This window comes from Haemorhous mexicanus, chromosome 7 (assembly GCF_027477595.1).
Source record: "Haemorhous mexicanus isolate bHaeMex1 chromosome 7, bHaeMex1.pri, whole genome shotgun sequence".
Lineage (NCBI taxonomy): Eukaryota > Metazoa > Chordata > Aves > Passeriformes > Fringillidae > Haemorhous > Haemorhous mexicanus.
Window position 1 is genome coordinate 40,084,114 of NC_082347.1, and position 518,392 is coordinate 40,602,505.

At 44.7% G+C, this 518,392-nt stretch overlaps 5 protein-coding genes and 1 long non-coding RNA gene across 13 annotated transcripts; 3 read left to right on the forward strand and 3 right to left on the reverse strand.

The window, feature by feature from the left end:
• Positions 1-1,214: 1,214 nt before the first annotated feature.
• C7H10orf90 (chromosome 7 C10orf90 homolog) lies at positions 1,215-104,345 on the reverse strand. Of its 6 annotated transcripts, XM_059852209.1 has the most exons (11): positions 103,893-104,345; positions 94,329-94,410; positions 73,384-73,596; positions 33,390-33,484; positions 29,602-30,643; positions 15,737-16,009; positions 13,646-13,860; positions 12,456-12,651; positions 3,926-3,989; positions 2,333-2,432; positions 1,215-2,177 (listed from the first exon to the last, which is right to left on the reverse strand). In XM_059852209.1, exons 3-11 carry the CDS (start codon positions 73,439-73,441, stop codon positions 2,139-2,141), a joined length of 2,082 nt encoding a protein of 693 aa, XP_059708192.1. In that variant the 5' UTR covers positions 73,442-73,596; positions 94,329-94,410; positions 103,893-104,345; the 3' UTR covers positions 1,215-2,138. The 6 variants fall into 6 exon arrangements, with proteins under 6 accessions (XP_059708192.1, XP_059708193.1, XP_059708195.1 ...); XM_059852210.1 differs by lacking the exon at positions 94,329-94,410; XM_059852212.1 differs by lacking the exon at positions 73,384-73,596.
• Positions 104,346-105,999: 1,654 nt separating this feature from the next.
• Positions 106,000-107,905, forward strand: LOC132329593 (uncharacterized). The gene is made up of 3 exons (XR_009487109.1): positions 106,000-106,092; positions 107,191-107,374; positions 107,469-107,905. It is a non-coding gene; the product is annotated as an uncharacterized LOC132329593 (long non-coding RNA).
• Positions 107,906-145,748: 37,843 nt separating this feature from the next.
• Positions 145,749-424,036, forward strand: DOCK1 (dedicator of cytokinesis 1). 3 transcript variants are annotated; one of them, XM_059852216.1, is made up of 52 exons: positions 145,749-146,065; positions 170,160-170,243; positions 175,523-175,563; positions 177,502-177,557; positions 179,528-179,624; positions 182,576-182,724; positions 185,793-185,928; positions 186,702-186,859; positions 187,553-187,634; positions 188,302-188,437; positions 188,747-188,819; positions 190,562-190,704; positions 192,844-192,969; positions 194,090-194,214; positions 194,500-194,598; positions 195,544-195,616; positions 197,366-197,469; positions 197,877-198,060; positions 203,332-203,429; positions 207,204-207,293; positions 207,630-207,730; positions 209,607-209,741; positions 213,441-213,549; positions 225,397-225,467; positions 227,097-227,203; positions 233,699-233,826; positions 235,311-235,406; positions 300,432-300,533; positions 305,626-305,720; positions 341,624-341,702; positions 342,153-342,253; positions 345,067-345,125; positions 351,877-352,025; positions 358,557-358,642; positions 358,830-358,986; positions 363,077-363,117; positions 364,460-364,550; positions 368,230-368,349; positions 377,703-377,792; positions 380,248-380,352; positions 382,660-382,801; positions 383,019-383,097; positions 383,425-383,509; positions 384,292-384,378; positions 387,691-387,867; positions 389,929-390,012; positions 394,500-394,637; positions 397,214-397,359; positions 402,208-402,406; positions 406,907-407,060; positions 411,322-411,467; positions 421,048-424,036. In XM_059852216.1, the coding sequence occupies exons 1-52, from the start codon at positions 146,020-146,022 to the stop codon at positions 421,141-421,143; spliced, it is 5,655 nt and encodes a 1,884-aa protein (XP_059708199.1). In that variant the 5' UTR covers positions 145,749-146,019; the 3' UTR covers positions 421,144-424,036. The 3 variants fall into 3 exon arrangements, with proteins under 3 accessions (XP_059708199.1, XP_059708200.1, XP_059708201.1); XM_059852217.1 differs by having other exon boundaries at positions 182,579-182,724; XM_059852218.1 differs by having other exon boundaries at positions 145,750-146,065; positions 190,625-190,704.
• INSYN2A (inhibitory synaptic factor 2A) lies at positions 240,620-269,537 on the reverse strand. Its single transcript, XM_059852214.1, has 3 exons — positions 268,380-269,537; positions 252,849-252,920; positions 240,620-242,620 (listed from the first exon to the last, which is right to left on the reverse strand). The coding sequence occupies exons 1-3, from the start codon at positions 269,534-269,536 to the stop codon at positions 242,437-242,439; spliced, it is 1,413 nt and encodes a 470-aa protein (XP_059708197.1). The 5' UTR covers position 269,537; the 3' UTR covers positions 240,620-242,436.
• A 26,102-nt stretch (positions 424,037-450,138) lies between the features above and the next one.
• Positions 450,139-455,646, forward strand: NPS (neuropeptide S). Its single transcript, XM_059850789.1, has 3 exons — positions 450,139-450,297; positions 452,834-452,915; positions 454,590-455,646. Exons 1-3 carry the CDS (start codon positions 450,191-450,193, stop codon positions 454,797-454,799), a joined length of 399 nt encoding a protein of 132 aa, XP_059706772.1. The 5' UTR covers positions 450,139-450,190; the 3' UTR covers positions 454,800-455,646.
• Positions 455,647-504,740: 49,094 nt separating this feature from the next.
• On the reverse strand, positions 504,741-514,825 carry CLRN3 (clarin 3). The gene is made up of 3 exons (XM_059850791.1): positions 514,476-514,825; positions 506,961-507,140; positions 504,741-506,087 (listed from the first exon to the last, which is right to left on the reverse strand). Exons 1-3 carry the CDS (start codon positions 514,702-514,704, stop codon positions 505,813-505,815), a joined length of 684 nt encoding a protein of 227 aa, XP_059706774.1. The 5' UTR covers positions 514,705-514,825; the 3' UTR covers positions 504,741-505,812.
• Positions 514,826-518,392: the final 3,567 nt, after the last annotated feature.

Here is a 518,392-nt window from a genome sequence, read left to right on the forward strand (position 1 = left end):
TGGAGTAGGGACATGCTATGGCTGGTAGATGAATGTTTCTCCCCCTTGAGTCCTCATTCTCTGATTTTTTGACTTCAGGAAAAGGCAGCTTTGGTTCATGGCTGGTAGATGAAACCATCTCCCTTGAATTCCTGGGTATCCTGCAGGATAAATGCCTGATTTCCATGGAACACACTCTCATTCCCAATGAGAATGAGATCCTGTCTCTTCTTCTCTGCCACAGAAGAAATGGGAGAAGTTTTGGGCTCCCTTCTGGTGTCACCCCTGACCTGGCAGTGATTATTTTGCTGTGCCCTCCATGGATACCAAACCCCAAATGTTTTCTCTCCATGGCTGTGGCTTTAGGGTGAGACTCTGGGCTGGCCTAAGGGTGTACACTAAAGCAGGGTGAAATGTAAATAACATTCTTCTACTTCCCAGATGTGCAGGAAATAATGCACCTGAGGGTGCAGACCCCATGAACCAAAGCTGCATTTTCCAGAAATCAAAAAATCAGAGAGTGAGCACTCAAGGGGGAGAAATGTTCAGTTTCTGCTGAAATAAAAGAGGATCTGGGCACTGATCCTCTAGGAAATGTCTCTGGCCATAGTGAGCTAGGACAGGATGAAAGCTTGAAAGAGGATCCTTCTTGGTGTCCCTTTTCTGAGTTCTACTTGGAGTCAGCTGTGGTCCAGCCTTGGATTTACTTTCCAGTACAGAATGACTTCCTTGGTTGTAAAGGTGTTTTTCAGGGAAAAATGGTGGCAGGTCCTTCCTCACTGCCTTACCTTCCTCATCCTCTCCCAATGGATTGAACTGCTGCTGAGTTTTTGAGGAGATCCATCTGGAATAATTTGTTCAACAGATCTCTGTCTCCTCTGCAAGGAAAAATTCCCCTCGCTATTCCTACGTTAACTGGGAGCTGAAACACAACAAGGCAAAATAATCCAACAGAAACAGAGCACAAAATACCCCAGGTCCTGTGTCCAGCACAGGTCACCCAGCTGGAGGTTATCCCAGTGGCTCACAAACATCCCTCTTCCAAAAAATCCTGACCTTACATCTCAGGCTGGATTAGGAAAACAAAGCAGAACCATCAAAGGCCAAATTCCAGCCTCATTCAAACCCCTGCTCAAACTTTGGGCAGCAAAATTTAACACTTGCCATGACTTTTAGGGGCAGTGGTTTTTTTCCCCATGGGATTTGTGGGTACAAAGGCACGACTTCTCAGGCAGTTTCAATAATTTTGTTTTATTTAACAGCACCAAATAAAAACACAGCGCTTGGATCAATATTATCCTCATGCTTTATTCCATAAATAAACTCCATTGGTTTGTGAGCTGCTTGTTTTTACTTCCAGCATGTACAAATAAAGATTTAAATGTTTTTTTGGAGGAAACATGACAGCTGGTTTGAGTTCTGCAAGTTTTGATGCAAACATCCTTCTTGGCACCACTCCTTCATCTGCCATTTCTAGAAACACTCTGTGCTCACAGAAGTGGAGTAGAACGTATGTTACAATGAAAAACGTGAAAAAGTGTTATAAACAAATGTTTAAATATTGGTTTTTAATGGCAGAGCTTGCTAGGTAGTTTCACTCCATGAACAGGAATGGAGCTCTTCAGAAAGCTGAAATATTGGTCCCTTTTGGAATGTTAAGTATTAATGTGAAACTGCTGTTGCTCTGATGATGTGGTAATGCTATTTCAACTGGTTCCTAAACATAACAAATAACAGTTTTCTTCAAGGCTTTAACTCACAGGAAATCAATTAATAAAATACTTCAGAGAAATAAGTTTTCCACGTCTTATAAACACTGGGCTATTGCTACAGAAAAGTGTGCTTTTTAAAAAAAGATTAAGATAAATAATACCCCTGTAATTCAGTATTTGCATTAAAAATTCTTAAAATTATTTCCTCTGGGTAAACTGACCAAAAGGTGATGCTCTGGAACAGCTGTGCTCCCTTTTAGGCTGTTTTTGATTACATGAAAGTTGCCTTAAAATTTCAATTGAAACATAAATGATCTTTCTTTAGACAAAGAGGCAAAGATAAGAAAAATACCTCCAGGTAATTGAGATAACAGTTAATTTTATGGCTTATCTAGAAGTCAAAGGCATTCAAGATCCAATTAGGATGATGAGCAAGAGACTCCTTTGTCACTCTGTGTTTCTGTGGAGGAGCTGGTCCAGTAATTGCTAGGAAAAAAAAAAAAACCAAAAATTATTTAAAATACTGTTAAAATCCATGAGGTGATAGAAATGTTTAGTGATACAGGAGGTGAGGTGGAGTGGGCATCCCAGACCTCAAATTTACTGGCTGCATTTGCTCCAGAAATACCAGGAATCCTCACCTTTTTAAACATCTCCACACGCAGCCTGTTACTCTGGATGATGATCCGCTTCTGCTTCTCTTCTTGTTTCTTTTTAACCTCAGGTAAATTGTCATAAATCCTGTCAGGAATTCACACAGCAGAGTTCATGTCATCCCCGGGGCTCACAAATAATTAATTTTTCCTGTAGGGAATATTTGCCTTCCGTGCAATGCTTGTAATGGGCATCTCTAAGTATTTAAATTTGATTTATGGCATGGGAGTGATAAATTATTAACAGTCATGGTTTGATAGGAAACCTGGCTGTTTTCAAATCTTGCTGAAAATTCTCATTTTGGAGTAAAAAACATTAAGAAGGAGATGGGATCAGGTGATTTCAATGCAGTAGCTTCTAACAAGCTCAGTGAAGTTGGTTCCAATTTCTAGCAACAAAATTCAAGCCAGAATCTGGGCAGAACATGTTTTTGGTATTTTTGTATTTATGTCACACAATTAGTATCAAGCAATAATTTTCAAGTAATTTTCTTAAATATAAGAAAACCATCATTATAAGTGTGCAAACAGTTTACATTTTTTCACTGTCATTAGGAACATGTCTCATCAAAGACAACACAATCTTTCTAAAAATAACAGGAGTTGCCATTAAAAAGGTGATTTCTGATCTTTTCCCATTCAAATCAGTGATAAAATTCCCAGGATTTGGAAGAGAAACCTGCACAGTCCAGGTTTTGCAATGATGCCCTGGGCAGGCTGCCCTAGAACAGAGGCTGGGCAGGGCTAAAGAATGAAGCAGGGATTGATTCCAAGGATCTCCTCCATGGATGCACCTTGGGCAGCACCAGAGCCCAGCCAGGGCTGCCCCCAAGATGACCCAAAATGGCCCCAAAATGCACGGCCGGGCACGGGGTCTCTCCCTGGGATCAGCTCTGCTCCATTTGCACCTTGCAGTTCATTGTCCCAGCCCAGCTTTATCCCAGGCACTCCCACCCTGCTTGTTTTTCTCTCTCCAGCCCACGGGGTTTGTGCTCCTGGGCTGAGATTGGGCTCATTTGTCCTTGGTGCCCAGCTGGAGCAGGAATTGTTTTGTCTCCCTGCTCTGTGCACAGAGCTCGCCATCCCATAATATGAGCCCAGACCCACACACTAAAGCAGCACAGAATGTGAAAAATAGAAAAGCTAAAATCTGAGGCATCAGCATGAGCACAAAGCCTGTTTAGTTCTGGGTTCTCCTCATAATATTTTGCAATTCCAAGTTCCTGAAGCAGCCTGTTTTGGCTGATTGGATTCTGGAGAGGAGGAATGGGACACATCTGAAAACAGAGATTAATTCCCCCTGGTGGCTTTTGCAGCTTCCCTTGCATGAAATGCAATGCAGTTAAAGATCAGATACCACAACCCTCATAATTTGCTGTCATTCCCATCCTCTGTGCCATGATCAGGGGGGAAAAACATCCAAAGGGACCTCACTGCCTCCAGTTCTGGGTGTTCCACATGAGGGACCTGCTGAGGGTTTGGTTTCCATGCTGTGGTGTTGAAAGGGCAGGGCTGCCCAAATCTAAGCAGACACAGCAGAAAAACTGCCATGGACAAACTCTAAAGCAGAGGGATTTGTACCTTTTAGATCTCATGTGCATCTCCTTCTCGGGAATGACTCTCTCCTTTGGTTTGAAGAGGTTATCTGGCAGAGAGAAAATAAAGTTACAACTGGAGGGGTCTGCTTTTACTGCAATCTCAAATGTCATATTCCACGGAGCCACAATTTCCCATTTCTGGTTAAAGTTTTGAAGGCTTAAGGCCAGATCCAAATCTCCAAATCTCTCCAAAACTTCCTCACAGGTTCCTGCAGGCAGTTGGACTCTGGCTGCTCCTCAGTGTGTCAGGAACCCGCCCTGGTACAGCCATTTCTGATTCAATTTACACCTGTTTGGCAGGGCTGTGGATAATTATGTCAGCTTTAGAAGGAGGAAAATCACATTACTCCTTCCTGATCAATATGAAGAGCTCTATAATAATTCCAATCAGCATTTCCCTGGATACAGGAAAATAATTTTATCATCTGAGCAGTTAGTGGCTCTCAGGAAAAGGTGATTTTAACACCTTCCTTGCAAAAATGAGTCCTGAATGGGAAGGGAGGGTGTTTGTGCAAGGGGGGAAGCCAAGAAATAAATGACCTTACTGCTGTATCTCTGTGTAAAATTCATGGAATCACAAAATTGTTTGGGTTGAGAGGGACCATAAATCCCATCCCATTCCCACCCCTGCCGTGGGAGGGACACCTCCCACTGTCCCAGGCTGCTCCAGCCCCAATGTCCAATGTCCTGGCCTTGGGCACTTCCAGGGATCCAGGGGCAGCCACAGCTGCTCTGGGAATTCCATCCCAGACAGGAATTCCCAATTCCCAATCTCCCATCCATCCCTGCACTCTGGCACTGGGAGCCATTCCCAGTGTCCTGTCCCTCCATGCCTTGTCCCCAGTCCCTCTCCAGCTCTCCTGGAGCCCCTTCAGGCCCTGCCAGGGCTCTGAGCTCTCCCTGGAGCCTTCTCCAGGCAGAACAATCCCAAGTCTCTCAGCCATTCCTCACAGCAGAGAAGTTCCATCCTTCCAATGAAAACCCAAAGGGAGCTTTGCCATGGTTTCAGTTCTGAACTGGTGCAGCTTCCAAAGCACAAACTCAGAAAGGAGAGAGCCTCTGAAGCCTCCTCTGCCTCAGGACAGACTTTCCCCCTCAGCAGTTGTCTACACTTAATCATCCTTGTTAAATCCTCAGCACACACCAGCCACATGCTCGATTTGCTAGGAAAACATGATTTGTCTTTTATTTATTAGTGCTCTAACGCTCATTTGCATGTCGATTCACTTAAAAGGAATAAACACTTGGATGCTACTGCTGTCCAATAACTCTGAAAGTGCAGGGAGCAGCTTGTCTGTGACCCAGGGACACCTTCCCCTGTCCCAGGTTGCTCCAAGCCCCTCCAGCCTGGCTTTGAACTCCTCCAGGGGTGGGGCATGATGACACATGAACATTCCAGACCTTTGTGTAGCCACCAGAACAGGAAAAACCCATCCAGGGATTTGCACTTCCTATTCCATATAGAGCATGATAAACTGATAAAATGCATTTTTCCTGCAAGCCCCTAAGTCAGGGGGGCCTCTATTTTCAATTTCTGGGAAGCACCACAGAGGTTGGGAGCTGTGCTGGTGCTGCTGCTCCAGAACAATCCTCTCCTGCTGGCACAGAAGGGCATCAGACCCATCCCTGAACAGGGTATGGGCTGTGCAGGGCTCTGAAGGGATGGACTCAAAAGAAACTCTGGGGAAAATCCTCCAAGAAAGGAATAAATCCGCTTCCTCATGGAGCCACGAGGTTAATTCTCATGGCCAAACATTCCTTGCTATTTACCAGAAGAAAAATCACATGCAGACATAGAGGCTAATCCTTGATGGATTGTAGGATTAGGATTCAAAAGTTAAATGAGAAATAAATTTTAAAAATTGCTAGAAACGAGAAAATAAAGTCATGAGTGGATTTAAATAGTTGTTAATCCTTGACACTGAGAATGAGCATTTAAAAGGGGAAGAGCAGCAAACACTCAGAGCTGAAATAACCTCAAGCTCATCCCGGAGACCTGACTTAAAGCTCTTTCCTCCCAAGCAAAGATCAAATGTAGAACAATTCCCCAAGCTGCTAGGCCTCCAAATTGTGTTTTAGCTGCTCCTTATCACAGCTCCTTATCAGATTTCATAGCCTTGGATGGCTTTTGGAGCAGGGATTTCAGAGCAGACCTTCAGCATTGCCAGGGATGCACCAGAGTTAAATAAAGCTTCAGTCAGAGAGGGCTGAGTCACCTCCTTGGTGTTTTACTCACACCTGTGCAACCCCTGAGTTTCTGCCATTTAGAACTGGTCTCACACCTGCACTAAAGCAAGCTGGAAATGAATGTAAACGGGTCATCCCTGCAATATATTTTAATTAATGCTAAACTGCACCTCCAAGAGGATGAGTGACTCTCCTGCTTGGGAAGTCAGTAAATATTTAGACAGAGAGCAGATAAAATGATTGTGTTGGAACCAGCCCCTGACTTCCTATTTACCACTAAATCACTGGAGCCCTTCAAAGAGAAAAACAGTGGCAGAATCTATCAAAGTGTAGACAATATAGATACGTTTTCTCTAACATGAATGGGAGTTCTCAAAGTTTGGTAGGAGTTAAAATGTGCCTTTGAGGATGTGTGAAAAGAAAAGTGCTGCTGGTGGATCTCTAATTTAACTGCTCTTTTGCTGAACTGAAAAAAGAATTCACCAAAAACCCATTTGCCCAGAGAAATCCTAGGATTACAGAACAGTTTTTGAAACACTGGGGTTTTTAAAATCAGCCGTCCCCTAAAAAATAAATCAGCCTTGAATCCAAGATAGATGTGGATGTGATGTTGATGTGCAAACTCTGCACATCCCCTGGCAGTGCCTTCCTGCACTGAACTGCTCCAGCTGCAGCCAGCACATCAGGTTCTGGTGTTATTTACACCAAAGGCAACAATCCCTGAGTTTAAGGGTTCAGGTGAGGCTGCCTGGGCTCCTGCTCACCCCACAGAGATCCCAAAGCTCACGAGTGCTCCTTGCCCCAAGAGCAGCCACAGGAAGGTGCTGTGGAATTTGCAGCCAACCTCAAGAAGGGAAGAGATGAGAATCTTGACTCCATGTTTCAGAAGGCTGATATAATAATTATAATAAATATAATAAAATAAAGTAAATATAATATAATTAATATAATATAATATAAATTTTATATATTATATACTATATATTATACATTTCAATCTATATAATGTATATTAAAAATATATATTATATTATATTATATTATATTATATTATATTATATTATATTATATTATATTAATATATTATATTATTTTGTATATTAAATAAAAATACATATTTATTTATTTATATTTATAATATTTATAATGAATAAATTTATTTGTTTATAATATTTATTATAAATAAATAGATATTTAAATATTTATTTCATAATTTTAGATATATGAAATTTTATGTGTTATATAAAATAATAAATATATATTTATGCATATTTATAATATTTATAATGAATAAATTTATTTTTATAATATTTATTATAAATAAATATTAACAATATTTATTTCATATTTTTAGATATATGAAATTTTATGTATTATATAATATATTATAATATATATTTTTATATATATAATAAATATTAAAATATTTAATATATCATATTATATTATTACATATAGAATATTTTAATATATAATATATAATACAATATATATTATATTATATTATATTATATTATATTATATTATATTATATTATATCATATTATATTATATTATATCATATTATATTATATCATATTATATTGATATATTAAAACTATACTAAAGAAAGAAAGGAGACATCAGAAGGCTGGAAAAGAAAGGAATGAAAAATAAAATCATGTGATTGCTCACAGCCTCGACACAGCTGGACCTGTGATTGGTCATTAATTAAAAACAATTCACATGCTGGGTAAACAATTCTCTAAATCACAAAACATGGAGAAGCTGAAGCTTCCCAGCTTCTCAGGAGAAGAGATCCTGGCAAAAGGATTTTTCAGAAAATATGTCTGTGACAAGGGGGCTCCCAGGTTTTCCAGCTGTTCAGGTCTCTCCTGGTACTACTGAGACTTCTGACCCTCCTCAAAACTTCAGCTTTTCTGGAAAGCATTATTAATATCTCTAAAAAGCTGTAAAGTTGAGAGGTTTATGCAGACATTTTCATATTAGAATAATTTTGGGGATGTTGCTGGAGATTTCAGTCCTCTCTGTCCCAATGAGACTTAAATAATCATGGATTTTATCCAGAAAAACAAAAATATTAGCATGTCACCTGGCCTTCCTAAATCTTTCCAATATCATTAAAGCATATAATCCTAAAAAGCATTTTTGTTCCCAAAAATAGCAGCTTTTAAAGAGGGTATGGCAGAGTTAATATTAGTTTAATAATATCTTCAAAACAGATCATTCCTCTTCCTAATGCCATTACCTGACTGCAGCTTAGACTTTATTCAGAGCTGCCAGCCAAAAAGCCCAAAAGAATGGGTGGCACTATTAAAAGTTTGAATGGGGAAAAGAGAAGTGGGAAATGACCCAAAATAAATGACCCAAATAAAGCTGAGCACCAATGTGAGGGCCACAGGAATACACCTGAGTGGCTGCAGGATTATTGCAGATTCTCTGACTGTCACCTTCTCCTCCCTCACTCCAAATAAAAACCTCCCTGGCACAGAGCTGCTGGGGAAAGCCACCCCTGGAAAACCCAAACAAGCAGCAATCCAAAAAAGCTTTTGGGGAAGGTTTAGAAGCAGGACTGAGGGGATATAAATTGTTTCCAAGATATTGTTAATAATTGAGGGTTTGGGTGTGAACCCAGAGGAGCTCAGCAGGCTCCACAGTGGGGTGAAGGGTAACCTCAACTCCTACGGCCAATCCCAAAGAACAAGCAGCCCCTCAAAGGACGGGAAAAGGGGAGGAGGGAAAAAACCCCAAAGGTGCCTGAGAAATTGTGTGAAACCTCCCCAAAGTGGCTGTGCACACCAAGATCACAGGGCTGCTCATTCTGCAGATTTAAAGGCCCATAAACAGCTGGCAGTCCTGTCACTGCAGTAATTACATTCCAGTTTTGGAGATTTAAACGCAGTTATTTGAACATTGTTTCTATTCAGCTCGTCACAGTGGGATCCCTAATTTGTTCGACACAGTCAACAGCAGAGTTGTCTATCTTGGACTAATTAGCACACTCAAAATTTAGCAGTGCCCATTACCCAGCACAAAGGCTGCCTGGGAGTTCTGGGCAGGTTCTGTGCCTTCAAAGAGCTCTGGTGAGGATAAAATCTCGTGCAGGATAAACATTTTCATTTTCCTCAGATTACTTTCAGCGTTTTGTAAAACCCTGCTCATGAAGGACAATTAAACACTGGTAAACAGCTCAGGCTTTTGAGGATGGGAAGGTAAATGGGAGCTGCACAGATGTTGGTATTTATATGGAAATTATGCTGAATGCCAATTATTTCTTTCTCCTACAAGAAAGTGAAGTTGTAACAACACTGTCAAAACACAGGGAAACCCTGCTAGTCAATAATTTCATGTTATCAATAAAGATGTTTTAGGCTGATAGAATAATCTCTGTGGGAGAGAGAAAAATCTCTGCAGGTCTTTGCTGTGGGTGGAAATTATTTTATTGGAATCAAAGTTGCAAGAGCAGAGAGAAGCACATGTACCAAACTTATTTCAGAGAGAGGTAAGTGCAGCAAACTGCTCAAAACCCCTTGGGCTGCACTTAAAGCTCTATTTCCACCTGAATAAAAGCAGGCAGCCACCTGTCCCCACCCTGGACCTCCCTCCTGTGTGGGTGCTGGAACCCTGACTACTGAGAATTTCAGACTTTCTGTGCTTAACCCCAGGAGAACTCTGCACCTGACCTGAGGCCGTGGAGGAAGCTTCCAAAATTGAATAACAGAACTGAGTTTATGGGTGTGTAGTTGGAATAGAAGTGTGTAATATCACACAGTGGAAAACACAGAGTTTAAGGTTTTAGAATATAGTAATTGTATATATATATATAAAACTAGATAGAAGTCCTTAGAAATGACACTTAAATTATTTTTACTTTTAACCCAGTAAATAACTGTGTGCTCTCTAATGTGGACTTTTTTATTCAATTAGACAATGCTACCTAAACTTATAAAGAAGGTAAAGAAGAAGGAGAAGAAGGAGGTAAAGGAGAAGGTAAAGAAGAAGGAGAAGGAGGAGAAGGAGAAGAAGAAGGAGAAGGTGAAGGAGGAGAAGAAGAAGAAGAAGAAGAAGAAGAAGGACCAGCCACCGTCCTAAAAGCTCCATCTTGCTTTATATATATTTTTGTATTCTAAACCCTTAAACTCTGAGTTTCCCACCCTGTGATATCACACACTTCTATCCAAACTCCTCACCCACAATCCCAGTTCTGTCATTCCATTCTGGAAGCTTCTCCAGGCCCTCAGGTCAATGCAGTGTTCTCTTGGGGTCAGTTCCTGGCAGCACAGAAATCTGAAATTCTCAGCAGCCAGGGCTCCAACAAGAGCCCTCTGTAGTGCAGCCTACAGGGCTGTGCTTCACCCAGGGATTTGGGTTTCCAGTTCTTCTTCAATTACAGACATGTGTGTCATTATAAAAATATTAAGGTCTCACAAACAGAAACCCACACGTGGCTACACGAAGGCAGATGAGTTACAGAAACCAAAGATTCTCTCTAGACAAATTTACCTTTAATGACCAACCACTAAAAGATGGAAATAGTCATTAACTTCAATAATTAATGAATATATTTCAATATTATGATTTTAGTACTCATTAAACAAGCATAAAGATTAAAACTTCATTATAATTTGAGGAGAAATAGGCTTAGCCTTTCATATTTTGTTTCATAAATTATTTGCAGAGTGGTTTGGGGGATTTTCAAAGATGTTCAGACAGAAGTGGGAGATTTTTGCCAGTTCCTCTAAGACAGATGACAAACTCCTGGTCAGCTGCTAGCAGAGCTCAGTCCTCCCACTGCACAGCCCTGAGAGATCTGATTCCAGGTAAATTAACTTGGGTCATGGAAATGGTGAATTAATTCTGTGGAGCCTTTAAGACAGAATTCATGCTTTGTGCCATGTTTCCTCATGTGTATTTAGCTCTCACTATAAAACCCAGTAGGGCTCTGATGTAGGACAGACCACTGGAAGTTGGAATTCTCCAGGAAACTCCAAGAGCCCTGAAATGGGGCTGTACCCACCTTTCCTGCAGCCACCCTCATGTCCCAGGGAGCCAAAAACCTATTTGTGTTTATCCCCAGGTTGAGGACATCAAATATTCCCATTCCTGCATCCTCAAGGTGTCTTTGTTAGTTTGTTTAATGTTTTCAATTAATTTGCTTTTCAGTAGCATAATGTATCTTCAAGCAGCCAGAGATTTAAAACCAAGATGTAAGGAGGAATGCCAATCAATCAAATAAATCTTTGTTCTTTACTCAACTGAGTTAATTAACATCCAGATGGCAATTAAAAAAAAAAAAAGGAAAAAGAAAAGAAAAGCAATTTGTTTAACATCTTGAGCTTGGATAACATTTACAGAGGTGTTGTGTAGGCTGTGAGGGAGAGAAGGGTTTCCCTCACTGAGTGTTGAGGCTGTTTGCCACAACCCAATCAGCTTTAATTAGCAAATCACAGCGTTTGCACCCCTTGATTTAGCAGGGCTGGGCAGGCCAGAGCTCCTCCCCAGCTCTGGCATTTCTGACAGAACTGGCAAATCCACACCTGCAGCTGGGGCTCCTACCCCAAATCCCTCCAGCCACCCTACTGTCACTTCTGTCCCCAAACTGATCATTCTGTCAGCTGGGAGAGGATGAAATGTCATTTATTGCCATCACCCCACAACCAGCAGCAGCTGCACCATGCTGAAGAACACAACTGCATGTGACAGGGACAAAAAGTCCCCAAGGAGCTGCCACAGAGCACAGGCAACTCCTCATCCCCACTAACCCTTCTCTGAGCTGCTGGGAATTCCTGCCAGGAGCATCTGCACAGATGCTGGAGTGTCACTGTCATATTTTCTGGAAAACCCCTTTGCCAGGATTTCTTCTCCTGGGAAGCTGAGAAGACCCAGAGATAAATGAAAACAGTAATTGTCTGATGGCTCCTCCTGTGTCTTGCTGCTTTGGGATGTGGTCTGGAGATTGTTTACCAACATGTGAATTGTTTTTAGTTAATGACCAATCCCTGTCCAGCTGTGTCAGACTCTGGAAAAGGTCACGAGTTTCTCATTAGTATCTTGTTAAGCCTTCTGTAAGTATCCTTTCTCTATTCTTTAGTATAGTTTAGTACAGCATTCTTTAATACAATATAAGTACATAAAATAATAAATTAGCCTGCTGAGAACATGGAGTCAGATTCATCATTTCCTTCCTGCCACAGGGGACCCTGAAAATAGCACACTGCAGAGTGAACCAGGAACAGCAGCTCTCCCATTTCTCCCCACATTCAATGTGGAAATTCCATCCAGGACTTCCAAAGGCAGGCACAGACCTGCTGCTGCTCCCAACTCACCACTGAGAGGGTCAGGGATGGTGAATTGCCTCTTCCTGCTGGGAGTGGAGGTGGAGAGCTGGCGAGGCAGAGCTCGGGGGGTGCCTGGGGCAGCCTCCCTGTGCTGGGCCCTCCTCAGCTGCACCATGAGCTCCAGCCTCTTCAGCCTCTGCTGGGAGCGCGAGATGAACTGGGGGTTGTGGAGCTCCAGGGCTTCCTGCAGGACACAGAGAAGCTGCTCTATGCTCTGCTGATTCAAAGGGAGGGAAAGGTGTGATGGCTGTAGGGCTGAGGTTGGTTAGAGGTTGTTAAAGTGGTGGAAATGAGTCTGGGTTTGGGCTGGGAGAGACTTTAAAGCTCATCCCACCCCCAGCCATGGCAGGGACACCTCCCCTGTCCCAGGTGCTCCAGCCCCAGTGTCCAGCCTGGCCTTGGGCACTGCCAGGGATCCAGGGGCAGCCCCAGCTGCTCTGGGCACCCTGTGCCAGGGCCTGCCCACCCTCCCAGCCAGGAATTCCTTCCCAATATCCCATCCATCCCTGCCCTCTGGCAGTGGGAAGCCATTCCCCCTTGTCCTGTCAAGCTTACACATTTCTATGTTTCCAATTACATCTTTTTACATCCAAATTCAAGTTCTTGATGTCTTGCCTGTTTCCTTTTCCACCCCATCACCGAAGCAACTCGTCACTGACAGTTCACAAACTTTCCTGTTTATTTAGATTGTCAGATCTCTCCATGGCTGATCCAGAAAGAAAACACTTCCCAGTCAAAGGCTGCTTCAACATTTAGGAATGTCTTAGGACAGAGGAAAGGAGCAGAGATGGGTCTGCAACATGTGCAGGAGGAAAAGGCAGGGAAGTCCATCAGGCAGGTACCAGCCTGGGCCATGTCCACACCTACAGCTGGTGCTGGATGTGCCAGACACTTGGGAAATTGGGAATTTGTAAATTCCCAAACTCCTAACAAGCTCCCCCACAGGAACAGCAGCTGCAGCTCAAAACAGGGAGCCTGGACAACCAAGCAAGTTTTGGCAGTGGGTACAAACTGCCAAAACTTCACTGGAAAGGGAAAAACCAAAGAATGTGAACTTCTGCCCTTAACAAGTTCCCAGGAAGCAAACATCATGCATAGGGGAAAAGGGGAGAAAAGGGAAAAACGGGGAAAAAAAAAAGAAAAATAAACAGGGAAAAAGGAAAAAAATGATGCTTTACCCGCAGTGTCCACGGAGCTGCTGGAATTTTCTCCAGCTGGGAGCAGGGTTCTGGCCAGGTGAGCAGGTTTTTCTCCCAGGCCACACCTGGAGAGTGGGCCCTGGGCAGGGGCACCCTGGGCAGGGGCACCCTGGGCAGGGGCACCCTCCAGCCTGGCTTGTCCTGTGCCTCCAGCTCCTCTGTTCTGTCCCTTGGAGCAGGGAATTCATAATTGCCTTGGAGAGATTTAAAAGTTCGTTAGGAGTGCATGGCTAATTTTTTATTGGGTTCTCCACCTCATTAGAGAGAGAGGGCAGTTCCTGAAATAAGAAAGCCAGGCTGTTATTAATAGGCCTCATTAGGCAGAAGGGATCAGATCTAATGGTGGCTGCCCTGTGACACCCAGAGTGCCTCTCACATTATCCAGACCTCACAGGGAAGGAAATCACAATCAAAACTCTGGGACACTCAGCTCTCTTTGCTGGTGCTTCCCAAAATTTGTGCCATGGAAAGCCAGGGATATCTTGCTGAGACCTGCAGTTGGAGTTCATTCCAATTTATTGCAGAAAATACCAGATTGTTATGGGCTTTAACCACTTCCCTTAAACCACACTGAGCCTTTCATCAGCACCACTGGTTTGTTTTTTTTTTTCCCTTTGTTTTTAATCCAGTTTGCTTTCTGTCATTCCTACAGATCCATTAGCCAGTGGAAAAGCTCCATTAAAAAAATAATCAACAAAAGGTTATTGTGCATTATAGGGCATTATTATGAAAGCTGTCAATTCACATTGAGAAAAAGAGATTATTTTCTACACTTATAATTAAGTTTTAATGCTCACTGACTGATACTGCCTGCACAAATTAGGACCAAAAGAGGCTGTGTGCTCAAAAATCAGACTCTCATTCAGAGGACAGAACGAATCCAAAATAACAAAGGAACTTCAGAAGGGCTCCATATGAACTGTTTGAAAAGTCACACTGGATGGAGTGCTCCTTCCTTGCCAAATAATTTGATTTCTAGAACTAAATATCTGGGAATAAAGCCCATTACTGCTTTATTTCAATTTTTGGTTACAATAAACTTAAAATATTTTCCTCTTTATGACATATTGTACATATTATATTGTACTTAAAAAACATATTAAAAAGATCTGTGTTGGGTACATTTGCCTTATAAAAGCCTGAACTGTATTTCCTCCCTAACACTGTTCTCACCAACATTTTGGAATAAACCTTGAAACCTGTGAACATGAAATTAAATTCCTCCCTAAGCCAGGTTTAGAGGTGTGGATTAAGTTGGGTTTTTCCAGATCTCAGTGGATGCTTCACTTTTGTAAAACAAAGTTGCTTTCAGTTAGGGGAATGCCATGATTTAACTTCAGGCACTGAAAACAGCATTTAGGCTTCCAAACGTGTGACATTCAGTAACTCTGTGCTCACTGATGACAAGTTTTCCCCACCTGCCTTCAAAAAAATTCTCTTCAGAAAAAACAGCTGTAAAAAAAAGAGATTCTATGACCGTTAAAACATTTTTAAGGAATAAGTTTCTCACAAACATATTGATACTAAACCCAAATTAATCTCAGTTGTCTTTTGCAAAAACACCTGGTGCATGAATACAGCTGCTGATGTCATTTTTGCTGTGACAATGAATGTTGGAAGTAAGACATCCCAGACACTGCTAAACACAAAGAAATTATGTTTTACACTCTGAACTCTTGCTAAGGATCATAGTTCAGGTTGTTTTTTCAAAAAAAAAAAACGGTTGAAGGAATGAAAGAAAGGTATCAGAACAAGGTTGCAAAAATAACCTCACTACTGGTATTACTTGGTTAGGCTGGCGCTGCTTGACTTTGCAATTTTAATGCTTTTTCAAGATTTTCTTGGGAGTCTAAACCTATCTTGGTCATTTTAATCCTGTTTTCTATGAACCATAGCAATGTATACAGTCAGATCAGCTGATTGATCTCTCACCAGATGACTCACACTCTGCACTTAAAGCTGGACAAAAATGGCCCGACTTTCCATTATTTCACTTTTTTTCTTTGAGACTGATCTCATCTTATTATTGAAACCATATTCCTGACAACCACAGTAGGATTTGTACCTTACTTTTTAGGAGCTGCTTTTGCCTGTGAACATTTTCTTCCCAGAGGATTCCTGATGACGCCTTCACGTTGCATATGCTGTTGGAGACAGACATTTTTGCTTTCAGGACACCCTGTGCTTGGATCTCTTTGGGTTTGGAGGTGTCTTTGGAGGGATCTGCCCTGTTGGATGAGCCATCAGGAGCAGCAGCAATGGTTTCTCTGGAGGCTGCAGCTGGAAGGGAGCCAGGGGTTGTTGTGCTACTCCTCTTCCTGCCTCCCAGCAGCATTGGTGCTCCTGTGAAAAACAGAAAAACAATCCTATAACATGGGGATTTTCTTTTCTCAGTCCTCCAACCCATGTGATTTTTATTGGTGTGGCAGGATCCTGGAGCTGTCGGGGCTGAGCAATGCCCTTCTCATCAAAAACTGCAATGGCAAAGCGTACAAGTGGGACCTTTTGGGTGCTGGTTCCTGCTGTGGCTTTGCACAGAGCCAGAGAGGGGCACTGGAAATGCTGGGGGTGGCAGATGCTTCTGAGGCAACCCCTCCACTGGAGAGGGGTTAAAACCCTGATCCCAAAACTTGTCAGGCCTTGGTTTTCATCACAGCTACCACCGAATCCATAACAATGATTTTGATGAGGTTTAGACAAATTCAAATCCTAGACTCCTGGAACACTTCCAATTGAAATGTATCTTTAAGAACATCCAGTTCCACCCCCTGCCATGGGCAGGGACACCTTCCGCTGCCCCAGGCTGCTCCAAGCCCTGTCCAGCCTGGCCTTGGACACTTCCAGGGATCCAGGGGCAGCCACAGCTGCTCTGGGCACCCTCCCCACCCTCCCAGGGAACAATTCCTTCCCAAAATCCCATCTATCCCTGCCCTCTGGCAGTGGAAAGCCATTCCTCTTGTCCTGTCACTCCAGGCCATTGTAAAGATTCCTTCACCTTTCTTCTTGTCTTTTTAAAAGCAGATTTAACACAATTCTTTCTCTGCTGACTCTTTGCCATGTCTTGGTTGAGGACAGAGTGAAGATTAGAAGTGTTTTTTCCCTTTGAGCCAATTCATGGCAAAGGGTGAGATGGCACTGCAGGGATTTGAAGAATCTGTAAAGAATCTGTGGATGTGGCCCTTGGGGACATGGGTTAGTGATGGGCAGTGCTGGGGTGATGGTTGGACTCGATGATCTTGAAGGATTTTTCCAACCTAAATGATTCTGTGTTTCTGTGATTCTGCATCTGACACTTCCTTATCCCAAAGTCACTCACTAAAATCAGATCCTGCCCTGTGGGAAGTTTGCAGCTCACTTTCCCAATCCTTAATCCACTCACAACAGATAAGAAATATTCTTTTCCACAAAATGATGATCTCCTATATATTTTAGTGACCTGACTGGCTCATGTCTCTTTTTGACTCTCCAGTATTTCTGAGGAAATCAGAGGCATTAAGATCCAGCATTTACAGTTGTTCCCTTTCCCCGTAGATCAGAGCTTGGAGCTCAGAACCACAGAATTGTTTGGGTTGGCAAAGCCCTCTGAGATCACTGACTCCAACCACAACATCTTGAGCTCCTTCCTGTCACTGCCCATACAGTGAGAAGGAGTCAGCTCCTCAGGGGATCCTCTAGTGAGGGATCCCTGAAGATCAGCACAAAGAGAAAAAAACAAACCTTGTTTTTAATTAAATTCATTGAGATGAACCCCATCCAAAGCAGTTTCATAGCCCTGCAGAAAATCTGGTCAAAGCAAGGAGGTGCACACAGAGCTCTCAAACATCCAAGCTCTCCTGCTCTCTGACAGAACTTATTTATCTCTGTGCTTTTCATACATTGCAAATATCTCCCTTATCTTTTGTCACAACCAAGCTCTTTTCTTGGTTGTGGAAGTAGTTTTGATGCAAATGCTCTCCAGAAACTGGGCAGACTCAATTCTGTGCATCCCCTCAGAGCTCTTGCATATCCATGGACTGTTCCCTGCCCAATCCCATTCCTGCAGTCACACAAAAATGTCTTATGGCACAGAGAGGGGGGGAAAAAGCACAGGGACAGATTAATGGGGTCATGGACTCAAAGGGTGGCTGTGGGAGGAGGTAGGAACAAGCAGTGGGGTAGGAGAAGATGAAGAAAGCAGCAGGTAGCACTGAGTAGCTGCAGAGCAGCAGGGGAGGAAGTCCTTTCACTCAGGCAGCCAAGAAATCAGATGGATAGAGGGGAAAAAAAGAGGGGAGCTAAGCCACAGGAAGAAACTGAATGGAAAACAGATTATCTCATTAAATCACCTTTTAAATTAAAATAGTTTACTGGCCAGCAGTAAACAGAGAAGAGAAGAAAGAGGAAAGGAGGAAAGGGTTTCTGCTCATCCATGGCAGCATCACAGTGGGAGATAATTTGCCTTCATATCAAGAAATGGTCTGTGCAGCAAATGTGTGTTGTGAGGCCAAACAGCTTCACTGTCAAATTGCTGAAGGCAATGCTGTGTCCCCAGGAGGGGCTGTTTGCTGCTGCTGGGCTCCCCAAAACCAGCAGGAGTCATCAGGGGGGTCAAAATGGGCTGTAAGGGAGAAGGGTGAAACAGTGGAGACCAGAGTGAGGGAAGGAGAAGGCTCCAAGTCACATCTCTCCTCTCTAGCTCAGAATATTGATCTGAGCACAGGAAAGAAGAGCTGCCTGGAGTATTCACACCCCATTTACTCCTAACTACCAGACTAGCTCTCCATGGATATTGGCTTCCAAGTGTAAGTACAGCAACCTTCAAGAATGGACAATTAAGCTCCAGGAAATTTCTTACACGTTGTGCAAATGGAGAAAACCTTCTCTCCTCTCTGCACCACTTCCCTGCTAAAAGAAACTCCACCAGTGGCATCCTCCCAACAAGGCCTGGGGGATCCCTGTGAAGATGTGGATTAGGAGAGAAGGAAAAGAAATGCATGAACAAAACTAAGAATGGGGCCAAAAGTTACAAAAAGGGGATGGATGCTTCTTAGCATTTTATGATAAAAGGTTGCCTTGAGGAAGAAATAAAAAACCCCCCACGATTCCTGATGAAATTCAGGAATAAAATCAACACGTCCTTCCTGCATGAAAAGCTTCTTCCTTGTGGATCTGGTTCTAATATTCTAACTGAATCTTAATCCTTATTAGATTCACAGTATGGTGGGGATCTTTTTTTTGGTGGTAGTTAATTAGACAATAAAAAATGTGCGTCTTCTTCTTGTCTAAGACTGAAAGCAATCAGAATAATAACAAAGCCAATTTGCTAAATTCTTTCTTCCAGCTCCCTCTTGAATTAACCTTTCCCTTCCAAAGGTGCACCCAGGTGGAGCAAAATCCCCAGGAAAACAGAGCAAAGCAAACCAGACAGGGGCTCCAGAAATCAACTCCCTCATCCTCAAAGCAGCTCTCAGTTACTTTAATGAACACAGATGCAAATGATATTTAGGAATAAAAAAAAAAAAAAGAACAAGGCAAAGGTATTTAAAGGTAAGATCACAGCATTTCACTCTGTACACCCTGGACCCGTTTTTAATATTCTGTGTGGGGAATTAGGACTGGTACTCTCATTAAGACTATCTGGAATTTTATATCTAAATCCCTCCACCAACCCAGCTTGAAATATATATGCCCCACTGAGAATAGCCAGAATTGCAACTGGATGACCAGAAATAGATGTTTTTTCTATTATCCCAGCTGAGGAAAGCCTTTAAAACCAATGAACAAAGACATGCAAGTGTAATGCTTTGGGAGATATGGGACAGCAAAACTCAAAGAAACAGAAAGCAGAATGACTCCATTAATAAAATTCAGCCAGTATAGGTTGTAGTTGGAAAAGTTCAGCTGCTTATAGAAGCAAATTTAAGGAACAAAGTCATAATTACATCTGGAGAAGAGTCGTTTTTGCCCTGTGCAGGAAAGATGACAAGAGCTCAATTTTTAAATAATGACTTAGTGAAAACCATACCATATAGGAGGAGTTTAAAATATTCTGTAAAACCAAGGGTAGGTTTTCAAAAGCTCCTTTAAAAAAAAAGAAAGAATCCTTGATCTTGGAGTAAAATAAGTATATTGTTTTACTGTAAAGTACTTTTTACATTTCCCCTTCTGTCCCTTCAGGGGGTTTTGCTAACGGGAAGTGACCCTGCACTACAGCAGGTTAAATTTGAGACACACACAGTCCAGGCAAACATCCCCTGTTCCATTGTTTCTGGGTTTTTTCCCCCCATTTCACTTTACAGCAGGATAATTCAGCTTTTCATCCTTGAATACAACACTCTTCCCAGAGTTCCAGGGTGGATTTTTGATGATTTGTGACAAAGTGCTCCTTTGAAACTGGCCAAAGTTCATTTCAGCAGAGGCAGGGCTGCAAATCCTCCCTGGCCACCAAGAGGTGGCTGGGGAGGGCACACTGAGCTGATTCCCTGTGTGTCCCTAATGAGATCAGACATCAGCACTGGAGGTAGCTGTACATTGCAGACCACCTGCTGGGGGGTTTGTTTTAATTTAATAAAAGCCCCACATCCTGAGCTGCTGAGCTCTCCCGGACCTCCGTGCTGGGAGCTGATGCTGCCAATACCCCAAGCAGAGAGGAGCAGGAGTGAACATTCCTCAAATATAAGAAACTTCTGCCTCCTTCAAGATTTAGACCCAGTAGTTGTAGAGACCCACACGTGCCTCGAGCAGCCATCCATAATCCCAAGCAAGACTCCAGCCTCTGTGTGACACAGACTGATGGCTCAGCCCTTATCATGAATCAAGGGTTGGCATGGCTGAGCCACGCAATCTTAGATGTGAGCAAACAGCACATCACCTCAACAGCCTGGTAACCCAGAGAAATGGGAACACTGAGAGCCGTGACAGCGTTATTAGTTATGCCAGGCTTTGTCAGGGGATGCAAGGAAGGATGGAGGATTTATTTTTCAGAAAAGGCATCACTTGTGATCAGTCAGCGAGCTGCAGTCAGCCAGTGGTGCCACAAAATTCATGTTTTGGCTAAAATTCCTGCTGACCAGCAGTGAGACTTTTGTCCCAAACTGTCTCCTGATGCTTCTCAAATGACTCATTTGCAAGAGGCAGCATCAGCTGCTGCTCAGCATTAACATCCATGGAAACTACCTGCATTCCTGGTAAGGTGGCTCTGCCCACACTCCCTGCTCAAAATGTGATGTTTAACAAGGTCTTGATTCACCTTTAAATAAAAGTCTGGGGTTGGATCCTGAGAAACAGGGCTGGGCCCTGTCCTCGGCTCTATTCCCAGAACTGTCAAGATCCAAAGTCAAGGTAACTTTGCTGGCTTGAGGAGAGAGGCTCAGCCAGCCCATTCCTCCCAGTGAGTGTGTCATTGCACCTGTATTAATGCTTAATCAAACAGCCCTGCCTGGTGGGGATAAAGCTTAATTATCTTACCTATATCAATAACACCTCAAGCTAAGAGTCTAGATTAAAAAATTATCTCTAACAAAAAAGCTTCTCTTTTTCCTAGCTACCTCTTTCTGGTTGTTTTTTTTTTTTTTTTAACCATGCTGACAGCTGTGCCCATATTTCTCAGAAGGAAGAGGCTTTCTTTTGGCAAAAGCTAATATTTGACTGTAGAAAGTTGTAATCATTTAAAACAGAAAGTGTACCTAAGAGCTGTTAGGCTTCAAACCTATAATCAGTCCTAAGTAGGAAAAGCTTCTTAATGTCAAGAAACAGCTTGTTTACAGAAGGCTTTGGGCAAAATTATTGTAGTGGCTTCAGAGCAAACAATCCCAAACCCAGCTAATCACCAGCCCCTAACAATCAGCCTCTCCCTGCTGAAGGCCAATTTATTTTCTCCAAGCACTTTGCAAATAATTAACTGACCTTCTCCCTGGGTGTTAAACAAGGGAACATCACTTATTCCAGGGAGGGAATGGGGACCAGTGTGCTGCACCCAGTCTGGCTGCCATGGAGAATTTTGGTGGAAGGAGGATTTGGAGGTTGCAAAATCCTGCAATTTAACAGCCTCCAGTTGCACCAGGGCAGGGTCAGGTTGGGCAGCAGGAAAAATTGCTTCACTGACAGAATGGTTAACCCCAAAACAGGCTTCCCAGGTGAAGCCAGCATCCCTGGAAGAGTTCCAAAAAGTAGCTGATGTGGCACTTGGTGATACGGTTTAGTTGACATGGTGGTGTTGGGCTTGGTGATCTTGGAGGACTTTTTCCAACCTTAATGATCCCGTGATCCTGTGAGAAGGAAACATTCCTGGCACCTGCAGGACATCACCTTACACCTGGAATCACGAGAGGGAATAATTGCAGCAGGATATTTTAGTGGAGAGCTGATAACCCACCCACAGGATTTGAGGTGACTGCTGGCACCAGGGAGCTCCCAGCATCCAGCTGCTCAACTACAGTGTCTGTTTATTTTACTAGCATTCTCCCCTTTTCCCTCCTATGAGCTGGGAGAGGATGAAAGGAAAAAATATTTACTGCTGTACTTTCGAGACATTCCCTGTAACAGCCACAGACCCAAAAGCTCTGAGTGAGAAATCCATGTTTGCATTTCCAGGACGTCATGCTAGAAGCTATCAGACGCTATTGTAGTGACTCAAGGAGTAATCTGATGCAGTGTGACTTGGGAAAAAAAAAAAAAAATGTTCAGGATGATTCAGAACATTTAAATGGTGATTTTCAGGGTAAGAAAGGCTTGAGCCACTTGGAATTCTCATCATGTCCGAGGCACCTAGTTCAGCTCCTTGTGATAATTTACCGCAGCCAGGCTGAGCCAAGTATTCATTTCACAGACTGTACAAGAGTCGTTCCTAGTTTAAACCAAGTGTGAATTAGGGGAAAATGAGGCTCTTTACTCCAGTGGCATAATGCAGTCACTGAATCCACAGAGCCCATCTCTTTTAATCATTATTTTAATGATTCTGGTATTCCAGCCCTGCTGCTGGCCTGGAGTGCTAACAAGTGACTTGTACCCTCCAGTCTTTCACTTCAAACTGTCTCACATTCTTACCAACTCTGACAGCTCAGATAGAAATGTCACAGAATCACAGAATCATAAAATGGTGTAGGTTGGAAAAGACCTTTAAATCATGGAATCCAAAATGGAAAAGAGAGGAAGAATCAAACCCTCAGTTTTCATATGCTGAACTTTAATTTGGATCTTCAGACAACACGGACATCTTTAGGAAAACCTAATTTATAAGTTTCACTCATAAAAATGTGTTCTGTATCATCATTAACAGGGCAGACATCCTTCTGTCTTCCAGAGAAACAATGGCCTTCCTACCCAACAGCTTCATTGCTACATCCCATAACAGAAAATCAAGCTTTTGATCCTCAAAGGGCATTTCCTGAAGGAAACTTCAACTCCAGTCAAATTATTTTATGATCACACTCTTAAACACACTAAACCAAACAAGAAAATCCACAAGAAAACCCCAAAGAAACCGACAAACCCCAAGAAGATCCAACATCTCTGGCTGCTCGTTGCCTTAAGCCACAGAGAAATTGATAAAGAACAATTGGTTCCACAGGAAAATGATCTCAGCCAGGGTCTCTGTGACATCACAGTGCTGTCACTGAAGGCCAGCTTTGGCTCTCACAGCCCTGAGCATCACCCTTCTCCCTTGCTGACATCACTGCCCACAGTCTCCAGGGGTAGCCTTGCCTCCATATGGCAGCAGAGGAGGTCACCACATCTGTCTTCTGATTTCATAAATAAGTAGTTTAAAGGAGTGGAACATCAAAGAACACCCCTCCTGCTGATCCCTTCCTTCTCCTACACCCTTTGTCCCACCAGATGATGGGGAAGGCAGCAGGCCTTTGAGACAGAGAGCAAAGCTGAAGAGCTGCTACTCTAAAAAATGCAAAAGGGCCCTCCAGAAAAGAAGAGGCATCCCCTTCTTTCTACAGATAAAATTAAAAGCTCCAAGATAAAGAGAGGCAACTGCTCTGGCCCATCACACAGGCTGGGGTCTGTCTCAAAGGCTGGCAGGATCTTCCAGAGTCACCTGTAACAGGAGTTCCAGTTCCTCACTCGAGTTTTCAACACCTGCAATGACTGAATCCTCATTTTCTGGGGATGCAGCACGTGAAGGTCACACCTCAGTGTAACACGGACCCAGTGACACACAATGTCTAGACTAAGGCAAATTGACAGCCTCCTCCATTTTAAATTTATCCCAGATGAAGTGAAACATCAAAGGAGCTCCTTTTAATGGGCTTTTTGGCATGTGGTTCTTTGTTCTTAACAAGTCAGCACCAGCTGCTGTGTCCATAATGCCAAGTCAGTAACATCCCCAGCCAGATTCCTGGCTGGTGTAAATCAGTGTCACTCCTCTGCAGGCAGAGATTTCACTTGGTTGACATGAGCTGAAGATTTGGCTCCTCGTGCTTAGCAGGTGCAAGATAAGTAAAATCTCCTGTGCCATATTTCATATTTCTCCTGTCTTCACCACCAGTTCTGCTGCACACATTTGCAGGGTGGAGAGTTAATTAGCATCAGCTGGAGCTGCTCAAGTTTCTATACAATAAATTCCATATTGTCAGGAACTGCTCTCCTCTAATTATGTCTTGTTCATGTATATATATATATATATATATATATTTACACACCTACAAATCTGCTTATTGCATGGTGACTTTGCCATAAATAGAAGATTAGGTGAGAACAACAGGCCAGATTCCTTCATCATAGCATCTCAAATGCTATTTAATTAATGAAAGTAAATATTACTTATAGCCTTCAGATTTCCTAATTAGCCCCTTCTGTTAACAGGTTGATATAATAGTTTAAAGGTGACCCACAAGATTTTCTTGATACATAAATGTCTCAAATACCTGGAGCTCTTCAGTGTGTATTTAAAACAAAAATATATTTTTGCTTTGCAGGTAGCAGCTTATCAAAGTCTCACAGCACCAGCTGTTCTGATTTTACCCCAGTATGAGTAGGAATATACATACATGTATCAAAAAATTAAAATAGACCTTGAAACAAATTAAAGTCCAGTTATTTACCCCTTAAAAACACACTGCTGACTTCAGCACTTGTTAATGAGTAAGTTCAAGAAGGAAACAGAAATCTGTAATCATCTGGGGCCATTCAACAAACCCAAAGCCCAGATCCCACCTCAGTTTTCCCCACTGGCTGCCTTGAGTTGTTTGAATTAAGCAAATGATGCTTTCAGGTCACCTGCCACGCTCTTTGGGCAAAGGTACGAGCAGGCGCATTGCCGAGTCTCCGGTGTGCCTCCTTCACTGCTGTGACCACGTCCCTCCCCTCCCGAGCATTTCATCCCTGAATCCTCAAAGAGGAACGTTGGGAGTGCTGCCCTGGACACCCCACAGGCAGGAGAGCTCCCAGGGCTTTGCTGAGCACGTTGATCACAGCTGCCCTATTGTGCCATCCCCTCCCGCTGCTGACTGCAGCGCGGAACCGCGGAACCTTCTGTGCCTTGGCTCCAACCATTCCAGCACTGCCACGGCCACCCTGCCCCCAAGTGCCACCTCCACATGGCTTTTGAATCCCTCCAGGATGGGGACTCCTGCACTGCCCTGGGCAGCTGTGCCAGGCCTGGAAAACCTTTCCATGGAGGAATTTTCCCCAATACCCAATGCAAACCTCCCCTGGCCCAGCCTGAGGCCGTTCCCTCTCCTCCTGTCCCTGTTCCCTGGAGCACAGCCAGACCCTCCGGCTGTCCCCTCCTGGCAGGAGCTGTGCAGAGCCACAAGGTCCCCTGAGCCTCCTTTTCTCCAGGCTGAGCCCCTTCCCAGCTCCCTCAGAGCCCTCCCCAGCTCCGTTCCCTTCCCTGGACACCCTCCAGCTCTTCCAGGTCTTTCTCGTCCAAGACTGACCCCAGGATCTGAGGTTCCTCAGCAGTGCCCAGCACAGGGATTGTCACTGCCCTGGTCCTATGGCCACACTGTGGCTGATGATTATCTTATAACCCTAATGTCCCTAATTCTGGGTGGCTTACATGGGAATTTTGATTTTGTGATTTATGATTTTCCCTTTTGTCATCTCCCCCACCCTCCTTGCACATCTGCACCTCAATTCAGGGCAGTGGGATCCAGCACAGCACCCACCATCCAGACTGGATTCACTCTCCACCTCAGTTGTTATTCCTTAATATCTCTCCACATCAGTTGTGGGTATGACAACAAAACATGAACAAAACTGTAGAGGTGAGCAGGAAATATTTTGGTTTAGAAAATAGCTGAGATGTGCGAAGGCACTCAGGCGTGAAGTTTACTGCTATCTAAGCTCAAATGGATAAATTTAGATGTTGGCATTTATATTCTTCCCTAGAAAAGTGATGATATTGTTTAATCAAGAGGTCAAAAAGAATTTAAAATTGTCCCATTTTCTTCTTTTTTCTCCTTTTTAATAATTCAGCCTAGTGCCCAGTAGGGTAATAGATAGTGAAAGATGGATGGAGAACTAGATATTCATGGGGATTATATTCTTCATGAAAGGTAGGTGAGAAATTAATATTAAAAATGTTCCTGTCTTCAGCAGAAACAAGACTAATCTTTTCATTTCTAACTTACCTTGTATTTATGAGACATCAGCTGCAGACAGGAAAGGAAATTGCAGCATTGCCTAAGAGCAGCGTTAGCAAGTTCTGACAGCTTGTTAAGAGCCGTGACCAAAGGCAGGGTGATGCACATCCATCACCCGTGGCAGGCACCTCGTGGAGCTGGGCCTGGGCTGGCCCTTGGCCATGGCTCTGAGGTGGGTGGCTCATGTGGCCCCCAGTGGGACCCTTCACACGTTCCTGCAGCTGCCCAAGGGATGGAAATGTTGGCCACTCACTAAAAATAAACACAATTCTGTCCCACGGCTCTGTCCTCCCACGGTTCAAGTCTGACTTCATGTATAACATGGATTTTCCAGCACTTACAATCCCCTTTCTTGCCAGATAATGGAAGTAAAGGCCCAAAGCAGCAGAGCCAAGAGAAGATAGAGTCCACAGTGGGGAAATATCATATTCCATCCTTGGGATGCTCTAGCATGAACCATGGCTTTGAACTCTGAGTCCCAGAGATTTGGATTTCCAAGTGTAATTCCCATCCACGAGCAGAGCCCAAGATTTACATTTCATTAATAATCCTAAAGCATCCTTTTCATATGTGGCACATGGTGGAAATATATAACTCTGGAGATTACCTGGCCCAGCCTCCTGCTGAAAGAAGGGCCTTAGACTAAGTTCTCCAGGTCCATGTAAAGCCAAGTCTTGAACAGTTGGATTTGGACATGAAATAATATGAGTAATACAGTAAGTAGAGTCATCATTACTGCAGTGAAGTCACACAAAGATTAGGAAAAAGACACTCAGCTGGGCCTAGAGGAAACAGCAAACCCAGCCCCAGCACCTGTAAAGCAGAGAAGTATTTGGGTTCTCCTTCCAACTCAGATCCTAATAAAGCAACCTATACATCCTGGAAACTGCATTTACAGATTTCATACAGAGAAGTGTAGCCCTGAAAGTAATTTTTCTTTCTTTTTTTTTCAGCATAGTGATGTTATTACCACTTGTATTTCTGCTGGCAGGAAGCTCTTGCCTACAGCTGCAAACCAATATAAACTCCAACTTTCTGGGTCATCAGAAATGTAATGGACAAAGTGCTCTCTGCAGTTACCTCATCTGTAAGATAACTGAGTTAAAGCACGAACACTGTGGCAGACCTTGTTCACTGTCCCTTCTCTGCTGGTTCTCCTTTCTTTTTAAACACTTCAATTCACAAACATTTCATTGCATAAACATGGAGCAGAGCAAAGCCTTAACAGGAACAGGTCTGAATTAGTAAACAGCAGAGGAAAAAATATCCAAAATAACCAGGGATCTAGAATGGGATAAGTTCTTCTCCAAAAGGGTTGTCCAGTCCTAGAGGGATTTATTTCCCTTTGGATGTGCCACTTGGAGACATGGGTCAGTGGTGGCCTTGGCAGTGCTGGGGGCTGGTTTGACTGGATGATCTTAAAGGTCTTTTCAAACATAAATGATTCTGTGATTGATAATCTCATATCAATACTTCTCACTTCACCCAGTCCAGAAGTAAAAAGGACTCAGTTTTTCACTTCTCCCAGGTTAAAACCACACCATCCCTCTCATTTTGGGGACCAGTGTGGATGTCCCATGGATTTTACCAGGTTTCTGTGGTTTGTCCCATTTAATGGTTGATGGCTGTGCAGGAGCTCATTATTATTACTTGGATTATCCTGCTGTTGTTTTGGAGCATTATTCTGGCTGTTTATACAAATTTCACACAGGAAAGTTGTAGTAAGCTGATAAACACCTCCTTACACATTACAAAGGGTCTAAGCAGGAGAAATGTATATCTTTGCATTCTACATTATGGCCCACACAAAAGGTGGAAGCTGTTAAAAGGTAACACTTCCCATGTTTATTTACACCTATAGTCTTGTGTACACAAATGGTGGAAGTCCTTTATCACAAACCAGTATTTCTCAGCTCCTTACTTCACTGATTTCCTCCTTTCAGTAAAACTATGGAACCATGAGCAGCTTCCCAACTCACTTTCTAATTATTTCTAGTAAAAGTGGTTCTTCCACACCACCATGGCATCACTAGGCCCAGGGAAGGCTCAGTTTTAAATCTGCTTTATCACAGAGAAACCTTAGATGGTGTTGAACAAAGCCTTGAATACATAACACTCCCCATGGAGTGATATTCCCTGATATTTAGAATTAGGATGTATACAATGAAGTGTTTCATTTGCTGGTGCCATCCCTTTGTATTTCCATCCCAAACCCCTCAGCACTGGTTGGCATCTTCCCTCTCCTGCTCCCCACTGTTCTTCTCCCCTCCAACACCACACAGCCTGGATTATGCTCAGGAAAACAGAGGAATATTTTATCTCAGGCTCTGCCCCTGCAGGAACAATCCCACTGATTTCAGGCATGGAAAAGGGAGAGCAGCAGAGGCTGTGAGGAGCTGCACCTTGCCCAGCCCTTGAGGCAGTGTGAGGCTTCTCATCTTTTTGTTTCCTTCCACTTGCACACTGGGAGGATGAAGTACAAAGGAGCTTTAGGAAGTGGCTCGTGTTCATGCACTGACCCTTAGCTCAAAAAGGCCATATAAGAACAGAGTAATTGCAATTAAAGGTAGCCCAAGGCTGCAGACTACAGAGGGGGTGAGTTTAATCTTTGTGGTTTTGGTAAAAAACAGATTCCCCTCATTGACAATCCTCCCATCCACCTTCCCTTCCTGGAAGGGCAATCAACTCAGCTGTGGTTATCCAGGTGTGCTGGAAAATCCCATTGCAGCAGGAGCTGCACCACTCTGGGCAGGAAGCAATCCCCAGGGCCCCTCTCCCTTCCCCAGGGAGCAATGCTGCAAAGAACATTTTATGTTTTTAAAATGCTTGGAAAGGTTGGAAACAAATGTGTTCAAGATTTGCAAAACTTTTACCTGGTTCCATTAAGCATAAAAGCCTGGGCTTATTACTGTAGCCTTCTTAATAAAAGCTGAAAACAAGATCATTTTTAATTGCAAGGAGCACAAAACCAAGCTCAGTGCAGTCATCTCCTTAAATTCACACCTTGAAATTCAGCCCTTATTCAAAGATAAACCTAATTATTTTCAGGGGATAATAAGCACTTGCAGGTTGCTGGGAGAATAATAAAAAAAAAATACTGTTATAAATGGTTAAAAAAAGAGGTTTAATGCAGAAAACACAGGGGGATTTTTCTCTCTCAGCTGATGAGCAGCACACATCACTGCCATGGTGAATATTCATGGCAGTGTTGGAGCTGGAAACCTCTGGGCTGTGCTCTAGCTCCCTGAGCCTCTGCAGAAGTAAGAATTGTTCTTATCTGCTCTCACAGGATCACTGTGGTGGGGCTGCTCCAGCCTGAACCTCTGCTCCACCAGCCTGAGGTTTGTGGAAATGACTTACCCGCCTCATTGCTTGAATTAGGAATTTGGAGGGCAAACACAGAGTGGTGGCTGCCAGGCTGCTCATCCTCTTCCTCAGCTGCTGCCTTGTGAGGTCCTCTGGGAATATCCACAAATGCTGGAAGTCCCCAGGCAAAGACACTTTGGAATTTACGACCCAAATGTCCTTCCTTTGTTTTCTCCTCCTTAATTACCTTATTTCCCGTGAAGTCTGTGCTCAGGTGGGATCTGAGCGGAGCCCCGTGTGCTCCTGGGAGCCTCCTTGGAGCTCTCTCCTCCATGGGCTCTCCATTAGCTATGCCATCTACTCCATCTGCTGTTAATCCGGACAAACTGCACTTCAGGCTCAAGGACAACGTGGATCTGTACATTTTTTGGCATTTAACTCGAGGTTGGTCAATGCACACGCTGAGTGACCTGTCCAGATAATAGATGGTGTTTGGACAGGGCTCAGACACCTGGAGCTGGACACAGGAGATGAATGAAGGTGGAATTTTCTCCCTCCCATCACTGCATTGGAGACCCACGCCATCCTCCTTGATTCCAGGGTCAAAAAGCTGCTTTTGGGGTTCCTCACCTAATCTTGAGCAAGACTTGGAGGCCTTTGAAGGAGGTTGGTTTGTGTGGGCTGGGGGAGGCCAGCGCTCGAGGAGCGCGGGGACTCTGCTGGGCGTGGGGGACACGGTGCTGGGCTCCTGGCCAGCCCCAGGGCCACGTGCCAGGTCTCCAGAGCCCACAGGAACACGCCTGGCTGTGACAGTGATGGAGGCAAAGCCTCTCTGCTGGCTTGGACACTGCTTTGGAGCGGGAGAGTCCGACGGTGACATGGTGTCTTCTAAGGATGCCTGAATCTCCAAGCGGCTGGGAAGCACCAGAAATGTTCTGCTAACGAAGGCTGACCCCTGGTTAGGCAAGGATGGTTCTGTGTGATGAGCTCTGGGCTGGGGGAGCAGGGCCTGCATAGGCACAGAGAGCTTCTCCTCATCAATCTGTGCAATGATTACTGGTGAAACCAATGTCGTGTTTTGGGAAGGGAGAGATTCCTGCAAATGAAAAGATTCCCAGTTATCACCATACTCCAATATCCTGTGTGCAACTGTTTCTCATCCACCATCTATCACAGCAGACAGTTTTGTTCAAGATCTCTTGTTACCTTTCTATTCATAATAACTTTTTTGTCATTTAAAAATGCACGCTCTTGAAATCAGCTCTGAATTGTCTGGGAGGCTTCAATGAAAACTTTATCACTCTGGTGAAGGAAAAAATATTAAAATTTAAAACCTGTATTCCATAGTATTATTTTGAGTGTTTAACTCATGACCGTGGATGGGATTGGAGGCTGTTAAAAATGGACATGGCAAAGACAGTTGTCAGTTTCAGACTATAAATTCCTCCTTCATGATGATCTGCTGGAATTTAGAATGCATTTAAGTATATTATGGATCACTGGCCTGTGACATCACATGCTGCAGAAGACATGTGGGCACCAGGGGCACGACAGCTTTACAACCTCACCAGTTATAGGCATGAAAAACTCCCAAAATGTAATACAGTTACTCACAAGGGCTCTGAGCACTATTTTAATTAATTGGTTCCCTCCTTCTTATGATTCCCTGGTGGCACCTGCCAATGATGTACAAACACACATGTACAAGATTGATTGACAGTGGCCCAGAGACTGAGAGTGGCCCAGATTAATTTTTCCATCCATGACAGGAAACATCCATCTTGATAGACCACACCTTGCTTTCCTCGAGGTGACAAAGGAGGTGCTTTCATGTTCCAGCTCTCTGACAGAGTTACCCTGAGTTTAAAGCCTCCTGTTACTATTATCTACCCCACTAGGCACATAAGTCCCATGGAATAAAGCATCTGGCCTAATCTCATTGCTGCTGTAAATTTGCTGATTAGATTCCTCCTGCCCTGTGTTCCCAGATCTCTTGATCCTAATAGGAAAAAAACAAAAACCCAAACACAACATTGAATTGGCATGCAGAATCTGAGGATTAGCTCCCTAAAGAAAGCCCATTCTGTGTTTAGGTGCCATCAACTTCTGCTTATGGGGAATTCACCCCAGTCCTAGCTGAGTGTCTCTATCACCTGATAATCAATGCCAGGACTCAACAAGGGCGTCACAAAACACAATATTGTTCTTCCTCCAGGAGGGCTGGGAGGGTGACAATGCTGTGACCTCCCTGGTGCCATGGTCACCCTTCTCAGGAAGGGGGGAAATGATGCCTCAGGGTTTGGCTTTTCTATTTTTCAGATTCTGTGCTGCTTTAGTGTGTGGGTCTGGGCTGCTTATTATGGGATGGTGAGCTCTGTGCACAGAGCAGGGAGGCAAAACAATTCCTGCTCCAGCTGGGCACCAAGGACAAATGAGCCAAATCTCAGCCCAGGAGCACAAACCCCGTGGGCTGGAGAGAGAAAAACAAGCAGGGTGGGAGTGCCTGGGCTAAAGCTGGGCTGGGACAATGAACTGCAAGGTGCAAATGGAGCAGAGCTGATCCCAGGGAGAGACCCCGTGCCCGGCCGTGCATTTTGGGGCCATTTTGGGTCATCTTGGGGGCAGCCCTGGCTGGGCTCTGGTGCTGCCCAAGGTGGATCTATTGAAGCCTCCTAATAAATCCCTCCTTTATTCTTTAACTCCATCTAACCTCTTTTCTAGGTCAGCCTTCACAAGGCATCAGGGTGACACCAGACCAGAGCCCATGGGGAGATGATCTTTAAGGACCCTTCCAACTCAAACCATTCCATGATTCTGAGCTCCTATGAAACCATCCCTATGTTCCTCTTCCATGCAGGAAAACATCACCTGAAACAGTTCCTTTGTATCCCTTGGGAAGGATCCTCTTGGGAACCCAAATGGGCAGAGGTAGATCAAGAGTTTATTAACGAGGTGAAGTGCCAGATAAATTTTATCAACTCTTTAAACCAGCTGCCTGTGGTTTGGACAATTCAATAATTTCACAGCCTCAGGGAAAGCATTTTCTTCCTCTCTGTTTCTTTCATGGTTTGTAAGAACATTTGCCTCATATTTTCTTCACTTCATTTACTTCTACCTACAGGTTTAAGACCTTTGCATGCCTTCCAAAACTCTCAAGTTCCCCCAGATTTCTACAGGGCACCAAAGAAGAATGTTCCTTGAGAGACTTTATTTTGGATGCATCTCTCATGCTCCAGTAGTTAATTTGACATTTATTTCTTTTGTTGAGGGCTGCACAGATGGAGACATCCTGCAAGAGTCCAAAGGCATGTCAGAAACACTCCTGATTAGCTACAAACTACTGCACCAATATTTTAAATAATGTACTTTTCCTTTTTTCTGTTGAAAATATGTATTATTTCCTCCTCCCAATCTTTAGCAAAGAATTGGATCTTTAAGGTTTGCCCAGCTGATCCTGTGCTCGTTGGGAGCTTTCAAGCTTCACTGCATCTTGTAAAAAAAATCCACACATACACAAAGTAATTGTGGTGAGCTGAAAACCTCAGGCTTTGTCCTGAGGACATATCAGGCAGAGTGTACTGATATTTGGGATATTGCTTGATTTAGCCTCGTGGGGGGTTTTTTACAACTTCTTTTCCCCAACTCAATGTGCCATTTTTCCCCCTCACCAAGAGCATGAAGAATCACAACACAGCCATCATTATATTTGGCTTTTCTGCTGCCTAAGCTAAGCTTAGCTAAACAAAACCAAGCCCAAACATACTGCTCAGCAATCGGTGATTGTTTTTTAAACCCTCCTGCATTCTGCTGACTGTTCCCCAAACAGAATTTATTTATTTTACCTTGGCAGGGCTGGATTTTGCCCACACACCACTCTCCTGCTGAAGGCCTGTGCATGTCCTCTGACCATCAGGGCCCCGGCACTTTTGTGTCACCCCTGGGGAAAAACACAGAGAAAGGAACATTATTGTCAGTGCTCTGGAGGAGATGAGTTAGAAAATGTGCTTCTAAATGGAGTGCAGCAGGAGGAAAGGAGTCCTGGCAATGATCTGATTGCCCTGGGATCTTTTCTCCCCCGGCACAGAAGAGGCTCTGGAAACAGCCTGGGATCCTATTGCTGGGGCTTGGACAGTCCCACAGTGTCCAGGGCTGATCCAAAGCTGAGCTGTCTCTGCTTTTGACTTCCATGGCTTCAGGCATGACTGTGGAGGGACTGGGGAAGCTGGGAAATGTGGATTTCTATTATTATCATTGCATTAATTAAGGGATGGGACCACAGCTGGGCTAGGAAGGATTCATTGCTCAGACAAACATCAGTCTCAGAGGCCCTGAGATTTCAGAGGAGCAGGCATTCAGCCATAGCTCAAGAGCAGTCACAAGTTCTTTGTTACAAGGCAGTCTAGAACTTTCTAACCCAATGGACAGCTGCCACAGGGTTTGTTTTGCTTTTCTGACCTATCACCTTTACTCACTCTGGATACTTTTGTCCAATGGGTTTCTGTCTCACAGGCACAGATCTGCTTCTGTTATAATTCTAAACTCTCAGTTTATTCCATACAGCCCCACCCCTACATTAGAAACCCTTCACCATCTATCAGTGCAGTTTCTCACTTCAGGCATATTCTTACTTACAACTATAGAAACACAAGTTTATTGTTTTTCTATTTAATATCTGTATACTTTATTTTTACATCAATCCAAGCTTCTCCCAAGGCTGCAGATCAAACCCTTCAGTGTCTGTGGGAGTTTCTATCTTTCCATTTCCCACAGATTTCAACAAACACCCTTTTTGTGCCCTCTGCAGAACGGGGAGCACAGACAGCCCAGCAACGAGCTGGATTTCACTGGCACTGAGTCACCTTCACATTTAAAGAGCTGCAGTGATTCCAAACCACGTCCACAAATTCTATTACATCACAACATTCCCAGTTCAGTGATAACTTCCACCAGCACCTCAACCTCTGCTTTTGTCACGGGCTGTTTTCTGCAAGCACTCTTCCCTCTCTGCAGCTTTTTGCATGCAGCTAATTTCCATTTAACACAGTCTGGGCTATTGCACTGATGCATTACGTCTGCTGTCAACTGTTTTGCCAGAAATTACGTTACTTTCTAGTTTGTATTAAGCATCCAAAATTAATTTTCAGAAATTCTCCATTTGGACTGAATTCTCTTGACGTTCCTGGCTGTTGTTTTACAGCAACATGTCACACCACTGGTAAGACCTTTTGTATTATTTTTCTTCCACCCAGGCAGGCTGCCACAGGAGAAAATTTTTGCTAAGCAGAATTACAGTTTATGTGTTACATTATATTAACAAAGGAATATAAATCACCTCCATTTTAGGAACTGTTTATTAAACCATGCCCACCACAACAGAATTCATCTCCTTGGGTGAAGGGCGAGAGGAGGAAGATATCAGATCTATCCCTCAAGAAATCTTTAGTCCCACCACAACATTTAGAGAGTGTTTGATGAACTTTTTGTTTTAATAAGGTACACTAAAATATACTTTAACACTTCCCTAGCATAACTCCAAGATGCCACCATGTATGTCCATAGCTGGCATGAAGGAAGAGGTTTGTTTTTGTCATTGAGCAACAGAGTCCAGAGCCACAGAGCAAACAGCTGGACTCATTAACCACAGTGTGGGACAAACCAGACTCCAGCAAACAGCCAGAGCACAGGGCCCACTCCATGGTTTTTGGCCAAGGAATAATGCTGGGCTGCCATCAGCCAGGAACCTGGTCTAGCACTGGAAACTGCTGGCACCAAGCACGGGCGAGATGCCCTTGGAGCCAGCTCCTCACCCTGCCGTGGTGCACAGGGAGGAGCACAGGATCCAAGGACAAAATCCTCCTCTGCTGCTGGGGAAGCCCCATGGAAAGGTTATTTTCAGTGTATCAGTGCTGTGATCAATCACACGTGGGCACCTTCATGGTGAAGAGCAGCCATGCATGCTCTATTTATTTTTTAAAGCAACTAAATAAGGAATAACCTGCAGAGAGGGGTAAAGAAGAAATTCTTGGATTGAGTGAGACATAAATAGAAATTTGATAGAAACCCCAATGTAACTAAAGCAACAACTTCCACTACATTATCAATATTTTCCTGAAATGCTTTGCAGTAAAAACCCCACAGTTGTCTCAGATCAAGGAGGAAACTACAACAGGAGATCATCAACTTCTCAATGTCAGCTGGTGCACAAGGAGATCCAGAGGCAGCCCAGGGATAAATCAGATCCCACAGGCTCATTCTTCCATGAATTTCATTCAAATGCATTCTAGCACCAGAGAAAGACTGAGGACCACAGGGTCAAAGAAGAACAAGTTGTCAAAGTCCACACAGCAGATTGCACAGAACAGGTAAATTATTCTTATCCAAGTCACCTCCCATGATCAACAATAATCTGTGGGTACAACCTTCCACTATCCCACAGACCCCTTGGAGCAGATTGGTAAATTTATTTTTAACTTTAAAAATAGCTGTTTCTGGAGCAGGAGAGGCAGGAAGAATTGAGATGAGAAGAAGAAGAAGAGGAAATATTTATTTCCTTTGCTAAATCATCCACAGTGGAATTTTGCATTGCCTTTTGTACCCTATCCCATGCAAGGACATTCTCATAATGCTATAGGAATCCTACAGCTGGAAAACACTCAAACTTTTGGCAAGTCATTGAATGTATTTGCTGAGACAGATTAAATGGCCTTGGTGGCAAAAAGCACTGGCATTTGTCATGGTATTATTAAATCTATCATTGGAAGCTTCACGTTGCTTAATTCATGTTAAGAGAACAAGCAAAAAAAAACCCACCCCAAGCCTTTAGAAAGAGCTTGAATCTGTGTTTGCAATGAAGGCACTACAGGGAGCACAAGGCTTTAGCTGAGACATGTCACACACAGAGTGTTCAAATGCTCACTGCTGACAAAACACACTGCCCTGGAACCCTTGTTACACAACAAAATGCAAAGTTCACTTTTTCCCTGGTGTGAAAACATGAAAGAAATGGCATTTCAAGTGCTTTCTGTCTCTGTAGGGAGCTGGAGAAACTTATTTCTCTCCAAGCTGAAATCCTGAGGATTGGTTTAACCTCCCCAGACCTTCCCTTCCCACCACAATCAATTAAAAATGGGAGATGCCATGAGGAACAGAGGAGCAACTGCTGGCACGTGACCTCTGTCCTGTGACATCTTCACTCCTCTTAATTTTCTCCCCTCACAAGTCCTGTTTGTTGAACCAAATGCTGCATTCCTTGGCCAGGGAGCTGGGGGTGCTCAGCCTGGAGAAAAGGAGACTCAGGGGTGCCCCCATCACTCTCACAGCTCCTGAAAGGTGCCTGTGCTCAGCTGGGGCTGGGCTCTGTCTCCAGCAGCACTGACACAACCAGAGCACACAGCCTGGAGCTGCACCAAGGGAAATACAGGTTGGATAGCAGGGAAAAGTTTTTCACAGAAAGGGGGATAAAGTTCTGGAATGGCTGCCTGGGGAGGTGGTGAAGTCCCCATCCCTGGGTGTGTTTAACAAAGCCTGGATGTGGCACTGGGTGCCAGGGTTCAGTTGAGGGGTTGGGGCTGGGCTGGACTTGGTGATCTTGGAGGTCTCTTCCAACCCAGTCACTGGGAATTCTGTGAATTCTGTGAATTCTGTGAGGCATCTGGACATCCGGCTGCAGCCCAGGGTTTTCCTAATTACAGAGTGCAGCTGGAACCGATTCCCCCCGTCTCGAGTGCCTGGATCCTGCCTCGGGCCAACTGGCAGCTGCCTCAGATAATGGTTCAGAAAAGATGTGCTTGTAAATCAGCTGCTGGAGCCCAGATCGATGGCAAAGGTGAGGGAGCTGCTGAGGAATCATGGCCTGGGAATGTTTGGCAGGCCCAGGACAGCCCCACACGGAGCCAGCTCGGGTTTTGTGCAAAACTTGGGACTCACATAAAAACCATGGAAAATCTTGGTTTCCCAGTGGTTCAGGTCTTTGCCAGGCTGGGGGACACTGTTTGATGATAAACCAGGAGTGAGAAGGACATTGAGGGGCTGGAGGGTGTCCAGGGAAGGGAACAGAGCTGGGAAGGAGCGGGAGAATTCCTGAGGAGCTAGGAAGGGGCTGGAGAATTCCTGAGGAGCTGGAAAAGGGCTCAGCCTGGAGAAAGGAGGCTCAGGGGGCCCTTGTGGCTCTGCACAGCTCCTGCCAGGAGGGGACAGCCGGGGGGTCGGGCTGTGCTCCAGGGAACAGGGACAGGAGCAGAGGGAACGGCCTCAGGCTGGGCCAGGGGGGCTCAGGGTGGATACTGGGAAAATTCCTTCACCAAAAAGGTTTTCAAGAATTGGAACAGGCTGCCTGAGAAAGTAGTAGTATCACCACCCCTGGAAGTGTTCAGAAATCTTCTGGATGTGGCACTTGGGGACGTGGCTTAGGGGTGACCTTGGCAGTGCAGGCGGAATGGTTGGACTCGATGATCTTAGAGAGCTTTTCCAACTTCAGGCATTCTATGACTGACACCCAGAGTGACACCAGGCAGAGCTGGAATGACTTTACACCACCAGCCCTGGCCCCATCCCCAGCTTTTGTTAGGAAAGTTGCATATTTTAGTCACTTACTGCTCACATGCTGACAAATCTCAAATGTGTGTCAGCACTTCTGGTCTCCCTTGTTCTGCTCCAAGCCCTGCTTGCTCTGCACTGACCACGTCCCCTGTCCCCTCTGAGCCACCAGCATCACCTCACAGTGAACTCTGGAGCCTCCAGGAACCTCCAGTGCTTCCCTGAGAACACCATCAACAGCACTGCAGAACACACACACTCCTAGGAAAAGAGGAAAACTTCTCCACTTTACAAAAAAATTACCTTTTTTGTTGATCTTAGCTCAACATCCCTGAGACTGGTGAGGGGAGCTGGGCTCCCACCCATGTCCATGGCAGCTGGATCCCTACAGCACTCAAAAATTCCCAAAAATTCCTCAAATTCCCCACTTAGCCCCTGGGAACTAAAGGACTTAGCTGCAGGGTGGGGTGTCAGAGTGATCACTCTGCTAACACAGTGTCTCACTTAAACTTTTTTTTTAAGGCCTTTTCTTCCTTCTGTGTATTATTCTTACTGGAGGAAGTAATTTATACTCAACTCTGTTTAAAACATTAGAACTGTTTAAATTTCCTCGTGGCTTTTTTAAATTCAAATACCTGCAGAAGCCTGGAGGAAAAAGAAGTGTCATGGTTAAAGATTCATCAGGCTCCCTGCCCAGCAAGGGCTGGGAGTGATCATGGTTTGCTCCTTCAGATCTGAGGTGAGTCATCCAAAAAATCCTCCCGGACGTGGTGGATACGTTGGAGATGAAAGCCAAGCTGGAATGAGCCCTGGAATCAAACCTGTGTCTTCTGCTCTTCTTCATGTATCATAAAGAGAGGATATCAGAAAACTGCAGAGCCTGGTGTCACCTGAGATAAAACTGAGCAGCAAAGCTGAAGTTCACATTCCTGCTATGAAAAGTAGAAACATGAATGGTGAAAATTCCCCCTTTTGTCAGAGTCCTTGCTGGTATCAAATTGATTTATAGGGAGTTTACCAGAAAAAGTGTTTAGTTGCTAGTGGAGAGAGTGCCACATCTCCAGCAAGCCTTGGCACAGGCACATGGAATGGTTTGGGTTGGAAGGGACCTTAAGATCAATGGCAGGGACACCTTCAACTATCCCAGGCTGCTCCAAGCCCCTCCAGCCTGGCCTTGGGCACTGCCAGGGATCCAGGGGCAGCCACAGCTGCTCTTGTTGTCCTTCCTGGACATTCTCCTGAGCCTTCAGAAGTGATGTTAAATTCAAGGAAGAGGGAAGGGGTTACACTGATAATCTATGCAGCATTTGACATTTAGCAGCCTTGGTGTAAGGAATTTTCACCAGGCTGCTTAAGGAGAACTGGGAGCCATCCTGAGAGCTCAAAGACACCTAAAAACCCAACAGGATGTGCTCCTCAAGAGGGGATGACAGAAGGACAGTCCTTCAGTCCTCTTAGAGCACCTCTGCTGAATTTACAAAAGTCACCTGCACGTCCTGACAACAGGGGTCAAACAGCAAAAGGGACTCCAAGCAGGGAAAGCAGCTCCAGCCCTTTCCTTGAAACCTCTCTTGTCATGAAAAAAGCCAAACCGACACAAACAAGCACTCTGCCACAAAAGAAAGCACTTGAACACAGTGGCACAAAATGATGGTGTTTTAAGGCAGCTTGGTGGGGAAGGCTTTCAAATCAGAGCGAGCCTAACAGCCTGAAATCATTTCAGCCTGAACAGGAGTCATTGTGTAAACAAAATAGAAAAGTTTTCTTTGTTGTTGTTTTGGTTTTTTTTTTTTTTACATGTCAGGACGGATTTTCTTCTGTTACAAGTGAGATTTGATAAGTGAATTATCTCTCCCTGCTTGCACACCTTGGAGCTGTGCTGGCTGCCTGCAGAGATGATTACAGGATCCACCATGGAAGGGACAAATGGGTTCTGGTCTGCTATCAAAAAGCCACAAGTCAGAAATGTCTCATTATCTGTGCTATTAGAAGCAAGGTGCTCATCAGGGGGCTAGAAAGAGCACAGGAATTAGATCTTCAAACCCATGCATAAGTGAAAAAAAAAAAGTGTTTTCATTATGCATTGCTGTTATTCTTTATCTCCAATTAATAATATAAAGAGAGGGATCACCCCCAGCACATCCATCACACAGACAAAATTAAGAAAATTCTTCACTTTCTCCCTTTTCCCTTTCTCCTCCAAGTTAGTTTTCATTTTCCCCCTTTTTTTTTTTGTTTTTTTTTTTAAATTTCAGTGATTTCTGTTGGGCAATCCAGTATTATCCATACATCTCACCATGATTCTGGGACAGAGATAAGTTTCTATAATTTGGACACATTTTCCTAAGAGGATTTGGCAAAGCAGTGAGAGGAGCATGAACGACATAAAAAGCCCCAAATTCTTCTTAGAGAAAAGAAATCCTCTTCAGGAGATCCTGGAAAATTCTGATTGCTGTATGAGGTGCCCTCTGCTCACACCAAGGGAGGTGACACCTCTGGTTCTTTGCCAAATTCCTGTTTGGTGACCATTTTATTCTTTTGGGAAACTGCTGGTATTTCTTGAGCCAAACCCTTCAGTGGGGTCAGGGATCCCAGGGAGGGGTGTTGCCCTGGAGGAGAGGTTTGGGACCATGCTGGAACAGGAAGATCAGTGGAAATCAGCTGGAGATGAGAGGCTGAGAGGCTCTGGAAGTGTCACTGGCCTGGCATGGGTAGCAAGAGAGGGGAAAAACCAAAAGCAAGGCACTCACTGGAGGCTGTTTGATGTAAGAAATTTGTAGCACTGACTTTTGGGTTGGACCAACCTGAATAAATATAGTCAATATTTCAGTATGAACACTGGATGTGCCAGAAGTTTTGTACAGAAAATAAAGTAACCAGGAGACAGAAACAAAGAAAGGATGTGAGTCCAGGCAACATCAGCACCTAATTTTTTCTAATTTTAGGGAATTCTGAAGACAATTCCTGGTTCAGAGCCTTGCAATGAGATTCATTAGTACCTGCTGTCACATTATTTGGTTTATTGACCCTGAGCACCCAATCTCCTCTCAGAACAAAGATGTCATTAACAGAAACATTCCATAAAGAGCTGATGGAAGGTTTCCTTCACCCCTCTCAGAATCCCCTTCCCAACCTGGCTTTAAAACAACCCCATTTTAGAGACCACATCCATTTCTGGAAGTCCAGGAATGCTTGAGACAGCCAGAAAATTCTTTAGTGACTGTAAACATGACAAATACAGTGCATAATCAAACAAAGGCAAAGCAGTTCTGCAGCCAAAAAATTATATTTATGAAGAGTGATTTGAGTGTTATTGTGAGTATTTATGTAAAGGTCACAACATGCATAGAGTTTGATGGCACAAATGGATTCTGTAAATAAAAATTCCACCCCTGTTGCTCAGAACTGGTAGCAATTACAAAATGCACACATTTGCCCAGAGCTGCTTGTGCATAATAAGAGCTCGAGGTTTTTGTGTAGCCTCCCAATTCAATATTTCTTATATTTACCTGCTTGTGAAAGAGAAATTCAGAGAGGACAAGTGCACTGCCTGTTAAGCATTTCATGACTCAATTTATGTCCTGCTGCAGGGGTTTTTTTGAGATGCTTTGGTGTAACAATGGTATTTATTGATTTTTTTTTCTCTTTTAATACTCTTAAGACAGCAGTGACTCCAGAAAATGATGTGTGCCGTGGGTACAGATGTTTTTGTGGAGGTATCAAAGGAGTGACTCCAGCCCACACCTCTATCACTCCCATTTTGTTTCCAAAACAAAGAAATGGGATGTTCAGGAGCCAGATTTGACACTGAACGATTTGTACAGCAAAACAAAACTTGCTGGAGGTCCAGCCATGCCAGATTGAATACAGACTTTTCATGTTACTTTTGCACAATAGATGCATTCATTTTTTTTGTGTAATACTTGGGATTAATCTTTCTTTCTGGGAAGTCTCACATTAACTGCTGTGATTACAGACATCACAAACTGCTTGATAATAGGGAATGCAGGAGGCTAAAACCAAGATAAAAAAAAAAAATCAGCTTTCACAGGATAAAAACACAATAGGCAAGATTTAAATAACTACAAGGCCTCAAAAGTTTCGTTTCTAAGTTGCTGATGTGACCACAAATAGTTTTGTTTTGCATAATTTAAGAATATTTTGCAGCTCCCTCTAATTTATTTTGGTTGCCATGGACTTGCCTATTTTCAAAATCTAATAGCTGAACTTTGCAGTTATTCCACCACATGAAACTTTCCAGTTGGTGAATTATTACCTGAATTTGCCTTTGGAAGGGGAAGCAGAAAACCAAATCTCTATTCATAACATCACACTCACACTTTGTTTCATCTTAAAATTTCCCTTTTTGGATTCCATTGCAACAGGTGGAGAAACCCAGATGGAGATTAAATAATAGAGATTAAACCAAAAATGTTGTCATTATGACCATGAAACAGGGCATGGGGGCTGTTGGTTTTATCACCAGATTCAGCAGAAAACAATTGGCCATTGCCTTTTTTTTTTTTTTCTTTTTTAATCACTCAGGCTTTCAGCTCTGAAATGGTGCAGAAAAGTCTGGAATCAATGATTAAATGTTAAAGCCCTCAAGCCCATAACTCCTGGCAGCTTTTTGGGGTGAAATGTGGAGTTCTCTCCATCTTTCTTTTGGCTGTCACCTGGATGAGAAGGAGCAGGGCTGGGCTGCCAGCACCCAGCCCAGGCAGCCCTGGCTGCTTTTCCAAGAAGGAAGCAACTGCTGCCTAGCAACCACCCAAACCTGGTGGCTGTTTGTGTATCCCAGTTCTTGTGCAAAACTAAGCTCACATCTCGAATTCCTGCATTTAACAATAATTGCATTCAACATCAGAGCTGCATCAGATGGGTCAGAAAGCACACTGTCCTGTAATTCCTCATTCTCCAAGGCTGTGTTTGTAAAATACACACACACCCCCCAAGAAATTCAATGCCAGGCCAATCAGAAAAATATTTCAGTATGTCAATAGTTATTTTTTGTAAGAGTTGTCCTTTAAGAGCTACTTCTGTGGATAAAGTAATTTCTGACTTTACATTTAATGATGTCACATTTTAATGGTGATGCCACTAACGGTGATATAGGAACACACTAAAACTTGTTGCATTCTCTGGGGCATGACACAAATTTCCATGCAAAAAAGTTCTCCCTCTGGTTTAGAAGTCCTGATTTTTTTTCCTAATTGTTATTTATTGCATGTGAAAAAAGTAAGGAAAAAAAACAAACAACCCCAGACAACCAAAAAACCCAACAACTTTTGCACCGTGCCCTCTACTTGGATCACATTTTTAGCCTGATTTCCAAAAGGAATTTGATTTATGCCATATCCCTCTTTATGCCCAACCTGAGCCTTCTGAAGTTGTGGCCTCTTCCAAGCAAGTTGACAGAAGGGTGGAGAGCTGATGTCCCAACAAGCTGACCAGGAAAATCAGTGGATGTGTGGGAACGAGAGGCTGCCACAGACAGAAGTTGACCAGGTCATCCCTGCTGGATCTATGGACACGTTTCCCACTCAGGCAGGACACATCTCTTGTCATGGGAGCAAGGAGGGGCCAGATGGAAGAGGGGAAGGGAAAGGAGACATGAGGAGGAGTAGGAACAATATTTGGGTCTGGGCTCATGGGGTCTGTCAGCTCTCATGGAATGGCCTCTTTTGGTCAGCCTGGGTTTTCCATTTCACATTCTTGTTTTCAATCTCTCAAAAAATATGGAAATCTCCTGGTAAGATTATGGAAGTTGAGGGGCTTGGAGAAAATCAAATAATGCCACAGCTGCTTGACCCTGGTAGTGGGGTACCTCAGACATAACCAGGTGCAACATCTGTCATGTTAGAAGTCACAGAGCCAAGCACTGCTGGAGCAGTCACCCTCCTAAATGGGACAGACTCAGCACCAGATTCCCAGATTTTACTGCAGAGAATGCTTGGAATAATGCCATGTGAAGTGATAACTGAGCAGCTCAGAACAACCAAATGCTGAAACAGTTCTCTCTCCAAGGCAGATGAGGTGGCTGGGGACGGCTGCCACCAGCACCACTTTGTTTGTCCTGCAGTTGTTCCTTCCCACAACAATCTCTGATCCAGAGCCAACGCACAAACCATTAAATAACTCAGCTGCACTCTTCCCCCAGCCAAACCCTCCACATCCAGCCTTTCCACTGGGTGCTTTGGGATGGGAATTGATCCCACACATCTCTCCTGCTTTTGGGACACAACTCCAAGCTTAGGTCAAGGCTACTACAGAAAGAAGCAGGGAAAGGAGCTTACATGGTGTGAAGTAATGCTGTAATAAAACCACTCCCAGGACACAGACTTTGCTGGATGTGCTTTCAGAAACCTCTGTGGTCATTGCTGATATTCCCTGTTCCATCAAACCCTGGGAATGACCTGCAGGACATGGCTGAGCCTTTTCAGGCTCAACAAGGAGCACCCTGAGCTCCCAGCCCTGTGCTGGGATGTGACCAGGTCAGGATCTGCCCAAAGCCAAGGGCAGCAAGGCTCAGGTGGAATGTTCAGTTCTTCTGGGAAAGCTGCAGCTGGAAATGTGGATATGAAGCTGCAGAGCCAAGCCCCATGGCTGCAGCCCTCAGCAAACTGAGTGCACCCCTCCTGCATCCATATCTTCTGTTTATCCCAGTTTTCTTGGACCAACAGGCTCAGGTAGATATCTCTATTGGATTAGTTCCAGTTACTTTGGTTAACTTGCAATTTTAGTTTGATGGGTTTTTTGGTTTATGTGGTTTTGGGTTTTGGTATTTTTAAGGATGAGATGTGGCTTTGTCTGTGCTGTTTGCTTTTTTTTTTGGTTTGTAATGGATGCTTTTTTACATCCACTCCAAAAAGGTACCTTGGTGGCTCTTATATCCAAAGGGAGAAAAGCCAGGTCTTTGCTAGGACAGGTAAAAATGTGTGCTGGGAGCACTCCAGCAGCTGCCCCACCCTCAGGAAGAAAACAGGCCAGTTTTATTTCCAGCCCTGCACATGGAGCTCAGTGATCCTGAATTTTCTCTCCCCAAACCCATCCATGCAATCTGGATGTTGGGAATGCTAAACAGATGTGCACACACAGGGATCCAATCTGGAGAGCACTGCATTATTCAAGGGAGGCAAAAAGGCCAATATTTACAGAGGAGTATTTACTGTAAATTAAATCCAACCAACAGCAGCCAACAGGACAGACAAACACTGCAGGGATACCTGCAAGGGCATTGGGTTAAAATTTTGTCCTCTTTAAACAGATTAAAACCCAGGCTTTTAAATTTTTTCCCCCTTCTAAAGAGAAAAAAAAAATTAAAATACACTCAGAAGTACGTGCACTTTTTAGTGCTTAGTGGGATAAAGGTCATCTATGATGTAAAAAAAGAAAAAAACCCCAATAATTCCAGCAAGTCTCTCATTATTTAAATAAAAAGGCAAAAATATTTCTCACAACCTAAACTGAAAGCATGACTTTGGAGGATATGTCTGGTCTATGTCATATTGATTTAAAACCATCTTATTACTCTAAATGTAGTTAGCCTTAGTTAGAAGAATGTTGGGATTAACACCTTGGCCAGAAATTTAATGCTGATAGATGTATAAATGTAGATTTATATACTTCACTCAACAGTTAAGGGAAGTTTATTAACTCAAAATTATGTGGATTTCTCTAATTTATAATGGTCTTTTTACATTTCAATAAAATACTGAAATGAGCACAAGATGTTTCTGTACCTTGGGTGTACACTGGTGTTTCTGGCTGTGTATTGTGATAATATTAGGATTTTCCCAGGATTTCCAAGGCTGAAAACATGGGGGTTTTATTGGGTTTTTGGGGATTTTTGGTGTTTTGGCACAATTCCCTGTTGCCTTTTAAAAAGCAGTAGCTAAATCAAGGTGTTATTGATTTCCTTGCAAACAAAAAACTGAAAGTTCTACCAGCTCCAAACCTTATTCTTCCCAACCCTCTCCTTTTCCAACAAAGCTTCCATGTCATGGTTGTCCACTGGCAGAGCTGGATAGATCTGGTAAATAGAGCTGGATAAATCTGGTAAATAGAGCTGGACAGATCTGGTAAATGCTCAACCCAAACTATTAAAACTCCTTCCTCTCAGATTCCTGCAAAAAACTCCTCCCTCTGGGACACAACTCCAAGGCTAGGTCAAGACTGCTACAGAAGGAAGCAGGGAAGGAGCTTACATGGTGTGAAGTAATGCTGTAGTAAAATCCAGTATTTCCCTGAAGGAGGAGTTTGCAATACCTGCACCTACAGCAGGTTATGATAACAGCCTCTGCTTTGTGGGGAGAAATAAACAGCTTTATGTGCCTGACCTCCAGCACACTCTGCCACGAAATCAGAGTGCAATTGGAGCCATTTGCTGCTTTTTAGACATTCATTTCTCTTCCCTGGTGCTGAACAGGCCTGGCTGAAGGCAGCTTATACTAGATTAGGCTTCCAACACCTTCATGCATTATGGACTCCAAAGACATTTTTTTTTCTCACTCTGAGAAGGTGAAAGTGTTGAGTCATTTCTTTTAAAGACCTGGTGGAAGTTATTGCTCATTAAATGAAAGAGCTGGTGCTCGAGGCAGGGCTCAGAGCTGCTCTGCCAGGCCAGGCTTAGGGATGCACGTCCCAGGCTGGGCTCAGGGATGCTCTCCCAGGCTGAGCTCAGGGATGCTCTCCTAGGCCAGGCTCAGGGATGCTCTCCCCAGACCAGGATCAGGGATATCCTTCCCAGGCTGGGCTCAGGGATGCTCTCCCAGTCCTGGCTTGGGGATGCTCTGCCAGGCTGAGCTCAGGGATGCTCTCCCTGTCCTGGCTTGGGGATGCTCTGCCAGGCTGCGCTCAGGGATGCTCTCCCCAGACCAGGCTCAGGGATGCTCTCCTAGGCCAGGCTCAGGGATGCTCTCCTAGGCCAGGCTCAGGGATGCTGCTCCAGGCCAGGCTCAGGGATCTTCTCCCAGGCTGAGCTCAGGGATGCTCTCCCCAGACCAGGCTCAGGGATATCCTTCCCAGGCTGGACTCAGGGATGCTCTCCCAGTCCTGGCTTGGGGATGCTCTGCCAGGCTGAGCTCAGGGATGCTGCTCCAGGCCAGGCTCAGGGATCCTCTCCCAGACCAGGCTCAGGGATGCTCTCCCAGACCAGGCTCAGGGATGCTCTCCCAGACCAGGCTCAGGGATGCTCTCCCAGACCAGGCTCAGGGATGCTCCATGTCCGGCTGCAGCTTCCACATCCCCTCAGGACTCAGCTCCTGCTCCCCTCTGCTGTTCTGATCACCCTTCCCTGGCTTAGCTGAGCCAGGCTCAGCAGCTTGCCTGAGATCCTGACAGGGATTACCAGGAGCTCATGGATGCAGCCAGTGCCAGCAATAATTAGGGTTTCAAACGCCCGGTGGGAAGGGATTGTCATTTGTGGAGCCAGTCCCTTTAATGGAGAAACAACCCCCGTGCTATGGAGAGGATAATTTGGCAGTTCCAGTCCCGGTGGCTCAGAGACATAAAATCCAGGCTCATCAATGTGTAAGATTAGAAGTAATTAGCCCCTCCATGGTAAAGTCATCGCTCAGGAACTCGGCGCCGTCTGGGGACTCGGTGTAACAATGCCTCTGGGACAAGTAAGATGGGACCTTTGACTTAAGTGATTTGGAAGGGGCTGAGACCTAATTAAATCTGCAAAGATGCTGTAACTGCATTAAAAGGGATTTTTAAATATGAGCCATATTCCCTTTCACTAAACAAACTAGGTGTATTCCACCCTGGAACAGGGAGAGAATTAATCAAGGGACAGCGAGCCAACAGCTGCTGTGCGGCTGCCAAAGAGAAGATGATACAGGATTATACAGAATTGAAGAGCATTTAATAAGAATTCAGGGATATTTACAAGAATTGGAGAATATTTAACAGGATTTTTTGAAGGATGAGGTTTTATTCAGCTGTGATGAAAACCCAGCACACAACCCTCATTGTAAATCCAAGAGAATGTAAGGATTTTTAAAATCTGTTTCTCCAAATGTTTAACTTATAATAAACACTGATTGCCTTACATAAATAAAAGCTAATTTTCTTGTAAAAAATTATATACAATTTATTTTTTTGCTCAGTAAAAAAAACAACTTGCAGCTTTTCAAAGAGGAGTACACAGAGTTATTATATTTCTGCTACTGAGCTCCACACAGCACTTCCCATCTTCCTTTTCCTTAAAAAGGCTTGGCATTTTGTACTGGAAACAGGAAAGACTGTAAATTCTCTTCTCAGCAATGACTGCCTCATTTATATAATCTATCTTCTCCCAATGATATTAAAAAAAAATCACTGTATGATATTAATATTTTTCTAGCATAACTCAGCCCTCTGCCTTTGTCAGTGCCGAGCTGGATCCTCAAAGCCTGGAAGGTGAGTGGAAAAGTAGTTTAAGAGCATGAACTCAGAGTGGGACAACAGAAACATCCTGATGGCAAAGAGAAAAGAGCACTGGGATGACACAGAGAAGTTTAGACACTTCATCATTCTGCCTAAAAAAGATTAACTAAAACAGCATCAAACTCATGGGCAGGCAAGTCAATGCTGAGAGAAATCACCGTTTAGCCAAAAATCTTCAATATTATTTTTCTAAAGTTTTAGAAGCATTTTGATCTTTGCATTTATGATGGTGGTAGGACTACAGTTACTGCTTTTACAAAAGAACCATGTTCAGCCATTCCTGAGTGAATTCAGGGTTATTTATACTGAAATTACCCATTGGTATTATACTGAAATTATCCATTGTTTGGACTGCCTGTGAAGTTACTGAAGTTAGTAAGGTTTATTTGAGCCAAAGTTGGTGAACAAAGCTATAAATACATTATCTCACAGAACACATCTACAGCCGATGGGGTGACTAAAAGCCTGTTATTAGCATGATACCAAAAATGATTCACTCAATGAACATCATCCCTTACAAACCAGGCCCCAAAATAAAAAGGTCACCCTGTCACCTCCATGGGGAGGGAATGTGGTTCTGATTTAATCAAACAGAGATTTTGATCATGGAATAGTTTGGGTTGGAAGGGACCTAAATCCCATTCCATTCCACCCCTGCCATGCTGTCTCAGGTTTAGCTGGGTGTGTGTTCTATCCCCATCTGTCAGAGGTGGGGCAGTTCTCTCCTGCTCATGGGGCAGTTTTTCCAATCCTCCCTCCAGGAGATCTCTGCTGTCCATGGCCACTGAGTGTCCCTGCAGGGCTGATCAAATTCCACCATCCCATGGGGAGATGCTCCACCCAGGGGAGGAGCCAAGCATTCCTACCTGGATCCAATCTGCCCTGGGAACAGCCCAGCAGCCTTTGCCCACTGCATTCCCAGAGGAGCAGCTTTCTCCTGCCCTGCATTCCCAGAGGAGAGCAGGCCCATCTCCAGCAGCCCTGGAGCTGCAGAGGAAAACTCCCCCCTTGTGCAGGATCCCTGCTCCAGCAGAACCACAGCTGGCACTGCAGGAGGGCTGAGCCCCCCTGGGATGGGGCTGTGCCACCACCCTGAGCCATCCTGGGATGGGACTGTGCCACCACCCTGAGCCCCCCGGGATGGGACTGTGCCACCACCCTGAGCCCCCCTGGGATGGGACTGTGCCACCACCCTGAGCCCCCCTGGGATGGGACTGTGCCACCACCCTGAGCCCCCCTGGGATGGGACTGTGCCACCACCCTGAGCCCCCCTGGGATGGGACTGTGCCACCACCCTGAGCCCCCCTGGGATGGGACTGTGCCACCACCCTGAGCCCCCCTGGGATGGGACTGTGCCACCACCCTGACACACAGGGGGTCAGGTTGGATTCTGACTCTGGCAGTGTTTGTTTGTACTCTTGCATTTGTATTTTTAATTTTCCTATCAAAGAGCTGTTATTCCTGCTCCCATATCTTTGCCCAAGAGCTCCTTAATTTCAAAATTATAAAAATTCAGAGGGAGGGGGTTTGCATTTTCCATTTCAGGAGAGGCTCCTGCTTTCCTCAGCAGACACCTGGCTTTTCAAACCAAGACACCTGGGCAGGGACACCTCCCACTGTCCCAGGCTGGCCTTGGACACTTGCAGGGATCCAGGGCAGCCACAGCTGCTCTGGGCTATGCTCTGAGTACCCCAACCTCTGCTGGACTGTGGAAATGAATCCCTCACCATAATCATGGCTGACTGGATCCATGCTCTCCTTCAATTGCAGCAGGTGCATGGAATGGTTTCTGCTCTGCCCCATTTGGGCAGATCCAGGTGTCACTCCTGGGATATCCATGCCTGAGGAATGCAGTTCCAGCAGCAGCAGAGTGGAAAAGCTCTGAGGGCTCTTTCCTTGCAAGAACAGAAAGTTAACCAGTGACTGAGTTTTCAGTAAGGCTTGATGAGCTCGATGGCTCCTCAATCACCACGAGAAAAATCAACAGCAATCAAAGTGCTCTGCTATTTCAAACCTTCAAGTGACCTTTCAAGAGGATTTCAGTTTGAAAATACAATATGAGGAAACTCTGTGGATTTGGGAATTCATCTTATAGCCAAAGCCTTTGCTAAATGTCTCCTGCTAGAAATGCAGAATAAACAGCAGTGGGGATCAAAGGTAGGGGAATAAAAATGAAAGAAAAGGTGGGTGGTGACCAGCTGGTGACCTGGGTCAAGCACATATTTAATTATTTTCTTCAATTCTGGGTGTTAGAAATGTCCCTCAGCTTTCAGGAGAGCAATCCCAGTCAGACAAAGTGGGAAACACGAGTGGGACACAGGAAACAAAAGAAAAACCCTCACATGAAAAATAGTCCCACTCAATGGCACAGGAAAAGGCACTGGAGAAGAGAAAAATAGGGAATTTTACTGGGAAAACCCTGGGGACTGAGGAGGAGGCTGCAAAGAAAGCCTGGCTCCATCCTCCCCAGAACAGAACAGCAGTTAATGCTTTTAAACTTCAGAGAGCTTTTATGGATTTTTTTTTTTTTTTAATTTTTTTTTTTTTCTTCCCAACTAAAAGCTGAAGAAAAGTTGTTTATAAAAGACTCTGTATTTTTGGACAGAATGGACAGAGAAAATCTCAGGTATTTAAAAAAAAAAAAATTGCAAAGAACAGTGAAGACAAGGAAAGCTTAATTTGTGCCTGGAGCTTAAAAATAGCAGCTGAAGCAATACAAAGTGTGTGGGTTTGAACATGAGCACACAGCACTGAAGTGCTGAGTAACCCAGAGTGCTGCTTAAATTTTAAAAAGGGATCTTGATAGCTCAGGCATCTCAAAATTAGGATGGGATTAAGATACATCAGAGGATAATATAAAAAAAAAAAATAAAGGCAGTGTAAATTACCTTGACAGGACCAGGGTGACAAAGGAACAGACCAAGAAATCAAAGAAAATATAAACAAATAAAACAGGGCAGTGCCTCCACATCTCCCTAGACTCGTCCTAAATGAGCAGAAATACTCTAGGAATTGATATTTTCCCAGAATGACCCAGAAAGGGGCACATTACTGAAAAATCCTGACACTAAATAAGTTGGGAGTCATCACTAAGTCAAAAAAAGGAGCAGTAGGGTAGAGATTCCCTAAAATCACAAAATTCAGAAGATGCATAAGAAGAGGTATGAGGAGATGTGAAGCTCCTGGGTACATTAAAATAGAGTTTTTCTGCACAAAGAGTGATTAAATCTTGAATCTCAACGACCATAATCAGGATGATGAAGTAACTGATGAAATACAACAAAATCCTCCCCTCCCCAAAGAGTAAATTGATCAAATCAGTCCATTACAGCATTATTTTAACATGTATAAACTGCAAAAAACCATTAGAAACCTCCTTTGAATTCCTTCAAGGAGCTCATAGCTGCAGCCCTCTTTGTTGTATTTTTACAGAGGAATTCTCTAAATGAACAAAACAGAAACAAGTTTATTTAAGCCAAACCAACATGGACTGGTCTGAGGAGGAAATGTCTGCTCTGAAATAAAAGTGAAGTTGTTTATTGAAACACAAAGCAGCAGTTCAAGGTTTTTGCTCATCCCATGTTATAGGAGGATATTTTAGAGGGAAAGGTCATAAGTTTCACACTCCTTATTGATGTTGGGAAACAATGACAGATTTATTGTAAAGATTTGTCAGCAGCAGCAGCAGTGAGGTCACTGTGCCCCAAGAAAGAGAAAATGTTCATTTACCTGTAACCCCACCCCATGAAACCTTCCTTACCCAACCCTTTGGCTGCACAAAACATGCATTTACCTTATAAAGCTCCAATTGTGCATCAGTGTTCAGCTAATTGGAGGTTTGCTGTCATTAATTTAGATAATATACATTCATCTCACATAAATAGCTTCTAGCAGCTTCTTTAATTTAACCTTTCTTTTGGCCTCCTTTTTTCACTGTCACACAACCTGCAATTGAGAGCTCACAAATGACCTCCTGTGCCACAGCCCTGCCACAACAATCCATGGGAGGAATTTCATAAAACAGATTAAATTCTGCAGCGTTGGCTTTGATGAATTAGTAGAATTAGTTACCTGCAGCTGCTCAGAGTGAATCTTTGATTTTTAGCTGAGTGTTGGAAAGAGTAAACCAGGGACATGTTGTAGTTTTGACACCTTCATGGCTGAAATGGAAACAGAGCCACAGCATCCACAGAGGCAAAACCTTTACAGATTTTTTGCCTTTTATCTCTCTTATCTTGCTGCTTAAAACAATATCTGAGGAGGGACCTCCCATGACAAAAGTGTTTCTGAATAAATTTTCAGATTATTACAATTATTCTATAATGATTATTCCTTCCTGCCTGGTGTCACATCACAAAGAAGCAGAGCTGAGCATCATTTCCTCACAAAGCTTCAAAGGTGGCAAATGATCCCAAGGTAAAAAATGAGCTCCAGCACAGCAAATCACCCAAAATGTTTTGTTCAACATTAAATTATTATTCACCATTTAAATTAAGGATTGCAAGGGAAATTTATTCTGAGCCTTTTCCATTTCCCTCATACTCACAATTTGGCTAATGAACCAAGAAAGCAATTAGTGAAACATCTCAATTTATAGCAGGTTGAGGTAATCTTTAGCCAGGGCACAGTTAAAACTCCTGCACTGTGAAAAGGAGACTTTTCATCTCCTCAAGCAGCTCTAGGGAGTTAATGAGAGCACCAGCAATGGCACAATTTGTCATTTCTGGCTGCCCCTGGATCCCTGGCAGTGCCCAAGGCCAGGCTGGACAGGGCTTGGAGCAGCCTGGGACAGTGGGAGGTGTCCCTGCCCATGGCAGGGGTGGCACTGGATGGGATTTAAGGTCCCTTCCAACTCCAACCATGGGAGCACAGCAGGGATTTCCAGGAGATATGGAATTTTTTCAGGCATTTATCCCATGCAGCTCAGTTGAACACTTCCACACAACATCTGGGAGCAACCAGCCAAGGTTCCACAGCACTGTGGTGGGCACTTCCCTGTTCCCAGCTTTACAGGGATTTCATTTCTGTGGGACACCACTCCCATGGATGATCCTGTGCTGATCCTCTGTTGCTGTAAGGTAGAAAAATTATTTTTAAAAGCCTTTTAAAATCAAGCCTGCTCTGGCTGGCCTGTCATTTCTTCTAAGGCAAGCTAGCATTTTACAAGTTCCCATGTGAAAGCAATCCTGGTGTTAGCAGTTCCTTGACATAACAATCTATTCCTGGGTAAAAGACAACTAACACCTGTGTAAATTGCTTTTACACCTTAGATAGAAAAATGAAAACTATCTTTCACAAACAGCTTTCCCTGCACATACACCCCAGGAGTTTGAGTGACCACTAAACACAGAATAACAACTTGTTACTGACCAATAAAGTAATTGGTAAGAAAACTACTGACCAACCGGAGTCCCACACGAGGTCTGTGAAACTGTATAAAAAGGAGTTCTGTGCATAAAGAATGGCCTTTTTTTCCACCATGAACAAAATAGTCCTGTGTGATTTATTCCCATAATCCTGCAGTGCCATCCCAGTGGGAAAAGGGGAGAAGCAAAAGAAGGGGAGCACTTCCATGGGAAGTGGAGCCTGCCTGAGTTAGTGAACTCCAGAGCAAAGAATTGTACATGGACACACTCAGATCACCACCAAAATGCAAGAAATTATATGATATTCTCAAACATGATTGAGCTGCAATCAACAGATCACTCACAAAAGCAACCAGGACCTGTGAACAGCTTAATGGAAGCAACTTTTCAGCACAAAAAAAAAATGGGGAATAAGGAAAACAAGGCTGCATAAGGAGCAGGATGCATTATAGAAAATACAGTGGCAATAACATAACTTAGTGGTGTGCTGCAGTATTTTGCCTAGTAATGATTTGTGTCTGTAAAATGTTAAGGGGACCTGAGTTGGTTATGTATATTTGTTATTTTAAGTCTTTATGATAGATACTGCTATAGCAAAGATTTGGGAATGGGCAATAAACATGGGAAGTGGTTGTTTTTTTTTGTTGGTGGTTTTTTTTGTTTGTTTGTTTGTTTTTTAAAATTCAGTGCATCAATAACCACAACTTGGCCAAAAAAATAAATACTTAACTGCAATCAACCAAAAGCTCCCCCTGAGGCTTGGGGTGAGTTGAATGCTGGGTGCCAAAGTCAGCCTCTCCCTTTTCCTTAGGATAGCAAAGAAAAAGGAGAATGAGCTTGACTTTATTTACAGCAATGGTACATAAAGTCCAGCTCAATCTTAGGAGAAGCATGAGCCTGGGTAATTGAGTCAGGAAGAGGAGTGGAAGCCTCCTGTGACAGCCTGTAATTGTCAGAGTTCCAGTTAAATGCAGCAGACACAGATTCAATTCATATTTTGAATGCCTGGGTAGTGCCTGGATCAAACCTGGCCTCCAGACCTCTGGAGAGCTGCTTCTCTCTGCAGCGTGCTCCCTCCTCTCTGACACAGAGAACATGAACCAGGGTAATTCTGCACTCTGTGCTGAAAATATTTCATTTAGGGCTGCATCAAAACTTCCATCCCCTTAGCAGCTGGGAGGTTCCTGCTGGAGGCAGTGATGGGGAAGATGGGGCTCTGGGAATGTCAGAGGCAAGCGAGGATTCTGTGGGTGTGAAATTGTTGGCAATTATGTCTGAGCACTGGCTGCACATGTTTCTGCTGAATGTGTTCAGATTTACTGGAGGAATTGGCCTGAAGTATTTACTGAATTCTGGGAGGCCTGATTAAAATAAACTGTGTTCAAGACACTTGTACTGTACTGAGACTCTGGAGTCCAGGGAGAGCTCTGGATGTGTCAGACATCAAAACAACAACAAATTAAAGAAAGGAATTGGCTCAGGAAATATTACTGCTGGTTCCTGAAAACAAGCTAAAATGCAGTTGCTACCTGAGGAGCACAAATGGAAGGAGAAAGAACACGAGAAGCAATAAAGTGGAATTTGGATGTGGCGGAGGAAATGAGCACGGGTGATTAAGACTAAATCATTCCATGGTGTCCTGACATTCTTATCCAGGCTGGAAGGGTTGGAAAAGCAGTCTGGGATGAGGGAAAACACCCCTTCCTTCCTCCCTCCCTCCTCCCTCTGCTGCCAGACTCAGGGCAAGGCTCCATTTGCCAGCCTGGGAACTGTCTTAGGTTGGAAATGGGGGTGCAAATTCTATCCCCATCTGTCAGAGCTGGGGCAGTTCTCTCTGTTCACTGGGCAGTTTTCTTTATCTCTCCCACAGCCCATCCTCCCTCCAGGAGATCTCTGCTGTCCATGGCCACTGAGTGTCCCTGCAGGGCTGATCAAATTCCACCATCCCACGGGGAGATGCTCCGCCCAGGGGAGGAGCCAAGCATTCCTACCTGGATCCAATCTGAGGTGCTGGGAACAGCACAGCAGCCTTTGCCCACTGCATTCCCAGAGGAGCAGCTTTCTCCTGCCCTGCATTCCCAGAGGGAGAGCAGGCCCATCTCCAGCAGCCCTGGAGCTGCAGAGGAAAACTCCCCCCTTGTGCAGGATCCCTGCTCCAGCAGAACCACAGCTGGCACTGCAGGAGGGCTGAGCCCCCCTGGGATGGGGCTGTGCCACCACCCTGAGCCCCCCTGGGATGGGACTGTGCCACCACCCTGAGCCCCCCTGGGATGGGACTGTGCCACCACCCTGAGCCCCCCTGGGATGGGACTGTGCCACCACCCTGAGCCACCCTGGGATGGGGCTGTGCCACCACCCTGAGCCCCCCTGGGATGGGACTGTGCCACCACCCTGACACACAGCGTGCCAGGGCCTGCTCTCACTCTGGCAGGGGTGTGGGGGCATTTTGTACTCTTGCATTTGTATTTTTAATTTTCCTAGTAAAGAACTGTTATTCCTACTCCTGTATCTTTGCCTGAGAACCCTTAATTTCAAGATTATAAAAATTATGGGGGGGTTGCATTTTCCATTTCAGGGGATGCTCCTGCCTTCCTCAGCTTTTCAAACCAAGGCAGCAACACTGGCAGCAGCAGAGGTTTCCTTGCAGCTCACTGTTCAGGTTTCTCCCCTCTGGATCTCTCTTGCCTGTCTGGTGGAAGGGGCCACCAAAGCAGCTCTTCCACCCTGCACATGCCACAAACCCCACATCCAGCCCTCTTCCCTTGGAGGCCTCCATGAGCCTTCCCAGAGCTCATTGATTATGGAGAGGTTTGCAGGGAATGACAATTCAGGAGTGGGATCATTCCTGACCAGGCACTGTGGGAATCACAGAATCCTCAGATGGTTTGGGTTGGAAAGGACCTTGAAGGCCACCTGATTCCAGCCCCTACCATGGGCAGGAACACCTTCCCTAATCCAGTGCTCCAGGAGCTGTGATTCCACAGGGAGAGAGCAGCAGCAGCAATACAAGTGGGGCTGTTCTCACAGCCTCCAGAGAGCCCTGAGCAGGAGGAGATCCCTGTTTTCCTCCTGCTTCCATGGAAGAGGGCTGAGAGATCCATTTCCAAGCCTTTTTATCTTCCCACCTGCATGAGAACAGGACCTGCAGTAGTGTTTGGCTCCTGCCTCCTCCACCACATACAGCAACCAAGCCAGCCCAGGTTTCCTGAGGCATTCAGGTTCTCTGAAAAAATCCCTTTGCCCAGGATTTTTCTCCTGGGAAGCTGAGAGGCCTCAGAGAAAAGGAAAACAATTCTTATCTGATTTGCTTCTCCAGTGTTGTGCTCATCTGGAATGTGTTTGGAGATTGTTTCATTGGATTCTGGAGTGAGTTGTGTTCACTCTTTGGCCAACTGGGGCCAAACTGTGCCAGGACTCTGGAGAGAGTCATGAGTTTCCATTATTATTTTTTTAGCCTTCTGTAAGTATCCTTTCTGTATTCTTTAGTATAGTATAGCATTCTTTAATATAATATAGTGTAATAAAGTAATAAATTAGCCTTGTGAGAACATGGAGTCAGATGCATCATTCCCTCCTCTGTTGGGGGCCCTGTTTTACCAGAGTTTCCCACAGGACAGAAGGAGGAGGAGGCTGTTTCTGAGCCCTCAGCTGCTCAGGGAAGGGCTCTGTGCTGCTCAGGGAAGTGCTCTGTGCTGCTCAGGGAGGCTTTGGCTTTGGGAAGCAGGGCAGTGCACAAATTGCCATCAAGCACGCAGAGGAATCCAGAGCCTGACGCAGAGCTGGTGCCAAAATCCTGCTCTCCTGCCTCCTCAGAGGATGCAAAAAGAAGATGAAACCTTTCTCAACGATCCCCTGGTGCCACTGTGACTGTGGGTACCAAGGAGACAACACAAGTGTGGCTGTGGTAGGGATGACTCCCCAGGCCACAGCTCAATTTCGTGTTCAAGGCAAAGCTGCAGCTCTCTGGATGAAGAACAGGTCATTTAGCCAAACATAAAAATACTTCTTTGAGCACAGAAGCATCTCTCTGTTACCTTACCCATAAACTCCAGATTAATCTGCTGTTCTAAAGTGTTTATAGGTAATATCACGGGAGTTTCCTTTTAAAGAGTTTTATTTTATGGCTAAATTGCCAGCTTGTATTCCAAAATCTCAGCTATGAGGTTCCACAGATTTTGGGGGATCTCCAGGATTGATGTGCTCAATTTCTGCCTCTCAGACTCTACTATCTGCTTTTTTCAGTCATCCTGCTACAAGGCATTTCTCCAGGAAGGTGATTTTCCTTCCTGTTCACTATATCTCTGGCAGAAAATGCATTTTAGTGAACTAATTAAATAGAGTTGGATTGTACATCAAGTATCAGTAATAATATCAGGCACTAACGTTCTGGCTGCTGTGAGAACAGGTTGCAATACACATTGTACCTGTAATACATCACTGGGATAATGATTTGATGCATCTGTGCTGTTAAATCCTCCCTTGGCAGAGTGACCAGCAAGCAAAGGACTGGAAAATATTTATGGGAAAGAGGATTCTGGAATGGTGGAGGGAAGGATCCTCCTCTGTGTGCTGTCCTTCCCTGGACTTCTCCTCCCAGCCACATTCCCAGGGCTTGTCTGAGGCTGCATCCCCAGTTTTCTCCTCATTTTCTGACTCTCCAGAGTATCAGGAGCTCTCCTTTTCTGTATTCTACTTATTAATTATAATTAATTAAACTCCTGTTTAATTAAAATCTAGTGTATCCCAGAAAAACCTGAGCTAAACCAGCTTATGTTTTTAAATACACTTCTTTTCCTTCTCCCAAAGGATTCCTGAGTCCTTCACAAGCTACCACCACAGAATGATTAAAATTAAAGCTCTTCTTGAGTTGAGTTTTAATTCTGTGAGTTAATTTAATTGAGGAGAAGACACATTGGTAACTTGTCCTCATTTCCCATTTCTGTGGAATAAAAAGAGGGAGATCTTAGCAAAGCAAAACAATGTCCCCAGGAGAGGAAATTCTTGAGATGCTCAAAATGCAGCACCTGTAGCCAGTGTTTCTTCTCAAGTGTAGGGAAGTAAAAAAGGATATTTTTTTTTGGGGAACAAAGTTCACAGAACCCTTCTGGATAATGCTAACCCTAAATCCTTGTTCATCAAGCTGTGATCTCCCCCAATCCAGAATTCTGAGTTTTCAGTGACCCACTCATCCTCCAATGTCCATAATTCCCCAAAAAGAGCCATGAAAAGAAGCAAAAAGTATCCAGTATAATAATAAAAACATAAATTGACCTATAAATTGTCAGTGCCCAGGTTCATTTGGGCACTGGGGGATGGAAGCACAAGGCTCACATCCATCTCCATTAATATTTTCAGCCAAAGGTTAAAGAACAGTAAAACCAACTAAGCTGTCAGAGAAAATACATATTAGCATTTAGATTAGCAGTTATTATCTGCATTTCCCATCAGCAGACAACAGTGAAATACGTGATGATGGCTTCAGATATTTTTTCAGAAAGGTTAAGGGGCCCCTGGATTCAAAGGGCTAGGAAAGACTGGCCTGGGAGATAAATGGCCTGGCCCTGGCATGTGCTGTGCATCCTCAACACATCTGGACTCTGGCTGGAATTAAAATTCATAATGCAGCAGCAATTAAAAGGCAGAAGTAGGTCAGGAGCTGTTGTGCAGGCAAGGAAGGAAAGGAAAAAACCCGAAGCGAGCGGCGTTTGCCTGCTAGGAAATTCAGCTGTGAGAAACTCAGGCTGAGTTGGATGAGGATAAAAGGGGGAAAGGAGAGTTTGGGTGGCTCAGCTCTGGGCCCAGCAGGCAAAGGCTGTCCCCACTGGGCAGCTCTGAGGCTGCACAGTGACATCAGCTCTCCTTTTCCATGGAGAGAGCATTTCATTGTACACGGCCAGGGCATCCTCCCTCAGTGCCCTCCCTGTGTGTCACATGCTGGGACAATGCCCTTTGTGGGAACTCCACCAGCTCCAGGCATGGAAAATGGGACTAAAACCACACTGCTTCAACTGCTGTTTGAACAGCAGGAGTTTGGTGCAGTCACCTGCAGGCTGGCACAGACCCTCCCTGCAGGCTGCTCCTCTGCTTTTGCAATGCTGGCAATTAATGCAGGGGAGGGATTTCATGGGCAGCTCAGTTTTAGTCCCTCAGCCACAGAAAACTGAGCCAAGTGAGACCAGCCACCTAATGCTGATTAAACCTTGCTTTCAGTATAATCTGTTCTTAAAGGTGTCCTGTTAACTAAAACTACATTAAAAAAATGTTCTCTTGTTCTGGGAACTTTCCCTGTTAAAGTCTGATTTTATCCAGAAAGGGAATTTAAAGATAATTTTGAATGCTCCAAAGAGCAGCAGTTGGTTTCAGAAGAGGCAGAAGCTCAGCATGTGTGGCCCTGGCTCTGCCTTGCCCTGCTTCTCATGGGAATTGCAGAGCCAAGCCCTGCCAGGGATCTCCCCAGGCTGCCCAGCCTCCCAAACCCATTTTCCATGCTGGCAGCTCCACGTGGCACTAAGAATGCAAAGCAATAGAAGCACAAAACTAAATGCAATCACTTAAACCCAGAGATCTGAAACCCAACCCCAGAGGTGTCCCAGAGCACCCATGGCCATGTGGCCAGAGCTGCCTTCTGCTGCCAAAATACTTATTTTTCTGCCATATATTTATCCTACAGACACAAGGGAAAATGTGTCCATATTCTCTTGACTCCAATCTTTTTCCAAAATTCAGCCAAGGCAATTGTCAATAGCTGATTTTGTCACTGGCTATTGTGAGTTTTCTGCACAGTTTTGTCCTCTGCCCCTCATAAATCCTGCACTGATGGGCTTTAATCACCAACAAAGGTTTCTGTACCTCATTCCACCTCCTGCCACGGGCACTAAAGACATTTTCAGCTGTTTGTGATGCAAGCCTGTGCAGGACCCCAATAATTATTAATGGCAACACACCATCAACAAGTGGGGACACAACACTTAGAGCTGTTGGTGCTTTGCAGGGAGGGCAGGAAGAAAATCCCTTTTCACAGATTGTGGTCAGGGCTTGTTCCCCACAGGAGTTTGCTCAGTGGGTTGCCAGGTGTGTGACTGAGGTGTTACAGCATCACCAATTAACTCAGTGATTACTGCACAGCACTGATGGCAATCTGGGACAGGTTTGGGCTGGGACCACACACAGAGGTGGGAGTGGGGCTGTCCCCTGCTCTCCCCAGGGATGCAGAAATGTCTCATGGAGCAGCAGCAGCACTGCAGGGGAGAAGAACACCCTTGAAAATGCCACGGGGGGAAATTGGGGCTGGGCTGGAGCACAAACAAGCAAGGGCTGTTGGGAACTCTGCTCCCAGGCTGGGATTTGCAGCAGAGGAACTCCTGGAGGACAAGGGAAAACGTTAATTTTAAAAATATGCATTGCAGTTTTATCTGACTGTAGTCATGCATTAAACACAACATGTACATTCACACCAGCTCAGCTTCTCCACTTCAAATCACAAGATCAGGGAATAACTGAGGTTGGAAAGGACCTCAAAGTCACAGGATCACAGCATCATTAAGGCTGGAAATCACCTCCAAGTCCAACCTTTGACCAAGGACCAACCACGAAAAGGAGAGATATAAGAATGACACATAAATAATCACAGAAAACACCTTTTCTATACACAATTTGCTGGGGAAAAAAACCAAAAAACCCCCATAAAAACCCCAAACCCTGCTGTTCTATGCACAATTTTTGATACAAAACAGGCTGAACCATTCCAGAGCACGTTTTGGCCAAGTTTAAAAAAACTTTTCAAGAAATTTGCTTCAACAGCCGCCTCTAAAATTCTCAAAAAGTAATAAAAACTAAAATGGGCCCTTGACCTATGCCCACTGCCAGAAGGAGAGCCTCAAATCATAATTGCTGCATGTGTAGTTTGGATTTTTATAGGTAGAACTCAATAAAAAAGAACAGATGTAAGAAATGTTCCTTCAAAATGGATAAAGTTTAAATTAGGGTGCAACCAATGCTTGTGGGGTTCTCCAAGGATTGGGAACTCTCCATGGGCAGGGTTCAGGGACAGAAAAGGACTTCCCTGGAGAGAGCTGCTGCTGCTGCTGGGGCTCTGCATGGAGTAAGAGAAGGGAAATGCTGCCCAGGGCCACTCCAGCCTCTTACAGCTGCCACTTTGTCCCCCCAGCCCTTGGCACTGGTGTCATTTTATGACTGCCAGCTCTCTGAGAGCTTTAAACTGCTTCTGTAGCAAAGAAATGGTGCTAATCTACCAAACCTCATTTTTAAATAGAAAGCCCCATGTAAGAAAGCTGATGGAAGAAAACCAGCTCGTTCCCGACAGGTCAGTGCAACAACAAAAAGCCAATGGAGACTTAGTGCCAACCTCACTTCAGAGCAAGTTTTTAACACCATCTGGAATCGTCACCCAGTGCATTTTCACTTGTAATTTTTTCTAGTTTTCCCCCTTTCTGGGGGCTCAGAAGAGCCTTGTCCCCCACAGAGCAGTGACTGCAAAGGCTCACTCCCCTCCAGCCCACCCCTGCTGGCAGCAGCACAAACTCAGAGCACCAGGAGCAGTTCATGACTATTTATACTTCACAGCCCCATCCTGCTGAAAGCTTTTAAGTAATTAGTTTTCCTCATTAACAGATGCTCTGCCTGGGGAAGGGCACTCAGGTGCTCCCAAGCCCCCTCCTGGATTACAGGGCAGCACCACATGGGCTGGGAGGGCAAAGCTCAGAAATGCTGAGCTGGGCTGGTGAGAAGGGCACCAAAACCACCACATTTATATAAAAATGTGTCATTCCTGCAAGATCACAGAGCATCACAGCAGTAAAAATCATTCCCAGGGCATTATCACAATCCCCTTGTATTTAAATCAGATGGGCAGTATTTACCAACATCACTTTTAAGGAGAACCAAATATACTTTGAGGGATTTCAGGAGTTTTTTGGTGCTAAAGTTGCATCCTATCCTAAAAAAAAAAAGCAAATTTGATCCATCCCATGGACCAAAACTGATTTGCAAATACAGGGAACAGGGGTAGCCAATAAAACTAAGCTCTGTACCTTCTCCCTGCCACATCTCATCCATTATCCCATTTTTCTCTTTCACACTTGCAGAGGCAAAACGGACATCATGTAAAGCCTAATTTAATATTATCACTAATGCATTCAAACACATCACCAAGAGCTGTGTTGCTAAAATTGCACTGCAGAAAAAAGCCAGGTAAAACACTGTTATCTGCTTGGAAAAGCTGGGCCTGGTGCTCCAGCACCCACTGATGTCTATTGAAAGCAGCAGGATTATTTTCCTGCATAAGGATGACTCCCATGATTAAGGAGTGCAGGATTACATCCATTCTTTGCATATCTCCTGGTGTTTACACATCCCTGTTTTCACCTCTCGGGTTTTTGTTGTTTTCTTTTTTTTTTTTTTTTTTTTTTTTTAACATGGGCATTTAATTACTGTTAGCACCAGATATCATTGTGCTGGACTTGTATCCCTTAGAAATTTGGCTGGGTTTGAGATGCCAAAGAAGAAATGCTTTTGTGATCAAAACAAAGGAAATAAAGCAGAAGCAGCAGAATGTGGACTATGCAATTAAAAACAAATAAAAAGAGAGGGAACTTGTTAGTCACAATCAAGGCTTATTCATGATTCAGCTCACATCTCTGCTCCTACCCCTGGCCTCTGCTCTCGGGAGCTGATTGCTTTTGTATCAATTTTTAACTGTGCCAAGGACTGAGTTACCTGAGAGCTCCCAGGCACTGCTGGCAGGATCACTGCTGGAAAATAACAGCCCTCAGACAGTCGAAACAAGTATTGTAGGTAGGTGCTGTTAATGATTAACAAACAAAAAAAAAAAAAAAAAAAAAAAAAAAGTTTGATGTTTTTCACCTTATAAAGAAAAGGTGCGAGTAGCTTTAGTTTGTCACTGCCATGTGCTTTATATATTAAATACATCTCCTTCCTATCCTTAGGAAAATTAAGTTACTTTTCCACTACTTTATGGTAAAATAGAGCACTTAATGCAGAGTTATTAATTAAGAACTTAATGCAGGTCTCAGGTCATTGAGAAATGACATTGAGAAATGTCTCTAACTGAATAAAAACAACACTGTAAGTTAAACTTCCACCAGGGAACCAACTTTTTTTTAATGGAAAACAAAACTTCTTTCAAGTTCTCACATTTGACAGCGAATTACATTAATCTCAGTTTGGGAAAATTATAAAAGGAAACATAAATATCTTTAGTTTTAGTAGCTTGCCACGGGGTAGGGGTTGAAAACTTAAATGCCACCAGATAATTTCAAACAGCTTCATCATAAGTGATGAAGCTCATCAGAGCCAGTTCTGTAGGTACTGTTTACATATTCCCTAGGGTTAAAAAGAAAGGCACTTCCTGCCTTTTTAGGCTTTTTTAAACTCACTCCAAGCTCCCAAAGAACAGAGTCTGTTTTCAGAAGGAGAGGCACCGGAGCGAAAGGAGCTGGCAGGACGCTCAGAACCCCCCGAAGTTGCCCAGACTCACCCCAAAGCCGCGGTTCCCTCCAGCCCAGGGTGCAGAAGCTGCGGCTGCCCGAGGGCTGCGCGTCCCGGGAGCGCTCGGGCATCCCCGGGATGCGCTCCCCGCCGGGTGACAGCGCCAGGGCCAGCCCGGAGCTGCCAGCACATCAATTATTCACCCTCCAGCGCCCACAGCAGCTGCTCTGCTCCGGCAGCCACGGCTCAGCCGCTCGCTGGGTGATTTGCGTCCCGCAAAAATCGGATTGAACGAACCTGGGCGCGCAGGTGGCGACAAGCCGTGTCGCGCTTGTGCCCTCTCACCCTTGGCTGCTGGGAGCAGTTCAGTTTCTTGATTTCAATATTGAAGTTGTGTCCCTCCTTCTGAGTGTTCTGGAGCAAAGTTAAGAGGAAATGTCCAGATCTGCTCTTGCACATATTTCTGTAATGACCTCCTGGACTTTTAAATAGCCAACACCTGTTGGCCAAAATGTTCCTGTTCTAAGCATGAAAGGGGGGTAAAAAGCACAGCAAATTCCTAATTCACTCCAGAATCTATTGCAGTGTTTTGAAATTATATTTTGAAGGTGATATATTCACCTGGATGTTTTAATTTTTTATTGCAAATTTTTAAAATAATCAGTGGTAGCGCCATTTTTCTGCTCGATGTTTGCCATTTAGAAATCATTAATAACTGAATATAATAACAATTTAATAATCATCCTTCTGATAATTGATCTCAAGATTAATGATGGAACACAATGAAGGATTTTTAATCATTTACCTGTGTAGTTATGTAATGTCTTAATGGTGTAAACAAAGATTGACATCATTTTCTCTAATACTGCTAAGAGCAGCGCTGGAATATTGCATTAATTTCAGTCTCCATATTCTAAATAGAACAATAGAAAAAACTGCTCAGAAATTATTTGAACTCACTAAGGAGAATTAAAAACGTGTGATTCAGCCTGGTTTGCTGTCCAAAAGGATACTGAGAGTTAATTTGATTACAGTGCACCAAGGGTTTTTCAAGGAGAAAATACCTGGAAGTACTTCTGAGGTAGATATTTCTTTGGAGACAGTGATTACATGCTACAGAAATGTTCTGAGTACACCAGTGACCCCTGCATTTCTTAGATACCTTTCCAGAAAATATGCTTTTGCCAAACAAACAGCAAAATTTACAGAACTTAAAATGCAGAGAATGTAAGAGCAGATTCCTTTAAATCCTTTTAGAGTTGCATCGTGCTCATGCTGTTCATTGGATCTCCACTACCTTCCTATCAGCTGCATGAGGTGATTTTAGCAATCTTTAAGTAAATAAAAAAAAAAAAATTGCAGCGATTTCAGGATTTCACCCAGAGAACCATGACATTGTAATGCAAATGAGGCTGATGAATGTTTCATGGCAGACTTCAAAACGTTGGCTGCTGAGCCTTTCTAGAGCAGCCCAGGTGGATGCACTTTTCCTCCCACCTTTTTCCCATTATTCTAGTTAGGATAAGAAAGGAAAACAACTTGGGGCACAGGGACCTTAAATAATTTGATTTTGCTTGAGAATTATAAATGAAGCTTATTTCTGCCTCTAATATTCTGACTCTAGACAGGTTTAGACTGAGAAAAACACAACTTTATTCAGTGTTTGATGTAGATTGGATTGAATGACTTTGAAGACTTTGATCACCAGCTTAAAACTGCAGCAGGGACAGAAGGGTTTGTGATTATCTGCTGGATTTTGGCACCAACCAGGATCTGCTGTTCCTTCCAGATTGCAGGTGCACTTTGGAGGTGGTGATTACAGAGATCACTGCTGAGGTCACCCCCTCCTATGGAGGACTTGTGACAACGGCCAACAAATAATGTGTTTTCACCTGAACTGAGTGCTGGAAATGTCCTTCAGGATGTGTGCAGCATGAAAGGAAAGGTTAGGCTGCAGGGAAGAAGACTGCCAGCCAGATATTGGCCAAGCCAGCCAGCCAGATATTGGCCAAGCCAGCCCTTGGAAGCGTTTCCCAGCAGGATGCTCTGAGCCCAAACCCAGCCCTGACTGTGAGCACTCAATGGTATCTCTGGCTGCAGCTGGGCAGGGCATTGTGCAGCTCCCTGTCAGCTCCAGCCCCAGAGCTGGCACGTCCTGCCACCCCTCCAGAGGTCTGCAGGTGGATGGTGAGCAGCAAAGAGTGCAAGGGGAAGGGAAGGGGAATTGCTGTCTGTTGGTGCTGCATGAGTTTTGCCTGGGAAAAAAAATGATTGACAGAGTTGTAGCTCAGAGTCCTGTTCAGACTGTGTCACATATGCAAGGCAGTGACAAATTATGCTTGACTGCACTTGAAAGCTGCAGAAATGTTGAGTAGCACGGGCAGGGAGATGGGGTTCCTATCCATTGCCATCAAAATATCATCTTTTAGTGCTGTTGACAGTTTAATAGCTACTTCTGGATGGTGGAGAGCATTGTGAAGTGCTGCCACTGTATTATTAACCCAGGCTGGAGCTTCTCTGCAAATCAGAGCAAAAATCCACACAAAGGGAACTTCTGAAACAGTTTTAGATTGAAGGTGTGCTGGTCAAAACAGGAGTTGTATCTCTCTGTCTGCATCCAGGGGGACCCAGTAACTCTTTAAGCCCTGATTACGTTATCATTTCTTTTCTGAGATCACAGAATCATTCATGCTGGAAAAGACTCCAAAACCATTGAGTCCAGCCATTAACCCAGCACTGCCACATCCACCACCACACCACATCCCAGGGCCAAACTCTATTCCATTGGAAAAATCCAGGTGATGGAATTCTGCTCAAATCGAACATTTTTGGTTCCATTTGTCTCCTCCAGGCAGCTGAGGTGGGATGTGGATGTGGATATGGATATATCCTGCTCTGACCTGCAGGATACAGTGTATGATACTGCTTGTGAGAAAATGCAGCTGTGCAAAGCTGCATCCATGCATGTCACTGCCTGAAATCATTCCTGGGATGTACAAAGCTGTGCCACACCTTGGAAATGGCTTGCAGAGCCCCAGTCTGTGACAGTTCAGAGCAGATTTGTTTAATGTCACCCAGCCTCAGCATATCCTGTGGCTGGGGAGGTGTGGTGTGGTGGTGTGCCCACAGGAAAGGTTTGGGATTCAGCAGATTGGAGTGTGACTCTCTATTGATACCTTTAAATTAGCTATCACTGCAGTATCTGCTTTCTGTCAGGGTGCTGCAGGAAATCAGTGAGATGCATCTGGGAGGGGAGTGAATCAATTCCCTGCTCTGCCTGGGGGCTGACCCTTCCCAGTTGGCTGTTTCCCAGCTTGTCACCTCACTGATTTCCCTTTTTTTCCACTGTTCCTTGGCACCATTGGCAGGAAATGTGTTCCCTGCTGGGACACCTGTCTAGAACTGCCACCTCCCCATGGTGGCACCTGCCCCAGGTGGCTGAGCTGACTTTGGGGTGAGACTCTCAGCATTTTCCCTCTGTACTCAGCACTGCTGAGGAGCACCTTGAATCCTGTCCCCACTTAGGAGTCCCTCACTCAAGAAAGGAAATTGAGGGGCTGGGTCTGGTCCAGAGAAGGGAACGGAGCTGGGAAGGGTCTGGAGCCCAGGAGGGGATGAGGGAGCTGGGAAGGGGCTCAGCCTGGAGCAAAGGAGGCTCAGGGGGCCCTTGTGGCTCTGCACAGCTCCTGCCAGGAGGGGACAGCCAGGGGGTCGGGCTCTGCTCCAGGGAACAGGGACAGGAGCAGAAGGAACGGCCTCAGGCTGGGCCAGGGCAGGCTCAGGTTGGGCACAGCAGGAATTTCTTCCTGGAGAGGACTGGAAGCACAGGAACAGGCTGCTCAGGGAGGTGGTGGGATCCCCATTCCTGGAGGTGTCCAAGGAATCCCTGGACATGGCACTCCGTGCTCTGGGCTGGGGACAAAATGGGGATTGGGCACGGCTTGGACTCGATGATTTTGGAGGTTTTTTCCACCCAAAATAATCCTGGGATTCTGAGACACCAAATGTGGCTCTTCTGGCACGTGGCACCAAGAGGGGCAACACTCCAGGACAGTCCCAGGGAGCTGTGGCAGAACTGCCAAAGCACATCCTGCTGGCACTTTATTCCCCATCTGGGTTGGCTTTTTTGATTTTTTTTTTATTTTTTTTAAGTCTCAGAAAAACAGAGCATTACAAAAACGTCAAGCTGTGAGAAGAAAAGTCAAAAGCCAGAAAATTCCAAGCTAATGCTGACTCCTTAATTCACATCATTAACTCGGAGGCACGGCTGAAGTCTGGGCAGCAGCCTGAGCTGAACTCTGCTGGGGTTTGGAACAGGCTGAGGATTTGCACATCCAAGGGAGCACAGATTCCTGTGTGGATGCAGGAGGGGAACTGGGACTGGCTGGGTGAAGGGGTTGGATGTCACCGGAATGGGGGAAAAAAAAAAAAAAAAAAAAAAAAAAAGGGGCAATAATCAAGAGACAGATTTCCTGAAAAATCAGGTGAGGGAAGGGAGGTGAGAGAAGAGATGAGCTCATCCCAGAGGAGGATAAGATTAAGGACCCTGATAAATGAGGGAGCCAAGACATGAATTCAGAGGTGAGCAGGGAAAGGCAGTTACTTAAACAGGAGAAATAGGGGTAATTGTGAAAAAGGCAAAACCAAGAGGGAGTGAGAGGAGAGCGACTTGGCTGGGGATCTGGGATGGAGCTGGCACAAAGCTGGGCCCTGCAGTGAAAGGGCAGGAGAACAATGATCTCTCACAGAGGGAGACGTGCAATTAGGGCTGGCAGAGACTGAGGAAGAAAAATCAGGAGGAAGAAAGGCTCAGGTTTGGTGGACAGAAGAGTCAGGGCATTTTAGACTCCCTCCTCTGAAGGCAGAGCAGGATTGAGCTCCCACCCCCCTCTCTGCCCAAGGCCTCCTGCACACTGATGGTGCTGGCTGAGCCCTGGCCTTCATTTCTGCTTATTATCACAAAAAATTCAAATTGCACACAAGAAACAGAGACTAAACCAATCATTAAGGCTGCAAATGAAATATCCCAAAGTAAGGAAATTCGAGGAAAACTGAGGAGGGAGGGGATTTGCAAACTCTGTGATACATAAATACACATATTGCTCTTCTGCTGAAGATCTCAGAGCACTTTGGCTCTTTGAAAATACACACAGCTGGATACTTACATTTAATTAAATAATTTTTAAGATAATGACTACAGCAGTTTTGGCATGATTCACAATGAAAGCAATCAAACCCAAAATTCAAAACTGCTTTTATTCCAATATCCAGCATCAGTAACAGCCTCTACCATTTTGGATGGAATGGGAGCCATAAAACTCCATTCCAGAGTTTACAGTTGCAATAAGATCAGATTTATGGGCAATAAGAAGTGTCTGTGTGCACCTTCTCGTGCCTCTCCTTTATTAGGCTAAAGCTGAGACATCCCCAAAAACCTCTTTAATTAGCTCAAGCACTTCATTTAACAAAACAAGCAGTTTAGAGCAAATGTAAACCCCAATTCTCCAGCCACCACGTGCAGGAAGCAACTATGATTTGTGCAAGATTAATAAAGTCACAGGTGATTTTTAGAACAACCTAAAATCACCTGTGCTAATTGAAGCATGATTTAAACCTAAGAGCAAATGGCTTTTTGCATCAGCACTGGATCAAGGAAAAGAAAATGTTATGTTAATAAATACCCTGGTTTTGTGTAATTCCTCTATGTTGAGAGTGGGTATGAAGACACCTTGGAATGGAAGTTGCTTTTCTTGTAAAGACATGCAAATTTATTTGTGTGATTTTCCCTCAAATAAACCAGAACTTCTTCTTTTGTCCCATCATGTAATCCCTGAATTAAGGAAGAACAGTGCAATGATGAGGGAATAATGGAAGTTGGAGAGTCAGGGGGAAACTCTGACTGGGGACAGTTTGCTGTCTCACATTCAGATGTTTTACATAAAGTGACTAAAAATCTGCATAGAGTTTATTTAACATTTTTCCTCCCTTTGGTAGAGCACAGCATTAAAAATACTGAGCACATTCAGCTACACCAAAATCAGAGAGAAATGCAGGGCCCCAGCATTGTTTTCAACACATATCAGAGCCCTTTGGGCTGCAATCCAGCACTGGATTTCTACAAAATTCCATTTCTCACAGCCAGGGGTTTTCCAGAGGTGAATTCCCACCAGTGGACCCAACTGAGCATCCTCAATTCCAAACCCTTCTGCAGCCACAGAGTCACAGGATGGCTTGGGAAATGACCTGAAAGACCATGGGCAGGGACACCTCCCACCACAGCAGGCTGATAACATTTCTTTAACTTTCAATAAACTTCTTTTCACTTCAATGAAACTTCTATAATTTCTTTAACTTTCAAAAAACAACACAAAAATTGGATTTGTGGCCAAAGAAGGCATTGCAATTTTTGCAAAATCACCAAGACAATGTGGGTGGTGAATGTCTCCCTGAAAAACATCCACACAGCAACAGTGACAGGAACTGTTCTGGAATTCTTTTTCCCATGGTGGTTCCTTCTCATCATTGTTCATCATTGAGCTGCTTCTCTAAACTTCATTTAGAAGTCCTGTGAGATGGCTCTGTGAAATCCCTTCTTTTAAGACTATAAATAGCCAGTGGTAACTTCAGACACTTTTTGCCTGAATTTTAAAACTCCAAGCCTTGATGAAGTGTTTTACTGCAGGTAAGGGTTTCTTTCCCAAATGTCTGCTACAACACCTGAATTCTTCACTGTGGGTTTTGTTATTGCAGCAGGGATTTTTGTGAAGATTTGTCTGTATTGGCCAGCCTGCACAGCAGCAATTGGCTCCTCTGTACCTCAGCTCCATCCTCCTCCTTAAGATTCACTTTGTGGCCAATTTGCACCAAGAAAAAGCTTTTGCTTTCTTCCCTCATTTTTGTTTCTCCCAATAAAGAGATTAATAAATTGCGTGCCAAGAGAAAGTGCCTGTAATGGCCTCTTTTTCCTCAAATATTTATTTTCCAAACATTTTTAATATTTAAACATCAGCTATTTGATGGCTAATAAACCATTTGGTATTAATTGGGTTCAAGGAGTAAAACAGAGAAGGATTCTGTGCCTGGCTGTGCTGTCCATGGGTCCTGATTAGTAGTACTGGGATTGTATCCTCAGGATTGTCTCACCAACAGCTTATTCCAAATATTTCAATGGGAATAAAGGGAGGGAGATGAAGTTGTGATCTCTCAGAGAGATGTAATCATTTAACAGTGCCTTTGCTTTGTGTGATCTGGATCTTTTACAGAATGGTTTGGGTTGGAAAGGACATTAAAGACCATCTCATTCCAGCCCCCAAAGGAGAGACAGGTCCTACCATCTTTTATGTTATTTAAGTTCTGCTGGAGTTACAGCAATTTCTGGGCTTTTCCCTGCACATTTCCAAGGCCTTTCTTAGGCAAGTTTTGCTTTTTAACTGCACACTGCCAAGTGCTCCTCTTGATCTTGATTCACCTCTGTCTTGGGCTGTTAGAGATCTCCCTCTGACCCTGACAAATCCCAAAAAACCCTCCTCACTGACAGCCATCCTTCTTCACAGGTCATTTTCCTGGCTCACTGCTCCAGCAGAATCCCTTCCCTGCTCTTCCCAGTTCCTTCCAACACAAACCATCCCAGAGAGGCTGATCCCAGCCCTGCTCCCCTCCTGCCCAGCCCTGGCTGCTGCCTGGTCAGCCCTCCCTGCCTGGGATGGCATTCCATGCCAGGCTTCATGGACTGAAACAATTCCCCTCTCTAGAAGGAGTCTAAGAGGAGAGCTGCTTTCCCTTCGAGGTCACCTCAGAGAATAAAACACCAAACACCCAATAATGCTGCAGGAGCTGAAGTCCTGGGACAGCTCTTGTGATCCTCACAGTGACCTTGCACTTCCCTCAGCTTTTGGGAGAGTCACCCACGTTTTCCCAGCTTTTACTTCAGCCATAAATTCTCTGGCACTGCTCCAGTGCAGTCTGTGCTCAGTGCCTGCCCTGATGAGCTGGGAAGGCTGGCCAGTGCTGCAGGACAGATGGGACTGTGCCTCTCACTTTGGCAGCCACAGCAAAAGAAATAGATCATTTCAGACAGGAGAAATTGGATTTTTTTCCCCTTTCACGTTTTCACGGGTTCATTCAGGGCTCACAGAGGTCAGAAAATAACCCCATGGATTGTTGAATGAATGGGACACATGAATTAATAGCAAGCCTTTATAAATCTATAAAACAGTTCACAGGATCCCGAGATTCCCCAGTGGGAAGGACTTGAGAGGATTCAGATTCAACCCATACACATTGGCTCAGGATTTTCCCCCAGAAAATCCCTTGAAATCCCAAGGATGGGGATGGCAGAAGCAGCCCATCCCACAGCTCCTCTGCCCTGCATCCTGGCAAATCCACAGATGCAGCTGCTTTGCTCAGAAATCCTCAGTTTCCCAGCAGGAGAGGCTGCACTGAACTCTAACACAAATCTGTCTGATTTTACAAAAAAAGAAGAGCTAAAGTGTGCTGTTTGCCCACTAGAACCCTGGAATTGCCTAGGTAATGGAATAGCACTGGATCACAACCTTAGAATTACCCGTGCTGGTCAGTTCCCCCATTACAACTTCAACCCAGAAACGATTCTTCTTTTTTCCAGAGAAGATTATGAAAACACAGATGGTGCCACGAAGCCTCAGAGCAAGCCCAGGACTGCACCCTCTCCTCTGATCACAATTTCCTGCTGCTAAACTCTTTCTCTGGGTCTGTTTTAGGCAGAACCTCTTCAAAGCCATGCTGGGTGCAGCCTTGGCCTGAGTGGAGCAGGTGTGAGGCACTGACCCCACATCATCTCTGCTTTTCCAGGGAAATTGCTGAGGCTCCCAAGGTTTTGATTACTTCATCCTCTGCAGCAACAAGATCTTGTATAAAAGAAATTTCCAGGCACAATAACCTGCCTGACCTGGAACAAGGAGCAACAAGAAGCAATTTCATCGTGTCGTGTATGGGGTTTCACATCTTCCCTCTGGCCTTTTCCCAATCCAAGGCAGTAAATTAATTCCCAAACACCAACCTGAAAGGGCTCTCTTCACTTCTCCATGTCCTGTTGCCTGATTTTCTAAGAAATTCATGACCTCAGTAAATAATTCAAGAGGGAAGAGGGAGCTGGGAGACGACAGGAGTTTATCTGGCTGCAGAGGGGAGGGTGTTGTTTCTGAAGAGGTCACAGTGAGGGCAGGTCTCCAGAAGATCAACACTTCAGCAGGTTGATGGCTGTGGTTTTGAGCTGGAATTTGGGAAAACACAGCAGTGATAAGGATGACACAATTCCCATCTCTAAGCTGCAGGTGACTGCATTTGAACTTCTGTCTCACAGTGAAACCCAAAAATACATGATGCAGGAATTAAAGGCAGAAGGAGCTGTGATTCCATCTTAAAATCCTGCTGCACTTAAAAAAGAAAAAAAAATAAATGGCAGGCAAGGAAGGCATCCAAATTTCACAGGAGCAGTGTCCACTTGGATCGATATGGGAAAACACTTTTGTCCTAGAAGCCTGTCAGATATGTACATTTGTAGTGAAGGATCCAATGTACATTTTCTTTGGGACAAAGTTCATGCCAGGCTGTCACAGGAAAGGCTGATGGACCTTTCAAGAGGGAAATCTACCTTGGAGGGCTAACTGTAAGATATATAATATATATAATTATATATAATTCCAATATATAGTTCTATCAATAAACAAAGTGGGAGAGAGAGATCTCAGGCACACAAGTTCTGAACATTTCAGGTGAATTAAACATCTCAATTTAATTCCACACCAACAAAATAACTTCCAGCCTTGGGAAAAGACAGCTGCAGACTTCTGGCTGTGGGATGCAAACCTGCTGTGGATGCACACGGGGCTGGGGAACTAAAGAGGGATCAGATCTGGGACACAGTGGAACATCTTCCCTCAGATCATGAAAGCACAAATGCAGAGAAAAAAACTCCTGATCACTCTTGAAAGGCTCAGTTTCTGGTAGGAGCAGCCCAGGCTGCAGCAGTGTTGTCACAGCTCTTTAATGAAGTGCTTCTCCTGGCTGCTCTGCTCCAGCTGCTGCTGCTGCTGAGCAGGGCCTTCCAAAAGAAGCAATCACTGCCTGCGAGCTGGGTTTACTCAGCTGTGGCACTTCTGAGCTGATTTAAGCACTCTGTCAAAATGGAGTGAAATTAATTAATTCACTGGAGAGCTTTGCCTTCCCCAAACTTAAGGAAAAAGGAATGCAAACGAGCAGTAATCAGATCCACATTTTTTTCAGGCAAAGTGTTTGAACACCCTCGAAAGATGTTCTGGTTCTGCACAAATCCAGGGAAGGACCAACTCAGTCCTCTCCCCCTGGAATAAATTTCCTTCTCAGTTGCAGCTCCTGAGTTTTGGGTGTTTGGCTGCACCCACAGACCCCATTTAATTCCCCAAACTGTTGCAGGGCTGTGAAGGCACTGGAAGGATGAAATAAAAGACAATTGGAGCTGGATGACTTCCACATCCAACTGTGGAGATGCTGAAGCAGACAATTGCCTTCTGCTTCTTACTGAGGCTTTTTGGGGTTTAAGTGCTCCTTGATAGCTTGGTACACAATTAGAGGTGGATTAGAGGAAGTGGTAATAGGGTATTTTTTGTCTAATCTGCTCTCAGTTGTTAATATTAATTACAGGAGTTCTTCCTCTTTGTTATACAATAAACACGAGCCACTCTTTAAAATGAGCATTTTAACTTCCTAGCTGTTTAGTGCTGCTTATTTTCAACTATTTCTTTTCTTTTTTCCTCTTTATTTTAATTTTTTTTCCCCAGCAGAAACCATGGCAGGAGCCTGGCACACATCACCACCAGGTGAGATCATCTGATCCTTGACTTCATCACATTCAGAACTGGCTGCAACACCTAAACCCTCGAGCTGTTTTTTCCTTAATACAACTGTCAAACTCTCACACAAAGAAAGAGCAGAAAAAATACAAAATAATCAGGCCACTTCAGGCAGAACTTGGAATGGAGGGAGATACAGAGCTATTGTTCCAGCTGAATACCTGGGACAGTGGAAGGTGTCCCTGCCCATGGCAAGGGGTGGGGCTGGATGGGCTTGAAGGTCTCTTCCAACCCAAACCAGTCTGGGGTTGTATGAAATCCAAGAAAGAAGCCCTAAAACCCTTCTGCTCTCATTAGGAGCTCACCTGTAACAAGGTGCAATGGTCAGGTACCACATCAGAGAGGCTATTCCTGTCAGCTGGATTAACTCTGGGTGTGTCATTAGTTGAAAAAAACCACATTCTGTTCTAGAGCATAAGAAGCTGTGTCAGTAACCCATGAGCAGCAGCCTCCCTGCACACACAGGGGCAAAGAGTTCTGAGGCTTCTTTGGGAGGGAAAGAGGGACAAAAAGGGAGGAACAGCAAGAAAAGGCAGCAAAGATGTCGGGGTCTCTAGCTTGTCAGAGTGACCCTGAGAAAAGTTGGAAATTCTCTTTTCCCAGCCTGCTGCTTGAAGAAGGAGTCAGGGCTGTCCATTTCTTGGTCTAAGGTTGTTTATTGTATCCTATCTATAAAATTCTTTCTCCTGTCCTGCCAAGGTCCCCTCAGCAGGACAGACAGAGGCACTCTGCCTGCCCTGGGGTGGTGTTGTGTCTTTACACTAAAAACTACGTGTACATTATTTACCATAACTTCCCAATTCCTATCACCTATGTCAGACAGTGAGCTTCTACTCTAAACCAATCCAAAAGTGCCACCATCACAGCAGAAGGTGGAGGCCAAGAAGAAGAAGGAGAAAGGCTGGACGTGCCCAGATTCCTCCATCTTGTCCCCTGAACCCCCATTCTGAAAACCCTAAAATCTATTTTTTTCCCCTCACGATAATTTCACTATTATTCTACCTAATTTGTTGTGGCTTGCAGATCTTCATCTAAGGCTGGTAACTTGCTCCACGGGTCATAATCAAAACCACAGGCATTTTTGGGCTCTGTGCCAAGGTCTCTGAGACCCCTGGCAGGGATCTTGGCTGCTCAGGATGGCCAGAGGGATGTCCTGGGTCCTGACACAAAGGAGGCATCACCCAGGGCCACAGAAAAGATGGAGGGAGGAAAACATTCCTGGTACTGAGCACTGCGTCGGGGTGAGGGGGCTCTGACAGCCCCAGCCCTGCTCTGCCCAGGGAGATGGGGGTGGGAACATTCCCTGGGAACCCAGGGGGGCTCATCAGAGGGTGGCACAGCTCTGGCAGCACTGTCTGCTCCTGATGGGAGCAGCCTGCAGGACACCACACCCCGGGAACAGGACAGCACAGTTACCAGCAGAGCCCTGCCTTCAGCTCACAGGGGGCTTTCTCTCTGATTGCTTCCCAACCACGACTGGGATTTCTGATGCATCAGGTTGGAGAGGAGAAATGAATGCTGTAACAGGGGAGAAAATAGCTGGGGTCATCATATCCATGAGGAAAGAAAGGGAAATGAGGAGTACATGCACCACAGGCAACATAACAAACAATAAATAGGCAATAAATCTATCAGAGGATTAAATGGTAGGGCAGAGGTTCCAGAGCACAATTCATAGTAGTATATAATTTATATTATAAATAATATAATAGATTTTATCATGATATATTGATGTTATTATATAATATAATAAATGATGTTATTTATAATTATTATAGTAATATTATATTACATTATTACTATAATAAATTATATTCTACAGTACAAATATATTTTATTTATCTTATAGATTATATTGTTATATAATATGTAATACAAATATATTGTATTTATATTATACATTATGTTATACTATATAATTTATATTTATATAATTTATATTTATAAAATTATATATCCATTATAAAATATATGTATATGTATATATAAATGTCAATATGAATGTATATACACAAATGTATATATAGGTGTATATATAATGTATATATGTGTATACATTATATATATGTGTATACATTATATATACATATGTAAATATACATATATGTGTATTTATATACATATATATAATGATATATGTGTATAATTATATATCTGTATATGTATATATTGATGTCAATATGAAGGTATTAAAATTGTACATATATGTATATATAATTGTATAGCTACATAAATCACCTATGTAAAGCAAGGATAAGAGTCTTGGAGAGCCCTTTCCAAAGAGTTTGGATTTTAATTTCTAAACAGGTAAAATAAGCACAGAACAAACCCAGGACACTTCTGTCCTCTAACCACTTCCAGGTCACTTGCTCAAATCCTGTTTGTCAGAGGGAAACTGCAAACCTGGCAAGTTTAGTCAGAGAACTCAAAGAAAATCTGCCCCAAACTCAGCCTTGGTATGGGTGCTGGGGCTGGGGCTGGCACCCAGAGCAGCAGATCCAGCCTGAGCCTGGGGATGGGTGCTGGGGCTGGGGCTGGCACCCAGAGCAGCAGATCCAGCCTGAGCCTGGGGATGGGTGCTGGGGCTGGCACCCAGAGAAGATCCAGCCCGAGCCTGGGGCTGGGGCTGGCACCCAGAGAAGATCCAGCCTGAGCCTGGGGATGGGTGCTGGGGCTGGCACCCAGAGAAGATCCAGCCCGAGCCTGGGGATGGGTGCTGGGGCTGGCACCCAGAGCAGCAGATCCAGCCTGAGCCTTGGGATGGGGGCTGGGGCTGGGGCTGGCACCCAGAGAAGATCCAGCCCGAGCCTTGGGATGGGTGCTGGGGCTGGCACCCAGAGAAGATCCAGCCTGAGCCTGGGGATGGGTGCTGGGGCTGGCACCCAGAGCAGCAGATCCAGCCCGAGCCTTGGGATGGGTGCTGGGGCTGGGGCTGGCACCCAGAGAAGATCCAGCCCGAGCCTGGGGATGGGTGCTGGGGCTGGCACCCATAGAAGATCCAGCCCGAGCCTGGGGATGGGTGCTGGGGCTGGCACCCAGTGCAGCAGATCCAGCCCGAGCCTGGGGATGGGTGCTGGGGCTGGCACCCAGTGCAGCAGATCCAGCCTGAGCCTGGGGATGGGTGCTGGGGCTGGCACCCAGAGCAGCAGATCCAGCCCGAGCCTGGGGATGGGTGCTGGGGCTGGCACCCAGAGAAGATCCAGCCCGAGCCTGGGGATGGGTGCTGGGGCTGGGGCTGGCACCCAGAGAAGATCCAGCCCGAGCCTTGGGATGGGTGCTGGGGCTGGGGCTGGCACCCAGAGCAGCAGATCCAGCCTGAGCCTTGGGATGGGTGCTGGGGCTGGCACCCAGAGAAGATCCAGCCTGAGCCTGGGGATGGGTGCTGGGGCTGGCACCCAGAGAAGATCCAGCCCGAGCCTGGGGATGGGTGCTGGGGCTGGCACCCAGTGCAGCCGCCCCAGCCCGAGTCTTGGAGGCTCTCACTCCGCTCCTGACGGAATTCCCTTTATCTCGGACTGCATTTCAAGCTCCTTCTCCTGATAACAGCATTTCAAGGACTCGGACTATTAAAGTTATCTGGAAGTGATAATCGCTGTCTCCGCGGGGAGCCCGTGATCCACTTCCCCTCCTTCTCCTGGCCGATGCTTCTGCATCCATCTCTGCAGTTTCATGGCAGCTCTGCCTCCAATCCCCTCTTCCTGTGCATGATAATTTTTAAAGGCACCTACCTCTGTCCATCAGCTCACCTCCATCTGCAGCATTCCCTCATTTCACTGTAGGCTTGCCATAAAATCATCCACTAATGCCTGTTTGCTATCCAAACACCTGCTGTGTGTTCCCAGCCCAGCCAAGCTGCTTTTTGCTTTTCCTCTCTTAGTCTGTCCCTCCCCTGCTTCGTGTGCTGACACTTTTTCCCTAATTATTTTATTTACTCAGATACTTTTTCCACTCGGGGCTCCCATCTTCATAAATCCCTGTCACAGATTCACCACTTCAAACTTCACTTCAAATGTGTTTAATAAGATCTCAAATCTTTGCCTGTTTCTGGGTGTAAATAGGGTGGCAGGATGTGCTACCCAATTTGTGTAGATAGAAGCCTTTTTAATCTAAAATCACTAACATGAGTCCAGTGCTGCAGTTGCAATGAAATGCAAAATTAAATGAGGACAATTTGTCAGTTTTGAAGGAAAATTTGGGGAATCAAATTATTCAGAATTTTGTGCATTTATGCTTTTCTGTGTGAGGTTCTCCAGGTCTGATATTGAGCACCTTTGAGCACAGTTTTTCTGGTTCACATCTCTCTGCTCCCCCAGCACAGCATGAAACTGTTCTGAAATGGTCAAAATGCAAAACCATCCCCAATTCTCAAAGAAAATAAACCTGGTGAATCACACATTAAAAAACAAACCCACCCTCCTTTCTGCTCCTGGTTTGTGGCTCCACATCTATGTCCTTTGCAGCCCAGGGAAAGCTGAGACCATCCATGGATCTTTGGCTGCTGGAGCAGCATTTTCCCTGGAACACAGCAGCTGCCTGGGCTCCCCCTTCACCAGCAGCCTCTTGTAGAGGCTTGAGAAGTGATTTCCTCCCGAATAAGTAGGGAATGGAGCTTACAGCAGGTCCCAAACCCTGTGCCTCCAGGTGTGCCACCTGTGGGAGCCAGGAGGAGCTGCCCTTGCCGTGAGTCAGTGCTGCTGGAGCCGTTCTGAGGCTCGGGATAAATCCGTGCCTGGAATGTAAACTCCAAGCTCCAAGGGATGCATTTTCAGCCTTGATTTATCTGCAGGCTGCTCCAAATTAATTAGGGCAGGGAGCTCTCCCTTCACCTTCCCACTGGCAGAGGTGCCTGGGGTGGCAGCCCCTCTCTGTCCCTCCTGGCATGGGGACAGCCAGGATGCCACCCCTCCTGCCAGCAGGGGCTGTCCTCCCCACTCAGCCATGACCCAAAAAACTCTGGGGCAAACTCTGCACCTCTCCTGTGCAACCCCTGAATTGGGGCTCTTTTGTTCACACAGCTCCTCTCTGGATCAAGGTCTCCACCTGGCTCTCCTCACCTCTTGCTTGCAACCCATCAGGAGTAAGAGCAGCTGTGGCTCTTTCTGCCTTTCTTCCACCTCAAGTGCCAGCTGGGCAGCCTAAAATCTCCTAACCTCTTTCCCAGATAAAATCCTCTCTTGGCTCTCCAGGGCCATTTCTGAGTTCCCCTGGAAGGCAGTGTCAGTGAGGGCAAGATGTTTTCTTCAGATGGAAGAAAGCCTGGAGCACGTGGATTTAGCAATTTCAACTTCCTTGGAAGAGTTCTTAGGACCAGAGGATGGAGAAAACCCAAGCTAGGTGGGAGAAGTCACTCCAGCAGTCTCAGGTGCATTTTCCTGATGTGCACCAGGGCAGCAGCCTTGGAGAAATCTCCTTACTCTCTCCATAGGATCCATGCTCTCTCCATGGGATGTGTGCCAGGAAATCCTAAGAACTGACAGACCAACCTTCCAGAGGGAATGTGAAAGCCTTAATACCCTGCATGGCTAAAAGCAGAGGTGACAAAGCTCTAAACCAAAGGGGAAAAACCCCCAGTCCCACCACAGAGCCATCCTGTGTTTTCACAAGCTGCTGTCCCAACTCTCTGATTACACCTCTCCATCAAGTGCAACAGCCAGCAGCTGTTCTGGGAATCATCTTTTCTTTTCCCTTAGAATTATTTCTCATTGGTTAAACACGGTGAGGGAAGAGAATTTATTACAAAAGAAGAAAAAGACACAGCTCAAGTTCACCTGAGCTCAGCCCTCACATGCCTGGTAACATGTCTGCGCTCTGCCTTGTTCCTGAATGTCAAAATAAAGACTCTGAGTCTGAACTTAATAATTTCCCTGGAGCACCATTGTCCTGCAGTTTGCCTTTCAGTCCTGCAGTGCTGCCAAGGGAGAGGTGAGGGAAGTGAACCACTTTATTTATTGAGTTGGTTGCTGTAACCACTTAAAGCGAGCTCAGCATCGCTGGCTGCTGCTTTGGGGTGGGTTCCTGGAACGAGGAGATTTTCCTTCAGATCTGCAGAGGGGAATCTCTCTGCTTTTATTGCACAGCTTTGTCCCAGCTTCAAATACATCTCCTGACCTGAGAGAGGATTAGAGCACCTTTGATACCCCAATTAAAATGGATCGGGAGGGGGAAGGAGCGATTGATCCTTCAGCCCCCGTGCTGGTCTGTGAAAGTGCTGACTCGTGCCCGTGAGCACAAACACTGAATCACAGGGATCAATAAACAGGGCTGGAGTGCTGCAGCTGCTGCAGGCAGCCTTGCACTGGCAATTACAGAATCTGGGCTGCCTTTACAACTGCCTCGACAAATGCCCTCTTACCCTGAGCCTTCCTATCCAAAACCAGCCATTAGCTGGCATCTGAATTACCAAAATGGCACATAAAAAGGGAAAAATACCTCAATTGCCTGGGAAGTGCTTACAGCTCTGTCTTATAAACATTCTCCTTTTAAACTTATGGGTATTAGGGAAGTTGTTCTTAAATCTACAAAGCTTGGATGTGCTGTGGAGAGAAGGTTTCTAAATGAATAAATGATTCATCCTTTTTGCTTTCTGATGCTGCAGGCAGGCAATTAAGTGGGATTGAAGTTGATAGTTTAGGGGGGTTTGGAAGTTCTTAATATAAAAGATCACAACTACAAAATACTTATGAATTATAGAAGAGGCCAAGGGACAGAATGCTATAGATTTTAATGGCACTTGAGAAAAGTGCCTAGAGGAGACAATAATGTGGTTTTCCTAGCTGTGACTTCATTGAAAAGGATCTAAAGAGTAAGGGGCAAAGGCAGGGGGAGGAGGATGTGTTACACCTTGGGTGTGTGGCCCTGTGGACAGTGAACACGTCCTCAAACTTCCTTAATGTGCATTTTCTCCCTTGCAGAATGCAAGGGCTGGGCAGTGATGTGGGGAGCTGTGGTGCTTGCTGAGCGTAAGACAAAACAAAATATCTTCCTCATCCCCAGCTCAGCTTTGCAGGTCAATATTTACATCCCTCTGCAGAGTCAACACCAAATATTTGGGATGAGTATTCCATAGGTAAATATCAATACCAAATATTTGGTTCAAACATCTCAACATCTTAGATATTTAGGGAAAGCCCGATTTGACTGCCTGCAGCCTGGAATGGAGTTATTAAATCTTTTAAAAAGAACCTTTAATTTTTCATGTGCAATTTTGGGATAAAAGGAAACAAGCAATAAGTTCTCGCTGTACTTCCTGCTTGAAACTCCAAATTTTCAACCCAGCCCAGCTTTTTCAGACCTGAATTAAATTTTTAATCAGATATTTACCCGATGAGCTACGTCAGCTCTTTCTGTCTGTGTAGGAATTTTATCTGTTGGCTTTAGAATACGAGGGAAACTGAGTATGAGGTCAGGATCCATCAAATCACCAAGGGGAATCTCTTCTTCTGTAACCCTGCTTTGTTCTTTCCATGGGGTTTTCCTCCCTTTTTTCATCTTTCACATAATTTTCATTTATGTCCCAAAAATATTGCCATGAAGACTTCACCCCCTCCAAAATGGAGAGTTTTAAGAGCTGGGTATTGAACTCTCTAAATTCCACTACTTGCAGCTCATCCTGTTGATTTTTCCCATGGCAGAAGGTTATGTGGTTTTAATGGAATATTACTAGGATGGCTACATTAAATGCCATTTAAAACCTCTTTCAAAGTGGCATTGACTGTGTTGAAATGAGACTATGGAAACATCCCAGTGATGGGAAATAGGTGTGAATATTGTATTTTCATCACAGAATTTTCAAACTGATGCAGAAAACCCTGATATATATAATATTTAAAAAAACCTATACCAATTATCATATTGTTGTGAGTGGATTTGCCTTTCTATACAAAAGAGCTAAAAACAGACTCATTGATGCATTAACAACAAGGAAAAATATTCCCAGTAATTATCAGCTCTCCCCACGTGTTGAAAGCCCATTTTGTGCCGTAGCTGTTTCAATCAATACACTATTTATTTTCAAATAACCATGCACTAAGGATCATTTGGACACAGAGCCCATAAATACACATTACCTCAGTATCGACCCTCTCTGCCCACTGCTGCATTATTAACATTTCACTCCAAGAAGCAATCAAGCTGCAAACAGGAGGAATTTCTAGAGTTATTCTTCCCCCAAATGTTTTTGTAGGGATGACCAAGCCTGGGATTTTGCCCCCAAGAATTACTTTTCTCTGTGATATTCTTTACAGAGCAGCAAATGTACCCAGTAGCCAGTGAAATGGGAAGAAATACAATATTTGCAAAGAGGCAATGTACACAGGACAGTTAAACTCCATTTTTTATCCAGGGATTATCACTTGAACACACACAAGAACTCTGAATTTCGGTTCCAAAACACCCTATTGTTTTAATCCTACAAATCCCATTTCTGCAGTTGCTCAGTGGGCTGGAAAAGGAACCAAGGAGCCAGCCAAGTGCTGGGATGTGGTGTTTGTGAGGTCCCCAGGACGAGGTGAGAGATGAGAATCTGACTCCTTGTTCTCAGAAGGCTGATTTATATTATATTATATTATATTATATTATATTATATTATATTATATTATATTATATTATTATATTATATTATATTATATTATATTATATTATATTATATTATGTTGTATTATGTTGTATTATGTTGTATTATGTTGTATTATGTTGTATTATATTATATTATATTATATTATATTATATTATATTATATTATATTATATTATATTATATTACATTATATTATATTTATTATATTATATTATGCTACACTAAAACTATTCTAAAGAAAGAGAAAAGATAGACCAGAAAGCTTAACAAGAATGAATAATAAAAAACCCCTGACTACTCAGAGAGTCTGACGCAGCTGGCTGTGATTGGTCATCAATTAAAAACAATTCCCATGGAACCAATCAAACATTCACCTGTTGGTAAACAATGTCACAGCCACATTCCAAAGCAGCAAAGGCAGGAGCAGCAATCAGATCATTCTTGTTTTCATTCCTCTCTGAGGCTTCTCAGCTTCCCAGGAGAAAATCCTGGGCAAAGAGGATTTTTCAGGAAATACCAGTGACCCTGGGAGCAGAATCCCTAGCCCTGGGTAGGACAGCAGTGTGCAGTGCCATCTTTGTGCAGCTCATGCAGGGAAATTCTCCTCCCTGGCTGCTGGGGGGGACTGATGCCTTTCTCATTAAAGATGAGCAACTGGGGGCCAACAGCAAAGGCTGCCCTGGCAATCTGCCAGGAGCTGGAGGGCTGCACCGGGGTTGGGTGTGAATTCACACTGCCTTTAGAGCCACTGGTAGTGCCTGGATGTTTCTGACAGGTTTGTCAGCACCATGTGATCTCCAGAAATAAAAACCTGGCTCTGAGAGGCCTGGCTGCCCTCTGTGCCTTTGGGGCCGTGTCCTGATCCCACTGATCTTGGCAGAGGGTGCTCAGCACCCCCAGGACCCCTGAGGTCCCACCCCTGCACCCTGACCCCAGGGCTGGGTGCCATGGTGTCACTGTGCCATCCCTTAGATGCCATGTCCAGCACAGATCCATGCCCACATCCCACCCTCAGGCTAAGCCAAACCCAAACCAGCCCCACTGGAACCACAGGAATAAAATTGTTGGGGTGCAGACACTGCATTGCTGCTGGGTTTGTAAAATACACCCCCCTGCTTCTGAGCAGTAAGAATTCAATGAGTTTGTGGTGGGTTTAGATGGGATATTGGGAAGGAATTGTTCCCTGGCAGGGTGGGCAGGCCCTGGCACAGGGTGTCCAGAGCAGCTGGGGCTGCCCCTGGATCCCTGGCAGTGCCCAAGGCCAGGCTGGACACTGGGCTTGGAGCACCCTGGGATGGTGGAAGGTGTCCCAGGGTGTGTAATGAGCTGTTTTAAGGTTCTCCCCAAGCCAAAGCAGCCTGTGGAATTCTGTGATGTGTCTGCATTCCTCCAGCCATGTGCTGGCACAGGGATGTGGCTCAGGAAGGATTAAACCCATTTTGCATAAAACCAATTGCAACAAGCGAGGGGAGAAGGTGTGTAGGGGTGCAAAGTGGAAAATCACTGAGGGAGGGAAAAGAAGATTGGGAGGACAGAGGCAGGTCCGTGTGCCAGCTGCTCTGCAGAGGAAGAAAATGGGAGGGATGAGCTGAAACCTTTGGATTTCAAATTTGGACTGAGGCTGGGGATAATGCAGAAGCTTCCTGGCAGATTGGGCATCTGACAGCAGGAGCTGCAGTCAAGGTGATCTTCTGGGTAGCTGCTGTATTCACTTGATTTCCAAAGCTGGCATTCATGCTCCTGCTGTCAATAAAAATCCCTGCCTGAATAGATAAGCCAGAGCCCCGTATCTCATTAAGCCTGAGAATTCAATCCTCTGCTTCAAGCTCTGTGCTCCTATGCTACTTTATATCATTAAGAAATATTGCCCAAGCTGATCCCCTAAATCCTTGTATTAGCCAGCACAATTAAACCTAATGGGGATGGAAAAATGGGAGCCAGTGGGATTTCTCCATGGTGAGAGCTCCAGGTGCATCCCCATGAATGTGACTGGAGAGTGCACGAGCAACAAGTCAGAAATGGGACACTCAGAAGCCCTAAGTCATTCTATTTTAAATAGCTTAAGAAAATGCTGAGACTTTCTCAGGCTGGATTGTGGAATACCTTGAAGTGAAATCATAAATCCCTATGCTGTCACTCTTTCTCTCCGAGGAGTTTTTAAGTGAAGCATCCAAAATAAAAAGTCAGGCTGTCGAGCTCCTGGGGTTTTGTTTCTCTGTCAGACAGGAAACTCGGTGACTTTTGAGTTTTAAAACAACGGCCTAAACATGCCAGCCATTAGCAGTGGCACTTAATGAGATTCTCAGATAAGCCTTTAACAGAATATGTAGTGATTAAGTCAATTTAAATGATTCATCTCCACTGCAGCCTGTGAGACTTGTACATAACAGCAATTTGCATAGCAATAAAAATCTCCATTTCTCCACACAGGACAGCTTTATAAGGATATTTCCAACCTTACTAATGTCTGCTCTCATCTGTCTGTTCAGAAGTTTTTCTCACTCCTGTTTTTTTCCAGATGCTTCTCCTGACAGGGGAAGATCTCAGGGCAAAGCATCTCCTCGTGCAGTGCCAGGTTTTGAGGAGGAGCATTCCCAGGCTGGCTGTCAAGAGGCTCCGGGGGGAATTCTGCTCCTGTGACATTCCTGGCGTTGGTGTGTGGCCAGAGCATCCCCTGCACTTCCCCCCACACACAGAGCAGCCCTAATGAGCCCAGCCCCAGCCCCTGCCAGCCCAAATTAACCCAGCAGTCAGCTCCAAGGGAATTGCTAAACTCCCTCAGGCTTCCAAAGGTGCAGGATCAGATCCTCCCAGATCTGAGACATCTCAGGGTGAGGCTCTGCCAAGCCAGTCCCTGGCAAGGCTGAGTTTTCTGGAAGATCCTGGAGTGGTTTGGCCAAGGGAGTTGTTAGAAACTAATCCTTTACCTCCTTCTTCCTTCTTCTTCACCTTCTTTTTCCTTCTTCATCATAAGTTTAGATAACACTTTATAATTAAACAAAAATGTCGGCTTTGTGGACTTCAAGTAATTAGTTATTAAATTAAAAGTAAAAAAAAATTTAAGTATCATTTCTCAATTAGATAGTTTAACCTTGAAAAAACCTTGTAGCAAAAAAATTGTTAACCATTTCTTGTACCTTATCAGTAAAGCACTACAAAGCTCACCACCTATAAAACCATAACATAAATAAAAATAATAAACACCTAAGTCCAAACACAAACTATTGTCTTGAATACCCTCAGTCCCAACCTCAACAAAAGTTAAAAAAAGACCCCAAAAACCAACAGGAGGGTTGTGTAACACCCCCTCCTGCTCCCCCAGCCCAGGCAATTCCTCACTAATTGAAATTGCTTCTCCCCAGCTGACCCAGAGCCACACGGATTAAACCAGATTTTGGAATGCTAATTACTCGACATCATTTTCCCAATTATTCTTAAAATTGGATTATGTAGCAGGAGATGGGGTGTTTGAAGCAGCCACTAATGAGCAGATCATGCATAAAAAACCTGGTTTGTTATGTTGGTGACTGAACAAAATAAGGTCACAGGCGTGAAGTCGTGTCCAAATAAACAAAGGAAAGCAAAGAGGTTCCAAGAGTAGCACCAAGCTGGAATTTAGGGAGCTTCAAAAGCCATGGCAGAGCCAGAGAATGGGTTTTTCTTCCTTTTTCTCCCATTGTCCATCGTTGGCTAAAACTATTTCTGGGTTAGTGGGTGTTTCAGGGTATTTTCCCAAGAAATCATTATGTTATCTAAGTGACCAAGCAGCTTATAATCCATTTTCAAAAGTTTCTGTGGAGCTTAGGAACACAAATCTGATTATCAGAGAGACTCCACTACTGCATTTTCCCATGTGGTGCTTGCCCCACCTTTCTGATGCAATCAAGAGTGAGACAGAAATTTAATTGCTCCAAGGAGTCTCTGTATGCAGCAGCCAGAACCCTGGAGATTCCCAGCACAAATATCAGAACTCCAGATTTAGTCCCTCTGTACTTCCCTGGCTGAACAGTTTTGCTCTGATTCCAGGGCAGTTCAGGAGAATATGCCAAATGGGTTTCCAATCCCTGAATAAATAATAATTAATAAATAATCTGGAGATCTATCAATCCACACCTGTCTGTCTATCCAGCATCACTCTGCCTGAAATAATTCATTGCTAATTTATCCCCAATATTCTCATAATTCAATTTCACAGCCAATTTCAGAGCTGGTTTTTTTCCTCATGGATTTGAGACAAATATTGCTTTAAAAATCCAACTAAAAACCCAACAGAAATCAAGTCATGTATGCAGTTTAAAAAAAAAAAATGAAGTTTCCAGGGTACTTGCTCCAAAGATTCCAATTTAGTCTACAAATACAAAATAATATTCCTCCCTTCTCAACAATCCAGAATGTTTAAGTCAAAATGGGCTTAGCTTTAAATCTAATTTTTTTGAGTATCATTCCTAACTGAGAAACTCCAAGCTCCTTGAAATAATGTTTTTTTTTCTCTTCAAGGGACATAAATTAAAAAGAAGTTTTTAAAAACTCAGGATATTTTTACTCCCTGGACTGATAAACCCAGTGAGTTGTGCACTGTTCTCTCCTCCTTCACAAGTCTCCTTACAAGTCTCCCTTGGCCACACTTTAAAAAAAAATCTCAAATAATTACCGAGATAATTATTTTCTGATGTAAAAATTCTGTTCTAAGTTTGAAATTTACATTACAAGTCTATTCTGACATTAAGAAGATATATAGGAAGCAAAGAATGAAATTACAATGCACTTTGTAGCAACAATGAATATCTTTTGAGTCAATCTCCCATTTACATTTTTAAACTCTTTTCTCTGGTAAAGCTCAAGACAAGACTTCCATAGCAACAGAGACAAGGTCTGGCTCCCACTGCAAGGAATCCTAACAAAAAATGTCATAGGAAAAAACCAGGGGGCGATTGTTTATTTTTTAGTTGTTTGAATGAGGCACATTAACCTCAATGAAAAAAAAATTCCAGTGTTTTTCTTCAGCCCAGCCATCAATCAAAATAAAATAACATATTCTGTTAATTGCTCTCTGTTATTCTCACCGTTTCAGGGGAGTGCAGGTTGTCAAGGGAAATTCTTGTTGGGTTTAGGGTTTTTTTTTAAACTGAGGTAAAAATCCTGACCCCTCTGAACCAGCCAAGGGAAATCAGAGAGTTTTCTGCCACCAACTTTTGTGGCCAAGGTTTGGCCCAGAAGATGCATTTGTGTCCTCACCTCGTCTGGTGGGCCCTGGCACCCAGAGTGGGGGCCAGGAATGGATCCAAAGGCAGCAGCACTCCACCAGATTTCCTCCTGCATGGATTCAGGGGAATTCCTTGGCACCCACAGCAGGGAGGACAAGAGTGGGCACAGCCAGAGCCCCTTGCAGGTCAGGGGCTCTGTCCTGGAGCAGGCACTGCTGCAGCTCCCAGGGCTGGGCTGAATTCCCAGCAGGATCTCCTCTGAGCTCAGTGCTTTTCTGGAGGTTCAGCAGCAGATCCAGGTGCTGGCAGTGAGTTTTTATCAAGCTGGGCTGCAGAAGTGTCCCTGGCCATGGCAGGGGTGGGACAAGATGAGCTTTAAGGTCCCTTCCAACCCAAATCATTCCATGGTTCTGTGCTGGCATTCCTTTGGCTCTTGTGCCTGGCAGTGCTGATGCTTTTGACAGTGAGTTCTGGAGAAGAGCAAAGCTGTCCCAACAATAAAACAACTCTACTACAATTTCTTAGTGGTCTTTTTTCTCATTGATAATTTCAGTTTCCACAGTTCCAGGTTAAATGAAACCTGTCTGGGGTTTTCAAGCTGCTGTAGGGATGGGAGGAAGGTGGTCACTCCCCCCACACCACCAGGGTGGGCTCTGTAAGATCCTCACCACGTGTTTTCCCACAGGATTTACTTCCTCCTGCACTGGTGACTCTCATGGAGCTCAGTCCTGAGGATTTCTCTGGGACAAATGAGATGAAGAAGGTGGCAGAGCGTTGGCTTCAGTGCCAACATTTTGCATCCACTGAAAGGAGTCTCACTTCTGCTCTTTGTTTTCTCCTTGTTTCTGTCTAACATTCCTCCTTTCTGCTTTCTGTTTGCTCTTTAAATTATATCCTCAATAACTGCATATGCAAACCCTATAAATGCTTTTTTCCCCCTTTACATTTTACCTTCCAGGTAACACAGCACTGCTTTTCTTGCCTTTCAGGTAAAACTTAAAAAAGCCCCACTGCTTGAGGCAATTCATGGTTCCTGAGACCCTTAAAAAGGAACAAAACCAACAAACCTATTGCTACCTGCAGTTCCTCCCCTGCACATCACCCCTCTGCCCCTGATCTGCTCCTTGCTGTGGCTTTGGGAGCAGAACTTGGCAAAGCCAGGCAGAGCTGGAGGTGTGGGAGCAGGAACCCCACAAAGGCAGAGGCTCCCTGGCCAGCAGCAGGGAGGGACTGAGCTGCAGCAGGGAGTTGCAGAACTCTCATTTATGGTGTGTATTTTTCCATGGTCCTTGGAGGCTCCGTGAGGGCACGGTGAGGGAGATGTCAGGCAGAGAGCAGGAGAGAGCAGTCTAGAGTGCAATAAGGGCTGTCTGCAAAAACAACTTCTCCATCCCGTCAGGGAAGGCACTGCCTGTCAGAGGAAGTGCAGAATTGTTTGGGTTGGAAAAGCCAAAAAAGAGAATTCACTTCCAACCCCCTGCCATGGCAGGGACACCTCCCACTGTCCCAGGCTGCTCCAAACCCCATCCAGCCTGGCCTTGGGCACTGCCAGGGATCCAGGGGCAGCCCCAGCTGCTCTGGGAATTCCATCCCATCCATCCCCACCCTGCCAGGGAACAATTCCCAATTCCCAGTCTCCCACCCAGCCCTGCCCACTGTCAGTTTAAAGCCATTCCCTGTGTCCTGTCCCTCCATCCCTTGTCCCCAGTCCCTCTCCAGCTCTCCTGGAGCCCCTTCAGGCCCTGGCAGGGGCTCTGAGCTCTCCCTGGAGCCTTCCTTTCTCCAGGTGAGCCCCCCCCAGGTGTCCCAGTCTGGCTCCAGAGGGGCTCAGAGCAGCTCCTTGGCCTCCTCTGTCATTTGGACAATTTCTCAAATCTTCAGCAGTTTGAGGTGAAGGCCCCATGCAAAAATCCACTCTGGCTGTGGATCTTACACACCCTGTGCCTCTTATTTAGCTCTTAATTGACCTCATGGCAAAGTGTGACCACACCTTGGGGAAGCTGTCCCACAGAGGTGACACTGGTGCCATCCCACCCCAAATCCCAACAGAGCTGGGTTTGCCAACACTTTCTGCTGGCACAGGATGGAAATGACCTGTCCTAGCTGTCACTTGTGCCACTGCATTTCCTGATACCACTGAGCTGCTACAGTTATTTTTTTTAAGTAGTTTGAAAGAAAAGACTGTCATCAATATTTAAAATTAATATTTCCCATGAAAATTTAATTATGTGCTGTGGTGGTTTTAATCTAATCTAGTCAGCAATCTTCACAGAGTCCCAAAAGGCAGCAACAGCATCCCAGCTGACCAATTTTTTCCTTGCATTTTCTTTGCTTTTGTACTACTTTATCATTTAACAATGTTTTGTTTAGAAACCCAGATTTACCTTCTGCCTCATCATTGCTGTTCCATTATGCTCTTTATGTGTAAACAGAGTGTACTTCAAAGAGCATATATCATTATTAATAGTTAATAAAAGAAATGGAAATAAAAGCTCCACAAGCTGGTCCTGGAGCTGGGAAGCAATTCCCTGCACTTTATGGGAAAGCCTTTCCTTCCTGTTAGATGTCCTTGATGACTCTTGCAGGGACATAAAAACAACCCCCTATTATTGCACTTACTGGATATATAATCTTCAAATAATGAGCAACAGGATGAAAACAACTCAAAGAAGCCTCCTGGAGCATTTCCCCCTGTCTTGCCAAGGCCAGCAGTTTGCCTTGATTAAGGGTTAGAGGATCAGAGTCCCAATAAGCAGTTAGCTGTGGAATTGAATCCATGACACATCCTTCTCCTCTCCCCTGAGCTAGCTCTGCCACCAAATGAACCTGGGATATTGATGACTTCAAAGGAACTGCAAAAATGAAGCAACAAGCCACAATCAGCCAATATTCCTAAATACTCTGTGACAGAATTACCTTCAGAGGGGGAAGATTTGGAGTCTGTAGTATTTTATTACAAAGTGTAATGAAGCCTACAGGGTCCTGTGCCCACCACACCCAAAGCAGCTGCATGGGAGAGGTGAAATCCAATTTATTCCCATTTTTGTGATCAGTTCTTAGCTCAGCAGGAGATGCTGTTTGTCATTTATAATCCAGCCCCCCACGAGTCACAGGACTCGTGTGGTTTCCATGAATCCCAGCAGCTCCTTGAGGCCCTGCTGGGAATGGGTGTCCTGGTGCAGGGCAGTCCCCAAACATTTGTATAAATGACATTTTTGAGGCTGAATTTCCCAGTGCACTGCATGCACACCCTCATTGCCATTCCATGGGTACAGCCAGCGAGGAGCTGTCTGTTATCCCCTTGGGAATTGAGGAGGAGTCCTTGATCAAAGGACAAATACCTTCATTTTCTGTGATTCCCAAATCATTCTCTTGAAAAGCTTTACCACCAGCAGATGTTTTTGGTGGTGGGATATTTATTTAGCTGCCCATCTTGCTCTCCTCTCATCAATGACAGGCTCGTTTCCCTCTACTTAATTAAGACTACCTTCAAAGAGACCCTTTTATAAACAAATTGGGGCTATCTGACTCAGAGTTTAAAATGGAGCAGTGTTTGATCAATACAATCGATTGAAGAGATCTAAACTCATCTCTGGGATACTCTGTTCCTGTCTTGGAAAGTTTTTAATGCCTTGCTGGAGCAGAGATTGAAGTCTGTGGCAGCCTCTGGCCTCTTACAGCATTAACTGGGCACTTTGAAATGAGGCAAATAGCACTGGAAAACCTTCCAGTGGAGCCATTCCCTTTAAACAACACTGTCTGGAAGGCTGGTGGGAAGCCTGGAATGCTTTTAGGAGAATCAGGGAATGATGGAGAAGATGGTGCTGGCAATAAGACAAACACTTGTGTATTTTTAGCTCCCATGGGATGCAGTTTAGCATTAAAAGAAAAATCACCGAATAAAAAGGAAATCACAGAACTGTTCAACCATCCATCCATTCATCCATCCATCTATCTATCCATCCATCCACCCAACCAACCATCTATCCACCCATTTGTCCATCCGTCCATCATCCATCCATCACCCATCCATCTGTCCATCCATCCATCCCTCCATCCATCCATCCATCATCCATCCATCCATCCCTCCATCCATCCATCCATCCATCCATCCATCCACCCACCCATCATCCATCCATCCATCCACCCACCCATCCATCATCCATCCATCCATCCATCCATCCATCCATCATCCATCCATCCATCCATCCACCCATCCATCCATCCATCCATCATCCATCCATCCATCCATCCATCCATCCATCCATCCATCATCCATCCATCATCCATCATCCATCCATCATCCATCATCCATCCATCCATCCATCCATCCATCCATCATCCATCCATCCATCCATCCATCCATCCATCCATCATCCATCCATCCATCCATCCATCCATCATCCATCCATCCATCCATCCATCCATCCATCATCCATCATCCATCCATCCATCCATCCATCCATCATCCATCCATCATCCATCCATCCATCATCCATCCATCCCTCATCCATCATCCATCCATCCCTCATCCATCCATCCATCATCCATCCATCATCCATCCATCATCCATCCATCCATCATCCATCCATCCATCCATCCATCCATCATCCATCCATCCATCCATCCATCCATCCATCATCCATCCATCATCCATCCATCCATCATCCATCCATCCATCCATCCATCATCCATCCATCCATCCATCATCCATCCATCATCCATCCATCCATCCATCCATCATCCATCATCCATCCATCCATCCATCCATCCATCATCCATCCATCATCCATCCATCCATCCATCCACCCATCCATCCATCCATCCATCCATCCCCCATCCATCCATCATCCATCCATCCATCATCCATCCATCCATCCATCCATCCATCCATCCATCCATCCATCCATCCCCCATCCATCCATCATCCATCCATCCATCCATCCATCCATCCATCCATCATCCATCCATCCATCTATCCATCCACCCATCCATCCATCCATCCATCCATCCATCATCCATCCATCCATCATCCATCCATCCATCCATCCATCCATCATCCATCCATCATCCATCCATCCATCATCCATCCATCCATCATCCATCATCCATCCATCCATCCATCCATCATCCATCCATCATCCATCCATCCATCCATCCATCCATCATCCATCCATCCATCCATCCATCCATCATCCATCCATCCATCGTCCATCCATCCATCCCTCATCCATCCATCCATCCATCCATCCATCCATCAATCCATCCATCCATCCATCCATCATCCATCCATCCATCCATCCATCCATCCCTCCATCCATCCCCTCCATCCCTACCTTAACACCAAGACTGAAGTGGAAACACCTTTAATTTGTTTTTGTTGTCGCTGCAGGAAGTTCAGATTGAGCAGGTGAAGATCTATGGAGATTTAGATGCAATGAATAAAATACACAATTAATTTATGTTTCTTGCATGGAATGCAGCCTTGGAGCTGTGACTCTCATTTGGGATGCTTTAATATAAAATGTTACAGGCTTATCTGCATTACAAAAAACAGAGATTGCAATATATCAGTGAATTTAAAGAAATTTTAAATATTTCCTCCAGAAGAACTTCTCCAATTGATGTATTCTGAATATTTTGTCTGTGTGTGTGAACTTCCTAACCAGGGAATCTGCATTTCTGCATCCATTCCAAGATGCAGACAGCACTGCACAGACTTTAATAAAAAGGACCTAATTACACTGCAAACCTAGGAGCAAAATCAGTCTGGAGAAGGAGCAGAAGAAAGCAGCAAAACCAAAGTACCTGAAGAGTTACCAGACACACAGAAATTATATCTCTGTCTCACTAATTCAATACTGCCACCTAATTCCTGACAGTAACTAACAATTTCATGATAGCTCTCCACCAGCTCACCAGGAAATTCTCTTGTTCTGGAGAAAAAAAATAGTCAGCTGCTCCTGAGTAGGCTTAGAAGAACACTCACTGTGTTTGTGCATCTCTAGTCTCTCGTTTCTCTTTTTATTCAGTATAAAATGCTCTTTTTGCTAAAGAAGAATTAGAGTTTATGGATAGAACTCCTGTACTTTATTCCCACATTTGGGAATAAAGGATTGTGTTTCAGCTACACTGGGATCCATTTGCACCCCGTGCCAGTAATCATTTCAATGTGATATTGATACCACACGTTTTTGGATGGTTAATTTAGTTCAGCTTTATCTGTGCCAAGATATCAAGCTGATAATCGATCTCCAGCTTTGTTCTGCAGCATTAATTAAGTTTTAGAAAAGCTTACAGATCAATTTATTTGAGTTAATGCAAATCTGCACCTAGGACAACACGACTCAGATATTTATCACTCTGCTGTTAGTCCCTTCTCATGCCTCAGCAGTTCAGGTTTACATCTGGTTCAAGTTTCTCTAATCTAAAATAAACCGGCATGAAAAAGCATTTGATTTCTCATTTAGATTCTCGATAGCCTTTTATTGCAAAGATAACATCCCTTGTCTGATTTGAAATGGTGAAATTGTTGGGTCAAAAATAATGAATAAAATGTTGGCACTACAGAGTTTTTACAACTCACCTAAATTTTATTGGTCTTAAAAAAATTAAAAGCAAATTGGGGTTCTTTTCCACATGAGAGATAACATAGAATTATTTAAGTGCTACAATTGTGATTAATTTCTATGCCCTGAAAATATTGACTTCAAAGACACTGAAAGGTTGATGTGAAAAGCTCCTCACGGTGAGGACCTGGCTTGACTTTGCTCTTGCACAGCCCCTCAGGTGAGGATGGAGATAAAACCAGCTCAGGCCAAATCAAGTCAGCTGCAGCAGCACCAGGTTTGTTTCATCTTTTCTTAAAATGCAAAGGATGGCTGTATTCATGTGGATTTTTCAGAGAATGGTTTGGGTTGGAAGGGAATTTAAAGTTCATCCAGTGCCACCCAGGGACACCTCCCACTGTCCCAGGTGCTCCAACCCCTGTCCAGCCTGGCCTTGGGCACTGCCAGGGATCCAGGGGCAGCCCCAGCTGCTCTGGGAATTCCATCCTGGCCAGGAATTTCTTCCCAATCTCCCATCCATCCCTGCCCTCTGGCAGTGGGAGCCATTCCCTGTGTCCTGTCCCTCCATCCTTGTCCCCAGTCCCTCTCCAGCTCTCCTGGAGCCCCTTCAGGCCCTGGCAGGGCTCTGAGCTCTCCCTGGAGCTGCTCCTCTCCAGGCTGAACAATCCCAACTCTCTGTGCCCTTGTAGCAGGATGTGGATCCTGCTCATGGATCTGTGCTTTACAAAGGCCTTTTGTTCCATTTTTGAATTTAAACAAAGCTTCCATTTTCTTCCATCACGCCCAGGTGCTGAAGAGTTACAACTCCAAAACATCCCTCGATTTTCCCACAACCTTTTTTTTGCAGAGTCACGGTTTTGTCAGTTTTGTTTCAGAGCATTTAAACACATTTAAAGCTGAGCTGGCCACAATGACCTTTCAGCACAGCATGCAGAAAACTCTGAATTGGGTAACTCTGTTTTTACTGACTGTTGCACATTTCCCAAGTACTCAGGTCAATACTCTGCAGAATTTCTCTAACAACAGATCTGAAATATGGGGATGAAAACGTTTGCCCACCTCAAAATGCCTGCTGGAGGAAACTTGGATTTTCCTTAGCCTGTATCTGGTATAATTTTCTATCATGGATGATAAAAGGGAGGATAAAAAAAGAGTTTGTAAAACATGAGCTCTCTGTATTTTTCATGAGAGGATTTTTATGTACATTGTGTTAGGTCAATGAGGTGTGATTTTTTTGCCTAATTAACAGAGCAGGATACTACTCATTAATCAGATGAAACACATGCCAGTAGGGCCCCCTTTATCAGAAGCAGAGAAAATGGCTTTAGGAAGTTTCCCAAAACCTTAAAATCTGAATTTTCATAATGTGAGGTGCCTCTGCCAAGGCCTTGCTGGGTAACTCCCCATAGCCAGGACTGCCTTCAGCAGCAAAAAGGGTGAGAGTTTTCCTGAGGAAATTGGTGAGGTTTTGCCATGTGGATCCCACCTTTCTATTTCCCTACTTGTCCTTTCCTGAACATTTCAGTGGGGTTTTTCCCTTGTACAGCTCCCTCATCCAAACCCCCTGCAGATCCCACTCTGTATTGATTGTGTCCACTGTACAAAATGCTGACTGAAGGAATAGGATAAAACTCCACTCCTCTTGGCTTTTCCCAGCTTCCACTGGTCCAGGAAGGTCAGAGGAAAATGCCCAACTCCCCCCTCCAAATGAGAGTTGTTTGGGAACTGGAGGAGGTTCAGGTTGTGATGAACATCATGGGCTGCTGCTCAAAGAGCTCCACAGCTTGACAGATTGGCACAACCAGCAAATTCAGGGGTTGGTCATTGATTTTTGGGTTTTCCTAATTGTGATAATTTTAACCTGGATGTGGGAGTGTGTCTCAAGTGCTTCCCTTTTTTTATCTATGAAAATCAATAATCATGGAAGCACAGAATGGTTTGGGTTGGAAGAGACCTTAAAGAACATCCAGTCCCTGACCAGGAACGCCTTCCACCATCCCAGGTGCTCCCAGCCCCAGTGTCCAACCTGGCCTTGGGCACTGCCAGGGATCCAGGGGCAGCCCCAGCTGTGCCAGGGCCTTACACTCCAACAGCCAAAAATTCCTTCCCAATATCTCATCTATCCCTGCCCTCTGGCAGTGGGAGCCTCCTTCTCCTTCTCCTTCTCCTTCTCCTTCTCCTTCTCCTTCTCCTTCTCCTTCTCCTTCTCCTTCTCCTTCTCCTTCTCCTTCTCCTTCTCCTTCTCCTTCTCCTTCTCCTTCTCCTTCTCCTTCTCCTTCTCCTTCTCCTTCTCCTTCTCCTTCTCCTTCTCCTTCTCCTTCTCCTTCTCCTTCTCCTTCTCCTTCTCCTCCTCCTCCTCCTCCTCCTCCTCCTCCTCCTCCTCCTCCTCCTCCTCCTCCTCCTCCTCCTCCTCCTCCTCCTCCTCCTCCTCCTCCTCCTCCTTCTCCTTCTCCTCCTCCTCCTCCTCCTCCTCCTCCTCCTCCTCCTCCTCCTTCTCCTTCTCCTATCACTCCAGCCATCCCTTGTAAAGAGTCTCTTTCCATCTTTTGCTCCTTTCAGGCACTGGAAAACCACAATTAGGTCACCCCAAAGCTTCTTTTGTCCAGATGAACAATCCCAGCTCTCCCAGCCTTTCCTCTCAGCAGAGCTGCTCCATCCCTCTGATTCACTTGGTGGTTTCCTCTTGCCTGGCTCCAACATCTCCATGTCCTTCCTGTGCTGGGAACCCAGAGCTGGAGGCAGAACTCCACAGAAAATCCTAATTCCAGGATTTACCAGTGCCTGCAAAGCACCACAGCTCCTTCTTTAGCTCTCAGCTGGTGGGGTGAGAAAACAGCTACACTAGACATCACTTCAGTCTCCATGAACTGAGCTGCAGCTTGTATATCCTATCTGGAATTCCAGTTGGATATTTATTTTCCCAAATTAGCTGAGCCACAGTAGTGGTGCAGACTCCCACTTCTATATTTGATGGGGGTTTTTAGTATGCAGCTTGAAAACTGGGAATAAGACAGCTAAAAGAAAGGAAAAAAAAATCCCTCCAGCTTCCTCTGGCTGTAATACCTAAGGCAAAAGACCCTCTTTGAAGCAATAAAATGTTTCAGCACGGTGTGGAAGGCAGGATGAGCTGAGGGAGGTGGTGCAAACATCCTCTGCTCCTCCTCAGCTACTCCCAAAATGAGGGACAGACAGAAGGAAGAGCCTGAGCTGCTCCCTCTGGAGCAAGTTTGGCATGAAAAAAACTTTTATACAAAACAAGAAATTATAATTTTCCTCCTTGGAAAGAAAAACTTGGTTCCCTGTCCATGGCACGGGGTTGGATGGTCTTTAAGGTCCCTTCCAACCCAAACCATTCTGGGACTGATCCTGTGATTCCTGGTTTCTAGTACAAAATACTCTGTGATGCTTTCTGCATGAACGACTACAAAATCTTCTATTCTTCAGCTTTTACTGACAATTTTCTCCCTCTGGAACAAAAGATTAATTTACATTTTCCTATTAATAGGCACATTTTTACAGTGCCTGCACCACTGTAGGAAAGGGGCAGCACAGCATTATTTTTTTGTCTGCTTACTCAATTATTGTGGGAGAAATAAGCTATTTTAGAGATGTCTTCCAAAGTAGGTCAGGACAGAATGAGAGAAGAAGTCTGTGAGTACCTTTCCAAAAATAAGTGATATCCCCTGATCTGAGGCAGGCTCTGGGTGCCTGAAAACCTCATTGGCTGCAGCACTGCATTCAGAGGACTGTTAATTAGGAGTGAAAAATTAATTACCTTCCTCTGCCTGCTCTGGGGCTGGAGGTGCTGCTGGCAGATGGGCAGTGCTGCAGCAGCCCTCGAGGTGGCAAAGGTGATTGAGTTCAGACTATTCTGTGCTTCTGATTTTCCTCTTTTTGGGTTGTTTTGGATCATTTAGTGAAGATTCATCTCCTTCCAGGGCAGTCTGTTGATGAAGCCACCAAGTGGGATGATGGAAGATTTTAATAAGATATTGACTGAGGGTGGTTTTTTGTGGGGTTGGTGTTTTTCCTTTCAAACTCTGGAGTGTCACTGGGCTTTTTAAGATCTCTACAGATCTGAGCCTTGGTTTCTCTCTGCTTCAGTTCCCTGCCTGTAAAGAAGATTAATCACATTTCCCCATCTCACAGGAGCATTGTGTAAATGAATCCATAAAAGGATTGCCAGCTGTCCCTATATCATTTAACAGGAAAATATGGGCACCAAAAACAAACATCCAGAAGCCTTCCTGGCCAGGGCACAGAAATACAAAGAATATTTTTCCATGCCAGCAGCCAGCAAGTAATTTTGAGTGTGAGCAATTCTTTCCTTCAGAGACAAGTACCAAACACCCGAGCTGTGGATTTCACTGGAAATGTGGAGTTATCAAGTGTTCCACCAAGCCTGGGGCTGGTCTTGCTCATTAATCCAGAATTTGGCATAGAGGGGGTCAGGAAATTGTTTAATTGTTTTTGACTCTGCTTCCTTCCCAGTCCATCCTCTTTCATTAGTGGGAGTCTCCAAAGCATTTGAAATCAGGCAGGCACCAGGAATTAATTCCCCTGATAATGTGGATTGCTGGCACTGCTGTGGTGTTGCCAAAGCACCACTGCAGTTCTGTTCCTGACATTGTGCTCCTAAAAGTGAGTGGCTGCACTCTGGACTTTGCCTTCCTGCTCTTGAGGTTTTATAATAAATTAAATTTTATTTTATTTTATTTTATTTTATTTTATTTTATTTTATTTTATTTTATTTTATTTTATTTTATTTTATTTTATTTTATTTTATTTTATTATTTTATTTTATTTTATTTTATTTTATTTCTTTGTTTTGTTGTATTCTATTTCATTTAATTTCATTTTATCTTATGTAATTTAATTTAGTTTTATTTTATTTTCCTTTATTTGATTTTACTATTTTTATTTTAATTTTTTTTTTGCTTTATGATGAAACACTGCTCCAAGCCCCAGCAGCTGCACCTAGGCTTGCAGGATTTTTGAGTAAATGCATCCCACACATTCAAACTCTAGAGAATAATTAATAAGGCTTCATTTATTAAATATCTGCATACATATAATTATCTTAACTCTGTGGTTGTGGAGTCAATAATTTTTTGGTTGACCTGATGGTGATTTTAATGGAATTTCTGCTCCTGACCTGCACTTCACTGTAAATAGAGGGAAAAGAAGGAACTTCCTCTTCTCTCTTGGACAGCCCTGCAGACCCAAATTTATCAGCTAAAATATTTATGTCTCTGCACACTTAAAATGAGAATTTTGTGTGTCCAACAATCCATAGAGGGATTTTTTGGGGAAAGTATTTTGTAAGTTTTTTCGTGTTGGAGCAACATAAAGGACTTCAAGGTCCTGGCAGTCTGAGTGAGCCTTGATTAAGCTGAAAAGCTCCTTGCTGGAATTGCTGTTGTCACATCCACATGAGGATTAAGCCAATGACACCCTGGCACTGTGGCTTGTAAGAGGTTCCTTTACTGTACAGCAGAATTATCTGACTTCTTTGGAGGTTTCACCAAGTTCTAGCTCCTTTTGAGCATTTCTGTTCAATTATCACCAAAAGCTGGACTTTTCAATATTCCAAAGACTTGTGGAAAAGCCATTTACTCTTGAGCTTCCTCCTGACTTAGGTTACAAAATGTGTGAATTCTATCCCCATCTGTCAGAGGTGGGGCAGTTCTCTGCTATTCACTGGGCAGTTTTTCCAATCCTCCCTCCAGGAGATCTCTGCTGTCCATGGCCAGGGAGTGTCCCTGCAGGGCTGATCAAATTCCACCATCCCATGGGGAGATGCTCTGCCCAGGGGAGGAGCCAAGCATTCCTACCTGGATCCAATCTGAGGTGCTGGGAACAGCCCAGCAGCCTTTGCCCACTGCATTCCCAGAGGAGCAGCTTTCTCCTGCCCTGCATTCCCAGAGGGAGAGCAGGCCCATCTCCAGCAGCCCTGGAGCTGCAGAGGAAAACTCCCCCCTTGTGCAGGATCCCTGCTCCAGCAGAAGCACAGCTGGCACTGCAGGAGGGCTGAGCCCCCCTGGGATGGGACTGTGCCACCAGCCTGAGCCACCCTGGGATGGGACTGTGCCACCACCCTGAGCCCCCCTGGGATGGGACTGTGCCACCACCCTGAGCACCCCTGGGATGGGACTGTGCCACCACCCTGAGCCCCCCTGGGATGGGACTGTGCCACCACCCTGAGCCACAGGGGGTCAGGGCATGTTCTGACTCTGGCAGGTTGTTTTGTATTACTGCATTTTTATTTTATTTCTATTTTCTTCCATAGTAAAGAACTGTTATTTCTATTCCCATATCTTTGCCTGAGAGGCCTTAATTTCAAAATGATAACAATTCAGAGGGAGGGGTTTTGCATTTTCCATTTCAGGGGAGGCTCCTGCCTTCCTTAGCAGACATATGTCATTTCCAACCAGGACACCTCCCCAGCTCCTCAACTCCCTCCCAATTCCTCCTGGCTGGGATGAAACCAGGAATCAGGAGAGGTCTCAGCTTGGAGATGTTTTGTAGCAAAGTTTTGTAGCACCTTCTCTTGTCAGGTGAAATGATCATTGCACTGTCAAGCACATGACACATCCAGTCTCAGCCCTGCAGCTGCTTTATTTAGCAGGGGACTTGTTTAATCCAGCAAACTCCTGCTCTCCTCACATCCACCAGCCTTCACATACTGGGAGAACAGCCCCAAAAGTTCTGCTTTTCCTTTTTTCTAAGCTTTGACTTTGAGTAAGAACAAGAAGGCTGCAAGAATAAATAGCCTTGACTTTGAGTAAGGAGAAGACTTTAAATAAACCTTCAGATTTCCTTTAGATTTGCTTCTTTCAAAAGAAAAATCTACAAATCCTCACCTTTAGAGCACAACATCCCTTTTCCTTTTTTTATTTTGCTGCCAAATAAGGGAAAAAGATCATTTTTGCACAAAGAAATGTCGTGCACATAATTTCAATCCCATTTATCAGTAAATGTTCTGTATCAAGACGTGGCTTTATTGCTCTGCAGCCCTATCAGACAAGGTTTTAACAAAAACTGCCATTGCACAGGTACTTGGGAAAAGCTTCCAACATCCTGGTAGTGGATTTGATATCCGTGGGGATCGTCAGTGCCTGAGTGGAGCCCCAAACTGAGGCGTTTAAGGAGCTCTTTCTTTTCTTCAAATAGGCTTGCTGGGTGTCTTAAACTGAGATAAGCACCCCAAATGATTTATCTTCAAAGAGTTTGGCCACTTAATATGATTTTTTGTCATTTAAATTTCCAGTAATTCCTGTAGTTGGTGGATTAGGAGTGATTTCCTCCTGAATAGTGCAATAAACTCTACCCCAACCACTTTATACCATCATCAAAACCACTTGAAACCTTCAATTCTCTGACAGTGAGAGGGAAATTTATGACGAGGCTGAATTCTAAAGAAAGGTCGTTGGTACATCCCTGAGCAATTCCCTCCCCAGTCGAGGCCCTGCCAGCTCTCAAAGAGACACAGAAAGGTCTTTGAGCTCCTGTCATCTCTGGGAATAACAGCATCAATATGCACCGAGGTTAATGCCTCACAAAGGAGCAGGAATCTGCATATTACATTTATCAAAAGATGTGTAAATGAGCCGTATAGGAGTCTCCTACAATGCCCTGCATAATTTATTCCGTGTACAATAAAGAGCTGATCAGATTTCACGCATGTTTACTTTGGGGAAGATAACTGCTGGAGTGTCTGAACCAGCCATGGAATACAAATATGGTTCAAAGTAATGTGTTTATCTACCTGACATTTTAATCTTGAAAACTTTCTTATTCCCATTGTTTTGACAAAGAGGTTCCCTTTTGTGAGAATAATCTCTGCCCAGCACTGGAGGACTTGCTTTGTTGGAGACACACAATATATCTGGGAGTTTATTAGATATGCAGGAGCGAAACAAAAGGCCCATGGTAGCACCATTTATATTTCTGATATGGTTTATTTTCTTTCTCAAACTTTGAAGGAGAGGAAAATTAATTGAACCTGAAGTTTTAGAAACAGAGAGATCCTGGTTTCATAACTCAGAGGCAGAGTGCAGAGCCTCATGCTGCAATCTTGCTCCTTGAGCAAGGTCCTTGACAAGCCAAGTTGGGCCCTTGCACATCCATTTGCCTCTCCTAATTCTGACCAGCTCACACTGATCCTCTCAGCATGAGTATTAGCTAAGAGAAACATGAATTTAAACTTTTTATAATTCAGTTTCACACTGCTTAGCCATCAGTTAGTGACCAGCTTCCCCCACAATTAAATATCCTGATTTCAACAGCTGGACATATTTACTGCAACTCTGAATTCACCCTCGTCATTACCTTAGATCTGCTGGCTGTTATGCCTTTGTTCTCCAGGGTCTGGCAGGTGCAGGTGAAGCTTCCCAGCTTTCCTCTCTCAGTTATTTCAGAGACTTGCTCCTCACCACGAGAACGCTGGCGGGTCCCGTGCGAGAGGATGGGAGCTGCTCTTAGCTGAGCTCACCCCCAGCATCCCCTGAAGACTCTTCCCTGCAGTGGCTGCAGCTGAGCTTCCCAAACCCTGCATGCTGGAGGGAGCCCTGCTACTGTCAGGGAGCTCAGCAGAGGAACAGCCCCTCCTTTGTTCTCCCTTCAGGTGCTGAAGCTCTTTGGAGCTGCTGTTAAACTCCTTCTTTCACCTCCCCGCCCAATTCCTTTCAATTCATGGGATCAGATTCTCAAGCCTGCTGGATCTAAAGCTCCGGAGAGAGATTCTGGCTTTTGGCAAAGCCTGGTCCCCAGCAGGACACTGCCCTGCGAGGCCTGGGGAGCCTGGCTTGGCCCCTGTTTGCCTGCTGCTCCATCATCCCACGGGGATCGGGTGTCAAAGGCACGACCTCATTTCACACCCAGTTACTCTGAACCCCGGGATTTCATTGCAAAACAAGTGTTTCTCAGCCCTCAAATTCTGGTTTTAAATAGTTCTTAAAAGTCTTCTAAAAAACAGAGCACTGGAGTTTTGCAGAACTCTGCCAAACATTTTTTTCCTTGACACGATTGATGAGTGAATGTGCATCTATTTAAAATAACAAAGCTGTTCTCATAATCACATTAGCATGATATTTTGTCATCTTCAGGAGGCTGTGTCTGTCTGCTCTGTTGTGCCAAAGCAAACAGTGACAGTTTCAACAGGTGCAGAGCAACAAACCCAGCAGGATTGTTGTGGTGGGAAAGATGTGGGGACAAACCAGGGACAACTTTTTAGCAGGGGCTGTTGTGATAGGAAAAGGTGCAGTGGTCTTAACTGGAAGGACAGCCAATTTGGATGGGATGTCAGGAAAAATCCTTCCCTGTGAGGGTGCTGGGCTGGCACAGGGTGCCCAGAGCAGCTGGGGCTGCCCCTGGATCCCTGGCAGTGCCCAAGGCCAGGCTGGACACTGGGGCTGGGAGCTCCTGGGACAGGGGAAGGTGTCCCTGCCATGGCAGGGGTGGCACTGGATCAGATTCAAGGTCTCTACCAGCCCAAACCATTCTCTGATTGATTGCACAGGCAGAGAAGGGTCACAGCAACAAAAGGCAGATGAAGCCTTGGTTAACACTGTGCTGCTGAAGGGAAGAATTCAGTGCAGATTCCTTTAGGCACATGAGACACAAACAAACAAACAAACAAACAACCCCAAACAAGCAGATGTCATTTGAAGTGCCTGTTAAAAAAAAAAAAAAACAACTTAAAAAACAACCAAACATCCACTCCTTGAACTGCAGCCTGGAGTGAGTCAGTGTTTGCCCATGCCAGCCTTCACCTGGTGGGAGCCAAGGACAGCCAGCACCTGCTTTGCACAGATCTTCTCCTGTTGCAAATTTTACACCTTTTCTTTTCCAGCAGCCATGGGAATTAGAGTATAAATAGCATTTCTTCATCAGTTCACAAATGCTCCCCATTCAATGTGCCCAGTGAATGCAGTCACGTGGCTTGGAAAATGCCAATCACTCCTGTCAAATAGATTTATGCTACAACATGAATATGTCAGTAACTCTTCATTTAAAAAAAATAAAAATGGCAGAGAGGGAGACTTCACGAGGGGGAATAGAGCAACCTGAACAAGCAACCATAGAAACCACCCAGAGATAATGCTGTCCCAGGAGACAAATTTCCTTCCCATATAAATTTAGATGGCCTGTACAGGTTTGCACCTCCCTCCTCCAGGCTGCTTCAGATGCTCCTCGCTGGTTATTCACCAGCTTGGAGCAGAGATGAGACTGAACGTGGATTATACACATTAAAAAAGCAACCCCTGTTGAGGCAGGAGCCCTGAAACACTTGCCTTTTATGTGGAAAAACTGCTACAGCAGTGTTTTATTCCCAGAGCCCAATTGCCTCTGTGTGAGTCATCCCAGGAGTTAAGTCAGCAAAAACATTTGTGATAATACAATGAACCAGCAGAACGGGTTTTGCCACAATGGATGTGTTCAGAAAAAGGGCCCTGTGCTCACACACAGCACCTCTGGCTTTACTCACAGCCTGCTGCAAGGTTTGGGGCAGCTGCAGGTCTTGGTTCAGGTAGATTTTGGGGATATTTCAGGTTATTTTTCATGCTGAAGTTGGAATCGGGCTGGGAAAACCAAACAAGAAAAAAAAATAAATTAAAATATAACTTAGCAGCAACAAATAATGTGAATGGAGAAATGCATCCATTCTGTTCCATAATATCAGCAAGTTGGTAGTGTTGGGAGTCTGGGATTTCAGAGCTGGAACCACTCATGGGGCAGTGGAGGAGAGAGGGTCACCTGGAGTGCAGGGGTTTGGGGCTGGAGCTTTTGTCCACCCGAGAAAATCTGTTCCTTCTGTCAAAAAATTTGATTTAGAAAGGTAATTCTGGTAATGGCCCCGTACTTGGGGCTGTCAGGAATGATGTGGAGTCCTGATTTATTTCTAAAGAGTGTCCAGGGAAAACACAAAGGCTTTTCCTGCCCCTTGGGAGCTGATCATGCTCTGACCCTGCTGCTTTTGACCCACTGGATTTTCCAGCAGCTCCATGTGGCCCTTTCCCCTCGGTGCTGATGGAGAGGCTTTCCCTGGCAGCTGTGAAATGCAGGATTTTATTCTTTTCTATTTCTGTTTTGGATCATGGGTGGTGTTTCCAGGTATTTTCTGGATGCACCAGCAGCCAGGTGATGTGGGGTGTCCATCAACACCTGCCCTGGACAAGAAAATATTTGGACTTCCAAACCCCTAACTCTCCCTGTGAAAGAGGAGCATACTCAGTTACCTTTCAGTGTAAAATCTGTGTATTTTAGCTCTTATTTTTAGTGTAAAATCTGTTTATTTGCTCAGGGATTAACCTGGTCTTGTTCTCTTGCAATGCAGTGGAACTTGCAGGATTTAATATGCATTTAAGCATTTCAATTATGAATTATTTTTAAAAAGTAAAATAATTACAGGTGCTCTATGCCAGATATTTATGCCACTGAAATCCTAATCTATTTTAAGGATGATTTTTTAATTTGTTTTATCAGAGTAACATCCACTGTCATGAAAGATCTTCCACTGCAGGAGATGCAGCATTTCTGTGCTTAAAGCTCAGGATGACTCTGAATTAATGAACTGATTATTTAGTTTCTTTTGAAATGCTGATAATGTGCATTTTTTTACTTCTAGATACATCATGGGCATAGTCAGATCCGTGGTTTTGTACAGTTTGAGAGTTATTTACAGTTATTTAATTGCTGCATCAGCCAAAAGTATCATCAAGCCTCCCCAAACCTGCTGGGAAACAACAATTCCTTGTTTTTTCCAAGAACCATGATGTGGATCAGCACTTTTTGACCCTGTGGGGTTCAAGGTGGGTGTTGAAGGCTGAGAGACAGAGAGAAGGGAGAGATCATTTCCATGGGAGAGCACGAACTAATTCCTCCTTGGGTTGTTGAATTCTCCAGGACTGAAATCCTGATGCACTCCCTGAGGAACAGCAATGGCTCCTTGTCATTAAACACCTTGTGAACAGTTCCAGTGGGTATGATTACCAGAAAATCACAGTCACTTCCTGCTTTTTGTACATAATTATCATAAAATCACAGTCACTTCCTAGTTTTCCTGCTTGTGCTTGCCTATTAAAGCACCAAAATCTTCTAATGCTTTTAGAATTTTGAACAGAAAATGGGGAGATTTTATCCTCTGGAGAGGATCAGCCCTAAATCTTAAAGCACCCAGTGCTCTGAAAGAAAGAGAAGAAGAGTTTTGCTCTCACTGCTCCCATGTTAAGCTTTGAGTGAACTCAGCAATTATTGGATTTAGGAGTTTTTCTTCCAAGCTTTTGTCTGAAAACACTTTCCCTCTGCATCTCTCACAAGGATTTTTCTTGACAGGCTCACTAAATCACCAAAATCCTTGGTGGGGGGGGGGGGGGGGGGGGGGGGGGGCTGGAAAAACCCTAAAATCCTGTTTAGAATCTCTGAAAAAGTTTTCTCTTCCCAGAACAATTCTGAGCATTCTCCAGATCCCAGTGTGCTGAAATGGCCCTGTGTTTTCCCCGGGGACAAAGGCAGCTCTGTCCCCAGGAGGGAGCCAGCTGTGCAGAGGGGGTGGCAGAGGGTGACAGCCAAAGTGGGGTTGGCATCACAGCTCCTCTGGGGAAACAAGGGCTGCAGAAATTCCCTTCCAGCTGCCCTCGGGGGGCTTTTGTTTGCTCTGAATTGAAATTAGGTCCTAATGGATCTGGGTTTGGATTTGGGAGGAGCCAAGTTGGATGTTGGAGCTGCCCAGCCACAAAATATCCTCCTTGTTGTCCCATCCAAGCATCTCATTGAATGCCAGAAAGGCCACAGCCCTCCACAGGAAAGCAGTGAAATTATCTATTTGCTGTTAATGAGTTATAAATAATCCACAAACCCACTATATTTTTGGTAATTTTAATCAAATTTTTTTGGTTCAGAAAGGAGAAGGAACTCTTTATTACCACTCATGGATTTAATTTTGCAAACTGCTGGTCTGAGTGTATTTACAGTGTACCAAAAATGTGGTGTACAAACTGCTCCTTGCCAAGAGCAGGGCTTGACCCAGTGAGACATTGCAGCATTTAAGGGGAGAGACAGAGCCCCACCATTCCCAGATCCCTCAGAAGAGGCTCCATCCTTCTTTGGGCCACACAAGGATGATTGTCAGCCCCCAAACATCCCCAGGACATTTGAAATGGACCTCTCTGGGCTTTCCTTTGGTGGAGGAAATCTCCTTGTAAAGAAGACCCAAGCAGAGAAGCCATCAGAAAGGTGTGTGTGCACAGCTGTGAAATCAGAGCACAAGGTGAGGTGAGAGCATTGTCCTGAGCTCCACTGCTCTTCAGACAGAAATAAAATCTAACATCAACCCTTGCATCACATTAAATTTTGTTTTCTTTTGGAAAAGGGATCATAAAAATAGAGATGTATCAATATACAGCAAGCTATAGCTCAGCAAAGCAGGTATGTTTTTAGGCATTAGGATCAATGGCCAATCAAAAGGAAGATCAGTGTTTAAAGAGCACTAAAATGACCATTTTAATTAAAAAAGCAGGGGGGAAAGCAGATAAAGGCTCAGGACTGGTGGAGCTCTGTTCCCTTTATAACTACTGTTTGCTTGAGGAGAATGAGGGTGCCTTGAAGCACAAATGTAAAATCACTTTTTTGGACTGGCAAATTCTAGGGTCAAAATCAGAATTTTTTTCTCCTCTGTTAGAAATTCCCAGTTTTATTGTCCAAAGGAGAATTTTTCCATTGCTTTGAGAGAATTTTACAGCCAAGGGTGCAGAGTTATGGTAATGAAATCACAGAATCATGGAATGCTTTGGGTGGGAAGGGACCTTAAAGCCCACCCAGGGACACTTCCCACTATCCCAGGGTGCTCCATCCTTGGACACTTCCAGGGATCCAGGGCCAGCCACAGCTATTATAAACCTCTGTAATTAACTTAAAATTCTTCTTCACACACCTTTGAACTCAATTCTTATACTCAAATACTCATTTGTATTTATACTTTATAGTATGTACACACTTCAATACATTTAATCTATATAAACTTATATGTACATTTCTCTAAATATTCAGGATTTTAGATCTGAATCTGAGGATAATTACAACTGATGTGGTAAAAGGATGAGGACCACACTTACCTATTGATCTGCTGGGGATGAGTAAAGTCAGAGTATTGTACCAAGGAGAGGAGATCATTTTTATACATCTCCATCCTGTTTGTACCAGCTTCCTTAAGCGCAATGCACTTGCTCAGAAATTGATTTTTTTGAAAGTGGCTATGATAAAAAACAACCCATCTTCCTCTCCAGGAGTATTTCATTCCCATAACCTCCTTTGAAAACATTCCTTGCACCAAAACAAGCCCTTAAAACACCTGACTCACGTGAGGCTCCCAGCAGTGACTCTGGAGCACGCTGATTTTTATTGGCAATGCACTCGCTGATTTCAGCAGGGCTTTGGTAGCTTGGAGTGGTGTTTGACTGTGAACCCCCCACAGGAAAAGGAGTAGGATGATGTAACTCTGACCTCAAGCCAGTTCTCATTTCACCTTGGGAGCTGGGCTCACTTTATTCCCTTCTTGGCAGGCTCCAGTTACTAAAGAAATTCTGAACTAAAGGTTCTGGCCCCTCAGCTCAGGAAGGACCTTGGCACACTGAGCACATCCAGAGGGGACAGCGAGGCTGGAGAGGGGCTGGGAACACAAACCCTGAGAGGAACCCCTGAGGGAGCTGGGGAAAAGGAGACTCAGGGGTGCCCCCATCACTCTCACAGCTCCTGAAAGGTGCCTGTGCTCAGCTGGGGCTGGGCTCTGTCTCCAGCAGCACTGACACAACCAGAGCACACAGCCTCCAGGGAAATACAGGTTGGATAGCAGGGAAAAGTTTTTCACAGAAAGGGGGATAAAGTTCTGGGATGGCTGCACGGGGAGGTGGTGAAGTCCCCATCCCTGGGTGTGTTTAACAAAGCCTGGATGTGGCACTGGGTGCCAGGGTTCAGTTGGGGTGCTGGGGCTGGGCTGGACTCGATGGGCTTGGAGGTCTCTTCCAACCTGGTCATTCTGTGAAGTCCTTTTCTGGACAGCCAATCCCAGGCTTTAACCTTTCTTAAGTGTCCCAAATGGGTTTGTTTACAGCCCAGTTATCCCATTTATTAGAGATTTCATTCCTCAGCCACTCTGGTGAGGGTCACTGTGCCAGAGCTGCTGTGCTGGAGCAGCGCTGGGGGCTGTGAGCATTGCGTGATTCTGTGCTCAAGGGCTGCTGCTCCTCTGCCAGAGGGGCAGTCAGTCCCCAGCCAGGCCTGCCATGGAATCACTTCTGTTTTGGAAACGTTTCCTTTATGCTCTGCACACCATTCTAAAAGCTCATTACAGAAATGAAAAATTAACGCGCATTTAATTCCATGGGGTTTGGCCCAGGGCTCTGCCCCACCAGGGGCAGCACATGGCACACACAGGGACAGCAGCAGCTTTTTGGGATCCTGGCACATGGAGGGAGCTGTGGGAGGAAGATCTTCCCTCCATCATCACTTTGCTCTAAGTGCCATGACAAAAATACAGGAAGCCACCAGAGGTCCAGAGCTGAGATCACGGACCTGAACTGATCCCTTGGAATTGGGCTTGGACAGTGGGAAAATGTCTGCATCATGTGCAGTGTGGGGGTTTTGAACCTTGGGAACACCTGGTTTGGCTGTAAGGCCCATCTGATCACACACCTGCTTTTCCTTGGTGTGTCAGCCATTGTTCCTATTGCCTACAGCATTTTCTTAATAACTTCTAATGATGGTTGAATTTGACTTTCATTTAGTGCTGAAACCAGACATATCTGCAATGCTCCTTTCCTCCTTTTAACATTTCTGGAGCCCTCATTCCTCTGTTGTGCCTCACCAAAGCACCCCTTACCCAAACATGTGTTCTCATCCAGCTGCAAGGATGTATTTTTGAGAAAACAGAAGAAATTGGAGTTATCTGTAGAAATTAAAGACAGAAGATCAGTCTATCAGATAAGCTCACTAAAGCCAGCCATGCATTCCAAATCTTCATGGGTCGTTTAATAATTAACTGGATTCTGAAATGCTGGTTGAGGTTTTTCAGCTCAAGAACTTGTGCTTATTATAGGCACAGTCCAGTGTGTTTGTGTCAGCAGAGGAGAACACAGCTTGGATTTTTTATTCTTCTCTGTGCAAAGAAAAATCAAGGAATCATGGAATTATTGAGGTTGGAAGAGACATCCAGTGATCCCTGCCCTGGGGAGCCTGTTCAGTACCTGACCACCCTCTGGGGGAAGAACTTTTTCCTCCTAAGATTTATTTACAGATTTAGATATGTATTCATATATATATATATACAAATAGTAACTGGACTAAAAAGATAATTGAAATTCCAGCATGTTTTTTCACATTTTTTCTTTGAATATGGATGTCCCTATTTGTTAAAGGAACCACAAACCATTAAATGTCCTCAAGGAGAAAGAACTCAGACAATATGTCAAGCTGGCTGATATTACACTTAAAATCCTTCTTTTAGATCATGAGCTTTATTTATGATCTCTGTGTGCCTAATCTGTGGTCTGTGCCCATATCCCTTGGAGAAAGGTTTCCTTTCACCATAATTAGCACGATTGTGGAAGATAAAAAGTGCTAATCAGGAGTCACTGAGGAAAAGATTTTCCTTTGTAAAAACCCATTTCAGGGAGATTTCAGGGAGACCTTCCCTGGCTGTTCTTGGGGAGAGAGGGGCTCATCCCTTCACCCAGCAGGGGCACAGAAAAGCAAAAACTAACAGTAAGGTTGGGACCAAGTCTTTTGTCCTTGGCTGTGTGTGCCAGCCAAACTGACATCCTCAGGGTCATGTTTTCTATGGGCTGCAAGGGTGCTGGGTTGGTGTTTTGTTCATCAGGGATTTGTAATTATAGTTCATATTTTTGTTTGGTTTTTGGGGGCCAGAAAAGATGGAGGAAGAAGGTGATTTGTTGTGGTGCTGCCTGGGGAGTTGGTTGTGTGACTTGGTTAGGTGGTGTGTAATTAAGGGGCTTGGTTGTGTAATTGTTTGTTGGATTGATGATGAAATGAAACCATGCATGGGACCGGGTCCAAAACTGAAATATTTACTCCCAAATCAGTCTTTCCTCATCTTCCTTTGCCTTGAAGGAATCACATCCCAGTTCCCCCATTTCCTATTGCAGAAGCATTTAATTCTCAGGGGGACAGTGTAATCTGCAAATTGCTCTTCCCATGGACAGTCCAGAACTCCAAATCCACATCCTGTAACTCCATTTTCCAATGGAAACACAGGGATACAGCCCAGGGAGACAGCTTTAAATGAGTTATGCCACTGCAGCTCAGATCCTCAGCTTGGCTTGGGAATTCAGTGGAATTTATAAGAGCAGACAACACTCTCTGCACCTCCCCACTTGTCTGTGCCTGCCAGAGGAGCATGGAATGCTTTGGATTGGAAAGGAGCTCAAAACTCATCCAGTGCCATGGGCAGGGACACCTTGCCCTGTCCCAGGTGCTCCCAGCCCCAGTGTCCAGCCTGGCCTTGGGCACTGCCAGGGATCCAGGGGCAGCCCCAGCTGCTCTGGGAATTCCATCCCATCCATCCCCACCCTGCCAGGGAACAATTCCCAATTCCCAATCTCCCATCCAGCCCTGCCCTCTGGCAGTGGGAGCCATTCCCTGTGTCCTGTCCCTCCATCCTTGTCCCCATTCCCTCTCCAGCTCTCCTGGAGCCCCTTTAGGCCCTGCCAGGGCTCTGAGCTCTCCCTGGAGCCTTCTTCTCTCCAGGTGAGCCCCCCCAGGTGTCCCAGCCTGGCTCCAGCCCTGGAGCATCTCCATGACCTCCTCTGGGATCACTCCAGCAGCTCCACATCCTTCTCATGCTGAGCACCCCAGGGCTGGATTCAGAGCTCCAGGTGGGGTCTCACAAGAGCAGAGGAGAGGTGGAGAACCATCTCTCTAATCCTGATTAAATAAAAATGGTATAAAGCTTTGTAGGTCAAATAATTTACAATTTTAAGCTTGTTCTTTGGATTTTGCAAAAGGGGAGAAAATTTACAATTCTAAACACCTAAGTCTACACTCCATGAAAACTTAATGGTTTAATTTTCCTCTTATATATCTTTTATAAACTCTCCTCTGAGAGGGGCTCCCTGCCAGATTGCAACAAGACCTTGGGCTGTTCCTCTGCTCCCAAACATGGCAGTGCCAGCAGCACCTGTGCTTCCCACAGGCTGCTCTGGGAACAGGGCTGGGAAATATCCTTGTGTCACAAGGAGCTGTGGAGTGTGTGCTGGGGCAGCATGAGTGACAGTGAGATGTGGTTTGGAAGTGTCAGGCTTGATGGGAAGTGATGGAATGAGTGTGTTTCCTCAGGACAACCTGTCACAGCCATGGGTGAGGAACTGATGAACTGTGCTTTGAAGAAGTCTCATCCTCTCGCTTTTAAATGAATGTGAAAAGGAAAAAAAAACAATCTACCAGAGATCATTCCCTCCCCAGAAGTTGTTTGCATAAGAAAAATGCATCAGGAATGAAATTCCAGGGGAACTTTTTATTCCTGTGAGGATTTTTCTTCTGGTTTGGAAAACAGGAAGAACTAGATATATATATATACACACATACATACATATATATATATGGATTTAGGAATATAGATAATGCAGAAATTGTACAAACAGTGGTTGAAATGAAGAGGGGATGCCTCCAGAAGCCCCTAATTGAATCTCACACTTAATTGCACCCTCACTGAACCTCAGGCTCAGGGACTGGCTTGGCCTGGGAATTCCACAGCATCCCACACCAAGAGCCTCTGCAAAGTGGCAAAAACCCCAAAACCTTGACCTTGCTCTGGTTTCCCATCTTTTCTCTGGAATGCTGCCCCTAGTTCTCCTGCTGAGCAGGAAACCCATCCCTGCTGTCCCAGTCAGATTTTGTGCTCCAGCACAGTTTGGTGTTTTCAGATTTTCTTAATATGCAAAATATGAGGGGAAAGGGAGGTGAGGGAAGGTTGGACATGGACTCTGGACAAGGGATGGAGGGGCAGGACAAGGGGAAATGGCTTCAAACTGACAGAGAGCAGACTTAGATGGGGTTTTGGGAAGGAATTGTTCCCTGGGAGAGTGGGGAGGGGCGGGGATGGAATTCCCAGAGCAGCTGGATCCCTGGCAGTGCCCAGGGTTGGACACTGGGGCTGGGAGCACCTGGGACAGTGGGAGGTGTCCCTGCCATGGCAGGGGTGGCACTGGGTGAATTTTAAGCTCCTTTCCAACCCAAACCAGTCTGTGCTTCCATGAAAAGCAGATCCCTGACAAATAATTTAATTTTTTGGGGGTTTTCTCCCTTGTAGTGGGTTTTGTCTGAAGCTCTGGAATACTCACTCCTAGATGGAAAAAAAAAGAAAAAAAAACCCTATTATTTATATTACAATTAATATAAATTAATATAATTATTTATGTTAATAATATAGCAAGTGAGGAATATTCAGGTCTATTAAAATTTGAGTTTGTTCTTATACACAGCTGTATATTTTCTACCTCATTCATGTGCTCCTGTGCTGGATTTCCCCAGTATTCTGCCACTTCCAGCAGTCACCTCTCAATTCAGCAAATAGGATTTGATATTTTTATTTTAGGATATTTTTTAGTTTGTACTTTTTATGCTTTAAATCTACTATGTGAATTGTGTGTAGCAGTATTTACAGGCAGTGTATATATATATATATATTTGTATATAGAGACACACACACTCTGTTCATCTCCTGGGACCTTCCCTGAGCATTCCAGGAGATCCCTTTACTCCACATGCCCAGGAAGAGAGCACAATATTGCCCACCAGGCAAAAATACCTTCAGAAGAAGTTTCTTTTAAAGCACAGCTCTCTAAAACTTCAGATTTGTAACTCCGTTCCACTTTTCCAAGTAATAAAACAAGAAATTAAAAAAGAGTATTTTAAGGTTCTATCACTCAACACCAGGGGAATAGAGAGGATACAGAGCAAAAGTTATGATCTTTTTTCTTTGGTGCCCCAGATAATGTACTTTCATATTGCTGACAAGTCTTACTAGACTTTCCTCCCTTGTTTCTTGGGAATGGGCAAAGGCACATCACAGACTGAGGAAGGGCTCCATCATCATCCTCCCCTCCTTCCAGCTCTTTCTTTGTTCCCTGTCTGCAAAATTAGTCTGGGGCTTGAGGCTGCCTCTCTCTATTTTAACCATTAGGAGAAGCTCACAGAGCCCAATTTTATGACAAACACTCAAAGCATTATAATTTTTTTTGCTACCTCCACAACCATTTTATTTTCCCAAGCATCAGTTGAAGGAGATAAGGCAGAGTGAAATTGCAAAGGGACATAAAAATGATTTGTTCTTTCCCTCTGTGCAGCCAGTACTGAGAGGTGTGGGCTTGGGGGGCCCTTCCCAAGGGTTTAGGGAATGTGATCCCCATCCCTCCTTGTGCTGCCTTTGGCTGGGATAGAGGGGATGATGCTGGGAGCACGCTGGTGTTTTGGAGCCCAGGACCTCTGTTTTTCCTTCCTGTTTCCAGGGAGGGGAGCAGGCAGCCCAGACTCTGCTGAGTGAAAGGTAACTGAGTGATGAAATTGCTGGAGAATCTCCAATGCACGTGCTCAAGCCATCAGGCTTCAGCTCCTACTCAGTGTGAGCAAGGACTGGGACCATCACTGCCTGGACTTTGTGTCCCAAGCTCTGCCAGCCAGGAGCTGCACAGGAACTGGGCAGCAGCATGGCCAGGACAGGTGACCTGAGGTGACCAAAGGGACATTGCACACCTTACCATGCCCAGTTTACAAACTGGGGACACTGGGAGCCACCCATCACTGCTGGGGGACAGCTGCTGAGCAACTGTTTGGGCATCACTGCTCTGGCTGGGGCTTTGCTCCCCCCTCTCTCTGTCTCTTCTTCATTATTATTAAACCATGACACTCTGCAAAATATTTCTGGTTACACTGAGTGAAAGATCTAAAAGTTATTTTAGCTTTTGTCCTTTAAGATGAATTTTTTAAAGCCTCCGACGTCAGTCAAGCACAGGAATAGTCCCAGTCCTTGCTCACACTTAATAAGAGCTGAAGCCTGATGGCTTGAGCACGTACATTAGAGATTCTCCAGCAATTTTATCACTCATTTATCTTTCATTCAGCAGAGTTTGGGCTGCCTGTTCCCCTCCCTGGAAACAGGAAGGAAAAACAGAGCCACCTTAATCACCAAGGTGAGGGGAAATCAATTTTTTATGAATTGCCCTCCATATTTTCCTAGAAGTAAATTATTTCTTACGTTTCAAGCTAAAATGAAAGTTGGCTGAGGGAGGAGAGTTGGCAGAACTTTGGCATTTCCTCTGGAGTTCCTGGATTTACATCTGCAGTCTTTGAGCCCTGGCCCAGCCCCATGGAATTCCCATGTTTTCAAGGGAATTCATGGATGCTTCCAGCCTTGCCAGCTGGCAGCAAAGCAGCAACCAAACATGAACAGCCCCCATCCAGCCAAGATTTCCAATACTGGTCCCCATCCCCATGCCTGGAGCAGTTTTAAACCACTCCTGGAGCAGACTGGGAAAAGGTTCCACTTCCAGCACGTTCCTCCATCAGGGATGCACAGCCAGGCTTTGTTTGGTTGAATACATCCAATGGTTCCAAATGACTGTGGACAGGTCTCATCTTCATGCTGGGAGGGTGCAGATGTTCTGGACAAAGCCACTGGGCAGGCACTGAAGGAAGAAATCAGGCAGAAATCCATGATGGAAACCCCATGGCAGATGTTCCATTGTTTAATATTAGGTGCAATGAATGAATACATTGCAATTTCTACAGCTTTTCCAGGAAAAAAATCCAACAACTTCATCTTCCCACCTGTATGCAAAAGAGAGAAGATTTTATTATTGTTAAAGGAAAACAAGAAATCCACAGAAAGGAGCTGAAGGGACAATTATAGAGAAGTTCAGTAGATTCAGTTCCACAAGAGATGAATTCTCTAGAGAGGAATCTGATGGGTGATGCTGCTCATTGTTCCACTGGGTCATTGCTGCTGCTGGATTTTGCCAGAAGAAATTCAATGTGGCTTTTGCAATTTATTTGTAATGCCTCTCCTTAGTTACAGACTTCAGGATTACACCTAATTTTGCAAATATTATCTATAGATTTGATTTCACCAGGTGTTTTGCTCTGAATTTGGGTTCAGATGGAGACAATATGTAATAAATGTAGAATCCAAAGTAGCAAAATCCTTTTTTGGTGTCACTGATCCTGGTATTTTATTGCACATGAGTTGGACCCTGAAGGAAAGGAGGGATCCAAACTTTCTGGAAACCCAGTTCATCCCTTTGAAAGGGCTTCAAGAGGAAAACTGACTGCAAACTGTTCAGAAATGCTGATTGCATTTGATTTAAAAAAGAAAAAAAAGCCAAAAATATAATAGAGATTTTTTTTTCCTCTCCTAATCCCTTCAAGGAGGAGCAATCTTCACAATAAAAAAAAAATCAAAAAAAGACACATTGCTCTCCACGTGATACCTGAAAACATCTGCCATCTCCTGGGGGCTTGAAGGGAAAGAGGAAGAGAAGAGAAGCTCCTGAAATATAAAATTACCCTGGAATCCATATGAATGACTGCAGATTGTCTGCAGTGGCTGCAGAGCCCCCTCAGCCCCTGCTCCCCTGCCCTCGGGGGCAGCTCAGCAGGAGCTGAAAGGCAGCACAGCTCTCTCCCCTTGCCAGCAGGAAATCAGCAGCCAGGGAGGGCTGAGAGGAGTTCTGGATTTGCAGCAGGCAAGGAAGGAATTCCTCCCTGGAAGGGAAGGGTGCTTTTACAGACTGTGCTCTGCTCTTGGGAGACCCCAGCTGGAGCTCTGAGTCCAACCCGGGGGTGTCAGCATGGGAAGGATGTGGAGAGAGTCCAGAGGAGGCCATGGAGATGCTCCAAGGGCTGGGACACCTGGGGGGGGCTCACCTGGAGAGGAGCAGCTCCAGGGAGAGCTCAGAGCCCTGGCAGGGCCTGAAGGGGCTCCAGGAGAGCTGGAGAGGGACTGGGAACAAGGATGGAGGGACAGGACACAGGGAATGGCTTTAAACTGACAGTGGGCAGAGATGGATGGGATATTGGGAAGGAATTGTTGGCTTTGAGGCCCTGGCACAGGTGCCCAGAGCAGCTGGGGCTGCCCCTGGATCCCTGGCAGTGCCCAAGGCCAGGCTGGACACTGGGGCTGGGAGCACCTGGGACAGGGGAAGGTGTCCCTGCCAGGGCTTTAAGATGAGCTTTAAGGTCCCTTCCAACTCCAGCCATCCTGTAGGTTTATGATTTTGGATAGAGACATTCAACAAACCAAGTTGGTTTGGTTTGGTTTGGTTTGGTTAGATTTGGATTGGATTGGAGTTGGATTATGTTTGGATTTAGATTTAGATTTGGATTGGATTGGAGATTGGATTTGGCTCCAGCACAGATCCAAAGCAGCAACATCCTTTGCAGTTTCCAATTCTTGTGCCAGCTCCATCCCTCACCAAACTCCAGTGTCCCACCAAGGAACCTTTAGGTGCAGATGTGCTGTCCCATTTTCCCACTTGGGAGCCTGAATTGTTTCCCAGTTGTCTGAAACCTCAGGGAGGTTTGTTGTCTCTGGAGGTCCTACCAAAGGAAAAGGAAAGAATTTCTCCTCATTTAATCTTATTTTGCTGAACTAGCCACAGATGTGGAGCTGGGTGTCCTAAATAGCACATCTATCATTCTGCTTTTGCTTGGATAAAGTTTGCCCTTAGGGACTCCCAGAAAATCTGTCTTAAAATTACCAATCCTCTGAAATGATGCAGTTTGTGAGCTCCAAATGAGAAAGAAACTTCTGTTAACTTCTTGTTTCACTTCAATTTAGTCAAGGATAAAAAAAAAAAAAGGTGTTTTGAAAATATTCAGAATAATTTTCTTTCCCATTTGGGCCAAATCCACTTCCACTCATCAAATCATGGAATTATTAAGTTTGGGAAAGATCTCTGAGATCATTGAGTCCACCCATGAGCTCAGCACTGCCAAGGCCACCACTGAACATGTCCCCAAGTGCCACCTCCACAGGGCTTTTCAATCCCTCCAGGAACCCATCATTTCCTGGGAAGCCCCTTCCAGCCTGACAACCCTTTCTGTGAAGAAATTCTTCCTCCTGTCAGATTTATGGGTGTCCAGTGCCTTTCCTTGTCTGAGTCTTGTTTTTTATCCTTGCCTCACAACCCCGTGTCCTCTGGGAGGAGAGAGCAGATCTGACCTGGGCTGTGGGAGGGCTCCTTCCAAATTTAGTTTTGGATAAGTATTCCCTCATATTTCACTGGAAAACTGACCTCTATCTTAAATGACCAAAGATTATATTTACATTTACATTTTATTTATTAAAGATTATATTTACATTTAAGGCAAATGCTTTGCCTTAAAAGACCAAGGATTATATTCATAACATTTCACAAAGGATATAATCTGAAATAGAAGAGATAACATATAAAACCAAACAAAAAGGGAAAAAATTTCTAAAATTTTTCTGCCTTTCACTCCACCTTTTATTGATACCACAATGAATAATTTATATTTTTAAGATGCAGGCCTAGGGATGATTCCTGGTCCACAGGAATCCTTCCACTTGACAGATCTTTGCCCAATAATGTCATAAAATAAGAAGAAAAGCACCAATTGTGCTGCTGAACAGCCCCAGACACAATCACCTGTGCTGGGAGGGAACCAGGAGGAAGAAAAGATGGAGAATTTCAAGTGCCAGGAACAGAAAGAGGATTTTCAGGGAATTTGACCCTGCTGAAATTTGATAGATTTATGACTTAATTCCAACTGACCAGGACAAGGATGCTCATACCAAAGGTCAGAGGGAGGCAGGGCCACAATACAGGAAAAATACAAACAACAGCCTCAGTTTGGCTTGAAGGGAAGAAAAGATAAAATAAATTCTACCAGAGAAATGATCTCCTTAACATGCCCAAAAGCCACAACTAAAATAAGAGCAGAGAGCATAATAGAATTAAAAATATGTTTATAATGACATTGTGACTGTACCCAGGCCTTGGGAAGCAAAATCCTGAAGGACCAAGCCCTAAATTTCTTTCCATTTTTGAGTACTTAGTGATTGATGCATTCAGTGTTCCAAATGTAGATTTAATTTATTCAAATGTCAGAGAAACCACAGAAAATCCAGCCACTGACCTAGATTTATCCATTCCCATGCTTGAAATTTGGCTTTCAGTGATAAAAGATAAAGAGCAATTTACTGTTTCTTGAACTTGGCCATACATAACAATAACAGATGATTAATTATTTTTAAAAGCATTAAGTTTAAGCACCTTCTCATTCCCCCTGCAGGTCAGGAAGGCTGTCTGTTATGTTGGTGATAGGATACAGAACAAGATACATAAAAACCTCCCTGGCAAAATCACCCTGGGGTTCCTTTCCTTCCAGCTGGAGCTGCTTTCTTTTCCTAAATTGAAAAACCAAAATTAACAGTTGTTCCCCATTCGTTGACACATGACATTTGGGGATTTTTTTAGATTTATTTTTTATTTTAATTTATTGAAACAAGTTCCTGTGGATCTCTGCTGAAATATCAGCAAGGGTAAGCACAGATCTGTAGGTTTTTCTAAAGGATAATAAGCCAATTTACATGGAAGAATTGCATTACAGAATTGGTCCTGTGGCTGAACTGGAGGCACAATATTGCCCCCAGGAGCAGAAAAAGCTCTCAAATTCTCTGGGAAGATCCAGGGTCAGCAGCTGGAGGCAGGACAGGCTTTGACATCCCTAGCTGGTACCCCCAAACCACGATGGGAAATAACCACCCACTCCCAGGACAATCCTTTCCAGTGCTGCTCCTGGGGAAGCTCCAGCAGCTTCAGGCCATCAGAAACTGGGAGGGATCAGGGAGCTTGGCCCCAGGAGGCAATCCCAAGGATCCCAACACTCCTTGTCTGAAAAGGGTCTTGAATTCCTGACTGATGAATTCTGTGTGTGCACTGCTCACCCACCAAGCTGGATTTCCATGGAAAATTTAACTGTAGCTGTCCCAGGAGCAGAAAAAGCTCTCAAATTCTCTGGGAAGATCCAGGGTCAGCAGCTGGAGGCAGGACAGGCTTTGACATCCCTGGCTGGTACCCCCAAACCACGATGGGAAACAACCACCCACTCCACAGTCCCAGGACAATCCTTTCCAGTGCTGCTCCTGGGGAAGCTCCAGCAGCTTCAGGCCATCAGAAACTGGGAGGGATCAGGGAGCTTGGCCCCAGGAGGCAATCCCAAGGATCCCAACACTCCTTGTCTGAAAAGGGTCTTGAATCCCTGACTGATGAATTCTGTGTGTGCACTGCTCACCCACCAAGCTGGATTTCCATGGAAAATTTAATTGTAGCTGTCCAAGGTGTTGGATGGGGCTTGGAGCAGCCTGGGACAGCAGAAGGTGTCCCTGCCCATGGCAGGGGTGGCACTGGATGGGCTTCAAGGTCCCTCCCCACCCAAACCCCTCAGTGCTTCTATAAATCTGCAGGTGAGGAATTGTTATTTTCCTGAGAGGCTGGGGAGAGGAGCTGCAGATGGATGGAATAGGTGGAATCCCTCTTTAAAATGGAAAGGGAAGCGAGTCAGGCAAGCATGCAAAATAGGTTCTTAGAACATCTGTGCATCAAATATATTTATCCAAACTGCTACAGTCAATCTTTTCCAGCTGAGTGTTCAGCAGTTCAGATCTCTACAAAACCACAGCAACTGTTCCAGGAAACAAGGGAAATATTCTGTAGTGCAAGGGAAGGAAACTCCAAATCTTACAGGGAAAAACTCCCTCTCCAGGCAGCACAAACTCACCAATGGACCAAGGACATGAACTGAATTTCTGTCAACACTTTAATGGGTTAACTGGAACTCCAACATTTCTTCCAGCTTGTGATGATTTGATGTGTCTGTGTTTTTATATCCACACTCACATCCCTGATAAATTTTGCTAATTATTGGCCTAAATGGGACTGACTGGCTCGGGGGATGGATGTGTTCAGTGTCACCAGAACAAGGAAAAGCTGATAAGAAAATCTGAGCTGCTCTGCCCAGCAACTTCAGCTAAATATAGAGGAGTGGGAAGGGGGTGGTGGAGCCTGCAAGGGCCCAGATCCGTGTCCAGCAGTTCCTGGAACTCCACAAACCCAGCCAGGTCTCCTGGACCTTCCCATGGCATTGCAGCCATGCCAATGAACGTTAATTGACGCATCTCTAATTGCACCTAATTACTTACACTGAATTATTTAGTGTAGCAAGAGGGAGCATAAGCAGAAGTAATGGGATTAAATTAAGACAGGGAAAAATTAGGTTGAATATAAGGGAAAATTCGCTGGCAATGAGATTCATTAGGATGGCTCCCAAGGGAAATGTTGGGCACTGCTTTGCTGCAGACACAGAAAATTAAGTTAAACCCATATTCAGGAAAATTACCTCGATAATTTGGTACGTCTTTCCCACTTTTAAATTATTGAACTCTTCAGCAACTCGAGTGCTGCCCAAGTTTTTGCAGGCAGCTCAGGTGCTGGCCCAGGCTAACAGCTGATGGCTCTGAGGAGATGATTGCCCTCCAAGCGCCTCCAGGAGAGCAGACCCTGTACTTATTCAAAGCAAGTTGTACTTAAACTTTACTGCAAAGCCAGCAATGCTTAACCCGTGGTTAAGTAGTGCTTAAATGCTCCCCAGGGTGGCAGTGAGGAGGCAGACAGTTATTTCCCCACTCTGAGATTATAATTATCTCCTGCTCTCCCCGGCAGAAACGAGCGACGGCGGGACATGGGGAGATAGGAGAAGCCTTTCAGAGGAGGCATCCCCAGCACCTGCTCTTTCATCTTGTTTTATCATTTGACCCAGGAGAAGTTAACTGGAACAAGCTCCAGAAGGAGCTGTGAGCACAGTGAGACATGTGCAGAGGCAGCTTTTGTCGTGACATGATTAATGATGTTTGGGCAGGCTGTGAGTGGCAGGGGAGCCAAGGAATCCAAAGCAGGGAGTGCAGACTCATCCCTGCTGCTTACACTGGGTAGTGCCACCTCAAGGCAGGCAGGGAGCTGTGAACCTTTACAGGCTTATTCTCCATAAATCCTAAATGTGATTCCTTTGGAGTTGCCTGGGAACTCCAGTGTGATGACAGGACTCAGAGGATGGAACAAACCCAACTGTGTGGCCACTGGTGCTTGCTGGGCCTATTTATCTTCATCTGTTTAACAGCTGATGGGGTTTATTTGAGCCTTTCTGGTGTTTGAATTGCACACCAGCAGCCTCAGCAGAAACTGTGGGGGATTTTGGGGGGAGCTCAGCCAGCCCTCACTGCCAGCAGGACCTTGGGCAGGAGATGAGACCATGCCCACTCCAGGAATCACCAACATCCCAAACCATCCACACCCCACAGCTCACAGGACACCAGGCTGCTTCCCGAGTTCATGGAATCGTGGAAACTGCACCCAGGAATTAAACTGGAATATCCTGCACAGCTGAAAATAAAGGGAAGTTGCCCCTATTTGGAATAAAACAGGAATGAGCACACACTCAAAGCCAAACAGAACAAACCTCCCTGGGTTTGTGCTCCGCAATGCTGGGAAAAGCTCAGATAAAAAAAAAAGGAGTGAATTTCCAGCTCTTAAGCACTCACACAGACACTGCTGCAGAACAAACACCCATTATTGCCTGCTAATCTAAAGGTAAGGTGTGTCAGCAAACAAAAGCAATCCTAAACCCTTTTGCATTATTTTGCATCTCGTAATCTTTACAAAAATGGAAGGAAAACATCTTAATTGCATGAGTTACCATTTCCTCCTCCTGAGTCACTGATTTCTGCCTCTCTGGAAGCTGACATCCATCAAGGTGAGTCAGTTTTCCACAGATATTCTGAATACCTCTTCATTTAGGTAGAGACAGACAGAGATTTTTCAAGGTCCAGACTGTGCTCACAGACTTCAGCTGCTCCAACCCTTTGCTATCTTTTCTCAGAACTGCTCCTGATCAATGAGAAAGCTAATTTAAAGAGCCTTTTTTAAACCTTTATTGATGAACTTGAGCATGTCTCTGTAATTTATAGCAGCACACTCTCCCAATTAATCCCCAGTAACTCATTTTTCAGCCCCCACCACCAGTGTTGCAAAGTTCAGTGATCTATGACTGTTTCCAGAAGTTATTTTTCATTTTCCCTCTCCCAGCAGCGAGGGCCACGTTAGCCCTTAACCAGTAGCACCATGTGCTGTGATTGAATTGCAGCTCCGTGGGGCTGGGTGCACTTCCAGAGATCTGCTCTCACCACTGAGTGACTCTGCCTTTCATCTCCTCTGAACATGGAGTTCTGAACTTCCATCCTCAAATTCCCCATGGGCTGCAGCAGGAAAGATGAGTGGAACATAAAAAGCTTCAAAGACAGCTGCTTCAAACTCTTGCAAACTTCCATCTCTCCCTTCCTCACCCGTCTTCTCTCACTCTTTTGGTGTAACTCTTGGTTAATGTTTTAATTTGCAGCTCAATTCTTTTTTTCCTCCCACTTGTAGAGGAAACCAAGAGATTTCTGACTCTGTGGTAGGTTCCCCTGTGGTCACATGTGCAAAATCCAAGGAAAAAATGGGTTATTAGCCATGTACAGCCCCTTATGGTGCCTGCCAGCTCTAGGTGGGCACTTACCAAATATCACTGGGTTCTTTAACCCACAGCCCCAGAACTGATCAGGACACATGGGAATGATGAAATTCAACCAAACTCAGCTTCCTGCAGCTTTTATTTCTGTTTTTGTTTCCCACTGTGCTCTGGGAGCTGACAAAAGGTGAGGAATGGTACTTTATGGCCTGGTTTCCATCGCTGAGCAGGTCCCCTTTGGTGACACAGAAATCATCAGGAAGATTCCTGTTGGATTCAAACTGCCAGAGGGCAGGGCTGGATGGGATATTGGGAATTGGGAATTGTTCCCTGTGAGGGTGAGGAGGGGCTGGATAGAATTCCCAGAGCAGCTGGGGCTGCCCCTGGATCCCTGGCAGTGCCCAAGGCCAGGCTGGACACTGGGTCTGGGAGCACCTGGGACAGGGCAAGGTGTCCCTGCCATGGCAGGGGTGGCACTGGGTGGGATTTAAGGTCCCTTCCAACCCAAACCATTCTGGGACTCAGTGTAATTTTGGTTGTGGTGATACTGAGAGCTTTTTCCAAGGGCTGCTCCATGGATCTGTGGGAAATCTCAGGGGGAGATTCCCACTGGCACCAGTGAAACCAGACCCCACTGCTGTTCCTCAGCTCCACTAAAGTCTGTTTAAACAGAGCCAATAAATTGCATCTCTCCTGGTAACCTCTAAAAGAAACTCTGAGTTCAGGTTTAAATTAACTCCATAATTAGAGTGACAACAGTTAAAGAGTGTAAATCCTTATTTATTTGCCCAGCTGTTACCAGCAGTGCTCAAACACTGAGAGTTACAGATATCTTTTAACTTTATCTGGGTTTGTTTGTGACATTCTGACTAAACAGTAACAAAGCTGGCAAAGTGTGACATCATCCTGTGTCATACCTGCAGTGTGTGGGAGGGAGACAAGGGAAATCTGAGAATCCAGAGCCCACAGACTCCCCTGATGATGAGGGGATTTGTTCCTTCCAGAACTCAGAATGTCACAAAAGAGCAATGTAATATTATGCAGTTATTCTCAACAAATATTTACAAGGAATTTTAAGGTCCTATTCCAAAATGTAGATAATTAAACCTTGAATGGAGGCAGCCAGGATTTGACAGAGTTAATTTCCCACAGCTGGTTACTCAAACTGACTTTTACTTTGTACACAACCACTCTCCCCTCCTTCCCATTTTCTCTTTCCCTCATTCCTGCTGGAAACCAGGGAATGTACTGGGATCCTGATGGAGCCTTCAGGAAAACTGATGCAATTTTTAAACCCTTCACTACCTAAAACCCTCCAAGGGGTGCACGAAGGGGTTGTGTGGTGTGTGACACCCCTGGTGACCTTTAGGGACAGCCACCACATTCCCAGTGGCCCTACAGCCTGGTGGCACCCTGATGTTCCCATTCCAGAGCTGCCACATGAGGGGTTTTTTTTCAGGATGAGAAGAAAATTCTGGAATTGTGCTGGCATGATGAGACTGCTGAGGTGGAACCCAAGGAATGGATCTCTCATTTGAGGTTCAGAATGGAGCCAGCTGTTATTAGCCCACGATAATTGCACCAGCATCAAAGATGGGTGAGAAAAGACAAAAGGAGCTCTGCACAAAGTTACAGTTTTCAAATAACAGAATGTGCTTAAGCACCATTTTCCTGCACACCAGTAAGTCTCTGCTTTGAAGGATCTGTTTAATTATCTCCTTTGTTTAAACCCTCGAGGGTGCCAATTCAAGAGCATTTTAGGGAAGAGCACTCCCAGAAAAATCAAAAACTTCTGGCAAAAAGTCAATTCCATTTGTATTTTTAAATATACAACTCTCAAAAGTGTAGTCACTTGGTTTTGGTTCCCATCAAAACATCCATGCAGAAGGGAAATGGAGTGGGGTGAAAACATCACCTCCAGGAGCATTATTGGGATTTCAGCTCCATAAAGAGCAGGGGCAGGGTAGGAACCCTGTCAGCAATTAAGGAACAATGAATCTCCCAGAATAATGGGTATTGATTAGGGACATTTCTTTCTGGCAAAATGAGGAGAGTCAGCAAAAGGCAGAGATGTTCAACCTCATTATAGTAGAAGCTGAAACAAAGTCAAAGCAGTCACTGAGACTAAGTGAGCCTGGGACAAAAAGGAGCAGCACCCACGACATCCAGGGACACTCAGAGGAACTCAGGGCAGAGAGAAGCTCTGCTGAGCCTGAATTTTGTCATGGCAAAGGTGGCTGGGCCAGGCTCACAGGCTCACCCTGCCTTCCCTCCTTCCCACCAGACTGAGCCCCCCACAAAGTGGGGACATTGTGCTCCTCTCCTTGAGCACTTGGGGTTGTTTTTTTTTTTTTAAAAGCAACCTAGAAATTCAGGCTGGGATGTGCAGAGCAGTTTTGCTGTGGAGGTTTTGGAAGAATGAGCTGAATCCCAGAGAGTTAAGGGGGTCACTGCAAAGGGAGACCCCTCTGGCCCTGGCCGAGAAGGAGAAGTGGCTGAGGGAAGTGGGAATTTCTGATCCTGGTCAGAGGGAGGGTGAGGGCACAGTGACCTGCCCTGCCCAGGGGAATGAAGGGATCTTCAACCTGGGGCAGGGGAAAAAAGGGGAAGGCTGTGGCTGTGCTCCCTGGGAGCCTTGTGTCACCTTGGGCTCTCTCCCTTGCCACAAATTCTATTCAACCATCTAAGACTCAATCCTAAAATTACTGTACCTGAGTATAGGGTGGAATATTCCTTGCACTGTTTTCTTTTACTGTTTTTATAACCAGATCTGCTGTGGGGTGGGCAGGCCCTGGCACAGGGTGCCCTGAGCAGCTGGGGCTGCCCCTGGATCCCTGGCAGTGCCCAAGGCCAGGCTGGACACTGGGAGCACCTGGGACAGTGGGAAGTGTCCCTGCCATGGCAGGGGTGGAATGGGATGAGCTTTAAGGTCCCTTCCAACCCAAATCTTTCCATAATTCTATGAAAATCCCAAATAAAATATTCTGGAGATTTTTACTCATATTTTTTCTGTTCTAATCAGACTTATCAAACACATAAAATACCACTTTTTATTACAAGAAAAATATTTTCCACACTATCAAATTGTCTTATTTTACATATACAAAGATATAAAGGCTGTAAGTTTGAAAGGATATTAACCTTGTAGAAAAGAAAAATCATTATTACAGTGCACTGTGCAACCTTAGAAGAATTTCTTAAATTATTATTATTATTATTAATAATAATAATAATAATAGTACATGTTTAATTGCATGCAGTGCTGCAATATTTTAGTATTTAAAAAATTAAAAAAAAATTTTCTGTGGCCCCAAGTAGAGCAATCAAAACACAGAGAATCTTTTGAAAGGGAAAGCCCTGGAAGGGTGAACCTGGACAGGGGGAATGTCTGTCCTGGCTGATTTCCATCAATAAACAGCCACCAGCTCACTTCATTTGTGCCTTGTAATTCCTCCAAATTATCCTGAATTGGAGCCTCCAGGGGACAGAGATCTCCTCTCTCCTCCATGGCACAAGGCTCTGTTATTTTATTTCCAGTGAAATCTCTCCAGAGAACCCATTGGAGCAATTTCAGCCCAGAATCCCCCTGGGAAGGTGCCCATGACACTCCAGCTTCCCAGGTGATGATAAAAAGTTCTTTATTTTCAAATTGCAGCAGCCCCACAAGGCTTTGTGCCAGGCTCTGAGATCAGAGGTGTTGGTGCTTGCCATCAACCAGACCTCGAAATTCCTTCCCTGCCATAGGAAAGGAATGTTCAGGAAACTCCAATTTTTTCCCAAAAGGTTCCCTTTGTACGTGGGCAGGAACAATCCTCCAGTTCAGAATTCATAGTTCTGATGTCTTTGAAGTTCCAGCTAATTCTCCACAGATTCTTTCCGAGGCGTTTTTTGGGATGTTCTTGCTCGTGGTGAGAGCCCCCATGGGACAAAGAGACATTATGGGAAATATTAAAGGCACCAAAAAAGAAAATAATACTTTTAAGATGAAATAAGTCTAACAAGGAAAAGAATGAGCCTGTTATCCTTGGGTAGGATCAAGATGCTTTTTCAAACATTTAATCCCCTGTTCTTCCTTGGAAAAGATATCAAGGCTAAAACAAAGAATTGTGATTTTGACCCAAAAAGTCAAAAAAAAAAACAAACCCTATTTTGCTAGTAGGCACCTTGTGGCTTTTTGAGGTTAACAAGGACCCTGAAACAATTTAACTGCATTACAGTTCTGCATATTCATAAAGATATGCTGAGCAGATAACAGAGCAAATGATTTAATTGAAAAATCAGCCAGTGTGAATATTTTTTCCTGTGAATCATGGAAATGCGACAAGATCTGTTAATTAACATAATCTCATTTATTTGACATTATTCTTGTCACTTAATATAATCTTCCTACAAAGAGGAAAAAATGGAAATTGCCAAAAAAAAAAGAAAAAAAGAAAAGGCAAAGAGAAAAATATAAATGGGGAAAAGTAGAAAAGAGAGAACGCCCCTGGAAAATGGAAAAAGATGTAGGTTACATTCACCACTTATAGAGAAAAAGAAATGGAATGAGTTAGGAAAAAAGCAAAGGGAAGGCAGAGATAAAGAAAAGAGAAAATGAGGAGGAAAAAACCCCAGAGCACTGAGAAAGTGCAAGAGAGGAACTGGAGCCCTGCCTTCCCCTGCTCTGGCAGGAAATTCCTATGGCTTCACTTTGGGGATTAGAAAGGATGGGTATGGAAATGTGGGGCATGGAAGAACCCCATCAATATAATTTATCATTTAGAATTCATATTTTATATTTTATAATTTAATTTATCATTTATCCTTTATTATTTACCTTCAGGAATTGGTTCCATTTGCCACCATTTTTTCCCTTCACTTCCAGGGAACAAGGGACAGGACAAGAGGAAATGGCCCCCAGTTGTACCAGGAGAGGTTCAGGTTGGATATTTGGGAAAAGTCCTTCACCCAAGGGCTGTCCACCTGAACTTGTGGTGCTGCATAAATAACAAAAAAGGAAATAATGCAATTTATCCAACGCTCAAGGCTGCAAACTCATTTAGTCCTCAATTACTTCTGTTACTATGACCACAGATATTTAAATGGGAGATAAATTCTTATAAAGCCAGTTGTTAATAGACACTATTAACTACAATTTCTGTTCATAATTGTAGATATTATTAAGTGTGGGAACTGATAAAAAAAGGGAAGCCTAATTGGAAAATGGAGATTAATTTCATTACAAAGGATGTGTTGATAGGACGTGTCTTGTTTGGCTTCTCCAAAGAGCTGGACTTGAGGGCCAAGTTGTTTGGGAGGAATGTTTTCCTCACAGGGCAGGAAAGGAAATCCCCTGGAATTCTGGAGCAATACAGATCTAGAAATCCCATTTTTAGTGCCATTGGAAGGAGAGGGGGATGGATGGATAAAGGGATGGATGGATGGATGGATGGAGGGATGGATGGATGGATGGATGATGGATGGATGGATGGATGGATGGATGGATGGATGGATGGAGGGATGGATGGATGGATGGATGATGGATGGATGAGGGATGGATGGATGATGGATGGATGGATGGATGGATGGATGGATGGATGGATGGATGATGGATGGATGGAGGGATGGATGGATGGATGGATGATGGATGGATGGATGGATGGATGGAGGGATGGATGGATGGATGGAGGGATGGATGGATGGATGGATGGATGGATGATGGATGGATGGGTGGATGATGGATGGATGAGGGATGGATGGATGGAGGGATGGATGGATGGATGGAGGGATGGATGGATGGATGGATGGATGGATGGATGATGGATGGATGGATGGATGGATGGATGGATGGATGGATGATGGATGAACGGGTGGATGATGGATGGATGAGGGATGGATGGATGATGTAGGGATGGATGGATGGATGATGGATGGATGGATGGATGGATGATGGATGGATGATGGATGGATGATGGATGGATGATGGATGGATGGATGGATGGATGGATGATGGATGGATGGATAGATGATGGATGGATGGATGGATGGATGGATGGATGGATGGATGATGGATGGATGGATGATGGATGGATGAAGGGATGGATGGATGGATGGATGGATGGATGGATGATGGATGGATGGATGGATGGATGATGGATGGATGGATGATGGATGGATGGATGGATGGATGGATGGATGGATGGATGGAGATGGTTTCAAATTGTATGAGAAAATAAGGCTAAAAAACCAAAACTGAATTAAAGAAAACAAACAAACAAAAAAATGAAATAAAATCTCTGCACGACAGCAGAGCAAACAGACTCCTCTGAAAGTACTCCACAAGCCTGAATTCTCTGATTTATTTCACAAATACTTGTTAGTACAACTGATCAGGATATGTAATTTTTCATGGCTGTTCATTACAATAAAATGTTCTTTTAAAATCCACACAAGCAACGTGCAACAAACAAACTGTGAGAGCTTTATGGCTGCTCCCTGCAAAGCCCCATTTATCACCAAGACTGAAGAGAAATAGCTTGAAAAGTGATATCAGAAAGAACAGGCAGGGGGAAAAAAATAAAGAATTATTTCTTTATTTTGGTTTTTTCCCAAGCAGAGAGGGAAAAAAAAATCAGGAAATGCTTACAGTATTTGTTCTGTCATTGACAAAATCCTCATCAAAGCAAGCAGTAACCCACAGGATAAACTGCAGAGCTTTTTTATTTTGCAGTATTTGCACTCCACTGAAAGAGATGCTTGTAAATGTATATTCTGTTTTTAGCAGATTAAAACCTAATTTCAGTAAGGACTGCTTGGAAACTGCTTTCATGGTCCCAGTGTTAAGGCCTTTTACTTTCTTTATTTTATGACTATGACTGCACCATTCACATTTTCTATTCTCCCTGTGAGACCACCAGACATGAAATAGGATTAAAGAGTGAATTTTGGGAAGTCTGTTGAAACAGAGCCTTCTCCACCTGGACACAGATGCAAGAGAACATCTCAGGGCTGATTTCATCACCCAAAGGGATGAGAGGGAGCTTTTAGAGAGATGTAAAATCTTATTTTTAGCAAATTAGCTAAATTTTCAGGCTCCACTTTTCAGGCTCATCACTCACAACTGTGACAATGCATTGCTCAGTGCTGGTGGCTGCTTGATCTAGAAATAAAAATGAAGAATACAGGAACATTAAAGCTCCTGATTATGGAATAGTGAGGCAGGGAAACCATTTAAATCCCAGGAATGGCAACATCCACCTGTGTGAGTCAGTTCAGATCTCCCTCTGCAGTTTCCCAGCCCAGGGAGCCTCAGCTGTGGGCAGGTGGAGCTGGTTTACACTCCTGGGACTCAGCTCCACAATCCTAAACTTTTCCATCAGCCTGGAGTGAAATACATTCATGGGATTATTGAAATATTCTGGTTAAATGCTCTCCTTTCATATACAGAAAGCATTCTCAGCTGGAAGGCTTCTTTCTACCAGTTCAATACTGGTGGAAGAAAATACCAGGTTACTCAAGGGTCACCTGGTCCAAGCTTCCTCAGCAAAAGCCTGGGAAAGATTTACCCATGAGGAAAAAAATGTGGGGTTTTATTTAATAAAAAAAGGTTTCTGCTGATTTCTGAACTTTGATCAGTGGAGTTAAGTCTGCTTGAAGACATCCAGTGTCCCTCCCTGCCCTACAGAAGGGGAGAGTGGCAGAATGGGTGTGCAGGCAGGACCAAAAAAAAAAAATTAGGGAAAAACCAACCTTGGATGTGCCAGTGGTTATAATAAACCAGGGCTGAGGTGGGTAACAAACCTGTCAGGGTTGAAGAACTGCCCACAGATTGGCACAGCTGCCCAGGTTTTATTTGGCAGGAAAAAAAGAGAGGTTTTCTCATTCTACCTATTTGTACATGTTTAAAAATGAGCTGAATTATCCTTCCTTCCCTGATTGCTGAGGGAGACTGGCTGAAAACACAGACTAAATATTCACCATGGGAGCTATTTTAGGTGGGTGAGGGCATCATGGCCAAACTGTGCTGACAGAAATGGGGAGGATGCTCCTGGCCCTTCCTCTCCTGTCAGAGGTGCTCCCACAAAGGCTGACAAATCCCCTGAAGGAACTCCCTGATAAAATTCCCCTGAAGGAACTGCCTAATAAAATTCCCCTGAGGGACCAAATTTAGCCCTTGGGTAGAATGTAGGGTTTAGAATCCACACCCCACCCCATACTGGCTGCAGCATTTGTTTTTGCCCATTATAAGTGATGGAGCTCTTGGCTAAACATTCCCAGCTTTCTGTGCTGTGCTGCCTGAGCAATGAGAAAGAGCTCCTGCTTCAATTCCATCTATTTATACATTCCAGAGAGCTGACTTGGGGTTTTTCCCATCCCACCTTGCTCATCTAAACACGCTGCATCCGCAGAGCCAAACCCAGCACCTCTGCACCTGTGGAAAGCAAAGCAGGATAAAGGGAGAGCAGGGACACAACCCCAAATTGCAGCAATTTGCCCTCCCTTTTCAGGGCCATAACCAAACACAGAAGGTGAATTTGGGAAATGGGCCAATTATTCCTCTCACCCCAGCCTGTTGCTTCCTTGATGTGTGATCCAAGCTCGGATTTGTGCCTCACAGGGAAGGAAACTGCTCAGCTCACACAGGGACTTCCATTTATTTGTTCTTTCAGCAAGGAAATTTCCTTCTCATGATTAGGGCCATGGGTCAGTGGTGGCCTTGGCAGGGCTGGGTTAATGGACTCCATGACCTCAGAGGTCTTTTCCAACCTAAATGATTCTGTCATTCCCAGCATCCACTCACCAGGGATAAGCCTGGCCAGAAAACCCTGTGACCTGTGGGTTCCTGCTGCCCTGCCACAAATGGGCAATGGAATGGTTTAATTTGTGTTTTCACAGGTGAGCTGTGGGGGAACAGCCCCAAAAGGCGACAGCCTTGCACAGGAGGTGATGCTGGGTGCTGAAATCTGTCTGCAGATGTTTCTCTGAGAGGCACAGAAATAGTTCTGACTCAGGAAAGCTGCAGCTGCAGTTGTGATCAGAGGCACGCTGTGCATTTCTGCTCCCCACCACACCTTCAGCTCGACAGGAACAAAGGAAAGAACATCTCTCCAAGTCCCTGAATCCTCAGCTCTGCCAGGTACACAACCCCACAAGCAAGTTAAATTATTATCACCACAAACCTCCTTCCTCGGGGTGTGATGAAATCCCAGCAATGTCCTGCCTGGGCCCAGCACTGCACTCCCCTGTGGATCATCACTGCTCAGTACATTCTTTAGCCAATTACCCGGGCTCATAATTGCATTTCTGCACAATCCACTTGGACTCATTTGTCAAACACCATTTTGAGAGGTGTCGTGTCGAATGCTTTGGTAAATTCTGGATGCTTTCACGCCCTGCCTTGCCTTCTACCACTAATTTAGGATTTAATTAAAAAAGGAGTCATCTTTGCTTGACACGATTTGTTCTTTACATACCCACGTAAGTGTCACTATTTCTAAAATTAAATATGACTCTGAACCTTCCAGAACCTCCACTGCTTGCTCTGAGGATTCACCATACCCCAGTCAACAGGATTTGCCTGGAGAGGAAGAAAACTTCAGATCCTGAAAGGCTCATGATGTTCTGTCTATTTCTGGGCTTTCCTGTTGAATTTCTATCACACAGCTCACATTTGAAGCCAAGGAGCAAAATGGTTTTTATTACAGAGTTTTTATATAGCTTAGAGTTTTACTCTCTAATCCCCCAATATACAAAGATCTACAAAGGGTGAGATCAGACTTATTTTTTTTTAATCATGAGGGAATATCTGGTTTATTAAGTACGACAAGCCTGTGGTCTGTCTGAAAGTATCTGAAAATGGGATAATTATCAAGGTGAATTGGATCCACATGGTTATGTCTGTATAATATTTAATATTCCACCAATCTTTAACACCTTCTTGCCATTTAAACATTAGCAAACAATTTGTCACCAAAAGAGATTCTTTATGCAGAGTTTTACCAGCTTCTGTCAAAATAACTTGCAGTAAATATTTAAAAACCTACAGAATGAAAAAAATACATGTTATTTGTTAGGAGAATGAATAGCATGTAGCAATGGAAGGCCTAGTAAATAATTTCCTGCACACCAGTTCATATTTACTCATAATTATAATTCACAGGAGTGCATTCCTGCAATCAAGAGACAGGGGTGCACAGCATGAAAAAACATTTAGCACCGAGCAGGCTGCATGAATAATTGCCTGTCAGAGTGGCTTATTAAAGGGAAACTACAATTTTACAAGACAATTCTTGTATCTGCTTGTCTAATCTAAAGACAGAGGGCTGTATAAATGCAGAGAGTTCAAGGAAGAAATATTTCTCGCTCCGCAGCCGAGCTAAAAGTTGAGTTTTTAAAGCACTGAAAGAACAATCAAAGTGTGACAGCTTTGAGATGCACAAGCTCAGACCTCTCTAAATTGGAAAGTGAATCCTTTGTGTTTAAGGTGGCAGCACAGGCAGGGAGATGGAGGGGATGGAAGTGTGGCCATGGAAACCACACTCCCTCCTGCAAGCAGAGGTGATGTCACCCACGGAGTGTCCTTGGAAATGTCCCAGCAGATGGACCCAGAGGGTGAGAGCAATCCAAGAGCCCTCCTGGAGCTCTGCCCTCCCCAGCAAGTGCCAGCAGGGAATACTGGGATGGCTGGAGCCTTGCAAAGTGACATTTTCCCTCTGGGTGTGTGGCAGGTTTGGGAGCCTGCAAGGAGCACCCGGTGTCCCCTGTCCCCGCTGTGTACAGGGCAGGGACAGCTGCCAACATCCCCCAAAGCTCTGGGAGGCAGGAAGCTCCAAATCCTGGAAGGAATCCTTCTGCTTTATTCACCCAATTAATGAGTTTCACTTCTCCTTCTGGGACTGATGCAGAAGTTCTCAGACAACAGACTGGATTTACACAGAATTAAATTTAAAACAGGATAATGCTGCAGGGGAAGATTCAAAAATTAACTTAAAATCCCCCAACAACCCAAACCAAGGAAAGGTGTCCTAAATGAACTCAAGGCCTTTGGTGAAAATCCAGCTTCATGCAGCTACTTCAGCTTTTTAGAACCATCCTGGCATTCTTTTTTTAATGGCTTTGAGGTGACTGAGGTGCACACCTGGCAAGTGGAAGAAGACAATACTTCATTAATAAAGAGCATTGAGAAACAAAGGCCAGCGTGGCATTATGAGCCTCAGGAGGAGCACCTGCAGCCCTGGGGAAAGCAGTACCATTTTGTCTGAATGCTTGTGACTGAGAGGTCTAAAACCTGAAACCTGCTCACTGAAGAGCTGGGCCAGAACTAAATCCCCCCAAAATCCACGTGAGCCTTTCCATTGATTTCAGGGAGCTTGGACCAAGGCCAGGGGCAACAGGACAAAGGCAGCAGCCTTAAAAATGCTGCACAAAAATATCTTGCCCTTTGTTCCAACAACCACTGCTGAGACTTTAAAGCCACATCCTGGTCCCTGCCTGGGTGCTGAGGCTGTCCTGGGTTTGATAATGGTCATAATTTGGATTTTCCACTGTGAAATACACCCAGGCAATTTATGTTAATAACTCATAGTAAAAATCATCACGTGGAAACATCCTGCAGTCACTGAAAGAAAGCTCTGCTCCTTTCCAAGTAATACACTTGATAATGTTTCACTTGCAAAAAAACCCCAAACCTAATAACTTTTTAAATATCAATCTGAGGGAACTTTCAGCTGAGGGCTCTCTGGGAGAACACTCAGACTCCAAAAATAGGGGGCTTGGGTTAGAAAAATTATTACCAGAGTTGAACATTATAAAACTGACATAGTTTCCAGAAAAGGTTGTAAACAAATTTATTAGGACCTTTTCTTCCGAGAAATACATTAAAAACAATCAAAGTAAAAAAAAAAAAAAAAATTAGTTGGCCACTGAGAAATGTGTCTAGACAAAGCTTCCATTATATGATTTAACAATCCCTGGCAAATGCTGCTTAAAGATAAAATTGGATTCCTGTCCAGAATATGAATACTTTTATTGCAGAAATATGTGTATTTGAGAGATAAAAGTACATATTCATAGACAGATAGATGATGAACATTGAAAATGGCCTGGAACACAGTTTGTTTTATCAGTGTTTCTCCCTCTGTCAAACAAGTAAATCAGTGTTTTTCAGGTGGAGGCTTCTGATGAGGAGGAAGATTTTTCTCATTTTCAGACAAGGGATTCTGTATTTCCATTTCAACCACTGTCAACACACATTGGTGAGTAGTTCCTGTGGCTGACACAAACAACTTTTGATTACAGAATCAGGAAGAGCACTCACAACTTTCCATTTCCAAACAACTCCACATAAATAGTTTGCAAGTTGAAGTTTGGGCAGAGCCAGAGCAAGCTCAGGAATACAGATATCAGCTTTATTGTGTTTGACTCATCTCAGTGCAGGAGCCTGCTGGAAATAAAAATGTGACATTCTTCCAACATGACAGGAGAGAATTTTGAGATGTTTTCCTAAGCCAGACAAGAGGAAGGCACTGAGCATTAGATCAGCTCCTGTCTTCCTTCCAAGGAGGAACGAGGCACAGCCAACTCCAAGCAGCTCCGTGCTCCACGAGCAGAGCTGAGCCTCGTGCAGAGCACAGCAAATACCTGTCTGCACTTTCCAGGAATCCTGGATCTCAAAGCTCATCCAGTTCCATCTGCTACCACGGGCAGGGACACCTTCTGTTGGAGCCCTGGCTGCTGAGAATGCCAGACTTTCTGTGCTGGCAGGCACTGACCCCCAGGAGAGCACTGCATTGACCTGAGGCTGGGGAGAAGCTTCCAGAATGGAATGATGGAGCTGGGATTGTGGGTGTGGAGTTTGGATAGAAGTGTGTGATGTCACAGGGTGGGAAGCTTAGAGTTTAAGGGTTTAGAATATAGTAATATATATAAAGAAAGATGGAGGTTTTAGGGTAGAGGCTGCTCCTTCTTTTTCACCTTCCTCACCTTCTTCTTGACCTTCTCCTCCACGGGTTTGGGTGGTTTTGTGTAATTGGATAAAAAGTCCCCATTGTGGGCATGGGTGGTAAAAAGTAAAAATAATTTAGGTGCCATTTGTTAATTTGACAAGTTATTCTTCAAAGGCCTTGGAGAGAGAGAGATGGGGCTCCATTTTCAGTGTGTTGGAGTGAAGTGCTGAAGAACTCAGGGTTGGTGAGACTGTGACATGGATAATAACTAATAATCACCCGAGTCCCAACAAGAAATACCCTCCAGCACATTTAATCCCAACCTTGGCAGGAAAAAAGAAGCAAAGAATTCACTGTCCCAGGCTGCTCCAAGCCCCAGTGTCCAGCCTGGCCTTGGGCACTGCCAGGGATCCAGGGGCAGCCCCAGCTGCTCTGGGCACCCTGTGCCAGGGCCTCCCCACCCTGCCAGAGAAGGATTTACAGAAGATCAAAGAAGTGGCTGAGTTCCTGCTTTGCTCTTTGTCTCTAGGGGAAGATCACACCTCATTTTGCAGAAGCCAGTTTGAGCTGCTTCAGACATTGGTGAACTCCACAGTTAAACAGAATTATTTGGGATTTTCCAAAAGGAGCTGGACCTACCCTGGCAGCCCAGGTGGAAGGTGTGGAGTTGTCACCCCATCATCTCCCCTGAGAGTGGCTGAAGTCTCCATGGAAGGGCAAAGGAGAGCAAAGGTTTTGTCCTAAGGCACAGGGATAGTCTTTCAAAAGTCTCTTTAGGAAACCAATCCTGCTGGTAGGAAAGCCTACCAGAGTTTGCAGTGAGAAATCCATTCAGAAACCCAGTTTTGGAGAGCAGCCAGGGAGACACAATGGTACCACTTGCCCCCAGACCCTGCCAGTGCTGCACAATTCCCTGAGCAGGGTTTGCCCTGGATCAATCCCTGGCCAAAAGCCATGTCAGCTTCCAGCACTACACACAGCCTCCTGGGCACCCTCCCATCCCTTCCTAACTTGGTCTTCCAAGGGCTCAGAGGGATAAAATTTGGGTAGAGAGTTGATGGGATGTTTTTTCATTCCATTCAGAAATGTGCATTTCATACATGGAGGCCATTTCTGTGACTCCTGCCCAGTTCTTTCTTCCCACAATCTCATTTTCCTCGTTGCTTCAAACACTCCATATTCCAGTAACCAGTTTTTCAACCCTTCTAACAGGTGCTAGTGCATCATCTTCCCTCTCTCTGTCATTTCTCATTGTCATCTCATATCGTTCATCAAAGCACGAGAGGGAACACTGTCTGCAGGCCCAGGAAATCATCCAGTCTGACCCTGCCCCAGCTAACGTGTCACTTTTGGCCTCAGGAAAATCCCATCATCAGCAGGTGACAGAAGTGGCCTGGCATTTCTCAATTTCTGAATGCCTGTCACACTTTAAAAAGCTGGCCTTAGCTCAGCTGCCTCCCCCTTGCAAATGGAGATGCTGAAACCTCCCTGGATCACAAGAGAGAGTTAATATTTGTTCAGTGCTTTCAAAATGTTAAGTGCAAGATGAGTGCTGGGCCTTATTACCAGGAATAATGGATGTTTGCAACTCCAGCCTGCACTCTTCTGTGCCATCATTATTTGGCTTCTAATAAGTAACAGCTTTACCAGAATCCAGTCCCAGAAAACATCTTTGGGAAATGCTCTTTATTTGAACACAGATTGAAGATCACAGATCTGTTGGAGTTGATATAGTTAAACTTTACAGCCTCTCTGGGAATGATTCATCCCTGACTTGTTACATCCAGCTTTTTGCTTTGTCAGTTATATTTGAATTTGTCTGAGAGGTTTGTAAATCGAGTTCATAATCTCATTTTGAGCGTAGATATCAAAGATATGAAAAATGCACCAGTAAACACCAACAGAAACCCCCCCCAACCACAGAAACCCCTGTACTGCTGGTTAGTCACAGGTGCTGCAAAGAAGAGCAGGTTGCCACAACAGTGAGCTCTGAGTTGACTTGGATTTTAGATTAATTTGTACAACCTTTTCCCTGAACTGCTTTGGGCTTGACTGTAAAATCTGCAAAGATAGTCCTGACTCTGTTGCTATTTACAAGAATTAAAGCCCAGTTTGTGCAAGGAACTGCTAAAAAATTAACTTTTGTTTGCTTTTGGAATTAACAACACTCATGGTAGTGAGGGTATCTTCCTCCTGTTACTAAGCACTTTAGCTTTAGGGAATAAAAAAGTTTCTTTAGATTTGGTGAAATTTCTGGCTGCAGAGAGTTGGAGAAACCTGCAGTTGCCAAGAGGATTTCAGCTGCCTCAGTGCTGCAGGAGTGATCACCCCTGGAAGGGTGAGGGGTAAAAAAACCCTGTAGGGAAAGAGCTCATGAGCCAATGCCCAAGACATCACATAAAATGTCCTGATGGTGATGCCTGAGATGGTTTTGACAAAGATTTGCTCTTTATGTAAATGGTGTTTATTCAGAGCACACAGTGATAGCACTGACCCACCATAAATCTCCCTGAAGAATGCAAAACCTCACACTCTGGCATGGGCAGAAATCAGATTTCCCCCTTTTGCAGACATGAAGCTGCTTCCATTTATTGTGGCTTTGTAAAGCACTTTTTATTACAGAGCACAGGATGAAATAGCAGGGTATAAACAAAGCTGAATCTAGAATAATCCCATCCTCCCAAAACCACTTTGGGAGCCCCTGTGCATTTGTAAAGAGCACCTGGGAGATGGTCACACATTTGCATCTAAACATCCAACCCCTCTGAAGATTCCTTGTTTTCTATCACTTCCAGCAGCACACAGTGAAGGAACATCATTTAGGAAATAATCCCTTTCATTATGTACAGCCAAGCTCCAGTTTTTAGGCTAAAACATAAACAGTTTAATAAAATAATATTACTTAATAAATTATTATCTTCAGCTCCTCTCTGGACTTCTCTCTGAAAGAAATAATTAATCACCCTCTAAATCCCTAATAGCCCCATAATCTCTGAATATAAAAATTCAAATGCTGGGAGGCAGGAACTGCTGATGGAGGCAGCAGGATGGAAGGAGAGCTGCTCTCTTTAACCCTTCCCAAAGACCCTAAAGCAGTGCAATGACTGCAGTGTACATCCCAGGAGCTAAAGAAATTCAAATGTTGCCTTTGAACCCTTCTGCTGGCAAATGCAGCCCTGCATGCAGCACGTTGGGCATCCCAAATGTCATCCTGCTGGAAGGAAAGCTGAAGACACACCCAGAGATAAGCAAAATGCTTCTATGAAAGTAAGAGGAACAGGAAAGATTACTGAGCAAAAACCACAGAACTTCCCTCCAGCTTTGTCAAACTTTGTCCAGGTTTGTGAATGCCACACCTTGGCTGACAGAAGGCAGCAGGGATGTCAAAGGAAATGCAGTTTTGGCTTCTTAATTCTCCCTGAAATTCACTTTCACCTGCAAGAGACCCCCAAGCTAATCAGACATTTAACAGCTCTCTGCAAAGCCAAGGCTGAAGTCATTTTTGTAACACAAACTCATAAATTTAATTTTATTTCTGTTCTGATTCATTGCAACACATTGTAAACCAGAGCATTTCCTGAAAGCCTCTTCCCACCAGGTGTAAAAACCTCTTATTTTGAGTACCCCCAAACATGGAACATGCAGCCAGTCACAGACACAGAGGTCACTGACCTCTGATGGAAATGACAGCAAAAATAGATCATCAGCAGCTGCAGTGGAAGCCATAACATTTCCAGCAGAATATCTTTAGTGCAAACAGAAAAGCCAAAAAGTGATGACATTATTTTTTTTATAAGTCCACCCATCTCCTCCTGGGAGGAATATTTCCAAGAAGAATTTGCACTCTGGGTGTACAACAACTACTTATGTGTGTTGTCTGAAAATGCTGAATTTCCCTACAAGGCCTGTCAATGAAAAGAAACGACTGCAAAAACCTGTGATATTTAACTGAGATGGAACAAACATTCCCCCGGTGTAGTCATCTGCAATAACCATGAAACAAATCTTGATCATCTCTGTACACTGATGGAATATCTCTGGTTTTATTGCAAATCTGTCTCAAGCAGGGCAGCAGCTCTGTTTCCATTCATCCTTTAGAAAAGATGCTGTGACAAGAATTTCAAACACCACTCGTGGCCAAATGCTGCATTTGGATTTCTTGGAACTAAAGAATGAAAAGGAATGTTCCTTTGCTCCAAGAGAAGTGTCTCCAATTCTGTGTGATGCATTAAAAAAAAATCAGATGAGAACCCCGAGAGCTGACATAAGGGTGTGATAAAACTTTCAGGTTTTATGGAAGGAAGCATTTTTCAGTTTCCTCTTAATAAATGAAAAATCCACATGCATAGTGCAAAGAAATATATTATGTCTAAGCATGTAAAATATGTCAGCTTGAACATTTTACAGTTTAATGAAATATGCTTTTTTCAGGACAGTTTATATTACATTTGCTGGAGAAAAAATAAAAATCTTTTATTTTCTCCACATCACAGTCCAAAAATTGCCATTTTTTCCTAGCTGTAAAACCCCAGCATTGGGATATTTATGCATTGTGAATTAGAAGCATTTTTTACTGGCTATCAAAAATTTAATAGCATTAGCTCTACTTGTAACACGTTTTCATTAAAATGAGAATGTGGAAAGCAGTAAAGTGAATACAGACCCTCAGCAGTAGCAATGAGGTTTTATGGTGGCCACAGGATCAGCTGGGTTATATTTGTTACAGACCATGATCAGACAACAGGACAAACCTCTTCTTTTTCACTGACATCAACAGAAATTGTGCTATTGAATGGACTTAATATGTAGAAGTTATAAGTAATTCTTTAACTTTCATTTTATTGAACCTGCTGCTTCCTGCCTTAGGCTTGTACTTGATCTTTGGTGTCCATATAATTCCCATTTAGTGCAGATATAGAGGTAAGTTGGGACTAAGGAGTGCCAAATTTGGGGGGAATTTAATTTAACTCTTGGTTAACACCTGAAGAAAGCTTGGCAGCAGCACATTTCTCATGAAGGGAAACACGAGGGCTCCCTTGGCCTCCCTCAGCACAGAAACAAACACATTTCAGCTTTGAACCCTGAGGCCCAGAAAGGACAGACTGCAGCAATAACTCATTCATTAACTAACTACAGGTTTAAATTAACATCTGCATCCTGCTTTGTGTCCCCTCTCACACCCCGGACCTGCAAAGCAACGTGGTTCCACAGGAGTCATTCCTGCTTATCAGTGATGTAAATGAAAAGTCAATCAGCTTTCAGATTTACAGATTGTTCCAGTAATAGCCTCAAAAAACCCTAAAGCACCTGAGGGCTGAGCAGCTCTGGCAGTTTTGCTGCATATATTTAGGAGCACCACAAACATAACTTACCAGTAGTATAAAAGGGTGTAATATTCATAGCTGGAAATAAATATTATTGCTTTTCACTTTCCCTGCTGTGGAAAACCAAAGGTGACTATAGGCACAGAGAGGACACATCCAGTATTTCAGTCAATTCACTTTGATTTCCTTTACAAAAATAAAGGTGTGAAATCAAAGAGCTCCCTGGTAAGTTGTCTTTGGGAAGGCTCTAAATGATTGATCCATTAGTGCAGGATAAGGAGGACAAGCCATGGCTCTGAAACCCTTTTGATGGCCTCACTCCTGGGCAGAAGGAGCAAAGGTGCAGCAGCTGGCTCATCACAGCCCCCGGGGTTCTGCAGGACAGCTACAATAAAATCTGGATGAGTTTGAACGTGTTGGTGATGTTCTGGGAAACCAATCCCAAGGAGGGGAAAAGGACAGGGCAAGAGGAGCAGACTCATTCAGGGCTCTGAGTACTCGATCTCAACACCTGACAGCAAAATGCTGTTGCAGAAACTGGTTCTTTGCCATCCACACAACACAAGAAAATAAGGAAGAAAAGATTCAACCCTGAATCTATCTTAATCCTTAAATTTGTGCTAAAGGGCTTCCCCTTTGGCAGAGGACTAATCCTACCAAATGACAGCCAGTCAGTCATTTCAGTTCTCTTTATTCCTTTTAAGTGTTAGCCCTCTGCTGTTTCTTGACTTTTACACACTTCATTTTCTGCTTCCTAAAGGCTTTAAATTTTTTTTTTTTTAAAGCACAGTCCTGGATGTCTCCAAGACTACAGGGATTGGGAACAGGAAGTTCACTTCCCTTGCTCATTCTTTTATAATAATTTATTCCATACCTAATTAGCCAGGAGAGGCTAGATTTGGACAAGATTTTGGACTTGGGTCTAGAAATCAGAAGGTTTATAATCTTTAAGTCCTGTTCAACCTGGCCTTGGACACTGCTAGGGATCTAGGGACAGCTTCTCTGGGTACCCTGTGCCAGGGCCTGACAGCCAAAAGTTCCTTCCCAATCTCCCATCCAGCCCTGCCCTCTGGCAGTGGGAGCCATCCCCTGTGTCCTGTCCCTCCATCCCTTGTCCCCAGTCCATCTCCAGCTCTCCTGGAGCCCCTCCAGGCCTGGAAGGGGATCTGAGCTCTCCCTGGAGCCTTCTCCTCTGCAGGTGATCCCCCCCAGCTCTCCCAGCCTGGCTCCAGAGGGGTTCCAGCCCTTGGGGTGTATCCATGCCTGCTCTGGACTCTTTCCAGCAGCTCCACGTCCTTTTGATGTTGGATCCCAGGGCTGGAGGCAGCTCGGCAGGTGGGGCCTCGCCTGAGCGGGACAGCAGGACAGAATTCCCCTTTTCCATACTGCCCATGGTGCGGGGTGAGTCCAGGACTCGAGGTTTTCCCTGCATGGCCAGAACATGTCCAGCTCTGACCAGCCCTTCTCCCAGAGCTGCTCCATCGCTTCACCCCCAGCCCGCATCCACACCGGGGCTTTTCCCGACCCAGCTGCACCACCCGCACTCGGCCTTGTTCAACCCACAATGTTCTCATGGCCCCGCGTCCTGTGCCCGTCCAGCTCCCACACGGCAACCTCCAAAAGCACACCCTGCTCCAGCTACCAAACATCGGCAAAAAAACCGTGTTTTAAAGCCGCGCCTCCGGGCAGCACCCAGCCTGAAACTTTCGGGCAGAGCACGACCGGGCACACCTGGGACACAGCGGGGGAGAGGTGGGGAGGTACCCGGGATATAACCGGGTGTACCTGGGACACAGCCGGGGAGAGGTGGGGAGGTACCCGGGATATAACCGGGTGTACCTGGGACACAGCGGGGGAGAGGTGGGGAGGTACCCGGGATATAACCGGGTGTACCTGGGACACACCTGGGGAGGTACCGAGAACACAACCGGGCACACCTGGGACACAACTGGGTCCACCGGGAACACAATCGGGCACACCTGGGACATAACCGGGAGTAGGCGGGGAGGCACCTGGGACATAACCGGGAATAGGTGGGGAAGTACCCGGGATATAAGCGAGTGCACCTCGGACTTAACCAGGTGCACCTGGGACACAACCGGGGAGAGGCGGGGACGTACCCGGGACATAACCGGGCGCACCTGGAACACAACCGGGTGCACCTGGAATATAACCGGGGAGAGGCGGGGAGTCACCTGGGACACAACCGGGAATAGGCGGGGAGTCACCTGGGACACAACCGGGAATAGGCGGGGAGTCACCTGGGACTTAAGCGGGCGCACCTGGGACACAGGGCAGGCACCGGGAACACAACTGGGCGCACCTGGACCTTAACCGGGCAGGCACCGGGAACACAACCGGGCGCACCTGGGACACAACCGGGAATAGGCGGAGAGGCAGCACGAGTAAAACCGGAGGCAGGAGAGCTCCCTTTGTGTAGAGCCGCTCTGGAGACGGCCGGCCCGGGCGCGGAGGGGACGCTGAGGGGCGGCGGGCCGGGCCGGCCTGGCTCCGCCCGCACCACATGACTCCGCCGTCGGGAGAAACTTTTCCCGTCCCGCGGTCGGAAAATGGCGGCGTAGGGAGCGGGGCTCTGGCATCCCGGCGGCTCCCGGCGCCATGACCCGCTGGGTGCCCACCAAAAGGGAGGAGAAGTACGGCGTAGGTGAGGACGCGCCCGCCCCGCTCCCGCCTGTTGCGCTCAGGGGCACCCCCCGGCCGCGGCCTCCCCGTTCCTGCCCGGCTCCCCGCTCCGCTCCGGCCGGGATGGAGCGCGGTGCTCCCCCCGAGTCCCCTCCGGTTCCTGCCTCCCCCGCCCGGCTCCTCCCGGCTCCCGAGAAGTTGAGGAGCTCTCTGGGAGCGCCGTGCCCCGCTGGGAGAAGTTGCCTTTCTCCCTCCGCTCCGCTGCGGTCCCGTCGCTCTCCGAGCGCTGCGCGGAGCGAAGAAGCTCCGAGTTGTTTTCGCCTCGGTTCTTTCTCCCCGTGCTGGTGGTGGGATGCGCTTCCAGGCTGGCTGCTTTGGGAGCCCAGCCCGTGCCCTGAGTGCTGTCCCTCTCGGTTCTGCCGGGGTGTGATGCTCATACAGATCAGGGCTTCCTGGGATCCATTTCCTACCGCGCTCCTTCCGTCCCTCTCGAACAGAGGGGGATTGTTCCCAGCTGGTGGCTCGCACATCCCCGCTGGCACTAAACCGACCAAACCCCGGGCAGGTTCGGGCCGGGAGGGCCCAGAATGAGTTCAAAGATGTTGCTTTTAGAGCAGAAGGTTTTATTTCAGGGGTGCGGCGCAGAAAACTTCATTGGGGTGGATGAGTGTTTGTCTGGGGGAAGGAAATAATAAATCTGACTATTCAAATTGGAAACGTGAAGTTCAATGCCCACCACAGTTGTTGGGCTAAATTGATTGTGAGGAACAACTTCTCATAGAAATGCACAACTAAACTTCATAAGCAGAGCCAACAGGAAGAAGGGAGTTTCTGGGACTGAATAAAACCTGAGTGAATTGTAGGAATTAATTTTAAATTCTGTGTGCATGTCCTTAGAAAACCACAGCTTGGGTTTAAAAATGATTAGAAAATTGCAGTTCTAGCGTGTGGGAATTACCTGTGGGTAATTCCAGCGCTGAGGATGCAGGGCAAGCACAGGGAAGCAGAAGTGCCACTGATGGCAGTCCCTGGTTGAGTTTCCAGATTATCTGCCTGGTGGTGTGGGATGGGTATTCTGGAATGACTGAATTGTCACGTAGTGTAAGCCGATGTTCCAACCCAGTGACACTCGAAAGCAAGTTCCTCTTCTGCAGGAACTCCGTGTCTGCTGCTGTGGTCGGGGTGACTGCCCTGCCCGCTTTCCAGGAATGTCTTGAAAGTGAATTGAAATTGATTTGAAAGTGACATGAGAGAAAAAAGTGTGAAATTGACTGGATTGTTTCATAACATACTTTTAAGTGTACTTGCATCTCTAGTGTGGGGGATTGCACGTGTAGTAAGAAAACTGGATTTAATTGTAATTTAAGAGTAAAAAATCCCTCCCAGTTTGAAAAAGCCCAGTGGGATGTGCTTAGTTGGTATTTTTTGTGTCTATTGCTCTGCAGAGAAGTTTGTGATGGTTTTATAATAATTTATGTTTCTCTGCTAGTTTGTTTTCTTTTTCCCACAAGGAGGCTGAGATCCTCACCAAACAGGGATTTCTCTGCTGCATGATAGGGATGTGAGGGTTGAAAGTGGATGAAGTGTCTCAAGGAGATAAATCACATTTGGAGCTAATTGAACTGTGGATTCACTGGCCTGTGCCATTCTGTTACAGGCTGCTTTGGGAGAGATAGCTTCTTTTTGGTGTCCTCTTAAAGGAAATGAATATTCAGTTTGGTTCTGAGTGTTTTATGGACCTTTAACGTTGTTAAGAAAGGGCACTTTGAGTCTTCTGGTGTTTTAATTTTTGCTGCTTGTGAAAGCTGGAGGTTGTGGAGAACTGATGCAGCAGTTGTGTAGTCCCAAGCAGAGCTGGGGACAGCACTGTTAACCTGAAAATCTGGACTTGAGAATATTTTTCTTCCTATTTGCCGTGACCAGCCCTGGGGCTGATGTTGACTCAGTATTGTCTGCCAGGGAGAAGATCCCTAGTAGGAATGCTAATGGGACTCAGTGACACATAATGTACAACACTTTGGGTGTCTCATCCATCCATGCAAATATCTCCAAAGGGATGGTGCCATCATTCCAGTGGCAGGGTGACGAGCAGTGGCCAGGAACTGAGCCAGGAGAAGTTCCACCTCACCACGAGGAAGGACTTCTTTCCATGAAGGGTGGCAGAGCTCTGGAACAGCTGCCCAGGGAGGGTGTGGAGACATCCCAACCCTTCCTGTGTCACCTGCTCCAGGTGACAGGTGGGAAGGAGTGGATCATCTCCAGAGGTACCTTCCAACCCCAAATATTCTGGGATTCTGTGTGCAGGCTTTCCCAAGCAGAAATCCCAGGGAGGTGTGCCGTTGTGGTTATGTTCATGTCACAGCAGTGGGAGCTCTGAAAAGTGCCTGTGTGTGTATACAGAGTTGTGTACATATAAAATACACACATGTGCCTATATAACACTTTTATATCCCTTCTCCCCCTCCTCTGCTGTATCCCTGTGCACAGCAGAGTTTTCTTAACATCTCAAGACCTGAAGCTCTGCTGGCTGTGGTGCAGCTGCAACAATGATGCCTAGAAGCCTGTAGTGACAGCTGGTAGGACCCAGGTGTGTTGAGGAGCACTCTCCCATGGCACGGTGGGATTTGGGGATGCTCCTGGGTGCCCTGCATGCCTGCAAAGTGAATTTGCTGCCCTGAGCCTCTGTGCAGAGGCATTATCTCAGCAGGCAGTTGAGAGTGGGTGACTCAGCTCGGCTTCCTGAGAGCGTTCAGGGCCCGGCTGCAGGAGGAATGGGTGTGGATCTAATGGGATCATACGGATCTTAGGGGAACATGTGGGGAGCCAGGCGGAACAGGGACATGATCAGCTTCCTTGGAGGAGCTTTTCCCTGCTCCCAGTGCTGCAGATCCTTGTCCTTCATCTCAATCCTGCCTTTCATCCCTTGCCCTGAGCTGGTGTGGAGGAGTGTGGCTGTGTGGAGGGGACCACGTGGCTGTGTGGCTTCCTCCACGGGGACAGCAGAGGCTCCCAGAGAATCCTGAGAGCTGTTTGTGTCCCCTCGGTGTCACACAGTGGCTGTGGAGTGTGGCTGCTCAGCCTCCCATTCCCTGCTTTTAGTGTGATGTGAGGTTGGTAATTTTGGAGGTTTTCCTTCTGCTGGGGAAAAGGGATGTAAGGAGCTGCTCTGGGAGCCTGACCTGCACCTCTGAGACAGTGCACAGTGCCTGTGGTGGCTTCCAAATCCTGAATTCTGCTGTTCTTTGCCCCTTTTCCTTTGGGCTGCAAACTGCAGTGAGAGGTAGAACTGGTGCTGCTGTGGTTAAAAAATATGGTATTTAAAATGCTTTTGTGTTCAAAGGTTTGTGTTCATATGGAGTAATCAGACCACTACTGTGGTAGCTTAATTATTTTTTTTTTAATTGAATAAATGGTGAGACAGAAGATTGGTGCCACGTGCCCTTGGATGGTCAGATGTTAAAGGAGAACTTCCCAGTTACAGAGCTTCAGTCCCCATCCCTTAGGGTTTCCAAGGAAGGGCTGGATGTGGCACTCAGAGCTCTGGGCTGGTGACAAGGTGGGGATTGGACTTTGACTTGTTGGTCTTGGAGATCTTTTCCAAATTCAGTGAGTTCCAGTATTTTTGTTTGTTCCTGGTGAGTTTTTGTTGTGTGTCACAGCTTGGCAAATAATAACAAGCCTAATTTTAGCTGGGGGCATTGGCCACACTTCATGCTCAGGGTGTTTCAGTGCCTCTCTGAGGTTGGGATGGCTTTTCCAAAGGGGTTTATGGAGGTACCTTCACATCAGGTACACAGAAATCTATACATTTTTAATTAGGGGAGGGCTTTAAGGAGTTGGTGGACTAAGAGGAGATACAATGATCATGATTTGAAAGTTTTGCAGCTGATTTTTGCTCTTGTAAAGTCTCTTTGAAGGAGGGAATAAGAATTTGTCAAGATGAAAGCTGGTGAAAGCACAGGAAATCCTACAGCAGAGCACTGCTGCTTCTCCTCTGCTGCTTCAGGGAGGACTGTGGTGCTTTAGGACACATTTAAGGCTTTTTTGGAGCCCTGGAGTCACAGCCCAGGCTGTGGGGAGCTGTGGTGGCATGTGGGGACTCTTGTTTAAGGTGATGATTGTGTGCACGTTTGTGTCTTAGAGCAGGGAAGGAAACATTTGAAGGAAATTGAAAATGATGGATCTTAGGAATGCATCTTGGTGATTTTAGTGCTGCTGTGCTGTGAGGTTTGGAGCTGCCTGGCAGGACAGGACAGGTAACTGCTGTCAGTGACACATCCCAAACCCGTGGAGCAGAAGTGGAAGTGGAAAACGTCTGTGGAAGATTTGCTGCTGCATTGATCAGAGGATTGGAGTGAGCATGTGCAGGTTCATTTTCCTAGTGCCAACATGGGACACCCAGATCAGGGTGATGTTTGTTCCATCCCCTGCACACCCAGATCAGGGTGATGTTTGTTCCATCCCTGCACACCCAGAGCAGGGTGTTGTGTGTTCCCATCCCTGCATACCCAGAGCAGGGTGTTGTGTGTTCCCATCCCCTGCACACCCAGAGCAGGGTGTTGTGTGTTCCATCCCCTGCACACCCAGAGCAGGGTGTTGTGTGTTCCATCCCTGCACACCCAGATCAGGGTGTTGTGTGTTCCATCCCCTGCACACCCAGATCAGGGTGTTGTGTGTTCCATCCCCTGCACACCCAGATCAGGGTGTTGTGTGTTCCATCCCCTGCACACCCAGATCAGGGTGTTGTGTGTTCCATCCCCTTCACACCCAGATCAGGGTGTTGGGTGTTCCATCCCCTGCACACCCAGATCAGGGTGTTGGGTGTTCCATCCCCTGCACACCCAGATCAGGGTGTTGGGTGTTCCATCCCCTGCACACCCAGATCAGGGTGTTGTGTGTTCCATCCCTGCACACCCAGATCAGGGTGTTGGGTGTTCCATCCCCTGTACACCCAGATCAGGGTGTTGTGTGTTCCATCCCCTGCACACCCAGATCAGGGTGTTGGGTGTTCCCATCCCTGCACACCCAGATCAGGGTGTTGTGTGTTCCCATCCCTGCATACCCAGATCAGGGTGTTGGGTGTTCCCATCCCTGCATACCCAGAGCAGGGTCTTGGGTGTTCCATCCCTGCACACCCAGATCAGGGTGTTTGTGTGTTCCATCCCTGCACACCCAGATCAGGGTGTTTGTGTGTTCCATCCCTGCACACCCAGATCAGGGTGTTTGTGTGTTCCATCCCTGCACACCCAGATCAGGGTGTTGTGTGTTCTATCCCTGCACACCCAGATCAGGGTGTTGTGTGTTCTGTCCCCTGCACACCCAGTGCAGGGTGTTGGGTGTTCTATCCCATGGACACCCAGATCAGGGTGTTGGGTGTTCTATCCCCTGCACACCCAGAGCAGGGTGTTGGGTGTTCCATCCCTGCACACCCAGAGCAGGGTGTTGGGTGTTCCATCCCTGCACACCCAGATCAGGGTGTTGTGTGTTCCATCCCCTGCACACCCAGATCAGAGTGTTGTGTGTTCCATCCCTGCACACCCAGATCAGGGTGTTGTGTGTTCCCATCCCTGCACACCCAGATCAGGGTGTTGTGTGTTCTGTCCCCTGCACACCCAGATCAGGGTGATGTGTGTTCCATCCCTGCACACCCAGATCAGGGTGTTGGGTGTTCCCATCCCTGCACACCCAGATCAGGGTGTTGGGTGTTCCATCCCTGCACACCCAGATCAGGGTGTTGTGTGTTCCCATCCCTGCACACCCAGATCAGGGTGATGTGTGTTCCATCCCTGCACACCCAGATCAGGGTGTTGGGTGTTCCATCCCTGCACACCCAGATCAGGGTGTTGGGTGTTCCATCCCTGCACACCCAGATCAGGGTGTTGGGTGTTCCATCCCTGCACACCCAGAGCAGGGTGTTGTGTGTTCCATCCCTGCACACCCAGATCAGGGTGTTGGGTGTTCCATCCCTGCACACCCAGATCAGGGTGTTGGGTGTTCCATCCCCTGCACACCCAGATCAGGGTGTTGGGTGTTCCCATCCCTGCACACCCAGAGCAGGGTGTTGGGTGTTCCCATCCCTGCACACCCAGAGCAGGGTGTTGTGTGTTCCATCCCCTGCACACCCAGAGCAGGGTGTTGTGTGTTCCATCCCCTGCACACCCAGAGCAGGGTGTTGTGTGTTCCATCCCTGCACACCCAGATCAGGGTGTTGTGTGTTCCATCCCCTTCACACCCAGAGCAGGGTGTTGTGTGTTCCATCCCCTGCACACACAGATCAGGGTGATGTTTGTTCCATCCCTGCACACCCAGATCAGGGTGTTGGGTGTTCCATCCCTGCACACCCAGATCAGGGTGTTGTGTGTTCCATCCCTCTGCTGGGAGGAAATGCTGAAGGAATTGGGGTGGTTCAGCCTGGATAAGAAAAGCTTTGGGGTGACCTCATAGGGGACTTAGAGTGCCTGAAGGAACTGAAAGATGGAGAGAGACTCTCTGCAAGGGATGGAGTGACAGGACAAGGGGAGATGGCTTTAAAAGGACTGCATATGTTTAGCTGGGAATATTGGGAAGGAATTGTTCCCTGGTGGGGTGGGGAGGGGCTGGGATGGAATTCCCAGAGAAGCTGTGGCTGCCCCTAGGTCCCTGCGGGTGTCCACTGGGGCTTGGAGCAGCCTGGGACAGTGAAAGGTGTCCCTGCCATGGCAGAGCTGGCCCTGGATGCTATTTATGATCCCTTCCCACCCAAACCATTCCTTGGTTCTATTTTCCAGTACCCTTTAATTCCCTGCTTGCTGAGGGTTGCATTTCTGTGCTGCCCCATCCTGGCACCTCCTGAAGCCAAGGGAAGGGGCTGGAAGATGCACCCCACCTCTTCCTGCAGGAATGACCTGAGCTGGACTGCAGCCTTGTGCTCAGCTCCTCCCGGTTTGCTCAGCAGCCACTATTGTTCTCTGTCAATAAACACTTGTTGCAAACAGCAGATTGGAGAGGGATAACCTTACCAGAGAAGTGGAAGGGAGTGTGGGCTCCTGTTTGTTTTCATCCAGGTCAGCAACAACATTACAAGCTGGGAGTGTTCTGAGGAATGATTCCTGGTGGGATTTTCCAGGAATATTTTTTTTTTCCTCTCATGAAGCACAAACTGACTTCAGTAGGTAGCCAGCTGCCTATGACCACAGTACAGAGCTTTATTTAACTTTGCAGAGGAAGTTTTCAGTCGGTTTAAGGAATTTTTAGCTGCTGATTTTACTCTTTAGCCTAGAAAATAAAAAAAGAGGTAGAAAAGTGAGCTTTTACACTTTACATGGTGTGCAGGTATGGCAGTGACAGTAGTCAGGGGCTGATTTATGGTGTTTGATTTGGTATTTCCATCCCTGGAAGTGTCCAAGGCCAGGCTGGATGGGGTTGGAGCACTCTGGGCCAGTGGAAGTTGTCCCTGCCCATGGCAGGGGGTGCAATGGGATGAGCTTTAAGCTTTCCCTCCAGCCCAAACCATTGTGGGATTCTCTGATTTCAAGTAGCACCTTGGTGGGTTTTGTAATTATCCCTTGATCTGTTCTGTTGGAAATGCCTGACTGAGGTGCACTCAAACAATGCTGATTTTGGGCTCTGTGCCACGCTTGGCACAGGTTTCTCTGTGTTACAAAGGCATTTTCCTTTATGCAAAGGCAAAACTTTCAGGGAAGGGGGGAAAAAAATGGAGGCAACTTAAACCTTCTCCAGGAAGCCCCTCTGTCAGCTTGCAGCCACAGGAGTAAGGGTTGGGATAATTTATCCTCTAAATATTGGTGTTCCTGGAGTTTGTCCCATGCTGGTTGTGGAGCACATGGATCCTTTGCTTTGTCTAATGCTTCAGTGTGGTCCTGCAGGACTGAAATCCAATAGCTCTGCTGAAGCACCTGGGGATGTGTCCAGCTGCAGATAAATAGCTGGGGCTGACTCCTGGTAATGAATGGAAGCTCCAAGAACTGCCTGTAATCCAGTTTTCAAGTATTTATTCCATCCAAGGTGTTAGTTTTGCCTCTCCCCTTTGACTTCCTGCAACTCCAAAACTTCCTCAAAATACTCAGTGGAGCTGTTCCTACTTATGGGTATTCTTTGGCAGAGTGGTGGACCACTGACAAGTCAGATTTTTTTTCTTTTTTATTAAACTTAAAAGCATTTTTTGTTCTGTTTTCTAGCCCATGGTGGCCCCCAGGGCTGTTCTGACAATAGTAATTTTCTGAGTAAGGCTTTAATGAATTCCTTGATGAGTTATTGGAATACTTCCCTTGGAGGGGGAGGAATTGAAATCACACCCTGTGTAAACCAAAAAAATGTTCAAAAAGAGAGAATTCTTGTAATTCTGAAACTTTCTCTCCCTTTTCAGAATGCAGTTGTGCAAACATTTATATATTTATGGAATTATCTGCCCATGTTTATGTAATTTGTGCATTAAATCTGATTTCTGATGTAAAGATTTGTAATACAAGAAGCTGCAGTTGCTGCATTTCAGTTTCATCAGCAGAAAGATGAAATATCTCTGGAAATATTTTTCTGCTCCATATAGCTTTGTAACTAAACTGAAATAGTTGCATTGAGAACTATTATGTGTAATCATGTACCCTCTGTGTAACAAAACAAACAGATGGGTGAAGAACTGAAGCAACCACTGGCTGCCATACATGAATTTGGGTTTTTTGTATGTTTGTTATTTTTTTTTTTAGCACTGCTGCTTTATTTCAAGTGCTTCTTATATTATTTCAGCACAACCCTTTTTAGAACATGTTTGCAGAGGGTTTTGGTGGCTGATTTTGCCTTGAGGGTGTTGGAGTAGCAAAATGTCTTTGTGTTCCCCCAGTAGAAACTACCAACGAGTGAGTGGAGCAGGATTTGCTGTGTGATTTCTGAATGGGAATGGCAGCACAATTGTACATAATCAATGTTTGTGCTTGTAGGCACTTGGGTTTTGGAGGCACTCTGTTTGTACATCCCTGCTCTTGCAGTGGCTGTGCCACTTTTCTGGATGTGCTGCAGAAATTAGTGAATGTTGAGGTGGAAAACCTGCTGGAGCAGCTGCCTGGCTGAGCAGGTCTGGGGCTTTTGGGAAAATCTCATTATCCCTGAGGAGTCAGGAGGGCAGCAGGAATTATCTCCCTTGAGGAGGAACCTCCTGCCTTGACCTGGGGGGTTCCTGGCTGGTTCTGGCAGAGCTTTCTGGAGCATTTGGAACATTTGGCAGTGCAGGGTGGGCACTTGGGACTGGAGAGAGCACAGAGCTAATGTTGATGTTTTTTTCTGTTTTTTGTTTGGGTTTGGGTTGGGATTGAAAGTCTTTGATATGGTATTTTGTGTTTGGATCTAGATGTTTATTATTTCTTATTTGTATTACAGTTTTATCAGTTGTGAGTTTTACAGTATTTTACTAACAAGATACAAAATTGTTTTATATCAATTTTTATAAGTTTTTTTAAGGAAAAACTATCTAATTAAGAAATGGCACTTAAATTGTTTTTATTTTTAACCTAATAACTAATTACTTGTGTTCTGTAGTGTGGACTTCTGTGTTGAATTACAAAATGCTTTTTAAACTCGTGAAGAAGTTACTGCTTTACACTTTATGGCAGTGACAGTAGTCAGGGGGCAGACTGAAGGTGTTTGATTTGCTATTTCCATCCCTGGAGGTGCCCAGGGCCAGGCTGGATGGGCCTGGAGCACCCTGGGATAGTGAAAGGTGTCCCTGCCCATGGCAGAGGCTGTAATGGGATGAGCTTTAAAGTTACTGCTTTAAAACTTTTATTTTAGTTTTATGTATATTACTATATTTTAAAACTTTAAATTCTAATTTTTTTTACTGTGTGATGCTACGCACTTCTATTTAAACTATACACTTATAATTTTATTGTTACTAATTAATTTTGGAACCTTTTTTCTGGTTTTAATTCAGATGTAATGTTTTCTCGGGGGTCTGTGCTTTTCAACACAGAAAGTCTGAAATTCTCAGCATCCAGGGTTGCAGCACAGGTATCTGAAATCCCTGAGAGCCTCTTGGGGCACACAGATGCCTTTTGCAAGTGCAGCCTGAGGTGTTTGTGTTTGCTCTGCCTTCCTCCCCCTGCTTATCCAAACAAAGCACGGAAGTGCCGGCGTCAGCAGCTGGGGGCTGGATGGAATAAAACATAAAATAACATCTGTGGAGGGACAGAGCCCTGTGTCCTGGGAGGGCAGGAACAGATGGGGCCACACTGTACCCAAAAACCTTCACTGGGCTGTCTTAGAGGGCTTTTCCCCATTTTCATGCAGGGAATAAAAAGGAAAAATCAAAATTTGGAACAGGGTGCCAGGGTCCCAGAAGGACAAGGAACAGCTGAGGCCACACTGTGCCCAAAAACCTTCACTGGGCTGTGTTAGGGGGGTTTTCCCAAGATTCATACGTGGAATAAAAAGGAAAAATCAGAATTCAGAACATGGCCTGAGTGTCCTGGGAGGACAGGAACAGCTGAGGCCACACTGTGCCCAAAAAACTTCAGCTGGACTGTGTTAGGGGGGTTTTCCCCATTTTCATGCAGGGAATAAAAAAGAGAAACCAGAACTCAGAACAGGGCCTGAGCCATGTTTCCATGTCCTGGGAGGACAAGGAATAGATGAGGCCACACTGTGCCCAAAAACCTTCAGCTGGGCTGTGTCAGGGTTTTCCTAAATTTCATACATGCAATAGAAAGGAAAAATCAGAATTCAGAACATGGCCTGAGTGTCCTGGGAGGACAAGGAACAGAGGAGGCCACAGTGTACCCAAAAACCTTCAACTGGGCTGTGTAAGGGGGGTTTTCCCCACTTTCATACATGGAATAAATGGAAAGCCAGGACTCAGAACAGGCTCTGAGTGTCCCAGAAGGATGAGGGACAGCTGAGGCCACACTGTACCCAAAAACCTTCAGCTGGGCTGTATTAGTGGGGTTTTCTTCATTTTCATGCAGGGAATAAAAAGGAAAAACTGGAATTAAGGGGGACCTTGGCCAACCCTGGTGCTGCTGGTGCCTCTGGGAGTGGGCAGAGGTACAGGATGATGGGGAGCTCCACTCTTCCCTTCCCTGCCTCCCAGCTGCTGCTTTGGCCTTGAGCATCCTCCTCCTGGTGCCAGCTGGTCTGCAGGAGGAAATGTTGGCAGCAGGGAATGGTTCAGGGCATGGAGTTGGGTGCTTTTATTGAGGAGTTGCTTCATGCAGAGTGTGTGGATCAGAAATGGAGTGGAAGCAACTGGTAATAGAAAAAAAGTGCTCCTGTACAGAGGCTGCCACAGGAAATCTCTCAGTGCTGAGCCAGATGGAAGCTGTTGATGAGAATTGAGTTTGTGAGTCTTGAGGCAGATGGTGAAGGATTGAAAAGGACTCTTGCTTTCAGGAAAATCTGCTGTGCTCAGGAGTGCAGTGAGCAAATCCTGCCCTGGCCGGGCTGGGATCATCGAGGGGGTGGCTCGGAATGCCCTGCCAGTGCTGTCCTCTGAAGGAGGGCTGGCACTGTGCACAGATATGCTGAAATGTGTCACTTGGGCCAGCAGAGTTGGAGATAAGGGCCTGTGGGAATGTTTCTGCTGATAAAGAGGAGGTTAATCTCTCCAAGTGGGAGGGTATGAGTGGAAACGAGCATCAACATGACAAGAAATCTTTAATTACTGTTTTGAGGATGTGTCCAGCAGCTGTTGTTTGATTGACTTTTTCCTGCTGCTTTGGGGTGCTGTGGGAGAATTGTTCTTTTTGCATTAATCTGTGGCTCATTTCTAGCTTTAATATAGAAAATAATGCTCACACTCAAGCCTTTTGTATGCTCTGTCTAACCTGAGGTAGTGGTGCTGTTACCTCGTGTCCAGCCTCTTTTTTTTCCCTTTATTTCTCTTCTTTTGTCCTTACAAGTTCCCACCAATTTTCTGCAGGCATCACCTGTTGCCTTGTCATCCCTGCAGGAATTCCTTCCTTCCTGCTCACCCTTTCCCCCATTATTTTACTGCCTCAGTCTTGCTTGTTACATTTTTCTTGCCATGGCTGGTAGGTGTTGGTGTTTCCATCAATCCATCACTTTCTTTGACCAGGATTCTTAGGTGGAGAAGACTTGAGAGCCTATTTTATTTCCTTCTGTCTGAGCCTGGTGTATCTTGTGGGTTTGCTTTAATTTTTTTTTTTCTCCTTCTGTGAATTGATCTCTGGAGTTTCCTGTGTGAAGGGTGGCTCAAACTGGTTGTAAAAAAAAATAAGTTGTGGCAATTTAATTAAAAAAAAAAAAAAAAATTGGAGGTATTTTGGCTTCTGTTTCACAGCAGAGTTGATCTGCAGAAGGTTTGTGTTTGTTATGGCAGGATCCAGCTCTGTCCTTCCCTGTCAGCAACACCTCTGTAGCTGCTGACAGTCTGTGTGCCACCTCTGTCACCTCCACTGGGCTGCTCTGCCCTTTTCTCATGCTGCTCACTGACATTTGGGCATAAAGGAACCAAGCTTTTTGTCCAGGCCCTGGCAGGAGTGTGCACAGGGGCAGCTCAGAATTCCTGGAGCACTGGGACTACCTCACAAACAGCTGGCATCGACTCCTTTGTAAGAATAATTTAGTGGCATGTGACAGAGCAGTGGATAAAGATCCTTTCCCCAGAGATTTCAGTCACTGAGCTGTTTTGGTGAGAAACCAGCTGTCCTTGCTGACACCGAAGTGGCTGGAGATGAGAACAGATATTTTTTTTTTGTGGTGCAGAGATATTTCTTGGCCAGCAATTTCCACAGTGTGTGAGTCCAACGGGACAAAGCACCAACCCCAAACTTTTTGATGCAGAGCCAGATATTCTTTTGGTATTTATTGCACTAGACTTTATTTGTATTTGCTGGTTGTGTTCTTGGGTGTTTGACTGGAACTAAGACTCTAAAAGGATTTAAAAAGCACATGAGATGTTTATCTGGTAACAGGGACATCTGCAGTTAGATGGGATTGCTCTGATGCTGAGCACTGCTGCCCTGCAGAGCTCCAGGAGGTGCTCCTGGGGGAGGGAAGTTTTATAAGGCCTTGATCTGTCTCTGAAGTGCTGATTGTAGGAATTGGACTTTGGATTCTCTCTGGTGCCTCTCCTGCTCAATCCCAGTTTTGGGATGTTGATGGAGGTGGTGCTTGTGCAAGATTATGGCAAAGGCTGGGTTAAACCAGTGCTGCAGCCAAACTGGGAATGGGGTCCCAGCAGCTGGTGCAGTCCCCATCCCTGGAAGTGTCCAAAACTTGTGGATGTGGCACTTGGGGACATGGGCTGGTGGTCACCATGGTGCTGGGCTGACTGTTGGACTGGATGATCTTGGAATCATTAAGGTTGGAAAGGACCTTTAAGATCAGCAAAGTGTTTTTGAGAAAAACATCCCAAACCTTCTTTAAGAATCATTTTAATCTTCAAATGCTGAAGGATCTTGCTTTGAGCTCAGTGGGGAGGGAATTCTTATTCCCAAAAAATAAAGACTGGGTGTAGCCAGATAAACACATTTTAGTCAAGACTTGAGAGAATGACTCAGTTGTGGTGCTGCTGACATTGTTGGAAGTTTTGTGTGGGTTCAGCTCTGGTTTGATTTTCTACTTGAATGTATTCTTGAAGTGATTTATTAACAGATTTTTATCAATCACTGGTGCTGCAGAGGAGCCTCTGTTTATTTACTGGGCTGTGATGAGTGATGGAACTGGTTCAGATTTTTGCCTTAAACACAGAAAATACAGTTTGGGCTTCCTGCAGCAGCTGCACTTTCCACAGTTAGAGCACACGAAGGTGAATGTGTTCTTGGCTGAAAACCAGGAGTTTTAATACTTTTAGGGCTTGAATATTTAAAATATTGGCATAACTGCAACCTTTTATAGCCTGGGTGTGATACCATCTATTACACAGTGTGCTGATCTTCAATCAGGATATAAACTTTTAAGCCCAGGAGTTCATGTATTATATTTGTAAAGGGCTGTCTGGATGCTTCCATAACATTTACATAAAAAGTGTGGAAAATAGAAAATAATTTTGTGGAGGGGAACTAGAATAATTGCATGCCAGCTTAGGTTTTCAAGAGATGGGTAGTGACAGCTTTGAGAAATGCCTGGGTAAACGGAGTGAAAAGTAAAATATTGGTGATCATTGATGAAATCTTGAGTTCTACAATTGTTTCCCTTTTTGCTGTAGCTGCACGTGACAGAATTTGTGTTGTTACCTTTGCTTGCAGCAGCCTCCTCTTGCTCTTGGGCCATTCATGGAGCAAGTAATGTTTTTAAAGATTAAATTGTTTTTCTGCAGAACACTGAGGGCTGCTTAGCAAGAGGGCTGAGTTAGATTCCTGCAGGAAAATGGCACAAATCATCTCCCCACCTTCTCCAGCACACGTCCCACTGCTGAGAGCTCCTGCTGTCTCAGAGGATGCCTTCACAAGCATAGCCAGGGCAAATGTGTGATTTATAGATCAAAACCAAGCTGGTTTGCTGGGCATGAATTGAGTGTGCTGGCTGTCATGAATTTGGTTTTTTAATAGTTTGTTTTGAGGTAGATGTGCTGCAAGTGGAGATGAGTTGAAGAGTTGAGGAATAACCACTGATTTTAGATGAATGCAGTATTTTTTCAGCAGGGGAAGCAGAAAGGTGAGAGTTAGACTGTCCAGTCTGCTGCCTGCTGGAGCTTTCCAAACAGAGACATTGAAGCAGATTTTGGGAATCATGGCAGGGAAATCAGTCCCCTTAAGCTGTTGTTTGCAGTGCTAGGAACAGCCTGGATCTGCTCCTTGGCCAGGAGCTGCCTCTGGCCCCTGCTCTGCCCTGGGCATGTGCTGGCTGCTAATGCCTCCCCCTTTTCAGGGAATTCTCAGAGTGATGCAGGGAGAATAACCTGCAAAAAGGGGGAAGGAATAATCAAAATGCTCCCTTTCTTACAGCAGAGGTGGGAGAGTTACTGCTGGGTTAGTGGCACTTTAATCACCCTCCTGGCATTAATATGTGACCAGGGGTTTTTTTAAATACAATTTCCTTGGATGATTATGCTTGGGAAGGAAGGAGTTATGGCTTTGCATTATTCTGAATTAACAAGGGCAATTTGGAGGCTCAGGGCAGTGAGGGAGGGAAGTCTAAGGGTTATTTTTGATGGATTTCAGTGGGCTTGAAGGATGCCTTAGCAGTGGGGAACCAAATTCTTACCTGGGAATTCCTGTGTACATCTGGGATTGATTACTGGGCTGCACCAACTTTAAAATGCCAATTTATTACACTATATATGTATTAAAAATCATTGATAAATTTAAATAATAATAATTTTAAAAAAAGGCTTGGACTTGATGTTCCTTGTAGGTCCCTTAGAACTCAGAATAATCTGTGATTGAGCTAGAAGAGGCTTTAGAATTATGAAATTAACCAATGATAAAAGTGAATGATTGTGAATGTACAGGTGGTTTCTTATTGTGCCAAAATTGTGGAGCTCAGTGTCTGGAAGCAGATTTGGGGTGTTGTTCTACTCTGTTTTTCCCCTTTCCCAGAAGTCTGAATTTATGGAGTAAAATGTGATGCTAGGTCTTTAATGACTAGTGGCATCATATCAGTTACTTTTCCTTATCTCTTCCAGACTGAACACAAAGATTGGTGTGGGCTCACAGGATTTTCTGAGGTGGGGAAGTTGGAATTACAGGGATATGAACTCTCTGAGAGAGCTGCCCCAGGGCTGGAGCTGAGAGGGAGCTGGACAGTGACCCTTTGTTAGGGCCAGTGGCCGAGCCAAGTCTGCTGGAAGCTGCCCCGAGCATGTGATTGCCCCTGCTTTGGAGAAAAACAATTTTTCCCTGTTTTTGCAAAATGCTGCTCTTATCTTTGAGTGCATTCAGTGCTGTTTGACTTGCTCCCATGGTGATTTTTCCCCCTAATTCCAGCGTGAGGTGCAAACTCAGGAAAAGCGTCGCTGATTTCCCATTTCTGCCCTAGCCTGGTGGTTTTGGGAGGGAGGGGGAAAGTGTTGCTGGCTCCAGCTGGGGCTCTCAGCAGGTCATTCCCCTCTCTGGGTGTTCTTTGGGGAAAGCAGGACAAGTTCCTTGGGGTTTCTTTGACTTGGGGTCTGTACTCTCGCTGTTGGAGGCAGCCTGGTAATGAGATGGCAAAGAAAAGAAATTGAGTAAGGTGTGATGTGTAAAAAGCCTCAAACTCCCTTCATCTTTTTTCTCCCATTCCAGAGGCTTTCCTGAGAAAGGAACAGAGGAATTTTGATTTTGTTTTCCCTTGCAGAAATAGTGAGGAGGAAGAACAGTAGGAAATGAAAGCATCTTCCCACCACCTCATTTCCTCCTTGCTGCAGGCTCTTTGCTCTGCATCATCAGCTCGGCATTGCAGTGAATTGTGTAATTTTTTTCCTGTTTCCACAGCAGTGCAAGAGGAGTTTCAGTGTGTTGAACTTGATTTTATAGTCCTTGAAATGCCTATTAAAACATAGCTGTGCCATTAAGCTCACTGCTGTAGTGGTGCTTAGTAAAAGACCCTCTTAGCACAATTCTGCTCAGTGCCATTGGAATTTCCTGTCATGGCAAGGAAGGGGCTTGAAGAATTAGGGGGCTGATGCCTCAGGGATGTTCACAGGGAGCTCTGTGGCCTCCTGGAGCACCAGGTTGGGCCTGGGGGAGCTTTGACATCATTTGTGTGGGTTTAGCCTGGAATGCTGTGTTGGGAAGGACTTGAGGGTTTCTAAGTCCGTTTTACATGCTGGATTTAAGAGTGAGTGAGCTTGTGACATTTGGGATGTGCACCTGTGTGTGTTGGACATAAACTAAACCAGGAGGTGTTTCACTCAACATGAGGAACCCCTCTCCACAAGGGTGGCAGAGCCCTGGAACAGCTGCCAGGGAGGACATGGAGCCTCCTTCTCCAAGGGAGACACTCCAAACCTGCCTGGATGTGCTCCTGTCACCTGCCTTGGCAGGGGGAGGGACTGGATCATCTCCAGAGCTCCCTTCCAGCCCCAGCTGGTTTGGGGCTCTGTGGCTGGGTTTGGGACTTCTGGGGCTGTCCTTCCAGTTGATTGAGTGAGTTTTTGGGATTCTGTGGCTGGGTTTGGGATGTCTCCTGGGGCTGTCCTTGCTGTAGATTTTTGGGATTCTGTGGCTGGCTTTGGGATGTCTCCTGGGGCTGTTATGGAGCTGCTGCTGTCCCTGAGCAGGCTGGTCCCTGGGCAGTGCAGGCTGAGAATGGGGTGGGTGCAGTGCTGCTGCCAGGGAGGGCAGGGATGGGGGCACATCAGGCAGGAGTGGGTGTGGAGCTGCAGCTCTGCCAGTTCTGGTCACTTCTCTCCTGGGGACCCTCAGCTGGAGGATGTGGCCTGACTCACCACCAGCCCAGGCATGTTGATGCTCTGGCAGCACTGACCAGAAGCTGGATGAGTTCCTCTCCTCTCCAGCCTTTAGCTCTTGTCCTTCTCCTGCCCTGCAGACCCCTGGGGGGCATTTTCTACATAGCAGTGTTGAAACCTTTGCAAATTTTCTAATAACCATGTGTAGAGGTGGTTTTGAAATTTGCTGAATTCCAAGCACTGAAATCCTTTCTTGAGGCAGAAATTGCTCTTTGGGTGAGCACAGCTAATGTTCAGATGCTGTCCTTGCCTGCCTGGAGGATGGTGCTGGAGCAGGAGCCAAGTTACAGTTCCTTAGTGGCCCCCAGTGAAATGAGGGAGGTCTGAGGGAACATCAAAACTCAATCCCTTTGTGATTCTGAGTTACCCCAAGACAGATGCCAAAACATCTGCCTCTGGATAATGTTTTGTGTTAGTCTAAATCAGCATCTTGCTTTTTCTGCAAGAGCCAGTGTTGAGAGCTCGGGGTGATGTGATTACTCTTTGCATCCAGGGTGTTTCACTTAATGGACTTCTTAATATTAAAAATCAATTTGGATGTTCTTGATTGTGCCTCTTGTTAGCTGTGCATTATGGCACATTAATAATGCTGTTAGAGTCAATAATGATGTGTATATATATATTTTTTAGCACTAGTTTCAGCTTTATACCCTCAGTACTTGGTGGTGAAGTACTCTGAATACAGATTAGCCAGGAGGAGGGGGGAGAGCTGCTAAAATGGTGACTGAGCATCTCACTTCATTAGCTCCCTAAAAATAAAGTGTCTGCCTTGAAAGGAGGGAGAGAGGAAAACAAGAAACTGAACTTGCTTCTTGGAAATCTTGGCTTCATCCAGAACTCTTCATTTGACAGAATCCCAGATTTATTCAGGTTGGAAAAGAGCACCAAGATCTTTTTAAGGCCATGCCCAGTCCCCACCTTGTCCCCAGCCCAGAGCCCTGAGTGCCACCTCCAGCCCTTCCTTGGCCACCTGCAGGGATGGGGACTCCAAACCTCCCTGGGCATCCCCTTCCAATGTCTAACCACCCTTTCCATGGGGAAATTCCTCCTGATGTACCCCCTGAGCCTCCCCTGGTGCAACATTTCTTGTCTTCTTTTTGCTTTTCCCTTATTATAAGGGAACAGATGTTATTCCCCCCCATCTGTCCCCTCCTGTCAGGGGATTGTGCAGAACCACAAGGCACCCCCTGAGCCTCCTTTTCCCCAGGTTTTATTTCTTTCTGTATTTTTTAATGAATGCAGAAAGGACAAGTGAGCATCTTGTGTCCTCCTCGAGCTCTGCCAGCAGGGCCCAGCAGGGTGGTTGCACTTTGGGAAGGCACCAGGCTCCAAGTTTGGGATTGTTGTGGATTTCTGAAGTTTCCTCAGCTTATTAATGAATTCACACTGGGTGGTGAGTGATGAGACCCCAGTGATGCAGGCACATTGCTGCCTTTGCCATCTGCTGTGAAACCTGGGGTGTCTGCTGGTGCTTAGAAAGCCTTGGTGGCCCTTCACTCTCTGTGCCCTGACTTTGGAAGAGGGAAGCAGGCTGGCATTGCAGGGATTTCAGCCTGAGGAGTTCCACAGGCTGGTTTAGGGCTCTCTCACCCTCAGCAGGTGCCCTGTGTAGTGATGGAGGAGTTTGCAGGTGAGCCACTGAGTGTTTCAGGAGTTTGCTGCTCCCAGAGAGCAGGAGTGGAAGGAGCTGTCTCACCTTTGTAAGGGAAAGTGGTGATAAATCCTTTCTATCTACTTGAACTTGTGGGATTTGGGCTAATCCTGTGATAAAAGTCCCATTTGTGGATTTAATCAATAAGATTAGAGCATCACTGGGCAGGAGGAACCTTGAGCTGGATTTTCTCCTTTAGCTTGGTGGTAACTGTTCAGATCTGAGGATTTCTCCAGGCTTCTCCTCTCTTCAGGAAATGAATTTTTTGGGAATGTTTGGATAACAGAATAATTAAAATATTGAGAAAGAACTCTGACTGAAGCTTGGTGAGACCAGGAATGACAAAACCCAAAGTGAGGGTGAGAGGATCCACCCTTGGTTAATGCACACATGAAATAATTGTCTTTAACAGTTCTCAGATGCAACTAACTCCTGACTCAAACACTTCTTTTTTCTTTTGCTTCTCCATTAGCCTCAGGTGTAGAAATTACAGACTCCTCTGGGTGTGTAGCAGAGGACTGAGGAATCTGCCTGAGTACTCAAATCATCCACTTTCATTTTAGGGAAAATAGGAAAACCTTCAGGTGTCTTTTAATACCAGAGAATTTACAAAAGACTTTGCTCTCACCTCTGCAATTTGTCTGCTTTTATTGAAGAAGCACAGTTAGGGTTTAGGGTTTTTTTTTTTTTTTAAAGCCAGGGTAAAATAAAGCTGGTAATGTGTTAAATGTAGTTTGGGTTCATTCAGGAGTTCAGAATGATTAATACAGCCTTTAAAGCAAAGTAATACCAGGGAATATTACTCTGTAACATTTTTATGCTCTCTTAAGATATCTCACCTTTTGTGCAGTTAGAAAAAAGCTTTTTCAGTATAAATTGATGTTACCTTTGTTTGCTTTCTCCTTTGTTTCCACCACTAATTCTTCTAGTGTTGGCCCCCTCATTTTTCTGATGTGTGCAGATGGAGTGCAGCTCACAGAGGTGTTTGTTTTGTGTTCTTGGATGGTAAATGGGGGTTTGGTGCAATTACTGTAATGCCCTGTTCAGTGTTCTTTCTTTATCAACTCCTAGAGCTGGAAGAATGCCTCTTTCTGTGCCCACACTTAATCCTTTGCTTTTGGCACTTTGGGACCCTTGGGTGGATATTGGGTTTTTTAAATTAAGCAAAACATACTTCAGTTAAAAGAAAAACCAAACTTAAAAAATAGAAAGCTGTACCTCAGGTTTTTAAATATTTTAAATGATAGCTCAGGATACAGTTGGTGAGACAAAATGCAAACTTAACAGTTTCATCCTTTACTCCTCCAAACTTTGTCTTTCCCTTTAATTAAAGCCTTGTCATTTGCTCCAATCAGACATTTTCTATCACAACATCTTTTGATGCCACTGTACATAAAAAGCCTTCCTGTGAGGAGGAGTTACCTGCTCCCTTGCAGGGGAGTTTGTGGTGCAGGTCAAGCCTTGCTTTGTAATCACAGGGGTGGAATGCACTTTGTGGTTATTTGAGTTGTTTGCTTCACAATCTGTCAGTGCTGTTGGAAGCCAGAAATGTGATTTATTTTCTCTTGCAGACATATTTTTCACACACATATATATATTTTTTTGCAGATAAATCACCCCTCCCTGGCTCCTCAGTCGGTTGAGGTCAGTGGGAGCTGGTGTGGGCAGCAATTACCATTTGATGGCTGTTTGTCATCTTCTGTCAGAAGAATTGGTCATTCCACTGCAGCTCCTGCTGCCTGACCTTCCCTGTTGTGACAGACACCACTTCTAGCACTCTTGGGCATAAATTTCAGTGCCTTTTATTCATAGCTGCTTTTGATCCTGGGCGTTATTCCACTTAAATGCTGGAGAAATGCTCAGCTGGAGTGTGAATTGAGTGCAGGACTGGTTTTTAATCTGTTAGAATGCAAATTTTTCCTGGCTGGGATGAGTGGTGTGAGTCAGTGAAGTTGCTTGTCAGGGTCCTGGAGGTGGGAGACTGTCCTTGGATTCATTTCTGGATGTGTGAACGTCCCAGGGGGCCCTGGATTGAGCTGTGAGCACTGAAGGGATCTCAGTAAACACCCTAAAGATTGGGGTTTTTTGTGTTGTGCTCCAGGCACACAAGTTTGGAGGAGTTAGGGCTGTGTAGCTTTGATTTCCCTGCTATGCACAAAAGCTGAAATGTGAATATTTCTGGGGAGTGTTTCCAAGCAGACTGTCCCACGTGCTCTGTGTTCACCACTGTGAACAGTTTGAAATGCTCATTTTTGTTAAGGTTTTTCTCAGAACCCCCTTCTCCTGCAGGGTAGCATTTATGGCTCTCAGATATCCTGTGCCAGATGCTTGGGAGGGAGAGTTTATCTGTCCCTAATAATGACAAAATTAGGGAAAACATTAAAGCACAAATAGCTTGGCTTGTTTTGTTGCCAATAAAAACTGTTACTTTCTAAAAACTTCATTTAAATCCTGGTGATATTGGTCTCTGCAGTGCACCTGACCTTTATTCTTCCTACCCTGTAGTGTGTTTTTATTCCATTAATAATCTTCCACCTTCTACACTGTTTTCCAAACTGCTTTTCCGTGTCTTCTTTTCCACTTGTGCACTCAGATTTCTTGATTTACCTCTTCACTCTAAAGTCTGTCAAGTCAGAGGAGTTCTGCAGAGAAAAGAACCCAGCCAGCCTGGGTGGATTGATTTATGGGTGATCCAATGGGTTATAAATTGATTTATTGCTGATCCAATGGATTATTTAATGGTGAGACAGTAGATTTTGGATTGATTTGTTGGTGAGGCAGTGGTTTATATATTGATTTATTGGTGAGGCAATGTATTATGGATTGAATTATTGGTGAGCCAATGGGTTATGGATTGATTTATTGGTGATCCAGTGAGTTATGGGTGATCCAATGGGTTATAATATGATTTATTGGTGGTCCAGTGGGTTATTTATGGGTGAACCAATGGATTATGGATTGATTTATTGGAGATCCAATGAGTTATGGATTGATTTATCGGTGAGCCAATGGATTATTTATTGATTTATTGGTGGACCAATGGTTTATGGATTATTTATGGGTGATCCAGTGGATTATGGATTGATTTATGGGTGGTCCAATGGGTTATGTATTGATTTGTTGGTGAGCCAATGAGTTATGGATTGATTTGTTGGTGAGCCAATGGATTATTTATTGATTTATTGGTGAGCCAATGTCTTGTGGATTATTTATTGGTGATCCAGTACATTGATTTATGGGTGCTCCAATGGGTTATGGATTATTTATTGCTGCTCCAATGGGTTATATATTGATTTGTTGGTGATCTAATGGATTATGGATTGATTTATTGGTGAGCCATTGGATTATGGATTGATTTATTGGTGAGCCATTGGATTATGGATTGATTTATTGGTGAGCCATTGGATTATGGATTGATTTATGGGTGATCCAATGGATTATTTATTGATTTATTGGTGGACCAGTGGCTTATGGATTGATTTATTGGTGATCCAGTGGCTTATGGATTGATTTATTGGTGGTCCAGTGGGTTATGTATTGATTTGTTGGTGATCCAATGAGTATTTATTGGTGAGCCAATGGATTATGGATTGATTTGTTGGTGAGCCAATGGATTATTTATTGATGATCTGGTTGTGAGCTGGAATTCCAGGGGTTCTGGGCAGAGCAGACAGGAATTCCTGGAGGCTGGAACTGGAGCAGTGGGCTCTGTGCCCCATCCTCGTGCTGGGATCAGACTCCCCTTGTGCCCACAGGGATGTTCCTGGTGTGTGAGCAGGATCAGGTTTGGGCTCAGAGCAGGGTTTTGTGCAGTTCCCAGTTGCTGCAGATGTGGTTTGAGGTGTTGATCTCTGTAGTGCAGGAGGAGGGCTGGGCTGGGAGGGAGCTGCCAGGGAAGGCAGGTTTGGATCCCACCTCTCATGGCTTCCTGTAGAACTCTGCCAGGTTTGGAATTTGAGGGGTTTTTTGGAAGTGCTGTGTTACCTGTAATGAGTGTGGAATGGGCTGAGGATGCTCTGTGAATTCCTGGTCTGAAATCAATTTCCTCTGACAGCCACGTGTCCCTTACCCAGCTCTTTCTGTTCCAATAAAACATCCCTGAGCCCTGCCCTGGAGACTGAGGCAGAAAGAAAAGCAGTGAGAATCTCAGGGGTGGTAGGAACTTCAGAGCTAATTATTATGTTCCAAAAATGCTTTCATTTCCTGAAGAGCTAGAACAAATAGTGAGAAATTCTGATTTTCGGGTATTATTGGTCCTCTTTGGACGGAGTAGCTGCAGTTGGAAATTGAAGAAGAAACTTCTGTGGGTCCACCTTGACTGAAGTTCTTTGATTTCAATTTCTTGTGAAATATTTCAGTCTCTGCCTTCAATCACAAGGGACTCTCCTTGGTATTGGAAGATTTTTTTTTTCTTCTACAGAGCATTTACTCCATATAAAACTTATAAATTGGCTTTTGGAGTTGTAACTGTTTTGGTTTTTGGATCATGAGTATTTTTTTCCCCAGCCAAACCTGGTCTGTAGCATTCTTTGTCAGATGCATTTGTGGACATTGGCCAGATTTTCTTTTGGGAGTGGCAGGGAGGAGAGGTCTTTGAGTTCCTGTTGGATTTGCTGTAGTTTATTGTACAGCCTCTGCCACTCAGAAATACTGAAATCACATTTTTCAACCTCCTGTGCATGCAGTAAATGAATGAAATGACTGAGAAATCATCCTTTGTTGTTAGTGTGGCAATTTGAGTTTTCTAAAGACACTTTGTAAGTTTTCTGTGTGTTGAGCTGACAGGGGAAGACAGAGCAGTTCTTTGTAGAACTGCCTAAAATTGACACAAAGTGCTGTGGAAGGCTGGCAAATACAACAAAAATTGAGTCTATTGCCATGAAGAAGCAAAGCATTGCAAACACAGTGAGGTACAGCTTTAGAAAGTCAACTTGTGGGGTTTTATGATGTTACAAAGGGAATTATGAATGGGTTTAAGAACTTGGCGGAATTTTTATAGAACTTAATTTATTTTTTTTTTAATAAAGAGGTTCAGAATGGCAATAATGAGTAATAAGAGCAGTGGTGTGATGAAACAGCTGGAATTGTTGCCTTGCCTGTGCTAACAGCAGTGTTCCCTCTGTCCAGCTCTCTACAACTATGATGCCAGGGGACCTGATGAGCTCTCCTTGCAGATTGGGGACACCGTGCACATCCTGGAAACCTATGAGGGTAAGATGGCAAAAACTGAATTGGAAACCAGCACTTTTGGGGGAATTGCATTCCTTTTCTGTTTGTGACCCTCTTGAACTGGAAGGTGAAGCAAATGGATTGAGCTGGTGAATAAGCACTGGATTTTCTGGGGAAGAAGAATTTTCTCACAACTGGATGTTTGTGTGGAGAGTTGTAGCCTCTCCCCCACGTTAGAGAAATGGGAGATGCTTTTTGGGAACCCTTGGGTGATGCAAAAGAACCTGCTGCTGCAAGAAGTTTAATCTGAATTTGGAAGTCACCTGGGTCTTGAATTATTTATGTCTCTTCTGAGCTGGGTGCCTGTGTTAGTGATTTCAGCCTTTTCCAGGTGCCTCTTGGGATGTGAAACTCTACAGACATCACCTGTACCAAAACCTTTCCTCCCTGATCCTTGTACAAGGGAATTCCAGTGCTGAGTTTGATAATCAGCATGATGGGGAAATTGTCACAACGTTTTCACCTCTTAATCCAGGCAAAATAAAACTTTCATTGTATCCTTGAGTTGGAATTTTGTGATGTGCTGCAGTTTGGAAAGGTCTGAGGAACACAGAACTAAACTGTGTGTTTAAAATAGTGTAATGTTGTTTGTCTTGTGGAAACATTTACTTTAATATATTGATTTAATTTGCTTCTCTAGACATTGATCTTTTGGTAGATCTGGGTGATAAATTTATTTTAGTTATTGGATTAATTGGATTTTTAAAAAATATTATACTTACTGAAACAAGCATTGCTGTTTCAACAAGAGTTGATCATCACTTGAAGTGGAATTTTTGAATTTTCTCATTATTCCTGGGCTGGCCTTTTCTTGGAGCTCAGTTTGCTGCTGCAGTGCCAAGTTTGACTCTGAGCAAAGCTATCTTTCCACTATCTGATGTTGCATGCTTTAATAAACCCCTAATAATGCCAAGATTTTAAATGCAAATGGAGCAATTCAAATATTGCACAGCTTTGTACTTCTATATAAAAATAGATTTATTTAATGAATGTGGGAGTAACTGAGCAGGGAATGTGAAACCCTATTATGCAATCCTATCAGATGCTGAAACCCTGATAAATGCTGACTGTTCCCAAATAAGTGGGACAGTGGGGATGAGCCACATTCCCCTGGGCTGGAAATAGAGGAAACCTTCTCCCTCTCAGGGCCTGGAGCACTGGGATGAGTTCATGGTAAAAGAAATGCAAATTCCTGTTCTCCCAAGCACTGGTTGCTCATTCCTGACCTGGGATGGGGAAACTTAAAAAAACTCTTACAAATCAAACCAAAACCAAAGGATAACAAGTTTACAAAAGCTCTTGATATCCTCAGTTCAATGCTTCAACAGAATATATCAAACACAACAGACCACAGTTATCTAAACCTGTTTTAATACTTAAAAATGATGAACTTTCTTTTTAATTTATTTGAAAAAACTGTAGCATTACTTCTCTAATTTATTATTTCTCTAAATTCTGTAACACCCAAATCTCAAAAACTCTCCTAAACTACAATAAACTAAGACCAAACCTCTTTTTGAGCCTCTCAAAAGAACTCTAAACATTTCTCTTCCTACAAAACCATCCCCACACCACAACAACCAGACCTGAGACAAATATCTGAGGGATGCTGTAGCTCTCCTCTCGTGTTCAGAGCTGCCAGGATCAGGGGATCATTTGAGTTGTTTGGTCTCCTGCAGTCCCTGGATAAAATTGCTGTGGATTGTGCCCCTGGGAGGTTTTGTACCCTCCAAATTCCCAGGGGTGTGCCAGGCTGAGGTGGGAAGGGGCCCATCCAAAGGAAAACCCTCTAATGAAATAATCCTGAGACAGAAGAGTTGTTGGGAGAGTCAGTAAAGCCTTTTTGCTGAGGATTTTGCCTTTCCTACCCCTTTTTCCTGTGGGAAAAGCAGTTGGCTTTTTTTGTGGATACCTGCTTTGTTCCTCCCATCCTGAGTACCCATCTCCTCCCAATCCAAACTAGATTAGATACTATTTTAAATTAGTTTTCTGCAATCATTCCTAAGTTGAGAGTAGTTTTGAAGACTGGTCTGTGTCTGTGGGCTTTGAAGTGGTAGTTGTTCATTTTTTGGGTTTTTTTCCCCTTCTGAATCTGCATTGCCAAGAAAAACTCCTGGGAAATCCTTGCTCAGATGAGGACCTGGAAGGGCTCAGTCTCCCATCCATGGTCTGCACAATCTGATTTTAGGACAGATGTAGGGTATCTGCCATGTACTGGAATTAATTTGAGTTGAACTTTTCCCCTGTGTTTAAAATTTAATTTTGTTGCCCATGAGTAGAACTTATTTTGGAATTAGTGTTTATTATTAAAGTTTTGACATTTTAAATTCTAATCCTGGAAATTTTTTTTCCCCTCTAAAATGCAAGAAAAAATTGTGTAGAAGGAGTTCAGTGTGTGGATTCTGTAAAGTTTCAGTCTTGGTGGAAACATCCCCTGTTTTTATGGGAGTGAGGGGATTGGAAATGAATGTACACATTTCATTATTAAATACTAAATTTGTGTTCTTCCAGGAACCAAAGTAAAGATGAAGCTACTTTCTAGACTAATTAATATTGAAAATTAATTTTTTTTTCTTTTAGGAAGTATTTTAGTTTATTTTTCAGTTAGAAAACTTTTTGTCCTTCTGATCTGAGCCTTAGAGGAAAAGCCAAACAGGAAAGCCATAGGAATTCCCAAATATCCTGCTCTGCAGGAGAGAAGGATTGCATTTTGTGGTAGATCCCCTAAACCCCAAGTATTTGCCACATTCTGGATTAATACTTTCCACATCTTTATTGTCTTAATTTTGTTTCTTGACGTTATTTGATGGACTGGGCAAATGGAACCATGTGATCAATAAATGTGGCTGATGAAGGGGCATTGCTGGGAAATGTAACAGAAAATCAACCTCTAGGCCAGGATTAATTGTTGAGCATCAATTAATTTCTGCTGTGAGAAGGGAGTTTGGCTTCCCAAATAGGGATTTTCACAGAGGTTAAACTTGATATTATGGGAAAGTTTAGGTTTTGTTGCAGGTTTTTTGTTTGTTTGTGAATGCAGTGGAGCTGTCAGAATGGATGCATTGTTTGAGGGTAACCACAGCAAATTCTTGAGTGTCTTTTGCAGCTTTGACAGACAGAAATATTTCATTGGTGTCTTAGTTGAGCATTTCCTTGGATGCACATCTCCAGCTGGTGGGTCCCAGATTTCTTCAGGGCAAGGTCTGATCTTGAACAGGTCCAGGGATGAGGAGTCCACAGCCTGTGCCAGGACATCACCTCCTTCCCAGGGAAAGAATTCCTGGAATCCCCCAATGCTTTGGGCTGCAAAGGACCTTAAATGCCACCCAGTGCCCCCCCTGCCGTGGCAGGGACACCTCCCACTGCCCCAGGCTGCTCCAACCCATGTCCAACCTGGCCTTGGGCACTGCCAGGGATCCAGGGGCAGCCCCAGCTGCTCTGGGAATTCTGTCCCATTCCTTCCTCACCCTCCCAGGGAACAATTCCTTCTCAAAATCCCATCTAAACCTACCCACTTTCAGCTTAAAGCCATTCCCTGTGTGCTGTCCCTCCATCCCTTGTCCCCAGTCCCTCTCCAGCTCTCCTGGAGCCCCTTCAGGCCCTGGAAGTGGTAGAAGTTGGGTTTTTGTTTGGGTTTTTCCCCCACTGAATCTGCATTGCCAAGAAAAATTCCTGGGAAATCCTTGCTCAGCTGGGGTCTCTGCAGAAGAGAGATGAGGACTTGGAAGGGCTCAGTCTCACATCCATGGTGAGCTCTGAGCTTTCCCTGGAGCCTTCTCCTCTCCAGGTGAGCCCCCCCCCCAGCTCTCCCATAATTTTGGGAAGTTGTTTAGAGATGGCTTCACCCTTTGAGTGGCCCTGTCCCCACCTGAGCCCCTTCTTGGGCAGCCCAGTGTCCCCAGGTGCACCAGGGGAGCTGCATGGGCACCCTGGGCTCCCTGCCCAGCTCCAGGTGGGCACCAGCCCCAGGCAGGAGCCTGGTGGGACCTGCCTGGCCACACCAGCAGCTCTGCAAGGAGCAGCAGTGCAGCCAGTTCTCCAAGGCAGGTTTTGGCTGCTCTCTTCTCCATGATCCTGGCAGCTCTGGCTGCAGAACTTCAGGAGGGAGAGGTTCATCCATGAGGAGCTGGGCTTTTATTGCACAGGATGTCCTGAGGCAGCACAGGAGGTGGGCTGGGAGAGGAAATAATGATTGTTTGTTCTCCAGGTTGTGCATCTGATCACAGTTCTGTTGTTCAGCAGTTTAAACTCCAGGACTTCAAAATGTTGCTTTATTCATCTGAAACTGTGGGAATTCAGTTTTTTTATTAGGATTGGAATCTGTGCCTGGGTTTCAGGCAGTGCAGTGAGCACAGGCCAAAAGGTTTTGCCTCCTTTGCACCTGGCCAAGGCTGGGAGTGCTGATTTCAGCAGCAGTTTGGTGTTCCTTGGGAAGCAGTGGGAATGTGGGATGTGAGCCTGTGGCAGCCTCTCTTGGGAGGTGAAGTGTGGTGGTTACAAATTTGAGATTTTTGAGGTGCACTAACCCAGCCCCAAGTGCTGCAGGGAGGAGGTGATGAATCCCTTGGGCTTGTGCTGCAGGAGGGCAGACTGAAAAATCCCCTTTAATTTGGATTTCTGGCTCCACATTGTGCATAATGAATTTATCAGCATGTGTTGGTTTCATGGAAGTTTCCCCTTGTTCCCAGGACTGGAACTGCAGTTTTTATTCCACATCTGCTTTGTGATCTCCCCATCCTCCCCTTGACAGGGATGCTGTGCTGTACAAACCCTTCTTTGCCAGGCTCAGTTTTCCAAAAGGGCTCCTTGCTTTTGTGTTTTGGTATGTGGCCCCTAAATTTCCAGGTATTCCTGTTTCCTGGTGAGATGGCTAACAGCTGAAGACTTGGATTTGTGGAATTTAAGTGGGTTTTGAAATGGAAGTAGCCTCTCAGTAAATTTTTGTCAAGTTAATGCTCTTAAGTTGGTTTTGTTTTGGTGAATTAGTAATTAAAATTAAATGCACAGCAATTAAACACATCATGTGAACCACCACCCCTGTCATTTACTTCTCTCCATTGTCACTCTGATTTTACGCTTTCCAGGATGACTTGTTTTATCCAGGATATTTAGTAAGCCTGTGGAAAATTGAAATTGAGGTGGGATGTGCAGGGCTGAAGCATGATGAGAAACCACCTCAGGGTGCTGCTGAGCTGGGGAGGAGCAGCTGGGAGGTGCCACAAATGAACTTTTTAATGCTTTTCCCCCTTTGTGTCTCCCAGGTTGGTACAGGGGTTATACACTACGGAAGAAATCCAAGAAGGTGAGTGTGGCCAGAGTGTGCTGCTCATTTTTCTCTTGCAGTGAGATGGGTTTGGCACTGGGGGTGTGGGTTTGGTGGAGCTGGGTCTCAGGTGTGCCCTGGTCCCTGCTGCTCTGTGTCCTCAGCCTCTGGTCAGTGGGAGTTTTCAAGTTAATAAAAACTGATTTTAGCAAGGCCTGAAAGATGAGTGGCATATCCAGCTCTGGGGTCCAAAGGGAGGATGTGGAGCTGCTGGAGAGAGCCCAGAGCAGGCCCAGGATGATCCCAGGGGTGGAACAGCTCTGCTGAGAGAGCTGGGGTTGTTCAGCCTGGAGAAGGGAAACTTTGAGGTGGCCTCAGTGTGGTCTTGCAGTGCCTGAAAGAGCTACAGGAAAGATGGAGGGAGACTTGGGACAAGGGGAGTGGCTTTAAGCTGAAGGAAGGGAGGCTTAGATGGGATCTTGGGAAGGAATTGTTCCCTGGGAGGGTGGGGAGGGGCTGGGATGGAATTCCTGGAATTGCCCCATGTTCTGATCTGGAAAGGACCTTGGGTCCCATCCAGTGCCACCCCTCCTATGGCAGGGACACCTTCCCCTGTCCCAGGTGCTCCCAGCCCCAGTGTCCAACCTTGGGCACTGCCAGGGATCCAGGGGCAGCCCCAGCTGCTGTGGAGAAGCCCCAGAGCAGCTGTGGTGCCCCTGGATCCCTGGCAGTGCCCAAGGCCAGGCTGGAGCACCCTGGGACAGGGGAAGGTGTCCCTGCCATGGCAGGGGTGGCACTGGATGGGATTTAAGGTCCCTTCCAAGCCAGGCTATTTTATATTCCTGTGATCCCAGTTTTTGCACTGTAAAGGTAAATCAGACAGTAACTCCTGATGTGCATCATCTTTTGTGTGTGCAGTAACTGCTGCACCAAACTTCTCCTCAGGGAAAAGCTCAGACCTTGATGTTCTCCTTGGTCTGTTCAGAGGCTGACAGTGCTCCTGTTAAATACTGAATTCCTGGAGAAATGCAGCTCCCTGGCCTTGGGAGTTTTCAGTTGTTCCTTTGGAGAGGGGAGGAGGCTCCTCCTGCACTGGAATTTCAGTGTGCACCAAGAGCTGCAGTCACAGCAGCTTTTCTGAGAGGAAACCACACAAATGCTGGTTGTGGCATCATGTTTTCTTTTTTGAGCCTTTTACTTCATAGTAGTAATTAAACAAAATTAAACTGCTTTTTTCACTGAAACACTGCAAATGCCATGTTTGCCTCCAAAGGTGTGTTTTTAGTTGCTTCCATGTCTGAAAGTACAGAGTTGAGTGGTTCATCCCACCCATTTTCTTACCAGGCCTGGGTTTTTAGTCTATTTTTGTACTTTGTCTTTTTTTTTTGATTTTTTTTTTTTTTTGTGTGAACACATTGAATTTCTTACAAACCATATTTCATGAACGTGCTTTTTGCAGTCTGAGAGGCAATTAGATGTTTTTCTTGCCTTAAATTAATTCCATGTGTTGCTGGATTTGGCTGCCACTAAATTTAGTGATTTTAAAATATTTTTAAACTGGGGTAAAAATTCACATGTCCATGCACTGTTTCCCCTGGTGGCTTTCCAAGAATTTCTATTAAGGCATTCCCAGATGATCAGAAAACTGAACTCCTGCATTGAAGGGCGAGATGGTGGAATTTCCTTTATCAGCTTGACTTGGATTATTTTTAAAATATTGTCCTTTTTCTGGCATCTTGATGAATTTAGAATATTTTTTCAGAGAAACTGTAAGGTTGCAATAACATCTTGAAAGGACAGGCAATGCAAAAATTCAATAGATATTAAATAAAGTCCCAAACACAACTCTTCTGATGTTTGAGGATGTGAATGGTTCTGCACACTGGCAGTGTTTTGGCATATTTTAGGTAATAAACACAGTCTGTTGTGTGCAGCTGGTTAAATAACACATTTTTTTCCTCTCCCTCCCTCTCCAAGGGCATATTCCCTGCCTCCTATATCCATCTTAAGGAAGCAATCGTTGAAGGCAAAGGGTAAGTTGGGTTTGAAAAGAACAAAACTCCTTTTTCCTGCTTTACCCACATCATTCCAATGCATTTCCAAGTAACTTACACTTGTTTCCAGGTAGTTTTCTGCCTCACTGAGAAGTTATTTTGTGTTTTTCCCGTTCCTTTCCCTGGTGTGTGCAGTGGTTTGAGCTGTATTTGTTGTTCAGCAGCTCTTCTGATCCTTTTGTACCAAATCAGCTTTGCTGGGCATGCAGGTAGAAGTCTCTAACATGGGTAGAAAAGTTGAGTTAAAAACCAGGAAAAAAAACCCAACCAAATCCAGAGGAAAAAGAAGGTGGAGTGAAATTAATAAATCATTACCCAGGTATGAAATGGACTGAAACAGGATTAAAATGTTTTATTCCTTTGTGCCTGATTTATTTTTATACTCTGTTAAATATGTAAATGATCAAACTACTAATCATGAGATTGCTGCATAATGACATCTTCCTTGCTGATTGCAAAACTGCCTTTAGTACTCTGCTTCTGCAATATTCAGAGATCTGGCTGGTGTTCCTCACCTTCATGGTACCTCACTTTGAAACAAATCATACAGAAACTTCGTGGGAAGGAATTGAATCCTTATTTTTTGTTGTGAGGCCAATATTTTGAAAAAAAAGAACAATTAAAGAGCAGTATGGTGGCCTTGCAGGTTGGGCTCAGCTGGTTTTATCTTGGTTGTTTCTTGCACAGTAAATCAGTCATGAATGTTATAGTGAGGTGTGCATTGATATCCTTGGGAGTGCACAAATGAGGAGAGGGTGGGAAAAATTCTCAAAGGTGTGGAGGGATGGGATGAGAGGGGATGGTCTTAAACTGAAGGATGGCAGGGATGGATGGGATATTGGGAATTAGGAATTGTTCCCTGGCAGGGTGGGCAGGCCCTGGCACAGGGTGCCCAGAGCAGCTGGGGCTGCCCCTGGATCCCTGGCAGTGCCCAAGGCCAGGCTGGACACTGGGGCTGGGAGCACCTGGGACAGGGGAAGGTGTCCCTGCCATGGCAGGGGAGAAAATGATGCCTCAGGTTTGGCTTTTCTATTTTTCACATTCTGTGCTGCTTTAGTGGGTGGGTCTGAGCTTCACATTATGGGATGGTGAGCTCTGTGCACAGAGCAGGGAGACAAAACAATTCCTGCTCCAGCTGGGCACCAAGGACAAATGAGCCAAATCCCAGCCCAGGAGCACAAACCCCGTGGGCTGGAGAGAGAAAAACAAGCAGGGTGGGAGTGCCTGGGCTAAAGCTGGGCTGGGACAATGAACTGCAAGGTGCAAATGGAGCAGAGCTGATCCCAGGGAGAGACCCCGTGCCCGGCCGTGCATTTTGGGGCCATTTTGGGTCATCTTGGGTGCAGCCCTGGCTGGGCTCTGGTGCTGCCCAAGGTGCATCCATGGAGGAGATCCTTGGAATCAATCCCTGCTTCATTCTGTAACTCTGTCCAGCCTCTTTTCTAGGGCAGCCCTCACAAGGCATCAGTTCAAGATCATCTTTGACCCCTCCCAACCTAAACCATTCCAGGATTCCATAATCTGAGCACATCCAAGTACCTTTTATGTGGTGTGGTTTTACTGGTGTGGCTGCAGTATCTGATAACATCTTAATTTTGCTTATAAATTTACAGCAAGTGATGCTAATTCCAACCACTTCTACTCAGTTCCCTTTGGAAATGAACAGTTCTTCCTCAGGAGTCATTCTAGATCAGGTGATTTAGATTGGATACCAGCATAAAAATTTCCACAGGAGAGGCTGCTCTGGGCAGTGGTGGTGTCACCATTCCTGCAACTGCTGAGAAACTGTGTGGGTGTGGCACTGGGGACATGGCTTAGTGCTGACCATGGTGGTGCTCAATGACCTTAAAGCTCCTTTCAACCTTAAAAGTTCTGTGCTGCTTCATTCCCACCGAAGCTGATGCTTAGTTCAGTTTTGGTTTTTTTTTTTTTTGACTCTTTCTCTTCAGCCAACATGAGACTGTGATCCCCAACGAGCTGCCCCTGATCCAGGAGGTCACCACCACGCTGAGGGAATGGTCCATCATCTGGAGACAGCTCTATGTGGTGAGGCCAGCTCAGGGAAACCTTCACCCTGGGAGGGTTTGATGGGAAAAGTGCTGGGAAAGGCACAGGAGAAGTGGGAAGGAACTGCCATTTCTGAAGGAATACTTAATGAATTTTTCCCTTCTGTTGTTGCTTCTAGAGGTTGCTTTCAGTGCTGAGAATCCATGTGGCACCATCTCTGCTGAAGCACAAATCTCAGGAGCTTTTTGTGCTTGTTAAAGCACATATCTCTTGCCTGTTTGCTCAAATCTCTTTATTTTCTTGTGCAGAATCAGGTTTATTTTAGAGTGCTACCTTGATCTAGCAATAGTTTGTTGAGCAGTTACAATCCCTTTTTTTGTGTAGGTTCTGTTATGTATACAAAACATACTATATATATATATATATATATATGAAAGCATAAAATATATATGAAAGCATAAAATATATATGAAAGCATAAAATATATATGAAAGCATAAAATATATATAAAAGCATATAATATATAACATATATTATGTAAACATATATATAAAACATATATTGTGTTTTTATATATAGTTTTATATATAACATATATAAAAGCATAATACATATATAAAACATACATGACATATATCTATATAACATATAATAGATATATGTTTTATTTTTAAGGTATATACAGATTTGGAGTTATTTAATGTGTAATTTTATTAAAGAAATGGTCTTCAGGCTGTTTCTTAAGGCTGTCAGTCTCTGTTATGAAATAATTGAGTATTGAGTGTTGAATTTGTGGGTGTAAACTGAAAGAAGGCTTTGTAAAATTATCAGTGTAGGCCTTTAACCTCTCAGTATGCCTTTACATAAAGTTGATTGTTCCCAAATTTTGACACCTTAATTTGCATACCTGTTTATTTTGATAAGCTAATGTTTCAACCACATAAGAATATGTTCTTAGGAGTTTGTAGTGATAATTACTGATAGTCTCTCAGATGGGGAGCTACAAAACCAGAGGTGGAAGTGCACATAAATAAGATCAAGGGTTCAAATTTCTATTTAAAAGTGCAGTTCAGATGTGAAGCAAGGCCTGCTGAGGGGTTTAAGGGACCTGGCCCACACTCGTGATGCTCTCATTGTGCAAGGTCACTGTAACAAGATAATGGGAACATGAAATTCCTTTATTTAAAGCAGGGTTTAATGCAGTCTCTGTTTCCCATAAATATGTTTGAAATCTTGTATCATAAAAGTGCAAGCTGTGTAATGAAGACACCGAGTGTAATGAAGACGTTTGTGCTGACTAATGTGGCTTTTAATCACAGCCATGAAAATAAAGATTAGGAGTAAGAGTGTAATGGAAGTGATGTAGTGTGGCAATATAGAAGATGAAGGATAATATCTTCTATGAAAAGAAGCAGATTATGTGTTAAACAGAGAGCTTTAAGGAGTTGGAATAGCAGGGAGTTTGTCAGGTGAGGAGCAGGGAAGGAGTAGAAATAAAGGAGGAGGAACAGAGGCTCAGGAGGGCACTGGGAACAGCTTTGCCCTTGGTTCCACTGCTGTGGAATCCCAGCATGGTTTGGGTTCTGAGGGACCTTACATGCCACCCAGTGCCACCCCCTGCCATGGGCAGGGACACCTTCCCCCATCCCAGGGTGCTCCAAGCCCCAGTGTCCAGCCTGGCCTTGGGCCCTTCCAGGCTGGGAAGTGGGGCTGGGGCTTGGAGCAGCTGGGACACTGGAATTGGTGGGTGGGACTGGCTTGGCTTTAAGGTCCCTCCAAAACCATTCCATTCCATGATTCTGTGTTAAACAAAACTTTAGCTCTTTGCTAATAACTTTGAGGCAGTCAGAGCAGGTTTGTTTTACTGGAAATAACTGGTTTTAGACTGGGCAGTCTGCAGGCCTGAGGGATGTTCCATGCTGTCCCTGTCTTGCATATCCAAACCCATTAAATGGCCACATTTATGCCTTGATTCAGTTTGTAATTTGTGTTCAAATCTTCAATGGATGTTGAGTATTTTGTTTGCAGAGAACAGGGGATGTGGAATGTTTCTCATCTCTCTGCTTTGTGATTCCCTGCAGCCTCAAAAATCAGGAACCTCTTCCCCATTTGGGTTGGTCTGTATTTAGCTCCCAGCCATATGTGCCTGTTGTGTCTTTCTCTGCTGCGTTAAAGAGCTTTTAATAATGAGTATTTTCTCTCTGTGGAGGTTCTCCCACTATAATCAAGCCAGCTTTGGATAATCTGAACAGACTGAAGTCTTTAAGTTTCACAGTTAGATATCCTTTTCCCAGAGTCTTGGAGTCATTTTGTTCTTTTCCTGCATCTTCTGCAGTTTTTCCTTTCTTTTTAAAATTTTTTTTCTTAAGTGGAGAATTTTATTGTAATTATTTAATTATTCCTAGCTCAGCTGAATGTTGCCAAGGAAAGTTTGTATATGCTGCTGGCAGTATTTAATATCCACAGTTCCAGGCTTTATAAACACTTGAGTTATTTCACTTCCTATCAAGTTTAGGTCTTTCCTGGTGTTTCACTGTCCTTTAAAAGTTACCTGTGGACTTGTATGGCACTGATGTGCCCAGAGAGGGATTTTCAAGTGTTGTTGTGGAGGTTTAAGCAGGGAGAGAAAGGATTCTCCCCCCTCTGTTGCAGCCTTTTGCTGTTAAAATGAACCATTTTCAGTCCTGCTCTGCTCAGTGCAGAGGGTCACTGAACAAAGCTACCCTGGGAATCAATAAAAGGACATTTCCCTTGGATGCCTGCATGACCCAAGTTTTAAGATACCACAAACCCAACCATTTACACCTCTTTAGCTCCTTAAAGCTGAGTGCAGCACTCGGAATATTCAGTGTTCTGTGCTGGAGGAAGTTAGGCTCCTGTTCCAGAGCTGCTGCAGACTTACCCTTTGAATTCCTGTTGGTAATTGCAATTTATCCTGTGTGTGCCCAACCTTCAAACCTGATTTCTCCCCCATGTTTCCCCCACCACAGCAGGACAACAGGGAGATGTTCCGCAGCGTCCGGCACATGATTTACGACCTGATCGAGTGGAGATCCCAAATCCTCTCTGGGACCCTGCCCCAAGACGAGCTCAAGGAGCTGAAAAAGAAAGTGACTGCCAAAATTGATTATGGCAACAGGTTTGTGCACAGCATTTCCCAAGTTTTTCTGCCTGAATCCAGATCACCCTGTGTAAGACACATCAGCTGTCAGGGAGTTCTTGGAGGATTCTTTTTTTTCCCCCTGGAGCTGTAGATGAAATATTTGTGTATTCACACTTCTGTTACAGCAAGATAAAGATTGAAGTTGAGGCAGCATCTTTAAAGTGTAATATGTAAAGTGGAATCCATCTCTCTCTCTTGATGGTATCATCAATTTGACAGTGCTATGAAGCTGTAATTTTTTCAGGCCAATTCAAAAGTGCAAGTATTGCCTGCCTTGAAAATAGAATTTTAAACTCCACTTGCTTCTGTGGCACAGTTGTCACCCTCTGAGCACCACCAGCTGCCTGTGCCCTCGAGTCACTCAGCTGTAATGTGATGTTGAAGGATTTGGCTCAGAAGCACCATTTAGCTCTTGGTTCCTCTCCTCCCACAGCAGCCAGCTGGTGGCACGAGATGAGCAGGGAGATTTCATAAAAGAAAGGAGCTCTTTAGCACAAGAGAGTGGAAGTTGGGAAGGAAATACTGCCCCAAAAAAGAGTGCAGGTTGCATGTGTTGGATATTTCAGTGATTCAGATGTATTCTCTCCCCAGATGGTTGGCTGGGTTTAAAGACATTTTAATTTCTGTAAATACAAGTTTTAGATTATAACTTGTCTGTACAATTATGATTTTGCATTTTGATCAAAAATAAGGGATCAAATCTTACTGCTCATCATTGGAAGCAGTGTTTTGAATACTGGGAGACAAAACATGTTGTAGTGCTCCCTTCAGTCCTGCCTGTTGTGTGGGATTCTCTTGTCCTGCACACCTGGGGAGTGAGAAAGTTTGCACCAACCCAGTCTTTCAATGCTTTGTGATGGAAATATCTCACCATATTTCATTTATTTTTGTTAATTCCTTAAGAACTGCCATTCTTACAGTATTTCTGCTCGTGTACTTTATCAGCAAAAGCTGTGATTAAAAAAAAAAGAAATTAAAAGAATAATCATTAACTGCATTCAGTCAGTAATTATCATTTGTAGTCTGAGGTATGGACAGTGGCACCTCTGCAGACAATTACCCAGATGTTGTGGGGATGATTTGTTTGGCTACTGGATTTCACCATCTGCCCAAGGAGTTGGTAGAAGTTGCTCTGAATAACCTCCAGATGCTCAGCCTTCAAATCCAGTGGAACATCTTGTGCTGTGCTTTGTATTTGTAATGTTCTGATGGACTAATTAAGTGATCAGAAGGTTCTCTGGGGAGTGCAGGAGGGAGGTGAATGTGAACTTCTGAGTAAATGCTCACCACTGAAAGATAGCATATGTTCCTAATAAAACCCTAAACCCTTCACTTGTGCCTAAAAGGAACATGAGTGGGGATTTTAGGATCCAGACAGAATGAATTCATTATCTGCTTTATAAATACTGGGTCACCTTTGAGGCCCCAGCCCAGATAATTCTAAATGTTTTCTGTCCTAATCATGTCCTAACCTTTCCTGACTTGTGAAACACTGATTTGTAAATAAGTTTTTTTTCCTTCTGTAAATACAGACAGAAGTTTTGCAGCATATTGTCAGAATAACTGTGGAAGCAAAGATGGCCTTAGGAATCTGTATTTTTAATATCTTTCTGAAATTGGGTCAGGTAATTTTGTTGTGAAAATGCCTTTTTTTTTTTGTTCTGTTGCAAATATCTGTAACTGGGACACTTATTAAAAAAAAAAATCAGATTTTTTTCCCAAGCATCATTTGCATGTTAAAGACTAAAACAAAGGAATCAAAGGAGGGTTTGCTTTGACTCCTTTGACAGCCTGTGCAAACACTGGTGTGTTGTAGTCTGGGTTATGAGACTTTGCCTGAGTTTCTGAGCTTTTCCCCTGGCCCAGGCAGCTTCTCCCATGGAAGGGCTCTGACAGTTGCAGTGCTCTGTGGGTGTTTCTCCTGCTGTGGCTGCTGTCCAGGGAACAGTAGTAGGGAGGAAGAAAACAACTTTGGCTGCTTTTCTGTTTGCTTTCAGTGATGAAACCATTTTCTCACCAGAAAATTCATCTGGGAGTGAGATGTTCTGGGGATGCTGGAGGGTTTTGTGGTGGCTGGGTCCAGCTCCAGAGCAGAGTTTAAAAATCTGCTGCCTCCACCCTGCAGCTTGAGTGATCTTTGTGTCCCCTGCAATTAATGCAGTGCAGTTAATTGGGAGGGTTTGGGGTTTGGGGGTTGACCCCACTCAAGGGTTTAACACTTCCAGGGGTGAGGAGGAATCCTCCAAATCCATGGAAATACCTCTGTGTGCCACAGCTCCTGTTTCCAAGTCCTTGCAGGTTGTGCCCAGATGGAATTTACTTTCAGATAAATCATGAACCCCTGGGTGATTTATCAGGCACAGCAAATTTGATTTAAGCTCGTGGATCAAACATATTTCAGCTCTAAAGTTAGAGCAGCTCCACTGGGAGAGCTGACCACGGAGTTAGAAGGAAATAAGGACACATTTGTTGGGGTGGAGGTGCCAAGGGCAGTCTTAGGGAAGGGACCTGATTTTGTAACCCTTGGTACTGCTGGAAAACGTGGAGAAAAGTGGAAGGTTTTTCCTGAGCCTGGATTTGATTGTGGCAGAAAGCTTCCTCTCTGCAGAAGGTAATTATGGATGTTAACACCCTGCTGGTAGAGATCTGGCTTCTGCTTTAAAAAAGGAAACAACTTCTGCCTCGTCTTGTGGGGTGTGGGTAAAACATGAATGGGGAGTGGGAGACATGAGCTGTGTGTGGTGGGACCTGGTGTTCAGGCTGTTGGGTAAATCAGAGGAGGAGACCAAGTCTCTGGCAAATTTATTTGTTTAGGAAGTTGCTTCCCCAGCTGTTGAGCTGTTTCATTTCCATCCCTTCTCCCTGTGCTCTGGGAATAAGTGGCTTGGATCCCCAGGTTGCTGACATGTTAAATTGCATTATCACATCTCAGATAATTTCTTTTCCATCCCGTGTCAGGTGTGCAAGTTGAACATTTGGCAGGTGCTTTTTAGGCATTCCTTTCAGCACTGTTAATCCACAGACACACTTTCTGTCTTGTTTAGGATTCTGGATTTAGATCTGGTGGTTCGAGATGAAGATGGCAACATTTTGGACCCAGAGCAGAGCAGCACCATCAGCCTTTTCAGAGCCCATGAAATAGCTTCCAAGCAAGTGGAGGAGAGGCTGCAGGAGGAAAAAGTGAGAGACTCTGTGGCTTTTCCCTGGGAAACATGAGGCTGTGAACTAATTGGATGACTGTTATTTTTAGCATTGGTAATGAGGGATTTGATGTGTTTATGGAGAATTATGAGGCTTAAAAATTTTGGAAGAAGTTTTGTCTTAGGCTGGGTGTTTTTTTTCATCCTTTAAAAGCTTTAGTAGAATTTATGGTTCAGACCTGCATAAATAAATCAGCTGCATTTGTAGGTTAATATCAGATGTGCATGTGGGAGGTTTGTAAGTGAGGTTGTCATCAGAGTTTCTATTTGAGAATCACAAAGACTAAAATCCTCATTCTGGTGTGGTTTCTTTATGCCAATCCTAAAAACTTGTTGTTGAAATAAAAGAGGCAGATTTAAAGCCCTTCTCAGTCTTGAATTGTCAGCACCTTTGCAGTTCAGAATCCTTATTTTTAAAAGGAAGAACTTTTCTGTTTCTTTTTATTGTGTGTTGCTGGATTTTTTTCAGGTATGTTTGAGGCTCTATTTCTTCTCCATTTGTTTCTCTCTACTTAATAAGTGAAGACATCTTTTCTTCCTTTTTCTCTTCTTTTTTATTTTAACTTTTTCCTTATGGTGCAGCACTTCAAGGCAGATCCAGAAAATCTGTCTGTCATAAAACTTAACAGAAAAAAGATCACAGGAGCAGACACTCAGTGGAAAGCTCCTCTTCTTTCTGGAAGGTTTTAGGAAAGTTTTACAGCAGTTGGATGTCTCTTAGGCTAAGTTAAACTTTTTGTTCTTCAATTGCAGTCTCAGAAGCAGAATATTGACATCAACAGACAAGCCAAGTTTGCTGCCACTCCTTCATTTGCTTTGTTTGTAAATTTAAAAAACGTCGTGTGTAAAATAGGAGAAGATGCTGAAGTCCTGATGTCTCTGTATGACCCCCTGGAATCCAAATTCATCAGGTCAGGGCCATTTTTATCTGTGCTCACTTAGGGGTGGTGCTGAGGGACTTCTGGGGCTTAGCAAAGTCACATTTCTGTGAAAGGCACAGGCAGATCCCTTCACTTGGGGCATGTTTCAGGGTTGTGCTGTGCTTGTGGTTCCCCAAGAGCAGATGGAAATTGAGAGTGGAACACACCTGCAAGGGCTGTGCCCTTGCTGAGCTGCAGAATTCCCACACTTGCTTGCTGAGGAGCTGCTTTCTTGATGAAAATTGTGTGCACTAAGGGAAATGCCAGCTCCCTGCTCAATATTTGTTTCCTTAGGGTAAGGAAATTGGGTTGAAAAGTCTCCTGTGAATTCTGAAGTTGATTTTATCAGCTTAAGTTAAAGGGCATTCAATGATAGGGTGTGGGGGAATGGCTTAGAGCTGAAAGAGGGTAGATTGAGATGGGATATTAGGAAGAAATCCTTTCCTGGGAGGGTGGTGAGGCACTGGCAGGGGTTTCCCAGAGAGGTTGTGGACTCTCAGTCCCTGGCAGTGTCCAAGGCCAGGTTGGACAGGGCTTGGAGGACCCTGGGGCAGTGGAAGGTGTCCCTGCCCATGGCAGGGGTGGAACAAGATGATCTTCATGATCCCTTCCAGCCCAAAGCATCCTGTGGTTCTGTTGCTCTGTGATTTAAACAAAAATTCTTCAAATTGTTGTTCTTTTCAGTGAGAACTACCTGGTGAGGTGGTCGAGCTGTGGCCTCCCCAAGGACATTGACAGGCTGCACAACCTGCGGGCCGTGTTCACCGTGAGTGTGCCACCCTGGGGTGGGGGCAGCTGGGTGGGAGCAGCCTGGGGCACCTCTGCAGGGGGAAACAGGGCTGGGGAGAGCCTGGAGGGCAAGGGATGGAGTGACAGGAAAAGGGGAAATGGCTCCCACTGCCAGAGGGATAGGTGGGATTTTGGGAAGGAATTGTTCCCTGGGAGGGTGGGCAGGCCCTGGCACAGGGTGCCCAGAGCAGCTGGGGCTGCCTCTGGGTTCCTGGAAGTGTCCAAGGCCAGGCTGGAGCAGCCTGGGATGGTGGAAGGTGTCCCTGCTCGTTGCTGGGGTGGGAACAAGATGATTTTGAAGGTCCCTTCCAACCCAAACCATTCCACGAATCTTTGCTGCCAGAAGCTTGCATGAGACATTTCTCCTAAGTGGCTGCTGAATGTTCTCAACACCTGGGAAAAACCAAAGTGCATTTTTGAACTTTTAACTTACTAGAAATGGTTTGACCTCCTAAGGAATTAATTTGCACAGAACTCCAGTAAGGTGTTGAAGTACTGTTACAAAAGCTGCTTTGCTTTGAGAGCACTTTTTGTTAGAGGTTTGCACAGCAGAGGCAAATTCTGAGCAGCAAAGCCTCTGCCTGCTGAAATGGAACTTGAAATTCAGCTTTGAGAAAGCAGCCTGATGTCACTGCTGTTTGTAGGACCTGGGCAGCAAGGACCTGAAGAGGGAGAAGATCAGTTTTGTGTGTCAGATCGTGCGCGTGGGCAGGATGGAGCTGCGGGACAACAACACCAGGAAGCTGACGTCGGGGCTGCGCAGACCCTTCGGGGTGGCAGGTACCTCTGGGGTGAATCCCCCATCTCCTCTTCAGCTCCTCCATGGAGGTCGGGTGGTGGAACTGCTGTGGGGTTGTATAAACTCAGAGTGGTTCAAATCCCATCAGACTGGCTGCTCTGTCCTGTACCCAGCAGGGTTTGTGTAGCTGAGATTCCCAAGCTCATTTGCACTGTGTTCCATAGACAAGTCTGGAATTCCACAGTTGATAATTCCACCCCTCTTCTGAGTCACTGTGGCTTCAGTTCCTCGGGGGTTTCCCTCTTCCCACGTTGCTGAGTTCACTCAGTGCCCTTGGTTTGTCTTTGCAGTGATGGATGTTACTGACATCATTCACGGGAAGGTTGATGATGAGGACAAGCAGCACTTCATCCCCTTCCAGCCGTAAGTAGGGAGCAGCTGCAGGAACAAGCAGGAGTCAGAAAAACAAGATTTAAACTTTGATTTTTTAAAAAAGTTAATATTTGAAGCTAATTTATTTCCATGGGATATTTTCTCTTCAGTAATATTGTTAATTTATCTTTTCTGCTAATTTGCCATTGGCTGCAACAGTGATATCACCAGAAACTTTAGGGGTTTTGGAGTTTAAAACATCCATTCCCAGTTTTGCAGTCTTGTTTTCTCTTTGTTTCAAGATGTCAGGGGGAGAATGTATAAGAGGTGAAGTGCTTACAGTAAGTTCACTGCTGGTTTAGCTGTGCCTGAGATCAATAGAAATCATGTCCCATCCATAAATCCCAAGTTTTTACTTCCGTGAAGTGAGGAAAGCTAGAAGGGATAAGACAAATAAATTTACATGAAGTAAATAAATAAATTAATAATAAATAATAAATTTACATGGATGCTTAGTTCTCCCATTGCTGGACTGCCATCTGTTCCAAAAGGCAAAACATAGTTATGGGAGCTAAATTCCTTGATTAATGCACTAATGGATATTCAGATGGGCTTTTAATAATATTTTTAAAAAAAATCTTGACATAATAAAAACATAAATTAATGTTATGTTTTGAGAAATAGACGTAATTCAGGAAGCCCTTGTGGTTTGAAGGTGTAGGGCTGGTGCAGGCCCTGCAGGGATAGGGGCTGTTAATGACAAAATCAAAGTACAATTCCATTTTTCAAGGAAAATGGGGTTTGGGGAAGAGAAAGATATGTTTATTGTGTGGCAAACAACAGCAAAGTTATTTTTTAGCCAGTGTGGAAGTATGCAATGAAAATGAACCTTTCAGAGGGGGTGCTAATGGAACATCCAGTTTTCTGCTCCATTAGCACTGATTCATTTTTCCTGTTACATATACACAGAGCTTTAAAAAGATGCACAATGTGATTTTTCTTTTTCCCCTGTAATAAATGAGAACATTCTCCTGAAAAAGTCTATCCCAAAGGACATGAATAAGGTGGAAACCAAGGCAGGGCGAACGCTGGTGCTGTTATTTCCAACATAGACTTGGGCTGTGTATATGAGGCACATTTTTCTCCTCATCCCATGCTTTGTTTCTGTTGTACCACATGCAATTCTGTTTTCATATCTTTGTTTGTATTCATTCACTGGCCACCAGCACAATGGCTGTCAAAAGCACTTGGCAAGATTTACTTCAGTGCCACCTAATGCTGCTGTTTATTTATCGTTCCCATCTTCTCATTTGTTCACTGAGTTGGGTTGTCTGCTCTTCTCCTCCTTTTCCCTGTGAGATTGGTGGGAGCTTTTCCTTCAGGCACTCCACCTGTGGAATGACAGAGGTGACCCTGGAGGTGAGCAGGGCCAGTCTGCTATGAATATATCTCTATTTCAATATTTATAGAAAAGAGAGCTGCCTGTGTGGGTTTTCACTGAGTAGCTGGGGACTCCCAGTGGGAGAGCTCCCCCTGCTCCCTGAGGACTGTCCCTGTCCCAGAGGGAGCAGAGCCCTCACAGGTGTGCTGGACTCTCTGTGGTAGATCAGCGTTCTTCTGATTAATGATCTCCCTCTGTCTTTCTTGTTACCTTTCCTGTCCTCTGTCCTGCGTTGACTAATAAATACTCTGTCACAACTATGATACGATCTTTTGTGTTCCCTTGTCACTGTGACTTCTGGTTTTCTGTGCCCCTTTGTCTCCTGGTGTTGGTCGTCATGTGCATCCTCCAGGCTAGCGTTGGATGACGCCATTCGACACAAGCAGCTGAACATATCATCCCGTTTTTCACCCAGGGTGGCAGGGGAGAATGATTTCCTGCAGACTGTTATAAACAAAGTGATTGCTGCTAAAGAAGTCAACCACAAGGGTCAGGGTAGGTACTGCTCTTTCTGTGCACCTCGATTTGCTTCGTCTCGTGGTGGATTTGATTTTGGGATCAAAAATTGTTTTGGATGGTTTTGTGCCTCCTTTCCCCATTCCTCCGGGCTCAGCCTGCTCTTCCCCCTTTCCCATAATTATTCCCCTGCCCAGTGTGGACTCTGCATGTTGTAGCATTGTTCAGCTCTTGGATGTGTTTATATTTCTCTGGAGTGGATCCAGGGGAGGCCACCAAGGTGATCGAGGGTCTGAACATCCCTGATGAGCAGGGCCTGGTTACTCTGGGGAGAGGAGACTGAGAGGGAATCTTATTATTCCATGTAAATACATCCAGAGGGTGTCAGGGGATGGGGCCAGACTCTTTTCAGTGGCTCCCCATTGACAGGATAAACTAAAACACACCAAGTTCCATGAGGAAGAACAACTTCCCATGGAGGGTGGCAGAGCTCTGGAACAGCTGCCCAGGGAGGGTGTGGAGTTTCCCTTTGTGCAGACATTCCTGACCCACCTGAACATGTTCCTGTGTCACCTGCTCCCCTTGGCAGGACTGGATGATCTCCAGAGGTCCCTTCCACCCCCACCTGTCCCATGACAGATCCTCTGCTGGAGGTGATGACTCAAGGACTCACCTCTTGTGCCCCTGAGCTCTGGATTTCTACCTCTCCATGCTGAAGGAAGGGATATTCCCTTCCTTCTCTTCCTTTCCCATATTTTTGCTCTCTGCAGCTGCACGTGGGACATTTTACTCCCTCCCCAGGAGACCTGAGCTGGCAGGAGGTGAGGAGGGAGCCAGAGCCAGGCAACCCCTCTGAAACCTTCCCTGGAACCTTCTCTAGGCCACTGCCCTGGGCTGTTTTATTTTTGTGTCTGATCCCAAGGTCATGATGTGTCTGTGCCCAGTTGTTCCTTTGCTGGCTTTAATGTTTTCTGGAATTCTGGATTAATGTGGGGTTGTGCTGTGATTCATACAGAGTTTCCACCAAACACTCTGAATATCTGTATCACTCCATATCTGACCAACCCCCAAGAAAAGTTCACACTTTCCTCTGATTTTTTCACTAATCAATAGCAAACAAAACTTTACCTAAACCACCTTTTTAGATTCTCCTTTAGCTGATGAGGAAAAGTTTTATCTGCTTCCTCTCCTTGTTTTCACCTTTGGCCAGTGTGTATCCCACAGGAGGAAACATTTCAGTGTCTTTGATTCATTTCCCTGAAAAAGAGTGCCCAAGCAGACAGAACAAGGATCAGGAGTTGTTCTGAGCCACTCAGGGCAGGTACAGTTGCAGCTCAGTGAAGTAGCAGCTGTCAGAGCCATCCCTGGCAGCAGATCAGCCCAGAAGCTCTTACAGAGATACCATGGAAAAGAGAAGCTGCCAAGTGTACACAGAATGAATGTACAGTTAATTCTCTAACAGGGTAACCCACAATTTATTTCGTGGATGAATATTTTTGGGGTGTTTTTCATAGCTTTTAATTTTAGGATTTTCTTCTGCAAATTGCTGCTGTGATTATTTTGTGCTTAAACTTGATTGCCAGCCACTTCACCAAGTGGAGGCTTCTTTGGGCTGTGTTTCTTTTTTATTTTTATGGGGTTTTTTTCACTTTGGCATCTTTCTTTCTCCTGTAACAAATGTGCCTGATGTTAGTTGGCAAGCAGCAGCTTTTTAGTGGCTTCTTCTGCTGCTGAGCAGAAAAATATCAGCTGTGTGAAGCTGCTGCTGTAGATCTGTGTGCTCAGAGCAGTAAAAACAGCTTATGGGGTGGTGATCAATCAGTTCGGGGCGTGGATCTGCTGGTATTGCTTGCTTGGAGTCCTTGGGTCTCTCCATGCAAATCATCCTTGCTCCTTCTCTTTTTTCCCATGGAAGATAAACATCTCATTACAAAGAACATGGAACATAACCAGAAATAATTCTGTGTGCTGTACTCATATTTTTGTGTGAAGTGATGAGATCTGTTGAGTGTTTGAAAATATTTTCTATTATTTTTTTAGTAAAGGAAGATCAGTTATCTTAATGCACCTAATTATTGTAATGTTTTTACAATTTTCAAGTTGTAAAAAGAAGTCTTCAGTACGTAGGAATAAATCCCAGCTGTTTCATAATTGTGGTTTTTTTTTTTTACACAACAGGTCTGTGGGTGACTTTGAAACTTCTTCCAGGAGATATCCATCAGATTAGGAAAGAGTTTCCACACTTAGTGGACAGGTCAACAGCAGTGGCTCGGAAAATGGGCTTTCCTGAGATTATCATGCCAGGTAAGGCACTCAATTAATGCTGCTTTGTTATATTTTAACCTGCTTTAAATATCTGTATGTGTGGGAGGTTTTGGAAAAAAAAATAATTAATGATGAATTTAAGGTATGGTATGCATTAAAAATATAATCAAAAGTTAAAAAAAAATTAAAAATAAATGTAAATACTTTGGTAATACCAGCATCAATAAATAAAGCTCCCACCACCATCAAGAAGACAGGAAATCCCAGTGAGAGTGGAAATTCTCCCTTTTTTTTTTCCCAGTTAAAAAGAATGTACACAAAGTGCACACTTAGTATTATCCCCATAGCAAGGGCATATGTAAAACTTCTCTGCTGTGCTGAATCCAAAGCAGATTTTTGAGGCACAGGCTTGATTTAGAGATAGCAGCTCTCTTAGGGTTTGTACCAGATCTGGAGAATGCATTTGAAAGAGAGCCACAGCATTTTTTAAAAATACATGTATTCTGTGCATGTTCAGTTCAGGTGTTTACAAAAACAAAAAACAAACCAAAAGCCATGAAAACCAACCCCAAAACATGGTGCTTCTCAAAATAAAAACTGCCATGAGCAAGAGCAGAGCCTGCAGTGTCCTTTGCAGGTTGATGGGCTCTGGGGGGTCCATGAGATGTTTCCAGAGCCCACCCCAGTTCCAGGTCCCTCTGTGGCTGCTGACAGATGTCTCTCAGATGTTTTACAGTCTCTTCTACAAGTGGGAGTGCCTCAGCACCTCGTTTGCATCCTGTGCTGGCTCGTAAAATTATTGGAAATCCCTTGTTTCCCCTGCTCATTGTCAAAATTTCAGTTGAATTGGGGTGGAGCTGAGGAGCATTTTTAGTCATAAATCTAAATACAACCTCCAGGCCAGCAAAAACATCAAACCTCTTCCTGCTGTAACAAATTAGAGACCTCTTGTAGGCTATTAAAATATTTTAAATTGCAAAATACCTTTGTATGGGGTAAATGTGTTGAAACTTCTCCTTTCAAGTGAATACTAAAAGGAGTTGTGTAAAAATAAAATAAATGGAATTGTGGTGTTTGAAATGTTCTGCCATTGTTCCTGTGTGTCCTTGGGTTTACTGTGAGAATTGTGAGTTATTTTGTGCTTTGCTTTCCCTTGCAGGAGATGTTAGAAATGACATCTATGTCACTTTGGTGCAGGGAGATTTTGACAAAGGCAGTAAAACCACAGCAAAGAATGTGGAAGTCACAGTGTCTGTTTATGATGAAGATGGCAAGAGATTAGAGGTATTAAAGTATTTAATGTCTGGGGGCTTTTTGATTTGGATACATATCATGTTAAGCCTTTTCAACAGCTGTATTTGTCAGCTTAAGGTCCCAGGTTTTATTTTCAGCCAAACTTTTGTCATCATTAAATATATCTTGCCTTATCAATGCATGCATTTTGGTACCAGTTTCATGAGGAGCATTCTCTCTTATTCTGGCCTACTTCACTGATTTGTTTTTGTTTATTTGACTGAAGGAGTGGAGTTTCAGTGACACAAACATGTCCCCTTCTGTTTGTTTTTGCAGAGTGTTATTTTTCCTGGTGCTGGTGATGAAGCCATCTCAGAGTACAAGTCAGTGATCTATTACCAAGTAAAGCAGCCTCGCTGGTTTGAGACTGTGAAGGTATTTAAACTGTTAGAATAACTTCTCTGGGTGTTAATGTGCCATTAATACAGCTTCCAGTGGGGAAATTCTGTGCCTGTGTTCAGCAGGGCAAGGAATAGCTCAGCCAAGAAAGGCTTTGACTTTTATTGTATGTTGAATTTTATTTCAGCCATTGCTCAGGATGACTGGTGTGGGGAAACTCCAGCACCTCTTCAGGAGTGGTTTGCTCTCTTTCCATGGAGCTGACCTAGAGGAGAGCAGGATATTAAGGCTAAACCACATTTGCCATAGTGTTGGACTCAGCACTGTTTGGGGAGCTGGTTGTGCTTTAAGCCTGCTCATTTTTCTGGAGTAATAACCTTTCCACTGCCACGTTTGGAGATTGCAAACCTGCAATCCTTAGAAAATATATTCCAAAGGCCTTGCAGCTGCTCCCCACACCAGAATTTTCACTCCAAAGTTGCCTCATTGTGTCTGTAGACAGAAGAAGGCTGTTGGAATGGCAGAAGATGGATGTGCTGCTGGGATTGTCACTCACTGATCATTTGGAAGATGTCTGGATGGGGTTGGGGGAGGCTGAAGGTGCTGCCCTGATAATTCCTTCTCCTCCCCTTATGTTGGACTCATCACTGTTTGGGTTGTGCTTTAAGCCTGCTCATTTTGCTGGGTAATAACCTTTCCACTGCCACGTTTGGAGGTTGCTGGTGGCTTTCTGGAATCCACTCAGTCTCTGCAGCAGTGGGAGCAGGGGCTCTGTGCTCACAAGGGCCTTGCAGCTACTTCCCACACGGGAATTTTCCCCCCCAAGGTGCCGTGTCCTGCCTGTAGACAGAAAGGGCTGCTGAGGATGGATGTGCTGCTGGGATTGTCTCTGATCATTTGGATGTGCTGCACCATGTCTGGGTGGGGTTGGGGGAGGCTGAAGGTGCTGCCCTGACCATTTCCTTCTCTCCCTGGTGCCAGGTTGCCATCCCCATTGAGGATGTGAACCGCAGCCACCTGAGGTTCACCTTCCGCCACAGATCCTCCCAGGACTGTGAGTAACTCAGCCTGTCCTTGATACCTCAGGTTCAGCTTTCCTATTTTCACATTCTGTGCTGCTTTAGTGGGTCTGGGTTCACATTATGGGATGGTGAGCTCTGTGCACAGAGCAGGGAGACAAAACAATTCCTGCTCCAGCTGGGCACCAAGGACAAATGAGCCAAATCTCAGCCCAGGAGCACAAACCCCGTGGGCTGGAGAGAGAAAAACAAGCAGGGTGGGAGTGCCTGGGCTAAAGCTGGGCTGGGACAATGAACTGCAAGGTGCAAATGGAGCAGAGCTGATCCCAGGGAGAGACCCCGTGCCCGGCCGTGCATTTTGGGGCCATTTTGGGTCATCTTGGGTGCAGCCCTGGCTGGGCTCTGGTGCTGCCCAAGGTGCATCCATGGAGGAGATCCTTGGAATCAATCCCTGCTTTATTCTTTAGCTCTGTCCAGCCTCTGTTCTAGATCAGCCTTCACAAGGCATCACCCTTGGGAATTCCTGGAGCAGGGATATCATTCCCACATTCCCAGTGCACAACTGATTATTGCCTTTGCTTTTAGTGCAGGATTAAATTTGTGACATTTTGTCATATCTCAGCTCCTTTTTCCCATTGCATCTTCCTCACTCTTACCTATCCTGATTTTTTCCTTCACTGCCCAGTTTTTTTCCCAAAGGAAATAAATGGAGTTTTTTTACTAGGTTCCTAGTGGAGTAAAGCTTTTCATTAATAACTCAGAGGGTTGTGGTATTCTGTATCTTAGATGTAGGAAGTAATAAAGATCTTCAACAAATGGGAATGTGAAAGTCTACAGTTGGCTTAGCATCAGTAATTGAAGACTTTGGGATTAAGAAAATTAATGAAATAATCTAGTCAATGAGAGTTCTTAAGGACAACAATGTTCCAAAATCCAGTGTCATTATTATCAGCATTATGACTCTGTGCAGAATTATGACAAATTATTGGAGTCAAAAATTTTATTAGAATGACTCCAGTATTTAGTTTGGCCACATATTATTAAGCATAAATATTTAAAAGAGGTCACTTCTAAATCTTAACAAGAGCCTTTCAGGCCTCTCTCAGGGCTTTCTCCCAGGCTCCTTGGGCTCTCTCAAGGTGATGACATTTTCCTTCTGGCTTTACTTCTCTGCTTCCTTTGTGATCTCTCCTTCCTCTGTTGCTTTGTTGTTTTAAACTTTTGCCAACAGATTTGACCAAGAAGAAGCTGAATGCATTTTTCAGTTCCTGTTGGCTGCAGAATGGGTCAGCTTTCAAAATACTGAGGCACTTCATCTGCATTTATGGATCCAGTTTTTGTTTTGCTTCTAATGTTCCCCCTGCAAATGTCTGTCCTCAGGGCTCTGTGCTCTGATGAGATCCTCAGTGCTGGTGTTTAATCTTTATTCCAGCTCCCAGACACTGCCATTCTCCTAAAATCCTGGGCTTTCTCAATGCATCACATTTCTGTTTTGTTTTTAAAAGTTGCCTTTATAAAGCTTTCCAAAAAGAACAGACAGAATATGGAAATAAGAAGCATCTGCTTATTGTTGATGTATTCATTTGGCTTTTTTTTTTTTTTTTGGTTCTGTCTTGCTTTTAGAAGACTTCCCCAAATTTTATACACTTAATTTACATGAGAATCTTTGCTGTGGTCACTCACTGACAGGTTGTCCATGTTTGTGAGATTTAGGTGTCCTGACTGTAGAAATAATTATGTGGTGATTTCTTTTTTTTTTTAATTTTTTTTTTTTTTTGTAACAGCCAAAGACAAATCTGAGAAAATATTTGCTCTGGCATTTGTGAAGCTCATGAGATATGATGGGACAACTCTGAGGGATGGAGAGCACGACCTTATAGTTTACAAGGTAGAATTTTGACTTCCCGGCAGGGAAGCTCCACTTCTGGGGAGTTTTGTTCCAGAATTACGTTGGAAAATGTATTTTGAACTCTGCTGTTAAATCAAACTAAGCAGCAAGTCCTGAGCAGTTGGTTTATATGGGAGATTGAGTGCTAAACCTTGAATATGTTGTAATTTCAGCAGGATCTGTTGTTGAGTTTTTTGTGGGTTGGGAAAAGTGAACTCTGTAGCCTTTTAATTAAACCATTGAGCCATTTTGGCTTTAATGTAGCCAGATTAGTGCCAAATTAGTGTTGTTAAAGATGCATTTGATAGCTCCAAACCTAAGAAAATCCAATATAAAGGTTAAAATTTTCTTGTTACCGAGATTTTGACAGGATATTTTCTCCTGCTATGTTTCAAACATCCCTGTAGGCAGAGGCCAAGAAGCTGGAGGATGCCTCAACCTATCTCAGTCTGCCATCCACAAAAATTGAGCTGGAGGAGAAGGGACACTCAGCCACAGGCAAGAGCATGCAGAACCTTGGGAGCTGCACCATCAGCAAAGACTCCTTCCAGATTTCCACCCTGGTCTGTTCAACAAAGCTTACCCAGAATGGTGAGTGCCCAGAGCTGCTGGAGCTCCTGCTCCTCACAGCAGGGTTGGGATCTGTGTGCTGACTCTGCTGCCTTCTCCACCCCCATTCCATGGGGCTGTTTGCTGGATGGCATTGTGTGGGTGAGGGTGTGAACCATCCAAGCTTTTCTCTGTTTTGCTCCAGAGCAGTTGGTGTCTCTGAAAGACCAGAAGGATCCAAGTGAAGTGGAACCAGGGATGTTGTTTCCCATACAGTTGAGCTCTTGCCCTGAATGCTCTGAAACAGGCTCTGTGGCATTTCACTTTTCTGTGAAAAACAGCCCTGAGGGAGGGGCTGAGTTTTCTCTCAGGAGTAGGTAATATCAGGGCTCTGCTCTTTTGTTATTCCAAGGTGCCATATCCGTATCTCAGGGCTGGGGACAGCTCTGATGTTCTCTCCTGGGTGCAGAAGGGATGCTAGGGGAGGATGGAGGTCACCCTCATGTTCCCACACTTTCCCAGGCGTGGCCTTGGCTCTGTGTGCTCCTTTCCAGCCTTGCATTCTGTGCATTTGTCCTGTTTGTCAGCTGGCTGAGTGCACCCCAAGGCTGGGGGCAGCTGGTGGCAGCCACCAAAGGGGACCTTGGCCACTGGCAGCCCCGTGTGTGACTCCATGCTGGTTGCCATGGATCCCTTGTTCTGCTGGCTGCACCAGCAGCGAGTGGGGAGTGTGGGAGGGTCATTCCATGGGGACTGAGTCATTGCAGGGAGCTGCTGTGACTCAGGAAGCTCTGTGGGAGCTGGCTGGGAACCACGAGGACACTGCCACGTGCAGAGTCCCCTCTGCCCAGGGGGATGTCCCTGCTCAGTGTGGCTCCAGCCCCAGCTTGGCTGTGCTGTTCTCCAGGGGCTCTCCCAGCCCATCCCGGGTGTTTCACATGCAGAGCACATCAGCTCCACTGCAGGCTGGCAGCCTTGGAGCCTGGCAGGCTGTTCAGCTAAAAAACTGGGATGTGCTTGTAGGGTTTCCCAGCAAAGATGGGCTCAGCTCAGCAGCAGCACAGTGGGGCTTGGAGAGCAGGACCCAACATCTGGAATTAAACTGCTTTTTGTTGGGAAGTCACTGCTGGTTTTCCCTTCAGCCTTCCCCAGTGCTCGTTAGTAGTTAAAAGTATTTCCCAGTGATCAATATATTGATGTGGCTTTCACAGAACTGCTATTAAAATGAAGCCTGAGCATTGTTTGGTGCTTGATTTACATATTGTTTGCTTTGAAGGCCTGATCTTTATTTAATGCTGCTGTTAATTATGTTGTCTGGAAAACTTTTCCTCGGAGTTGCCAAAGACTTTTCTCTCTCTTCAAAGTACTGTGACATTATTAAGCAAGATCACCATGTCTCATTGAGCAGAAAAGAAACAAAACAAAAAAAAATCATCTTTGAATTCCTCCCTCAAGGATCAGTTTTCATCTCAAAGTTGGCAGTGATTTTCAGATGGAGATTTCTGAAGCTGATTTTAAGCTTTGTAAAATGGTTGGTTAATATTCTTCCTTTCACTTTCTTAAAAACAAATAAATAAAAATCCAGTATTATCCTCACAAAAATATTGGGCCAGAGGAGGTTTTTTCTCCTTTTGGTTACCTGTAATAGTTCTGGAGGATAAAGAAAGAACTATCTTAGAGCTGGCTTTAAGACTTATTTTTAGTAATTCTGAAGGTATGTGAATAAGTCATCTGGCTTTTTCTGTGTTGTTTGATGGTGCAGAGACTTTTTTGTGTCTGAGCTCTTTGAACACTCCCTTGCCTTCAGTTCTCTTCTGTGAGGTTTTAATGTTGCTTTTCCATCAGTAATCGATGTCCTTAGCATGAAAAAGTCTTCAAAATAACCAACTTGGTCACTGCTGAGACTTGGAGAGAGAGTGATGGTGTGAGGTGTCTACTCAGTTTAGCACTTGACCAGTTTTTAGTGATTTGAGCAGAATTTATTAAAGCAGGACATTCCCTGGCCTTTTCCTGGATTCTGCAGTTAATTTTGAGGAAGAGTGATGACATAAGACAAAGAGGAGGAGCAGAAACCCTCAGTGCCTGTGGAAGTAAATGCTCCTGGTGCCTCTTCCCAGACTTCCAGGGTGTCCTTTTATTTTCAGAACTGAAATTGCATTAATGGCTGGCTGGAAAATGCTCAGTTATCAATAGGCAGAGCTGGCTGTGCTGTCCCTGTGGATTTGCTGTTGGAAGCATCCAGGGCACCTCAAAAGCTTATTCCAAGAGTTTCTCTGTTTTCTCTTCTGCCTGAAGGACTCAAATCTCTGGATAAGAGTGGCTGTTCCTTCACTGGAGTCAGGACTGGGAGGAACCAAGGAGACCAGGATTCTGGAGAACACTTGGGAGGAATTGAACTTAGCACAGTGGATAATTAAAAAAACCCCAACACCACACGTTGGATAAATTGAAGTGCTATAGTGGCATAAGAAGTGAAGATGTAAGCACAGAATTAAAATAAAAATCACACAGACTGGAAAATCAAGAAGGCAGAGAATTTCAAAGAACAGATGGGAATTTAGTTAGAGGGGAAATATTCTCTAACTGAACTCAGGATCTTTGGGAAAAGTTTGGGTGTTTCTGTGGGGAAGCTTTTGCATAGATCCAGGTTAAGGAAAGGAGGAACTTGGGTTGTTTCTTTCCATTTGTTAAATACCCTGTAAAAGAACCATCTTCACATGCAGTCCCTAGAATAATAAATCACATTAATTTTGTGTAATTTGAAAACCAAGTTGCTGCTGGGGACTTTGCAATCTGGGTGTTTGTTTAAACCTTTTGCAGTGGGAAATCACAGAGTCCTGGACTGGTTTGGCTTGGAAGTGACCTTAATGGTCATCCAGTGCTACCCCCTGCCATGGCAGGGACACCTCCCACTGGTGCACAGTGCTCCAGCCTGGCCTTGGGCACTCCAGGGATGCAGGGGCAGCCCCAGCTGCTCTGGGCACCCTCATTCTCTCTCCCTCCTGATGTTTTCTAACCTCAAATTTCACTTGACCTAGGCTTACTCCATCATTGCTGTTTCCTGTGGGCTAAAACACTGTTTTACATCCTTGTTCTGCAGTATTTGCCACACAGCCCTGTGAAAAGAGTGGGATTAGTGCCTGGCTGCTGCTTTGCTGGGGTTAATTAGTGGTTGCATTACCAGCCAGTGCCCATTTCTCCATAGCCTGTGAGTTATTTTTCCCTTTCAGCTGGCCTGCAGTGACATTTTGTGCTCACAAATGTATATTCATGTAGCATTTGCTCTGCCATCACGCTGCAGTCCACGTGGGTTTGTTTTCTTGGGGCAATCCATGATGCTGTTCAGAGCTCGTCCGTGGGCTGGCTTTTGTTCACATCATTTCTTCTGTCAGGCTGATGCCTTGTTAGAAGTCAGACTGCAGCCAAATTCAGGGGTGGAAAGCTGATATAAATATATCCATGAAACACTGGATAACTCATGGAGGCATCTTGGCTTTGCTTCCAGAAGCAATTTTTTTTTTTTTTGGTTAATGCTGAGTTTCTAAGACTTTGGGTTCAGGCTACAGACTTCTTGTAGGATGTATTAAAAGGAATGGAGGACTTGGATTCAAGTCTTTTAAAGCTTTAATGGAGTAAAACTCTCTTGATTTCTCCTCACAAAGAGATGATGGGAAGGCTTGGTTTGAGTGCTGCTCAGAGGGGACTCTTTCCAAGGAGAGCTGTAGTGCTTTCCACTAGAAGTAATTCCATTTATTACTTAAAATGAAAGGTTTTTGAGAAAAGCATAGCAGCTGCTTTCAGTCTCTGCAGATAATTTCCACAATAAACTCTGCAGATTCATGCCGTGCTAAATGTTGTGTTGGTTGTTTGAAAGCCTGAGTAGCAAAGAGGTGAGGGGGTATTTGTTGGGAGGAGGTGCCTGTTTTCAGTGATTTTGGGCAGAATTCACACAGTATGGATTATGTGGGGAGGTGGGCCAGGGGCTAGACTGAAGGTAGTGGGTCTTTAAAGTAGCCATAAAATCACTGAAGGTGGAGAAGACCTTTGAGATCTCTGTGCTCAGTTTGTTATTGAAGCTCCTGAGCAGGAGCTGCTGGGAGCTCTGTTTTGTGCTGAAACCTGACTTTTCATGGGGAAGAGCTTTCCCCTGGGGCTGCTTTGGCCAAGGAGGGAGGAGTGTGGGCTTTGGGGTCCGTGGGTTCCAGGGCTGGGGTTTGGGGTCCGTGGGCAGTGCTGGGGTTTGGGGTCCGTGGGCAGTGCTGGGCTTTGGGGTCTCTGTGTTCCAGGGCTGGGCTTTGGGGTCTCTGTGTTCCAGGGCTGGGCTTTGGGGTCTCTGTGGGTCCCAGGGCTGGGGTTTGGGATCCATAGGTCCCAGGGCTGGGGTTTGGGGTCCATAGGTCCCAGGGCTGGGCTTTGGGGTCTGTGGGCACTGCTGGGTTCCAGGGCTGGGCTTTGGGGTCTATGGGTTCCAGGGCTGGGGTTTGGGGGTCTGTGGATCCCAGAACTGGGCTTTGGGGTCTGTGGGTCCCAGGGCTGGGGTTTGGGGGTCCATAGGTCCCAGGGCTGGGGTTTGGGGTCTGTGGGTCCCAGGGCTGGGCTTTGGGGTCCGTGGGTCCCAGTTTGCCAGGGAGCTGTTGCTCTGCAGGGGAGCCCCACTGAGAGCTCATCCCCAGGAGTTTTCCCTAAAGGAAGCTTTGCATGGCAAATGGAGAGAGCTGGCCTCCTGTATTCCCTTGCTGATCAGGGAGTGACACCAGCTTCAGGCTGCAGGGTTTGGGGATGACACCACTGGCATGGTCTGGGCTGTGCCCTCAGAGAGCAGCCTGGGCTCTGGCAGGTAGTCACCACCCAGCTTTGCCCCACTCTCAGTGAGTTTGCAACTCTTTGTGCTTCATTGTGCTTTATTTTCAGTTTAAGCAGGGAGAGCAGAGAGGCTGGAGCCATTAATGCTGGGACAGTCACTGCCCTGTAGATGTGACTGTGTTGGTGGCTGACTAATTTCATTTTGGCATTTTTTTCTGAATACCCAACTGTTGTGTACAGCAAATGAAAAACCCAGGGACCAGGCTTCCTTGGCCTAGATTTTCCTGCTGATATTTCAAAAGCTGGCTGCTTTTCTGAAAGCCTTTCAGAGTTCTGTCAGGGCAGAGGGATTGTCCCAGCTTTCTGCAGCATCAGAGGGTACCAGAAATACCTTGTTGTCCAGGGAGAAAGGCTGAAGTGAGGAAATAAAACTCTGTCCTGCCCATGGTGATGGAGAGTGAGGAAGGAGAGAGCCTGCAGGAGATAATTGTTGGGTTTTTTCATTCCTAGTTGATCTCTTGGGACTGCTGAAGTGGAGATCCAACACGAGCCTGTTGCACCAGAACTTGAAGCAGCTGATGAAGGTTGATGGTGGTGAAGTGGTCAAGGTAATGAGTTACTGTCTGCAAAAATCCCAGATTTTGAGGTGTCTTTTTTTTGGCTCCCCACACTTTCCCCCTCAACCTCACTGCACTCATTTGCATGTTAAGTTGCAACCAGGAACCTCAAACTTCAGGGTGCTGATGCTCCTCTCCCTGCCCTCCAGGAACACTTCAGATGTTTGAGAGCTGATAAAACACACATCAAATGCACATTTCTGAAAATGAGGTTGTTTTTTTCCTAGCACTTTGGTGAACTTTTATATACAGATACAGGAAGAAAAGGTGTTTTTCTTTGCAAGATTAGACCATCTTGGAAGTCTTACGTGGTGATGTTAAATGTATTTTTGATCTGTGGATGTGGAATGCAATCCCAGTGTGTGCTGCTGTTGTTTTCTTTTAAAAAACACTTCTGGAAACATTTAGCTGAGCCAAGTTATTTACATTTGCCAAGGCCACTGAGTGATTGCAGAGAGCCACATCAAGACAGGTTTAGCTGTGCAAAAGAGGAGGCTGGGACTTTATTGAAGGTGTTGTAATAAATCAAATCTAAAAGAGTGTCAAAAGATGTTCTTGGGGACAGGTGACCCTGGAGAGTTGTTTCCTTACTTCAGGGGATTTTTAGTTGTTTAACAGAAGCATAATGAAGCCTCAGCTTGAAGTAACTTCAAGCAGCACCTGGGAATGCTGGTTTTGTCCTCCTGGGAGGGGGGCAAGGTGGGGTACCACAGATTTGTGTTTTAGGAAGGTTCTGCTTGCTGTGGTTTTGTTCTGGGTGATTTGAGAGCAGAATCTTGCCCGTGGCTCCTGCTGAGCACTGCCATGGCTCTGCCCCTTGGAGTTCTCCCTCCTCTCCAAACGGGACATCCCAGTGGCATGTTCCTGCTGGGTGGGGGTCAGGGGTTTCCTCAGGATGCACCACAAGTGGGGTTGGAGTAAAAGCAGTTTTGCAGTGAGTTCTGTACCTGGCACACACTCAGGAGCCAGTGAGATTCCTTCTCCTGCTCCCAGGGGTCTGAGCACAGCTGGAATCATGCAGAGGGCACAAGAGGGAGTGTTTAATATTGCTCCCACCACCATTTTTGTCCTTTTTTAGAGGCCAGTGCTTGCATTCTCCATCTGTTGCAGCAGTGTTCCATCTTTGTGGGGGCTGCTCCATTGCAGGATCTGGTTTGTAACTGTTCCTTTCTGTTCCCCCAGCTCCCTTTGCCCTTCACGTTTTTAACTACAATGCCCAGAGCAGCCTGGATATCTTTAGAAAAAGTATTGATGTGATAAAAACCATTCCTCTTTTCTGTTAAGCCTTTGCCTGTTTTTAAAACTCCCAGTAAAAGGTCTGGGCCTACTGGTGTTCATTTGTTTGAGTGGAGATGAGCCCAGCTCCCCATTCTGTGCCTGTTCCCAGAGTGTGTGGAAGCTGTAAATGTTATCTGCCTTCCCCAGGGGCTCTGGCTCCATTTGTGCAGAGTCTGTGCAGTATGAGAATGTAAACTAATAGTGCAGGAATTATTCATGCCACCTGAGAGATGTCCTGCCCCTTCACTCAGCAGCAGCATCTCTGCTGTGCTCTTCCTGCTGTCCTGGTGAACAGATTTCAGGCTTGAACTCTGCTCATGAAAGTCAGGCTGAGGTGCCTGAATGTGGAATCAAGGCTTGATCAGCCTCCCAACCATCCTTTGGCTTCCAGGGGGCTCAGTGTGTGGGACCCAAGAGTGCAACTTCTCTTCAGACCAGGAGAGAAACTTCTCCTGTCAAGGCTCAGAGCTGTGCTTTGCATTTCCCTCCCTGCCAGCTGGCAGCAGCCACAGAATCATTTAGAATTACAGAACCATTTAGGTTGGAAAAGACCTCTGAGATCACAGAGTTCAACCTTTAGAACATCAAGTCCAGCCTTTAATGTGCTTTATTTGCACATCTTCTTTAATGGGATGAGTAAGGCTGTGGGAAGGTGATGTGTTCCTTTTGCCCCCGTGGTGAAATTATGAGCTGGCTCTTCCCCAGGACTGGGCTAAGATCAGCTGCAAGAATTTGGGTTTTTCATCCTCAGCAGCAGAGCTGTGGCTCTGTGCTCAGTTGGTTTAAGGAGTTTGACATTCAGCTGTGAATGGGGTTAACTCCTGACATTTGGCTGTAGGTTTAGGAGATCAGGTGAGTCAGGCTTGATCCAGGACACTCACTGAACATCTTTAAAGGAAACATTTTTAAAGGAGGAAGGTGGGAGTCAGGCTGGTTTTCCATTCCTCTCACAGGCTCTGGAATGCCTCTTGTAGCTGGAACCTCAGGATCAATTCCCTTCTGCTTGTTGAGATGTTCTTCCCTCTGTCTCATCCACGTCACTGGTGTTTTCTGAAAAATCCCTTTGCCAGGATTCTTCTCCTGGGAAGATGAGAAGCCTCAGAGAAAAAGCAATATTATCTCATTTGCTTCTCCCTGTTTTTCTGCTTTGGAATGTGGCTGGAGATTGTTTACCAACGGGTGGATGCTTGATTGGTTTCCTGTGAATTATTTTTACTTAATGACCAATCATCATCAGCTGTGTTGACTCTGAGGCATCAGCCACAAATTTTTATTATTCATTCTTGTTAAACCTTCTGTCTGTATTCTTTCTCTGTTCTTTAGTACAGTTTTAGTATAGCATTCTTTAATATAATATAAATACATTTAAAATAAATTAGCCTTCTAAGAACATGGAGTCAGATTGACTCATCTCTCACCTCGTCCTGGGAGCCCCTGCAAGTCCCACACATCTACAAGGCAAAAACTTTTTATTTTAAATTTTATTTCCCTGTGAGGGTGGGCAGGCCCTGGCACAGGGTGCCCAGAGCAGCTGGGGCTGCCCCTGGATCCCTGGCAGTGCCCAAGGCCAGGCTGGAGCAGCCTGGGACAGTGGAAGGGGTCCCAGGGGGTGGCACTAGATGGGATTTAAGGTCCCTTCCAACCCAAACCACCATGGGATGATTTGAGACAGATGTGCTGGAACCATCCACATTTAACCCCTTCTTTCTCAACCCCAACTGAGCTGTGCTGCAGCCTGGCTGTGCCCTGGAGGAGCCCCTGTGTGTCTGTGCCAGCTGGAGGAAGGAGCTGCTCAGGCACAAGCCCATCCCAGCAGAACTGATGAGTATCTCTGGCACTGCATGGATCCCTGGCTCTGGGCAGGACTCCTGGAATTAGGGACCTTTTGTCCTTGAGCTTTACTGGAAGCCCTGGCACTAATCTGCTTTTCCTCTGGTGCTGCACAGATGGGGGTGCCCAGGCAGGGGGAGTGGAGACCTTGCTGGGCAGGTTTGGGGCTGGGGCAGCAGTGGGGGGCTCTGTTCCCATGGCTGCATGTGGGATCCCTCTGGGATTTGGGGCTGTGCTGCAGCCCTGAGCAGGGATGCTCAGCTCCCACCTCCCTGGCATGAGACTCAGTTGCTTGTGTGGTTTGTGCTCTGGAGCTCCCAAATTCTCAGCAATGCATGGGCCTGGTGACCGTGTGGTGAGTCTGCAGTTTGGAAGTTGTTGTTGGAGCATTGTCACAGATTCAAGTCCTTGTCCAGGTGTGCCAAGTGTGACTTCTGACTTCATTTTTTCTGTTGGACTGATAACCTGTGTAGAGATAATAAACTTCACTAAAAATCGTCTGCTGAAAAGAAAAGTGTTGGATTTTCCAATTTTTTTTTTTTTTGGCTAACTTTTAAAATGCCTTTATTTTAGCAAAAATACCTGTAGAAACCTGTGTGGAATCTCAATTTGATTTTCCTTTGAAATCATGGTGAGAGCTGTGTTGTTTCTTTGTAGTTCCTTCAAGACACACTGGATGCCCTTTTTAACATCATGATGGAGAACTCAGAGAGTGAGACCTTTGACACTTTGGTGTTTGATGCTTTGGTGAGTCTGCAGTGGGGAGGGTCTGAAATGTTCCTAAAAATGGGGAATTAATGATAGAATCAATTTATTAATGGAAAAGATCTGAGCTGAGAGTTATTGTTTAATTCTAAAGTTATATTTAAAGGTTCAGATCCAGGGGGAGTTGGATTCTGTCATGTCATCCTCCCAGGAAATGAGGAAGCACTCACATCCAGTCATTTTAATGGATTACCAGCAGAATTTAGGACAAGAACAGAGATGTTAATGTCAGTGGTGTCTCTTCTCTGAGAAGAAAGGGGAATGGACAAAAATTAAAGGTTTTTGGAGACTAACACACTAATTATGGGTTTTTTTCAGGTATTTATCATTGGACTGATTGCAGACAGAAAATTTCAACATTTCAACCCTGTCTTGGAGACTTACATCAAGAAGCATTTCAGTGCTACCCTGGCCTACACGTGAGTTGGAAAATTTATTTTTCCTAATGTGACTTGGAGAATTTTTCCAGGTAATGTCATTTAATTACTTGTTTATGTAGCTTAATTAGAAAAGTGCCCATGAGCTTGGGAGGGTCTGGAAGAAGGCTGGGGGTAGTCTTTGTTTCTTTCTTGAGATGAATTGGTACAACTTTCAGTCCTGTGCAAGGAGAAGCTTTGATAGTGCTGTAATGAAGAAGGGGAGGATTTGACAATTTCAGGAGTTGTTTTGTAAGGAAAACAAGAGCAATTCTCACTCATATTGGAAGGAAATCATGTCCTTTTAGGATGCTTCAAATACTGGGGTTTTTTTTGTGCATTAAATGACGCTGTACCCCATTTATCCACATTACTGTCAGTGTGGGGAAGAGGCAGTGGATGACACAAAAAAAGTCCATTATTTTTGTTGTCTTAAGTAGTTTTTGACAGTTGGAATCTTTGTTGCTGTGTTAGACTGAAGGAAAAATACCTGATGGTTATCTTTGCAGTGCTGGGGGGAAGGCAAACCCAGACCTGGAAGCCTGGGGTGCCCTTTGCTGGTGCAGAGCCTCTGTCAAGGGTCCTGAAAATGTTGATTTAAAATCGTGAAGAATCATAAAATCATAGAATATCCTGAGCTGGAAGGTCCCACAGGGATCATCAGTCCAGCTCCTGGCACAGACACCCCAAAATCCCACCCTGGGCATCCCTGGAAATGTTGTCCAAACCGTCCTTGGGGCAGTGCCTAGCCCTCTCTGAAAAAATACCTGATCCTTCTTTAATTCCCAAAGAAGATTTGAGCCTGCAGTCTCAAGGCTGATACTTTGATCCCTGATCACTCCTGTGGAGCATCCTGCATCACCTGCACTTCTCAGAGAGAGCTGAGGTGGTCCTCTCATGGCATGGAGAGCATCCTTCCCTTCCTCATGGGCAGGGAGGCAGAGACAGGGAGGAGCTGAATTCTGGCTTGAGGTGTCCCCATGGATGTGACAGACCCCTGCCCTCTCCCTGCCTTTTATTCATGGAACATCCAGCATGGAAAAGAGCTCCAAGATCACCCAGCCCAGCCTTCAGCCCTGAAGTAAAGAGAGGTGGCCTTGGCAGTATTTAAGTGCTTACTTGAAATTCTCAGGCAGTTTGCTCCTGCTCCAGCAAATCCCCAGGCAGCAGGATCTCTGTGTTGTTTTCTGGTAGTGGGGAATAATGTGGAGTTGTTTACTTGGAGTGGGGATGTTGGATCATGCACTGGAGCTGGGATGATTTAAAATGGAATTGCTCGTGGTTGCATTAAAGCCCTGATTTATATTCATTGGAAGGGAGGGAGCTGGAATGGGATTATTTTGAAAATTGTTTCACTTTCGAGTTTGATAGGCTTTAAAATGGGGAAGAAGAGAATTTCCAGCTGGTGGTGTGTACTTTGAGAAATAAATTTTACAAATTTCAGCCCAAAATCCATGGGAAAGCTTTCTAAAGGGGAAGCCTTGCTGAATGAAGAAACTCCTACTTTGTGCTAATTCTAACAGCATCCTTGTATTTCATTTAATTACTTTTATTGCTCTTATAATTTTTTTTATTATTATTTTTAGTGGGAGCATGTTTCTCAGAGCCTAAATCTGAACATCCAGCAGAAAATCAGCCTTACTGGGATTTGTTGTCTTGCTTGTGTGTTAAATGAGGTTATTATGGTCTGTGGTTTTTCTTTTTTTGCTCAAGAATAAATACCAGCTACTTATCAGCAAAACAAAACCACAGTGAGTGTATTAGTTGAAGAATTAACTTTGTAGCTTCGTGAGCACATCATTTTTCTTTAAACCTTTCAAAATGGAAATTCTGTGAGAATACTTGTAACTTGTTTGTGGGTTTTTTTGTATTTACACAGGAAACTGACCAAGGTTTTAAAAACCTATGTGGACAATGCTGAGAAGTGTGGGATCACTGACCAACTCTTCAAAGCCATGAAAGCCCTGGAATACATCTTCAAGTTCATTGTCCGCTCCAGGATATTGTTCAACCAGTGAGTTCAACCTCCCCCTGCCAATAATGCCCCAAAACTGCCAACATTTTACAGTCCAGCAGATAAAACTGCTTCGTATTGCACTAGTCTAGAGCTGCTTGAAGCTGTGAGAAGTTATTTCAGGAGAAGGGTTTTCCCTCTTTAGCAGAGATCTGTGTTTTCAGGAGCAGGGAATTGGTAAAATCATCATAGTTTAGGTCTCTGGACAATTAAAGCTTGGCACAGTTTGGGGAGACTTCTGTTACTGTATTGTGTTTTATACACAAGATTTTACAGAAGTTATAAACCAAGCTGATGGGTTCTTCACTTAGATTGAGTCCTTTTACTGCTTGTTAGCAATGGGAACAACCTTATTGCAAGGGATTTATGTAGAGCTCTTCAGTTACCATCTCCACCACCCTTTCCTCTAATTTAGGGCTTGGAATTTATTTCTGCAGGAGCCTTGCTGTGAGATTCATAAAATACTGGATGTCACTGAGGCTGTAGCAGGGCCTACAAATCACTTGAAAACAGAAAAAATAAAATTCCCTCTGGCTGCAGATTGGATTTACAGACAGTCTGACCCTCCAGGACTGGCTGTGGGATTTCCTTGTGGGAAGCACAAATTCACAGCCCTCCAGTGTGAGACCCAGCCCTCCATGCCAAGGGATTCATCAGCAGAATTAGTGAATGCAGGAAGAGCCTGTGGTTTGTTCTGCTGCAGGACTGAAGCCCTGCCTGGGGGGTGTGATTTGGAGTGATTAAATGCAGGATTGCTGCTGCTCCACTGAGCAATCACAAGCAGCAAGCTGAAGCTTTTATTCCAAAATGTGGCATATTTTTAACTTCAGGAAGAGGCTGGTGGGCTCCATGGATGGATGGAGCATTTTAGCAGTTGAGTTCTGGATAAATCCATGGAAGTTCATCCACTTAAAGCCTGGTGGAACAACTATTTGTTCACTATAGCAAAGGCTGATAAAGGCAAAATATTACAAGTGACCTTTAGAAATCTCTCTGATTTCCTCAGTAGTGATCCCAGTGCTTGTGGTGTGTTTACTACAGTCTTAAAATCCTCCAGGCAGTGCTAGAAGCATCAACCTGGTGTAAACCTTGATTTCTCACAGCTGCAGAGATTTTGTGCTTTATCAGGTATATTAAATAAATAGATGTTATTAACTGACAGTAGGAACACATTTGTGACTGACTTGTTTATTTTTATTATAACTTCCCTTTTGAAAGGCAGAGCTTTTTGTCTGAAGCACTTTGATTTATTGGGCTGTCAAGTTCAGTTAGTTTTTCTGTTGGTATAAGTTTCACCTCTCTAATCTGTTCAGGGGGACACTAAAATCCATTATACATCAACACAAAAACTTGTTAAGTTTTTTATCCTGCATAACCCCCAGTTTAAGCCTAAAAGGGGAATAGAAGTGTGCACAGCAAAGTAACACAATTTAGTGGTTTGGGGCTTTTTTTTTTCCAGCAGTATTTATTTCCTCTGTGTCCAGGTTAAAATCAGCTTTTTCATAGCTGGGACTTCCCAAGGTTTATGGGCACAGCATTAAAAATGATTCCCATGAACTTCAGTGTAAAGCAGCAGGAACCTCCTGAGCTCTGTGTTTATCCCAAGAAAAGCCCATTTCCAGCTGCAGTGTGTGATCCATCAGAATGTAGCTTTAGATGGGATATTGGGCAGGATTTCCTGGCTGGGAGGGTGGGCAGGCCCTGAACAGCTGGGGCTGCCCCTGGATCCCTGGCAGTGCCCCAGGCCAGGCTGGAGAAGCCTGGGGCAGTGGGAGGTGTCCCTCCCATGGCTGGGGTGGGACTTGATTTAAAATCCCTTCCCACCCAAACCATTCCATGATTTTGATCTTGGAACACGAAAAAATTGTACAAGAGTTGTACCTAGCAGATTCTTGGATGAAATTCCCTTTCTGAGCTGCAGACTACATTCAAGACCTTCCTAACTGGGTTTAATTCCAGGAGAAAATGGAGGAGAGGGAAGGGGAGTTGAACTCGTGCTGGGAGCTGCTGCAGTGGGTGTTGGTGCCAGGTGTTTGTGGGGAGCAGAGCCAGGGGCACCAGGGAGGGCTTTGGAAGCCCAGTTGTTGTTGGGTGAGGTTCTTGATCCACCAGAGCTGACTGGGTAAAGGTGGGGTTTGACTGGGGGAAGGAGTTGTGGGGTGGTTGGGGTGGGAAGGTGTGGTGTTTGGGAGGTCCCCAGCATGAGGTGAGAGATGAGAATCTGACTCCAGGTTCTCAGAAGGCTGATTTATTGTATTATAGAAAAGAATGCTATACTAAAGAAAGAGAAAGGAGACATTTGAAGGCATAACAAGAATGAATAATAAAAACTCCTGACTGATTCAGAGAGTCTGACACAGCTGGACTGGGATTGGTGATTAAATCAACACAATTCACATGGAACCAATCCAACATTCACCTGTTGGTAAACAATGTCACAGCCACATCCCAAAGCAGCAAAGGCAGGAGCAGCAATCAGATCATTCTTGTTTTCATTCCTCTCTGAGACTTCTCAGCTTCCCAGGAGAAAATCCTGGGCAAAGAGGATTTTTCAGAAAATATCACAGTGACAGGAAGGGACCTTGAACTCTTCCCACCCCTGCCATGGACAGGGACACCTCTGACTGTCCCAAGGTGCCCCAAGCCCTGCCCAGCCTGGCCTGGAAGTCCATGTGCTGTTTATCACTCCCCCTGTTCAGATTTAATCTGGATCCCTTTGTTGGGCCATGTTAAGTCTGACTAACCCCACGTGCTGCCTGAGGAGGGGAGGTTTTCAAGGATGATGTGGAGCCAGTGCTGGTGTCCCCCTTGGTTTTCCAGTGGGGACTGTGCCATCCTACACCTGGAGCAGGGCAGGTTCTGCATTTAAACCACTGCAGGGAATTCCAGGAGCACTCATTGTACCAGTGGCCCAAGCTCTCCACCTTGGCTGTGTTTTTTTGGCCTCTTGTGTTGCTCAGGTGCCTCTGTGCAGTTTTTACCCCCCTGAAAGCATCTGGGAGAGGGAGAGGGGGCTCTCAGTGGGCAGCTCAGCTGTGAGGAATCTGCCTGGGGGCACAGGGACCTTGCTCCTGCAGCTGAGCTGGGGCTGAGTCATTGCTCTGTGTCAGCTGTGCTGACTCCATGGCAAACTGAGCCTGAAATTAGTGCTGAAACACAATTTAACCTCAGTGCTTCCTTCCCACAGGAGAGAAATGTCTCTTCTTAGCAAAGAGAGGGTCGATGGGTTCTTTATTTCTTTCCTTTCTTTCTTGCCCAGGGTTTAAGGTCACTCACCTTGGGCCCCTGGTAGATTTTAATGATTGCTGGCAAGTTGGCTGGCTGCTTTCTGGCTTCATCAGCACAAGGGTCCTGGCAGGCATCTGCAGGGTGGAGAGGCTGTCCCTGGCACAGGGAGCTGGGGCACTGCTCAGGGATTCACCAGAGACTGGAGCAGCACTGCTGCATGTGGCATTTCACAATAAAAATCTCTTCCTCCTGCTGGCCCAGCCTGGCCAGTCTGTCTTGTCCTGGGTTTGGCTTTTTTTTTTTGTTTTCCTGTAAGAAAGCTCTTGATTCAGTGAAGAAAGTCATAAAAATTCTTGAGAAAATGTAAGACAAAGTGGCCATTTGTCATCTGATTGTTAAAAAAAACCAGCAGATATTTTAGAACAGCATTTCCATTGTGGTTTGTGCTGATGACACCTAATTGTTTTTCAGGCTGTATGAAAACAAAGGAGAAGCAGACTTCAGGGAGTCTCTGCTGCAGCTCTTTAAGTCCATCAATGAGATGATGAGCAGCAACTCTGACCAGACTGTCATAGTGAAGGTTTGTGCTTCCCACATCTCCAGTTTTGCATCCCCAGCCACAATAAGTGAAAAATTTGCTTATTTGTGCTTAAAAGCTAGCTTTGTTTTAATCAAGGGTAATTCTTGGTGCTTCTGCTAAAGGTTTTGTGACTGTGTGAAGAGCTTTCTTTGAGCAAGTAAATTTATAGAATTCTGGAATTACTTAAGTTGGAAAAGACATCTAAGGTCATTGAGTCCAACCTTTAATTGCTTCAAAGCCCTCACTTTAATTTTAGAAAGAGAACTTAGTTTGGGTTCAGTGGTATTTGGCTTTTTTAACTTGTATAACCTTAAAGTGAAGGTGTTTTTAAGACATTATTCTTAAGATGCTGCTGACAGTGTAGATCCTCATATTTTAATGTATTTATTTGTATCTGAGGCTGTTCAGGAACTTCAATGCAGGATCTTAAGCCCTAGTACATATTTTAAAAAGGAAAATTAATAATGAGAGAGGCTGGAAGCTCCACCTTTCATCCCTTACACCTTTTTTTGTGTCCCTTTAAATCTGCTTTTGGGAACATTGGCTGATGCAATTGGGAAAGGGTCTGTGCCCTCAAATGGTGCTGATATCAAAGAGCAAAAGCTCTGAATTGTAGGACTGGCAGAGTTTAGTCTCCAGAGGAGGCTGGATACAGAAGTTAGTGGATCTTTTTCATCATGGAAAACTGCAGAGGCTGCCCTAAATGTGTGTTTGATAAGCTTCAACTTCTCCTTGTGCTTCCAACCAGAGCTTATAAAAAAGGAAAGCCCTGACCCAGCCCTGCTGAATCAGTTGAGAGATGATCAAGGGGCTGAGATTTGGGGTGGGATTTGGGGACAGTTGGGCTCTTCCTGCTCAGGTGGTTGCAAAGACAGACAGTGGGAAGTTCCTGGAGCAGGAAAGTCCTGAGTCAAAGCCCCCAGTCCTTTGTAGCTGAGCTCTGGGGCTCCTGATGCCATGCTGAGCACACAGCAAAGGGACATGGTGGGGATAAAGCAGCTGAGGAGGAATATTTTAGCAGAGAGGCCAAGACTGGATCATCTGATAACAAAGTGGGGATATTCCACGTTTCAGGAAAGCTGTATTTTCATTTCATTGCCAAAGCATCTGTCCTGAATGGAAATGGGCAGGTGGAGGCTGTGGCTCAGTGTGCTCCCTGGGGTTTTGCAAACAGGGAGTTTGCAGACTGCAGGAGTGCAGTGGGAGATTTCTTTTCCTGAGACTCCTTGCAGGGCCTGCTGCAGGAAGGCAGATGAACATGAGCTTTTTTCTTGAACAATTTATACCTTGGTGGGGGGGGGGAAAAAAAGGAAAAAAGCTAAAAATGGATTTGGTTGTGTTCACCTGAGATGCAGGAAGGGAAACTGCCTGGCAAGGACTGGAGAGATCCCAGCAGCATTCTTCAGGTCCAGAGCTCTGCAGGCTTGGGGAGGGCACAGCTCCTGTGTGTGTGTGGGGGGTGGCAGGTGAAGCTCTGAGGGATGGGCAGGTGGGCTCAGTGTGCTTGAGGATGCCTTGCAGAAGCCTTGACAAGCTTTCATTCATTATTTATTGCTTTCATCTCCTCTGGACTCTAATTCCTGAGCTCTCAGAACACATCATTGCTGCTATTGGCTTTTTGCAGCTTGTGAAATTGCTTTTATGATGTTCAGGTATCCACTGGAGCTGTGCAGTGTGAGCACCAGGCAGAAAGGTGTGCTTCTGTCTGAGAGCAAAACTGTGGAAGGGGTGGGCAAATGTGAATGGAGATTTTTGGAGAGAGTGAGTGTGGGTTCTGTGCACCCTGCCAGAAACGTGTGCCTCTGTCTGAGAGCAAAACTGTGGAAGGGGTGGATAAATGTGGGGTTTTTTGGAGAGTGAGTGTGGGTTCTGTGCACCCTGCCAGAAATGTGTGCCTCTGTCTGAGAACAGACCTATGGAAGGGGTGGATAAATGTGGGGTTTTTTGGAGAGTGAGTGTGGGTTCTGTGCACCCTGCCAGAAATGTGTGCCTCTGTCACAGAGAACAAACCTGTGGAAGGGGTGGGTAAACGTGGGGTTTTTTGGAGAGTGAGTGTGGGTTCTGTGCACCCTGCCTGGCAGAGCTGCAGGAGGTGCCAGGGACACTGTGGGGTGACATTAGAGGCCTCCTTCAGCATCTCCATCTCTGCTGGGGGAGAGCAGCATCAGCTGGAGCTCCCTGAGCTGAGGGGTGGGGACACTGCTGTCAGGAGGAGTGAAGGAATCCCTGCATGTCCTGGCACTTTGGGCAGGACACCTTGGAGCCATCAGGGGCAGGGTCTGGGGGTGACAGGGCTGTCACCCTGCTGTCACCTGCTGTCCCAGAGCCTTGGAGCAGCCCCTGGGTGCTGTGCTGGTTCCAAAGCCCTGGAAGGGGTCAGAGGGGTGCAGAGGGTTGGGAATGCTGCACCTCCCCTGCAGTGAAACCCTGATCTCCTGTGCTCTGGGCTTTGCACCAGGGCAGGCATTGCTGCCAGCCTCAGGAGGGGACTTCAAAGGAATTAAAAGGATTTTTTTGTCCTTTCTGAAGTTTGTTGTTCCAGGGGGTTGTGGAAGCAGCCAGGGCCAGAGCTCAGGTGCAGGGATGTGCTGGGTGCAGCCTCTGAGGGAGGCTGGGAGAGCCAGGAGGGGAAGGGAGAGCAGCAACCACGGCTGGCATCTCCTGGGGACACTGCTGGGGACCAGGGCTGGGCACAGGGAGGGGCTCTGGGGGCAAGGAGATGCTCCAAAGGCTGCAGCATCCCTGCCATGGAGCCAGCCTGGGACACCTGGGGGGGCTCACCTGGAGAGGAGCAGCTCCAGGGAGAGCTCAGAGCCCCTGGCAGGGCCTGAAGGGGCTCCAGGAGAGCTGGAGAGGGACTGGGGACAAGGGATGGAGGGACAGGACACTGGGAATGGCTCCCACTGCCAGAGGGCAGGGCTGGATGGGAGATTGGGAACTGGGAATTGTTGGCTTTGAGGCCCTGGCACAGGGTGCCCAGAGCAGCTGGGGCTGCCCCAGGCTGATCCCTGGCAGTGCCCAAGGCCAGGCTGGACACTGGGGCTGGGAGCACCTGGGACAGGGGAAGGTGTCCCTGCCATGGCAGAGGTGGAAAATCATCTTTGAGTCCCTCCCAACCCAAAGCAGTCTGGAATTCTGGTGCTGTTGGATAATTTGCTGAAGTTTTATGGAAGATCAATGATTTTAAGCAGGTAAGTCCCCAGGTCCCTGTGTTGTGCAGGAAGATCAGCAGATCTTGCTGTGTAGCAGTTTTAGACTTTGTTTCCCAGTGATTTTTATAAATATTGGGGGAGCTCAATAAGTGTAGACACAAAAAGTGTGTTTGGACAGAGATAAGAAGTTGCAAACCCTACTCAGAAAATCAAGGTGCTGTACATTAAACAAGGCAGGTGCTTCTCTCACCCATCCCACTGCTCCATTTCTCCTTGCAAAAACTGGAATTTTCCTTTACAGTTTATCACCATGGAGCAGAACTGCCACTGGAAACTTTCTCAGAGATGTTTCCAACTTTTTTGGGCTGGATAGACTGGATTTTTTTTTTTCCTCTCTGCTGGGGGAGTAACCTTCAAGCTGACACAGAATGAAAGACTGCAGACTTGTGTTCTTAGCAAGAATTCCTCTTTATCTCTTGAAATATTTCTGTCCTTGTGGAAGCTGATGAGCTGCTGTTGACTGTAGTTGTTTAATATTTTGCTTTTAATTTTTTTTTAAAATTTGAGTTTTTCAAGGCTTTGTGTGCATGCATGGGGGAAAAAAAAAGTTTCTTTAAAAGAAAACTCTCAGAATTGTACAAGGATTTAAGGCTGTAGAGCATAAGAAGAGGCTTGGAATTTGTACCTCTTTTAAGATTATGGACATTCAAAAAATCTCAGGGGGGAATTTATAGGGGTTTTATAGATGTATATTTATATATAACATTAAAAGGTTATTTTTAAATTTACTGGTACTACTTCAGCTTTGGTTTTTAGCAATAAATAGGTGAAATTCCATGGGATCTTGGGATGTGGTTTGAGCAGGGCTTTGCTAGCACTCTGCTGGTGCTTTCACCTCATTTCTTTTGCCTTTTATATACTCAAACATGTTGGAATTAAAATGTTGGTGTGCAAGAATGACTAAAACCCACTCTCACCCCAGGTTATAATCAGTCCTGTAGGTTTGAATTTGGGCAGGTGAGCTGCTAAAAATGACAATGTTCAAAACAATGCAGAAGTTGGAGCTTTTTTAGGTAATTAAATAAAATTTTAGGGATTTTTTTTTTTTTTTTGGTATTTCAGTGGAGACAGACATTTCAGGGCTGCCTTTTGCACTTTTCCAAGGTGGTGTCCAAGCAGTGATTTGAGCTGACATGCTGTGGCTGTTCCCTCCATGCCAAAAATTCCCCTCTGGTGCTGGGTGGCTGCAGCAGTGCCTGGGCAGGGGAGGTTCCACTTTCATTTCCAGGCACCATTTGAGGGTGAAAGCTGCTGCAGGAGGGTGAGCAGCATTTGGTGCTGCATGCATCTTTAATGGTTACAAGTGTGCTGAGCCTTCCTGGGTTCATTCCTCCTCTTGCTAATTGGTGCATGATAATTATTTCCTTAACCTTCTCCTGCTGAAGCATGAACTCAGCTGGAGCCTGGGAGTGATGGTTCAAAATTGCAGATATTCCTTAGGCAGGGATTCCTGCATCCCTTGGGAGGCACAGAAGCTCCTCCTGCAGTGGAGGGAGCTGGGCTCTTCTCAGCAAACATAAATTGCACAAAAATTCTAACCTACACCTAAAATATTTCACCCACAAAAAAATTATATACTTTAAGGTTTTATTCCAACACAAAAAAAAATCATCATAATAATCAAAATAAATATAATGAAACCTTATTAACAAAAGCATAAATCATATTGCAATTCAAAATTTCATATAAAATATAAAACCATTAAAATTTTAATTACATTTAACCTATCCCAAAACAAAATTAAGAAAAAACAACAAAAAAAAACCTTAATAAAAAATCCAAAAAAAAATTATAAAACTAAATCAGATGTCATGCTCCTATTTTATTACTTCATTGGTTTAGCTTAAATAATAGTCCTACCCATAAATCAACCAAAAATGAATATTTAAATAATAAAACATAATAGCTTATCTGCTTAATGTAGCCAACAAAAATTTAACAAAACTCTCAAAACAATATTCATAATTCAAACAAGAGGGGGAGATGTTGGAACCCTGAATACTGAGAGTTTCAGACTTTCTGTGCTCACAGGCACTGACCCCCAGGAGAGCACTGCATTGACCTGAGGCTGTGGGGAAGTTCCAGAATTGATTGATAATTGGGATTATGGCTGTGGAGTTTGAATAGAAGTGTGTGATGTCACGTGGTGGAAAACTTGGGGTTTAAGGGTTTAGAATACAGTAATATATATATATATATATATATATATATATATATATAAAGCAAAATGGAGCTTTTAGGGCAGAGGCTGGTCCTTGCCCTCCACCTTCTCCATGGGTTTGGGGGCTATTTTGTAATTAAACAGAAAAGTCTGCATTGCAGGGCACAAGGGATTGGTTATTAGGTTAAAAGTGAAAATAGTTAAGGTGTTATTTCTTAATTAGACAGTTTAACCTTAAAAGACCTTCTAGAGAAAGATAGTTAGGCATTTTGTAGCTTGTTAATAGAATGCTGTAGAACTCATTACTTGTAAAAGTGTAATATAAATAAAAAATAATATACATCTAAGTCTAAACACAGAATATCATCTCAAACATTTTCAACCCCAACTTTAAAACAAAAAAACCCCAAAAATATCAGGGCCCCTCTGATATTTGCTGTTCAGGATGGCTGGGAGCTCTGAATAATCTGAATTTAGGAGGTATGGGCACTTTGTGTGTATAAAATCATCCTGTGTGAGGCCACAGAGAGCTGGGGTGGAAGATGAGATCATTTTTTAATGTGAATTCTCCCATGCCTGTGGGTTCTTAAGAATTCTGCTCACTTCTAACACATTTCTCAGTGTCCAGTCTGTACTTTAATATTCAACATTTATTGCCAAAGCCACAGAAAAGTATTTAAATGAAGGCAGGGAAATGGAAGGTGCCTGAGAAGAAAATTGTGTTAATCTGCAGGGCTTTTCCAGCAGGTGGGATTCTTCATAGGCATCCCTTCAGATGAGCTGAGTAACCAACTGCAGCTGTGGCCTGAGGTCTCTGTGTCTCTAGAACCCTCGTGGGAAGGATCTCCAAAATATAATTATTTGTGATCGTGCTTTGGGCTGGTTTTGGCCTGAATTAGGGCTGGTTTTAGCCTGAATTAGGGCTGGTTTTAGCCTGAATTAGGGCTGGTTTTTGGCCTGAATTAGGGCTGGTTTTAGCCTGAATTAGGGCTGGTTTTTGGCCTGAATTAGGGCTGGTTTTTAGCCTGAATCAGGGCTGGTTTTGGCCTGAATTAGGGCTGGTTTTGGCCTGAATTAGGGCTGGTTTTAGCCTGAATTAGGGCTGGTTTTAGCCTGAATTAGGGCTGGGTTTTGGCCTGAATTAGGGCTGGGTTTTGGCCTGAATTAGGGCTGGGTTTTGGCCTGAATTAGGGCTGGGTTTTGGCCTGAATTAGGGCTGGTTTTATTCTGAATTAGGGCTGGTTTTATTCTGAATTAGGGCTGGTTTTATTCTGAAATTGGCCTGGTTTTAGCCTGAATTAGGGCTGGTTTTTAGCCTGAATTAGGGCTGGTTTTTGGCCTGAGATTGGGCTGGTTTTATTCTGAAATTAGGGCTGGTTTTATTCTGAAATTAGGGCTGGTTTTATTCTGAATTAGGGCTGGTTTTTAGCCTGGAATTAGGGCTGGTTTTTAGCCTGGAATTAGGGCTGGTTTTTAGCCTGGAATTAGGGCTGGTTTTTAGCCTGGAATTAGGGCTGGTTTTACCCTGAATTGGGTTGGTTTTTAGCCTGAAATTGGGCTGTTTTACACTGAATTTAGTGCCCAAGGTGCTGCTTTGCAACTGGGCTAAAAGCTGCTTTAGTCTGGGAGCTGAATAACTGCTCTAGGCTGGGGCAAATCTCAAATATTGAATTTAGGTGTTCCTGGATATTGTTTGATGCAGCTGCTGACTGGGCTTTGGCTTGGATGAGTTTAATGGAATGGCACCCAAGATAATGCTGGGGTGGAAGGGAGGTGCTTTGTGAATGGCACAAAGGATGAAAATTAACATTAAAATAATGTTCTCAAATGGAGTCAGGTGAAACAAATTTATTGCTGTGTCAGACAAAAGAGTTCAGAAGGATATCATGTATTTGGCACAGGGGTTTTGTGCTTAATTTGGAGGTCAGGTGTGCTGATGGAAAAGAATGGCTTTGGAAAATGACAGTTTTAAATTAAGGATTTTTTTTTTGCTTTTATGGGCTACAAAGAGCTGAACTTAAACCCCAGAAAAAAGCTGTGGTGTTCTGCTCCAAATCCATTTTGTTTAATACTTTGCAAATGTCATTTGGTCAATCTGATGACAACCTTAAGTTAGTTTTTATTTAAACAGCTCCTGCAGAGAAGCTTTTGTGACAATTATTTTTGTCATTCCATTTATAAACCCAAGAATGGGATAATTTTCCATTGTTAGAAGATTCTTTTTCTGTCCTGCTTGCTTTTCCCTCACCAGTGACCCACTGTATTTATCACACAGGTGATTTCACTGTTCTGTTGAGAGATCTCACCATATTCTCAACTGTGTAACAAAGAAAACTAAATGAGTAAAACTCATTTTTCTGTTACCCACAATTATATTAGAAATACTTTAAGGTATTTAGCAAGCTTTCCCTGTTGTATTTTAATGTGTTTTTCTTTGCCTGATGACACAAAGAAAAGGCTTTTACTTGTCCTCTCATCCTTGTGTGAAGAAATTAAAAACTCCAGAAATTTCCTTGGAAAGCAGCTCCTCCTGGTAGTTTTAGAAGTTGGGCTACATTCTGTCCCAATAAATAAATGAAGCTTGCACTTATTTCAATATTCAAGTGTCAAAGTGAAGTTTTTTGAGGTTTTCCCCACCCAGCAAAAAACTGCCAGAAAAATTCCTTTTGGAGAATCAGGCTAAATAATTCAGATGATAAACTTTTAGTCATGGAAGCTCTTTGAACTTTTAGATCTGGGCAATGTGCTAATTTTTCTCAGGGTAGATCCCATTCTTTACCCATTTTTAGTTCACCAAACCTGTCTGGAAATGAACTATAAGTGAGAAAAGAGCAGTGTGGGCAGTGCAGGGGACTCATCATTGATTTGCAGAGGGGCCACTGCTGGAATAACAATTCCATTGCTCCTGATCTTATTTATTCTGGCCTTTTTGAAGGGTTTTTTTCCTCCTCAAATGATCTTTCCATACCAACACTGAGTTGGTTCCTTCCACACAAACGTGACCTCCCTGCCAGCTCTGGGCAGGTTCAGGAGAACACAATTAGCTGTTCAGTTAATTGATGTTCAGAGGGACCACTGCTGGAAAGAACAATTCCATTGCTCCTGATCTTACTTGTTCTGGCTTTTTTTACCACATCTGAAGGGTTTTTGCACTCAGATGATCTTTTAATACCAGCCCTGCATTTGTTCTTCCACACCAAGGTGATGTGGAGAAGTTGAGTAGGGCACAATTAGCTGTGAGGTCATTAGGAGCCCATCAATGAATTTATCTGGAATTTATCAAAGGGTCCTGCTCCAGAGAGAGAGCAGGTTGGGATGATTTAGGGAAGGGAGGAGAAATCCTGGGAATTGCCATCCCCTGCATGGGCTGTGCAGGGAGCAGTGCCCATCAATTATTGCTTTGTTTATTCCATTTAAGGCAAAGCTTTGACTTTTCTGGCCCTGAGTATTTTCAGTTAGTGAGTTGTGTTTCTTGGCCCAGTTAATTGCCTTTTTTCACAGTTTTTAAAGGTATCCTTGAGGCACTGAGCAGCTCCATGGCTTCTCTTGGCAGCTCCTGCTCAGAGGGAGTGTCAGCTCGTGGTTCTTCCTGTACTTTCTGTGGAATAATTCCTTTTACACATGGATATGGTGTTCATGGAGGGGAAATTAATGTGTGTTTGTGTGGCTGGGATGGAGAGGATGAGCCACAGCATCTCTGAGTTGGCTGCAGGCTGCCATGGCCTTGCTGATGTCATGCTGAGCCGTGTGAATCACAGCCTGGGCAAAAAAAATAAAATCCCAATAACACCCCACAGCCAAGAGAACAGTGAGTGTGTGAGGAAATTCAGCTCAGGGAGAATATATCCATTATTTATGCCACACACTGGCTCATTGCTGCTTTCACTCCTTTTCATCCTTCCCCTTTGCTGCTTTATTTGTGTGCTTTGTAGTACTGGAAATGACTGATTTTGTGCCTTGATAAGGGTGGGAATAATTTGTCACTGGTTTTGCACAAAGAGAGAAGCCCCTTGGGGCAGTCAGATTTTTATTGCAGCCCAGCTTGAAACTGTGTGTAATTATTGAGTGTGTGTGTGAGGCTGATCTGGCCAGCTTTGGGTGTGCTTCTCTGTGATCACAGGGAAATTACTGCAGAAAACTGCTGGAGTGAACACTGAGGTTCCTCACTACTGTGGTTTTTTAATGCTGGTTGGAATTTTCAAGTGCTGAAGGCATCCCTTTGTAACCATGGAATTAAGATTTTGGGCTTCCTTTGCTGTGTGCTTCTTGTGGAAATGAGGAATTGGAACCTTTGTCCAGTGCTGATCAAGAGTGAAAAGTAATTAATTTAATTTCTTTCAATTGGAGAAAACCTCCCCAAACCAGATGCTTATTTTTTTCCTGATGTTACATGGAAAGACAAGAGCAGGGTTATTTTTTATCTGCTGCATTTATTATTCCTCATTTATGCTTTGCAGTGTCCTGGGAATAACCAGCATTGCAATGGAGCTACTGCTCACAGAAAATCTACTTCAGCTGCAGCTTGAGCAGAGTAAGATCTACAGCAAGAGGTGCCCTTCCACATGATTTAATACCAATAAAAAATTATTTTAGTAGCCCTCTGGCTTGCACAAATACAGATTTAATCACAGGGCTGCACAGCCTCGCAGTCTGATCATCTTGTCACATAATCGAGCCAGCTGAGGTGGGAACTTGGGAAATATACTTCCACAATCTTCTTTAAATCTCCAGAATTAAACTTTAATTGGTTTGTCCATAAAGTAGACCCTCAGTTACTGCTAATTGTTGCAGCTCCAAGCTGTAAATGGCTGTTGTAAATAGTTTTACCCCACTAGTAGTTCATGAGAGCCATTCAAGTGTTAATTTTTACGCTCGGTGTGAAATTTTAATTCAAGATATAAAATGCAAGCTCCCTTTTAAGATGTGTTACTAAACATTTATGGCTCTGTGCATGTGAATGATCAGCAAATAAACCCCCACTGCTGCCTGTGGTTCCTGACTGGTCATTAGAGCCCTCATCCATCACTGCTCCCTTTGCAGAATTCCAGCAGTCCTTGCAGCAGGTGTGGGGTGGTTGGTGGTCCAGCCTGGCAGCCTCAGTGGTTGTGACTGAGAACTGGGTGCTCTGAGATGTTCATCCAGCTCAGCAGTCCTTGCAGCAGGTGTGGGGTGGTTGGTGGTCCAGCCTGGCAGCCTCAGTGGTTGTGACTGAGAACTGGGTGCTCTGAGATGTTCATCCAGCTCAGGGACAGGCTGGGGGCTCCCTTTGGAGAGGGGTCTTGGCCTTGGTGGCCTCTTGAGGTTCTCCTTGGGTGCCACCACAGCATTGGTTTGTTGCTTTTGAGGGCTCTGGGCTTGGGGTGGAATGGCAGGGGTTGTGGCAGGAAAGGGGAGCTCTTGGAAAAGAAAGGAGTTGGGTTTGTGTGGGCTCCTCAAGACTGTTCTCCTCCTGTGGCTCTTCTGCCTGCAGAAACCACCTGGGATGGGACGTGTGTGTCCAGGCTGGGGGGTGGAAATTGCAATCATTTCTCACATCACAGAGTGACAGAGGGGCTTGGGTTGGAAAGATCTGAAAATTCACCCAGCCCCACCCCTGCCCTGGCAAGGACACCTCCCCTGTCCCAGGCTGCTCCAGCCTGGCCCTGGGCACTGCCAGGGATCCAGGGGCAGCCCCAGCTGCTCTGGGAATTCCATCCCAGCCCCTCCCCACCTTCCCAGGGAACAATTCCTTCCCAATATCCCATCCATCCCTGCCTCTTCTCAGGCAGAAATACACCTGTTACCAAACAATTTGATTTAATTGCTAAAACACAAGGTGAGGCAGACAAGTCTGGCTGTTCTGGTTTACATTTCAATTACTCTTGAGTCTTTTTTTCTCCTAGTCTGTTGCTCAGTGCACGCCATACCTAGGAATTGTTCCTAAGAAGAAGATAAAATGAGTAAAAATCCCTACAAACAGTTAAAATATTAAACATCTGTTTGTGTCTTCTGAGCTCTTTCATGTGCTGTGCAGTGGCAGCTGTGAGTTCAAGGGGAATTGGGAAGAGCCAGGGTTTCATGAGTGGCTACCAAGAATTTACTGCAGGGAAAAATGCTAATTAGGTTTTTTGTTTAATTTTTAAGCAGTGGAGTGAAAATTAAACCCAAACAACTCCAGCATGGCTGAGGAGGAGGATGAGAAAGTGCTCAACAGAGGATGGGGATAAAGGGATTAGAGGAACCAAAAGGTTTCTATAAAATGTTGGAAGGAGCTTATAAATCTCTAATTTTGGTCCAGGTTTCCCCAGTTTATGTACATTTCATGCCTCTGTTTTACTTTAAATCAGTTTGAAAGTTTAATTTTTGCTGAATTTCAGCTCTGGTGTCACAGAAAATGGTAAAACCAAAGTCACCTCCTTGTGAGTGATTCTCTTCTTGCAGTCTTTGCATCACCTTTAAATTCGTTAATTTTGGTAATTTGGTTTTTTTTTTTAGGGTGCAGCACTTAAATACTTGCCAGCAATTGTCAATGATGTGAAATTAGTGTTTGATCCAAAGGAGCTCAGGTGAGTGGAGTTAATTAAGTGTAGAGTGCTAATTTTATTTTATAAAGATATATATCAATACACACAAATATATAAAATACATTTAATATATATATATATAAGCATAAAAACATATGCTGTATATTCCATTTTTACCTGTTGCTTCTATATATAAAGATACAAAAATATATAAAAATATAAAATATATACTGAGACAGTGAAATATGGATCACCTAAGAAATTTTACCACTTTGCTTTTATTGCATTTTTTTTTTTTGTCCCTTGCAGGTATTTTTAAGGGTTATACAAAGAGCTTATTTTTAAAAATAATGTCTAACAAATGCCTGACAAACTTTGCAGTGCAAACCATTAGCAAGAGTTATTAATCAGGCAGCTGCCATCAAAACTCTTAAGCTGGACCATGATGCTTCCCTCTTTCATGTATAAATTTCATGTAAATAATAAAATAATAAATAATTCCGTGATTCAGTTGCTGGATCGATGTCTCAGTAGCTCATAAACATGACAGTGTTGTTAGTAAATAAAAAGGACCATGACAGGATATTTAAGAAAAAAAAAAAAAGAAAAAAACCAAATAATAACTGATATCTCAGCAGAACTTTTAGCTTAAAGAGAAAAATACAATTTTATTTTTTATGGTGGTGTTACAAACTGAAAAAAACATTTTAAATCTGATTTTACTGCACAAACCCTTCTAAATTTTGTCTGGCTTTATTTTTATGGTCTTGATCTGTCAGATGGAGGAAGAGAGATAAAGCAGGGATAAAATAAATAAAATCTTAGTCCAACGTTCCAGTGGCCTGAGGAACCTGGCATTTACCTTCTGCTTGCCTGGGGCTGTGAAGTGTTTGACATCTACACTTCCCTGGGCTTAGGAAATCCAGATTTGTAGAATTTCCTGACTAAATAATAATTGTGGTATGTGATATCAAAATTCCTGGGAAAAGAGAAAGGAAAATGCAGGACTTGGCCTGTTTTAGCCCAAATATTACTTTTTTTTTCTATCGTATTACCAATCAAAATTACAATTAAACACTGGAAGTATTTAAATTGAGGTTGACTTAAATCTCAATAGGAAAATCAAAGAACTCAAGATTTTGGGAGGGGATGGAAAATTAATGAAAAGTCTTGTCAATATGAAGTGGGAGCTCAGCTGATGAGTGTGATGGTACCTTTTCCTAAAATGTCCATTTCTGTGTTTTTTAATTATTAATTATTTTTGTTGGTAGCTTACAATGTTAATTATCACCTTATTTTTGGCATCCATAATGACAAGTGTGCTGATGATGTGAAGCACAGGCAAGGAAAACTTGACATCTAAAACCTTAAATGAAACATGGACAAAGAATCTAAAACTGAAATAAAAGGGAGGGGACAAAAGAAATGACATTAAAAGCTAAAGGAATTTGTTGGAAACTATTCATGATTCTCTGATTTCTGTATTTATTTTTTTTTAATACCTCAAAAAAGTTGAGTTTGCTCATCCAAGAGCAGGAAGTTGTGTGTCGGGTTCTTCATGGATGACTGTGTCCAGTTGTTTTTCCCTGGATTTTTAATGGGTTTTTGGCTGGATTATTTAGTGGAGTTCTGCTTTTGTTTGATGGATTTTTGCCTTCCCTGTGTGTGCAGCAAGCTCTTCACCGAGTTCATCCTCAACGTGCCCGTGAGCCGCCTGACCATCCAGAAGCTCTACTGCCTGATCGAGATCGTGCACAGCGACCTCTTCACCCAGCACGGTGAGCAGGCACAGCCCAGCCTCTGCTCCCTGCCCCTGCCCCTGCCCCTGCCCCTGCTGCCATCCCTCTGCAGCCTGGGACACCTGAAGGGGGTTCTGCTGGAGGGACGAGGTGGAAAGTCAAAACCCAATGCTGGTTAGGTGGGAAGGGACCTTAAAGCCAGCGCTGCCCTTGGCTGGGTGGGCACCTGGCCTTGTCACCACTGATAATGGAGGGATTGATGGGTTTGGGTTTTCTTTTTCCACCTCTGTGGGGGTTGGGATTGAAGGCACTTGAGTGGATAGTTCAGGTTCAAACTCAGGTGTTTATTATTTTTTATCAATGTTGCAATCTCTCAGCAGTGAGTTCTGCAGTATTTCACTAACAATTACAAAATGCCCAACTATCTCTTGTTACAAGGCCTTTTAAGGCTAAACTATCCAATTAAGAAATGACACCTGAATTATTTTCACTTTTAACCCAATAACTGATTACTCAGAGTCTGCACTGTGGACTTTTGTGTCCAATTACAAAACACCACCCAAACCCATGGGGCAGAAGGTGAAGAAGGACCAGCCTCTGCTCTAAAACCTCCATCTTCCCCCATATATATTGCTATATTCTAAAACCACAAACTCTTAACTTTTCCACCCTGTGATGTCACACACTTCTATCCAAACTCCACACCCACAATCCCAGTGCTATCAATCAATTTTGGAAGCTTCTCCATGGCCTCAGGTCTGTGCAGTGTTCTCTTGGGGGTCGGTGCGTGTGAGCACAGAAAACTGAAAATTCTCAGCATCTAGAACTCCAATAAGGGATGGGACTGTTTTCAGGCTAGGAATGATTTTTTGCTCAGGCAAACATCAGTCTCAGAGGCCCTGAGATTTCAGAGGAGCAGGCATTCAGCCATAGCTCAGGAGGAATCACAAGTTCTTTGTTACAAGGCAGTCTAGAACTTTCTAACCCGATGGACAGCTGCCACAGGGTTTGTTTTGCTTTTCTGACCTATCACCTTTACTCACTCTGGATACTTTTGTCCAATGGGTTTCTGTCTCACAGGCACAGATTTGCTTCTGTTATAATTCTAAACTCTCAGTTTATTCCATACAGCCCCACCCTACATTAGAAACCCTTCACCATCCATCAGTGCAGTTTTTCACTTCAGGCATATTCTTACAACTACAGAAATATGAGTTTATGGTTTTTCTGCTTAAAATCTGTGTATTGTATTTCTGCATCAATCCAAGCTTCTCCCAAGGCTGCAGATCAAACCCTTCAGTGTCTGTGGGAGTTCCTGTTTTTCCAGCTCTCACAGGCACCTTCCCCTGTCCCAGGCTGCTCCAATCCCATCCAGCCTGGCCTTGGGCATGAGGAAAATCACTTCTTTACCCTTTCTTAACTGCAGTCTCAATTAGGAAAGTGCAAAATTACAGAAAACCCCTTGGGATTTGTTATTTCCAAAGGGCAGGAAGCAGCCAGGTGATTGGGCTCTGTTGTAACTTTGTGTGGGGGTTTATCAAAAATCATTAATTGACTTTTTGTGCTCAGTGAAGTTGTGTGTGGGAAATGGAGCTTTGGGATGTCCTCTGTGCCTTGGAGCTGTTCCCTGGCTGAAGGGAGGCAGAAACCTTTCAGAAGGTGCTGTTAATCCCTGCCTTGTTATTTTCTGCTTCCCCATTCATGGGCCAGTGAAAGATAAGCTCAGGCACTTGTCCTACAGATTTCCTCCTTTGAGGTGAAGCACTTGATTCTTTTTCAGGCTGGCTGCAGGTTAAACTGACCCAAACCAAGTGTTTGTGTGCTGTCAGGGAAGGTAATGAGGGAGCAAATAGGCACTGCTTCAGTGGGAAAGGAGATTTGGGAGGATTCTGCTCTCAGATCACAAAAGCTCAGACTGCTGAGCGCTGATAAAACAAATTTTGCTGGTTCTAGTTTAAAAAAATCTTGGTGGATTGGCATTGTGGTGGTTTTATACCACTCTTACAATCTCTGAAAAGCAGTTAACCACCTGTGTCACCATGTGTAGAGATTTGGTAGAAACACCAAGTCCAGACTTTATCTTCACTTCTGAAATGATTTGAAATTATTCAGCCCTGAAATGTTGGATTTTGAAGAAGTGAAAGGAGGAATGCAAGTGGAGTTGCTGGTGTTGGGACCTTGGTAAAATGGTGTCCCCAAGAATAATTTAATGTTTCCTGGCTAGAGCTGTGCTCTAGTCAGTGTTACTCATTTGCTTCCTTCATTCTCAGCTCACTGTGTAATGATTTTCCCTTCTCCTGGCTGACTTTGGGGCAGAAGTCAGTGATATCAGGGATCATCCTTTCCTCTCCTTGGGAGGAAGAAATGGAGATAACTCAGCTAAAACCAGAAGCTGAGTGTAAAACACACTCCTGAGAAAGGCTGTGGTGCATTTCCCATATTAATCTTTGCCCTCCTTACTGAAGCAGTTCCATTTCCAGAGGGAGAGGTGGGAATTGTGTGTGGCTGGTTTGTTTTGTAAACCTGACTCCCAAACTCAGCCCTTCAGGGTGCAGGGAATGGTGCTGTCCAGCATTATTGAGCTGCTGAGAAATGTAAATGGATCTGTGTTAATGGGAGGGTGATTAATCAGGGCCCAGGGCAGGTTTGCTGACAGATCTCTGCTGCTTAATGGCTCTGAGATCTTATCAGGAGGCTCCTCAGCTGGGTTTGCCTGTCACTGCCTGTTAGGAATGTCCTAAATCCAGCAGCCTGTGGTGGGGCTGGGATGGGATTCCAGGCACCTGCATGCCCCAAACCACTCAGGGGTTCCCGTGGGTGTCTGGGGGTTTTATTCAGTAAAGTAAAAAAAGTGTGGCCTTAAAAGCTTCTCTTGGCATTGGTGTCCCAGAATCCCAGACTGGATTGGGGTTGGATTGGGAGGGACCTTAAATCCCATCCAGTGCCATGGCAGGGACACCTTCCCCTGTCCCAGGCTGCTCCAGCCTGGCCTTGGGCACTGCCAGGGATCCAGGGGCAGCCCCAGCTGCTCTGGGAATTCCATCCTGGCCAGGAATTCCTTCCCAATCTCCCATCCAGCCCTGCCCTCTGGCAGTGGGAGCCATTCCCTGGGTCCTGTCCATCCATCCTTGTCCCCAGTCCCTCTCCAGCTCTCCTGGAGCCCCTTCAGGCCCTGGCAGGGGCTCTGAGCTCTCCCTGGAGCCCTCTCCTCTCCAGGTGAGCCCCCCCAGCTCTCCCAGCCTTTCCTCACAGGAATTCCCAGAATGTCCAGGTTGGAAGAGACCTCCAAGACCATGGAGTGCAGCCCCAACACCTCAGCTAAGCCTGGCTCCCAGTGCCACATCCAGGATTTTACTACAGAGGAGAGGGGCTCCATCCCTCTGATCTTCTCACCCTAATTCTTCACCCTGATCATTCTCTGAACTTTGTGTCTCAGTTGTGCAGGGAACCTTTCCTAAACATTCAAATTCACTTGAAAACAAACCAAACCTCTATCCAGAGCCTTTTTAAAATTTAGATTTCCCTGTCCCTCTCTCTGTGGGTTGGAGTTCATGACTAAAATGTTCTTGGCTGCCCCTCCTGCTTCTCACTGATTGAGGAATTCTAAACTGAGAGGGAACACTTCCACATAAGCTGTCAACTAATCCTGGATCCCGTTGCAAAAATGAGATTTTCTTTTCTAAAAGCAATATGCACCACAGGATTGTGGACTTAGGGAAGGCTGGCAGGTGCACAGAAAATTTCATCAGCCTGTTTCTGGTGGAGAAAAAAGGCTCTAATTCTGTGCTTGGAGAGGTCAAGGGAGATTTACTTGTGTCTCCAGAGGAATTAAAATTCAAAATACATGAATTTGTGAAGCTTGAAGGGTTTGGGGGTGAGAGGGGAGTGTGTGAAGCAGTTTGCTGAAGCATTTTGATTTAGTGATGTTGTTGAGTGTTGGATGATTCACTGGGAAATCTGGAGAGTTTGGGACCTTGGATCAGAGTTGGAGACTGGTGGTGAGGTTTCTGTATCCTTAAAAAAAAAGTAATAAAATAGTAATAGTTTAATAGTAATATAGTAGTTTAAAATATAGATTTAAAATTTATTTTATTCATATTTATAAACACAAAAATGAACATGTGGTAATTATATAAATAAGTAATGTTTCCATATAGTAGAGGTAAAAGAATGTATAAATACTTTAAATGTATGGAATTGTAAATGAATATATGTACTCTTCCAGAAGTAAATGAATATATAAATAACATTTATCCCTACCACCATATAATAACATAATATATATAACCTTATATATAATTTTTACTCCATTATTTAAAAATTAAACCAAAAGGCCTAAATATCATTTTTTCCTGGGTATGGAGCAGTTTAATACTAATTTAGTGGATATTTTCAGTGCTGATGGTTGGGAGTTAAATGAAGTGTCCTGTCCTTGCAAGCATCAAGGTTTTGGTTTCTGTAAGCAGTGATTTGTCTGGTTTGTTCTGTCCTGTGGAGCTGTTTGGATTTGCTGTTGCTTTGTTTCCCAAGTGACTTCCAGCTGATTGCCCAGTGAGCTGTGGAGCTGCTGGAGTTCCAAAGAGAAAATCCAGGGATTTTTCCATGAGGAATTGGAGCCTGTTGAATATTAGTAGACAACAGCCAGCATTTAGAGGAGTTCTTATTTCAGTTATGACTCAACTCACAGGCTCTGGGGTGGAAACAAAGTTTCTGAGCACGGGTTAAATTCTTTTGGCCACGTGAACTAAATGAACCATAAAATTAATGGATTTATCAGTGTCCCAGGAAATTAAATGTTTTTATTGATACAAATCTATGGTGTGTATTCACCTTCAGCAGAGCTCCTGTGTTCATTGAAGGCTTTCCTTGGGTGCTGCTAATTGGTAATTCCTGCTGAGCATCCTTTGGTGCAGATGAATCTTTGGTTCTCTCTTATTAAATCACCCTGGGCTGGCCTGTGCTCTGGAACAGATGTGGAATTAGCATTGTCTGTGATCACTGTGCAGCAGATCCTGAGCTGCCTTGGGAGCAGGGTCTGATCATCTGGACCATGAAGGTTCCCATTAATCAGGGCTGGGGGGTGTTGGTGGCAGGCAGGGTGATGAGGGTTCACCTTTCCTCTCTGAGCTTCCAGGTAATCAGTGCAGCAGCTCAGAGTTCTTCCAGGCAGTTCCTAGCAAAGATGCACTGAAAATCTCATCTTCCTGAAGGGGGTGTCACCACAGCCCTGGGTTGGTTGGAACATCACAGAGCCATGGGATGCTTTGGGTTGGAAGGATCCTAAAGCTCATCCCATCCCACCCCAGCCATGGCAGGGACACCTTAGGGACACCTTCCCCTGCCCCAGGCTGCTCCAGCCTGGCCTTGGGCACTGCCAGGGATCCAGGGGCAGCCCCAGCTGCTCTGGGCACCCTGTGCCAGGGCCTGCCCACCCTCCCAGCCAGGAATTCCTGCCCGTATCCCATCCATCCCTGCCCTCTGCCAGTGGGAGCCATTCCCTGGGTCCTTCACTCAATATTCCCTCCTGGCAGGAGCTGTGCAGAGCCAGAAGATCCCCCTGAGCCTCCTTTTCTCCTGGCTGAGCCCCCCCAGCTCCCTCAGCTGCTCCTGCTCACCCTTGGGATGGTTTTGTGGAGTTCCCAGCCTGTTTTGTTTCCCCCCTGTTTCTCAGCAGCCCCAGGTGGGAGCTGAGGAGCCCTGTCAGCTCCCCCCGAGGGAAAGGAGTGTTCTGTGCTGGTTGTGTCACTGCAGACCAAGCACTGGGACAAATAATCAGTTTTCCCTGTCTCAGAAATGCATTTTGACTGCCTCCCCCATTGATCAGAGCAGCTCCAGCCCTGCAGTGGCACTCAGAGGTGACTCAGATATTAAACTGATCTCTGCCCCCTCCCTGCCAGCGGGGCTCAGCAGGGCTGTGGAACGTTCTCAGCCCTCTAATTAGGGGCCTTTTAAGTTATTAAAGACTGATTCACCTCCCAGGCTCTGCAGAGACATGTTCTGTGCCTTTCCTGGAGTGCCCAGCAGCTGGGCTTTGGGTTCCTCCCCTCCCCTGCATTTGGGGACAGTTCACATTGCCCCTCTGCCCTGTGGGGTGTTGCTTCATCTGCTGTTTCCTTTCCTAGTCCAAAATTCAGGGAGCAGCATATCCTGAGGTTTCCCAAAGGCAGAGGCACAGGGCTGTGATCACAGAGCATCTCTGGGCCAGATCTGCAGAACCCAGCTGTTCACTGGGCTGGCATTTATATGGATAATTAGTAATTAATTTTGACTTGGTGTTTCCCTCTATGTAGGAGCAGTCTGAGTGCTTGAGCAAGGAGGGGGATTTTTTATTTTTGTAATAGCAGCAAATAGTCAAAGGTTGGGGCAATTCAGAGGCAGAAGTTTTTAAGGTGAGGTGAGGCTTTGGTTGAAAAGCTGGAAGTTAATTTATTTTTCCTGATTTTTTTTTTTTTTGGTGTGTCTTATGTAAGCACTGAAGCACATCAGCCTGGAGGCCCTGAAAGCTGTGTTTGTAACCTCGTGTTTTGTGTGCAGACTGCAGGGAAATCTTGCTGCCAACAATGACAGACCAGCTCAAGTATCACTTGGAGAGACAAGAAGATTTGGAGGCTTGCTGCCAGTTGCTGAGTAACATCCTGGAAGTGCTCTACAAGAAAGACGTGGTGAGTGTGGGCTGGCTCTGTGATGAGTAACACTTCACAGAAATTGTTTTAGTAAAGTGAGTTAAGCAGGTAACTCCTGAAGGTTTAGATTTTTATTTTTCTTTTTTATAACCTCCTAAGCAGCCTTTTCTAGCTCTCAGCTCCCCAGTGATGAGGATGTGTTTGTTGTGTGCCATCTCACACGTCACATCCAGCACAGCACTTGCTGTTGCTGAGGCACATCCAGTGCAGCTTTTCTGGTTAGATAGTGGAGAAATAAATGTCCTTAGGAGTTAAACCTTCCTCATTTCCTGTGCCTGGCCTCTTCCAGGTGGAAAATGTTGTGTTTTGGTGCTTTTTCTTTTCTCCCATGGGCATTTTGGGAAATGTGCATTTGAGTTGTATTGTTGCTGACACTGTTCCCAGACGTGCAGCATGTGTAATATCCTTTTTTTTTTTTTTTTTTTGCATAATAGTCTCTTTTTTGCTTTCTCTTGACCTCAACAGACATACAAATATTGGTGCTTTGCCAGAGAGCTGCAGTGGTTTGATGCTCTCCTGAAATTTGGGCTGCTGCTGCTGCCTGAGCCTTCAGTGCTGTGTAGAATCATGCACTAATTCAGCTGGAAAGGACCTCAGGGGTCAGCTACTCACATCCTCTCTGGCATCTTATTTAATTGGGGGTTTTTTTGGGTTTTGCTCTGATTTTGTTTGTTTTTGGAAGTAGCTCTGTGTGGCTGCTTCAGAGATGGGATTGTTTTACAGGAGGAATTTGGTTCTGCCAGCTTGGCTGCTCCTGTCTGTCTTTGTTGGCTGCTTTTCTCTCCCTGGTGGGGGCTCACCTGCAGCTCCACCCTCTCCCAGGCTGATCCTGGCAGCAGGACCAGCTCCTGGGTGAGTTTGTGCTGGTGGTGAATTGTCCTTCAAATATGCAAATCTAGTTTTCATCCATAAAGTAAAAGATGGGAGCAAAGCTCATCTGTTCCCTTCTCCTTGTGGTGTTTTTGGCTTTGTTTTTTGCCCATCATTCCATGTGAGGTTTCTGGATTTGTCCTTAAAAGCTCCTTGGAATAAATATTTCATTTTAACTCTTTCAAAAGTAGTGGTAGATTGCTTCTAATGTTGACTGAAATTGGCAATTGCTTAATGAAAGTTTTGCTTTGCTTTTCTCTTCCTTTTCATTGAGCTGTTGCAGAGCAACCCCCACTCCCTGGGCCTGGTAATGCCTGTGGAGGTTTGATGTTGGAAGAGTGACTTGGGGCAGGAAAATGAATGGGTAACTAAATGTCATACACTGACATTGTAACAGCACATTTTAATTTATCAGAAACATGTATTGCCAAAATACCACTTGGTTAAACTCCTTCTTTCCCCCCTTGTGATCAACAGCAAGTGATGTTTTATTTAAATTCCACCAGACAGGTGGGTTGAAAGGCAGCACAAATGGTCCAGTTGTGCTGCTGTCTGTTGTTTGTAGCTGTCACTGATTTATTCCTTGTCCTCAGGGCCCCACACAACGCCATGTCCAGATCATCATGGAGAACCTGCTGAGGACAGTGAACAGAACTGTGATTTCCATGGGACGGGACTCAGAGCTCATTGTGAGTAAACTCAAACTCTGTCACATCTCCCTGAACCTGCCTGTAATAGGATTGCAGTCCCAGGTGACCCAAAGCAATCAAAACCTCCTCTCTCTGTGTGCTCAGGAAGCTGGAAAGCACTGCCTGGTAATTTTGCTGTGGTTGACACAGGGGAAGAGCAAAAAAAAAAAAAAAAAAAAAGCTTGAAAAATCTCTGTGAGCAGGTGATTAGCCAGGATTGATATCTGTGTGCACCAAATGATGTAGTATTGGTAATTAGCCAGCTGGGAAGTGTGGAAATGAGACTTGGCTGTTGTTACTGCTTTACAAGCATTTACTTGTCTTTTTGACTGAAACTGAGATAACCAAGGTGAGTGTTCAAATGACTGAAGAACAGAGCCCAAAATTATGTTTAGAGGAAGGACTGATGCAAGCGTCCCTATTGACTTAACACTGTGATTTTAAAGCCTTACACTTGAATTTTTCCACTTTTAACTAATGAATATTGGACTAAATATTGAAAAAATAGTGAGGCTTGTTGATATCTGAGATGGGGACAGATCTGTGTGGTTTTGGGGGCCTCTCTGTGTGGTTTTGGGGGCCTCTCTGTGTGTTTGCCTTTCTCTTGTACTCTTTTAGCTGTCTGCAGCTGGCAGCTGATCTCTCCAGGGACCAAAGTGAGCCAGGTTTGTGCTGTGTCTGAGCACTTGTCCCTCAGTTCTGCATCAATCTGGGTCAGTCTGGCTCAGTGCACTGATTCCTTACCATGGGGTTAATTGTTAGTCAGATAGATGAGTCCAGCAGCAGCTTGGTGTTTTGATCTCCTCTTTCCTTCCCAGTTGAAATTCTCCCTGTAATGGCACACTGTGATATTTGACTTTTGCACTCAGTGTTTTTTGGCACGGGGCTCTGTGTCCTCAGCACTTTTTCCTGACCTGCTGCTGCCCATTTCCTTGCCATCTGGGGGTGCTTGTGTTGGTATATGTTCTGCAGTTTCACTTTGTCTTTGGTGCATCACCCACTGGCTCAGTTTTGGTTTCCCATGTGTGTCACTTGGGGTTTTATTGTAAAGAAGGGATAATGGATCTCCAGATCCATTGCTGGAGCAAGAAGTCACAGAATCCCCAGGATGGTTTGGGTTGGAAGGACCTCAAAGCTCATTTTATTCCACCCCTGCCATGGGCTGGGACAGTTCCACTCTCCCAGGCTGCTCCAAGCCCTGCCCAGACTGACTTTGGGCACTTCCAGGGATGGGAATCCACAGCCTCTGTGGGGAAATGGTTCCAAGCAGAACATTCCTACAGAATATTCCAGGGCTGGGATGCAGCAGTGCAAGGAAGTTGAAAGGCTTGTGTGTTATTTTAGCTTCCTCAGTTTCAGGCTGAATGAGAGTTAATTATTGTTTTGATGAAGGTGGTGCAGGTGATATTTAAAAACGTTAATTATGCCTTTTGCAGTTAGCAGAGTAGATTTGAAAACTTGTGTGTGTGTGTGTGTTTGAACTCTGAGCAGTGATATTAAAGATGTGCATTGTGCTCCTGAGCACAGCCTGCAATCCCTCATGCACAGCCTCCAGAATCAGCTAATGAACACTGAGATTTCAGGGTGTTTTTAATGAGTACTTACTCCTACCTTACAATGCAGCCTTGCTGAGGAGATTCCCCTGTTAAATAACCAGCCACAACTCATTTTTGTGGTGTCAGCAAAGTAGGAGCAGTAAAATTAATAATAATAATAATTTGGAAGCACAGCCTGACCTCTCTCACATCAGATTTGGGTTGAAATGATGCAGTGACTTTTCCTTTTTTAGTTTTACCTGTAGCAGAGAATTACCCATACAGGGTGACTGGAAGGAATTTGAAATATCTAACAGAGTTAAAGTAATGATAATTTCTTTAAAAGAAGTAAAATACAGGACATAACCAATCTTTTATTCTATAAATATAACTGTGTTGGTGTCCTAAAGCTGGCATGTTTTCTCCCTGGAAAAATACTCAGTGACACCATCTCCATCCAAAACCTGATGTTGCATAATGCAGTTTATGAGCAGTGGAGGAATGTCAAGGATTTAAGTGCTCAAGTAAGAAATTTTAATTTCAGGATGAGCCTTTTCTGCAGCACTGACCTGGAAGGATTCTCCAATGGTCTCCTTTGGCTTTGCACATTTGGTTTTCATTTTTTTCTTCCTTAAATGTGAGTTCCTTGATAAAATCAAAAGCAAGTTTGTCCCATACCTTCAAAAGAGAATTACCTTGAAATAAGACACCAGTTGCAAGGAGAAGAACCAGACACGAAGTGAAGTATAAATGATAAGTTTAAAATCTGGTTTGACAATGATTGTGTTAGCAAAAGAATTTTTATTCCTCGTTGGCTTGGACTGTTTTTCCCTCCCAAGTCTCACTGGTGGTTTTTACTTGATCCATTTTCTGAGCAGAAGATTCTAATATGATTAATATTTATTTTATATAATGATTCTGTTGTTAGGACAGGATGCAGCCTGAGGGTGCTGAGCTGTCCTGCTGCTCCTGGTTTAGGGTAATTTTGCTCTGCCTCGAGCTGCTGCTGCTCCTGGCCCAGGGAGAAATCACCTGGAAATAAAACCACAAAACCTTTCTTACTGAAGAGCACATTGCCTGAAGAAAAAGTAAATCGAGCAAACTTCCTTGAGCCTTTGGAAAGGTGGTTTTAAACCTTCTCTTCTCTTTCCTGGTGGCTTTTGGACAACGTTGGGTTCCATGTGAGGAAACATCTCGGCCTCCTGCAGAAAATCAGGACAGAGCAGCCTCGGTGGCAGCTCCAGAATGCTCCATGGCTGCTCCTCCTCCTCCTGTCAGCAGCTTGGGCTGTGCCTCATTTCCAGGGGAAGCCAAGCTCTGTAATTTCTGCAGGGAAATCTCCTGGCCTGGAGGAGGATTGGGGTGGAATGAGATGGTCTCTGAGGTCCCTTCCAACCCAAAGCATTCCATGTTCCCGTGGTGTTAACTTCCAAGAGTGTGTCCATAGGGAGAGTGGCTCTGGAAACATCTGAAGGTGTATGGGGAGCAAAGGCAGAGGCTCCTGACTCCTGTGACCAGGGGCAGTGGGTGATTTTGGGTGTTGGGGGGTGAGTGGGAAGCACTGGACAGGACTTTGGGGTGTTGCTGATCAGTGGAATCTTCTGCAATTGCTGCTCTCCCCTCTGTGCTTTGGGGTGAGGGTGAGGTGAAACCAGAGCAGAAATGATGCAGGAGCCAGCAGAAGGAGAAAAAGGGAATTTGTGGAATCTGTCTGAGGTTCTGGAAGGAGATGGAGAAGGGGAATCTCTGTGGGGTGCAGGTGACACCTGGCACAAGGAGAGTGATGAGGGTTGTGTAGAGCAGAGTGGCACTGATGGGGGAGCTCTGCAGAATCAATCAATCAATCAGTCAATCAGTCCCCATGGTGGATTGTCCATCTCTCAGCACTTCCAGGCTGCAGGCCTCTCCAGAAGGATGTAAATACAGATGCAAGCCTGAAGTCAGAGTTATTGATGGTCACAGGAGGCTCTGGGGCTGCAGTTTGTTATTCAGGAGTGGAATCTGGGTGTAAATTATCTTCCTGTGCCTTAAAATCTGCCCAGGTCAGGCTTCGTGGATTCCAAAACGGGGAGAAAACCTCATTTTCTTTACCAGACTTCTTCCATGTAAAAATACTTTGCTTTATTGAGTCACGTGTTTTCTTCTCTTTCAAAATCATTTGAAATTCCATATTGCAAGCTAATTTCACTGAAACTGAAGTGGTGTTTGGATGGAGGCCATGATTTTATTCCATCACTAATGCTGAGCTTTTTTCCTGTTGTCAAACCATCCCTGTTGCATTCCCTACCAACTTTTATGGGAAGGAGCTGCACTCACCTAAACAAATGGACACATTTGTAGCACTCCAGTTATTTTAATGAACCACAGATGGCTTGTATGGAATATTAAAAATCTTCATGCAGGTCCCTTTCGTTCTCCCAGACAAAATGGTGTTGGTGCAGTTGGATTTTTAGTGGCAGCCTGGTTCAATTCCAGCTCAATTCCAGCAGCAATATATAATATGTAGTAATACACAGGTCCTGGTATAATTTAACAGCTGACTTGGCTGGGAAGTTCATGAAAAATTGCCCTATTTGATTGGAAAAAGTGATTTAACCTTTCAAACATGGAGTGAAATCAAAGGCATGGACAGTGGTTTTGCATTTTAGCAAAAAAAAGCAAACACTTTGTACCCATGGTAGGATTTTCCAGTTTTAATAATGTTTTTTTTTTTTTTTTTCCACTTTATCCTGGTTTTTTAAAAGTATTTTTACAGTTATTTTTGTTTTTCATCTTTAAGAAACCAAGTGCTACTCACAGGAATAGTGTTTTCCTCCTAGTTCTAAACCAAAGAATGCAACTGTTGCTGTGTGGAATTAAAATGACTCAGCAAAGAGCAAGGGATATAAAATCACTGCAGTATTTATTGGCTAAAAAGTATTTTGAAGCAGGAGATGGGAGAAGTGCAGCTAGAAAATCAGTGTGTGAAGTGCAGGGGACTGCCAGTGAATCCAGCAAAGCCACATTGAAGATAAAAATGCATTTTCCTCATTAGAACCTCCAAGATCTTCTACATGAGGGTGAAAATAGCTCTGTCACATTGAACTAAAAGCTCTAAAGAATTAGGTTGGTTTTTTTTCTCTCTTGGTGTCTGTCTAACCTGAGCCTGAGTGATTCTAAAGGCAATACAATTATGATACATTTTACACACTTGCAAAAACATTTTATTACAAAGTACATCGGAGGGTACCAGAGAACACCAGATGTCAGTTGGAAGCAAGACTCTATGGTAATGTCAGCTTTCCCCAGGTTTAAAAAAATGTAAAAAATTAAAAATTTGCAACTTCTTAAGAAAATAGCCTGGACATGTACAGAACACGCCGTGAGAACTTTCCCTTTGAGCTCTTTGTTGCTCCAGTTGGAGTTTCCTCCCTCTTTTCCCCTGGTTCCAGGAGCTCTGGATCACTCAGGGTCCCTGCACACACAAAGCTACTGAGGGGTGGCACTGAGGATTTGGGAATTGATTGCCATGGAGAGATGCTTGGTTTAATTTCTTTAAAAAACCCCAAACACTAGGCCTGTTAGCATGGAGGAGTGCATTAGTTATTAATTTTTCTAAAATAATGAATTCTGCTGTATTTCCCTTTTTCTACCCATTTTTGAGATTCCTTTCTGCTTAAAAAAAAGAAAAAGTTTTTTTTTTTTTTTTTTTTTTGTTTGGAAATATTTGGGTTTCTAAGCTATGTCATGTGGGCTGTCTTGTAAACAGTTCTATATTTTACTTAAAAACAATATAAAATACATGAAATTTGGGGTTTTTTCTACATGAAACAATGGCACTTCCTTGTGTACAGGATCACCTTCCTAATCCTTCAACTCCCACCAGAGGATTTCAGGATTTGCTTCTGTGCAAGAGCTCGTAGCCCTCTTGAAGGTTTACTGCAAATATGGAGCTGGCCATAGGCATCTTCTACATTTCCTTTCCCATTTTAATTTGCTTTTCTTGCTCTTTGAGGGGAAAAAAAAAAGGTTCTTTTCCTCTAGTTTCTTCTCAGGAGTAAATTGAATGCTGAGCTAAGAGGAGGAACAGTGTAAAAGAAAAACACTTCCCCAAATTTTTAGTCTGTGCAAATTAATGATCACAGTCCTTGCACCTAAAGGCTGAAGAATTTGTACCTTCCTGCTGCTACAGGGAGGTATTTCAAACCCACTTTGTCACGTGACACTCAAATTATCTGAAATCCTTAGGGAAAAATCCCAAACCAAAATGAAAGATAAGATTCCCACTCTCTGGCCACTTCCAGCATGAGGAATTTTTCCACCAATGTAATTTTAGATGCAATTTTAATGGCAGTAGCAAATACTTAAAGGAAAAGTTGCAGTTTATAAGTCAGAGCAGAATTTTAAGTGCCATTAAAAAAAAAAAAAAACAAACCAAATTAAGAAAAATCTGATTCACATTTCTCTCCTAAGTGTTTCAATTACGGAATACAATTAATAGATTGAGATATAAATTATAATAAGCTGGGAAACCCATCTGAGCAGCTTAATAAATAAATAGCATTTCCAATTTCAGCTCCTTCCAAGCAGTGCTGCAGCCTGGGCATCTCCTGGTGCCTTCTGCAGCAGTGGAGAGGTTTTCCAAAGGCTCTTAGAAAAAAACACTAACCCATGGCAAAGGCCAACAGTCCAGATGGGGATGGGTCTGTTTTGGGGTTGGGTTTTGTTCCTGTGTGGTCGAGACCTTTCCAAGGTGACACTGAGGGGTTGTCCATGGCCTGGACCCTGTGAGCTGCAGGTGCTTAAAGGCTGGGCCTGATTTTTGGGAGGTTTCTGGCCGCTGCCCTGCTGGGGCTGAGCAGCAGAGCGGTTCTTCTGGTGGTGAGGACACAGCTAAACCAGAGATGAGGTTGAAATGTGAGAGCTTGGTTGGAGTCTACATCGCATGAAGGCAGAGAATACACCACAGTCACGTCTCGGAGATCGGCGCGGCCGCGGGCCGCGGGAAAAATTGTGCTTTGTCCAGGAATTCTGTGCTGAAAACTGCACTCCCCGATCAACATGGAGCTGTAAAACTCAACACCACTGCAAACATAAGGCTTGCTGTTGTTTTTCCCCCTCGTTGCTGTCCGGAGACAACAACCCAGACCCCCAGAAGGCTTCCACCATTCCTGGGGGAGCAGATGCCAGCCTACGCTTTAACGGGTCGGAGCGCCACGCTTTCGGATCTGAGGAGGGGAGGGAAACAGTTTTACTTCCCATCTTTGTCCAGATTTCCATTCTGGTTTTCCATCCCACATTGGCAAACTGCAGGTAGGAGTGGGCAGGGGGTTCCCAAGCCTGCTGCTGGGCGTGAGTCCGTCGCTGCAAAGGCCTTTTTGGTACCCGCGGTCAGAGCTGCACGCTGCCCCTGGCCGGGACGCCGCTCCTGCCACCAAGATCCCATCAGAGCTGATGGATACAACTCCACATATTTGTCAAAGAAGGCCTTGAACTCCACACGTCATGGACTTGGGTTAAAGGAACCAGAGTTTCCATCTTCCATGCTTTTTTGATTCAGTTTTGGATTTTTGCTTGGGAGTAGAGGAGTAGCTCTCCTGAGAATAAGGCAAAGGTGCAACCTGAGTTTCCTCAATAGGATGAAGTTTTCTCAAAACTGGCTGTAGTTTATCTTCTTGCTGTTTAAAATCCAATTCCACGCTAGAAATGGGAAGAGAAAAGCACTCATTAATTATGATGATAAAAAAATTAATTAACCCCATGTCGAAGTGCTTAATTTATGGAAGTCAGTAAATACTTCTTGCATGAAAATGGAAAGGGGAAGTTCAAAAAGAGACATATTACAGGAGAAAAACAGGAATGGGATTGTTCAGGAGGGTTAAGGGGCGTCCTGAGGATTATGGTGGAGGTGCTGAGAAGTGACTGAACACGAGAAATCCAACTTTTTTTTGGTGGAGAAATGATTTTTGAGGGCTTCCAGGTTCAGTTCTCCCTTCTGGGAGGTCAGGGTGGCAGCCAGGCACCTGCATCCTTGTTCTTTGGGAAAAGCTGAGAGCTTGGCCAAAAGCAAGGAGGCTGTCCCAGAAATTCTTTACCTCAGCTGTTCCTTGCCACTTTTACCATGGAGAAGATTAATTTCATCGAGTTCCTGTTGTATTTATAGACTCATATACATGTGTGGAATAAATAGATCAATTAAAAAGCAGTTCTCCTTTATAGTGCATCCTTGCCTTCAGAAAACAGACTGAAGCTGTAAATCCCTGTCCTGCCTTCCAAACACTGTTGGCTACAAAATCCTTCCAGCAAGAAGAACCACAGTTGAGATGAAATTCCAGCCCTTACTTGAGCTTAGTGCTGCAGAGCATTTTGAGACCACCTTATAAATCAAAGGAACCACAGCATAAAATGGAGCAGAAATCCTGTCTGATGGTGGAAACTGAATTTTGGCCTCTCAGAACTACGCAGAACTTGGTGTTTTTGGTTGGGTTTGTGCAGCAGCCTCTGGCCACGCTCTGCACTGAGGCTGTTCCTGTCTTGTGTAGAATATTTGGGGCCAGAAGGGGCCCTTGAAGGATTCCTGTTGCAGTGGGGCCTCTGGATATCAGAGGATGAATTTAAAAGGGTGAAATTTTGGGAATTTAGACACCTGGATTAATTTATTTCTTCCCTGTCCCCCTCCACTGCTGAGCTTAGACTTTGCACTGGCTGCTTTTATCATTGCCTAAATATGAAGTTATCACTCCTGAGCTTGAGTTCACTTTTAATTAGGACTAAATATGTTTTCTGAGGTATTTCTGCCTTGGCTTGTTTGGAGTGAACCACTGGAGAAGTGAGATCTGCTTCCCCAGGTCTGATCCATAAAGAGATTACTTTAAACTTCAATTTAAGCCCTGTCTGATTTAAGGAGAGCAGGGATGTGGCACAGGACACCTGCAGCCATTTCCAGGGAATTCTCCAGCAGAACCATTAGGGTTGGAAAAGACCTCCAAGATTTCCAGGGGGAAATTTGGGTGGACTTCACCTTCCATGGGCTTTGTCAACTGAGCACAGGATGTCATCAAATACCATCTGCTGATTTAGGTGGGGTTTATTTTCCTCTTAGGAATCAAAGATGCTGAGAGAAGGACAAGGAGAATTTTGTGCTTTGTATTTTTTTCAAGAGTTGGTGATTCTGACTGCAGGGACTCTGGTGGAAGTAGAGTCCACAGGAGCAGGAAGGGCAGGTCCAGGAAAAGATAATTACAGAATAAAACAGGCTGGGAAGCTTTCAGTCCGCCTGGCTTTGGGGTTTTTCCACAGTTTGTGCATTTCAATGCAATTTCTTCTTAATAGCAAAATTTTACTGCACTGTAAAAATTGCATGTTTACTGCCATATACAGAATTTTTATTTAAATACTTCAGTGTTTAAATTGACTTTGTCCTGGCAATACCGCCAATTAATCTTCTTTTCAGTCTTTAGAAATGCCCCAGAAAGGGGTGCTGGAAAGGTGTGAGATCTTTTTACATCTGGCTGAGCCTAATTTGGTGTTTGGTTTAAATGTAAATTCATTTTTAGCAAAAGTTTTGGCATTTCAGTGATTTGGATAAACTTTTCAATAGCAGAGAGGAGAAATACAATAGGTAACAATTCCAATAGAGTATTTTACCCATTGCTGTGTTTATTATGAATAAAAAGCCACTCCAAATCAAAGATAATTTTAAAAAATTTCAGCTCAATGCTGGCAGTACAGAATGGTGAATTTTCAGGAGGCAGCTGTACTGGTGCAGAAGCACATTCCAAGTCAACTGATTAACATCCCTCCTTGTTAATGGAAAAACAATGTTGTCTTCACTGCTAACACATTCTGTGTGCAGTGTGGCTGGCAAAAAAGAGTTGGTTAGAGAAGTTCAGCATGAATTTAGTGGTGAGATGTGGATATCAGCTCATTGGGAGTGTCCCAGCACAGGAATTCTGTCAGTGAGACAGAGAAAACCTTGGAATGAGGGAGATGCTTCTCTAAGAGCTCTCTAATTCTCTTTTATAGTGCAGCATTTAGCATGTGTTGTATCTGGGTTTTTTTCTCAGTATCAATTTTTTTTGGGCAAAAAATAAAAAGGCCTTTCATCTCTGGCATTGCCAGAGTTCATTTTTACTCCTTTCAAACATTATTCTTGCAGGGAGGCTCTTAAGAGCTGCTGAAAATTGCTGTAAAAAAAAAAGAAATTGTTATAAAACCCCCTTGCTGAAGAGAGTAATTTTTTATATAATCAATTTCTATTAAGATAGACCTCAAGAGGGAAAAAAAGCATCTTAGTTCTGGTCCATCTGACAAGCCCATGTTATTGCTGCTGCAGCACAGATCAGCTTTCAGCTCTTCACATCCAAGGGAAATATTTTGCTTCTGAAGGGTATAAAGAGGCTGAAGGAAAAACATTTGTGTTATTTCAGCATTTAGAACTGTAAATTTTGCAGAATAATTGTTTGGTGTCTATCAGTATCAATTTATCCAGCATTGGAGGTGTTTTAATGGGATTGCTCCATCAGGCAAATTATTTGATTGCAAAGGTAGCCTTTAATTTATCCCTGTTTGTGCTGCAGAAATAAGATAAAAACCTGATTTAAAAAAAAAAAATTCACATATCTTTTTCTGTTATCTAGAGCTGACATCAGTTTTACTCTTTAATTTTATATCAGTCATATGAAATACTGCTAATCATGATCAATGACAGATTCCCAGAAAGGTTTGGGTTGGAAAGGACCTTCAGGATCATCCAATTCCAACCTTCCACTATCCCAGGTTGCTCCAAACCCTGTCCAGCCTTGCCTTGGCCACTTCCAGGGGTTAAATTCAGCAATCATCCCATATTTGTAGGACTTCTTGATATTTTTGTTATTGAGCTGTGTTCCTGAGCTTGACTGTGTCACCTGTCACAGCTCTGCCAATCCTGTTTTGCTCAGTGCTATTTCTGTCCCCTCAGCATCTCCAGGTGTCCTCTCTCCAAGTGACCTTTTCCTGAAATATCCTCCTGCCATGTGCCTCTTTTCACTTTCAAACTTGCATTTTGTCCCTTAAGCCTGCCCATAATAACTCCATTAATTTAATTATCCAGGACTCTCCTGTTCTCCTGGCATGACACACCACGATGGGAATGATTTGTTTCAGAAGCATTTTTTCTTTAATGATAGGATCATATTTTTCAATAGACTGACAATCCTGAGCAAACCCTACAGAATCAAGAGATGAATTTTAAATATTGTTTGATAGCACAAACCTTGGCCTGACACAGCTGGTCAGGACATCCTAAAGCTTCACTTCCCTCCATGTTGCTAAACATTGTTAAATTTGGAGCACTGACTCAGAGTTTTTCCATCTTTAATGCCTATCCCTAATTCTTCCTCCAAACAGAGGGCCTGTTTTTATCACCAACTACAAGCAGTAAAATTCTATTTGTGATAAATATTTCTGTGTTTTTTCCTCAGAATCACTAGAGACTCGCAAGGTTTGCAACCAAACCTTCCCATTTTGAGGCAGTTCCCTGTACATCAGTGTTGTCTTCCCCAGGAAAACTGGGCCAAATAAAATCAACTAGCAGCCCTTAGATGATTTTATTTTGGCACCACCCTCACAGGGAAGGATTTTTTCCCAGTATCCCATCCATCCCTGCCCTCTGGCAGTGGGAGCCATTCCCTGTGTCCTGTCCCTCCATGCCTTGTCCCAAGTCTCTTTCCAGCTCTCCTGGAGCCTCTTTAGGGGACCTGAGGTGAGATGAGATGAATTTTCTGCTTTTGGCTTTCTGTATTTGACAGTATATTAATGAGTTTACTTTTGCATGCAGGCAGCAGAGAACCTTTTCTAATTTAGTTGAGCTGTATGAGGGATTGAGAGCAGAATTTGAGGAGTGAGAACCATTGGGATTAAACATATGGACTGTGGGAGGGTTTGGAGCAAGAAGCTCTGAGATCTGGATGGGTTTTCTCGTTTTCTCTCACAGTCACACGTTGTTGTCATGGATCATTTTCAGGTTTTAGCTGCTCATGATCTGTTGCTTACTGGAGAATTGCTGAATCAGAGGAATCTGGGTTCAGGATGGAGCTCTGAGGCATTTCAGAGAATCATGGAATCACAGAATGGTTTAGGTTCAAAGGAACCTTAAAGCTCATCCCACTCCATCCCCTTGGGCAGGGACACCTTCCCCTGTCCCAGGTGCTCCAGCCTGGCCTTGGGCACTGCCAGGGATCCAGGGGCAGCCCCAGCTGCTCTGGGCACCCTGTGCCAGGGCCTGCCCACCCTGCCAGGGAACAATTCCTCATTCCCAATATCCCATCTAGCCCTGCCCTCTGGCAGTGGGAGCCATTCCCTGGGTCCTGTCCCTCCAGACTCTTGTAGGCTCTCTCCATCTGTGCTGTGGCTCCTTCAGCACCTGGAAGGGACAATGAGGTCACCCCAAAGCTTCTGATCCAGGCTGAACAATCCCAATTCTCCCAACCTTTCCCCACAGCAGAGCTGCTCCATCCTCTGATCATCCTGGAGCTGCTCTGGGCTCATCCCAGCAGCTCCATGACTTTCCTCCACTTGTCCCTCAACACCTCCAAGGCTGGATCCTGCACAGGCTCTGGGCAGCTTTTTCCTCTTTCTGCCTCCAGGGAAATCCTTTTGCCTTCCCTTCCAGCTGAGCCTCTCAGGTGACACCTGAATTTCCCTTCTCCTCCTCACATCCTGCAGAAAGCAGGACCATGGGGAGGCGAAGCAGGAGTTACAGAATTCCACCTGGTGGCTCCCATTAATTGGATGACACAGCATTAGTGCTTCCCATCCTGGGAAAATGGGATCCAGAGAAGCACTAATCACTTCCAAATGAGCTTAATGCACTTCCCAGCAATCTCTGCTAAATCTCCTATTTCAGCCCAAAACTCAGCCCAGCCTGGGATCCAGAGCACTGCCAGCATTCAGGAGCCTTGGAGATCCATTTTTCATCTTATAGTCCAGAGATAAGATGAGAAAATGTAAATTAATTAATGTGGGTAGGAAATAAAAAGGTGATGAAAATTGCTGTTCTCAGCACTGAACCACCTGATTTTCTTACACTGTTGCTGTCCTAGGGATTGATGCCTTATGCTCACTTTTTATTGCCACATTTGTGAATTTCAATAATTAATATTTAAGTATCTAACCTTTAAAAGTGAATTTCTTCCATGTGGGCTCTGTGCTGCCTGATTAACTTTTATCCCCATATTTTAACATGTCTGACCTCTTGTACTGAATTCCATTCTATAGACTCTAAATAATATATTTTCTGCTGGGTAGTGAGAGTCCACCTTAAATTAATGTAAAGTAAAAATACAGCAGAGTAAATCAACATTTTAAAGGAGTAAAAAGTAGCCAAATTAATGGTTGAGACAGCATTGAGTGATTTTTTTTTCCTCCCCTCCCCAGAACTACAGCAGTGGAGTGTGGATTTGTTTTCCTTCCAAGTCAGAAATTGGGATTTCACCTTCCAGAAGTTTACTTCCAGCAGCTGAAATTTCCTTGTAAAAGTTGTTGGAAGTTCCTGACCTTCCTGCCTAAAGGGAAGTCCAGCAGGAATCCCACAAGATGCTCCTTCCCAGCAATAATTCCTGCTAAAATCCTGAGAATAATACACCCAGTATTCCAGAGAAACCCCATTTTCTCCTGCCCAAGGATTAACATTCATGTGGGATGGGAAATTAAACAGGAGCAGCAAGGGCAGGTCCAGGAAAAGATAAAACAGGCTGGGAAGCTTCCAGTCCACCTGGGTTTGGGGTTTCTCAGAATTGCCAGTTTGTGCATTCCATTGCAATTCCTTCTTAAGAGCAGGATTTTACTGCACTGTAAAAATTGAATATTTACTGCCATATACAGGATTTTTATTTAAATACTTCAGTGTTTAAATTGACTTTGTCCTGGCAATACCCCCAATTAAACTTCTTTTCTGTCTTTAAAAAATGTCCATGGGGCATCAACATCAGACAGAAATTTGTGTTCTGTTTGTAGCAGAGGATTTTGGAAGTGTTCTGTGACCTCATGGTTATTGAAACTGCTGGATAAAATGATAAAGTGGTTGGGTTTTTTGCAGTTTAATCACATTTTTGGCTTCTGTTTTAAATTCTGCCTGAACATGCCTACAAAGAATATTTTTTTACTGACAGTTTTAAGGCTGTGGCTGCTCTGGTGCAGTGAGAGAAGCTGAGTGATTCCTGGCTCTGGAGTTCCAAGTTCCTGAACATATTGCAGAAATAAGTAGAATTTTGAGGAAAATGGAATATCCAAATGGGAATGTCTTTCTTTTCCTCCTGATTTTCAAAGCCTCTTCAGGTTTTGCTAATTTGTCTTTTTGGTACTGTTTAATATTTGATCAGTTTCCTATTGATTTAAAAAAAAGAGAAAATAATCTGATTTTCCTCTTTTTAGTACTAAGAAATATTTATTCTTCTCAATATAAGGGCAAAATAATATAAAATAGATTTTTAATGCTAACAAAAAACTTAAATTTAATATGCAAAATAACTGTATTCCCAAAAGGCTCTTCTTAGAATTTATTCCTGACAGTATTGATTTTTTGGATGCTAAAAACCCTTTAAAGCACAGCAGGGTTTTTTTGTTGCCTTCTCCACTGTCTCTGGTTTTTGTGCTTCATTATATCAATACTCTGAAATTGATTATTGAGAGGAAAGAATTTAATTCCATGAATTTCTACCTCCTCACATCTGCTCTGCCTGACACTGCAGGATGCACTTGGGTAACTTAACCATTCTTTTAACATGCTGTTTGAAAAGAAAGATTTGAAACAGCTGTAAATATTTTTTTTTTAGTGTTACAATGTTCAGAATTGAATGAAATTCCAAAAACCCACATGGTCAATTAAAGGCAAAGTGAAGGATTTCTCTTTAAATATTGATTTATCCCATAAGGGTAATATTTATATATTAATGCCTTTATGGAATAAATTTATATATGTGTGTGTATGTGTGTGTATATATATGTATATATAAAATATTTATCTACTGTTATAGTAACATAATATTTATTATTATAATAATGTAATTGTATATAATTAATTATATATATAGGATATATATTATACATATATATAGGATATAATTTATATATATACATATATATAGGATATAATTACTTGTATATAATTAATTCTAAATATGATATATTTTATATATATATATAATATATGGAAGTATATCTATTATATATTTATATGGGATAAATTAATTGTATATATATTTATTTATATATATTTTTAAGTATCTCCTGTGTTTATTGGGAAAATGAGCTCTAGACTGAGAACCTGCTGCTCTGACAGGTCCAGTGCCTTCCAGGAACTCAGGGAATTCTGGCACCTTGAGCATTTTTAATTTCTGTTCCCAAAAGCTGTTTTTCCCTAAGGAGAGCTCAGGTCACTCCCTGCAGCATTTTCCATGCAAGCCCTTGGCAATGGAGCATCTGGATTTAATCCCAGCCTGACTCAGGAGCTGCTGCCCTTTTCCCAGAGGTGTTCAGAAGTTCCTCCAGGACATCCCAGGACTGCTTTTATCAGTGAATTCCTGGTTTATCCCTTCTGGCTTATCCTGGCTCCATAATCCCCTTTGCTCCTGCCTCCCCTGCTTTGCTGTGCCTCTGCTTTCTGATTTCTTGCCTGCAGCAGGAATTCTCCTAAACTGGCACGAAGCTGAGCTGGTTTTTGCTCAAAAATCCCCTGCAAACAGGGCTTGAGGCAAATATCCAAAGGCATTCCAGGTGGGAATGGGCAGCAGGACCTGCCCAAAGGGATTCCAGGTGGGAATGGGCAGCAGGACCTGCCCAAAGGGATTCCAGGTGGGAATGGGCAGCAGGACCTGCCCAGAGGAATTCCAGGTGGGAATGGGCAGCAGGACCTGCCCAGAGGAATTCCAGGTGGGAATGGGCAGCAGGACCTGCCCAAAGGGATTCCAGGTGGGAATGAGCAGCAGGACCTGCCCAAAGGCATTCCAGGTGGGAATGGGCAGCAGGACCTGCCCAAAGGGATTCCAGGTGGGAATGAGCAGCAGGACCTGCCCAAAGGCATTCCAGGTGGGAATGGGGGCAGCAGGACCTGCCCAAAGGCATTCCAGGTGGGAATGGGCAGCAGGACCTGCCCAGAGGAATTCCAGGTGGGAATGGGCAGCAGGACCTGCCCAAAGGGATTCCAGGTGGGAATGGGCAGCAGGACCTGCCTAGAGGAATTCCAGGTGGGAATGGGCAGCAGGACCTACCCAGAGGAATTCCAGGTGGGAATGGGGGCAGCAGGACCTGCCCAAAGACATTCCAGGTGGGAATGGGGGCAGCAGGACCTGCCCAAAGGCATTCCAGGTGGGAATGGGCAGCAGGACCTGCCCAAAGGGATTCCAGGTGGGAATGGGGGCAGCAGGACCTGCCCAAAGGGATTCCAGGTGGGAATGGGGGCAGCAGGACCTGCCCAAAGGGATTCCAGGTGGGAATGGGGGCAGCAGGACCTGCCCAAAGACATTCCAGGTGGGAATGGGCAGCAGGACCTGCCCTCTCTCAGTAGGAAAACTCTCCCAACTTCCTTTTCTGGATTTCATCCCCTTTGAATGCAAGAATGGAAGCTGGAAGTTTCCTTCACTTGAAATCCACTGAGTAGAAATGAAGATTTACAAAAATTTCCTAATTGGGTTTTTTCCTAGCTAATGAAACAAGGAGGATTCCCTGATGGAGTTGTGCTGTGCTGTTCCTCCAGGTTGCTCTGGGGCAGGAACTGCACAGGAGAAGGGAGGCACAGGAGGCTTTGGGTGTTCCTGTGCTTCTGAACTTGGCTGTAGGGGAGGAACAAAGACATTAATTGGTTCCTGCCCCTGCACAGAGCCCTGTTGTGGTCAGTTGTAAAGTGGAGCTGGAGGTGTCCATCCTTTTCTCCTTTATTTCTGTGCAGTGAAGAGAAAATTCATAAATAAATAGCTGCAGCTCTTCTGCCTAAAGCTGACTGAGCAGAGAATTAAGGAGTTGAGGGGGGAAATCCTAACTGGTGCCTTCATTTCTGTCTCCACTGGAATTGGCATCTTGTGCATTTTCATTTGTGCTGCACTGCCTGATCTGCTGAAACCCTGAGCCACGTTTGTTTTCACCTCCCCTGCAAACAGTCAGGTGGATTTTTTGGGACTCCAGAGGAGGAGGACAATGAAGCTGTCAGGGTGAAACACTGTCAGCCTCATGATGGCTTCACCTCATGCCCAGTGCCTGTTACTCCTTCAGTGGATGTGCCAAGGAAAAAAGAAAAGCCAAACCCAAACAGGGTAGGAATGTCAGTTTATAAAATCAGAAAATTAAATGGTTTGTGTTGGGAGGGATTTTAAAGCTCATCTCATTCCACCCCCTGGGCAGGGACACTTCACTATCTCAGGCTGCTCCAGCCTGGCCTTGGGCTCTGCCAGGGATCCAGGGGCAGCCAGAGCTTCTCTGGGAATTCTATCCCAGCTCCTCCCCACCCTCCCAGGGAACAATTCCTTCCCAAAATCCCATCTCTCCCTGATTTTACTCTAAAGCTTAGATGGGATCTGTATCTGGTTCTCTTTGCTTTACAAACCCTCTCTCCAAGTGACCTCCCAAGTTCAGTTGCTATTGCCATAAAAATGAATCTAAAGTAGGTACAGAAGTGTATAAAAGTAAAATTGAAGTTGACTTGTTGGTCAGAAAATCAGAAATACTGCAGCAGTTTAAAAACAAAGCTCACCCTTGTACCACCTCCCATCCCACAGCTCTGTGCCCACAGTCATCTTTGTGATTGACCCTTCCCCAGGTGCTGAATTTTATGACTTTAGTGGAGTTAAATTTCTGTTTTGTTGATTGCAACCTCAAGGCCAATTGCTGAGCCTGCATTAGTGCCTGAATCTCTGCTTTTTCCCAGGGAAAAAGGGGAATGTTGGTGTTTTGAACCCACCTGTAGATAATGCATGCACTGTTCCTGCACGTGTCACAATTGGCCGTGTCCTGGCCGGTCCGATAGGAAAGCCTGCAGACACAAGAACATGGCATCACTGAAAATGCAATTTATTTTAACAAGTTTTGGCCTTCCAGGACCATTTTTGTAATAACCAGAATGGCAGGATTATTTTCTACCTTGAATATTGAATACAAAAATGCATACATAAGGAAAATAGCATCAAAATTGGCATATTCAGCTTAAATTAAGAAATTACTTCTTTGGGGTGTGTTATTATTTTCTTCACTTTCACTCAACCCAAACTCTGAGAATTAAACAATAAATCAAAACACAAAATCCATTCTATTAGGAGGACTGTACAGACTGAAATAATGCAAAATAAGATCTGTTTAGGAATTTTGTGCCTCTCAGTCAGGTCTGAAGATTTGTTGTAGGGATGTTTATGTGTTAAAAGGAAGAGAATGCCTTTGAAATGACATTTCCTGTGCTCCCTTAGCCTGCAGCTGTGCTTTGTCACACTCTGGTTTGAAGTCTCTTGCAGCAGTGGCTTCTCATTTACCTGTGCTTGTCTCTGCCTTGGTCACTTCTAATTAAAAAGGGGTTTTTAAGGTATGCAGGTACTATTTAATACATGGAAATTTCATTAAAATAAATATATTTCATTAAAATAGATCAGTTGCCTGTGAACATCAATGTTCTAGCATGCAGATGAGTTTAAAGTGAAAATTGTTAATTCAATATTTGTGCATTGGTACTTAGATTTTTCTTTGTAAAATCACAAATTTAGACTCTTTTGAAGTTAATTTAGGTTTGTTGCATACAAACAACTGCTGGCAACATTTCTCCAAAGTTGTTTTTAGAAGAAATGGGGAAATAATTTGTCTAGGGAACTTTGGAGATGTGGAAAATAGATCCAAGTCAGGATTCCTTCAGGGATGAGGCTCTGCCTCAAGCCCAAGAAGCCCAAGCAGTTCAGCTGATTGACCTCCAATTATTCAGGGCTGCTTTGCTTAACCAGGGGCATCTCTGTCTGCTCCTTCCCTGCCCTTGCAGGGACAGAGCTCCTCTGGTGCCCTGACAATGAGCAAAAAAAAAAAAAAAAAGGCTTAATTTTTACTGCCCACATATCCAGCCTATGTAATATCAAGTGTTAATGGGCAATTCTGCACCAACTGTTTGATGTGCCTGTGCCCAGGATGAAAAACCAGCACTTCTGAGGTGCTGCAGGCTGTTTGTGTAGCTCAGAAAATGATCAGCTGGGCCTGTGTCACTTTTCTTTATGATTTTAAGGATTAGCAGTGGCTGGGGTGGTGGCTCTGGGCTGTGGGTGCAGCTCCTGGCACTGTGGTGGCACCAAGAGAAGTTCATGAGAGGGTGAATCTGCTTCTTTTAAGGCTTTTGATTCCTTAAAGCAAAGTGCAGTGTGGGGCTCTTGCTGGTCTAGATGGTAGTTGGTATTTGGCCTCAAAATTTCTTTTTAATCAAAAGCACATGCTCAGATTCCCAACATTGCTGATTTTTAACATCCCACAAAGGCCACATCACAGAACCGTGGAATGGTTTGGGTGGGAAGGGATTTTAAATCCCACCCAGTGCCACCCCTGCCATGGCAGGGACACCTCCCACTGTCCCAGGTGCTCCCAGCCCCAGTGTCCAGCCTGGCCTTGGGCACTGCCAGGGATCCAGGGGCAGCCCCAGCTGCTCTGGGAATTCCATCCCAGCCCCTCCCCACCCTCCCAGGGAAGGATTCCTTCCCAATATCCCATCTCAACCTGTTGTCATTTTCCCAAACTGGAAAATTAAATTCAAGATAAATTTAGGGTAGGAGGTAAGATAAAAGTGGATTTTTATTGAAGGCTTTCAGGGACAGTTATGGAAAGATACCTACACAAGTCTACCCTCACAGTGGTGAGTACATTTTTATAAGTTTGAGGAAACTAACAGAATTAATGAATGTACTAATTAGGAGGAGGGGTGGTGGTGCAATTTTTCTAGGTTAAGTCCCTTTTCTGGAGTTAGGCACTAAGCTGTACTTTGTCCATGAAATATGTCTTGAAGAGTTGTTCTCAGCCTTGGCAGTTAGGGAGACCCAACCTAGGATAGGGGTTTTGCATTCTCAGGGCTTGGAGTTCTGGAATTTGTGCTGTTTTTTGTCTAGGGAAGAGCCATGGAACGTTACTGGGAAAATTAGCTATTAATGTAATAGCTTACAGAGCTCCAGATATATCTGCAGAGAATACAGAGGACACAAAAAAGAAAAAAATTGCAAAAACCAAAATGGCATCAAACCCACCCTCCTTGAGAGGTGCAGAGGAATTCACACAAAGCAAAGTGTCCATTTGGTGTGCTCTTTCTTATGGGAAAACCCCACTCCTGGTTTCTATTTGCTCTTATCCTCTCTAAGAGAAGCAATTCCTGATTTTCATTTCCCCTCTTCAGATCTTTCAGAAGCTGACATTCAAATTGTCCCTGCTATGAACCTGAGACTTGTAAAATGGTTTTTTTCCCAAGCTATTGATCAGCTCCTGAAAGCTCTAACTAAAGATACAACATTTAGAATCTAGAGATGGCTTGGGGAAGGCCTTTATTTACTGAGATCATAAAGAAGAGTCAATAGCTGCCTTCAGAGGGATGTGGCTCTGCTCTTTATAGGTAAAGCCATAAACACCCTGTGCTGGTGCCAGCTTGGTTTGGTGTTTTTGTTTAAAGTTGTTTTCCAGCTGGGACATTTTCATTCATCTTTGTAGCCCTGCAGACAGCTGGAACTGGATGATCTTTAAGGTTTTCCCAACCCAAAGCATTCTATGATTTGATGGTCTTTAAATGCATAATAGTTCTAGATTTCCACATACTTAAAAGCATATTTGCTGGTATAAGGCTGACTTGTTAAGCTGATGAAAATGAATACTTAGATCCTTGGATGTAATTATTTAAAAATGAGATGATTTTTGGATGATGAGTTTGAAATCCTGATCTCTCAACTGCCACATTCAGCTCTGCTTGGTTTTAGCATCTTTGCAATTCTCAGTCTTCACTGCTTACAGTGATATATTTGTTTTCTAGTTGGATTTAATTCTTGATTAAATTTTCTTAAAGCAGTTTTTCCTTACTGAGTATTTTTAGCTTTTCAGAGATGATTTCTGCATATTTTCTATTATTTCCTTCTTTGAGTGATCCTGTTAGAATTCCCTGAAAGCCCCAAGAGCACTCTATGGTGTCCCAGTGTTTGGTTTCCATCTGGCAGTTTCTGAGCTCTTTAGCCAGGACTGAATTATATGAGTGTTAGAACAGTGTAAATTCAATTATTTCTATAGAAATTAAACTCCTCATGACAGAATTTTGTTGTTGATACCTCAGGGCTTTGGACTTTCACTTTCTTGTTTTCACATAATTATCTACACAAACACTTGCATGGAATTCATCTCCTTCACTCCAGCAAGGATTTCACTGCTGGCACAGCATTTCCATGCAGATTTTAGGCAATGAGGTTGATTTTCAGTGCAGATTTCCTGAAAAACAGAGTCTCCATCAGTTTTGACTCCTAGGAATTGATTTGAGAGCAGAGTCTGGATACCAGGAGAAGGAGAGCAGAGTTCTGGGTGATGATGCTTTCCTTGTGCCATGCAGTGTTTGTGTAAGCTGCTTTTTTTCCTTCCTCCTAAAAATAATTTGGAAAGTACTCCCATGTAGGAGAGAGACCAAACACTTTGTCCTTCATTAGTAAACCAGTTGTTATTTTTGGTAAAAATAAATTCTTTCAAATGTCAAGTCTTTCACAAGGCAAAGTTTCCTACAGACAATCTGTTGCCTTTTTAGAGAAATGGAAGTTGGGTTTGGCCTGGTGGGGATCCCAGGGGCTGCTGGAGTTCCAGCCTGTTTTGGATGTGATTGTTCTGATGTCCACTGAGGAGGAGCCATTGCTCCAGAGCTTCATCCTCTGCTCCTTGGATCCTGAATTTTCTGTTTCCATCTGGATGTTCAGAGCTTGGGCAGCTCATGGAATCCCAGAATCCCAGACTGGTTTGGGTTGGAAGGGACCTTAAATCCCACAAAATTCCATGGGCAGGGACACCTACCATTATCCCAGGGTCCTCCAAGCCCTGTCCAACCTGGCCTCGAAGGTCCTGGGGCAAGGGTGGATGTAGGTGAGCTCAGTTTGTCTGTCTGCATCTCCCCTTGGAAAGGAGATCTCATCTCCAGTTTTTCACACATTTCTCCACATTATTTTCAGAAGACTTTGATTTTCTGTCAGGTTAATATTTTTTTTAGCATTCTGGGTACAACCTGAGCTTAACCTCAATTAACACTCCCAAGTATTAAAATATCATAATGAAGAACAACCATTTTGCTGACATGGGCTGGCAGGAACTAAGAATAGGCTGCAATTTTCAGAGCAGCCTAAGGGGATTACACTCTCTAAATCCCTGTGAAACACACAATTTGTGCACCTGCTGGAGGCTTTTTTTTTTAAAAAAATACCAACTTAAACATCAAAATCTTTGTATATTTTTTTGCTTGTATAAATTAGAGAGACCCTGTTGAGCTGGGAGAGGGAAGCTTAAATCTGTGCATGCTGATTTTTTTTAAAGTGGGCATCTATTAAAGAAAAAACTCCTAAAAATTATTTAGAAGGATTGATCTATTAGATCTGGAGTCCCCTAATGGCAGGATTTTCCAGAAGTGGCTGTGATGGGTAGAGCAGGATGATCTTGATGTTCCTCACACTTTTGATGGATTATTACCAGCAAGGAGGGTGAACAGACTTCAAGATTTTTTTTTTTGGTTGATGTTTGTTATTTAAATATAGTGAAAGAAATGATCTTAGGCAGGCAGTGGGCCTTTGAAGTATGTTTGATGTGACAGTTCTGGCCTTGCTCAGAGGAAGTGCAGGCCCTGCTTCTCCTCAAGTCTTTGTATTAATTGGAGTTGTTTTATTATTTCCTAGAGAGACAACTCATTACACAGCTGGTTAAACCTACTGATCCCAGAATCCCAGAGTGGTTTGGCTTGGAAAGGACCTTAAAACCCACCCAGTTCCACCCCCTGCCATGGGAACACCTGCCATAGACCAGGTTGATTTAATCCCCATCCAACCTGGCCTAACGTTGCCCATCTTTACAGAAAAATGCTTTAAAAATCAACAGTTGGATGGAGAACTTCTCAAAATCTTTGTTTCCCACTTTAAAGTATTACAGAACTGATAATTCCAGTAACTGTGCTTCAAGAGAAAATTGGCATTATTATTACAAACATAATCTGCCTTTTGGCAAAATAAAATGACTCCACTTTGTCACCAGAGCTTTAGTTGTCCTTAGGACTTGAGTAAGTCATTTTTCAGCCATGTAAAATGCAGAAAAATCTCTTGTATATCTTCTGCATCTTATTTTAGGTTAAAATAAATCCTGCTTAGCCCTAGAGGTTTATTCTGCCCTGGGAAAGCTTTACCACTTTAGTTCAATGGGAAACTCGTACAAATGTATTTGTGTATCAGCAAAATCAGGTTTTTAGTGGCTGAAAATCTCTAGTTCCTTTAAGAACTTCAGATTCTGCTCCCAAACCAGGTCTGGGCAGGTCTAAACCACCTTGGACCAGTCTTTGGCTTCTGTAAGGGTGTTTTGAAAAATCACTTTCAATTTTTTGCTGCCGTGTTTTCCTGAAGTTGATAATTACCAAATAGCAGTTTGCATTTAGAGAGGGTAAAAATCAGGGTGGATGTTGAGCTTTGAGGAATTATCTTGAGGCTCTGCTGGATGCAAACATGGATTTGCTCTGTGTGTTTCAGGGTCTGGTGTGCTTGGGTTATTTTTGGTTTCCCCCCAAACTATTTTTCAATTTTCCATGGTTTTGTTGTGTCTGTTTTTCCTCTTTTCCCCTGTTTTGTTTTCCCACTCAGAGATCACACAGGTCTAAGTGATCCCAGCTTTGTCCTGCTGGCTGGTTTTCTAACTAAGGATTAACTAAACCTTACTGAAAACAGTTTTCCTCTCTCCAGAGCTCAACCCATTCCACCCCAGCCCTGGACAGGGACAGCTTCCACCATCCCAGGTTTCTCCAAACCCCATCCACCCTGACACTCCCACACTGAACACTCTTCTCTCTCTTCTTATTTCAAGGTTGATATTACTGATCTGGCTTCTGAAAAAAATCCTTTGCCATGTGCAGAAAGTCAATGGTGAGATTTTTCAGGCTCTTTCCAAGACAGTGGTTTGTCTGTTGCTGCATCCTGACAGTTGGAAGCAGATGACTAATTTGCTTTTTGAGGTATTTGCACTGTGGGCGTACGGCACGACTCCCACGACAGCAATTCAAGTGCTTTCACCCTGTAAATACATTTTGCATTATACTCAGGTTAGGCAGGGAGTGTTGGTTTTTTTAAAAATAACTATATATTTTAATAGGACTGTTGAGTTTTTTTATAAAAAACACAATGAGGACGAAGAGAATTAAAATGCATTTCAAGTGAAATCACAAAATCTTACAGGAATTAGGTGTGGGCAAGGTCAAACATCTCTCCTGAATATTTGTGCCTTTGTTGTCTCATCAGAAAAATCAGGAGGATAATTAACATGTCAGCTCGTGGTGTTAATAACCATTCAGGGAATTTGCCCTGGTGGAACAGCAGCTGCACTGCTGCTGGGTAATTCTTAGGCCAGGCACTTGCAGCAGGTTATCTGGGAGCACATTCCAGGAGTGAGGCTGAGATGAGCTCTGTCCCTTCCCCCTCCATCCCAAATCTCTCCCCATTGTGGTTTCCCCTGAGGGAGAATTCAGGACTGGATTTGGGGTTTTTACCTGGATTTGGGGTCGTTTCCAGGATGCCTGGAGCCTCCTGAGCCAGCAGCTCATCATCAGATCTGCTGCACCCACCCATCCTTTCCTGCAGCTTCAAGTGTTCCTCTTCCCACTTCCCACTGCTCTTACACACCCAAATCTGTGGCATTTTATATTTAATTTTGTGTGTGTGACTTTGGGAGCAGCTGGGGTGATGTGTTAGATGGTGGAAATCCTTGTGCCCTCCCAGCTCCTGCTGCTCCCACCCTGAGCTGAGGAGTTCCTACTGCTGAAACAACACCTGGCACTCTGCTTGCCTCGGACTTCTGAACGGAGGCTGCTCCCAGGAATTGTTTCTATAAAGGAGGGAAGGTGGGAGAAATCAAAATCTGTGGTATTATTTCATCATTTTGCTGTGATTAAGATTTCAGTTCAGGCTCAAATACCCTTTGTGCATTATATCTCTAAGCCTACACTGGCTTCAAATAACAACTGCATCAGCTAGGCTTGTTTAAAATTCCAAACGTTGTGCAGCAGCAGAGAATTAAAAGAGGGAGGAGAATTGCTGGCCCCTGCTCCTGGTGTTTGTGTGGAGCCAGTGCCTGGTGTTCCAGGAAGGCCTGGACGTGGCACTCAGGGCTCTGGGCTGGTGACAAGGTGGGGATCAGGCGCAGGTGGGACTTGATGGTCCTGGAGGTCTTTTCCCACCTAAATGGTTCTGGGATTCTGTACTTGCAAGAAGGATGGGAAAATGTATGGAGATGAACCAAAAAACAGCAGGAAGGATCATGGAAGTGCTGAACTCTGCCTGTTGCAGCCTGAAGAGTACTTTTGTGTTTTCTCATTTCCTTGGATAATGGGAATGTGAGGAGAATCCACAGACCAGGAGTGTGGCTGTTGCTTGAGTCCACAGTTCTAGGTCCATCCATGGAATTTCTTTGGAGCTTGTTGGATGACAGTAAAGTAAACAAATCTCTTATTTATCAAAGAAATGACCTAACTGACTCCAGGTTCAAATATTCCAGAGGGTAAACTTCCTTCTTAATGCCAAAATACCTCTGCTGACCTTGTGAGGAGTTACAGGACCACACACAGCTTCTGTGGTTTTAAACTGAAAAAAGATTGATGGACATGGGATAGGAAATTGTGAAATTGTTCCCTGGGATGGGAAGGAATTGTTCCCTGGGAGGCCCTGCCTAGAGAAGCTGTGGCTGTCCCTGGATCCCTGGCAGTGTCCAAGGCCAGGCTGGACAGGGCTTGGAGCAGCCTGGGACAGTGGAAGGTGGAATTGGGATGGTCTTGAAGGTCCTTTCCAACCCAAACTATTCCAGGCTTCTCTGACACTGGAATTGAGAGGAGAAAAATTTCAGTGTTCCTCCCTAGAGTTGTGTCTGTCCTCTTCTGGTTGGTTCATGCAGGGTAGAGATCATCCCCATCATCATCCTATTGGGAAAAGAGGTCCAAACACAGAATATTTGGAGGGATTTCCAGCCTCCCTTGGAATGGCAGGTTTCCTTCTTGCTGACCTGGAGCACTGATCCCTCAATGACATGCAAAAACCATCACAACAGAGCATCACAGAAAGCTCAGAATTGGCCCAGGTTCACTGAAGTGTTTTGCTAACTGCTGTTTAACGTGGAAAAAATGATTCCATGGCAGAGCATTACTCATCCATCTTCAAAATTCCTCTGCTTTGGCAAAGCTGAAAGCAAAAGCTGTCAGAGCTGTGGGACAGTGTGGACACCTCAGTTTTGTTCAGGTGTGAGTGAGAGCAGTTCCACCAGAGACCCAGCAGTGACAGAGGTGGGGTCAGGAAGGATGAACACTCCTCACTTCAATTTTCCTCAGGCCACAGATCCCAGGATGTGTGGGTTGGGAGGGATCTTAAAGATCATCTCATTCCAAGCCCCAGGTACCTGAATTCAGCTCAGGTCTCCATCATCTCCCAGTTCTTCAGTTTCCTAAATGTGCTACACAGGAGCTTTTTTAAGCCTGTCCTAAATCTGGAACCTGGGGTACCTGGAGCCTCTGCAGTTTAAAAACAAAGCACCCCTGTCTTCAGACAAGTCTTTTTGCTCTTTTTTTGCTATTTTTCCTCAGTCAGGATAAGAGATAATTGTACCTTTGTGCGAGCATGGGGCTCAGAAGGAGGTGTCAATTAGAAATCAGTTGTTTCATCTCCTGGTGAAGGAACAGCAGTGAGAAATTTAACACTCTAAAGCTCATTTTGGTCCCATTTTCACAGGCTCGTGGCTCTGCATTCTGGTACTGCCAGCAGCCAAACTGCAGTTATTAAAGGATTATTCTAATTGTGCAAACTTCATAATTCCTTACCTTCAATCATTCTCTTTTTTAAAAAAACCAGATTGATTTAGCAGGGAAGCTCTCCTTGCAGGTGTATGATTTGGGCAGCTGGGTGACATTGGGAAGCTTCTGATCCATGGTAATTCCTCTGGGTATATTTAGCAAAAATATTGTTTGCTTACACTTGTTTTTAGTCTTTCATTAATAGACTCCATCATTTTTTTTCCAGATTTGAATTGTGGGGATTTGCTTTTATTGGCCTTTGTGTCCCTGCAGCCAATCTGCTGGAAAAGTCCTGAACCTTAATTTCACTTTGAAGCTGCTGATCCTGGGCTGGAGCAGGGAGGTGTGGTGGGGAATGACATTTCCTCTTGGTTTTAAAGTCCAGTGAATAGCAACCAGATAGAAATCAAATTATTTTTCTCAGTAGTTCAAATACATTTCCATTAAATTCTGCCTGTACAGTATATGCAGATAAAAAGCTGGACTGTATTAGCAAAATAAGTTCTATTTTCTGAGATTCAGAACATTCCTAGTGGCATTTTTTTGGGGAGAAAACAGAGCATTAATACCAAGTAACTTTGCTAAAAAGAATATTCCTTTTTTTTAATGTTTATTCCACATTCTTGTTGTTGTTAAGTGTTCACTTTTCCTTTTTTTTCCCCCTCTTTTCCTTGCTGAAAGCCTCCCACCACTGTATTCCTCACAAAGGATAGATAGAAAGTGGCTCAGACAGCAGGGTTATTGAAGAGCTCTCTATCTTCAATGTTATGGTACCCAGGAACTCTGAATTATTGCACATTAATGTTCCAGGATGTCTGGGAACTGGGAGACTTTGCCCTTTTTATCCACTCTGCCAATCTGATCTGAAACTTGGATTATCAGCCCCAGAATAAATGTGTCCAACTCTAATGAAAAATCCTATCAAAAATATAAATCTCATCCTGGTTTGAAGGCCTGTGAAATGCTGTGCTCTGAGATACTCCTGGTACCTGCCTTTGGACATCCAACTCCAGACAGGCTTTAGGGAGCTAATTCAGAAAAAAATGGAAGTTGAGGTTAAAAAAAAAAAAATGGAAGTTGAGGTGTAAAAAAAAAAATGGAAGTTAAGGTGTAAAAAAAAAAATGGAAGTTGAGGTGTAAAAAAAAAAAATGGAAGTTGAGGTTAAAAAAAAATGGAAGTTGAGGTTAAAAAAAATGGAAGTTGAGGTTAAAAAAAATGGAAGTTGAGGTTAAAAAAAAAAAGGAAGTTGAGGTTAAAAAAAAAAGGAAGTTGAGGTTAAAAAAAAAAGGAAGTTGAGGTTAAAAAAAAATGGAAGTTGAGGTTAAAAAATGAAATTTATGGTTTAAAAATTGAGGTTTTTAATTAAAAATCTGAGGTTTAAAAAATTGGAATTTGAGGTTAAAAAAATGGAATTTGAGGTTAAAGAAAAAAAGGAATTTGAGCTTAAACCTCAGGTGGTGCTGGATTTTTTACCTTCAGTGATACTGGATATTTCAGTGGTCAGTCTTATATCATCAGCTTTCATTGGTTGCTTTGGGTTTTTTTTTATTAAGAGAATTTTAGATAAGAGGGGTCAGGGGGGTCCCATGGACTGGCAGCAGGTACTGGAATAACCTCCATGGGGCTTTGGGATATAATGGAATAATTCCAGTGGTGAGGTGGCAGTGTGGGGCTGCTCTGCTCCAGCTGTGCTTGGGGGAACAGGAAGGAGCTGGTTCAGAGCTTGGAAAACCAAATTTCTTCTGCTGAGGGCAGGTAAATGGATTTGGATGTCTTTGTACTGCTCCTGCTTTGGGCTGAGTGAGCAGCACTCAACCATCACTGGCCCAAGGATCACAAGGTCCACCAAGCTCTGATTTGTGCAAAATGACTCCTTTTTCTTGGCTAAGGAAGGGGAATCCAAAGAGATTGCCTGGCTCTGCCTCAGGAAGGTGGATTGTTACAGATTCTGAGGTGTTTGGGAATGAGCTGTAAATGATGCAAAAATACAAAAAATTAAAAAAAATACAGCAGCTCCCAGAGAGAGAACAGAGGGACGAATTGAGGAGGTGGTTTTGGGGATAATGAAATGAGTGTGGCCATTTCAGAGGTGATTCCAGACAGAATGGATGGATGTAAAAAGGTCACAGCAGGAAATAAAGGCACTCATCACAGTCCTCTTCTCAAACTGTTCTTTCAGCGTCCCAAAACCTGGAGTCACTCAGAATGACACAATTTGTGCATCCCAGATGAAATTTGCTCTATTCTTTCTGCTTTTCATGTATTTATTTCTAGTGAGCTGTCTTTTGTAGTTAAGCTTATCTGTTGTTTCCCTCCATTTCCAGGTTTTCTCTTAGAAATGATCCTGTTAAACCTTCCCTTTGCCAGGGCTGCAATTGAAAAAAAAGCAAAACAAAGCCACTGAGGGGGGAAATGCCAGAGCAAGCCCTGTGCTCTCATTCCTGCAGCTGGCACATCACTCCCAAAGGCTGTGCTTTCAGAGGCTCTGCTCTTGTGAACTCTTTTAAGCTTCCTTTTCTCCAGTGTGAAATAAGGACCTCCAGTTTGGAAGGCGAGGGGATGGAGGTTGGTCCTGCCTTGATTTGCTCTGTCTCCTTGGTCTGCTCTGAAGGGCTGGGCTGGGAGCAGAGCAAACAACCCAGGCAATAATTGCTTTGGCTCCCTGACTTGGATTTGCCATCTCTGCTGAGCAGGAGGATCAGTTTGGGTGACCTTGAGGACCAGTGCTGGCAGTGCTGCTCAGGCAGCACTCGGGTGAGGATGCTCCCTGCTCTCTTCTTCCCTTGGGTGCAAACCTCCTTCCAGACACACAACATGGGCTTATTTTCTGCTCAGAAATGAGAATGTGAGGCACAAAATTCCCTTAGTCATTGAAAAACGAGCAATGACATTTAAATTCCATCCATGACAACATCTTCGAAGGAGTTTGTTAAGAGCTCTTTAAATTCCTGAACCACTGCTGACTAATAGAGGAATGTAAATTAGCTCTGAAACAGGTTCATTTAACTCTTGTCTGGTGTGCAGCATTTGGCCTGGCAGAGTCAAAATACTGTGACTTGTTTTTGTGTGGCAAATGGAGCACTTTGTTTATTAAAATTGCTGATTTGTTGTATAATGAGGAGGGCCCAGATTACTGCTTAGGATTTAAAGGGCAGGTCACTGCTGTTCTCCAGCAGCAAAGTAATTCTGATGATATGCTCATCCTCTGTTCTGTATTTCACAGATCGTTGTTAGCCAGGTTTTAGAATGATTAACTTGCATTGTGCTTGCAGTCCTGTCAGCCTTAGTGATGCTCCACACATTTGGCTTCCTAAATTCTCCTCTGAACACACACAAATACGTCTGTAAAGTGAGATCACTGATGATTTATCAGAATAAAACTGGAGCATAAAGCTGGGTTTGTGTTGTAAAGCTGCACCCTGCATCATGTAATATTCAATGTTGTTTTAACTCTGAGCTGGGACTCTTAATTGAAGCTGCAGCTCTGCACTTCCTTCATGCATGACTTAAGGCATCCAGCAATGTTTGCTGGGATTTAATTTGCTTTTTTTTGTAGGAGCTTCCACACAGAGAGGTAGAACAGCCATTTTGCCAAGGATTTAGTAAATAATGATGCACATAATACAGAATTTTAATAATGTCCTTTGAAACTGGGAGGGGGGATCACAGTTTTTGTGTTTCCCCTTCCCTTGAAGCAGAGTTGAGTGCTGGCTGTTGTTGCTAATTGCAGATGATGGAGCACTGACGTTTTCAAAAGCACACATAGATGATAGGCACCCAAAGGATGAGACTGCTGCCTTCAGAGATGCTGCTACAGTTCTGCTGGCATCGACTCATTTAGTGATGAATTGCAGTAATAGCAGTTCAGGACCTACAGCATATTAGTGAAAATGAATCCACTGTGCACCAGTCCCGTGGCACTGCAACAGCACTTAAAGAACACTGATTTCCTTAAAGGCAGAAAAATCTGATTAAGAAATTTAGCTGGGGCTTTGTTTTTTGCTTCTGGTGGTTTTTTTTCCTCATAGTTTTTCCCTTTCCCAGCAGCGTGTTATTTGTGTTTGTTTCTTGTAGTGTGTTACTCTAAGGAATTTAATGTGGATCAGAAAAGCAGGTGAGTTCCATAAATACAAAACATCTCTTGCTGTTCTAGCAGATGGGAGATGCTACAACAAACAGCAGAACTGCTTTAATTTCTTCATCTAAACTGACCTAAAACCTGGTTACAACAGGAAAAAAGCTCAACATGCTGGCACTAAGGAGATACGTAATAGTTTACACAGGGTCTGTGGCAAAGATGGTGTAGGATGAATGCAGCAATTGGCAAGAATTGTTCTAATAAAAGGATGGGGCAGCCTATTATTGCAGGAGTTGTGTAATTTGAGGGAGCTGGGGATAAAGACAGGCTTTGTGTTAATGATGTGTTGGTGTTTGCAGGGGAACAGAGTGTTCTCCCAGCTCTGGAGAGAGGCATGGCTGCGGAAGGTCCCGAGCACAAAGCTGTGCAGTCTCCTTCCAAATCATCCAACAGCCACAAAATCAGAAGGGTCTGGAATGCAGGGATATGAAAATGTGCCAGTGTGCATCTCCCTCCTTCTCCTTCCCTCCCCATCCTGACACCCTCTGTGCCCAGCAGGGAGGGAGCAGGTCTGGGGCATGTCTGGGGCAAGTGCAGGAGCAGCTGGAAGTGGCTCCAAGTGTAAAGCAGTGCCTATAAATGACTCCAGGCTCTTCTTGGTCAGATGGAGTCTTGTGAACTCCAGCACACGAGTCTAAGAGGCTGTAAGATGTTTTAAACTGGGATTTATGGATAATTTCACTATTTTAGGGCTAATACAGCATTTGTAAGGCTGACAGCTGCAGAGGAATTATCTGAAGACAATCCTGGATAGTTTGGCCAAGATCTGTTTTGTGCCCAGGGCAGGGATGCGCTCCTAACGCTGGCTGCATTAACAGCTCTGCTCTGTCAGGGCAATAAAAAGTCTGTCTGTTGCACCTGTGGCTGCACTGTCTTTGGGAAGGGATGAAATCTGGGTGTGTAATTGTGTGGAGGAAGCAGAGTATTTATAGCAGGGGGTGATGTGGGTGTTTGTGCACTCAGGGCTCTCGGCGAGCGGGTGATGAGTTATGATGATGATGAAATAGTTTTCTGTATTTTGTGATTTGAAAAGCAGCTTGGCACTTCTTGCCAAAGCTCCTGCAGTTTCTCTAAGTTAGGAAAATCAGGGGAATTCTTTTCTTGAATAATAATTTTTAAAAAAATCGAATTATAGAATTGTTTTGGTTGGAGAAGATCTTTAAGATCATTGAAACCTGTGTGGCTTTCAGGTAGGCCAAGAAACATCCCAGTTTGATTATCCAGGACTTGATAAGGTCCTTGATATTGATAATTGATGAGGATACGAATAATAATATAACCAGCTGTAAAATAAACTAACAACACAACAGTTGTATTGACAGCAGGATCCAACTAAGATGACTTTTTAATGCCAGACGTGTTCAGTTTAATGATTCACATGATTCCTACTTTCCTCAAGAAATTTAAATTAAAGATGTACCTTTCTGACTCAAACAAAAGCAGGTGCTGCTTTTGTAGAATGAGCTGCTGGTTTTTTAATTTTAAAGTCCTGATGTCTTCTGGCAAATTATGATTTAACTACAGAAGTATTTCAAAACACACAAACAGCACACATACATCTTGAGGTATGTTCACTGAATAAAAATGAGGGAACTAAGGTGAGTCAGTCTGCAGAATATTAGTTAAGGTGATAAAGGATGGGTTGAATTGTCCAGGTAAAAACTAACGGTTGTACTGAGTTACAGTTTCAGTGCTTGTAATGCCTTGTGGGTTAATTTAAGTAATGAAAGCTAGGGGTAAACACAGTTTTGTTTCTTTCTGCTTGGGTTTGTCATGGTAAGGGCTGTGTGAAAGTTATGAAGAAGACTTTGAATATCAAAGTTTTCATTTCATTTCCTTCTGATAAAAATACCATGAAAAATTCAGGTGAAAGGAAACCAGACGAGATTCATATGCCATTAAGGGAATTACATTGGGAGTTGTAATAATATCCCTTAATCTTAAAAAGGTAAGTCTCTTACAGAATTAAGGTTTTGCTGCTGCTTTTCATGCCGTGTGAGGAATTATGGCTAATGCAAGTTGCTGATGTGAAAACATCCTCGCTAATCCTGTTTGGAGAGCGGCTCGTTCTGTGCTCCTTAGAAAAGGCACAAGAAGATGTATTGTGGGCCCTTCGTTAAATAATTACTTAATTACACCCTGGGACTGGCAGATAGCAATCTGAATGCTGCTGGCAGGTTTCTCCTAAAGCAGCAAAACTCCGTGTGAGGAGCGCCACGTGCGCGCCGGCAGGGACGCGTCGGCATCGGCAAACTCAAGGTGGAAAAGACATTTCAGTCAGCTCATACTCATTAAAAAAGCTTCTACTCACCCTTCCCTGTGAGCTTCTCCCTTCTCTAGCTCCTGTATAACACCCAACAGCACTTTGATGGTCTCCTGACTAGAGCTGATCAGGTTCTCCATCATCTGAAGCTGCGCTTTCAAGTCCACAACTTCGGTGTGAGGCACGATTTGTTGGCATTCCTGGCTCACGGCCACGGCCGTCCGGCAGGGCTGGCTCTCCTCCATGGGCGCCACGTTGACCTGCAGGCTCTGGTCACTACATTCGGGGGCCGGGCACTGCGCCCGCGCCGCGCACGCTCGGGCATCTCCGGCCGGGGGCTGCACCCCGTTCAGCTGCACCGTCCTCTTGTCGTCCTCCTCGGGGCACGGCCCCCAGTCGCCCAGGCCGGGCAGGTCGGGCTGCGAGGCCGGCAGGTAAACGGTGGCCACTTCAGTCTTGAAGACCCTCCCGTGGAGGGGCTGGGCGGCCTCGTCGCTCCCCAGCCGCGCCGCCGCCGCTCTGCCCCGGCCAGGCGGCCGCGCCGGCTCCTCCTCGCCGGGCTCGGCCAAGTTGGGTGGAGGAGGAGGAGGAGGCTCTTTGGGAGAACTGTGCAAACTGCTGCTTTTCCAGGCCTCGGCGCCGTTGTCGTGCGCGGCGCGCTCGGAGATGTGGGAGATGAACTCGGCCGTCTGCAGGCTGCCGGCCTTCCTGGCCCAGGCCGCGGCCTCGCCCGAGCCCCGGCCCTCCCTGTCCTTCACCTCGATCACGAAGCCGTTGTTCTCACTCGGTAACGTGTCCACGGTCGAGGCGCTTTTCAGAATATTCCCTTTTTTCCGGTCCAGAGGGAAGGTCTGGTAGCACTTTTTGAGATCAGGGGAAGTCTGGACTCCTGTGCTCTTGGTGACGTTGGGGATGGACCTGCGGGCGGGCACCGTCATGTACTTGCGATAGGCCGTCTTGTAGGAGATGGCCTTGGCCTCCCTCTTGTCGGGGTCCTGCGTGGAGGAGGTGGAGAGCTGCTTGTCCCTCTGCTCGTTCTGGGCCTCGCAGATATCCTTAAACCTCACCTGGAGGGCTTTGTTCCGTTTCTTGATCTGCCGGTTGGGATCCAGCGCGTATTTCATCTCCAGCGCCAGGGAAGCCGCGGGCTCGACGTCGCTGTCCGAGGCGGTGAGTAAGCATTTGCTGGGCTCCTTACTCACCATGATGCCTGCAGCCAAAAACAGTGCAAAAAGCCTCAAGTTAGAACAGCAATGTTACTTTTTCCCCCGAGCTTTCTGCAATATTTAAGCCACTGTGTTCCCACTGAAATGGATGTGACTCGCGACCGATGCGCTCGATTCCGTCGAGTTGCAACCCTTGGTGATTTTCTACAGATTTGTATCTTAATCATGTTTTACCTCGATCTGTTGTGAATGCCTGCTCCTCACAGAGTAGGTTTCCCAGTGCCAGAAGTTTTTCCACAACTGTTTTCCCAGGACAGGACCGTGGCTGTCATGCCAGGGCTTCCCAGGCAGCAATTTCCCTCAGGAATACGTGCTCCCGGGAAGCCAGTCCTCTGAATTTACCTGATAATAAAAACTACAGGGAGATTGAAAACCAAGTGTCTTTGTCCAGGTGAAGAAGTTGAGAGCTCTGCCCACCCTTAATTCCCCTTTAATGCAAATGTTTAGTAGCAAGAAGTGGCATTATTTTTAGCGTGTGCTTGCTTACCAAACACATTTCTGCTGTGTAAGGTGTTCAGCGTTCTTTGCAAGGAGTTAGTTGGTGTCATTATTTGGATTTTTTTATAAAAAATTTCCCCATGGCTAAAGCTAAATACAGATTAATTATTATTAGCAACTTGTTGGTAGTGCTGGGTGTGTAGAATTGATGAATTAGTGAAGTTTTGGAGGAAGTCAGCAGTGCATCAATTAAGGTTTTGCTTCAAATGCAAAACAACTCATCCTTTCCTAGAAGCAGTAATGTGCCTTTATGATACAGCTGCTTATCCCAAAAAATCCTAAAGCTCTAAAAACCTCCAAACCTGTGATGAATCACAGAAATTACTTAATCTGCCATTGAAATATAAGCTCCTCCTCAAGGAGGAGAAGATGCCAACTGCTTAACACAGCATCTACCCAAAAAAACCCCAAACCCCAGTGGTTCTTCAGATCCTAGGAGATCTGGAGTAGCTGCATAATTAAGATTTCATTTTTACACCTCATTTGAAGTTGTAATTTTTACTTTTCCTGTTGTGCAAATTTCTCCCTGAGACTTACTGAATTACCAAATTCCCATTTAATCCAGATATTCTGCATATATCTCCTGTTGAAACCCTCAGAGGGACTCAGGAGTATAATGTAAAACAAGTAAAGGGACTTTCAGGTGTACCTGAAATATGTTTTTAATTAAAATTCCTTTGTCTATTTAATAAAATATGTGAAACTCTTGAAGAGTTAAGTGCCATAATAGCATCTGCTTTGGAAAGCCAACTCAGGGGCACAAGGGAACAAATCCTTGACTAGTCTATATTTAAAGTAAGAAAGCTTAATGGGGAAATCATTTTCAGTGGAAAACTGAGTGTTTATGAGGTTTAAAAGTGAAAGTAACACTTCCCTAAAGACACACACAGATGTGCATGGCACAGAGTCCAAGGTTGGACTTCTGGGTCAAAAATCTCATGAAAACATGTCATTACTTAATGTTTTTTCATGTTTTAATTCCCTGGCCCTGGTAATTTTGAAGAAGGAACTGAAATATTCCAGAACCCCCCTAGTTTGCCTTTTTCTGTCTGACTTGTGATGCTCAGGGAGTGGTGAGGGAGCAGCAGTCGTTGGAGAAGGGGGAAAAGTTTTTCTGTGACTCTGATGTAGTACAAAGTCTGTAGAAGAAGCAAAAAGAAGAGAAAATTCAGGACAAAACCACTCAAATAATGGAATCTGAGATTGCCAGATCCCAGTTTCCAGTTGGTTATTTTATACATAGAAGCCTCAGATCTGATACCAAGGTGACCAAGTCCCTGTTTTGGGGGAAAAGAGAGAATAAAATGGGAATTCTGAGGGGGAGTCTGAAGATTAAAGCAGAGGAGGGAGGTAAGATCAGTTATCCCTGTGCCCTTAACACATGAGGTACAAACAGGGACAGATTTTGAGGGGAATAAATCAACTACATTTGAATGTCAGGAATTTTCTGTTCCAGTTGAGTTGGTTGTGGGGAAGCATCAGTGTCCTGTCCTGGCTGCTTTGGGCTGTATTGTAATGGTAATTCTGTCTGTGAGTGCCTTCATTTGAGGGACATTCTGCAGACAGAGCAGGTAGGGCCATCCATCTTTTTGTCTATCCAGGGCTGGAATTTGGGAAGTTTTAGTGAAAAAAGTGCTGGCTAAGATGCAAACCCAGTCTTAGCTTGCAGCTGAACCACATAAAAATTTATTGTAAAAACTGCTGTTGAACACCAAACCTCTGCACTTCAGAACTACTGGAAGCAAATTTTCCACAACAGTCTGGAAAATGAATGAGTTGACCAAAAAAACCCTTAATACAAGAAGACAGCAGCCATTACAGCCATTAGTTCCAAATCTGCCATTGGGAGTTTGTGAGCTCCCAAGAAATTGTGGCAAAAATGAAATGTTGGATTCACAAAGATCTGAAATATTCAGTAACTGTGTCTGTTTTTACCCAGAAAGGCTACAAAAATTGGCTGTTAGCTCTGAAAGTCACCATCTCTTAGGATTCCTTGGAGTTGTCAAAGTGAGTTTTTGGGCACTTGGTTATTTGACAGCAGGATCCATTAACATGCAATTTATTTTCAAGTATTGGCTTGATATTTCATTAGTCTCTGTGACCTGTCTCAATTTTCAGATTATTTTACCTCCCACTTGAATCCCATCATTTTTGGGGGCTGGGTTTGTTTGGGATGACTTCCCATGGAATTCATGGAGTCCACAACCCAGCTGAAACCAGGAGTCTGGAGATATCCTCCAGAGTAGATAAATGGGGAACTTCATTCTGCAGTTAATTTTGAGCATGTCGTTAATAGCCAATAAATTGATTCTTCACCAAATTGCTTGTCTCCTTTTCCCAACTGCACAGGCCTGATTGATTTAGCTGATCCAGAGGTTGGTTTTTTTCCCAGTAGTAGCTGGGAGTAATAATTTTAGAGATATCTGTGATTAAGAATGACAACAACCAAAAGAAGTCGATTTTTTTTTGAAGCCTTGCTCGCATCCTGGTGTCTCTGAGGGGAACTCTCTGTGCTCAGCTGATAAAAGAGCAGTTGAGGAAAGAGTCAGTTGTGAGTTAAACACTTCATAGGGAAGAGTTGATTAAATATTTCCTGTTTGGTTTCATTTTTGGTTTGGACAAAGTGTTGCCTCCTATTTTGCCTTATTTAGGCACTGCCACAGCATCATCTCTGCAGGGTTTTTGGGTACTTGAAGAAACTACTGAGCTGGAGTTCCTCAGTTTATGGCTCGTGCTCTCAGGGGGGTAATAAAGCCTTTGAATTTGAATTTTAGTTGCAGATGCCAATTACATGCAGATAATAGAGTTCAACTTTTTATCTGTACTTACTCCAAACAGAGCTGATTTGCTAAACTTAATATTTAAGTAATCACAAGCTTAGTTTTTCAGTTTTTAGCCTTGATTTTTTATAAACTTGTGGCTGACTACCCTGAAGCAGCATCCCTCTATGTCTGAATATGGAAATAAACTATTAAATAATACTAACTAAAAAGTGATGCACAGAGAAGCTCTGAGTGGGTACAAAATGTTTGGGTAATTGTGGGAACCACCAGTTAGGTGGCACAAATCTTTGCAGGACCTTCACTCTGCATCCCAAACTCTGCAGAGTCACTGCTCTGGGAGGAGAATTACAGTGTGGAATTTCCAGACTGATTGGTTAATGAGGGGAGAGGAGGTTTGGAACTCACCTTGCAATTTCCATTTTATCTCTGTCAGTTTTATGACACAGGAGCAGATTCAGGATGTGTTAATACGCAGAGTGGGCTCAAACTTTGCAGGTTCCAAATGCACATGAAAGGCACAGAGTTCAGTCCTTGGGTTTCCAGAGCAAGTGAAGGCTTTGGAAGTGCAGCTGGAAACATCTGTGCATGTATTAAGAGCACACGGGATTTTGTGGATGGATGGATTGGCTTAAAATAATGCAGGGAATTGCAAATAATTGGATTTTTACATGGGAAGTGGGAAGTGGGAAGTGATCAGCAGCATCTTTAGGCTTCTGGATATTTCCAGGCAGGACATTCTCCTAAGAAATCCCCAGTGCTTCAGATAAAATTATATATGCCTAAATACCACCTTAAACCACTTAGTTTTCAAGAAATATTTGATGTCAATAAACCATAAGTGTTTCCATTGAATATTTATCCAATTATACTGTTAAAAATAAAAAGCAGAAAGAAACTCAGATTTACTTGATAGAAATAAATCCAGTATAGAAACCTAATGTTAATTCTAAATATCCCATACATTTGGACTTCATTAAATGAGTATTTATATTCTTTTCAAAGGAATCTCATTGTTAATTATCTGAGAGTGTTATGTTAGAAACTTTAAAATTATTTAGTATCATTCTAAAAGTAATGTCCAGTAAAAAAGACTGTCATGATACAAACATTAGAAAATATTAATTATCTTAGGCAGTTATTAATTACAGAAGTTGTTTGCAGAAACTTTGCCTGTGCTAGGAACTTTTGGAGGGTTTTAATACAAAAGGACTGAGGAGAAATTTGACTTCCAGATAAATCTGAGGATTGCAGGTATTCCCAGTTTTTAGGGGATAAAAAATACTGATGAGAGGATTATTAGGAAAACTGCTGGGGTAGCCCAGCCTGTCTTTATTTCATCACAGAATCGTTCATGTAGAATGACAGACTTAGCAGTGCTGCTAAATGTCAAACCAGTATTTTTTTTTTAACTCTCTTTTGAAACCCTGCGGCTCTGAACTTGAATTCTGTCTCTCTTGAACTTCCTTATTTATTGCTCAATACCCAAGTCATCCTTACTGCTGCATTTCCAAGTGCCTTGGAAGTCTTCCTTTGGAATTATCAGGATCCTGTGGCATTGGATTTGTCTTTTCCCTCCTCCCATGCATTGGCAGGCTCTGTGAGAATGATGTATAAAGTCATAGCTTATGGCTGAGATACCCAATAAATGCCTTTAAATGCTCTTGTGAGCTTCAGCTTCAGAACTAAGTGGCAACAAATAAAATGTACGATTTAATAAGCCTGGAGACTTTTAGATAAAACAGGAATCTACTGGAGGATAAACTACTTAAAATTTTCCTTACAAACCAAGCCAGTTTCCCTGAATGAAGCTGGTGGAGGCAATTTTCTCTAATTCTGACATCTCTACAATGTGTTTGGAACACAAATTTTAATAATACTTAGGTTTTGTTGCTTCCTATATTGTTCTGTGCATAAAATTAAAAGGAATCCATTCAATGTGATAAAATTCTGGAAAATAAGGGTTCTTTTCCCCATAACAGAATTTTGCAAGGAATAGCACCATTAACAGGAGATTTGCACTTGCACTAAAACCACCGTAGACTTAGGGGTGAGTTAATAACTATTAACTTCCCAGTGGAACAAACACAATGGCACAAGATAGTCCCTGTGAATTCAGAGTGTTCTGATCTCAAACATTTGCTGGGGTTTAGTGGACTGGAAAAAATAATGTCACTGTGAAGAGAGCAATGCTGATTTCTGTCCCTGTGCTCTGCAGCTCTCAGGACGAGAGCAGGGAAGGTTTCTTTAGCATTATTTTGGTTTTTCATGAAAGTCTGGGCAAGGCTTTGTCCCTGCTCCAGGGGGAGGAAGAAGAGCAGGATGCTGCTGAGAAGGGGTTGCTAGAAGAATCCCTAATAGTTCTGCTCACACTCTCCTGGCTTGCAGGAGTGCAAAAGCCACAGGACTTGCACTGGAAGGTTTTTCATTTTTATGGGACTTTCTGGTAAATAATTTAAAGGGCAGGTTGTTAAAAACAAGGGTTTAAGGCAGTTCCTTATTGGCATTACTGTTGAATACTAAGTTTAATTGTTCTTAGTTGACATCAATAGGTTTTGTGGGTTTTTAAGGGGGAAAAAAAAAGCAGGCGAATGACAGGGAAAAAGCAGTGCTGCTCTTTAGCTTTGACCAACAGGGCTGTAAAACTGTCAGAGCTCTGCACAGAGGGAGCTGAATGCTGAGAACACAGAATCATGGAATGCTTTGGGTTGGAAAAGACCTTTAAGATCATCCCATTCACCCCTGGCATGGGCAGGGACACCTTCCACTGTCCCAGGCTGCTCCAAGCCCTGTCCAGCCTGGCCTTGGACACTCTGAGGATGATCAGACTGTGAGCACCTCCAGGAACTGCAGCTGGTTTTGTTCCTTCATCAGAGATTTTCAAGCATTGGGTGAAGAGGATAAAGCAGGTAAGCAGGTCCCAGCTCCAGGCTTCCATCCTGCATCCTTCATTTTGCTCTGCAGATCAGAGCATTCCCTTGGGAATGCAGGTGATCCTACAGATGGGAGGTGACAGTGACATTCCTGGGGTCAGTGTTTGAAAGGCATCAGAGCCTTGTCAGCTCTCCTGCTTGGATCAGGGTTCCAGGCAGACAGGCTCGGGAGGGTGTGAAGCGTTGTTGAACAGCTCAGCTGGGTAATTTAGGTCTAAAACCTGACATCATTAGCAGGATGTTAATTGGGGAATAGGATCTGTCTAGATGGGTTTCTGCACTCCACTGCTGGCAGTTGCCACCAAGTAAGAGCTGTGTCATTTGTCACCTTCTTCAGGAGCACATTCCTGAAGTTTCTGGTTTCAGGCAGGTTCTGGTTCTGCTGGAATTCTGAATTATTCATGTACAGGTGGATCTGAGCGTGCTGGTGTTGGGGAAATTGCACAGACCAGTCTGACTCCTGCTAGAGCATTGTGCAAAAATTCCCATTAGTTACCCAAAAAGAGTTCTAGGAGAGCAAAAATCTTCAGTTGCTGAGGGGAATTACAGTCCCTAAAGCTGCAAAGCTTCCTCAAAGCTGGGTCTAAGATGCTTTTGAAATCCTGGGAAGGAAGAGCCACAGTCTTGTGTGAAGGGAAGTTGTCTTAAACTCCTCAAATCCCAGATTCTCATCAAACAGGAGGACTCTGGGAGAGGGGCTGATGGAAATTGCTCATTCCAGGGAACACAGTTTTGGTGCCATGAGGGAAGAACTACGTGGGGAATGGAGAGGGAAGCAAACACAATGTGAAGTTGCTGAGTACGTTGCTCCCAGGTTTTGTGGAGCTGGGATAATGTGGAATAGGATTTTTAAATAAACCTGGTGTCCCTGCCCATGGCAGGGGGCTGAAATGAGATGATCCTTAATGCCTTTCCAGCCCAAACCACTGTGTGATTCTGGATTTTAGGATGGGCTGTTTGTGATAGGGATGATTAGGACGTTTATTAAAGTAATAAAGACCCTCTCAAGGAAATTTTTGGCTGGGGAAGGCACCACAACTGGCCACCAGACAGATAATTTGCATCACTTTTCTTGTGGCTTTGTGTGCTTTTGTCACAAATTGTGAGTGCTGGAATGTACCACGTTCTTCTCACCAACCTGCTGGACAAAACCACGCAGATTCCTCTGGAATTCAGCATTTAGGTTCAGTCTCCAGAAGGGATCAGTGTTATCACTGTGAGCAGGCAGTTCAAGCATAATTTCTGCTGAATTACTCTCTCCAGCAGTGGGATGTTTTATCTGTCTCTTTGTCAGCTCCGTAGAGATATGGCTGTGTTTTATTTGCCGATGGCCTTGATATACAGAAATGTATTCAGCTGATCCACAAGTTAAATTTCTGTACTGGATATCTCCTCATTCATTTCTCCTCTCTATTTGCAGGAGAGAATAATGAATATAATAACAAGATGGGTACCATCAACCAATTACTAATGGTTGGAAGGAGACTTTGGGCTTGTTGTAGATTTTGTGCTTATTCATAGATAAATAAACCAAAATTAAGGATTTTACTGAATTCCCTCTTCTTCCTTCTCCCAGGAAGTAGCTAAGCAGACCAAAACTACTTGTGTTATGAACTTTTAAAATACAGTCCTGAAGTCACCCTGCTTAAATGGGTTTGTCTTGGGCATCAGAGAGCCACTGTTCCAGCTTTTAAAAAGTCATTTCCACCATGGCTGGTCTTTATAAGCTTTGACCTCCCCAGAATTGTTCCAAGCAATGCAATCACAGCCTTGACATGAGAATTGGTAGAAAAAGATGGAAGAGGAGAGAAGGGCAGCTGTAAAACAAGCACGGAAGGTAGGCAAGAACACAAAACAAGTAACTCTTTTTTTTTTTTTTTGGTGAGCTTGTGATAATTCCTGCTCGCTCAGACCAGATGGAAAGAGCTTCCTCTGCTTTTGTTTTTAAACTGGTTTTATTCGGTAACTACGTGGGCTTTATTTATAGGCTTGCTCCAGCAATCATGGGCAGGCAAAAATAACAGCAGCAACCTGCTTCTCCTGCCCGTGGATGTCACAAACATGAGTTAAAGCTGGGGTTTCTGAGATGTTTAACAACTGTTTTTGATATGGGTTGAGTCTGAGACCTGAAATCAGCAACTCTGGGGAAAGGGACACAGTAGAGCTCCAGCACTTCCCTGCCAGGACAGAAATCTGATTTAGAAGTTTGCATCTACACCTAAACATAGCAAGACTTGAAGGTCTTCAGTCTTTTTAATCCATCTCTGTTTAATTCAGACTTTGAAAATGGCCCTTACTCCTCTACGCTGCTCTGTATCAAACCCAATGGATTTAGCTGGAAAAACTGGAGTAAAATCAGGCTTGGTGTCTTGTGCCACTAAAAGGGGAGAAAAACACAAAGAGGACACCAAAGGTTGCTGTTTGATCACTGAATTGTTATTTTTATATGCAGTTCTCTGCCTGGGAGACTTGTGCTGGGCTGTCTTAATGGGAAGCAGTTTTTAGGCACTGATCACCCTGACACAGAGCAAAAGCATGAACAGGGTGAACTGCTTCAGGAGTATTAAGGGATCACTTTTCTGCCTGAACCTAGTAAAATTGGAGTAAACAGCCTTCAGATGGGGATGTGCCACTACAATAAGAGAGTGCTCTGAGCACAATTCTGTGTGGTCAATAACAATTTAAAATCAAGTGTCAATACCCAGGGAGTCGTACCTGTGTGTGTTCAGAGGTTATTCAGGATTTTCTAAGCAAGCACCAGTTTTCAGAAGGCTGAATGTGGAGCTCCCACTGAATTTACCACTCTGAGATTATTCTTTTCCTTAAAATATGCTCATGATTTCATTTTCAGAACGCCTATTTAATTTGCAAACTGATTAGTAAAAATACAAGGGAGTACTGGGCTATAAAATAGATTTGTTGCTTACATGTTTTTTAATATCTCAGACAAATTTTTAGCAGTTCTTTAAACTGTGCCTGTCATAAAGTAGGATATAAGAGCTTTTTATTAATAGCTAGTTCAGATAATCACGTGAATTTTTTATAGGCTCAGATATTCTAGATTTGCTGTCATTTCTTCAAGTGGGTATGAATTATGGGACTATACATCCCTAGTTCTCCCTGTCCTGTGCTCAGATGAGGAATGGCCTTGAGACATCACAGCTGAGGAGCTCTGTGGAGGTATCCTTAGATTTTAGCAGGGATTTTTGGCAAGCTCACAGGTTTCCCTGACTGGTTTCCCCATCAGTCACGGCAAAGGAATGGCATGGCTAAGTTGGCTTTTAAATCCTGCAGAAGCAAACATTAATGTTGGTATTTCCTTGCCTTCTGCACAATCCCTGGCTGAGTTTGGGTTTTTGGGTTCCCAGGCAGTGTCCTGGTGGTGACCAGAGGTGTCTGGTGCTGGTCTGGGAGGTGACGCACGCCCCGTGACTCGGCACTTGGGCAGTCCTGGGCTTCTTCACCACATTCTCCTTCCCTGTGCTCCTCTGCACTGAACTTACCACTCTTCTTGCTGAGTTAATTATATCTAGATTAGAATATAGAATATGCAGTGTGTGCCCCTCATGCAGAAATGCTCTGTCAGTGCAGTGGTTAACAGGGGGAAAGGCAGCGAGGATCTTACGAGCTCCTCGTTTGTGAGCTCAGTTAATACAAGGGTGCACTGAGTGCTGGCCCTCTTGATAAGGAACTGAACACTTTCTCTTGTGGTGCTCCTGCCCACCTGGTTTTTTCTGTGTCAGTCCCAGGGAAAAGCCCTGATTCCATCCAGGATTAGAATTACCTCGAGCATCTCTTTAAAAACACACATTGTTAATAATGACGGAGTCCTGAAGAACGAACATTTTTCATCAAGGGCATCGTGACATCCCTACAAAAAAGCCCTAAAAAAACCTGATTTTGTATCAGCTTTCCCCATCATGTGAAGGGAGAATGCTTTCAATGCAACAGCACCTTTAACTCTTGGGCAGGAATTTTATTTTAGAACTGTTGGAATTAGAACTGTCTCTGGATTTCGTCTCTGGATTAGCAATCTACGTTATGGATTTCTCCTGGAATCAGGGACCCTATGCCACCACTGTATAGCAGAATATCACCCTGCAGGTGATAAATTAGTAATAGCTGAGCCCTGAGATATTTTCATCTAAATATTAATTTTTAATACCAGGAGAAGGACCCAGCTTTTAACTTAGAACTGTTATTTGTACTCGGAGGGAACAGATCGTTATAGTCCAGACAGCCAGGCACGAGCAGGCTGGTGGAACACCAAGAGGCATCACACCAAGAGTGAGGAGATCCATTCCTCTCCCTGATTTCCTATTTTTACTATTGGTTTGTTGCCTTGGAATTTGACATTAAATTAATCCCAGTCCATGGCTAGGACATAGTTGCATATCATGTGATTATTTTTATTTATTTATTTCTTTATTTTTAGCTAGGAGTTTTTCCATCTAGAAGCCAGATTTTAACCTTGATACATGCACCATTCCTGGCAGCCCGGTAAATCCGAGCATGATCCAGCACTTAAGAGGAGGGAATAAATTCCCAGTTTATATCAGACGTGACCTGTTACTGGTTTGCCTTCCCTTAGCACTTGCCAGCATTCAGCTGGGGGAAAAAAATGATTCTCCGAGGCTGGGAAAAACAGGTCTTCCCAGACTTCCCGGTCTTAGAGCCTAATGAGTTAAATTCTCCTCCGTGCAGGATTTTAAGCTGCTTAGACACACAAGGTCAAAGCGAAGCGCTCCATTCCCTATTCCGACTCGCGGCTGCGAGGGGGGCACAGCTCCCTTGGGACAGAGCCCTCGGGAGACGGTGACATAAGCAGGGGATATATTCCCCGCTGCCAGCAGTGCAAGCTGTCCCTGTTTTGCCGGGGCCGGCGGCCCCCCCGCCTCCCCCGGGCAGATCCCATGGAACTGCAGTCCTGCATCCCCTCGCTGCCGTAACTCCCCGTAAACATGGCATTAACAGGCGCCGAGGTCACGGCACAGGGTTTTTACTAGCGAGGGAAGCACGATGGAATTGCAGAGCGGGAAGCTCGGGATGCCTTGCACGATGCAAGGACTGTGACTTTGGGGATGGCTCCCTGCTACCTTTGTCCCGTTTTCCTACGGCGTTTCCACGGCATCCCCGATTTCTGTGTGGTCGGTGATGGTGATGGGGGACTCGGGTGTGTTAAATCGGGAGAACCCTGCACACTTCACTGAATAGCGGCAGCTTCAGTCCCCGAGGAGGATTTTTGGGTTGGTTGAGCTTTTAATGAAGTGCCGTATTGCAAGTTCAGCGATGAACACATCCCGTGTTCCTCCATCGCCGCTGTACGGGCACTTCATTAGGACGGCTGAAGTTAATAAGCAGCGGTAGTTCCTCGCCATCAGCCATGTGAAAAGCCAAAGCACTTCGTGCATCCTCCAAAAATCCTCCAGCTACCCCTCTCCCCTCCCAGGCACCGCTGGAAGGGGAGCGGGCAAAGAAACGCTGGTATTTTTCTAGAAGAAAGTCGCGTATCGGGATATTCTCTCCTTATCTGTCACGAAAGTTATCGGATGCAGGAGCTGTTCGCAGGCAGGCAGATAGATACGCTATTGCATAACGCTGGCGCTCAGCGCCAGCCATTCTCCTCATCCCTACGAAGTTTTCCGCCGGCAGAACCAGCGGACGGGGGATTTCGGGGGGTCGGGGCGAGCGCCTTACCTTGTGCTTCCTCACGCAGAAGCGGCGGTCTGGGCGAGCATCTCCCTCCAGCCGCCGGGGCGAGCTGGGCGTCAGAGCCTGGGCGCCGGGGCGCATCTGCCGCGGAGCCGCCGAGCCGCCGGAGGAGCCGCAGCCGCCGCCGCCGCCGCGCTCCCCCGCTGCCCTCATGGGCTGCGGCGGGGGCTCGCTGTCGGGGGGTCCCCTCGGCCGGGTCCCCGCCGAGGGGAACTTGTTGAGCGGGACCGGCGGGCGTCCCCCAGCCGGGCGGGAGCGGGGAGGAGGAGCCGGGGGCCGGGCTGGCGGCGGGGGCGGGCGGGGGAGGTGGGATGGAGCGATGCTCGGCGGCCGCGCACAAGGAGGGGAGAAGCGCGGAGCTGCCGCTCGCAGGCTCGCTGAGAAGCTTTCTTTATTGCTCTGGTTCCCCTGCGCGGGGGTTCATTAATAACAGAGCCGTGCACACCGGCCCCGCGCAGCCCAGGTTTCCAGTCGCGCTACGGGAGCGATGGAGCAGCCGCAGAGTGGGTGATGCTGATCCATTGGGAATTTCAGCGAAGCGCTGGGTTAAAGCCACAGGGTTGCCTTTTATTGGGAGGGAAAGTGTTTAAGGTACTAAAGGAGTAGCTGCTCCCATTTGCTTTTAAACCTCGTGTAAAATGGACGCGAGTTCGGAGTGAAGCAGTTTGACAGAGGAGATTGATAGCCGTGGTAATCTGCGTAAAACTTGAATCACATCTTTCCTCCTTTTCTCTCATTTTGCCCAGGGTTTAGCAATGGTGCTTTTCACTTTAAAAAAGCAAAAAGTTGGAAGTTAAATAGGTCGTGTGTATTTTACCTGAGTGATAGACAGAAAATGCCATGAGAGGCACGAGAACTGGTCCGAGTTGGGAAGCGTTTGGTCTGTGTTTCATTCGGAGGTTCCCAGGAGTTTTGCTGTTCAATAAATACTTTCCAGCAGGAAAGTCCCCTAGCCCAGGTGCCAGCAGGTGCGTTCCTCTGTCAGAGCACTGCCTTCACCATTGGTGTCGATGAGGATTATTGATTTTGGGGGTTACTGAAGCGACCCCTGATTTGAACTGGGAGCTGAGAGCGGCTGGACCAGCCCACAGTGTTCCAGCACGACCCCACACCACAGCAGGCAGGGCCAGCCGAGCTGGGCATGCACGGACACGATGCTGCAGCAGCACTGGCTCCAGTCCTGGGTGTATTTGGAGTTCATTAGCTGGAGCAGCCCGTTGCAGCACGGCAGTGCCGGTGCTGCCGCAGCGGCCGGGGCACCGCGGTGCCGCCAGCCCGGGCCAGGGCAGGAGACCCGCCTGGGTCCGGCTGTCACCCAGTGTGACATCCGTGGTGAGGGAGTCGCGGAAAGCCCGGCCGGTTAAATCGCCGTGAGGCTGTGCAGGGCCGGATCAGAGCAGTGTTCAGCAAACCAGACAGTCAGCAGAGGGCAGCTCCGCTGCTCTGCCTGCCTGCTACCTGTGCAGGTACTCCCGCTGCCCTCTTCCCTCTGCTCCTTAGCCCTGCTGCTGATCCCTGAACGAGGATGCCAGGGTGTGCCCTCCTCATCCCCTGCTGCTCTGCCCCGGGCTAGCGACTGTGACACAGCTTGGATCACACTCAGCATCTCTCTTGGTATTTTATCAGATTTTTTTTTTTCCAAAGAACTTTGATATCGACCTGCTTACTGATACAACAGCAGCCACCACACTTATTTTTTTTCTGTCTCTCTTTCTGTCTTTCTTTCTTTCTTGTCTTTCTTTCTGTCTTTCTTGTCTTTCTGTTTTTCTTTCTGTCTTTCTTTCCAGCAGTGCTGACTTGCTGTATTCCAGGTCCTCTGTGGATTTCTCTCTACAAAAATAAATGTGGTTTTTGGCTGCAGCCTGGATACAGACGTGGGTAAAATTACATGGTAGGGTGAGCACGTCTGAAATAACACAGGCTACTTCCTCAGAGCCAACAGATCAGTGGTGGGAGATGCTGCTGCTTTTTCACAAGCTGAAAATGTGAGTTTATCCAGCCCATGATTACTGGAAGGAAATACTATAACTTGATATCCTGAGTGACTTGAAAGGAGAATCTGTCTGACAGAAGCAGCAGTTAAACATCATTCTTGTCTTCTCCATAATGATATTTAGAAGCTGTTGTCTCAAGGCTAATTAGTCTTGCACAGCATTATGCATATGCCCCACTTATAAACTGTACAGCATCTTGTGGAGGTTTTTAGGGAATTAAAAAGGACTTTCTGATGGGGACCAGATTCATGTGTAACTGCTGACACCATTGGTGTATACAGGGATTTTTTAAATCAGGGTTTGTGAAAAATGAAGTGTTTTGTGATTATCATGCTTCACATTACTGTAACAGCACATAGAAGTAAATACACTGGGAAATTGGAAATGCTTCATCACCCCATTTGTCAATATTTTAGCCTTTAAAAATGCTGAGCATGACTGTTGCATAATGAAATGTAGTGTTGAAGAGATTCTTGAGAGGGGAGAGGGGTTGGGCTTCAACCCGAAAGGGTGCAAAGAGAAAAGAGACAATTAATCGTAGTTGGTTAGGGTTATTAATGTATTTCTCTCTCGTGGAGTGTCCTGCCTTCCCAGATTGGCTTTTTCTCCACTCAGGGAGGAGTGAGCACTGCTTGGGGCTGCAGTGACACGTGCAGGTGGAAGTCTTGCCTTGGACTTCTGGGGGCAGTGAGAAAAGCAGGGGTTGGAGAGCAGTGAGATGGATTTTTAGTGGCATTCTCTGTGGAGAAGTACAGTGAGGGGCCCTTCTCCCTCACTGCTAATTGCATCCTAGATTGAGGGAGGCACCTGTGTGTGTGTTTAGAAATATTCATCACACACAGCCTGGTGTTACAGACTTCAGGTTTTACTTGACTTTTTTCCTTCCATTCAGTTTCTGAGGACACATCTGGGTGACCGTGGGAGGGTCAGCCTGGCATGTCCTCCCCACACTCAGGTTTAGCTCAAGGACTGCCCCAGGAAATGCTGTGCCTGGGGGGATTTTTTTGCTGAGCAGCTTCTTTGTAGGATTATGCTCCTCTAGCACACGCAGGTCTGACAGTGGAACACTAAAATGTAATTTTTGGGAACAGTCTGTGAAGTTCTTGTGGAGGAAAGCTCAGATGCAGCTCAGGGAAAAGCATGTGGCAGCCAGAGCTTGAGTTACCTGCCAGGTGTTTGGTGACCACCAGTGTGGGGAGGGAGGATGATAAACCAGCACCAGTGGGCTTTTCAGATCTGTGTTAAGTAAATTATATTAGGAGGCATAATTTAAGTCCCAACACTACGTGCCTGAGCTGGGTTCCCAGGGATATTAATTCCTTAGGAGCAGGCTAATTTATGGCAGAACTTCCCACCTGTGTAGGAGATGAAAAAAGGGTGAAGTTCACTTGATTTGAAGCAGAGCTGTGGAGAAAGTTGTGCCTTTTCTTTCTGTAATCACTTGGGACCAATGCTGCCATTCAGTCTTTGCTAAAAGGGAATATTTTTACGTTGCTGAACCTTCATTCCCATGAGTTAGGTGGCTATTTCCATGCCTTTGGATGAGAACTGCCTGGCTTTCTGGGCTAAATTGGTAATTCATTTATTTATTTCCTCCAACCTGCCGTTGGAACAGAAATGGAAGGATGTTAAATATGCTCCTCTGCTCCAGCTGAGGTGAAGGCAAACTTGGCTGGAATTTCAAACAGGTCTCCATGCAGTCCAGTCCTTGGAGGTGCTCCTTGCTTTGGGGGAGGATATTTTCTGCTTGGCTGTGATGCAGAGAAGAAAGGTCTCTTGGAGTCATGTTTGGCAGAAATTTGGGAGATTTGCTGTAGTGTCCTGCTCCATAACGAGTCTTTTCCATGAGCTTGGGAAATTCATTTGAGCCTATGCTGATGTCAGTTCTTTATACATAAAGTGCTAATTCCACATCTCTTTACTTAACGGAACATTTTGAAGATAAAGTGGATTTAAGAATATGTGTCTAATACCCATAATACCTGTGCACAGCTGAAATATTAAACAGCTGATTGAGGGAACTGCTCTTTGTGGGTTTTTTGCTCAGAGAAGAAAAATGCTGAGTAACCTCATTAGCTCTGATGGTTATTTCTGTGCTTCGTTGGGATAAGAATGAGCAGGATTTAGTTCTCTCTTTCAATTTCCCATTGTACAGATCATTGGAAGAAAAATATAACAGCAGGTCTCACCAGCTAAAGCTGAGATTTTGGGTTCCAGTTGAATGCTGTCTCATCAGGAGCCCAAATTGCTGGGGATGTTTATCAAGAAAATCTGAATTTTCTTGGGATAGGAGTGGGAGTTTTGTCATATTTTTCACTGTGTTTATAGTTTAGAAAAGTTCCTTTTCACCATACAGATGTTTTTGGGAAGGGAACAGAAGTGGTGATTGGGAAGCCTTGGTTGTTCTTCCAAGGGTGGGATTCTGAGCTGCTCTCCCATGGTGTTGGAATCACTTCCCTGATAAAGATGTTCTCAGTAGATGCCAAATTCTGGTTCCATTTTTATGCAGCCTGTACAGTTGGGAAATAAATGAGGGTCTGGGAGAGTGTGATGTATGAGCCCTTAAATGGCTGCATTTTGTTCATATTTGAAAGGCAGTTCAGGCTGTCGTCATTACTGATGACTTGTGCTTTTAGAGCCCTTCTTTTTGCATTTCAGAAATCCTTTGTGCCCATCTGAATAATAAATCACCCTGTTTGATTTGCTCACTGAGAGCAAATGGGAAATTACATCCTTGTTAAAATGTCTTGAGGAACTGGAAGTGTGGGGGAATGTTTTTAAAAGAACATTCTGCCAACTTCGTTAATGTTTTGCTTTATCTCGTTTATTTTATGTCCTTCCCAAATTCCAGGGTTTTCTCTCTGCTTTATAGCAAAGGGAAAAATCCTGCCCTGCTTAAAAATAAAAACCAACAAATCTGGTCGTACTTTTGATTGCCTTTAGACAAATGGTTCCAGATTTAAGCACCTAATGAAATGTGGGATGAGCATGAATTCTATCTTCAAGCTCAAGTTATGGGCAGAAAAAAGGCAAATCCAACAAATAATGGGGATACTTGCATCTGATTCCTATTTGCTCTTTGGTGGAATAATATATTATTTATACAACATTGATTTCATTAGATGGAGGATTTAATGCAACTTTTCTGTCAAAGTGGAGAACATTCGATGTTATAAAGTAATGTAAACTCCCAAAGCCTCAGGAAGGTTTTCTCATTTGAAATATTGAACTATTTAAAGTTTGAACATAGCATAAAAATACAGACTTTTATGTGCTTTTGCATGTTGCCTTCAAGTTAGAAGCCCAGGGAGCAGGCTGGTCCTAATTCATAACAGAAAAATGCTTAACAGAAAAAAACAAGCTGAAATTAAATGTGTTAAACTAATGAAAAATGAAAATCCTTCAAAATTATGGAAGAGGGAAATAATGAACAGTGCAGATAGAGTTAAATTCACCATTTCTATTGGTGCTCTAAACCAAACTTAAGTATTTTGGCCATAATGTTCAGAAATGAACTCTTTAGTGTAGTTTCTAAAATCCCCAAGCAGGTGCCAAACTAAAATTGCTCTTAATAACTTTGATACATGACAGGGAAATATGATGGCAGTGAATAAAAAAGGGATATAAAGAGGCAGTTTGCAGCATCATGGGCACCTAAAATTTAGCCATATGCTCACAATTAAGAGCTTCTCCTCCCTTACTTATTTTTTCTAAATAAAATGACCTAGAAACTTGCCTTGTGCAAACAAGAATATGCTAAATTCCTGATTGACTGTGCAAAGATCTAATTCTTTTATGTATTAAAATGTCTGTGACTGAGTTTTACCTTAAGAAAGGAACAGAAGTTATTTTGAAAAGTCTGGAAATCCTAAAAGCCCAAGATATTTCTAGAAGTTGAGTTCTGAAAAAATATGGGAAGCCTGATAATGACATTAAATGAGTTTACAATTGACAGCAGAGGCCACATGAAGTCCTTCTCAATCCTTGGTCTGTGGCTCTTCAAAACACAGTGCAGGAAAAATGGCTCTGTCCTTTATAGCTTGGGGACACTGAATTAAAAACCATTCAAAGCAGCGCCACATTTTGATTTTCTTCAATTTTTAAACAAGTTCAGGACTTTAAATATTAATACTTTGCAGTGGTTGAGGAGCATAATTAGCAGCTGCTTTATATCCAAAGGGTGTCCATCAGTATTATAGAAAAGCCCAACAACTGGAAGGGCTGTTGGGGAGGAAAAGGATGAAATCTCTGAAAACCCAGAAATAAAGTTATAATTTGATAATAATGTGGCACTTCCTCAATTTACTTTTGGGAATTTAAAGTAGTGCCCTAATAAATTGAGTGTACCCACATCTTTCCCTTCTCAGCAGCCTTCTGCCCAAGCCTGGATGGGGAAGTTGGTTGGATGCGAGGTGGAGGCTGCTCCTTGTCTCCAAACTTGCCTTCTCCTGACTTTGTGCATTCCCTGGTGGAGCTGCCTTTGCTGCCTGTCCCCATGGCACAACTCCCATCACACCCTGGGAGGAAAAAACAAATGCCAGGATTGAAAGTTCCATCTCTCATTTGTTTGAAATTCATCTCCTGTTGGCCTCAGCTGCTGCCTCCTGGTTCTAACAGAGTGAAACTTGTGAGCAGCAGCTGTGCACTCCTTTCATCCCCACTGCTGTGGGTTTGGAAACCTCAGGAAAATGTGAATCCATCCAGGCTGTGCCTTCTTGGGAGTATCTGGGACTGTGTGACTCCTTCTCAGGAGGGCACTTCTCCATCCCTTGTCAGAGTGTTTAGGTTGAAGGGATGTTAAGGCTCATCCCCTTCCACCCCCTGCCATGGGCAGGGACCCTTCCATTATCCCAGGGTGCTCCAGCCTGGCCTTGGGCACTGCCAGGGATCCAGGGGCACCACAGCTGCTCTGGGCACCCTGTGCCAGGGCCTGCCCACCCTGCCAGGGAGGAATTCCTTCCCAGTGTCCCATTTAACTCTGCCCTCTGGCAGTGGGAAGATAAAAGTCTCCATCTTCCTTCCAAGCCCTGTTTAAATATTGAAGGCCATAAGTTCTTGGAGCCTTCTCTTCTCCAGGCTGTCACTTTGGTGGCCCTTCTCATTCCTCCTGCCACCTATGATGTCCCCCTCAAGCTGTGGAGACTCCATTTATTTGTGGAATTGTTTTAGTTCTCTGTGAGCTGATGGAAATCAAAGCTTTCTTTGAAGCCTGGTAGGAAACATCACCAGGACTTTACTTGAGCTCAGCTTGTCCTCAGGACGCTGTGATGAGCTAACAGGCTTTGTTTGGAAGCATAATTTTGTTATTTCCCATCAATTACCATGTGACAGATAAGATCTGGAGCTGACACATGATGTCACAGGTGTCTTTGGTGGCTGGGACAAGGGACACCATGTCTTGAGGGGAGGAAGGGACAAACCCTTTGCTCTTCTCACTGTAAAATCCCATCGTGATTTGGGTTGGAGGAACCTTAAGGAGCACCAAGACCCACCCCTGCCATGGGCAGGGACACCTTCCATGATCCCAGGTAGCTCCAAAGCTCATCCAGCCTGGCCTTGATATTCCATAGGAGCTCATTTAACAGGCAATTCATGATGTGGGGTTTTTCATAAAATTTTAGTTTACCAGACTTACACTTTAAAGTATATTTTATTGTTTGTTTGGCTTTTTATTTTTTAATATTTTTTTCTTAAATTTCAGGTGTTAGCAAAAGTTACAAGGATAAAATTCCTGCATAGAAAAACCTGGTAACTGGAAAAAGCAGAATGCTTGTACATATTAATTTTTCCATTTATTAAGGAATGAAAGAGTTTTAATAATTCACAGGGATGCAATGAGTATTTGCCTTTTATATATTCATATTTATCACTTGCCTTGAATTGTAAACATATTAATTCCTGCCTAGCAGTTAATGACTTTGGGTAATGTTTGTGCTCTTTGTATGCAGAAATTGTCCATATACCTCACATTTACTTATAGGGACAACCTAATCAGAGCTGTTTCCTTGGCTCTGAAAAACATTTTGTCTTGCTCTAAGTAGCTTTTCTGAGGTATTTTTAAAGCATTTTAAAAATAATGCTTAAATTTACCTCCCCAACAGATGATGAGTATTTTTCAGCCATATTGAGAGAAGTTACAAATCCCATTTTTGCCAAATGTCAGGAGTGGGATGAGTGTTGTAGGCTCTGCCATAACTCAGGGTTGGTTGATTTTCTGCTGGGGTTTGAAATGTTATGCCCCCCCAAAAAATTAGTTGGGATGGTTTTATGTGCATGGAAATTACAAAAGTAAGAAAAACATCTCATGTTTTGAGATTGAAAGATGGACCCTGAGAATAATTGGGATGTTTTGCTATTTTTCTTTTCCCATTTTTTTGTATTTTCAGTATATCTAAGTAGTACTATAACATACAGAAATACAGAAATGTTTGAATATTTTAATTGTAAAATGACACAATGGTTTGGGCTGGGAGGGCCCTTAAAGAAAATTTAGTTCCACTCCCTACCATTCCATTGAGGTTTTGCAGTAGCCTGCGCACTGATTTTCGGATTTAATTCTTTCTTAATATTTATTTTATATTTTGAATCCATTTTAAAGCTGCTTTGCCTTTGCTGGTTTGATTTTCCTTCCCCTTGGGACAGATTCCTGCATCTCCAGGGCTGGCATGGGAAATCCTGGGTGAGCTGGGCATGAATCTGAACATCAGGGCCTGGAAAAGAGATTCTGCTTGGTCCTGTTGTTACTGCCCAGATGGGAGGAAAAATATGGAAAAAAGGGATGTGAATCATGGAACATCCATGCATTTTCTTGGAGTGGTGTAGGAAGGGTGAGCTGAGCTCTTGGAGCAAACCAGCCCCTTCCCAGGAACATTCCCTGTCCTGCCCCTGCAGCCCAGGAGCTGATTTTCACTTTGGCATGTTTTAAACCACTGATTTTGATCTTAGTTTGGATTGAATTGCCTTTTCCAAGGAGAGATTAGTTCTCATTTAAGTGTGGATGTGTAATTAAAAAACATCTCTCAACTTAAGTTGCTTTTGTTGCCTGCTCGCTGGGGCTGTAGGTAGGGGAAAGCAATTCCAAAGCTGAAGATCCATCTCTAATCCTGTTGTTAATGTGGGAGTGTTGTTAGAATGTGATAAATGACTCCTTATTTAGGAGGGATTTACTGATTTCCCTTCTGATTTCTGCCAGAACAAAGTTGGGAAGGAAAATAAAATTCAGTTATAATGAAATAAATTCACAATTTATTTTGGTGGTGGAAAACCAGCGCTTCAAAATGTTTTGTTGTTGCTGGAATACGTGGAGTGTGCTGGCTGTCATGAGGAAAATTGTCAAAACATGTTTAGCACCTTTGGTTTAGTGAGAAAATAAATAAGTTATTCTCCTAAAATATTCTAGGTGGCTTTTGGTTGACTTGCAAGAAACCTGAATTAGCTTCATCTGGAAGCAGCAGAGCTTCATGAGCAAATATTCCATTCTTTCCTTCAGGAGGAGATCCCTGGAAGTATCCAAGGCCAGGTTGGACAGGGCTTGGAGGGAGCTGGGACAGTGGAAATTGTCCCTGCCCACGGCAGGGGTGGGTTGGGATGAGCTTTATGGTCCCCTGTGATGCCTTGTGAAGAGCAGAGGCTGGACAGAGCTCCAGAACGAAGCAGGGATTGATTCCAAGGATCTCCTCCATGGATGCACCTTGGGCAGCACCAGAGCCCAGCCAGGGCTGCACCCAAGATGACCCAAAATGGCCCCAAAATGCACGGCCGGGCACGGGGTCTCTCCCTGGGATCAGCTCTGCTCCATTTGCACCTTGCAGTTCATTGTCCCAGCCCAGCTTTAGCCCAGGCACTCCCACCCTGCTTGTTTTTCTCTCTCCAGCCCACGGGGTTTGTGCTCTTGGGCTGAGATTTGGCTCATTTGTCCTTGGTGCCCAGCTGGAGCAGGAATTGTTTTGTCTCCCTGCTCTGTGCACAGAGCTCACCATCCCATAATATGAAGCCCAGACCCACCCACTAAAGCAGCACAGAACCTGAAAAATAGAAAAGCCAAACCTGAGGCATCACTTCCAACCCAAACCAGTCTGGGATTCTGTGATCTTGGCTTTTCCATGGAATGGAGAAGGGAATGAGATGTATTTAACATGTTCAGCTTGTTCCTTAACTTCCAATATGGTACTGATTCAAAATCAATATAAAAGCAAAATCTTGTGTATGACAGGAAATTCCCAGGTCCACAGTGGTTCATTTGCCTCAGGCAATTTGTCCTTTACCTCGTTGATGGTCTCCTTTTGTCCTGTTGGGGTTGGATTCCTGCTGAGTTCAGGCAGGATCAGGATAAAGAGCCTTTTAGCAGCAGCATCCTGTTGGAGCTTATTCTGCTGCACGTTTTGGTCATCGTCCCAAATGATAATAAAAGAGAGGTTTAATTAATTCACTTTCCCACAATAGAAAAGTTCAGCTCCTTTTGCTTAGATTGCAGCTTAGAGATTGATTTCATGTTCTTTTCATGAGGCACCTTTGAAGCTCTTCTGGAGAGTGCACATTGTTTAGCACTGGGTTGTCTGAGAGAATCCCCCAAAGTCTTCTGAGTTGCTGTGAGTTTAATAAGAAACAAAATTCAAATTTAATAATGTTCGGGAAGAATTGGGTCATTCTTGGAGACTCAGCCCACATATTCTCTTGTTCAGGTTCTGCAGATGAGGCCTTTACTGCTCCCTTTAATTAAATGCCAAGTATTAAACTGGTCTGTGTTCCTTTAGAGGGTGTAAAATGCAGATATGGCTGCTTCTCCAAACACCTGCAGACAGCTCCTGGAAAATACAGAAACCTGAGCTAATGAATCTCTGTTGGAAAAGGGAAATACTGTGGAAATTTTCCTCTGCTCCTTGCAAACTTTGCACATGTTTTATAAAATTGAACGACCTGCATGAGGTTGGTAAAGTAAAATGGTGCAAAGAGACAACTTGTGCATGTGGGACAAGGATCAAACTGCTCTGCTCTGCAGCCAGGCTGGGAATTTGGGATTCAACTGGGAGAGAAGGCTGAAGGGGCTCTGAGAGAGCTGGAGAGGGACTGGGGACAAGGCATGGAGAGTAGGACACAAAGAATGGCTTCCACTGCCAGAGGGCAGGGCTGGATGGGAGATTGGGAATTGGGAATTCCTGGCTGGGATGGAATTCCCAGAGCAGCTGGGGCTGCCCCTGGATCCCTGGCAGTGCCCAAGGCCAGGCTGGACAGGCTTGGAGCACCTGGGGCAGTGAAGGTGTCCCTGCCCATGGCTGGGGTGGAAGGAGTGATTTGGGAGGCAAATTCCAAGGGAAGAGCCAGGTAAGGTGAGGACATTCCTGTAGGCAGAGAAGAGCAGTTTCACTCCTGTGAAATCCCCTGTTTGCTGCTATTGGGCATTAATCTGTTCAGCTCCTCTTATCTGTCAATATTGGAACAGAAATTCTCACTTGAAATGTGACCTGTCTGGAAATTGTATTTCTCTTATTTACCATTATTGATACATGCATTTGTGTAAATAGCATTAATTTGCTGCTGTGACATAAAATATGACAGAAAACTGAGCTGAAGTCAGAGAAGTCAGAACAAAGGACCAGCCTCTTACCAGTCTTTGTGGATTTCATCACTTTTCCTGCTCTTTGGGGAGGAGGGAATGAGAACATTGCCTGTGCTGGGGATTTCATTTTGATATCATGCAAATCTGGAGAGAGCCCTCCCCTTTATTTTCCCCACTGATGAGAGCCTGGCAGTAATTCCTGTCTACAAGGACTGGGTGACCTTCTGCAGCTCAGAGAGCTGAGAACAGCACCACATCAGAGCCTGCATCCCATAAACCTTCCCAAATCCACTGTGTTGTGTCCCAAAACCTGGGGAAGGGAACAGCCCCCGGGGTATGGTGTGATGGTTGATGTGCTGAGTGAACCAAAGGTAGGAATTAATTACAAAATGCAAAAGCTTCCCCAAAGAGACCTCCTCCTGCAAGGAGCTTTTTAATCCAGGGATCTCTGAACTGCGTGCTTTCATCAATTAAATTTGGATTGCACACATTTCTTATCTCTCGTGCTCGCTGAGCCCCTCAATAAAGCAGTTGCTAAATAATTTACATTAAAACAGGAGGATGAGAAGCACCAAAAGTGGGATCATTTGTCTTCAAAATGGCTGTTGCTTTTAGGAGTGTATTCATCTGGCAGCATCACCTGTCTGGTGGGAAGATTATCATTTAAAAGATCATTGCTCTTCCTCTTGTTCCTATAATTTGTCATAGTGGTACCTCAGTGCTGCAGAGACAATATCCCAAATATTTGTGGGCTCTCCCAATTACTGGGACTGCAGTGCATTCCTAACTGGGAATACCACTTGTGTCCAATTATCATTTCCTTTTTAGGTTTATCTTTTATTTTAATTTTTTTTTCCTGGTCTGCATCAAAGTTTATTACACAGCTTCCAACATTAATTGTGTTTGATAAATAAAACAGGGTTTCTCTTTGTCATAGGTTTGGTTTTATTGTTCCTCCTCAGTGACTTTTTGAAGGAAACATCTATAAGGGCATGGAGTGACAAGAAAACAGGGAATGGTTTAGAATGAAGGAGAGGAGATTTAGATTGGATATTAGGGAGAAATTCTTCCCTGTGAGGGTGGTGAGGCCCTGGCACCAGGGTTTTATTCCCATATTCAGTGGTGCATTTTTGCAAAATTACTTTAAAACATTTTTTATGGGTTTTCCTTTTTATTTTTTACTGTTTGAGTACTGGCCATTCCCATAAATTCAGTTGTTTTCTGTATTTTATGACTGCATTTATAATTTTATTATCGGTATTAATAGATGTGTAAACCAAGATACCTGAAACAGATTTATTGAGGGCAGTTATCTAGATTTTCAGTGAAATAATGTTTAGTGTAGCAGAGGGAGGAAAAAAAACCATGGGAAAGGCAAATGCATTTAGAAAACCAGAAATAAATGTACTGACCTTGAGAACTCCTGAGCACTGTGGGTTCCATTGAAGGGCACTGTTCAATACTGACACTGCATGGAGCTTTTAAAAGAGAAACATTTTTTGGTTAAAATGGACTTTTTTTTTTTTTTTTTGCAAAAGAACCTTAGAAACATGATAAATGGTGTTGCTAAAACATCTCATTAATTTTTTCGCCTGCTTTTTCCAGAAGTTGGTGCAAAGCACTTTTGAATCAGGGAACTCTTTTTGTCTATTCCCACTGTGTTACCATCAACTTCCTAACAAATCAACCTTGTGCAAAGTGAATTTCAGTGGAGCTGCTGGGGTCTTGGAATCACAGAATTGTGGAATGGTTGGAAAAACCTCAAAGCCTATGGCATGGCATGGCATCCCATCCCCATCCCCATCCCATCCCATCCCATCCCATCCCATCCCATCCCACCCCACCTCCCACTGTCCCAGGTGCTCCCAGCCCCAATGTCCAACCTGGCCTTGGACACTGCCAGGGATCCAGGGGCTTCTCTGGGAATTCCATCCCAGCCCCTCCCCCCCCTCCCAGGGCAGGATTCCCAGTTCCCAATCTCCCATCCATCCCTGCCCTCGGGCAGTGGGAGCCATTCTCTGTGTCAATATTCCCTCTCCATCTTTCTTGTCAGCTCCTCAGATGCCAGGGCCACGATCAGGGCTGGTTCTGGTTGTGATCTCTGTGCAAGTCCTTTTGCTTTCCTTCCCAAGGGGCTTTCCCTGCATCCACTCCTGCAGGGACTCAGTGCTGGAAAAGTTTTCCTTTTAAAACAAGTTTTCTGTTGACTGAGATGGAATTGTCAGAGATCACATCAGGATCTGTAAAGTACTTCTTGAGGTAAAACAAGGTTTGGAGACTAAATTAGCTGATTTTCACCTCTGAACTCCCATGTCAGAGCTCTGCATTCTGCATGGACTTCCCTGGCTTGACCGAAAATCGCTTTTGCTGCTTAGGGAGGCTCTGAACTCCTTAAGTCACATCAGGTAAAGGAGGTTGCACATCTTTTCCAGGAGCTCTGGAAGCACAGTTTGTCACTGAAAATACCTTACTGCATCTTGATTGGCAAAAAGATGCTTAAATGAATGTTTGTGGCAGCAGGAGACTGCCCAGATATTTATCACTGCCACTATTGCAGGTGTGAGCTTCTGTTCCTGCAAGGAGAAAGGCTCATGTGTTTTATTCTCTTGTTCAAGAGGCAGGGTTTGGCCTAAGGAAATGGAATATTCTGTGTATTCAGTAAAAAATGTGATAAATGGGAATGTTTTACACTTGTTTTTATCCTGCTGCTGTAGCCACGAAATAATTTTGTCTCTGAAGGTGCTGCTGAATTTACTGTGTGATTTTCTATCATGAGAAAAGAAATGTTTGTTTTAATATTGTGAGAAATGCATGTATGAATTGTTGTACATAAGAGAGGAATTTCTGTGCCTTGGAGGGGATTCTGCTTTGTTTTGGGTCTTCCTCCTGCCCTTCCTGGTGTGACACTCCTGGGAAAAGCTTCAGGAATCAAACTCCTTTCAGGATGCCCTGCAAGCTGAAACTTCCATCCATATCTTTATCTATTTTATAATATAAAATATTCTTGAAGGGAAGAAAGGATGGAAGCTCCTCTGCCTTATTCATGCTGGCTTTTTTAATACCTTTACACTACAAATTACATAAAATATTATTTTTGAAATGAGCAAACTTCTGTGCAGACAAATTGGATTTGACATTTTCACATGGTAAAAAGATGAAATTTGGGACATTTTAAAGTTGGGTTTTTATCTTGTGAGTCCTTAAGCAGTGACAATTTAATGAGTGGCTTCTAGAGCTGATAACAATTGATTTTTAGTTCTTTATTTGTTGCTAATATAGAGAGAATACAAGTTATAAGCAGAGAGAAAGCTTCATTTTTTTAATCTTTGTGAGGGACTTAAATCCTTTCCAACAAAGTGAATTCTGTGGAAATGTTCTGAAAGCCAAAATGTAGTGAAATAATTCAAGTGATTTTGTTTGGGGTTTTTTTTATTATATATTCATCCATTTATTTATTTAGCTGTGTAGTCTTCTAAGGCCACATAAGGAAAATTTAATGGAAAAAATAAATGAAACTTAGACTTTTTCATTTATTCCTGACCATGTTAACAGGGACGTTTTAGTAAGACATCACTTAACTGAATGTAGGTTTGATTTCTCTAGTTTTTCTCACTATACATAAAGAGCTTAATATTTCAATTTAAATATTTCACTGGGAGAAAATGGACAAGCCTGTTTAAAACAGGATCTTTTATCCCTGAGGGAGACAAGTGTTGGCGTGTGTGGTCTCTCCTGCAGGGAATTCTCTTCTCATTCTGGAATTTCTCAGTGTTAATATTACTTGTGGGGATTATTTAAAACTAAAATTTCCCTTCTTATTCCTGTTCAAGAGCCATTTGAACACTGAGGGTTTTATTTTAAAGGCAGTTCAGGAAAATAAGTAATTTTGGAGCATTCCTGTGCCTCTTCAAGTTTTCCCTCAGAACTGAATTTTACAGAAATCAGAAGTCATTTCACAGTTTGGAATAGCATATTCATTTTTTAAATATAAAATGTGTTTCAAAATAGTCACGAATCCTTCCCCCCCCCCCAAAAAAAAAAAAAAAAAAAAAAAACCAACCAAAAAAAAAAAAAAGCTTTGGTGTTGGATTTAGGTTTATTTTCTTTTAATGGAGCAGAATTTTCACTCATCCTGTCTGGGAGCTGGATGTGGCTTCCCTTTGGGCAGATATCCTGCATGCCATGACTTTGCTTTGGGAATACTTCAGGCATAGAAGAGAATCATGGAATCATCAAGGTTGGAAAACCTCTCTGAGATCACTGAGTCCAACCATTCCCAGCACTGCCAAGGCCACCATTGCCTCATGTCCCCAAGTGCCACCTCCACGTGGTTTTTAAATCCCTCCAGGGATGGGGACTCCAAACTGCCCTGGGCAGCTGTGCCAGGCCTGGACAAACCTTTCCAGGAGGAAATTGTTCCCAAAATCCACCCTGAGCTCCCCTGGCCCAGCCTGAGGCCGTTCCCTCTGCTCCTGTCCCTGTTCCCTGGAGCACAGCTTCCCCTGGCTGTCCCCTCCTGGCAGGAGCTGTGCAGAGCCACAAGGGCCCCCTGAGCCCCCTCTGCTCCAGGCTGAGCCCCTTCCCAGCTCCCTCAGGAATTCTCCAGCCCCATTCCAGCTCTGTTCCCTGCCCTGGACACCCTCCAGCCCCTCAGTGTCCCTCTGGTCCTGCAGGATCCAAGCTGTCCCCAGGGTTTGAGGTCCCTCAGAAGAGCCAGCACAAGGGACACTGTTATGCATAGAGAGAAATTTCTGTGCCTTAGGGGGGGATTCTGCTTTGTTTTGGCTCTTTCCCCTGCCCTTCCTGGTGTGATGCTCCTGGGAAAAGCTTCAGGAATGAGGGGACAGGGGACAGTTCCTGCTGCCTGTGCTCACACAATTCCTGCTCCAATCCAGATGCCAGTGGCCTCTGGCACACCTGGGCACACCTGGGCTCATTCCAACCCCTCAGCACCCCCAGGGCCTTTCTGATGGGCCCTTTCCAACCCCACTGGCCCAGGGGGATCCTCAGTGACCCTGGTTTGGGGAGAAGCAATCCAGGAGAGGCAGGAATTGCAGCAACCTGCTGGTAAAATGCTTCTCTAGTGGACATTCTTTAATGATCTTCCTGTCTGTGTGACCAGCTCATTTCTGAGCTTTGCAAGAGGGAAAAAGTTCCAGGGTAAAGCCTGCCACTATTTCAGTGAATAAATAGCTGAGAAATGCCCAGCACAATGGAAACTCCTTGCAGGACTGGCTGGGTAAACACAGCTTTGCAATTATTCCTATGGCTCAAATTGAAATTGATTTTTTAGAGAATTAGGTACCTTTTTTCTATATATTGCTTCCAGTGCTGGTCTGTAGATGATGACAATGATCTCCAAATACAACTAAAGATTTAAAATCAACTTAAGGTTAAAATCTAATCATGTTGTTAGCAAATGCTGACGAGTTAGAGCATATTAAAAACACCTAGAGTACAAATATTACCTCTAAATAATTACAAACCTTTATTAGCACTGTAATTAAGAGTGTGCTGGCTGCAAGTGATACCTCACAAAGGAAATGATGACTGGTAGTTGTACTTTCCTCCTAATATTAAATAGATTTTCCTTCTAGCAGGGCCTTGAGCAGTGGTTTGCAGGTGGGGATCTGCAGATCAGTGTTGGAGCAGGGATGGGTGTGTGTGATGCAATGCTGGCTTCAAGGAACAATTCTGTATCAAAGGAAGGGTTTTTATCACCAAGATAAACACCAAGATGAGCATGAATCATGATTTTTATGCAGGGAAACAGGAAGAAGTGTTGATAACTGCTGAAAGACCATTTCCAGTCTGCTCAGCACCACTCTGGGGGCTCAGCCTGAGCTGAAATGACAAAATTTTACAAGTTTCTGTCATTCTAACTAAAACCTACAGCACTACAGAATCCTCTCCTGTTTGTGTTCCATTTCTATTTGTTTCTTGTGTTTATTTTTAACTCCAGCAGCCATTCCAGGTTTTTACCCAGCTCTCCCATTGGCTCCTATCAAGCCCAGTGTTTGCTGTGCCAGGAGCTCATTAGGCACTGATTTGACAATTAATGTTTGGATTTTTGAGATGGTCCTGTCTTATTTCCATTTCATAGTAGAAAATGTCTTTGTAGAGCCCCAGATTCTGTTCTTGTTAGAAAGTTCTTTTGATGTCCCAGAACAGCAGCTCAGGTGGACTTCCCTTCCATATTCATGGAGTTTGCAGGTGCCACAGAGCTCCCATCAAGTACCTTGGCATCCTCTGGAAAATCCAATATTCCCACATGGACAAAACCAGTCCTGTAGGAGTTTAGATCTCAGCTCAGTTACAGGAAATAGCAAATTCCAGGAGTGCAGATCAGGGGGAATTTAAGGTTAACCTGTAAATTCTGTAAATATGGGGGCTCAGAGCACATGCAGGTGACCTGGTGTCATTTCAGGTTTAATCTCAATTACTTGGACTGCTGTGGAAATAAAGAATTTAAATTGAAATTAATTCTGATCTTTAAGGTAGCAATAAAGGCTCTGTGTCTTTATGAAGAGAAAATTCCTGAGTGTTCTCCTGGGCTGTGGCATGGAATAACCTGGGAAACAGCACAGAAAGGAGGATTTGCAATTCTATCAAAGCACAGAGAGAATCACTTCTTTTCTAAGGCATTCTGATGGGGTCTGTACCAATTTTTAATGTTTTTCCTCCTGCATTAAGGACCAGAAAAGATGTGGACATCATTAACAGGCTTTAGCAGATAGGCAGAGAGGGAGGATGGACAAGAAGCTCCCACTGATGGGATTTTACTACATCTAGGAGCCTTGCAAATGGGTTGGATTGTTACTACAACACTTTCACCCACCAGAAGGAAAAGCTAAACTTTCTTTTGGTCATTTTTTACTCTTTCTGTGCTTTGAGAGAGATGTGGATGGTGCTGCTCTTCTGGTTTGATGAAATTCACTGGATTTTTTTGGTGTTTTTTTAAGCATCACTGTATCTGAAAATACCACGCAGCGAAATGAAAACTGGGGGTTGGTTCAGCTCAGTGCTCAATATGATAATTTTGAAAAGATTTCTTCCTTGAGCAGAATATTGACTTTCCAAATGCAAATGCTGATATTGTGTGATATTTTTAGGAGTGCTGTTTATTACCTTGCAGACACTTTAATGTCTGAGCAATTTTTAGAGGAAGAATGTGTCACAAAAGCTTTGGTGATAAACCCATGACATTGGAAACTGGAAACTTTTTGAGATGGTTTTTTTTTTTATTTCCTTGATAGAATTTTGCATATCCATTAATGAATTTTAATGATAGAATTATCTCCACTGCATTCCTTGGTTCTCTCTAGCAATGTTATGTTTTGATAGCCAGTATTGTGTTGCATTATCCTAAATAATGGATTCCTTTCCTTTGCTTTTTGCCAGGGGAGTTTTGTGGCCTGCATGACAGCCATCCTGAGGCAAATGGAGGATTACCACTATGCCCATTTAATCAAGACTTTTGGCAAGATGAGGTCGGATGTTGTGGTGAGTTTCATTTGTTTTATCTCTTCATAAGATGGCTTAGCTTGTGTTGGGTTTTTTTTCCTGTTACTGGTCATTAAATGGACTTGTGAGATGTGAACAAAATGTGTTTGGCATTACAGATTTAATAGAAAATAATTATTTAGGCACTGTGACATGCACAGGAGTACAGCTGGAGCTGTTCATTGCTTACAAACATGAGACAGTGGATTGAAAGCAATTAAAGGAAAGCAGTAAAAATAGTAGTGATGAGACATTACTAAAATCTGGTAAGGAAAGAAGAAAAAGGATATAAAAAAGGCTTTCTTAGGAGAGGAACTTTCAGTGTTAAATCTTCCAGATGTCCTGATTTTGTTTCTTGAAGTAGCTTTTACTTAGAGATCTGCCCACTTTCCCTTTTCCCTTTTATGCAAAACACTTTAACCTTAAAGATGCCCTTAGTTGTTAAATAAGCAATAATAATTGAAATTTGTCTTCTCAGAGTCATTGGTAGGCTGGCTAAGGCAACAACCCAAGTTAATTAAAGCCCAATAGAAGGGAGTTTATAGCTGAGGAGATAACTCTGTAATAACCTGAAAGTGCCACTGCCATATGGCCAGGCAGGGCTGGCAGGGGACAGCCAGCTCCCTGGCTGAGCTCCAGCAGTCAGTGACCACCCGTCCCCTCTGCCACCCTGGGGTGCTCCAGGCAGCTCCCAGCTGGGCTTGGATCCTTCTTCAGCTTCTCTTCTTCCTCCAGCCCCACCACAACAATGCCAGGACCTTTCCTTTGCCTAATTTTCACGTTTGGATTTCCCAGTTTGTCTTGGATTTGTGTTCTTTTTTCTGCCTGTGTTGGGCAAAGTTTAAGCTCTTTGCCCTTTTCCAGTTTTCAGCCTCTTTGTGCACCTGTGTGGCATCTCCAAAGCTCAGAGCTGCTCTTTTGAGAGGGGGAAGGCAAAGTCCAGCTGCAAACTGCTGGAAATGGGATCACTGCATGGGAAGGGATGGGTCTCCTCTGGGATCTTGGAGCATTTGCATGGATGGGCACTGACAGCAGAGCATTCCCAAACCAAGTGCAATAAAGGGCTGAAAAGAGTGGGTTTAGCAGAGGGAAGAGAGAAAAGCAGCTCAGGGTCTCTCTTTTGTGTAATTTTAATGCTTGGACTTCCCAGTTTGTCTTGAATTTGTGTAATTCTTCTTTCTGCCTGTACTGGGCAAGGTTTGAGCTCTTTGCCCTGTTCCAGTTTTCAGCCTCTTTTTGCACCTGCATCTCTAAAGCTCAGAGCTGCTTTTAAATAATATTCATTAAGGTGTGGAGGTTTATTGGCAGAGCATTGTTAACCCTGTGAGTAAAGGAAACTACAGGAAGGAAACTAAATTTTCTTTCTCTTTGCTTTTCTATGATTTTTCCACTTTTTTAACCCAGCAATTTTTGGTGCCACTCTCATTTGACTCAGCCAGTAGAACTGAAATCCTGGAGTCTTTGCTTTTAAACCCATAGCTGGAGGTGAAAACTGCACCTCCTATTGCAGAAGGTTCTGTTTAATCACAAAGCAGTGATTTAGAACTGAGACTAAATTCCGCCAGGCAGAAATGAAAAGCTTTTTATAAAAAAAAAGGCAAGAAAAAGGGAAAACTTAAGCTGTGGTTTCTTTTTCACCACTGGAGACCCTTAAATCTTCCTTCAGCCTCTGCTCTTGCTCAAGCAGGAGCTGGAAGCTCAGGGCTGGAAGTGCTGGAGGAAACTTTATGGTCTGTGTTATGTAGGTGGCAGGTTTAGATTATTATAATGGTCATATTTGGCCTCAAAAGTCTTCAAAAAGATGAGGTGAAGTGCAATAAAACTAGTCCTTTACCTCTCTGCAGAATAGAGAGTTTAGATTTATTAAGGAATGTCTCTTCAAAGAGGAATTTCTTGCTCTAAGATCCCTTCCAGCCCAGACTCTGCTGTGATTCTGTAAAATCAAAATCTGTGATTCTGCTGTCATCCTGAGATGAAATATTATCTGAGATCAGGGAGGTTATTTCTGGGTATAACTGATTTTTTTTTCCTCTTTTTAGTTAGTAAAAAATATTTCTATTTGAGACACATGTGGTTTAGTTGACAAAAAATGCCTGTTAATGTTCTGCCATGTGGGGAATCTCAGGCTGAGCTCAGGCTGTTTCTTTTCCATCAGTGGAAAATATTTATGGGAATTTTTTAGGGGTCTTACCTGCTGTGAATTCTGTTTCCTATTAAATAGGATTTGTGTTTGTAGTTGGAGAGAGAGCAGGAGTTGTAACCCTTCCTCTTTTAGTACAGGCTTTTATCTTCAGAAATATTTGTCCTGCTTCCAGTTATACTGAAAATAAGCAGCTTTTTCTTGTCCTGGTGGCTTCCCTCTCTTCCCAGCCCCTCAAAAACCCTGAGTTTTCCTCATAAAATGAGGTTAATTCATCCAAACCATTTGCTTTTCTATGAGAACCATAAAATGGAAAAAAGAGCAATATTATGAATACATAAACCCCAGGTGAGCATCAGGAGCCTTTTATTTGATCAATAATTAGCTCACTTGTTACAGAGCATTATTTAAAGTACCTGGGTGAACGTGGGGTTATTAAAATGTAAATATCAGGGGATGGAAATGCAGAGCTGAATCAGCAAAGTAGGTCAGGACCCCCAGGCTCAGGAAGGAACCAAATCATCATCAATGGAATTCTGTCACCAAAACACAGAAAAAATGAGCAGGAAATGTGCAGTTTGAGCTCTTAACTGAAGGCAGATTTTCCTGAGCTGGAGGAGAGGCTGTGGGATGACAGTGGTGACATCTGAACCAGGAGCAGCTCCAGACTTGCTGTCCATCCTGTTCATGCCAAAGCAGCAGGATCTGTTCGCTGGGCATGGTGGTGCTCGGTCAGAGGTTGGATTTGGTGGTCCTGGGGGGCTTTTCCCCCTTCAGAATTCTGGGATTCTGTGATTGTTGCTGACGTTGTGTGCTAAAATGGCAGAGGAGCTCTTTCACCAGGAGTGTTGTGCACATGGTGGAGCCCAGCACCCTGGAAGGTCCCAGAATCCCAGAATAGCTGGGGGTGGAAAGGACCTCTGGAAATCACCCAGTGCAACCCCTGCCAGGGCAGGGTCCAGGTGTGTCTGGGATGGCTCCAGAGAGGGGAAATGTCACCTTGCTTTGTGAAATAGCAAACATGGAGAGACAATATTTACCAGGGCCTGGAGGGACAGGGAATGGCTTCCCACTGCCAGAGGGCAGGGATGGATGGGAGATTGGGAAGGAATTCCTGGCTGAGAGGGAAGGAATGAGGGTGCCCAGAGAAGGAAGGAATCAGGGTGCCCAGAGAAGCTGTCAGCTGGTCAGAATCAGCTGGGTTAACTCGGTTGGTTTAAGTCACACAAGCCCATCTGAGCTCCTTTTCCCTGAATCCAGGGGGGATGTTTGCACAAAGGGCTTCTGCAGCAATATTTGGGAAGTGAGACCCTCCAGCAGAAAGATGGGAAGGAAGGACCTGCCTGGAGAGGAGAAGGCTCCAGGGAAAGCTCAGAGCCCCCTTGCAGGGCCTAAAGGGGCTCCAGGAGAGCTGGAGAGGGACTGGGGACAAGGATGGAGGGACAGGACACAGGGAATGGCTTCCACTGCCAGAGGGCAGGGATGGGTGGGATATTGGGAACTGGGAATTGCTCCCTGTCAGGGTGGGCAGGCCCTGGCACAGGGTGCCCAGAGCAGCTGGGGCTGCCCCTGGATCCCTGGCAGTGCCCAAGGCCAGGCTGGACACTGGGGCTGAGAGCACCTGGGACAGGGGAAGGTGTGGAACAAGATGGGCTTTAAGGTCCATTCCCACCCAAACCAGTCAGGGATTCTGGGGTTCTTGATCTCCAAGCTGTGTCCTCAGGGTCTCTGCAGCTCCCTGCATCCACTCATGGGGAATTTCTGAGCCAGGAAAACATTTGAACAGAGCAGTGGATTAAAAGATCAATCTGCTGAAGATCTTGGCTCTCAGAGCTGAAGAAAGACTGATGAGAGCAAGGACTTCAGATTGGTTTCTCACTGAAAAGGTTACACAGAAACCAGTCTTAGTTAAAAGTCCAGTTGATGGAACATATTGGGGTTTTTTTTTTTGTAGGCATTTGACATTTTAAAGATAGACCAGATAAATACCATTGCTGAGAAACTGTATCAAAGGGAAGATATTCTAACCTTGGAATAGAAGTTCATTTTTATCTCTGTGTGAAGTGGATCAAGGACTTTCTGCATGAAGTTCTCTTTTCCCCTTTATCTTTCTTGCAGCATTTGATATCACAGAAATTGTTAGATAGCAATTACAGATTCCCAAATTGTAGGAGATGATTTACATTGTAAAGTACACAAAGTTTCTGGTCCAAAGAGCTGTGTGTTTATAGCTGTGTAGAAATAAATTGGTTTATGCTATTAAATTAACTTGTTCTTGGGCAGCTTTTTACTTGCAGAAGCAATTCCTGCTGCTCTCTTAGGGAGGGTCCCTCCCAGTTTTGAGATGTCCAAACCATTTTTGTCCTCTGCCCCAGGTGGAAGTGATTATTTGAGCTGGAAGATGTTTTTATTTTAATACATAAATAATCTCAATTTCTGAGAATATCCATGAAGGGAGGGATTATTCATCACCTGACTTCAGGGAGTATTCTTAGTGCAATCCTAAGAATGAAATGAATATTTAGCTTGGTTTTTTTTCCTCTTTCCATGAACCAATGTGCTTTTATCAACTTCCCAAGAGTGTGTCATGACAGGTGTGTCACAATACACGAAGGAACTGAGAGGTTTTGTCCGTAGTATGGAAAAAAATGATGTTTTTTCCAGTAAAAACTCCTTTTGGATAATAGGTGAACCAGTGCTTCACCTTGATGAATCCCATGGGTTGCTGAAATGTGTGATTTCTGTTGTTACAATTTCTGAAGTGGAATTACTGTAGGATTTCTGGGCAACACGTGTAAATGTGCTTGAGTAGGATTTAGGTGTGTTTTAATGAAAAATGTCTTTTTGAGGAAGCAGAACACAAACACCCCTTTGGAGTGCAGTCATCAATAATTACCACCACCCCTTGGAGTTCCTTGGTCCGACTATCTCAAATATTATCTCTTCTTTTAGGATTTCCTGATGGAGACATTCATCATGTTCAAGAACCTGATTGGGAAGAACGTCTATCCTTTCGACTGGGTGATCATGAACATGATGCAGAACAAGTGAGTACAGAGGGAGAGGCTCCAGAGCTCTCCTGAGTGCACAGGGAGAAGCTCCAGAGCTCTCCACAACTGTGGGGTTGCCTGGAAACAGCAACTGCAGCCAGCCTGCCCTGCCTTCTCCTCCTCCTCTGATGCAAAGAATTATTGAAGTATTGGCTCTGGAGCAGCATTGTAGTGGCCTGGTTTAGGGCTCTTGGAGGCCACCTAAAATTTAGGGTGGCGTCAGTTTGAGAACCTGGATTTTGGAGCTGACTCCAGGTGCAGTAAAATTCTATCCAAATCTTAAAATAATTCAGTTTATTCTTTGGAGGGTGAATTACATGTTTTTCTATCCATATCTTAAAGTAATTCAGTTTATTCTTTGGAGGTGAGTTGCATGTTTTGCATATGACCTCACATTTGGTGGTGTTGTATGAAGTTGTATGTCCAGGAATGTTTTCACTGGTGTTTCAAGAAGAATTAAGAAAGCTTTTAAATCCAAATTCCATCACCCCAGTAATGTAGAGAGAGGCTGAAAATGTTCCTAATGCTCATTTTTTCCCCAGTAATTGCAGTTCTGTCATTATTTAGCATTCCTTTGTGCAGTGTTTTATGCTGGTGACATTTTATTAAGTGTGTCAAATGCTTTTATGTGTACTGAGATGAAAGTATAAGGGAAAAACATTATATTTACCAGTTGCCTGGAGAAATCTCTTCTGCATTTACTGGAAGCTACCATGGCTGTAAAGTTGTCAGCGTTTCCTTATATAAAATCCTGAACCACAGCTCCTGCTCTCCTTATAAAAATGCACCACAACTTTAATCTTGGCTTCTGAAGTCTCCTTAACTCCCTAATAAAATCTGTTCTGAACAAGTAGGAGTCAGGAAATTGAGCCATCTTTGGGTTCTTCCTGCTGGTTTGGAATGCTTGGGAAGCACCTGGTGTTTGAAATAAGGAGCACATTGAGAGCTGATGAGGAACATGTGAAGCTCTTTGGATTTATTTCTTTTTTGATTAATTTTGAGAGTGGTTGTGCTTCAGCAGCTCCGAGTGCCTTGGGAGCTGTGTTGGAGGTGTAGGGAAACCCTCCCAGCATGTGTTACCTGTCAACAGGAGAACTCTGGGGTTCCTGAAGTTTGGGAGAGATTTGAAACAGGATTGGGAAGGTTTGTGTTTGGGCATTCTTAATGCCTTAACTGACTGTGCTGAGTGGAGACAGGGCAATTACAGTGTGGTCACTAGTGCAGGGAGTGTTCTTGTGTCAGCCCAGCACAGGAGGGACAGTCAGCTCATGGACAGGATCCAGGGGGCTGCTCCAGGGCTGGAGCCCCTCTGGAGCCAGGCTGGGACACCTGGGGGGGCTCACCTGGAGAGGAGAAGGCTCCAGGGAGAGCTCAGAGCCCTCCCAGGGCCTGAAGGGGCTCCAGGAGAGGGACTGGGGACAAGGCATGGAGGGACAGGACCCAGGGAATGGCTCCCAGTGCCAGAGGGCAGGGCTGGGTGGGAGACTGGGAAGGAATTATTGGTTGTGAGGGTGGTGAGGGGCTGGGATGGAATTCCCAGAGCAGCTGTGGCTGCCCCTGGATCCCTGGCAGTGCCCAGGGCCAGGCTGGATACTGGGGCTGGGAGCACCTGGGACAGTGGGAGGTGTCCCTGCCATGGCAGGGGGTGACAGTGGATGGGATTTAAGGTCCATTCTCACCCAGTCCAGTCTGGAATTGTGTTCTCTTCACATTATTGCCAGGTGACCTCTCAGTGTTCACTTGGGTAGGGATTTCACCTTGGGTTTTTTTGGCACTGTGAAATTCTGGCCAAACAAATGAAAGAGCAGAGGTACAAAATGAACCTTTCCCTGCCCATGGTTTTTTCCTTAAAGCACAAAGGGATTCTTCCCCCAGGCAGTTCCTTGTGGAAAATCTGGAGCAGTTCAAAGTATGATGGTTCACAGTTAGGACAGAGACTTGGAATTTTTATCCTTAAAAATAGTCTTGTCTTTTTCCATGCTGAACATGGAGTCCTGAGGAAGCAGAAAAGGGATGTGTTGATGATCTTTGATTCTTCCTGACTTCCCTCAGAGCCTGCAGAATATCTGAGTAGTATTTAAAGTTAAAAACAAAAACACTTCTCAGTCTTTTTGGTGTTGAAGAGGATCTTCAGATGTCCTGAGGAGGGTTGTTCATCCCTAATTCCCTCATTCTTTCATTCCCATTGCACCAGCTCCTTTGGAAGTTCCCTGTTGATTTCCATGCTTTTCATTTCTCCTGTTGGAGTTAACGTGGTTTCCTAGCCCAGAAAGCTGCATTGTAAAATACCTTGTTTTGTCCATCTGCTCCATTTATTTCCACCCTTATAAAGTTTCATTGAAGAAAACCAGATGAAATTTAAGAACAAATTCTGTCTTTTAAAGCTGTGGCATCCCCTCCATAGAAATAATTCCAAATGTGCAATTTTGTGTTGTTTCTGAAAGCACCTCCTTGGGCAGTTTTGTGCCATGAACCAAATCAAGGGAACTAAATTTTAAATGTATCCATAATTTCATTTGTTTCTTTGCGTGGAATGTATCTGGTAGTGTGAAACAATGGGAAAAAGAATAAAAATAGCTGGAAAATGGAGTTTTAATTCCTCTTTTAGACCAGTCCTTTAGGAGGTTTCTCCTAAAGCTCCTCTCCATGCAGTGCTTTGCTTCCAGATTAAAATACTCTGGATTAGGCAGTGGCTTCAAATATTCTGGATGAGATAAAGTTATAGGCATGGGGGAAGAGGGGAAATGGAGAAATGCATGTGAACGACTGGATTACAGGAAATATTTGCAAATATAAGTTTAGTTCAAATTTAGTATTCTATTTTTGACCTTTACCAGTGGGATAAATATATAGAAATATATATATTTTATATATATATTTATAAATTCTGCACATTCATTAATAGTGACAGAAATTATTCTGAAAACTTTGCCTGCCTGGTTTTGGTCCAGTGCATGAAAACACGAGGGTCCTCTCTCTTTTCTGCCTCCCAGTTTTGCTGTGCCAGGCTCAGCATCACATCCCAAGTTCAGGATCACATCCCAAGCCTTTGTTCCAACACCTCAGGGAGCCACGCTCTGTTCCCACCTTTCATGCCAAAATGAACACAAGAAATCTTCATACCTAACAACAGAATTCTCCCCTTTTTTGTACAATATTTTATTTGCTGACTTGTCTCATGTTGTAGAATTCTCATTTTAGCAAAGCAATTTGTGATTCAGAGCCCAAGGTGTTGGTGTTCCCAGTTTGATGGAATTGCCACCAGTGTGTTTGAGGGGACATTGGTTTGCAGGTGGCTGATCAGCATTTTGGGGGTAAAGGAAGAGAATATTCAAAGTGATGCAGTGGCTTTTCCTTTCACTTCCAAATTTTGGTCCAGATCAGCCCCAGGTTTACTGTAAACAACAACATCCAAGGAAAGGAGATGGAAAAAACCACTGAGGGATGAGAGAGATGGATAAGGGACCATTAAATGCTCTTTTGAAACAGCTCCTTGTAAGGAGGAGCTGGAAATGTAACCCTAAATTCCTTTTGGGATACTTATCCACTGTTGGGTTTGTCTGTGCCCACATTCTCAGGAAGAGTTATTCCTATTCAAACCACAATATCTGCATTTAACAGTTTTAAGCAATCAGAGAGTTTTCCTGTGTTTCTGGCTAGGTCTGGGAAGTGCTTTGGAGGCAGATTCTTCATTCCAGGCATCTCCAGGAAAGCACACACGAGGAGCTGGATCTGTAAAAGCAGTTACAAGAAAAGGCAGGGATTTTGTGATTCTGTCTTGTTTCCATTTCCCCCATCGAAAGCATGTTTCGAAATGATTCCGAAATGTTTTAGAAATTGTTGTTAACTTTTGTCAGAAGCTGACAAGCTAAACTTAGGTTCCTCCTAAACACATATCTCAGAACATGAAAGCAATTCCTCCCTACGGTTCCGTAAATGAAAATAATTTAGTCTTTGGTCTTACTTTTGGCATTTGAGACAATTCAGTTCCTTTGGTAAGACCTTATGATATATTAATTTGTAGCTGCTACTTTCATCTGCAGCTGTGCCAGTGGAAGCTGAGTTGCCTATGAAAAAAGAATTTGATGTTTGCTGTTCTATTTTCTGTTTCTAATGTCCACATTTACATAAAATACCTGTTTGTTTTGCCTTTTGAAGTCAGAGAGAAAGGGATGAGATGCTCTCAGTGAAAATGAGGTTTCTTGTCTCCATTGGTTATTTTTTCCAGAGGAAATAGAGCTGGCCTGGGGAGGGAATCTGGAGGGTGTTACCTGTTGTGTCAGGGAGGGTTAGGTTGGATATCAGGCGAAGATTCTTCCCAAAGGATGGCTGGGCACTGGAAAAGCTCCTCAGGGAATTATCACAGCCCCAAACTCTGCTCAGCAGCAATGGAAATATTCCTGTATTATGCCCCTTGTTACCAGCACAAATCCAAACCACCACCCCACACCTTCCATGGAGAAAATGCCCTCAACCCCACCCAAACCCAGCCCAGCAGCCCAGAATTTCGATGAATTTTCTGTATGAAAAGCCAAAAAAAAGCCTTGCAAAGAGGAGGACAAAGGACGGGGGAGCCGCTCCCGATAAACATGTCCTGGAATGTTTATTTTTGGAGCTTCCAGGGAAATGTAGGCAGTTCTGCTGCCTGGTTGTCATAGCAGTACCTGTCAGATCCGTGCTGTGCTCTCAGAATTACCTCCAGTGATGTTTGTGACCATCCATCAGCAGTGGGCAAACCCTGACGTGCGTCAGGAGCCGCAGCAACTTCTGCGCAGCTCGGGACCTTCACGAGCAGCCTCTGAGTTTATCCTTCCTGACAAGGCCCCCAAAGCCACACTTAAATCTGGGTTTAGCTTATGGAAATTTGGCTTAATGGTGATATTGTGCTGGGTTGGAGGCAGGCTTATGGAAACAAAAGCAGGATGGTTTTAATAAATGTATGAAAATAGGCTCTTTGCACTTACATAATTGAGCAGTCAAGTCGCATCCATCAGATGAGTGCAAGTGCAAGAGCTCTGATTTAAAATCCATCCCGAGCTCCTGCTGGATGAGGGGTAGTTTTCATAACAGGGGAAAAGAGGCCAGAAGGATGGCAAAGATCCTGGCAAACTACAGGAAAAGCAAGGCATCCCAGTTTCACAGCCTATCAGGTATTATTGAATCTTTGGGATTGGGGTGGAGGGAGCAGAAAAAAGCTTTAAAATCATCATTTCGTTTCCCAGATCCCTTTGTGGGTTCAAGCCTGTGTTAATTCCATGTTCAAAGACATTATTCATGGCCTTAAATTGCTCCAGGGGAGGTTTAGATTGGATTAGGGAAAACTTCCATGGAAAGAGTTGTCAGGCATTCCCCAGGGCAGTGGTGGAGTCCCCATCCCTGGAGGTGTTCCAAAAACATCTGGAACAAGGTGGGTTGAGCGTTGGACTCAATGACCTTAAAGGTTTTTTACCAACCTTAACCACTCAATTTTATGATTATTGGATGTTACTTGAAATTCCAAGTCTATAATTGGGGCCCTGATCACTTAAATATTTCCTCAATATATCTTTTAGTGGAATAGGGTAACTGGTTTACATTTCTAAATTGCAGTTGGGATGAAGGAAGGGTTTGAAATGCAATTATGTTTTTGGAGGCCGAGGGATGCATTGTTTCAAGAAGAGTTTGAACAGTACAAAAAGCTTGGATTAGAAGGAATTGCTGCTACTTTTCCTGACTATTAATGCATTTCCTACAGGACTCTGCTTACTTAGAAAGTTTAAGAGTCCAGACATGCAGCTTGAACAATCAAATAATTTAATTCAGGGCTGGAATGCAATAAGACTTCAAATGGGAGCAATTTTGTTTTTCTTTAGTGCTGAATATTTCTCTGTATAGAAAAACCTCCCACTATTTCCCATGTATAGACCAAGGATAACAATTTTTAAAGCTTGGAACTTCCTTAGAAAAGAGCTCTCAAAATGAACTCGTGGGCCCCAAAGTTTGCTCTTCATCTGGGAATAAAAGACACAAATGCACATTGATAAATCATCTAAAATTTCTGTAGAAGGAGAGAATTTTTTTGCTGTCCATAAAACCCCGTTGCATAATGTACTGACCTTTTCAGGAAAGACCTTGCAGGATTTTTGCTTTAGCATTGTACCTGTCAAATTAACTGCACCTGGGAGGAAAATGAATATACTTGACTGTGTTTGAAATAACAGGGTATTTTCTTATTCAAAGAGCTGAGATTCCTTGAAGGAATATTCTTCAGCAGGTGCTCTTTTCCCTTGATGGTTTCCACCCCGTAGCAGGTGGTTTTCTGCCAGCCTTTGGAGTTAGAAATGTCACTGGCATTGGTGGAATATTGATAATGGTGTGGCTGTGAGAGCTGATGAGCAGTTGGGGCAGCCCACTGGATTTCATGATCTGGTTTTTTCCTTAATTTCTGCAATCTGTGATCATTTGTGATGGAAAAGTCATGGAAGGAGAGCAGGGTTTGATGGGATTTTGGGAAGGAATTGTTCCATGGGAGAGTGGGGAGGGGCTGGATGGAATTCCCAGAGCAGCTGTGGCTGCCCCTGGATCCCTGGCAGTGCCCAAGGCCAGGTTGGACATTGGGGTTTGGAGCAGCCTGGGACAGTGGGAGGTGTCTCTGCCATGGCAGGGGTGGGATGGGATTTAAGGTCTTAGCAACCCAAACCATTCTGGGATTCTGAGAAGCACCCAGTGAAGCTGCCAATCTTGGGATGTGGGTGTGAGGTGTGAGCCCTCCCAAATCCATCTGCTCCTTTTTTGAGCACTCCCTCCATCTTTTTGGGTCATGATTAATCCCTCCCGTGGTCTAGAGGCAGAACAACGATTTCCAGCACTAAAATAATTACCTTGTTGGTCATAATTGTATCATCTTAATTATGGTTTTTCTATGTCCAGAGCCATCTTGGGTTTTTGGGAAGATTTCCTGTGGCAAGGTGGGCTTGGGCTGGTGACCATGTCCAGCATCCACTGTGATGCTGCTATTTTCTGGATTATACTATTGTGCTTCCCTTGACAAAGACATTTTCCTGTCCCTAAAGGTGGATGGGATTTGGTGTCCTGCCAGGAATGGAGATCTCAGAGCCATGGCAGCTCTGTAAAAGCAGGAGAAGGCTATTGCAGGTCCTCTTCATCCTAAAGCACATCTTGCTTTTAACTTTGCTTCCAAAACATTGCTGTGCAGCATTAGCTCCACCTTCATTGCTCAGCAGCAACCCCATGACACCTCATCTTTGTTTTGCTGCAAGAAAATTCCAGTGACTTGGAAGCAAAGAACTGTGTGGAAGGGAACAGCTCCCTGCACTAGGAAGAAACACAGAGGGATAAAATGATCCCAACTGCTGCTGTTCTTGAGTTCAAGGGGAAAAAGGTGAACAAAGGATTTTTTTGAGATTATTTTTTATCTTCTGTTGAAAGAATGAATTTTTGCTGGTTTTGGCACCATGGAAAGTTTTAAGTAGTGAGGGAGTGGTGAGGTTTAGACGTGGAAAATTCCTGAGCATGAGCTGGTTGTCCTCCTTGGAGTGGGGACAGATTGAATCCCTTCAAAACCTTTTGAATGCTCCGTGTTCTTATAAAGCTGAGGAACGTCAAGGAATCTGTGGGTTTATTATAGAGTTGTTGAGGTTGGGGAAGAGCTCTGAGATCAGAGTCCAGCACCAACCCAGCAGCAGCACCTCATCCTCAAACGATCATTCCATGCAGTTTTTGAACATTTCCAGGAATGGTGTGTCCACCACTGCCCTGCTGGACAGCCCTTTCCATGAAGAAATTTTCTCTAATATCCAGCCTAATCCTCCCTGGCACAGCTTGAGGCCATTTCCTCTCATCCTGTCACTATTATTTAGAGTAATCTTCAATCCAGGGGACATCCCATGTTTCTGCTGGGGGTTTTCCATGGAGGATATTCCACAGGGAATCACAGGTAGGAGTGACTACTCCTCCCAAACACCTGCTGGTTGTCCCCTGGTGTATTTTACCTGCTCTAAAGTCACAAGCAGTTGAGAGGCACCTCCCAGTCTGTCATTTCCCAGACTGGCTCAGAAATGGGATATTTTAAGGAAAAACAGGGCACGGGATCTTCACACAGTGCAAGAGCCAGCGTGGCTCAACTGCTACGTTAAGAAAAAGCAAGAGAATGTTGAAGTGGCTTTTTATTCCTCTCTTTTTGGAACCATCACCCACAGGATGCTGTGGATGTCTGGTTTCCTTTGTTTTTAACAAGATCCTTGGAAAGCCAACTCATTTGTTTGGCTACTTGCCCTCTTTTTTTTTCCCAACTTGCATCTTGACAGTGTTGAGAACTGCTGGGTTTTACACATTGTTTAGACAGAAAGCTGTAAGAGGTTATTAGCCTGTGTGCTGTGGTAATTCTCTGCTGAGAGCTGACTGAGACCTGAAGAAGCTTTGCCAAAGTAATTTCAAATGGAACACAATGATTCCAATATTATTTTCCCTTCTGGAATCTAAACATGAGTTGACATTAAGATACTTTGGGATGATTGGACTCTGAAGCCTTTTAGCAGCCAATATCTTTATCAATTTGGGTTTTATCATACTTTTTATCAAATTAACTAAGAAGAATTCAATATATTGTGCCGTAAATGATGGATAATAATGTTGCTACATGTTTTTGGTTTTTGTTTTGTGCTCTAATTACTTCAGGAGCAGCAGAAACCCTTGGCAGATTACGTTTCCTCAGACAGATCCTTAGTGTAAACCTTCCTTTAATTTAAAGTTTTCTTACAATTTCCTAATTACAACTGAAAAAACCCTTAACTGTCATTTTAAATTTGACATTTAATCTTGTGATTCTAATGTTCTTTTCCCCACTGCTGCCTGAACCCACTCCAGAGGCCCTGGTGAGCAGATACTCAAAGTTTAGCTCTCTCTAAGATGAGCTCATGAACATTTGAATTCACATTATTGTACCAGTGTGGGTGTTTGGGTTGAAGCTGCATCCAAGTATTTGCTTTCTCATTTCATGGAGCTTTGGGGGCTTTTCCAGCTTTATTCTGCTTTTCCTGGCTCCTCACAGCCAGTTTTGGTGCCTGCAGCACCACATTCCTTGGGACCACCCAGAGGAGATTTGCTCTGTAAGTTCCCAAAGGAAAAATGATCCTTGGGACGTGTGACCAAAACCAAGAGTGAGAAATGATGATGGTGCCCTTTGGTGATGGGAATCCAAAGACCATGGAGCATCCTGGTGGCACCTGGGGACACAGGTCAGTGGTGACTTTGGAATGCCAGGTTGGACTTAATGATCTTACAGGGCTTTTCCAACCTGAATGATCCCATGATTCTGTGGTGGAAGGAAAAAACATTCTGCCTGAGCATCCAAACCCACCTGGACGTGGTCTTGCAGTTTTTAACTGGAATTCTGGTGCCCTGAGTGCTCATTTTGTGCACGTTGAACCCCCCAGGAAGGGTGTCCACGTCACAGCCCCAAATATGAACGTTCTGGGATGATTTTAGCACAGGATGTAAGGCATGAGCACGATGTGGGAACACTTGGTGCTTATAAAAGCAGCAGAGTGAAGGAGCTAATTAAATAAAGCTGAAGGTGTTAAATCCCAAAGCAAGGCTCCATTTTTACCAAGTCAAAGCTAACACCACGTGATGTTTATTTTTAACAGGGAAGGTGTAGCAGCTTTCACTTTGAATCATTCTTTTTCCACATCAGCACCATTCCAGTTACTACCATTGCCCATTTAAAGATACCCAGGGATGGGCTGCTTTTTCACACTTGGGGTTTATTCATCTTTTTCAGTATTGTAAAAAAACCCCAATATTTCAGTCTTAAAAAGTAACAAAAAATGGTTGTTTGGATGTTATTTTCAGGCTTAAATGCATTTTTGGCTGTTAGTCTGCAATTCAGATTTCTGTAGTGAGCTTTGCTCTGAAATTCTGTGGGCTTGACCCACATCAATGGGTGACTTCAGGATTTTCAGTACTTAGAGCAGCTTCACTTAACAGAGATATTGTACATACTATAAAATAGTACTTTGATCTTAATCTATTATTTTTTAATGATTCACAAGAATAGTGTCCAACCCAATTATTAATTTAATACAATTTGGGTGAAATATGCCTAAACCCCTGCTTGCTCTTACCTTGCCAACATGTTCCTTTTCTGAGTTTTCATCTTTTTCAATGACTGACAGTGGTGCAGCATTTTGGCTTCTGAGAGCAGCAGCCTCGATGCTTAAAAAGCCAGCAAGGCCTTTTCTGGGGTTATTAAATTTTAGGATCAGAAATATTTCATGAACATATTCTAGAAAACAAGCTTTTACCGTGGGAGTATGAGAAAGCACAGCCACTATAGAAAGAACTGGAGGTTTTTTTTTAAAGAAGGAAATTATTCATGCTCCGACATAACAGATGGGTGATTGTAGGGCAGGAAGAGTTTAAAGCATATTTAGGGAGAAAAGAGGTGTCAGATCATTGGCTATCACCAGTTTGAAGGTTTATATCACTGAATATAAGCACTGAAAAGTCATCTCTCCCTCTCAGTGCATTGCAGGCAGAGCTTGAGCTCAGCCTTTTTTGATGGATGTTTCTCCTTTTCCATCAGAAGTGTTACAGAAAAGCTGGCACTTGCAGGTAGTAAACCAGAGATCTTTCTAGATCTTGGGATGAGCAGGCTGAACTGAGAAGGTAAATTCATGATTTTTTAGCTTTAACCAAAATGAAAGTGTCTTTAGGATATGGGTGATGGATATTGATTATCACTGGTGTTAGGAAATATCCATCCTGAGGCATACACTGTGCCTTGAGTGGCTGAACTTTAAACTTCCAGCATGTTTTTCATTTGGGATGTTCAAAGCAATAACATGAAAGATATTAAAAGCAAATCTTTTCCTTCTTTAAATTCCGTGTGCATAAACATTCACCAAAGGCCTGTTGAGCTGCAAAGGGAATTTACTGTCAGTGTGTTCAGGGATCTGTTTGGATTTGCTCTTCCTGGGACAGAAGCTTTACTCTCCCAGCTTTTTCAATTTTTTTGTCCTGGATGTATGGGAAGGGCTTCCCCCTGCACCTTCCATCTTCCCCTGAGCCTGTCCATGTTCCCAGCTGCATCCAGAGCATCCTGGCACTCTGGAAATGCCTCTGCTGTTCCTGCTCTGACCTTCCCCACCCCTGCCTGGCTTCAGCTCCCCTAAGCTCTCACCTGGAGACTGGGGAGAGCACCCACCTGCCCTTTGTGGGAGGTGTTTGCTGCTTGCCAGCAACTCCAGGAAAAGGAAAAAATAATAATGTGTGGCTGCTGCAGAAGCTGTGAAAACTGTCAGATCTCAGGTCACCGTGGTTATCAGTGGCATGAGAAGTTTCTCTCTCTCTCTGCAAGTGGCTTCAGAGAGAAGGAGCTGAAGTGGAGCACCTGATCCCTGATCCCATCTCTGCCCCAATTCCCTTTGGAGCTCCATGGTGACAGAGCCACCTCTCCATAACCCACAGCACTCCTGTGGTGCAGCATCGTGCCCTGGCTCCGTGTGTGAAGTTCTGGGTGGTTTGATTGGCTTGGGCAGCTCTCTGCTGGCTCAGGTGTCCCCTGACTCCTGCAGCTGGTGCAGAGCCAGAGCTAAAGCTCTGCCTGGTGGAAACCTGGGATGCAGCTGCAGAGCACTTTGGGAATGCACAGGGCAGGAGGAGTCTTCTGGAACATGAGCACTGAAATGCACCACGGCATGGGGTGAGTCAGCTTATCCTCAAAAACTCTGGGAATTGAGTCCACCAGATGGGCTCCTGCAGAGTCCTTCACAGGGATGGATGGATGGATGGATGGATGGATGGATGGATGGATGGATGGATGGATGGATGGATGGATGGATGGATGGATGGATGGATGGATGGATGGACGGACAAACAAACTGCACAGGAAGCAGGGAAGGCTTCAACAGCTGTACCCCCCCCCCCACCCTCCAGTTTTTAATTTCATTTCTTCTTTTCTCATCTTCCATGTGAAAATGTATTTTGGTTCTTATCTGTCAGAGGAGCAGTGATTCTGTGTTAACAAAAAAATCACCTTTATGACATTCTGTGTTTCTTAATGCTGGAATTTTCCTTCTGAGGGCTCAGGCACTCCCTGGGTTTGTTCCTCTCTGTGTTTGACTGTTGAAATGTAATTACTTTGTATGATTTGCCTGTAGCTGGCCTGGTCACGTCTGCACTATGTGAGGTGTAAGAGGAGTACTCAAAAAAAGATGCAGGAGAATATAATGAAGATTTTCTGACAGTTCACTCATGAAGATGTACAAACAGAAACATTTCTGGGATGAATTTCAGTTGCGTGTTTGCGTCAGTGAGGTTTTTAAGGGAGCTGTGATACAAGGATGGCTTTGTGAGGATTCACTTTCCTTCCCACACTTGTTGTCTCATGTTCTTCCTTCTGGACTGTTTTGCATCTTCTCATGCAGAAACCACGTTTCATTTTTAAAAATCAATGTGAAATTGCCAACTGTCAAAACCAAACATGTTTTCTTTAAGTTCCTCTTCAACACCAGAATAACTTTTTATTTGTCAGACTATTTTTGACAACATGCTCCTTCCACAACCACTTCACTTGTGTTTCCTCGAGGAAAATGAGGACAAAGTTTTCTTGAGGAAAAATATTTCCATCTTTGAGATATGAATCACAGATATTACCTTATATTTGGTGTCATGTGGAGCTGTACTTTCCTGTTTTGGTGCAGCACTTTGTAGACTTAGAAGTGTGCATTCAGCACTTGCCAGTGCTTGTATCCCTGAAAATAATGTTTCCTGGCCAGAGTTCCAGAGTTTTCTGTTCTTCAAAATCACAAACCTGTGATTTTCAATGTTTTTAACAGAATTTAAGGATTTTTAGGTTCTTTAAGAATTATTCTTCATCTTTTCCAGTTTGTCCAAAGCCTCCTTTTCCCTCACAATATTCTGACTCTGCTGAAGGAGCAGTGGGGCCTTGGTGCTCCTTGAGGGACCCACTCTTAGTTCTTCTGGAATGTCTCTTGAACAATGGATGTGGAATATAGCATGGAATTATAGGATCCCATGCTGGAAGGGCATCTCAAGGATCACCTATTGCTGTATTCCTTGGGAAGAGCATAGAGAAAAGCTCAGGAGGGGAGTTTGGTTCTCCTTGGAGAGCCCGTGCTCAGCTCTGCTGTGGTTGTCTGTTGATGAGAGGATTCTCATTCTGCATGGAATCATGGCACCACAGGATGGTTTGGGCTGGAAGGGACGTTAAAGCTCATCCCCTTCCACCCCTGCCATGGCAGGGACACCTTCCCCTGTCCCAGGTGCTCCCAGCCCCAGTGTCCAGCCTGGCTTGGGCACTGCCAGGGATCCTGGGGCAGCCCCAGCTGCTTTGGGCACCCTGTGCCAGGGCCTGCCCACCCTGCCAGGGAACAATTCCTGATTCCCAAGATCCCATCTAACCCTGCCCTCTGGCAGTTTGTACCCATTGCTCCTTGTCCTGTCACTCCAGTTCCTGGTGAATTGTCCCTCTCTGGTTTCCCTGGAGCCCCTTTAGTTCCTGGAAGGTGCTGTGAGGTCTCCACACCACCTTTTCTTCTCCAGGCTGACCAATCCCAGCTCTCCCAGCCTGTCTCCATAGCAGAGGTTCTCCATATCCTGTTTCACCTTTGTGGCCTCCTGGGGACTTGCTCCAGCAGTTCCATGCCCTCCTTTTGTTGAGGACCCCAGACCTGTGTGCAGTACTCCAGGTGGGAATCCATTGCTTCATTTTTCCTGTTTTAATTTACTGTTTTCTGACCTAGCCTAATGAAATATATGCACCATTGTAGTAAACTCTTGTCCCTTGATTGCAGAGGGTGAAAATCCCCCTCCCTGCTTTGCTGCTCACAACTCAGGTTTAACAAACGGGAATCCCAAACAAGGATTAGAAAACCTGAGGGAGCTGTGAGATGGTTACCAACCACTCAGGGATGAGGCAGGGTTTGAGATTCTCTGTATTGATCTTCAGAAGGCCCTTGCCCTCTTTGCTGTGTGTTCTGGGTGATCTGTAGCCTCACCAGGGCTTGTCCAGCACCACTGGAAGGAGGCAGTTGGCTTAATTAAAGCAGATTGACGTTTTTACAGCTTCCTATATTTTAGTTTCTGCCAAGACAACTGACAACAAGAAATGAGGAATTTATGAAGGAATCATGAAAAATTTATGCTGGCATGTGAGATTTATTCATCCAACATAGAAAGTGTGCTTTGAATTCTGACATCAGAGCTGCTAATAGGAAATTTGGAAATAGACTAAAACTGTTGATTGTTTTGTGTGAATGTGCAGATTCCACACTGGATTTCCATCCTGTGCTGTGCTTTGTATTTCACAGAACCATGGAATGGTTTGGATAGGGAGGGACCATAAAGATAATCTTTTCCCACCCCCTGCCATGGGTAGGGACACTTTCCACTATCCCAGGCTGCTCCAGCCTGGCCTTGGACACTTCCAGGGATCCAGGAGCAGCCACAGCTTCTCTGGGCACTCTGTGCCAGGGCCTGCCCACCCTCACAGGGAATAATTTCTCCCCAAAATCCCATAGAAATCTACTTTCCTTTTGCTTAATGCCATTTTCCCTTGTCCCATCAATGCAGTAGTTGTTGGATTTCTAGCTTAGAACTGAGTTTGTTGCTCTGTTAGTCAGGATTTCAGAGTTATCATTTGCATTAGTCAAAAGTCATGGAATTAAACCCCTCATAAGAAAACTGGAGTATTGCCAATGACAAATTTACATCAAATCCTTCAATATTAGATCTTTAAAAAAACCCAAAACTTCAACCCAACACTCACGTGCATTTCTGGGAAAAAATAAAAATTGGTTTAGATATTTACTTTTTCAGCTTTGCTGAGCACTTTCTGGATATTATCTTCACAAAGCAGAACTCGGTGTGTGGACGTACGAGTCCACAGGGAAAATAACAGCATTTTCCTCAGTCTCATTTCAGCTCGACTGTTGCATTAATTTCCTTTATAACTTCTGACATCTGTAGCATGAATTGCTAATTTGTTTGGTCTGAAAGTTGGTAGGAAATAAGGACTCCACTGAAGCCAGAGTGCAAAACCACTGTTGCATTCAGTATTTTTTGCCGTGGTTCTCCTGACGTGACCGACTCCTCCATTTTGTGCTTAACCTGGATTTGATTGAAATTTGTAAACTTTGCCCGTACATGGAGTTTTGTATCAGAGCTCTCTGTTCTCTCTGCTGTAAAATATCTAATCCCTTCTACTTACATGTTTCTGTTAAAGCTGTTCCCTTGTTCTGACATGGAAATCCTCCCTGTACGAGTGTGATGGATGAAACGCAGCGCTCGCCTTGATTTAACATGGGGAGAGCTTTGTTAGAGTTGATAAATAGAAAGGGGTTGATTTAAGGCACCCTGGAGTGGGTTTTGGGCTGAGATGTGGGTGTGGGATGAGCAGAATGGCTCCAGGACTCCCTGATCATGGAAATGAATCTCCAGATCTGGGGAAGCTCAGGTCAGTCTGTCAGAGACGTCCCACGGCAAGCAGGTGGAGGGAGATAACAATGCACCACAGTTCACCTGAGATGGGCAGCTCCAGGTGAGACAAGGCTGACTGGCACCTGAGGTTTTTCCACGTTTTTCAACTCATTCAGTTGAAAATCCAGAAGGGCTGGATTGTTTTTTGTGGATAGATGTGATAAATAAAAATAAATGCTGGTAAAGCTTGGTGGGTGCCAAGGGCAGGTTCTTGTGTAGTGGAAGAGATCCACTGGGTTAAGGAGTAGGACAGGAGAGGGGAATGGCCTTAAGCTGTAGAAAAGCAGGATGAGGTGGGATATTGGGCAGGAATTGTTTCCTGGGAGGGTGGGGAGGGGCTGGGATGGAATTCCCAGAGCAGCTGTGGCTGCCCCTGGATCCCTGGCAGTGCCCAAGGCCAGGTTGGACATTGGGGTTTGGAGCAGCCTGGGATAGTGGGAGGTGTCCCTGCCATGGCAGGGATGGGATGGGATGGGATGATCTCTGAGGTCCCTTCCCACCCAAACCAAGGTGGGATTCTGTGGTTCTGTGATTCTTAGGAACAGCTGAAGGTTCTGTTTCCTCCATCTGATTTGTGGCAGGTGTTCATGGGACTGTAAATGTGGCAGTTATTATGGTGAGGAAGGATGAATGCACAGGGTCCTGGAGCTGTACTTCAGCTTAGGTTGGAAAAGCCCTTCAGGACCATCAAGTCCAATTTCCCCAGCACTACCAAGGCCACCAGGTGCCACATCCACACAGTTCTTAAATCCCTCTAGGGATGGGATCTCCACCTCTTCCCCAAGCAGCTGTTCCAGGGCTGGGCAACCCTTTCAGGGAAGAAATTTTCCCAAATATCCCACCTGCCCCTCCTGTGGTGCACCTTGAGGTCATTTCCTCTTTTCCTGTCTCGTCCTGTCCAGGTACTCAAAGAGTTACCACCAGCTCATTTCCAGCTGTGTTAATAAATGAAATTGCAGTGATAAGGAACCAGTTTGCTTTAGGGTTTTAGGGGTTTTTTGCCTCCTCCCCAATGCTCCTTAATAATAAATGAATTCTCTCCTTGCAGTGAACAAGCCTGTTTGGGATGTAAGCAGTGCAATACATCTTACAGAGCCAGGGCTGGATTTGGGAATGCTGCAGGTTCTGTCAGGAGCTTTAGGCTGCAGAGGAGCAATCCTGAAAAAGCCTTTTTTAAAATAAAAAAAAAAAAAGGAGATTTACATGGTTTGGTTTCCTTATGCTTTGAGAGAAAATTACCATGTAAAGGTTTCATCTTGTGTTACTCTCTGGTTTTGTATCATTAAGTTTGGTGCATCAATCAGGAAATTCGGGGTGAAGGATGAACTTAGGATGCACCAACAGCAGAAAGAGAGGTTTTCTAGTGCTGGTCTCTGTTTGTCCACTGGAACACAGTAATAGCCATTTCAATGTGTTACTCATCTGATCATTGTGTGGATCTGAATTTCCCTACAAATTTTTCAGATGTCACTGGGAATAATTTGACTTTTGTTGGGTTTTTTGCTTGTTTGTTTTTTTGGCATTTTTTAGGTCATTTTTTTTCTGGTTTATTTTTTCTTTGTTGTTTTTCCCCCTTCTGGATATTGATTAATTGCTTGTGGTTTGATTAATGTATGTATTTGTTACCCTCTGAGTGGGGCATTTCAGCTGTTGAGTGCATGAGCAAAGTGCTCATGGTACAGTCACAGAATCCCAGGATGATCTGGGTTGGAAGGACCTTAAATCCCATCTCATCCCACCTCCTACCATGGGCTGGGACACTTCCACTATCCCAGGCTGTTCAACAGCCCATCCAAGCTGTGATCCAACAATGATCCTAATTTTTTATTAACTTTTATAACACACAAAAGAAAAAAAAAATTAGGAATTGAATCTTGGTCACCCCTTTTTTCCCCTCCATGCCCAATTTTTCTTAGATTATTCTCTATGTGTTGGTTACACAGACTTAAATTTCAAACTTAAATTCACGAGATGTTGTTACCCTATCATGTAAATCTTTTAATCTGCAATTAATAGGATAATTAAATTGTCATGTTTATGAAAATAAATTTTTCCTGGCTGTGATATTCTGCAATTCACTTACCAGCACTGGCTCTGGGTTTTCAGGTGAACTTTGTGTCCTTGAGCTCTCCTTGACTGCACGAAGCATTTGTTTTGTCCATTGCCAGCCCACAAAACATTAAACATTCCCTTTTTTCCCTGAATCATAAATCCCCTGGCTCTGGGAGTGCTGTTGGGATGAGGGAAGTGCTGAGGCTGCTGAGCTGCCCTGGAGCAGAGCACAGGGGCAGGGGAGGGACACAAAGTGCAGCTCAGCCCCTCCATCCAGGCAGCAGCACCTGGAGTCTGCACCTTGGTTATTTACACCTGAGTCAGGGCAGCTCAGAGACTAAAGGGAAAGAAGAAATGAAAGCCCAGGTTTTGAAAAGAGTGGGTGGAATTTTTGCTCTATGTCCTACTCTATGGATCATTGGAGGGGGAAAAAAGTGGTTTTTCCTTGCTCTGTGAAAAGCTGTAAACGTTTTGGCACAAGTTGTTTTTATCCTATTTTAAATTTATTTCCCAGATACAGAAGTAAGATGGTGCAAGTGAATAATTTCATGTCTTTTTCTCTTTTATCAGTAACTCAGTGTAAATACTTCCCTTTTTTTCTGTAATGAGATTTTGGTGAGTTGTATTGATGTGAAAGAAATCTAAAAAGCAGCACAAAGATCTGCTGAAAAAGTTTAAGAAGAAAAGAAGAAGCAACAACTTGTAAAACTTGCTCATCCCTGCAAGAATTTATGTCTGCACATACCTGAGCCAGTATTCAGGAGCTTTGCTTGAAGACTGGCAAGGAATCCAATAGAAATGCAGGAAAACTTCTGCAGGAATCAGATTCTGCCATGCAAATTCACTGGGTTAAGAGGGATGTGATTTGTGAAGGTTTTAAATTTTAACCCCTTTTTTATTTTTTTGAGTTTCTCGTTCCATTTGGGAGGCTGAATTATGGGAAGGCTGAGAAAGGGACAGATTTAATGTCAGAATTCAGGTATTTCCAGGCACAAACCTGGAGAATTGATAGTGCAGGTGTCAGGAGGGATGCCAGCAGCAAAGCCACGGTGATGTCAAGCAAGCAGCCAAGGTTTGAAATGTGCTGCAGCTCATTTTGGGGTGTGCTGCAGGCTCTGACAGACACAGGCTTCCAGAAAATGGGCATTAATTGTCCACACAGATGTTGCCTTTGGGCCCAGGGGCTGCTGCAAGGGGATGTGCTGTGGTAAATGTTGGAAAAAGGGTTTGTAGTTCCATTTGAGGGCTCTCCAAGAGATCAGAGGGGTTTTCTTAGCAGGGGTGGGGTCGGTGCCCATCCTGGAGCACAGGAGAGCAGGGAGGTGAGGAGGGTGAGAGATCCTTCTGCATGCAGGTGATGTGAAAATAAACACCAGGAGGAGATTTCCTGATCTTATTGAGGAAGGATTTGCTGGTCCTTAAATCTTCCTGACAGGGAGCAGCCAGGTGGGGTCAGGCTCTGCTCGCAGGGAGCAGGGACAGGACAAGAGGAGATGGCCTCAGGCTGTTCCAGAGGAGGGTCAGGTTGGATATTTGGGAAAATTTCTTCCCAGAAAGGGTTGTCAAATGTTGGAACAAGGTGTTGAGGGCAGTGCTGGAGTCCCCATCCCTGGAGGGATTTCAGGGCCCTGTGATGTGGCACTTGGGGACAGTGGTGACCATGGTGGTGCTGGTGATGGTTGGGCTTGGTGATCTCAGAGGCTTTTTGCATCCAAATCAATGATGATTCCATGATTCAGGGATTAGTCAGGCTGCAGTTTTGATTATTTTAATTTGCATTTCAGTTTTACTTCAGTCTTTGAACGGATTCTGAGGCTGTGGCAGAGAGCTGGGAGTGAGCTTGGTGTAAACTCCAACCTAATGTTTATATAAATTTCATGCCAATGAAAAATCAGTGATTTCTTTATCAGGAATTCAGGATGTGGTTTTCCATTTTCTATGAATTTTAATCTATAATGTTCTAATGACCTTTTTTTCAAGAACATTTTATTATGGTGCCTCATTTATCTTGCTAAAAGATATTTTTATTTTTTATGTGATGTTAAAAGTCACACATAAATTTGATCTTCCATTCACAGTCCACTTACTTAACTGGGTGTTTGATTTAAAGGTACTTCTGGCTTGAAAACGATTTAAAGGTACTTTTGGCTTGAATTCAGGTAACTTAAAATATTTTTTGGGATAATTATCACACAAATAGCAATGGCAAATGGGGCAAATATGATCTCGTGGGCAAGAATATATTTATAGAATTTTATTCCTGCATTTTAAACTGAAAAAATGATCCATTGGATTTGCTACTCAAGCTGCTGGGCATTGTGGGAAAATTAAACTTTGCCAACTTTTTCAGCTCTTCTTTGCTAAAGGGCCATTGTCAAAGATGCTTTGTTTGCCATAAAGAAAGATTTGTAGTGACAGTTTTATATAACAACAATAATATTAATTTGAATTATTTTTGGAAGAATCTCAGAGCAGCTGGGGAAGATCATCTGCATTATGTTGACCTTACAGATGTTCAAGTTGATTCATGGAGGAATGGAGTAATTTGCCTGTGCCCATGCAGTGAACAACCAGCAGTGAAGAATAGGAGTCAGCTCATAGATTATTTTCACATGGAATGTTCAGCTCCATTTTGATAATTTGTCCATTTTCCCTAGGAATATTAATCCATATCTCTGCTGAAATAGCCCAGTTCACATCTGAGGCTTAAAAGCTGAAAAATTATTTAAAATTCTATGCAAAATTAAGGAAGGTTATTGTAATACTTTGTTTTTTAGGGTCAGCAAAGGTGTGGGCAAATACTCACCCCAGAGAACCCAGAGGGTTCTGAATTTTTGGGGAGTTTAACCTTGGTGGTTATGGAATTGTCAGAGAATTAGGAATGATTTGGGCTGGAAGGGATGATCCCATCCCAACCCCTTGGGCAGGGACACCTTCCCCTGTCCCAGGTGCTCCCAGCCCCAGTGTCCAGCCTGGCCTTGGGCACTGCCAGGGTTCCAGGGGCAGCCCCAGCTGCTCTGGGCACCCTGTGCCAGTCCTGCCCACCCTGCCAGGGAACAATTCCTCATTCCCAATATCAGTGGGAACCATTCTTACAGTTTTAAACAATAGATTAAAACTCATAAAAATTTGAAACTGTGGGAAAAGCTCTGCAGAGACTCCTTTTCCTGGGGAAGAAGTGCTTCTGGAATAAATCAACCCCAGTGGATCCCATACCCTGGCACAGCTGGAGAGCTGCCCTTCCCCTGCCCCTCCATGAAGGAGATGTGCACTGAAAATGTTTAGGGGTTTTTTTTAAATCTAAACTACAAATATGTAAAATGATCACCACGTGCCTCCCTGCAAAAACCCACATCCAACTGGAAAACCCCAGCCACAGAGGCTTGAAGAGAAGAAGCTTGACTCTATAACATTTATTTCAAATTAATTTTCTGCCATCCAGCTCCAGCAGTTCATTTTTCCTACTGAATGGGATCTAATAAGACCTAATAGGTGATAAATCAGTTTCCCAGTTTTGGGCATTAAGGAACTGCAGTGCTGTGTTCTCCTAGAGCAGGAAGGTCTCCAGCTCTCTGTTCCACAACAAGCAGGGCATTAAATAGTCTTAAATCATCAGCCTGTCCCTTCCTCAGCTCCAGGACCACTCCTGAGGCTGGGAAATTTCACAATGAGGGATCATTCTTTATGGCAAACTCTGTAGCTGCGAGCAAAGCAATTTAAAAAACACTTTAGGAGAGTGGTTCCTACGTCCTGCTCCTGTTACAAATCACTTGGCCTCAGTGTTTACAAAATCTGCAGTTTAACCAATACAGATGGGTTATCAAATTATCCTGATGGAAACAGATAGAGAGGTTGTTTCCTATCAACAGATCCATTAGGAACTAACAACAAAATGGGATTATTTACTCAGCATCTATTCATTCCCACTAATTTGGCACAGTGTTATTAGCACTGGAGCTTTACGTGCAAAACACTCCAATTCTTGGGGTAATTTGATAATGCAAGACACGGTCCTGATCCATCATTTTATAGGATGGCTCCTATAAACCTGTGTTTTAACAACCCAAACCTTACCCAGCTCTTCCATGGCAAAGCACATCCATCCCAATTAGGAGCAGCACCAGCTCTAGAGAAGGTTTAGATGAGCCTGGGGTTTATTATCCTAACCCACGCTCCAAAAGATTTATTGTTCCAAGGGCTCTTTTTTCCCCCAAGTTTGAAGCTGAACAAGGCTTTAGGAAGGTTCAGAGCTGCTGCAGCTCACAGCAAAGGGGTTCACCAGATCAGCTGGTCAGAATCAGCTGGGTTACCTCAGCTGGTTTGTCACACAAACCCAACCGAGCTCCTTTTCCCCGAATCCAGGGGGGATGTTTGCACAAAGTGCTTTTTTGCAGCAATATTTGGGAAGTGAGAACCTCCAGCAGAAAGATGGGGATCAGGAAGGATCAGTTCAGCCCAGAGAGGAGAAGGCTCTGGGGAGACCTTAGAGCCAATTCTGGACCCTAAAGGGGCTCCAGGAGAGCTGGAGAGGGACTGGGGACAAGGGATGGAGGGACAGCACACAGGGAATGGCTCCCACTGCCAGAGGGCAGGGATGGATGGGATCTTGGGAATGAGGAATTGTTCCCTGGCAGGGTGGGCAGGCCCTGGCACAGGGTGCCCAGAGCAGCTGGGGCTGCCCCTGGATCCCTGGCAGTGCCCCAGGCCAGGCTGGAGCCATTGGGACAGTGGGAGGTGTCCCTGCCCATGGCTGGGGTGGAATGAGAAGATCTTTAAAGTCCCTTCCAGCCCAAACCAGTCTGGAGTTCCATGGTTTATGGTCAGCAGAGCCCTTGCACGTGGGACTTGCAGCCCAGGCCCAGCAGGTTTTGGATGATGTTCCCCTGGGATGAGGAGCTTCCCACGTGTTTGTCCTGCCCTCCTACTCCTGAGTCAGATAATTCTCTCTGGGCAGTGACGTGTCCATTGACTGCCCTGCACATAAAAGCAGAAAATATTGGATTCAGCTGGAGAGGAGGAAGGGAAGCACAGCTTTGCTTCTCACCCTGATCGATCCCACTCTTGTGGGTGCTGAGACTTTCTTAAAGGAGAAAATGAAGTTTCAGTTGTTGTCAGAGGCAGCAGTGAAATTACCTTTGCAGTTCCAGCTGAATGAACCAGGTTTTATTTATTCTCTAAAACCAAGCAGAAGATAAAACACTCACAGCCTGTATTTTGTTTGTACATCATCATAGCAGCATTTTCCTGCTTTAGGATTAACACCAATTGTGCTTGGATTTGTTATTTACAGGTTTCACCTCAGGGTTCTTTGCCTTTATTGAGTAGGAAAATCAAAAATTGCCCTTGTATGACATAAAGGCAGAGTTTTTAACATGGGAGGTCACTGGCTGCTCAGTGGCACCTTCTGATGCACAAAGTGGGGTCAGCACAAAACGTTTCAGAGTTCCAGCTCTGCCAGACCTCTGCCCTCCCTGCTGGGGCATCCCCCACCCGCTGCAAGAGGGGCTGGAGGGTGTCCAGGGAAGGGAACAGAGCTGGGAAGGGGATGGAGAATTCCTGAGGGAGCTGGGCAGGGGCTCAGCCTGGAGCAAAGGAGGCTCAGGGGGCCCTTGTGGCTCTGCACAGCTCCTGCCAGGAGGGGACAGCCGGGGGCTCGGGCTGTGCTCCAGGGAACAGGGACAGGAGCAGAGGGAACGGCCTCAGGCTGGGCCAGGGGGGCTCAGGGTGGATATTTGGGAACAATTTCCTCCTGGAAAGGTTTGTGCAGGCCTGGCACAGCTGCCCAGGGCACTGGTGGAGTCCCCATCCCTGGAAGTGCTCAATAAATGTGTGGATGTGGCAATTGGGGACACAGGGCAGTGGTGGCCTTGGCAGTGCTGGACTCAGTGATTTTGGGGGTTTTCCCAACCCAAATCATTCCGTGGTTTTCTGTTCTTTTTGCTGCATTTCCCTGGCTCCATGCAGGGCTGGAGCAGGTGGAGTAAGTTAAAGATTGTCAATAGAATCATGGAATTGTTCAGGTCAGAAAAGCCCTCCAAGACCAATGAGTCCAACCATTCCCAGCACTGCCAAGGCCACCACTGCCCCATGTCCCCAAGTGCCACCTCCCATTGGTGGAGTGCTGTTGTCATTAATTGAGGCAAAGCAAGGTGCTAAAATACTGGTGTGATTTCCAAACCTCTGTGAATGTGTTTTAAAGGAATTCTGAAAGAAACCAAATGACCCCCCCCAACTTCCTGTGCTGTGCAAAAGCTTCAAAAAAAAACCCAAAAAATCTGTGTTTGTCACAACCTGAAATTCCCTAGCAGGAGTCAATTTAAACAGCTGTGACCACCCTGTAATTATGATTTGTCACAGACTAATATTTACTTTTTTCATTCATTTAAAACCCCATTTGTTTTACTGTGTACAAATTAAGAACAAAGTGTCACGTTGGTCCCTGAATGCATAATTGCAATTAAGGTGGTGTCTTGCAGAAATAATACATGGAGGGTTAATTTGGGCCACGAGCTGGTTTTAATTCTGCCTTTGTGTTTCTCTACAAGTGAATTATCCTAGGGTGGCACAGAGAAAATCACAGTTATTTGTAGCTTGGCTGTAACGTTGTGTTTTTAATGGGAGTATTTTTAATGAGGGCTTGTAGCCTGAATTGTTGATGAAAAGCAGATTAGTTCTGTTTGCTCATTCCATGAGAGGTGAGAGGCTCTGGGCAAGGTTTGTGGCCCCAGTTGGGAACTTTCCTGAAGGAAATTAGGGAATTTCTGATGAAAATGTCAGCACTTGAAGAGTTCAGTCACAGGGAGGGCTCTGCACAAGTCTCTGTTTCTCCCTTTTTAGTGACATTTGGCTTTTAATCATTTGGTGATACATTCAGAATAAAAATATTATATATTTTGTAATGAATTACAAATGTGGGTTACTGTGACCTAAATGAACACACTCCCTATTACAGGAGCACTGGAGTGGTGTCATCATTTAATTCTCCCTTATCTCTTGGACTAAATCACAATTTTTGAAGCCCATTTGCACCATTAAATGATGTGTGCGGGGTAGAAGAAGCATCTAACTTAAATATTAATCAAGTGAGAATTTCCCAATTTTAATACAGCAAAATTAATAACAAGGTAGATAAATAATTAAAAAAAAAAAACCACAAACCCTTTACTATTTTCCCCAGTAAAAGTTAAATTACTCAACCTAAACATCAAGGGGGAGAGGCAATTATTTCTTAAAAAGTGAGAGAAAAAGGAAGAAGGTCTTAAAATATGCAGGGGAAAAAAAATCTTTATCTCAGATGACACTTTTAGGCAAAAAAGTAAAAGTTTTAAATCTTTTGCAATAATTTATGAAACTCTTATTGGGTGTTTTCTTTGAAAGTACTGCTTTTAACTGAAAACCAGGCAGAAAAAGCTAATTCCTGAATTTCTCAGTCCCTAGTTCTTCAGCAGTGACTCTCAAACCTCTTTGGCCTCTGGGTGTGATCCAAAGCAAAAGCTTTCTGAAGGCTTGTGTGGCTCCTGTAACACCATAAATTATACCCCAGGTTTTGTGCTGCCACTTTTAGTATCCTTTGGGATCCATTTTCAGGGATCAATGTCTGGATATTGCTGATGTTAAAGATGAAATTACTTAAAGTCTGGACAACCTGTGTGTGCCATTCTGCTTTTAATTTCTCTGGAAAAACTCCAGGAAATGGAGCTTTTTACCTTGTATAAACCTTTGATCCTATTGATCATTGCTGGCCTAGATCACTCCTGGCTGCTGCCAGGCTTTCCATAATATCTGCTGCAGATGGAGCTGAAAACTCTGGCAAATCTGCTCTGCACAAGCATCAATATCCTTTGGAAAAGCAGATTTTTCCTTGCCCTTCATGGGTCACTGGATGCCAGCATCCCTCTGCATCCCAGTGTTAGTCCCTGCATCCCTCTCAGCACATTCCCAGCTTTGTTAGGCCCAGCTTTGCTGATATCCTGAGTTTTTGGTGACCAGGCACTGCTGCCCATCCCATGTGGATGCTCAAATATCACTCAAGCCAGGGAGGAAGGAATTGGGAATTGGTTTAGTCCTGGAATGGTGACTTTGGAACAACCTGGGCTGTGGATCATGTCCCTGCCCATGGAATTGGAGGATCTTTATGGTCCCAAGCCAGACCATTCTGGAATTCTCTAATACAATCCTATAAAATGAGATGGCTTTAGGTGTTACTCCATACACAAGCACTGGGTGAAAAAAATCAACCTGAGCCTTTGCTTTGGTTGTATTTTCTGGGTGAGAAAATCTCCTATCAGGACTAATCTGAATTTTTCCCCACTTAGGTTTTTTTTGCTTCTATGAGCCCATCAGATAATTGCAGTCTACTCCCAGAGAAGCTGCTGGCTTTCAGTGCCATTGGCATTATAAATCTTCTCTCTGGAGAGAGCCAAGCTGTGTAATTCAGGCCAGGGAAGAAGATAAAAAGGAGCAGAAATGGTGCAGAAATGCTATTTGGGCCTTGTACCCAACTCTGCCCCAGTGCAGGAGAACCAGGCCAGGGGCATTGATTGTTGGGAAGGGACTGCCTGGTTTGCTGGTCTTTGTGAGGCTCAGGAATATTTTCCACATGGGAATTAACTTCCCTGGCACTGCATCCCCCGTGTGCATCGTGGGATTGATGGTGCTCCAGTGTGCTGGTGTCCAGTTCCCAAACTCCAAGGAAATAAGCCTTGCACAGTTTTTGGAAATTCTCTTATTGCTGTGTCCATATTGAAGCAAACTTTTCCATGGCTCTGCCTTGGGAAGGGGAGGATTCACCCAAGGGCAGCTGTGCCTGGGGGTTATTGCACTGTCTCAAACTCACCTGTCAGAAATCCAGTTTTAGCCCTGTGGTGCTCTAAAGCACTGTTTGTGTTTCAATAGCCACAGCATTTCCTGCAGTTCAACAATTGTTTGGCCACACAGCGTAATTTAGTAGCTTAAAGAGCTTTCTTGGGATTAACAGAGGGAATGAAATTAAAGTAGTGCATAAAAGGAATCACAGAGAACCTGATTTCAGAGAATCCCTGAATGGTTTGGCTTGGGAGGGACTGTAAAGCCCATCCAGATCCACCCCTGCCATGGCAGGGACACCTTCCACTGTCCCAGGCTGCTCCAAGCCCTGTCCAGCCCAGCCTTGGACACTGCCAGGGATCCAGGAGAAGAGAAGCATTTACATCCCCAATTCTATTTCATTGCTGGTGTGATATGAACCAATTTTTGTCCCAGCCTTTGTCCCATTGACACACTTGGCTGTGTTTTTGTCACCCTGACTGTGTTTGCCTCTTGGCCTTGGATTTCACCAGGCAGAAACTAATCCCCAGCTGGAAAATTCTGGGAAGGATTGGCATGCCCAAGGCAGCACTGAATCCTGCCTGGAGCCCATGCAGAGGCTGCAGTGCAGCCCCCACACCTTGCTGTGGTCCCTGCTGAAAGGCTGCAGTGGATCTGTTGGTGGGCTTGGCAGTGTCCCTCTGCTGTCCTGCAGAGCAGAAAACCCCACATGGTTAATGGCATTGTGTGCCCTGCCAGGCTGATTTCTGTGCTCTGTCACCTGGGACTGTTTGTGGGGTGTGCAGGGTGATGGAACCTTTCCCACAGAGCCAGAAAATCTGCTCAGAGCCACCCAGGGGCTGGGCTCCTGTGACTGGCAGGTGTTGAAGCATCCCAGTGAAGCATTTATTCCACTCCAAAGACACCAGGCAGGGTGCTGAGGGAGCTCTGGGAAGAGCAGCAAGGCAGGGATTTTGTGCAGGGGGTGACAGCTGGGTGAGGCAGGCAGGACAGGCACAGGAGGCAGGCACAGCTCCCATCTCGCTTGGCTCCCTCCTTCACACACCCCAGTGCCTCCCTAAACCTTCTGTGTCACTTTAATATCTGAGAGCCACCCTGTGGATCAAACACAGGCTTACCTAAAGCTCCAGCAAGGTGGGGTTTTACTTTGCCAGCATTAGTGCTCCCTCACAAAGCTGTCAGCAGCTGTGGCACAGCCCAGCAGAGCAGCTGCTGTGCTTTATCCCGCTCATCTCTGACAAGAAATCACATTTTAACCTCTTCCCAGGGAGTCTCTGCTTGCTGGGGAGATGGACTCTGGTTTTGGGAAGGTTCAGCTCTTCTGGGCAGTGCCTCTGTGCTTGTGATTGCTTGGGTTAGGAAGGAAAAGTCATGGTAAGGCATTGGGATAATTCAGCTCCCTTGGAAACTTTCTGCCATCAGAATGAACTTCACATTTTGGGGGAAACTTCAGCAAATGGAATTTTTGAACAACCCTGATTTGTGACCCCAGCACTGAAGAGGTGATAACCCAACCTTTGCAGATTGCTTTTTCCTCATTGCTATTCTCTGGTGGAATTTGATAAATTAAGTACCTGCAGGAAAAAAGGGAGATTCTTTTCCAAGCGACATCAGGACATTTGTTTAGCCAGGTGCAATTGTCTTCCCAGTTGATGGCAAGATGGATGAGAATGCCAAATAATTTGAAATGTAGCAGATCAATTCTATTGATTTATCCATAAGTAGCTAAAGTGGCCTTAATCACCTGCAGTATCCATGGAAATGGGGAAGGAGCAGAGGCCAGTGCTGTCGGCACAGAGCAAGGGGGGTTCCCCTGCTGCAAACCCTGAGGCACTGTCAAATATCTGAAAACATTTTGCCAAATTCAGCCAGAATTTCCATGCTTTGCAGGAAGATTTGCCTGTCATGTCCTTTCCCAACCTTTCTGTGGATTACTTCTCTTTAATTATTTCTCTTTCTGCACTGAATGTGTGTGTGAAGAGCACTGCAACAGGGAAAAAAACCCCCAAAACTTCTTCTATGTTGATTTTTACCTCTGCAAAAAGTGGTTGGATTCCTTTGTGAAATCAAGTCCAAACAAGAAATGAGGTGAAAAGTTGAGTGGTGAGGGCCTGGCACAGAGAAGCTGTGGCTGCTCCATCCCTGGCAGTGCCCAAGGCCAGGCTGGAGCAGCCTGGGACAGTGGGAGGTGTCCCTGCCATGGCAGGGTGGCACTGGATGGGCTTTAAAGTCCCTTCCCACCCAAGCCCTTCTGGAATTCTCTGATCTTGGTAAGGGGAAGGTGATGATTTCTGTTCCTAGCAAAGGCTTTCTGCATTTTACTGAGCATTGCACTACAATGAAATGCTTGTTTAATAACTCACCTGATGGCACAGATCCCTTCCAGCAGCACTCCAACAAATTACATTTGTTTGAAATTACAAGCTCTGCCGGGAGTTTTTGCCAGCTGCCACAACAGAAATTCTCTTGGAATTCAGCAAGTCTGCCTCCTTTAGAATAATAACTTTGGAGTAGAGGAATAGTAACACTGTCCACTTGCAAGAGATGCTACTTTGCCAGCATTGTAGCCTTAGCTAAAACCTCCTAAATGAAATTGTCTGCTAGCATTTCCATTAGAAAACGTAATTTCCAAGCTTTTATTGCTCTGCCATAAAATTCTCCAGGTGCTAAAATTGAGTATGGACGGTTCTATCCATGGAGATAAAATTCCAGGAGGCAAAGTTGCTTTGAGAAACAGGACAGAAGGCTAAAGCCTCTTCTCTCCTGCACTCAAAGTCATCCAAAAACCACAGCTGAGACCTCAGACACGTAGGCAAGGCAGGAGGAGAGTGAGGGCAGTCAGATCCGTGGTTATCCAAGCAGATCCCAACCCTTGGAGAGGCTCAAACCCCACCTGGACACAGCCCTGAGCTGTTCCACAGAGGCACCTTGCACACAGAGCCTGTTGTGCCTCTTGGTTGTTGGTAGTCAGCCCACAAGTTTGTCCTTCAGCTTTTGTAACTCAGTTATTTCTCATTCATCTGTCCCCTTTGTTTCAGAGGGCACCAGCCCAGAATACAAATGAGGGGAGAGCTATCAGTGATTAGAGATAATGTGCTAAAGCTGGGGCTGAAAAATTTGTTAGAAAATAGGTTAATAAAGTGACATGGAGCACCTGTGCTGCTGTGGAGCAGGCATTATGAGGAGATTATGCTAATGTGGGTATTTAGTAGCAAGTCTTCTTTGGGATTACTCTCTGCTATTATCATCCTCAGCCCAGGAATTGTAATTCAAAAGGCAGCAAATGATCAAGGATTTAGGTTTTATTCTTTTTTTTTTTTTTAAGTTTTGACTGCTCTTTAGCCTGCTGAATTAGAGGATGTTGCAAGGAATCTTTTAAACACTTTTCAAATGTTCTTTAAGGGAAAGAAGTGGACTGGGCAGGGATATGTAAATATAAAGAAGTGTTGAATTAAATTAATTTGTTAGTGGTGAGCAGCTGGTGGGCCTGGAGGTGCAAAGGCAGGTGAAGAGGGAAAGAAAAGAGACAAAATTTGGGAAAGGAGAAAACTGGGGGAGGTGCAAGGGTACCTCCAGGCTGAGCCATGAAATGACTTTGATCTCCTATGGTGAGACACTGGTGAGGCACCTCAAATTCTGGGGGCAGTTTTGGACCCTTCTCAAGCAGATAAACATGGAGGGGCTGGAGGGTGTCCAGGGAATGGAATGGAGCTGGGAAGGGGCTGGAGAATCCCTGAGGAGCTGGGAAGGGGCTGGAGAATCCCTGAGGGAGCTGGGCAGGGGCTCAGTCTGGAGCAAAGGAGGCTCAGGGGGGCCCTTGTGGCTCTGCACAGCTCCTGCCAGGAGGGGACAGCCGGGGGGTCAGGCTGTGCTCCAGGGAACAGGGACAGGAGCAGAGGGAACGGCCTCAGATTGCACCAGCAGAGATTTAGGTTGAACACCAAGGAAATTTTTGTTTTTTAATTCATAAATAAGAAAAAAGCTGTTTAAAACAGTGCTTTGCAAGAGGGATGGAGGGGTTGGAGGTGAGGGTGTTGAGAGAAGGCTTTGCTGGGCTGTTGGTGCCTTCCTAAACCTTTGTGGGGTTTGGGCTCTCTCTGGGCTTTCCAGGTCTGGGGCTGTTGTTTCCCTCCCAGGCTGACAAGAGAAGAGGACTCTGGCTCCCATTAGCACAGGGAATTTGTCTCCCAGAGAAGCAGAGCTCAGGCATGGGGAGCATGATGATGTGCAGGAAGGCTGATCAGCTGCAATAGAGCATTCATTATCCTTCCATCTAAATTAACTAAAATGACATCATAATAGTGCCTTTTAGAACCTCACTGCAAATTCCCTCTCTTTTATCAAATTATCACCTAAACCAAAATTATTTTAAGCTTTTTCTGTGTATTCTTGTTTAGATAATCATTCTGCCATTAAGGAAGTCATTTTCTCATTCTTTTTCTTTCTTTTTTTTTTATTTTTTTTTTTATGTTTGCTTAAGGAAAAATAGTGGGGAGGACATTCCTAGTTTGTATTGTTTCTTTTTCTGTCAGAAATTTTCCTGTCAGAAATATTTTGCATAAACACAGTACAAATCTAAGTCCTTGGGTACTGGAGCTAACTAAATAATGTGCCAAATGGCATAGGCTGTAAAAATATTTCCACTTTTTAAATATTTCTCTTTGGATTATTCCTCCAGAGCAGTGTTTCTGCAGAGGCAGTTGGATGGTGTTACATCCTGCACCCAGCTTTCCTCAGCTCCTGGAGCTCCTGCAAATACTTTCCAACAATGTCAGAACTGAGTGGGAGAAAACAGGGCACCAAATGTTTTTAAACATGAACAAATCAGGGCACTTGACTAATTAGGAGGGAGAAGGGCAGAATAAAAAGTGACTGAACCTGAGAAAGGGCTAAAAAAAATGAGTTGTTTGGCACAGTGACTCCTGTTCCATTTATAAATCAAATCTCTCTGTCCCTCCTTCATTTACAATTGCCACTGGAAGTCAGGGTTTGATGTATGTTCCCACCTCCTGGAGGCAGTGAGGTTGTTTGGAGGGAAAAAAGGACCTTTTGGAAAACTACAGCATCCAACCATCAATTTTTGCTCTGTTTGGTGAAGCAATCTCTGCATCCACAAACCAATTAAGCACCTCTGGAACCAGTGAAGTGAATAATAATCAATAACAGGAAATACTCCCAGGAGTCAGGGGTTGAAATTGAAGCCAGTTCATGAACCAGCAGCACACTCCTGCGTGGATGAGCTCTGGAGTGAGAGCCATAAAGGGGAGAAATCACTGGAGAAATGAGAACTGCCTGAGGCAGGGCAAGGTGAATGGACCCAAGCAGGTCACTGAGGTTTGGTCACCTGGATTTTTCATTTGGTTTTTTGAGAATTTCTGCTTTTTATGGCCTGTGTTTCCTAACTGACCTTTGCCATGGTTTCTCCATCTCCTTTTCTCTGGCTTCTCTCACCTGAGCTCCCAGCCATACTTTTATGTCATGTTCAAAAGGTGGTGGGCAATTCTCTGTTCCTGCTGGATCATGGAGAGCTGGTCAGGAAATGCATAAACAGGGGTCAAATGCCAAAAAATCCTGGTGACTGAGAAGAAGTTTTGGGGACACCTTAAAACCTCTCTCAGGGCCTCCAAGAAAGCTGGAGAGTGACTTGGGACAAGGGAGGAAAAAGGGGAAATGGCTTTTAGCTGAAAGTGGGTGGATTTAGATTGGATATTGGGAAGGAATTGTACCCTGAGAGGGTGGGCAGGCCCTGGCACAGGGTGCCCAGAGCAGCTGGGGCTGCCCCTGGATCCCTGGCAGTGCCCAAGGCCAGGCTGGAGCAGCCTGGGACAGTGGGAGGTGTCCCTGCCATGGGTAGGGTGTGAATGGATGGGATTTAAGGTCCCTTCCAACCAAAATGGTTCTGATTCTGCTCTGTGGAAGGTCTCTAAACACAGAATAAGAGGGCAGTCCCTGCCTCAGAGGATCAAACTACAGCAGAAATCTCTGGATGCCCTTGGAGCCATCCCCACCCCCCCTTCCCCAGAGCTCACACAAAAACCTCCTCTGTCCAGGCTGTTGATTTTGTTCTTTGGTAGATTTTTATGCCCTTCTTTCTTCCACATATCCTGAAGTGACTTCCTTCTGTAATCATATTCCTCCTATTCCAATCACATCATAGAAAATGTTAATTTCCTGCTTTTAATTGGGTTGATAAAGTCTTTTGTCTCCCAAATCTTTCCCAGTACATTTGGATTAGGTTTTGTTGTCTTACATGGCAGCAGAGTCCATTGTGTTGGGTTCCAGGCTCTGAACTTCTCCCTTTTTCAAAGTTTAACTTCTGTGCCTCTTCCTGACATGGATAATAAATTCTTTTGTTCATTGAAACTGAATTTCAAGAAGAGCACTTCTTTTTATGCACACGCAACTGGGAGCCAATCTTGGTTATTAATTACAGCGAGATAAGGGCTGGCACTGCAAGGGATGCTCTCCAGCTGAGAGTTTTGATTATTTATCCCTTGGCCCAGTGATGTCCAAGTCCACCTTTTATCCTTGAGAGTGTTCCAGCAGCCAGTTCCTTTCTTCTTCAGTACAGAACTGTTGCTTTTGGGTTAATTCCACTTATTCTGAAGAGCCTCTTCTTGCTTCATTTTCTGTTTTCTCCAACTTTTGACAGTGAAGTTACTGAAAATTGTCAGGACCTGCTTTGGAGGAGGATTTAACTAACACTGGAATGATAAAATATTTCAGCTTCCTCTTTCATTTTTAATTTGGGCATAGACCTGAACCATTTTTATATTCATGAGCTGCAGCAACTTCCCAGGTGATAACAAAGCATTGCCCAGCTTCCAGCCAAGAATTCATCCTGCAGGATTTCTTCCTATGGAAATTCTCTCTTCAGAGTAGTGATCTTGCAACTTGCTACTTCTTCTTGTCAATATGTTAATAAATATATTTTTTAAATTACCTTCATTAGATAAAAAACATCTTCATTTTGCTGTTTGCTCTTGGCACTAGAGGTGCTGAAATATCCTGCAAAGTGCTGTCAGGTTTGCATGACATTTGATTTGCAAATGAAGATAGACTGTAATAATAGTTGTAGTAGTGGGAGTAGGAGTAGGAGTAGAAGAAGAAATAATAATAATAATAATAATAATAATAATAATAATAATGGTGATGGTGGTGATGATGTTCTGTTGACTGTCACTGGGATTTCTCCACTGACCTATGTAGGAAGTATTTTATCCAATCACAGAAAGATTGATCAAATCAAAAATAAATTGGGATTTCAGTAATTCAAAAATCAACATTAAGTCTCTCTATCTCTTCTTTGGGATGTTCCTTTATGGAAAATTAGAGGAATTCCTGGCTTCCTGAACCCCCTTGATGCCCAAGGGTTGTTTAATTCCAGCTCAAGTTGAACATGTTCTGTGCTCTGTTCCTTTTCCAGGGGCAAACACAGCAGAATTTGTATTATTTATTCTTTGTTGGTATTCCCTGGAATTAATATAAGGGAAAAATGAGAGTTACAATTTAAAGGAAAATAATGGTATATGAAGTAATGAGATTGTGCCAAAGCTTAATTAGATGGAGCAGATTGAATACATTGCAGTGATGTCTGAAGGCAGCATCATTAAGCTGGAGGCTCAGTCCTGCCTGAGTTGGAACCAGTTTTATGTCCATGAGGGAGCAGCCTGGGATGGCCCTGCACCACGTTAAATTGTTCATTTTGGGGGAAGATTTACAGATCTCCTGGTATTATCAGCTAACAAAAGCACAAGGCAGAGCAGGGCTAAGGAGGGGATAAAATGGTGACTCTGATCCCACAGATAAGCTCGATTTCAATCTTAGTTTGTGCTACAGCTCAGTAATTGAATCACAGATCTCCAATCCATATATTTTGGAGCAGTGCAGGGTGTTCATTTGTGTGCTGGATTCAGCTCATTTATAAAATCTCTTAATGAAGTGCTTGACCAAACACTGACAAAGACACTGAGGGGCTGAAATTCCTCCTTGGCTGTGCTGGGTGCAAGTGCAGAGATGTCTCTGTCATCTCAGTTACAAATAACAATATTAGAAAGCACACCTATATATATGTATATACTTGATTTTTATGTATATTTGCTTATATCTTAAAAATACTTTCATATTTTAATTCTTTTTCTCTTTTTCTTTCTAAATTTAATTTTAGTTTTCCCATTTAGATCCTTTCTTTCTCCTCCATAATTCTGCCGTGGGGATGATCTGACCTTACACTACAGATACATCCCAGTGGCATCCCAATTTTCCCCTTTATTAATTTATTTCAATATATAAATAAATAAACTCTCTTAGCATCCTGATAAATTTATGTACATATTGAAATATTTATGAATGTGTGTACATATTGATATATTTATATAAATACATCAATATGTTCATAAATAATCACTTGGCAACATATTGCCCATATATAAATATATAAATATTTATAAAAATGTCTCTTTCCATCATGTTGGATTATCTGGAGGCTTCTTTTCTCTTGGATACCAAACTTCAGCTAAATATTAATTTTTTTTCAGGAGAAATTGCTAAGTATCTGCAATTCAGCCAAACCCTATCTAGCTTGTTTGTTTTAAATAATTCTGCCTTTTTTTATTTTTAATTGACCAGCCTGAAGGAAAATAATATTTTTATTTGCAGTAGTGAACTTTCTTTTTCAGTATTGGTTTTGGGGGTGGGGAAAAACCAAACCCAGAACATGTCAGGAGGGGTTTTCATCATTTTTGGGGACTCTGAGGAGACACAAATCTCTCCCCCAGCCCGCTCCAAGGAGCAGCTCGTTTGTCTGGGCATTAGCTGGCAGCTGCACAGCATAAATTTGGAGTTTGCAGGGGGAATCTCATGTTTGTTTTGAAAATGGAGATCAGGCTACCAAGGAATAATCAGTTTCTTTTGCAGCACCATGAATATGTAGTGCCCTACTTCTCCTGTGCCATTTGGTTCTCTCTTTCAAGCTTGTCAGGCCAACTCCTTTTGCAATTTAAGAGATGTTTGAGAAACTCTAGAGGTGTTTTAGAAACTCTATAAGCTACAGTGGGTACTGAATTAGCATTTTGGAAATAGAGCAGTGAACAATGTTCTAAAGACTGTCCTTCACCAGCATTTCTGTTGTGCTGTAAGTGGAATTTTTTTTGCTTCATGTTTTTCTTGACCTTAAAGTTAAAATACAACCAGTTGCACGTCTGGCTTAGACACAACACTTTAACTTTAAAAATTTATGTCTATATAGTGCTAATAAACTGCATTTTTAATGATCTCTTGATTATGAAAAGATATTTTAAAGACAAGTGATTTTATCCCAAACACTCCCTCTGTTTCTGCATATGCTAATTTACTTGATTAATTTGGAGAACATCTGCATAGAATTCTGTACACTTACCAGTGGTGAGATCACACTGCTTTTCAAGTATCAGCCTTGAATTTCACTTTCCAGACAGACTCAGATTTTGTGTCTAATTGGGATGCCAAATATACAAAGGTACCCCAGAAGTGTGTAATTATGTAATTTTCTCTTGATCTTTCAGAGTCTTCCTGCGAGCAATTAATCAGTATGCAGATATGCTAAACAAAAAATTCCTTGATCAAGCCAACTTTGAGTTACAGGTAAGAAAAGCCTCCCAGTTTGAATGGAATAAATGATATTAATGTGATCAGTTTCTGCTCTGTGTAGTTTTGGGGGTTATTCATGGCTGTGAGCCCCAGTTAGCCCAGGTAAATCATTCCAGGCTCAGCAGGTGTTGTGATCCATTCCTGACTTGTGGGTCTTGTCACAGAATCACAGAATCACAGCAGGGTTTGGCTTGGGGTTCTGCCTGAATCATCAAAACACAAAGAATTGGGATTTGTAGCTGGGAAATATTTGTTGGAAACATAAAGGCAACGAGGAGCTGTATTAAGAATTTATCAAGAAACACCATCTCTGTGGTGTCTGCTCTTTTCTCCTTTAAATATTTATGTGCATAATTTAGAGACTTTTAAGTTGTTTTGTAGGTGTGTAGAGAAACATTTCAGAGAATTAATGGAATTTCTTCTTGTCATTTTGGGGGCTTTCAGCTCTGGAACAACTATTTCCACCTGGCTGTTGCTTTTCTCACACAAGAATCTTTACAACTGGAGAATTTTTCAAGTGCTAAAAGAACAAAAATCCTTAACAAGTAAGTCCTGCTCGTCATCTAAATCATGGCCAAGAACTCGAGGCCTAATGCCGTAATTTCAGTTTAATTTCTTTGCTAAATCTATTCAAATTGAGATGCAATCAGGGGATAATGAAAGGTTGGGTTGAAAAACATGAATCAAGTGTTGTGTGTGTTTCTGCCCTGGCATGGAGATCTGAATTTCACCATTCATTAGGGATGAGTTCAGTGTTTGCTGCTGCAGGATGCTCAGAAAGTCAAGATTCTCATGTTCACATGTTATAAAACTGCATTTTGAAAGCACTTCAGCTTTGTGCTTCTTCTCATCTCATTTTATGTCTGCTCTCTCTCTATGTCTGACTTTGCTGAGTGGGAATTTTGGTGCTCCAGCCTTTCCCACTGGGCTGTCCCTGAGGGATGGGGTGGGGTGGGTGCAGCCATCTCCTGCTTCTGAGGGATCATTCCCTGCCTCCAGCCACCCCACTGCCACTCAGAGTCCCACAGCAGAGGAAAGCTGTCAGAAGGGGGGGAAAGCCTGGAAATGAGAGTGGAACATGAAGATTCTGTTTAAAGAGAGTGATTAAGGGTGGAAAAACCTCTAAGATCATGGAGTCCAAGGCCACCACTGCCCCAAGTCCCCCAGTGCAACATCCTTACAGCTTTTAAATCCCTCCAGGGGTGGGAAACTCCACCTGCACAACCAATTCCAATGCCTGACCACCCTCTGAGTGAGGAAGTTTTCCCAGCTCTCCATTTAACCTCCCCTGGCACAACTTGAGGCTGTTTTTCCCTTCTCCTGTTGATATTTCTCCTGCCTTTTATTGGTGTTCCACAGTAGTGACCTTATTACTGCTTAACTAAACAGCAAGCTCTGAGAAGAGCCAGTGTTGTGGTTCCAGACAGAGTGTGTGGATTCTTTTTCTCTTTGGGAAGAGCAGCTGGAAAAGCCAGGTGTTCCCACAGCCAGTGAGGTCACAAAAATGGGGAATTTCCAGGCTGTGATTCCCTGAGCAAGCACAGCTCAGGCTTCTGGTGTGTACATTAAATAAAATGTGTCTATATAGAGAGAGAAAATGCATTTTGTGTCCCTTCACCTTCCCAATCCAGGCCTTTCTATCTATTATTATGATAAGAGAAATCCCAGGGGGAGTGGGGACAGTTCAGCACTGCTGCAGTGGTTTGGTTTTAAAGGCTTTTTGCTCGTGTGGCTTTTGGGTTTTGACCAGAAAATTCAGGAAGGGCTCCACATCCCATCCCTTTTTATGGGAGCCAAGTTTTCCCTGCAAACTCCACCACTCCTTCTGAGTTTTGAGGTGTTTCCTTTGGAAGCTCTGCTCTACCTGAGCCTTAAAAGAGAATTTTAAAGCACTTTAGGATCTGCTCTACCTGGGACTCGTGGGGCTTCCTTGATGAAACAGGAATATTTACAAGTTCAGTGGAAAAGTGGTGTCAAGCAGAGCTCAGGGTTTGGGGCTTGAGCTATAAATACCATAAATAACATTATAGATAAAAGGTTTTTTAAGGAAGCTGAGCTGGTGTTGCAGAGCCAGGTGTATTTTATTTGAGCTGGTATTGTAAAGGCAGGTATATTTTATTTAGGATATTGAGATGGTGTTGCAGGTAAATTTTATTTAATTAAATTTAGAATCCCTTTGCTGTCTCTGCCCAGGGTTAATGAGCACCTATGAGAGCATTTTTGTCCAGCTCACACTCCTGACCTGAACAAAGAGCCAAAAGCTGAGCTGGAAATTGCTGTCAAATACATTTGTGGGCTGATAATTCCTCTTTGTCAGGATGGGAACCACAGGCACAAATTTTCTTGGAGTGATTTTTATAATAAACAGAGCAGTTTATCTCACTGAAGGAATTCAAGGAATCAACAGGCATTTCTCACTGCTATTAAAAGTAAATAAATTAAGTCGTTTCAAGTGGTTGCTTAATAAAGTTTGCAAAATTGTAAATCTTTGTTTATAATGAATTTTCAAATTGTTATTTTTAGTTTAATCAGGTTTTGGAGACAGGAATCAAGACAATAAATTTGAGCTTCAATAAATGCATGGTCTGGAGGCACTTTCATTGCTGTGTGAAGGCACTTCTGTGTCAAAAGGGATGTAATTAATCAGTTAATTCAATATCACACTCACCCATCTTTTTAAGTACATATTTCAATTAAAACGTCAAATATTTAATAATTAAAATTTAATTATTGTAATTTGTAGGTTTTGCTAAACATTGCATTTAAGCATTAGATAACAGCAGATTCTTAATGATGCAGAAGATTCCCTTTAATCCATGTTAATGACTGGGTGTCTCACTATTATCCCCCAGAAATCCTACAAGTTGCCAGATATTAGAGTTTGGCTCATCTTGTTATTGAAGTAATGATCTTTAACTTGCAGATATTCCATGCAGCAAATGCTCCTTGGAGCTCGTTAGGGTTCTGATCCCATCCTTCATGAAGGCATTGGGATGATTTCCACTCGTTAAAGCTTTCCTGTGGAGAGGGAGAGGAGTGAAAATGACCCTGATGGGACATGGGAGGTGTTGGTGCACCAGCTGTAGGGTGGGTGGGCTCCCACCTCTGCCTGGGACCGTGGAATGTTGGAATTGCTGAGGCTGGAAACCTTTTTTCCCCAAATTTTGATGTTGACAGAAGCATTGCTGAGCTGGTGGGGGTAGCCAGGTAACCTCAGTAGTGTGGGTCCCATTTGAGAGCCTGTTCTGGAGTTTCTTCCCTTTTTGAAGGCTGTGAGTGTGATTTGGAAATGAGATTTATCTGCTTGTAGGTCTTGGATTTGTTTTGATTTAATGCTGGTTTTGTTTTCCTTTCCAAGGTATGGGGACATGAGGAGGCAGATTGGGTTTGAGATCAGGGACATGTGGTACAACCTGGGTAAGTATCCTGAGCACGTGTTCCCTTCTGTGTTCCCAAAAAACCATTTAGAGGGATATTCCTGGAAAAATTCAGTGCCTGGTTGGGTTGGATGGGACTTGGAGCAACCTGCTCTAGGGAAGGTGTCCCTGCCCATGGAATGAGATGGTCTTTGGTGTCCCTTCCAACCCAAACCATCCCATGATTCTCTAAAATGAATTTGCTTTCTCTTGGAACAAAAGTATGCCTGCAGAGAGCTTTTAGAAATCAGGTGGTTTAAGAAATCAAGCCACCTCTGCACATTTAATTCACCATCTGGGTAGGCACATCACTCTTGTTAATATTTGTTTGTCTGTGTTTTTTTGTGAGTTTCAGCCTCTTCTGAACACAAAGCCATTGCTATGGTGATACCTATTCAGTGGGGAATTTTTTCCCCATAAAAATATCTATATACACACATATTTCTGTTTACTCACTTGAGGATGCAGTACCTGCACATGTCCAAGGGTTCTCAGTACCTCAGCCTGGAATTCTGCTTAAACTCTGCTTTCCAGCCTCAGTGTCTCAGGAAAGCCTGGAAAGTTGGAGCTCCCTGGAGCTCGTGTGTAAGTGAGGCAGCTCTGCCTCTCTCCAGCCTGGGCTGCTCCCTGGGTATAATTTGCCTGTACAGGGATTGAATTTCATGAGAAACTCAGTATTTACTGTGACCTGAGTGTACTCGTCTGCCAGATTTCATTTTCCTGAGCTTAACAGCACAGACACTTCAGCTCTTCTGAGTTTTATCAAAACTTCCTTAAATGATCAGAAATAAAGCGTTTGCCACTTCACTTCTATCTCTGGCTGAGCTGTTGTTGCTGGGAGTTGAAAAACCCCAGCATTTCTAAGAGAAGAGAGTGCCAAGGGTTCATAAGTATTTGATATCACAGAATTTGCATCCTATCTGCTGGAATGATGAAAAAAGGCTTCAGAAAGCAGCTGAGTTCACTTTTATTAGAAGCATCTTTGGTGAATTAAGTGTCTGGAGAACAGATTAGAGCTTAGTGCACAGCTGAGATGTGACTTGACAGGCAGGTAATAAAATCAGTGTCGTGCCTGCTGCTGCATCACCCAGCGTGGGCTGCTGGCAGCCTCTGGGTGAGTAATTAGCCAATCCATCCCTCTTCCAGCCCCACAGTCATGGAGCCATGGAACTGGTAAGGTTGGAAAGGCTGGTCATTGGGAGGGTCTGAGGGCACACCTGGAGTGCTGTGCCCAGCTCTGGGCACTCAGCTTGGGAAGGACCTTGGGACACTGAGCACATCCAGAGGGGACAGCGAGGCTGGAGAGGGGCTGGGAACACAAACCCTGAGAGGAACCCCTGAGGGAGCTGGGGAAAAGGAGACTCAGGGGTGCCCCCATCCCTCTCACAGCTCCTGAAAGGTGCCTGTGCTCAGCTGGGGCTGGGCTCTGTCTGCAGCAGTGCTGACACAACCAGAGCACACAGCCTCCAGGGAAATACAGGTTGGATAGCAGGGAAAAGTTTTTCACAGAAAGGGGGATAAAGTTCTGGAATGGCTGCCCGGGGAGGTGGTGGAGTCCCCATCCCTGGGTGTGTTTGACAAAGCCTGGATGTGGCACTGGGTGCCAGGGTTGAGTTGAGGTGTTGGGGCTGGGTTGGACTGGATGATCTTGAAGGTCTCTTCCAACCCAGGAATTCTGGGAATTCTGTGAAAAGGTCGAGTCCAGCCCAGCACTGCCAAGGCCACCACTGCCCCATGTCCCCAGGTGCCACATCCACATGGATTTCAAATCCCTCCAGGGATGGGGACTCCAAACTGCCCTGGGCAGCTGTGCCAGGCCTGCACAAACCTTTCCATGGAGGAATTTTCCCAAATATCCACCCTGAGCCCCCCTGGCCCAGCCTGAGGCCGTTCCCTCTGCTCCTGTCCCTGTTCCCTGGAGCACAGCCCGACCCCCCGGCTGTCCCCTCCTGGCAGGAGCTGTGCAGAGCCACAAGGGCCCCCTGAGCCTCCTCTGCTCCAGGCTGAGCCCCTTCCCAGCTCCCTCAGCTGCTCCTTTTCTCCTCACTAATATTTCTGACCTCTTTGGATTCTAATGGGTTCTTAAACTTTTCCCAGAATTTACTGGACTGAAGGTAGAAAGTTTGACACAGACTTTTCCATCCAGCTGATGTTAACTGAGGTTGTTTTATCCAGGCTGAGCTTTGTGAAGTGCCTTGTGCCTTTCACTACTGCTGCTGTCCCTGGCTGCTCTTTCCAGGTTATTTAGTTGCTCCAGGGTTCAGTTTCTCACCATTAACAAGGATAATAATTTCCCCTGCAGTTTTGGGAATCGACTGGCTCAAGGGGTAGTGTTTTCTTCAATATTTCTTTCTGTGCTGTCATGAAAGCCTTTTATTTTTAATGGATTTTTTATAAATGGAGATTATCCAGGTAAGATCCCTTTGTGATCTCCTCAAGCTCTAATATTTGTTATTCTCCAAGATCCAATAATGGGATCATTAATGCCAAAATCCCACATGTGGAGGGAGTCAGGAAATTGCTGCTCTTCCTAAAAAAGCTGGGAGGAAAGGTAAATGTGAGGCAGGACCCCAGTCTAAGGCAGCCTTTGTGCTTCTCCTGAGCTGCACCTTGATTTTCCTCTTGTCACACAGAGAGTCCATGTTAAACTCATGGATTATGTTTCACTTCTGGCCCCTCACCAATCTCATCTGTGTCACAGCATCAATTAAGAAGGAATTCCAGCTTCTCACTGCATGGGAATCGATTGGAGGGTGCCTGACACTTTTATCTTGGAAGCTGCACTGCATTAATCAAATTATTCATGTGTATCTTCAGAAACCAAACCAGAAGGGAAGGGCTGGAATTCTGGAATTCTTGAGCACAGGTTTTTTACGTCTGTGCCATTGTGCATGAGATGTGATGAAACCAAACCACCCTGACTTGTGATTTATGGATTAAAGGGTATAGAAAAGCCTCAAAAATGAATGTTTTGTCTCATCAGGTTTTGTTTCTAAATACCATGATTAACACACGATGCCTGCTGAGTTAAAATTCCCTAGCTGGGAGCAAGGCAGTCCTCCAGCCATAATGCACATTTAAAAGTATAATTTTTTTTCTGAAATTCAATAGTATAATAAGAATTCTTAAAGTTTTCACTTGGCTGCCTGTTTCTGTTGCAGGGGAGGCCTCAATAATCACACCTTCCTATTTTTATGAGCAGGAAAAAAAAATAAAAGAACATTTATAGTGCAGAACAGCACTTTAGAGGCTTTTTTCCTTCCATACCACAACCTGAACTTTAAAATGTGTTACTTTGAGTCAGTGTTTTGTTGAAACTGGGGCTTCTTAAACCTTGCTGAGACATTAAAGCATCAAAAAAGCATCAAACAGGCCGTGGCCTGTCTTGGAGATGCAGGAACTCAAAAGCCACACACTGGAGAGGGTTTTGTGATGCAATTTAGCAAACAGAACCTGTGTACAGGCTGCAGTGGTTGTTGGCACTCAGTCACGTGGCAGAGGAATTGCAGTGACATTTCAGGTGGCATCCTGGTGGGAAGGGTGGTCAGGGAAAGGCAGCTCGGAGGTGTTGGTGACGTCTGAGCCAGCTGGGGGGAGAGGGAGAAGAGGAGCTCCTCAAGGTGAAGGGGAATGGTTGCTGGTGTCCTCCAGTGAGTGCCACCATCCCTGCCAGGGCTTGACGTCACCAAAGGTGTCTTGACAGGGCCCTTGCTGTCGTTGGAGGGAAGGCCAGGCTTAAAAATAGCCCTGAACTTTGGGAGTTACATAAATAGAAGTCATTGCACATAACCCTCTCTGGATTAGTCAGGCGTGTTCCCAGCCTGCCCAGGGCACAGAGGAGGCTGCTGGCAAATTACTCACAGGGTTTTGTGGCCCAGACTGAAATGGGGAAGAATCTGGGAAATGAGAATTACACTTTGTCCAGCAAGGAGAGCACCTTGGGTTTGGTTTGTGAGGAATCTGGGAAATGAGAATTACACTTTGTCCAGCAAGGAGAGCGCCTTGGGTTTGGTTTGTGAAGAATCTGGGAAATGAGAATTACACTTTGTCCAGCAAGGGAGAGCACCTTGGGTTTGGTTTGTGAGGAATCTGGGAAATGAGAATTACACTTTGTCCAGCAAGGGAGAGCACCTTGGGTTTGGTTTGTGAGGAATCTGGGAAATGAGAATTACACTTTGTCCAGCAAGGAGAGCACCTTGGGTTTGGTTTGTGAGGAATCTGGGAAATGAGAATTACACTTTGTCCAGCAAGGAGAGCACCTTGGGTTTGGTTTGTGAAGAATCTGGGAAATGAGAATTACACTTTGTCCAGCAAGGAGAGCACCTTGGGTTTGGTTTGTGAGGAATCTGGGAAATGAGAATTACACTTTGTCCAGCAAGGAGAGCACCTTGGGTTTGGTTTGTGAGGAATCTGGGAAATGAGAATTACACTTTGTCCAGCAAGGAGAGCACCTTGGGTTTGGTTTGTGAAGAATCTGGGAAATGAGAATTACACTTTGTCCAGCAAGGAGAGCGCCTTGGGTTTGGTTTGTGGTGAGGTCCCCTCCTGCTGTGTGAGCACGTCCCATGGCCAGGCACAAGGTGCTGCAAGGGGAAGGTTTTGCAGGCTCAAGGGGGGCTTTTTTTGCATGTGGTTCCTAAAGCAGCTTCACAAGTTGGTTTTCAGAAGAGACTCCTCGATTTTCTCCCAGACTTGTCACATTTGGAGTCTCTGCGTGGGAGTTCCCACATTCCCTCAGGGAGGAAAAAGGTGAATTCCTGGCTGGGTTGTTTACCAGACAGGGTCATGGATGCCCTGGGGGGCCAGGGGAGGATTGTTTCACCTCCTGCTTTGCTCCCAGTGCTTTCTTTAGTGGCCCAACATGTCCTAGGATCACCTGTCACAGCAAACCCATGTGTGTCACCCAGGGCTCCTGCTCCAGGGGCTTCCCCCAGAGCTGCAAACAGATCATCATCTCATCGAAGATTATAATCTTGTGTGGATTGTTCACATCTCAGGTTCAAAAGATGTTCCTCTTCTGAGGGAATTCCTGTGCTTGAGGCAATGGAAAAGCCCTCTGTGGCACTGGGAGAAGTCACAGTGATGAACAACTTTTGTCACCGTTATTTGTTTTCTGCAGTCTTGACTCTGACACTCCTCAGGCATAACACAAGAAATCTGTCACCTGAGAGATGCAATGTAATCATCCTTGCAGGAGACTGAGGGAAGCTTTAGGCCTCTCACTTGATATTCCTGAGCAGCCCCAGCACTGCAGCAGCACCCAAAGTCACCATTTTCCTTGGGTATTAATTTGCCCTGATCCGATTGCTAATGCTAATAGGATTCAGGAGTTTGCCAAATCAAGGGACTTCAATTATATCTGCTAAAAAAGGAGCGTGTTTTGGTGGTAAAGGATCTTTCTTGATTACATTTGTTGAGATTTATGTTAGTTCTGGTCAAAGTGAAACTACCAATTAAAGACTTCACTGGTTACTTCACAGTGGTGTAGTGCAGTGGAATAAAAATGAGTTGAAACCTGTTTGTGTCCTGAACCACTGGTAACTGCAGTGGGAAGGAAGAGTTTGAGAGCTGGAGGGAACTGAGGACTGGACTCCAAAGAACCTGGTCTGAAGCACTATACTGGGCACAGGAACAGTGTGTGAACCTGGGTGTAAACATCCCTAAGAGGGCATTTGTGAGGAGCATCTCCAGTTGTGTCCTGAGCTCCCAGTGGATCCCAGCCTGTTGCTGATGGAGAAATGTCTTTGTGTTTCCAAAACTTCTGCCTGGAGCTCTCAGGGCTGTGCTGCTCCAGCACCATGGTCCAGTGAGGTGATGGGACAGCAGCACAGGGTGCCCAGAGCAGCTCTGGCTGCCCCTGGATTGCTGGGAGTGTCCAAGGCCAGGCTGGAGTCACCTGGGACAGTGGAAGGTGTCCTTGCATGGCAGGGGTGGAACTGGATGAACTTAAATGTCACTCCCAACTCCAGCCATCCTGGTGATTTTTCCATGGACTTATTCAGCAGATAATTTGCAGCACACACATTCTGCATCCATTGAGCCAATAATATAAACTGTAACCTGCTCTTTTTTCCAGGATTTATTAGGCACCACGCTCCTGTTAGGCTTTAATTTCCCTTCCCTGTGTGGAGCAGAGCAGGGATGGGGGGAGGAGCAGCTTCCTCTTGGGAAGCTAAATCTGCAGTCAGGTTTTGCAGGCAGCTCAGCTCCGAGGAAAGGAGACATATTGTGGGCTGGCTGAGCTGTGCTTTCATGTCTCGAGGCTCTGTTAGGCTGCACTCGTGGTGACACTTTGATAGACTGACACCGAGAACATTTTGTTCACACAGGAGTCTAAATAAGTTAATACAAGTGATGTGCCTTTTAGCCTCCCTCCCTGCCAGCCACACATTGTGTTTTAAAATAAAACCTGGAAATTTGGGTGTGAAAATATGTCGTGGGAAATGTGGCAAGTCTCAGCTCGACGACTGATTCAACTACTCCTCTTGATTTGGATTTAGACAATACCTCCTCTCCTGTGGTAATAATTATTAATGATTAAATTAATAATTTAATAATAAAATCATTAATAATTATTATTATAATGGTGGTGATCATCATCACCAAATAAATAAGAATAATAAAAAAGTGTTTCAGTAGAGCCAGGTATTAAAACATGCTTTGGTATGCTCCATAAGCATATTAAAACAGCTTTTACATCTTTTACCAAAGCCAGGGGTTGTTCACTCTGAAATGCATCTTTTCTCCTAAAGGTCAGCATAAAATCAAGTTCATCCCAGAAATGGTGGGGCCAATCCTGGAAATGACACTGATCCCAGAAACGGAGCTGAGGAAAGCCACCATCCCCATCTTCTTTGACATGATGCAGTGTGAGTTCCACTCCACCAGGAGCTTCCAGAGGGTAAGCACAGAGCTGCAGACATTTAAAGTGAGGAGCATTTGGCTCTTCTTTGACAAAACATAAGGAGTTTTGTTATTTCTCATTTTTCTAAGGGATAATATAATTATGGATTTGCTTATTTCCTACAACTCCTCAGGGGCTGTGCAGTTTTCATCTGTTGGTTTGAAGTGGTTATTGAAGGAGAAATTTGCATGTAGTAAATGAAACCTTTGGTTATGGCACAGGAGCAAAGACAGATGTCTTAAATTGTCACTGTGACTCACACAAGGAGTTTGTTCCTGAGATAAATTGGACATAAAGAAAGCCTGATAATGTGGCAAAAGTATAACCTGTAAGGATTTATCATCTCTTCTCTCTTATAATTCTGATTTTCCTTACCATTTTATGGATTTTGAAGAGGAAAAAAGCAATCCAACACTGTCAGTGATTCTTCTTGCTCTACAGGCACTGCAAAATCTCAAATAGTAATGGAGCATTTTTATTCTATTTGATTTGAACCTGCTGAGGGGAGCCCTTGAATACACACACACCATCTTTTCCTGATAGCTTCAACTTTTGAAAGACAAGTGGAGAGAGAGAAAGTTTCCTGAGATCATTCATCTGACATTGCTTCCCTTGAAACTTTGCCTATGGATTGAGTTTAAGACTAGTTAGGCCAGGTGGGGTTTGGACTAAGCCAGTGGAGCTCCTTCCCACTGTGAGATTCCTGTCAGTTCAGGGTATGACCTTGTGAATTTTGCAATAAAGCATGATGTGTGTTGTTTGCTTTTCCCCCTTTCTATTGGCAGTTTTCTTTCTTGGATGAAAAACCTTATCCTTTTCCATACTTTCCTTGTGAACTGCTATTGAGAAGCAGCTCTTAATAAATCTGTAGGCAGAGTAAATGAAAATCTGCGTGGAGAGACTTAAGTGAGGGAAATGGCATCAGCTTTATTGCTTTGATTTGTTTTGTGCTGGATGGTGTGTGGAGAGGTTGTGAACTGTGTTTTGGCTTCATCCAATTACTGCATAATCATTTTTTCTCATGTTTGACTCCAGTGCTACTGTAAAGATTGAAATGCTCACTGGGATGCCATTTAAACAGTTTCCTGTCAGATGCTCTCTTTTGTTGCTTGTCATTTTTTATTTGTACAATTATATAGATCATGAAAAATCCGAGGGTGACTTTATAGCTAAATTTATGGCCCTCAATTTTCCTGACAGAAGGAAACCAGCTTTGTGTGGAATAGCTGGCTGATTTTAATAAATGAATGTCTTAAATATTTCACTTAGGGAGGTTTTTTTGCCTTTTAAGAAAAATGCCTCATCCTTAAGTCAGAGATGTCTGGGGTTGTACTTGTCATAGTATTTCCTGTGGCAGTGTAGCTTCTTTATGGATGTAGCATTGACAGGACAGGAGCAGGAAAAAAATCCCTTTTCCATGGGTTTGGAGGAACCAGCCACATCCTCCAAGGAATAATCAATTCTCCATTGATCATGCACTTCTGAGTTTGCTGAGTTTCTCAGGTTGACCTTTGGGGAATGAAGAACACAGGCTTGGGAAAAGCAGAGGTTGAAGGAAAGTCTGGGCTGGGTGGGACCTCTGGAATTCATCTGGCCATTAGGTTGGGTTGTCTGGGACCACCTGAAGCTCAGTTTGGAGTATTTCCAGTGGGAGTTGTTTGAGCATTTCTCTGGGTGAGCTATTCCAGTGTTTAATCCTGGCCTTTGGAAGGTGTCCTTGCCTGTGGCAGGGGGTTTGGGGTGATAAAAGGTCCCTTCCAACCCCAGCCATCCCAGGATTCTATGATTCAGACTTGCTGCTTTTTATTTCCTGATGGAATTCCCTTGGGTCAGCTTGTGCCTGTTTCTGCTTCCATCTCCTCTCTCAGCACCTTTTAGGTGTTGGAATGTTTGAGCTGGATTTTCTCTGGGCTGAGCAAACCCAATTCCTTCAACCACTGCAGGTTCTGCAGCACTCTGCCCTCCTTTAGACCATCTCCAGCTTGCCAGGGTCTCTCTCAGCTGGTGGATCAGAGCCAGACATGGAATTCCAGCCATGGTCCAACAAGTGCAGTAGTCCTGTTGCTGCTCTGGCCGTGCTCTTGCTGCTGCAGTCCAGGACACGTTTTCTCCATTCAAGGGGGAGACTTTTTTCGTGTTCACCTTGGTAAATTGGTTTTTTCAGTCACTTTCTGGCCCTTTGTGTACCTGGAAAAACCTTCCATGAGATCTTGGTCTGTGGTTTCCTTGGGAACTGAAGTGGGGATGCCTGGTCTGTAGATTCCTCACTCATTTTTTTTGTCTCTTTTGTGTGAAAGTGATAGAAATAGATAAAATCTATTTTTTGTTTTAATATTACCAGTACCTAGGCAAGCTTTGATGCTTAATGGGTCGATGTAATGTGCTGCTTTATATCCTTTAGATGCAAGTACCAATTATCCTTGTCCAGCACTGCTTCCAGAGAGAACTTCCAAATGGCATGGTTGGCTGCTGCTAAACTAATCTGCCAGAAATCCAATTATCTAACCTTATTAGTCACATCAACAAGGGTTTAGGTTGGCTCCACTTCTCCAGCAGATGTATCAACCTCATGATTTGTGGGGGAGGAACTGCAGTTTTTTGCAGGCCTCCGATGCTGTGATGGTTTGTGTGATAAACAGGCAGCTTTCCCTGTGGTGGTTTTCATTTCAGCAGGATTTGGGTTTGCCTGGTAAAACCAGGAGCAGAGAGAAGAGTTGATTTTTTTTTCTTCTCCCAGTGTATTTAGAGACAGAACAAGATAAATACCCCTTGTTTTTACTGAACTGTAATAAGGCTGACTGAATTAAAAGCTGGAGTTGCCCATTTTGTCCTCTCCCTCTGAAGGTGCTTTGAAGCCTTTATAAGACTTCAAAGTAGCCTGTACCTCAAAGCAGGAATCCCATCCTAAAAACAGTGTGGGACTGAAGCTTCTCTGTGGAAGGAAACACCTCCTCCTCCTCCCCTTGGCTTCTCCCTTGGCCAGTTTCAGGAGCAGAGCCTCCAGATCAAAGGGAATTTGTCAGAGCCACAGAGTGATGAAAGAGAATTGGTTTGATTGTTCAGGGCCTGCCCAGGTGAGTGGGATGGATCCCGTGGTGCCAACAGGAGGGAAAGTTCAGGTGGAACAGCCCCTCAGCTGGAATGTGGAATTTGGAGCATGGAGAGCTCCTGGTGTTGATGTCTGTTGCTCCCAGCTATATCTTCATTCCTCATTTCCTACCAGCACTCTTGGCATAAATCTTAACTCACCTTTTCTGGACCTGTGTCACTGCTGATGCCACGTTCTGCTTGTTTGGAGTTGAGCCCATTTCTGACATTTAACAATAAATCTCAGTGCCACCAAACAGTCACACCAGCATTGTGATTTTCATGTGCTGGTTATTGGTGAATTTCAGCTGGATTTAATTCCCCCTAGTCAGAAGTTACCCTCAGTTCATCAGAATCTCTCTTGGCTTTCAGAACCTATAACTCCTTATTAAGTTTTTTTGCCACCTGAGCCCTGGGTTAACCTCCCTTTCCCTGTGCTGTGCATTTGCAGATAGGACTCAAGTAAATGACTCTCCCAGTTCCTTCACAGGATCCCACTGAACACTGAAATCCAAATAACTAATCCCTCACAAAGGATTGGTTTCAATAAGGAATATTTTTTAATTACCTACAGTTGAAGTGTAAATGTGTAAGTTTTTTTGGTTTCTGGCCTTTTGGAAAACATCAGTAATCCTCTCTGACTCCACCTGGGGAGCAAGGGAGAAAGGTAATGCAGTGGCCTCCAAGGTGATCTCATCATTTTGAATGGCTCCAGATCTGGTTCCCAGCTGGAATGCTGTGGAAAAATAGGAAAGAAAACAGATGAAACCTTTGGGAATAACCACCAACTTTCACAGAAACCTCTGAGCAAAGTTTTGCTGTACTTGGGTGCCATTTCTGCATTAGAACTAATTTCTGCTGGTGTGATCTGTCACTTGAATTTTATATGGCAAATTATTATTAGCCCACATCAAAATGAATTTATAGCAGCTTGGAGGGCTGGAAGTCCTCCTCATCTACAGCAAAATTAACTTGTCAGCCAGTGCTACAAATTCAGCCTTCCTTGAGGTAAACCCAAGCCCAGAAGTGATCAGTTGAGTGGACATGAGATGGCTCACCCTGATTTATTTGCTCCAGGTGGGAGATTGTCACAGACAGAGGAAGCACTGGAGGTGCTCTTTGCTCAACTTCAAACTCTCATCCTAAAGAGAGGCTGAGATCTTGATCAGCTGCAAGGAAAAGTGGATAAAAATGTCCTGTAATCTTCCTGGTATCACCCCTCAAGCTTTCAGTGTCAACAGGAGGATGTGAGTGTGGCTCCCTAAGCCTCCAGAAAGAGCCTCAGCAAGTGGCATTGGCTCTAATGGATACATTGGAGATTTGGCACTTCTTCATTTGAGACTAAATCCCATCACAGTAATTGCTGGCTTATTTATGCATTAAATTAAATGTAATGCATTTATAAAAACTCAGTGCATTAGGGAAAAAAAGAGAGAGAAAAGGAAAAATGGAGTTTATCAAAAACAGCTGTTAGGTGCAGTGTCCCAGAGGCATTGGCTTGTGCAGCTCCAGGGTCACATTCCTGCTCCTATCATGGGAAGTGATAAACCTCCAAAGCTCCATAAACCTCAGCTGGTATTGCTAAAACCTTCCTCCATGGAAAGACCACTGAAGGAATTGTAACTGATGTGAAATAACATTTATTCATTTGGCTCAGATGATCAGCATCACAGTGACTCCGTGAGAAATACCAGGAATGACTGAAGAGCAAAGATCTTGTTAATGATCCTTAAAACCCCCAAAATGCCACAAGTCTGGCTCTGTTCAGCCCAAGAGGCTGTTAGGGGAAATGGCCCAACAAAGCATGGATTTACAGAGGTTTAAGTAAAACTGATAGTGGGAAGATCCTGGAGATCCTGCATGACAAATGTAATTGCTCTTCTCTATCTGAGTAATCTCTTCCTAAAAAATACATCACCTGCAGGGCTGGGGCTGGCAGCAAGTGTCATTTTTCACATTGGGTTAAAAAGTCAATTTTATTCTGGGCTCATTAGGGAAAAAGGTTTTTGTGACTTCTCTGTTTCATCATTGTGTTGTTTCAGTGTTTTACTCAACTCTGGGACTGTGGGAGCATGTTTGGCTCTGGGAGGGGGTGGATGCATTTTCCTGCCTTTTCTCATCTTCTGTCATTATTTTTATAATGGGTTCATTGTATTCACTTTGACCAGGGGCAGGACCTGAGGGAGCAGCTGGAGCTGTGTCAGGGGAGGGTCTGCTTGGATCTCAGGAAAAGGCTCATCCCCAGAGGGTGCTGGCACTGTCCAGGGAATGGGCAATGCCCCGAGGCTGCCAGAGCTCCAGGAGCCTTTGGACAATGCCCTCAGTGGGGTTTTTGGGGTGTCAGTGCAGGGCCAGGAGCTGCACTGGATGATCCCTGTGGGTCCCTTCCAACCCAGAATATTTTAATGATTCAGACAATGCATTCTTTCTCCACGGGTACATTATGTGCTGTTAATATCACCTGCAGATACAAAGTACATCTCTTGACATTTACAAAATGTTGGTACTCATTGTTCTTGTGCCGGGGCCCTTTGCTTCTCCTCAGCATCCTTGGGGGTGGCTTAAGGAAGTGACAGTGAAAAAACCTGGTGACAAGTGTTGTGTCACCCAACTCCCACTGGGAGCACTGGGCTCCCATTCCTCTGCCAAGGGCTCCCAGCTTGCCCAGCCTCTCCTGCTGAGATCTCTGTCTTTAATCCTGTGGCTGTCTGTGCTTACTTAATGAAGAATTAGGAATTAGGTGACTTCACTGATTCATGGCAGAGCAGCAGGCCTGGGGTGAGCCTTCCTCCACTAACAGTTCACATCCATTCCTAGCAGCAAGAGCTAAAACCCTCTGTAATCATAAAAAATCCAGGGAATTACCAGTTTGTATTTAAAACATATTCTGTTGGCCACTTAGGTTTGCATCCTTTTGATATTGCCCAGTTGTTTGAAACGACTCCCTTCCCTTCTGCAGGGTTTATTAACAGCTTGATCAGGCTGTGTCCTGCAGTCAGTGTCTGTGTGCTGAAAAGGGGTGTCAGGGATGCTGGGGGTGCACCCAGCAGGGTTCTCCAGCCTCAGGTGTTGCCTTTCCTCTCTGAGAGCTTCCAGTATTTTTGTGTTCAGTTCTGCTGCTGGGGACATTCTGTCTCCTTTCTCCCTGCCCTCAATTCCTGTCATTAATCTCCTTCTTTAGTTTTCCATAATGCAAATATTTACACTTCATTTAACAGCACGACCAATGATTCCTTTAACCAAAGAAGTCCTTGTAGGGCAGGAGATCGTCGTGGAGAGTCTAAAAACCAGAGACTGCAAACTCTAAAAGTCAGTCAGCCTTTAAACCAGGGGCTAAACGTCTCACCGAGGCACCCAACCAATCTGTGAGGCATTGAGGCTACAGTAATAAAGTGAAATATTTGCCAGCTGATTATTTACGCTTGCTTTGTTTAATTACAGTTCGAAAACGAGATCATCACCAAACTGGATCACGAAGTGGAGGGAGGCCGTGGAGATGAGCAGTACAAAGTGTTATTTGACAAAATGTAAGTGTTGATCAGCAGCAAAATTTATGTCACGGGGAAGTCAGGAGAGAGAGCAATTAGACTACAATGAACTTTGTAGCCCAGAAATAATTAAAATCTGTTAACGATGAGCAATATTTAAAACTGCACCTGAGTCAAGGTTTTTCTCTGCGTGTGATTAACAAGGCGAACTTAATTGGTTTTTCAGTCTCTTGGAGCACTGCAGGAAGCACAAATACCTGGCCAAGAGTGGGGAGACCTTTGTGAAGCTGGTGGTGAGGCTGATGGAGAGGCTGCTGGACTACAGGACCATCATGCACGACGAGAACAAGGAGAACCGCATGAGCTGCACCGTCAACGTGCTGGTGAGCAGCAAAACCACCACAAACCTCCACAAAACCTCCACAAAACCACCACAAATCACCACAAATCACCACAAATCACCACAAATCACCACAAACCACCACAAATCACCACAAACCACCACAAAACCTCCACAAATCGCCACAAAATCGCCACAAATCACCACAGAACCACAACAAATCACCACAAAACATCCACAGATCACCACAAAATCACCACAAACCACCACAAAACCACCACAAACCATCACAAACCACCACAAATCACCACAAAACCACCACAAATCACCTCAAAAGCACCACAAACCACCACAAAACCTCCACAAAACACCATAAAACCACCACAAATCACCACAAATCACCACAAACCACCACAAAAGCACCACAAACCACCACAAAAGCACCACAAAACACCATAAAACCACCACAAATCACCACAAACCACCACAAAACCACCACAAATCATCACAAAACCTCCACAAATCACCACAAATCACCACAAATCACCACAAATCACCACAAACCACCACAAATCACCACCAAATCACCACAAAACCACCATGAATCACCAGGAATCACTGCAAAATCACCACAAAATCACCACAAATTACCGCAAAATCACAACAAATCACTGCAAAATCACCACAAAATTGACACAAATCCACTATGAAACCACTAGAGAATCACCACAAAATCACCACAAATCACTGCAACATCACCACAAATTTGCCATGAAACCACCACAAAATCACCACAAAACCACTGCGAAATCACCACAAAATCACCCAACATCACCCAAAAAATCTCCACAAAATCACCAATAATCACCACGGAGTCCCCGCAAAACCACCAAAAATCACCACATAACCACCACCAAATCACCTAAAACCCCACCACAAAACTACCACAAAACCACCAAAAATCACCACAAATTCACCACCACATCACTCAAAAACCCACCACAAAACTACCGCAAAACCACCAAAAATCCACACAAAATGATGATAAAATCACCCAAAAATCACTACAAAACCAACATAAAAGCACTAGAAAATTACCACAAAATCACCCAAACCCCCATTACCCTCAGAATCCTGCTTTTTTAACAAAAGGCTTGTGTCAAGCAGAGTGTCTGTTGGGATTCTTGGGGAAATTTGGAATGCTTTAGGTTTTTTCCTATTTTTTTCTTATTTTGGTAAAGGCAAATCTGTGAAAACATGGATTATCCCTTCTTTAATTGTTTCTACAGAAAGATTTAAGCAGAAATGTTACAGGGCCTGTTCATTGACATTTACAGTTGGTGTATAAACAGCTCTGTGCTGAAAACCACTTGACATACAGAATGTTGGAGTTCTCTGCCATTTACTCCCAAAATTCCCATGGATTTGCCACCCCATTTATATTCTGCTCTCTGCTCAGCCCCTTTATTCAAATTATTTGGAGGAGTTGGAGGTACTATTTGATTCACAGCAGGAAAAGCTTGGCTTGTTTTCCTCACTGATGGGAAATTTCCTCCTCTTGGATCCTGAAGTTTTGGAGTGTCCACCCCATACACAAATCTTGGTCCATTTGGGCTGGAGTTGGAAGCAATAATTGTTCCAGTTGTACTCACACACATAATGAACTTTGGTGGAGATTTAGAAAATGAGATTTTGCAACCCAAAACTCAGCACCCATGAAAAATAGCTTTCAGAGACCCCAAAATAACATGAACTAAATATGATTCTTCCACTGTTTGCCTCTGAGAATTCCAAGCTTTCCTCCCCATGTCATCATCAAAGCTTTGATTTTGCTAAAATACATGAGGCACAGCCTGTGTTTATCATTTATGTGATCTGGCTGATGGATTTTGTTCAGGAAAGAGCAGAGTAAATAGTTTGCAGCTTTTTTTTTTTTTTTTTGCATATAATGTAGTTTTTAGCTTTTTTATTTTGCACTTAATGCAGTCCTGGCCTGGTGCAGTGCAGCATTTACACTGCCCCTTCTCATCAGCCATGAACAAAACGGTGCCCACTGGAGCAGGAGAGGAGATGGAGGCATCAAATCCGAAATTGGGCATTTATTTTTAGTTTGTTTTTCCTCTCTGCACATCAGAAAGCATCAGAATGTTTGGGAAATGGGCAAAGAGGAGGGACTTGGAGAGTTGTCACAGGCTGGTGATGCAGCAAGTGCTGTTGGGCTGCCTGCAGAAAGGTCACGGCGTCCTCCTGAGCAGAACCCTGCTGGAAAATCCTGCCAGGTCTCCAAGCAGGATGGGAAACAGCACATCACAGTCACCACACACTGTGTCAAACTGGGAAAATTCCCTTGGGAAGGTGAAGTTGTTTCTCCTTCCCTTCATCAGAGCACTCAGAGCCTCCCAGGAGCTGTCGCCATCCCCGTGGGGAGAGGAACCCTTGGGAGTTTGTTCTCTCCAGGTGTCTCCCAGCAGCATCTCCTGCTGCTGGCCTTGGGCAGCTGAATGTGGAGGCATTGGCAGAGGACAGATTTTGTGGGTGATTTGCTGCTGTCAGGTGCAGTCACTGTGAGACTCCAAGCACGGGCCTGTGGAGCTGCTGGGATCCTGGGAAGCGGCGCAGGGCGGAATTTTCCGTCGCTTTCGCTCGCCGTGATTCCAAACCTGAGCTTGATTTTCCACTCCCATTTTCCCTCCAGGGCCCACTCAGCCTTTTCATCATTCTCCAGGTACCTGAAGTGAAATTCATGCCTTTGCAAAAATCCAACCCACGGCTGAAACTCGGCACAATTCCCACGTGAGGTCTCACAGAGTTCCTAATTGGGACTTCATTGATCCTGAGCTTTTCCTGGGATTAAATTTATCGGCACTGACGGTGCTTTAACTGGGAGGGTTTGATCTGCATTTATGCCACTGCTGCTGGGAAAGGGCTGGAGCCCCAGGAGGGGCTGAGGGAGCTGGGAAGGGGCTCAGCCTGGAGCAAAGGAGGCTCAGGGGGCCCTTGTGGCTCTGCACAGCTCCTGCCAGGAGGGGACAGCCGGGGGGTCGGGCTGTGCTCCAGGGAACAGGGACAGGAGCAGAGGGAACGGCCTCAGGCTGGGCCAGGGGAGCTCAGGGTGGATTTTGGGAACAATTTCCTCCTGGAAAAGTTTGTGCAGCCCTGGCACAGTTTCCCAGATGGAGTCCCCATCCCTGGAGGGATTTAAAATCTATATGGATGTGGCACCTGGGTTCATGGGGCAGTGGTGGCCTTGGCAGTTTGTTTTCTGAATGGAACCCAAAACTGATAAGCAATTATATCAGCTGAAATACTGGAATAACCCACCAATCCTCTCTGAAATGGGGATTCTGTCTTGCATTCCAGTTCTCTTCTAAGGGATCCCTTTTGTGTTGGATTTACCCCTCTTTTAGTACCGGGTTGGTGCTCCTTTAGTGCCTCCTCAAACTTCTTTAATTTAGCATTGAAGTATATTTAATTCAGTGAAGAAGGACTTGCTTGGTATTTTGTTTTCTTAGATACATTTTAAATTTTGGAGGCAAACTTGAAATTAGATTCAGAAATGCCTTGAATCTCTCCCCCAGTTATCATATTTTGCATTTACAATATTTGCACTGTTAACCAGTTTATCTCAAGGCTGGAGGCACTCAGAGGAGAGTGATGCTCATGTGTGACATATGAAACCAGACAAATAACACTAATCTAACTTTGAATTTCCAAGGAAACTGTTAGAATCCAAGAGCAGATGATGTATTGCTGGACTAAGGTTCAGAGTTTTCAATCCATAGAACAACTGTTGCTTAAAAATTTTGGGTTTGTTGTATGTTAGAAAATTTCCAGTTGAAAATGGTTAATGATGTGTGACTTGCAAATGCCAGCAGCACATTTCTACCAGTATTGTTCTTGAAAATTCTCAACCTTTGCAATGAGACAGAAGCTCTAAAACATTGCAACATGAAACATCCCAGCATTTGATTTTCTGAGTTAAATGACTTGTGTTCCATCACTGGAGGCAAATTTCATTTTGCAGTTTGGAGGCTGACGTTATGCAATTATGAATTTTTAATTTGGAGCGTGTTCTGTGTACATTCCAAAGTGTGAAATCAAAGACTTTGTAACCAAATTATGTTGTTTTTCAGAATTTCTACAAGGAGATCGAGAGGGAAGAGATGTACATAAGGTTTGTAAACATGACTGGTGACAAACTGCCTGACGCAGGCTCTGTAATTGGGGAAATTAAGTTCATATTAAGCAGTCACTTGGGGGCTGGAGGAGAGGAGTAATGAAAAATCACACCTTGGCTGAACCTGAAGTAATTCAAGAGCTTATCTGCACTGAGAACAGAGTGCTGGAAGTGAAAGTCAGGAGATTATCTCTGTCCCCTTTCTCCAAGTCCTTCGGTTCCATTACAATGAGCACTGAAATACTCAGGAGCCAGAATTCTTCTGCTGGTGAAGAAAACAAATAAGCTGAGCAAAGAAATGATGTTACCTCCTGGTGAGGTACAAAATATGTGACTTGGAATAAAAAACAACTGTGAAATAATACCTGACTGATACTTATTTTAAACTTAAAGCTTTCAAAATCTCTTTTCAGACCATTATTTCCGTGTAAACATGGAAATACTGTGCTTTGTGTAAACCTCAAGGTTCACAGCCCCCCATTTGTGCTTTGGCTGGCTGTTGCTTACACTGTTGTGCTCAAGTGATGAAGTTTGTGTTTGTACTGCTATTTTAGGTATCTAAATGTGACTCATTATTCATTCTCAGGTGCTTGTTATCTTTTTGGAAGAGTTTTCAACTTGTCAGCTCTCTTCCTGTTGTTCACATGGTTTTAATTGGTCTTTTAGAAGTTTGCAAAAAGAACAGGAAATGGCAGGATTGATAATTGTGGACAAACACACAAAGTGATTTCTTTTTATTTAGGGCTGCCCTGTTCAGCATCTCCCTAAAGACAAATTACCTCTCACTGTCAAACCCCCAGCCAAATTCTCTCCAATTTCTGTTAACAAACTCATGAATATGAAACTTGAAAGGATTTTCACTGGCTTTTTCAAAATTCAATTTTTAATAGTTTTGTGGGGATTTTTTTAATTGTCAGTGTAAAAATCATCAAACAAATGAAGAGAATTGAGTGAGGTGTGATGATATTGAAGGTAAATAATGAAACTTATTCCTGTCCCCATAGCTGAACTGTAAAAGTGCTCTGTCTTGCACAACATCTGCATTGGATTTGTTACTCACCACAAGTCGTGCTCATGGCCAAAGATTGGACCCAAAGATCTTGGAGGACTTTTCCAACCTTAATGATCCCTTGATTCCCTGAGTGTCCCTTAAAAACAGCACAGTGGAAATGCACATGGTCCTAAATGTTGTCTGCACACAGAAATGGGAACTTTAACCAATCCCACAAATACTTACTTGTTTGAAGATAGACTTGAACCCTTGTAATCTTCAAAATAAATGATTGAGTGACATCTTAAAGCCCCTCTTTTTAAGAGCCATTGTTTGTTTTGCTGGCAGGTACCTGTACAAGCTGTGTGACCTGCACAAGGAGTGTGACAACTACACAGAGGCTGCCTACACCTTACTCCTGCACGCAAAGCTCCTCAAGGTAAACCCCAAAGCACATCCCAGGTCTGGGAAATGCCAGCAGCAGCCGGCCAGGGGGGTGTTTGGCACTCAGAAGAGCTGCCCTTGAAGCTGATGAAGCTCTGGGTTCTTTTTTCATCCCCAGAGGAGAGCAGCACTTCACTGGATGGCAGAGGTGCAGCTGGAGTGAAGGGAATGTGGTCAGGTCAGCCCCACAAAATCCAAATTGCAAATATCCAGACTGTACAATATGTGAAAGCCTCTGAGCAGATATTTTAGTAAATGAGCTCTCCACAGATCTTTTGTGCAAGCTGTGCTGGAGCCCCTGCTCGAGTGCTCTTGGGTGTCTGGAACTGATCTCAGAAAATTGCAGGGAGATTCAAATGGCCTTCTTTCCAAGGTCATGCCTTTCAAAGGTGCATATAATTTTAATGCAGTGCTACCCAGTTTATAGCACATTTGGAGAGGCACAACAATATTGCTCCTCTTCAAGGAGTGTTTGGTGTAGCCTGCAATATGCACAAATAACATGTTACCTGCAGAAAGTGCCTGAGATAAAGCATTTGAGTGTTTAACACTACCCAGTGCCAGCCAGAAATGGAGTGAAGCTGTACTTCAGAAGCATTAATCTCCTGAAAACATTCTGGAGAGAAGATTTTGTCTCTAACATGCAGCTTTTTTAGGTGTTCATGTCACAAATGTGGCAGCAGGTACCCACTTTGCTCTCCTGGGTATCACTTAGGAAGGTGCTGCTCTTGCCAGCAGACACTTGTGTCATGAAATCACATTTAATACAGCTGAATCATCACTGAATTCCTAGGTTTGTGTTTTAATTTTGAAAAGGAGTTAATGGGAAAAGTAAAAAGCTCAATGTGATAAAAATAAGAGGTTTTGGAGGAGTTTGAGTTAGTCCTGTTTGTCTTCCTCACATTTCAGAACCAGCAGTGAAATCCTTCTTCCTCAGGGAGTGCTGGATCTCTGTCCACCCCCCTCAAGGACATGACCCCCCCCCCCAGGGGCAGAGAGTCAGGGACAGAATAAATGAGAATTTCATTTTCCCCTTGATGTCCTGCTCACTCCAGTGTATTGCAGCCTCCTGGTCCAGGGAAAGTTTCCCTTCCAATGGCAGGAGATGGAACCAGATGGGCTTTAAGGTCCCTTCCCACCCCCAGCAGCCTGGGATGGTGGGATTGCACCCTGCTGTGCTCATGGTGCCCCTCTTCATCCAGGAAATGGAGCTCATCCTCAGCAGCCAACTGTTCTTGGCAACCCTGGCTTTAATTTCAGCAATCCCCAGCAGAGTGTGAGTGTCAAATATCTATTTTGAAAAGTTGAAAAGGGGAAGGTGTTAAATGAGATCCTTCTGATCCGTGCACTGAGAATTATTCGTGCTTCAGAGCTGAGTAAACTGCATCCAAGCCATAAAAAGACTGAAAATGATGCAGAGTGTACATGTGCAATTTAAATTAAGACTCTCTGAAATGTATTTACTGTATTTTAAAATCATTAGAGGGTTATTACACGAGGAAACATCTCTAAGATTCATCTGGAGTGCAAAAGCACTGTGCCTACTTCACGTGGATGAACCTTTTAGACAGGATGAAGGATTCATTCCCTTCCATGGGGGCTGTGCTCCTGAATAAATGATGGAATAAACCATGCCATAAAACCTCACTCAAACTTCACCTGGCATGGCCTGCACTTGTTAGACAATTTCCTTCCTGTGACCTGAAATCAGAGTTTAGCCAGCTGTGGCTTTTCTTAGGGGATGTGTTCAGAGAGCAGGTGAGTGTCTCACTAAATGTGCTCCTTTGAATTCAGTGGAAGAACTCCATGGGAAGAAATACCCATTTTTCTCTCCTTCTAATGCAAATCGATAGCAAATGCCAGGGATGAATTTGTCACAGGTTTTCATCCCTGAGTGGATGTTTGTTTGTAAGTATAATTTCATTAGAGGCTGGAATTACTTTATTATCAAAGTGTATCAATCTCTGGCTCAGTCCCTGCTCCTGCAGCCCTGAGTGGAGGGAGGAGTTCAGTGTTGCCTGAGGAGCAGCAGTGCTGGGGGTGTGTAACTGAGCAATTGAGTTTTTCTGTCAAGCCTCAGGACAGGATTTTCAATGACACTCATCACGGGCAGGTATTTCATCCCAGGGATTTTAATGGGATCACATCGAGGGCAGGACTGAGAGTGGGTGAGAATTTCACCTTTAAATCTGCAAGAAGGCTCAGTCTGTGGAGGGAGAGAGGCCAAATTACTGCAAGCTGACGAAGCACACTCAAGAAAAGATCTTTTTGTTGTGTTTTCAACCCTTTTTCTCAGAATTGAGGTGTTCAAAACTAACAGAAGATAGCAGCTCTTAGCATGCTGAAAAAAATTCCATCACATTGCAGGCTCCAGCAGGTTTGTGTTACTCAGAAACAGAGTTCAGAACAGAGCTGTCAGAGGTGTCTGCATGACCCAAACACAAATATTTTGGCCAAATCAAGAAGTGATTGGGTGAAAATTAATAAGATCTAGGAGGTAAAGTAGCAGTAATTCTGGAAGTGAATGTGGGAGTTGCTCAGAGAAGCTGTGGCTGCCCCTGGATCCCTGGAAGTGTCCAAGACCAGGCTGAATGGGGTTTAGAGCAGCCTGGGAGAGTGGAAGGTGTCCCTGCCATGGCAGGGGTGGGATGGGATGAGCTTTAAGCTCCCTTCCAACCCAAACTGTTCCATGGTTCCTGTGATTGACATCTTACATTTGATCCATCAGGCACTTGCTGGAAGAGCCAGAGCTGCTAAGTGCAGACAGACTGAATAAAGTTAATTATGCTTTCCCTGCCTCCAAAGATCCTCAGTGAGTTGGAGCCATCCCATTTCCTTGTCTGCAGCCCTTTCTTTGATGCCCTGTGCAGGCTGCCCTAGAGCAGAGGCTGGACAGAGCTAAAGAATGAAGCAGGGATTGATTCCAAGGATCTCCTCCGTGGATGCACCTTGGGCAGCACCAGAGCCCAGCCAGGGCTGCACCCAAGATGACCCAAAATGGCCCCAAAATGCACGGCCGGGCACGGGGTCTCTCCCTGGGATCAGCTCTGCTCCATTTGCACCTTGCAGTTCATTGTCCCAGCCCAGCTTTAGCCCAGGCACTCCCACCCTGCTTGTTTTTCTCTCTCCAGCCCACGGGGTTTGTGCTCCTGGGCTGAGATTTGGCTCATTTGTCCTTGGTGCCCAGCTGGAGCAGGAATTGTTTTGTCTCCCTGCTCTGTGCACAGAGCTCACCATCCCCTGATATGAACCCAGACCCACTCACTAAAGCAGCACAGAACCTGAAAAATAGAAAAGCCAAACCTGAGGCATCACCTTTGTGTTGATGGATCTGGGCCCCAGGGTTTCTCCCACACAAAGGGAAGTGTTCATTGTGTCCCCAGCAGGTTGTACCCATCAGCAGGCCAAGGTCACTCTCATCAAACTCACCGAGGAGAGGAGGCCACCTCCAGAAGCTCCCTCCAGCTGATGGATGCAATTAGCCTCCAATTACAGCATCCAAATAAATGCTCCTTGTGCCCAAGGAAGCAAAGGGCACAGCTGTGAAAAAACCCTTTGTTGGTGCATTAACTGCAGTGCCACTCCTTTAAAGAAAACCTCTCTCTTTTAATTCACTTCAGAACTCATAGCTTTGGATTTGCTTTCACTTTTCCCTTTTTTTTTGTGTGATTTAGTGGTCAGAAGAAGCATGTGCAGCACATCTTACCCAGCGGGATGGATACCAAGCTGCTACTCAAGGACAGCTGAAAGATCAGCTCTATCAAGAAATTATCCATTACTTTGACAAGGGCAAGGTAAAAAGGGAGGAAAAAAAGTGCAAATGTATTTCATTGCTTTTCTCTCAAACTTATAAATTTAATAGTAAACATAGTTTGCATCCAGTGACCTTCAGGAAGCACTTACAGATAATGATATTACCAAAAAAAAAAAGTCAAGAGAAATCAATGGTACATTTATAACTCATCTCTTAAGGGTAAATATATGGGCATATGATGCCATGGAGTAAATAAAAAAGTGATGCATGTAATTTGGAGGACTTTTTCTGGCAGTTACAAGAGCTGAGAGAATCCTTCAGCTCCCCTTGTTTTTCCTCATGTACACAAAAATAATTCCCTCGGGGCCTGGATGTCTGTGGTTGATATCATAAATATCCTGGGATGAGGATATTTCATTGCAATTGCATCTTTTAATGCAGAAGGAAATTGCATTTGGCCTTGCTTGGTGTTGGAGAGGAAGGGGGTTAATGTGGGAGACAGGGATGGATCAGTGTTTGGGTATTTCAGGCACGAAATATTCAAGTGTGGAAGTAGGAATCTCTTAGAACATTTCAGAAGTGCAGACTTGGGGTTTAAAAGTAAACAAAAGTGGTGTTTTTTGGTAGAATTGGAATATTATCCAGCCAGCCCATCCTTTCCAGGTGTGTTTTTAGCAGAATCAGATTAAAATCCTAGAATAAATTTGATAGGAACTCTCATTTCTATTATTTTGTTAGAAATGTTGCTTAGAAAGTCAAATTTTATAGCTTATCTTAATGCAAGACTTAAAAGTTGTTAATGAGTGATGCTAAAAGTTGTAGTTCTGGATTGGGGTAAAAATTGTAATTCTGGACTGGGACTTGTGAAAATATAATTCTGGAGGGGTGCACAAGTGGCTGTTTGGGGCTGGGGCTGCTGGAGGTGACAGTTCCTGCTGCCCAAAAGGTTTTTCCTGGGTGAATGAGAAGAATCTCATTTGAATGAGGGTCACAGCTGATTCTAAATCTTGTTTTAATCTTACATTCCTGTCTGGAAGGAAAACCAGGAGTTGCCTGTTTTTATTTTGTTGGTTCTATTTTGTTTTATTTCATTTTGTTGGTTTAATTTTGTCTGTCTTTATTTCTTCCTGTTGGTCCTTTCTGGTGTCCAGGCACTGGGAATTGTTCTGCTGGACACCAGTTCTGTGCAGAACTCAAGTGCCAGGACTCCTGTGTGGTTTCTGTGTCTGTGAGGAGATGGTTTATTTCCAAAGTGCTCTTTCCTACTTACACATATTCCTTCTCTCATTTTCTGGTCACTCAAGCTGGTAATAATTTTTCACATTACTCCATGAAAAGGGAAATAAAAAAATCAATATACACTGAGAATATTCATCTTGTGTGATTTTGCAAATGTCAGGAAGCTCCAAGTGGAGGTTTCCAGTGTAGATGGAAGGTAATCCTCTCATTTGGGACATTCTGACATTAAGTTAAATCAACTTCTTGCATTCTTTGAGCAGTTTGCAAATGTAGCCCAGCAGCTGCTTTAGCTCTCCAGGATCAGTAGCACACCTGAACCAGCCTTTGCTGTGCATTTTTGGGACACAGAACCCATGCCCAAACCAATTTTTGCCTTTTTTGTGCCATTATCACCCAGCTGGGTCCCTGCCTGGCAGCTCATCCAGATCCCACTTGTTTGATTTCCCATCCTGTTAAGTTATCAGGAGGTGTCAGCAGGAGGTCACCAGCCCTGGGCAGCTGTGCAGACACTCCAGGCTTTTCCAGAAGCTCAGGAGTTTTGTTTTCCAGTTGTGAGCCTGTGCCTCTCCCAGCCTGCCTCTCCCAGCCTTCAGGAAGCACTTACAGATAATGATACTGCAAAAAAAAAAACAGTCAAAAGAAATCAATGGTACATTTATAACTCATCTCTTAAGGGTAAATAAATGGGCCTATGATGCCATGGAGTAAATAAAAAAGTGATGCATGTAATTTGGAGGACTTTTTCTGGCAGTTAAAGAGCTGAGAGAATCCTTCAGCTCCCCTTGTTTGCCTGATGGGAAGCTGTGGATTTGGAAGGGGAGGGAGATGTGGGACTTAGAAACATTGTGTAGAGGAAATGGAGCAAAGGGATATCCTAAAATTGGGTTTAAAACATTGGCTTTTTGTTTTTTAAAGGATGGTGTAGGTCAGCCTCTCAAAAGTCAGGATCCCTTTCTCTTGGCAGAGTAATTTCCCAGGGGAATTCACAGTTTTCTTGTCTATTGAAAGCCAGCCATGAGGCTTATCCCTTAAATATTGGCATTTATGGCAGGTGAATTTAGATTTAATCCTCCCCACACAGGCTGGGATGGAGTGAACACTTCACTGCTGGCCCAGAAGTGCCTGAGAAATTTGTAAGTGAGGAAAAAGGAGCCTGAACTTGCCCTGAAGGCAGGAATGGGGCACCTCATGTGGGCTGAGAGCAAAATGCTGGCCCTCAGCAGAGTATCCCTGGTACTGGGAGTTCCAAATCCATTTAGGGTTCCTCATTTTGATTTCTATTTTTAATCCTATTTTAAAAATTATTTCTATTTTTAATTTTAAAGGAAGTTTGGTTTTTTACCTGTTTTTGACTTTTGGTCCTTAAACCAACCTTTTACAAAGCTGAAGTACAACTTTCTCCTTTAAGGAAGGAGCATTTCCCAGAACTAGCTTTTGCATTTTGCACTTGTTCTACTTTTTGGATTAAATTCCTGATTAGTTATGCTCTTCATTCCTTTTCTAAGCTCCTTCTTTCCAAAAGGAAACTTGTTTCCATGATATAGGGATCTTCTTCTCTTCTGGATCATTCTTCACTGCACTGCACTTTCCCATCTCCTCTCCAACTCTCTTGGCTTTTGCCCTTAAAATCCTGATCCTCAGTTTATCCCAGCATCTGACCATCCTTTGAGCTGCTCTCTCTGTGCTTTCCTGAAGCTTTGTGATTTCCAACAAAGCCCTCAATGCAGGGACTTCGCTGGAAATTCTTGGGTTAGAATGTGCCAAGGTGAGAAGGGAAATAGTGATGGGACTCAAGGGTTGGGGGAAGGGGTGACATTCATTCCTGTGGGAAGGAGCTGATGGAATCAATGCTGATGAGCTCCTGAATCCAGGGAATGCTCCCTGGCAAAGATGAGGTCTTGTTTTAAACCAGGTTTGTTTGTGGAGCCACAAGGGAAGCAGCAGCATTCCTGTTCCTGCCTCCTGAAATGTGGGACCAGCCACAGGCTCAGGTTTGCTGGTGATGCTGCTGCTCATAAATCAGGACAGGTTTTCCTCTGCTCCTCCATAAATTGAAGGTGTTGGTTCTGAGGAGGAAAAAACCAAACAAATGCACACTGCTCATTTGTTTCTGCTCCTCCTTTTTCCCCTCCTCCTCCAAGAAAAAGCTTTTACTGCTTACAGCAGCCACAGAACAGAAAATATCTGAAATTATACAGCAAATGCCATGCTTTGGCTTATAAAGCCTTTTTTTCTGGCTCATAGGATGACATCAACTGGCTTTTTCTTCCATCTTAACAAGTGAGTGGAGAAATTCACCTGTCTGCCAAAAATCTGTGTGAGGCTGGTGGCCAGCTCAGCCCTGGTGCTGTCCTGAGAGCTGGGAAGGACAGAGAGTCTTGGGAGAGGGAGGATACAGAGTCTGACCCTGTTCCAAATGAATATATTTATTTATTTCTAGAGTTTCCAACCTGGCTGTATTTTGAATGCAGTGCTGACAATAGAGAAATGCTGAGGTTTAGCATTTTATTTAAAATATTAAACCTTCATGCTGGTTCATTAACACTGCCTGAAATTTAACCAGCTTAGGAAGTCCCTCACACGTCAGAACATGGCACCATAATATTCTTATCCCAGACTATCTCACTGCTCCTGACCATTAACTCTGCAGGAGCTCAGAAATACCCTGAGATCCTCCTTTGCTGCTATTAACCTCAAAAACTAAATTGGATGCTGTAGTTCTTTCTGGCCAACAAGCAATCCAGCTTGAAAAATAAATGAAATCTCCGGGTTTTCCCTAAAACAGATCTCCTGCATCTGCAAAGTCTTGCCCATAACAATTTGCAGCTCATGTCTACACAACTAAATTTAGGCTCTGCACATTTTTCTTACCCCCTGAGTATAAAAGAAGCATTTTCCTTCCAGTATCAGCAGCCTCTCTCCCTGGTCCCCTCTGCAGATAAATTGTTTCTCCCATTAATGAGTTGTACCTGGTACAAATCCTGTGTAGGAGCTCCCTGTACAACTCATTTCTCCAGAAGACTTGCCATGTCCTGGGCAAAGCTGGGAAAGCTTCCAAGGCAAGAAATCTGTGAGGCAGCAGATTGGGAGTTATTGACCTTCAAGAATACAGATTTCATTTATCAGGATCCTGGGCCACAGCCGTGCTGTCCTCACCTGAATAAATTGGCTCTGGAGCAAACAGCTGAATTTTTCAGAGGGTTGTGACACACAGTCCCTATTTCTTTGAAAATGGTGGGAAAATCTCCAGTTTTAGGTTGGTTTTCTGTGATGTTGGAGGTGTTGAGGTGCAGCTGCACGAAGGAAAAGCCAGGTAGTTCAGGAAATAGCCTCAAGTTGGATCAGGGCAAGTTTAGGTTGGATGTTAGGAAAAGTTTCTTCATGGAAAGGCTTGGCAAGCAGAGGAACAGGCTGCCCTGGGCAGTGGTGGAGTCCCCACCCCTGGAATTGTTTAAAAAGCGCATGGATTTGACACCTGAGGATGGGGTTTATTGTTTAACAAGGTGATGGTTGATGATCTCAGAAGTCTTTTCCAACATTAGTGATTCTGTGCACTCCTGGGCCTCTGGAGCTCAGGGCTCTCTCCACTCAAGAAACTGAGTTCCATAATCCAAGTTCTCATTGTTCCTCTGAAGGAACAACTGGACAGTTGGGAATTCCAAACAGAGATGTTTCTGGCACAGTGAGGTTTCTAAGAGGCACTAGAAACAAAACATGGGTGCTTTTTCTCTTAGGCAGAGGTCTTGGCTGGAGAGGAACCAAGTTAGACTGGCAAAAATGGAAAGAATCTTTTCCCCTTTCTCCCTTTTTTACTGTGCATGTGCAGTACAATAGATTTTCAGTACACTCCTGAAAGTGTTCCCTTAAAGATAATGTGACACCATGTCAGCAGGAGAACTTGTAAACTGACTTTTACAGAAACTTTGAAGGAATTCCAGTAATTTAAGCCAGAAACAAATGTTCTAATGGAAGCTGCTCTGCTGAGAGGGCTGGGATTATTTCACCTGGAGGAGGAGAAGGCTCCAGGGAGAGCTCAGAGCCCCTTCCAGGGCCTGAAGGAGCTCCAGGAGAGCTGGAGAGGGACTGGGGACAAGGCATGGAGGGACAGGACACAGGGAATGGCTTTAAGCTGACAAGGGATAGATTCAGATGGGATATTGGGAATTGGGAATTGTTCCCTGGCAGGGTGGGCAGGCCCTGGCCCAGGGTGCCCAGAGCAGCTGGGGCTGCCCCTGGATCCCTGGCAGTGCCCAAGGCCAGGCTGGACACTGGGGCTGGGAGCACCTGGGACAGGGGAAGGTGTCCCTGCCATGGCAGGGGTGGAAGGGGATGATCTTTAACCCAAATCATTCTGGTGTGATTCCATGGTCTGCTTTTCCCCTGTTCATCTCCACTTCCTTGCTAGGAAGAACACAGGGATTATGTGATTATTGTCTGTTGTACATGAACTAAATCTGGATCACATTTAATTTGAGGATTCATTTTTCAGGCTCTGGAACATTTACAGAATCCATTATTAATATTAATATTCAGTAACATCTAAAGGCTTTGTTCAGGCTAGAGGAGGTGCAGTGGAAGCAGCTTCTGCTCCAGTGTTTATGGTGCTGACAGACAAGGGTGGGAAGGTGAAAAAAAAAATCAAAGGAGATTTAATTCTGCTAAAGTTGTTATTGAATCAGTGGCAGTGCTGTGGTACCTATAGGCAGTGATGTGTAGGCAGAGTGTGTCTGCTTGCAGAATCACTGACTGGTTTGGGTTGGGAAGGACCTTTAAAGGTCACCTGGTCCCACCCCATCACAAGGACATCTATCAGCTCTCCCAGGTGCCTCCAGCCTGGCCTGGGGCACTGCCAGGGATCCAGGGGCAGCCCCAGCTGCTCTGGGCACCCTGTGCCAGGGCCTGCCCACCCTGCCAGGGAACAATTCCTCATTCCCAATATCCCATCTTAATGCATTCCCAGACCTGGTTTAGGAATACATCTCTGCTCAGCCAGGAGTCAGTGGGAAGAACCAAAGGAGTTTGTTTAGAGTGTTGATGCAAATCAAAAATGATTTAGGCTTCAGTTTATTTCCAGCCTCAGTTTGGAGAGGGGCTGGTTAAATCTGGAGCACACAACCAGGGAAGCAGGACAGGGGAAGTGATGGTCACACGGTTGTCTTTGAAATGAAAATATGCACAAGTTATGGATGACTGAAGTTCAGAAGAAAATGGCACTCAAAATGAGGGAAGGTTAAGTGATTTTGAAAGCTTTCACTTGCTGACTTAACAAACACCTGAATATTAGTTCAGTTCCTATAAATTGGTGCTGTATTGTCCTTCTGAATCAAAGTGAACTCATCTTGGTGTGTGAAAATGTCCCCCTTCTTCTGCAACTGTGCCTTTACTCTTAAATTCATGGTAATTTTTGTTTAAAAATAAAAACATGCTCTGTATCATCATGCTAGATTAGATCCATAATATGGATAAAAACATTCAGATCCTTCCATTTGCAAAAATTGCGTTGCAGAGCGTTCAGGCTGCCTTGTAATTTCCTGCAGACGTGATCCCTCATTACCGTGATTGTAATTAGTCCTTCTGATGCGTTTTTCACCTTCAAGGCACTTTACAAACATGAGGCAACTCATGCTCATTCCAGTCCTCTTCCCTGGATAAATAACATTCTGAACCTTGTTGGAGAAATAAGTAAAATCAAGAGGAGGGGTCGAATATCACGAGGAGCTGCAAGGAAAGGTTAATGAAGAACCAGACTCTGCTCCTTGTGAGCATTCATGGCTTTTTTATCTTAAATTAGGTCACCTCTTTGTCCAGACATGATCCCAGCTGGTTTTTGCAGGACTCAGAAGCTCCTTTCCCCTTGCTCAGCCCCAGAGTGCAGTTTTCAGCCCTTGTTTTGTCTTTACTTGGAGGGCAGAAATCTCTCTCCATTCTCCATGTGATCTCCCATGTTCTTCCCTCTGCATTTCCTCATCTCCTGCTCCATCAGCAGCTCCCTCCCTGCTCCTGCTGCTTTTCAGCCATTCCCACTCAGTTTGCCAGGATAACCTTTCAGTCCATCCCTCCCCTTGAAAATTGGCTCCTTTTTTCCAGAGAGGAGCAGGGATGGCCAGTGAACCAGTGGGACCCATCTTGCTTTTTGTGACATTGGCATGTTCCACGTGAAGACTTGCTGAGGATTCCTCCTTAATGTTTTATTCTTATTTTTCAAATCAGCATCTAGAACCAGGAATTCTTCTAAAAGTCTAATTTTTTCCAGGTTTTCCAGATATGCTAAGAAATGCAGTTTCACCTTGCCAATCAGTAGACAAAGAGAATTCACCTGGCACTGATCTTGAGCTTTGAGTGTGGAATTTCATTTGTGAGGTTTGGGGAGCTTTTGGGGTTTGGGGTGTAAAATATCTCTTATTTGCACAGTGCTTTGAAGAGGATGGGATTGAGGAATTTTTATGGGATGGATGCCAGGATCAGTTATTGTGAAGGTTTCCCCAGGTCACATTTCCTCTTCCTTCCCCAGCATCAACCTCCCACCATCTTTCTAAGTTGTGGTGCTTCATCCCATACTCCCTATCCCCAAAGGTGGATATTTTTGGGGAAAAATGGGGAATTATGTGTTCAGCCCTTCCCCTCAGCCCTTCTCCATCCACCTTCTCTTGGCTGCTGCATCCCCTCAGGATTCCTTGAGGGTGAGGAACCATGTGTCCATGTGTGGCCTCATGCTGAGAGGAGAATGAGGTGGTGTGGCCAGAGAATTTAAATTTAAGATGAAGGCTGATAAAATCTGCATTTCTAACTTATTCTGAAACTCATTTTTATAATAAAGTGAGGTCAGCAATGCCAACGAAATTTCAGCAGCAGAGGTAGATCATCAAGTTTGATCTTAGATAGCCTGGTGTGCTAATTTAAGCATATTTTTGAGTTGGAGTTGTTCTTTATCTTTGGAGTGGAAAAAATAAATGAAAAATGCACATTTAAAACCATTCTTGCTGCTCCTCATTAAGATTGTTGCCTTCTGAGGAGCTGAAGGATATTGTTAAATTTCTTTGGGTCACTTGAGACGGCTGCTGAATTTCATGGTTGAGGAACGAGAAGAAGAAGAACCAAAGGAAATATAATGAGTATTTGTTCAAAGCAATATCTGCAAATTGCCTGTCCTGTCTAATACAGATTACAGATATTAGAGGGAGGGAAAGGTGATTATGAAATATAATCAATCACCAGCCTTGCTCCAAAGCCTTAGGTCGTGGGTTTCTTGGTGGACAGGCTGTTTGCACATTACTGGATGGGCTGGCAGGAATAATTTCACTTCTGAAGCTCTTTGGTCATTTGGCTTGATTGGGATCCAGCACATTTGCATCCTGTGCCAGAGAAGGTCATGGAGCAGATCACCTTGAGTGCCACCAAGCTGAGAAGGGCGATGGCACCTGGGTTGTATTAAAAATGGTGTGGAGCAGGACCAGGGCAGGGATTGTCCCTCTGTACTGGCACTGCTGAAACATCTCCAATCTCATTTTTAAGTTTTGGGCTCCCCAATGTTAATAAAGTCATTGGGGGGCTGGAGCGTGTCCAGGGAAGGGATCAGAGCCCAGGAGGGGCTGAGGGAGCTGGGAAGGGGCTCAGCCTGGAGCAGAGGAGGCTCAGGGGGCCCTTGTGGCTCTGCACAGCTCCTGCCAGGAGGGGACAGCCGGGGGGTCGGGCTGTGCTCCAGGGAACAGGGACAGGAGCAGAGGCAACGGCCTCAGGCTGGGCCAGGGGAGCTCAGGGTGGATTTTGGGAGCAATTTCCTCCTGGAATGGTTTGTGCAGACCTGGCACAGCTGTCCAGGGCAGTTTAGAGTCCCAATGCCTGGAGGGATTTAAAATCCATGTGGAGGTGGCACTCGGGGACATGGGGCAGTGGTGGCCTTGGCAGTGCTGGGTGAGGTTGACCTCAGTGAACTTGGAGGGCTTTTCCAGCCTCAACAATTCCATGATTCCATGAATAGAGACATTTATAACCCAGCACAGCTCTTTGGCACATCAGATGCTCAGTGTTTTCAGGCATGTGACACAATTCATTTGGTTGCTTTATTCAGATTTATTTGATTCTAATGTTGATGTTTAACCAAGGTATGTAATTCAGCTTCTTTTTGTTGTTTTGTGATTATTTTTTTTCCAACAGATGTGGGAAGAGGCCATTGCCTTGGGTAAAGAACTTGCAGAACAGTATGAAAATGAAATGTTTGATTATGAACAACTCAGTGAACTGCTGGTAGGTTTTTTTAATGACATAGACACCGCAATAATTTATTTCAGAGTTGAATTTCTAAGCTTTTAAAATTATATAAAAAATACTATATCAATGACAGTAAAATTCGGAAACAAATACCCATCATGGTTTTGTTGGACCAATGTCAGTTAACTGGCTTCCACTGGATTGTGTGAAAAACATTGAATTTATTTTTTTTTAGCTGAAAGAAAAGCATTTCAGTAATGTTAAGCTGATTTATTTGGGGTATGAAAGGAAATTTTGAATTTAAATATAAATGGGGACATGAAAAAAAATCCCCATTCTCTCTCAAGTGTCTTTCTATATTCACATTTCTTTTTTTAGGTATGAATAATCCCCAAGCATTCATGTCTCCAGTCAGTTATTTTTGCCCTGACGTTACCCATTCATTATTCCTGCACCATTTTTTTCCTCCTGTTCTCTTCCAAGGAGAGAAATGGCAGCTGTCACTCCTCAGGTCCCAGCCATTTCCACAGGAGTTGAGATGTGATTCCAGTTTGTTTCTGAAAATTTTTGACTCTAAAGTTTTTGATGCCTTCCTCAATTTCTTTGAATTATTTATCTGTTTTCTTTATCCCAGTAGGTCTGAGCTGGGCATTCCTGTGGTGTTGAACTCAGCTCCACATAGCCCCAGCTCACTGCTCCTGGTGGGGTGGGCACAGAATGTTCTTCATTTCAGCATAAAGGGAATTGGGTAGGATTGTTCCTCAGCTAGAAATGGTTGTCAGAGGTGATTATTCACCAGGGGGTGGCTACTCTCCGAGTCCCTCAGTTTTCATTTTCCATCTCCTTTTTGCTTGCACTTGGGAATGTGAACGGGTTTGTCACAGAGGCAGCCACTCTTTAATTATCCTACTGGATCCATTTTGGAGTAGAAGTTGGGATTTGCACTGTATTCATTGTAGCCAATGATCACAGAGTGATTCAATGATTTGGGTTGGGAGGATCTTGAAGCTCATCCAGCTTCACCCACTTTGCCATGGGCAGGGACACCTCCCACTGTCCCAGGTTCCTCCAAGCCCTGTCCAACCTGGCCTTGGATATTTCCATGGAGTTTTTCCTTTTTCTAAGAAAGGAGACCCAGAACTTCCAGTCCTCACATCAGAAAATTGAGTTTATCTTCTCATCAGCCAAGAGGTGAGATGTCACAGAATTAGTCCTGGCGTGCATTTCTCTCACAAGACAGAGATCAAAATTCACTCTCCAATATGAGTCAGGTCTCACATACCCCATCGGCTTTTCTCATTGCTGCTGCTGAACAGCTCTTTTTTTTCTCCCACAATAAAATTTAGAAGTTTTTTGTTCTTTCTATTCTCCCTCTTGTCTCTTTTCTTCCAGCAATATTAAATATTAGCCTCTAAGACAATTCACAAATGACAAAATAGTTTTACTCCAGACGAGCTGAGAAATACTCGGCAGATCTGGGTCTTTGTAGTCTTGGTGCCATTTTGTTATCTGTCATGTGGGAGCAGCACTAAGCCTCCCCCCAGATCAAAAGTCATTCTATTTGCAGAAATAATAGACTAAAAATAAGTTAATGAACAGATCTTCTGAAGCTGCTCATTTGCTATTACTTCATCATTAGAGATAAAGAACTCGGCGTCGAAAGCAGATGGCGTCTGACGTGCATGTGTTTATTCCAACATTTACATTTTCCTCCAATTCTCAACTGCCTGCTTTCCATATGCAAATTCATGGTTGTAAATATGGAAGAGAAGTAGTAGCAAAATGTAATGAGATGTAAGAACCCCAGACTGACAAGTCAGCACCATTGGGATGAGCCGTGTGCGGCTTCATCCTTCCGGTGTTCCGGCATCGGAAGTGTCACTACTGGAATTTCAGATTGCCTTGCAAATTCCTGACCTTCACTGCCACTGAAATATTGGATGGCAATCAGTGAGGTTCACCAAGATGAGGTCCATCAAAATTGAGATACTGGATTTGGAACAGTAAGGTTCACAGTGATGAAGTTCATCAGTTAAGTTGTTGGAGTTGATCAAAATTGAGATATTGGATATGGAGCATTGACATTCATCAAGATAAGGGGCCTCAAAACTGAAGTGTTGGATATGGGACAGTGAAGTTCTCCAACATGAGGTCCATCAAAATTGAGATATTGGATGTGGGACAATGAGGTTCAGCAACATGAGGTCCATCAAAATTGAGATATTGGATATGTAGCAGTGAGATTCACCATAATAAGGTGAAATTAATCAAAATTGAGATATTCCTTAGGGAACAGTCAGATTCACCATGATGAGTAGGAAAATCATGGCTACAGAGTCTGGTATTTCCAAATATTGCCATGAAACTGATATAAAGGTGAAGAAAAGGAGGGGAATGAAGCATCTTTAATTTAGAGATGCATACAAGATCTTAAGTGTAAGGAATCTCCTAAAAGCTCAGGTCATTCAAATCCCTCCTGTTTATTTTGCAGAGAAAACAAGCCCAGTTCTATGAAAACATTGTGAAGGTGATACGACCAAAACCAGATTATTTTGCTGTTGGATACTATGGCCAGGGGTTCCCAACATTCATAAGGGTAAGTGTCACGTGTTTCCAGAGACTTTTCTTGCTCTGGAAATTTCCCTTGGCTTGGAGAAACCTGCCTGACGCTGACAGGTGTTTTTTAGGTGTACAAAACAAACACTGGTTTTTCCTTTCTGGTTTCTAAGATGGAATAGTTGAATTTTAGTAGAGAAACTTTCTCTTCAAACGTATTCAGTACTGAGAAACTTTCTCTTCAAACGTATTCAGTACTTTCTATTTCTTCAGGGTATCACTAGAAATGAAGATAAATGACCCAATCCATCACTCAGGGTCATAACCATCTGAAATGGTGACATTTTTCCCTGGCAGGTTAATATATATTTATATATATATAATAGATATATATATATTTGAGCATGGTAGAGAAGCCTTTTGTGTGTGACCATGTTTTCGGGTGAGTGTCCTGTCCAGCATTGTCACTAAAATTATGTTGACTGTCAAAGGTGTGTGTGACATCTTTAACAGCAATTTTTATCATTAATTTGTCTGTGTCATGTGCCAGCTTAAGACATGTGTCAGTTGGTTGATGCCAGGATCATAGCTTTAGTGACAGTTTAAGGGGTATTTTCACTACTATTAGGATTTTTATGGGTTGAATTAGTGGCTAAAGAAAAGTGGGGCTATAACATGTCTGAATTGCATCTGTATTATGATTCTCTGGCACTTGGCAGTTGCTGACACAGAAATAACCCATTATTATTTTGTTAACTTCCCTGGGCATCCTGTGCCCGGGCTCACCACCCTCACAGGAATTAATTCCTTCCCAGTTTGCCCTCTGAAAACCAGGCTGTTGAGTGCCCTGCTGTTTAGAAAATCCTCACTTCTCCCTCTATTCCAGCATTCCCTGAGAAGTACAAATGTATATACATAAATTACAGTTATACAGAGCCATCTCTTATTACCTTTCCTTCCCCTACTGAGCTTTTCAAAAGGCACCATTGCAGAACTAAACCTAACTGGGCAAATGTGAACAACTCCAGGTTCCTACTCCCAGTCAAAACACCCTTTTTTAATAAGTGCTGTATAATTTTTTCACCAAGTATTCATTTTGAGATGAGTAATGAGGTTAAGCATATTCAGATGCAAATTTTATCCAAACTTGCTTTAATATGTTTGATCAGTTAAAAATATGCAAGTTGTCTTTTACATTTTCCTTTAGAATTTAATGAACTCAGCATGCAAATGGACTGTATAAAATATCTCTTCATTTTCTTTATTGGCAAAGAAGAAACCAATGCTTACAAATACAATAAACTTAATTTTAAAGTTAGAGAAAGTTTTAAGTTTATAATGGCAGAAATCTAATACATTAATGTGAGTCTTTTTATAAGAGTCAGTATTTTTGGATATTCCTCCTTAAATCTACATTGTGTTTCTGTTTTTCTCTGCTGCTCTTTTCCGCTCACCTGAGTGTCTTTAAATAAATGTTTATGTATAAAAAGCCTAATTCAGTTTATTTATTGACATCCATTCCATCATTAGCTGTGGAAAGTGGAGGAGACATCTTGGATTTGGTAATAATTTCTCTTAATGTATTTTAAATGGCCACCAATGTTACAGACCCTTGAAATCATGTTTTGAGGTGATTTTAGTGTGGCTTAAAAAAATACCTAAGCGTAAACATGGGCTTAATGATCCCAGGATGGAATTGGAGGTGAGGAAAAGATATTGATGAAGTATTGACTACGACACAGTGTGAGGAGTGTGAAATTCCTCGCGTACTGGGAAGTGCGAACAGCGTTGGTGTCAGCGCTTCTGAGGCCTCAGTTCTGTACTGGGAGCACTGGTTTTAGCTCTGGGGGTGCTGGTGCCAGCTGTGGGTGCCCCTGTGATGCCTTGTGAAGGCTGCCCTGGAACAGAGACTGGACAGAGCTAAAGCATAAAGCAGGGATTGATTCCAAGGATCTCCTCCATGGATGCACCTTGGGCAGCACCAGAGCCCAGCCAGGGCTGCCCCCAAGATGACCCAAAATGGCCCCAAAATGCACGGCCGGGCACGGGGTCTCTCCCTGGGATCAGCTCTGCTCCATTTGCACCTTGCAGTTCATTGTCCCAGCCCAGCTTTAGCCCAGGCACTCCCACCCTGCTTGTTTTTCTCTCTCCAGCCCACGGGGTTTGTGCTCCTGGGCTGAGATTTGGCTCATTTGTCCTTGGTGCCCAGCTGGAGCAGGAATTGTTTTGTCTCCCTGCTCTGTGCACAGAGCTCACCATCCCATAATGTGAAGCTCAGACCCACCCACTAAAGCAGCACAGAATGTGAAAAATAGAAATCTAAAACCTGAGCATCATCTGTTTGCAGAACAAAGTGTTCATTTACCGGGGCAAGGAGTACGAGCGCCGCGAGGACTTTGAGGCGCGGCTGCTGACGCAGTTCCCCAACGCTGAGAAGATGAAGACAACGTCACCCCCCGGAGATGACATCAAAACCTCCTCTGGCCAGTGTATCCTTGGGCTGTACACCCAGTACAACCAGTACAACCAGTGCATCCAGCAGCTCAGGTCAAGGATTTGTGACCAGCCTGTTGCAGTTCTGCCCTGACGGGTGTAACGCATCAATTTTGTTGTTTTGTCCTTTTTTGTGTGTGTGCGTGTTCCTGTTGAGCTGTTTGCTCTGTGTGACTGAAATTCCCTTTTCACTTCTTAACCCCCGAAATTCAGATATTCAGTGCTTCACTGTAAAGCCCAAACTGGATTTACCCTCAAAATTTCACAGGCCGGTGTCAGAGCAAATTGTGAGGTGAGTTTGAGTTGGGTTTTGTTGTTTTCTCAGTCCCCTTTATAGCACATTATTGTGGTATTAGGAATCTGTGCACAGCCAAGGGATGTGGGCATTGTGAGGGCATTGAATGGTGATTTTTATTATTGGCACACAGTCCAACCCACTGGAAAATAGTGATCCCATATTTGTTCATGAACTTCCTCTAATATTAGAATTCAGTATCCATTCCTAAACAGACAGCATTTGATTTGCATTGAGCATTTGGGGCTTGGAACTGCATGATCTGTGAGGTCACTTCCAACCCAATCCATTCAGTGATTCCATGATTCTTTTCCCTCTTTGCAGTTTCTACAGGGTGAATGAAGTCCAACGCTTTGAGTATTCACGCCCTGTTCGAAAAGGAGAGAAAAACCCTGACAACGAATTTGCAGTAAGAAATTATGAAGAAAATAAACCAATTTTGGTTTGCTTGTTTATCCCCCTCTATTTTGAGCATCTGAGCCATTCATTATCTTTGCTTGTTGAGAATTAAATTCTAGGTTTAAAGGGATTATTTTTCATAGAAAGTTAATTAAGCCAATTTATCATGTTCTCATTTATACCACTAGGAAAAAAAAAATGGGCAAAGCTGTATTTATTTTGTAAAAACAGCTCTTCTGAGAAAGGATTTTAAATTGTTACACCTGAAACTTGTCTTGCCATGAAAATTTCAGTCAGGCATCTGAAAATCTTCTGTCGCTAATACCTTTTGCTTTTTCTTGCTTTTTTTTTAAACCATTTGTTTCATCTAATGGTCAATAAATGAGTGCTGTGAGGAGGCCCTGGCACAGGGTGCCCAGAGCAGCTGTGCAGATCCCTGAAAGTGCCCAAGGCCAGGTTGGATGAGGCTTGGAGCAGCCTGGGATAGTGGAAGGTGTCCCTGCTTCTAGAACTGGATGGGGTTTAAGGTCCTTTCCAACCCAAACCATTCTATGAATATCCAATAAAACCAGGGGATCTTTCCTTGGTATTCTCCTTCAGAAAGGGAGCAGTTGTTCCCTGCTAAGTCACATACTAGATTTAAATCAGTGCTGCTCCATCTTCCATTTGGAATTCCCCCCTGGCTCTGTGACATCTGCCATACCTTGGTCCTTGTCCTGCTGCTGATGTTTTAGGCTTTGCTCGGGGTCCCAGCTGTGCATTGATAACGTGAGACTTCTGTTCCCTTTGCAGAACATGTGGATTGAGAGAACCATCTACGTGACAGCCTATAAATTACCAGGGATCCTCAGGTGGTTTGAAGTCAAATCAGTTTTCATGGTAAGACCAGCTTGGCTGTATTGAGATTGTGTAAAACAATGGGGTTTTTTTACAGCCAGGGAGCATTTGTGTGTCTCAGTGGCTGTGCTGAGATCTGTGAACAAGGAATCCATGGGGTTGGACCTGGCACATCCTGAGGGAACCTGCTGAGGGTGCTGATTGCTGACTGAGGGTGACTCAGGCAATGCAGCCAGCCCTCCAAGGCCTTCAGCCCTTTTAGAAAGCCTTTATGTCTCTCAGCAGGTGCCTAGAATGAAGAGAGATCTGAAGTGGTGCAGGGAAACCCTGCTCCATCCCAGAGAATCTAGCCTGAACTTTATTGAAGAGGATCTGGATATTTTGATTGTCATTAATTCAAAATACCCCAATAATCAAAGGCATTGTATGTCTGCCTTTCTTACCACCCGTGGTTAAAGGTTGTTTTTGTTTCTTCTCCATATTTAGCTAAATATACCCTCAGCAACCTCACAGAGTAACTCCAAATTACTCATTTCTCTGTTCAACCATTTAGACTGTTTAGATAAGACATATCCATTAAACGCCTTTAAGATTAAATTATTCTTATGCAGCTGTAATTTTTAAGTAGCAATAAAAACATTGTTACTGCGTTTTTGAAATCTCTCTTGTGAGGCTTATTTTTAAAGGAAAAGAACAATTTGCATATGATTAATTAAAACCTTTTTCATTGCTCCATTGAGGTTATGTTGGACAGTTGTATTTGGATGAACAGAAGTAATGCAGAAAATTACTATGGTATCTATAGTAACAGAATATGAATGTGATGTGTGACAGTAACAGGCAGCTGAATAAAACACATTGAATTTTTAATGAATTTCGTAGTTTCAATATAACCCTGATGGAGAAGATTGTATTTATCTTCATGATGGCAAGAAGTGCTGTTTGTAAAGGCTGGCAGATCTGATGGCAGTCCTGATGAGCAGAGAGCAGAGCCTGACAGGCACTTGGTGTGCACCCCTCCTGCTCTGCCTGGCATCCAAATGGGCACAAATCCTTCAGCCTTTTGGGAGCAAGGATTGTATGAGTTGCAGAGCTGAGAAATGATAGCAGAATGGAACTTAATAACGTGTGGGAAGACTGCTACAGATAACTTCTGACCTCCTCTGGCACAGTTCCTACAAAATGGGTATTGACTTTCCTCAAGATCTCTGTCAGCTAAAATGCTGCAAGGAGGATCACAGGGTTTACATCCCTGTAATGCTAAATTGTGATTATGGATACAGATATTATTGATCCCTTGCTAAGCTCCAGGATACTCCAGCAGCTCTGCATGTTTCATATTTTATTGATGGAACTGGAATATCGTTAAAGGGAGAGGTGAGATTACATCAAATCAGTGCTGAGAGAACAGAGTAATTTCATAAATGCAGTGTATTATGTTACATAACCCATAGGAACACGCAGAGTTGCTTTAAATCTGCTGGCTTTTCCAATTCCTTCTGAGTGCTTTTAGGTAAACCTTTGCAATCTGTTCATTATCTGCAAGGAATTTGGGGCCAGCATTCCTTATTCTGTACCTGATTTGCTTTAGCTAGGCACAAAAAGTTGTAGGGGACAGAGACCAGCCAGGGAATTAGAAATCAGATTTTGACTCACACTTGAGTTTGAAAAGCACAAATGCTAATCTCTGTTTTGTTTTTATCTTGGAATTCTGTACTGTTGCAAATGTCTCAGGAGAATGTAATTCCTGTTTTCCCTGGATAGAGTGAGGAGTGCCCAGAGTGGCCCTGGGAGCAAGGCTCTGAGTTTACACTTATCATAAATAGCTTTCACCAGGTTCCAAAGCCTAGTTTGTGGTAGTGAGATGGCAACTGCAATTCTCCATCTGCTTTTAAAAAACAGAGGGAGTGTTACAAGAGTAGTAAAAGAAAGGAGAATGAGAAAGAAAGCCATGATTGCTGCTACAGAAAAGTCAAAAAGCTGTCAGCTCAATGAGTGCTAATTTCTGGAGATGCTCAAGAGCTTTAAAAGCAATGGTTCATCAACACATTATTGCATAGTTATAAGGCCATTAATACAAGTGACAGAATACTAAATTTAGCCTGTGATGTTCCCAGCAGTTTTGCCCAATCTGAGCTGGATGTGGCTTCACTCCCCAGTCCAGATTCCCCCGTGGCAGGCTGGGCTCTGTCCGAGCCTGGCCTGCTCCCTATTCCCAGCAGAATCACCAGGCTCCTTCCCTGCCTTCCAGAATCATTCAGCAGGCAGGCTGCTCAAAATGCTAATTAAAACATCCTCGATGTAATCAGCTGGCAGGTGTAAGAGTAACAACTAAAGAGATTTGATTATAAGTGGTTCTCAGAAGCAGGGTAAGCAACTGATAGCCAGGTAGAAGTGCTGCTTTGTTTATGTAGCATTTATGTAAATGAGGCTGTAATCAAATATACACTTGCATTTTCCTCACAGGCCTCAATTAACCTTCCTTTCCTCTCCCTTCCACGTCATTTTTTTGGTACAAGCAGGCTGTGGCTTCCAGTGAGGACTCTCTGCACTCTGGGTCACTGCAAGTTACTGATTTTCAGCACATTCACTAATATTTAAAATATTTTAATACTTTTTTTTTCAACATGAAAGACACAGTAGCTTGGTATAAAAAGTAGCTGGAGGTCAGTCCATAAAAATAAAGCAAGTTTTGTACAGCATATGAGCTATACACTCACAAAGGCATCTGAGGAGACTCTTCATTGAAGTCCAGGTAGAAATAAAATTTCTCCCTTCAGTTCTTGATGGTCAGATGAAGACAATGTGACCTCTTGGGAGAAAGCACAGCAGATAGTTTAGATGTCATCTCATCAACACATTCAACTCAATGTCCTTGGAAACACACCAAAATAATCATTGCAAAAATATCTTCCTGATTTTTGAGCAGCTTAGGATTACATTTTCCATCAGAAAATCCACGTTCAAGTTATCATTTCTTTCTTAATGTTACGTTAAGCTGGATCTTCTTTGTGCTGCTAAAACTCACCAACCCTTAATCTCTGATGTTCTCCATAATCCTCCAAAAAACCTCACGTGATTGCTGCCAGAGCCTTTCTGGGTGCTGTGCTGGGATGTAATCCCTCCTGCAGCAGCAAAATGCAGTTAACTTCCTCCACTGATACCCATCATCATATCAGTTACTGCAGCACAGAGATACCAAATACCTCAGTCACTCTTTCTGGTCATTATTGGTCAAAAATCTCCCAGTAACCTCGTTCTGAAAAGTTCTTGAATGTTTCTGCCTGTGGGGTTTTGCTGAGCAGGTTAAAAACTCTGGCCCTGGTTTGAAATCTCCTTTTGTTTGGGTTTCAGGTGGAGATCAGCCCCCTGGAAAACGCCATAGAAACCATGCAGCTGACCAATGACAAGATCAATAACATGGTGCAGCAGCACCTGAACGACCCCAACCTGCCCATCAACCCCCTGTCCATGCTGCTCAACGGCATCGTGGACCCCGCCGTCATGGGGGGCTTCGCCAACTACGAGAAGGTAACGCCAGGAATCCCTCAGTTCCACCAGGATCTCCTCAATTCCACCAGGAATCCCTCAATTGCACCAGGATCCCCTCAATTCCACCAGGGTCCCCTCAATTCCACCAGGAATCCCTGAATTCCACCAGGATCCCCTCAATTCCACCAGGATCCCCTCAATTCCACCAGGGTCCCCTGAATTACACCAGGAATCCCTGAATTCCACCAGGATCCCCTCAATTCCACCAGGAATCCCTCAGTTCCACCAGGATCCCCTCAATTCCACCAGGAATCCCTCAGTTCCACCAGGATCTCCTCAATTCCACCAGGGTCCCCTGAATTCCACCAGGAATCCCTCAGTTCCACCAGGATCTCCTCAATTCCACCAGGAATCCCTCAGTTCCACCAGGATCTCCTCAATTCCACCAGGAATCCCTCAGTTCCACCAGGATCCCCTCAATTCCACCAGGATCTCCTCAATTCCACCAGGAATCCCTCAATTCCACCAGGAATCCCTCAGTTCCACCAGGATCTCCTCAATTCCACCAGGGTCCCCTGAATTCCACCAGGAATCCCTCAGTTCCACCAGGATCTCCTCAATTCCACCAGGAATCCCTCAGTTCCACCAGGATCTCCTCAATTCCACCAGGAATCCCTCAGTTCCACCAGGATCCCCTCAATTCCACCAGGATCTCCTCAATTCCACCAGGAATCCCTCAATTCCACCAGGAATCCCTCAGTTCCACCAGGATCTCCTCAATTCCACCAGGGTCCCCTGAATTACACCAGGATCCCCTCAATTCCACCAGGATCCCCTCAATTCCACCAGGGTCCCCTGAATTACACCAGGAATCCCTGAATTCCACCAGGATCCCCTCAATTCCACCAGGAATCCCTCAGTTCCATCAGGATCCCCTCAATTCCATCAGGAATCCCTCAGTTCCACCAGGATCCCCTCAATTCCACCAGGATCCCCTCAGTTCCACCAGGATCCCCTCAATTCTACCAGGAATCCCTCAGTTCCACCAGGATCCCCTCAATTCCACCAGGAATCCCTCAGTTCCACCAGGATCCCCTCAATTCCACCAGGAATCCCTCAGTTCCACCAGGATCCCTGAATTCCACCAGGAATCCCTCAGTTCCACCAGGGTCCCCTGAATTCCACCAGGAATCTCTAAATTCCACCAGGATCCCTGAATTCCACCAGGATCCCCTGAATTGCACCAGGAATCCCTCAATTCCACCAGGATCCCTGAATTCCACCAGGATCCCCTCAATTCCACCAGGATCCCTCAATTGCACCAGGATCCCCTCAATTCCACCAGGGTCCCCTCAATTCCACCAGGATCCCCTCAATTCCACCAGGGTCCCCTCAATTCCACCAGGGTCCCCTGAATTGCACCAGGAATCCCTCAATTCCACCAAGATCCCCTCCATTCCACCAGGATTCCCTCAATTCCACCAAGATTCCCTCCATTCCACCAGGATTCCCTGCCCTGTTGGGCCTCAGCTGAGCCCAGCACAGGGAGGATGTGGAGAGAGGCCAGAGCAGGGATGGAGCAGCTCTGCTGGGAGGGCTGGGATTGTTCACTTGGAGAGGAGAAGCTTTGGGGTGACCTCAGTGTGGCCTTGCAAGGCCTAAAGGGGCTCCAGGAGAGCTGGAGAGGGACTGGGGACAAGGATGGAGGGACAGGACACAGGGAATGGCTCCCACTGCCAGAGGGCAGGGATGGATGGGAGATTGGGAATGAGGAATTGTTCCCTGGCAGGGTGGGCAGGCCCTGGCACAGGGTGCCCAGAGCAGCTGGGGCTGCCCCTGGATCCCTGGCAGTGCCCAAGGTTGGACACTGGGGCTGGGAGCACCTGGGACAGGGGGAGGTGTCCCTGCCATGGCAGGGGTGGCACTGGGTGGGCTTTAAGCTCCTTTCCAACCCAAATCAGTGTGATTGTGTGATCCCATCATTCTCACTTTGTGTTTGTAGCTGTTACTTAGCAGAATTTTTGAGCTGTTCAATTTATCTTCGTTGTAGTTCATTCCTCATTTTCTGAAGAATGGCTCATTTCTCTCTCTCTCAATTAGGCTTTTTTTACTGAAAAATACATGCACGAGCATCCAGAGGATCATGACAAGATTGAGAAGCTGAAGGATCTGATTGCTTGGCAGGTAAAAAATTTGAAGTCAGGTTTGGCAGAGGCAGGTGGTGTGGAAAGACAGCTTGGTGTCACTTTGGAGGAAATTCAGACATTATCCTCACTTTGGATACAGTTCTTTGCCATTTAAATCTGTCTTGGAGCTTGAGTTAAAGTTCATCTTTTCAAATCTGACATAATTGCTCATTTTGATACACTTGCAGAGAACAAATATGATCAAGGTATTTTCTTTTTTCTTGTTTCTTTTTTTTTTTTTTTTTTTTGTAAACACAGTAAGTGACAATCTCCCATCTGTATCAGATGAGAAAATATTTCTCAGGGCAAACGAGACAATTCCAGTTTTTCTCTGTAGTCACATACTGGACATTTTTCTGTGGTCTCAGTATAATTTTATGATAACTAAGAAAAATACCAGGTTGATTGGAAATGGTTTTTTTTTTTTCCCACAGACAAAGAAAGTGAATCATTGTCTTTTCATATTCAGTTCTTTCTTTATAATAAAGGGAATAATTTACATTTCCGTAGATTTCAGTCTTAGAGGTAGTAGAACCAAAGCTACAGAATTCAAAAATAGAATATCCTCTGAAGGCTTTAAAACTATCAGTGAGTAAAAAACTCTTTAGGTCTGACCAAAAAAAAGAAAAAAGAGGTATTTTTAAATTTATTTTCTTGTGAGCTTTTAGAAAAGATTAGATTTTATAAGCTTTAAGTTTTATAGAAGAAAATAATTTGGTCCCAGAAGACTGACTTGGTGTCAGCTCTGTGTCTTTGCCTCTGAGAGTGATACTTCAAATGAATTCCAAACACACTTTCCCTCAGCAAAGGCTCACTTTGGTGACACTTGTGTATTGAAATAATATTACAATTTGGAAATAGGTATGGCAGCTGATCACATTGTATTGTAATTATTCAGGGCTTTTAAACACATGATTTCCCATCAGTTTTGTACCTCAAAAACAACAGGAACCAGGCAGGTAGAGAAAAGGGATCAAAATTTAGTTTTATATCTGAAAATTAAGAGTCACTAAAAGCCCTTTCAGTGCTTTTAAATTGCCTTGGATGGTTCATACACATTTAAGGGATCCTAAAATTTAAAATTCCTCTCAAAGTACTTCAGTTTCCAGCCAGGTGGGAGTCAGCTCCCAAATATTGGGAGAGGGATGTGTATGGAAGCCTTTGAATGTATCCTGGGCTGACAGGGATGGAAAGCAAAGAGGAGATTTCATTTTTCAATAATGTGGGGCTTGGAGTTGTGTAATCACATGGAATTTTCTCCCTGCTGCATAAATCAATCTGGGGATCTGAATCAGCAGCCTGACAATTGTATTACCAGCTGACCAGTTAAATTCAGTTTTTTTCATCTCCTTACCTGTTTCTCCACTGTGCTGTGGAATTCATAATTCATAATTCATATAATTCCTGTGAACTTCAAGTGTACATTTTGGTTCTGTCTCTTATTAATTCAGATAAATTCCATTAGCAAAGCAATGTCCATTTTTGTCCTTCTTGGTGCTTTTCCAACTTAGGCAAAAAATGTTCCCATGCAACTGCACCATTTCAAGCTGGTCTTTCATTTTAACATGAAGATAATGAAATGATTGATTGAAATTAAGGCAGAGAAATGAATGATTGATGACATTAGTCACTCTGAATTTAGCTAAAGTATTTACAGCACAGCAAAACAGAAAAATACCACAGCAAATCAAGACCTTGTGCTCCTTCTACAGAGATGAAAGAACTGCTGCATACCAAACTCAGGTTTTATGCTCATATTTTATGATCCCCTTGCTCTGAAAGATTGTTTTCAAAGATCAGTTTAATAATTCAAATCAATGTCATTTTTTTCAGTCTTTTCAGCCGAGCAGATCAAGATTAAAAAAAAAAAAAAAAACAAAAAGGGGAAACAAATCAGGGAATAATTTCAAGTTGCAGTGGAACTTTATAAAATTTTAAAATCAGCCAAGAACAGAGTTATGAAATAAGAAAATGCCCTTTCTTCAAGGCCAGGTTAATTTGGAATATCCTGAATGTGGCAAAATTCTGCCTCTGACAGGTGTCAAATTCCATGTCAGGCATCAGCACATTTCCCTGTGTCTGGAAAGAAGACACAGGAGGAGTTTGGAAGTTGGTAGAAGAAGGTGAAACAGAAATGGTAACACAGCTGGAAGATTCTTCCTGCACTTGATAAATGTTTAAGGATTAAGTGGTCTTGGACAGGGAGGCCAAATATCCTGACTCAGCAGCCTCACGTTCTGTAGTAAAGTCGTGGGACATTAATGAATTTCAGCTTCTGTAAAAGATTAACAAACCTCCTTCTCCTTCTCCTTCTCCTTCTCCTTCTCCTTCTCCTTCTCCTTCTCCTTCTCCTTCTCCTTCTCCTTCTCCTTCTCCTTCTCCTTCTCCTTCTCCTTCTCCTTCTCCTTCTCCTTCTCCTTCTCCTTCTCCTTCTCCTTCTCCTTCTCCTTCTCCTTCTCTTCTTCTTCCCCTCCTTGTTGTTGTTGTTCTTCTTCTTCTTCTTCTCCTCCTCCTTGTTGTTGTTGTTGTTGTTCTTCTTCTCCTTCTTCGTCTTCTCCCCCTCCTCCTTGTTCTTCTTCTTCTCCTCCTTCTTGTTCTCCTTCTCCTTCTCCCTCCCCCCACATTTTTCCTCCTACAAATAATGTTGTCATTTACTTCCTGTTCTTGATTTTCCAACCTGGAGGTGGCTGATCCCCAGGACAGGTTCTTCAGTGCGTTTTCTACCCATAAAATTGTCTCACATGCTTCAATTTGTAATTCCAGTTTGTTTTTTTTTTAAAGCCATTTCCAATGTCAACAGTTCTTTAAAATAAATGAGCCAAGTGACCACTTATCCCTCCAAAACAGGAGGGTCACAGTGTGGCCTGGTAATTATGTAAATTTAGAAATTCATTGACTTATTGAGAGCAGGGAAAACTTTCTGGTTTCATGTTTAATTTTTGTCAAGTGCAAATCCATATGCTTATACATAGAAGCCACTACATTGAAAAAAAAAAGGAAAAAAGTCATTATTCTTCTCTTTGTAGTCTTTTAGGAGAAGCACCTCTTCCATTTCCATAGTGCCAAATCATCTTGATAAGATTTCTCGAGTTTGTTCATCTGTAATTCATCTGTGTATTTATTATTCTCCTTACTAATAAAGCTGCTCCTTCTGATTGCTGCTCAGTCTTATTAGAAAAATCTGTTTTTAATCAGTATTATGATTTAATTATGAATTATTAAGAAGAAGCCTTTTAGCTTGATTGCTGCAGAGAATATCTGAGTTAGAATCAGAGCACTGTGTGGGCTGAAACGGACCTGGAAGAGGAAATATTTTTCCTGAGCTGGAGGTAGAAAACTCTAATGGTGTGTCTGGGTAGCTGTGGGAATGAAAATGTCTCTCTTAAAACATTTCCAAAGGTCAGCTACACCTCCACACTAGGAACTAATTATATAATCCTGTGCTGGCATGGATATTTTTGTGACAGAAGCCTTGAAGATAAATTATTATTTTCAGTTACAAAAGAGAATTAATTTAATTTTTTCCCTCTTCTGTTTTCTTCCCAGAGAAAATAAAAAAATTTTTCTAAGGAGAACTATATAGCATCTAAAACTGTATGTTTTATTAATAAATATTGCTCTGCAATATATATCTGTCCAAGGATGGAGCTCATTTGCAGCTTTAGAAAGAGCATTTATTAAAGAAAACATAAACTATTTTCATCTTCAGGGTTTTATCCTCATGGAACTGGGAAAGGATTTGATATTAATAACCTGGTGTGAGACTCATCATTCATCAGTTTGGTGTTTCAAAGTACAGAATCTGTGGGGGCTTGAGAATGGAATATCACAGGAGGGTTTGTGCTGTGGGATAAATCCAGCATGAGATGTCTGGGCTGATTGGGGCTGAATTGAATGTAAAGGACTTTGTTTAACAGAAAAAAAGGGAAATCCTGGAGAACAGGGGTTGAGGTCCTGTCATGCAGGAATGATGATGGTCAGTGAGACCATAATAATAATTCTTGTCATTTTTAATATTATTGTTGTTGCTATTTATTATTCTTGTTATGATTATTATTAGTGCTATAATTGCTATTACTATTGCTGTTATTACTAATATTATTATTACTGCACGAGCTCTTTCCCTGCTGTGGGAGCATTGCCCTGTCCCTTGGCTCAGGAGGGGCTGGGCAGGGTGGAGCATGTATACATGTATGTATATTTGATGCATATATACATGTATACATGTATATATACATCAAATACCCTCTGGTACTACAGAGGGAGGAGAGGAATGATTTTCAGTAGTATTTGGGCAAAACCCCCAATTATTAAGAAAAGCACCAAATGACTAACACTGACTCACTCTCTTGGCATGATGTCGGTAGATTTCCTACTGTTATTTGTAGTTGTGTTCTGGTCTGGTTATGACATGTTGTCAGTAGAGTGGTTTGGAAAGTGTTAGCCTGGGGTCCAATAGTTCTTCTGTGCCATTCTGCTTTCCAGATCCCATTCCTGGCCGAAGGCATCCGGATCCATGGGGAGAAGGTGACAGAGGCCCTGAGGCCATTCCACGAGAGGATGGAGGCGTGTTTCAGGCAGCTGAAGGACAAGGTGGAAAAGCAGTACGGCGTCCGCGCCATCGTAAGTTCCCTCTCAATTTCTCCTTTCCACAGTGTCTGGAATTCCCTTGAATGACAGCAACTCTCTCTTCCTGTGTGATGATTTAACAGAGCAGTGTAGATGCAGAGTTCCTGCTTGTTCCCAGTCATCATCAAGTTATGGAATACTGAGCAGATGAGAGATGTTGAGGAAGCCTCGGTGCTTTCATTTCCCAGCACGGGAGCAATTTCTAACCTGCCTGAGTCTGTTCCTTGAAAGTCAAGATAACCCTTCAATTCTGAAGGATTTGGGTTACAAAAATGAATTTAAAAATTGGCACTTCCAGAGCTAAATGTTACCTTTCCCTAGGTGGGATTCCTGTAGGGAAGGGAGATCTGTGGTGCTCCATGGTAGCGTGTGGTTGTACCTTCACTGAATGTAGGCAGGCAAGAAAGCTACACCTCCTACTCCATGAGTTTAAAAGGACTGAAATTCAGGCTTTTCTCATTCCAGCACCTTATTTCCAGTTGCTGCTTCATCCTTAAGGGAAAGCCAAGAATTTCATGGTGTTTCCAGCGGAGGTTTGTTCTGCTTTTCAGTGTTGAGTGTGAAGGTCAGAACAAACAAAGCCAACAGCTTTTTAATTCAGGATAGAATTGAAAATTCAATCAAAAATACATGGATGGGTGCTGTTATGAGATCCTATTTTGTCTGGAGCAAAGGAGGCTCAGGGGGGGCCCTTGTGGCTCTGCACAGCTCCTGCCAGGAGGGGACAGCCGGGGGGTCGGGCTGTGCTCCAGGGAACAGGGACAGGAGCAGAGGGAACGGCCTCAGGCTGGGCCAGGGGAGCTCAGGGTGGGCACAGCAGGAATTCCCCCATGGAAAGGGGGCTCAGGCCCTGGCACTGCCCAGGGCAGTTTGGAGTGCCCGTCCCTGTGGGTGCCCAAGGAATCAGCAGATTTGGACTTGTACTCTGGGCTGGGGACAAGGTGAGGACTGGGCACAGCTTGGACTCCATCTCAGACTTTTCCACCCTAAATAATTCTGGGGTTCTGTCTGTAGCAGTGACAGAACTACTCCCCTTTTTTTTAATGGGGACACAGATCTTACAGGGCACATTCCAGCCTTTGTGGTATCCTTTAACTGATGTTCTGTTTGTGGTCCTTCAAATCCCATCTTATGAATTTATATATTCAGGGAAAAGTTCAAACAGTAATTTATTCCCAGGGAGAACAGAAGTAATTAACATTAATGATACCTGCATGTCAGTCACTTCAGTAATATCCATTTACATCATCAAGGAGATGACTGGAAAGTGGTGTTATCTCTCTAATTTCACTCTACCCACCAGTAAGAATTTTCAGGATTGATGGAGTTTTATCTCTTCTGTCTTCCTTGTACAAGGCCAATTTACCAGTAGTTGACAGGGTGGAAAATATACCTGTAATTAAACAGCATGAGATTCTTATTTGTTGACTGCAAGAGTTCAATTATTTTATGCATATATCAGTTATTAATGACTAACAAAGCTTGGAGAAATATTCAGAACTCTGAAATTGTCTGAAACAAAACCAAAACTTTCATATATTTTCTTCTAAACCTGGTATGACTCTGTAAATTGGCTCTCCTGATATTTTTGACATAAAGTATCTCTTTGTGGGTTTTTGGGTTATTTTTAATGAAGTCCATTTCATTGAAATATATTGACAGGGCAGTCACAACGATGGCAAAGATGGATTAAAAAATTATATGTAAAAAGGTATTTTTTTAAAGGCAAGATGTAAAAAAATGTGGAGATACCTTGGAACAAAGGAATTCTTGGAATATACTTCAAATCATACATCTGCCTGTGAGGACATAAATATTTTTTTCTAGTCCTTTGGGTGGATTTCCTTTAGAACCTATTTCTTTGTTGGTAACATGAGGTATTGGTTTTTTATGAATTCATTAATGCTACCAAAAAAAATGAAAATCCACGGAACCTTCCCCTGTTCCCTTTGGTGTGTGGATATTTGTAGACACATTTCACAGTGAAAAGCAAGGCACAACTTCCCAAGGATATGTCTGGGATTCACATCCTCTGGATGAAAATCCACGGAACCTTCCCCTGTTCCCTTCGGTGTGTGGATATTTGTAGACACATTTCACAGTGAAAAGCAAGGCACAACTTCCCAAGGATATGTCTGGGATTCACATCCTCTGAACCCCAGAGAAAGAAAAAGCAATTCTTATCTCAATTGCTGCTCCTCTTGTTGTTCACAAGTAGAATGCATTGTTCACCAGAAGGGAATTGGTAATTGCATTCTGGTGTGAGTGTTTTGATTCACTGACCAGTTGAATCCATGTGTGTGTGTTGGGACTGTCAGCTGACAGTCACGAGATGCTGGGCAGTTGGGTTGGGTTGAGTTTTTGAGATGAACTGACAGGTTCAGTTTAGATGTAATGTAATACAGCGTAATACAATATAGAATAATATAGTATAATAAAGTGATTAATTATCCTTCTGATATGATGGGGTCAGATGCATCATTTCTCCCCTTTGTCAGGGTTGCCTGCTTTTTACAATAGCTGTGTTTTTTTGGGGTGAAGCAGTAACCTCTGGCCTTTCTTGGCTGCAGCTGGCGGGGCTGGAGGAGCGGCGGGGCAGCCGGCCGCGCTCCATGGTGCGCTCCTTCACCATGCCCTCGTCATCCCGGCCCCTCTCCGTGGCCTCCGTGTCCTCCCTCTCCTCGGACAGCACTCCCTCCCGGCCCGGCTCCGACGGGTGAGTGGGGAATCTCCAGCCAGGGATTGTCCCCAAAGCTCCCTGGGCTGGGGAATCCTCCACCAGGGATTGTCCCCAAAGCTCCCTGGGGTGGGGAATCTCCAGCCAGGGATTGTCCCCAAAGCTCCCTGGGGTGGGGAATCCTCTGCCAGGGATTGTCCCCAAAGCTCCCTGGGCTGGGGAATCCTCCGCCAGGGATTGTCCCCAAAGCTCCCTGGGGTGGGGAATCTCCAGCCAGGGATTGTCCCCAAAGCTCCCTGGGGTGGGTGAGTGGGAATCTCCAGCCAGGGATTGTCCCCAAAGCTCCCTGGGCTGGGTGAATGGGGAATCTCCAGCCAGGGATTGTCCCCAAAGCTCCCTGGGGTGGGTGAGTGGGAAATCTCCAGCCAGGGATTGTCCCCAGAGCTCCCTGGGGTGGGGAATCCTCCGCCAGGGATTGTCCCTGATGCTCCGTGGGCTGGGTGAGTGGGGAATCTCCAGCCAGGGATTGTTTCCAAAGCTCCCTGGGGTGGGGAATCTCCAGCCAGGGATTGTCCCCAAAGCTCCCTGGGGTGGGGAATCTCCAGCCAGGGATTGTCCCCAAAGCTCCCTGGGGTGGGGAATCTCCAGCCAGGGATTGTCCCCAAAGCTCCCTGGGGTGGGTGAGTGGGGAATCTCCAGCCAGGGATTGTCCCTAAAGCTCCCTGGGGTAGGGAATCCTCCTCCAGGGATTGTCCCCAGAGCTCCTTGGGGTGGGTGAGTGGGGAATCTCCAGCCAGGGATTGTCCCTAAAGCTCCTTGGGGTAGGGAATCTCCAGCCAGGGATTGTCCCTGATGCTCCCTGGGGTGGGTGAGTGGGGAATCTCCAGCCAGGGATTGTCCCTGATGCTCCCTGGGCTGGGTGAGTGGGGAATCTCCAGCCAGGGATTGTCCCTAAAGCTCCTTGGGATAGGGAATCTCCAGCCAGGGATTGTTCCCGAAGCTCCCTGGGGTGAGGAATCCTCCAGCCAGGGATTGTCCCTGATGCTCCCTGGGGTGGGTGAGTGGGGAATCTCCAGCCAGGGATTGTCCCTGATGCTCCCTGGGGTGGGTGAGTGGGGAATCTCCAGCCAGGGATTGTCCCCAAAGCTCCCTGGGCTGGGTGAGTGGGGAATCTCCAGCCAGGAATTGTCACTGATGCTCCCTGGGGTGGGTGAGTGAGGGATCCTCAGCCAGGGATTCTCCCTGGTGCTCCCTGGGGTGGGGAATCCTCAGCCAGGGGTTGTCCCTGATGCTCCCTGGGGTTTGAGGGTGGGTGGCATTCCCAGATCTTGGAGCTGGAAACAGCTGGGAGGGCTGGGGGTGTTCAGTTGGAGAAGGGAAGATCCAGGGAGAGCTCAGAGCCTCTTCCAGCACCTGAAGGGGCTCCAGGAGAGCTGGAGAGTGTCGTGGTTGAGATGGTCACAATACAAAGCAACACACTCCATTTTCAGAAGGCTTCAAACTGCTTTTATTGTACCTTGCGTGCTCTTTATACATTCTTATAAAACTCCTCAGTTTACACTTTACTCATTGGTCAGGAAAGACAAACCAAGTGCTCATTGGAACAGAGTAGCAGGTTTCTCTTATTTCTCCTTCTTTCTTTCTTAGTTTCTATGTCAACGACCTTGGTAGGAAATTCTTTCAGGGGTAAACATGGATCAAACTCCTCCTGGCTCACAGAAGTCACTGTAAAACCTCTTCCACAGGAGAGGGACCTGGGACAAGGCATGGAGGGACAGGACACGGAATGGCTCCCCACTGTCAGAAGGCAGGGATGGATGGGATATTGGGAAGGAATTTTTGGCTGTGAGGGTGGGGAGGGGCTGGGATGGAATTCCCAGAACAGCTGTGACTGTCCTTGGAGCCCTGGCAGTGCCCAAGGCCAGGTTGGAGCAGCCTGGGATAGTGGAAGGTGTCCCTGTCCTGGAACTGGATGAGTTTTAAGGTCCCTTCCATCCCAAACCATTCCATGATTTTTTTAAGTGACAGCCTAATATTGGCTAAAACACTCCAACCTACAGAGACATTTCTCTCAAGGTCTCTTATTCTCTAACCCAGATAAATACAATGTTCTTTTTTGCCCTCTAAGCGTCCAAACAACACCAAAAAACCCCAAAGAGGAGATCAGTTCCCCCTTTGCAGTGTCACAGGTGTGTGAGGGATGCTCTGCAGGCCGTGTGTGCAGCCAGCCCTGTCCCAGGAGCCCAGGGCAGGATTACCTGACTGCTCAATCACTGCTGCTCACTCCAGCTGCCAGAGGAAAAGCTGCTTATGGCAAGATTGTACTTCAAGACTTTTCAAGATATTTCACATGAGAACTGGGAATTCTGTTGATAAGCCCTGTCTCACAGTCACATACCTCAAAGAACAAAATAATCTGTTTGCTGTCTGGGCTTTCCATGCAGCCTCAGAAGTCCCTTCTCTCTCTTCCTCCCCTCAGGCACCCCTGTAATCCAGAAATGCAATATTTGGCCAAGGCAGCAGTTTTTTTAAAACCTTCTGAAGGGCTGCTGATTTACAGGGATGTGCTGGAAACTCCTGTGCACCTTCAGAGAGGAGTTCATACCTGGCTAGAAACTAAAGGCATCACGTAAAATTAAATCCAGCACCTAAGGACCAGCAGGATGCTTGCCTTGATTACAAAGAGTTTATTTAGTCCTTGGGAGGAGCTGTGAACAGCTCAGCTCTCACTCCACTGCCCTCTGGAATGCTTTCACACAGTGGTGTAAATGTGGGACAGCAGAGATCCTGAGTTTTGACTAATTCTGAACAAAGTTGTCTTGCTGGAACTTGGGCAGAAAAACTATCCCTAGTAAGTGAGCAACTTTGTTCTGTCTCAGAAGAAAAATCTAGATTCTTTGCCTTGCCTCTTTCTGGTTTATCTTTCAAAATTTTAAATGTATTTTACTTTGTCATTGAGTATTATTTCCTTCAGGTTCACCTCTCAGCTGTGTTGTGGTAGGTGTCACATGGCAGTTTTTGAGGCTCTGAGTCTCCTCAGGGTGTATTTTCACAAAGATCCCACAAAGATCACAGAGCAGCTCAGCTCCTGCTCTGAGCCCAGGGCAGTACAGGAAAATAGAGTGAACAACTCTTGTCACTGAGAAGACCTGAAAATACTCCTCATTTGTATGGAGGAGGAGGAGGAGAAGAAAAATCATCAGATGTAAATAATATCATGAAAGACCTCAAAAATTCAGGTGGCTGTAAAATCATGTGGGTGGTTTGGCACTGCTGGCCTGGCAGAAGTTTCCTCCTGTTCCTGCTGTAGTTGGTGGTGTTTGTGGTCAGTTCTCCTCTTGTCTTTCCATGTCTCTTCATAAATTAAATTTGAGACTAGAGATGGTCTAAAAAACCATTAAACGTGAAGCTAAAGGAGTGTCTTATCCAAATCACCCAGTTTCTGTTTAATGCAGTTTTCAGCTCCTGCTCTGGAGCTTTTTAACAGCAAAGACTCAAAGCAGACTTTGACACAGGACGTGTTTTACAACTCCCAACTCTATGTATAAATAAAACTGACTTCAAAAGAAGGCCTTGGGTTTATTCCCCACTTAAGATGGGACTTAGAAATACAAATGTGAGCACTTGCACTCAGTGGTTGGAAGCAGGAAAATCCTGGGGTCCAGTGGGATTTCTCAGCTCTTGGCAGTCCCAAAGTGCTTCCAGTTGGAGCACAGAGTGTGCTGACCCATTTTAGCACAGATGCATTAATAATCCAAACAATTAATAGTCCTAATACAGTGCTTGGAAGGGAAGCAATTAATCATTGTCTGAAGGATGGAAATTCCTCTTGTGAATTTGCAGTTGGCCTCAGAGGTGCTGGCACCACCCAGTCCAAAATACACAGCTCAGGTTCTACAAAGTCCTGGTGTTGGGAGAGCTGGGCTCTGCTCTGGGCTCTGTCCCTGGAGTTCTGTGTGACCCTGGGCAAATTGCTGCCTTCCCTTTTCCCTTTCTGTAAAATGGGATGGATAGACTTGTGGGTTTGTTCCCAACCCATGGCATTCAGGATTTGGGAAATGGCTCAGGGGCTGCAGTTGCAGGTGCTGCTTGGAGCATCTTCCCATCAAAGGAGCTGATGTAGAGTGGAAACAGCAGCAAAGAATAACAATAATTTGGGATATTGCTGCTGGGTACAGCTGCTAATGCTGGGGATTAGGATGATGTCAGTGCAAATTGTCTGAAATATGAATACACTGGAATTTCACAGCATGGACTGTGGCCTGTACCTGCATGCACCCCATGGCATGGGAAATGCTTTTCCAGCCTAAAAGTGTCCTTCTTTGGGAAGTTTTGGTTTGGTTTTGGTTTTGTAATGTGGTGGTTTGAGACAGTCTTAAAATCTGCCAGTGTGATTTTGTCTAGGTGTGATCTTACTGGTGTTTTTCATTTATAATATAAAATAAATGATAAAATACTTTGTCTAGCCAAGAGTGCTCCATCCCTGGAATTGTCCAAGGCTGGAGCACCGTGGGATAGTGGAAGGTGTCCCTGTCCATGGCAGGGGGTGGGACTGGAGTTTGCAGGTGCCCCAGCATGGAGAGTGGCAGTGCTGAATGAGAAACCCATTTCTTATGTGAAATTCAGGGTTTGTGCAGCCAGAAACCAATAAATTTACTGCAGAGCAGGGAAATCTGCAGCTCTGCCTCTCCAGCAGTCCTGCAGTAATTTTTATTATAAGACAATTATGATTGTGTGACCTTCTGCCCCCTCCTTCTCCCTCTAATGAGTTTTCCTGGATTAGCAAAGCCTCATTAACTCGGGTGAGACTTTGGGAAATACGTAAATAAAAATCAGTTGTTTTGAAAACAACATTTTATTGATCTGAGCAACAACATTTTTCCTTAGGTTCGTGCTGGAGCCCCTCCTGCCAAAAAAGATGCATTCTAGGTCGCAAGATAAATTGGACAAGGATGACCTAGATAAAGATAAAAAGGAAAAGAAGAAGGAGAAGAGGAACAGCAAGCATCAAGAGATATTTGATAAAGAATTTAAATCTACTGATATTTCTCTGCAGCAGGCTGAAGCAGTGATCCTTTCAGAAACGGTAACTTTATTAGCAAGGAAAGCTTTATCTAATTCTGAGCCATGTTCTCTCTTTTGAAATCAAAATGTTGATTTTTAGCATTTAGTTCCTTTGTAGGCCAGAAATAACTCTGAGGGGATACACCACAGTGTTAATATACATGCTAATGAATCAAAAATACAGATTTGATTTACAGTGGGGAAGAGATCCTCTGAAAATCTTCACCCAAAGCTCTGGGTGACTTTGATAAAGGAGCAGGTGGCACAGCATAGCTGAAATAAATGCTGCCATCCCAGCAGCCTTTGGGACTGCTGGTTCCCAGTAGGTTGGGATGGATTTGCCCACATCTCACTGCAGGACAGTGTTTGGTGACACATTCCAAGGTCATTCTGTCAGCGGTTGCGTGTCCTTGAAGGATTTTCAAGATCCCTGTTTGGAGCAGAAAATCCTGAGCAGTTCTTGTGTGTAAGGATATTAAAACCAGGGCATATCTCCCTTAAACCCTCTCTTCTTGGCTTAGATTTAATTCACTGGAACTGTCCTCAAGGCTTAGGTAACCCGAGAAGTTGGAGCTGGGAAATTGAAAGCAGGGATGTCTAAAGCTGGAGGAGGGAGAGTGTGAACTGGCTGTGACCTCCAAATCTCTGCCTGGACACCTGTTTGGAGGCCAAGAGTTTAAAATTGCCTCCCAGAAATAAATAGAATGTGCTTTTCAGGATCTGCACAAGTACTTGTAGAGGCATCTTTGCGCTCAGCAGAGTCTTGTTGGTGCTGTGTCATTGACACTGGATTGTAAAACAATTTCTCTCTCACCTGTGATAACTGCATCCTTTAATTCTTTCTGTTTGGTATCTACAGGGAGATATTTACTTGTTCAGCCACACTTCCTCTGTTTCTGGATTTTACCCTCTTTTTCCACTCAGAGATGAGTTAATCTCTCACACGTGTCTTGGGACATCCTGAAAAATCAGAGTCCTTGTGTCTGATGTGCCCAGTCAGAAACTCCAGTAAAATCCCATCTGAGGGTCTCAGGCTTTTCACCTTTGAAACCAATGAGTTTTTCCATTGACTTCAGTAAATTTGGCATGAGCCTTGGTTTGGTTAAATGGAGATTCCTCCTTCACAGATTTCCACGTTTCAGGATTTTGCTGCCATGCATTTCACTTTCACCTTGCAGCAGTTGTGTTTTGACTGATTGAGGACTGGGATCACCATGGCAAGACTTCCACTGGCATCTCCCAGATCCCAAACGGACCAGCAGAGCTGGAGGGATGTCACAGAAGAAGGAAATTGTATTTCAGGGCAGCTGAGTCAGCTGGAGCAGTTGGGAGGCATCCAAGGATGCTGGGGAGCTGGCTGGTGTCACTGTGAGGTCACTGTCAGCTCTCAGAGGTCTTGGACATTGGAAAAGTTTATGACAGAAAAAACACAAATTCTGCCTGGAAAGGAGGGCAAAATAACCCCTCAGTGCATATTCCCATTTGGCATCTGAGGAGCAAAAATCAGCAAAGCCCAACATGGTTTGACTCAAGTTCTTCCAATCTTCCCAGTCAGGAGCTTTCAGTGGCTGACTGGTGTGAGCAATGTTCCCCTGGTTATGGAGAGGGAGGGAAATTAAATGTCAGAACTGGTTACTTACAGTTATTTTGAGCTTCTTCAAGTCCACAGATCAATAATATGAAAAGGAGTTTGCTGTTGAGAGAAAAACTCTCCCTTTTCAGCCTCTGCAGAAGCCCTGATGAGCTCCAAGACGACTGAGTCAATTTGGGGCGTTTGGTGTGAGTGGGGTTCATTTTTAGGTGAAGCAGAAGAAACTCTTTTGAGATCAGTTTACACGAGTGCTTGCCCAATTCCCACTGCTGTCATCTGGAATTTTGAACAGATAATATCAAGGATGAGTTTAAAGATAAAATTTGTCTTAAAATGTTTGCGTGCTGGAGGCATCCCCAGTTAATGATGTGAAGGGAAATTTGGAAGGAATTCAGCTTTCCCTGTGTTCAACATTCATGGGCAAGTTCCTTTTTTAAGCTGAAATTACTCCCAAAGAATTTCTACCACCGTGCTGTATGAAGAAAAAGACATTTTGCTTTTTCTTGCATTAAGAACTTGGAAGAAGAAAGTTTGCTGGATTAAAAGTGGTGGAAAAAAAAAATAAGGATTGGGTTTTTTTAATAAGAAAACTTGGAAGTGCAGGTTTGTCTAGAAATGGAAATTAAACTTTAAAAAGTTTCTAAAGTGACATTTTAGTAATTAATACTTTTAGTTACTAAGTTTTTTTATTACAGATACTGGATTCATTGTGCTGAGAATTTTACAGCTCGTTGTGCTGTCACTCATTCCATTAAAACATTTCAGTTATTCGGTGAATTTTTTTTAACAGATTCTTAGTTCTGACTTCTGAAATATTTGGGGATTTCACAGCAGAAGATGAAATGAAGTGAGAGAAATGCCAGTGGCCATCCCCATCTCTGCAGAGCTCCTGCTGCTCTTCCCAGCAATGATGTTGTGTAAAGAAATGAGTGTTTCCAGTCTTTTGTGGGCTCTTCTTTTTTCCAATCAAATGAATCACCAAGAAAGAACATGGGAAAATTCTAAAGCTGCAGAATTATTTCATGGAGCTTTTAGGTTTGCATGGAAAAGGAGCATTCAGAGTCTGTTTAATTGAATGGTTTAAATACTCTTCCCCAAATTTCACTGCACTCACCATGAGTTTATTGACTGATCAAACCCCAGGCTTTAATTACATAAAACAACAAAGATAAATCAAGCACTTGATTTATCTTTGAGTGTATGAAGATATCAGTAATATCTTTATCATTTCCAACAGATTTATTATCTTCTTTTAAGCATCACATCAACTTCTCCAACATAAATTGTCCTTGTTGTGCTTTGATCCCAGGGGCTGAGAGCAAAGCCAGCTCTGAGGCCAGGTAGTTAGCAGAGCCCTGGGAGGCTGCTGCTGGAAATCAGAAGAACAGGCTGTGTTTTATTGATTTGGTGGTGTCTAACATCACTCACCATTGATCTGCCCTTGGCTAGACCAGGAAAAATTAGCAATGGCTTCATTATGGATTGGTGGCCTCCCAAGAGCTCATATTCCTCAGCAGATCCGTGATTTGTGTGGAGCTTTCAGAGGAGGCCCAAGCTGTCAATCACAGGAGAAGTTCACATTTATTTCACATTTATATATTTCAGTAATTACAGAGGGGGTGAACTTGGGGACCTGCCTGCAGCTGGTTGTTCTCTTGATCTGGCATGTTTCCCTCACCAATTAACCTGTTTTCCTTAGCTGCTTTTTTATAGTTATCTGCCCCTGAAAAAGTGGTTGCTTGACTTATCCATTCTACTAAAAATATGCTTGAAAGGATGTGGGAAGCAGAAACCTTTGGAATCTCTAGAGTTTTATTTTTAGCATCAAAACAATTTCTTAGAGGTCACCCTGAGGTCTTGATGAACTTTCCAAGAAAAGGTCCATATTTTTGGTCATTCATTTGTTGTAGAAGGGTCTAACAGGCACAATCTGTGATGCAAAGCCTTTTAGGGCTTTTTTCTGAAAAGAAAATTTCAGATTTCTCCTTCCCTATGCACTTCAAAATAATCCAAACATTGGGAAATGACAAAATTCTTTGCAAAAGCCTGAATTGCTCCTGGCACTTTCTGTTTTGTGCCACTGCAGCACCTTGGAGTAATTCCCCTTTTAACTTCAGGCTGCTGCTCCATTTTCTGGGATCTGTTTGAAATAAAAGTTTCATCTTTTTCACTATGATTCCTGTTAATATGGGGATGGTGAATGGGGAAATCAGTAAAGCTGAGAATTAAACTCAGTAAAAAGAATTGCCTTGACTAAAGCGTGAGTTGCCCATCAGACTACAAATATCTTTTGAGGGTTCCTTATGGAAAATTTGAATGAACTATGAAGCAGCCAGAGGGAAAAAAAAGAGATATTTCAATTAATGAAATAGAAGCACAGTCAGGAGCCACCAAGAAGTGTTTCTGGACAGGTGATGTCTTCATCACAAGAGAGTTTGATGAAGAGTGGGTTAAATTGGGGACCTGCCTCCAGTTGGTTATTCTTTTGATTCTGGCATGTTTCCTTCACCAATTAATGTATTTTCCTTAGCTGCTTTTTTGTAATTATCTGCCCCTGAAAAAGTGGGTGCTTTGCTTATCCATTCTACTAAAAATACACTTGAAAGGATGTGGGAAGCAGGATCCTGGTTAAATGGTTAAAGAGGTAAATTTTACCAGGAAAGTAGATCTGTGTGAGAAAAAATAAACCTTTTGAATGCTGTTAATGTGCTGTGAGACTCCAAAGTTCCTCAGGTGTTACTAAACAAGTGCTTGGGGAATTAGCTCAGCAAACCAGACCAGGCTGGGAGAAGGGAAGACCCTGGAGCTGTGAATTGGCAATACTGGCTGTTAGCACTGCCTTCACCCTGTAGGGCATCAAACCATGGCATTTCCATCTCTGGCACTCACTTCTCTGCATTCCTTGCCCCCCTCCCTGGTTGTGTCCCCCAGATCAGCCCCCTGAGGCCGCAGAGACCCAAGAGCCAGGTGCTGAACGTGATGTCCAGCGAGCGGCGATTCTCCGTGTCCCCAGCGCCGCCCAGCTCCCAGCTGAGCCCACCCCCCATCACCCCTCGGACCAAACTCGCCTTCAGCATCCAGCCCAGTAAGTCTTGTCTCTGAAATAAACTGCTTTTGGTGTGGAAATGCATGTCCTGAGCAGTTCTTCACACCCTGGTTTGAGTTTCGCCATCACCAGGGCAGTTCTTGCACCAGGTATTGATGCCTCAGGTTTGGCTTTTCTGTGTGTCACATTCTGTGCTGCTTTAGTGTGTGGGTCTGGGTTCATATTATGGGATGGTGAGCTCTGTGCACAGAGCAGGGAGACAAAACAATTCCTGCTCCAGCTGGGCACCAAGGACAAATGAGCCCAATCTCAGCCCAGGAGCACAAACCCCGTGGGCTGGAGAGAGAAAAACAAGCAGGGTGGGAGTGCCTGGGCTAAAGCTGGGCTGGGACAATGAACTGCAAGGTGCAAATGGAGCAGAGCTGATCCCAGGGAGAGACCCCGTGCCCGGCCGTGCATTTTGGGGCCATTTTGGGTCATCTTGGGTGCAGCCCTGGCTGGGCTCTGGTGCTGCCCAGGGTGCATCCATGGAGGAGATCCTTGGAATCCATCCCTGCTTCATTCTTTAGCTCTGTCCAGCCTCTGCTCTGGGTCAGCCCTCACAAGGCATCAGTATTACTTAACCTCTTACCTTTGCCAGCAAAAATTAATTCAGTATTTTACAAAATCATTGCAGTGGAGACCGTTTCTTTTCAAGTCATCATTAACAATTAATTAGGTGTAGAGTAACAGTCAAAAATTCATGTTGTACTTGATCCCATATTGAGTGTTTTGGAGCACAAAGGCTTAAAAAGTAATACTTTTTGTAATAGTACATTTTAAAAAGCTTCTCTTTGATATGTTGTGAGTACAAACCAGAAGGGAAAATAAAGGTCAGGCTTTTTGAAGTAGTTTTTCTTTGACATTGACATCTATCACTCAGCTTTTCTGTAAAGTATCATCTGTTTGCTTCAGTCTGCAGCAAACCCTATTGCAGAACTGGGTGTAATCCAACACCTATTTCTTTCCCAGTGCTCTTTCCCAAAACCTGTTATTCAGAGTTTGCAGCTGCCAGCATGTGACAAAAAAGAAAAAAATTATCTTTTTTATACATGTCCCCAAATCCAGCTCCAGTGGCCAAGAGTTCAGTGTTAGTAAGGAGGAGAAGAGATGATCAGGCTTCAGAAAAAAAATCTTTTCCATCAAGGTCACTGCTTTATTTACTGGTTGTGGTACTTCAAAAATTTTTCTCTTAAACAGTCAGACACACAGAGCAAATATTTTGATTACAGTGAACTTGTAACTCTCACCTTCCTTTACTATTTTATAGCCAGAAACTAAAAATGCTAAAAACTGGAAATACAGAGAACTAGGGGATATATATATACTTCTGCAAAAGATATTTTAATTGGACTTTTTGATCATATGTAAATTTTATTAACACTTAATTTGATTTCTCTTTTTTAAAAGTATCTGAAATTACCAGTTTTTCTGAGAATATTTTTATGCTAGAGGTTGGTGGGTGTTACATAAAATAGGATCAGCTTATTGCACCAGTCTAGAATCATTTCAGGAATTACAGTGATAATTTTTTTAGGAATTCCAAGGATAAAGAAGTTCCTTCAGAGCCCAAATTGGCTAAAAGCAGTTATTGGGTTGCTAAGCAATCCTGGCTGCCTGTTAGCTGGCCCTTGAGGAGAAGGGAGTGGGAAATGTGATCAGTAGGGTGAGAGGAAAAAAGGGAAGGGTCCCTTAACTGATCCTTTGTCAGCTCCAAGATCTTCCCAGTGGCACGTGTCCAGCAAGGAACAGATATTCAGAGCACACTCCTCTGATGAACCACCTTGAATAATGAATTTCACTGAATAATGGGAGCACACCAGAACTTTGGGGTAATTATTTTAGTGACCATCTTAGGGAGGTTCAGTTCAGCTGAGGAAATCAACAGATCTGCAGCAAAGAGATTTTCTTGGGACAGCACTGAGAATTCCTGAATTTGTTCAATACCTGCTGCAGGGTGGGTGCTCCCTGGATTTCACAGAATTCTGGCAAAGATCAAATCATTGTTTCTCAGGATAGAATCCACTAAACAGTTGCCAGAAAAATGCAGACACGTTGCTTGTGTATTTTATGAGCTCTTCCCGTGGGTGGAAATGCTCTGCCCACACTTGCAGGGATTTATTTATTTGGATCTGTCATCAGGATGAGGTTGGTGGAAGGTGCCACGGACAGGCTGCAGGAAATTCCAGCTGCAGCAGGAGCTGGGGGATGTAGGGAAAGGGGGAGAAGCAGAGCAGGACACAACTGCATGGACAGTTGTGTTCCATCCAGGTTCTTCAAGCAGAGTTGCCTCCACACCTTGTTCCCTCTCCAGCTCTGCTGAAAACATTCCTCAGATGTTTCCTGAAAACTTGCCTTTCCATGGATCTTCCAAGGATCTGTTAAAAGAAACAAAGGATTTGGGTTATTCCTAACAAAATGGGTCTCCCCATCCTCTTGGGAGCACCTTGGCTTAGGTGAAGTCAGAAGGTTTATCATGGAAGAAGTGAAATCTTGTTAGTTGAAAAAATATCATCTAGAATGCAAAGCTGAAGTGTTCAGGGGGGTTAAATTCACTTTATTTTGGGAAATTGTGTGTTTTTCCACTGAGTTTCCCAAGGAATGTCTACAAAAAGGCCTAAAAACATGGGTGGTTTCTAGTAAATACGGAAAGGTTTCTCTTTGTGAAGCAGGGTTCAAGGTTTTGGTAAAGCTCTAACTAAACACACAACAGAAAATGCCATTTCCCAAGTATTTCCCTGTGTTATCCTAAACTGCATGGAAAAACCAACCAAAAATTCAGATATCAATATATGTAGCTGAGATATAAATGTGTAGTAGTGAGGGAGATGTGCAAGATCTGTGCCAAGGAATTGTTTTGTGACATTAAAGATCTCAGATTCCTGAGCTCTTTAGAATGGATGGGGAATTCATCCAGAATGGACAGGGAAGTTCATTCCCAGCATCAGTCTTTAGGTACAAATGCACAGTGTGGTTTTCCAGCTGCAGTTCAGTTCCATGAAGAAGGAGATTCTCATGAAGATGCAGAAAGGAAACTCTGAGGAATGTCTGGGGAATGGAGAAATCCTCTCTGTAGAAAGGGAAGGATGAAGAACAGGAGCAGTGGAAAAAGCAATGAGAAATTCAGGTCCTGATGGACAAAAAACATTTTCAGCCTATTGGAAAGGAAGCCACTGAAAATGTGGAGTCCCAGGATGGAAAATAACCTTTTTTTCCCATGTAGTCAAGAGTTCAGGTGGAAGGATGAGGAATAAAATTACAGTTTTCAGTGACAAATCAATAGAACCACCTTAGAGTTAAATTGTGTTGTGAGAGGCCATTTTAGAGAACAATAAAATCACACTTTTAATAAAATATTGATATGAGCTTTGCAATAAAAACATCTGCATAAATAAGTCCTCTCTTGTTTCACAAATCACCGCAGTAAAATAAAATAGAAATCACCTTTTTTTTTTCCTAAATAAAATTCCCTCATTTATAAACAAATCATTTCAGTTTCTTATCTCGTAGAGATCGCAGTGGGTGTTATTAAAATGACTGAATTAAAATGGCTGTATTAAAATGACTGAATTACCCTGAAATACACCGTGGGGGGGATTTCTCCCCAAAAACCTATGTATCACTCAGGCCTCAATAAACTTTATTGCCCCTCAGGCTATTTGCCTCTCCAGCACATACCTGGGAGGATTTATCTGCTGAGAAAAGGGAATTTTCTACCCAGCACACAGGAAAAATAAATGTTTGGTACTTTCTCGTGCATGATTTTATTTACTCAACAACTAATGGCTGCTCATTTGTTATAGTTACCTGGAGCCTGAAAGTTTTGGAGAGAGATATACTTAATTCCAGCCTTTCATTTGTGCATTTTATTAACAGGGAACTTCGATTTTACTGGGAGAAAGTCAATAAAACTTTGCCAGATTATATTTTCTTCGTTCACTTTGCAAAACTTTTATTGTGTTTTAATGTACAAGAAGAGCTTGAAGGTGGGAAAATTATATTTTCTAAGCTATGAATATTTTGGTGGGAAACATGAAACAAAAATTATGTTTTATTAAAAACAGGGGGTTGTTCAAGTATTTTGAGGGCATTTTAAAGTGAGGCCAAGGACAAGTTGGACAGGGCTTGGAGCAAGTGGAGGGTGATAGTGGAAGTCCATCACCCAAGACTGGATGATCCATGAGGTCCCTCCAAACCCAAACCATTGTAGAATTGTGGGATTCAGCTGCTGGCAGGGTTAACCCAGTGTTGGTTTTTGCAGATCTGGAGCTGAATGGGATGTCCAGCTCTGACATCCCCGACGTGCCCCCTCCTCTGCCCCTCAAAGGAAGCACGGCCGACTACGGGAACCTCATGGAGAGCCAGGACTTGATCAGCCCCACCACGTCCCCCCCTGCCCAGCAACGGGTGAGTCCCAGACAATGATCCCTTCTGCAGTTCCTGTTCCCAGAGAATGATCCCTTCTGCAGTTCCTGTTCCCAGACAATGATCCCTTCTGCAGTTCCTGTTCCCAGACAATGATCCCTTCTGCAGTTCCTGTTCCCAGACAATGATCCCTTCTGCAGTTCCTATTCCCTGAGAATGATCCCTTTGCAGTTCCTGTTCCCTGAGAATGATCCCTTTGCAGTTCCTGTTCCCAGAGAATGATCCCTTCTGCAGTTCCTGTTCCCTGAGAATGATCCCTTCTGCAATTCCTGTTCCCTGAGAATGATCCCTTCTGCAGTTCCTGTTCCCAGACAATGATCCCTTCTGCACTTCTTGTTCCCAGAGAATGATCCCTTCTGCAGTTCCTTATTCCCTGAGAATGATCCCTTCTGCAGTTCCTTATTCCTAGAGAATGATCCCTTTGCAATTCCTGTTCCCTGAGAATGATCCCTTCTGCAGTTCCTTGTTCCCTGAGCCATCCCAGGGGAGCTGGGATCCTGCTCTGCATCCATCACCTGATCCAGAGGGCTCTGCAGTGCCAGGAGGGTGAGGGAACAGCAGAACCTGAAGGAAAGTTGGGTTCATTCTGGGCATTTCCAAGGCAGATGTTGTCAGGTTTGTTGGGCATGGAGCTTTAACCAGCAGGAGCAGCAAATTGGATTTAAAGGCTTTCAGTCCTGTGTCAGGGAAGGAAATAAAACATGAACCTGCCACCTTCCCTTCCTGGAGCTCTGCTCTGCCAACGTTCAGTCACCACTCATTTATTTCCTTGAGGCAAAACTCTTGTCCCCTTTGAGGCAAGGAGCTCAGAAATTCTTCATCACCAGCAGGGTTTGCAGCTTTCTGAGGAAAATTCGCTTTTTCAACTTTGTTTCCTGCAGCTGGAAGCTTTTAAAAATAATGTGGTCCTTTTCTTTAAAGCAGCACTTTTGAGAAATGCCTTTTATTTTCTTTATGGGCAAAAAAAAAATCCATTTAAAGGGGTGGGAAGTGTTGATCCTGGCTGGTGCCCACCAGAGATGCTCCATCACTCCCCTCCTCAGCTGGGCAGGCAGAGAAAATACAGTGAAAGTCTCATGGGTTGAGATAAGGACAGGGAGAGATCACTCACCCCTTGTCCTCATAGCAGTCCAGACTTTGGGAAATTAATTGAATTTATTACCAATCAAATCAGAGTAGGGCAGTGAGACCACACAAAGTCACAAGTTTTCTTTGACTCTGAAATGTCAAATTTTGACTGAGCTGTTCAGTGGGAAACTTCCCAGCAGAACTGATCCCTTTTTGTTTGCAGAGGTGTCCTCCAGGGTCCCACTGAAGTTCACCATTCCAGTGAAATTCTGTGCAGCAGTTTGCTTTCCAGCAAATTCCATGGTGGCAGAAATGTAGAAATCTCAGCAGAGGAGGAGTCAGGCAGGAGTTTGGTTTGACCCTGGGAATTGTTGTGTCTAACATAGATTGTCCCAGTCCAGCTTTTCCATGGTTGAAACTGTGCCTTTGTAATTGCAGGAATTGACTTTTTCTGAACTGTTTTACCATTTCAGGCTGAATGGTAAAATAAAAATACAGGTATAGAAGTAACTTCAGGAGTGAGAATAGAGATATTCCAAACACCATGTTTTACTCTTTATTTGCATATACTGGAAAATTCTGTGTTCCAATCCTCTCTTCCATAGTTGTTCCCCATGGCTGGATCATTTCAGTCAATATTTTCACTTTCCCTCTCATTTCCATCAAACTTTACTGCACTTCTAACCTTATAACCCATTTCCCCAGCTTCTGTCTCGGGGCCAGCTCTCATTTGTCCTGAACACAGCCCTCTAAGTGGAAAATTACAGAATGTACAGCAGGGCTGCCAGGAGGTTTGTCTGAGGAATCCATCCCCAGGAAGAAAGCTGAGAAATTCACATTAGGATTCACATTTCCTCAACTCCTTCCTGCATAAACTCCAGAGTAGTAAATTCATTTTGTGTGATGTACTGCAAGGTTTAGGCTGTGGTAGTAGCTCAGGATTGCTAAGATGAGTTCAGATTTTAGCTAAAAAGTATTAAACAGTGGTAAGAAATAAAATCCTGGCAGCTAGGGGGTTTTTCCTGCCTGGTGAGGCTTTTGGAAGGGGTCTCCTCTCTGGGGATGGATGGTTTTAGTTACTGTATGACTCCCAGATGCCATGGGGTGTGGTTTTGGGAGTCCACACCTGGAGATAGCTCAGCCTGATTTGCTCTGTGACCTTGTGCAGCTCCTGTACCTGCCACAAGCAGCATTTCCACATCATTAAATGGGAGTTCAGAAATTCAGTACCAATATGCTCCCGTGGTTTTCTGCAGAGTTTTATTCAGCTCTTAATATTTTTGCTCTTTCCAATCTTGATTGCTCAGGCTCCTCTCATTTTTTCTACTACATTTTGTCTCTGTAGGAACAGAGCCCATTTTTTAACATCTGGTGTTGAAGGGCATCAGGATTTAACAGCTCAGAAATGCAATCAGATACAAGCTACATCTTCTTATCTAACTGCCCACAATTTTCTCCAGCATCTGTGTTTTTATAAGCTTTCCAAGACCGTGGAATGGGGTTTCAAAGCCTGGCAGAAGGATCTAAAGCAGATCTGTCCCAGAGCCACCTGTCCTGTGCAGGGCCAGGAGTGGCACTCGCTGATCCTTGTGTGTCCCCTCCACCTCAGGAGATTCTGTGATTCTGTATTCGCTTTAGAATTGCTGTTGGAGAAGGTTTCTGATCTTATAACAATCACTCTGTGCCTTTATTTCATCAGGCTGGTAGGAAGGAAGCTTTTAAAGAACATCAAGAAAATGAGTAGTGCTGGACATGAAAGATCAGATGGGTAAATTCTCATTGCTGCCGTGATTAAATCCCACTCCACAGTTTTAATGACTTATGTTTCATGGGTCAAATAGCTCCATAATTCATAACTGGATAATTCTCTGCCTGGTAAACTGATCATCTTTTAAATTACACTGCCGTTGTATCAGTGAAGAAAAATCAGTAAAACCTATTAGAGATAAGATTATCTGAGTAGCTTTTAAACTGGAAATATCTCCTCGTGTGAGGAATGATTGTGTTTTTCACTCTGGTTGTCTTGCAGTGGGTTATGAAAGGCAGGAAAAGTGCTGTAGTGAACTGAAAGCAGGCAGCCAGAAAGGGATCAGATGCTCCAAGTCAAACTGCAGGCAGTAATGTCATTTTTGAGACAGCAAGCTCAGATATTCAGAGTCCAGTGTTACCTTGGTCTACCTGAAGTCTTTAATCCAGGTGATCACCTCATTATCATTTCCTGATTGTCCCTTACTCCCTGTTAACTCTGAGACCTTTGTAGATATTTTCTTGCTCCCTGCGATTTGTTCTGCTAAAAATGTCCTTAATAATATATGGGAACATAAAAAAAAAGAGAAATCTACGACTCCTGCAAGGATTATTATTACATCAAGGGATTCCTTTAGGCACTTATCATTCTTTATGGGTTCATCCTCACCCTTGCATACAAATCAACCTCCTGCTTAGTATTCAGAGCAGGGAGGGAGCTCAAAGAAAATAGATAAAGGAGCACTTGGGTTGCTGATATTGGCTATAACACTTGCTAAGCGTGGGGTAATGGTTGGGATGGGAACATCTCCATCAATCCAGCACAGGTGGAACGTGGGGATGGCTGCAGCCTGGGAGGAGCAGAACAGCCTTGGCTGGACTCTGCTCTGTGGGGGTCATTCTCCTTGCTCACTGGGATAAAACTGGGTGATAAATTCACATCTAACACACAGAAGGCACAACCCAGGGGGATTTTTTGTGTGTTGCAATGCAGGTGCTGCAGTGCTGGAAATTCTCTCTTGAAGCAGCTGCAGTGAGCAAAAACTGACCTGAAAGGCTTCAGCAAATGTGTTGTCCTCATGTGGACAGGGAGAGAGAGGCTGGAAATGCAGCTGGAACTATGGAGGAGCAGGGAATTAGGGAGCACAACTTGAGGGGCTGCAGTAGCAGCCTACAGCTCCTCTCTGATCTCTGCTGGCTGTGAGGCACAGGAGCCAGGGGGTGGCTGGAGCTCTGTCAGGGCGGGTTCAGGTTGGATTTTAGGGAAAGGCTCATCCCCAGAGAGTGCTGGCACTGCCCAGGCTCCCCAGGGAATGGGCACGGCCCCGAGGCTGCCAGAGCTCCAGGAGCCTTTGGACAATGTGCCCAGAAGAAACAAACAAATTAAACTACAGGGTTTATTTGCCATCTGATCATTATTTTTGCCTGCAGGGGATGGGAAACCTTGCAGGCCTTTCCTCCTGTGCCAGTCCCTCACCCTTCAGCAGGTTAAGATGTTGCTGAGCAAAGAGTTTCTGAAAAATTCATTTACTTTTTAATAAATCTCCAAGTCAATGGACTGCCACTGCTTTTTACAGGATTTGGAGTGAAACCTGTGTTCTCCTTCCTGCTGTCTGCCCAGCCATGGATGTGTGCCTTGATTCAGTCCAGGGAGTGGCCTGGTCCTGCTCTCCTCGTGGGATCAGGGCATGGGTTGGGCCATGCTGATGTGCTGCTTTGTCTCTCTTGCAGGACCTGGGCCCTCAGTGGGGAGTGCAGGGTCAGTCTGGAGTCTAGAGCTAATTCTGAGGGGTTTGCTCATCACTGCTGAGTCTGTTTGTGCACAGGCTGGAACAGGGAGGCAGTGCTGGGGAACTCGAGTGTCATCCAGTGAGGGCAGAAATCCTGATGGTGTCCACCTGGAGAAATGGGGTTCCACAGAGGGAAAGTGGCCTTAGCTGTGCTCCAGCAGGGCTGTCACACTCCAGGAGGCAGGTCCTCCCTGCATGAGGGGCACAGAGCCCTGCCAGGTCCAGCTCTGTCCTCATCTGTGCCATTGTCCCCCACAGGAGCAGGACCTGCCAGAAATCATGGGGAAAGTCACAGAGCCTTCAGTTTGGGTTGGAAGGGACCCCAAATCCCACCCAGAGCCCCCCTGCCATGGCAGGGACACCTTCCCCTGTCCCAGCTGCTCCCAGCCCCAGTGTCCAGCCTGGCCTTGGGCACTGCCAGGGATCCAGGGGCAGCCCCAGCTGCTCTGGGCACCCTGTGCCAGGGCCTGCCCACCCTGCCAGGGAACAATTCCCAATTCCCAATCTCCCATCTGAATCTACCCACTGTCAGCCTAAATCCATTCCCTGTGTCCTGTCCCTCCATCCTTGTCCCCAGTCCCTCTCCAGCTCTCCTGGAGCCCCTTCAGGCCCTGGCAGGGGCTCTGAGCTCTCCCTGGAGCTGCTCCTCTCCAGGTGAGCCTCCCCAGCTCTCCCAGCCTGGCTCCAGAGCAGAGGAGCCCCTTTGATCTGCTCTGGGATTCTGATCTGGAGCAATTCCATCTTTCCCATTTTGAGGCATTTCTCCCATTCCCTGTGAGGGGTGGGAACACACATCTCTGCAGGAGAACCCTTCCAGTTCCTCTCCCTGATCCCAGGGCACTCCACAGGGGCAGGTAATGGCTGTGCCACAGAGTCAAATGAGACTCTAATAGATGATGGATGAACCAGGGGCTAAACAGTCATTTCCCATCAGTTACCTGCTGGATTTTGCACAGAACTTTGCTCCCTGGGTCAAACAGCCAATTAGCTTAAACTGTCTGTAATTTGGCTGCCATTAGTGGAGTTGGGCAGTTCTCCCTGCTGGAGAGTTATTCTGCCAGAGCCTCACACTCAAATGTTATTTTTCACTGCAGATACGAAATAACCACGTTGTTGTCAGGCATCTCAGCTCCGTACTGAAGGAACAACTCAGTGTCTGAAACATTTTCACAGTCCTGGGTGGCTGATGGTCTATTTACATCCCATTTCTGCTGTTTCTGATCTGATTAGATCCCTTAATTCTTCCAACCAAAGTGCTTCTCCCTGGATTTCCAGAGCGTGTCCTGTCGATGTGACCACTGAATTTCAGTGACCACTGAATTTCAAAGAGTTCCTTGCCCAGGAAGAAATCTCATGCAGTGCCACAAGGACCCTTTTGGAGAGTCAAATCCTCTTTTGTTTTTTTTTTGTAGTTGTTTCTTTTAATAGTATTCTATGAACAAAACACAACTCATCTCTCATTTTGCTGCTTGAGAGTAGCAGAAAAAAAAAATTTTACAAAAGCGTTTTCTCATCTTCTGTAATTGATTTTTACTACATCTTGAACACGCCTGGTGTAGTGCAGTTTATATCTCTATGTAAGAGAAGGCAGACAAATGTTTTTAAACTTGATTCTTTTCTGTATCAGGGAAAAGAAAAAAAAACCCAGCAAACAAATGGGAGCAATTTCATGTCTGAAGCAGAAGGAACAGATTGTTTCTGTGTTGCAGATGTGCCTTTTACATAAGGTTTCTGCCTCCCCTGAGGTACCCCTGAGTCAAGGATTCTGCCCAAAATAGGTTGGGATGTGAAGCAGCAGCCTCTGTCAGTTTGTCAGGAAGGAAAGGGAAGAGTCAGGTTCACAATTATCCACCAGATATAAACACCAACTCGGCAAAGAGAGTCTTAATTAAACACAAAATCAAGGCAAACTCTATTTTTATTGCAAAGTTTTTAAGGGGAAGCACAGCACAGATGAACTTTACAAGCCTGATAATGGTTTTTGTGAGTGTGGTGTTAAAGGGAGGGAGGAAATGTGGTTGAATTTCTTCTGTCCTGGATAAAAGGAAGGATGGATCAGCCCTGGGAGTGATGCTTTGGAGTTGCCCCAGCTCCACCATGGAATGTTTTGTCTTGCAAAATTCCCAACAGTGTCACCCCAACCAGCATTACACATCCTACTTAATATATTCATTGGGAGCTTATTATATAAATGAACAAGTGCTAAATTTATCCGACTTTCTAATGGAAATTGTAAATTCAATTATAATAATTATCTACCTATCTCTGCTATTTCTTTCTGCCTAATTTGCTTGCAGAATCTGAGCTCGGGTAGGTTTTGAGCTTGTTATTTATAGCATATATATTTAGCTTCTTCTCATTGTATTTGCATTGTCTCTGCTTTTCAGACCCAGGTTTTCAGGGCTGATTTGATTGTTCTCTGATCAATATGAAGGGGCTCATTTGGTTGAGAAATGCCTTTGATCTAATTGAATTGAGAATTATTGCCAATAGAGTGTTATTTAAATTCAAAATGGATTTGCACAAATGATGCTATCAGCAGAGTTGGGTTTTTTTTTTCCTGATGATGAATATGAAGTTAAAGAGAGCAAAGCAGGGAGGAAAGTTTTATATTTTGTGCTGTGTTTTTGAGGGGCACATGGTTTATGGAGTTTGAAGAGAATGTCAGCTCCGTGAGATGTTCATGTTCTGCAGACCACCAGCATTTCCCAGAGCCCTTGCCAGGATACAGGGCTCTAATTAAGCAAATTTTCAAAGGTTTTGGAATCTTCAGATCCCAACTGACATTTATTCAGGTCCCTTAGCAGGAATTCAGGAGTTAAGATGCCAAGTTAAGAGTGGATTTGCTCAGGTAGAAGAAATACTAATAGTTCTGGCTGTAACACTTCAGAGGCAGATCAGCAGTGGCATTTTAATTAAAAATCAAACAAAATCTTCAGTTTTGCACGTAGTAAAAAAATTAAATTCTTATTTTATCTGCCTTTCATAATAATCTGTTGACTTTTCTGACTCAGAGATCATCGTGTCCCGCTGGAAGTCGGGAACCAGCAGCGCCCATTCAGAGCCTGCTGTGGGAAATCATGGCATCATTTAGGGTGGGAAAGGCCACTAAAATCATCCAGTCCAGAGTTCCCCCAGCACTGCCAAGGCCACCACTGCCCCCTGTCCCCAATGCCAGGGCTGGGTGCCTCTTTTCCAGGCAGGCAGGGAAGTGCAGCTTTCCAGCCTGGCACCCTGGTCTGTGCTTTTGGCTCAGAGATTCCCCCTCAGCAGCAGATCAAACCCAATGGATTTCCAGAGTGCCAGAGAGCATTTTGCAGCCAAGGATGAAGCTGGGAGCAGGCAGAAAGAGCAGTGGTGCTGCTGGAGGGGCTGGGAAATGGAGAGTGGACGGAGCAGAATGGAGAGACAAGCTCAGGGCATGGCTCACTGGTGGTGGTTTGGGGTCCCTCTTCCTTTGCCTGGGAGGAATGAGGAAAGGTGTAAAATGGAGTGAAAAGTGGTGCTGTCCAGGTAGGGTACAGGAAAGAGATTCCAGCAAAATCCAGCCTGCCTGGCTCAGCCAGTTTGCATTCCTAGCTTTCTCCTTAGTCTGTGATCAGTAAAACTGGTGAAACCTCAGATTTGTAACTCCATGCTGGCTTATCCCTGCTTGGGAGAGCATATTTAGTCACCTTAAAGGTTGCTTTTCTTCTGCTCTTACTCATCTCTGAAAACTCCCAGTCAGGAGATTGCAGGAGCATCAGGAGCTGCTCTGAGCAGAGGAGGGTCTGAGCTGTCCTGGCATCGCCCTGAACCTCTCTCCTTTCTGGGACAGCATCCTTGGATAGCTTTGGGAAAGGACCAGTTTTGGTTCTGTGCACTTCCACGGGGTTTCTCAGTTGTTTAGATGCCTGACCCTGACAAACCATCAGGAATTCTGTCCAGCACTGAGGCATTGCAGCTGCTTGGGCTGTTCTTGCAGAGGTGGCCAAGGAGTTTGGGCAGAGCTGGAGCTCCTCAGGCTGTGCCTGTGTGGAACCAGTGCTGGGCTGGGGGAGGCAGGGCAGGAACAAACAGCTGGGAAAGCATCACTGGGCTTGGAGGAAAGCAAAAGGCCCTGACTGGGGAGTGGGGGAGAATTGTAGGGAAAAACAAAGCCAGAGCAGAGTTGAGCTGTGACACTGCAGCACAGCCTCTGGGAAACCTGTGCTGCCTGCACAGCCAAAATCTGGGAAAACCTGCCTGCAAACTGCAGTGTTCTCCAGCTCTGTCTGCAACAGATTTTATCACTCGTAGGTTTCAACATTAGGGAAAAAAGGTCCTAATTTCCATAATGGCTTTTTTAATTCATCTAATTAGCTGGTGATTCTGACTGGGGATGCTTTTCTGTTGTGAGATATGTAAAGTGATTTAAAACACGTATATTTGAACGTTCTGCATTTCTGTTTGGAATATTTTAATTATAACTCTGTGTGTAATAGTAAATTGTGAGTTACTTATCTCTCTAAATGATTTTAAATTGTTTCTTCCTTTTTTTTTTAATATTTCTGTTCTAACTGTGCAAAATCTAAAACATAATGGAAAAGCAATGAAGCCATTGCTTCTGCTTGGTTTTTAAGCTCTGAGAGCCTAGAGGCTGAGGGCAATCAATACAGACCAAGAAATCAATATCCTATCATGATATAAAGTGGGGAATTATAAACTTCTCCAGTGCTTTCAAAAGATTTTCCCCTTAAATATTGAGCTAATTAATCCTGAACTCCTGAGAGATTTTTTTTCACTGTCAAAAGTCAAAGTTTTATTTAAAAGAAATGGCTGAGAGCGTTCTGTGTTCACAGCAAATTCTGCAGGGAGAGGTTTTTGTGAGCCAGAGGGCTCCAGACTTACCTGCTGCCTCTTGCACTTTGAGATGACTCAAAAACGTTGCAGAATTCCATTCATTCCTAACGTGACCTGCCCAAACTGTTTTTTTCCAGCACCTGCCTCCTCCTCTGCCCAGCAAGACTCCGCCGCCGCCGCCTCCCAAGACGACGCGGAAGCAAACGTCTGTTGACTCTGGGATTGTCCAGTGAAGAAGGAAGCGGGTTATTTTCCAAAGATCAAGCTGTAACAATTCATTTCCCTAAGTATTTTATGGTCTATAATGTTTACCTCATTCAGGTGTGCAGTATCTAACATTTAGTGCAATGGTAACTCCGTAAGAAATCCATTTCTCGCCGTGTGTCGGACCCAACACTACATCCCCTTGGTTTTGGGGTTATTCCCTCCCATAACTTGAAAGAAATCTGGATTTCTACTTGAGACTGGGAACTCCATCAACTGACAGAACCCTCTTCCTAAACCTCCCTGCTTCTGGATAACGCCAGGCACAAAGCTAAACGTGGAGATTAAAATGAGAGCTGGAAGTGTTGTACCTAAAGATTTTGGGTACCTCTGGAGTTTCAAATGAGCAGAGTTTTTGTACCTAATCTCAGTGTATATAGGAATCAATGACAATATTCACATGGAATTCAGGGCAAGAGGAGGTTTCCCAGTGAGGTGAAGCTGCTGTAGGATTTCCCTGAATAGCAGGGATTTTAGCCCAGGGATAAAAATCTGACACCACTGATTTGTGAAATTGGTCTGTGTTACTAATAACCTGATTGCAATGAGCACAGTGGGGATTTGGGGCTGTCTTGGCCACAGTGACCACAATGCCATCAAGTTTAAAACCTCTGGTGAGAGGAGGAAAAGTTCCAGCAAAAGCTCCCCTCTGACCATGTGGCTGCTCAGGGAATTTGTAAGGTCCCCTGGGAAAATGTTCTTGCAGGTGCTGGGGTCCATCAGTGCTGGTCCCTTTTTAAACATCACCTCCCAAGGGCACAGGAGCAGCAATTCCCAAATGTTGGAAGTCAAGCAGAGCTTGGCTGAACAGGGATCTCCTCTTGGATATCAGGTGGAAAAGGAAGGTGTGTGCCAGTGGAAGCAAGGTCAGGGGGCATGGGAACAACACAGAGCTGCAGCTCCCCACTGTAGGGAGAAAATTCCTGTGGTCAAAGCTCAGCTGGAGTTGGAGCTGCCAGAACTGTTGGGGACAAAAAAAAAAAAGAGGTTTTTTTCAAATATATCAATGGCAAAAGGCAGTGTAAAAATATCATCAGCCCATTCTAGGATGGGATGGGCACCTCACAAACAGGGACAGGGACAAGGCAGAGGTGCTCAACACATCCTTTGTCTGTCTTACACCAGGGTCACACACCAAGAGGGTCCCAGTGCCCTGAGCTGGAGGGCCCTGTGACAATGATCAACTCCCAGTCAGTCTGAAACTGCAGGATCTGCAGCCCCAGCTGAGTCCCTGCAAATCCATGGGCTCTGATGGGATTAATCCAGAGTCCTCAAAGAGCTCCTGACGTCATCATAAAACCCCTCTTGATGATTCTTGAGCAGTCTGGGGAATCCAGAGAGGTCCCAGCTGACTGGAAGCTGGGGAAGTTGTCCTGGTTTTCAAGAAGGGCAAGAGGAGGACCCTGGAAACGACAGGCCCAGTAAAATCATGGAGAAGATTATTCTGGGATGTCCTGGAAAACACCTGGAGGACAATGCAGTCATGGGTCACAGCCAGCACAGCTCCATGAGGGACAGTCCTGCTTGTGGATCCCAATTTCCCTTCTACAGCAGGTAACCCATCTGGCTGATCCAGGAAAGCCGGGAGATGGAATCTTTTTGGACTTCTGCAAAGCTTTTGGTACTGCCTCCCACGAGATCCTTCTGGACAAAATGTCCATCCTACAGCTGGAGGAACACATCCAGGGATGGGTGAGCTGCTGGCTCAGGGGTGGGGCACAAAGGGTGACAGTGACTGGGGTGACACCAGGCTGGCACCAGTCACAATATAAATAAGGCATTAAACTGTTAGAGAGTGTCCAAAGGAGCCACGAGGATGGGGAAGGGTCTTGAGAGGAAGCCGTGTGAGGAGCTGCTGAGGGCACTTGGAATGTTCAGCTGGAGGAGAGGAGACTGAGGGGAGACCTTGGTGTGTCAGCAGCATCCTCCTGAGGGAGATGCAGGGACAGGAATGAACTCTTCATTGTCACAATCAGGGACAGGAGCCAGGGATGGCTGGAGCTGGGCCCGGGGGATTAGGCTGGATTTAGGGAAAGGTTCATCCCCAAGGGTGCTGGGCTCTGCCCAGGGAATGGGCACAGCCCTGAGGCTGCCAGAGCTCCAGGACAGTTTGGACAATGTCCAGTCCCACTGGGATGGGGTTTTTGGGGTGTCTGTGCAGGGATGAGAGCTGGACTGATGATCCCTGTGGGTCCCTCCCAGCTGAGGATAATTGTGATTGATGGGCTTTGTAAAACCAGTCCTTGGTGATCACCCACTGCCATTGCCATTCAGTTGGACCTTCTGGCTGTCCACCAGGGGGGAAACAAGGAAGTCTTGGAGCTGCCAACAGCACGAGGATATGGCAGAGAAAACAGGGAGCAGAGAGGAGACTCCTGGTCATTCTGAACCTAAATGCTGAGTACAGAAACGGGAAGAGCTTTTTCCTTTCTCTGTTGTGTAATTTTTCATGTTGGATTAGGATGAACTGAACGGAGTCACTTTGTCCTTGTGCCATCATTCTGTACAGTGTTTGTATATATGATGGTGTTTAGAATGTTTTAATTTTTATGGTGCCTGCTTTTCACGTCATAATGATTAATGTGCCTGCAAAGAATGCTTTACGTATTCTTAATTTCCTAATTGCTGAAAGTGTAAAGAAAAGACAAAAAGCATTTTTTTTTTTCCAGATATTAAGCTCTGAGAAATATCAGACTGATGGGATGGGGTTTTGGGAGGGAGGAAGGAAACTAACTTTATATTCTAGTGTTTTTTTATTGTCATCACACTTTGGTTTTTTTAATTATCTACAATCTTTTTACTCTTACAGTAGATTGTTTTTAAATATACCACTGACTCAAAAAATAAACTGTTATTTTAAAAGCTTGTCTAAGAAAATGAATACATTCCCTGGATATTTTTAGTCCTCACTGCAGAATTTTGGGAACTACTGCATTATGTGGAAGGCTGTGTATACACTTTCTTTTTTACAGGACAGTTTAGGAGGGGAACTCATGAGAAAACTGAAATCTTTTACTCTGCTGTTGTGGTTGTCCCTGCAGGGTGGAGCTAAAACACCCATCAGCACTAAGAGCATCATCCCTGTGTGCTGTCCATGCCCAGAATGATGGCTTGGGTATCTCTAAGTGAATGCTTCAGAAAACAGATGAGTTTTATGTAATATTTTCCACCTCAGGTACCTGCTACACGATGCAAGTTGCAAGCAGAAGTGACTTTACACAGCAGTAAAACAGCACTGTTGTTACAGAGGCAGAAAAATTGCCCTTCTCATAAAAAGTGGCTCCTGTGGTCAATTACATATTCTCATTTTTTTGCCTTAAACCACGGTGTCACTTTGGATCAAACAAACACACTTTTCCTTGCTGTAAAATCAGCTCCCGGAGTGTCTCAGGATTTACTGTTGGATCTCACCCTGCAATTCCCTCTGTGTTTTGTTCCTATAATCTCTGCTCAAGAGGAGCAGGCAGGGAAGGATTCTTGGCTGCAGTCAATCAGATATCCATAGCCAATCAATAATATATTGCAACTCTAATTCTAAAAGTCTTGTATTTAATTGAGAATTGCTTTAGAGGCTGCTCTTGCTGCTGCTCGTGCTGGGATGCTGGGTGAGTTTTCCTCTTTTCTGTTCCATTTGCTTCCTAAAGGATGGGAAGAGCTTTCCCAAGGACCTTTCAGTGGATGCCTGTAAATTGTATTTCTGATAATGTGTTTGTTTTCCCACGTCCTTAGCAAATTCCTGTGCTCGTGCAAGTGTTATAATTCAGCCCTGTGAGACTCCTCAAACAAGGGCTGCACTTCCAAATCGGTCTCACGGCACAAACTCCAAATCTCATCTGTGTGTGTGTTTTACAAATATGCAAGCTGAGCCTGGGAATTGAAAATCAGGCTCTCAGAGCTGCTCCCAGACCCGAATTGTCACCCTATTACAGTCTGACAGCTCCTAGGCTGTGCCTCGTGCAGAGCCCAGAATGAATCAGGGCCCTCCTCTAAGTGGGGTAAAAACACACTTGAGCAAAGCCAGCAGCTAATTCCTCACAGGCAGTGCACAATCCCAGGAATGTTGGTATTTCTCATGGTTTGCTCTCCTCTTTTCAGTCCAGCTGGGAGTCAGAGCATCCCAGTGCCTTGGGAATTCCTTGGCACATTGTTGGCACACGGCTGGGCTAATGCAGAAGAGCTCGTTATGAAACAATTCAGAAAAGAAACTTGGCTTTTACAGAGGTAGGATCTCCTGTCCCTTCCAGCTGCCCCATTCCTGTGGGAATCCATCCCTGAATGGCTTCAGGGAGCCTTTTGCTTTCCCCAGCCCGTGCCCTGAGCTGCATGTGGAGAAGGTGAGGCTGGGATGACCTGCTTTATTTATCACCTCTTTATCCTCCCAGTGCCTCCACAGCCAAAGGTCCCACTCAGACTCAGTCAAATCAATATTTCTGTTACAAGGTGACCCATCCATCTTTTCCATAGCAGACCTTGGCCAGGGAGTTGTCAGGATCCACAGGGGCCAGGTTTTCACCACTTGGGACAAGTCAGGGATTCATTTCCCTCTGCTCACACTCAGAGCAGCTCCTCGGGGCTTTGTGACACAAATTTCCCTGAAAGAAGCAATTCAGAGGTGCCAAGTTCCTGGAGAGTGGAAAAAACAGAATTTCAGTGGCCACTAATTTTCTTGAAAAGCAGCTTGAATTCACTTTGTGAAAGTTAACTCACAGTGCCAGGATAAAAGGAGATTCCTCAATTCCATTTCCCTGAGTCTCAGCCTGGGCGTGAGGGTGGAATTTACAGGTGCACAGATCAGTCCCACCCAAAACCACGCAAGATTTGTTGAACAGGGGCTGTTTGCTTTTTAATCACATTTATTTTCACTGGGAAGCTCAACACAAAGGTCACTCCTCAAGCTGGTTCCTGTAATTGACATTTATGATTACTGAGTGTCTCCCACAATACCACAAATTCTGAGGGTAAAAATGCTTTAAAATTCAGTTTTGTCTTAACATTGGCATTTTTCTTTACCTTGCCTGTAGTTCTGTGTGACTTTACAAAGGCAAAGGATGAAAAATTTGCAGTGAGATTGCATTTATTTGTGATTCATGTGAGTGCAGGTGCAGCTGTGCATGCATGCACACACATCAAACACCATTTTTAATGTGATACATCTCACTTCACTGACTGGTTGAGCTCTCCACCTTCTTGCTTCATGTTGAACATCTTCCCTATCAATTCTTGTGGCCTCTTTGGGACCATCCTGTGTCAGAAGTGTGACTGGTGTGAGCCAAGCTGTCTCTCATCCCCTGCACACACCAGGTAAGGATTTTCCAGGTTCCATCCTCACCCTGCCTGTGAGAAATCCATAAATGGGAGCAAGGGTAGAGATTCCCCCATGGAAAACAGAGCGAGCACTCGAGGGATGTGAGCCCTGAAATTCAGGGTTTTCCTCTGTGCTGGGATTTTAGCACTAATGGGAAGTGTGAGGTTTGGCTGTGCTGACATTTCCATTTCCTCTCATTCTCCTTCTGGACTTTCCATGGCTCTAAACTGATTTTCAGCTTGCAGTTGCCATCTTCTTGGGGATGCAGAGAGGTGGGGATCAGTATAAATGCCTGGTTATTGGATGGGGTCTCTCCAGCTGTTCTCCAGTGAGGCTATTTATGGGATTTTTAATTTCCCTTGGGGTTTTTTCATATGGATTCTGCAGACATGAATAATTACTGTAAATTGTGTTTCTCTGTTGAGTGACACTTTTATTTTTCATTTCCAACGTGTGTGGCATTGTATTCAAGCACTTCAAAGGAAGTGGCTGAATTAAATAACTCATTTCCCTGCAAAGGAAGGTGGCTCTGGACTGCAGTGCTGGGGACACATCCTGACCCCCTTGGGATGATGTTAAGATCCAAATATTGAGACATTCCTCTGCCCAAATTAATCTGCACAGGAGACCATGTGCAGTCAGTAGTTCTGATTTTATTTAACAGTAAATGGGAGGTAGAAGAAACAGAAAAGGGATGAGAAAGATGAAGCAGAAGGTATTTGTCATCAACATTTTAGGGAGTCCTTACAAGGAGAAAGCAAAACCAAACCCAAATGTGACACTGGCTCCTATGAAAGCATTTTTGGTGCATTCTCCTGTTGTTGGCTGCTCTTCCCAAGTTTCTCCCATGGCTGTGCTTGCATTTCCCCTGTGCTGCAATGCCAATTTCAAAGGAGTTTCCTCTTTCCATCCCCCCAATGAGCGGCGCCAGATCACTGCTCTGACAGGAGAAAACACAGAAAATGAACCAAAATCCTTCCTGGACTCCAAAGAGAATTCCTCAGCAGGATCTGGAGGAAGCTGTGGGAGTGAAGAGGGAGCCAGGCACCGTTCCAGAGCAGTGTGACACAAATTCCACGTGGGATCAGCGCGGCTCAGGGAACGCTCGGAGAGGTAAAACAATCCCAGCAGCTCCAGCCTGAGCAAAACACTCCTTAGCTCAGCATCAATTATGCAGCTCAAACCACTTATTAACATCCAATTTAACAGGATGAACACTGGTTTGGGGAGTGTGTTCTTGCAGCAAGGGGGGAAGGCGCTGCACAGGGCAGGAAGTTGGGTTAAGCTGTAATTATTGTTTCTCTGGAAATTAGATGTGTTTGCCTGTGTTTAATTGCATGAGCTCAAAAGCTCACCAAGAAAAAACCCAAAAGAAATCAAACATAAATTAGAAAAAACTTTAAAGCACCTTCTTTCAAAAGATAAGGACATTATTACCTACTTGTGTTGCAGGAGGCCTGTCATGAGTTATTTTTTTACATTTTATTGAGATCTGGTTGTCAATAATATTCAGTTTACTGGCTATAAACTTCCTTCCCTGAGTTTATTACTCTGTACAGTTGGCAAATAGATTTGTTGTTGCTTTTTTTCCAAGCAGCCCATTATTGTTGAGTTGCTCCACAGAGGGAAATAATCGGGAAAAAAAAATAGAAATAATGGGATTTTTAAAGAGGTGTGTGTCTTTCCTCACTTTGGGGTCCCTGTGGAGATGGGCAGGTGTGGGAGTATAAACACAAGTCCAAACACAAAAACCCTTGGGAAGAGACACAGCTCCTCTGAGCCTCCCATCAGGAGCTCCTGGAGAGAAATCAGTGTTGGTCTGATCTCAGCTGCCCTGTGGGCTCTGGCCATGGTGGCAGAAAAGTGACTTTGCAAAAAGAAATTCCTTGGCTCTGCTGTGAGGTTTTCTGGGCCGTGGTGTTTGTGTAAGGTCAGGGGCAGAAATCGTGTTTTAGGTTAGGCCTGGTCTCCAAAAGACCTGGAAAATGGGAAATTGGGGTTGGTTTGGTGGCAAGAATGGGGCTGGAGCTCCTGTCCAGTGGGAGAGCTGGGGGTGCTCACCTGGAGAAGGCTCCAGGGACACCCAGAGCTCCTGCCAGGGCCTGAAGGGGCTCCAGGAGAGCTGGAGAGGGACTGGGGACAGGGATGGAGGGACAGGACACAGGGAATGGCTTTATACTGACAAGGGGCAGATTTAGATGGGATACTGGGCAGGAATTTTTCCCTTTTCCCATCCCCTGGATCCCTGGCAGTGCCCAAGGCCAGGCTGGAGCTCCCTGGGGCAGTGGGAGGTGTCCCTGCCATGGCAGGGGTGGCACTGGGTGGGATTAAGTCCCTTCCCACCCAAACCATTCCATCATGTTCTGTTTGGGACTCCAAGGGATGAGCTGCCTGTGCCACCCATCATCCCCACAGGCCCTGAGCTCACAGCCTGGAGCCTTCATCCAGTTTGGGAATGGCACTTCCCAGCTTGGACACGCCCCAGCAGCCACAGGGACTCTCCCAATGGAAATGTGGGGCTGGAGGGAATTTTTTTCCTCTTAAAAGTTGGTGCAGATGTGGAGCAGAGGTTTGGAGGGAACCTCAAACCACATGGAAGGGGTTTTGTGACCCAGCCAGGAATTTGGGCAGGTGTCAAAGATCCCTGTGCTCCATCCTGCTGGCAGTCATGAATCAGTGAGCCCATTACATTTGATTTTCACACCAAGAAAAATGAAAGGGAGAGGAGCCAAGTGCCCCCCTGTTTTCTCAGATGATTTACCTGTAGCTGAGCTGTGAAATGAGTGGTGCTGGCATTTCTCTGCTCCCTTAAAACAAAGGATGGAGCAGGGGAAGGCACCTTCAGGCAAGAGCAGAGCTGGTGGAGAACCAGCGTGGAGCTCGTGCTCCTGTTGGGTTTGCTGAGGGATGGCTGGGTGCTGGGCATTCCCTGAGTGCTGCAGCTGGGAAGGGTGAGAAAGGGAGAACTGGGAAGGAAAGGAAATCAAAGTAGCACAAAGAGCTGAAAAATGCATCCCTGTTCCCTAACCTCGGGATTCTGGATGGGGAAGTGAAGTGTTCATGTGTTTGAGGGCAACAATTTCTACATCATATTGCCCTAAAAAGCAGTGCTTTAATTTCTTCTTTCTGCTCAGTCTTCTTTGTAAAAGGGAAATGGGAGCTGAACTTTTAAAGGTGCCCTGAAATTGGTGTTGGCAGCTGAGCCCTGCAGTGTATACTCAAGGTTACGTGGTGCTTGCTGGCCTTGGTGGGTTTTGCTTTATCTAAACCAGCCCAAAAATGAAACAAGCTGAGGAATTTGGATTTAGATCATGGCACATCTTCTATATTGCCAAAACATCTAAATGTACATGAAAAGTGCCATTTCAGTCCTCTGGGAAACACCTCAGTGACCTTCCAGCTTCATCCCTGTCCCTTTTACCTCATCCTGTCTGTGCCTGCCCCTCAAACCTCACTGAAACGAGCTGCAGGCAGCAGAATACCCCTGGCTGATGGGCCTGGCAAGAGCCTGGCCCCCTGAGTCGAATTTTTATTTTATAATTCCTGAATTGATTATTTTGTAATTCCTGCAGCTGTGTTTTAATGCAGGTTTGCTTTGGGTTTGTTTAAAAACCCTATAAGGGGGTTAAAGACCCTATAAAGGGGGTTGTTTAAAGTCCTATAATGGGGGTTAAAACCCTAGAAGGGTTGTTTTTTAAATCCTATAAGGGGGTTGTTTAAAGTCCTATAAGTGGGGTTAAAACCCTATAAGGGAGTTGTTTAAAATTCTCTAAGGGGGTTATTTAAAGCCTTACAAGGGGGTTTTAAACATTTTTGTTGTCTATTCCCCAATAAGAAGGATTTAGAGGAAGGGCCACAGGTAAAGCTGTGGGACTTTCAGCCCTTTGGAAAGCAGGTTCTTCCCTAATTCATCCCATGCTCTCCCAAAATCCCTGGATTTTGGGCAGGACTGAGAAGGAGAAAATGCCATCCCTGACCTGAGGACTGAATTACTGGGTGGGTGATTAAAGGTGACACCTCCATTCTCTACAGCTTCCCATCCTGCTCCTTGCCCTCCAGGGGATCTCCTTTCTCCATGGCTTTCCAGGACTTTTCCTGTCTCTTTTCTCCTGGATCAAGGCTTGGAGTCCCACCAGCCCCTGACTGTCCCTGCAGAGCTCTCCACATCCCTGAGGGGCTGGCAGAGCAGAACAGCCAGGGAAGGCACACTGAAATGGATTTTCACCTAAATGGGTTTGATTTTATCATCCAAGACTTCCAATGATGGCTTGTGAGGGCTGACCCAAAGCAGAGGCTGGGCAGAGTTCCAGAATGAAGCAGGGATTGATTCCAAGGATCTCCTCCATGGATGCACCTTGGGCAGCACCAGAGCCCAGCCAGGGCTGCACCCAAGATGACCCAAAATGGCCCCAAAATGCCCGGCCGGGCACGGGGTCTCTCCCTGGGATCAGCTCTGCTCCATTTGCACCTTGCAGTTCATTGTCCCAGCCCAGCTTTAGCCCAGGCACTCCCACCCTGCTTGTTTTTCTCTCTCCAGCCCACGGGGTTTGTGCTCCTGGGCTGAGATTGGGGTCATTTGTCCTTGGTGCCCAGCTGGAGCAGGAATTGTTTTGTCTCCCTGCTCTGTGCACAGAGCTCACCATCCCATAATGTGAAGCTCAGATCCACTAAAGCAGCACAGAATGTGAAACATAGAAAAGCCAAACCTGAGGCATCACCAACACTTCCCTCTTATTAGGTGCTGGTGAGAGAACTGGGATTGAACCACTCAGGGGAAAACTCTGGGCTGTGAATATTTTGGGGTTTGTTCGAAGCATTTGACCATTTCCCTTTATTTAGGGAAGTATTTGTTTGCTACAACCCTGCCAAAAGTGCAACACAAACACAGCAGATCCATCTTCCCATTTCTCCTTCAGCCTCAGCCTTGTCAGGCTCCATTATTCTCACCACCCTTTGACAGTTCTGGGTTCAAAAAGCACCAATTTCCTTTGGAAACAACCCTCTCCTGTAGCTCAGCTCCATTCCTGCTGACTTTGGGAGTTCCTTGTGCACAGGACAGGTTTTGGAGGGGAAAGCTGCCTCAAAATGTTGCATAAACCCATTTTATTGCACTTGGCAGTGGCTGTGGCACTTGGTGGCAGCCATCCTTCTTGACCACGGTAGGGAGCCAATTTAATTATTAATGGAGCTGGGTTTTGTGGGTTTACTGGGGCCATTTCACTCCTCTTGGAATCTGTGAAGCCTGGAAATATGGAATTCTGTCCCTGCTGGATAACTACAGGCAGCTCTGCTCTGTGCTGGGCAGATAAACAAGTCCCAGTCACAGAGGTGACCTCAGGATTTCATCTTTGCCACTAAAATCTGATCAAACCTTTGCAGGTATTTTTATTTTCTTTGTTTCCTTTCTTGTTTGGGTTTTTAAAATGATTATTTATTAATTCATTTGGAAAGAATATTATAAATTAAAAATAGGGAAGGGCAGGTTGGGCTTCTCCAGGGGAAGCTTCAGCAACAGGTGCTTAAAATTTCCTTCTGGAGGAACCTCCCTGTGCATCCAAAATGACTTTATGGATCAGTACCTGGAGGTTTCCTTGGGGTCTGCCTGGGCAACACAGCCAAAACTTCAGATGTTTTATAGCAAGTTTAATAATTTCAGCTGTTTTATAACAATTCAGAACTGCAGCTGGTGTATAACTAGTAATTAGCTGAGGTCAGGCTTGCAGCAAAAGCCACAAATTCTCATTTGCCCCCATTTCATTTCTTATTTCTCATTTCTGGCTGGGTTTGCCCTCTGTCTGACCCACCCTGCTGTCACTGCCTGCCCTCCCCAAATCAGCTTTTTGTGCATCTTTTCCCTGCCAGGGGAGGATTTGATCCTGGAAATGTTGGGATTTCCTTCCTAAGTGGAAAATAGGGAGGGGAAGTGCCAAGCAAACGTTGTGACCCAACAAGAGAACTGTCCTAGATTCTCACATCTTGTTTGGAAATTCGATGACAGCCTCATTGCCCAGGGGTACAACATAATCACTTCTCAGTTCACTGAGACTGCCTCTCACAGCTGCACTGAATGTGCTCCCACCCCCCTGCTTGGAAGGGCACTTCTGGATTCTTCAGATGAGCAGGGAGGAATCAAAAACCCAGCTCAAGCCTGGAACGGCTGGAATTTTTAATTCCAAATGTAAATATGCTTTGAAAAACAGGTTTTCCTAACAGGTTGGATATTGAAAGAAGTGTTTCACAGAAAGGGGGATAAAGTTCTGGAATGGCTGCCCGGGGAGGTGGTGGAGTCCCCATCCCTGGGTGTGTTTGACAAAGCCTGGATGTGGCACTGGGTGCCAGGGTTGAGTTGGGGTGATGGGGCTGGGCTGGACTCGATGGTCTTGGAGGTTTCCAACTCCACTGTCCAACTCCATTGTCATTCTGTGAATTCTGAAAAATGATTCTCTGCACGCCCTCACCACCCAAAGTCTTCATTGATGATGCTGGGTTTTGTCTTTATAAGCCTTAGCTCTGGATTCCCACAATTCACAGAATTCCCAGTGACTGGGCTGGAAGAGACCTCCAAGACTATCGAGTCCAGCCCAGCCCCATCACCCCAACTCACCCCTGGCACCCAGTGCCACATCCAGGCTTTGTTAAACACACCCAGGGATGGGGACTCCACCACCTCCCTGGGCAGCCATGGCAGAACTTTATCCCCCTTTCTGTGAAAAACTTTTCCCTGCTATCCAACCTGTATTTCCCTTGGTGCAGCTCCAGGCTGTGTGCTCTGGTTGTGTCAGTGCTGCTGGAGACAGAGCCCAGCCCCAGCTGAGCACAGGCACCTTTCAGGAGCTGTGAGAGTGATGGGGGCACCCCTGAGTCTCCTTTTCCCCAGCTCCCTCAGGGGTTCCTCTCAGGGTTTGTGTTCCCAGCCCCTCTCCAGCCTCGCTGTCCCCTCTGGATGTGCTCAGTGTCCCAAGGTCCTTCCTGAGCTGAGGGCCCAGAGCTGGGCACAGCACTCCAGGTGTGCCCTCACCTGTGCCCAAAGCAGGGCACAGTGACCTCCCTGCTCCTGCTGCCACTCCATTCCTGCTCCAGGATAACACCCTCAGAGCTGCTTCTGCTGTTACATTTGCCAAGAAAACTTTGGAGTATCTGAATCACCCTTTGCAAAAGTTACTGGAATTTCCTGGGGAGAAATCTGAGCCTCACATTTGGCTGTGTCCTGTGGGTTCCTTGCTCCAGGAGTCAGGGACATGTTGGGTCCCTGATTGATTCAAAAATGCCAAAAGAACTTTGAAAAAAAAAATTTGAGAACAAAATCGCCCTCAGAACTTCAAATATTTTCTTCTGGCAGCTCTGCCCTGTCCCATCTGAAGCTGCACCCCAAAGTGAGTTCCTTATTCAGGAGGGAGAAGATTTCTTGCTGTAAATCAAATTTAACAGCTGGATCCACGATGTTGGTTCCAGTAATTTAAACCCATGGAAATCCCAAGTTTTTCATACCAGTTCTGCTCTCCCATGCAGAACCTCTGAATCTTTAAGGCTGGAAAAGCCTTCAAAGATTGAGTCCAACCCTTAACACCTTAAATCAAACCCTGAAGTACTCATGAACTATTTTAATTTTACTTTTGCTGTTGTTTTCACTGCTGTGGCCCTGGGAGATGCTGCTCCTGACAGGACCTGCTCTGGTACTGCAAAAAACCTCCAATTTTATAAATTTTTCTGAAAAGCAGTGCCTGGAAGAGCTCTGGCAGAGGCAGGGGAAGGGCATTTTAATGATTACATTTCATTACCTCACTGATGTCACCTAAAACCCTCACTCTTCACACCCTGAAAATAATGGGAGGCATTAAAGGAGCTTCAGGGGGCCCAGAGTGGCTCAGGGTTGTAGCAAATGCATCAAAAAAAAAAAAATCACAGAATAATTAAGGTGGAAAAAGGTTTCTGTAATGATTAAATTCAACCATTCCCAGCACTGCCAAGGCCACCACTGCCCCGTGTCCCCAAGTGCCACCTCCACAGGGCTTTTGAACAGAGCTGCAGCTCATTGCAGAGGGAAAGCAGAATGGAAAAAAAAAACAAATAGAAATTGGAATTTTAAGTGTCCAAGGCCAGGTTGGACATTGGGCTTGGAGCAAACTGGCACAGTGGAAGGTGTCCCTGCCATGGCAGGGGTGACATGGGGTGAATTTAAAATCCCTTGTGAGCCCTTAATTCTGTGATTTTCCATCCCAGACCTATTCCTGGTGGGTTTGTACTTTAGAAAAAAATAGGGAGCTTTGGGAAAGCATTTTCCATTGGGAAAGATATTAGTGGAGAATTGTAAACCTCCAGCAGGAAAAAAAAAAAAAGCCTTCATTTTCCATCACTTCCTGGGATATTGTTACTTCATCCTGAAATGTATCTTTGTGGGGATTGTTTTGCACCATTTTCTTGCACTCTGGTTTGTTGGAATTAGTGCTTTTAGTCTCGTGCTCAGGCTGTTGATAATGATAAAGTGCCTGAAGAAGTGGAAATCAGGTTGCTGCCCATCCCAGAACTATATTTTAAAGGATGCCACGTGCTCTACCCCAGCTGGGGGCAAAGGACATACATTTTTGTATGTCAGTGATTTTTCTAACTGACTTTCTCCCTGTAATGATTTCTCTTCAATTATCTGACAGGCAGTGGGAGTCCAGTTGCTGAAATCCTGGAATTTTCCATCCTAATTGACCCTGCATCCAACCAAACCTCACCTGGAGGGTCCTGAGCTCCTAGCTCCTGTCACAGCAGGAAAGGACAGAAAAGTGTTCTCTGTTCCACAAGAACAGGAGGCTGAAAACCTCTTCTTTCCAAGGTAATTTCTTTAATTCACACTTTTCCAGCTGCAATCTCAGACTCCAGACACTCCATCCCATTTCTGGGGGCATTAGGGATGGGTGGGAATGGCCAGGACAGACAAATGGAGCCCTGGTGTAGGAATGAGTTGGAATTGCTTGTCTGAGCACAAAATTATTAAAGCTGAGGAGCTGAAGCCTTTGTGGGAGTGTTTTTTCCAGCTCTCTGCTCCTCCAGGACAGGGCTGGATAGAACAGAGTTGTGCTGCTCAGAGAAGTTCCATGTAATGAGATGCAAATGTCACAAACCAAATCAAAACCTTGCAATGATCCTAATTAGGAAGAGAAATGTGGGCCCTGCTAAGAGATGGGAACCACAGCAGAATAAATCTGGAGTGCAGGAGAAATCACACAGGCAAATAGCAAAGGGCTCCCTAATCCAGAGACCCTGTTTGAAATTCTGATCCCAATAACTGAGGCACTACATTTCCAGCTGGATATTGTCCCAGGCTTTTCCAAAGATTCCTGAAGCTCTCAGTGGTTCCATGAAGGAAAACCTGCTCCATGATCTGCAAAATGCATAGCCCAGATGTTTGTACACATTTGGTCTCTCTGGTTGGCAAATTTAAATCTTTTTTGGGGGCAAGACACAGGACTGGGATGTGCACAAAAATATCGATTTGTGTTTTCCACTTGACACAGAATAAAATAATCCCAGAAAGCCCCTAAAGCCTGAAGTGCTGCTGGATTTTTCCAGGGGCAAAGACAGACAAAAGAACACGCAGAGTTTTCCAGCAGCATCCCCCAAGGCAGCAGAATCACCCTTTAATTTCCAAGGATGTTTCAGTCCAGGCATTTTTTGGCTTTCTGTGCAGCAGAATGGGAGAGGGGAGCAGTTGATGTGATGTAAAGGAAACCTGTGGGGGTTTTTTTAGGGTTTTTATGCAGAATTCCTCTTGGAAAGTCCTGGTGCCTTTGACCTGTAACCCTGGCTCCCTGGAGATGGACACAGGCTGCTTCTCCACTATTCCATGCTGTTCCTGTGCATTGCCCTCCTTAAAAAATGTGTAGGGAAATTTATTTGCAGAAAAAAATATAAAATATTTTATATAAAAAAATATAAAATATAAAATATAAAAACCACCACCACCAACAAAACACCTTTGGATTGTCCAACAACCAGTGCAAGTCTTTTATCTGGGTACTTGACATTCTTTTTACTTGCTCAGCTTCATCACCAAACATTTCCTGGTGAAAGTACAGAATTGCTGTCCAGATCTATTTTGTTTAATTTTTTTCCCCTTGACGTGGGATCTGTGCCTCCTGGGGAAACAGTAATTTTCTCCTCTGCTCTGAACTCCTCTCCTGGAGCTCTGTGCTGAGATCCTCCCTGCTGGTGGCACGGAGCTCTCGCAGAGTGTTTGAGCTTTTGCTTTCAGGAGGGGAAAAGAGAAAGGAAAAGTGAATTTGGGGACCCTGCTAGGACTGTTCAGGTGCAGTGATTTCTGCTGTGGGACAGATTTAGTGCAGCTGCTTTGGCAGTGCTGGATGGTTTGACTGGAGTGCCTAAACAGATGGAAAAATGGATATAGTTCACTTTGGTGGCATCCCTGGCATTGCTGCACTGTGATAATATCTTGGAGCTGTGTTTGGGTTTAAAATGAGCCGAGCCCTTCCCTTCCCTTCCCTTCCCTTCCCTTCCCTTCCCTTCCCTTCCCTTCCCTTCCCTTCCCTTCCCTTCCCTTCCCTTCCCTTCCCTTCCCTTCCCTTCCCTTCCCTTCCCTTCCCTTCCCTTCCCTTCCCTTCCCTTCCCTTCCCTTCCCTTCCCTTCCCTTCCCTTCCCTTCCCTTCCCTTCCCTTCCCTTCCCTTCCCTTCCCTTCCCTTCCCTTCCCTTCCCTTCCCTTCCCTTCCCTTCTTTTTTCCCCTTTTCTCCCTCTTTTTTCCTTCCTTTTTCACTTTCCCTTTCCCTCCCCAGTCCAAAGGGCTGGTTGGTAACAGAATAAATAAATTCCTGTGTTCTCCTAAACTGAAACCCATGGCACATTCACCTGTGATGGGATTCGTTTCACTCCATTCATTATCAACATTTTCTCCAGAAAGTGACTTTCTGAAAATCTCAAATCACATCCCACCAGAGCTGAAATACTAAAAAATTAATAATAATAAAGAAAGAATTCCAAGCAGTTACAGTTGAAGTACATGTTAGGAATCAATTGGCTGCAGTTTCCTGGAATTTTAATTTTGTTTGAGCTGTCTTGAAGGAGCTGAGTGTGTTTTTAGCAGTGCTTGGTGTCAGCTGGGTGCAACAACCCTTGATGGTGACCCAGCAAAAACCCCAAGGCTGCCTTGCCCTGATCACCTAAAGCTCCAGATGACTTCTGCATGCTCAAAAATTTATGCACGTGGATATTGGCAATAAAAAAAAAACAACAAAAAAACCCCACTAGGAATGGAAGACTCAATTATATTTTGCTGTTCTAGTTAACAAGGAGGATGCCATATAAATTAGTAAGGATGTGTATAAACACAATTTAACACTTGTGAGAAGGAAGCTGCTTCCAGCCCCCAGAATGGGGAGTTTATGGCCCTGTGCAGTGTAATTATGTTCTGATGAGAATGAGCACCATAAACTGAGCAGGGGGGTGGAATTCTGAATTCTGGGGGTGAGCAGGACCCCACTGAGACACTGAGCTGCAGAATTCGTGTCACAGACAACAGGGAAGGGCTTTGGTTTGTTTGGATTTTTGAAATGAAGGACTGGGAAAAAAACCCAGCACAGGAACCTCCCAAACCAGTGCAGCTGCAATTTGCTGTTTAATCCCAAAATCCCAGACTGGGTTGGGTTGTTGGGACCTTAAAGCTCATCCAGATCCACCTTCCACTCCCAGCCCCAGTGTCCAACCTGGCCTTGGGCACTGCCAGGGATCCAGGGGCAGCCCCAGCTGCTCTGGGAATTCCATCCCAGCTCCTCCCCATCTTCCCAGGGAACAATTCCTTCCCAAAATCCCATCTAAATCTGCCCACTGTCAGCTTACAGCCATTCCCTGTGTCCTGTCCCTCCATCCTTGTCCCCAGTCCCTCTGCAGCTCTCCTGGAGCCCCTTCAGGCCCTGCCAGGGCTCTGAGCTCTCCCTGGAGCTGCTCCTCTCCCTGTGAACACATCCAGCCCTCCCAGCCTTTTGCTGAGACACTTTTCTCTGCCATTTAACCCCTTCTTCTTCCACTTTTCCCTGCACCTGCACGGGATGATCCCAAGGGTTCCTTTACCATCCCTGGGTGTCCCTTTCTGACCCTCTCCCAGGAGTGCAGCACCTCCAGCCCTTCCTCCCAGCTCTCCCTAGGATGAGCACTCCCAGGGAAGAGCAGAACATTCCCTGCTGACCTCAGGGGTTTCAAACAGACCCTACAAAGGCTTTGGGACTCGGGATTTAAATCCTGCAGGGATTTCAGCCTCTCTTTTTTGGCTCCAAGGCTTTCTGAGCAGGTCTGGCTGCAGTCGGTGCCCTGGCAGCCTAGATGCAGATTTTTAACATCTCTTGCAAAGCCTGAATTTTCTCTCTGTTTTTCCCTGTGTTGCTTCCCTGCCCATGACCTAAATTATGAGGAGAGGATATTAAAGCCTGGATTTTGACTTAAGAGCTGACTACACCCACAGGAGAAATTAAAGCCCAGTGTTGTTTTTTGACTGAAGGTCAGCAAGCAGTGAGATGAAGCTGCTTTCCTTGTCTAAATGCTGCCAGCAATAGGACACTTGCAGCTATATCCTGCTCTTCTTTTGGCTTTTTGTCCTCTAAAATCAGGCTGATACCCCAACCACATTTCCATGGCAGGGGGTTGGAACAAGGTTTTTTAAGGTCCTACCTGGTGCTGTAAGTATTGAATCCATTCTTTCTTAAAATAGGCCAAAACCAATCCCAATCTGCAAATATTTAATCTAAATAAATGCCCTGAGTCCTTGAGGAACCCCATCTCCTTTGATTGTAGCTCCTTCATCTCCACTCAGCCAATTCTCCCACCTGCTGGTAAGATCCTAATGGGGCTAAGCTTTGTGCTCAGCTGAGGAAGGAGATGCTGGCTGAGACCCACATTTGCTCTTTTGGGGCAGATCTGGTTGGGGTTGGCCCACTGTGGTGTTTTCTGGGTTCCCCAGATGAAGGAGGAAGGAAGGAATCTGACTCCATGGTCTTAGAAGGCTAATTTATTATTATGTGATATTATATATTATATATTATATGATATGACATTGATTATATTATATTACATTACGTTACATATTGCATTATATATTTATTATATTATATTATATTATATTATATTATATTATATTATATTATATTATATTATATTATATTATATTATATTATATTATATTATATTATATTATATTATATTATATTATATTATAGTATATTATATTATATTATATTATATTATATTATAGTATATTATAGTATATTATAGTATATTATAGTATATTATAGTATATTATAGTATATTATAGTATATTATGGTATAGTATATTATGGTATAGTATATTATGGTATATTATGGTATAGTATATTATGGTATATTATATTATATTATATTATAGTATAGTATATTATAGTATAGTATATTATGGTATATTATATTATGGTATATTATAGTATTTTATATTATAGTATATTATATTATGGTATATTATATTATAGTATATTATAGTATATTATATTATAGTATATCATATTATATCATATTGTATTATATTATATTATATTATATTATATTATATTATATTATATTATATTATATTATATTATATTATATTATATTATATTATATTATATTGTATTGGATTTTGTGTTTATTCAGATTCATCTACAAGAGAGCTGGAGAGGGATTTTTTTAATAGGATTTTAATAGGATTTTTTAATAGGACAGGAAAGTGGGGAATGTCTCTGAACTGGAAAACAGCAGGGTTAGATGGGATATTGGGAAGAAATTGCTTCCCTGTGAGGGTGGTGAGGTCCTGGCAGAGAGAAGCTGTGGCTGCCCCATCCCTGGAACTCTCCAAGGCCAGGCTGGAGCAACCTGGGATGGTGGAAAGTGTCCTGCCCATGGCAGGGGTGGAATGGATGAGGTTCAAGGTCTGCTCCAACCCAAACCAGTCTGGGCTTTTATTAAAACATCACCTTGTGCAGTAGAAAAAAAGCACAGTAAATGCATTTTGTTTTGGTTCTCTGTCCATTCTTGCAGAAAATGGGACTGAGCACAGAAGGACAGCAGGGAGCATGAGCTCTACATGAACACAGCTGCTCTTCTTCCCAAGCCCCTCTTTGTGCTGCTCTACCCCAAATGTGCCAGTGAGCTTTGGGGAGAGGTTCTAGCTTGGGAAACAGCCCTGGAGAACACAAAGGTGATGCAGGAAATGCAGGTCTGCATTTCCCATGGCTGACATTTGGATCAGAAATTGCCAATTTCCAGCCTGTGAACTGCAGGGACTGCAAAGGGACTCGAGGTGGCTGCAGGGCAGATTGGCACTGGAAGCACAGGCACCGAGCTTGTCCAGGAGAGCACAGCAGGGCTGAGCTGGGAACAGTTCCAGGGAGAGGGAGAACTTTGTGCTGAGACCCTGCTGTGGGCGTGGGGCCGGGCAGGGCCGTGCCCGAGGCTGCTGGCTGGCAGGGAGCACATGGCAGGGACTCTGCCCTTCCACCAGGAGCTGCCAGGAGCTGCAGCAGAGTATTTTTAGCTGCTGTCCTGCTGGCTTAGGCGCTGCTGATGTTATGGAGTGTGGCAAGGCAGAGAACTGTGGGGTTATTTGAGTTTGAAGGGATCTCTTGTCTGTAACGTGGCTGTGCTGTTCCTGCTGTGTGGAGAGGCTGGGAGCTCTGGGAGATGTGGGAGATTTGGGAGCTGTGGGAGATGTGGGAGCTCTGGGAGCTGTGGGAGATTTGGGAGCTCTGGGAGATGTGGGAGCTCTGGGAGATGTGGGAGCTCTGGGAGCTGTGGGAGATTTGGGAGCTCTGGGAGGTGTGGGAGCTCTGGGAGCTCTGGGAGATGTGGGAGATGTGGGAGCTCTGGGAGATGTGGGAGCTCTGGGAGATGTGGGAGATATGGGAGACTTGCAAATGTGGAAGCTGTGGGAGATGTGGGAGATGTGGGAGCTTTGGGAGATGTAGGAGCTGTGGGAGATGTGGGAGACTTGGAAATGTGGAAGATGTGGGAGCTCTGAGAGCTGTGGGAATTGTGGGAGATGTGGGAGATGTGGGAGATGGGGAAGCTGTGGAAGCTCTGAGAGCTGTGGGAGCTATGGAAGCTCTGGGAGATGTGGAAGCTCTGGGAGCTGCTCTTCCCTGGCTGCTCATTCCTAATTTATGGTGGTCCTTGGAGTTTCTCCCACCTCCTGAGGCGATGCCAAAGGGCAGGAGCCCTGTCAGGGTGATACCTGGGCTTTTGAGTTTTTCTGCCCTGTTCTGGTGTGCAGCTTTAGCTTTATGTGAAGTGTTCCTGGGATCTTTGCACAGCCTGGTGGAGACAAAACAATCCTGTTCCAGCTGGAGACTCCAGGACAATCTCTTCAAACTTCAGGCCCAAAGCATGAACAACGTGAAGAGAGGAGGGCAGGCAAGAAGCAAGGAGGATGAAACTTCATCATTTGAGGCTGTTAATTGGGCAGTTAATCCTGTATGCAAATGGACTAAGACTTATAAAAATGTGAGATCTCGTGCCCAAGCTCTTTTGCTTCTCTGGAGCCATCTGGGCACTGCCAGGGTGTGGCCTTTGAGGGCACCTCAATAAATCTCCACTCTATTCCTCTGAACCCCCTCCAGCCTCTGCTCCAGCTCCTCAAGGAATCAAGGGATCTCTGAGCCAGAGGATGCTCAGGAGCACCTGAGAAACATCCCTGAAAACAAACCTGGATTACTCTTCTCTCTTTTTCTATTTAAATTTTTATGGGATTATAGTTACTTTAGTATTTGTTTATTTTAACGTGGAGGTTTTTGCTTGATATGAATTGAACTTTTAATTTTTTATACTTTTCTGTGTTATAGGGAAAAAGAGGTTTTTGTAATGATTTACAAGAGGTTTTCAGTTTTAAGATTTTCTTTTTAGTCTTTTTATCTGGGATTTGATTTCTTTTTTATTGATTTTGATGTTTTTATGTTGTTCTTTATATGCCTGTATTTTCTTGGAGGGTTTTTTCCCCCTTTCTCTTTAATTTTTAAATATATTTTATTTTATTTTATTTTATTTTATTTTATTTTATTTTATTTTATTTTATTTTATATTTTATTTTATTTTTTATTTTATTTTATTTTATTTTATTTTATTTATTTTATTTTATTTTATTTTATTTTATATTTTGTTTTATTTTATATTTTATTTTACATTTTATTTTATTTTATTTTATATTTTATTTTATTTTATTTTATTTTTTATTTTATTTTATTTTAATCTTTTGGATGCCACCAGTCATCCAGGTGAGTGTTAATTCCAGAGTGCCCCCAGTGCTTCCTGCTTTCCCAGCAAGGCCCTCAGGAGGTGCTGCCCTGTGTGTCCTCACCCCTCCCAGCCCAGCCTTTCCTGAGGAGGGCAGGATTGAATTCCATGCTGTGGCTTTGCCGTGCACTCCCGAGCTGGGATTGGGTTCAAAGGCTGATCCTGCTCCCTGGAAAGGCTGGGCTGGCAGCAGAGGGGCTGAGGAGGGCAGGAGGAGTCTCTGGGATTTTGAGCACTGCACGTTTGCTGCTGGCAGCCAGAGCAGTGCCAAGAGCTCGCAGAGCTGCTCCTTTCCATGTCCTGTACCTTCAGAGCTCCTCCTGAGGGGCTGGAGCAGGGACAGCTGGGAATATCCCTGTCCTGCCCCAGGGAACAGTCCTGAGCCTCTGCACCCCTGGCCTTTTCTGCTCCCCTGAGAACGGGGCTGGATGAGCTTTTCTAATATTGGATTTGTGTTTGTTCAGATTCATCTGTGCTCCTGATTAAGAAGCAGCTGTTGATTACCTCCAAATGTGGCAGCTGTGGGGAGGGGTAAAAACCCTGAAGACCCTGATGCTAAAAGGGGAGCTCAGAGGGTGGAGAGGGGAGAGATGAGCTTTGCAAATCAGGTACTGATGCAAATAATGGAATATTAATGGAGCCAGGCATCACAGACCCATAAAACTGTTGAATCATGGAATGGCCCGGGTTGGAAGGGACCTCAAACCCCTTCCCCTGTCCCAGGTGCTCCCAGCCCCAGTGTCCAGCCTGGCCTTGGAACTTCCAGGGATCCAGGGACAGCCCCAGCTGCTCTGGGCACCCTGTGCCAGGGCCTTACACCCTTCCAGGGAAGATTTTCTTCCCAATACCCAAGCTAAACCTACTTTCCCCCTTTTCCTGTCACTCCCTGACCTCATTAAAAGTCCCTTTGCAGCTCTAACTTCCAGAGGAGTTACATCAAGCATTGAAACATAATTGGGCACAAAGAAATCTTTGCACAGAGCAAGAAAAATCCAGCCAGCTGCAACAGGCTTCCAGTGAGGAAACAGAAACTTCTCCTGTCTTGTGGTGCAGGATATTTTTGGATGAAGCCTTTTGTAAGGGGGAGAGAACACAAGGGGAAATGAGGATCATGTTCAGACAAAAGGCACCGAACTGTTTGATAGCCACATTGCCTTTCTCCTGCTTGAGGACCTTTAGGAGCAGCCCAAGTCGCCAAGAATTGATCCAGACCTGGCATTTCCAGAGCCTGCAGAGCGAGGCAGACTCACAGTTTGATTTTCTCTTCCTACCAGCCAATTTTAAAACACATCGTGCAGCTGGGGCTCAGCTCCTGTTTGTTTGCTCTTTAGCGGGTCATTGTGGAGAGGATCCTTCTTTTCAAAAAGGCTTCTGCAGGAAAGCAGTCTCCTCTAAAGAGGCTGCAATATCCTTGTTTGTTTAAGTGCCACAGCCAAGTGGAGAGAAAACAGCAGCGAGCTGAAAGAGCAGGGAGAACAGATGGGAAACACTCAGCATTTCGGAGGAAAAAAGGTGTGTCCTCTCACCTCTTCCACAGGACGAGTGTTGCTCCAGATGCAGCCACTCATTTCCTGAAGGTTCTTGAGGTCTGGTGTCACAAACTCAAGCTGGCATCTTGCCCTTCTCCAGAAATGCCAAGAGCTCCTGCGAGGAGCAGCGGAGGTGCTCCCTCCCAGTGCCTGGCCGGGAGGAGGGGGACTCACCCTGAGCTGAGAGCTGGAGATCTGCTGCCAAACGAGGGGTCCCTCAGCCCAGGAGTGTTTGCAGGGATACAGAACCTCCTGGCAGCTGCTTTGCATCCACGTGAGCTGTTCTCCAGGCCAGGGTCACTCTGGATTGCACAAAATGCTGCTCAGGGGTGAGCAATTGCCCCTTGGTGTCCAGCCTGTGAGTTCTGGGGATCTGAGCAGCCTTCAGCACCCCCTGTGCCCCTCACTGCCCCTATGGACCCACAGGTTTGTGTCCCAAAACCTCCCAGTATAATTCCTTGTGCTGCCAGAACTGAGTTTTCCCTACACTGCTCCCTTTTTCCCATTCCCAGCTGACACAGGGCTGTTGGGGTGACATCCCAAGGACCTGGGGAGCACAGACAGCTGGGTTTGTGCTGGGATTCTGAAGGGGAAAACATGCAACCTTGCTCGAGCCAGATTATCCCAATAGAAAATATTGGATATGTTTTCCTTGTCTATCCATGGGGGAACCTTGAGGTGCAGGGCCATAAAATCCATAAAAAACTGCCCTTCAAAGCCACCCAGCTCCTTCTCCCTATTCCTTGCTATTTATAATATTTATGTTAGCTTTCCTTGACTCCTTTAAAGTTTGAGCCCTTTAAAGTTTGATCTCCCCCTCTAAAGTCACATCAGGCTTTGCTGCATCCTTTTCTCCTCTCTCTCCTCAAAACCCTTCTCCTTTTCTTGTCTATCCAGGCTCTTTTCTCTTCCTGGCTTCTCCTTCAACAGCTATTCAGCCTTTCTCAGATCATCGAGATCTTTGTTGCATCTGAGCAGGAATTTGGGTTTGCCTTTGACAGGTGTCTTTTTAGCTCAGCACTGACATCTTTTCTCCAGCAGCCACTTCCTGCAGGATCTATTTGAGAGATTTCTCAGCGCATAAATTACGTTGGCACGCGCAAATCGGCGTAGCAGGAATGTCAATTACCTCCCCTTTTCCTCTGCCAAGCCTCCCCTTGACGGCTTGAGCAACTTTTGTCTGCTCTGCTCTTTCTTTTCAGGTAAATTCTCAGAGGGCTTCAACACTTGGTGCAGGGAGGGCTCGTTTTTCAGGCTGAGCTTGGTGCAGCTTGCTTTTCTGAAGGTGTGCTAAGGAACCTGACACAAAAAGAGAGGGATCCATAAATTAGAAACATTTCCTGACGTGTTCCGATAGGTTTTGGCCAAAAGCTTCATTCCTGCCACTTCCCGTGGGCTCTAGCCCGAGCGTGGTGACATCAGCAGGGCTGGGTGACATCAGCAGGGGGCTGTGTGACATCATCAGGGGTAGTGTGACATCAGCAGGGCTGGGTGACATCAGCAGGGGCTGTGTGACATCAGGAGGGCTGTGTGACATCAGCAGGGCTGGGTGACATCAGCAGGGGCCGTGTGACATCAGCAGGGGGCTGTGTGACATCAGCGGGGCTGGGTGACATCAGCGGGGCTGGGTGACATCAGCAGGGGCCGTGTGACATCAGCAGGGGGCTGTGTGACATCAGCAGGGGGCTGTGTGACATCAGTGGGGCTGTGTGACATCAGCAGGGGGCTGTGTGACATCAGCAGGGGCTGTGTGACATCAGCAGGGCTGGGTGACATCAGCAGGGCTGGGTGACATCAGCAGGGGCTGTGTGACATCAGAAGGGCTGGATGACATCAGCAGGGGCTGGGTGACATCAGGAGGGCTGGGTGACATCAGAAGGGCTGTGTGACATCAGCAGGGGCTCTCTGACATCAGGAGGGCTGTGTGACATCAGCAGGGCTGGGTGACATCAGCAGGGGCAGGGTGACATCAGGAGGGCTGTGTGACATCAGCAGGGCTGTGTGACATCAGTGGGGCTGGGTGACATCAGCAGGGGGCTGTGTGACATCAGTGGGGCTGTGTGACATCAGCAGGGGCTGTGTGATATCAGCAGGGCTGGGTGACATCAGCAGGGGCTGTGTGACATCAGAAGGGCTGGATGACATCAGCAGGGGCTGGGTGACATCAGGAGGGCTGGGTGACATCAGAAGGGCTGTGTGACATCAGCAGGGGCTCTCTGACATCAGGAGGGCTGTGTGACATCAGCGGGGCTGTGTGACATCAGCAGGGCTGTGTGGCATCAGCAGGGGCAGTGTGACATCAGCAGGGCTGGGTGACATCAGCAGGGGCTGTGTGACATCAGCAGGGGCTGTGTGACATCAGCAGGGCTGGGTGACATCAGCAGGGGCTGTGTGACATCAGCAGGGGCAGGGTGACATCAGCAGGGGCTGTGTGACATCAGCAGGGGCAGGGTGACATCAGCAGGGGCTGTGTGACATCAGCAGGGGCAGGGTGACATCAGCAGGGCTGTGTGACATCAGCAGGGCTGTGTGACATCAGCAGGGCTGGGTGACATCAGCGGGGCTGGGTGACATCAGCAGGGGCTGGGTGACATCAGCGGGGCTGTGTGACATCAGAAGGGCTGTGTGACATCAGCAGGGGGCTGGGTGACATCAGCAGGGGCTGAGTGACATCAGCAGGGCTGTGTGACATCAGCAGAGCTGGGTGACATCAGCAGGGCTGGGTGATATCAGCAGGGCTGTGTGACATCAGCAGGGCTGTGTGACATCAGCAGGGCTGTGTGACATCAGCAGGGCTGTGTGACATCAGCGGGGCTGTGTGACATCAGCAGGGCTGGGTGACATCAGCAGGGCTGTGTGACATCAGCAGGGGCTGTATGACATCAGCAGGGGCTGGGTGACATCAGCAGGGGGCTGTGTGACATCAGTGGGGCTGGGTGACATCAGCAGGGGCTGTGTGACATCAGCAGGGGCTGGGTGACATCAGAAGGGCTGTGTGACATCAGCAGGGCTGTGTGACATCAGCAGGGGCTGGGTGATATCAGCAGGGCTGGGTGACATCAGCAGGGGCTGTGTGACATCAGCAGGGCTGTGTGACATCAGCAGGGCTGTGTGACATCAGCGGGGGCTGTGTGACATCAGCAGGGGCTGTGTGGCCATGTGTGGCCTGGCACAAGGCCCAGGAGGTGCCACGTGCTGTGGCACGTGGGGAGTGGTGACATTTTCCGTCACCACTTTGGATTCATGTTGGGACACGTGCTGGAGTGGGGTAAGGAACTCGTGCTGCCTCTGCCCACACCAGGCCTGGCTGGAAGCAGGAAAAGGAATTGATATATTTAGAGATGATGATGTAGACTTTAAAATCCTGGGGATGGTGACTGTGACACAGCCCACGATTCCTGTGTGAGGTAGGATCAAAAATGGGATTTTGGAGCTAATTTTTCCCCTGGCATGGGAGGATCCAACCACAGTTTCTTCCCCCTTGCTGTGACGGTGACGTGCACAGCCCCAGGGATGCAGGAGTGCTCCACAATCAGGTGCCAGTGAAGATCCTGAGGTTCAGTGTCCCCAAACCCTGAGCCCTGTTCCTTCCATCTCCTGGCAGCCCTTGCTGCTCCCCTCCTGCCTGCTGAGCATCCATCCAGGAAAGCCAAATCTGTGCAGGGGCAGGACTGGCAGTGCTGCTCTGCCTTGAATGCCTTTTGATTTTCCTCCTCTCCCAGATCAAACCTGAGCGTCAGAGGGGGCCTGGCTGGAGCCTGAGCTGCTGCTGGCTCAGGCTGCCAGGGGAGCGGTGTCTGAGTGAAATTGCATTAAAAACTGGCTTTTAAACAGAAGCCATGCATCTTCCCAGGCAGGGCACGGTGCCAGGGCTCAGCAGAGGAGCTGTCCCTGCCTGCAAGGAGCTGGAGCAGTGTCTGTCTCACAGGGCTTGGCTCGGCAGGCAGCAGCGCTGGCAGCCAGGAAGGAATTCAGTAAAGAGCTCTGTCCTTCTGGAGAACTCTGAGGCTGCAACAGGAGCACAGAGCTGCGTACCCACAACAGCCAGCACAGGCTGTAGAAAAAGCGTGCCTGACCTTTGATGAGATCACTGCCTCCTCCCCAGAGAGCTCCGCGGTGGCTCAGGGGCCGGGTAAATGGCACAGGGGACACACAGCCCTGGGCACGAGTGCCACCTGCCTGGGGGACACTGCAGGTGGGCAGGCACTGCCCAAATGTCAGACCACAGCAGGGGAGCAGGAGCTGAGCCTCCCCCAGGCTGCATCATTTGCCCTTAGAGCCCCTGACCCCTGCCAGTCAGGGCCACTCTCCTCCTGCATCAGAGAATCCTGGAATGGGTTGGGATAAACCTGAAATCCCATCCAGTGCTGGTGCCCTGTGCAGGCTGCCCTAGAGCAGAGATTAGGAGGAGTTCCAGAATGAAGCAGGGATTGATTCCAAGGATCTCCTCCATGGATGCACCCTGGGCAGCACCAGAGCCCAGGCAGGGCTGCACCCAAGATGACCCAAAATGGCCCCAAAATGCACGGCCGGGCACGGGGTCTCTCCCTGGGATCAGCTCTGCTCCATTGGCACCTTGCAGTTCATTGTCCCAGCCCAGCTTTAGCCCAGGCACTCCCACCCTGCTTGTTTTTCTCTCTCCAGCCCACGGGGTTTGTGCTCCTGGGCTGAGATTTGGCTCATTTGTCCTTGGTGCCCAGCTGGAGCAGGAATTGTTTTGTCTCCCTGCTCTGTGCACAGAGCTCACCATCCCATAATAAGCAGCCCAGACCCACACACTAAAGCAGCACAGAATGTGACACACAGAAAAGCCAAACCTGAGGCATTGTTTCCCCCCTGATGTCTCAGTGCCACCCCCTGCCATGGGCAGGGATAGCTGCTGCTGTCCCAGGTGGCCCCAAGCCCCGTCCAGCCTGGCCTTGGACACTTCCAGGGATGGGGCAGCCACCTGATACCCGATTTTAGAGGGATTAGAGATCTCCATGGCAGGGAAATGCCCAGAATCAGCCAGCTGTGTCCACAGCAGCTCCCCTGTGCCTCTGTGGGTGAGATCTCGTGGTGCAGGTGAAGGGTTTGGTTGGGTCCCCTTGCAGCAGTGAGAGCACAGAGGGAATGACCCAAGGAATGAACTTTCTGCTTTCTGTGTTTCTTCTCTCTTGATGTCCTGCTGGGATTTTCTATTATCACTGAGTCAGAAGCAGGTTTATGTGCTGGGAGTGTGATTGATTTCCAGCTCGCACCTTGCAGTGGGCTGAAAGCAAACCACACTGGCTCTTGGCTTTCTTGATATTCTTTAAAGCAAGAAAAAAAAAAAACAAAAAAATTGAGTTTGGAACAAAATATCCCAGCAGCTTTCTCCAGCAAAGCCATGCTGAGGTTTCACTGGGAGCAACCCAGAAGGAAACAAGATTTTGAGCCTTGCCTCTATCAGGAGCTGTGGTTTTACAGCCTTTGGGGCTATGACAATGGACAGGTGAGGTGTGTTCATTCATTTTTTGTTTGATCCCTTAGCAAAGTCCCACAATGCCAGATTAAAACACTTTGGATTGACTAGTGGGCTGGAAGAAGGAAATATGTTCTAAAGCTTACAGGCTTATTAACCTGAAAAACTTGTGAGGTTTGACAGGCTCAGCTGTGAGTTTTGTGTTGTTCCATGTGATTTTTGGGGGAAAACCAAAGGAAAGCACTGAGGTTCAATAGAGCATCCCTCCAACAAGGCAGGCAGGAAGGAAAAGGTGATTTTGTTGCTGATACTGCTGCTGATTTATTCTGAGGAAATACAAATTTTATGGGTGCTGGGAGCTTTTATTGTGGTTCCTAATGATTCATTTGACCTCTGATAGCTGCCAGTGAGCCCAGCCTGGGAGCAGAGCCTCTGCAGACAGAGCAGGAGACAGAAATGTCAATTGCCACTTGTTCTGTTCAACCTGATTCCTCCAGACCTGAAGTGGGAATATCTGGAATGGAGCTAAATCTCCATCTGTGCTTCATGCATGCAAATCACAGGTGTGTTGTGTTAAACTGCATCCTGAAAAGCTGGGAAAAATAACCTCCAAAGAGGGAGGAGCAAATGGGAGGGTTTGAATGTTCAGGAAATGTTTTTGGGTGTGTCTGAGGGGTGGGCAAAGCCCTTGGGCCCTGTGGTGATGTCTCAGTGACTCCTGCCTTGGTACCCTCTGCACATCAGGGGAGGTTCAGGCTGGATATTGGGAACATCTCTTCCCAAAAAGGGCTGTCCAGCCCTGGCAGGGGTGGAGTGCCAATCCCTGGAGAGATTTAAAGCCCTGTGGATGTGGCACGTGGGGCAGTGGTGGCCTGGGCAGTGCTGGGCAATGGTTGGACTCAGTCTCAGAGGGATTTTCCAACCCAAACTGTTCCATGATCCTGTTGTTCTTCAGTTCCAAAGCAGTTTGTGATTTCTCACCTGGTCAAAACCTCTCTTTTAGAGGGATGGGAGAAAGGTGAGGATAGGAGGGACTGATCAGGCCCAACAGGAGATCAAACAACTCCTAATTTTAAAAATTAATGCACCAGAGCTTACCCAGAGAGTCTCAGGCTGAACCTGGAAACCCTGAGTTTTATCACCAGCCTGTTCTGGCCCCTCACCTTCCACAAAAAGTGTTGTGTGAAGGTTAATTTCAGAGTGAAACAGAGCTGGACTAAATGCAGACACAATGAGAGCTGAGCTAAGCTGTGCCCAGGCAGAATCCAGCCCAAAGTGCTTTTCTGAGCAGCAGGAACACGACCTAATCCTCTTATCCTTGGACTTGGAGGTGCTGGATGAGTGGGAATGGGAGGTTCCATTCAAAGAGAGGATTTGCTCTCTGAATGAGGCTGGAAATGCAAATAGTCACCTGTTCTGCTGATGGGTTTATAAAGGGTTTAAAGCTGCAGGCTTTAAATGAGGTGAATTTCATCCTCATTTCAGCCCTCGTGGCCCTGCAGAATCCTGGGGAGCTTCACCAGCAACCACAATTCTTTTAAAATCACTTTTTCTTTTTGGAAAGTCATTTCAGAGTAGTTGGATTTTGTCAACCACGAGGTGATCAGCACCACCATGAGGAGGGAGAAATGGTCAACCACAGGCTGAGATCACATCAGGAATGTTTGTTTAAAACTCCTGAAGGTTCTTCCATGCACTGGGTTTCTCCTCACAGTTCTCTGGCTCCTGGAATGCAATGCACTTTATCAGGAGACTGAATCCCAGCATCATGGAATGGATGGTTGGAAAAGACCTTCCAGATTGCCAAATGACCTGAAATATTGCAGTGACATTTGGCATCATTTATAACAGCTCAGTCTCCCCAAAGACTCACACCAAGGTTCCTTGGAGCCCTTCTCTGTGGATTCTGCAGTGGAAACACCAAAGGAAATGCAACATTTAGGGTTTGTGCCTCACTGTGTGCATGTCTGACACTCTGTGCCTGTCAAAAAATGATCCTCAGTGTCTTCTTCAGAACCCTGGAATGGTTAAAGATGGAAAAGCTCTCGGATCAGCGAGTCCAAGCACTGACCCAGCATGTTTTTGTAGATGTGGTGCTCATTCTCGGAAAAAATAAATGGAACTTAATGTTTTTCAGCATTCCCTGTGCAGCCCAGCATTCCCAGACCTTGTGGGATTCAGCACTTTCACACCACTCTGGGTAAATAAACCACAGAATCCCCTAAAATACTGCACCATTAAATTTGTTGCAGCAACAAATGATGCTTTTAGACATGAAACATTCGCTGTGCTGCTGGAGATTAACAGAGTTTATTAATGAGATTAACAGAGTTTATTAATGAGATTAACAGAGTTTATTAATCCTATAGAAGTTTGGATTGGCTAAATTCAGTGTGGCCTGAGATATGGCTGCATAGTAGAAATTAATGTCCAAAGAATTTTAATTGTCAGAAATCAAAATTCATTTGGTGTATATAGAACTAAGCACGTAAAAAAATAATGTTGGGGGAGAAAGACACAAAAAAAAATATTATTCTTTGTATGGGGCTGTTTTGAGTACAATAAGACTCTTGGAGGATTTTTCTACTTAAAATGCACTTTTAATGTTTCTCCCTTGCTGCCAGGCTTTGCAAGGTCTCCACCTGATATATTGGAAGTGGTAACAAACTCTTGAGATGGATTTTTGAAATCTTTAGACCTCTGACCAGGCTTGCAGTGATGACACAGAGGTAACAATAAAACCACTTGAGAGACATTTAATGGGACACTTTAAATGAAATCCCCGGGGCTGCTGATGGCAGCTGAGCTTGTTCTTGCCATTTTCCCATTTAACAAGAAGAAAAGGCCAAACAAGGAGCAATTAGTCAGAATAAAATCAGCTTTGATGACATTTTCCCTCCTGAACTCTGGTATAAAATGGTCACCTGAGGAAGAGCTGAAAGGATATGTGAGGAATTTGGATGTGGAGCTGCATGTTCTCACACACAGTGCTGGGTAAAAAATGAGCAGGTAAAGCCATCTTGGTGCACAGGATGCTCTCTGTTCATATTTTGCTCGGTTTTGGCCCAAATTTTCATTAATCTCAGCTTTTCTTTGAAGTCTGTGCAGGTGGAACTTGGTTTTCATCCTGTGGATCTCCATGACATTGGTGTGCTCGGGTTTCCCAGTTGGCCCTTCCATGGTAAGTCCCATTCTCTAATTACTCCCAGATCTGTTCCATTCCTCTTAAATTACTTCTTTATTTACCTGAATTTTGCTTGCTTGGTTGCTTCTTTGCTGCTGTGTTTTGTATTTTTTATAAAATGAAAGGACTTTCTTGTATTAAAGCGATTGGTTCAATATTTTTACCTCATTTTCCTGGAGCATTGCCTAATTTTTCCTGGTGTTATTAATAAAATATGCAAGCCTCTGAAATAATCATGTGAGCAACTCAGTGCCTGTTTAATGTGGAGTGTGGGGAGCTCAAATCCTGGATGGAAGAGAGAAAATCACAAATATCTCCATTTAATCTGAATTCCTTGCTTATCTCAAAGAGGTGCAATTACATAGATATATTTGTGTTAATTTCATTTATTGCTAGTGAGTTTATCAATTAATTAACTTATTTAAAATCAGCTGATTTATTTAGACACAGCTGGATCTGAGTAGCCACATTTCCTAATGGATGGGTTCTCTTTATGGCAATGACATCATGGTAAAAGGACTTTAATTGCTTCAATAAATGTCAAAATAAAAGTTATTTGTTCAGGAAATCTAGTGAAAGAGCAGCTAAAAATTCAAAAGGAGAATTTCTCTGGGCCCGTTTTTTTTGTTTTTATGGATTTTTTTCTTGCAAAAAGTGTTTTTTATTGTTAGGGAGAAAATTCAGCCTGGGAAGCGCCTTGTCAGTGGCAGTTGGTGGCAGAAAAAGTCATTAAACAAACAAAAAAATTAACTTAATAACCAGTATTAAAGAAGAGCACTAAAACACTGAATTAAAGCAAACCCTAATTAAGTTTTACCAGCAATTCCTAGTGTTAATCCTATGGCTTTGCATGGAATTTTTAGAGATTACAGAATATGACTTTAAGATGGAAAATCAGCTGGGAAATCAGGATATGATGAAATACACACAGAGCAACCACAGACATGCCAGGAAATGGTTTTATTTTATAATTCAGCAGTAATTAAATGCAGTTTATTTTAAGAGCTGTTGAAATATGTGAAATTTTTATGTAGTTGGCATTTTTTTTCCTATGGAGTGCAAGTAAAAGGAATGTGTGCAAAACCCTGGGTTTTTGTCCAAGCCTGGACTTTTATGCAGACTTTTTAAAATTCCCATTACTATTTTGTCATTATTAAACTTAGAACTACTTCCAGGATTGGTCATAACTACTGGAAAGCACCCTCCAAATTTTAGCTTTACAGGTATTTTTGTTTTCTCTTACCTGTAATCTAAGCCTCAGAAGTTCACACAGGTTATACAAAGCTGGTATTTCATTTTTCCCTGAAAAAATCTCATTTTCCAGCAATAAACACCTGTGTTGTTCCAAGGAAACTATGTCACAGCTGGTCAGCATCACAGAAAACAATTCATATCATACCCTAAACATAATTGTATCAGTATTTTAGACCAGAAATGTATTAAAAAAAAAAAGAAAAAAATCTGATTTTGATCATGATAAACCCTTAGAAAATAACAGCTCATCCCTGTCATTCAGAGCATAAATCGCTTTTGTGTTTCTACTTTGCTCTGTATCCTGAACAAGTCCTGGCAAATACACAAATCCATAATTTTACCTCCTCTTATCTCTTTTTTTTTTCCCCCTCCTTGTTTGTTTGTTTGTTTGTTTGTTTGTTTGCCTTTCATCTCCAGAGCACCAACCCTTTTTACCTGACCTGCCAGCTGCATGGGAGATGGGATTCATGCCTGGTGCTGCTGAGCAGCTGCCTGTCCCAGGTGGGCAGGGGTGAGGAGCTGCCCCTTGGGAAGCCTCTCCTGGAGTCCCCTCTCCACAAAAGGTCCTTCCGCAACGGCGTCGGAGCGGGAATTAAAAAAACTTCCTTCCGAAGGGCAAAGTCCTGAGCAAGTGTCCCAAAGGCCGGCCCAGGGTTTGAGATCTGATGTTCCAGTCGTTGCTTTCAGTTCCTTTTGATGCTTTTCTCTGGCGAAGCCACCTCTGGCAGAGTCCCCAGGTGTCGCTTTCCGAGCGGAGCAGACGGCAGCGCTCGGGAAGGGCTTTGTCCCCAGAGTCACACCGGCGCAAAGTTTTGTCTCGAAATGAATGTTTTCATTTGCTTAATTTCCCTCCTTTGTCAGGCTCCAGGTTTTAATCAAGCTGCTCTTTGATTCAGCCAAAGATAATCCCGTGCTTTGAGGAGATGCGTGCCCGCAGCCCGCGGGGAGGACGGAGTATTCCCAAAATCCCTCCTCTCTGCCAGGCACGAGGCATTCCTCTGCTTTCCCATCCCAAATCACATTTACTTGAAGGCAACTGGTAATTTAAATACAAATTTAAAGTACACTTCATTTCAGGTTTCCAGTGACACGGAGGGCCACTGGTGAAAGGATCAGGCCCCACTTGTAACTTCCACCGGCATTTTAATAAAGTTATTTAAAATGACTTTGGCAGGAAATAGTCTCTGGGGATGTCTCATCTCATATCCAGAAGAATCTTGGGAAATCACTCTAAGGCAGGGTATCAGCACCTCTCCCTGTGCCTCAATTAATTGCCTTAGGTAGGCAACACCCAGATGATGAAATGTGCCAAATCTGGGAAATCTGGGATTTTTTTTTTTTAATTTCCTGTTGGAAAAAAAAAAATAGAACAAGGAAAAGGTAATTTGATGTGAAATATGTAAATATGGTGTGGAGGAAAGGTCCCCTGATGAGTTACACATGTGTGAGTTCTACTTGTGGCTGTGTCCCCTGAGTGTAGCAAACTGTGCCCTTGGCTTGAAAATGTGGCAGAGTGTCTCTGCAATGCCTTTTACAGTCAAAGCTGTATATTAATTATAATAAATCACTCTGTGGATGTTTTCTAATATTTTCCTGTTAAATATCATAGCTCAGGAGATCGTTTTTAACCCTGCAACGGGGTGGTTTGGTGTCATCACCTCTGTGATGCCCTCCCTGAGCTCGTGGGGTAAAGTGAGCCCAGCACGGAGCCGTGCTGGTGGGACAGCAGGTTTTTCGGGATGATTTCTGGCTGATCCAAGGAGATCAAACACATTCCTGCCTGTGTTTGTCCAGGCTGAAAAGTTTAACTCATCCTGGTTTTTAAAGTCTCTTAAACACTTGAGTTCTTTTGGGGTCATCTCAAGTTTGCTAAGTGGGAACCATGGAACAAAGAACCATGGAACCAAGGAATCATGGAATCCTAGGAACCATGGAACCCAGGAACCATTGAACCCAGGAACCATGGAATCCTGGGAACCATGGAATCCTAGGAACCATGGAACCCAGGAACCATGGAATCTAGGAACCATGGAACCCAGGAACTATGGAACCCAGGAACCATGGAAACCAGGAACCATGAAATCCTAGGAACCATGGAACCCAGGAACCATGGAATCCTAGGAACCATGGAACCCAGGATCCATGGAACTCAGGAACCATGGAAACCAGGAACCATGGAACCCAGAATCCATGGAAACCAGGAACCATGGAACCCAGGAACCATGGAAACCAGGAACCATGGAACCCAGGATCCATGGAAACCAGGAACCATGGAACCCAGGATCCATGGAAACCAGGAACCATGGAATCCTAGGAACCATGGAACCCAGGAACCATGGAACCCAGGAACCATGGAACCCAGGATCCATGGAAACCAGGAACAATGAAATCCTAGGAACCATGGAATCCTAGGAACCGTGGAACCCATGAACCATGAAGTCTAAGGAACTCTGGAATCCTAGGAGCCATGGGATCCTAGCAGCCATGGAAAATGCCTCAGGAGTGTGCTGGATATTTATTACCCTTGGTAATGATTAATAACTGTCAGATGGGAGCAAGCTCAGGGTGGCACCGTGGTGACACTGCAGCTGGGCATGGTCCTGTGTCACTGCTGGCTGCTGGCATTTCAGCCATGCCAGCTGTCCTGCAAATTTTCCATCCCAAACACTCTCCAGGTCTCTCCAGGACTCCCCAAGGAGCAGAACTTCACTTTCTTTAGCCATGGAAAAGGGAAGGGCTGGGAATGATTCCTGGCTGGTGACAGAATCACAACCAGGTCCTGAGTGCATGGAATTCCCAGAGCAGCTGGGGCTGCCCCTGGATCCCTGGCAGTGCCCAAGGCCAGGCTGGACACTGGGGCTGGGAGCAGCCTGGGACAGTGGGAGGTGTCCCTGCCCATGGCAGGGGGTGGAATGGGATGACCTTTAAGGTCCCTTCAGTCCAAACCAGTCTGTGATCCCATGATTCCATAATTCCATGAATCCATTCTGCATCTGCACACAGCTGTGGGGATGGAGGTGTTTTGTCCCAGGGCAGAGCTCTGCCCTGCTCATATCCCCACCCAAACAATCTTTCAGGAAAGCAAAAACCCCAAACGAATTCAGATTTACCTTTGTTTGGTTTTTGAGATCTGTTTCTGTTAACATTTTCCTACATAATCAAATATGTTCCTGCCTTGGTAACCTGGGATGAGCAAGGTTGTCTTTAAGCCAGCAGAACTCTGTGTGGAGCTTGGGAAATCAGGCTCTTCCCTTTCATTTATTGTGCAGGAATGAGAGTAACTCATTTAGTGCTTTGGCATTTGTCTTTGGGCAGGGCATCTTCCAGAGGGCTGCTGTCCTGCTCCCACAGACCTTCATCCCCTTTTATCAAAAATAAGGGATGCAAGAAAAATTGGCTGCTGGAAAAATCCCATTCTTTATGATTTAGCCAGTCCCTGACAGGCCACACTCCAGCTGGAGGGATCTGCATGCACAAAACAATGGGACCAGGTCGCCTGAATCACCTAAATCCAGGGCAAGCCTGGAAAATGTGGATTGTCCAGCTGCCTTTCAGGAGTTCTGTCACTGGAGGGCTGATGTGGCCAGCTCAGCCCACAGAAGACTCTGCAATGCTGAACTCATCTCTGAACTTTAAAGGTGGCTTTGTTTTGGAGAGAACAGAGGGTGACCCCAGTGATCTCTGTCAGGAAATAAGGATCTGAGGGGGCCATTGCCAGGCACATTAATTTTTATGCTGACAGGAACTGGAAATGTGGCAGAAAATGTCTTTTTTTCAGTAAAAAGTGAACAATGGGAACAACTCTAGGGGTGCCAGCCTGCACCATAATTAATGTGTTGTCATTAATTTTATTTCTTTCTGGAGAGCAGGGATTCATGACGCTGTGAGAAGATAATTTGTGCATTTCTTTACTATTTTTCTTGGCTAACATTACAGAAAGAGAAATGATCAAAGGGTTCAAAGGGTGGGAAGAGTGATGCTTTGTGTGGGGATTGAGGGGCAAGTTGGGGAGTTGGGAATGCTCTGGCCAGTCATGGCTGAGTAATTCAGTCTGTGACTTTAGAAAAATAATTTCTACTCAGTTTCCATGTCTGAACAATAAGGAAGTGCCTTCATTGAGCCAGCTTGACTAAGCAGTCATGACTGATGGATTTGGGACGAGTTTTGGGACAGAAAAGGGTGGTTTCAACAGCTGGAAAGGCTGAGGGAGAGGACATGAAGAATTCCCGAATCCATCACAATTTTTTTTCCCCTTACTTTGCTCTCTAACTTGTATCTACCTCTGGAAGCTTTAGACATAAATTTCCAGTGATGATTTCTTGTTTCTGGGCTGTGAGAACCATCCCTGAGCTCAGCAATCACCGTTTGGAGCAGCCAAACTCAATTTGGCCAGTTGTGATTGTAGTTCAAACTAGAAACCAGATTCCCCTAGATTTACTGAATAAATTACTTTTATTTTGACATTTACTGAAGAATTAAACTCCTTTTAACTGTGATATCATTGCCATAAAGAGAACCCATCCGTTAGGAAATGTAGCTACTCAAATCCAGCTGTGTCTAAATAAATCAGTTGATAATAAATAAGTTAATTAATTTATAAACCTGTGCTGGGCCCTGGGGTTGGGCTGATGCTACCTTGAGGTTGTGGGAGGTGCATCCCCATCCCATCCCACCCAATCCCATCCCATCCCCATCTCCACTCCTGGAGTGGCACCTTCCAAGGAGCAGGACGTGTCACCTGCTGCTCCTCTGCTCCCTAAAATCCATCTCTGCCTCTGAAGGTTTGAGGTTCCCACTAGTGAACCTGAAGGGAACAAATCCCATAAAACACCACCAACGAAATCTGCCCAAAGACAAGAAGAGGAATTAACACTTTCGTCTTCATATTCTTCATATTCTTCTTCTTCTTCTTCTTCTTCCTCTTATTCTTCCTCTTCTTCTTCTTCTTCATATTCTTCAGATTCTTCTTCTTCAGATTCTTCTTCATATTCTTCATCTTCTTCTTCATATTCTTCTTCTTCTTCTTCATCTTCATCTTCATCTTCATCTTCATCTTCATCTTCATCTTCATCTTCATCTTCATCTTCATCTTCATCTTCATCTTCATGTTCTTTATATTCTTCTTCATCTTCATCTTCATCTTCATGTTCTTCATATTCTTCTTCTTCTTCTTCTTCATCTTCTTCTTCATAGTCTTCTTCATATTCTTCTTCATATTCTTCTTCTTCTTCATATTCTTCATCTTCATCTTCATCTTCATCTTCATCTTCATCTTCTTCATATTCTTCTTCTTCTTCTTCTTCATCTTCTTCATCTTCTTCTTCATCATCTTCATCTTCTTCATCATCTTCATCATCATCTTCTTCTTCTTCTTCTTCTCTTCTTCTTCTTCTTCTTCTTCTTCACAGATCATAGGCAAGGAAGGCAATTAAATAGCCTGAAGTAAAAGCACCTAATTAACTTGCAAGCCTGGAAACTCCTCGCTGTAATGACATCCCAACCCTCGGGTTTCTGATTGCCCAGCACATATTAAAGTATGGATATCACATTTAGGTTTCCTAATTTGCTATTATTTGCCTGTATGTGGTAATTTATTCCCTGAAAACACCAAGAGGAAGAAAGGGAGAAATCTCTTGCTGCTTTTAACTCTGGATATAATTTTGACCTTAAGAAAGAACAAGACAGATATGAGAGAGTATATTAGATGTTATTATTACCGTAATAAAAGAGAGATAAAAATCATCATGCAGAAAGGCTCTAAGACAACTATTAACCATTTGTCATATAAAGAAAATCAAAATTTAACTTATCAGAGAGTCTGGCACTTTAAAGATTCATCATGAAAAATTACTTTGAACCGTGGAGCATTTATGCAGAATGTCATTGATGAGCTGTCTGCTTAAATGTTGAAAGAGTTTGGGGAAAGATTGAAAAAATGTCAAAGATACGCCTCGTATCAGTCTGACCATATTTAAATTTATTTTTGGGAGTGAAGCAGCATGGCAGGACTTTTTCCTTGAAGGAAACAAGCTGGAATTCACTCTCCTACCCCAATGGGCCGTGGCTGGTGAGAACAACTGAGGTGAGGATGGACCTTGGTGACTGAAAAAATGACACAGTTAAATATCAAACATCCCTCTGGGGCTGGGGTTCAGTTTCTGGGTTAGGGCAATTCTTCTGTCTTTGTGGTGATAGGCAGGCTTTTCCTTCTAATTCCTTCCCAGATTTGAAGTCACTGGGTTGCTGATGCTGGAAAAGAAAGTGATCTTAAAACTCGAGCAGCTGAGACCCATCTTGTCAACTTCTTTGGTGTGAACCTGCCAGAACACACGTAAGGGCTCAGTGTTATTATTATTGTCACCACCTGTAATTTTCAGGCTAAGAAGGATTCATTGCTCAGACAAACATCAGTCTCAGAGGCCCTGGGATTTCAGAGGAGCAGGCATTCAGCCATAGCTCAGGAGGAATCACAAGTTCTTTGTTACAAGGCAGTCTAGAACTTTCTAACCCAATGGACAGCTGCCACAGGGTTTGTTTTGCTTTTCTGACCTATCACCTTTACTCACTTCTGCTGCACTGAGGATATTTTGTCCAATGGGTTTCTGTCTCACAGGCACAGATCTGCTTCTGTTATAATTCTAAACTCTCAGCTTATTCCATACAGCCCCACCCTACATTAGAAACCCTTCACCATCTATCAGTGCAGTTTCTCACTTCAGGCATATTCTTACAACTACAGAAATATGAGTTTATGATTTTTCTGCCTAATATCTGTGTATTGGATTTCTGCATCAATCCAAGCTTCTCCCAAGGCTGCAGATCAAACCCTTCAGTGTCTGTGGGAGTTTCTGTTTTTCTGATTTTTCTGGTTCCCACAAGTGTGACAAGAAATGGGCTGTGGAGAGCAGCTCTCCAGACATCATGCCCAGATTTCATCCCCAGCTCACTGGAAGAACAGGCAGTGACAGATCATCTTCCCCAGGCTTTGCCTCAGATGTCTGGCACGTTCAGGGTCGGAATATTCTGTGTGCACTCCTGGTCAAACCTGGAGAGTCTCTATGGCAACCCTGGAGCACCTCACAGAGCTCTGAGCACTCAGAGACTCCCCTGCCCACTCAGAGCTACCTCACAGATTTCTGTGCTTTGTGTCAGGGCTCTCCTGACCCCCAAATCTTAGCTGGGCTTTCCAAACTGCAGCCAGATCCCAGAGCTGGGAGCTCCACTCGGAGCCCAGGCTGGCTCTGTGTCTTCATTAACATCTTAATTAGCAGCATGACACTTGGCTGAAGCCAAGGTCTGGGAGGATGCTGTGGAAATTTATTGTTAAACTCAGTGATGTCAGCATCGTTCCAGGGTCATTTCACACCCCCCCAGCTCTGCTTTGCTTTATTTTATGACTAAAAATTGCTATTTTTCTAAAAAATACTATTTTATAACTAAAACTCATAGTAGATGATGGTTATCATGTTGCAGAGGGGTATATTCACTTAGTTTTCAAGTAAAAATCATCAATTAATTGAAAAGAACAAATGGCTCTCAATTCGAGGCAAGAAGAATATATGTGAGTAAAAATGGGGGAAAATTATATGGTGAATTATGTAAATGTTCATGTTGATTAATTTACACAACTTTAAAGGAAATAATATAATTTATTGTTAAACTCAGTGATGTCAGCATTGTTCCAGAGTCATTTTGGTCCTCCCAGCTCTGCTTTGCTTTATTTTATAACTGAAAATCACACTCTTGGTACATGACAGTTATCATGTTGCAGAGGGGTATTTTTACTTCATTTTCAAGTAAAAATCATCAATTAATTGAAAAGAACAAATGGCTCTCAACTCGAGGCAAGAAGAATATAGGTGAGTAAAAATGGGGGAAAATTATATAATGAATTATGTAAAATGTTCATGTTGATTAATTTACACAACCTCAAAGGAAAGAAGATAATTTATTGTTAAACTCAGTGATGTCAGCATTGTTCCAGAGTCATTTTGGTCCTCCCAGCTCTGCTTTGCTTTATTTTATAACTAAAAATCACACTCTCAGTAGATGATGGCTATCATGTTGTATTTTCACTTAGTTTTCAAGTAAAAATCATCAATTAATTAAAAAGAACAAATGGCTCTCAACTCGAGGCAAGAAGAATATGTGTGAGTAAAAATGGGGGAAAATTATATGGTGAATTATGTAAATGTTCATGTTGATTAATTTACTCAACCTCAAAGGAAATCAGATTATTGCCCCATGTGGGTGGAGCTGGGCTATGAAAAGATAATGATGAACAAAAAATTTGATGTTTTCCCTGTTGCAAAGGTGGGGTATTTCTCTATTTTCTCTGCCTTTCTGCAGATGTTAATGACAGTGTCACTGGATTTCTCATGGAACATCCTGAGCAGGAAGGGATCCATGAGGATCATCAAAGCTGAGCTCCTACAGGAATCATCCTCATGGCTGCTCCTGCCTGCCAGGAGCTGGGCAGGCCCTGTCAGACACCAACTCCACATCAAATCCATGCAGCTCAAGTCCCCTCAAATACTTTCTCTATTTTTGCATCAAGCTGGTGTTTCCCTCAATTCCTACCAGCTAAATTTCCTGAATTTTCTGCTGTCAGTGCCCAGGGGTTTGTGCTGCACTTTTTGAACTCCAGAGTGGCTTTTTGCAGAGTGAGGCAGAAGCCATGTGAGGATGAGGTCTCCAGGATCCCTTTGCTCTTTTGCATGTGGAGCGTGGTGCCAATTTGCATATTTTGGTACTTGAACTTTACAAATCACTCCTTATGATCAACAAATAAGGTGCCATTTACGTGCTTGTGTTGAGGAAATGAGTTACATTTATCTTCCCTGTGTGCTCAGGATGGATTCAGGTGTTTTGGCACAGAGCACTGGCCTCGCCTGCCTCGTGCTGTTCACCTGTCAAAGGCTGTACCTCTGAGCCTGTAACTGCTTAATTAATGGTATTATAGATGCTGCAGCCTTCTAAACTGGATTGTTTGGTCACTGGCCTAAGCTGGGTGTTTTTCAAAGGAATATTCAATAATTCAGCTTTTTATTTAGGTAAAATACCTTCTATTTTAAATGAATTTAGTCATACTGCATTAAAAAAATATCATTTTTAAGTGCCTGATGGCTGAAGAAAGTTTCATTTGACAAATTAATTGCAGAGTGTTTTGCAGATGTGATTGTTCATTAATGATTATTAATAAATGAGGATGGGGCCCTGGCCCAGGGTGCCCAGAGCAGCTGGGGCTGCCCCTGGATCCCTGGCAGTGCCCCAGGCCAGGCTGGACACTGGGGCTGGGAGCACCTGGGACAGGGGAAGGTTGGAATAGGATGGGATTTAAGGTCCTTCCCACCCAACCCAGTCTGGGACTCCATGATCCCATCACAAAATTTGCTGCTCCTTACATAAGCTCCTTTCCAGCTGCCAGGAGCTTTCACTCCACAGCAATATTTATTCACTGCATTTCCAGCAAATGCAGAAATTTTATCTTGGGTGCAAATCGTGCAAAGAAATGAATCTCCCTCATTTTCCTGGGATCATGGCATGGAAGGGCTCCCCCATGACTCATCCCTGGCGCTCAGCAGCAGTCCCTGCAAGCAATGTCTCAATAGTTTTATGTTATATTTTGGTGCTGATTGCTGCACAGCTGTGTGATTTCCTCAATTCCATGCTGAATAAATAGGAAAGGCCCAGGTCAGCAGGAGCAGGGAGGCTGGGGCTCGTTCCTGACTGATGGAACAAACCCAGGGGATTCTGCTCAGGGTCACTCTGATTTCTGAGCCACTTCTGAAAGCCTGGCCTGGGGGAAATGCTTCACTTTCCCTGTGAATAAAAAGTGGATTTCACCTGCCAGAGGGGGAGAGGGGAGGGATTCTTCCTGCTCTGGTAATATTTTGGTGCTGTGGAGTTGCAGACACAAATCCAGGAGTTTTCCAGGCAGGAATGCTGCACACCTGACATGGAGTCTGGCAAAAATTCAATTAAAAATGGGAGCATTTCTCCTTTTCCTACAGGAAACTCCCCCACATTCCCTGGGCCACCTCGGGCAGGATTCTGACTGATTCTGCTTCTGCACTTGGCTCTTACATCCCAGCTTTTAACTTGTCCTTTTTCCTTCCACTGTCCTATTGATGGGATTTTCTGCTCCCACTTGGAATTTGTGTGGCACCCAGACACTGCAAATTAATTTGTGTCAACACTGCTGCAGGGAAAATCAGAACTAATTATGGGAACAATGGACAACCAGGGGATGGCACAAGGGAGATTTCCTGAGAGGAAGGGTTAAAACTGGATCTCTAATCCCATATTTTGGGGGTGTGTTTTGTCCTGCACCTTCCACAAGAAAAAGTTCCAAGGGAGACAAAAATCTGTGGTGACTTCTGCACATTTTCCTTTTTTTTTTTTTTTTTTTTTTAATGATGACAAGCTTAGCTTCTTAAATTAGGTGTGACTGGGGATGGGAGAAGTGGCAATATTTTCCTAGCGAGCCTGAAGCTGCTGCAGGTTAGCATTCCATGGTTATTTTTGTCAGAAAGATGAATGCCATCCCAAAAAAAAGTTGGAAGCCCACAGCACCTCGGTTTTGATATAGGAATATTGCCACAGTGGATGTTGGAATGGCACTCTGGATGCTTTGTGGGTTTATGAGACATTCCTTGGGCTGATTCAGAAACACTTTTCCTACACATTTTAAAGCAAGTTTTGGTCTTTGGTTTTTTTTTGTTTTTTTTTTTTTTTCCCCTTATTTTTTTTCCCCTGGCTCATCTGTAATTTCAAAGCACTTCTGGAAGTGAATTGAAGAGTTTGGAGGATTTAGGAGATATCCATCACACAAAATTCGTAGTCACCTTTTAGCCACCTCTAGTTTAATACCCTGCAATGTCAAGGAAGGGCTGCACTGCATGAATTCCCACAAATTCCAGCTGGGAAATCAGGGATCCCTCACACAGAACTGCTACAACAGGAGATATTTCATGGGTGTGAGGTTCTACAGATTGCCCACCTCCCAGCTATACAGATATCATTAAAAAGTCGTTTTTGGGAGAAGATTTCCCAGCACTACAGTAGTTTTTAAATGAAAATAGCAGCTTTTGTTCGGAGCATGCCCTCAGCCCCAGCCTGCCGAAGCACTTTGCAACGGGAGCTGGTTAAAATACCTTGGGAAAAAAGCAGGAAAATGGGAGAGTGCCCTCTAACGTCAGCAAATCCAAGCAGAGGGACTGGAAAACAGCGCAGGGAGATGGAGGGATAAGGATTGGCTCTGGATGAACAGAAATTGGAGTAGAAAAGTAGAGGAACATTTGAAATTTGGGGGTTTTAAAAGCATCAAATGCAGCTGAGCTTCCAGGAAAAGCCAAATCCGAGCCTCAAATTCCATTTGTTTCTCAAATCCTCCCCCAGGTGAGGCTTCACCTGCTTCCTTCCTGCCTTTTAGCCAGATGAACATTTATTGGGATGGGATCAGATGACCCCTGACCACTTCTGACCTCAGCCATTCCATGACTCTGTTTTCCATGGAAAGGTGGGCTCCAAAGACAGAATATTTCATTGCAGTTGTTAAAACACTCAGATTAGGTAAAATAAACACGTCCTGGATCTGTTACCACTTCCTCTTGCCACTAATGTGCTTTAAAAATATCAAAGATGCCCCAAAAAAAGAGGAAAATTCGATATTTGCATTAATATCAAAGAGCAGTGAACACAGGGAGTGGTCCCAGTGTGAGGTCCTGCTCTGTGATTTCAGCACCTGCAGATTTGGGGGATTTGTTTTCCCTTGCTGCCCCCCAGCAGATTTCTGTGGATTTCACATTTTTGGTGTCACCACCAATCCACACCCTGGGACCAGTGCTGCTTTTCCAGGGAGAAGGGCTTGGGGAATAAACATGAAAAGTGTTCCCAAACCACTCCAGAGTGCAATGTTTAATTTTTTGATCACTCAGGCAGCTCCCAGGAATATTCACAGGGGAAGGACACCAAGGTGGATGCAAATCCAAAGGTGATTGAAACATCAATCACTTATTCACTGAGAAATAGTTCCAGTGGGGTTTTTTTAACTTGACAAAGGGATAAGGAATTGTGTATGCCAGGGGGGTTTAGGGGCAAATTTTATTCCAAACATTTGAAATTGTGTGCTCACCAAGAACTGAAAAAGGCCAGGAATGAAATAAACCCCAGAAGGGTGGAAATCAGGCTGGCCAGGACTTTTTTCCAAACATTTTTCCATTGGAAAATGCCAGATCATAATGAATGAAGGGATCTGTGGAAATCAATCACTCCTGGCAGAGCCACAGTGAGGAGCATTCCCTGCCAGCTGCCAGGCTCCTTCAGGAGCAGGTCCAGGATGTTCACCCACCTGGACACACATCCCATGTCCCATGTCCTTCCCAGCCCTGGAGGCCACAGCAGCTCCAGAGCCATGAAATCCAGTGTCACTGTGACCTTTCTGCCCAGCTGCAGGACAGATTTCCTGCAGGGACACGTGCAGGTGTGTTGGTTTTTCCCATTTATTGTCTATTTTTATCCTCAGAATGACCTGCACTGATTTTCGGTCTTCAGGACAAGAGAGGAGAAGCAAATCCAAGCTGAAAACGATGGCAAGACCTGGGAGAAAGCTCTGCCAGTCTCCCAGAGCACTGGCTCCAAAAGCCCAGCAGGTTCACTGACGTTAGCAAGTGTTCATTCCTTGTTTTCCAGACAATCCAAAGCAGGCTGAGCGCTCCTGGTGCTCAGAGGAGAGGGAAGTGCCAGCCTTGGAGAGCTGCCACCTCAAGTGGCCATGCCCAAACTGCTCTGCAGGTGCTCCCAGGGCTCAGCAGCCTTTCCCAAAGGCCAGGACATCCCCCAGGCAGGATTATCCCTGCAGCTCCTGCACCTGCACTGCTTGGGGAGGGGAGGGGAGCAGGAGCAGTCGGGATCCACTCCCTGCTGGAGCTGCTGGAGCTTTTCCTGCAACAAAAAAAAAAAGAGTTTTACACTCTTTTCCCACCTGGTGTGTTTCCCAGCCCTCCAGGTGCTCCCACCTGCCTTGGCAGCAGTTTTGGGTCCACCTGTGGAGGCTGGAGGTGCCTCTGGGCAGATGGAGCTGGTGCAGATGGCAGGGCTGTCACCCACGGGGAGGAGGGCTCGGGTTCCTGGTGCTGCCAGGGGGGTGGTGCTGCCAGGCACGGGGGGCAGGGGGCTCCCACTGACCCCTCAGGATCCTCCTGCCTGTGATGCCAGCCTGGAAAACTTAAATATCACATGGAATGGTTTCCACTGATCACTCAGGATCGTTATAGCTGTGATTCCAGGCTGGAAAACTGGAAATAATGACCTGGTGTGGCTCCCACTGATCCCTCAGAATCCTGTGATTCCAGGCTGGAAAATTTAAATATCCCATGGAATGGCTTCCAGTGATCACTCAGGGTCCTTGTACCTGTGATTCCAGTTTGGAAAATTTAAATATCCCATGGAATGGCTTCCAGTGATCACTCAGGGTCCTTGTACCTGTGATTCCAGTTTGGAAAATTTAAATATCCCATGGAATGGCTTCCACTGATCACTCAGGATCGTTATAGCTGTGATTCCAGGCTGGAAAACTGGAAATAATGACCTGAAATGGCTTCCAGTGATCACTCAGGGTCCTTGTACCTGTGATTCCAGGCTGGAAAATTTAAATATCCCATGGAATGGCTTCCACTGATCACTCAGGATCCTTGTGCCTGTGATGCCAGCCTGGAAAACTGGAAATATCCTGTGGAATGGGTTCCACTGATCCCTCAGGATCCCTGTCCCTATGATTCCAGTTTGGAAAATTTAAATATCCCATGGAATGGCTTCCAGTGATCACTCAGGATCCTTGTATCTGTAATTCTATCCTGGAAAACTGGAAATATCATGTAGAATGGCTTTCATTTATCCTTCAGGATCCTTGTGCCTGTGATTCCAAGATGAAAAAATTTAAATATCCCATGGAATGGGTTCCAGTGATCCCTCAGGATCCTTGTGCCTGTGATTCCAGGCTGAAAAACTGGAAATAGCACATGGCAAGGTGCATTGCTGGCTCTCAGGAGGGAGGGCTTGGGAAGGTTTTTCCAGGCTGGATGCTGCAAGCTGCTCCTGCTAAAGGTTCTGGATGCTCTCTCTGTTCAGCAAACACCACGGGCAGAGATGGAGCTCTCCTGCACACAGGTCTGGTTTACACTGAGATTCAGGAGAGGGATGGGAAGGAGCCATTGCTGGCTGAGTGGGGAGAGCAAGGGAATATTGCCATGCCCTCCCTTCCCAGAAGCAATTTCCAACCTCTCTCCCAAACACAAATCCAGTGGGCAGAAGGCAGGATTAAATCTGTCATGGTTTTCTTTCGTTCCAGCACTTCTGTTTGAAATCTGAGCTAACTTGCAGAGGGAAGCAAGGAGCCCTCTAACACCAGAATTCCAGCAGCAGGAACAGCAGGCAGGCTCCAAAGGGCAGTAAAATAACCCATAACCGGTGAAAAACAGAATTCTGCAGCAGTGACTGAGGAGCTTTTGTCATGTATGGATTTCTTTTGAATTGTAATGAGGGAAACCAAGGACCAAGGAAGATTCTCCCACTCTAACAGCAGAAAGAGTGGATTCTGGGGGAAACGAGGGGGAGGACTTTTATCTTTTCCTAATGAAAACACTGCCACCAGCTGGTTCACAAATGGGACTGAGGCTTTGCACAGAAAAAGTTCTAGCGGGGGTTTAACAAACTGGAAGTGATATTTGAGGTCAATCTGTTTTCAGAACAGAAAGTAATTAATTATCTGCATGCCCCATGTCTTTTTCAAACAGAGGTGCATGGAAATAAAGCAATTAATGCTTTTTGCCTTAAATACCTTGTTCAACAAAGGTGGCCAGATCGGGAGGCACTTTTAGCACCTTCCACCCTCATGGACTGTGTGACCATCTCAGGTTCCTCTGCAGCTCAGACACCCCCAGGTTTGCAGCTGATTATTTTTCAATTAACAGCGAAATTAATTGGACCTTTGAGATCCATTTAAATGAATTTGCCTTTTCAGATCCATGGGTTTTTATTGGTGTCCAATGCTTTGCTGAGTGCCTGGAGCAAACCCTGACAGCTCTGGGTTCTGAGGGCAGCACAAGCTGCAGTTCTGGGTCCTGGTGCCAAAATTTTGGGATGTTCCCATCAACTCCTCACTCCTGATTTTGTTAAAATTCAGCAGTGGCAGCACTGATATTTCAATGGCCATGCTGGGTTTTGAGACAATTCCTGTGCTTGGAATGCTCATTTCAGCTTTCCTGCAGCAGCCAGAAAAATGCAGCTCAGCTTTTTAAAGCTGATGGAGCAATCACTGGGAAGAGAAATGTTGTAAATGGAGGGTGAGGCTCAGAGGCACAACTCTGTGCTCAGGGGGGGATTCCCAGTGGATCCTGTGCTGGAGAGCCAGGATTTATGGCAGCCTGGGCACTGGGAGAGCAGCAGGAGATGTGTTTCATGGCAGAGTCAATCATTTCCCTGACAGATGCTGATCTCCTTTGGCCCCAGACTCAGGCACTGACTTTTTGTGCTTGTGATTCACTTCTTTTATTCATTGGGGATTTTTATCTCTCAGCAAGCTGGAGCCATGAGGAATTTCAGGACCCCTTCTCCCAGCTTTGGCCTGAGGAGATTTGCCACCCACCAAGCCTGTGCCTGTGATACCCCAGGACCCTCGAGGCTGGAAAAGCCCTCCAGGATCACTGAGTGCCCCATCCCCACCTTGGCACCTGCCCAGAGTGCCACTCCAGGTGTTCCCTGGGCACCTGCAGGGGTGGGACCTCTCCTGTTGTCCTTCCCTGGACACTCCAGAGCCCTGTGGCTCTTTACAGCCTCTGTCCTGCACCTTGAGCCAGGAATTCTCTCTGGCTTTTGCCACCAGACCCAGCTCAGGGCAAAACAAACCCGTTTTTCCCCTCATTAATAGATTTAAAACAATTAAAGACACAGTTTTAAAAAAATAGTGATGAAATTTTAAGTGACTCCAGGTTTTCTATGAGCTGGTTTCAACCCAGGTGCCCACAACTCCTGCTTGAAGCTCTTTGTGGTGTGGGGCAATTTTCCCAAAACAACCTTCTGGGATGTGAGAGCAAATTAATTGCTTCTGTTTTTCCTTGGAAACAAACATTTCTCTAACCATCCAATATCTCATTAGGCAGCACTAAAATATTGGTTTAGCTCAGGGAGGACCTGGTTTGTCATGAGCTGACAGCAGGTATTGGACCTTAACTCATCCCAGAACTGGAACTGTGTTGTCTGTGCACCTTCCACAGCCTCAGAATGTCCCACTCTCCATATCCACTGGAATTCCTGAGTGGAATATGCACTGCTCAGCAACAACAACAAACACATTTAAATCCATTGCTTTAATTGGCTGCAAAAATTTTCCTCTGGGAGGGAATTCAGGACAGGAAACATTTTACAGCACTGGTGCAGATTACATTGTGTTCTCTCCCATCAGTGCCATGGATTTCAAGGGATTCCCTGCAAAACAGGGAGAGCCAGTGGAGAAAAGAGGGAATGCAGCCCCACACCTGGCCAGGGATGCTGCTGACACCACCACGAGACAGGTAAAACATCCTAAACAAAAAAAAAAACCCATGGGTAAAACATGGAAACTCAGGCAGGAGGAGAAACTTCTCTCTTTGCTGTACAATAATCCTGCTTGGAGAGGAGGATGAGGGAGGATGAAGCTGCAGTGAGCCTCTTTTCCCCAGGGACAGACTTTTCCAGGGATTGAGGGGAGTTTGGAAGGCAGCCCTTGACATCACGTGGCTGCTGCTTTCCCCTCCTGTTGTGTGGGCATGACCTGGGAGCCCCAGACACGTGGCCTTGGGGGGTGACACTGGGACTCCCAGATCTCTGAGGGCACTTGGGATGGCCCCAGCACCGGTGACACCTCTGGGGCTGCAGGGGACAGCAGGGTCCCTGCTCCATGGGCAACCAGAGCCACCATGGAGCTGCAGGTACCAGTGGGAGTAGCACTGAAAATCTCTTTGCTTTATGGATTTCACCTCAGTTTCTTGGTTTGGGTTTTTGGGGTTTTTGGGGGTTTTTTTTCTGTTGTTGGATCTATTTTAAGCAAGTTCAGGAGGGATTTTGTTGCTGCACAGCTCCTGCCAGGAGGGGACAGCCGGGGGGTCGGGCTGTGCTCCAGGGAACAGGGAGAGGAGCAGAGGGAACGGCCTCAGGCTGGGCCAGGGCAGGCTCAGGGTGGAAATTTGGGAATAATTCCCCATGGAAAGGGGGCTCAGGCCTTGGCAGGGCACTGCCCAGGGAGGGTTGGAGTGCCCATCCCTGGAGGTGCCCCAGGAATTCCTGGAGGTGGCAGTCAGAGCTCTGGGCTGGGGACAGGGTGGGGATCAGGCACAAGTTGGACTTGATGGTCTCAGAGGTTTATTCCACCCAAAATGATTCTGTGATTTTGGGATCTGATACTTAAATCAATGCATACTGACAGCAGCAGATAAAGATCCAGACCAGATTCTGAAATTTAAGTTATTCCATAACTAAACAGAAAACTAATTTCAGGGAGATATTTGGACACCTGCCTGTTTTCAGCATCCATAAAGATCATTATAGATTCTGGCAGTACTACTCAATTAGAGGGCTTCTTATCAACAAAAATTAATTGAATATTTGAAGTCAGTTGATCAATGAAGTCAGGATATGACATAGCCAAATTTAAACTGAAAATGTGCACATGTGTTTGGGACAGGTAAGTGCATCATGCTGGTTTGGATTCCCTGGTAACTCGTGAAGTGTCTCAGGATAATTGCACTTTAAAATTGCAGTTTGGGTCTCTGACAGGCTGGGAATATCCATCTTCCAAACTGCAGATTCCCTGCACAGCGGAGAACTCTGTGTTCCACCAGAGTTTATTATGAGCTACACAGAAATCCTAATTGCTCTTCTAATTGCCAGCAAGTCTGGCAGAAGAAATAGAGCATTTAAGGGGTGGATCCCAATTGTTCTCTGAACACAGAAAAGCGACGAGAAGGGACAGATTTTGTGTCACAGCAAAGCTGATGTGTCCCAGGAGGATGTGCTGGCTGGAGCAGGCTCCAGGGGCTGGGAGTGGTGCTGGATCCCAGTGGGTTCTGGGTCAGATCCTGGGACAGCCACACAAGTTCTGCAATGCTGACTATCTCAGAGTCGTGTTTCTCTACAGATCCCATTAACTGTCCCCTCATTAACTGCAGGGTAATTGGGCACTTCTCATTGCACAAGGAGGAGGTGTTGACCTTCAGTCAAACTCAAACAGACGCTTCAGGGGAAGATTTAGAAAGCTCCTTTTGGAAAAATGAAAGTGGTGGCACGTCAGGCATGACAAACATCTTTATTTTCTCCCTGTATGTTTCTGAGGCTTGACTTCTGATTCAGCACATGAACACCTGCAGGAAAAGCTGTTTTCCCAGTGTTCTTGGCAGATTTCTGCTCGGGATTATTTCAGATTGCAATGTTTTGCTTGCTGATAAGATGTACCCAGGGGTTCCTATCCCCCTTTGATAAAAGAATTAATGGAATAAAAAACAAAACAGTCCCTCTTAAAAGGTGTTTGCACACATTATGGAGTTGTGAAGCTTTCTGAGGGTTGCTCATGCAAAAATGAAAACAAAAGTAATGTTCACTGATGATTTCTGTAATTTAGCAGATTACCAGCTAATACCAGAAATATATTAATTGACTTCTTTTCCCAAGTCCACCTTAGGGATACCTGGTCAATTTTGAAGGCAGATTGAGAAAATTTCTCTGGAGTTAGGAAACATGACCAGCTAGCAGAAATGGTGGTGATTTTTAGCAGAGATTTCTGCAAACAGAGCTGTTACTCCTACAGGAGACTCCTGACAGGTCCAGAACAAATATTCTGACAGCAAATCGACTCCTGAGCTGCGTGAGCCAAACACTTCAAAAAATGCTGTGTGTTGACTGAGTCAAAGGTTTTCTACATTGTTGATGAACTCAACTCTTCCAGCCTTCAGAAGAGTGATTTCTGTGATTTCTGTGATTTCTCTGTTCCTTGGTGTATCCTCTGTGTTCTCCTTGCAGGAATTCATTAATACAGCAGTAATCAGTTAATTCTTACACATCTAAAAAACCTTTTGTAGCCTACAGCGGGCTGTGAGCAGCACCTTCAAATTACACCTCAGGAATTAAAGTGCTTTCCCTTCAGGAACTGCTCCACATCTCCCAAGCTAACAATGCCCCCTGTTTTCCATCTCATTTCCCATGGGAACAAGAGCCTTTAGAAGCTGGAAAGGACTGCCCTGAGGGGGGAAAATAACAAGGGGAGTGGAAAACCCAGGCTTGTGAAACCATTTGTTTCCCAGTGACTAAACAGAGAGTGCATTTCCATTTTGTCTTTCCAACCCAGGCCTCAGTCAGCGAGGCCGAGCCCTCCTGTGTGTTACCACCATGTTGGGCTTCAAAAGAGGTTCCTTCTTCTCCTCCTCTTTCTCCTCCTTCTTCTCCTCCTTCTTCTCCTCCTTCTTCTCCCACAAACAGCACTGAACCAACAAATGCGGGGGGTTTGATGCTGCGAGTCAGAAAAATCAACTCCTCCCAAACAAAAGCTGGAAGAGACTCCAGAGATGGTTCTGGCCCAGATCTTGTGTTGCCTCCAAGTAAAACCATTCTTCCAAACACCGAGTCAGACACCAACCCTGCTGTGACAGCAGCCAGCAGCCATGCTCCAGACACTGGGAATGAGGAAGTCTAGACATCTCCTGCAAGAGCAATTAGGAATTCCTCAGATGTCTCCTGTTGCCATTGGTCTCGTTTTCCTCATGGCCAGTGGACAAGAACAGCTGGCTGGTGGTTTATGTCCCTCAAACAGCCTCCTTTTGTCATCCTTTCCTTATATTAAACTAAATCAGAACTTTAAACTTCTTGTTTAAAAGTCGTGGGTTTTTTTGGACCTCTACAGTTCAGCTCTGACCTTTCTGAAATTATCTCTTAAATTAAACCTCTCTTTTGCACAATAACAACTCATGTTCAATATCCTTCCTCCTCCAGCAATTCCTGAAGAATCACTGCATGGAAAGCCACTCCTACCTGATTTTTTCCTTTCTGAGTGTGTCCCATTTAATCATTTTCCTGTGGCAATCCTCAGTTCTGGTTGTTTGGGTTCTTTTCTATTTTGTGGCATTGTAATTTTTACATAAATGGAAATACTGAAGAGAATCAGGCCAAGAAGAGATTCCTGTGGATGCACACTGAGTTATCCTCAAGTGCTCCGATGAATTACTTCCTGAGGAGTAGAAAACACCACTTTTCCCCAACAAACACCCAAATAATCTGCTTCTACCGTAAGATTTTATTACAAAATCCAGCAAATTACGCAGGAGAAAAAAAAAAAATCCACTTCCAAATTTCTCTACTGCTCCAAAACAAGACGTGAACTCTGTCATTAGCTTTGTTTTTGTCATCTTCTCTGTCTGAATTTTAAAGCTGTGCACATAAAACAACCAGAGCTGCTGCTGGATTTGGAGGCAGGTGACATTTGTCGTCGCCGCCGATGACTCTGGGAACGCTCTAATTATGTGTAGTGAGTTGTCTCTAAGTGCTGGATGAAAAGCTCCCTGCATCATTAGGCACCTTGTTGTTTACTAAATGTCTTTTATGATCCTACAGGGGCCCAGTGAAGGTTTGTGGCGGTGATTGCATGCGGAATTTCTATTTTTGGGGTTTTTCTAATTCAGCTGTTTGTTTTCACTCCGGGCTGAAATCTGGTGGATTGGTTCTCAGCTGAGACTGAGCTTAATTACTGAGTTTAACAGCAAAGTTCAGCCTGGCTGGATTAGACAGCTCCAGGGTGGCTCTTTTACCACTAAAACAGCAACATTTTGTAATAAATTCTGGTTTTGATAGCGGGTAAGAATTTTAAAAGAAAGATCATAAAGCCTGAGGTGGACATTGGATCAGAGAATCATGGAATGGTTGGGTTGGGTTGGGTTGGGTTGAGTTGGGTTGGGGTGGGTTGGGGTGGGTTGGGTTGGGTTGGGTTGGGGTGGGTTGGGTTGAGTTGGGTTGGGTTGGGTTGGGTTGGGTTGGGTTGGGTTGGATTGAGTTGGGTTGGGTTGGGTTGGGTTGGGTTGGGTTGGGTTGGGCTGGATTGAGTTGGGTTGGGTTGAGTTGGGTTGGGTTGGGTTGGATTGAGTTGGGTTGGGTTGGGTTGGGTTGGGTTGAGTTGGGTTGGGTTGGGTTGGGGTGGGTTGGGTTGGGTTGAGCTGGGTTGGGTTGAGTTGGGTTGGCTTGGCTTGACTTGGCTTGGCTTGGCTTGGCTTGGCTTGGCTTGGCTTGGCTTGGCTTGGCTTGGCTTGGCTTGGCTTGGCTTGGCTTGGCTTGGAATGGGTTGAGCTGGGTTGGGTTGGGTTGAGCTGGGTTGGGTTGGGTTGAGTTGGGTTGAGTTGGATTGGGTTGGGTTGGGTTGGATTGGAAGGGAGCTTCAAGGTTGTCTACTCCATCCCCTGCAATAAGCAGGGACATCCTCATCAAGATTATATTCCTGTTTTTCTGTGGACAAGGGGCATCATCTCTCCAGACTTCTTGATATTAACCATGAGCCCCAACTACTTTTTAGTTTAAAAAATATATCTTTATTAATCATTCTGGTTTGTTGTTTTTTTTTTTTTAACCCAATTTTGAAAAATCTCTAGATAGATGGAAATGTTAATAAAATATTATGCTGTGGAGAAAAAAATTAGTGTTGTCCTATGCTAGCTCTACAGCAAATCTAAAATAAATTTGCAATTTAAAAATAACACCAAAAAATTAATGGGTTTTTAACCAACACAAATGTGATCAGCTGGAAAAGGATGTGTGTTGCTGGTGGAGGAATTAGAGTGGCAATCTGACACATTGTCTGGCAAGGTCTAATATTAGGAATATTTTCTCAAGTGCTTTAAATAAACTGGAAATAGTCTGGAAGGATCCTGTATGTCTGACTCAGCTGGTGCTTCCCAGAAAATTTTTCATCAGTCCATGACTACTTTTTTTTTTTTTAAGTCACTGTAATTTCTCCTTGTTTTGCAAAGGAATTATTCCATGGGAAGTGGAGGATTTCCAGTTTTAAAGCATCTCTGTGTTGACCTGGAGGGAGTAAATTCCCATGGGGCAGAAGGACAAGAGGGGCTGCAGCCACTGGAGGAGATCGTTCTGGAAAATTATCCAAGGCTGGAGAACAGCAGAGAAAAATGTCTCAACAAAAGGCTGGGAGAGCTGGGGGGGCTCACCTGGAGAGGAGAAGCTTCAGGGAAAGCTCAGAGCCCCTGGCAGGGCCTGAAGGGGCTCCAGGAGAGCTGGAGAGGGACTGGGAACAAGGATGGAGGGACAGGACCCAAGGAATGGCTCCCACTGCCAGAGGGCAGGGATGGATGGGATGAATTGGGAATTGTTCCCTGGGAGGGTGGAGAGGGGCTGGGATGGAATTCCCAGAGCAGCTGGGGCTGCCCCTGGATCCCTGGCAGTGCCCAAGCCAGGCTGGACACTGGGGCTGGGAGCACCTGGGACAGTGGGAGGTGTCCCTGCACATGGGTGGGACTATTTGGGATTTAAGGAACTTCCAAACCAGTCTGGGATTCCATGGCAAATTTTATTTAGAGTTGTCAGTTAGTCACTTAAATTCCTATTACATAGCAGATTAAATCCCTTATTTAATAATCCATCTATAATTCCAAACAGAACTTTCAGTCATAATCCTCAAATTTAAGCACAGCTCCACTCATTCCCCCTTCCCCCAAATTATTCAAATTAAATTTCTCTACTGATGTGAGTAGTAACACAGCAGAACATTTTCCAACAAATACTCCATTATTTTCTCATTGTTTTTTCAAAATAATTTCATAAACATCTTTTTCTGAGTGTTCTCACTTGCAAGAGAAAGCTGCACCTCATGTGGGCGCCTCACATAATTCACCCAATAATCTCAGCACTCAATTAAATTTTAAATGTTTCTCCATTAAACAGTTATTTTACCTCAGTAAATAATTTAACGGGTTTTCATTTAAAAGTGTCTCACCTCACAGAGTTTTCAATCTTCCTTTTTTTAATAAAGTCAGATAATCCTATTTTTTGAATCTGAAATAAATGGACTTTTGCCTAAAGATTTTTGGGCACATTTAGTGTGTAACTCTGCACATACATCTGCATTCACCATCTGAGTAATATGGGAAAATAAAAGAAAAATAAACTAGGAAGAGGGCTCACAAACTTGGAATCAATAGATAAAAATGAAATGCACTGACACTTCAACAAAACCTCCATCCATTTCTATCCTGAGCTCCTCTCCCCAGTGTGGAATTACTGATTGGCACAGCTGGTAATGACCAGGACAATTCCTATCACAGAACTCCTCTGATGTACTCAGATAATTATCCACACCCCTCTCCTCCATGCTGAATCTCTCTATTCTTGATCTTACCCAAAAATTAACTTTCTGTTGACTTTGAGCAAGGGAAACTTTCAATATCCTAAATATCCTTTAAAAGCCAGTGTTCCCTGGGAATTAGCTTTTATAAACAGACTGGAAGCTGAGGTTTCCCCTCTGCAATCAGGAATCTGCCAGGTGGCTTTGGTGACAAACTGGGAATTGTTTAGAAAAATATTTAGGGGGTGGGAAAAAATATTTATATCTGTCCTTTTTATTTTCTTTCTGGAGAGAGAAAATCAAAAGTTGTTTAAATTTTGCTCTGAGTTTTTAAAATCTATAGCAATGACTGATGACATGAGAAAGGACTGATGGGTAAAAGCTTCAAAGTGAGAGAGCAGAGATTTGGGTGGGATATTGGGAAGGAATTCTTCCCTGTGAGTGTCCAAGGCCAGGCTGGACAGGGCTTGGAGCAACCTGGGGTAGTGGAAGATGTCCCTGAAATGTGAATTTCAGGGTTCAATGTTCAAGGTGTCCCTGAAATGTGAATTTCAAGGTTCAATATTCAAGGTGTCCCTGAAATGTGAATTTCAGGGTTCAATATTCAAGGTGTCCCTGAAATGTGAATTTCGGGGTTCAATGTTCAAGGTGTCCCTGAAATGTAATTTTCCCTTCTTTCAGCCGGTTCAGAATCACCAATTCCCACCACCTTTATTTTTATAAAATTAAATATTTTATTTTATAAAATAAAATATTTTTATTCCCACCACCTTTGCCCATTGCAGGACTCAGGACAAACATGAACTTTTTCCTTTCCTTTTCCCTCACTGGTGCCTCTGAACCAGAGTATCTGACACAGGGACAATGCAGGACTGCAGAAAATTCCATGAGCTTGGAATTGTTTGTGGCACACAGGACAGGAGTTGCTCCTTAGTGCCCAAGGGGCTTGGCCAACACCAAACTTGCAAGCTCAACACCCTGAGAAAGGTCAACACCCAAAAGTTGTTTGTGCTGCTGGTTAAGAGCCTAAAACACTTTTGCAATTATGGAAATGGGCTGGAAAATATTCTGTAGGCGAGGATGTGCTGGGGATTCATTCCCTATCTTTGTCTCATTAATTTCAGAACACAAATCATATTTCTTGAGCATCATTCACCACCACAAAGTGCTTATCCCTCCATCGTTGTCTCCTCATCCCCTTTTTTGTTACAGGCTCCACTGGCCTGAGGTTATTGCTGGAATCTGAAATGCAGGGAACTCTCAGAACTTTGGGCCTGTAAACCAAAGCTTAGATTAAACACAGGATCTGATCTGAGACCTTGGAAAAGGCTCCCAAACTCAGGTGCTGGAAGTGAGAATGTAACTTTATAGTTTAAAGCAGAGACACCTTAAGCTAAGGAAAGTTTAGAGTTTTAGAGTTTAAGATATAGAAAAAAATAAAAGTAGTTCCAGAGGTGAACAAGGAGTTCAGAATGCAGCACTGTGGGTTTGTGTGCCATGGCAGGACTGGCTAAGAAAGCTCACACTGTAGCACGGGTCCTGAAGATGAAATATTTAAGGATTGGGTCAAAAACACAAATATCCTTGTTAGCAGTGTTTTATTGGTCAATAAATCCTTAAAAGGTCTTGTAACTGAGGGTCTTGTGACCTTCTGAGCCATGCAGTGAAGATGTGAGCCGAGCCCACCCTCCCTGTCTGTGAAGAAGACAGGAAAATAAACCACATTCTAAACCAATTCAGAGGTTCCATCTGGAATTCCCTTCCAAAATTCCCCACAAGTGAATTATCCCAATTATGATAAACTCTTTGGAGCTGGGATAAATATTTGGACAACATCCAGCATGGTGGGACCTGCTCTGGACTGGAGCATTGAAAACAATCTCCACAACAATTCTATGCCACACATGGAAAATTATGATAAAAGGCTTTAAAGCCTTTTAATGGGACATGATCATGGATATTCTGTTGTCCTGCAGAAAATACCATGAGGAACTTCACGGGTATTGGAGCTACTTAGAGGAAACTTGCTTATTTGTAATTAGCTTGTATTAATTGAGAGCTTTTCTTTAGTTAACCCTAAATTAAGGGGAAATCTTTATGTCACCATTCAGAGCTGCTGTCCTTAGGCTTTCTCCTATGGAATAACTGCAGATGTTTAGGAATTACCATTTTGAAACATTTCATTACATTCTGACTTCAAAATTACCAATGACCCTTATAGATCAGGCAGAGGAATTGATTAGCAGGGATGAAGGGATGTTTTTGGAAAATGTCAGCCTGCAGCTCCTCTCTCTGTCAGCAGAAGGGTTTGGGGAGGGAATTGTGTCTGACCCAGGCACACAATCTGTTCCTGGGCAGAGCTTTGGAATTTCAGGCACAGCCTATTCTCTTCCCACACTCCTCAGCACTTTGCAGCAATCCAGATGGGAGGTCACAAACACACCAGAAACATTCTTGAAAAAAAACCTTCATTTCTCTGTTCTTCCTTTCAGATTTCCTTGCTGTTGGCCAAAGAAGCACTTTGGGAATGAACAGATTTTGTGACTTGATCAAAACCTCCTGTATTTCCCTGGTACCACTCCAAAGCCAGCAGCAGAGACCTCGGCAGTGTGGATGAAGATTCCAACAGAAATTTCCTCTTGGTTCCATGGACCATCCCTGTTCACCCCTCGTGGACTGAAGGCTGTGGCTGGGATATTTTTCCAAGAGCTGTTTTCTGCTTTGCTCCCTGCTTTGTCCAGCTGTGGGAGGGGGGAATTCTGCACAGGAAACTCATTTTATTCTCCTTTCATACGCCTAAAAATGACCTTGGAAAGCTGAAAATGCAAGTTGAGGGGTAGAAGGGGGGCAGGCTGAGGAAGCAGCTTGTGACAGATGCTGTTTGTGTAAAGACTAAAACAAACTGAGGTTTGAGGCTGCTCAGAAGGTAGAGCTGGTGAGTAAACACAGCTAATAAACAAAGTAAACAAGTATTTGGCTAGAGAGGGATAAACAGACCTTACAGGATAATCCCAGACAAGCTTTTAATTGTTTCTGTGTGGGGTTTAATGAAAGCAGGAGAGAGATGGCTGGGTCTAAAGAGCTCCTGGTCCACCCCACTGTGTCCTCACCCCTCCCAGGCACCTCCAGAGGGGATGGAATCTCCAGCACAGACCATTCCATGTTTTCTCCAGCCATTCCTCTGTGTCCTGGCTGGAATTCTGTGGGACCCCTGGGTGCTGAGAATTTTAAACTCTGTGCTGAAAGGTACAGACCCATAGGAGAGCACTGCATTGACCTGAGGCTGTGGAGAAGCTTCCAAAATGGAATGATGGAACTGGGATTGTGGGTGTGGAGTTTGATTAGAAGTGTGTGATGTCACAGGGTGGAAAAGTTGGAGTTTAAGGGTTTAGAATACAGCAATATATATAAAGAAAGATGGAGGTTTTAAGGCAGTGGCTGGTTGTTCTTCACTTTCTTCCTTCTGGGTTCTGGGTGGACAGAACTCCTCCCAGGCTTTTCCCAGATCCACGAGGCAGGAGGAGATGTTGATGTCTCTCTGGTTTGTGCTGTACCAGGGCACATCAATCCAGCTGGTGGAACCCTGGTGTCCCCTGTCCTGAGAATTCCCTCCTTGGCCATGAACCTCCTTGTCTGGCTGAGGGGATGGGAGGGGAGGAGGCTGTGGAGGGCTTAAGGCAGTAAATTTGTCCCAGTGTATTAAAAATGAGAATAAATTGCTTGATTTTGGCATCTCTGAACTTGAGCTCTGCATTGCAGCACATCCCATGACTGACATCTGGGCCAGGGAGGTGGCACCCGTGCTGGCAGTAAATTTGTCCCCTCTGCCCTCCTGCAGAGGCCACCTGAGGAGCAGGACAGTGAGCTGGAGCCAGGACAGCTCCTTCCTTCCATCACTCACCTTGCTCTTTTCCCAGTGGTGCCAAGCTGCCTCTATCAGACCCTGAGTGCCAGAAGTGCTTTTGGAAAGTTTTCCATCTCTCTGCTTAATTAAATCCAGCTCCTGCAGCACTGGGGAGGCTCTGTTTGCTCACAAGAAATCCAGCCCTTGACTCTTGAGTGGTAAACTGGGAAGTGGAGCTGTTCCAAAGAGCTCATCATGGACTCATGGAATGGGTTGGCATGAAGGGATCTTAAAGATGATCTTGTTCCAACACTTCCCACTGTCCCAGGGTGCTCCAAGCCCCGTCCAGCCTGGCTTTGGGCACTTCCAGGGATCCACAGCTTCTCTGGGTGCCCTGTGCTAGAGCCTCACCACCCTCACAGGGTTCAATTTCTTCCTTCAATCCAACCCAAATCGATCCTCTTTTGGTTTAAAGCCATTTCCCTCTGTCCCGTCACAAAAATATTTGCTGCTTTCTCTGCTCCAGCCTCTTCCTCCTGGGATGGTGAAGGGAATAACTAAACAAAACCTCTCAGGGGGTGTTCACTGAAAAGCAGCCCCAGGAACTGTCAGCCTTTCCCAAGGATGGGGCAGGGGAGCTCCTGCTGGGACTGGAGCCCCTGGCAATGAGCAGTGCTGTCCCAGGTAGCCACAGGACACGTGCCTGCTGCTCCCAGCCCCCTGGGACCCCCTGGGATGCACTAAATATGAAATATGACAGCTCCTGGCCTTCTGAAAGTCCCCAGGACTCCAGGCTGGGATGGTGCCCGTGCTCCTGGGGAACTGCAGGAACACCATGGATGGGTCTCTGCTGCCCACAGTGCCCCCATTCCAGGAGCTCTGCCCTCCCACAGAGCCCAGAAGTGAGGGAACAGGGGATTCTGCTGGCTTGGGTTGAGCATTTTGTGTCTTTTTAATTTTCTTGTTGCTTACACATGAAATAATGGTAATGGTCCCTAAAAGCTGTTATTCCCCATGCTGGGAGAACCCTCTTTAGCCACCTGCTGCAACGAGCATCTTTCAAATCCAGCATTTTCTGGAAGAACATAACCCTCACTTCTCGGGCGGGTTTACTGATCAGCTGCTGGTTTTTCAATTCTAATGCTTCAGCTATTTATTTATTCATTCAAATGTGCAATTTATTTAAAGCTGTCTAACATTTTATTCAATGTTTCTTCAGACAACCAGAATAGAATGATCAACTCTAAACTTAGGGGTTATTCTTCATTATCCTGTACACAAGGGAAAAAAAAACATAATGAAGAGACAAGAATTAAACTTTTTTGGGGAAAGAACTTCTCAGCAGAGGCTTCACACCTGTCTCACTCCAGTGGCAGTGTTGTGATTGATATGAGTAAGTTGTAAATGCCACAAATGTTTAAATTTCTATGCAGCACAGGCATTTTTCAGGCAAAAGCAGTGATTCAGCTCTATAACTGCCTGCTGCCCCGTGGGTTCCAGGTGAAGCAGGCTCTGGGACTGGGCTGTGTGCTGACAGGGAGTGAGCAAAGTGCTGAGCTCTTTTCCATCTCACGTCCTTGCTGCAGGTGGGCACATCCTTGATCCTTCAGCCTGCCATAAAACAGAGGGAAAAGCTGTGGGAATGTGCACTGGCTGCCTTCCAGTGGGGGAGATCCTGCCCTGAATTCTCAACGAGGACTTTGGAAAGAAGATTCTGGGTTTCTTTTGTCCCCTCCCTGAAGGGTTCTTTGTTCCTCTCCCACAGTGTTCAGGAAATGGGGAGTTGTTAATATTCAAATCATTGTCACTCGAAGCTCAGAAATGACATTTATGTTTTCTGCTGCAGTAAATCTCAGCTCACAGAACCATTTAGGGTGGAAAAGCCCTCTGGGATCATCCAGTCCAAACTGTGCCCAACTGTGCCCACCTTGTCCCCAGCCCAGAGCACTGAGTGCCACTGCAGGAGTTCCTGGGACACCTCCAGGGACGGGAACTCCAATGCAGCTCATTCCAATGTTTAACAACTTTTTCCATGGGGAAATTCCTGCTGCTGGCAGTATACATTGATTTATGTATCAGATCCCAAAATCACAGAATCATTTTGAGTGGAAAAAACTTCTGAGACCATGGGATCCCAGCTGTGCCCCATCCCCACCTTGTCCCCAGCCCAGAGCTCTGAGTGCCACCTCCAGGGATTCCTGGGACACCTCCAGGAATGGGCACTCCAACCCTCCCTGGGCAGTGCCAGTGCCTGAGCCCCCTTTCCATGGGGGAATTCCTGCTGTGCCCACCCTGAGCCTGCCCTGGCCCAGCCTGAGGCCGTTCCCTCTGCTCCTGTCCCTGTTCCCTGGAGCACAGCCCGACCCCCCGGCTGTCCCCTCCTGGCAGGAGCTGTGCAGAGCCACAAGGGCCCCCTGAGCCTCCTCTGCTCCAGGCTCAGCCCCTTCCCAGCCCCCAATGTCTCCATTTAAAAACTGAAATTAAATTCTCCCCCTCCCCAGGCCTCCTCCCCAGCTCTGAGCCCCACAGGTCCCATCCCAGCTCAGAGGGGCTGGGGTGGCCTCACCAGGAGCATTTTCTTTATCAGCTGCATTTTGTCCACACTGTGCCTCATCCCCCCAGGCCCTCCTGGGCACATTCTGATCCTCAGTTACTCAATTTTATGAGGAGAATTTGTGGAAGAAGGTCAAAGGAGATTAATAAAGGACAAGGTGTCTAATAACTACACAATAGTAGACAAAAATAGGAGAATGATCAGTGCTCACACTGTGCTGCTTGAACTTATTCCCTGCATTAGCAGCATTCATAATTTAAAACTTTAATAAACTCCCAGCCTCTTTGGGCCAAGATAGATGCTGCTGCTGGTTTTATTAGCTCCACAATGGGCTGAGGCTTTATGCAACGTGATTATCCTGCAGCAGCAAACACCTCTTCACTCTGGGAACATTCTCATCAGCAGCTAAAAGGGACCAAATCAGACCAAATGCAGCCCTGGGACAACGTGGTTTCACCTTCAGGTTGGACTTGCTGGGGAGTGGAGGTCACTCAGGCTTGGCACAGATGGCAAAGAGCTGGAAGGCTCCAAAAGCAAAGCTCAGACATGCCAGAATCCCAGAGTGGTTTGGGCTGGAGGGGAGCCACAGATCACCCAGCTGCACCCCTCCATGGGCCAGGGACACCTTCCAAGGACCAGGCTGCTCCAAGCCCCAGTCCCAAGCTGTGGGCCAGGAGATCCCTCACGGAGCTGCTCCTTTTCCCTTTGTTCCTTCATGTTTCACACAGCTCATGAGACCATGATTGCCACCTTAAGGAACAGTGGTTGTCCCCCAGTCCAGGACTATCTGGCATTTCTCCCCCTCTTACACAGCATATTTATGTCTTAATCTCCCTCTCCAAGCTGAAGCTCAGGTGTTGGATGCAGCAAACACCTCCTCCCATGCTCCAGGTGCTGCTTGGATGTGCCAGGTGTCTCTGGAGCCAGGGGCACACAGCTGGGACAGATCTCCTGCCCCCAGGCAGCAGCTCCTTCCCTCTTTCCCCTCTTACCCCGAAGAATTTGGGGATTTTTGCCCCAGGTGGAGCAGGTAAAAGGGCTGAGGAGAGGCAAGGTGCCCAGCACCAGCTGTGGGGTGGGTTTGGGTTCCTTGGAGCCTCTCCCAGCAGCAGGGGAAGGACCAGGAGGATCCCAGTCCCAAAGGGATTGGCTGCAGCGCAGGGAGGCAGAGCTGGAGGTGCCACTCTCAGCCAGAGCCCGGGGACACCTTCACTGGGGACAAAGGGAAGGACAAACAACAGGGTTTGATCTCCACAGGGCGAAGCCTCGGCAGGAAAATCCTCCCTTGCTGGCAGAGTTTGGGACAAGGCTCTGGAAGGTGCTGGCTGCAGAGGGGATGACTTGTGTGGGCTGAAAAATTGGCCTGGACTGAGGGATAACAAAGGAGGGTCAGCAGTGATTCCTAAATAATCAAATTAGTCAGCTCAGGGAAGGAAGAGGGGGTCAGAGGCTCTCCTGCCCTGGCAGGCAGCGAGGAGCAGACCAGGCAGGAGAGGCTCTGCAGGAAGTGTGGAGCTCAATTTCCATGCATTGTGTCACTCCCTAAAGCTCACTCACTTCCCACCCCCCACATCATTCCATTTCCATGCCTATCCTGGCTGGAGCACAGCATCCTCCTGCCAGGGGCCAGCAGAAAGACCAGGCAAAGGTCAGGTGAGACTCTGAAAAACACAATTACAGAGAGCACTAATTGCTTTATCACAGGTTTTATTTCCTTGTTCAAAAACTAAAAAAGAAAAAAGTAATAACTTTTAAAGGGATGGGTGATGATTTCAAATGTTTAAAAACAAAAAAGAAGAGATTGTTGATGATTTTTTTTTTCCTTTTGAAGGGATGGGTGATGATTTAAAGTGTTTCACATTTTTGGAGTAACAGAGCTGTATCAGGAGAGAAGACAGCCACATCCTCTGTGTGTCCTTGCAGGATTTCATTGTTTGATTGCTGACAAGCAGAGCAATTATAACTGCAGGTAAATTCTTTGCTCTGAGTCATATTGTGCAAATATTTTCCTTTTTGGGCTTGAGCTACTCTGGGTTTAAGCTCTGCCAGAAGCCTGGATAATGATTTTGTTCTGTGTGCTGATGGTTTAGTGTTGTGTGTGAGAGAAGGGAAGCTTTAGAGAATTCAGGGTGGAGGGGGTTTAGAATTTAAGTTTTATTTTGCAAACATTCCCTGTCCCAGGCTGCTCCAGCCCCAGTGTCCAGCCTGGCCTTGGGCTCTGCCAGGGATCCAGGGGCAGCCCCAGCTGCTCTGGGCACCCTGTGCCACCCTCACAGGGAGCAATTCCTTGTTAATATCCAAAATAAACCAGTTTAAAGCCATTCCCCTTGTCCTATAGCTCCATGACCTGGTGAAAAGTCCCTCTCCAGCCTTTAGGCATAGGAGGTAACCAAGCCAAGAATTTTCTCCTTTTAATTTAGTTTCTTGTGGCCCCCAGCTCCAGCCCCAACTTCCTTCTGGCAGTCTTGGATCAGTTGGACACTGCTGGCCAAGGACCCCCCTCCCTCCCTCCTTGAGGTGCAAAACAACCCCAAAATCACCCCTGGGCTGTCCCTCTGTCCGTGGGGCACAGATCCTCCTCAGGACACTCCATCCCAGCATGGCAGCATCCCAGAATTAATTAGGGTGAACTAATTAGGGTGATGGATTGCAGCAATAATCTGAGCCAGGCAGGCCCAGGGTCCCTGGCTCAGGGGGTGGCTCCGTGTGTGGGAGGAGGATCCAGGAGGATGTCTGGGGTCATTCCAGGGATGCTGACCTTGACAGGGCTGCCCTAGAACAGAGACCAGGCAGAGTTCCAGAATAAAGCAGGGATTTATTAAAGGATCTCCTCCATGGATCCACCCTGGGCAGCTCCAGAGCCCAGCCAGGGCTGCCCCCAAGATGACCCAAAATGGCCCCAAAATGCACGGCCGGGCACGGGGTCTCTCCCTGGGATCAGCTCTGCTCCATTTGCACCTTGCAGTTCATTGTCCCAGCCCAGCTTTAGCCCAGGCACTCCCACCCTGCTTGTTTTTCTCTCTCCAGCCCACGGGGTTTGTGCTCCTGGGCTGAGATTTGGATCATTTGTCCTTGGTGCCCAGCTGGAGCAGGAATTGTTTTGTCTCCCTGCTCTGGGCACAGAGCTCACCATCCCATAATGTGAACCCAGACCCACAGACTAAAGCAGCACAGAATGTGAAAAATAGAAAAGCCAAACCTGAGGCATCACCAGCCTGCTTGGCTGGCATCTCATGCTCCCAGTGTGGAACTGGAGCTGCTTCCCAGCCTGGGCTGGAAATTCAGGATGGGAAGAGGAGCTTTGTGAGTCAGGGGTGGCTCCCTCCTCCTCAGCTGCAGGGGCCTGATTTTAATTTGGTGGAAAAATGTGGATCTCAGTTCCTCCAGGTGCTGCCATTGGTACCCCAAAATAATTTGATTTTCAGGGCCACGAGTCTATTTCTGCTGTTTTCTGCGTGTTCTTCCTCACTCACAACAAATACAAACATGACCCGTGACCCTCCCTCAGAACCAGCCTTCATTTGTCTCATTTCCCTGCATTTTGGTGCCTTCCTGGTGCAATGTCACTAGCATCATAAAACCAGGCAGAGGATATTTAGGATAATTTTGCTCTCTGATGATTTTTTTTTTTGTCATTGGTTGGAATTCTTCTCATTAGAGGAAAGGAACCCCAAACATCCCATGTTTATAACGAGCACCTTTGCACACTGCAACTTCCTCTGTTAAATTCCAACTTTCTGAATCTCTGCTGCAAAATAATTGTATCACACAAGGACAAATTTAAATCAGCCCAATAAAGAAAATTGGGAGTTGTGGACAATTTGGAAATAGAAATTATGCAGTGAAAAATGCATTTTATCTCTGTGATTTGTGTGAATCACTGAACCACACTCCTGACATGGCTTAGAGAGGAGAAAAACTGAGCTGAGGCCTCACCCAACCATGGCAGGGCAATAAAATAATTAAACAGCCTGGGGGTGGTTTAATTTCTTTAATTCTGAGAGGGTTTTTTTCCCCCAAATAAATGTCAGAAATGATGTTTAACATTCTGATATCTATTACAGTAATTAATATCACCCTGTCCAAGGTCTGGCAGTGACTTTCCAGGCAATTAATCCCACGAGGTGAGTTCATGCCATGCTCTCCCCAGATGAGTTCTGAAGGAAAAAAGGGTTTAATTGGCTGAAGCAGGTCCATTAAAAGAAATGGGATGTGGGATGTGTGGTTTGAGCTGGGTTTTGCTGCCAGGAGGACATGGTCACCCAGCCTTGGGGTGTCCCTCTGGAGGTGTCCAACCCCCTCCCACCCCTGTGCCAGGCTCTGGGGCAGCACCAGGAATTCTGTGTGCAAAGGTGGGTGGGAACAGCAGGGATTTGTCACTGGGGTGATCTGGGTGGAGAAATTAAACAAATAAAATTAAAAGCTTTGGGGAACTCAGGAGGGAGATTCTGGGCTTTGTGTGACATCAGGGACATCCTGCTCCTGCCACACAAATATTTTCCTCTGAGGTAAAATCCTTTTCTGTAAAAAATCTTCCACAAAAAAATCTTGTAGCTTCCTACCAGTTACTCGGGATACAGCAAAATGTGACTGAAAAAAAATAAATCTGATATTCCATAGAGCAGAGATCTCCCTCAAAGTGAAATCTGCTGAACCATGAATGTGATTTCAACTTCATTTTTTATCATTGGAATATTTACAGGAATTACTCTATTGGTATCACAACAAATGCAACAAATCACCATTGCTCTGGGATGATTTGTTATTTACTCTGGGATTTTTATTAGTATTTTTGAATTGCAGAGGAAAAGGTGTGTAAAAAAAGCTGGAAGGAAAATGGTTCTTTAGAGTTGTCAGGAAATTCTGTGATGTACAGTTAAAAAACTGATTTGAGGGCCTGAACCTTGAGTGTGATTTTTACTGTCAATATGTGAGGAACAAATCAACAGACCAGGAAATGGAAAATTTGGCTGCAAACCTCTCTTTTCTAGAGCTTTTCCTGTGCCTACATCTCTGTGCCACACATAATTCTGTGTTATTTGTTATATGTCATTGGTTATGGCTGTTTTGCTTTCAGATTCTCTGAACAGGCAGAAACAGCTGTTTAAAAGGTGCAGAAATCTTCTGGCAAAATTTTATTTGGGTATTGTTCAGGGTCATTTACCTCTGCAGCTCTGCAATGAAACAAATCCCATTTCTCCTGGGTAAATGCAAAGCAGCCACGAGCCAAAGGCCAGGGGCTGACCAATATTAGCAATGTTTGGTCTCAGAGAAATCAGATTTGCTTTCAGCTGTTGATTTATTTTTAGACCACTTGAAAAATCATAGAATCACAGAATGGTTTGGGTGAGAAAGGACAGAGTTCATGAGGAGTTCAGATTTCCAAGGCAGAGTCAAATGAAGTGTTAAAGGTGAGTGGCTGGAAGTGCAAACACTGGCAAGGAGGTTCTTAGGGAAGATCTCAGCTGATCAGTAAAATCCTCATAAAATCTGACCCAGGCTGGGTCAAACCACTTGGTCTGGGCTTGAAACAGCTGCCAGGGGTTGTAAATTCAAGTACAATTCCACAGAAGGGGCCCCAAAGGACCATAAATCAGCAGGAAATGAAACTCTGCCATTTTCCAGCTCCCAAAAAGAGACCAGAGAGCCTCCAGGGCTCACCTGTTGTCACCTTTTCCTCCAGGTGAGCAGAGGGGGATCCCAAAAGGTGGCAGCAGCCCAGGCAGCAGAGGTGAAGATGATCCCTGATGTCCTTCAGGAAAAGGATGGAGAGCCCAGGGCAATGCAGTGGGATTTGGGAATCCCCACAGCCCTGAGCACCAGCTGCAGGGAGGAGGTTGCTGCTGTGCCTCCAACACCACCAGCAGGAGGTTTTTTCAATGTTTTGAAGAAGTTTGGGTGGAAATCAGGCTGGCATCCCTGGCTGAGCAGGGATCCCAGCTGCCAGGATCCCAGCCTGTGATCCACGGAGACACCACTGGGGTTTGTCCTGTGCCAGCACAGGAAATCTGGGAATCAATCCCAGAGCCTGAGGGAAACACTCACAAGGACTTCAGAGCCCCAGCAGGTCCTTGAGGAGACATTCCCTGCACTCCTTCCCAGTAAAGGTGCACTTTGCAGGAATCTCTGGGTTATAATAATGGATGGGTTATGGATTAATGGATTATTCATAATGCATGGGGAATTCCAGTGCTCCCAAATCAGTGTTGGGGTTTTTTGGGATCAGGGGATGCTCCCTGAGCACTTCCCTCTCTGCAGGGAAACTGCTGCAGGACTCCCAGGGACACCATGAGAAATAGTTGGGAATTTTGGGACAAATGTGGTGTTTCTAATAATTATGGAGAAGAAATCCTTCACTTTCTCCATTCTGTCCTCACAAACACCCAGAGTTTCCTGCTCTGCAGCCACTCAAACCCCACCACTGAGGTTCTTTACAGGAATTGACTTGTGGGAGATTCCTGCTATTTTTCGGGCCACATTATCCTAAAAAAGCAGCTATTTGCATGTAATTAATTAAAACTGTTTCATAAAATTAATAAAATATTAATTTAATTTCCCCTTGGCTAAAAGCAGATGTTGCACCCTCAGAATTCCACAAGCTGAAGACACTTCATACCAACAGATTTGAACACTAGAAGACTTAAATATCTCATATCTAAATTCCCTGAAGTAAAATAGGAAATAGAAATACAATGTACAGAACTTTAGAATATTTTTATGTCCTCTTTTATACAACATTTGTTTTTATACCCCATGTTCTCTAAGCCTGGCAGATCAGGAAATAGGGGAGGTGAAGAATAGAATTCTGTTATGCCTGAAAAAGTTATTTTAGGTGGCTTTAGATATTTCTGAAAGGCAATAATTATAATGGGGGTTTGCTGTCTTTTTGGAGGTCACAGTAGTAAAGCTGGAGGAAGTTTTAAGGCTGGATAGGGCTTGGAGCAAGGTGGGATAGTGGAAGTGGGAAGAGGGAAGAGCTTCCAGGTCCCTCCCGGGCCATTCCTGGTTGGAAACACGCCTGGGAATTTCCCTCTGGCTCCCAGCCCCGTTTTGGGGGGATTTGAGGCAGGGATCGGTGCCAGCAGCAGCAGGAGCCGGTCCCGGTGCCACTAGATGGCATCGCCAGCCCACGATTCGCCCATCCCCGCTTCGCCCTGGGAATGACGCCGGGATAACGCAGATCCAGCTTTTCAGGTGAGTCGCGTTCTCAGCGGGAGCATCCCCCGGGACTGGGAGATCAGAGAATGACCAGGCTGGAAGAGACCTTCAAAATCATCGAGTCCAGCCCAGCCCCAGCACCCCAACTGAGCCCTGGCACCCAGTGCCACATCCAGGCTTTGTTAAACACACCCAGGGATGGGGACTCCACCACCTCCCCGGGCAGAACATTCCAGAACTTTATCCCCCTTTCTGTGAAAAACTTTTCCCTGACATCCAACCTGTATTTCCCTTGGTGCAGCTCCAGCCTGTGTGCTCTGGTTGTGTCAGTGCTGCTGGAGACAGAGCCCAGCCCCAGCTGAGCACAGGCACCTTTCAGGAGCTGTGAGAGGGATGGGGGCACCCCTGAGTCTCCTTTTCCCCAGCTCCCTCAGGGGTTCCTCTCAGGGTTTGTGTTCCCAGCCCCTCTCCAGCCTCGCTGTCCCCTCTGGATGTGCTCAGTGTCCCAAGGTCCTTCCCAAGCTGAGGGCCCAGAGCTGGGCACAGCACTCCAGGTGTGACCCCAGCAATGCCCAAAGCAGGGCACAGTGACCTCCCTGCTCCTGCTGCCACTCCATTCCTGCTCCAGCCCAGGAGCCCTTGGCCTTCTTGGCCCCCAGGGCACTCTGCTGGCTCCTGTCCAGCCTGCTGCCCACCAGACCCCGTTCTGCCTGGGCACTGCCCATCCCCAGCCCACAGCACTGCAGGGGGTTCTTGTGGCCAAAGTGCAGGGCTGGGCACTTGGACTCATTAAACTCCATCTTCCTGGGCTCTGCCCACCCATCCAACCATTCCAGCCTCCCTGCAGAGCCCTCCTACCCTCCAACAGATGGGCACACACTCCCAGCTTAGTGGATGGAGCAGGAGTGGATGGAAAAGCTGCTGGAAAAGCTCCTGTGGTGTCACTGTGATATTTTCTGAAAAATCCCTCTGCCACGATATTTCTCCTGAGAAGCTGAGAAGCCTCAGAAAAGAAGTGTAAACAATTATTTTCTGATTGCTTGGAATGTGCTCTGGAGGTTGCTTCCCATCAGGTGCATCTTGGATTGGTTCCATGTGAATTGTTTTAAATTAATGACAACATCTTTGATTGGTTCCATGTGAATTGTTTTTAATTAATGACGAATCCCAGCCAGCTGTGTCTGACTCTCTGATTCTGTCACAGGTTTTTATTTTTCATTCTTGTCAAGCCTTCTGATCTCTCCTTTCTCTTTCTTTAGTATAGTTTTATTATATCATTTTCTTTTAATATAATATAGTATCACAAAATAATAAATCCTTCTGAGAACTTGGAGTCAAATTCTCATCTCTCACCTCGTCCTGGGGACCCTCACAAACACCACAACACTGTGGAGCAATTGCAGGGTTTAAAACACCCCTGGGACCCATGAGAGCCACCTGATGGTGCCACCCAACACATTGCTCACCTGGTGGAGCCAGGTGAAATGCAAAAATGAGGAGAAAAAAGTTGTGGAAAGCTCCTCAAGGAATTAAATTGTGTTTGGGTGTTTCCAGGGATTGCTCTTCCTGGGAAAATGGTTTCTGTAAAGCAAAAGCAAGTCAGCATTAGCAAATATGTGAATTTTTGTGTCCTCGGGTGTCAGCTCAGCTGAGAAAGGGACAATTTAATGAGCTCTCTGTAGGCTTGTAAAAGGGAACGTTTAGAAAATGCACAAATAAAATTCTCTTGTTTGCATGGGAGATGTCTCCAACTTCCACAAAAGTTCAGCCAAACCTATGTCAAGTTTGCCACCAGGCAACAACTAAAATAAATAATATCACAGACAAGCAATGCCATGGAAAATAAACCAGCAGCTCCCACAGCAGCTGTGCCTGTGACACCTGGGGGTCAGTTTTTCTTCTGGAGATCTCCAGGTAATCACTGAGAGGAAGGAAATTAAATCACTGAAATGGAAGGAATATCTCCCCTCACGCTTTTGAGATTTAAGGCAGATCTTTTAAAATTGTGCCTGAAGTAACTGATACTGAGATAAACCTCATGATAACAATTGGTTATTTCTAATATTTCAATGTACAAAAGATGCTTGCCCATCTTTATCCCTTTTCCTGACTTCCTGGTCATTTCCTCACTACAGGACAAGGCGGGGACCTTCCCCTGTCCCAGGCTGCTCCCAGCCCCAGTGTCCAGCCTGGCCTTGGGCACTGCCAGGGATCCAGGGGCAGCCCCAGCTGCTCTGGGCACCCTGTGCCAGGGCCTGCCCACCCTTTGAGTAAATATTTTTTTCCTAATATCCCATCTACACCTCCTCTCTGTCATTTTAAAGCCATCCCCCCTTTTTCTTGCTGCTCCATCCCTTGCAAATCGTTTCCCTCCCGTTTTCTTGCAGCTCCTTCAGGCACTGTGACCACAGTGAGGCACTGTGACCACAATAGGTCACCCCAAACTTCTCCTCTCCAGGTGAGCAATCCCAGCTCTCCCAGCAGAGCTGCTCCATGCTCTGATCATCCTCCGGATCCTGTGCTCAACTCCCCCCGCTCCCCATTCCCAAATCCTTCCGTTTATCCCGGACCCTCTCCCGTTCCCCCGCACCTGCGGGGCGGTGCGGGGCGGAGCGGGGCGGGACGCTCGGGGGCGGAGGGAGGGCTCCGGGGGTCCCCGCTATTTACCGGCCGTGCCCCGAGCGGTGCCCGGACCATGCGCCCCTTGGGGCCGCGGGATGCTCGGCTCCCTGCCCGGCCCCGCAGCCGCCCGCGGCCAACCCGGACCTGCGGGGCCGGTCGCCGCTGTCGCCAGCCCGGCCGCCCTGCTCGTTCTCGGCGCTGATGTCCCTGGCCACCCGCAGCGCGCCCGGCCGCCGCCGCACGCTCGGCCAGACCTGCCCGTTCGTGACCGAGAGCTTCCCGTTCGAGCGGCGCGGCGGGGCCGGCTGGCAGAGCTGCACCCGCCACAGCCGGTCCCTCAGGCAGCGCTTCACCCCGCTGGCTGCCGCGGGACCGGGCCGGGCCGGGTAAGGCGCGGGGCGGTGCGGGGCGATGCACGGTGCTGAGCGATGCGCGGGTCGGGGCGGTGTGCGGAGCGGTGCGCGGAGCGATGTGAGGAGCGGTGCGCGGGGAGATACGGAACGATGCGAGCGGTGCGGAGCGGTGTGCGGAGCGGTGTGCGGAGCGGTGTGCGGAGCGGTGTGCGGAGCAGAGCGGTGTGCGGAGCGGTGTGCGGAGCGATGTGCGGAGAGATACGGAACGATGCGAGCGGTGCGGAGCGGTGTGCGGGGAGATACGGAACGATGCGAGCGATGTGCGGAGCGGTGTGCGGAGCGATGCGCGGGGAGATACGGAGCGGTGTGCGGGGAGATACGGAACGATGCGAGCGGTGTGCGGGGCGGTGAGCGGGGCGGTGTGCGGAGCGATGTGCGGAGCGATGTGCGGAGCGATGTGCGGAGCGATGTGCGGAGCGATGTGCGGAGCCGCCGCCGCCGCACTGGGTCTGTCCGCAGGCAAAGGCAGCTGCTGGGCGCTGGATCCCAACGGCGAGAAGATGTTCGACAACGGGAATTTCAGCAGGAGGAGGAAGCGGCGAGCGGAGGCGGCCGGAGCGGCGGAGGGGGAAAGCTGGTGGGATGCTGGGATGGGTGGGATGCTTGGGATTCCCTTGGAAACCCAGAAATCCTGGAGGTGGTTTGTCCAGGAGGGAACCTGGGAATGGGATCAGGAGCTGGGAAGAGGCTCCGGAGGAACCATTCTAGCCTGGGAGAAGGGCTGAGGAGGGGAGCTGGGGGTGTCAGACTCTGGGGGTGCACCCTGTGACCCCTCCTGCTGTCACCACACCCCTGCCACTGCTTTGTCACTGCTTTGTCACTGGTGTCTGTGTCTGTGGGAGCTGACGGAGTCAAACACAGGTAAGAATTACAGGATGTTCTTGATGCCATTTCTGCTGGTCTTGGAAATATCAGAAGTCCAGTGGTGGGATTGGTTTCTGGGCAAAGCCAGGAGTTGGAATCAATGATCCTGATGGGTCCCTCCCAGATGAGGATATTCTGTGATTCTATTCAATCATTCCTGCTGGAATTTAGAGCAATTTGTGCCTCCTATGTTGCCAACACCAAGGAAGCAACATTCTCACCATTTCCCCCCCAGTAAAGTAAACAGGACTGAAAAGGTTTCACTATTTGAGGGAGTACCTGCCTTTTGAAAAGCCAGATGTCTGCTGAGGAAGGCAGGAACCTGCCTTGTAATGGAAAATACAACCCCTTCCTCTGAATTGTTAGAATATTGAAATTAAGGGGCTCTTGGGCAAAGATATGGGAGCAGGAATAACAGCTCTTTGATAGGAAAATTAAAATACAAATGCAATAGTACAAACAAACACTGCCAGAGTCAAAATCCAACCTGACCCCCTGTGTGTCAGGGTGGTGGCACAGTCCCATCCCAGGGTGGCTCAGGGTGGTGGCACAGTCCCATCCCAGGGGGGCTCAGGGTGGTGGCACAGTCCCATCCCAGGGGGGCTCAGGGTCGTGGCACAGTCCTATCCCAGGGGGGCTCAGGGTCCTGGCACAGTCCCATCCCAGGGGGGCTCAGGGTGGTGGCACAGTCCCATCCCAGGGGGTCTCAGCCCTCCTGCAGTGCCAGCTGTGGTTCTGCTGGAGCAGGGATCCTGCACAAGGGGGGAGTTTTCCTCTGCAGCTCCAGGGCTGCTGGAGATGGGCCTGCTCTCCCTCTGGGAATGCAGGGCAGGAGAAAGCTGCTCCTCTGGGAATGCAGTGGGCAAAGGCTGCTGGGCTGTTCCCAGGACAGATTGGATCCAGGTAGGAATGCTTGGCTCCTCCCCTGGGCAGAGCATCTCCCCATGGGATGGTGGAATTTGATCAGCCCTGCAGGGACACTCAGTGGCCACGGACAGCAGAGATCTCCTGGAGGGAGGACTGGAAAAACTGCCCCATGAGCAGCAGAGAACTGCCCCAGCTCTGACAGATGGGGATAGAATTCACACCCCCATTCCCAACCTAAGACAGTTCCCAAAAAGAGCCAGAAATCCATGGTTCATTTCAGCCAGGGGAATTGGAATCACATCAGTGGGTTATGGGAAAGGACAGAGTTCTGGAAGCTCCACTCTGAGCTGTGCTTCTCACTGGCCAGGAAACAACAACCTGGGTTCATTTTTCCAGGATAAACCCATGGCAAAGGGGATCTGGGCAGTTCCTTACCCAATATCCAGGATTTCTGTGCTCTGGAACAATGTGTTGGCCTAAATAAAGATGAGAAGGGGCTGTCAAATCCCCAAAAATCAGGATTTTGGGAAGGGGCAGCAGTGCAGGGCATGAAAGGAGAGTTTGCACTTTGGAACATTTGGTTTGGGGCTGTGCTTTGAGCCTGGCTCAGGGCAGGAGGTTCCCAAAAAAACATCCCCATGCCTCCTCATCCCTGGCAGCCTTTCCTCCCCAAAAGGGCAGGAGAGAGCCTGGCAGTGCAGGGTGACCACTGCTCACAAGGATTTCGGTGGTGTGCAGGCAGTGCCTCTGGGGAGTCCTCTGGATTCACCTGGAGGAATGGAAAATTCCCAAAAATCCCAGGGAATGCCCCTGGCTGGCCAGGGGAAGGCAGGCAGGGGCTGGAGAGCAGAGCTGGAGGTTTCACTTCTTCAGCAACGAGAATGAATTATTTTCCTGGCTTTAATTGCTGTTATTGTAGTCTCAGTTCTATTTTAATCCAGTTGCAGAAGCAATAAATCTCTATTTTCAGTGTGATTATCACTCAGGAGGAGCCCATCACAAATGCAAACAGGATGTGATAAATCAGATTTACTTCTCCTTTTTTTCTTTTCAATTTTCCCTCTGCTCCAACACTTGCCTGTGATAAATCCTTGTTAAGCACTAGGATTTCCCTGGGCTTTACTGTGGGAATAACACAGCTTCCCAGGATTTTTTTTTTTTTTTTCTGGAAAACAGAGCAGGGAATATTAAATTTTATGTTGTGGGAGGAAAATCAAGACCAATCTGAGTTTCCAGGTTCTTGGGAGTCATCAGGGCTGAAGGAAAAGGAAGTTGTGAGTAGTTATTACATAAAACTATCAGGAAGGAAAATATCAGGAAATAAAATATCCTTTTCTATGGCTTGTCCAGAATTCCATGCTGCAGGAGATGGAAACTGGAGGAAAATCCCTGGTAAAATACATGGTGGGAGCAGGCTGGGTGTGAATGATTCACCTTGGAACCTGCAGAACCCAGCTCAGTGGGGTGTCTGGGGTTCTTGGGATTGTGGCATTCCCTGGGAGGCCAAATCCTGCTCCTGCAGGACTCCAGCTCCTCTCCCTCTGCCCCCAGGGCATCCAGGCCCTGGGCAGCGCCTGGTGAGGAGCTGGATTTGTTGCTTTTGGGATGGAACTGATTTTCCCTGCTGAAATGGGGCCAGACAACAAAACTCTGTGAGAATTTGGGATTTTTGTCCCACTCCCAACGCTCATCTCTGGGATTCCTTCTTCCCAGAGCAGCTGTGGCTGCCCCTGGAGCCCTGGAAGAGCAAAGCCAGGTTGGACATTGGGGCTGGGAGCACCTGGGACAGTGGAAAATGTCCCTGCTGTGGCAGGGGTGGGATGGGATGGATTTTAACCCATCCTGGAATTTGGGCACCCAGATTTGCCAAGCTCAGCTCCCTGTCCCACTCTTTGGGAGCCTTTGGGAATGCTGGATTTTTCTGGGAATGTCCTGAGACCCTCCAGGAGGAGAACAATTCCAGCCAGCTGAATAAGGAACTGCAGAAGGAGAAATGATATCTCCAAGTGGGGGAAAACTGAGATGTCAGAAGAACAGCTCTGGTGTTGACTCTGGGATCACCTGGCTGGAACAGGGACTAAAGCTCTGCTCCTGCCTGAGCTGTGGCTTTTAGAAGCCCAGCTCAGGTCTAGAAACCAGGATTAACCTGTTCTTTTCCCTGAATTCTCAGCCAATATGACAGCACAGGGCTTAGCTGGGTTTGCCTTAAGGCAAAGGGGCTCTTCTCATAATCCCAGAATCTCTGAGGTTGGAAAACACCTCCAGGATCACCAAATCCATCCCCACCTCATCCCCCAGAGCAGGGCACAGAGGTGAGGGAGGGAAAAATCCCCCTGAAACATCTGGCTGGGAAATAAAAATCAAGAAATAAAAAAATCAAGAGCTAAAGGGTGATTTGTAGCTCGGGAGATCCCATTAGGGGGGTGATGATGTTTGGACCTGTGGAAGAGAATTCATCCAGCACAAGGATGGGATTCTCAATGAAAGAAGAATTTCATTAAGTCCTAATGGAAGGGGGGGAACAACAATGTGAAAAAAAACCAGTGAAGAAATAAAAATGAACGCTGAGGAGCTGCGAGCTGCCCTGGAGATGAGGAGGTGGCAGCTGAAATGAGGCAATAATGGCTCTGCTGCTGCCTCCGGGCTCTCGGGGCACTCTCTCAAGATAATTCACTGTTAATGAACTTTCCCTTTCCCCAGAGGATCTCAGCGTCCAGTTGCTTTTAGACCTACTCAGAAAATCGGGTTTAATTCTCCTTTCTGGGTTTAAAGTCAGGAGTGGGAGATGAGGGAGGATCCTGGGATTTCTCTCCAGCCCGAGTTGGTTGTAAGGGAACTTCTGGGAATAAAAAGGAGTTTGTGCTGTTCTGGAGTCACTCAAAACAGAAGCCTGGTAACACAGAACATTTACATCCCTCTGAATTTTATATTTTTCTTATCCTTGGCTGTATTAGGGTTTCTTTAAGTGATGCAGATTTTCCTGTGGGATCTTTGTTTTGTGCAGTGGAGCAGAGAGATTTCCAAGGACAAACCCATTCCAGGGTTGGAATGAATCTCTAATCCCTGGCCCAGCTCTGCAGAGCTGAATCAGGGGCTGGGAGCAGAGCTCTGCTGCCTCTGGTGATCCCCAAATCCTGACCTACAACATTCCTGGGAGCTTCTGCTGCCTTCCACAATGTCCTGTGCCCCCTCTCCCCTTCCCTGCTCCTCGGTGACCTCTGCAATGTTTCACCTTCATTTCCCACCCCTGGGCTCAGCAGGGGCTCCTGGAGGCAGAGAATTCCTTTTTACCCTCCTGCTCTCACACCGACCTGAACCCCATGCCAGGGGTAAATCCTTTATTATATTTTAAACACTCTGGAGACTTTTGACAAAACTCAGCCACAGCTTTTGAAAGTCTTCAACTGCTCCATTTTACTGCCCTGAAAGATGAAATATTTAACATATTAATTTATGTTAATTGTATCTTATATATAATATATAAAAATATACTATATCATATATAATATATAATGATATATAGCATATAACATAATATATATTTATATTTTATAAAATATTACATCTAAGATATAATAATATATAGTTATTATTATTGTTATCATTATCATTATTATTATTATTATGCATATCATATATATATATACATATATATATATATATATATATATATATATATATATATATATATATATATATATATATATATATATATATATATACATATATATATGATAATAAAAACCCCAAACCATTCCTTTACTGAAATGTGTTTGCTCTCTGAAGGGTTTTCCAAAAGCAGACTGAGATTCCTGGGGTGTTGAAAATGCAGAGGGTTCATTTTGGCAGCTGTAATGAAATCACTGAAATGATTTCTCCCCTCTGGTATCTCATCTGAGGGATTTTTCTCCCGACCCCCAGATGAGAATGGGAGAGCTCTCAGCCTCAATGAACCCTAACAAGCAGCTCCAGCTTTCCAGGAGAGGGAAATCCAAACTAAACCCTTTCAGATGAAAGTCACATTTCATATATTTTCATGTTTGCATCAAGATTCATCTCAGGCATGGGTCTGTGTACACAAAATGTGTTGGTCTCTCCTTTTTTTGGGGTTTCAGAATTGCCAGGGAATATTTTCTGTTCAATATTTTCTGTTCAATATTTTCTGTGTGATTTTTCCAGGGGATTCCTGCAGCCTCACCAGGGCATGGTTGGGACTTCAGAGCTTCCCAGAGGGAAAAAAAAAAAAAAAATTCCCCTTGAAATGGATTTGGACAGGTGTAATAAATCAACATAAACGATGGAGTCAACCTCTGGGCTTTATCCTTGCAAGCCCATGCCAGGGAACATTTTGTGGAATAAGGGATGACATCTTCCTCAGATAGAAGAGGAATGAAGTGAATTCTCTGCAGAAAAGGTCAGTGCTCTGTTCCCTGGCTCTCCTTTACAAACCTTTCTGAGGAAAACCAAAACGTGCTGCTCTTTGCAAGTCCTTTCTTACACCTGGCTCTGTTTCCCTGCTGCCCCCTCTCTGATGAAGGACTTGGATTCTCTCCTGCATCTTGTATTCTCCCATCAGCCTTGCTTGTGCAATAAATTGCCCAAAATCTGTTCCCAACCTGCATTTCATTAAAAAATAGCTGAACAGTCCCCCAGAATGAACCAGGAGCTGCAGCTCCTGCTCCTTTGTTTCCAGGAATGGAAGTTATTTCCAGATGAGAAGGAGTCACCCTCTGGCTGCAGAGAAATAATTTGAATTTCCCCTCGCTGGCAGGATCCTTTCCCACCTGTGGGCAGGTTTCATTCATTGTCTCATATTGAACCCAGAGGTGTTATTAAAATCCAATATAATTTCAGATCTGCAGGGAGCTCTGTGATAGTTACAAGGGAAGAGGCTGAAAATAACATTTAAATCTTCATTGGTGTGGCCGTTTCAATGGAGCTTTGAATTACATTTTTGTGTTTTCTCACCTGTGCAAAGTTTCATTTCCAGCCAAGTGCTGGAAAAATCAATCCAGATTATTTCAAAATGCAGGGAATGTGGGCACCTGAGCAAGTCCCAGCTTGTGAGGGCAGGAGAGGAGGGGATGAGTGACTCCTGAGGTGGAATCAGAGCCAAATCTGGGCCCTGCTCTGCTCCCAGCCAGGAATGACAGATGGAGATGGATGCTGATGGATCCTCAGCTTTCTTCCCTCTACTGCAGCCCAAGTGCCAGGCCTGGAAAAGAACAATTTATGTGCTGACAAACCTGCTTTAGAAATGAAATTTTAGACTTTCAGACGGCCCCAGCCAGCAGCAGGTTCCCTCTTGGGCACTTGGGTGGGTTCTGGGTTATTTTCTGGGGGATTTAATGAAGGCAGCACATAACTGGGGGTGTCCAGCACTGAGAGGTTCTCTCTTTCTTACAGCCAGAGAAGAAATAATCATGTTTATAAAATGTTTTTTGAGTGATACAGCTCTATTCCTATTTGAGATTATAGTTTTGCTCACAGTGTGTTGATCAAGAAATAGAAGTGAGTGTTGCCTTGGTTACCTTTGCAAAACTCAGTATTTTTATCCTTGTTTGTCAGATTTGTGCTGTATAAAAATCCCATTTTCTTGCTGAATTTCTGACCATTATTAATCAATGACTTTTTCAGTTCTGATTAATTTTTTTTTTAATATTGTATTTTCACTTTCCTCTGGGCTTTTATGGAGCAAGTTTCCTCTTGTTTATATATATATATATATATATATATATATATATATATATATATATATATATATATATATATATATATAAAAAACATAGTATTGGGAATGAGCCAAAAACTCTTCCCAGGAACCCACCACTCTATTCCATCTCCCTGTGCCCATTCCCACAGAGCTGGGATGTCAATTACAGATTTAAAATTAATTTCATTTGGGAAATTTTTTTTTTTTTGGTGAGTCATATATTCCTTGGCATGGGGAGTTAGGGAAGTTCTCCCTGTCCCTCCCTGCATTTTGTCTCCATCCACTTTTTATCAGAAACAAACCAGGAATGCAAAGCCAAGGAATCCTAGGAAGGAGCCTGCTGCCCTCTCATGGCTCCCGGAGCAAACAGCTGGGAGGAAAATGGGAATAAAAAGCTGGGAGGATCCTCCTTGTCCAGCAAAATTCCCTTTCCAGGCACAGGAGCTGAACCAGGACAGGAGGAATGGCTTTAGATTGAAGAGGAGAAATTTAAGTTATATATTAGGAAGAAATATTTCTTTTTATATTAGTTAAAACTCCTTTTTTCTGGGAGGGAGCTGAGGCCCTGGCACAGGTGCCCAGAGAAGCTGTGGCTGCCCCTGGATCCCTGGCAGTGCCCAAGGGATTGGAGCACCCTGGGATAGTGGAAGGTGTCTTTGCCCAGGGAATGAGATGAATTTTAAGCTCCCTTCCAACCAACCATCCTCTAATTCTGTGATTTTATTTATACCAGATCTACCTGAGCTTTATAGTTTCACACTGGATAAAAGTTACACCATGGAGCAGAAATGCTGAACACAGGCAGCTTTCCTTGAAACCACAGAGGACCTGGTGAATTAACAGCCACCCAAAGTTCAGCAGCAGCTGAAAACATTCAATAAGAAACATTGCAAAGCTGCAGGCAGGCAAATGCAAAAATGTCTGCTGTGGGCAGAGCTCCTGGACAGCATGCAGAGCTGGTTAATTCACAATTATAGGGGAAAAAGAGGCAGTGCAGCTTTGCTGTGAGCCAGAGGCAAAGAGGCTGAGTCAATAAAAGCAATCCCTGTCCCCAGGAGCTGCTCCACGGCAGAGGCAGCAGAACTCCCTGCTGGGGGATTCACAATCAATGCTCTCAATCAAGCACAGGCACAGCTCATGATCTCTGTTACAGGGCTGTCAGAGAGCTCAGGGAAATATTCCTCTGGCTGCCCTGGGGCAGGCTGGGCTGGGGGGAAAGGCAGGAGAGCTTGAGACCAGGAATAAAATAAATAAAATAAATCCCAGAATGGTTTGGGTTTGATGGAGCCCTGAAATCAGCCAATTCCAGGGGCAGGGACACCTCCCATTGTCCCAGGGTGCTCCAAGCTGGCCTGGGACACTCCCAGGTGTGGGAAATGGATTTGTAGAGAATTTTTAAAGTTTAAGAGAAGGTTTATATGGTATGTGTTTGTGTGTGAACAGCAGGGATCCAGGGGCACCCTATAAATTCTAACTCCCCCTGCACACAGTGCTCTGCTGCCACTTCCCAGCACTGGCAGGCAGTTTTAGGGAAGCATTTGAGGGAATTTTAGGATGCAAAATTGGTGCCAGCTCTTTGTGTTCCCTCCTGCTGTGGCTGGTTGGTCCCTATTTCAGGAGAAATTTCCAAAAACTCACAGAGAACTTCTGATTTTGAGCTTGGGTGCCTGCTTTTGGAGCAAATTGAAAATGCAAGCTTTCTATATTTAAAATTCTGCCTGTAAATGTTGTACTCTGCATTTATTGCCCCAAATCAATGGGGTTGGGGCAGGGATGTGTGGGTGCTCCTCAGCCCCATCCCCCTGCTCCATCCCCGAGCAGCTCCAGGTGCTGGGAAGGGAATTTCTGCCCTCAAACTGAAATAAAACAGGCAGAGGAAGAATCCCGAGGTAGCTTTGTCAGTCAGCTGCAACCTGAACTCCTGTTTAACTCGGGTTTTTGTCGTGTTGTGGTGGCTTTGATCTGGCACTGACATCAAAGCAGGTGAGATTTGTTACACAGCCACTTTCTGGTGTCTGCAGGCAAACAAGAGTCCTCCAGTCGGATTTTAACAGAGCCACGTGCTCCAACAGGCACCCAAAAGCAGGCTTTCTGTGATTTCCCAAACTGTCACTGTCATATTTTCTGAAAATTCCCTTTGCCAGCATTTCTTCTCCTGGGAAGCTGAGAAGGCTCAGAGAAAAAGGGAAACAATAATTGTCTGATGGCTCCTCCTGTGTTTGCTGCTTTGGGATGTGGTTTGGAGATTGTTACCAACAGGTTTGATTGGTTTCATGGGAATTGTTTTGACTTAATGACCATCACAGCCAAGCTGTGTCAGACTCTGAGGAGTCAGTCACGAGTTTTGCATTAGTGTCTTGTTAAACCTTCTGTCTGTGTCCTTGCTCTATTCTTTAGTAGAGTTTAGTGTAGCATTCTTTAACATAATATAGTAACATAAAATAATAAATTAGCCTGCTGAGAACATGGAGTCAGATTCATCACTTCCTTCCTGCCTCAGGGACCTCAGAAAAAAACACACCAAACCAGAGTTTAGATGCAGCAGAAACTCCCAGGCAGGGCAAGCTCCTGCTCTCCAGAGCTGGAATTCTTGCTCCTCCTGCATTATTCTGACTCCAGCCCTCCACCAGAGCCCTCTAAGCTCTCCAGAGCTGGAATTCTTGCTCCTCCTGCATTATTCTGACTCCAGCCCTCCATCAGACCCCTCTGAACTTTTCCAGAGCTGGAATTCTTGCTCCTCCTACATTATTCTAACTCCAGCCCTCCATCAGACCCCTCTGAACTTTTCCAGAGCTGGAATTCTTGCTCCTCCTGGATTATTCTGACTCCATCCCTCCACCAAGCCCCTCTGAGCAGAGCTGTGGAGTGTGGCAGATGCTGGCTGGGCCCAGCACTGACAGATGAATGCTGAAACTGAAAATTTTTGCAGCCAAAGCAAAACTGGCAAATGTTTGGCTCCACCAGAACGTTTCCAGCCCTCCCCAGCCCTTCCAGGCATGCAGAGCAAAGACCAGCCCTGGTTTTATTGACCTGTGCCACCTCTCAAGTCTTAGAAATCCTCTTTTATTTTTATTTTATTCCCCACTCTGCCCTCAGAACCCTTTTAAGGGGATGGGAAATCCCTCTGCTTTGGTTCCTTTGAAGGAGCTCAGCAGCACAAAGGGCTGGCTGCTTTCATCTCCAAACTTTATTTTTGTGACATAAATAGTGAGGATTCACCTCTTGTATCTCCTCATCCCCTCTTCAAAATGCTGCTTTATCTCCACGAGCACCTCTTGGATCACAGGACAGATATGGAGTGTGACTGAAAACCACACTGGAAAGGAGAAGGAAGGATTTTTTTTTCTTTTTAAAGGAATAAAAAAGTCTCTCCTGGCTGCAGAGGTGAGGGACAAAGGGGCAGAAGTGCTGAACACGTGCTCTGAGCAGGATTTTGCACTTTGGATCTGTCCCAAGGTCCCACTGCTCATTCCCAGGGAGGAATGAGAAGGGAATGGAGCTGAGATTGCCCCACTCTGGGGCAGTCCTGCAGCCCTGTGTCTGTGTGAGCACGTGAAATACTCCTCAGACTGGGCAAGGGGATGGCCCTGGCCAGAAATCATCACTGGAATCATCACCTGGGGGGCTTTGTGCCAGGGAGGGAGGTGTGGAGAGGGGCTGGGCTCACCTGCCCCAGGTGTGGCTTTGCCCTTGGCTCTTGGCAGTGCTCAGAGGTCAAGCAGGATTTTCCTGGTGTTTCTGGGCAGTAATAACCTGTAGATACTGGGATGATCTGCTCTCATGGAATTGTTGAATGATTTAGATTGGAAAATCCATCCAGTCCAACCATTCCCCAGCACTGCCAAGGCCACCAGTGTCCCCCAGTGCCACCTCCACAGGGCTGTAAATCCCCCAGGGGTGGGGACTCCCCCTCTGTGCTCTGTGGATTTTGGCCACAAGTGCTCCCGGGCCCAGGAGCCTCCAGCCCTGCAGGAGATCCCTGAGCAGAGCAAGGAGAAAATGGAGCAGCAGCACCTCAGTGACCACTTCTCCTCATCCCAAGGGATCCTGGTGTTTGCAGGCTTTACAAAACAATGGCTCTGATCTTCCTGCTCAGCCAGCAGGCACAAAACCCAACCAGGCTTTTGTGTCCTCAAAACAATCTGGGAATTGAAGTGTGCACACAATTCAGAGCAAATGGGAATCTGCTGTCCACACTAAAGTCATCGTCCTTCACACCTCCTTTTCCAAGGTGTCCTTAAAACAGAATAACATCCTTTGGTGCATTCTCTATGGGCCTTTCCTGCTCTTTCTTCTTGGAATATCTGGCGTGGTCATAGAGGTAGATGATGATGAGAGAAGCAATGTTCAGGAAAAGGGTGAGCAGCATGATCCAGTAGGAATATCCATAGTTGTGTTTGGATCCAAGGTGTGTCTGCAGGGAGCTGGAACAGCTGTGGGCCAGCTCCTCAGACAGGCTGTTCCCTTCCACATTCACAGGGAAAAGGATCAGGGCTGTGAGGGTGAGGACTCCTGGAAAACAGAAATACAAATTTTAGAGGAGGAAATGTAGTGCTATTTCTGTAGTGACATTTCTATTCTATTCCATTCTATTCTATTCCATTCCATTCCATCCCATTCTAATTTATATATTTTATTAATTTATATATTAATCATATATAATATAATATAATATCATACTATATATAATCTGCTTTAATTCTTGCCCTAGTCCAGGGATTTTAATCCATTTATCTAATATTACCAATTCTATGGGGGCATTTAAAGAATTTTCCCCCCACCCAATAGTATCTGACAGGTGTTTTGATATAGGCAGTGATATATCTAAAATTATTAGATTCTCACTGATTATTCTTAGAAAAGGCCATTTAATTCAAGTTTTTAAAATTTAATTTAGCACTGATGAGCATTGTGTATTCACCTCTTTGGTGGTTTGTAAATATCTGTTTGATATGAGCCCAAATTCATGGATGGGTGGTCTTACAGTTGGATTAAATCAAAACAGCTGGATAAATGTCACAGCTGGATAAATGTCACAGCTGGATAAATATCACAGCTGGATAAAGCCCTGAGCAGCCTGGTCTGTGCTCAGGGTTGGCCCAAGAGCCTAGACTTGGAGACCTCCTGTTCTTTACAACTTGAATTATTGTATGAGTCCAGGAGAAGCCAAAATGTGATGTCTTATTAGATATGGGTTTATTTCTTGCAGCCTCCCAAATGTAAAAGTTCAGCTGCTTTGACATTTATCTAAATCTTGCTGTTGCACCTCTGCTTTCCTTGTGCCAACAGAGCTGTAATCTCTGAACTTTGGTGGAACAGTTCCACCCCTCCTCTCCAGGCACCTCATCCTAGCCCAGCTGATGCTGAAACATGAATGGCACTCACCACACAGGGAATTCCAGGTGTAGACTCCAATGGGTCCCAGGAATGTCTGGTAGGGGTTGCTGACAGCGTTGGTGCAGGTGAAGCCAGCGCTGAGCAGGGAGCTCAGCAGGGCCAGCACCAGCACCACGATGGTGGCCACCACCAGGCTCCTGCTCCTGCTGCTGCTCAGGGCCTCTGAGACTGCAACACAGCAGGGGCAGGGACAGAGGAGAGCGTGATGCCGTGGGGTTTTAGCTTTTCTACCCTTCAAATCCTGTACTGCTTCAGGGTATAACTCTAAACTCCATATAAAGTGTCGTTAGCTGTCTTCATGTCTTGGTCAGAAAAACCAATTCCTCTAGGCCTGAAACTCAGGGCACCAAATGATGCCTTGAGTCTTAGCTTTGACATTTTGATATATTTGTACTGCATATTGGATATATTCTGTACTGCAGATATTTGATATATTCTGTACTGCATTAGTGAACTGAACTTGTTATAGTTATATACTATATATAGTCTATATATAGTATTGTTATAGTTATATACTATATATAGTCCATATATAGTATTGTTATAGTTATATACTATATATAGTCCATATATAGTATTGTTATAGTTATATACTATATATAGTCTATATATTGTGTATAAATATAGTAGTAAGACTATATATACTATTTACTATACATTACAGTAGTAAGACTATATATAGTATATGTAGTGTATATTGTATATATATATACTACAGTCTATATGTATTATATTTTATAGTGTATATAGTATATATATACTACAGCCTATATATATTTTATATAGTCTAATATATATAATAGATATGGTATATATATAATAATATAATATAATATAATATAATATAATATAATATAATATAATATAATATAATATAATATAATATAATATATAAAATATATATTATATATAGTGTATATAAAATATACAGTATAGTGTATATATATATGTATACTGTATATATAGATACTCTATATAGTATATATATATACTCTATATAGTATATATCTATACACTTTATAGTCTTGTATATATGAAGTTTTTTAACTCCAGAGCCAGCAGCTCTTCTCACAGCCCAGGCACACATAACAATCCTTTTCCAGCCCCAGAACCAAGGACTTGGCTGCAGCTCCAGCCCCAAAATTGCCAAGAGCAGGGGCTGGAGGAGAGCAGCCTGGCAGGGTGGGACTGCATCCCCTGGAGCTGGGATTGGACAATGAACCCAATATGGAAATGGACCAAACCCCATAAAAGTGAAATCTTGTGACTCATTGTCCATCTTGGGTGGAGCCATGGCCAGGCTCTTGCACTGCCCAAGGTGTGTCCTTTGAAAGCCTTTTAATAAATCCCTGCTTTATTCCTTAACTCTGCCCAGCCTCTGCTCCAGGGAGCCTCTCAAGGCATCACCTACAGCCTCAGGGCCCGAAAAATACAAATAAAAGTGAGTTGGAGGGGAGCAAACTGGGGGTAAATGACTTCATTACCTGAGGCTGTAATTGGAGGATTAACCCCTGATATGTGAATGGACCAAATTTATAAAAGTATGAAAAAATTCATGACCATGGTCCATTTTGGGTGCAGCCCCCTGGGAGGCTTTGTTCTGAGATGTACCTGAATGCCCTTCATTAAACAGACCCACTTTTATTCCCTTAATCCTGTCTGGCCTCTTTCTAAAGTGAGCCTGAGAAAGGCATCAAGGAGAGAGCCCCAGCATGGGCCAGAGGGGGCTGGATTGGAGATTTGGGAAAGTTTGCTCCCAGAAAAAGGGCAGGGAAGCCCTGGGACAGGGAGTCACCATCCCTGGAAATGTGCTGAAGGTGAGTGGCTGTGGCACTTGGGGACGTGGTTGAAGGTTGGACTCAGTTATCCTGGAGAGCTTTTCCAGCATTAATGTTCCATGGTTCTCTGATAACCTGCCCTGCCCAGCCTGGTGGGTTTGGAAAACCTTGTGACTTCCTGCCAGGGCTGTAATTAAAAGCTAATGAGCAGATGTTTGGGTGATCTGAAGGGATTGGGATGGAGAAAGTTCAGGAGGTTTGGACCCAGCAATGAACCCAAATCCCACATGGGGTGAAGGTGCCTGGGCTGAAATAAATTCTTGCCAGCTAATCCTGCAGTTAGCTGGGTAGCAAACTTCTGTTCCCTAATACTTCTGTAAAAATTTCCTCTGGACGAGGCCAGACAGGAATTTTCTGCCTAAACTGGATCAGAAATCTGGGTGTTCCTCTGCCAGTGTCTGGTCACCTCCACAAATGCCTATTTAAAACTCTGCTCCAATTTAAAACACTGCTCCAGTTGTGTTTCCTTTGAAAACAGCAGCAGTCATGCTGCTATAAATGCAATAAATGTGACAGGGAAAACCTTCCCAAAGCCCTCTGAAGCTGCTGCCTGGACAGGTCAGGTTCAGTTGCAGGACAAATAAATCTGAGTGTGGTCATTCATGGGCAGATGAGGATGGTTGAGCTCATCTCCTGACTGGATCTGTCTTCGTGCCCTGCAGGAAAATCTTGGTGCAGACAGGACTGGCTCCTTTCTTTTCAAATAAAGGAGCAGCTCCTGCTGTTTTCCACCAGGACAGGATGGGGTTCCTGGAGGGTTTGGTTCCCACAGGGCTGAGCTTTGTGGGCACGTGGCCCTGATCCCAGATCCTGCTCCCTCTCCCTTTCCCCAGCTTGTTCCCAGATCATCCCCTGCTGTAGTTCCATGGCTCTTGAGGTCAAACCCTTCAGAACTGTCTCCAATTTTTGCCTAAATCCTTCCAGTTCCTCAATAAGGTGCTGGTAACAAGAGACTCGGCCCCAAATGTAATACCCTCAAAGTGTTATTTTGTTGGGGTGAATCATTTCCCTCCTCTCAATTTAAAGATTGAAAAAGCAGTTATAATGTGCTTTATGTTGTAACAAATGCAGTGACAATGTCTTGGAGCTTTGTTCAAATTGATGTTGTGAGAGACTTCAGGAGGAAAATCCCTCTCTGTGCTGTTCTTGAACAGAGCCATTATTGCAAAATATTCAGGTACTGCATAACTGGGAGGAATCACAGTAGAAAAAAAAAAAGTAAAAACCCCATAAAGAGGAATAAACATAACAAAAAGAGCTGTTGGCAAGGAATAAAAAGGAGAATTCCTCTCACATTTTATCTAATACTGCAGTACAAGTTAATTTCTGCTGAAGGCACTGGCAGGCAAGGCTGTGTTATGGAAATCAGCTGTAAATGTAAGCAATTTTCCTGGAAGAAAAGGAAAGCAGGGCATCCAGGGGATATCACTCAATGGAATGGAAGTGAGCAGGTTGTACCCTGCACTCAGGCTGAAGCAGCCTGGCCATCACCTGTGATCTATTTCTTGAAGAAGAAATAAGTCTGGAGCTAAACCAGCCAGGCTTGTGTAATTTCCCTCTGGCAGCCCCACTTAATTTTATCTCTCAGAACTTCTCCAGAAGTGCCTGGCTACACCTCCTGCACCCCCTAATTGATCTTGTTTAGGTCTGACACTGAGCTGCAGTTTAGGGGGTGGCATTTTGGCAGCCTCCAGCTGTCATAGCCATGTCTGCAAGAGCACAAGGCTGAGGGCTTGAAAGAAAATGCTCTATTCATGGCAGTTGATTCTTTTTGAAATCCCTAAATAAAGCAGTCTGTGCAAACAGAAGGAATCTCCTGCAGCTGATCTATTTGAGTGGGATCAAACTCAAATATTTTGAGTGGTAACCTGCAGCTGGATAACCTCTGGATCTGTGTGAAACAACAATTCTGGAATGGAAAGAGTGTTTGGTCAGATTTCTCCTTAATTTCCTGTCTCTTCTTCTAGCTTTCATCCTTTATTCTTACATGTTTGGGTAGGATTTTTCCAGACTTTCACCGAGCTTAGTCAGCCTTCCCAGCAGCTTTTACAGCTCTACAATCACCCATGACACATCAGGGATTAATCACTGCAAAAAGCCCAAACAAACAACAACTCCTGAGGAGAGAGTTCAACAGAGCTTCCCCCTTTGCAGGAGATCCCTGGAAACTGATGAGAACACCAACGAATCCCAGCCATTTCCAAGCTTTTGTCGGGTCTTTTAGAGTATATTTAAGTTTTGTCATGTATTTTAGAGTATATTTAAGTTAGAAAGTGAAGTGATTCCTCTGTGCTGAGGTAAAATTGGAAAGCCTCCTTGGGTGTTGCTGGCCTTGCTGGCTGCCAGCAGTTGGATAAATCCTGACATTCCAGACTCCCTGGGCGTGGCTCTTCCTGAGCCTGGCTCACCCTCTACGTGTTTGCCTTGGACCAGTCAAAGCCTTGCCTCTGACAGACATTTTTACTCCCAGCTGGTTCCTCTGTAAGACAAATCACTCAGGAAGGCTCTGAGGAGTCTGGCTGTTAAATAACTTTTGCATTCTGCCATCCCCAGGGCCTGAGGAGTGGCTGCAGTGATTTATGGCTCTGTTAAGGCTGGGAAAGAGCCACCCTGGCTGGGCACTCCATGCACAGGGCACTGCCAGAAATGACATTCCTTTTCTTTCACCTTTATGCTTGCAAATTTCTTGGAATGTTGTGGTTTCTAGAGAAATGAGGGTTTGTTTATTTGTTTTTGGGTTTTGTTTTGGTTTGTTGGGTGGTTTTTTTGTTTTTTTTTTTGTTTTTTTTTTTTTTTTTGTAAAGGCTATTGATGATCTGCTTTTGAATGGCCACTGATAAAAGTCAGCCTGGGCTATTGCTGAAAATAATCCCCAAGTTCTTGACTTTGATTTACCCTTCAGGGATTGTCCTTCTTTTCCCACACCCAAATATGACAGTGCCATTTGAGAAATGCACGTGGGGTGCAGAGCAGAGCCCCCAGGCAGGGCACAGCTGCTTTTAAATCATGCTGGGATTTTAAGGGATGTTTAGAACTCCTCTTGATGATGTCTGAAATGCTGGAATAGAGAAAGCTCAGCACTTCGTTCCTCCATAGGAACAAAGTGCTGGAAATCCATTTATTTAAGGATATCAGCAAAGGAAATGCATCTCCTGCCTTAGGAGGACAGGAATATAAATTAATTTGAAGATGGAATTCTAGGAAGTATTTTTCCTATTTCAATTATAAATGGAAGAGAATGATTGAACAAACTGGTTTGGGTTGGAAAGGACTTTAAATCCCACCCAGTGCCACCCCTGCCATGGCAGGGACACCTTCCCTGTCCCAGGTGCTCCCAGCCCCAGTGTCCAGCCTGGCCTTGGGCACTGCCAGGGATCCAGGGGCAGCCCCAGCTGCTCTGGGCACCCTGTGCCAGCACAGCACCCTCCCAGGGAAGGATTTCTTTAGCAAATAATATAAAATATGACAATCATGCTCATTCTAGAGCCTGAAAATTAATTTCAAGGCAGTTCTTCTCATTCTGGATACCTGCCCAACAGAACCAGTGGGGGATGTGGGAACCCCCAAATTTAGATTATTGATAAAGCATCACTTTCCTTCAGCAGCTGTGGGAGGAAACTCACAAATCCAGAAGCTCACTGATTTTGTTCATCCCTAAATAACTGATGGGGAGAGTTGAGATCATAAATGATAAGCACAAACCCCCAAATCTGGTGAGGGAAAACCCAACACCCCCAATGCAGACCATGCAGAGAACTGAAACCCTTCACTGATACCAGAGTGTTGTGAGTTCATTTAATTCTAATTAAAATCGATCTGGTGGCAACACCCAGGCCCTGGGACTGGGCTGTGGGAGCTGCTTCAGACAAAGGCAGGGCACAGTCCCTGGACTGCAGCCAGCCTGGAACCTCCTCTGCCATCAGCTCCCCAGGGCAGGATTCCACCTTTCCCACGGAGCCCAATTAAAATCAGCTGCCCACATGGCTCAAGGTTTGGGGCTTCAGCCAACTACAACCACATAGAAATGATTTTATTTCTTTATTTACTCTTCTAAAAATCACTTTCATTATTCTACTGTGGCTGTAATAAAATGGGATGGAACGATTTGGGATTTTGTACTTGCTATGGAACAACACCAATCCATGCTCCACCTCTTGCTGGGAGTGCTGCTGTGCTCAGGGTTTGGTGAGAACAGGAATGAAATGGAATCCAGTCAAACATGGGGACTGGCTTGTGCAACACAGCTCTGCCACCGTGGGAATTCAGGTGCTTCTGCAGCTGCAATTTCAGGAATAAATTAGGCAGGGGAAGAGCCTAATTCATTAGGCTGGAGGTTTAGATCTGCTGTGCTGGGACATCTGACAACAGCCTAACAAAAAATGGAATTATTTCTTAAAGAATCTTAAAATCCCAGATTGGTTTGGGTGGGAAGGGAGTTTAAAGAACATCCAGTGCCCCCCTGCCATGGCAGGGACACCTTCCCCTGTCCCAGGTGCTCCCAGCCCCAGTGTCCAGCCTGGCCTTGGGCACTGCCAGGGATCCAGGGGCAGCCCCAGCTGCTCTGGGCACCCTGTGCCAGTCCTTATATCTAATTTAAATCCACAGCTCATATTTTAAATTACTTGACCTGCTCATATTTTGAATTACTTGAGCTGCTTGTATTTTTGGTAGCTTTCTTTTGAGTGGCTTTTCTCCCTTTCCAGTGTGTCACCAGCATTATTGCTCTGAACGTGATGAGGCAGCAAGGCAGATAAAATAAGTGCAAACCCTTGATCCTTGCAGCAGCTTTCAGGTTTATCTCCCCTTGGCTGTTGTTTTGTGTGTTTTGTTCTTTTTCCTGCAGCAGCCTTCAAACTTTATCAAAACGGTGCTGATTCAGTAGCAGGCAGCAAAATGTTTAAAATCAAAACAATGAATTAACACCATGAAATTGGAAAGTGAATTAGGTTTGTAAATCCCTTAATTAAGTGATGAGTGTTGCTTTTCCTGTTCCTCACTGAACTTCCGAGAATCAAAGTCAATTTGACAGAAAGCCCCATTTTGTGGTTTTTTTTCCCTTTATTCCAAGGTGCAGGCCAAGATCACAGGTGGTAAGTTGTTATTGTTGAATTTCTGTGCTTTTTGGGGGGTCTTATTTTATAGCACTTAAATCCCCCACCTTAATTCTTGTTGTCACTTAAAATATTGTGAGCTGGATACATCTGTCAGCAGAATGAGAAAGGAGATCTTGGGCTTGGGTTGGGTATTGGGAAGGAATTCCTGCCTGTGAGGATGGTGATGCCCTGGAATGGGTTTCCAAGGGAGGTTGTGGCTGCTCCTGGATCCCTGGAAGTGTCCAAGGCCAGTCCAATTCCTTCCCTGGATCCAACCCAAGCCTAAGATCTTACTCGTGCCGCTGACAAACCTATCCATCTTAAAATAGTTTAGGTAATTTTGAAATATGGTCTATGGATTTAAATGAGATGTAAGGACTGGCACAGGTGCCCAGAGCAGCTGTGGCTGCTCCTGGATCCCTGGCAGTGCCCAAGACCAGGCTGGATGGGGCTTGGAGCACCCTGGGACAGCGGAAGGTGGGAAAGGGTGGGAATGGATGGGATTTAAGCTCCCTCCAAACCCAAACCAGTCTGGGATGCTCTGATCTACTTCCAGCTGTGCCAGCACTTACCTTGGAAGTTGGTTTGGGACACCTGGAGTCCTGCCTCCACGAACTGCTCACAGGTGCCACTGAAGAGGCCGTAGGTGAGGCTGACGGTGACGGCGGTGCCGGTGCGCGAGAAGCGAACCTCGCTGCTCACCCACTGCGGCGTGGCCAGCACCACGCAGATCACCACGAAGGAGCTCACACAGGTGCAAAAAGCAGAGGCAAACATGGAGGTTTTCTTCCTGGATGGCATCTTTCCCCAGATTTTTCCCCCAGTTCAGAGGATTTGGTTCCCTTTAGTCCCGTGTAGCATGAGGGGGATTCCTCCTTGGCGCTGTCCGAGCACAGAGCTGTTCTGGTGAACTTTAAGCAGAGGCAATAAAAATGTAAAATAATTGAACTTTGCCCTGGGGAAAAGGTGTTGCCATGGTGACAACCAAAGCAGCCTGGCAAAGGCCGCTGGAATTGTCCATGGGTGATTTATGGTCCTTGATGAACCCCTGGAGTCTGGGTTCATCCAGAGCCTGGCTCTGGCACCATCCCAGCTCCTCCTGGGACAGCTCTGAGCTCCCTGCTTCTTCCCCTTCAAATCCTGACAGCCAGCCTGGAATCTGCCAATCTCTGTCTTACCTCTCTCTAATGTGTTATGATAAAGTTGTAAAATGTTCCTTCTCCATTCCAATTGCCTAAGCACATACCCAACCATCCCTTTGGGAAACCTCTTAAACTCTTTAAGTTTCAGAAAACATGGTGTTGGTCTTGGCTTTTGGTGAGGTGAGGAGGTTCTGTCTACTGTCAATAGGTTTTTCTAAGAAATACTTCTGATTCCCAATTAAATTCCATATATTTTTAGAGAATAGCTCCTTCCCTTTTGCTTTTTGTCAGGGAGGAAACAAATACCTGAAGCAGGGCTTCATTTCAGGGAAGCAGTGGATGTGTACAGAGAGAAATCCTGGAAAAAAATATATTCTGGACTAGAAACCAAGGAAATATATTCATTTTTTTGACCCCAAAAAAATGACCTAAACAGTGACCAGAGAACACAATTTCAAACAGAACCTTCATTGCTTAATGAAAAGACTGGAGCCAAATTTCAAGAATTTTAGATAAACTCAGTCCCCATCATTTTGGCCTGAAACCTGGAACATAAATTAATAATTTATTGTCAGTGTAGAGTAACAGAGATTCCATTAGCTTTTGTTTTTCTTAATTATAATGTCATTATTCCACTTCATACTGGAGCCCTGCTCCTGGATCATCCAGAGCTTTTGAATTAACCTTTAGGGCACAATCTGAGGAGTTCTTGTCCTGAAGCTTCCCTGCTGTGTCCTGTGAGGACAGGGAGAATTCCTGAATTTTTTATGGATTTGAATAGCCAAGAATTTCTCAGGAGGAGTAAATACCTGGGAAAACACAAATTCTGCAATGCAGTGTTATTGAACTGAGATTTTTCTGGTTTTATGATTATTTTTATCCCAAAGTTTTAGGCAGTGATTAGATTTGAAATCCATGGATTTTATTTCTGTAATCTTGTGATTTTAATTTTATTTTTCAAACTTCTTTGATGATATCTTTGAGGTCATTATTTATAGGAATATATAAATATAATTTTTTTTAATTAAGTGTTATTCCTAAATAACTGAAATGTTTCATTAATATGGTGGAAATCAGTCAGGATTTGATTGAAGCTCTGAGGAATAAAGAGAAATTTCTTGCCCTGTATAAAATAATAAGAAACCTGCCTCACTTTCTGCCCAGCACCCAGTTAAAGTTTAACCACAGAAATATGGGGAGGCTGTGTCTGGCTGATCCACCTCTCCAGGTTCATTAATCCAGCAGTTCCATTCTCCACAGGACATAGTCCAAGACTTCATAATCCAAGGATGTTTTCTAATAAACTGAGCTGAAACCTGCCCTCCTGCCATCAGCAGTGCCACATGTCCCTATAAAATATGGCTTTAAAAAGTCAATATTTAAGAGCTGATGTTTGTCTTGGGAAAAACTTCCAGGGAATTATTTCTCAGCTCCTTCACTGTTGCTGAACTGAGCAGGCAGCCCTTTAAAAATAGTGAACAGCAGAGCCTCAGAGCCTGTGAACAGCCTGGAGCTCCTGCCCTGCAACCTGACTCAATTCTGTGAGTTTTTGGTGACTCAGCTCAAATTGTTATGGCTCCAATCATTGAACCTCTCCTGTGGCTCAGGGAATTGCTCTGTAAATGAGACCATCATTTGCTTTTTTCTTGCTTGTCACCTTGAGGTTCATTCTCTGCCTAGGCTATGATTCCTTCTCTTTTTTTTTGTCTTTTTTTTTTCTCACAGCTACCTGTAAAAGCATCATAAACCCTGGAATGAAAGCTGCAGTTTGACAGGACACACCTCATCTTGAGAGAGACAGGAGAAAGGAGATTGGTTTCCTCTGACTCAGAGAAAATATTTCCTGATCAGCTCCTTCTCAACTCTGCCCCCACTGACCCTGACTCAGCCCTGACAGCAACCAAAGAGAAAAATCAGATTATTTGGTATGAACCAGGGGGGCAGCAGAGAGATCTGCAATCCTCCCTACATAAAATTACCCCTCATTTTCAATCTTGCTGATGTGAGTATTTCCCTTCTGTTTAGATCAGTTTCCTTTAATTCAAAAATACAAAAGGAATGTTTTTAAATGCAAACTTCTCGTGCACATCAACTCTTTGGTGTTGCAAACACATTCTTACATGGGGAAAAAAAATATGTTATGGTGGTTTGCCCACAGTTCCAGAAGGAGCAGAGATCAGGGAGGAATTGCTCCCTGGGAGGGTGCCCAGAGCAGCTGTGGCTGCCCCTGGCAGTGCCCAAGGCCAGGCTGGAGCAGCCAGGGACAGGGGAAGTGTCCCTGTCCCTGGCAGGGGTGGCACTGGGTGGGATTTAAGGTCCTTCCCAGCCCAAACCACCCTGGGATTCTGGGATGTTCTCCCAAGAACATCCTTTGGATAGTTTAGTTTTTATTGTAGATAATTTGCAGATTACATAAAGGAAGTTTATTAGATTAAATATTAGGATGGATTAAATATGAGGATTAATTTAGATTTATTTATTCATTATTTGCTGTTCTATATTGTATTTATTATAGTTTTATTTATTCTGGTATTTATTACTTATTTTTTTATTATTATTTATTTAGATTTATTGATTTATTAGGTTACATATTAGGATTTATTAAGAATATTGTTTTTAATATTTAGGTAAAAAGGAATATTTTTTTAAAGTGATTTAAAAGATTTAAAGGAGAAGAAGGAATGGAAAGGTTGAAAAGCCTTATTTCTGTTTTTTTTTAAACAAATTGGGTGTAATTACTAGTAAACTTTTAAAACATGTTATTGGAATCAGGATGTAGGGTAGGATGAAGAAACTATGAAGTGCCAGCAGGGTGAGATCCAAGCTTTGGCTCCCAGGTCCAAGCTCTCAGCTGTGCTCAGCAGCAGCCAGGGAGATTCAAGGTGAATCCTCTGCAAATTCTCCTCAGGGTGCTGCAGCTGCAATGCTTCACTGCTGGGGGCTTAAAAATGTCCTGTTGAAATATTTCATTTCAAACCAGATTTCATTTCAAACCATTTTAAAACCTTCTGTTGAATATTTGATTCCAACCTGGCTGCTGCAGGGTGACCTGGCAGGGGGTGCTGCTGATATTTGGGATTTTCCATGTCCTGACCCTCCTGGTGCAGCCTCGTGTGTCCCACCAGCCCTGAGATCTTTCTGCATTTCCATTTCCCATCCCTGACTGCAGAGGAGCCCAGCTGCTTCATCCCTCTGCTGCTTTTGGCTCCAAAAAGATTCCAGAAACTTCCAGGGTGTGCAGATCAACCCATGGACTCCACTCAGGATCCAGCCACTCGTTGCCAGTGCTGTCTCTCCCTCTTCTGGGATGGATAAATTGCAATTAAAGCAAATTATAGAATATTAAG

What these genes read in the sequence shown, in the direction of transcription:
- C7H10orf90 (XM_059852208.1), bottom strand. Translation starts at nt 64,477, where the DNA reads ATGCCCGAGCGCTCCCGGGACGCGCAGCCCTCGGGCAGCCGCAGCTTC. An exon ending in TAATTCAAGCAATGAGGCGG is followed by an intron (nt 16,010 to 29,601) that starts GTAAGTCATTTC and finishes TGTTTTTCACAG; the next exon opens with GAGCACCAATGCTGCTGGGA. An exon ending in GTGTGGAGATGTTTAAAAAG is followed by an intron (nt 2,178 to 2,332) that starts GTGAGGATTCCT and finishes TTTTTTTCCTAG; the next exon opens with CAATTACTGGACCAGCTCCT.
- DOCK1 (XM_059852216.1), top strand. Translation starts at nt 146,020, where the DNA reads ATGACCCGCTGGGTGCCCACCAAAAGGGAGGAGAAGTACGGCGTAG. An exon ending in GGAGGAGAAGTACGGCGTAG is followed by an intron (nt 146,066 to 170,159) that starts GTGAGGACGCGC and finishes CCCTCTGTCCAG; the next exon opens with CTCTCTACAACTATGATGCC. An exon ending in AGTCAACCACAAGGGTCAGG is followed by an intron (nt 190,705 to 192,843) that starts GTAGGTACTGCT and finishes TTTACACAACAG; the next exon opens with GTCTGTGGGTGACTTTGAAA.
- INSYN2A (XM_059852214.1), bottom strand. Translation starts at nt 269,536, where the DNA reads ATGGTGAGTAAGGAGCCCAGCAAATGCTTACTCACCGCCTCGGACAGC. An exon ending in GGAGAAGCTCACAGGGAAGG is followed by an intron (nt 252,921 to 268,379) that starts GTGAGTAGAAGC and finishes TTGTGTCTGCAG; the next exon opens with GCTTTCCTATCGGACCGGCC. An exon ending in AGTGCATGCATTATCTACAG is followed by an intron (nt 242,621 to 252,848) that starts GTGGGTTCAAAA and finishes TCCCATTTCTAG; the next exon opens with CGTGGAATTGGATTTTAAAC.
- NPS (XM_059850789.1), top strand. Translation starts at nt 450,191, where the DNA reads ATGTCAATTGCCACTTGTTCTGTTCAACCTGATTCCTCCAGACCTGAA. An exon ending in TTCATGCATGCAAATCACAG is followed by an intron (nt 450,298 to 452,833) that starts GTGTGTTGTGTT and finishes TTTTCTTTGAAG; the next exon opens with TCTGTGCAGGTGGAACTTGG. An exon ending in TCCCAGTTGGCCCTTCCATG is followed by an intron (nt 452,916 to 454,589) that starts GTAAGTCCCATT and finishes TTTCATCTCCAG; the next exon opens with AGCACCAACCCTTTTTACCT.
- CLRN3 (XM_059850791.1), bottom strand. Translation starts at nt 514,704, where the DNA reads ATGCCATCCAGGAAGAAAACCTCCATGTTTGCCTCTGCTTTTTGCACC. An exon ending in GTCCCAAACCAACTTCCAAG is followed by an intron (nt 507,141 to 514,475) that starts GTAAGTGCTGGC and finishes GCTGTGTTGCAG; the next exon opens with TCTCAGAGGCCCTGAGCAGC. An exon ending in CACCTGGAATTCCCTGTGTG is followed by an intron (nt 506,088 to 506,960) that starts GTGAGTGCCATT and finishes TCTGTTTTCCAG; the next exon opens with GAGTCCTCACCCTCACAGCC.